This window comes from Ochotona curzoniae, unplaced genomic scaffold (assembly GCF_017591425.1).
Source record: "Ochotona curzoniae isolate NIBS_2020 unplaced genomic scaffold, NIBS_Ocur_1.0 contig_66, whole genome shotgun sequence".
In the NCBI taxonomy this organism is placed as follows: domain Eukaryota; kingdom Metazoa; phylum Chordata; class Mammalia; order Lagomorpha; family Ochotonidae; genus Ochotona; species Ochotona curzoniae.
Window position 1 is genome coordinate 3538693 of NW_024466512.1, and position 550747 is coordinate 4089439.

At 50.4% G+C, this 550747-nt stretch overlaps 3 protein-coding genes and 1 non-coding gene across 5 annotated transcripts; 2 read left to right on the plus strand and 2 right to left on the minus strand.

Annotated features, from left to right (window-relative positions):
• Window positions 1-8005: 8005 nt before the first annotated feature.
• Window positions 8006-187888, plus strand: CUNH10orf90 (chromosome unknown C10orf90 homolog). Of its 2 annotated transcripts, XM_040991737.1 has the most exons (10): window positions 8006-8245; window positions 27780-27852; window positions 116707-116798; window positions 125112-126195; window positions 161545-161814; window positions 163708-163925; window positions 165701-165878; window positions 184793-184856; window positions 187576-187675; window positions 187765-187888. In XM_040991737.1, exons 1-10 carry the CDS (start codon window positions 8006-8008, stop codon window positions 187801-187803), a joined length of 2358 nt encoding a protein of 785 aa, XP_040847671.1. In that variant the 3' UTR covers window positions 187804-187888. The 2 variants fall into 2 exon arrangements, with proteins under 2 accessions (XP_040847671.1, XP_040847672.1); XM_040991738.1 differs by lacking the exon at window positions 161545-161814.
• Window positions 187889-216566: 28678 nt separating this feature from the next.
• Window positions 216567-483933, plus strand: ADAM12 (ADAM metallopeptidase domain 12). The gene is made up of 23 exons (XM_040991939.1): window positions 216567-216983; window positions 258718-258815; window positions 292737-292810; window positions 377540-377618; window positions 394009-394085; window positions 401807-401993; window positions 409160-409225; window positions 409598-409669; window positions 414043-414212; window positions 416992-417076; window positions 421624-421772; window positions 438441-438618; window positions 442083-442172; window positions 443939-444134; window positions 453073-453181; window positions 453292-453490; window positions 455286-455363; window positions 457031-457139; window positions 461134-461269; window positions 461846-461954; window positions 463049-463231; window positions 481875-482005; window positions 483561-483933. Exons 1-23 carry the CDS (start codon window positions 216839-216841, stop codon window positions 483619-483621), a joined length of 2781 nt encoding a protein of 926 aa, XP_040847873.1. The 5' UTR covers window positions 216567-216838; the 3' UTR covers window positions 483622-483933.
• An 8936-nt stretch (window positions 483934-492869) lies between these two features.
• Window positions 492870-521416, minus strand: FANK1 (fibronectin type III and ankyrin repeat domains 1). Its single transcript, XM_040992482.1, has 10 exons — window positions 521169-521416; window positions 509257-509381; window positions 504992-505073; window positions 503673-503747; window positions 502838-502903; window positions 496245-496410; window positions 493875-494018; window positions 493342-493419; window positions 493196-493240; window positions 492870-493089 (listed from the first exon to the last, which is right to left on the minus strand). Exons 1-10 carry the CDS (start codon window positions 521414-521416, stop codon window positions 493024-493026), a joined length of 1095 nt encoding a protein of 364 aa, XP_040848416.1. The 3' UTR covers window positions 492870-493023.
• Window positions 521417-526140: 4724 nt separating this feature from the next.
• On the minus strand, window positions 526141-526252 carry LOC121164406. Its single transcript, XR_005885081.1, has one exon. It is a non-coding gene; the product is annotated as a U6 spliceosomal RNA (small nuclear RNA).
• Window positions 526253-550747: the final 24495 nt, after the last annotated feature.

Consider the following 550747-nt stretch of genomic DNA (forward strand, 5'->3'; position numbering starts at 1 on the left):
TCTCCTGTGATTGGGTTCACACATATCTGTAGGAGCAAGGATAGGCAGAGCTGAAGAGTGTGTGTGTGTTGAAATGTCCTCATTCATTTGAAAGAAGGACAGAGGAAGTGGGAGAGCAATGTTCCACATGCTGGCTCCCTCCTCAGATGGCCTCAACAGCCAGAGCTAGGCCACAGTGAAGACCCTGGAACTCCGTGCAGCTCTCCCACTGGGTGCGAGGGGCCGGACACTTCGGTCATCTGCTCCTGTCTCAGGCTCACTGACGGTGCACTTGATCATAAGCTGAACAGACAGGACTCTAACCATCACCCACGAGTTGCTAGCTTAGCCCACTGTGCCATCATGCTGGCCACTAACAGGTGTTTTGTGTAAGCTTCTTGGTGACCATAAAGCAAAATCCAGGAAACTCACAAAGGCTGGGAAGGCTCGAAGACAACCATCTGCCCGTGATGGGAGACCTCAAGAGGAGGAGGGAGGGAGGAGCTTCAAAACAACCCAAAGGTAATGAACGAAAGGCAGGCAGTCTCCACCTGCCATCAGTTTACTGAGATACACCTGCCCTGAAGTTTCTTCCCTGGCATCTTCTGCCTCAGACGAAACACTTGCCTTTCCAGTGAAGATGGGTGCTAAAGCTGTCGCAGCTGAGACTCCCTGGCCCTTGCAGAGGCTGCCCGCGGCTCTCCTGGGACACGGGCACCTGCCTGGCCTGGCTGCGTGCTCCTTGGCTCCTGTGTTTCCAGCAGCAGCTCCCAGTATGCTGTTAGACCGGGTCTTCTCTGCAGGGATGCAGGGCCACCTCGGGCCACAGCAGGCTCAGGCCGAGGGAGCAGCTGTTGGAGAAACGCAAGCTGACAATGCATCAGCCTGGCAGGCGGAAGCACAGAAATGAAATTTCACATCCTCATCATCTCTGCAACCCTAGCTAGGTTGGAGAAGAGGCTGGCTGAGCAGCGCAGCCTCACATAAAAAATGTGAGGCCGGTGTTGTGGCATAGCAATCTAAGCCTCTGCCTATTGCTTCAGGACCCGTGTAAGCATTGATTCGAGTCCCGATGCTCCACTTATGTTCAGTTCCTAATAATGTGCTTGGGAGAGCAACAAAAGATGGCCCAAGTCCTTGGGCCTCCTACACCCACATGGAAAACCCAGAGGAAGCTCCTGGCTCTGGTCCAGCCCAGCTCCAGCCGTTGTGGCCTTTTGGGGGAGTGAACCAGCAGGTGGGAAGTGTCTCTCTCTCTCCTTTGCACTCTGTAACTCTGTCTTTCAAATAAAAATAAATATATTTTTTAATGAAGAAGTGCGAGGCTTGGAACTTGTAGACACACTAGGTGGAGACAGGGACTGGTGCTTGGCACAGGGAGTGCCAGGAGCGTGTTCTTGGGACACAGATCCTGGTGGACTTGTCCAGCAAGCCTTGCTGCCCGCTTCTCCACCTGGCAGCAGAGGCCTCTGCAAAGTAAGTTGTCAAGGGTGCTTGGACGGGGACCTACCTGGAGACCCAGAAGGAGCCCACCTGGGGAGGCCCAGCAGGCATCCTCTGTCGATTTCCTGGTGAGGTTTGAGATGAATTCAGATGCCCTGTAGATGAGGAGTCCTGCATTTTTCTGAATTACACCTGATCCTGTTAAATGGTAAACCACTGCCCAGCTCAGGGAGGCTGAAGGGAGCAGCCATTCATTCAGCAAGCACTTTGTGTGCTTTACCTTGTGGCAGGTTGGGTCTCTGGCAATGACTAAAGGGACCCTGTGCTTCCGTCTTGAGGGAAGTGGTCGGGGAGGAGCCCCTTGTTCAGGAGCCCGCTGACTGGTGTGTGCCAGCAGTGAGGCCAGCCTCGCCCCTCTGTTGCTTCTGTATTGAATGCAGGAGAAGATAGTCTGTGTGTTTAGGGCGATGCTTAGTGAGCGTCCCTTGGAACACCGTGTCGAACTATAGAGGAGTGTGAAGTGTGCCTGCACCACTCTCCCTCCCCCGTCCTGCCTGAGTGCTCACCAGGTAAAGGCAGTGGGCAGAAGACAGGTGTGACCGAGGGCTTCCTGGGACTACTGGGCCACACCACGGCTTTGAGTGGAGCTTACTGGACATTCCGTGGCCAGAGGTGACCGTGGACCTTGGTGGTGCCGTAGCCCGCAGGAACGACTCTTTCCTGGAATGTGTGGATGTGTTTATTAGCACATTGATGTCATTGATGTTAGCTGATGGCCTGCTGCCTGGACAAATACCCTGAATCTGCCATTGTAGGTTTTGGAATTTCGAGGTTAAGGGTAACACGGGCCTTGGTGTGAATTGGTGGGAAGGCAATGGGTGAGTCATTGTTCAGCTCAGTTGGATTCACTGAGAGCAGAGGCTGAGCAAACCTTTGCAGAGGGAGTTGGCTTGGGAGGCCTTTCCAAAAATGAGGTGGGATGAGGGGGTGGAGGCGAAAGCAAGGAACCTTCCAGGGCCAGCACGCCCATGACATTCACTGCATCCATAGGCCCCTCTGATGAGCAGAAGGAGGTTTGCCTCAGATCGGTCCCCTGCCGGACCTTGCTCCCACACTAGCCAAGGTGTCCCTGAACAGACAGTGAAGCCTTTTCAGAGTGAGCAAGAGACAGAGTGGGAGAGATTGGGTAACATCTGAAGAGATGCACCATCAGCATCTCAGGCTCCGTGAGGGGGCTTATGTGCTGTGAGTCCAGGTCACACCAACCCCTGCGTGTCCAGGTGATGCTAAGAATACCCAACTCTGCAGCTCCTGCAGGGCTGAGGGAAGTCTGATCTGCAGGCTGCGTAAGGCCTTCCAAGTCAACTGCAGACAAGACTTGAAACTCAATACATCTACAGCAGGCTCGTTTTTACTTTGATAATTCTGTGTGACCTGTAAATGATGTTAGAAAAGTGCACATGGTCCTTGGCAGAGGAAAGGCTGTGTTAGAGTAGGACCTCCCAAACCCACATTCTAAACACCTGCTCTCGTGAGTTTATCTGAGCTTCAGGAGGCTGAGCAAGGTCTGGCCACCCAGCAGCATGACGTTGGCTTGTGACATGTTCCGAGTGGATCACTTCCGCCTCTTTGATCATGCTTTGTCTTCAGGATCACACTAGCAAGGCTATGTTTTATCTTCTGTCCAGCATCTTGATCTTGCTGTTGAAGAGTTCCCTTAAAAACTGCCTTTGCCAGCTGCTGGTCTGGGTGCCCATTGAACCAAATGCCCACCCCGTTTCAGTGCTGGAGTCAGAGCTCATACTCTGAGCCGGTTGACATCTTTGGTGTCAGGGTTGCATGTTTGTGTCAGAGCACAGACTGGGTAAATTTCTTTGTCCAAAATTGACATAGATGGTCAGCTGCTGTGGGCTTCAACATCACTTCATCCCTGCTTAACCTGAGTTGTCCATGTGCAAATTCCAGATTTATTAGGGAGCAGTGACTCCATAAACCATCTGCAAAGCCACAGTGATGTCACCATTCTCCCATCCAGAGGTCACCATAAATTTGATAGCCCCACATATTGCTCTGATAGATTTCAAATGGATGTTACAGTGCATCAAAGTAGATACTTAGTACATGTTTTAAAACATTAATAGGAGTATCTCAGTGCAAACATGCTTGAAATGTATGCATAGCTTTTTCATCATACACATTTTCCTTGAACATGGTAAAGACTCATGCAGATATGTGTGTGTGTTCATATACAGATGGGGGTGCCAGGAAGCGTCCTAGAGTGGCTTGGAATTCAGGCTTCCTCTTCCTGGCAGGTGCTCCTGTTGCTGCTGCTGCAGGTGAGGGTCTGCCTGCCAGAGCAGCAGGACCCAGTGGGAGGGAGCATGGGAGGAGACAGGGCTGGGTGAGTCAGGGAAGTTGGCAGTGGGAAGGACTGTAGGAAAATGGCACTTGGTGCCTTCAAAGAGCTCACTCCTCTGTGATGTCTTCCCAAATGTGGGCTGCTTTGCTTTCTTGCAACACTGGATGTGGTTTTGAATATGTAAGCTGAATAGTTGGCGCAGGCTGCATGCCTAGTGGGTGTTAAATAAATGATTATTGATTGCTCGCACACAAGAGGAGAAAAGGAGCCTTGTGGGTAAACATGGCCGTGTTGCTCCAGCTTCTGTTTGGGTTTTCTCTGTTTCCCCATTACTACGGAAAGGTGGGAGAAGATGCAACACTGTATGAGGAAGTAGGAAAAAAAACATCCTATTTGCAGAAGAGAAAAGCACAATGCCTAGAAAATCCTGGGTACCTTTTGTTTTCATCCACCCACCAAACAAATACTTACTGAGCACCTGTCAAACCTGCAATGCAAACAAATAGCTTTTTCCCATCAAATTGGTACCATGACTCATCATGTTGGTATCATGACTCAAGAGCTGAGAAATTTGACAAGGGGAAGAAATTCATGCAGCAAATCTGTATCATCTTCCTAACCTGGCTCCAGGTGCAGGATCCTGAGTCCTTTTGTGTTGTGCTGGTGTCCTGGTGGGCAGGAACTCCCAGGAGTGGAGATGTACACCCAGTGCCGTGGAATGGCCGGTGCACTTTATACCTTCGCAGGAGGAGGAATCCTGGATGTCTCTGTGGCCAGCATCGCATCTGGATAGATGCTTGACCAGCAAACTGCCCATGGGTGAAACTGCCACCTCCCCCGAAAGGAAAACCAAGTTAAGAATTCAGAAATCCGTAGCCATCTGTTTTTATTGTTGCCTGATGCTTTTGAGATCTGCGTGGGCCCTGCAGAGCATCAGCTCCGGAGCTGCGTAATTGGGACATCTTTCATCGTGGTGCGCGCTAATCCCATCGGAGGGCAGATTAAGAATGCACAGGCGGGAGTTTCTGGCACCAGGTACCTGCAGCTCCTTGTCTTTTTGAATAATTCATTATTTAAACACTGAGTGTGTGTCCTACATAGTCTGCCTATTGTGTGAAGGGCAGGGGAGTTGGGAGGGATAAAGTCTCTGTATTTTGACCCCAAACAGATTCTGGCCCTGTTTGGGTTGGTCTGGTGCCACAGCAGTTGCTAAGGAAGGTTACCCCGGGGACCACTTTAAGGAGTTGGAGAGGATCTCTTGTAGGGCAGCGACAGGGCAGGGGTCACTTGTTTGTAACCCACTGTCATTTACTGTGAGGGGAAATCGTCAAAGGAGTCAAGTTAGAGAAATGCAGCCTCAGTGCCCGCTTCCTCATCCCCAGCTGTGAGAGGATGACAGTGTGAGGGAGAGTGTGACGACAGATGTCCGTTGTGGATGTTGTCCCGATACCGCTGGCCCTGGGGTTCAGCAACAAGCCTGAATTCCTTCTAGACCCACTGCCGTGCGCCTGCCTGTGTGCAGGTTCCTGGGCGTGTTTGTCACATCAGTGTGTACTCTCCAGGTGGGAGGCTCTTCCTGGGTTCAGTCACTTGCCCTGTTGAGCGGGAGCCCCTGGTGGATGCACTTTTCCTGCCATCATTGGATCTCAGGTGTTGGGTCTAGGACCTGGCACAGGAGCGCTTCCCATCTGTTTGTTTAATAATTGAGTGACTTTTGAAAAACAATCTCCCTGCTTGCTGGCTTCAAGTAATAAAAACCCAATCAAACAGCTTATGCTAATCAGTGAAGGTGGTGTAAAAGATGCTGGAGGCTCCTGGGGACCCTTGGCAAGCCTGGGGCTGGCAGGAGCCAGATCACCAGAACACCTCTAGGTGCTCCCACTGCTGGGTGTTGCCTGTGTGTGAGAGCTGCTGCCTGCACCAGCCATGTCCAAAGTGACTGCAGGCCTGTGTAGTTCTAGGGTCTGGGGTCCCTGGCCTAGGCTGGGATGGCCCCATTAACTGATAGCAGGCAACACCCAGAGTCCCTGATGTGATCTCAGCTTGGGCTCCTGAGGCCACAGAGATGTGTAGCCCTGGGGCAGGAGACTGGAGCTCAGAGGGCAGGGAGGGTTAGGGCCTGCTGAGCTTCCCTTCCCAGCTTGCACAGAGCCTCCAGGTAGCCTTTGCATTCCTGAGGACAGGGCAGAGGCTTGCCTGTTGATTTTCAAAAAAAGTTTTTTGTCTATTTTATTTATTTACAATGTAGAGAGGGAGGGAGGGCAGGAGGAGAGATTGCAAACACTCATTCTTGCCTCTGTTCCTCAAGCACCTGCAACAGGGACTAGGGACTCCATCTCCCACACGGATGTCAGGAACCTGAATAACTTGGGCCATCATCTGGCCCTCCCAGCATGTTGGCAGCAGGGTGAATTGGAAGGAAAGATGGGACTGGATCCAGGCCCTGTAATGTGGTAGGGGCTTGACCGACTGTGTTACAATATGTATCCTGGGCGGCAGGGTCTCAGTTCCTTTTCTCATGAGACCTCCAATCTTATCATGGGTGTTCAACCTTCAGGACCCAATTTAGCCCTGATCAGCACCTAGAGGCCTCAGAGCCTAGAGGGGATAGGACTCAGCATGTGGCTTCAGAGGGCACACGGATGTTCAGAACACAGCAAAACAGGTTCTGATTGGCTCTCTCTGGGCCAGCCGTGTTCCCTGGTCCAGCAAGGAGGTCAGAGGCAGGTGGTGTTGAGAGCTAAGATGGCTCCCATGGGGACCAGAAGGGCACAGTTGTGGTAGAGGTTGGGGAAGTGTTCCGGGTCCCAGGCACTGTGTGTTAAGTTAAATATGTGGCTCCTGTGGACACAGGTGACCCCTCTTCCCGGGAGAGCAGAACTAGTCCAGTCTGTGCTGGTTGGTACCTGTACTTTTTTCTCCTGCTGTGCTTTCAGTGCCTGGCATGAAGGCTTTGTGCTTGAAGGGTTAACACGCATGCTGTGAGCACACAGGCAGTGAGCACACACACAGTGAGCACACATGCAGTGAGCACATGCAGTGAGCACATGCAGTGAGCATGCATGCAGTGAGCACATGCAGTGAGCACACAGTGAGCACATGCAGTGAGCACATGCAGTGAGCACACAGTGAGCACATGCAGTGAGCACACGCAGTGAGCACACGCAATGAGCACATGCAGTGAGCACATGCAGTGAGCACACGCAGTGAGCACACATGCAGTGAGCACATGCAGTGAGCACACGCAGTGAGCACACATGCAATGAGCACATGCAGTGAGCACATGCAGTGAGCACACATGCAGTGAGCACATGCAGTGAGCACACGCAGTGAGCACATGCAGTGAGCACATGCAGTGAGCACATGCAGTAAACACACATGCAGTGAGCACACATGCAGTGAGCACACATGTAGTGAACACACATGCAGTGAGCACACATGCAGTGAGCACACATGCAGTGAGCACGGCTGCTTCACACACAGTGCTCTCACCTGTGCTAGGCTATGGGGGTCAGCCTCTCTCACTGACCCCAAGTGGCAAGCTCACCTGCTGGGGAAAGTGAGGCTCCGGCTGGTGGGGGGATTTCTGCAGCTGACCTGGGACCAGAGCCCTGGGCGGAGTTTGCGTGCATCCTCCCTGGGGCCGCACACTGTGTCCTCTGTGGCCGTGGCTCCTGTGCCGGCTCCTCTTTCTCCCCTGAATGTGCCTCTTATCTTGCCTGGCTGAGGATGCGCTTTGTGCTGCTGTGCAGACTGTACTTGTCCCTTTGTCAATGCTGGCAAGGAAAAGTAGGGGCTGGAAAGAGCACCAATGATCCCTTCTGGTCCCTTTGTGCAGAGCTCCGTAAACAATGGATTTGGACTGGAGGGACTGGAGACGGCAAAGTGTACGGGCCACTTTTCCTGGTGACCAGATGGAACCAACCCGCCTGCCTTACATGTAGAGGGAAAGAAAGTTTGCTCTGAAATCGGAGCTGACTTCAAGTGACCGCGGAGCTCCAGTGCGATCCTGGGGCCAACGGACTGCCGTAGGAAGGCTGCCTGTGAGGCGTCCACCTCCCCAGCCTTGGTGACCACCACTAGGATTTCGGAATCCTGGTTGTGCAGGGCAGGCCTGCCCCCGGGCCCCTCCCAGGTCCTTCCTGCTGCGTGCAATACCTGGGCTCGACAAAAGGAATCGTGTGGGCCAAGCTGGCGCGCTGTAGTCACGGGACTCCCAGGGTCATGCAGCATTCTGGAATCCGTGCAGAAGCGCTGCCGCGGGCGTGCACTGCCCGGCACACGGAAGCAGCTGTGCACCGGGCTCTCCAGATAAAAGCCTTCAGTACGGGGCTGAAAGACCATGTGATGGTCATGGATTTGGTGAGGAGTAACTGGCTTCCCTCTCAGAGAAGAGCCAAGGTTTGCCTTATGCACGTGTGTGCCGGCCTGACGACCCCCGAGCAGCCGGCCAGCAGATACGAGGTACGGCTCACCCCGGGTGTGGGGGCTGTGGGCACATGCCGGGTGTGGAGTGACGCAGGGCTGTTGCTGGCCCGCAAGCAGCTCCCGCGTCTTATCCTATCCAGGACCCGAGTCACATCTGCGTGTGGTCTTTCCTGGGGGATTTGGAAAGGACTTGAACATTTTCGTTGATCTCAGCTACTGATTGATGGCAAGGCTTGAGCCTGTCGGAGGTGTGCTTTTCCCAGGACTTGTCTGCACTTATAGGGTGACCCAGCTAGGTCCCTGGCAGCCACACTGGAAATCCCAGGACATTTCTGGGCTCTGTACATTTGTCACCATGTGTCCCGAAAGGAAATTCCCCTTTCTTTCTCCAGGCGTTATGTGGAATACACATGATGCACGTTGATCGAGTGAGAATGGAATGATTCAGGTTAGGTCAGTAAGACAAGGCTTTTGGTTTCTGAGGCTGAGTTCTACTTTTCAAGCAGAGATCAAGTTGAGAGAGAGAGAAGAGAAAAAGAAACATGGGGGATTTAAAATGTCAAAGTGAGATAAACATGTTACTCTGCAACATATTTGCATTCTGCCAGGAAGGATCTGCCACAAGCAGTTATCTTTTCAGAAAGTAAACACATAGGAAATCTGATCAGCTCCTTATTGTACATGGAATTAATTATGGATGACACTGTAATTGACTCGCCGTTAGCTCACTTACCCAGCGCTTAGGGCAAATGCAGCCGACAGATGGCTGCTGGGGTGAGGCAGTGAGGAATCCACCTCTGTGGATACTGTGCCTGGGAGTGCTGGATGGTGCTCCAGATCTTTTGTCCAGCATGAAACGGACAGAACAGGTTTTTCAAGGTTCCAAACAGGCTTGCTTCACTCCCAGCCTTGGGGGTGTGAACCTCCAGGCTCACAGCAAAGCCAGAAAGGCCACAGAAATCACCATCTTCATTACATTCAGTCATAGTTGTTCATGACTGCATTGCCCAATCAGCCTGGGCAAAAGATGTGCAATTAGAATAGAGTGGAAGGAAATCAGAGAGTCTTATTATTCACAAATCATTAGTTGGGTAAGGACAGGATTCTATCATTGCACAATTTTCACTGGGATTATTTCCTTGTCCTCCAGAGAAAGGAAAAATAAACCTTCTGGAGTTATATTATTATGTATTTTTATGAATGTATTCATAGCTTGCTCAAAACCCCATAGCAAACAGCAGCTCTTTTGTTCCCATTTGCGGTTGTGTGTGTGCCATGGCCACCCTGGAAGTAACAGTGTGAAAAAAGTGGGTCTTTGTAACAGGTTGCACAAAGCTTCAGATACACAGACAATCACAGCTATACTTTTTGCTGGTCCAATTCTGCATGAGCACCACAGCCGCAATTGAACCAGGATCTTCAAAGAAGCCCTAGACGCCCACCCTCATCTCCTGGCAGGTGGTCAGTCTGATGCAAGCTGTCCCTCTCTGTCCCCCTGCCACGTCTGTGACTTGGGGTGTGGTCCAGGCAGAACTGTTTGGTTGATTCCTCTGCTCAAGGGCAGGCCAAGTGTGAAAACCACCCAGTGGGATCTATACCTCCTGCCCTTCTGAACTTTTAGCACGAATCCTGACTTTTAAAAATTGTTATTTTCCATGATACAGTTTCATAGAAATAGGGATTCTTTCCTGCCTTCCCATTTTTCCCTCCCACCATTTCCCCTCACGTTGGTGTAGTAGTATAGTCCTCTAAGTTTCGCATTTTGCTGTTTGAGTGTGTCACGGCATTGCAAGTATGAGCAAAGAAAAATCTAGTATTATACTGTCAAGATATATGGTGGGTATGCCTCTTATTTGGCAGTAGAGATGCATATTGCACCATATCTTCACTTCCCAGTGTCCATTGTATAGTTCATCTGTGAGGATATGTGTATTTTTTATTTACTTATATATCTGTCTGTTCTGTGTCTTGCATGAATATTGTGTTATATCAGAGAGAACATATGGTATTTGTCCTTTTGGGACTGGCTTATTTCTCGGAACAAATGGTCTCTAGTTGGGACCGTTTTGTTACAAGTGGTAGAATTGCATTCTTTTCAATGACTGTGTAGTATTCCATGGAGTAGATGTGCCACAGTCGGCCCACCCATTCTTCTTTTGATGGGAGCCTGGGTTGTTTCCACATCTTTGTTATGAATTGCACTGTTCTAGATATACAGCTGCAGACCACTTTCTCGTGTGCATCCTGACTTTCAATAGATAATATTTTAGAATTTATTTTATTTGAAAGAGGCAGAGATTTTTTCATCACTGGTTCGTCTTCCAAATGTGTACCAGGAAGTTAGGATCCTGGAACTGAATCCAGATGTCTTGTACAGGCAAAGCCTCCACCCTTCCTGACTCCAGATGCCTGAAATTCTTAGAGACACAGTGTTAGTGCATCCCTGCTCCTGCTTGCATGTCCAGTGAGTTTCAGACATCAGCCCAGCCATAACTGAGCAGTGACTTAGACCCACATCTGGCCTGTGCCTGCTGTCCGCACTGCAGATGGTTCAGTCTGAGGCAGATCTCGGTGGTGTAGCTCTCAGTGATGGGCTTGCATTGGACGTGAGCTGGAATCTGGTGGATTGTTGAGAAACTCCTGATGATGAGTTAGAGCTTGCAAGTCAAGACCTAGCCATCTGTCTTCCAGATTGAAATGAGTCAGGGAGTGGTTTTGTGTTTGGAAATCACTCTTTAGTCATGCCTCTAAGTGTTTTTCAAAGCTTCTGCACTATTTGCATCATTCATTCCTAGTCATCCTTCTCTGTTGGAGGTAGGAGTTGTTGATTAGGCCAGTGGGGTTGATTGCTTCTGGCTGAGTGTAAGAGTCAAGGACACCTGATCCAAGGACAGCCGACTGCGGGGCCTGTCAGGGCATTGTGGTTCAGCCTCCCAGAGTGGACCAAGGCTCTGGCTGCACGTCAGCTCACACAAGTGCTTGCCCTGATCGGGCTCCTCCCTGGAGGGCCACACTGCTCCTGCTTTTCTGCATGCCAGATAAGCTTTAATTTGAGTTTTGGGAGATGGTGACCTTCATGCTGTGGGTGTTTGATTTTGTTGTAATCCTTTAATGGGTGTTAAACTTAGTCCTGGCATGCAGGTTAGTTACTCGAAAGCAGATGGAGCCCCTTTGGGGTTTCCTTTTCAGGTCTGTAGGGGCAGGCTCAAGGCAGACATTGCTGTAGGGCTGTGGTTTTCAGCCAGGTGTGAATAAGGCTCCCATCCCAAGGATAGCTGGCAGTGTCTGCAGAGTCTCCGTTGTTAACGATTGGGCAGAGCACCTTGTGGGTAGGGGTCGGACATGCTGGGGCCATCCTTCAAAACACACTAAAAATCCCACCCCTCAACGAGGAAGAGTCCAGCCTAACATGTCTGCAGTCTGGGGACTGACCTAGCGCTAACACAGCCTCACTGCTCAGACATGGCTCCTCTGGGGCTCTTAATGTCCCACACGTAATGAGATGCTTGCACTCGGACTGGTGGAAACTTGAACTGCTTGCTGTACCATGTGAGGCTCTGTGGTTTGGAGACCTACTGCTTTTTGGGAGGTCCTTTCCGGGTTGTGGGCAGGTGCAGATGAGCATCACACCAATGGCTTGACTTGGTCCCCTGCTGTTGTGACAGCTCTCTCTCCTGTGGTCTCTGCCTCTTTCCCACATTCTGACTGCCTCTGCTGCCTCTGCTCAGTGAACCCCAGACACTTCTGAGTGTCGGCTCCCTGCGCTGGACCTGGAAATGGCTCCAGCTGGGCACAGGTACGGGACTGTCCCCTCTCCTAGTTCTATAAGATTTGTTGCCCAGTTTCCGGACACCCCTGTCCTGTGTCTCTTGTCCAGTTACTCCATTGCTGGAAATAGACATCTGCCAGGAGAGTCAAATGTCCAGCATGGCTGTCCAGTATGGCTGAGGATCCCTGCTTTGGGCTTTATGAATAGTTGCAGGTAATATAATATGCTTAGCCCCATTTTTAAAGGCTTGGGGTCCAGTTGCTTCATTGAAGGCATGAAGGGGTTGCTTAGAGACAATGCAAGGAAAGTCAACAGTTGTCTGTGTTCTTGCTGATGTCAGGAGGTAGGGGACAATGTTACCCATTTCTGCACCAAGAGTTTCAGCCAGATCAAAGTTTCTGGAGCCATGCATTTCTTCCTGACATCTTGATCTCCAGGCATGCACTGATGTGCCGTGGGGCAGGCACATCCCTGCACAGTCATTAAGGCTGTCTCAGCCAGTTCATCTATTGCAGGAGCAGGTGCCTTGGCCATATCCTGGGGTCTTGTCTGCTGTCTCAGGCTGGACCGGATCTGAGTGTAGAAAGTGGGGTGTAATAGGCAGAAGGAAAATCAAATGGGCACCCAGGGTCTTTTTTTTTAATATATATATATATTTTTTACTAGAAAGACATTTTACACAGATAGAGAGACAAAGATTTTCCATCTGCTGGTACACTCCCCAAATGGCTGCAACAGCTAGAGCTGAGCTGTTTTGAAGTCAGGATCCAGGAGCTTTTTCCAGGTCACCCATGCAGGTACAGAGTCCTAAGCATTTGAGCCATCCTCCACTGCTTTCCTAGACCACAAACAGGGAGCTGGAAGGGAAGTGCAGCTGCCAGGACATGACCCTGAACCCATATGGAATCCCAGTGCTTGCAAGGGTGAGGTTAGCCAATTGAGCCATCACACTGGGCTGAACCCCAGGATCTCAAAGCTGTCCACTCGTCATATTATTCCAGTCACACCCTGCACCTGCTGCTGGACACTGGCCATGGGTACCAAGTGCTGAGCTAGGAGGTGCAGAGATCTGAAAGCCGTTTTGCTGCTCTAGAGGGCATATCTGCTGAGGTGTTATAGAGGAGCTGGGGCCTAATCCAGGGCAATTGCAGTCAAGATTCTGAAAGCTACCCAATGTTGCTTTGGCTAATTTTTGTTAAAGAATTGGGCTGTGGTGGGGAGACCTTGTCCACATTGTGGATAAACTAAGAGAGGGCAAACAGTAAATGGGAGGTGGTGATATGGTTAGGGGTGCGGGTCTGGGACTCTGCTCGCTGAATGGCCTTGGGCATTCCTTGTCTTCTCTCCTGTGTTCAGTAGGAACATGATGGTAGCCACTTTATGAGGGCACCAAGGATGCTGAAAGAGGTGGTCCATAGTAAGGCTATTCTGGCATGGAGGTGGCACCTCATCAAAGTGAGTCGTCTGTTTAGGAATTCTACAATTTGTGAAGATCTACATATTTGAAAGGCAGAGTGACAAAGGCATGGGTTGAGGAAGATTGGTCTTCCACTCATTGCTTCGCTCCCTGAGTGCCTTCAGCAGCCAGAGCTCCATCCAGGACTCCTCTGTGGGTGCAGGGACTGGGACTCCTGAGCCGTCCTCTGCTGCTTTCCCAGGTGCATTAGCAGGCAACGGGAGCAGAAGCAGCCAGGACTCTACTGAGCATTCTGATATGGGATGCTGAGTCACAGGTGATGGCTTAGCTTGCACACCACCCTGGCAGCAGAACCAGGCCTGGTGTGTGTGAATACCATCTCCAGTCCCAGCCAGAGCCGTGCCTGGGCACAGGTGAGCTGAGGCCAGCGCCTGGAAGGGAAGCTCTGCTTGACTCAGGATGAGTCTCTTCCTGTCTTCCCCGCACCAGCGTCAGGTGGTAGAGACCTGAGATGGGTGAAGGGCAGAGGCTTTCTCTACTCCTGCTTGGAGAACCCCTATACCTAAGCAATTCTGAGGGGGCCATCAGATTAGCATGAGCTGGACATGCCATTTTTTAAAAAAAGAATATTTATTTATTTTTATTTGAAAGGCTGATTTGCAGAGAGGCGAGACAGAGAGATGAACATGCGGTTTCGACTCTTGAGTCCACCCTCCCCTGCAGCCAGCTTCAAATGACTCCTGAGTGTGTGTGTTGGCAACACCTGCTTTACGTGTGGGAAAGAAGTGGGGAAGGCACAGATGACATCAGACCTTGAGGGTGTCCAGAGCTCCCCAGAAACACAGGGGCTCCTTTGCCACTTGCCAGGGGGTGGTGCAGGCCTTGGAATTCCCAAGGAACCTTCTAGGAATGCAGCCCTGGGGCTCAGGAATGGGGTCACAAATCTGTTTGAAATTGAAAATCAGATGATCTTGATGCTGATGTGAAATCATGATCTAAAGTGCTGGACAGTGCTTTCCAGATACACAAAGAAGAAACGACAAAAGCAAGTGTGACTCTGCCATGCAGGGAACACCGGTGTGTGGAAGCGCTGTAAGTCAGGGACAAGTGTGGCCCTGGTCACTGAGTATGAGGCAAGAGACAGGGAGACATGACAAAGGAGGCTGTTGTTATTGGCCCTGAATCACCCTGTTGATCCTCACCACAGCTGTGGGAGACACACTCGCCCTGTTTGCCAAAGGAAGATTCTGGGAGGCCCGGCAAGCTGGTGCAGATTGCACAGTGCCACAGGATTCCAGCCGGTGTGTGCCTGCCGTGAGGTTTGTGCTGCTAGTGGAGTGGTGGGGACACAGCCAGGTTCCTGGCAGCTGCAGATACAAATCAGCTGTGGCAGGTCCTAGTGTGGGAGGCGGCTGTAGGACCCAGTGCCCCAATCCTCCCCTCTACTTCAGGCCTGCTTTGTCCTGTGGCTCTCCCGCTCAGCCCTCCCTCCAGTCCAACTTCTCCACCCATATCTGCATTGCCATGGTTCACATGCCCTGGGACTTAGTCCTTCTGTGATGGAGTATGCTGTGTCTGGCATGTCTGCAAACATGTGTTCAGGGCTGCCAGCAGGTCCTGGGCCAGGAAGGCTGCTGGGTGCTGCTGTCATGGCTCACCAAGGTCTCCGCTCAGCACCTGCTGTGGGGCAGCCCCTGCTCTAAGTGCAGCTGAGAGCTGGGACCCAGAGAACTCAGGAATCACATGGAGGAGGGGCCGCCCGGCATGCTCTGCACTGGAGAGTGGGGCATATACAGACCTCCTGGGCAACCCACGGGCACGGAGGAAATACTGCAGGCATGGAGAACATTCCTGATGGTGGCCCGGGATGGGAACCTCTCAGTACAACAGACACAGGAGGTGGGTTGTAACTAAAATGTGCAGGGCTTAGTTCCTGAGCCACAATGTTGCTTCAAGCCCTCTGGAGTCATTGGTTGAGAATCAGTTCCTGGGGTGCAGGGGGCACTCTAGGAGGCCAGAGATGAAGGACAGGCAGCAAGAAGAGCATGGTCCCTGGCAACCCTGGGGCATGATTTTCAGAGTCCTGTCAGGCTGTGGGCAGCCCAAGGCCCTACCATGTCATGGGCACGCAGGACTAGGTCCCCTGGGCACAGCACCATCCATGAGAGCTTTGTAAATAGTTCTTGAATCAGCCAAGACATTGCTTAAGGAGTTTGACTGGCTGGCAAGACAAATTGCATTCTTTGATTTTAAGGTTTATTGATTTATTTGAAAGTCAGAGTTACAGGGAAAGGGAGAGACCATAGAGAGGTCTTCCATCTGCTGGTTCACTTCCCAGATGGCTGCAATTACCAGGCTAAAGGTAGGAGTGTGATTGTCCTGCAGGTCTCCCGTGTGGGCAGCAGGAGCCCAGGTACCCGTGCCATCCTCTGCTGCCCTTCCTGGCCACCTGCAGGGACCTGGATGGGAAGAGGAGCAGCCAGGACAGGTGGGATGTTGGTGTCTCCTGGTGGCTCCACCTTGCACAGCACAGCACCCAGGCCTCCTTAAATCCCCTGCTCTCAGCAAGGCTACAAGAATACAGTCTAGTACTCAGTAGTTTAAAGTTCACAGTGTTTGGTCACAATGACCAGACAGTTAAAGAATCCAGGAACCATAGCTCCTATATAAGGATACATCTGTTAACAGGAAAAGATTCATGACAAATTTTGGGATTAGCAAGCAGGGACTTTTTTTATTTAAAAAATAAAGTTATTATAAATATTTTTTACTTTAAATTCAAAGGTTTAAGTGAAAACATTACCATAATAAGGATTGAAATGGGTACTATAAAAAGAACCACATAGGAATTCTAGAAAAAAAAAACTATTTGAAATGGAAATTTTACCAAGTGGGATTTGCAGCAGATTGAAAGCCACCAAAGAAAGAATCAGTAAAGTTTCCAAACTGAAGACAAGAGACAAAGAAAAACCCCCCAAAAAACCAAAAAGTGAGCAAGAGAGAGAGTCCCATGTTACAGTGATGAGCGGCCCCCCCCCAGGGTCATCTAAAAGTCACAAAAAATGTGTATTACACGAAGATTGTGCATTTAAATTTCTTCCCTGCACTGGGTCTTGCACAATGGCCCAGTGGCTAAATCCTCATTTTGCACCTGCCAGAATCCCATATGGGCACCTGTTCATGTCCTGGCTGTTCCACTTCCCATCCAGCTCTCTGCTTGTGATCTGGGAAAATAGTAGAGGATGGCCCAAAGCCTTGGGACTCTGCACCCACATGGGAGATCCGGAAGAAGCTCCTGGCTTTAGATCGGTGCAGCTCCAGCCTTTATGGCTGTTTGGGGAGTGAACCAGCAGAAGAAAGATCTTTCTCTCTGTATCTGCTTTTTGTGAAAATTTGCGTTTCCAATAAAAATAAATAAATCTTAAAAATTATTTCATGCATAAAAATAACTATCTTTCAATTCCATTTCCCGTGCATTTTTTCAGGTTACCTTCTTTGTGATTAGAGTCTCAGGAAGAGAGATAGAGGGGTGAGGAAGACAAAGTTTTGGACAGAAAATAGCTGAAAATTCCCAATGAAATGGGTGGAAAGATGTTTCTTGCTATCTGCACGTACAGCAGAGGCAGGTGTTCCCAGGCTGTCCTGTGCCATACTATGTGGCTACTTGGTGGCTTTGCACTTCAGTTGTTGCCCAGGGGGTTATCCTGGGGGCTCTCCAGCCCAGTGGAGAGTGTGTCCTTGTCACCTCCTGCATTGAGCACCTGGAGCTGCCAGTTTTAGTGGTAACTGGGATTGTACACGGCGCAGGATCGCAGGGTGTGCACACTCTGAATAACTGTAGAAGCAGAAGTACACTGCCACTGTGCTTGGTGCTGCTGGGTAGCACACCTGGAAACACGCCCTGCTTGTTGCCTGGTGCCTTTGCATTTCAGAGCTGTCGGTTAGGTGGCTCTCCCCTGCCTAGGTGTCCACCCAGGCTGACCTCTGGTCTGAGCGCATGAGACCTCTTCCCAGGTCACTAGCTGTTGGTAGCAGACCCTGGTGGCTGCAGGACTGGGGTCTCCGTTTTCTCTCTGTCATGTGAAGACCATCGTCAGCTCTGAGAGGCTGTGCTTAGCTAGCTGCCTTACAACTCCAGCTGCAGGCAGTCCGTCATGTTTGCTGCTTTGGGGAGAGCAGGAGACCTTGCCTGCCCTGACTCTGATGTTCTGGCTGGTTAGATCAGATCCACCTGACACCACCTTGCTGTTGACTGACTCATTGCTGTTGAATAGTAAGTAACCTTAATGACATCTACAAGCCTCCTTTCCAGGCGCACAATGGAAGCATGAAAGGCATAGGTCCTCTCATCACCGGGGAAGAGGCTGTACCAGGTGTGCATGCCAAAGGGTGGACTCTCAGGGACTAGCTGAGAATCCGACTCCCCACACTGTCCATACTGCGTTTAAATTCTTTTCCATCTGTGGGGCAGAGGAGGTAAAAAGAGCTCTTGGAACCCAGGACACAAGCAGGAGCCTCTGCTGGGAGCTTCCTGGGGACAGTCTCCTTTGACTAGCAAAGATATTCCAGCTCACGAGGTGCATCTGGCAGGCCAGCCCTCAGGATGTGCTTGTGGGATCTTCTGTGACCCAAGGAGTGATAGAATGGCTAGACAGATGTGTGTTGTGGGTTTCAGATAAAACCTGATGCCAGGGTGAATGAGGATTGAGCTATGTAAGTGATCCGCTGATTCAGTCATTTTTAATTAGATGCAATTTTAATTGCTTTTCAGTGGCCAGCAGACAAAATGGCTGGAGAGACATCTCCAGCCATTTGTCCAAGTGAAGCTCCACAATGGGGGGTCACGTGGTTTGATCACCATTTCATTAACCATACACCCACTGGTGGGGTTCTTCCATGTCTTCTTTGCGAGGCTCATTTGTATCCCTTCCTCATCAGGAGCACTCTGACATGGCATCAAGGATGAGCGTCTTGGAAAAAGGCCTGGATTCAGGAACACCAAACAAGCCAGCAGGCCAGTGGGGAAAATAAAGTCAACACCAAATTTCCGGCCATTCTGTTTGTAAGGCGAGAAGCCACTTCTCAGTACAGGTGCCAGGAGCAGGAGCAGCAGCACCCAAGGGACCCTGTGCTGCTGGTTCAACCCTCTGTTTTGTAGAAAGTTCATGAAACCCACTATTTCAGCTGCAAATGAGCTCAATTCCTTACTCATGAGATCTGGACAGCACCGTCTTTGTAGTGCTTGGCTGTGTGGTGGCTGCCTGGCGCTGCCTGGTGGTTCCCAAGAAGCCGCCCATTAAGTGGTGATGGGTAAAGGGACAGGGTCTTTCTAGATGGATGTGCAAGGGGGGCCCAAGAGTGTGTGGGAGGTGGCACATGTTCTAATCCTTGCTCCTGATGGCAGGAAGACTGTTGATTAGTCCCCTGGGCACGTAGTCCACTGCACTAGCTTTCGGATGGATGGGAGCAGGGTACTTGCCTTCTCCAGGAAACCCTCACCATAATGGGTGCCCACTCAAGTTTGGTGATGTCATTTGTGGGGCCAATGCAAGTAAAATACAGATCCTCTCATTAGGATAGGACAGAGAAACTTGGCACTAGAGGACCTGAAATACAAACCTTTCTCATTTTCTCCTATAGTCTCTTTCTTGATTTGCTGCTGTTTTTAATTTGCTGCTCAGGGTCCATCTAGGTAAAGAATCATGCAGAATCTGAGCTATGATCCTGTATTTTGCCATTCTTCTTTTTAGGGTGTGATGGCACAAAAACTTCTCATTCACGTGTGCAATCACTGAAATACCACAATTTATGTTTTAATGTATCCATACATGCATGTTGTTCAGTCTTACCAGGGTAAGGAAAGCATTGCAGAAATGGACTCGACTGTGGGTGCCTCCTTCCTTGGTGTGAGCGCATTTTGCCGCTCTCAGCTTTGGGTGTTGCACATGTCAGGAAGCACTGGAAGGAAAGCAGCTTTGTGGCCTTGGCTTCCTCATGCAGCTCTTTGGTCATTTCAGTGCAGGTGGTTGGTTGATGGGAGGGAAGACAGCGGGGAGGCAGCAGAGCATAGCATGGTGGTGACTAGAGGTAGGAGAAGGGGCAGGTAGAGTTAGTGAACACAGAGGTGTCCTATAAGAGAGTGAAGTGTCCTGGACACTTGGAGCCGTCCCCAGCGCTGCCCCAGTGACCATCAGCATGCCTGTCGCCACCATGGTGTTGGCTTCTGGCATGTTCTCGAGCTGAATTCCTGCAGCACATGGCGTGCTGTGACCACGGGAGCTTTGGATGGAGCATGCAGTAACTCAGCTGATTGGGTGGTGTCTCTCTGAGGCTGAAGAGTGAAGGCTTGGGCCCAGATTTGGAAGACCTTGGGCTTTCATCCAGACTCTGCTGTGCGCTAGTCTGCGACTCGGCAGAGCACTTACTTTCTCCACATGCATCGCTTCTCCAAGTGGAGTTAATAATAGTTGCTCCCTCTTGTGTTGCTGTGGGGACTGACCTTGGCTCACTGCAAGAGCTCAAGCGCACTCAGCTGCCAATCAAGTATTATTATTGTTAATATTAAAATGGTGAGGGCCCGGCGCGGTGGCGCAAGTGGTTAAAGGTCCTCGCCTTGCACGCCCGGGATCCCATATGGGCGCCGGTTCTAATCCCGGCAGCCCCGCTTCCCTTCCAGCTCCCTGCCTGTGGCCTGGGAAAGCAGTCGAGGACAGCCCAAAGCTTTGGGAACCTGCACCCGTGTGGGAGACCCGGAAGAGGCTCCTGGCTTCGGATCGGCATAGTATCGGCCCGTTGCGCTCACTTGGGGAGTGAATCATCGGACGGAAGATCTTCCTCTCTGTCTCTCCTCTCTGTATATCTGCCTTTCCAATGAAAAAATAATAAAAATAAATCTTTAAAAAAAAAATATTAAAATGGTGCTTTCTTGCCTTGAAATGGGATTATGGTGGCATGTTCTTCTCCTGTTGCCATGGAGACGACTCCACGCCTGTGAAGCATTTAGCATGATCCTGGCACATGTTGAGTGCTTCACGGTATAGCTGCTATAATTTCTCTGTTATGAAGCTATTGAGGGCCAAATTTGGCCTAGTCTTTAATAAGTAGAAGTCATCATTCCTCTAATTCTGAGAAAGTGTGAAAGTCAGCTGTTATAAAAATGGCCCCTCTTAGATGGCTTGTGTGCATCTCAGCGGCAGGAACAGTCTGCAGCCGTGCATGGGGCGTGTCTGAGTTAGGAGGGCTTTCTGCCTGAGAGCCCCGGGAAGTAGGGGAGCCAGGAAGTGGGGAAGGCTCCCTCTTGTCCTTCCTGGGTTTGTTGTCGCTGTTGGTTTGGAAAGCAAGCTACAACAGCAGCCCTCGAAGTGAAGTTCTCGGAGTGACAGGGCCATTGAGTGCTCTGGACTTGCCGAGGTGCTCTGAAGTCAGGGCAGCATGAGTGCCTTTGACATTGAGACGTTTGCCACTAGTGATGGGAAATGAAGCTTCCTCCTGGCCCTAGAAATGGATGCAGTTCCTGGAATGTCAGCTCACATTTTAAAGTCAGGGGAGAATACTGCAAATGATCAGAAACATAATAGAACATACTGGAAGGAATGTTTCAAGAATCAAGGGAAATCTGCTGCTTTGATAGACAAAGTAGTTCCTGCTAAATTTGCCTTTGTGGCTGGGTAATTAACATGCCTGTTTTGCATTTCTTCTCCACGCCTTCAGCCTGCTGGTACTTTGTCGTTGCCCCTCTCATTTGTAGCTGCAGACAGGCAGGGGCTGGGAAGGTGAGGGCAAGCACACACTCCAGAGACCACAGCCAGACAGGCATCCTCCTCCGTGTGTCCTGCAAGGGGGGGAGAGAGGGAAGTTCTTGAATTTCCGCACATTCCTGTGGCTCTTGTTTTCCCATCAGAGCCCACCGGACAGCACCTTTAGAAACTACAGCGAAGGGGGAGCCAGGAGAGACGAGAGCTGGATGTGCCGCAGCCCAGTTCAGCTGCCAACAAGGGAGCGATCCTGCCATTTGCCGTCAGATAAGGGATATTATCTCGGTAATAAAAGGCAATTGAGAATCTAAATGAAAAATCTAATGCTTTTCATGCTGATTTATTTTAGATTAGACAAAGTTAAGCCAGATGTAAACATGGAGAGATGAAGCATGGAGACAGAATCACGGAGGAGTCATACATCTCTGTTCTGAGTCAGCCTAGGTGCAGGGCTGAGCACACACTGTCTGACGTTAGTTATTGTCGCAGAGGAGAGTTCAGAGGGTGAAGACAAACACGCAGCTCTGGCGAGCATCAGTCATGCCTCCAGGTGAGAGTGGGAAGCGGCAGCATGCCCGAGGTGGGCTGTGCTCATGGGCCAGTGTCCAGCCACAGCCCAGCACCCTGTGTGCTGCCCCGGGGAACCTTCCTGCTTCCCAAGGTCACAGGATGCTTATGACATCAATTGCGGACCATAAAAATGATCAGCTTGAACATGGGCCTGCTATAGATTCATTGAACTTTGAGTCCTGCCTGTGGTTGTTTGGGCACACCCAGACCAAATGATTTCATGGACCTGATGAGGGCCTTGGGCTGGCATTCAGCACCTCTGATGGAGAGAAAGACCCTCTCTCCCAAGAGAGGCATTCAGATGCCGAGAAGAGAGAGCCCCCTTTCCAACAACGTCTGTCATTGTCTTAAAGAGGAGACCTACTCTTGGTTGTTGGCAACATGGCTTCAGGCAGGTGTGAGATCCAGCGAGGCAGAGCTGGCTGGTGCGGGTCTGTGGAGGCCTGGGCATGTCACTGAGCTTCCCTGTCCCTGTGTGCTTGGGCTGGCAGATATCTCAGCCTCTTCCTCCCGAAGCTCAGGTGTGTAACCACCCCAACACCTCTATGCACACCTATGCTGTATTCTGGCTGGAGAAGGGCTGATCCAGGCGCTTGGGTGCAAACTCAAGCAGAAAATGATGATTCTGCTGGGACTGAATTCAGGCTGGGAGGCCTAGGGCAGGACACTGTCTCCTGAGCCCTGGCATTCCTATGTGTGCAGTTCAGATGAAATTCTACCCAGGGTTGTCATGGAGACAGGGTGCAGGGAACCCTAGCCCACAATTCTGTCCACAGTTCTGACCCATGACGTTCATCCCAAATTCCAGGACCCATATTATTTAACCACAGTTTTTCCTTTTTTAGATTCAAGAAGGTAATACCATGCATCTCCAGAATATGAGATAACCCTTTGTAATTAAACTCACTGATGCTGGCAATAAAATGCATGAATATTCAGATTAAGCAGAATAAATTATTAGTCTAAATAGCCTGGGGTTGGTTCCCATGAAGTTTTGCTCTAGGTTAGTTTGCTACAAACCTAAGGACTCAGCTTCCAGAACATGATGCGTCTTAGCCTGCAAATCTGGATGATGAGTCTGTAGGGGTTCAGACATCTTGGATGCAGGGAAAGGTGAATTCCCCTGTCTCCATCAAGTGGTTTGGGTCAACTACCATTTCTCTGCACTGATAACTTGACTCACTTCAAAGACCTGAGGTGCAGCCCTGGAAGGACTGAGGTCGGAGTGACCATGTGATGGTCGTTCCTGACATGCGTGAGCTGCACAGGCTCTTGCTGAGGGTGGGGACTGGGACTAGACTAGCCCCTTCCACTTAGCAGGAATGCACGTCCCCTGTAGAGAGCATTGCAGGCCCATGCCCTGCCTTCTAACCTCTGCGGGGGCCCCTGCTCTTCCCCTTGCCTCTACTCTCCGCTGTCCCTCTTTCCTCTCTTCTCTGTATTTACTGAGCCCAGCACCCACAGATGTGCAGGTGGCCTTGGCCCAAGGAGCCCTGGCCCTCTCTTACCCTGTGCTTCCTGGCCCCTTGGAAGCATGGTGGTGGAGCTGCAGGAGCTGTGTTGCAGTGGCTTGCAGGTGCAGGGCCGGGCACTCCCTCTGCAGCTACTGTGCTGGCCGGGGAAGCAGCACATTGCGTCATGCATGAGTGCTCAGTTCTGCAAAGCCCCTGCTCCCAGAATTCCTGCTCTCCTGGCTGCGCAGACCTGCGGGAGAGGAGATCCCTAAGAGAGTGGACCTACCTTACTCTCCTAGGTCCTGAGCTGCTGTCACAGAAGAGAACTTGACCCTGGAAGGTTGGTTTTGTGCTCATTACTAGTAGAAAAGAGCGAAATTTGCTTAGAATCTGCAAAACCAGATGAATCAGGCTTCTGCCTTTTCAGAACACTAAGGAACACTAAGGGACATCAGGGTGGGTGTTCACTGCTGTAAGCATTTGTCCATGTAGTTTTCTAGGTCAGTGATTTTACCTTGTGCGTCTTTCTGAAGGCATCCTGCGACCTTGGTGCCATTCTAGGCATTCCAATTACAGCAGAGTACAAAGAAGTTACTGTGTGGGGCTCACTGGCCAGTGGGACAGTGTGGAAAGCAAATGGAGGTGTGTATCACATGTCAGCCTGGAAGAAGTGGTTCAAACTTGGTTCCAGTTGCACAGGTGCAAGGCAGCACAAGGTCATGAGCAAAGACCCTGTGCAGGGAGCCTTTGCTTGCTGGCATGTGAAGACTGAATAATAGAATGTGCTAAGCCTGACCTGAAGTCACCGATGCTTTCCTGCGTCTTGGGGATAGTATTCAAGTTTGAGCAGCAGCTGAGGCCACTCGGGGCACGTTGCTGTAGCTTGTAGGTGAGGAGGCTGCAGCTTAGTTTGTGAGTACTATTCTAATGACAGTGCATGCAGAGGAGGCAACATGCATGTGTGCTCAGACCACCAAGGACCTTCCTGCTGTCGGAGATTGCTGCCACTTCCAGGGTGTCGGCAGAATGTGCTGCATGGCCAGGCCTTCTAAATGAGTACAGATGTGACTAGTTTTGATCAGAAAATTCTGGAGTTGTAAGCCTGGGAGTGACCTAATCAAACTTGCTTCGTGGAAACAACGCTAGTGCTGCAGTCCGGAGTGAGAGCTCCAAACTGAATGGTCTTGGCACAGGTTATCAAGGGCTTTGTCCACACCACGGGGAGGGAAGCAGAGATGGGATAGCACTGGGTGGTGTTGAGCACATGGAACAAAAGGGGACCGCTGGGACTGCACGATGCTAATGACTTCATCAACATGGTACAGGCCGATGGCAGGATGGGGGTGAGGACGTGAGACAGAGTTCTGGGAGTGGTGCCTGCTGTGGGCAGACTCAAAAACAGCAGAGAGTACAGTCTAAGATTCAGGAGGGACACTGTTCAAAAACATGGGGAGTGGATGCTCAAAGCTGCTGTGAATAGCTTCGATCTCTTTCATTCATGTATTCACTCATTCATTCCTCCATCCTTTGTCGTCAGTGCCTGTCTGCTGGAGCCTACTGTGTGGAGGGCACTGACTATTGGCCCCATCCATGGGCAAGCATGGGACACACGATTGTATTGGTGCAGGGTGATAGCTGCAGGGGGAAGCAATATCTGTTGTGGACTGATATGTTTTCTTGTGGATTTGTAAGCCAGGCTTTATGCTCTGTGGGAAATGAACTGCTTCTTGTGGATCAGAGACTGCTCACCATCCAGACGTGGTGTAGGCAGACACATCTGGGAAAGCCACGTGAGCTGAGACCCAGAGGAGGACCAGGGAGCCAGGCTTCGCTCATGTAGTGCCACATGCGGAGGCCCTGTGCTGTGTCAGAGCATGTGTGCTTCAGGTGACTGGGAGAGGGTAGTTTGGCAATGCCATAGGGGAAGGAGGGTCGGGCACAGAGCAGTGCCACAGGGAAGAGGGTCAGGTGCAGAGCAGGCCACAGGGAAGGAGGGCCAGGCACAGAGCAGTGCCACAGGGAAGGAAGGTCGGGCACAGAGCAGTGCCACAGGGAAGGAGGGTCGGGCACAGAGCAGTGCCACAGGGAAGAGGGCCGGGCACAGAGCAGTGCCACAGGGAGGGAGGGTCGGGCACAGAGCAGTGCCACAGGGAGGGAGGGTCGGGCACAGAGCAGGCCACAGGGAAGGATGGTCGGGCACAGAGCAGTGCCACAGGGAAGAGGGCCGGGCACAGAGCAGTGCCACAGGGAAGGAGGGTCGGGCACAGAGCAGTGCCACAGGGAAGAGGGCCGGGCACAGAGCAGTGCCACAGGGAAGAGGGTCGGGCACAGAGCAGTGCCACAGGGAAGGAGGGTCGGGCACAGAGCAGGCCACAGGGAAGGAAGGTCGGGCACAGAGCAGTGCCACAGGGAAGAGGGCCGGGCACAGAGCAGTGCCACAGGGAAGAGGGTCGGGCACAGAGCAGTGCCACAGGGAAGGAGGGTTGGGCACAGAGCAGTGCCACAGGGAAGGAGGGCCGGGCACAGAGCAGCGCCACCGGGAAGAGGGTCGGGCACAGATCAGCGCCACAGGGAAGGAGGGTCGGGCACAGAGCAGCGCCACAGGGAAGGAGGGTCGGGCACAGAGCCCTCTTGATACTCACTGCAAGAACAGCTTTCTTCTGCCTGAAAGGATTGCGCGAGTGACTGAGTGACCGGCCCAGTATGTCCGTGACCTCGTGGTTGTGTTGGAGCCATTGATTTTAGAGGTTCCTGCTGCAACCTGTCCTTGAGAAATCCTGAATCAGCAGTGTCTGTGGTCTGCAAAAGGTGAAAAGGTGTCTCCAGGCTTGTGGGAGCCTGGCATGTGCAGGAGAGAGAGAGACAGAGAGAGAGACAGGAAGGAGGGAAGTTAGTTAGTTATTGCAGATGGGTGACCTTTGGTGCTTGTGGTTTTGCAGTGGGGCTGGGCCTGACTCCTAGTGACAGGTCCTCAGGAGCTGGGTGAGCCAACCACTAGGGGACAGTTTCCCAGGGCAGTTGCTGTGTTGGACTTGAGGTAGCGGTCTTCCCTACAGAGCTGCCCAGGACAGAAGCCCAGGAAAGCAGCAGCTTAGGATTTCCTTGTATTCCTGCCCCTCCCAGACAGCGTCCTGTCTGCCCTGGCCCCAGACAGGTGAAGCAGCAGAGAACTCATTTCTGCTGAATTTGGGATGTAAAGGAGGTTCCAACCCCTGGTCCAAAGTCGTGGTGCTTTTATTTCCTGCCTGAGAACTTGCTGTGTATTATCCAGTATTGCGTGGGAGGTATCTGTACTGAGAAAGGGGTATTTAGAATCTTAGTGGTTGGGTAAGGATTGCTAAGTATAGTAAAATAACCAAACAAAGATTTTATTATTCTTTAAAGATTTATTCAAACAGCAGAGTGACACAGAGGAGAAGTAGAGTTTTTTCTATGTGCTGGTTTATTCACAGTTCACACGCTTTGGGTGGCTGTCACTGTGTCCTGGCTCTCCCTGACCCTGGCCTGTTGCTCCCAGTGGAGCCGTGGCTTTCTCTGCCATAGCAGAGCTACAGCAAGAGTATGACAGTTCAGTGAGGTGAAGTGATGCTCTGAGCATGATGACCAGCGTGGGTGGTGTCTCAAACAGTGTTAGCACTTCTTACAGTTCATGCTCCTGTGGCTGAGCAGGAAGGGCAGGATGCGGGTGACTCGGCCCCAGCCCACACTCCATACTCTCTGGTTCACTGCGGTGTGGGGGAGGTCCGGCCCCCGACGTCCCCAAAACTGGAAGTCCCCCAAAATGAACTCTCACCATCACAAAGCTCAACTTAGTGCTGGGTCTGAGACAGTGCCTGGGGTTCAAGATTACAGTGAACATGGCACAAGTGATGGACAGGCTGGTCATCAGATGTCCTGAGGGACTGTGAAGATGGAGCAGGCCAGGCTGGAATGGGACAATCTGGGTCCTCATTGGGATGACTTGAATGTGGCAGGAGTGATGGACAGGCTGGTCATCAGATATCCTGAAGGATTGTGGGGCTGGAAGGGGGACACTCTGGGTTCTCATTGGGATGATTTCAGCCTTGAGGGTCACCTGCAGGGCAGGTGTTTCTGGACCCACTTATAGAAGAGACCTGGGCAAAGAGTCAGTGTAGTCACGGTCCTGAACACTTCTGTGTGTTGGTGGCATTTTCACTGGGCTTACAGGTTGATTTCTGAACTTGATTGCTCATCAAATTCAATTTGTCAATATTTATTGAATATCCAATTTCAGCTCTGTGCCCATCTAGTACTGTGATGGGTGGTGGAAGGAATATTTGAGGAGGTTCTTGGTTCTTTTAACAAAATGCATGGTAAAATCTATGCTGGCTAATGAGTTTCTGTCCCCCTCCTCACACCCTGCCTCGTGCATCTTGAACCCACCAGGATGCTCGGCTTTATTTGTTGGCAGGGCTAGTACAGGGCAAGATGGGGTTAAGTCCTCATTGCCATCTGGAGTTCTTTCCTGGGGGAGCGCAAGATTCTACAATGTTCCTGATTTTAAGAAAAAAATATGCATTATTGAAGAGTCTGCACCTGGCCAATAAACATGTACACATGGGAGAGTTTCCTGTTTCTTTTCCAGATCCACAGTCGGCTCTTCTCTCCCTCCAGAGACCAGCCCACCTGGGACAGAAGCGAGAGCCTCTCGGACGCAGGTAACCAAGGGGCTCTGCACGCAGCTCCCCTGGCCTTCATCTCTCTCTTCCGTATTTGTGTTGGTAATGAAATGCACTTTGGAAACTAGCTGTCCCCTAAACAGGGGATGATAGTTCCGTGATGTTTCAGGATTTGAAGCTGATTGTAATTTCTAAACACCCAGCTGTTTAGCTTCCGAGGCAGTGGCTGGAAAAGCAAATGTTACGGAAGAATTATTGGTGGCCTCTGTGGCACCTCTGGAACTCAGGGTGGCTCAGATGGCTGAGTGTGTGGCTGGTTCAGGGCAGAGTTCCCCCAGGCCTGAGTAATGGGGACAGGCAGGGAGTAATCTGGGACAAAGTAGATGCATCTTAATGGTATCTGTGTGTTCATAAATCATTTTTATGAAGTCTCAATTCATAGTTACTAAACTATAGAAACATTAGGTAAGACAGCTATAGTTCATAACTTTGATTAAGTTTGTTAATCTAAATGGTGTGGCCACAAACATCTACCTGTGAGGGGAATTATGTAGGTTTGTGTCATATGTTTTGATGGTACTGTAAAGAGATTACTGAATTAAAGAAACACACCCATGCAGACTCCAACGCATGCAAATTCTGAAAGAGTGTTCCTACATAACAAGTCTCCATCTTTAATCCTCCCTTTAACTTCAGTTAAGAAATGTGGTAGCAGCTTTCTTGCCATGGATGAAAAATATTAATGTCTGTGTATCTGTATGTAGTGTATGCACAAGGGGGCCTTGCAAAGTTTATGGGAAATGGTGTTTAAAGATGAATTTTGTTTGGTGCAGAACGCCTTTTAACTCCAGGCATATCAGAGGTCTTCATGAAAGGCATGAGCAGTGTATGTTATCAAAAGCACTATGCCTGGACTCCAGAAGTATCTTGGACCCAAATAAACTTTACTTCTAATCCCGTTTCTCCAATTTCCCTTCATGTGTCTCCTGGTGATTGTGCGTGTTCTCTCTCACACGCAGACACAAACACTGAGACACATGAAGCTGTGACTGTCCTTTCCAGCCCCTCTCCAGCCCCTCTACAGCCCCGCTGGTCTGTACCGAGTGCAGCCAACCCAAGACAGAGTGTAATGTCAAGCAGGTGTCAGGGCTCATCCTTTGTAGATGCCCTCAAAGCCTGGCTTGCAGCTCATTCCTTAGTCATGGTGGACCCATTGAGAACCAACCCAGAAAGAGCGTGTACTGCGCATGTGAACCCACTGATGCCCCACAGGACATCTGGGCACAGGGGTGAGGCTGCTCCCTCTCCCGGGAATGCCCAGAGATGCTGTGGTCATGCACTATCAGATCTGGTGGTCCAGCGTGGATGTGTTGCCCTCTTTTTCTCAGGACCGAGACAGCTCAGAGTGTGCCCACTCAGGTGCTTCCACAGGAAGTGGCTGCTCGAGGGGTGCTCAGCTGCCCTATGGCTTAGGGACCTGCAGAAAATTGGCTACATATCTCTGGTTGTGGAGGAGGGAGACACAGCTCCTGGATTTCTTCTTTGTAAATTTGTCAGTAGTGTCCCACTGCTCATCCTGGAGGAGCACCTGAAGGCAGCCCAGGCATTCTGGTGGAAGGCAAGGAGTTGCCTAATGGGCCCCATGCTGCCCCATGGGTGGATCTGAAGGCACCTGCCTTCACACTCCCTGGGTCCTTCTGCATGGTTCTTTCCAGGCACTACAGATCAAGTGCACTGGGCCACAGGATGGCAAGGCAGATTGTGTCTGAGTTGCTGCAACTGGAAGAGAAGCTTTTGTAAAGCCTTCTGGAAGAGCAGCTGGTGACTCTAGCTGAGGGGCATGGTGAGGAAGAATGGCAAGGAGGAAGCTGTGGCTCACAGTGAGGGACCGAGCAGCCTGACTGGGTATCCAGTGAGGACCGGCGTGGCAGCGGACTGGGTATCCACGAGGACTGGTTTTGCAGCGTTTCCTCAAAGTGGGTTCAGCAGGCAGGGGCCCGAGGGCAGGGGTCTTAGGACTTGCCCCTGCAGCTGATGGGTCAGACCCAGGCTGGTGCCTTTGTCTCTGGCCAGGAGTCCCGGCCAGATGTTCTGCACGTGGTATCTGATGCCCTGGCCCTGTGGGGGGTCTGGTTAGCTGGTTCTCTGCCAAGGAATCCACAGGCCAGGCAGATGTCCCAAACAGAAGATGGATGCCTGTGGTTTCTCGTATTTGGGGAGGACCATGGAGGCTTTGTCCTGAAGGTCTTTGAGACATCTGTGGTAGAACCCACTCTTCATCAGTCCTATGCAAGAGTGGGGATGCCTTCGCAGGATCACGCCCAGCCCCCCGACACACACACACAGGAGGACCCCAGGGTTAGGGACAGCTTAGTTTAAGGTAAGCTTGCGACAAAGACCCCATGGCAAGAATCATTATAGGCTTGTAGATGGCAGTGAGCCAAAGTAAATGTAACTCCTTATTTAATTTTGATCTGCATTTACTGAGCAGGCACAAAGCAACTCTTACATGTTGTTTAGGTTACTGGAAGGCAGGATCTTATCTGAGTTCAAGGAAGATGACTTTGTGCTCTATTCCGGGCAGGAGTTGAAGTCCCAAAAGGGAGGGGATATGGTTGTTGGGCTTCCACTGGAAGTTGGGCACTGACCATCCTTGGGCTGATCAGGGCACACAGGGCCACTCATCCATGGAATAGAGAACCCAGATCCAGGGACAAAGGATCCAGGCATGGCCAACTCAGGGGGCCTGAGCTTGTGGGCTGTGGGTTCCTGTGAGTCGCCAGTATGACAGGGACGTGGTTGGTGGCTTGGTACAGAGAATAGGAGGTTGGAATTACAGGTTCTGTATGGCACTACATTTAGGTGCAAGTCCTGAGGCTGCTGAGGTGACTACGGGAGGATGGGTGAGATGTAGTGAGGGTGGGGCTGTATAACCCAAGGGATCCTGTGTACAGGATGGACAGGGAGAGGAAGCTTGATGTGGGGCTGCAGAGTGGTGGAGGATGGGAACCTGTATGCACGGCAGAGGGCGAGGGGAAGGTTGATGTGATGTCTGAGCTGTGGACCAGAGGGAGCCTGTGTGTGCAGGATGGACGGGGAGGGGAAGGGTGATGTCTGGGCTGTGGACCAGGCAGTGGGTTGTTTTTCTCCTACAGTTATCTTGTCCAGTATCCATGTTACCATCAGTTCAGGTTTTATCTCTGGAACATTCCTCCCACTTCTCATTTCTCAGTGCTTTTGGGCGTTGTTGCCTTAGGGTCCTCCGATCTGTCTCTGGCTGCCTTGAAGCTCAGTAATGGGTAGTGAGGACACCCAGGTTTCAGCTTTCTCATCACAGGGAAATCCGAAGCCAGGGTCAATTCTGGATTGCCACTTTTGCCTCCTTTGTACAATGCGGCTGTTCACCAACTCCGTCATGGGAAATTCATGGAATGGGAAGGTAGGGAGCTGATCTCTTACAGCTGAATTGTCATCTTGGCAAGGCCTCTGCAAGCTGTTGGCTTCTGTGAGACTTTGCTATGATTCATAGGATCTGAACATGAAGGGTGAAAATAGGAAAGATGACTGTCTGCCCAAACTCACATCTGCTTTGAAAATTAGAGGCAAGAGAAAATCCCTTCTAATGTCCATTCTGCACGTTTCCACTAGATTCCATTTACCATTCTCCCTCCCTGGGCTGCCTGCCTGTGGATCTAAGGCTGGGACGTGGCGGGAAGTCACGTGCCTTTTTTGGGAAGATCCATTTGCAGGGACTCAATGAAGGCCACTTGCAATTTCTGATGATTAGTTCCCTTGGCTTGGGAAGGAAGGTGAGACTGCATGAAATGTTCCCTTTGCTGGTCAATTATGCCTGACCTTTATGACTGGCAGCTTTTAGAGGATGGGTCACTGATTGATGGATAGGATAAAACCATTCCATTTCACTTTAAACTTGAGCATAATTGCCCCTTCGTTCCAGCTTTTACAAGAACCACATCGAGGATACTGCATCAAGCAGGGACCTGTGCCATAGAAAGCGTGTCCCGGGGTCTTGGTCTGCGTTCGGAGAGCCTTGTGGGCCCGGGGGTGAACAGCCTTCCCTTCCCTTCTGGAAGACACCGCTTGTGAGTGTGGTTTCTCTGGGAACACCTGAGTTCCCTAGCAGTCCTGGCTTTGGTGACCACTGGAATTGTTGAGGCCGATTCCTGCAGGGTGTTTCTGACATTGAATCTGCTTTAACCATTCTGCACTCCATCTGCCTCATTTTTGTAGACTCCTGCATACCCTGTGGAAGAATTCACTTTCAGAAGATTGAGTTTCTTTCATCAGTGCACTTAAAAATCCCAGAGAAATCTGATTAAAAATCCCAGAGAAACAAGTTGCTGTGGCACAGTGGGTTGCAAGTCTAGTTGTGATGTTGGCAGCCACACTGAAGCTCAGATTAAATCCTATTCTGCCACTTCTCATCAAGCTTCCTAAGAATGCACCTGCAAAACAGTGGGGATGGCTCAAGAACTTGCACCCCGTCATCCATGTGGGAGACCTGGATGCAGTTATAGGCCCCTCCCTGGCTTTGGTCTGGAACATCCCAGCTGTTGTGGCCATTTAGGGAGCAAACCAGAAAACGAAATATTTCTTCCTCTCGTTCTTCATCTCTGTCACTCTGCTTTCCATATACATAAAATAAATCCTTTAAAGCATTAAGGCCCTGCCCCGCCCCAGCCTGGCTTCCCCGGACCATTTTGTTTTCCCACAGCTGCATCTTCCCTGTGCTTCCTGCTGCCCTGCAAGGCTCTGGCTTTGTGTTCTTTGCCCCCTGCTCCCGAGCGCGAGCCCAGCCTGCAGACGTCATCCAGTAGGCTGCATGGCCTGGGTTGCATGAAGCAGAGAAGGGACCATTTCCGTGTTGGCAGACCTCCCGGGACTCACCCAGGTCAGCACGCAGAGCCTGGTGGGGAGGGAACCCTCGGATGGCGGCCTGAGGACACACTGAAGGTCTTCCCAGAGCCTGTTCAGTGCTGAGTAGCCAGCTCCTGACTTGCCACTGAGCTTCCTTGTCCCAAAGGACAGAGGCTGCACTCAGGGGCTTCCGTTGAGTCTCCCTGCTGCTTCCTCCCACACCTTGCACTCCACCTGCAAAGTGGGGCTGGGCATGGTTAGGTCACATCACTTTTGTGGCCACTGGAAAGCAGAAAATGTCTTCTGCTTTCTGAAGGGACGTGAAGAGACTCATTTTGGCTGTATGTGCCCACTTGGGGTGGACATTATTCAGTAAAAAGCAGACTGAGCTGCCCTGGACAAGTTCCCTCCGGAGTCCTGCTTCTTGGCTGCACAGGCCTTGGCCCTCGGGTGGCCTCCATGGCCTCCCTGGCAGCACATCAAGCAACTGTGCTCCCCTGAGTGGGGTCCGCCCGGCTTCCTCTTTGCCTAGCAGCTGGCATATGCTGAACTGACCAAGAAGGTGGCAGCAAGCAGCTCAGGTGCAGGTTTCTGGTCTGGGTGGCTTTGCGGTTGCAGAGAGGCACCTGGCAGGGAGTTAGGGTTCAATCCCCTCTGTGTCGAGGGCCTGGGGAACTCAGGTGCAAGTGTGCACAGGAGGCACACGTCTCCTTCCTGCAGGGCTTGTGTGGAACCCACCTTGACTTCAATTCACTTCCTGCCACGGGTGCTAGAGCAAGCACTTTTGGGCACCAAGGTCCTGAGTTTAAGAATGAGGTCATGTCTCGGGGACATGCACTGTGCACTGTGACTGTGTGGGGCAGAAGCCTACGTGTGATCCCTGTGCAGCCACCCTTGGCCACCAGCATGAACAGCAGGCTTTACTGAACTCAGTGGGAACCATTAATGGCTCACTTTCTTTACTGGAAGTTCTCAATGGAGGGGTGCGTCTGAGTCACCCACAGAACCGGAAACTGAGCTGGGTTCCCCGGCCCCACCCCACCCTGTGACAGCCATGGGAGCAGAGCCGGGGAAGTCATTGGAAACTGCCAGGCAGGGTCTCTGGGAGTGTGCTGCATTTTTAAGAAGTGAAAGCAGAGTGTTTGCTCAGCCAAGTCAATGTTTCTGGCCTCCAGGTTCCTCAGCAAAATGTTGTTTGGTACCGGCTGTCCCGACGACACGCCCCTCTTCCCCTGCTGCCATGGAAAGGACTCCTGCCCCCAGTTCTGCAGCCGGGCTGCTGGGACATCTTTACTTCCCACACGTCCCTGGGATCTGCCTTCCTCTCTCCACCCCTGCTGCCCTCATTCTCCCCCTAACCCATGGCTAACACTGTCCCACCCTCATTTGAAGCCCTTCTGTGCCTCCTACATGTGCCCACTGGTGCCCTGAGCCTTGCCCTCCATTGGACCCCTCCTGCCCAGCTCCACCTCCACCTGGTGCCTGTACACATTGCTGGTCTCTGCACTTGGTCTGGGCCACCTGTTTCCTTTCTCCCCTGTCTTCTGCACCTGCACTTCAGGCAGTGGTTGAGATGCCAGCCCAGCTGGAGCCGCCTTCCTGTCTTTCCGACTTCACATGGGTTTGTAGATGATTCTCCCCCCACAGCCCCACCTGCTCCCCAAGTGCAGCCCTCTGGGGGGATGGGCCAGGTGGCTGGAGGCAGGAACTTGTCAGCCCTGCTGGACTGTCATGTGTCCCACCATGGCTAATATGGAAAGGATTGTGCCTTCTCTGCCCTGTTATTCCGTGGCTCTGGGTCCATCTGCCTCCCTCTTCATGGGCTTCTCCCGTCCTGCCGTGGCTGACCCTGGGCCAGAGCTCTGACCTCTGCAGGGGACTGAGTCACATGTAGGCAGGACACGCACTGTGTCCTGGGGCTGCTTTCAATCAACATTGCTTTCTACTTCCTTCTGAATTTTCACCTTTGTCTGAAGGGTATTTCCAGAGAAAGGCAGCACCCAGCAGTGCAGACTGCGAGTCTCACACCTCCTGGGAGAGCTGTTATCAGGAAAGGCCCCGAGTGGGCCCGTACGCTGGCAGTGCCTACTGTGCAGTGGGCACTGCTTTGGGGGACACACTGTCCACAAGGCCAGGGAAGAACGGGCTTGGGTGCCGGCTGTGGAGGAATTTGTCTTAGTGGCTTCCACTCAGCTCACACGCTACAGGAAGGATTTCTTTTCAAAAAGATTGATTCAATTTGAATGAGTTTCAGAGAGGGAAAGGCAGGGAGAAGCGGGTTCTTCCATCTGCCGATTCACTTCCCAGATGGCCACAAGAGCCAGTGCTGGCCAGGCTGCAGCCAGGAGCTCCTCCATGTCCCTTTCATGGGTGGCAGAAGCCCTAGCACTCTGACCACCTTCTGCTGCTTCCCTAGGCTGTTAGCCGGGAGGCTGGATTAGAAGTAGGGCAGCTGGAACAGGAAGTAGTGCCCGGATTGGATGGCAGTCTTACAGGTGTTGGCTTTACCCACAATGCCATGGTGCCATCCCCAGAAAGGATTATTTTTAAGATGAACTATTTATTTCGAAAGCAGGGTAACAGAAGGAGAAAGGGATGGAGGGAGGGAGAGAGGGAGAGAGAGAGAAAGAAAGAAATTTTCCACTTGCTGTTTGACTCTCATTTGACTATAACAGGCGGGCCTGGGCGTCCATGCTGGGCTCCTGTGTGGGTCGCAGGGTCCAAGCAGCTGTACTTCCCTCTGCTGCTTTTCCAGGAGCATTAGCTGGGACTTGGATCAGAAGGAGAGAAATCAGGACGTGAACCACTGCTCTGCCATGGGATGCTGGCAAGCACCCAGTGGCTTATCTGATGAGCTACTACCTGCCCTTGGAAAAGATAAAGAAAAAGTATATACATGAATGCCATATAAATTGCAAGGAGCACACAGAGTCGGACAGGTGTGTGAAACCTGGGCTGTTATTTACGGCAATGGTTGTGTTAACATCCACACACACGGCATAAAGGGAGTGTTCATCTGTCAGCCCAGGTGTGACTGAGGCAGAGGGCATGAGAGCACTCTGAGGCAGCCACCTGCCAGCGAAATCACTCTCTCTCTCATGATCTAACTGCAGCTCCTTACTGCTTGCTCCACATCCTGGCAACAGTAGGAGGGCCTGGGCTGTAAGGTTGTCCCTGGAAAGGATTATCTCACCACGCTTCCAAGTCTCCTTTCTCCCCACTGCCTCCTACCCGGCTCTTGCTGATGAAGCCCAGCTGGTGGGACAGCCAAGCCTGGCTCAGCGTGAGTTCACAGCGAGGTTCTAATTGGCAGAGGCAGCAGATTGGGGCCAGGGACCCTCTCCGAGGGATGTGGGGACATCCTGCGTGCCGGGACATTTCCATGTTTCTGTTCTGAGTAGGAAATGGTAGGGTCAGGCCTCTTGTACCTGCTATGTGCCACCTCAGATATGCAAAGAGATGCAAGATTACGAAGCCTTACAGGACATTCTCACCCTTCTGCAGGTGCCTGACAATATTGCCACTGTCACAGAGCACCTGTGTCAAGGCTCCCAGGCTCCGCTGTGAAGTCTGCCTGCCCAGGCCACCCGGACCATGCCGGGTGGGTGAGGTCACAGTTGGCTGTGTTTCCCTAAAGCAATTCCCATTGAAATGGAAGTCACTCTTAGGATAGAATCCTGTGGGAAGCCATCTGATAAAACAGATACAAGTGGAAGAGATGAGCTGAAGAGGTCAGTGGTGTCCAAGTCCAGGGCAGCAGGTGTGCAAGGCCCCCATGTGTCCCAGGCTGGTTGACAGCGCTGTTCCTGAGACTGGCAGGAGGGCATCCTGGTGAAAATGGATTACCTTCTCTCAGAACGTGGAGATCTCACACAGTTAACCCGGAGCCCCGGGGAGCGGCTGGGCTCTCATGGCTGGCAGGATGTCTTGACCCTGAGACAGCCCTGCTCTCTTATTGATCTGCTTAGCTCCTCATGACCCGGGCTGCCTGTGTATGGCGCCATGAATGTGATTACTCAGCGCCGTGGAGCCTGAGCTGGCAGCAGTGCAGGCTTGCCTGGGGAGGGGGCTGTGGCCCCTGACCCCTCGTGCGGAAGAGGGGAGTGCACGCCGGGTTTACTCTGGAGATGAGATGAAGCCGTAGTCTCTAACGAGACTGCTTTTAACTTTTCCTTCCTCTTCCAGCATTAAGTGGCTCTATTTTAATGACCCTGGGCTTACAGTTTCTTTCAGATCCTTCATATGGGAACTGGCAGGGGTCCAGCTCCCTCCTCAGCTCTCTCTATTGCCTTGTGTGCACTTCAGTCTGATTTGTGTCCTTTATGAGGCTTAGGAGTGGCATGGGGCGATCAGACATGCACACAGGCAGCGTGGGGCGCCGGCCGGGTGGGGTCTTGAGAAGCTTCTGGGGAGACAGCTGTGGGGCTCAAGGACTCCCCTCCCCTTCGCATGAAAGCCATGCTGCCAACTCCTCTGCATGTGAATGAACTCCATGCCCAAAGATGGTGTCCCTGTCCCTGGAGCTAAAGTTACAGTCAGCACTGTGGGAGGAGAACAGGAGGCTGGGGCAGTCCCAGCTCCGCACAGGTCCTTGGTGAGCGCTGACAACGGTATTTGAGACCCAGGTTGGCAGTCTGGAAAGCAGAAATGACAACGCCGACCTCACGCTTTGGTTGGGAGGTCAGTGTGGTTATAATAGACATAAAACACAAATCCTAATCTTCATTATTGAGCTCAGAACACTCCTGTAAAATCCACCTTCTTGAAATATTTTTGAAGTATAAAATACAGTATGTAGGATTTTTTTTAAGTAAAAGATTTATTCATGTATTTGAAAGGAAGAATGACAAGAAATACGGGTCCTCCGTCTGCTGATTCAACCCCCAATGGTCTGTAGCAGCCAGCCCGGGCTAGGCCCCAAAGCAGGATCCTCAACTTGCATCTGACTCTCTCACAGGTGTGTCAGGACGGACGTGGGCCAGCAACTGCTGTATGCCACGATGTGCACTGGCAGAAGCTGGGCTGGGAAGAGGGAGCAAGGCTTGAGCCCATGATGCCTACATGGCATAGAAGCATGGCAGACAGCCCTTAGCTGCTGCTCAGCATGCCCCCACCAGGGCGGTGCTGGTGCCAGCACACAGGGACCAGGACTTCTGCAGGTGCCCGCATGACTGACACTTTGGGCTGCTCAGTGGTAGCACCCCAGCTGCTGGCAACTGCAGCTCTTGGATTCTACGAATCTTACCCTTGGGGCTACCTCATATAAGAATTGCACACATCATTTTTCTCTTTTTGGAAGTTTTTAAATTTAAATAAATAATAAAAAAAAAAGATTTCATGGAAAGGCAGATTTACAGAGACAAGGAGAGACAAAGATCTTCTATTCACTGGCTTAGCCCAAGTGGCCACAACAGCTGGAGCTGAGCCAATATCTGAAGTCAGGAGCCAGGAGCTCCTTCTGGGTCTCCCATATGGGTATAAGGTCTCAAGGCTTTAGACATCCTCTACTGTTTTCCCAGGCCGCAAGCAGAAAGTGAGATAGGAAATGGAGCAGCTGGGACACAAAGCAGCTCCCGTGCGGGATCCTGACGCGTGGAATGTGAGGATTTAGGCACTGGGCCGTTGTGCCAGGGGCCTGCACGTCATTCCCCATCCCACTCTCCTCCTGGCTCATTTCACTTGGCATCCTGTCTTCATGTTGGCAGACATGATTTCCTTATTGGTTTTTGTTGCACTAACTAGTTCTCTCTAGATTGTCTCTACCTGTTTATCTGGGTAGGCACTGAGTTGATCCCATCTCTTGGCGGTTGTGAATAGCTCAGTAGGGAACCTGAGAGTGAAGGTTCATTGTTTGAAATCTTGATTTTGGTTGTTGTGGGTGGGTATCCAGAAATGGGACTGCTGGATCCTGGAGGAGTTCATTTGTGATATTTCAGGGAGCCTTTCTGTTTTTCTCCATCCTAGCTGTGCCAGTTTGTGCTTCTACCAGCAGGTCCGAGGGCTCAAGGTTCTCTGCATCCCAGCCATCACTGAGCGTCACGTTAACAGTGGCCATGCTGGCAGCTGTGCTGTGCTGATGGACATTTCCCTGCTGAGTAGCATCTTGATCTGACCACTGACTGAAGTCGACACTGCAGTACACCAGTGCTCACACCCCCACCAAGGTGCAGATGCCTGCAGGTGTCTGGATGCCATGGCTTCTCTTGGCTGCAGCGTTGGTAGCGTTGTGTGTTTGGAATGCAGAGGTGGCAGGGTGGGAAGGTGGGTGAGAACAGAGGCAGGGTGCGCAACGCACAGGACATCTAATGGGGAACCTGGCTGTTACTCCAGCTGTGCTGCCCCAGAACACCAGGCAGTTCTGGGTTCCAAGCAATACACTGGCTGCTGCGTTGCACCTGGAACTGCATCATGGGTCTGAGCAAGCAGTGGATCTCAACAAGCAAATGAATAAGTAAAGTTAAAAAGCATGTTGATTTTGGTGCAGAAATGTGTGAAATCCAGGCGTTGCGTTTTCGTAATAGGTTTTCCCACGGACTGTTTGAAGACCCTCTATATAGAGGAGAAAAAAAATAGCTCACATAGGATTCGATGATAATGGTGGTGTCAGGCCTGCCCTGGGACCTTGGAATGTATTCCATGTCATAGGTTTGGGACTACTGTGTCATCTGAGCAACATGAAATGACAAGGATGAAACCACTAGGCCCTCTTGAAGGCTTGGAACAGTGTCATGAGATGAGAGGCCTGTGGTTTCCATGCCTTCCCCCCACCCCAGATAATGTGAATGTCAGGGACAAGGGTGAAGCTAGAGAGGCCACCAAATGCCCGCAGTCCAGGAGAGAGGTGACCCCTGGGTGGTTGGCTGTGGAGGACTTGATGCCCTTGGAAGCAGAGTCCTGGGCTTGGGTTAAGGATAGAATATGATTGACAGCAGTACCACACAAACCCTTTCATTGAGTCCTGTTCCAGAGCCCAAGGGCTGATTCCCTTGGATTGTTTTCAGTTAGGGAGTGAGGGAGCTGGCATTTAGAAAGACTTTGCAAGCTTCCCCGAGCTCTTGGGAGAGACTAGCATTGGGCAGGGACTGGAACCTCTTGGGTCTGCCACAGGAGAGCTCTCCTCAGTCTGTTGCCACCAGGATGCTGTGGAAGCTGCAGAGGGTTGTCCTGCTGCTCTTGTCTGCCCTCACTTTGTGGTCCTCTCTCCAGGCCTGGGCTTTCCTGGCTACCTCGTGGAGCCCTGCCTGGGCCGTCTCCCTCCTCCTTTGCCCTCTTGCCCTCAGCTCATCTGCAGTGACAATGCTGAGCTGTACGAAGTCCTATTGAGTACCATCAGGTGACATCAAGGTCTCCTGTCCACAGAGGTAGAGGAGTAGGTGGCCATGAGCGAAGGGGGCAGGGAGGTAAGCTCTCCAGCTTATGGTTTTCAGTTATTAAAATAGGACAGCAGTTGGACTCTGCATCCCCGGGACATTGAGAGGATTAAATGAGGCCTGCTGGCACAGTGCCATATGCACAGTGCACACACAGGCCGTCACCATTTGTATTATCTATATTTTACGAGGGAAGAAATATGAAAAGTGTCATTCAGTTAATATAGGATGAAGCTCCCTGGCACATTTGCAAGTGAAGAGAGACATGGGTGAATGCAAAAGGAAGCTGGTCTCATGGTGAGGTTCACAGATACTCGTGGGGGACCCCTGCCCTCTGTCCACCTCTCCTTGGCAGGTGGCATTCACCAGACCTGACTCCAGCCCCAGATGAAGCTTGTGTAGGGCTGGAGGCTCCTGCCTTCCCTGAGCAGAGTACAACTGCGGCTGCACCAGTGGGGAGGGATGGCATCTCCACGCAGAATACAGACACCCCTAGGCTTGTCATTTAGGAGCCATTTCTCAGCAGATGATGTCCCATCCCTTGTAAGCACCCACTTTTCTGGCAAGTTTAACTAAAAATGTAAATGTGTGGAATTTCAAATGACTTTGAAAAGTTTGTGCCTTTCAAGTCGTCCCCTCCAGTTAGATCCCTCGAGAGGCCTGCATCTGTGGGGCAGCTGGGAGCTCTGGCTCCTGCTTCCCACTGCTGCCGCTGTCTGCACAGGTGCCTCTTGGTCATTGAGACGAGCTGGGCACGGGGCAAGGGTCTTATCTGAGGATGGGACAAGGCAGCCTCCAGCCAGATGTTCCCTCTTCATTAGGAAGTAATCCATCAGCCACTGCTCATGAGACGGCTTCGTCTGCCAGTGAGAGTCAGCCTGTGTTGTCCTATCAGACATGCTGGCTTCTGCTCTCTCTCCAAAAGGATGGAATTAGCATTTAAGAAGCTGTTCTCATAAAAGTTTTCACCCTTCACAATTAATGCAGCGAGAGGCCAACGATGTTAAATTGATGCCTCAGGAGCCTTCGTCATTCATGAGCGGCGCGGGCACTAAATGCCACATTTGAAGGCTGCTCCTGCTGCCCAGTCTGAGGAGCATGTAATTGTAAGGAACGCTGACTTGTGCTTGGAATCTTAATTTGTGCATCAGCTGTGTCACAAGGAGTCCTTTGAAGACCCCAGCCTCTGATAGAAGGCAATTCATGAGGCTCTGTGGATGCTGGGATGTGCCCCAGGGTGGAGAGGGTGGCTCCCTACACGGAGTGTGGATGGAGCAGAGCAGGGACATCCCAGAGTCAGCCCTCCACAATGTCCTAGGGACTCTGGTGGCACCTGCTTGTGGACAAGTAAAGAGTGGGGAGCAGATTCAGTGGCTGATCCCCCTGGAAGCTACAGAATGGATGAAGGACAGTCAGGTGTGCTGTGGTCACATAGATCTCTGAGTCAGAGATGGACATTGCCAAGTGTCCAGGACTGTCTGTTCAGCAAAACAAGTGCCAAGTTGCTTATTAAACTTGTCTTACTGCTATGAGGCAGAGCTGGTAGGAGAGACTTGTGCCTGGAGGCTGACCTCTAACGGTGTCAGCACCTTCCAGGGTGCACTTGGCATTCTCCATGATGCTCAGAACCCAAGTAGAGGACTTGTCTTGAGTCTATAAATTTCCAGTATGTGTAACCTATGAAATAGTGACAACATGGCTTTAATTACCCAACTCCCTTCATTCCCCTCCGTCCCTTCCCTCCTCCTTCCCTCCCCTCCCCTCCCCTTCCTTTCCCTTCCTTCCCTTTCTGTCCCCTTCTCTTCCCTCTCCTCCCCTCCTCTCCTCCTCTTCCCTCCTCTCCTTCTCTCCCCTCCTCTTTTCACCTATGTGCTCATCGCTCCAATATCTGATGGGAGCCATGTTTGACAAAAGGCCATAGCGAATCAGAAATCAGCAAAGCACAAGATCAACCACAGTAAACAGACATTTGTAGATCCCAAGAATGTCAAAGCTTGAGATTTTAAAAGACATTCTTATCCTGATTCCTTGTCTGGGATTGTAGAATCCCAGAGTAGATGAGTGACCCAACCTGATAAGGCCAGGGCCCAGGGCCCAGGCCTGTTCACTGCCTATGGAACGAATTTGCATGTTGCACAGAGAGACCCATGCATATGGAGACAACTGGCCAAGTATGTGGAGAAACAAATGAGGAATAGTCACCTTGATGTGAGAAGGCACTCTGCTAGGCAGCTGGGCTCTGGGGTACAAGGGAACTGAAGATGCATAGCTTCAGCTTAGTAACCTCCACTCTAACTGCCAAGGGGAGAAATGAACCGGAAGTAGTTCTTCTCAGTTGGTGGATCTGCCTTTATCCACGCCGCCCCTGGGATGTTTTGTGACCTCAGATCTGCCCACCCCTGCAGCTTCAGCTGTAACTTCTAGGCTATAGGCACGGACCTCACAGAGATGAGCAAGGGAGCTTACCTTACCCCCTTGTGGAGTTTCCCGTTGGGGCTCACTCCCAGAGAAGTGAGTGCATTGCAGTGCTTGTTCACTGGCGCGGGCCACAAGCCTGCTTGCACTGTCTTATGTCAGTTAGCAAGATGGCCTTTGTCATGGTGGCCAAAGTGCCTGCTGGGAGAATAGGTCCCACAACTGGAGGAGAGCTTGAAAGTTTTGACAGCCCGAAGGACAGTTTCATTTAAAAAAAAAATCAAGGTTACCTGTTCCTGGTGAAGCAGTTTGAACGTCTGCCTCATTTCTTTAATTGCTGGCGCCAGCCTAGCCAGGAAACGTGGAGTGATAGCACCGGTACAGCTCCTTTTATTGATCCCTGTGATTCAGTGTTTGAGCTCAAGGCATATTTTAGAACTTTTAACAGATCAGCACGATAGTTCAAGGATCAATCATCATTTCTCCCCGTTGATCCGTTTTAATTGTGATATCAAAGATGCAGTAATCCTTCCTTAAGTCACAAGAATACATCTAAAGCCAGGCTGAGACTTCATTATCATAGCCACGAGTCTTCCACTGCAAGGCAAAGGAGGATGCTCCTTGGTTCCTGAGCTGACCCCCAGCATCTCCCCTGACTCCTGCCAGAAGCAGCATGTCATCAGCCTCCTGCCTCACCAGGGCAGCTGTGGGTCCTGGGAACCCAAAAGTCCCTGTGGGATAACAGACACAAGCCACAGTAAAGGAGCACCCTCTTCTGCCCTTTGCCATTCAGGCTTGGCTGAGGCTGAGACGATGAGCAGAGTGTTTGAACAGAGGGTTGTTTAAGAGAACGAGGTCCCTATGGCTTTCTCAAACTTTAAGAAGCCGGTGCTCCCTGGAAGGTCTCCAGTCTGAGCACCATCTGCTGCAGGAGTTGCAGAGTACAGGGCACTCTGTTGCACAGCAGAGAGGTGTGAATCGCTTACACTTCCGGCCTCTTGCCCACTTCCATGAGACCATAAGCAGTGGGGGTGACTTGGGATACCTTTATGAAAATGAAAGAGTGAGCCAGCCGATAGAGAGCAGTTTCTGGCTCTGAACCACGCTGCCATCTCCACACTTCCTCTGGGGGATTCCCAAAGGATGCCGCGCTGGATGCCAGTGAAGTGGCATCCTTGGGTGGTTCTGTTTGGGAAGTGATGTAGGTTCCTGGTGACATGTGTCCTTTCTGGAGAGCTATTTAGAGAGCTCCCAGGCCACCAATGTGCTTCAGTTCTGGCTAACTCTGCTCATGGCTGTGCGCAAAGAGCCTCTTTCAGGATGAGCCACAGGCATGGGCCATGGCTGTCCTGGTTCAGGCACCCTCATGTTCACCTGGTGCCCCTTCAGGGTGGATCTGCAGGCTGGTGGTTGAGTTCAGGACTTCCAGGTGTCTGCCCAGGACATCCTCTGGACTTGCAGGAAGGAGTGACTTGTGAAGGCCCAGGCACCCACCAAACACCCTCCTTAGAGCCTCTCAGCTTCCAACACCAGCCTGGTCCTTGGGCCTCCACACCCAAGGCATCCTCCAGCAGTGATTAATGCTAAGTGACTGTCAGCTGTTTGTGTAGGTTTAGCCATCTCCCCATTACATTTCCTACTGCACCCCAGTTTCTTTCTTGGGCTGGGCTTAACCCACTGTCCACACTGGGTGGGGATCCGTGTGGATCCAGTCCCTACGACAGGGCTGGAAGGGCCCTGATGCAGATCCTGTACTAGAGCTTTCCTCCTGCTTTGTGTGTCTACAGTTTGTCCCAAAGGGGACTGTGTGATTGTTCTTGGCTAGGACTTTGAGCAAACAGTGAGCAGCACACAGGGGGACTGGGCACTTGTACCTCGTTCAGCTCCCGTTCTCTTCAGGCTGTGTGACTGCTCCCAGCCCTTGGCTGTTTACCTCCCTGGAACCACTCAGTTCCTGCCAGGGGCCACATCTAGCTCTCTGGCTTCTTAGCAATTCTAGGAGGTTCCTGGGTTCTGTTGGCTTAGGCTAGCCAGAGGCAGTTTCTGATGTGAGCTCATGATGGAAAATATGACGAGAAAATCATCAGCGTTATCCTTCAGGGCCAGTCCTGGATTTCAGCGTACACCTGCTCTGGCCTGCGGCAATGACCCTGAGCTCTGCATCGGGAGTGAGGTCCCCAAATGCCACTCATGTCAGGTATCCTATGACTGTTTATTAAGGATCTGCTAGGTTCCAAAGTCTGTACCAGGGGCTGAGACTGCAGCCCTGAGCCACCAAAGCCAGGACCACCAGACACTCTCACTCTGAGGAGACAGCCAGCATCGATGCATCCCTTCTGGTGGAGAGCCCTCCTTGGTAGGACATGCCGTGTGAGGGGTACAGAGAAGTGGGGTGCAATAACTCATCCAGGTAGCGAAAGAAGTAACATGGAGAGACATGGGTGCTGGCAGAAAAGCAGCTATGGAGAAATATGGGCACCGTCCCTGGGGCTGGTCCACGTCTGGGGCTGTGACAGGGGTGCCAGAGGGAGGAGGGCTCCTGAGGCCATGGAAGGTTGTTGGCCTTTGCTTGTAGTGAAGGCAGGAGCTCAGGAAAGGCTCTGGGCCAGGAAGGACAAGCTCTGGCTTGTGTTTGAGAAGGCTGGTTCTGCAGTCTGCAGGGAGCCCAGTTGCGAGTTCATCTAGCAGATCTCTGAGCTGCTGGGTGAGCAGGCTGGGCCTGAGGTCTGTTTTCTGTCGGTGCTCTGTGCCCTGTGGAGAACAGCTGACTCACTCATGGCGAAGTCAAATCGTGTTCTTCCTGGTTTGTAGCTGGCTTTTCAGTGTTGAGGCAAGTAGGAGCATGTGTGAAAATATGTGCTTGCATGTGTAAATGAAATAATTTCATCTCAGGTAGCTGAAGGGTCGATGATATTTCTTTGTGTAAGTGAAGTGTGCACACCATCTGTCGGTGGTGCCACCAGTGCTGTCAGCAGCAGGACCTTGGCTGTAGCAGTAACATCTTGGCCAACCTGAGTCCCCTTGTCATGAAGGCTTTGGGCACAACGGAGACTGTGGGGTAGCGGGCAGAAGGGACCACATGCTGAAGGGATGGGGGCAGCTTTTGTAGTGTGAGGTTTCTCTTCCTTTGTAATGATTGATTGATTTGAATGGCAGAATTAAATTGAGAGAAGCTTTAGACTGAGAGAAAAAGAGGACTTTCATCTGCTGCTTCTCTTTCTAAACGCTGGCAGGAGCTGGGGCTGAGCCAAGCCAAAGCCAGAGCCTAGAATTCCGTTCAGGTCTCCCACATGGGCGTCAGGGGGCCCAAACACCTGGGCCACCTTCCACTGTCTGCTCGGGTACATTAACAGGGCGCTGACTTAAAAAATGGACTAGCTGGGACTTGAACCAGTGCTCATGTGGGCTGTGGGTGTCTTAGGCAGCAGCTCCGTTCACTGTGCTGGTCGCACAGGGAGGTTTCTCAGCCTGAGCAGTGGGCGCTGTGGGTCAGATGCTCATCTGTGGTGGGCATTTTGCAATACCAAGTGTGCCCCTGGTCTCTATCCGCCAGACAGCAGGAGCACCTTCTCTGTTCAGTTACAAACTCCAGAAGTGTGTCTAGATACTGGCCCACGTCCATGAAAAGCATCCCGCACCCTGAGGTGAGTACCCCATCCCTGCCCCACAGGAGAGTGAGAGCAGAGTTCAGCAATGGGCAGTGGTGGCACAGTACACACAGCTGTGTGTGGGTCTGCTTTCCACATGTGATGGATCATTTGTCAGTGAGCGAGAGGAGGTTGGTTGTTGCAGAGTTTACCTCAGCCATTTCCCTCAGTGATGCCTCTTGGACTTGTCACCATGCTTCAGGCACGGTGACAAACTGAGAGATGAAGGATGGGAGCCAGCATGGAAATGAGCAGACACAAGCCTTCCCAAAATGCTAGTACTCTATGCAAAGTACTGTGAAAGGAGACAAATTCTGGGTGCTTGTGGCAAGCTGGGGAGCATTATCCCTAACAGTTCCTGAGGGTGGGTCAGGGATGCTGGGCAAACTGGAACTCAGAGGTGTCCAGAGCAAGCTGCCGAGGCTTACAGATGAAAAGAGGCAGCAGAGCAGTGGGGTGCATCACGAACAACCGCCGTGACATGCCTCACACACAGAACTGCCGAAACACAAAGGAAGAACTGGGTGCTGATGAGAGCCAAGAGGGGCACTCCTCTCTTGGTGCTGCATGAATCATACAGAGGGGTGTTCCTGCGAAATACCCTCAGGAGAACCAACCCGTTAGACTGCTAGACTGAAATGACCAAGTTAGCATCCTGACAGATGCTCCTAAGAATCAACTCACCATATGTCATCGTTATTCTAATAACCAGTCAACAGCCACACATGCCTTCCATGCAGGAGGCACAGATGGTGGAATGTATGGGGAGGAGTTCTTGCATCAAATGCGCCTCTGTTCACTGAATAAATATTGCTGAAGCCCATACTGTGTGCTCATCACGTGACAATATGAAGATAAATCCCTGATTTATCTACCTGGATGTGATGTGGCCTAATTAATAGGACAAACAACTATTCTTTTGCTCATCAAGTGTGTTCCATAATGATCAACAAAAATATTATGAAGATTTTGCTATATTAGAGTACAATGGAGAAAAAAGCAGTTATCGCTAGACAACACATGGAGGAAAATTCAGCTCATGAAAATGTAAGTGTATTCAAATGTTATTGAATATTGAATATATAGAAAATGAATTTTGCCAGCAGTCATACAAATGAGTAAAACTGACTAGGAAGAGTGACTTTCACAGAAGAAGTGATGACACCCTGGAAGATGTCCATTGCAGTATCATCAACTCTTAGAACAATTAGCAGCAATCTCAAAGTGGGATAGCAAGGGCACAGTTATGTAAACGTTGGTAATATGTTCAACCAAAGGTTCTGTTAGTTTGAAATGGAAATTATGAAGAAGTTGCTATTGCCAAAATAGAATGCAAGAGCCAACTATAGATGTGAAATAATGACCAACCCCAAATACTTCAAATTAATTATTATTAATTATTATCTGTAACTCTATATTTACAGCAGCACAATCTATAATAGCAAATATATGGAAACAACCCAGATGCCCATCCAAAGAGGAGTGACTAAAGAAACTGTGGCAGATTCTACTCTGTAGAATATTACTCAGCCACTAAAAAAGAATGAAATTATACCATTTGCAACTAGATTGTCCGAACTAGGGACCATTATGCTCAGTGAAATAAGTCAATCCCAAAAGGACAAATACCATATGTTCTCTCTAATGTAAGGTCACCTTCATGCAAATTTTAGGTTCAGTAACCCTTTTCATGCTGTTTTTGCTGCATCCCATGTGTTTTGATGTTTTTGTTTTCATTTTCATTTCTTCCAAATAGAATCTTTTCTCTTGTCAAATTCATCACTGGCTCATGGATCGCATGGTGCTATCATTTTACCTAAGTTTGTGTTTGTTTTTTTTTTCAACTCCACGGAGCTGTAATTTTTTGTTTTAGCTTCCTACCTGCTGGTGACTTTGCTTCGTGGCTTCTCAAAGGGGATGTGTAGTAATGGCGTAATATGTCCAGATGGGAAGACACAATGCAGCATGCATCCCTACTTCCAAATTAAAGAGGGGCTCCCACTGAAGCTGTTGGGCACGTCCAGGCAATGGGATGCTGGACTGTCTGCCCTGCTCTGTACCAGCCATGTTGGGCACACTTAAATGACAGACTGATGGATTTATGACTGCTTATGAAAACTATACTGTTGCAATTATAGGGGTAAAATCAGTCAGGGGATGGGAGTTGGGGGGTGGAAATCTTAGACCCTATGAAATTGTACCATAAAGTTCAAAATTAAAAAAAAATTATTATTGAGTTAACTAGGAGTACAGATTGTTCATCCGTATATTTTTATGTACTGAAATTTGTAAAATGTTTTTATGCTTTTTGTATATTACAAGTCAAGCAGAATAAAAAGCTAATGATTTACAGTGCCTCTTTCTAGACTTTTCCCTTGCTGACTAGTGAAGAAGGAAGATCCCCAGCTCACGGCTTTCACTTTCATTCTCTCACTCGCTGAAGAGCATCTCCAATGCTTTCTGGCTTCCGAACCGGAATATAGGAGAGAGGGCTAAGGAGGAGAGTCGTCATCTCATAGTGCTCAGTAATTAAAACGAGTATTGAGTTAGTTTGGAAAGTGTTTAGTTTTTTAAAAAATATTTATTTATTTGAAATCCAGAGTTACAGAGACAAAGGGACAGGAAGAGATCACCCATTCACTGATTCACTCCCCAGGTGGCTGCAATGGCCTGGACTCGGCCTGGCTGCAGCCAGGAGCTGGGAGCTTCATCTGGGTCTCCTGTGCACATGCAGAGGCCCAGGCACGTGGGTCACTCTCTGACTGTGAGCAAGGAGCTGACCAGGAAGGGGAACATCCAGAATGCGAACCAGCACCCATGAAGGATGCTCGGTCTCCGCAGCAGCCTTACCAGCTGCAGCGCAACACTAGCTCCTGAAGGTCCTTGCTCACAAAGGCAGTGAAGAGATTCATCATATGGAAGACAATTGGATGATAGAAAGTTTGAAAAATGAGTTTTTTTTTTTTTTAAGAGAGAGAATGGGAAGACAGCCACAGAATTTGCATCTGTTGGTTCATTTCCCAGATGTCCATCTCAGCCAGGACTGCATCAGGTCAAAGCCAGGAATGCAGAGCTCAGGCTGCGTCTGTATGTGTGTGGCAAGGGGCTCAGTTGCTGGAGTCACCACCCCCCTGAGAGGAGGAACAGGAGACTGGGCAAGCTGCTCAGTGGAGACTCAACTGCAGGCAGGCACACATGGGGTGAGGGTATCCCAAACAGTGTCTAAACTGTTATATCCCATGACGATGCACTGCTTAATATGGCTTCTACTTTTTATTAAGGCAAAAGGCTAAAGTAATGAAGGTAGAGTTGAATTAGTATAGAATAGAATGGAGAGCCTAGATGAAAACCCAAATCAGAATAACTTGCTAGGAAGTACAGGGACATTGACAATGATAGGAAAGAAAATGGGCCTGAGTCAGCTGGAAATTTACACAAAAATTTAATTCTATGTGGACTGCAGATCAAAATTTAAGGGGTAATATAGGCTTCTGCAAGAGGACATGGGAAAATATTTTCATAATTGTGGGTTAGAGGAAGCAGAACACCAGCTGGGAAGGAGAAAATTGTTGAGTTGAATTATTTTAATTGAAATTGAAAACTGCCCATCAAAAAATATCATGTCAGATAATGGAAACAGGAGCTACAGTGTCAGACAACAATTTTATATACACAAATATATATATATGATGTATGCACATATCATATATATATATATATGAAGATACTTCAAAGAGTTCATGAGGGCAGAAGCCTGGCCTTGTAGTTAGACACCTGTGCCCAGCATCAGAGTGCCTGGGTCAAGCCCCAGCTCTGCTCTCCAGTTCAGCCCCCTGCTACTATGCACTGTAGTGAGCAACGGATGGTGGTTCCTGCTGTTCAAAGACAAGGTCAGGATTTGGCCTGGCCCAGTCTGGACCACTGCAAGCCCTTGGGGGGTGTGGACAGCCAGTGAGAGCTCTCTGTTTCTTTGATATAAATGAGTTTTCTGAAACCATAGATGTGCTTATTGTGGTACATAAAGTATGCATGGGATTCCTGCATCTTCGACCCCAGCAACAGATGCTCAGTGATTTCCAAAGTAGTATATTCTCTCAGAAGCCATTATATTTGGAGATACTAAAATAAACTCAACTTTTAGGTCCATTTCTATGAAGGTTTAAAAAATGTCCCCATAAATATAGAAAATGGCTTGTGGCCAGTATCCTAAATGTATAGGAAATTTATAAATAATAATAAGAATAGTACTTAGTAAAATAAATAATCACTGAGAGGAAACAAATCCAAGTTTTAAGAGGGTGAAAGACTTGCACAGGTGTTCACTAAGGAGGGTCTGCACCAGATAATAAACAGAAAAGGATTCTCTTGCAGGCCAGTGTTGTGGTGCAGTGGGTGAAACCACCATATGCAGAACTGGCAGCCTTTATCAGAGTGCTGCTTTGAGTTCCAGCTGCTCTGCTTCCCATCCAGCTCCCTGCTGAGTGTGGGAAAGCAGCAGCTGACCCGAGTATCTGGGTCCTTACCTCCCACGTGGGAAAGCTGAGCAGAGTACGTGGGATTCCCTTCAAGCCTCTGAATGGAGGAGGCTTATTCCCTTAGGACAGCGTTTTCCATCTCCACTGGGGTTTGTACCACAAGAGGGTCAGAAGGGGCCTCGTCCATTAGGGACACTCAATAAGTACCAAGCAGCAGCCCTGGCCCTCTGCCAGCTCCGAGGGCACACTGTGGTAATGTTTATTGCTGAAGGAGCTTGTGACTGACGGATACTCACGCTCTCCCCTCTCCATCCCACATGCTCATCAGGGTTGTTCCAGTGTAGGTCAGAGACGGGAGGCTCAGGGCGTGCTGTGCTGGGCAGATGAGTGGTGCTGAGGGTTAGCCCGTCAGCCTGACCAGTCTGATCCGAGAGGGGAGTTTGGGACAGAAGCCTCCTTTTCCCAAAAGAAACCCTTGGAGAATTCTCCCACAGAAGATGCATTGAGACACTGCCTGTGACTCCTAAAACCCATGCTTTGTATACCTGCTAAGAAGTCTGGCTCTGTGAAAGAACCACGTAGGAACCTAAGCCGCGGTGGCTCAGCCTGCTGGTCTGGTGCAGGTACAGCTAGGCCTTGTGAGCCGGAAGCACCGTGTGTGTCTGCAGGCGTCCAGGTCGATGATGTTGTCTTGCTGGGAAAAACGGAACTCACTGTGATGCTTGTTGTTTCCTGTCTGCACATAGAATGTTCTTTTCATTGGCATCCTGGAGACCAAGCACTGGTCTGACAACATCCACTGCTTAAAGCTCCAATTGGGCCAAACTCTGAAATTTTCTCCACTGGGTGGGATGCAGGAGGCTAGAGGAGTAGCACATGTTAAAGAGGAATCAGATCAAAGAGAACTGGATCAGCATTCTCAGGGGAAGTTGTGCTATTTGACTAGGCACACTGTGTTTTATTTTACTGTCCTGGCATTTGGCAGAAGCCTTCTCTGGGTAGAAACTAAGGCAGTTTGGTTTTCTGACAGCAAATGGTGTCCTAACAGATTTACAAGAAACGTGATCCAGGGGTTTCATTCCCGCTTTGTCTTTCAAGTCAGATGAGGTGGCTCAGCGGGAGGGAGCAGGTGTGCGAGCAGCAAGGCAGGACACACATCAGTACTATGGGCACGATTCGCCAGCACACCGAAGGTCACAGGATTCAGCAGGCAAAACTTGCTGTTATTTTTCTTCCTGCCTGGTTCAGTTAGGAGAAGAAAAGCCAAGGGCACAGATCACGAGGTCTTGCTCTTCCAGGGGACACAAGCCACAAATGTGGCTTTCATCCATTAAGGAGATGGACAATAGGGACCAGAATGGTGAGGCTCACACAGCCGGCAGTCTCACCTCTGACCCCTAGAGTGATGCTTGTGGACAAGGAGCTTCCAAGTAGCCAATTGAGAAGGTGCTGGAAGTTGCCAAGTGGTTCAGGCTATAGGACACTGACCCGTGCTTCTGACTTCTTCTGGAAACCCTCCCACAATCCAGCTCATCTCACACGTTCTCTGTGAGTAAGTGCCTGCTGGATGCTGGGTTCCAGGAGCCAAAGGGGTGGGTGGCAAAACTCTCCCACAGTCCAGCTCATGTTGCACTTTCTGCCTGAGTAAGTGCCTGTCGGGTGCCAGGTTCCAGGGTGGAGCCAGAAGGGTGGGTGGCATCATGTCTTCCTTGGCCCATTGGTGTGCTTCTCCCCTACCCCTACCCCTGTATTCATTGAATTCTTTCCCAAGGATAGACAGGCTTGGCTCAGCTGCATGTTGGAGTTTGGCTGGTACAGGTAGGAACTGTGGATGGCAGCAAATGCATGGCTAATCACGTTACTAGTAAGTTCAAAAGCCACTGGCTTCACTGAGGCAAATGGGTCCAGAGAGCTAGTTTACCACTACTTGCTCTCTCTCCAGAATAGATGAAACACGCAAAGATTGGCAAGGGGTGTTGACTCAGAAGAGCAGAGCAGAGGGCCTGGCACCAGCGTCAAGGAGGAGGCACTGAATTGCTGGTCAGTTGTTCAGCAGCAAAGACACTCAGCTGTGTCCTGAGACAGTCCTATGCCTGTATCTGCCATCCGCTGGTCCATAGTCCCAGAGCACTCCTATGTCCCCTTTCACTGGTGCCACTGGACATGAGGGAAGGTGGTGATGGCCCGAGGAGGAGACCCCACATGTGGCTGCACTGGAACGAGCTGAGAGCCGTTGGGGATTCCACCGTGCTGCAGCATTGGGTGTCACTGGGCAGGTGGTGAGCCTCGCACTAAGCCCACCTGGGCATGTTCATGTCCCTCTGCTTCTAGCATGCCTTCACCCCACATCAAGGCAGTCCCATTGATCCCTTTCGGTGGAGTGGGGATTACATCTCTTACTCAGTTTTGGTCTCTACAGTGCCTTGTTCATCATGTACTGAAGAGAGACATTTGCTAAATAGCTGAAAGCAAGCTTCAGTAGATAAAATACGGGGATTTGATTAGGAACTAGAACAGAAGGAAATTAAGAATATGAGCTGAATCCAATCATTGTCTTCATGGATGACGTTTTTATTGCTTCAAGGTATCTTTTCCTTGACACTGGATACTGTGGGTCACTTGGCTTTCTGTTGCTTCAGCGTTCTTTGCAGTTCTTTCAACAAGGAAGATGTGCCTAGCTGGGTTATAGCTCCCAGCACCTCACGTCTGGGATAATGGGATAGGTTGGTGTAGAAATGACCTCCAGTGTGTCACACCCCTGCAGCCATACTATTGGCTAACTCCGCCAACTTGATTCTGGACTGGGCTTTGTGGCTTTCTTTGGCCAAATGATCACTAACAAATATGAAGGAGAGCCTTCAGAAGCCTCTATAAGGTGGGGTTCACCTCTGGTTTTAGGGAACATCTGTGGCCCAGGTGACTAAGCTTGGGCTGGCTTCCTGGGGGTTGAGTGTGCATGTAGATAGAATCCTGCATCCTAGCTAAGGTCCCTGGCATTCCTGGGAGACGAGCTTGGGCCAGCCAGGTCAGCTTAGTCACCAAGAGCAGATAGAGTCCAGATAAGATGCAAAATCACAAGATGGCAGTGAGAAATCCCAGCATTATCCAAGGAGTGTCATAGGAAGGAAGGAAAGAGAGTGGCAGGGGCTTTTGGGAAACCCACAGCGTCCTGCCTTCTGCTGGAGGAGGACCTTGCCGCCCCTTTGAATTTCCTGCCAGGGTCCAAGTGTTCTGCTCCTGTGGACAGCTTTAGCTCGTGCGTAGACCAGGGGCTCATTTGCAGAGGGAAGAGCTCCCTTCCACCTGTCTGTGGCTGCTGGGCACACATGCTTGTGAATTGGCTTAGCCTGATGCAGACGTCAAGGGAGAACTGCTGCTACGAGCTAGCTCGTTTGCAGTCAGAAGGAGGAGGAAAAAAATGACTTGTCAGTAAGAGATTTCACTGAGGTTCTTAGCTTTGAATTAGAGATTGCAAACTTCTGTGTGTGACGAAAATGCTTACTGGAGCTTTGGTCTTGGAGCATCACTTGACCTATGGCAAAGTGGTAGTACTCCAACTCTTGAGGTAGGTTTCTGGTGCTGATGATCCAGAAAATTAGTAGGAGGTGTTTGCCTCCCTTTCAAAGTTAGATAAATACACGCGTTGTGTGTTAGTAATCAAGGATGCATGAAATCCAGCGTTTGGTACGTTCATTGGCTGCCAGCCTTGCTGTGCAATGCCCGTCCGCTGCTGTGGAGGGCTTGGTTTTCCTCCTTTAAATGGCTTGGTTCTTGTTTCTGAGATGCAGCAGGCTCAACAGTATTCACTGACTGCTAATTCTTAATAGCACATGCAGAGCAAATCCTTTTGTTTTTGGGGAGATGCATGGGTGTTGGCCATTCTTCTCAGCCAGGAGAACTCCAGACCCGGCTGGGTGCCAGGGAGCCAGTTCTAGATGAGCCCCTTAAACATGGCAGACAGCTGAGCAGTGCCATCACTTCCGTGGGGATGCCAAAGCGTAAGTATAGAGCTGCGATAAAGGAGATAGATCAGGGTTTATGTTGACAGCATGAGCAGAAGTTAAACTCATACAGTGCTGGTGGGATTGTAAATTGTGTAGCTTCTTTGGAAAATGATATGGCTAAACATAGAGTCATTGTCTGACTTGGCAATTCCACTGAAGAGAAATGAAAGCATATGTTGGTGTAAACTCTGTATTCACAAGTTTATAGCAGTACTGCTCACAATGACCAAAACACAGACGCAATTCACATATCCATCAATGAATGCACAGATCATTAATAGCTTTCCCCTGTGGGTGCAGGAGCCCAAGGACTTGGGCTGTCTCCCATTGCATTCACAGGAATGTTGAGAGAGAGCTGGGTCAGCAGTGGAGCCACTGGGATTTGAACTGGCACCTATACGGGAAGCTAGACTGCAAGCAAAGCTTAAGCTACTATGCCACAGCAGTGGCCCCTACATGAATGAATCTTGCAAATGTTAGACTGTTCTAAAGCATAGCAGATTGCAATTCTGTACAAAGTGTCTAGAATAGGGAAGTCTTTATATAGAACCAGTAAGTGGGTTTCTGGTTTCCTCGTGCTGGAGAGATGAGGGGAATGGAATGTCTGCTGATGGATGTGGGGCTGCTTTCCTACCGTGTAAGACGTGTGCAAGTAACGCTGGAGCAGAGCTGCAACACTGCTAAAAGCCATCAGTTACATACTTTACAAGACAGTGTATCTGTGGGTTACAGCTCTAGCAAGATGTTGTATTAAAAAAATACCCTGACTAAAGTGAATAGATGAATGGGAAAGGGGAAAATGTAGAAACAGCATCCAACATTCAGTGCTTTCCAGGCTGGCTTCATTTGAGTGCCTGCTCTCCTCTCTGCTAACCTAGGTGTCTCTTTTTGATATATGAACTCTGAGTGATGAAGGTTTGATTATAGCCACAGATTTAAATAATGGCTTGAGGAGGCAATTAATTCCTGCCCTAAAGCAGTTGGTTTGATTTGTGGTAAGACACATCACAAAGATTCATTTCTCACTCAGTCACCTGGACACTTGTCTAGTAAGTGCCTGTTCTGCACCTGTGCCTCGTCTCAAGCCTGGAGAAGACCAGGGACAGGGCAGAGAGGCAGCATGCCCTCCCAGAGGGCTGCCAGGCCCTTGACGTCCTTAGGAGCACATCTTGGGCCCATCAGGCAAGGGCCCAGAAGGGCAAAGAGGGCACACTCCGGTTTCAGGAGGGCACACTCCGGTTTCAGGAGCCTTTAAAAGTGAAATTGTGCAGCTTCAAATCATGGGGCACCGTGCACAGCCCTTCCCAGTCCTGCTGCAGGGTGTGAGCCAAAGCTCCATGCCTCACGGGAGTGGGAGAAGGTGCACCTGTTGTAACTGGACTCTGGCACCCAGAATGGGCCCAAGAGGGAGTCGGGAGGAGACTTGCAGTGCTCCCTTCCCCCAGTCCTATCCAGATAGCTTATGCCAGTGGGAGGGAGCCCTGTGAGTGAGGCTCCCCCAGGGTCTGCCCACTGGGTGCTGATGCAGGGGAACTGGTGGGTTCAACATCCAAGGGGATGCATTTCTGATCCTGATGCCCATGACTTTCAGGCATGACTCTGCCCAGAAGCTGCTGGGATAGGCTAGGAGCAGCCCTGAGGGGATTCCCCAGCCTAAGCCCACAGTGCCAGGTCTGACAGGACCTTCTGCCAGGGCCGAGTTAGATGCACCTGGAGTACATGGAGCCTTTGTCTCCTTGCCCACTGCAGGTGGCCACGCTGGCCTCCCCACAGGACACTTGGCTCATGCCCTCAGCAGGGCCTCCTTGACATTACCCCTCGCCACCATGGCATCCTTGCCCCTCCCACCATACAGTCTGAATAGCTGCCCTTCTTGTGCCATGTGCCCCTTGGCTGAACAAGTCAGCCCTGTTGGCTGTGTTTGCCTGGTGCCTGGGGATCCACTCAGCATACAGGAAAACAGCAGGTAGACAGCCTGTGCCTTGGCAGGTTTGCTACAGGCAAGGACCCCCGACCTTCTCATGACCACCTGCTTGCAGGATTGCAAACAGGCCACAGAGGACACACGACCTGCTGGGTCTCCAAGTTTCTTGAAGATAATTAAGGAGTCTCAAGGACTTATTTTTTAGGAAGGTTCTGTCTTTTTTACTGAATCAGAAATGAATATTGAGGAAAATATAAATTATGGTTTGTTTATTTATTTGGAAAAATACTGTAAGCATGGTAACGTAAACTGAATTGTTTAATGATTACGTTGTGAAGGTGTGACATGTTCCGGGGGGTCGTCTTTGCCTCTGTCTACTGTTTCAGGTGTCTTTTCTTGCACAGAGCTCACGCACCTTGAGGGGACGAGGTGTCCTGTTCAGCATGCGGCTGCCGAGGGGGATGGTCAGATCAGGGTCATTGGCTTGGCCTGCGCTTCCAACATGGTCATTCCTCGAGTAGGGAGCCTTCAGGTCCTTCCCCACCAGCTGCTCTAACACATGTCATTAAGTATTGCCACCACAGTTACCGTACATAGTGTGCTACAGAGCACTAGAAACAAATAACTGGATTCTATAAAAAGTGTTTTCAATCAAAAATTTACACCAGCAGGGCGCTGCGCTGCAGGAGGATCAGTCAGAACGTGAACTGCCGGCCACATGTCAGAGCCAGTGATCGTAACATGCTCGTGCTGTGTGTGGCCTACACGGCTGCCCTTCTCCAGAGCTCCGCGCACCTGCACAACTACAGGTCTCTCTTCAGCAAGCACAAGTGTCCTGCAGACCTTGTCCTGCCTCTGGCAGCCGCTGACCCACTCTCCTGAGCGCCCTTTCCAAGTGCAGTCACACACTGTCTCACTTAGCATGGGGTGACAAATGGTGCTTTGCCAGTGCTGTGATTTTGACTGTGAAGCTTTACCAGCTAGCTTTGCTTTCCTGCTCGCTTTTGAGGTCAGTCTGCCGGCGGATCCCGCACCGCGAGTGCAGTGTCCACCGCGTCTGAGCTTCCAAGCACCCTGCACTGCCGATTTGGAAACCGCTGACTCCCTGAGTCGTGCACATCCTCCAAATGTTGACACATTTTCTTTTATAGCATAAAAGGAGTTCATTAATATAACCACTGCACTCATCAGAAAAATCTCTAATTATTGAGAAGCTGTCACAGTCAAAGAGGCATAAAAAGGTTATTAAAAACTCTGATTTTGCTTGCAAGTTCAAGTTTGAGTTTTGTCAACTAAGGCATCAGTTGTTTCCCTTAAAGTCACCAACTCTTTGTGCTTTCTAAAAAACTGTCTCTGTTGCCTGTTGGCTTTTTGGCTATGGTCAAGTGTGAAAAAACGTCTCCCAGACAGACACTTAAGTCTGAGCAGCCCTGCCTTGTCCCTGGGTCATTCTAGTTCTCTCCGGTCACCGGGCTCCCAGGACTGCAAGGGGTCCTTGAGTTTGCAACTGCAGCCATGAACAGCTGCACTAGGACTTTTGTCCACACAGCCAGCATAATACTACAAGGTGTCTTAAAGGTAGAGACTCCTTAGTGGAATGAGGCATGTTCCTGCCTTAATCTACAACATTGCCAAGTGACATTGTCAGTTTTGTTTTGTTATAATACAGTGACTGTTGGGAGGGTTGGTGTGCCTTTGCTTGAACCATTTGTGCTGACGGCCCAGCCACTTGCCTTGTACCCATTGGTGTGAAAAGCAACTCGGTGGGGAGGAGTTTGATTCTGTGAAGTTCTTGTGGGTAATGGAAATCCCAATACTTGGGGAACCACAATTTTAGGGGATGCCTGCTCTAAAAAATTCCGCTATATAAGCCTATATTGCCTTTAACTCTTGTCTTTATTATTTTTTTTAAGATTTATGTATTGTAATTGGAAAGGTAGATTTACAGAAAGAAGGATCAACCAAGAGAGAAAGATCTTTCATCCATTGGTCCACTCCCCAAATGACCGCAATGGCCAGAACTGAGCTGATTCAAAACCAGGAACCAGGAGCTTCTTCTGTGTCTCCCATGCAGGTGCAGGATCCCAAGGCATTAAGCCATCTTCTGCTGCTTTCCCAGGCCACAAACAGGGAGCTAGATGGAAAGTGGAACGCAAAAGAGCCAGGACACAAAAGAGCACTCATATGAGATACTGGTTCTTGAAGGGGAAGAGGAGCCGATTGAGGACCATTCATGTTTTCAGTGTTAGGGCATGTCTCAGAGGGCGGCTTTTCTTTAGTCATAGTGCTTGCATCTCCTGCAGGGTATTCTGCCACCAGGAATTCTGCTTCCTGTGCAGTGGACGGAACCCTGGGAGTATCCTGGGTGCGGGGGAAGAATCCTGCTGCTGTGACAGGAGCCTGCTCGGCCTCTGCATTCTGGTTCTGTGACTTCTCTGTTCCTTCCACCCAGGCCTGGGCCACCTCCTCCCCATCCACTCATAGGTGGCATTTTTTAACTTTAAGGTCACATTTCAGTTTGTAATAGCATTTTCCTTTGTTTTAATGCATTGCTCTCTGGGTTCCCTTGGTAGCTTATAGCTCTGTGTCATCATGAACTGCCCTCGCCTGGGTTTCTGACAGCTCTCCTGCTCTGGACGGTCCTAGAGGCAGTGTGTCATACTTCCCGAGAGGCTCAGCAGGTGCCGCCTCAGAGGAGCATGGGGATTGTCAGCCCACCTTTGCCCCCTCTTCCCTGTGTCTCCCCCACACAGACTCTTCCTGCCTAGGTGGCCAGGGGTGCCCAGGAGGCAGTGGGACCCTTCCAGGGCAGGCACAACCAGGGGAGTAAAAGTTCAGGCTGCACCTGCAGGGCTTTGTTCTGCCTCCTTGGCACAGGCCCAGGGGCCAGGGCGTGCCCTGAGGTGGACAGAAGAGGGTGCTGGCCTCTAGGAGATCTGTGGGCTTCCTTTGACCACTGTCTGTTGACTAGACAAGCTTGCTCTGTGCAGGGCGTCTGTGACCATCCATATTCATGCCTTGCCTGCTCTCCGCAGAATAAATATGAAGCCATCTTTCCGAGTGAAGTGTGTCCTCTGTCTTGGCTGCAAGGTTAAGATCAGCCAGTGAGTGTTTGGTGTGAGGGCAGACACAGAGCACCTGTCACCAACATGAGGAGCTGTTTTTGGGCATGTGCAGTGTGTCTCCTCACTGGGGGTCTTCTGCCGCCAGTTTTAGCTTTTTCTGTACTTTCCTGAGGGGGCACCAGTTCTAAAGGACATCACAATGAAACATGTGCCTTTTAGGCAGGGCTCCATGACTAACTCCCAAGACCCATTAATGGAAAAATATGCATCCCTCTGGTGCCCTATTATGAAAATGCACCCCAGCTTACCTGATTAAACTGTCATCTCTGATTAAAATGGATCTGTGCAGCTGAAGAGATGCCAGCGTGGGAAAACTCGCAGAAAAGTAGCATCCCTCAGTGTCACCTGCACCATGTCCATCACTTCTGCCTTCGTGACCCCCGGATGCTGAGAGGTGGGGTACTGTGTGGTCCTTGAGGGCATCCCCAGGCAAACTGCTGGGGCTGGGAGGGACTGGGAGTGGCTGTGGGTAGGGGGCAGGGTCTGAGACCATGCTTGTGGTGGTTTTCAGACTCCAGCCTGCAGCGAGAGCAGAGGCTAAGGCCTTTTTTGCTGGGGTTCAACCAGCACACAGCTTTTCGCAGAGATGGGGCTCCCAGGAGGACTTGTCCTGGAAGTGAGCTGACAGCTGAGGGGACCCATGTGTGGAGGCCCTGACTTCGCAGCGTGTTTTCATAGCACTTTCTCATGCAAAGTGCCTGCACCGTGTCCTTGGAAGTGCTTAGAGATGAGAGGGGTTATGGGACCTGACAAGCCATTGGCCAGCCTGAGGCAGGACATGCTTCCAAGTGGGAGAAGCTCCAAACCCCAGCCAGTGTTCCTGGGCCTCAGCCTCAGGGGTCCTCAGCCAGAGCTCCTGGGCTCAGCCTCAGGGGCCCCCAACCTGGGCTCCTGGGCCTCAGCCTCAGGGGTCCCCAGCCAGGGTTCCTGGGCTCAGCCTTGGGGTCCCCAGCCAGGGTTCCTGGGCCTCAGCCTTGGGGTCCTCACCAGAGCTCCTGGGCTCACCCTCTGGGGTCTCGCCTGCTTCAGCACACCATCCTGATATGGTTCTGTTTGTCTCTGTGATGCTTCAGCCTAAGAGTATGGGCCTTTATGTTGTTCTCAAAGGCTGGGCTAGACAGTGACCTGGCCTTATTAAGATAAAATAGAAGTCAAGCAAGGTAACTGGTGCTTAGTGCTCTAAAAGGGCTGAGAAAATGGAGAGCTGGTCTGTCTGAGGCTAAACATCATCTCAGACTTCTTGGAATAAATGAAGACAAGTTAAATATGAGACTTCTTTGGCATCACTTTTTAAAAAGATTTTTTCTGTTTGTTTTTATTTGAGAGGAAGATCTTCCACCTGCTGGTTGATGGAATGGCCTCAGTGGCCGAAGTTGAGCTGATCTGAAACCAAGAGCTTCTTGTGGGTCTCCTGTGTGGGTACAAGGGCCGAAGGACTTGCACCATCCTCCACTGCTTTCCCAAGCCGCAGGCAGGGAGCCGGATCGAATGTGGAGCAGCCGGGACTTGAACCGGAGCCCGTATGATTTGCTGGCTGTGCAGGTGGAGGATTAGGTTGATAAGCCATCGTATAACTATCTGCCCACCCCCATAGAAATCCTAAAAATCATTTTCGAAATGAATCATTTAAAAATCATTTTATCATTTTTAAACAAGAGATTGAAGTAAATTTACCTCTGATGGTCCTTCAAAAAGTTCATGAGAAATGAAGTTAAAGAATATGTTTATTTTGATGAAAGAAATTTTGCAACCCATAAAATGTTCTTAATAAGAATTTCCACTATCTTCTCAGGAACCCTCTCATGTACATGGATTTAATTTTTTTTTTTTTTTTTTTGCGATTGGTTCCATTTGCCCACAAACTTTCTGATGCGTTGTCAACTCTACCGCATCACAGTAACGTTTGTTAGTGACAAGAGAACTTAAGGTCTACTTACTTAACAACATTTCCAAACATTCTACTGTTCCTTTAGCTAGAGTCCTCAGCTTACACAAGTTCAAGGAAAAGATACATTGTGAAAAAAGTATAAGCCAGGGTTGAGGGGCGTTCTGCCTCCAGTGGGCTTATCCTTAATTTGCTCTGCTGTGGGCATTTTGAAGACCCTCCGTATGTGTGTCTTTGACCTCTATTCCTCCCACTCCCAGCACTCTTTTACTCTCTATCTTTGCATTTTTTGATCATTTTTAGAACTCCACACCTAAATGAGATCATGTCTTTGGCTTATTTCATTTTGCATGATTTATACAGATCTCATCCATATCATGGTGGAAGGCGGGACTTCTTTTGTCCTGAGACCTAATAATATCCTCAACTTGTATGTGTGTGTGTGCGCCTGTGTGTGTACATGTGTTTGTGTGTACAGCATTATGTGTGTGCAATGTGTGTGCATGTGAATGTGTGTACATGTGTTTGTACAGCATTATGTGTGTGCATGTTTGTACAGTATATGTGTGCATGTGAAGGCATGTGTATGTATGTGTGTACAGTATTATGTGTGTGCATGTGTGTACAGTATATGTGTGCATGTGAAGGCATGTGTATGTATGTGTGTACAGTATTATGTGTGTGCATGTTTGTACAGTATATGTGTGCATGTGAAGACATGTGTATGTATGTGTGTACAGTATTATGTGTGTGCATGTTTGTACAGTATATGTGTGCATGTGAAGGCATGTGTATGTATGTGTGTACAGCATTATGTGTGTGCATGTGAATGTGTGACTGTGTGTGTACATGCAGGTACATCACATTTTTCCTGCTCCTCTGCCAGTGGACATTAGGTTTCTTCCCCTTCTGTGGCGTCTGAGTGACGCTGGCATGAGCTGGGAGGACAGGGCTTGTGTCAATGAGGTTGTGGTTTCTACAAAATCCAGATGGGCATTTTTTGGAGCTCCAGTGTCCCTTACGTAAGAAACTACACAGCAACACACACCTGGGTGCGTGTGTGGGAACAGTGTGGGCTGCTGCGTGGGACATGCTGTCCTGCATCAGAGCGCCTGGTTCCCTGCTTCTGATCTAGCTTCCTGCCAGTGTGGTCCCGGGAGGCTGTACGCGGTGGCTCAGGTGGTCGTGTTCTACTCCCAGAAGGGCGACCTGGACGGAGTTCCAGTCTCCTGGCTTCCATCCGGCCTAGCCCTTTGTGGGCATCTGTGGAGTGGACCAGTGGAGGAAAGATTCCCTCTCTCTCTCTCTCTCTCATGCTCACACACAGGAGAATGCTTCAGAAAATTTGTGAAAAATGGAATTAAAAGCTGATGTGCATTTTCCATGAGCTTTTGAAGTTTCTTCATATGCTTGAGTCCAGCATCCCGCTGGTGTGAACATGGATGACACGTGTGTATGTCTGTGCTGAGCAAGGACATATAGTTCAGTCTTTCTGCATGTAGTGGGACTGATGTACAGGTCAGGACTTTTCTGCTTTGAGCTTGTTTGGTTTCCAGTTCACGTGCTGGGTTCCCTAGGTGGCTGGGTGAGGCCTCCCTCACTTGTCCTGGTGTCTCTGAGTCCCCGACACAGTCGCCTTTCCCTTGCTCGACTCTGATTGCCATGTGAACCTCCACCGGCTCCTCCCTGGGTCGATCCTTGTTCCCCAAGCCACTCCCTACGCCACATGGGGCTGGCTTCTGCACATGCGTGGTTCAGGTGATGGTAGTGCTGCCACCTGGCTTTTGGCAGCTTCTCCTGGGGTAGCGTGGTGGGGACAGCCTGTGTACCCTGAGCTCGCCCTGGCAAGCTGGCCACCTGCTGCCTCTTGCCATGTGGAGGAAAACGACCATCTGTACTCACACATACACGTGTGAACACACATGCACACCAGCACAGCAGCCGGGTTTGCGCTGAGCCCTCCATGCTTCAATCTAAGTCATTTAACTGCAGTGACCGGTGAGTAAATTCTTGAGGGAAAAGATTGACCTTTCGGCTTTAGACCTTCAAAACTTGCTGCCTGGTGGCGAGGTGGAAGGCGTGTTCTCTTCCTCCTCCACCTGGCGTTTCAGTTTCCGGAGTTTGCCTTTTCCATGCGCATGCACAATGCCTTCTTGGCTGCAGGGTCTCAACTGTGCACTGCCCTCCTGCACCACAGCGTCTCCTTCCTCCTTTAATGAAGCAGTTAGTGTTTATTGCAGAGAGGGGGAGGCTCATGTTAATTAATATTAACACTTGGAAAGGGATTAGTGCCCAAATCCCCTATTACCACTTTTTCTAATCCACCTCTAATTGTGTGTGAAGCTATCAGCGAAGCACTTAGAATCCTACAAAGCTCAGGGCACCAGAAGCTGGTGGCCTCGCCTGGCGTCTGTATGGAAAGGCAACAGGCCCCGTCGGGCTGCCTCCTGCTCTTTGTCTACAGTCTCCCTTCTGTCCTTCGAGCAAGTTCATGAACTGCTCTGGCCGTGTGGCCTGGAGAACCGCATGCCAGAGGAGTCCAGCACCCTGATCTTCATGGTTTGCAGTGAGGCGGGCTTCCTGTGCAGGGGGCTCCATCAGGAGCAGCGGAGACTGGGAGGTAGCGGGCGAGCTCCAGCTGAGACCTCTGTCTCTGCCGAAACATCTTAGGTTCCTAAGGTCTAGTCAACAAAATAGCAGCCAGCATCTTGCCAGCAGGTGCATAGGGAGCTGAATTTAAATAATTAGTAATTGTTAAGTCCTTCACCAGTTAGTGGGGGAGAGCAAGGTAAGGAGGAGGCAGAACAGAAACTCTGATGCTGTCTCTGACCCACCCTGCTGAGGGCCAAGGATGGAAACCGCCTTGGTCTGACAGTCTGCTGAATCAGCTCCAGAAGCCCCCACAGAGGGAGCTTAGCCATGAGCCGGTGCTGCTTCTGCCTGAAGACCAGCTCGCGTGGCTCCCAGGGCAGTGCAGGTGAAGCCAGGCACTCGGAGAGCAGCTCTAGCATGGCTGTGGGAGAGGAGAGCTCAGACAGTAGTGGGAAAGTAGGGGATGGTGTGCAGGCGATGTTACGGATGTCTCAGGCACAGGCTGTGGGATAGGGTGGCTGGAGGACAGGGTTTTAATCCCCATCTGGTCAGATTATAGAATGCTCCAAAGAAAACGATGTCAAGAGGGTATTTGCTGTTTTTTCCTCCCGGACAAGTGCACAGCTGCAAATAAGACCACCTGCACAGGCGGGGGAGGGGGCTCTGCTGAGAGGTGTGACAAGTGCATAGCATCCTGTCGGGGGGCCTGTGTCTGCCACTGCTCAGCGGTGACAGGCGAGGGTCCTGAGCAGGGTTATGGAGACACCTAGGGGGCAGGACTGTATTTTGAATGTGCTTTCCATCCTTGCAAAATGCATGAGGCAGTGAAGTCCCCATTTTTAGGGGTGAGAGGGGTCAAGGGTGAACTTTAAGGGGGTGGGGTGAGCCACTCATGCCATTGACAAGTTAGTGGCTGAAAGGATCAGCTCCTCAGTGGGCCGGGTCTCACACACAGTCCTTGTTGCTGCCATGGGGCACTCTTACCACCTTGAACTCAGTTGGCAATAAGGTCAGGGTCAGGGTCCAGGTCAGCCCCTTGACCTGGGGTCAGGACAGTGAGCCAAATCAGAACTCTTCCACTTTGGGTCTTTTGTTAGTAGTAGAAAATGCCCCAAACAGCAGGGCGTGCCCTGTTGCCCCTCTTCTGTCGCTGCTGTGCCACCCACCCGAGTAGCCGGAAGGAGTGCCACAGGCTAGCCTCTCATGGCAGAGGAGGCCATGCCAGGTGGGCTTGTATTTCATAGAGTGGAAAGTGAGTTCCAGGCCACCCAGAGGGGCAGTGGGGGTGTCCTTCGTGCCTCAGTACCCCTCATCTTGCTCTGGCCTTTGTAGCAGTGGCTTAGATGGTCTAGACAGACTCCAGTCAGACCCCAGTTGGATGTGTGAAGAATTGCTCCTGTGCTGGCCCTGGAACACAGCCTGCAGGTGCAGCCAGGGGCAGGGAACGTAGACTCATTTCCCCGCAGATGGTCATTCATCAGCTTCTGTTGATGTACTCTGCAAGTTCTCCCAGATGCACCATGGCTCTGCAGCATCCTCACCCTAACCCTGGCCAAACCCTGCCTCTCTCCTCTGTGTCTCTCAGCCCTTACTCTGCATGGTGGTGTTTGCCTCGCAGCAGCCAGCTGCCTTGTAGAATCACAAATCTAATCAAGTGGATTTGCTTTGCCACTTTCCCTTGCGCTTTGAGTTATTCCAGGCTAATTAACAGAAGGCCGTGTGGTCCCTAGCCCCAGCCTCCTGTCCCCTCTCGGTCCCAGCCATACAAGTCCTCAGTCACATCACTTGGCCACAGGTGCTGCCGCATTGCTGCGGAGGAGGCTCCTACTCCAGTGGCACCACGCCTGAAATTAAGACAGCTGTGCGTAATGGCTGACAAGCTTGTACGATGTGTATTTTAATTTCTTATGGAGTTAATCCTCAGAAGTGGACTAGCTGGGTTACGTGAAAAACACGTGTCTGACCTCCTAAGAAACAGCCAGTTGTTTTCCAAGGGTAAGTCAATCACTGCACATTCCCACGGCGGCGCGACTCCTGCAGCACTGGATGTCGTCAGTGTCTGCGGTCTGGGACGGTTTAGTCAGTGAAGAAGGATGTGTTGTGACTTCAATTGTCCTTTCCCTGATGATTGAGGCTTGTTTTATTTTTATTGGAAAGTCAAATATACAGGGAGGAGGAGAGACAGAGAGGAAGATCTTCCATCCATTGATTCATTCTCCTAGTGGCCACAATGGCCAGAGCTGAGCGGAACTGAAACCAGGAGCCAGGAGCCTCTTCTGGGTCTCCCTCATGGGTGCAGGGTCCCAAGGCTTTGGGCCATCCTCAACTGCTTTCCCAAGCCACAAACAGGGAGCTGGATGGGAAGCAGGGCTGCTGGGATTAGAACCAGCTCCCATATGGGATCCCGGCGTATGCAAGGTGAGGACTTCAGCCACTAGGTTACTGCGCTGGGTCCATATTTCTCACAATTGAGTTGTCTTTTTGAGTTGTGACAATTTTTACATAATAGGGGTACCCAGCCGGATACGTGTCATGCGAATATTTCCTTCCAGTCTGTGTGTTTCCTTTTCATTCTCTTAATGCGTCATTCAGAAGCCGTGAGATCTCCGTTTTGATGGAGTGCAGCAGCATTGTTGGCCTCCTGGCAGAGATCCCTTTGTCTGCAGCTGAGACACAGATGTCTCCTGTGTTTTGGTCTATGAGTTTATAGTTTTGACTTCTAGGTCCACGTCTGTGGTTTGTTTGCGGCGAGCTTTGATGACGTGAGGGAAGGGTGCAGGTTCACTTCCCTCTAAGTGACACATCCCACACCCCAAGCCTGGGAGTTGTGTTGAGTGTGCGAGGAGGGGCTCAGGGGCGGGGCAAACAGCGACTCCCCAACTCTAGCCTGGGCGCCTTCAGTGGCCTTCAGGCTGAAGGCTCATGTGGACAGGCTCATCCTACAACACTGGGGTTCTCCCCAATCCCTACAGTAGAGACAGAGGCCCTGGACCCCAGCCATAGCACGGGTGGAGCTGGAGGGCAGGTGTGCAGCTGCCTCGGCTCCAACCCGTGAGAGTGCCACAAAGGCCCTGGTTTGCAGTTTGCCTTTTCAGCCTTTCAAACATTGAAAACATGCGTCACATAAGGCTAAGTAATCCGGGTCCTTTTCTGTTGCTGTCACTTGCAGGGGAGGTAAAGGATGAATCTGTTGGGAGGGTGGCAGTTGTCCAAAGGCCACGCAAGCACATTCTGAATCTATTCATCAATACAGAGCAGAGGTCAGCTCCGTGGGTATCAATTAGGACTTTTTCTCCGCTCTCGGAAAAGTGGCCTGACGGTGTAATGATCCACTGGGTCGGCAGAGACTCGCACTCGGGAACCCCGCTAGCAGTGCAGGCGGAAGCACGAAGGAGGCTGCCTTCCAGTGCTGAAGGGCACAGAGCTCTGGGAGTCCTTGATGAGCGTGGACACAGCAGGCTTTCACGGTGCTCACCACTGTGTCCCGGTAGAGAAGTTGGATCTTTAGGGGGGAGGGGAAGGAGGATTCTCTCCTCACTCTGCTTCTCTTGTCATGGAAACCACATTGGTTGAGGTTACTGGTGACAGCCCTAAGGTCATAGTCAGAACTGGCCCACTTTCTTCTTCCTGAGCCAGGTCCAGTACCAGCCTTCAGGGTCACACCATCACCCACTGCTCCTGCGTCCCCTGGATGGCCCTGTCCAGCACCAGCCCTCAGGGCCACACAGTCAGCTGCTGTCCCTGTGCCCCCTGGATGGTACCTTCCTCCTCAGGTCGTCAATGTGTCTGTGCCTCCGAGCTCCATCCGTATGTCTCATCTCTCCGCCTGACACTGTATTGTTTGCTTTGTTACTTCTGCCTCTCACCTGCCATAGTGACCATGTCCTCTACCTGGTCCTGTTGGAGGTGACCCACATGGGTACACTGCTGCATGGCACTAGAGCCATCTTCTGCCAGCTTGTTGCAGACTTTACCCAAGGGTCATATCTGGTCCTTCCCTTCTGCCCCATTTCACATCCAGTTCACCTGTAACTGCCTCTCAGTCTCCTTTCAAAAACAGACCAGAGGTCAGGTGCTTGGCACTGCTTGCCGGGCACTGGGATCTCCCCCCTCTGGGAAGGGCCAGTTGGCCTTTGGCAGTTTCAGTAACTGCCCGGCTATCTGTGGACAAGGGTCCTATCTGCTCCTTGGCTCCAGAAGGTCAGAGCGGTTCCTGTCTAGTTTGGTCCTGCCCACCAGTGCTCATTCAATCTCCTCATGGTGGGGCCTCCTTCAGGAAGCGACCCCTCCTCCTGCAGAACCAGGGCTGACAAGCCCTTGCCCCAAAGGCCTCCAGTTCTCTCTCTGGAGTCTAACTTGGCTTGTCCCGACCAAGCGCAGTGTTTGAAGATGAAGAAGAGTAGTTTAGGACTACAAGGTAGCAGGCGTAGTTGGGAAAGAATACTGTTTAAATTATTTATTTGAAAGACAAATAGGCACTGATAGCATGAAAACTTTGTTTCCCAAACACCTACAGCAGCCTGGGCTGGGGCAGGAGGAAGCTGGAAGCCAGGAACTCGGTCAGCCCTTCCAGGCAGGGTGGCAGGTGTCCACCTTGCATCCTCTTCTGCTGCCTCTCAGCTAGGCGCTACTGAGAAGTTGAAGTGGAGCTGGGATTGGCAGAGCTGGGATTCAAACCCAGGCATTGGATATGGGACACTGACATCCCACTGGTGTCTTAATTGTTGTGCTTAGTGCCTGTCCCTGAATCAAGTAACCTCACAAGAGCAGGCATGTTCCAGAATACAGAGCTGGGTTCGTCTCCTGCCACCTCTCGCCTGTTTCTCTGGCCTTGCATCCAGCACTCGTGTAGCGTGTGTCTATACGGCTCTGTCACCACTTGTTCCCCCTGGAAACCGTGTTAGCGACTCTTCATTATGCAGATGAACGAGTGGGATGTGTAATGCACGCCTCACAGTTGTAATTCAACAATGACCTTGGAAGATTGGTTCTTGCAGGCACGTTGCCTCCGCATGCTGACCTGTTACAGGCTGATAACATGGCTGAGATCTCAGAAAATTAACTTTACCAGCTCCATAATGTGGAAAGAAAAGCATACATTTTTTTTTGTTTTTACTTATTTGAAAGAGATCTTCTGCCTGCAGATTCTGCAGCATCTGTGACTGGACCAGGGTAAGGCCAGGAGCCTGGGTTTCAGTCGAGGTCTCCCCGGTGGGTGGGGGCCATCACCAGCTGCTCTCTGGGGCACGCCTTGGCAGCAGGCCGTTGGAGTCAGGAAGAAAGCCTGGGTCGGGACCCGAACACTCCAAAAAGGAATGCAGACGTCCTGGCAGTTAAGGTGCCTCAGCTGTGGCACCAGATGCCTGCTCTCAAAGTATAAAATTAATGTTCGTAAATGCTTGATTAAATATTTACAAAATACATTATGCCACCTAATCACCCCCATCTCAGATCTGCTTTTCTTTTTTTTTAGATTTGTTTATATTTTATTTGAGAGGCAGAGTTACAGAGAGGAGAAATCTGTTGCTAGTTTACTCCCCAAATGGCTGCCATGGCTGGAGCTGAAGCAACCTCAAGTCAGGAGCTTCTTCTGTGTGTCTCACCTGTGTGCAGGAGCCCAAGGACTGAGTGTCACTGCTCGGACAGGGCACAAGCAGGGAGCTGGGTAGGACGCGGAGCAGCTAGAACATGAACTTGGAGCCCAAGGACTGAGTGCCACTGCTCTGCCAGGCCACAAGTAGGACGTGGTGCAAGGTGGGAGATTAGCATATAGAGCTATCACCCAAGACCCACAAATCTGCTCTTAACATTAAAGGAAGGTATTGCTGTAGACTGAACTGTGTCGTCTGCAAATTCAGGTTCTATGCTCTGTGGGGTGGTATTTGGGGAAGGGTCCACGTGAGTTGGTGGCCCTGTAAGAAGGGACATCACAGCTTGCATGCTCTCTGCCATGTTAGGACACAGCGAGGGGGCAGCCATCTGCCAGCCTGGGAGAGGACCTTACTGGACCCAGTCCTGCTGCTACCCTGACACCCAGCTTCCAGTTCCTGGAGGTTTGAGAAGCACACTTCTGCTGTGTACAGCAGTCTGCATTAGCCAATGTAGGAGCCGTTTAAATGTTTTGCCTCTTGTGTGTCAAGCTCAGAATTCTCTACATGGCCCAGGTATTCATACATCAGCTATCCAACCAGATAGAAAAAGTACAGGCCCTGTTGTGACATCAACAGGCTGTGTGACAAGCTTGACATCCCTGGGAGTCACTGCCTGTGGCTCCATTCTGCCCAGCTGTGCAGCCTCCATCCCCCCAGCTGTGCAGCCTCCATCCCCTAGCTATGCAGACTCCATCCCCCCAGCTGTGCAACTTCCATTCCCCCAGCTGTGCAACTTCCATTCCCCCAGCTGTGCAGCCTCCATCCCCTAGCTGTGCAGACTCCATCCCCCCAGCTGTGCAACTTTCATTCCCCTAGCTGTGCAGCCTTCATCCCTTAGCTGTGCAGACTTCATCCTCCCAGCTGTGCATCCTCCATCCCACCAGCCTTGCAGCCTCCATGCTAACCTCTTTGCAGTGACGTGGCCTTAAACAGGGAACATCACAAGCCCATGCTTGCTTTCTTCTGCTGACCTCAGGTTAGATGGGGCTGTAGCAGTCCTGCCTGATTTGCTTAATGAAACAGAGCTTTTTCCTGTGTCAATTAGGGATGTTTCAGCTGGGAGACAGGCCCTCTCCTGTCCCTGCCCTGGGACAGGGCTCCTGGGCTTCCGGCTCCTGGTCTTTCCTGGCTTCTTCTGCATTGTATGTTGCAGAGCAGCTGAGGCATTCCCAGCATAATTAAGGCAGGATGTGAGAACCTGTACAGGAAGTGGTGCAGCAGCTTCCCATGCCATGCCCATGTTCGAGAGCCGGAGCGCTGGCCCTTGTTTGGGGGTACGTCTCAATGACTCCCTGTTGCGTCTAACAGAGGGTCTCACACATCAGCAAGCATTGAGATGAACTTGGACTGCTAGGCCTCGGACCAGTTTGTCTTATCTCAGAGGTGGAGGGTCGGCTGGGAATCTGCATTTCTGTTTGGTTCCCCAGGGGATGCAGCTAGAGCTGCTGCTAGAGAACCAAGGACATAGAGCCCAATGTCCAACACCCTGGCCTGGCCCTTGCAGCTTTGCTTTCAGCACTCAGAGACTCCGCCAAACACACTCCAACGCCTAAGCCCTCACCTTGGTGCAACAGCCAGCTGTGTCCCTGTGTCTTTGGCTTTGGTACAGTGGCCAGCCCTGTCCCTATGTCCTTGGGCTTGGTGCAGTGGCCGGCTCTGTCCCTGTGTCCTTGGTCTTGGTGCAGTGGCCGGCTCTGTCCCTGTGTCTTTGGCTTTGGTACAGTGGCCAGCCCTGTCCCTGTGTCCTTGGGCTTGGTGCAGTGGCCAGCTTTGTCACCGTACCATGGGGTGGAACTCTTGCCCACCCTCCCTCTTCAGGCTGTCTTCTCCTTTGCGCTTTGATGCGCATCTGCTCTTCAGCTGGACTCCCTCAGGGGCTCCACAAGGACCACCCTGTGATTGCTAACCTGGTGGGAGTAGAGTGCATGGTGTGTGTATACTGTATACTGTGTGTGTGTGCATGTGTGTGCTATATGTGTATGTGTGCTGTGCACCTGCATGTGGTGTGTATATATGTGTATTGTGTGTCGGCAGCATGTCTGTGTGTGATTGTGTGTGCACTGTGCATGTATGTTGTACTGATATTTGTGATCATGTGCCTCTGTTATGTGTATACATGTGTTGTGTATTTGTGTGACACATATATGTATGTATAATTTTATACATGTGCATGCATGTTTTGTGTATGTGTATGCTATGTGTATACTGTGTGTGTGCTGTGTGTGTATACTGTGTGTGTATACTGTGTGTGTATGTATATACTGTGTGTATGTGTATACTGTGTGTGTATACTGTGTGTATGTGTATACTGTGTGTGTATACTGTGTGTATGCTGTGTGTGTATACTGTGTGTATACTGTGTGTGTATACTGTGTGTGTATGCTGTGTGTGTATACTGTGTGTGTATACTGTGTGTGTGTATGCTGTGTGTGTATGCTGTGTGTGTATACTGTGTGTGCATACTGTGTGTGTATGCTGTGTGTGTGTATACTGTGTGTGTATACTGTGTGTGTATGCTGTGTGTGTATACTGTGTGTGTGTATGCTGTGTGTGTATACTGTGTGTATGTGTATACTGTGTGTGTATACTGTGTGTGTGTATACTGTGTGTGTATGCTGTGTGTGTATGCTGTGTGTGTGTATGCTGTGTGTGTATACTGTGTGTATACTGTGTGTATGTGTATACTGTGTGTGTATACTGTGTGTGTATGCTGTGTATGTGTATACTGTGTGTGTATGCTGTGTGTGTATACTGTGTGTGTATACTGTGTGTGTATACTGTGTGTGTGTATGCTGTGTGTGTATACTGTGTGTATACTGTGTGTGTATACTGTGTGTGTATGCTGTGTGTGTATACTGTGTGTGTGTGTATGCTGTGTGTATGTGTATACTGTGTGTGTGTATGCTGTGTGTGTATACTGTGTGTGTATACTGTGTATGTGTATACTGTGTGTGTATACTGTGTGTGTATACTGTGTGTGTATACTGTGTATGTGTATACTGTGTGTGTATACTGTGTATGTGTATACTGTGTGTGCATACTGTGTGTGTATGCTGTGTATGTGTATACTGTGTGTATGTGTATACTGTGTATACTGTGTGTGTATACTGTGTGTATGTGTATACTGTATGTGTATACTGTGTGTGCATACTGTGTGTGTGTATACTGTGTGTGTATACTGTGTGTATGTGTATACTGTGTGTGTGTATACTGTGTATACTGTGTGTATGTGTATACTGTATGTGTATACTGTGTGTGCATACTGTGTGTGTATGCTGTGTGTATGTGTATGCTGTATGTGTATGCTGTATGTGTATACTGTGTGTGTGTGTATACTGTGTGTGTGTATTTACTGTGTGTGTATACTGTGTGTATGGTGTATGGAAGTTGTGTATATGAATATATGTATATATGTATATTTTTCGTGGTATATCTGTGAGTGGTGTGGCATATGTGTGATGTATAGGCATGTGGTCTGTGTTGCTGGGTATATGTGTGTGATTTGTGCGGGCAGGGGAAGGAGAACTTACCAGAGCCTTTCAGGAATCTTCTAGCACTCACAGACAAGGCATCCTAGTGTCACTCTGGGGTCAAGGTGGACAGGCGTTATGATTGTGAACAATATCTTACAGCACACTCTATACTTCTGAAGTGAGTTACAATTGTGAAATGGTAAGAGCAGGAATGTTCCTGTACCCCCTGAAATCCCTGCAAGACCCCCGCATTGGGGTCCTGGGCTTCCTGGCTGCTTGCACAGGAAAGACCGGGATGGGCAGCCACGGAGGTCCCTGCAGGCCAGGCTGATGGGTGCAGTGTCTGCCACTTGTTAGAAGCTGTGTGCACAGCCTGCAGCTGGCTCTCTCCCACTGCACGGGTTGGACAGAGGGAGTGGTCCCCCCATGGGCTTTGTTGGTGTCTTTTCCTTCTGGGTGAGAGCACTGGATATTACCCATTACATGCTTGTCATGTCACCGAGGCCATATGGTGCTGGGAAGCTGGGTACAGGCCATTCTTTCTGAGAAAGTGACTGGTGGTAGCCCAGGGCATGGCAGAGCTGCAAGGGCTAAGGGTAAGGACTGTGGCCTTGCGGGTGCAGTAAGCATGGAGGCTGAGCCAGCTCTGCCTGGCAGATCCCTGCTGCCCTGGCTTCCACAGGGCATGGCTTCTTGCAGGCGATAAGACGAACTGCTCACCACACCTGGCTGAGGTCTGAGTGGAGAACTGCTGAGAAATGATGACTGCAAAGAACAGCGCTGATAACACTTGCTTCATAAATATGAATGAGAGTGAAATTTAGGAATATAAATTCAGAACTTTTAAACCTGAGCTATGATGTTGCATAAGGGATCTTGGAGAGAACCTGGCCTCCGCTCTTGGTGCAGAATCTCAAGCACGGGGAGAGGACTCCAGAGGAGGAGAGAGACGGAGAGCGCCCAATTAGAATTTGCCATCTGCTCTTCTCTGTGGAGGATTCAGAGGTGAAAGAGAGATGACCACGAGATTCAGGAAGCAACTCTAGAGGTTTTCTTAAGTGCCAACAGTCATGTGCATGTGAGTACACACACACACACACACACACACACACACACACACACACACACACACACACATTCTCTGTACCTGTGTAGCCCAGTGTCCATCACTGCTAACTCCAGGACAGTGGTTCTTACAGGGCGCGGTCTCATCCCACAGGGGTTGGGCTGATGTTGGCCGTGACTGTTGGGCTCAGAAGTATGGCTTTTGGCCAGCTTGTCAAGCCAACCTGCCTCTAGAATTCCTGCCTCATCAGGCCAACCCCCTTTACAAGTCTCTATCACAGTGGAGAAATCCTCCTGCAGAGGGAGTGTGCTGTAGGCCCCACTCTTGGGCTGTGACTCCTGGCTCCTCCACCCCGGGGCTGAGTGGCGGGTGGAGCTGCGTCTGCAGGCTTTTCTCTGGAGGCTCTTGGCCGAGTCCTTGATTTTCTTGGATGTAGCATAGGGTGCTGTTTGCAGTTCTGGCTTGCATCACTTTTATGATGCCTGAAAAACAGGAGAGAAATGTAATCATGAGAAGATAGAGAGGCTTGAGTGGAACCTGCACAGCTCTGCATGCATTTCATCACAGCTCTGCATCCATTTCCATGGTGCTTGAGTGAAGACCCGCACAGCGCTGCATCCAGTTCCATGGTACTATTGTTATGCCCAGACCCCGAACGCTTCCCTATTGGTGCAGGGTGTTCATCTCCCTTCCAACACGGAATGACAATGGGATCTGGAGACACCAGTGCCCTCAGTGCCATCAGTGCTCCCCAGGGTCAGAGGTCATAGTGGGCACTTGGCCTGTGGAAGCCAATATTCTTTGCAGGCTGCAGACACGCACACCCACGCTCCCTGCCTTGCACTTCATGAACATCCTTCAGTCCCACAGGAATTCTGGGAGAGGAGGAAGGAAGCCAGAAGAGGCGGTTAGGGAAGTAGAGTAGAGAAGGCTGCTGCGCCCTCCAGACAGCCAAAGGCGCAGACACTGTGCAGGAGGGAGAGGGGCTGAGCCCTCAGCACATGCCCTGCTCACGGGTGGCACTGGTGCCAGGGTCCTCCACGGCTAGTTCAGGGGTGTGCTGAGGGACATTGCTGAAGGCCACAGGACCATGCCCTCAGTGTCCTCCCAGGGCAAGTTCATGGGCCACTGCAGGAAGACCCAAGAGTGTGCTGCTCCTCCCTCGGCCCCTCCCAGGAGGTAGCCCACTGTCCCCTCAGCTGGTCACCACAGCTGGCTGTGGCCTTGGAGCAGCCAGGAAGCACCTGCTGTGATGCCCTTCTCCGTCAGGCTGCATCCTAGTGTACGAGCAGCAAGGTGTGCTGAGGAGTCTGGGTTTTTCTGTTGGAAGACTCTGCACTCAGAATGGAGACTGCACAATATGGAGAATTTTTCTATTGCCTTCCTATGGTGCACTCCTGCCAGGCCAATAAATTGGGGGCTAAAATGCCTTCCTACTTCTTTGAGTTATTCTGAACTAAAGACTATTGCTACTGGCCTCGTGTTGCAAAGGGTGACATGGAACAAAGAAGAGAGGAAGCCAGACTGACTTAAACCCTGGCTCACCAACAGCAGGTGTCCTTTCTGCAAAGCAGCTGGTCAAGGCAAGTTGTTGCTGAGACAAGCTGTGAGTGTGTTCTCTGTTGGACACCTGTTGTTTTGCCTTGTAAAAGTAAACGAATGCCTCCCGAAGCATCAGTCATGACTGTCGGAGAAACAGGGCCAGGAACACAGGAGAAAATTGTCTGTGTGGCCAGCTATGGGCAGAGGGAAGGAGGGCAACACCACAGCGAGGAGATGGGGAGCATGGGAACAGGCCCAGGAACCACATATGCACAGACCCGCTCACACATGTGCACAAGCCCATGCTCATACCTGCAGCCACAGGCAGGCATACGCTCGTGTGTGCACACACACACACGCACTCCTGCACATGTACACACACATGCTTGTACCACAAGCATGCATACACGTAGATCCACTGTGCACATAAACACGCACATGTGCATACCGTGTGCTTATACCACAAGCATACATATGCTTGTGTACGCACACATACAACACACACAACCCATGCTTACTCATTCCATAAATACACACATGTTCATTCCTACACCAACTAGCCTATGTGTTCTAACTCACACATGTATGTACACAACACAAATGGACCTGCCCTACACTCACACACGCCTGTGTCCAGATGCATACATAAACTCACTTGTGTGTGTACACTTCTTCATGCTACAGAAAGGCAGGTGATGTACTTCTTTAGTCGTCTGTTGATTTATTGTGGTGCAGAGAAATCAGCTGAAGTTGGCTTTGGAAAAAGTAAATTTCTTTGCAAAGAACTTGATCTCGTCCATCACAGGGAAGAGTTGAATGTGCAGGTGTGAGGAGGGTGAGCGACAACAAGCAGCAAAACACACCTGCCTGCCATTCCTCAGGTGTTTGTCTCAGCTGTGCCCGCATCCCACCCTCACCTGGTGGCTTTGGACCAGCATCTGGATGGCATCAAAAATAGCACCTGTTCCCACTCATCGGGTGTTTTCCTCCAGGACATCAACTCCGGCCCAGCAGTGGCTAATTCCCACAGCACCCAGCCTGCGGTGCACCCTGGGTAGGGCAGAGTCAGGGAGTGTCTGGAGTGCTAGAGCCAGGCATCGTGTGTGTGTGTGTGTGTGTGTGTGTGTGTGTGTGTGAGAGAGAGAGAGAGAGAGAGAGAGAGAGAGAGAGAGAGAATAGGCGCTCGGGTGAGAAGTAGCTGCCGCTGTACCTGGCAGTACAGATGAAGAGTCTTCTCTTTTTTCATCATTCCAACAGCATATATTTATAGGTGAGACATTTTCGCAATAACGCGATGGTGGTTTTCAATCCAGGATCACTCCTGGAAAGCTTTGCTTTTGTTGCATTTTTGTCCTATCTCTGGCTATGAATAATATATGCAGATAAACTTTTTTTTTTTTTACAAGTTTCAAACAGTCTTTGAACAGAGTTCAGTGAGATTCGTTCAGTGTAAAATTGCATCTCAAATACAGGTATGTGAAACCTTTTCAGAAGGAAATCTCGCTGAAAATAGCTGTGTGCCAACACCTGATAGGGCAGACCCAGGGGCCCCTGCTTCTGCAGAAAAGAGGAGGTGGTGTGGGTGGGTGCTGCGGGAGCAAGTGGGCACTAAATGCCTGCCATGCCAGCCGTTTGGGGACTTTGGCGGGGGTTGTTTTGTTTTTCACTTAAGAGATTTCTTCAGAAACGGATGAAGGTAAACAGAGATCTCTCCACCAGTATTTCACGCTCAAATGCTCTCAACACCCTGAGCGACTGGGCTGGATCACCCCTGTGAGACACCCCTGGTGCCTCTCGTTGTGCGTTAGCAGGAAGCTGTGGCTGGAAAGGTGGGATTCCCATGTGGGGTGTGGGTCTTCACCAAAGCCCTCAATGCTTCACCCAGTACATGTCACTTCTGATAGCTTTCAGTTGAAAATATGATCGTATAGCACATGCATATATTATGAGTAGACAATTCCATGAATTTTCACAAAATGACCATGCCTGTGCAAGGAGGGCCTGGGCTAACATACACAGTAAGACTCTGAGTTCACCCTCTGTCTCTTTCCATCCCTCTCTCCTGGAGTTAATGTCCTGACCAGATTCCTCTAATATCTAGGAGTGTCTAAGCTGCTTAGATCCAGAATCACAAGCCATGCGGTTCTTGTGTCTGGCTTCCTATGCACAGTATGTTATGTCATTTTATTCCTTCACTCTCATTTAACTTGCTGTCATTTCTTTATGAAAATGTACAGTTTATCCATTCTATCATTACTAGACTTCTGAGAAACTTTTTTTTAAACCAAAAGGTTGATTCATTTATTTGGAAGCCAGAGTTACAGAGAGAAAGAGCGTGGTCTTGTATATGCTGGTTTGCTCATCCAGGTGGCCTCGATGGCTAGGGCTGGGACAGGCTGAAGCCAGAAGCCAGGGCCTTGTGAGATTCCAAGTGGGTGCAGAGCAAGTGGGCCGTCTTCCTCTGCTTTCCCAGGCTTAATAACAGTGAGCTGGATCAGAAGTGGAGCAGTTAGGACTCAAATTGGCGCTCGTACGGGATGCCAGAATTGCAGACGCTTGTACTTAATGCAGTATGCCACAATTCTGCCCCTTAAATATCGCCTAACCTGAAGCTATAATAACAGTTTTAGGAACATTCTGTTTGTGAACATTTGTTTACTTATCTGAAAGGCAAAGTGACAGAGACAGATCTTCCGTCTGCTTCCTGTTCACTCCCTAAATGGCTGTGTTTGGGCAAGGAGCAAGGAACTCCATTCTGGTTCTTCATGTGGGTGGCAGGGGCCCAAGTACTTGAGTCATCTTTTACGGCTTTTCAAGGTGCTTTACCAGGAAAATGGACTGAATGCAGAGTCGATGGGGCACAGCTGGCACTGCCAAATGGGACGCTAGCATCAGAAATGGCAGCTTAACCCATTATGCTCTAGTGCTGGCCCACCAGGAATGTTCTTTGACTAAACATAGGTAAACATGACTCTTGTTTGTGTACCCAGAAGTGACTTGCTGGGTCACAGGACTTAGAAACAGTCTACAAAGGAATTCTGTGGGTATTGACTGCCAGCAGCCCTAATGGGAAATTCCAGAGGCTCCATGTCCTTGTCAGCACTTGACATTTTCCAGCTGTGTAGCTGCTCTGGTGAATGTGTAGTGGTTTCTATAGTGATTTTAATTAACCTTTCCTAAGGACTAATGAGGTTGACTGCATTTTCCTTTCTTTAACAGTCACCAGAACATTCTATTTTGTGAAAATCCTTTTGCACTATTTATTTTTTAAAATAATTTGCAGGAGATCTTTATATATTCTGAGTACAGATTTGGGTGTGTAAGTCATCAAAATGCCTTCCCATTGTGTGGTCTCTTTTTCACTCCCTCATTCTGTGAACAGTTCTTGATTGAATAGGGTCTAATTTATTGAAGCTTGCATATCATTTAAAGGGCGATATTTTCTGTTCATGACATTGTCCCTGACCCTAGGGTCATGTAATCATGTGAGTTTTCACTGAAATATGTGTTTTACTTTCTATATTAAGGTCCTATCCATGTAGAGTGACTTTTTGTATGAGATTGGAGTCCAGGTCCATTTTCTTCCATATAGATATTCATTTGCTCTAATCCCATGTAAGCAGTCCTGTGTATGTGTCCCATTTGTCATAAATTAAGGGTGACCACTTCTTTGGCTCCTTGTTCACGTCTCCGGGCTGTTTGCCATCCAATCCATTGTAGTGCATTGTCTTACACAGCTGTGCAACTTTTAAAAGAGTTGATAGCTGATAGTTCTACAGCTTTGTTTTTAAGATTGCCTGTTCTTTTCATATAAATTTCACAGCCAGTAGTCATTATCCTCAGAACACTCTGCTAAAACTTAGCTGGGAAATGTATGAGATTCTATTGGACTTAAGAAAATCAGTTTCTTTTCAGTAGAGGGAGGAGACTTCTGATTCATGAACATGGTATAGCTCCTGTCCTCGGCCACTCTGCGTGAGTTCAGGCAAAGCTGTCAAAGCTGCAGCCGGTGCTCACTTGGGACTCACAGGGCCTTTGCTGATGTTTCCTTAGGATGCTGCCTGTGCCACAGCCTGGCTGGTGCCAGGAGCACGCTGGGCAGCTACAGAGACTGCGGGTGGCTGTGGGCTGTGTGCAAGCTGGACTGCTCCCTGGGGACTTCACCGAGACAGGGGAGTCTTCTCCAGGAGCTGCATTAGTGTCCTGTGAGTGGAATGTTAAGGTACATGTTCATCTTTGGTGTCACAGCCTTCGTGGCCTCCTCCCTGGCCACAGGGACGTGCACTGGAGGCTTCCCACGACCATTATCATTGGAACAACATGTGAGTGATGTCCTGGCAGCCAGGAGTCAGGTACAGGGCCAGCCCTAAGTCCCACCTGCTTCCTGAACAATGTAACAATGAGAATGACTGAATCCTGATTGTCATATCACAGCATCCCCCACTTGTCAAAGAGATCCTAGTGTCTCCAGAAGGCCCTTGCAGATCAACAGCTGGCCGCTCTGCTTCCTCACTGTAGCTTCTAACTTCCCTCCTGTCCCAGTCATCACTTTTGTCAGAAGGAAGTGGTGCCAAGTCCCCTTTGTTTCCCTGGCAACCTCCTGCTGGTTAGCACATCTGTTATACTGGAAGTTGATGGAGCTGCTGGCCAAGGATGGGTTTGTGTAAAGGGGGAGGGTGGAAATGGCTGTGGAGACTGCAGTCTGAGAGAGAGAGACTGCAGGAAGCATTGAGACAGCACCTCTCTGGGAGCTGGATAAAGATTCTATTGTGACTCAAAAAGCTTTGCCTTTTCCTCCTTTTAAATGAAATGGCAGTGGTTTGAAAGTCTGTGAGAGATGCTGGAAATGTGGCAGAGGCGAGCTGTAGCACAGGCTAATGTGATACAAGGATACTTGGGGGCTTTGCTGTGGAGTGGGATTCACTTCCCACAGTAGGGGACCTCCTGATCACTTATTCCTTTTGTATGAGGCAACAGTAGAGCATGCTTGAGAATGATTTTGCAATAGCTCTAAAAACCCTTCCTGGGATTTGCAGGAGGTAAATCTCAGGCATTATAGCCAATGTTTGGGAAGTCACAAAGAATCCCAGATAGTCCCTAAATTTTCCTAATTAAATTTTAAAGGAGCTCCTTTTATTGCTTAAAAACCATTGAGCATTACATTATAGTACATTGAAATACAACAGTGCTAACTGGGCTATAATATATGAACTCCTTGGGTTCCATGTGGCTCTTGCAACTGAGAACAAACAGGCCTGGTATGAAGTAGCAGACAGGGATAAGGGCAGGCATGAGGTTAGCATGCACACTGGGGCTGTGGGACATTAACCCTACTGTAGCCCCTGCCCTGAGGACTTGGGGGGTGCTACAGGCATGCCTTGTGGGGGAATGAGGAGATGAGAGAATGCAGCGTGGCTGGGATCTGTCATCGGGTGGGAGTGGGTGTTAGGTAGAGCTCAGTGTAGAGAGTGACTCCAGAGCATGCAAAGGGTTTGCTTCATTTACTTTTTAAAGCCATATTTCTATGGATGCATGCTGTTGCTTTCCAGTTCTTGAGGAAGACAGTGAATCACAGAGATGCTGTGCTGTGTGTTGGGTGTCCATGACCAAAAAGCATATCATGCTTGTCTTTTTTTATTGCAGCTTCAAGGGGACACACCCCTAATAGCTTGGTGTCCCCTCTCAGCTGGTTTTCTCATGTTGTGGGTCCATGGGTTGACTTCAGTAGGGGGTAATCATGGCAGCTGTTCAGTCCTGGCCCTGGCTGAAGAGCAAGGGTGCTCACCAGTGACAAAGGACACAGAGCTGCATGGAAGGGCCAGGTTCTAAGATGATCAGCACGTGTGCTTAACAGTCATGCCTTTGGTGGCCAGCTGGCCTGTGCTGGTTGCAGTGTAACTACAGAGTCTGAGACGCTGTGTCCACTCTGAGTGGCACTGGGGCCCACATCTGCAGCTTCCAGAGTGGAACGTGGCTGCAGGGCTCCAGCAAAGACACAGGGCCATCTGTGAAGCTGTAAGTCACACCCATGCCAGGCCTAGGGCTACAAGGTGGAGAACAATGTTTCATTTTGCTGGAAATATGCCAGTTTTCCAGATGTAGATAAAAAAAATAAGCCATACAAACAAAGCAACAACAGCAGAAGAACGAGCTGCTTCTCTGGGCGTTGTGTTTGTAGGGAGGGTGATGTCCAGTGGATTGATGCACAGCTGTTATGTATATGAACCAGATCTTGGGACCAGAGTCCCTGTCCTGTACTCACACTCATGTCCACACAGACGTCTTCCTGTGACTCTTTGGGAGTCACCCTGCCCACCAGAAGATGGCCGGGGAAAACCAGGAAGCCAGTATGTGTACTGGGGTGGCAAGAGGATGCCCAGTTTCTCTCCAGACAGCCCTTTCTTTCCTATGGAAGTCCAATGCTCTGAGTGCACATGGCAGACCTGTGTGCAAGTCCACAGAATGTGGACAAAAGCTTAAGGGCAACTGCAGGCGCCACCTACAGTGGTGGCCAGTGTGTCATGACCTGTCAGCATCTCTTTCCTCAGTGGAAATTCACTCTACTTGAACATTTTCAGCTCTGCTGCTTTTCCTGGTGGATTTTGATAAAGTCCTGTAACCTCTGTGGAATGATGGGGGTCATGAAAGCTTTCACACATGTAGTACCTTAAAGACTGGATCCAGTGACCTTGGTGATGCCTTTGGCCTGGGCCCTGGCTGCTGGTGGGTGCTTTGGTGGGACCCATCAACTGTATTACTTACCCTGCTTTGCTCCTGACATTCTGACAGTTTGATTGTCACTTTGGGGCGATCACTTCCTCATTCAGCAAACGCATGCTGCAGCCCATGCTGATGACAGACCAATAGTGAGCCAGGCATCAAGTGGGTTCCCAGGGCCTTCAAACCCCAAGACTCCCACCAAAGTGTGTCCTGTGGCAGCTACACTGTTTGCTCATCGAGGACTCGGGCTGTGGCGTTTGGCTTGTGTTGGCCAGCACTCATGAGGAGCATTGTCCCTCCTGTGGCTTTTGTGTGGGCCACCTCTGATGTCCTTGGTCATGGTCACCACCTCTCCACCCTCTTCCTGCACATTGGAAAGGGGACCCTTCATCTTGGTTGCTTTCATGCTGGTTCTGTAGTGTTCAGCCTGGAAAGGATGTCTGCTGAAGTGTTGCTGTATGCTAGGCCACGTTTCTTTTTGGACTGCAAGTCTGCAGGGCTCTCCCCTCAGCCACAGGCCCACCCAGAGGATGGCTCTGTGAGACATGGTTTAACAGCTGCAGCAAAGTCTGACAAGAAAGTTGACACAAGTGAGGGAGAGGTGGGGAGGCCAGGGATGTGGCTGAACATCCCACCAAGCACAGCAGAAACCACTACCTAGGGTGCTCTGGTCCTAAGTGTCGTGGAGGCAAAGAAAGCTATACCAAGTGCCCTGAATGTACCTTGTCTGGCCTCAGCCCTGCATGGAGGCGATGACTGTGCTGGGAGTGTCCTCACTGAATGTCAGTCAAGGAGTGATTGATAACGTCCCCCTTTGTGCATTATTTGCTGCAGCCTCTTCTCAGGCCCAAGGCATGCATGAGCAAAACCTGGGTGTGGAATGTTCCTGTGTGCCCCTTGTGTGCAGAGCTCACAGGTTCCTCGGTGGAGCCCATCAGCTGGTTGTTTTGCTTGTCACCCTGGTTCTGCTGCAGCCATCAACACAGATGAGCCAGGTGCCTGTGCTGGTCTACACATTTACACATCAGTAGCTCCACATGTGGTCCTCACAAGCTTCTGAGGAAGTCACTGTAATGGTGTTGGGAAAGAGAATGCGGTTCCCTGCTCCCCTCCCTTGGTCTTTGGCTGGGCTTCAAATTAAATTCCCATCAGATGGATTGACGGGAGAGAGACTATCTTAATTGCATGCCTGTGTGTGGGAATCCTCCAATGTATGAGATGGTTAGGAGAGTCAGGAGATTGAAGTGTGTGTTTACCCCTGAGCTTTAGAAAGGAGTGGGGAGGGGGAGGGGGTCCTCGTCCTGCAAAGGCTCCTGCTGTAGATGCTTTTATTCATGTGAATTCCCTTTGTGGACATGCATGGCTGAAGCAAAAGGACTCCATTTCACAGCTCCTTTTCTCCTTTACAGTTTATCACAACAACTCACTAGAAATACGTCAAAGAAGGCCCTTTGGAGGTGTCATGCTCTGATCTCTTATAATCATATTTTGGGACGATGTATCTTGAACCCCAACAGTTACCTCTCTGCATCACAGATAGGAAAATGGGCTCAAGAGGTCAGAACTTGTTCCCAGAGCACTGCCAGTACAACTTCCCCTTTGGCCATGAGCAGCTCCTGGGTAACCAGGCTGGTAGCCATCATGCAAGTGGTTAAAATGGAGCTCCACCTGGGTCCCCCAGCACCTGTTTCATGGAGCCTTTGGTTGAAAGGTGGGGCCTCATATGCAGTGCAGGTGGTAGTGAGCAGTGAATTCTACATTTGGCCACACAACGTCCTGATGCTAGATGGGCTCCATTGAGTCTTCAGTGTCAGCTCAAGTCTCGGCAGGAAGTTGGTCAACGGGAACAAGAGGGCTTGTCCTGAGTTGTAGCATCTTCCACCTTCTGTGGTGTAAGTGCAGCCAGCACAGCTGGCTTTATGGTGCCACTGAACATACTGCTGAATCCATTCACACATTTGCTTTCCAAGAGCCCTTGTGAACTGTAGTGGCTGCAGTGCAAGGGACCCTAAGCCAGGTGCTAAGCCCAACTCCTACCCTGGACACCTCAGTTTCTACAAAGAGCAAAAATGCAGCCATGTGCATTTGGTAAGTCACATGAGTTTCGACACCCATATGCTTTGCCTTGGTTGGAGAGCTTGGCAGAGTTTGCTCCTGGTTCTGGCTGGACCTTGGGTGGGTTGAGGGCTCTTGGTAGCAGGCTACAGGAATACTCTATCCATGTATCAGCGCCCATCAAGCCTATTCATGAACTCAAAACCCAAAGTAGCCCTAGGGAAAGGTTAGAGACCATTGCAAGCCCTGGCAGTTTCCTTCATGCTTATTTGCCAATCAGACAATTTCATATCCACAAGGTACGCATCGCCTGCCCACATGGCACAGGCAGCAGTGATCAGAGCCTGGATTTCCTTCTGATGTTTCTAGGGCTGTACTGTCTTGTCATCTTACAGAGTCGATGGATTCTGATTGACAAATGTGTCACTCCCTGTGTGGTTTGCAGACTCTTTGTGACCAGCCCTTGGCTCTGGGTCCAGGGGAAATACACAGAGCAACATCTGTGACATCCATCTAGGACATGGTCCAGCCTGGTCTTAAGGAGGGAAGAAGGGGTGACCTAGAAAATCCACCTGGACCTGGAAGTTGGCAGACACAAGTCTGAGTGTACAGACAGTGAGAAGAGAACCCCTTCTCCCTCCTTCCACCAGGGCTCCTGTACACTGTGCTGGCCAAGACTCAGGATGACCACACCAGCAAGAAGCTGCTGGGCCTGCCACTTATGCCTGGGCAGACGAGAGAGAGAGAGAGAGAGAGAGAGAAGCCATCAGCACCTCCTCTGGAGGTGGCCCCTCTCTGGAGTTACAGGTGCTAGGACCAAAGCCCTCTTGCCAGGCCCAAGTTCCCTGACTGCTGTTTTCTGATTACGGGGACCTTCCTGGTCACAGCTTTAACCTTTTTCTTTCAGATCTCCATGGGGGACTGCTTGCCATTGAATTTCCAAATTTACACCTCTGCCCCACCCTGCCCTCTAGTCTGGAGGTGTTGATGGGTGCCAGAGCTGAGATGGGTGCTGGCCTCTGTTTCTGCTGGCCACTGTACTTCGAACGCACACAGTCTTTGAGAGGGTCCACTTGTCTAAATTGCAGCCACAATTTAAGGAGGTGACATTTCTTCTTCACGTCCAAGTCTCAGGGCCCTACAGACTCATGGGGGTCCCATAGCCCAGAGAGTGAAAATTGGCCTTGACCTTAACTTCTGTCATCAGGACCACCAAGATGCCAGTCCTGCAATTGTCAGCAGTGTTGAACCCACACGTACCTCTGCCGGCTGCGGAACTCAGGGAGCTTGGTGTTTTGTGCTCTCGTCACCATGGGAGCCATGGCTCCTCTGGCACTTCAGTCTCAGTGGTGCTTGAATGAAGCGTGCGGCTGCTTTTCATTGTGGTGAAGCAGAAGCAGCTGGTGCTGTCATAAAGACTAATGAGAGGGTAAGGGCCACACTTTGGAACTGATGGTGGGCCAAGAGCTAGATTCTGCATACATTTTTTTTTTTCAGATTTTTTCTTCCATAGCATCTGTCCTCTTTGAGAGAGGCCAGGGTTTTAACCAGTGGCAGCCATGGCAGGAATGCACTGTGCTGGGCTCTCAAATCCCCTGTGGGAACTTACCAAATGGGCTTGAGGGATGCAACTAGGACATGAGTATGCCTGATACACAGGGATCAGCAGGCGTTTTAGGAAATCATGTTGCCTGCTTTTTGGGACACCTTGAGTTTTCTATGCTATTAAATGGGTAGGAAGAAAAGCATTATATCACATGAGATTATGCTACTCCGATTCATTCATCCTGGCCCATGGTGGCTCTCAAGCCATGGTGGCCAAGGTGGGCAGTGTGGCAGAGAAGGTGTGTCCTCTATGATCTGTGGTGGTGACTGGCCTTTTCAGAAAACCTTTGCCACTGTTACTGTAGTTGAGTAGATGCCTGGTGGGTGTGGCTTTATCCCTCGGCCCTTGCTCAAGAGCCACAGGCTGCTGGTGTCTGATCAGTGTGTTCAGTGCGGCCCATGAGGCACTGAGGTTGGAGACCGACGCCCTCCAGCAGCACTGGGGGTGGCTGTGGGACCAGGCAAGAGCAAGACTGTCAGAGAGAAACCCACATCAGTGTGTCCATTAAGGATGAGGTCTCAAGGCTTCCAACCATGCACTGAGCACGCTGGCATCTTATTATTTGCCATTTATCACTGTGTTTTGAATGCTTAGTAAAGTGAAAAATGGTTTGCCAATGAAGTAAAGTGGAAAATTAATTTTGGTTTTCTTCCTGTTGAAAGTAAATGCTAAAATTAAAAACGGAGACTACAATCACTGGTGTGCTTTCACCTTGAGTGAGTCTTTACCCACTTAAAAATCTCGGAAAGGAAGGGGCCTAGTTAGTTCTGGAAGTAATTCCTACTGACTGCCAGGAACAGTCTGCTGAGAAGGGAAGGCTTCTCTTTATGTTTGGCTCAGTTCAAAGAGCAAAGTGGGGATTCGTGGGCAGACGCAGTGTGGCTGTGAAGAAGCACAACATTCATTGTGAAGTGCAAATACTGCAAATGGAAAATACTATGCAGGCTTCATGCGGGAAGATCAAAAGAACTGGAACTTAAGAGAGCCAAGTATTTCACAGTTCTCCAAGATGCCCAAATTCACATTGCTTACCAATTGTAGCTAGCATGATACTGTACATTCGCAGACTGTTGAGGGCCTAACTTCAGAGGAATTTCCACCAGCGGTTGAAATCTGCCTGAGAGCTGTTAACAAACTCTAGGAACAGGATTCCTGCCTTGCACACTGAAGTAAAAAACTCTGACTACCTTTGGCTCTGCTCTCAGTAGCCATTGTGAAAGGCACTGTGAGAGGCACAGAGCTAACACAGGGACTTCCCCTGCAGACTGAAAACTAAGAGATAAGACCAGATGACATGTGTGTGTAAAAGCTGAGCCTTGTGGGCCTGTGGATGGAAAGACAAATCCTCACGAGGGGCTCACTCCTTAAGAGTGCTTGCTCATTCTAACGGAACAGCAGGAAATATGGGAGACACCTTTGTTGCCTACTTCAAAAACTTGAGAAAACAGATAGTCAGGAATGAACTTGTAGGTATCTAAGCACTGACCTGTGAAAATAAATATGGTTGGAAATCACCCATTCAGGTGTTCTAGAGAATACTGGCCAAACTTCATCTGGCATATGATATTTTTAGAAAGATCTCTGTTTAAGTTACTGTGCAAAAGTATTTCTGGTTTGAAGGGAAGAATTTCAGTGGTGTGGAAAAACCACATATCCAGAGAACATGTTCTCAATAATTCCAGTAACAAGAACATCACCCTTGGTCTCAAAGGCAATCACTTTCCCCCAAGGGTCCTGGTGCAGTTTATCCAGCACCTGCTTAGCACCCCGTTGGTATGAGCACTGAGCTGGGTGCTGGAGATGCAAGATACAAGCACAGCCCGAGCTCCCCAGGAGTGCACTTAGGTGAGGAAGAAGGTGGAAGAGGTGAGCACCAGAGAGAGTGAGTGTGGCATCTGACTGGCACACACAGGGGATGCTGAGGACCCACTAGGTGGGTGGGGCCTCAGCTGAGGCTTCCCAGAGGACCAGTAGACAGCATGGCCAGGCGAGGGATAGAAAAAGGAGACAGTGAAGGAGTGGTCACCCAGTGCATTGAATACAGCAGCTCTTGTTTAGACTGAGTGGTTGGGAAAGAGGCTGGCCCAATGGGCAGGGATGAGACACAGGAGTTTTATTTTCTTCCCAAACAACCAGGAGTCACTGAAAGGGTTTTCAGGTAAAGGGGAGGAGAGTTGATATAAATCAAGTTTCTGCTTTAGAAATTTGGGGGCATTGAGTCTAGAGGCTATTCTGGTCTTATCCATAATGAAGCTGGTAAAATAATTATACATGATATGGTGGTAGCCTGGCCTGGGAGATTAACAGGATGAAAGGAGATGGGTTTGAACCAGCTGAAGACAAGGAACTGAAAGCTGGGGAGATAGAACAAGGCAGACAAGGCTCCCAATGGGGAGGGGCACGTGACAGGGTCTGCACATGGGTATAGGAGCTGCCAGCAGGTCAGGACGGAGTGAAGGGGAAGATTCAAGGTTGTGGAAGCGTACTGCCATTCCCTAAGAATGACATTTCCTGAACGGCGATCATGGGGAGAGTGGAGGGGGGCTGTGGTGGAAGCTGTGTTCCCCCTTTCAAGCCTCATTCACATCCATTGCTCCAGGAACACTTGTCCATGTTGACGATGGAAAGCAGGGGGAGATAGCACAGTAGTGGAAGGGAGTTACGAGAGTTAATGTTCATCTTAGCGAAGTGTTGAGTGGTTGGACAGGCTCCCTTAAGGATGTATTTAGGAATGTACAAGACAATTCTGCATGTTGCTAGGGGAATTGCATGGGTGTGTGGAAGTGGGCTACAGAGAGGAGCGATGGCAATTTCAGGATGGTGTGTACATGAGGGGGTGCAATTGCAGAAAGGTTAAGGCACTTCAACTGTCTTAGCATATTTATTTTATAATTGGAGTGTCAAGGATGTATAATCTGTTATGCATTATACCCCCATGTGTCTTGAGTATTGTTTAAATCTTCAAAAACTCTTCACACAGGACTGGTGTTGAGGTATAGAGGGTTAAGCCGCAGCTTGCAGTGCCAGCATCCTAGATAAACACCATTTCTAGTCCCCATTGTTGTGCTTCTGGTCCAGCTTCCTGCTGGTGCACCTGGGAAGGCAACGGAATCTGGCCTGAGTGCTTAGGCCCCTGTCCCTATGTGGGAGGTCCAGATGGAGTGCCCAGTCCCTGCCTTTTGCCTGGGCCACTCCTGGCCATTACAGCCATTTGGGGAATTGACCTAGAGAATGGGAAATCTTTCTCTTTCTCCTTCTCTTTCTGCAACTCTTCCTTTCAATAAACAAATCTTTAAAGCATTCATCACCCAAGACCATGGTTTTAATATATTTCCTAGGGACAGGTTTCCTCTCCTCTGGTCTCAGAGCCTCCCTGGGAACTCCCCAGACCCTCCACGCCACCCTGTCTCAGACTCAGGGTTCCTGGCTTTTGCTCAGGTGGTCTGCCTGGGACCACAGTATGGCAGCACAGAAATGTCCATGGGGCTTCTGCTCCGGGACATCAGCAGAATCCCTCTCCTGTCCCTTCCTTTCCCAGGTCACAGACAGGGCATCTGGGCTGCCACTCTCCAACAAACCACAAGTCAAGATCCAGCCTGTTGGAAATGGACTATAGGGCCACCTTGGCCCTGTAGAATCATTTGTTTGCACCCAGTAGCCTTGTCCCATAACTGACAATCTGCTGCTGGTGTGTGGTGCTCAGCTGGAGGCTCACAGACTGGTTCATAAATGGAATTTCTTTTTCAGCACCAGGAGAAAATGAAGAAATAAGTTCGTATACTGTACATTTATTGAAATTATATCAAAATAAGCAATGAAGGAAAATTCCTCTTGGTAATATAATTTCAAGGATCATTTCATGAGTTTACAGCTAGAAAAGTTGGCAGTGTCTGCGTTTGATAAGCGTAGAGAGGAACTGTCCGTATTGCAGCTTGAGCATGAAGGGAGTGTTGGTGTCCTTTCTGTCCTCTGGCCAAGTGCTCGTCCCCTGCCTCTGCTCTCTCTGCTTCCTGCATCTCAGTAATTACTCAACAGCTCTGCTCATCCTAAGCCAACTGTTCTTTCTTTATCAGGTCAGAGGACTTGCAATGATGGTTATGGGATGCAGCATTTAGCCCAGGGGCCTTTGGGCCCATGCCACGGCATGATTAGTGTCAAGGGGCCAGCTGGTTTCACTGTCCTCACACAGCAGACTCCTTTATGATTGGATGCAGAATGAGCGAGAGATTCTTTACCCGTTTTGGTTAACAAAAGGTCGACTAGCTTCAGAAATTCACAGGTACTCGCCAAAATGGTATAATTTTGCAGAATTTTTATGGCAGGTTAAAATGTAAAATTGCCTTTGGCATCCACAGAACCACATCTCTGCAGAACATAATCATCAGCCACTCTATTTCAAAGAACAAGCGAGTTCTGATGTGAGCCGCCTGCCCCTGTGGGAAGAGGAACTTCTATGAGCTGACTTCCAGCCTCCTTGTTGTCTAAGATTTATTTTATTTGAAAGGCAGAATGACACAACAAGGGAGACAGAAAAATCCTCCACCCTTTGGTTTACTCCTTAAATTGGCATGACTGGGCCAGGGAAAATCCAAGATCCAGGAACTCCCTCTGGGTCTCCCACATGGGTGGCAAGGGTCCAAGTACTTGCTCCATCTTCTGCTGCTATTCCAGGCACGTTAACAGGGAGCTGGATTGGAAGCAGAGCAGCTGGGACTTGAAATGATGTTCCAAGAGGGAATTCTAACATTGTAGCTGGTGGCTTAACCCACTACACAGACCCCTCTGTCCACATTGCTGGGGGAGGCTGTTTCCACTCACCTTGACCCAAGTGTGGATATAAGAGTTTGCTGAACTACACACCGTGGAGGACCTCTCCCAGGACCTTTCCTGCATGGCAGGCAGGACTTGGCTATGGCTTTGTGTTATTATCCATACCTTTTCTTCCCAAGGTCCAATCCATCTATCATGTAAGCATCCAAGGCTACGGCAAAGCCAAGGTGTGAAGTGATCAAAAATGGAAAGGTTGATGAGTCACATGGGACCAGCTTTGTCATTAACCCCTTATCCTGATTTAATTTCCTGGCTCCAAGGTGAAGCTGACTGAGGGGATATGAAGGGTGCTGTGCAGGCTCCTGTTGCATGGACTGTAATCGGGCTGGCTGCCCTGAACACCAAGTGTACTTTGGGGAGACTTCCTGTGTCTTAAATGGCTCTGAGGTCAGGTGAGTGCAAGTCCCTGTGCAGTGCCCGCGTCACCGAGGTGCCTGACAATCAGCCAGCTGCACACCTTGGCTCCCCATTTTCCTGCTGTGTGATGGTGCCGCGTGTGCTGTTTAGGATCTCCTCCGTCTGTGGTGAGCAGGAGGGGTCATTCCAAATAGGAAGAACTTTAGCTTTCAGATACATTTTCTGAGACCAAGGAAAACCACATATTTGCAGTTCTGTAAGGCTTCTCTGGCTTCTGCAGTGTTTCCTGGGGTGACAGATGGAAGAAGATAGGGTTGAAGAGGAAGCTGGTGTGGTGTCATCAACTGAGCAAAGATGATCGGTCCCAAGACTTGACAGTCGTCTTTCTGCATCTTCTGTGGGATTGGGGGTTTTACTGTGGCTGATGAGATCTCAGTGTGTGCAGCCAAAGACACTAATGTATGCAGTGTGACGTGTTTTTCCGCACTCCTGTTACCCAGGCCAGAACAGATGTGTGTCACAGCTCAGAAGGCCCCTGCGTGTCCTTTTCTCAGCTGCCTCTGCTTGGTAGCCACTGCTTCAGCTTACACTCGGATCGATGCTTGATGAGCATGGCATCATCTTGTACGCGGCTCTCAGGTCTGCCTTTTGATGGAAGTCGTATCTGAGATTCACCATGTCCTGCTGTGCTGCAGTGCTGTGGAGTATCCCATGTACGAAGGTACCCCTCTTACCTGTCTCCACGTCGGTGGTCACTTAGGTTCTTCCTATTGTTTGGCTCATGTGAACAAAGCTGCCACCAGCATTCTTGTATGTGCTTTAAAAAAAAACAAAAACAAACATCAGTCCGTTTTTCTTGGAGTAAAATGGTTGCATTACTGGTTAGGCCTAGAGTTTGCAGCTGTGTGGACAGAGCCAACACTTTCCAAACGGGCTGCGCTGTTTGCCTTCCCTCCTTTTTATTGGGAAGGCAGATATACAGAGAGGAGGAGAGACAGAGAGGAAGATCTTCCGTCCGATGATTCACTCCCCAAGTGAGCGCAACGACCAATGCTATGCCGATCCGAAGCCAGGAGCCTCTTCCGGGTCTCCCACATGGGTGCAGGGTCCCAAAGCTTTGGGCCATCCTCGACTGCTTTCCCGGGCCACAGGCAGGGAGCTGGAAGGGAAGCGGGGCCGCCAGAACTAGAACCAGCGCCCATATGGGATCCTGGGGCGTGCAAGGTGAGGACCTTAACCACTGTGCCACCACGCCGGGCCCGGCTGTCTTGTTTCTTATTGATGAGTAGGAGTTCTTAAAACATTCAAGACATATGGTACACACATCTGCATTGTAGATGTCCATTCTCTTTGCATGGCTTGACTTTTCATTTGATAATAGTGTCTTGATAAATATATGTTCTTGATTTTTCTGAAGTCCAATTTATCCATCTTTTCTTTTTACCCTCAGGGATGTTTTTTAAGTGTTCTTTTAAAGAGATATTTGCCTTTCCCAAGACAGGAGGACAGTCTGTGTTTTACTCTTGAGGCATCACAGTTTGTCATTAGACCTATGATTTGTCTGGATTTATTTGTGTGTATCATGTGAGGCAGGGTCAAGATTCATTCCGCACCACCACCACCAGATGTCCAGTTGACCCGCAATCATTAATTCAAACTTGCTGCCTTACAGAAATGTGCTGGATGTTTGCATGTTTCTTGTCATTTTCTTCTCAAAATAGCTGTAAGATATAGAAATTGGTTTATTCATATCATAAGCTTATCATATCTTAGGGCGAAGCTAACAGGAAACTCTCCTGGCCATTAGCAAGAGCTTACAGTCTTAGCACTTCCTCCTTGGCTTTTGCTGAAATTCTTGCTTTCTGCTGGACAAATGGCATGGTCAGGCAGGAGGGAAGGGAATGCTGGGTGAGCCCGGGGTGAGACTGCAGGGCCTGGGGGCCGTCCTGTGTCTTGGGGATTGGTCGTTTATAAGCGCATACTTCTTGGAAAAGCCAGTTAGGACATACCAGTCAAAGAATCTTGCTGCAAAACCACTTTCAAGTTGGTCAATCTGAATTTTTTGCAAGGATAACAATTTCCTTCCTCTTCGGCTGAGCTTTCCAACCCCGTTGGTACTTTAACAGCTTACTTCTTCCAGGCTGCATCCCTCGGCAGTCTCAGTTCTTTACCTAGTTTTTAGCACATTGTTTTGTTTCCAAAGGTTGGAAAGTGGGAGGAGTAACAGGGTCTGACCTGTGCTAGAGAGTACATCCAGTCTTAGGTGTCACGGCTGGTCATGACTGTGGCACACAGCTGTCTTCAAGGTTTGTAAATCGTTCCAAGGTAATTCTCAGACTTGAACCTGTAAACTACTGTTTTCTCTTCTTCTATACCACTTTCTTTAAGGCATTTTATGAAATGACCTCAGATGTGGTGTGTGGCCAAAGACATGAATTTGGAGTAAATTGTGCCTGGGGCAGGAATCTTGTACCCCTTGGGCCTATTGCAAGGTGATGGTTACATCTGACAAGCTTGTCTTCACTCTCCGTTTATCTTCAGTTTTCCTGCCTCCATTTGTTTTAAAGTCCAAGCATGCCCCATGCCATAGAACACTTTATTTCACAGATGCAATCCAACATGCGTTTTTAAGACATCTACCATCTGGTAAAATGCATGAACCTTTTAATGTTTCTTTCCCAGTGACCAAGAAAAGTCAAGCATTTGTGTCACTCCCTGGCTGAGTATGTGAATCATGATGCTACACCTGACATAGTGAAAGAGAGAAACAAGGAATTCGGCTGACTAAAGACTCATTCATCAACAGGAGCTAGATAGGACATTGGAAATGTGGGTGGAACTTCTACATTTTGAATAATGGATGGGAGATTTTTTTCCAACTCTGTAATCTCTCACTGTCCGTGGAGGTTATGTTCCCTGGCGTCTGTGGATACCACAGTTCTTACATGCTCAAATCCCCATGTGACCTTTGCATGGGCTTCTGTGTGCTTCAAATCATCTCCGTAATACAGAACTGCCACACTAGAGCTGCCATATGAGTGGTTGCTTTATGGAGTGATGATAAGACAAAAATGGCTAGACATACATCATGTTTTAAAAGATTCATGTACTTATTGATTTAAAAGAGTTATGGAGAGGGAAGGAAAGACAAAAAGAGATTTTTTTTTTCTATCTAGTGGTTAACAGCACAGATGGACATGATGTCCATGGCTGAGCCAGGCTGAATCCCGGAGCTAGGAGCTTCATCTGGGTCTCCTAAGGACGTGGGCCATCTTCTGCTGCTTTCCCAGACCATTAGTAAGGAGCTGGGTTGGAACTGGATGCTAGGACATGAGCCAGTTTCCACATGGGATGCTGACCCTGCAGGTGTGAACATTACCCACTGCACCACAGTATTAGCTATAATATACAGTATTTTAAAATATCTATAATGTGCAGTTGATTGAATGCATGAGTGCAGGACATGTGACTTGGAGAGCTGACTGTACCCGGTGTTACCTCCTGTCCCATGGGTCCTGAGGGCACAATCTGTCTGGATAAGAGACTGGAGGAGGGATGGCTCTGCCAGGTGCAGAGCTGGGTGTGGACATGAGAGAGAGCAGTGATTATGCATGACCTTAGCTGAACTGGGAGAGTGTCAGAGAGGGAAAGATCTTCCAGCTATTGGTTCGCTCCCCAAATGGATGCAACAGCTGGAGCTGAGCTGATTTGAAGCCAGGAGCCTGGAGCCTCTTCCAGGTCTCCAAGGACTTGGAACATCCTCTGTTGCTTGAACAGAGCACTAGACCGGAAGTGGAGCAACTGGGACACAAATTGCTGTGCATATAGGATCCTGACACTTGAAGATGGAGGATTAGCCTGTTGAGCCACAGTATAGACCCCCAAGTGACTTATTTTAATGCTCCACGTCTTTAAAATCATGGGCCAGCATTTAATTATTCCGAAAATGACAGTGCTGTTTTTATTTTAATATTATTGTTTTTTAGAAAGGCAGAATTGCAGAGACGGAAAGGCACAAGGAGAGAGAGACAGAGAGACACAGAGAGAGAGAGATCTTCCATTCACTGGCTCACTCCCCAAATGGCCTCAATGGCCAGGAGTAGGCCAGGCCAGAACCAGCAGCAGGAGCTTCATCTGGGTCTCCCAAGAACTATCAGCAGGGAGCTGGAGCAGAAGTAGAGTAGTCAGAACTCAAACTGGTGCCCATACTGGATGCCAGCGCTGCAGGCAGTGGTTTAATTCACCATGCCTCAGGGCCAGCTCTGAAAGTGGTGTTTAAAAGCCATTCCAGCATGGAAATTAATTCCCACCTCAGGCACCCTCTTGGTGCTGATGGGGGAGGGAGAGGCCTTCAGGGCACAGAACTGCCAGCCAGAGGAAGAATGGATTTCAGAGCAACTCCCCTGGGCTGTGAATTATGCAATTATTCTCTTCCCTCACTTCGGAAAAATCAATCCAGCTCCAGGACTGCCTGGTGGCTTTATGGCTTTTTGCTTGGGATTCCGATTCTGTCATTCTTCTTCATATTCATTTAGGATGATCTTTCTGACACCACACAACACAGGTTCTGCTGGTCTTTCCTGGGGAGGGGCTGCAAAACTCTATGTGCTCTCTGGCTACAGAGTATGTCTTGGGATGTGTGTGGTGAAGGAGGCTGGGGGCAGGGCACTGCATAGTGTTACAGGTGCACGGGAAGTCAGCCCCTCCTCCCTGTAGGTGTGTGATGTGTAAGCCACGCAGGGGGAGGAGGAGCCAGCCACACCCCAGAGCTCCATGACTGACAGGTTGGGTCCTTGAAACCCTCTCACATTCAAGAGTGGACTTAGCAAAACACCAGGAGCACAAAAGGACCCCACCACCAAGCTGTGATCTGTGCCATTGTGCAGCGTGAAACCTGCAAGGGTCCGTGCTGCCACAGAGCTCACCAGGCATGGCCTGTGGGTATGGCCATCCCACAGGATTTAGTCCAAAATGTTTTATGTTGTTGACTTTGAGTTAGCTGACAATATTTTTAAAATTGGAAGGTTTCAGATACAAATTCAGGCATAGCTTCTCTCAAAACAAGAACGTCTGTCAACACCAGACCTAGGCTGGGTTGAGCTGCACCAGCTGATTTGAGAAGCACATATCCCTCGGGTTTCCCTAAGCCTCACCCTGCTTCCCACTGCTACAGCCTGGGTCTGATCAGCCGTGTGCCCCCGTTGTGACCATGGGATATGGCCAAGGTCAGTTGACAGCCTTGAAGCTCAAGTCCATGACACACCTACTCCTTCAGAGATGGTCAAGTTAGAGTATCTCTCATTGTATTCTGAACTACTTGTGTGTGGGAAAGGACTTGCGTAAAGATTGGTTTTTCTTTCTAACAGCTTGTTTTCTAGAGAATGTATGCAGGGTGCTTCTGAGTGTCTGTGCTCCTGGTAGATGGCTCTGGAATGGAGAAACGCGGTTTGCCATCAGCAGGTGGAGAAGCCTAGTAACACTAGCCATTGGTCTCATCTACAAGCCTTGCTCTGGTGTTGGGGACTGGGTGGTTTACAGCTTGTATCAGGACTCAGTGGGAAGGCCTGCATGGGTGGCTCCCCTTCTGTGCCTCCATGGTACCCATGCCCACAGCTGCCATTGGAAATGGTCCATGATTATCTTTCTCCCTTTCCAAAAACCAAACCACTGGGTGCCTGATGGCATCCCTCCTGCGCTGCTGGACGCCATGCCACATATTTTGAGCTAAGTTGTTGTAGGTGCGTGGTGTCTTTCAAAGGCCCATATCCTTCTCATTCCCATTTCTCAGATGAAAGAAAGGTATAGATGCACAGATACTTGATGATTCGCAGATGAGCCAGTAAGGTTGAATATTCAGATTTGCTGAAGAGACGTGTATCTAAGCAGTGGTGCTCTTGAGTGATTTGATTTTATTACAGCCACTTTATGGGGCTACACATTAAATGTGATGCTGTAAATTTATGTATGTGGTCGTTTTTATTGCTGAATGGAGTTGTTTACATAAATCACAGATAGATACATAATTTATGGGTGACTTAAGGGATGTTCAAGGGCAATTAGAGACCAATTGGTTCTTTGAGGCGCTTCATAGAATTGCCAGATTTTTATTTTTAATATGTTTCATTTTATACACAAACAAAACACCAGTGTTGCTATAAGCTGAGGCAAATGTACAACTGAATCCTTAACCGCAATTGTTGGGTCACAATATTGTATTTTTAACACATATTGGCAAATTTTTGTCCATGAAATGTGCTACCATTTAAGTTGGAGCCAAGAGGATGGGAGGAACCCACTTCCCTGTGCCTCAACCCTGAAGTTTATAGGTGTTCATGGTGTGTGTGTGTGTGCTTGTGTGTGTGCATGTCTTTTTCAAACTAAGGGAACTAAGATAGTTCGTTTTTGCTTTTTTGATGTAAAATTCATGCAATGAAAATCAACCATTCTAATTATTCTGAGTATGAGTCTGGTGGCATTTAGTGTTGTGTAACCATCACCCTCATCTGGTTCTGAAACTCCTTTATTCCCAGTAAGGATTGTCTCATTGTCAACGGGGTGTGTAGCAACTGCTGAACTGATCAGCAAGCTTGAGATTAAAGAAGGAAGAGGGGAGCTCAGAATAAGAATGCAGACATTTTCAGGAAACTTCCCTATGGGATCCCGGCCTGGGCAGATGGGCCAGCTCAACAGAAGCAGCAGCAGGAGGTTTCCAGGGCAGGATGACTGGGATGGAAAATTCACATTGAACAGTGAGATGTAGGAGCTTGTATCACAGCCATTTTTTAAAAGAGTTACTTATTTTTATTGGAAAGGCAGATTTACCGAGACAAGAAGAGACAGAGAAAGCTCTTTCCTTCTCTGATTCACTCCCCAAGTGGCTGCAACGTCCAGAGCTGAGCTGATCCGAAGCTAGGAGCCAGAAACTTCTTCTAGGTCTCCCACACAGTATAGGGTCCCAAGGCTTTGGGCTGTCCTCGACTGCTTCCCAGGCCACAAGCAGGGAGCTGGATGGGAAGTGGAACAGCCAGGAAAAAAAGCATGGCTTATATGGGATCTTGACACATGTAAGGTGAGGATTTAGCAGCTGAGCCACAGCCATTCTTGATGTCTGCCTTAGAGCTGAACCTCTCAGGCATCTTGCTGGTCTTGCTGTTTGTGCTAGGAAGAGCTGGGATGGTGTTAGATTCTGTGGTCAGAAAGCAGTGTCACTAAGACTAGCGGACAGTCAGGTGGAGGGAGGGGTCAGCAGGAAGAGTGAGGCTCAGAGTGGCATCACGTGGCTTGCTGCCTACTCCACTGTAGCCATTCACTGTTCCCCAGTTCCCAACATCTTGGTCCCTAGAATTCCTTCTCCATGGATTTATGTGTTCTGGGCATTGTGTTTTAGTGAAACTATCCCATTTATGAGCATCTTGTCTGGTCTCTGTCATTGGCAGTTATATTTTGGAGATCTATCCACAGTGCAGCCTGTGTCATTCTTACTGATGCTTATTAATGAATTGTGTCAAGAATGCATTCTTATTGATTAATAATGTTCTATTGTGCATATAGACAACCAGTTGCTTATCCATTTGTTTGTTAAGGTTTCTTATTTCCAGGCATTCTTATAGGGGCTGTGAACTTTCCGAATAGCAGCTTAATGGCTACCTCTGGCTATTGTGAATAGTGCTGGTACAAAAATGTCTATAAAAGCGTGTTTGGAGTCCTTGTCTGTGCTCATGGGATGGTTCTGCATTCAGGTTTCTGTGGGGCTGACAAACTGCAATGTGGTGTCACGTTCCCACGGACCGTGGCTCCGTGTCTTCACAGTGCTTCCTCTCTCTGTTCTGCTTTCATGCCACCGGCCTGGAGGTTGGCTCCCTGGCACACAGTGGCTCACTGGGGCGTGTGCCTGCACTGCCCTATGGACTAGCTAGCAATGCTGAGCATCTTCTCAAGTGCCCTTGGCCTTGGTACATCTGCTTTGGAGAGCATCCTTTGGCACTCCTCCCCATGCTTACATTGGGTCACCTGGTCTCATCTTTTCAGCCATTGCGTTGGAGGAGTTCTTTGTGTATTCTGGATATTAATCCCTTATCATAGATAGTTTACAAACGTTTTATACCAATCTTTAGGTTTTCTTTTAACTTTCTTGAAAATATTCTTTCATACACAGGTGTGTTTTTTTTTTTTTACTTTATCTTAAAAGAAATATTGTTGGTTTAATTTATATTTGTCAATCGTTAAGGATTTCCAGCCTTCTTAAGCTATATTTTGAGGTATTTATTTTTCTTTGAGATCATGTCCAAATCATTTATTCACTTCTCCGTGTATTTTAGAAGAATCAGCTTTCAGAGCACGTTTATTAATATTTCCTCTGTCTATTGCTCATCTAATAACTGCATGCAGTTACCTTTGTCAAATACAGTTATGCAGTGTTTCATAGTCTAGTTGTTACTTTTCTATGCCCTCTGTATTTTGTCTTTAATAAAAATATTTTCCAATGTACTTGTTTATTAGAAAGGCAGAGTTAGAGACAAGGGAAAGACAGAGAAGGAGGGAGAGAGAGCGAGAGCAAACAAGGCAGAAAACGAGAGGGAGAGGAAGAAAGGGAGAGAGCTTGCATCTACCGGGTTACTTCCCAAGCCGGCAACATCCAGCGCTGGGCCAGACTACAGCCAGGAGCCAGGAGCTTCATCTGAGTCCCATGTGGATGCAGGAGCTCAAACACTCGTGCCATCCTCTATTGCTTCTTCAGGCTCATTGATGCTGGCATTGCAGGCAGAGGGTTAACTCACCATACCACACAACCAGCCCCAATTTTGTTCTCTTCAGAAAAACTTCCAATATAGTAAAGATATTCCTCTTTGTTCATGATTTTCCTTTTTTGTATTATAGTCTTAATCTGTTTTAAATTTAGCTTTAATTGTGGATCATAACTTTTTTTATACTCAAAATTATTGCTAACATTACAGGCTGTCGTAGTCCCTCTCATAAGCTGAGTCCTCTTGTTTTATTCTGAAATCACACTGTTTAAGCTAATACCGCTTTGGAGCCAAGATTGAGTATGGCATTCAGTATGGCAATGCCCGGTGCTCCTTGTGAGCCGTCAGATTTTCTTGGTAATTATTTCTATGCATACTCCCTTCAGCGCTGATGAATCAGATAGGCAGGTCCTTGATTAAATGTGGAAATGTATCGATTAATTTGGAAAGAGACTTTTCAATTTTTACCCTTTTAAAGATTTGTTGATTTATTCCCCGAATCTCTGCGACAGCTGGTGCTGGGCCAGCCTGCACTCAGGAACCAGGAGGTCTCCCGTGCACTGCACAGGGCCCCAAACACGTCCACCGGCCTCTGCTGCTTCCCCAGGCACGAGGCAGGGAGCTGGATCAGAAGTGGAGCAGCTGTGACGTGAACCAGCACCCAGACGGGATGACTGATGCTGCAGACAGTAGCTGAACCCACACTGCTTCTACACCAGCCCCTAATTTCTCCTTTTTCATTCAGAAATGGTGATGCCTCCTCATTCATGCATTTCCCTTGTGTTTCACTGACCACTGGTGTGCTCTGTGACACGCTGACCGCTGGTGACTGGTGTGCTCTGTGACAGGCTGGTCACTGGTCACTGGTGTGCTCGGTGACAGACTGGAAATCACCCTGCATGCTGTGTCACTGATGCTGCGTCACAGATGCTGCGTCACAGATGCTGCGTCACTGATGCTGCGTCACTGATGCTGCGTCGCAGATGCTGCGTCACAGATGCTGCGTCACTGATGCTGCGTCGCTGATGCTGCGTCACAGATGCTGCGTCACTGATGCTGCGTCACAGATGCTGCGTCACTGATGCTGCGTCACTGATGCTGCGTTGCAGATGCTGCGTCACTGATGTTGCGTCACTGATGCTGCGTCACTGATGTGCATCTGGAGTTTTGCTGCCGTCCTGCACTGTCGTTCTTTTGTCACCTTATATTTTCTGCTAGAGAATTGCTGTTCTTGCTGACAGTTATTGGTCCTGAGGCTGCCTCGATGTGCCTCAGGAACCCATGATCCTCACAGCTTCCCTGGTTTTCTTGAGAGCTTGTCTGGAGGTTCTAGCAGGGGAGCGCAGCTACTCGCATACCCTTGACCGAAGACCGGTCCTCCTCTAGCGGGGATGGTCGTCGTCTTCGGGAGGGACGCACATGGAGCAGTGAGGGAGGAAGGGGACACCCCCTAGCCAGCCAGGTCAGCCGAATCAACCCTGGTGATCAATGGGGTGACAGATGTCGCATCCAGCTTCCCTGGTTTTCTACAAGGAGACAGTGATCTTGTCTGACGTCATGCCAATGCCCCCTTTTCCTGTCCAGTGCTGTGCCCCCACCTACTGCAGGTCTCTGTTGGCAGTGCTCCATCATCGTGCCAATGCTGGCTCTGTCTCCAGCTTCTCACATGTCATTGTTTGCCATTTCATGGTTTATTGCAGTGAGTCTCATAATTCTCATTATTTAGATGGAATTGTGAAAAAAATCCTTAAGTTGCTTGACAAACCTAATAACTAAATATTGGCAAAAAGAGTTTGCAGACTTCTCCAAAGATATCACTCTTAGAAATTGTGCCGATTTTAGAGAAATTATCCTGTTTCTTTGGCTTTTTAAAAAAATTCTTTCTCCACCCTGACCTCTAGATTATAAGAATTCCATCATTTCATTCATATGATGTTGATGGGATGAATTCATTTCAACAGTAGGTTGGTTGAAGGTCTGGGCAAATAGAAGAGCCATTAAATATGCATTTGTTTACATGTCTTTCATTTTAAATAACAATACAATGAGGGGGTTCCCTGCACGTGTCATAAAATGCTACAACAGGCTCGTATAGACACTTCAGAACCTTCACACGCAAACAAAGGCATGCTTAGTGGTTAAGCCCTGGGACATTGCAGGACATTGTGGCCCTGGAAGGTCAGCCAGCACAAGATTGCAGTTCATTGGACAGTATTTGCATGAGAACAACCAAGTGGCTACTTTTGTATAAACAGCATGTAAATGAGAACACCTGGTGTAATATACAAAACAAAAGGAATTCCAATAAGAGTAGGGAAACAGTTGATGAGCTCAATACTTCCTTCCTTATCCCATACGGACTCTCAGTGTATAAAGTCTGAGGCCCCTAATAAACTTCGGCTTTGACCATCAGTCAGGGTCCACGCGTGTTATTATCAGCTCCGTGCACCAAGTCCATCGCTGCAGGACAGCGACAGGACCTTGCCGATAGTATAAATTCAGCTGCACCTCTCTATAATAATTATAGCCTGTTTGCTGTGGACTAGAACTTGAGCCTGGATTCTTAAAAATTCAACTAGCAGCAATTTTGCTTTTCCTGCTTAGTGTATGAATATAGGTGACAACACGATACTGCGTAATCTAACCATGAAAAACACTTCTGAAGAGTCCATCTCTGCCTGGGGGAGGAATGTTCCCTGCACCCTGAGCCAGTGCCCAGTGCGGGGATGCCAGCGGGAGCTTCCTGCCTCCTGGCTTTTCTTTGCATGGTCCTGCATACACTTCAAAGCTGAGGTCTCTGCAGGCTCCACTTTGCGCACAGAGGCCTCCCCTGCATCAACCGATAGCAGTTCTTGGCCGCAGCTCAGCTGGTACTGGGTCTCCCAGAGCACATGAAATATCTCCTAATGCCTTGGCTGGCGTGTTTCCCTGGCCTCAGTCACAGGAGGCTTTGCCCTTAGTTCCTTTTGTAGGAAACCCTCACTGTGGGGGTGCCAGTGGCTGCATCTGGATTAAGCAGAGGCAGAATGGCAAATGGGCAGTTAGCGACACAGGCTTCTGCACATTGGGACTTGGGTTTGAGTCCCAGTCCCCTCACATCCAGCATATGTGCTGAGAGCAGCTTCCTGTGTGCGATGTGGCTTGTCATTCCTGGAGGGGCTCAGTAGTTTAATGGGAGAGAGAAATGGCACACTCAGAATCTGCAAGTTCAAGTTCTAGGTGTCAGCCACAATCTCCTGACCAGCCCTGGCGTTCCCTGGTCTATGGCTGTAACACCCAACCTCTGCCTTCCCCTTCACACAGCGCTGTGTCCCTGTGTATGGCGTGTATGTGTGTGCAACCTTTCCTCCCTCCGCCCAGGATAGATGGGCTGTTCTCGGGACCTCCTGGGGATGATCACCTGCCAGGATCCTCTCCCAATAGGATCACAGTCCAGAGGACTGAAACAACATCCAGTAAGAAGTTCCCATTCTAATTTTCTCCATAATGAAGGGAATCCTGGGAAATTGCTGCTGGAATCTCAGCAGGGACATGGATTTCCTGAGTGTTGCAAGAGCATGCTTGAGACAGCAGGGGGTGCATCTGCCAAGCAGAGATGAGAACAGTGTGGCGGGGGCTGGAGGAGGGTGGTACTGGGGGACCTGAGAGTGCTCCGTGGGAGGAGCCCCATCAGCCTTCATGCCAGGTGCTCCCCGGCAGGGCATCCTGCTCTGCTGGCTGCAGCCTCAGCTCGACCTGTGGAGCACCTGCTGTTCTCCCTCTTAACAAGGTTGGGGGGGTGGGTTGCCAGGCAACAGCTCACTCATTTCCTCTGGGAAGGGCAAGAGTAGGCCCCTCCCTTTGTCCAAACATCTCTTCCTGGGTGAAGGCCATATTTAGGGATCTGATTAGGATTTACGGCTTTAATTTACAGAAAGCCCACCTGCCTGCTGGGGCATGTGACTGACATCTGTTCTGTTCCACCTTGGCTGCTCTGACTTAATTGTGGGAGAGCGGCAGGGGCCACTCCAAGCCCTCAGTGCAGTGGGCGGCCAAGGGTAGGTGCATTCTTAAGCCTCACTCCTTCTTGGCTTTCAGATTTCAAGTGCCTGTGATAAAAAAAGCAATTACCTGTTATCTTTTGTTGAAGAAGCAGATAAACACCAGCCCACTCCCAGTCCGCTTTAGTTTTATTCTGGGCTGTCTGCTTAGTCCATGATATTGGTGGAGGCGGGGAGTGATGGATGCCTCACTGAGCCCTTCCCTGCACCAGCAGGTGGCATGCTGTTTTCAGGGACAGCACCAGCTCCTACAAGCACCACCCAAGCCTCTGCTACCCTGGCTGGGTCTTTGGCTGTAAGATCTCACAGCTGCCTCTAAGTCGGTTTTTATCAGACTGAGGCACGGCTCTGAGGGAATGTCTGAGCAATTTTCTTTGCAAAAGTACAAGCTTTAACTCTGGCTGCTGGCTAAAGCTGGAGAATGCGGGGTGGAGTGCGTTCTGGAGGCCAGTGTGGCTCCATGGGGCAGCAGCCCTGACTTTGCCTTCGTGTCTGTCTGGGGGCTGTGGGGCTGTGCCCAGCCTCTACCTCCAGTCTTTGCAATGGGGATGGAACCATCAGCTCCTGGAGCAGCTACCAGGCTAGATGGGAAGGTGTATGGAGGTCCTCACACTGACATGGAACCCTCTAGAAAGAGTAACCATCTTGCCCTTGGCTGACATCTCAGACCACAACAAGAACAAGGCTGACTGCCAGGAGCCATGGCAGCGGTAGTCTTAGGGGCTTGGGGGGATGACCCCTTGTCCTACCTCTGACTACCACTACCTAATTCAAATTCAACGTGATATCAAAAGGCGACACACTTTGTACCCAGCTGTGGAGCACACTGCCTCAGGCCTCCGATGCTTCCTGCTTCGAGACCCGGCACCACTGCAGAGACCCCTCCATGCAGCTGTCATGTGCACCCGCAGACAGCTCTGCTCTCAGCCATTTGTCCTCCCAGTAAAGCCCCAGAACCATGCCTTGGGTGCACATCAGTAGGAAAAACTTCAGTACAAATCCACAGTCAGCTCCACTCACGATGGACTCTGTATGGGAGGGCTCTGGGAGGGACAAAGCTACTGGCACAGATCCCAGCTCCTGCCTTCCCCTGGGCTTACACTGGTGCAGGCACCACAAGTTCAAGGGCAGCCCTGCCTCCTGCAGGGGCTCTGTGGCTCGTTGCTATTAGTACCATATTCCCTGATGAGAGGATTCAGCAGCAGACGCCTGGGTAAAGAAGGTAGCCTGAGAAAAGAGGACCTCACTTTTCTCATTTCTTTCCAATGCGACAATCCAAGACAGAGTAAAGTGAAAAACAACCACACTTTAGTTTGATGTATTTGTTATTTAGATAGGAGATATAGCTATTTAAGTCGAAATCCTTGCTGCCATGGGTTTATTCCCCATGGTTTCAAACAATGGACTTGATTTATAAAGGCCGGCACACAGCTCCCCGTGGATACTCTGACGGCAGCAGCCCGTTAACCATGCGTCAGTGCAGCTCTTCGGGTGAGCAGACTTGTGTGCTCAGAGCAGGGTGTCTGTCCCCAGTTCTTCAAGGAGCTTCACGTGAAGTCACCTGTTCTCCCAGGAGGAAGGTGCCCATGGGGTGACCATGCCCACCATGGTCTGGCCCTGGTGGGGTCTGGCAAGGCAGCACCAGCTCCCCACGCTCTGATGGCCAGATGGCCAGAGGCTATGGGGGTGGGTGGAGCTTCCACTTGCTCATCTCCACTTCCGCCAGGTTCCTGAGGATGCAAGCGAAAAGCCTGGAATTCATTTGTAAGAAGTTTTCAAGGTGGCAGTTATTAGGGTCCCATGCTGTTGTTGTATCCTGCTGCTCTCCAAGGGGGACACATGGGTGAGCTCTCCATGTGGCTATCCTTGGGCTCTCCTGGCGGAGCTGGTTGTGCCACATCCAACACTACTGATGGTCCCCACAAGGGAGGCATGGTGGGTCCCGAACCTTGCGAAGCTCCTCTTGGGCAGAGCACTGGTCTGACCCATCCTAAAATTGTAGATACTCTTAGTGAGAAATGCCCCATTACAACCCTCAGAGCAGGCACTGTGGGAACAGCAGGGTTCGTGCAAAAGGAAAAACAATGGCAGACAAGAGCTGCCCACTCCATCACCGCCGTGGTCTGGGAAGGGGTGCAGGGAGTTCTGAACCCACGTTGGGAGCACAGAGCGTTCGCGGAGGGACACAGCAGCAAGTCAGGGCAGCCTCATGGGTGGCCAGGCACCTGCACCCACGTGTGTGATGCTCAAGGCTCCTTGCGGATGTGCTGGGTAAGACTGCATTGCCCGGGCGAGGGTGGGTGTGGAGCCCGCAGGACCAGGAGGAGCAGAGGAGAGTGATGAGTGGCCTCCTCTTGTGATGGAGCCTCCCAGTTCCTCCTCTCTCGTCCTGTGTGCATCTCCATCTTGGAGGTTCTGGTCCAGTTGCCTCGCTCCCATGACGCTCTGTCTGAACACCAGGCCAGGTCCCTCCTGCAGATCCAGCCCTTGTCAGTCAGCCTAGTTCTGCAGATGTGTGATGAACTCGATGCTGATTGACGGCTGTCACTTCTTACTGTCTGCCACATGCTGTGCTCTGTGTCTAGAACCTTCAGTGCAGTCCAGGACTGCACAGACTGGGAAGTTAGTGCTGAGAGTGACCACGCTGAGGCGGAAGCTGTCACCTGACCTCACTTCTTGTATCTCCCCGTGCCCAGGACTGAGCAATGAGGGGCAGAAGGAAAAGGAGGTTCCTACCCAGGGGTCTGCTATGCATCCGCAGAGGCACCTCCTGGTCATTACTCTACCATGAAAACAGAACAAAGACTGTTTGCTTTTTGTGTGGGGGCAAAATGTTCTGGAAGGAGCAGGTTTGAGCTGGGTTCTGTATGGCAACACTGAATTTCCTTGGACTGGAAAGAGTTTTCCTCTTTGGTCTGTAGCCTGAGAAGAGTGTCGTCTTGACCTTAAGCCAACAGGGCTCTGTGTAGTGCGGCTGCTGCCGCAGCTGGGAAGGGATTTAAATGGATGTTACTTGGGGATGTAATTGCTGCAGCTGAGAGAGGACGCAGAGCCCACCCCAGGAGCTGGGTAGCATACAGGCAACTGTGCAATGCAGCAGCAAAGACTCTCACTTTGTACTAGCTTTCCAGGCCCCTGGCCTCCGCTCACAGGAAGCTGACCTGGGGCGGCCCGCTCTGGCCAAGCTCAGTACAGCCCCCAGGTCAGATCTCTGAGAGCAGGCGGCGCTGGACTCTCTGAGTTGAAAGAAGCAAAGAGGATGGGCTTAGAGCTGAGGGGTCATGCTTGTTTGGGGACCAAGTGGCAGTCCCCTTGAAAGCCACATTTGCAGTGAGCAGCGGCTCACCTGCTGAGCATGGGGACTGCCATCAGGCCCCCATCATGGGCAGAGGGCAGAGGGCAGAGCAAGTCAAGGCATGAGGGAAGACTGGGATGGATGGAAGGGGTAGGGAAGGAGTCGCACTCAGCCCATAGTCCCACAGGTGCACCTGGGAGAGGTGGCCAAGTCTGTCCCGCCCACAGAACCAGGTCAGTGAGCCTGGGAAGCTGGGTGTGATGCGTGTGGCGGTCCGAGCTGTGCATTGCCCATGGTGGCCGTCTGCCAGCAGTCTCTGTATTTCCAACCAACAGGGGTGGGTGTCTGAATACTCTGTTTTGAATTGGATTGTTTGTCTTTCCTCTTGAGTTGAACCAGTTTATTTTATATCCAGGATGATCTTTCTTTGTGAGCAGCATAGTTTATGAGTATTTGACCCTGGGCGTGGCTTGCTTTAAAAACACTTCGACGATGTCTTCTTCACCGTTTTCTACCCCTACTACCTTTTCTTTCTTTTAAAAAAGACTTATTTATTTTTATGGGAAAGTCAGATTTACATAGAGAAGGAGAGACAGAGAGGAAAATCTTCTGTCCGATGATTCACTCCATAAGTGGCTGCAACGGCCGGAGCTGTGCCGATCTGAAACCAGGAGCCGGGAACCTCTTCCGGGTCTCCAACATGGGTGCAGGGACCCAAGGCTTTGGGCCGTCCTCGACTGCTTTCCCAGGCCACAGGCAGAGAGCTGGATGGGATCCTGGCACGTTCAAGGTGAGGACTTTAGCCGCTAGCCTCCCACGCCAGGCCCCACCTTTTGTGTGACTGCTGTTTTCTCATAAAAATCTTTGCCTACTCTACAATCACAGGTTTCTGTGGTTACCTTTGGAGTAGGTCTGTGATGTATCTTAACTTTTGCAAAGTGTCCTAAGGATTTTCCCAGCAAAATGTCCTATTGTCTGAGCAGCATTCCTGGGATACAATCAGCTCGGTGAGGAGGAACAGGTGCCATTTACATATTCATGGAGTCTACAAGCGAAAATGAAATTTTAAAATAAATTTATTTTACTGCAAGCCATGTTGTAACCTATGCATAGTGTTTTCATAGTACTCATTTTCCATGAAATTTTTGTGTTGTAGCTAGCATTGAAGCAAGCTGGCTAAGCCACCATTTGCAATGCCCGCAGGCATATAAGCACAGGTTGGAGTCCTGGCTGCTGCACTGCCAATCCACCTGCTGATGCACCAGCTAGCTCCCTCTCCCTTCTTCCCTTCCTTCCCTCTCTCTGTCTGTAACTCTTTCAAAGACTGTTTTTAAGGAAAGAGTGTTTGTGTTAGTTTTTAGGACCGTTGACAATCTGGCCACTGCTGCAGGGACAGCCGTGTGCTGTGATGTAGTGTCCCCTCGCTGGAGGCCAGGCACGCGCCTGCTGCCCCCTCACTGGCGGCCAGGCACACGCCTGCTCCGTCTGTTGACTGTCACTAGGCTTTGCCAAATGCAGAAGTTACAAGTGTGATTCCTCTCTCTCACAGAAGGACGGAAGTTCTAGGCTATGAGATGTCTGGGATGGGCAATTCCAGCGAGAGGACACACATTAGTGGGTGCCAAGGGCCAGGGTAGGGAGTCCAGGGACGGACTGCTGAGACCTAGGGGGCTCCTCCTGGCCTGGGCGAGCATGTCGGGATTAATGGAGGTAGTTGTATAGCTCTGTGAATGGCCCAGAGCCACTGGGTTCTAGGCTTTTAACAGGGTAAGCTTTAAGGGATATAAAACCTATACAATAAAGCAGTTATTTTTAAAAAAATAATAATAAATTGCCGAGAGAGAGAGAAGCAGATTTGAAACTAGACTAACAGCCTGCCTCTGCACCCCACCCCTGGCACCTGTTTCCTCTTTTTGCACTGCCCATGGTCATGGCCACATAGGTGGGCTGGGTGGCTTGGCCTTCTGTGCCTTCACATTGTCTGGATTTGAGGTCTGTTTATCGGGAGGGCATGGATTAGCACAAGGGATGCTAAAGTTTTGACTACATTCAACAACAGCAAAGAGCTCAAGATGGAAAATGTGTGGTGGTGGAGGGTGGCCTTGTTCTAATGGCCTCCCTGGGCTGTGGGGCTGCTGACCTGTGCCAGAGCTTTTCTGGGTGCTGAAGAGGGATGCCGGCTGGCAGTGGCAGTGTGGGCGAACTGCTGCAGCCTGGGCTTTTCCTTTAATGCCTGGCGCACGGATGTGCTCCTGTACTGAGGCTGACTCCCAGACCCCCGATGTGCTGCCGCGTGCAGCTAATGGCTCCTATAATGAGAGACTGACGATGCTGGGCTTTCAGCTGTGGCTCCAAACCTTGTTTGCCCAGCTCCTGGCAAATCTGTGTTGTCTCTGCATGCTACAGACTTGCAGCTCAGGCCAGCGCAGCCGAGCAGACAGCATGCAGGAGCCGCCTGTGTGGCCCTGGCTCCAGTCAGGGAGGGAAGCCCCCACTGACCCACCTCACATGAAGGAGCTTCTGTGTGCTGTTGCCATGATAAGTGCTGAGGTCCCAGGGCCAGCCTGTGCTGCCGGCATCCAGAACCACTCCATCTCTGCTTCCACAGGAGCCTCCGAGCCAGCCTGTCGCTCTGCCCTGTGTGTAGTTGTCCTCCAAGCCTGAACTGAAAGCAGCTCAGTTATCCCGGCTCACCCTACAGAAAGTTGCTTGGCTAATGAGGCTGTTAGCAGGGACCCTAGATCTTAGGGTGAAGCTCAGCCACCTTGGCCCACGGTGTGGTCCCAATTTTCTGCCACCCCCTCACCTGCTATACATAAGCAGGCTGCTTTGGATTCAAACCTGCATATGACTTTTAGTGCTGTGGAACAAGAATCCTTGCTCGAAGAGTGACAGATACAGTGCATTCCTGTGCAAAGATGCCAGTTTTCATCTAATAAGAAAAGCAAGCTGAAGTGGAAGTGACCACGCTTCTGTCCCACATGTCCCAGCCTGGGTATGCCCATCCAAGATGAGGCGGTCACATGGCAGAGTCCCTGCACAACATCCCTGCACCTGCTTCCCAGGACAGATGGGGGCACTGAGGCCCAGACAGGGGCCAGGTGGGACCTGGAGTACCATGTCCTCGCAGCCTGTGGCCTGTCTGGACTCTTCCCTGCTTCTCAGGCTGTCCTGTTAAGATGGGAAGAGTAGAGGTGATATTGTCAACATTGTCACCTCCCAGTCCCTCTTGCTGGGCTGGCCCTCTGCTCAGATGAGGTCATGTTCCCAGGACATCCCAGTGCCACTCTTGTCCCTGTACCTGGCCCTTGGCCTGCTCTGACCGGGGCTGCCTCCCGGCTCTGTGGAATGAATACCATCCTCCCGTTCGTGTTGAAGGCTTTGAGGACACGTGAAAGATCTGCCAGGTGCACTCAATCATCTTTGCCAAGGTCTTAAATCAATCCCCCGCTGCTTCTGCTCTCTCCATGCCTGTGGTTCCCAGTGGAATAAAAGGAAGTTTTTTTCACATGGCTTTAACATGACCACTAAAATGATTGATTGGATATTCATCTCTGTCTCACGTATCACAGCAAAAAGGACAATAGCTCCTGCTAAGGATGGATATAAAAAGACCAAGACAAAGCCACATCAGGAAAGGCAAAATCACTCCACAAGACACAAGTAAAAGCAGGAACTCAGGCAGATGTTGTCACAGCCATGTTCCTTGCCAAGGGTGGGAGGCACCCCAGCGTCCAGGGACAAAGGAGGGTTGAGTAGTCACTGCGTGCCATAGCCACAGCCATGCGGGGACATCCCTTCCAGAAGAAAGGAAGGGAGCTCTGATTGGGTACAACATGGGTAGACCCTGATGACATGGCATTCAGTCAAAGAAGGCACAGAGCCTGCCTGCTGTGTGATGCCACGTCTGTGCGGCTCTGAAGGCAGCCAGATTCGGAGACAGGAAGTCAACTGGTTGCTCAGAGCTCGGTGGGGTAGAGAGTAGGGGCTTGGTGCTTCCTAATTGGGCTGAGCTCCAGTTGTACCAGAAGGAAAGCGTCCTGGAGCTGGACAGAGGTGTCGACTTTTCTGCAGCGCATGTGAAAAGTGACAAAGATGTACATTTTATGTCTGGTGTATTTTACCATGAATTTTTCTTTTAAAAAAAAAAAGGTAGGAATGATAGAAGCCACTCCATGCTGGTACAGCTCTGCTCACATGCTCACTCCTCTCCACCCCTTCCACGGTGGGGTCCTGTGCTCCCACTCCCTTCGCCCTGCATCTTATACCCAGCTCCGGATCTAGGATTTCAGAGACACTGGACTCCCTGAGGTGGTGACATGATGGCATTGATGGGACCAGTGACAGGCATGCATTCCGTGTGTGGTCACCCTAGCAGTTCTTGAAAGCAGGAGCCTCATCTCACCCTCCACCACAGAGGCACACCCCAAGCAGATGGGCACATGGAAGCAGAGCTGAGTCCCTGGGTTACAGCTCAGAGCCCAGGGACTGCCACATAGTGCAGCATCATGACACCTCATAATTTTACAAGATCGGAGCTGTATGTGAGGCTGCAGATATCAATAGCTCTATTTCTGGTCTTAAGGCCTCGTGATGGCAGTGCTGGGCCCAGTCTGTGAGAATGTCTTCACCGCCCTATGGGACCTGTACCAATCAACCTCTCTAGAGGGGCCCCAGAGGCCCACCTGCTGGCAGCGTCAAGCTGCTGTGGTACCTGCTCCATCCTTCCCTTTCACGCGCTGTTAGTATAGGGCTTCCTGGGTACAGGACGTGGACCTTGGCAGGTCACTCACATGCAGCTCAGTGTCCTCAGGTTTAAAATGTATGCTCCCCCACGGAGTCAGTGGGTCCTGGGGACAGTGAAGTTTATAGCACTTAGATAGGGCTCATGGTGAGGTTGCAACAAGGGGTAGCCCTGGTGATGCCCAAGTGACACTGGCCAGTCTCTATCACCTTGGGATTGCCCAAAGTGACTCACCCTGGTTGGAGCTGGTGAAATGCTTGCAGAGACCCTGTGTGCTTGCATAATGACCCATACTATCGAGTTCTTCTCCTGGGGCTAAAATGCACTCCTTGGTCTGGCGTGGTGGCTCAATTGGCTATTCTTATAAGCACTGGGATCCCATGTGGGCATTGATTCATGTCCCAGCTGTACCACTTCCCATCCAGCTCCCTGCTTGTGGCCTGAGAAAGCAGTAGAGGACAGCCCAAAGCCTTGGGACCCTGTACCCACATGGAAGATCCTTAAGAATCCCCTGGCTCCAGGCTTTGGATTGGCTCAGTTCCAGCCATTGCAGCCACTTGGGGAGTGAACCAGCAGTTGGAAAATCTATTTCTTCTTCTCTGTGAAAATCTGCGTTTTCAGTAAAAAATAAACATTAAAAAACAAACACAGCACTTCATGGAAAGTGCTGTCTCTCATTTGAAAATGTCTGAATTATGAGATTTATCCTAGCTGGAGACTCAGCTCAAACCTGTGATTCTGCGGTCCTAGCTTAGCCCAGGGTCTTGTTCAGGGATGTCCACAGTTTGCCATTAGCTCTGGTCATCGTAGTTCTAGCAGATTTTGACTGTATTTTGGCCTAAAAGCCACCCAAGAGTGGCTGGGTATAAATTATAGGAAAATGTTGTTGTCATTTAGTGGCAGATGTTCTTTTGTAAAGATTTATTTATTTGATTGAAAGAGCTACAGAGAGAAAAACACAGGAGGAAGAGGACACACTTTGGTCCACTGGGTCACTCCCCTGAAATAACCGCCCTGGTTGAGACTGCGCTGGACTAAAGTTGGGAGCCAGGAGTTGCTCCATGTCGTCCACTGGATGCAGAGCCTCCAAAGCACTTGGCCATCCTCTGCCGCTTCCCCAGGCCACAGGCAGGGAGCTGGATGGAAACTGGAGCAGTCGGGACACCAACAAGTGTGCGTACAGGAAAACTGCAGCTTAACCCATTATGCCACAAAGCCAGCTCCAAGGATGTTTTATTAAATCTTGCAGTCGCTCCCATGTGCAGACTCTCATATTGCCCAATTTTCTGTATTAACTGTTTGCAAAATATTGGTGACAATGTAATGTTATATTGATCGATTTTAATAGGAAGGCCAGTTTCTAACATTCATAAATGCTACATGACAAATGAGTGAAAAGGCTTTCTTCCTTGAGTGGACGGGAGCCTTAGAGGGGCTTGTCTGATTTTCTGTGTAGGATGCAGCAGTGTTCTGCACAGACCTTGGGCAGCACCCACACAGACTCGCTCTCCTGTCTAAGGAACACTGATGCAGCATCACAGTGGAGGCTGCGGTGCCTTGGTTACCATGTCCACATTCCAAAGACCTCCTCAGCCCCCAGCGCTGTGGGTTCTCAGCCCAAGCCAACGGTTGTGAGCCCAGCTCCCTCCCAGAGCAGCCCCACTTGGAATCTGGTCAATTTTGCTTTTGTTGAGCCAAACACCTTCTTTTCATTCAACAACGTTTAAGATCGAGTGAGGCAGTTTTGCCGCGTGCATGGACTGTGGTCAGAGGGAGGTACGTGCAGACATAGCCCTGAACACCATGTGGGATCCCATGGGATGTTCTGGTCTGTCCAGGAGGCCTGGTGCCGTGCTGGGGTTGGGGAGAAAGGAGAGGAGGCAGACCACACCCTCCCAAGGCTTGGGAACAGATTGTTCCAGAACAGTGTCATGAGGAGGTATAGTAATGCCTGTCAGGGACCCTGCTGTGGGTTGAGTTATGCTTCCTCACATTCTAGGCCAAGCCCTTGATCCCTGTGAGAGGAGCCTTGTTTGGAAATGAGGTTTTGGCAGATGATCTCAAGTTCAGGTGGAGTCATGTAGAACAGGCTGATGTCCTCACTGGATGATGCACACAGGGAGGGTGGGCATGGAGCCGGGAGGGAGGCTGCCCCAGGTGTGCTAGAGGGGAGGCCAGCAGGGAGGGTGGGCATGGAGCTGGGAGGGAGGCTCCCCCAGGTGTGCTAGAGGGGAGGCCGGCAGGGAGGGTGAGCATGGAGCCGGGAGGGAGGCTGCCCCAGGTGTGCTAGAGGGGAGGCCAGCAGGGAGGGTGAGCATGGAGCTGGGAGGGAGGCTGCCCCAGGTGTGCTAGAGGGGAGGCCAGCAGGGAGGGTGGGCATGGAGCTGGGAGGGAGGCTGCCCCAGGTGTGCTAGAGGGGAGGCCAGCAGGGAGGGTGGGCATGGAGCTGGGAGGGAGGCTGCCCCAGGTGTGCTAGAGGGAGGCCGGCAGGGAGGGTGGGGTGTAGAGCCGGGAGGAAGCCTCCCCAGGCCCAGTAGAAGGGAGGCCCACGGATTGTTGGTGTTGAGCCCGGAGGGAGGCTGCCCAAAGTCCCCTGGAGAGGAGGCCTGCAGCACCTGCTGGGAGCTGGAGGAAAGGGTAACATTTCTGCCTGAGGCCTTCACAGGGTGTGGCCCCAAGGACACCTTGGGCTCTGCCTTCTCTACTCCAGAGCTGCCGGGGCATGAGCTCCCTTGGCTTGCGGTCATTTGTTCTGGGAACCACACACAGCCCATATGGGGGCAGGACAATGCAGAGGCCCTTCTAAGAGGAGGTGCAAGAGTGCGGAGTGCTGGGTTAGTCCCATGGGACAGTCGGCTGGGCAGCACCATGACCCACCCACCGCAGCTGGCATGCTGACTGCCTCTCGAGTGGAAGGACTCCTAGCCAGTGTTCTGCCTCAACGTGCATACATCCAGGTTTTGGCAGGTGCCAGAGGCCTTCCTGAGCAGATTAGACAGAACCTCCAGGGAAATGAGCCTGCTGGGGTCACCAGCTTGATTGTGGCCTTCCAAGGCAGACAGCAAAGGGAATCTCAAAGTGATGGTCCAGACAGAACATGTCCTATGAGACAGAATCGGCCTTGGCTCTCAGCTGGCCATCTGGGGTGAGGGCCAGAGAGGTCTGTGGCAGTGATCCATTTGTTGTGAATGATGGGAGTGTGTGGTGCCCACCAGGGTGATGGACACAGAAGAAGGAGGGAGAGGCTAGTAGTAAGAGGGAGTTGGTTGGTTCCCTTTGGAAAAACAGACTTGCAGATGGCTGGCTCCAAGACCTGGGGCTCGTGGGAGTGAGGCCCTTGAGCTAGCCATCTGGCTCAACATCATCCAAGGACCAGGGCTAGCCAGGCTTTGTTCTGGTCAGTGATAGCCCTTGGAATTCTTTCCACCCATGTCTTGGCTCCTTGGAAAATCTGCCAGCCTTGAAAATAATGTGGAATAGGTATCATTTTTTTCCATTAAAGTTCTTTAAACAATAGGTAAAATTTTAAGTGAATTCTTCTGACAAGTTGACAAAAATGGGACTCTAAATTAGTGATTTTCTCAACTCTTCTTCCGCATCAGCAACTCTGGCAGCTGGGGGAATCAATCATTGCAGTTTTTTGAAATATCCCTTGCCCAAAAGCCCGTCTGCTGTGCACTTGGGCTGTGGGTCGTGATTCTCTGGCTGGGCTTGTTTGCCACCTTCCTCCTCCCAGAGCCACCTGATACAGGTCAGCTGAAGTGCACCCCACAGAGCTGGGGCATCCAGGGTGCCTGTGCGCAGGGCTCCATGAGGCAGGCAGGGTTGGCATGAGGACACTAAGACTCAGAGAGGTCCCCTAGGTGCCTCCATCAAGTCAGGTTAGTTGACTAGGAGGCCAGACTAGAACTCAGGGTCTCCCATGTTTCTGGCTCTGCTCTACATGCTTGATCCTGGCGATACTTCCGGCAGTACCGTGGTACCCGCTCCTGCAGACATGTGTGGAGAATTTAACTTAATGTGATCACAGGATTCGCAGATCCCAAAATGCCTGCAGCATCTGTTATCCCTCCAACAATGGTTGCTTTAAGAGGTAGGACACACCAGGTCTTGTTTTCGCAATTTTCTTAAGCTTTTGGTGTTGGGAAACCGGTGGCTCTGGTTTTCGCTTGTTGTGGGTGTAAACTTGGGGCTAAAGTGGCTTAATTATTACTGAGGCTAAGGCACATCAGCAACCCCATGGAAGAAGGCAGCTGGCAATCTGCAAAGCCCCGAGTGGGAGGAGGTACTGTGGGTGAATGTAGAAACGGACAAGGCTTTGCCTTCCACTGGAATAGGGATTAACTACTGACTAGGGCAACATGCAGTGGTTGACATTAAATTTTATGCTAAAGTTAAACATTCCATTTTATCTTTATACTAAGAAGTAGCAATATATTATCTCCTTTTGCCTAGGATTACGGGACCACCAGTACGGTACAAACGATCAGATTGCCTTTAAAAATCTCCAGTCTGGTGTTACAGAGGAGAAAGCGGACTTCACAGAGGTAAAATACCTTTGTAACTTCTGATCAGTAAAATGCGTCCTGCTAGGAAACATGATCAGCCTGCGTGTGCTGTGATTGCATTTTATTTTATTTAATCAAAAGTCAAATTCGTTCAGCAGAAAACCTAATCACCAATAACTACAACTCATGATATAGAAGCATGTGCTGTGCTACCAATGCAGGAATTGATCTCAACTCTAAATCAAAAGTAACCTTCGGAAATATCCCTTGCCCAAGAACTTGGACAGTAACAAGAGGTATCGAGATCTTGCATACTGGAGTGGGTTCATACAGCTGCACAAAGTGTCAGGGTTCTAAAACAGACGAACATTAGGGCTTGTGATTATAAAAATAAAAAATATGTTTTGTAATTAATTTCTTTATCTGAAAGACAGAGATTTCCCAACCCCTGGTTCACTGCCCAGATGTCTTCAAAGCTGGCTCTGGGCCAGAGTTGGGCCATCTGAAGCCAGCAGCTGGGAAGTCCCTCTGGCTCTCCCCGCCAAGCGGTAGGGACCCACCTGCTTGAGGCATTACCTGCTGACCCCCAGGGTGGGCACTGCAGGTGGCTTGGAATCACAACTGGAACTGACATGCAAGCCCAGAGCCATAATGCAGAACCCAGACAGCTCAAGTGCTAGCTGCATTGTGATACCAAGCGCCCATCTCTCCTTTAAAATAGATATATTGGAGAAGTAGGAAGTTGAGACTGAGAAACACCAGAGAAATTGAAATGTTTAAATTCTCAGGTACAAAGAACTCAGGACATGATGGTTAATAGTTGCAAATTGTCACATAAGAGATTCTATCTAATTAATTAATTCATTTAATCTTCCCACAGCCCCAGGAGGGAGTTACTTTAAAAATTCCATTTATTTGAAAGAAGGAGAGAGAGACTATCAACTCCCTTCATGGAGTCACTCCCATGATGCCTGGTCTGGGGCAGACTAAAGCCAGGAGCTAGGAACTGTATGTGAGCCTACCCCCAGAGGTGGGGGGCCTAAGCACTTGGGCCATCCTGACCATTGTCTTCCTAGCACGTTAGCAGGAAGCAAAATCAGAAGTAGAGGGACTCAGACTGTCAGCAGTGTGGATGCTAGTGTCACAAGCAGTGGTTTAATTCACTTCCCAGCACAATCCACAAGGTCCTGGCTCTTGGCTTATTGTTCAGAACAGAACAAGGCACCTGATTTACGTTGCTTGGCCCCAAGCTCCTGTTCTTACCGTGCTCTCACAGGCTCTTCCCATTCGGCAGAAGTTGGAGCTCAGAGTTGCTCACCTTGAAGAGCTGTCCCAGCCATTCCTACTCACCAGGCACCTGCTGGCTGTCACCATCGGATGTTCTGCTGCCATCTTTTGAAATGTTAAGAGAGTAGAATTACAGGAATCTCTCACAACAGACTAAAGTGGCAAGAGTGTCTGTTAGGAATGTATTTTTCCCTACATGCCTGTCCAAGGCATTATTTTGATTTGGCTCTGTATTTCATAAAGCTGACATTTCCCTTAGAGACGCCAGGTTGGAAATCCCCCGTGATGGATAAAGATGTTGTCTTAGGTCCTGGTGGTTGTGCATCAATATTCACAGGCTTTTCTATGCAGAAGCCCCAGGCTCAGTGACTTGAGATACGAACATTCATGGCTGTGACTGATCTAGTGGGAACAACAGCAGGAAACCCAGGTTGCAGAAGGAGAAGGATTAGGCGGTACCTCTGGTCAGGAGATAGTGAAACGGAGCCGGGAGCTGCTGATGCTTCAAGTTGGCCCCCGCCTCCGTGAGAGCGCAACAAGCACCTGTCTCCTCTGCCTGCCGCTCAGGTGGACTTGGAAATCGGAACAGTTTCCTTTGAGTGTGGTTGTCAATGATGATACAGATCTTGGGGGTCATGCCCTGGACCCCTCCAGGGCTGCTCCTGAAATTTTATAGAAAATGGGATTATAAGATAAGCTTAATTTGCTGTAAAAAATATTGAGATCTAAGTATAATTTTTCCCCATAACATGCATTTTTCCACAAACTTGTTTGAGACCTCTTGTATCTCTCTCTCTCTCTCTCACACACACACACACATTCTCACTGTAGGTGCTCCTCTGTGAGTTGGTTAAATTACCCCCAAAAGTCACCCTTTCTCATTATCTGCTCTAAAACAACCTAGATCAAAATTGTGGCATTCAGATTTCCCTCTTAACTCAGAGCCTTTGGGGCTTATCCCAGTGTGTGTGAGTGATGGGGCTGCTGTCACTGGTGTCCACCCCTCCCCAGAACCGGCCAAGGTTGGCTGCTTCTCCTTCCCAAATTGTGGAGAGCCGAAGCAATAATTTTATTTTTTAAGATTTATTTATTTTTATTGGAAAGTCAGATTTAAGAAAAGAGATACAAAAAGATCTTCCATCTGCTGGTCTATTCCCTAGATGGACACAATTGACAGAGCTGAGCTGACCCAAAGCCAGGAGCTTCTTGCAGGTCTTCCATGTGTGCAGGGTCCCAAGGCTTTGAGCCATCTCCGACTGCTCTCCTAGGCCACACGCAGGGAGCTGGATGGGAAGCAGGGCAGCCAGAACATGAATGGGCATCCGTCTGAGATCCCAGCTTGCTCAAGGCAAGGATTTAGCCACTGAGCCATCACTCCAGGCCCTGAAGCAATGATTTAAAGCTACTGCAAGCTACTATTCAAAAAAAGTGAAATGGGGCAGAATTCTCAGCTTTAAGGAAAAATGTTTGTTTTCTGACATCAAATATAATCAAGCTAATAATAAAAGTAATGACAATTACATGAAGAAAATATTTACATATACTCTTGGCATCATTTCCCCCCCATGCATTTTTACAAAAGCATAAGACTATCAGGCTCTTTTATTACATTCTGTCCCATCATGAACATTTCATGCATAATTTGTTATCTTTGTTTTAAATTTCCCTACAATATAAGATCCTGTTGTGCACATCATGGTTTTAAGTATGCACTGCTTAAAAAAAAAAAAAGAAAATTTGATTCTCAATGGTTGCTAGGAACTGGGGAGTAAGGAATGTGGAGTTCCTGTTTCATGGGTGTGGAGCTTTAGTTCTACAGTCTGGAAAGAATTCTTGAAATCACTAGAGGTGATGGTTGCACAACATGATGAGTTGAACTGCACACTTGGTCAAGATGGCAGCTTTTGTGTTATGCATGTTTAATTGCCACCACCACAACCAACATAAATTGGAAAAAATGAATTGTCACTGGCTGCTCATTGCTGTACATTACAAGGCATTGAATCTTTAGTTTTCAACAAAATGCATGGGAAACCAAAACTTACACCATGGAAAGTGAGAATTTTTCCACCTAACTCAGAACTCTCCCCCCTGTGGCTGTGTGCCAGAGTGAGCCCCTTTGTCTGAAGCTACACTCACACGGAGGAGGCAGGGTCGCCAGTTGGCAGGTTACCTGGTGACGGGTCTGAACCCCGTTCCCCACCTCCAGGTCAGCTGTTGATGTGTCTTCACCAACACCAACCACCCCAGGCAGGTGGGCAGGTTATCTGGTGATGGGTCTTAACCCCGTTCCCCACCTTCATGTCAGCTGTTGATGTGTCTTCACCACCACCAACCACCCCAGGCAGGTGGGCAGGTTACCTGGTCATGGGTCTTTCCTCCGCCCACCCCCAGATAGGTAGGTAGGTAGGTTAAATGCGACAGTCATGGGCATCACTGAGCAGGGTATCCAGCACAGAGGTGTGGCCAAGGAATGCAGAGTCATGGGTGGCAGAGTGGCCGTGGGGGAGGAGGAGCCATCCTGCAGAGGAAACCGGGCTGACCAGGTCGTGTAGATGTGAGCATGAAGCGCAGGAAGAGAGGGGCCCTTGCTGCTTTGGCTCAGCGGCTCAGTTCTCCGGCCAGCCTTTGCATATCTCTTTCTGACTCAATTTGCAAAATGCTGCCCTTTGTAATATACCTTCAGGCATAAATAGGAAGTTAAAAATTGTCAGTAAAAATATAACATGACTAAAGCAGTTACCTGGACTACAAAACTGTGGTGCAACACAGAGAAGACATCAGTATCCTAAAGCAGCATCTACGAGAGAGGAAACACAGTGATTTGCCACCTGCCGATGCTTGGGCCATGTGCGCCTCAATGCCCCAGCGAGCACGGAGCCAGCTCCTCCCTGTCGCCCGCCTGACCTCAGAAGCTCTGTCAATCCTGGAAGGTTTTCTTATTTTCCAATCAGATCTTACATCGGTTAACTTTATTTTAGATGAAAGACACCCCTTTCCAAAGATACATTTGGTTAGCCCAGTGTGAAAGGCAGATGACTTCTCACCTCAAAATAGCTTAATTTGCAAAGATATTTGATGTAAAAGATGGGATTACTTTGAGAATTTGCCCAGCTAAAAGTAGCATGCTTGTGTGGAGCTTCAAATAGCACCTCTTCCTCCTCTTGCCTGTCTCAGCTTCCCAGACCTAGAGGACAACACATACACAGACCGAATTTTATTCTAAGTTTTCTAGTCAATGTCATGACCTTTGGAAGTCCCTTAGAAGGGGACTGTGTTTGGACACTGAAGTTTCAAAGAGATAATTAGGGCATTAGGGTGATCCTAGCCCTGTCTAAAGACCTCCTTGTAACAACCGGCAGTTAGGACACAGGCAGGTGCAGGTGGAAGAACACATGATGAGATGGGGACAGATCCATCTGCAGGACAGCACCTTCACAAGCTGCGTCTAGCACTGTAAGACACTGTGTCACTTGGTTAAGCCATGGACTGTGATCCTTTGTTGAAGCAGCCCAACAAACCAACATTGGACCTTGTCTTCATTTAATGGGTCTCAAGGAGAAAACAGAACTTGAGGACCAGCCTTCCATCGCAGGAAAACCATGAATATGAAGAACAAAAGTCCACAGGGTCAGTGTGGTGGCTTAGCAAGCTGATCCTTTACCTGTGGTGCCAAAATCCCATCTGGGCAATCATTTGTGTCTCAGCTGCTCCAGTTCTGATCCAGCTTCTTGCTGATGGTCTGGGAAAGTAGCAGTGGATGGTCCAAAGCCTTGGGCCATTGCATTCACATGGGAAACCCAGAAGAAACTTCTAGCTCCCAGTTTCAGAATGGCCTAACTCTGACTATTGCGATCATTTGGAGAGTAAATCAGATGAAAGATTGTTTTCTCCATGTCTCCTCTTTCTATACCTCTAATATTCAGGTTAAATTTATTTTAACCACAGAAAAACATGTAAAAGAGTCTAGTGGTGTCTTTTCAATGTCTTTCCCTTTGTTATTTGGGGCTTTTGTCTAAGCTAACTGGAAACACTGGAATTACCCCATCCTGGTAACCCTGAGCATCTCCTTGCCGCAGCCTCCAGGCTGTTGGCTGTAGGGGCCATGAATGCCAGTGTGCCACGCAGGTGCCTGACACGGGTGGATGTGCTCAGGTTTCTGTGGGGTTTGGTCATGAGGCCAATGGCTTGGCCGTAACTACATCTCAATGCACTAAACATGTACTGAGTTATTTCTCTCTACACTGCGCAGAAAAAGTCAGGTGCATACGTCCCAGTGCTATCACTTAGAAGCAGGCACCCCCATGCCTGGGTAGGCTGATTCTATCAACCTGCCGCTTTTCCGTGAGTGGTCCCAAGAGCAGTTGCTGCAGTGAGGAGACCTCCATCTCTGTCCACCGTCCCTTTGATCTCCACACCTCGCCTGTGAGAAGACAATCGTTTTCCGAGGATGCGAGCTGCTGCCAGCGAAAGCAGTAGCGGCACTCTGACATGGGCAGGGAGCTTCAGAAATGAGGCCACATGCACACTGTCATTTGTTTCTGATGGAGTCACAGTGACACCTGCCAGGCCAGGCCCTGGGAATGAGGTGGTCCCAGGTCCCTTGTCCCACCCTCTGGGCCTTTGGGGGTTTTTCTGAGGGACACCCGTGGCCAGTACAGCTCCAGCCTCTGCTCCAGCTCAGGCTGCGTTGACAAAGTCAGGGTCTTTTCTGTCCCTGTTCCAGGAGAGCATGACAAGCACTCATTCCAGTCTACACATCAAGGCCGAGGCTCTGATGGGATTCTGAGCCCCAAGGGCAGGTTGATACCACACATAACAGCAACAGAAAACCTGGACTCCCCGCAGGCCCCACCTGCAGATTCTCCTCTGCCACCCCTCACCCTTGGTCCTGGAGCTGTTCTGGGAACCCCAGCTCAGGATGGGCCTTGGGGACCCCGAGTGTGACCTGCCTCTTCCCAGTGTATCTGTGTGGAGGAGCTGTGAGGAGCAGATTGAAAATACAGACCCTGGGCCTTCTCCCCTTAGATCCTGATTGCTTAAAGGGTTCAGGGGGAGAGGAAACTAGAAGCAGGCAGTCACTGGTCCAAGCTCTGGAAGACCCGCTCTGTGAAATGACACCGATGCTGCTGCTTTTCCAAGAGGGGTATTTGGATTCTTCTCCAGTGACCAGCATGTAGGGAGCCCCTGCTGGGTGTGACTGGCACCTTGTAGAATGCCTGGGAGCAATCATGATCAGAACTCAATGTTACTACAGTGGGCGGGACTTGCTTCCAAGTCAAAGGTGCACCCAGTACACTTCAGGTCTGTCAGCCACAGCCATGAAAGAAGGGGCGGCAGGGAGTCATGGCATTGGCCACTTGCTGCACTCACATCGGAAGATGAACCAACACAGATACCTGGGCCCACACCCAGGCCCCAGGGCTGTTAATGCTGTTCGGGTAGGCAGCAGGGCATTTACAAGCTGCCTGGTAACTGAGAGCCCACAAGGCTGCAGCAGGGCTCCAGATGGAAACTGAGGCCCTGGAAAGTTCTGGGAGCAAGCCATGAAGCTAGAAGAGAAGGCTGGGCAAGCAGCTCTCAACTCCAGGCTTCCGCACAGCCACCTGTTTCTTCAGAATGATGTAGCCAGGGAGATTTTGATTTTAAAGAAATCAATGTGCATTTCAAGATGGCTGTCTTCCTCATTTCTGCTTCTTTTTGCCTGACTCCTGGGGACTGACTGTAACTTCCCAGCGTGTGGCAGGTGATGGAGATTGCCAGCCAATCAAGCTGGCCACCTCCCCACTTGGCCATGAGAACGTGAGGAGAATGAGATCACACGTGCTGGGCATCCTGCCACCAGGTGACTGGGCAGGATTAAATGTCCAGATTGAAGAGAGCACCTAGTTCCTGCAGAAATGAGGATCAGTCCTGCCCTGCTCCGCCCCTGTCGATCACATCCGGGGAAGAGCAAACTCTGGGCTGGCAGCCTGTGCCGGCCCTCGGCGTTTCGAAAAGGGCCACAGTCGCCCTGCTCTCTGCTACCCAACATGTACCCCTCCCAGGATCCCCAGGTCAGACTCACAGGTGTGTGGTTTAAATGCAGATGCCTGGGCCACACCCCAATGCACAGAGCAGGTGTGTGTAGATTCCAGGGCAGCTGCACCTGTGGGTGTTTGAGAGCTGCCGTGTCACGGAGGCCTTCAGGCTCCCAGGTACAGACTCAGCTAACAGTAGGGCTGAGGAGCAGCCAGCTAGGTTCTGGCTTCTGGATGGTTCCCAGCCAGGTTTGCTTGAAGCACGCACATAGTAGCAAACGTCAGAGTGGTGCCTGGGACCCTGAGCCCTCCCCAGGTGCTGCGGGTAGGAGAGCCTTCCCTGACCTGTTCTGCATTGCACAAACCCCAAACCTCCTCTCATTCTCATCCTGGGAGACACTTCTCAAAACCCATCACACATCATTTGGGACATGCTAGTGACTTACTGTAAGTGCCACCTGCCAATGAGCATCATTTCCCAATACTGTGTTACACGACTAAACATTGAAATGCAGCAAAAAAATCCACCTGTGCCTTGATCCCAGCCCCTCACTCCCACCTCATCCTGAGTGCCACTCTGCTCCTTCAGCTAAGTGGCTCCCATGGTTTCACTCTCTGCATTTTTACTTCTGCGATGCCAAGTGACAGGAAGCCAAACTCACACAGGGGTAGAATATGAGGGGGCTTGGAGCCTGCCGTGGGGAGGGGGTTTCATGACGACTGTCGCTGAGCAGAAGCTGACTCCTCGCCCACACTAAATGCACCCAGGTCCCAGCACCCCTTCCCTCCTGATGCAGTGTGAGTATGGATCTGAAACCTGGGTGATTAGAGGTGACTGGGCAGGGCAGATGACCTCCACAGGCGTGGCTGCCACTTGGCATGTGAGGAGCAGGTGCAGTGCTGCGGCCAGGCTCGTGCTGGGTTTCCTGCCTTCCAGACACTCAGGGATGGTACCAGGTGCACAGGACCGCAGCTTGGGTGCGTGATCTTGAACTGAGTTCCCACTGCTGCTGGAAGAATAACCAGCATCTTATTTCATTTCCAGGGGACTCCTGTGTCGCCACACACAGAGATGATGTCATCCCTAGTCGTCCCACAGCTGCTGCATGAGAGGGACTCTGCCGAGAGTGGGACCACAATGGCCCTGCCGCGCACCATCGCCCAGCCACACGCGTCCCCCAGGAAGCCAACTTCCGCAAACCAAGATGGCAGCTGTCAGCACAGGGTGTTTGCATTGTTGCCTAGCAGCACAGGAACTGTGGCTCCACTAGAGGAGCCAGGACATGGGACAGAACTGTCCCCTAGGGCGGGTAGCCCAGTTGGTGATCCCCACAAGGGTTTTGCCTCCATCACGATCACAGCCAGACGTGTGAGCTCCCCAGCCAGCACCCTGCCATGGGGGACTGTCGGGAACCCCCTGTGTCCCAGGTGCAGGATGGAGGATCCCTCGGCTCTGGCCAGTGGGTCCCGTCCGTCTTGTCACCAAAGGCCTTTGGGTTGCCCAGAGTTCTCCCGAAATGGCTCGGTGGTGAGGCTGAGGGTTCCTGAGGTCCAGACGCGGCTGTGTGAGAGACGTGACTACTGGGTCACCAGTGTGGATGACAAGAACAGTTTTTCTGCCAGAGCCCCACCATCTGGCCAGGGCCCTCTAGTGTTCAGTTCCTGTGTCCACCTCAGGGTGTCTCAGCAGTGTCCAAATTCCATCTACTACCTGGACAAATCTCTCTTTGTTCCCATCCAGCAACCTCCAGCCGCCAGCCCCCAGCTGCACAGGTCAGTCCTGTCGCTGAACCTCAACTGTAGTTCGCATGGGCTGACAGCAGATGGAGTAGACGGGCTAGCGAATGGAGAGCCAAGGCGACGAGCCCAGAGCGTCCCAAGCCCACGAGGGACTCCAGCTTCACAAGAATGCCACCCGAAGCGAAAGCCATCACTGGGACAGGTGCATTTGGGGGCAGGCACGTGTCCTTGGAGAGGCTTTCTGCCCCTGGAAAGGCCAGAATTCTCAGGGGTACACATGGACCAGGTCACCGTTGGCAAAGGAGACGAGGAGCTCAGCCCTCACCAGCACACCCGTGGTCATGCCGGTCAGCTGTCCATCCACATCCCAGGCTGGAGCTACACAGCAGGTGAGTGGTGCTTCTGCCTCGGGGGGCACATCCCTGGGCATGCCCACTGTGCCGCTGGCACGTGGGCATTTTCCCTGTTTGTTCCAAGAGATGTTCTTTGGTCAGGGGACTTTGAGCTGCTTACTCACAGTTGGCAGGCGATAGTTGGGGTTGCTGTGTGCAGGGTCAGTTTCCTTGGCCAAGATTTTACACGTCGTGAGAAGCCTTCCCCCAGACCATGTGTGCGGAGCAGGAAGAGAGCCTGGTCAGCGAGGACTAGGTCCCTGCTGGGTTCCCAAGCCAGTCGAGAACGGGAGGTTCCTCCCCACCACTTCTCAGATGTTTGTCTCTGGAGCAGGAAAAAAAAAAAGCCTATTTGGGAGTGATCAGAAGATAGCACTTTTCACATTCCATCATGCAGTTGATATTTCTGAGTTGCTTAGTCAGTACAGGCACCAAGCAGATGCCTGATCATGGCCTTGGACAGGATTTTCTTAGGCCAACTGTAATTCTGCAGCAAAAGCCTGATGTGTCTCGGCACAGCCCCAGGTCCCAGAGAATCACTCGTGGGGCACTTGAATGGCTCCGGGTCACGAGGCCTGACTGTGCCTTCGAAGCCTTAGGAGATGCTGGTCTCCCATATTCTAGCGTGTGTGTGTGTGTGTGTGTGTGTTTGAGAGAGAGGAGAGAACAAACAGTAATTATGGCACACTTTCTAAGTGAGATGAGCCAGGGACTGTCCGGGCCAGGCAGGAGAAGCCCACGTGATCCCGTCTTCCTGGGTGACATGGCCAGGATTTCTTGCTGTCTCGCCGAGACCAGAGGCCAGGCAGAATTCCCACGTGGGCAGCCCCTCGGGAGAGCCCAGGAGGAAGGGAAGCGTGCTGTCGATGGAGAAAGAGGCCAGATTTGTTTCCCTCTCTGGGTAAATTTCTGGTTTTCAGCTGTATTTCTGTGTGAGGCTTTGGTTTATGAATCACTGACTTGTCACTTGGGGAGAATGTTTAAAGATAATAGTAGTAAAATTGAAAATGCAGCATATGCCTAATAATTTTATGGTGTGATTTTTGTTCATTAAGGCTTTATTAATTAATAAAAAAACGACTATAAAACATTTAAAACTATAAAGTGCATAGAAATGTTAAATGATATAATTAATTTTAATGAATGGGTAGATAGACACATTGAATGCTCTGAGGATTTTAAGTCAGTTTTGACGCGGCTCGCGGATTGATTGAGCCGCGGAGGTGCCTGAGTCGGAGTGCCTCACTGCAGGAAGGACGTTGTTGCAGCCCTTGGCATCGCAGGGATGAGCACCCTTCAGTGCTTAGAGAAACTGCTCAGGCCAAGCATTTCATCTTCCTGGTTGATGAAGGTTCCGGAGATCCACACCTTCGTACTGGGCTCTCTGTGTGTAAAACGACAGTTCAAATTTACAACACTGATCAACAAAAGATTTTTGTTGTTGTTGTTTGTTTTTAAAAACGTTATTTGAATGTTTTAGAGAGGATGCAAGGGAGAGACAGACTCACACAGAGACATTCCATTTGCTGATTCACTCCGTAAATGGCCTTAGTGGCTAAGGCTGGCCAGGCTGAAGTTCACAGTTTCTTCCGAGTCTGTCACGTGGCTGACAGGGGCCCGAGAGCTTTTTGCTGTCACAGGCCTTTAGCAGGGCAACCGGAACCTGCAGCATCCAGGAAGCTGGTGTTACAGGCAGGGGCTTCACCCACTGCACCGCAGTGCTAGTCCCTTAACAAAAATATTTAAAAATAGCTAGAGTCAGGTCTCCAGCAGTCTTGTCCAAGGAAAGGAGCGAGAGCAGAGAAGACACTGCTAGCTTGCTTCTGGCCTTGTCATTGAGAACCTTCTTGACTCTGGCTTTGTGAGCTGATTGGTCCAGTCGGGCATTTTCTTAGGCAGCCCTTCCCGGGGCTGACATCCTTCAGAATAACCCCAAATCCCAAAGATTTGTAAATGGCAAGCTTGAGTGCCTTCTGGTCACTTGGCCTGGTGCCGCCGTTGGAGGCAAGAATCACAGAGACCAGGGTGCTCACAGGGGCCTGTGGGAAATGCCCGTCTGCTCTTTTCTTTCTTTCTTTCTTTCTTTCTTTCTTTTTTCTTAATTTGTAATTTTTATTGTTTTTTGATACAATTTAGTTGGCAGTGGGCTCTCTTCTCGCTCTCCCCACCCTCTCCCCAAATTCGCTCCCCTCCCCTCTGTTCTCTCTAGAATCATAATGTGTGTCCATCATGAATTTTCCCAAGTCCATCATGCTTCCACTGGAGTATCTCCCAGCCGTGTAGAAGAATAACTTTTCGTTGTAGGTTAATTTGTATATCTGGAGCCCTAATATAGGTACAGTGAGGATTAGGCCTTCGTTGTTTATGGGCCGTACCAGTAACAGTTATATGTGGACAGTGACAATCACAGATGGTTATAAACAATCCACCTCTTGTGGATGGTTAATTAGTGAATTGCGTCACAAGTTCTTGTTACATTAGGTACAAGTAAGTATGAAGTAACATTAACACAGTAAGATTCACATATGGTATCTCTAGATTTGATATTATATTATATTATATTATATCATATTATATTATATTACATTACATTATATTATATTATATTATATCATACATATGATATCTAACCTTTTGGGATTTGCTCATTTCTCTTAGCATTATGGTCTCTAGTTTGGCCCATTTGGCCACAAAGTAATACATTTTATTTTTTTTAATCGCTGGGTGGTATTCCACAGTGTAGATGAACCAGAGTTTCTTTATCCGATCCTCTGTTGATGGGCATTTAGGTTGCTTCCAAGTTCTTGTGATTGTTGGTTGTGCTGCAGTAAACATTGGGGTGCATGTTGCTTTGTCTTTCAGATATGTTCCTAGGAGTGAAATTGCTGGGTTATACGATAGGTGAATGTTTAATTGCCTGAGTGTTCTCCATACTGACTTCCACAGAGGCTGCGCTAGCCTGCATTCCCACCAGCAGTGGAGTAGGGCTCCCTTTTCTCCACAGCCTCGCCAGCACGTGTTGTTGGTAGTTTTCTGTATATGAGCATTTCCCTCATTGTTGTTTTTATTTGAGTTTCTCTTATTGCCAGAGAGCTTGAGCATTTTTTCATGTGTTTGTTAGCCATTTGAATTTGCTCCTTTGTAAAGTGTCTATCCATTTCCTGACTGGTTTGTTTGTTTTGATGTTATTGTTCTAAAGCTCACTGTATATTCTGGAAATTAGCCCTTTGTCTTCTGTGTAATGTGCAAAAATCTTCTCCCATTCTGTTGGTTTCTTATTTGTTTTGTTGACTGTTTCCTTTGCTGTGCAGTAACTTCTTAGCTTAATGCAATCCCATTTGTTTATTTTGGTCTTGACTTCTTTTGCTTTTGGTGTTTTTTTCTAAGATGTTTTTGCCCACTCCTACGTCTTGCAGAATATGTCCAACTTTTTCTTATAAAAGTTTGATGGTCTCTGGGTGTAGGCTTAGATCTTTAATCCATTTAGATTTGGTTTTTGTGTGTGGTGAAAGGTGTGGGTCTTCTTGTTTCTACATGCTATTAGCCAGTTGTCCCAACAGCATCTGTTGAAGAGACCTTCCTTTTTCCCCGGATTGTTTTCTGTTTTCTTGTCAAGGATTACGTAGTTGTGCATGTGTGGGCTCCCTTCTGGACTTTCTATTTCTTTCCCATTGATCTGCCTCCCAGTTCCTGTACCAGTACCAGGCTGTTTTGATCACCACTGCCCTGTAATATGTCTGGAGATCTGGGATTGTGATCCCTCCTGCTAGCTTCTTATTCTTCAGCATAGTTCTGGCTATTCGTGGTTTTTTGTGTTTCCAGATGAACATTTGGATCATTTTTTCCAGTTCTGTGGAGTATGTTCTTGGTATTTTAATTTGAGTCGCGTTGAATGCATATATTGCTTTTGATAATATAGCCATTTTGATTATGTCTACTCTGCCCATCCAGGAACATGGTATTTCTCTCCATTTTTTTAAGTCTTTTTCTATTTCCTATTTTAATGTTTTGCAGTTTTCCTCGTATAGGTCTCCCACATCATTCATTAGGTTTATTCCGAGGTATTTCATTTTCTGCTCTGTTATTTTGAAGGGCACCATGCTGGTTGGCTCTTCTTCAGCTGTGGGGTTGTTTGCATATACTATGCTGTTGATTTCTTTTCATTTATCTTACATCCTGCCACTTTGCTGAACTCTCGTATTAGTTGTAGGAGTCTCTTTATCGAGTCTCCTGGTTCTCTTATGTATAGGATCATGTCATCAACAAACAAAGACGGTTTGATTTGATTTCCTCCTTTCCCATTTGAATTCCTTTGATTCCTTTTTCTTGTCTAATAGCATTTGCAAGTACTTCCAGTATTATATTAAATAGTAGTGGTGATAGTGGACCGCCTTGTCTGTTTCCAGATCTTAGTGGAAAGGCTTACAGTCTTTCCCCATTCAATATGATGCCGGCCTTGGGTTTTTCATATGTTGCTTTAATTATGTTATGGATTGTTCCCTCTATGCCTACTTTATTAGTGTTTTTAACATGAAGTGGTGTTGGATTTTGTCAAAAGCTTTTTCTGCTTCTATTGAGACTATCATATGATTCTTGTTCTTGAGTTTTTTGATATGTTGTATCTCATGTATAGCTTTACGTATGTTGAACCATCCCTGCATTCCCAGGATGAATCCCACTTGGTCTGGGTGAATGATCTGTCTGATGTGTTTTTGTATTCTGTTGGCTGGTATTTTGTTGAGGATCTTAGCATCGATGTTCATTAGGGATATCGATCTGTGGTTTTCTTTCTCTGTTTTTGGTATTAACATAATGCTGGCTTCATAGAATGAGTTTGGAAGAATTGCTTCCCCTTCTGATGATCTGAAGAGTTTGTGGAGGATTGGGGTCAGTTCTGCTTGGGATGCTTTGTAGAATTCTGCAGTGAAACTGTCTGGGTCTGGACTTTGCTTTGTTGGAAGGGTTTTGATTACTGATTCAATTTCTGCCTCTGATATTGGTTTGTTTAGGCTTTCCGTTGCTTCTTGGCTAAGTTTTGGTAGTTGGTGTCAATCCAGAAACCCCTCCATTTCTTGGATGTCTTCTGATTTGTTGGCATATTGTTGTGTGTAGTAACTTGTAATTATTCTTTGTATGTTTTCAGTGTCCGTTGTGATGTTCCCTCTTTCATCTTTGATGCTATTAATTCTCGTTTTCTCTCACTTTTGTTTTGTCAGCTGGGTCAGTGGGATGTCTATTTTGTTTATTTTTTCATAGAACCAACTTTTTGAGTCACTGATTTTTTGTATGGCTTTTTTTAGTCTCTGTGTGGTTAATTTCTTCCATTATTTTGATAATTTCAAGTTTTGTGTTATTTTGAGACTTGTTTTGTTATTGATTTTCTAAATCCTTCAGGTGTATACTGAGCTGATACATCTGTTGTCACTCCTGTTTCTTGTCAGGGGCTCCAATTGCAATAAATTTACCTCTTGAAACTGCCTTGGCAGTAGTCCACAAATTTTGGTATGTTGCACTTGAGTTTTCATTGGTTTCAAGGAATTATTTTATTTCTTCTTTAATTTCTTCTCTGACCCATTGTTTGTTTAGGAGTGTGTTGTTCGTTCAACGTCCAAGAGTTTACATATTTTCTAGGGTGTTTTGACTTTTTGATTCCCAATTTTATTCCATGATGGTCTGAAAATGCATAGGATGATTTCTATTTTCCTGAATTCAGTAAGACTTTTTTTGTGCCATATCATGTGGTCGATCCAAGCAAAGGTGCCATGCACAGCTGAAAAAAATGTGTATTCTGTGTCCTTGGGATGGAAGGTTCTATATATATCAATTAGCTCCATTTGTTGTATTGTCTGTGTGAGTTCTGTTGTTTCTTTGTTGAGTTTCTGTTTTGTTGATCTGTCTAGGGGTGTTAGTGGTGTGTTAAAGTGCTGGCATGATTGTGCTGGCATCAATGTCTCCTCTTAAGTCAGTTAATAAAATTGTTTCATATAGCTGGGTGCTCTTGTGTTTGGCATGTACACATTTATTATCATTATTTGTACTTGGAGGATGGCTCCCTTTATTATTATGAAGTATCCATTTCTTACCCTCTTGATCTCTCTTACGGTGACGTCTATGTCATCTGAGATTAGAATAGCTACGCCTGCTTTTTTTCCCTTTCCATTTGCACAGTATGTCTTTTTCCATCCTCTCACCTTCAGCTTCTTTGCATCTTTGCCGGTTAGATGTGTCTCCTGTAGGCAGGATATAGTTGTCAAGTGTTGCTTTTTGATCCACTCTGCTAATCTATGTCTTTTTTGTTTTACTTTGTTTTGTTTAAGATTTACTTATTTATTGGAAAGTCAGATATACAGAGAGGAGGAGAGTCAGAGAGGAAGATCTTCTGTCCGATGATTCACTCCCCAAGTAACCACAATGGTCAATGCTATGCCAATCTGAAGCCAGGAGCCAAGAACTTCTTCCAGGTCTCCCACACGGGTGCAGGGTCCCAAAGCTTTGGGCCGTCCTCGACTGTTTCCCAGGCCACAAGCAGGGAGCTGAATGGGAAGTAGGGCTGCTGGGATACAATCAGCACCCATATGGGATCCCGAGGGTTCAAGGTGAGGACTTTAGCCGCTAGGCCATGCCACCGGGCCCAATCTATGTCTTTTGATTGAGGAGTTTAGGCTGTTTCAGAGTTAGTATTGATAGCTTATGATTTAGCCCTGTCATGATTGTGTGTGTGTGTGAGTGTGTGTGTTGCTGTCTGTCTAGCTTTTCCTTTTATGTGTTTTAGTGTGGAGATCGTCCCCTTTGCCATCTTTGATTCCAGTCCATTGATTTTCTTTTTGACTTCAGTGTGTTACTGAAGAGCATTTTTAGGGCTGGTTTTGGTGTGGGCAAATTCTTCCAGCTTCTCTATATGGAAGTGTCTAACTTGGTTTTGAAATAGAAATGAGTTTTGCTGGGCACAATATTCTTGGTTGACAGCTACATTGCCCCATTCCTGTCTCACTTGAAGGGTCTCTTCTGAGAAGTCAGCAGTGATTCTGATTGGTTTTCCTTTAGATGTTATTGTGCCTTTTTTTCTTGCTTGTTTCAATATCCTTTCTCTGTATGAGGGGAGCTTGATTACAATGTGTCTGGGTCAGGGTGTTCTGGAGTCAGATCTGCTTGGTGTTCTCTCCTTCTTGGATTTGGCTTGCTTTTATGTTCCTGAAGTTTGGGAAGTTATCATTTACAATTTCGTTGAACACCTGTAATCCTGTTTATTTTTCCATACCCTCTGGAATTCCTATAATTCTGATAGTTGACTTTTTGATTGTGTCATTTATTTCTTGTATAGATTTTTTAGTTTTGATTAGATTTTCTTCCAGGTATTTCATTTGTTGTGTGTTCTGAACCTAGCTATCCTCCATGTCTGAAATTCTTTCCTCTGCCATGTTCATGTTATTTTTTAATTCTTTGAACTTTTCCCAGTGCTTCTCATTGTCTCTGATGAATTTTATGATTATTTTATTTTTTTATATTTCTTTTCTGGTAGGTCCTCAATGTCTTCATCTCGCAATTCAGAGGTTGGGATTGGTTTTTGGTTGTTTTGGGGGGAAGTGCCAGTTCTTTCCTCTGAATCATTAATCTTTCTGATACTTCTCCCCATTGCGCTGTGGTTTCTTGTCATTTGGGGATTTTAGTCTCTGACTTGCTTGTCTACAGTCTCTGATCTCAGTGCAGTAGCCTAGAGTGGGTGTGGTCCAGCTACCACCACGTGGTGTGCAGACAGGAGTGTAATTCTCCACGCTCTATGGGGGACAGCAGACCATAGTGGGGGAGTTGGGTAGCTTTGTTTCCCGTTGAGGCCTCTGGTAATCCCACAGTCTTTTTCCAAAGCCATTGCTGGGGATCCCACTGTGTCCGTCGAGCAGGGTTGGGGAGCTTTGTGCGTGACTCTAGCCCGTGTGTTTCACTGTCCTGCTGTTCCTTCTGCAAAGGTGTTCCCTGCTCTGGGAGTGGGCTCTCAGGACCCCTGCTTGGGTGCCAGCTCTGCCTGGGTCACCCTGTGTTCCCTTTCGCCACCACCACTGGACCCCTGATCCTCCTGTGGTCTGTCACCCACTGCTGGTGGGAGCTCTGCAGGTCTCCCGGTAAAGTTCCTTCCAACTCCCTCTGTCTCCTCTGGGTCAGCTAAAGTTCTGTCGCGCCCACGTGTCTTACCGCCCAGCAATAAGACGCAGACGCGAGTGAAGCCTTCTGCGGTAAAATTTATTGTGCACAGCAAGATGAGGAGGAAAAGGGGCTCCGACCCTGGCAGGCTTTCTGCTCTTATGTGCTGACTGGCCCCGCCTCCGCCGATGATAGGTCGGCGTCATGATTACGCAGGGTCCTGGGCGACTGGATTCGTCAGTCCCAGTGTTTACGTGCCTGCCTCGCCGCAGCTCACTGCGCATGCGCTAGGCGCCTGCGCAGTACTGCGAAAGCTACGTGACTCTCCACCAAACACCAAGATGTGGCTTCTCTGGCCAGCGCCATTTTGGGTACGGCATGTGGCCAGTACGTACAGAGGCGGCTGGCAACAAAGTTCCCATGGGCTTTCTCCCTGCCTGGATTCGTGACTCACCAAGTTTTGAGTTTTCTAGTAGTATCCACCTCTGGCAGCTCTGGGTGTGGATCACTGTCTTAAGGGGGCTTTTCCCTCTCTTTTTTTTAGGCTGCCCCTCCAAGTTGTGTGGGTCCTCTTGGTTCTGCAAGGTCCAGGGAGCTTCAGGCACCTTTCTCTGCAATCCTACGCTTCTTGCTCTCTCCTCTGCTCAGTTCTGTCCCTCTCTCTCTGCGCTCTCCCCTATATCAGCCCTCCATGGTTGGCTGTCTTAACCCATTCTGTCTGCTATTTTCTAGCTCAGTGACTGGAGACAAGCAACACAGGTTCACTTAAGCCTGTTTGCTCCTCTTAGTAACTATGGGATGTGGACTGGGTGTTCTAGAAAATTCCTTCAAGCTTAAAAAATGTGGAAGATCTAAGGCGAGGGACCTGTGTGAGTCTGGGACACTCCGTGATAGAATCCCATGCCGTAGGACCTTGGAGCTGTGCTTTCAGTGGCGTTCACCTCAGCTGTGTACAGACTCTCACGCTCACGCACGCCTGCATGGCGAGCTCTGCCACCCAGAACCTGACTGTTAGTGGCTGTGCTTCTTTTCAGGTTTCAAGAAAGCATTCCTGTGCATGCTTAGGGTTTCCTCCTTAATGGCATAAGCACAACTCACTGACTGATGACCACAACTCATCGTGCTTTAGTCTGTGCTGTGTGTCCACAGTGAGCCCACCGATCTTGCCTTTTGCCAGAACTGGTGATGCTCATTAAGTCTCCAAGGATCTGTTTGTGTTTTTCCGTCTGCACAGACTCTTATCCAAGGCCTTCTTGACAGCCTCCTGTGGCAAACATGCCTTAGTGCCTTCCTGCTTCATGGTTACTGCACCAGGCTCTTTTCATCTGAAGGACTTCAAAATACCTCCTGGGCAGGAGGTTGACTTCCTGACATTTGGTCCATGGTGTGCACTGCCTGGCAGAATCTGGCAGCAGAGGTGAGACAATCTGAGTTCCCCCTTGGGCAGAAAGTCCCAGACACTGCGCTCTAAAAGGAGCCTCTGAGACAGACACACAGAAAGACTGCTCAAATTGGGACCATGGGAGACTGACAAATGCTTTGCAAGGGAGCTGTGCCGTGTCTCCAGGGACAAAGCGTTCCCCCCTCACACACACAGACACACAGCAGAGTGCCTGCTCCTTCCACTGTTGCTGAGGGTTTAAGCATCTGCCCCTCTTCTGCTCATCTGCTGTTTACATCCATTCTCTTAGTCAGTCACCTGTTAGCACCACAAAGGTGGGCACTATGCAAATTCATTCTCCTGTTTGTGCTGATTGTCATCATCAACACATCACCACCACCCCCATCATCACCACCATCACCATACCACCATCACCACTACCATCACTACCACCACCACCATCACCACCATCCTCACCACCACCATACCACCATCACCATCACATTCATTTTACCTAGGCCATAGCACATGTTGTGAAATTCCTAGGGGCCAGTCCAGGTTACATCCACTGTTTTGGAACTCTCATCATCTAAAGATAGAATCCTTGTCCCTAATCTGTGGATGAGATAAATGGGGCTTGGAGAATTAAAGGTTTACTCAAATCCATCTGGCCATTCAGTGCCTGTGTATTTGGCTCCTGCTGTGCCCCTCTCAGTGAGTGATCAGGAGGAAGGCAACTCCTCCTGTGAGGGTGAGGTTCAACTCCACTGTCATTATCAAAGGTGGCATTTGATGATTGCTTATGGATTAAGATGAAATAGCTGCATTTTGTGGCCAGTGATGCTAGTAGACTCTTATCAGGGGAGAGACAGACTGACCGTCGGTGACGGGTACTATGACATGGCATTTAATGTTTTGGCTCATAGTCTTTCCAGGCTTGGGATCCCATCTTTTGTGATGTTCTATGGGATGTACAGTATTGATCAACAGGATATGCATGCATCAATCAGTATTGATTTAGATGGATTACTTACTGCCAAGTTCAGTTGACATTGAAGGTTTCCTGTGCTCTTGAGTGGTACAAGTGGACACAGCATGATCTTCTGACACTTCTGGGTACTGTGGGGGAAAGGACAAATGGACATACTTGTGCACTACTGTGTGTGACCCTCGGTTCGGTCACAGGCCCAAGCGATGCTAGGCTCAGACATCAATAATGAAAACATATGTGAATGTGGGAGTAAGATGTCCTACCAGATGCCCAGATGCATCTGTGTGTGAAGAGAGTGTGGTCTGCATTGTTGGCAGTGAGTCAGTTTTTAACCCCCTGACATGGTTCAAGGGAACATGGCCAATCATGTGTAATATGAATCCCACCTAAAAGATGAAGCTAGCATTAGACCCACCTCCTCCTCCATGCAGACTTCTTACTATAGGGCCAGAAGACATTAGAACTCTTATTGTACAATAGTGGCTTTTCTTTGTAAATGAGCTTGGAGCTTAGAGTTGGGGGTAGGCCACTCTGTATGCATGTGTGTGTAAAGGACCTGTTAGGGAATTTGTTGCTCTCTGGGTCTTGTAGTTTCTGCAGACTTCAAAACCCAGCTGCTACAGTACAGAAGCAGCCACAGATGATGCGTAATTAGCATGACGTACCTGTTGCCAATAAAAATTTAGAAAAAAGCTCACAGTGGATCATACTTGGCATGCAGGGTATGATTTACCCACTCGTGACTGAGGACTCAAATAAACCCTGTCTCCTGTATAAACCACCTTGGCCACCTTGCTGCCCAGGGCTACCTGTGGGAAGGGGAAGAAGCAGGGCTAGGTAGAGTGCTGGTGTTTCTGTCCTGGGGAAGGACATGTGGCCTTGAGTGATAGCTGTTGTAGAGCCAGTTGCTGAAGGCTGCCTTCTGCAGAGTCCAGATGTGGGGTCAGGGGACCGGGGGGGCCAGGGGGAGAGTATGACCTTCAGTTGTGGAGATGTTGGGTGGGATGCAGTGGATGTCATAGACACATATTCACCGTTTAGTCAACATTTTTCACTATATAATGTTCCAGCTCTCTCAAATAAGGCTCTTGCTATGGGCCTGGCAATGAGCTCCACCCCCTCCTTGCTGCAGAAAGGGCAGGTACCCAGCAGTAGCAGGGCTGGTGACATGGAGCGTGGTGGCAGGCATGAAGGGTGAAGAAGTGCTCAGTTCCCAGCTGTGTGCTGAGGGTGAACCCGCAGTGTGGCCAGTGGATCAGACAGAGCATCAGTCCCACTGCTGTGGGACGTGTTTGTCCACTCCTTGGTTTCTTGAGGTCACCCTAACCCTGCACAGAGCTTTCCAACAAAATGGGAAATGATTTACCCCATATCCACACATTTCCCCGCTGGTAAAGTGGATGAGACGCAAATGAACCGACATACAGCTGTGTTGTATATCTTTTGTTAAGCTGGTAGCATTTGGGCAGAATGAATTTCTCTGTTTTACATCCGATACAAGATAAACCAGGAAATCCTGGGATCAGCTGATGACATGACAGTGAAAGTAGGACTCCTGCTGTCAGCTGCAACTCCAGGCCAGGTGTGAGCAAGTTATGACTCAGGCCAAACCCAGCCCTCTGCCGGCTGCATGTGGTCTTCACACATAGTCATGCATGTACAGTAGCTCATTGGCCGTTTCTGTGCTACAGCTGTGGAGGAGTCGCTGGACAGAAGCCATGTTCCCCGGGGAACCTAAACACTCACCACTTGGGCCTGTGCAGAGGCAGCCTGGCTCCTCCCCCGCCGCCCAAGGGTGGGCTCTCTGGGTGCTGGACACTTTCCTGCAGTTGTTCGCACGTGCGCACTGGCAGAGCTGTACCAGGTGCTTTCTTGACCCAGCTCCTAGTCGGCTAATGTGGTTATCCGCCACAGCTGCTGCCAGACCAGCCTGGTTGCCAGATTGCAGGTGACAAGGGGACCAAGTGAGACCCAGAGTCAAGGGCAGAGCTCTTTCATCCTCAGTCCCTTCCAGGTGGACCTGGAATCTCCTTGCCTTCTCTAGCAGCAACCCCCACCCTCCATGATTCTCCTCTCACTTCCTGAGTGCATATACCCAACCGTGGCCTTCAGTTGCCCAGCCTGGCCTCTGGTGCCCAGCTTTGGACTCCTGTCTGTTTCCACATGAGCAGAAAGACCCAGCTCCTATGACGCTTGTCACTGGTGCTTGGTGCTCAGGGTGCATGGCAAGCTCTGAACCTCCATCTAGAACCAGATCCAAATCACAGCAGGGCAGCCTTCCTCCCTCAGCCAGCTGCTGAGCCACAATACCAGGCTCTGGGCAGTCTCTGACTCTATGAAATGAACTTTGGGCCCGCCATGCAGCTTACGGACTCTTAGCAGCTGCATTCACTGTTTGCTGGGGTTACTCGTCTTGTGGCTGTGCAGTCTGGGGGCAAGATCCATGTCCAAGTTTTATGGCTGACCTCCACTCAGCAGGGAGCCAGGAGCCCAGCGTGGGTGCTGGGGGGGGGGAGGGCAACATCTGATGACCCAACAAAGTCCACGCTGATGTCAGAGCCACTAAAATGCTTGCTGTCCTCACTCCCTCAAAGTGCCTCTCCCCATGCCCACACCCAGAGCCTGACTGGCATGGAAAGGGCAGTGGCCATGTAAGAGTCACCATCAGGAGGTGAGTTGAGAAAAAGTATGGTGAAAGCTATTGAGTCCCACTGGGTTTGAAAATTGCTTCCCTCCAGGAACTCTAGAGGAGTGATCACGTGTTTCAAGGAACAACTTTGGGCCTCTAAGACTCCAGAGAAAAGAGCATATGGACCATGTTGCAAAAGCAGTCAGAAGAGGCTTTAGAAAAAATCTTTTGTTTATTTAACTGCTGATGAGTCGCAATGACTTTGTGCCATGTCCCTGTGGTCATAAGTGTGACCTTGCCGTTGCCCAGGGTCTAAGGCATGCCAAGGTGGTCCTTCCCAACTGCCCTCTCTAGATTTTGAGTGGATAGTGTCATTACAGAATTTTTCATGCTGCTTTGGTTAGTGGAAAATGACATTTATGATGTAGTAATTTGTATTTTTTCATACAAAGTTGAAACCTTGCAGGCTTACTATATATCTTTTTTGTGAATAATCTGTTTAAAGGTCATTAGTCTTGTTTTACATTTGTACTGATATTAAAATCTACATTTTTTGAAATGCTGTTTGTTATAATTTCTAAAACATTGACTTGTGAAAAAATGTGAGATTCAGGATTCACAATGCCGCACATCTGCCCTGAGTTCCCCTTATGTCCCTTCGTCCACTTTACTAAGGACAGCCTTGGCACCATCCTGTGCAGCACCCCATATACAGGACACTGCCAGGGCCCCACCCCAAGACGCTGGCAGCGCCGCTCCATCTCCCCACTAGGTGTCCAACCAGTCATCTCCAGACCTTGGCAAACGTTCCCCAAGGGGGAAGAAGGAGCCCCCTGAGAGCCAAGAGAATTTGAGAAGAGATGAAGGTTGCCACAGTAGTGTTAGTAAACGCCCGACTTTCCCATTGATGTCCTTTTTGTGTTCCAGGATCCGATCCAGGATGCCACCTTGCGCTTTGTCACCATGTCTGTTTATGGTAATTGTTGATGTTTGCATTCTTTGTTATTTCCTCTTCCTCTGTAATCCCTTTGGCGATGCTCCTGTCAGTGTAAGGTTGGAATCTCTTTGCTGGCTGTCCTTGGACTACTGATAGGATAATCCATTATTGCACAAGGGGTGACAATGCTGATCATATATTGAATTTTTGCTTATAAAAGGATGTCCATGGTATATGCAGTTGTTTCCTTCTGAAATTTTTCATGCAACTTGAGTATTGTGTGTGTCACAAAAGCTGTTCGGTTCTCATTTGTGTGTCTGGAAGACAAGGGATCTTTCAGATGCTTCTAAGAGTAAACTGGAAACATTGGCTTTGAACTGGTTCATCGCTAGCTGCAGGGACACAGAGCCTCGCCAACCTAATACTTTCTCTTTAAATTTTAAATTAGGCATTTATTTGATAAGCAGAAATACAGAGCTAGAAAAGGAAGGAGGGAGAATGGAGAGCAAGAGGAGAGAAGAGAGAGAGAGAGAGGGCAGGGGCTCCTGTTTTTTCCAACAGCCAGCGCTGGCCCAGTCAGAGTTAAGGGCTGAGAATTCAACCCCACTCTCCCACATGGGTTGCAGGAACCCCGATCGATGTTTGCAGTCTCACCCACGCCTCCCAGGGTCTGCATTGACAGGAAGCTGGGGTCAGGAGCCAGGGCTAGGACTGAGCCCAGGTACTGAGCTGTGTGATGCCTTCGCCCAAGGGCACTTGAAGACAACTTCTTAGTTCAGCCCTGGGCTCTCGTTGGTCATCTCCTTTCTTTTGAAGTCAGACAACAGTTCAGTTAGTTTGAAGCATAATATTTGCCTCAAATTTTGTGTGCAAAGGTACTTTAGAAAGTTCTTATAAATGAAATTAATTTTATATTAGTGTGAATTTGTTTTGAAATTCAGGAATGGCATTTCAGGAGGGTTTCCGAGATCCCTCAATATGCGGAGATTGGAACCACTTTGCACCCAAGTAAAGTTTTTAAACCCCGTTTTGCATGAACCTTCTGAAGTACTCATGGATTATTTCTGTGGAAGCAACACCACAACAGATCCAGAATGTCTGACACCTCAGAAATTCTTGCCGCCTTTGCACCCAGTCTTCACTCACTGCTTGCCCAGCTTTCTGTCACTAGTGCAGGATCCATCTTAACCAATGCAAACCAGGCATGGAGTCGCCAGTCACCCAAAGAGCCTTGCAGTTCTGCCACATCACGGCGTGTGTGTGTGCGTGTGTATTTCTCTCAGTAGCATTTTGTAGTTTTCATGATAGAGATCATTTGTTTTGTAAAACTTGTCCTCACTTATTTTGTATGCTGAATGCTACTGCAAATGGATATTGATTTCTTAAAAGTTTCATTTCCAACTTTTTTTGCTTACATATAAACCTGTGTATAATTGATTTCTGAATTCCTTGAATCCTGCAGCTTTGCTAAAAGCACTTAAGAATTATAGTAGCATTCTGTGGCTTCCTAAGGACTTCCTGTGTATACAATGCCATTGTGTATGAGTACGTTTTATTCTTGTCCTGATGGCTCTTGTTTCCTCGTTCTGCCCTTATTGAAGTAGGTAAGATTTCAGTAAGATGCTGACCAGAAATTATAAGAGAGCATGCTCTTGCCTTATCCATTATTAGTTCTAGGAACTTTTAAAAATATACAGATGTAGATGGGTTCCATTTGCCTTTTTTTCTCTTTGGAAAAACTGTAATAAAATAGACATACCACTAAGTTGAACCTCTTGGGTTTTTTGAGTGTGCAGTTAATGTCCTTGGGGATGTTTAGCTGTTTTGTAACCATCATCACTGCCCACATCTGGAAGTCTGTGTTTTCCGAGAAGGAAGCCCTGTGCACATGAGACACAAAGTCCCCACACCCTGGAGATCACCACCATCTACTTCCTGTCCCAGTACCTGAGTTAGTTCACAGGCAACAAGTCACATAATGTGTGTATCTGTGACAGTTGTCTTTCCTTAGCATCATGCCTCGGGGTTCCTCGAAGCTGGTTAGGTGAGTCCGACTGTCCTTCACTGTGAAAGGTCCGTGATGTGTGCCCGACTGTTATCTGTTCTTCTCAGGTGCATGCTTGCCTCAGTTGGTCTCAGTTGGCTGTAGTGAATGATGCTGGAATAAACTCAGGTATACAAACATCTTTTTACACCCTTGCTTTCAATTCTTTGATAATTCTGTTTTTGAGGGACTGTCATATTTCTCCCAAAGTAGCTGAGCCATCTTGCCTTCCTACTGGCAGTGTTTGGAAGGTCTTTACATCCTTGGGAACTTTGGTTTCTGTTTGTTTTAGAATCCAATCCTGATCAGGTTGATTTATTCTCTCCTTTGCTTTCCTTATCTTTGCATTTCCTAAATGATTCCCTGGTGATGACCAACATTTGTGTCGTGGGTCAATTGGCTATTTGCATTTAATTGGAGACATTAAGTATCTGTTCACATACTTCGTCCACTTTATTTGTGTGATTTGACTTTTAAAAAATCGTTTCTATTACTGGATTGGTGAAGCCTTCCATTATACGTGAATGTTGAATACTGGCAAATGGTTTCTGTGCACCTGTTGTGATAATGGCAAGGCTTCTCCTCTTTGTAAGTTTAAGGAATTATATTGATTCCTATATGTTAAATAAAGTATATTTTAAGTAAGTACTTAATCATATATATTAAACTTTTGAAAATATGTGGTGCTACCTTCTGTACGCTAATTTTTAAAATTTATTTGACATTTACTAAAGTGCTAAATGTTGGCATGTGGTGGTAGTAGTTGTTTTGAATCGCTTTGTTTTAGTGTCAGAAAAGCTTCACCCTTATAAAGTGAGCTTTGTGAAAGAGGTTTCAGGGACTGTTCTCTGTTCTCTTGGTGTTTTGTAGAAACCAGTACTTGGTGTGTGCTGTTATGGGTGGAGGAACTTTTACCGTGAATTTGGTTTTGACTAGCTGAGTCACCAGTTGGGTTTTCTACTTGTTCGGCTTGTCTGGGCTCTGAGTCTTTCCAGGAATTCTCCATTCGTCTGTGTCGTCTAAGTGAACTGGCATGAAGGCGTTCACAGCACTCCATGACCTGCAGCCATGTTCTGAGTGCGTGTATTTCCTGCTGGCTGTGTCTGTGTAGTTGGAGCTTTGTCGGATTTCATCGATTTTGCCCTGGTTTCTCTGCTGTCTATTTTCACATGTACTGACTTCTGCTGTTAGCTTTGCTTATTCTGTGTGTCCACTTGCTCTGTCCTGAATCATCTTTCCTTTTCCTTCCTGAGCAGGAGCTTAGAGCACATGTTCTTTAGAACCATATTAGGTTATAGTTTCCTTCTGATTGGGTGTAATTTCTCATTTTCATTCAGTTCCCAAGCGCTCAGCATCTACTCAGCACTGACATTTCAGCTGTTCTCCATCAAGACCCGTCAGAGACTGTAACAGACTGTAACATCCCTTGGGGCAAGACGAAGATCACGACTCTATTCTCAAATTTTGCAAAATTTCATTAGCTGTTCTCAATGTTTAACTTCGAGCGGAACATTGAAACCATTTGTATTTGTCTTTTTTTGTGGAAAGCTGTTTTCACAGCCTTCATCACTGGCTGTTGTAGGGAGCCCCTGACCAGCTGAGTCTTTCCTAAGCTCGTGGGAGAGAGGGGCTGCACGTGTCTGGTCTATTGCGGTGGATGGTATGACATCATTCCTTTGGGCTGTTTTGAAATATTCTCTTTGTGTTTCGTGTCATGCTTCATTGTAATGTGTTTACTAATTTTTGGTGATTTTTGTCATTTTTTGTGCTTAATGAATCTATTGTCATTATTCTAGAAATTTTATCATTGTTGTCATTATTCTAGAAATTTCTCCATTCTTCCATTTCCTTTCAGAATTTGGATTAGATGGATTTTACAGGGTCTCATTCTGTTTTCCTTTCTTGTAATTTCCATTTCATTGATTCTAATACATTCAATATTTTTTTCAGATTTTATTTTTTTACTCTTAATTCTGCTTTCAGCTGTATCTAAAGTCATCTGAGCTTTTAAGTATTTTTAAGTATTAAGTATCCATTTAAGTATTTTTAGTTTTGAAAAGTGCTTTTTGTTTTTTTAATCTTATTATTTTTGTAGTCTTGTTGCCCACTCATAATTTTAATGATCTCATCATTGCCTTTAAGCATACTCGCTACATTGTAGCCTATATTTTGTTTGTTTGTTTCTGATAACCCGAGGCAGGTATGGGTCTGATTGTAGTTTGGCTTCTTTCTCAACTTTGGTAAATGCAGTTGTTACTTGCATGTTTTGTGACATACAGTCCATATGCTGTGCTACTCTGAGTTCATCTCCACCGGAACTGTATCTGTGAAAATCTCTGCATTGTAGAAGTTTCCTTTAGGGGAGAACCATGCTTCTCCCAGCCAGGATCAAGCTGTGCTAAATAACAGCTCGTACACGGGCTGCGGGAGTCTGGGCCTGTACCTGAAAAGCTTACGAGAATGAACTGAGCTTTATGCTGGGGTTTCCAACCTGATTTCCCACATTCCCAGGCTTCTGACTTCTGTTTTATGTTAAATTCAGAAATCTAGGCAACCATAAATCAAGAGTAGCCTGTAAAGCAACTGGATTTGTTCCTCAGGTTTTGCTTTATTTTCTTGACCTCTAAAGAGATTTCCTGGTTGCTGGCAGGTTGAGACATACATTTAAAATACACGTTCATGCCAACATCCAACACTTTCCGTGGCTGCTGTAGAAGAAAATGAAAAACTTCCTTTCACCATCTGAATGTTCATTGCAATAAAATGAACTGGCAAAACTAGATTAATTAGAGAAGGGACATCTGTATTGTTCATGTGCACGGGACATCCACACCGGGTTCAGGGCTTTAGCATCCCTTTCCACCGGGGAGGGAAAGTACAGAGTGTTGGGAATAGGAAATGTCTTTTAAAGAGATTTAAAGAGGCTTGGAGAACATGAAATGGCCAGGCACGGAATCTGCTGGATTTTTTTTCATGTTTCAAAAAATACTGGAATCTGAATTTTCTGTAGTGAGTCTGATAGATGATTTGTCATCACAGTTGCTGCTTGTTATTAATTTTCTTACACATAGAATGGATGACCCCCCCTCTGCATTTACAGAGGTGGGCTGGGGTGGCAGCTGTCCACTCCCACAGCCCACATGGCTGCTAAGCATCGGGAGTGTGTCCCTCACAGTAGAGAGGTGGACACCTGCGGTCAGGCACCTCCATGGGGGGACTCTTTGGAGAGCTCTGTGCCCCTGGCTGCTGGCCGATTTCACCTTCTATCCTCTCACCTGGCAGGGGCCAACTGCTGGCCGTCCAGTCCGTTGTACAAGGTCAAGTTTTGTTTCAGGATATTTGTGCTGGTGGTGTTGGGGCTTTTTCTGACACTATTGCAGTGTGTCCTGTTGCTTGTTATTCAGAGTTATCTACAGACATACAAAACAGCTGTCTAAAAATTCAGATCATGTGATAAAAAATTGTACAGATAATATTGGGCATTTCACCTTTAACTTTTCTCTTACATTTAAACATTTTTAAAGATTTATTTATTTTTATTGGAAAGGCAGATATACAGAGAGAAGGAAATACAGAGAGAAAGATCTTCCATTCACTCCCTAAGTGGCTGCAGCAGCTGGAGCTGAGCCGGTCTGAAGCCAGGAGCCCAGAGCTTCTTCCAGGTCTCTCACGCAGGCACAGAGTCCCAAGGCTTTGTGCCATCCTTGACTGATATCCCAGGCCACAAGCAGAGAGTTGGATGGGAAGTAGAGCAGCTAGGACATGAACCGGTACCCATATGGTATCCTGGCGCATGTGAGGCAGCAACTTTAGCCACTAGGATAGCACGCCGGGCTGTACATTTAAATTGTTTAAAGTTACTTGAGAGGCAGTTTCTGCTGTCCACTAGACTCCATAAAGGCTCACAGCATTTGGTGCTGGGCTGGGGTTGGAGCCAGGGGCTGGGAAGTCGCTGGTCTCACAGGTGGGTGGTGGGAACCCTTTGCTGTTGCCCCTCAGGGTCTACATTGGTGAGAAGTCCAAGTATGGAGCCACAGCCAGGAACTGAGCCCAGGCACACTCGCTGCTGGGCTCTTGGGAGTCCCAGTTTTCCACACTTGACTGGCATCTGTGTGTACAAAACTTTAACCCCTGACTGCTCATGTTCTTAAAATGTATTTTTGGAGAAGAACTCATTGGGTGTAAAGGATTGATTTTATGGCCTCTTGGCTTTTGTTGGGACTCAAAAGAACAATTCTCTCCCTGCACCACCTGCCCCCTCGTGGTAGCACTCGGACCTGCTGAACCAAAGTGAAACAGCTCCAAGCTCCAGGAAGATTCAAGGGCCTTGGTCCCTGAGCCTCCAGAGGGAGAGGCTGCATTTGCCATTGCTTTTACAAAATGTTGAGTAGTAGTTGCAACATAACAGAGTTGTTATCTCTCTGAGTTATTCTCTGTGTAACTGAGTCTCTCTCTGACCTTTTGCTAATTTACTGGGAGATTTAAAAAATACCATCCTATTTGTGTCAAACTTCAAATCACAGATAAGTTTTTATTGGCCAATGTCACAAGGAGTCTTCAAAATTTCATGGAAAATCAATATTATGAAATTTAAATGGATTTAATTTTTTTTTGGCACCAGAATGAGCTTATCTTTTGATTCTATTTTCCAAAAGTTTTTGAAGTAACTTTGTTTCCTTCTTTGGGAATGTGTTATATTTGATCTCCTCTGGAACACTTTGCGTTTTTAGGATCTTCAGTGTGATGCTGTAGGAGCCAGGGGAGTTCTCCAGTGTGTAGTGATCCCTAAATTGCTTCTAATTTGGGTTCAGCGTGTCCACTATTGTATTTTTGAGTTCTTTTGAGAATTGTTTTTTGAGAATTGGGATTCTTGTGACAAATCAAAATAATGATGGCTCTGGAGGGAATTGACACATACATGTGGGGAAACCTAAAATGCAGAATATAGCACATTGCACAGTTTCATCAGATCACAAGCACCTTTCGGCTGCTGTGTTGGAGATGCAGGAAGGAACGTGATAATGTTGTCCTAACCTGTATTCAAGCATGAGTTTGGGAAGAGGGTTGTCCCGCAACAACCATAAGCATAACAGGTGTCCAGTCAGGCCTCTGGGGCATCTCGCCCTGTGCTGACCCTGTCTGTACCACCAGGAGGGTGGTTTCCCAGTGAGAGGTACTGGAGCAGGATGTGCCAGCGCCAGGGAGTAGCATACAGTCAACATAGAAATGAGAAGGCTCTGTTGGGTGAAAAAATGGAGCCGGTTGCTGGGGCTTGATGGGTCACAGCAGTGGAGCAGTCATGAGAAAGAAGTGGGGAGCCCAGTGCAGGGGGTCATCTGGGTCCCCTCCTTCCAGGACCATTCCAGGGTTACAAGGAGAGGTTGGGAAGAGCCGAGTGCAATAGAGATAGAGATCCGCATCTTTGGTGTTCCTGCTAGTCTGATTCTGAAGATACACGCCCACTCTCTTGGGATTCTTTATAAAGATGCTTCACACAGTGGAAGTGTGCATGCGCTCCCCTTGAGGTAGAGGAGGCTGAAATATCACCCATCGGTGCAGCTGAGCTCCGCTCCGCTCGGGGCTTGCAAATGAGCTTTCTGCTCTTCTCCTAAGCATCGATCAAGCCAGCCCGGGAGGCGCTGCTGAATCCAACATCAGTGGAGGATGGATGGGGCAGAGGATTTTAACATTGAGTAATTGGATGTGAATCTTTAATTACATTTTGAAACTTAAAGCACGCAAACAGGAGTCCCTGCAGCTGAGCTGAATTAGTTCCTCAACCAAAAGGAATTGAGGGCATGTCAGGAGGCCAGCAGCAGTCAGAACGCCAGTGAAGACCCTCAGTTTTCACCTTGGCTCTGCCTGCAAAGCGTGGATGGTCTTAATTTGGGGCTGTTTGACCCCTGGCTGCTCCAGCCTGCTGCTTTACCTGCTGGCTACACAGCTATCATCAGGAGCCTTGCTTTTTCTAAGGAAATATTTAGTAACCACTTCTTTGAGATACAATCCCTATAGCTACAACCCCAATGGTATGACTGTCTTGGTGCTGTGTGGCTCCAGCCAGGGAAATGTTTTAGAGGGGGAGGATTTAAAAACTCGTTGTGTTGGGCCTGGTTCAGTGAACGGGTGGGTGGAATCCTCACCTTGCATGTGCCGGGATCCCATATGGGCACCAGTTCAAGTCCCCAGTTGCTTTACTTCCCATCCAGCTCCCTTCTGGTGCCCTGGAGAAGCAGTTGAGGATGGCCCAGGGCCTTGAGACCCTACACCCGTGTGGGAGACCCAGAAGAGGTTCCTGGCCCTTGACTTTGGATTGGCTCAGCTCTGGCTATTACAGCCACTTGGGGAGTGGGCCAGCAGACAGAATATCATTCCTCTGTGTCTGTCCTTCTCTCTGTGGATCTGACTTTTCAAAGGAAGTGAATAAATCTTTAAAGGGAAAAAAATTCATTGTGTCACTGAATGTGGCATGTTGGGGCTGAAAGAACTTCCTCTTTAGACGTTGATTGTTGAGTGTGTTGAAATAAAGTAACAGTAGACAGAACAGTAGAAGAAAAGATAGATGAACTCTGCAAGTGCTGGGAACATGTTCCCAGGAGCCCAGTGGGATGCAGGCTGTTTTACAAGCTCTGTCCACAGGGAGAGGCAGGTGAGGTGTGCAGGCACTTTTAGAGGGAGAGTAAAAGATTTTCAGAAATGAGTGGCCCCCTGCACAGGTGGTGACTGAGACCAAGGCCTCTGGGTTCTGGGCATGGTGTCCTCCCTAGTCTGGCCCGCATGGACTGGCATGCCTGGGGAAGGGGTTCACCGGAGTTGGCTGCGTCCTAAAAGATCCAGCTTTGGAAAGGAGGAGGGGCATCCCAGAAACACATCCAGCACCTGTTGGTTTCTAAGCTCTGTCAGTTTGAAATATCAGCATAAAAATTGCTGTGCTTTGGGGTTCAGTGTTCAGAGCCCCAACATTATCAATAAGACACCACAGATGCAGGGAACTTTCTGGTGGCCCAAACCAAAATGTTCCTTAGCTCCTTTCCTACAGAGAAATCCTGTCCCCTCGCCCCACTCAGGTTATTCTTCCTGCAGGGGACTGCACACCCTTTTCTGTTCCAGATAAGGCAGGAGCTCCCTGCTTGCCTCAATGACACACAGGACTGGCTGTCAGGGCCCCAGAGCCTGTAGAACTCATCCGCTGCATCCTTCCTGAAAATGGTCCTGACCCACTAGATGGGTGGTCATGTCAGACATGCAAAACAGGCCGTTTCCAGTTCAAAGGGAAGCTATAGTGACATCGGCCAGCTAGTTGGGGAGGAAGTGATCTCGGTGGCAGTGCAGTTGAGCACTTGGCGCCCCTGTCCACCTGGCTTGTGTCTCCCACTGTGACAGTGTACGTAGAACACAGAGCTGGGACCCGGCAGGCCTGCCACCTCACCCAGGGAAGCTTCAGGCTGGGCAGGACAGCAGGTGAGGTGCAAGAAGCTGTGATGCTGAGCCTGCGTGTTGGATTTGCTGCTGATGCCAAATGCTCACCCTGCCTCCCCGCACCCCATCATCTGTCCAGCGACACGGACTCAGGGCACGGCCAGTGCTGTGGCCCAATGAAGAGCCAGGAGGCTTCTAGTGCTGCTCTGCACATAGTGGCTGAGGGAAGATGGAAGAGCAGCGTGCAGATTTAGTTTCTCAGCAGCTTTCCTCTCCTCTGAGCCAAGGGAAATTAAGAGAGCCCACTCCTCTAACAGTGCCTGTCCACCATATGGGGCAGTGGCCTTGCCCTGTGGCTCACCAGCACATCCTGGCTCATGGCAGGCTGCCTGAACACAGGAAGTATCTGCAGGCTCTGCTAGGATGCTACCTGCACACAGGTGGTGTCAGGTTGTGCCATCGGACTGTGAGTGAGGTTTCTGCCTCTGTTCCTTGTCTCCTGTCACCCGCTGGGCAAGTGGGTCTTCCAAGTTCTCACTGGACTCTTCAGGACCCCATCAGTAATGTGGTGATGGGAGCCACATGGCACAGGAAGATGGGACGCTGTGCATCCCGTACGTGTCAGGATCCTGCCGAGCAAGGTGTCCACTCTTGTGCGGTTGGCTTGTTGAGTGATCCCAGATGGACACCACCTAGAAGCTTGGGTGATGCCTTTACATGCACTAGGCTCTGCTCCTGCAGTCGGGTTGCCTGATTGTTGACTCTCATGGCTGGACAGACAGGGAAGGTTTCTCTGAGTGACACTCCAGCCAAGGTCTTCAGGACAAGAAGGTGCTTCCCTTGTGAGAGCGTGGAAGGAACAGCTGGTAGAAAGCCCCCAGAGCAACACAAGAGCGAAGCTGCCACATTGAGTGGGACTGGTCAGTGGAGGGGCAAGGGAGGTGACAGAGCCCGACTCCAGCAGGGAGCCGTCTGTTGCATCTGAGGAGCACTGAAAAGCCGTCAGGGCTTTAAGCAGAGAACAGTCTTGATCTGACTTGAGTCTCAGAGCTCAAGAAACAGGAAAGTCAGCAGGTTGAGCAAGTTAGGCAGGTGAATAGTCTGCGTGGAGATGGAGCGAGAAGGGCTCCAGGTGTGTTTCAGGACTGGCAAAGCAGACAGAGGTAGGAGTTGAGGTACCAGCCTGGACTGGTAGGCAAATAGGCCGTTGTTGGACGTGATTGGTAGCATGGGCCCTGGTCATCTTCAAACATGAGAGGCCCTGAGCAGACTGCTGCAGGCTCTCCAGTCTCTGGGGGCATTCTCCATTGCTGGCATGCTGGCAGAGCTCAGAGATCCTGAGCACTGGGCCAAGCTGGACCCAGGGGTGTGCCTGTGCTTAAGACACCTGCAATTTCATGAAAAGGGGGAAGTACCCCAATATGGGAAATCAGAATGTCAAAACCCATAGAAGAGTCAAATGTAGAAATTCAAGCAATTGTGTGAGATGAGGGAGACTCGAAGGTCATTTTCAGTGTCACCGTGACATTGAGTCACCCACAGGGGTGCTGGAATTGGAATGACGTTCTCTCCTAAGCCCTTAGCTTTCTTCAAAGTTTGAGTTCTGAGGTGTAATTTTATTAAACCCAAGAGCCATTGTTTTTTCTTTTCCATCTAAAATCACACATGAGTAGTGAGAGTCATTAGAAAAATGGAATGGTTTTTAAAGACTTTTCTTTCTAGTAATTGTTCTGGAATATAGCTCTTCCTGTAGTCGGCTGGCTGGTGAAAACCATGATGAAATGTGTTTTTCAGGGGTTAAAGAGCACATGACTTTAGCTGTGTTCAGAAGACAAACTAGCAGGAGTCCTCATTATCCAGTATTAAACCCTCGATCATGACAAGTAAGCTATATGCTAGCATAATCAACAGGGACCTGGACCTTCGGGCAGAGAAACACTCTAGTTCCTTTTTGTTTGTGTTTTTACAATCCCAAATAGAAACAATACATATGTTTTCCTTCTTCACATTTATTTTTAGAAGATCTGCAAGATGAAATGCCTTCAGCTCAGCCACATGCCTCCCATTAGCCTTAATGGGACAAAGACGTCTTCTAGAGGAAAAGTCTAATCCCCGAGGGTACCAGCAGGCCTGGGGGCACCAGGCACGTTGCACAAGTTGTGAGCTGTGTCCTCCAGAGGGGCAGGCCCAGCCCCGGTCAGATGCCCCATGCAGGTTGAGTCAGCTGAACTGCCAGGGCCCCTGGGAGTTCAGCGATTCCCTCCCAGCCCTGTTCCTAGGCCCCCTGAGGCGGACAAGGCAGGCTCTGCTGTACTCACGGAGGAAAACCCCTGGGTCTGCAGTCAACTCTCTTCTTGTTGAATTCTCTTCTCCAACCCCAGGACACAGGGTGGCCCCAGAGCTTTGCCCCATTGACTGGATTTTTCCAAAATTCCAGCACAGTTTGATAATGTGCATCATCCTGAGCCCAGCTCCCAGGAACGGACATGGGAGGGGCCATTTACAGTAAGGGTTCACCTGTTTCTACCTACTGGTTGACCTTGTTTCATCGGTCTCAGGGCTGGGATAGGGTGACTTTGGCACACATCCCACTATGGATACCATTTTCTCTTCCCCAGGGTCTATGTACCCAGGGAAATCCAGCTAAAGTGCTTGGGGCACCCCTGAAGGTGAGAGGGTGAGACTGGTTAAGATGTGTCTGCTTGGAGGAGCCTGTCCCAGCAGGCCGTGGTACAGAGGACAGGCAGCTGGCTCTGCTTCGGCATCCAGAAATCACCTGAGGTCTCACCGACGTGGCAGCTCCTGCAGGTAGCTCCCCATCCTCATCTCATCTGGGACATGACAGAGGCAGCTGGCCTATATAAGAAGTGAAAAGCATCATCCCAAGAGCTCCCCTCAGGCCCAGAAACGGGGCTCTGTGGTCCCTGCCCAAGAGGCAGCTCATCCGCCTCCACATGAAGTGGACACTTGTATCCAAACATTCAACAGGTGGGCAGGATGTGAGCTGGGGCAGGCTGGAGATGTGGAGGTGAGAATGGGGGTCAAGGATCTAGCCGACTGTCTTCCTGTTTTGTCTTCTCGTGTGTATTTTCTGCCAGACTTGAAACAAAGGGCAGAAATCCATCTATACCACCTAAGGCATGACTGCATCTCACCACGGAACATCCCAGGGCTGTGCACTGATCTATTGTAATGGGCACCATGGGTAGGGTGCTGTTAGCCCACTGTGCAATAAGCAACTGAGAGAGTTGTGCACACCAACGCAATAAATGAGGGACAGGACTAGGTGGATGCTCCAGGATTGTTCCAGCACCTTCCATCCTCCTGAAATGATGTCATATTTCACTCGCAGTCATCCTGGGGCATCTCATATGATGGGTCCAGCAGAGCTGAGCTCAGGGGAATTCTGGGTAGCCAAGGATAGCAAGGATTCTGGTTTCCAAGTGATAGCAACTATTAACTGTGCTGCCATGTTCCTGGGTGTTTTCATAAATAGGGCACAGGAGGCAGTTGATAGGCACAATGGTACAGAGAGAGCTTGCGACACCCATGTCCCAAATCCAGGTTCTGGTGCCTGGGTTGGATCTTAGGTCCAAGGCTAACCCCTGGTCCCTGCTGAGTTGCCCCATGGGAAGCAGCAGTGGTGATGTGACTACCTGAATCCCTGCCACTCCTGTTGGAGATCTGGATTGAGTTCTTGGCACCTGACTTCCACCTGGCCCAGCCCTGGAAAGCAAACCAACAGATGGAAGAACTCGTATTATGTCTGCTTTTCTCTGTTTCTTTGCCTTTCAAATAAAACTTAGAAAAAACACAGCATAGGATTTCACAAATAACAATGCCATTTCTGGTGAATTAACAGTAGTAGTGTTGCAAAGTGACTTGAACATGGAGGACAACGGCTGCTTTGGACCATTTTCAAGTCACTGAACGCTGAACCAAGTTAGATGGACAGAGAATAGCAGGAGCAACACAGACACTCTTGTGTGCCCCAGGCCCACTTCTCCTCAAGTAAAATGCTCACAAGTAAGAGCTGGAGCCAACCAACCGGACCAGTGCCAGGAAGGACCAGCGGCCCGGAAAGTCCCGTGTTGAGGGGAGCTGTCCTTCAACAGCCCCACCCCAAAGACCACTTTGAAAAGCATCCAGGGAGTTAGTGTTGTGGTGCAGTGGGTCTAGCTGGGATTACACTGACATCCCATGGGAAGCACTAGCTTTAGTCACAACAGCTCCTCTTTTGATCCAGCTCCCTGCTCGTGTGCCTGGGAAAGCAACAAACCCCTGGACTGGACCCCTGTCGCCATTCCTGAATGGACCTCCTGGCTTTGGCCTGGCCAAGCCCTCGCAGTTGTAGACATTTAGGGAGTGAACCATCAGAAGGAAGATTGCATGTCCCTAATCTCTATGTAACTCTGCCTTTCAAATCAATAGTTCTTTAAAAAAAAAAAAAAAGGAATGGCAACAATGATGGGAGCAGCTGTGGTCTGAAGGAAGACAGGGGTGTGGAAGAGCCAGAAAATGTGAAACAACACACACCTGTCCTCCTCGGAGAGGCTTTGGAAAGACCTTCCTTTTGGTTCTGAGGTTTTGAGTTTTCTGACTGCGTACAGGGGGAGGGGGTGGCAGCGAGGGGGAGGGGGTGGCAGCGAGTGGGATGGGGAGTGAGAGGGCATGTTCTGCCCTCCCTGCATCGCTGCCAGCCCTCGTGCAGGCTGCTGTAACCCTGGCTGCCAAGCCCTGAACATGTCACAGTGACTTCCTCTGTGACCTCAGCAGGCTGTCCCCACAGTGCTCAGCACATTCTGGTCCTGTCCAGTGGCTTTGGCCCGCTGCCCACTTCTCCAGGATGGTCATCTTTTCAATGAGACTGTGCTATTTATTTCCACAAAGAGCTCCCGCTGGCTTGAGGATGGAGGGGAATGCATTCACCCCATGCTTTAAAGCAACAGTTGAACATATTTCCATTTATCTGAAACTAAGTGGTCTCATGGGCCTAGCCTATAAAATGGCGTTTTGTGTCTTACGAATGAATTGGAGAAATATATTCCTCAGGAAGTCTGCAAAAAAGGGGGCGGTTGGAATCAGAGCATGTGGCTGGACCGTACCAGCTGTTTCGGTCATCGGGAAATGTTGGTCACCCCAGGGGGCTTGAGCCTGGTTAGCTGTCGGGAGATGTTGGCAGGGAGGACCAGCTGGCGTCCCGGTCTCCATGTTTGCAGGGAGACAGCAGCCAGGCCAGCCCGGATGGACTCAGACGCATCTGTCTTGTCGCTTGATTTTATTCCCAGGGCCTGCTTTCCTGTGGCCTTTGCTTCTGATTGGCAAAAATAGCTCTTCAAAGGACACAGCGCTCCTTGGGACATGTGCACAGGGCCGGGGCTTTGCAGCTGGGCTGGGGCTGGCAGCCCTGAGCTTGGTGGCGAGCCTCTGAGAAGGCCAGGAAGGTGAAGCCAGCTCATGGCGAAAGAGCTGCCAGCAGCCCAGCTGCCCTGAGAAGTGGAACTGGGGTCTTTTCCAAAGGAATCCTGCCGTCTTAGAATTCACTTCCTTTTCTGGCATGGAACCTTGGGGGTTTTTACATCCTGCCTGTCAGGGTTTCCAGAGCTCGTCATGAAAGTCAGGTCTAACTGGCCTTGGAGGCAGGAAGAGGTATCGTGTGTCAGGCACGCATGCCTCTTTCTGGCTCCACAGAGCAGCAAACCCAGGGATCCTTATGGCTGCGTCCTGAACATGTATGGACTTGAGTATGTGTCAGGAATTGTGTGAGCAAGGGGATTTTGCCATCAGCGCCCTCACAAATTCCAAACGTTCTATGTCACACTCCAGACTCGGTCTTTGCTCGTGCACATGAGCCTTTCAAATCGGCTCTTTAATTTTGTTTCCTTTGCAACTCCACACACGTCACCCCATCACTGGCCAGTCTCAGATTAAACGTTGGTTATCCCCCAGCACCTGCTTGGTCCCGTCTTCATCTCCACTCTGATTGCCAGCCTCGGGAATGCCAAGTATGAGCATATGCCCATTTGCCAAACATTTTCACAGAATTAGGGGAAACGTCACATATGTGCAAATCACAGCCAGAAAACAGCTGTTCAAATAGGACTCTGGGCTGTGCCAATGCTCAGGACAGCGTGTGGGCGTGGCTGGGAGGCTCATGTCTGTGAGTTGATGAGCAGGAAGGTCCCAGGGCTGCTTGGGAGTGGACCTCCAGCAATGCCCTGCTTGCAGGTGCTGTGGGCCTTGAGCTCATGTTAGCCAACTTGGCTCCAGCCCTCAGGAAAGCGCTGGAAGGGCAGGTTCACTTGAGCTGCTTCTGTGTTCTGTCCCCCTTTCGCTTCACAGAGATCTTCTCCCGCTGCTCTGGCCGTGCCTGTTGGCTCCACAGGGTCCTGCAGGCTCTCTGCTGCCTCCCACAGCTTGGATGAAAGCAGCATTCCATGATCAGAACTGCCTAGAACAGCTGGCCAGTGCCTCAGCTCAGGGCTGCAATTGGAAGTGGCTCTGTTCAGATGCAAGTCGGGCGGAGGGCTGTGGCTGCTGGCCCCCTTTGGCCCTGCCCCTCACCCTTAGATTTGCTTGCTGGGCCCCTCACTTGTTGTCCACAGAGGATGGGAGCAAAGGAACAGTAGGACTGGTGAGGTCAGCAGACTGGCTCAAAGGCCCCACCCCAGTGAAGGCCTACCTGGCAGGCACATTTTTTGGGGAAAAGCAAGGCTCATGGATGATTCTGTTAAGCATTGTCTGAATTCCCTTGCTTAACAGGTCAAGTGAGAAGTCCTTTAAAAGACGATCTAATTCCATTCATGGTAGTGACCTGACAGCTGTTTGCTGTCAATGTTGTAATTTTACAGCGACTTATAAGGAATATCTGTAAATTGTCATCTTTGATCATTGTATGTGTTACGTACAGCATACAGAGACCACATGTTTAATGATCCTCTAAAACATGGCTGCTGCTTGTTCTGCACCACAAATCAGCGTAGCCTCTGGTTCTCAGAGTGCCAGCTCACGTCTGCTGGGGAAGCTCAGGTGCTGCAGTCCCATCCTCCGAGAGGCACCTGGCACACAGTTGAAGGTGTTCAGAGCTGAGTGACGTGAGCAGGGCTCCGTTCTCCTGACAGCTGTGCCCTCTGGGTTCTGGCACTCTCCATTTTTTCTCCTGTGTTCCCAGTCACCATGCTTATTGGAACACTGTGTCTGTAAGAGGCCAGTGGCTCACAGAGACCGATTTAAGCAGGGCAAAGATTGGATAACATTTTGGGAGAGGAGGAAGAGCAACATGTCTTCTGTGACAACATCTCCCGGCCAATGGAGGAAAGGTGCTTTAAGGAGGGGACACCTTTTTCTGCCATTACACTAATGATCTGCAGAGGCTGCTGGACCCTTTCTGTACCCCTATCCATGCTGCTTCTCAGTTGATTGTCCATGCTGTTCTCAAAAAGCTCCTACCACCGACCTCACCCCTGTCCTGCCCCAATCGGCTGAGGACCCACCCTTCTCCACAGGGAGTGTCCTGCCAACTTCCCAACCTGGTGAGCTGCCAGGAAGAGTCTGTTCAGAGCAGCCACGTCCCTGGCCCTTGTCCTGCTGGCCATTGGCCCTGTGCTTGGCACACGGCTATTGACCCTCCTGGGTGTTCTGATTCAGCCTATCTGCCGAACTCCCTTATGGAAGCTTTTATCTAACAGGTGCAGTGTTCTCTTTAAGATGGATAGTATTGTGCTTGCAAGTCTGAATTCTAGCATTGAAGATGTATTGGTGAAGGACACTGACCAAGGTAGGAAAGCTAGGTGTTAAAGCAGTGATTACAGGGGCACACAACTCAGTGAGTGAGTGTGGTGGGGTGAGATATGAGGGGCTCTGAAACCCAGGAGACCTGCTTCTGTGCCATCTAGGAGATAGCATGGTGGGTGCTCTGTTTAATGTCTGCGACTTGTATATGTGATTCATTTCAGAATGAAGATGAACTTGACAAAAGCATAGTGTTCCAAGGGACTTTTCTACAAGCCAAGAATGCAGGTGTAATAGGGGCTTGTGATAGTTGGACAGGTGTTCACTTCCTAGCATACAGCTTGATTCTGGGTGGGAGAAGACTGAGCCATGGAACATCTGCCAGTAGGGTCATGCAGTTTAGAACGGGCTTATGCTTGGGGCCCAGCTGGCAAAGGTTTGACTTAACAATTTCTCAATCTTGGGATGGCTCAACAGCAATTTTCATTAGAAAACCATCTCTCACATTTTGAGCTTCTCCCTGGCTGGAGATACAAGCACTGTGGGCACGACTCCCAGTCGGCCCTGGGATTACGAGGGAGAAATCGAGGTCTCCCAGTGTGCTGTGCTCTGCTGCTGAGCCTGGACACACAGGGGGCCGTGTGAGCAACCTCCACACACAGTGTTTTCAGCTTTGACTGGATTTCTTAGGCCGTGACGCCAGCGTAAGTTGAGGAGCATCTGTGCAGGGAGTTTACCATTTTAGAGGAACCCGTGGTACCCCAGCTCCCCAAGCACTACTCGGGAGAAGAGCTCTGAGCTGCATTCCAGGTGACAAAACCTTGTAAACCTCTGCTTTTTCACACTTCTAATACAGTCATAGCTTGGCACAACAGTGGGGTCTTTGCTGTGGTGATGTCACTTAAGGTTGAGGTCAGGAATGGAGAACTATAGGTCTGTAGTATATGGCTGGGACAGAAGGCCCATGTGCTACCTGCCCCCAGATGTCACTCAGGATAATTCCAAGGCCGATGGTTGTACAATTCAGCATGGCCCAACAGTTGCCCACAAGTCCTTCTTTGGCTGCATAGTTTCCTACATTCTAGAACATCAAGGACATTCTCCTTTCTGGGAGTTGTCTTAACCCTCTCAAGCCCATTGGTGCATCCAATTTATCCTGAATCATTCACTTAAGAACATATATTAAATGTGATAAGGAGGGGCCTGGCATATGACTCAATGGCTGAATCCTCACCTTGCAAGCACCAGGATCCAATATGGGCACCAGTTCATGTCCTGGCTGCTCCACTTCGTGTCCTGGCTGCTCCACTTCCCATATAGCTCTTTTGCCTATAGCCAAAAATAGCTGCAGAGGATGGCCCAAAGCTGTGGAAACATGCATCCAAGTGGGAGACCTGGAGGAAGCTCCTGGCTTCAGAATGACTTGGCTCCAGCCACTGCAGGCTCTTGGGGAGTGAACCAGCAGATGGAAGATCTTTCTGTCTCTCCTTCTCTGTATATGTGCCTCTCCAATAAAAATACGTAAGTGTTGAAAAGAGAAGTATGATGAGGAGGGATGAACATTGGATGGAAAGATGGGTAACAGACAGACTGAAAGACTGGTTGACCTCTGTGCATTTGCTGATTTGGAAGGGCCTTTATTGAAAGACCCCAACCCTGGCGGACAGGATCTGGCAGGCTGAGGCTGCCTCGCTGAAAGGGACTCAGGTGTGGATTTACTAAGAGAGCATTCATAAGAGGAATGCCCATTTCAGAACTTCTTTAGACTATTTGATACGTACACAGAATTGATAGTTTTTTCTTTTGAAATACAATTCTGGAAAGATATTTTTTCTGTCAATCTTTAGTTGGAACATAACTTTATAGCAGGTGGCCGAGTGGGCTTTGCCGGCTGCCGTCATCCCCCAGTAGCTGTGTGTCCCAGCCACGGAGACCCAGCGGCAACGTGGCATGCATTTCCTTCTGTGATAAGAACCTGGAAAGTTGGATTTTTCTCCTTGGAGAATATCAAAGTTGAAATTGTACAATTTCTTACCTTGTGCTGGATCCCAGGGCCTTGGAGCTACTTGAGGGCCCTGCACCCTAAGTTCTGTTCTTCCCACAGCAGTACACACTCGGCCCCTTCCGTGTGCTGTCTGTTCTGGTGTGTGGGGATGCTGTGGCCCTGGAGAACAGAGCGCAGGCAGTGTTGGGGGAGGCCAGCATTGGCAGCACAGCAGCCGGCCTGGAGCCTGCTTCTTCCCACAAATAAGCCAGTTGAGAAAAGATGGTGAGCTGCTTGTCACAACTCGTGTTCTTCCTGTAGCTCCCAGTGTTTTGTCCTGCAACACCTGGGAAGGTTTGGAGTGCCTTGCCCAGCAGTGGCTCTCCCCCAGGTGTGCCCATGCTCATGGTGGGAGGGGTACAAGCATGGGGGTGGATAAGTGATGACGTCACTGCCTTATTGAATACAAGCCTCTCTATTTGTCTCACAATTTTTTTTAAAGATTTATTTATTTATTGGAAAGTCAGATACACAGAGAGGATCTTCTGTCCGATGTTTCACTCCCCAAGCCGGGAACCAGGAACCTCTTCCGGGTCTCCCACGCAGGTACAGGGTCCCAAGGCTTTGGGCCATCCTTGACTGCTTTCCCAGGCCACAAGCAGGGAGCTGGATGGGAAGTGGAGCTGCTGGGATCAAAACCAGCGCCCATATGGGATCCCGGCACGTTCAAGGCTAGGACTTTAGCCACTAGGCCATGCCGCCGGGCCCTGTCTTACAAGTTTTTAAAAATTTATTTGAAAGTCAGAGTTACGGAGACAGAAAAGGAGAATCTTCCATCTCCTGGGTCACTCCCCAAATGACTGTAACAGCGAAGCTGGCTTAGGGCCAAGTCAGAAATCTAGAGCTTCTTACTGTTCTCTTATGTGGGTGTAGGGCCCAAACACTTTGGCTGTCTTTCACTGTCTTCCCAGGTACATTAAGAGGGAGCTGGGTGGAAAGCGTAGCAGCTGGGTCTGGAACTGGTATCCCTATAATATGCCGGCACTGTAGGCATCAGCTTTACTTGCTATGCCACAGTGCCAGCCCAGCCACCCACCCCTCTCTCTCTCTCTCTCTCTTTGTCTTTTTAAGCACTTGTGGTGTTCTGAGAACAGCAAGTCTAGAAAGTCCAGTGGTTATGAAATAGCAGTGAGCAGCAAGCCTGTGTCCCAGGTCTCACCGCTGTGTCTGCAGGTGCTGTCTGCAGGACCAGCACGAGGTCCTCTGTGGATGTCCCTGGGGAGTGCACCTAACGCGCGTCTGTGTTTTAGCATGCTCCGTTGGCAGTGCGCCTGGGAGTGCCCCTCACTGACAGACACGGGTCCAGGGTTTTGATGCTGCCCCGTGGACAGCCTTTGCTTCGTTAGCAAAAGCCATGTGGACCTGGCAAGCCACTTCCTACCTCTGCACTTCCCCCAGGGCGTGCGTTGGGATCAGCGTCTCGGTGCTCATGACCATCACCGGCACTTAGGAACTGTTTGTATCAGGGACTGTGCAAGGCACTTTATAAGCCTTATTATTATTTCAGATTTGATATTTTATGTCCATATTAATTAAAGCATCTAACTATGGAAACTTTAAAACGTTTAATTTTCTAAATAAATAAGTGTAGCACATAAAGTATAATGATGTAATGAATTAGTATTTATCGTTATTAACTCGTTGTATTATCAGCTGTCCCCTCAGTTTTGTAGCAGAGGCTAGACAGCAGAGGCTAGCTGGGGTGGGATTTGAACCCAGGCACGTCTGACCCCAAAGTCGAGGCACTAAGCCGGGTTCCGCTTGGAGGGAGAGTGTCCTTGAAGGCCTAAGGGCAGCACCTGTGGCTTCCTCGCAGCTGAATGCTGTAACAGTAAATACAGATGGAGCTCATCGCTGTGATGGAGGAATAATAGTGCTAGAAGTTTCTGGAGCTCGGGCTGGGCACGGGCTCCCCTGAGGTGGAGTCGTAGCCCCTAGGCCTGTCCCCAGCAGACCCTCAGGTGCAGGAGTCGGTGTGGTTGGAGACTCCCCCTCCCCCCAGATACCTTGAGCATGATCTCATTTTATTTTTAGTAGAAACAAAAGTGTTCTCTGGAAGCAGTGAGAAGCAGCAAGAAGTGCGTGTGAGCTTGTCTGCTCCCCAGGCGGGCCAGCAGCTTGAAGGGGACGGCCCCCTGAGCCACGACTGGCTGGTTGGAGAGCTTTCCGAGTCCCCAGCGAGACACTGCCCCGCCTCGCTGAAGCCTGCACTTGCTTTGTCTGGGCTTCTCTGCCCTCTCCACGTTGTGCACACTGCTCTGCAGGAAGACAGTGGTGATCAGATAGAGAGAGAGTACCCCACAGGTAAGGAGCAGGTGGCGGGGGGAGACCACCCTTTCTGACTCACCTGGAGAGTGTCATGACCATGTCTCCCTGGCCCGGGCCACATCCTGTCACTTTGCAGGATTGCCTCCTCTTCCCTGGGGGAGAAGGGCAGGATCAGCAGGTGTGAAGGGTGGGCAGGCAGTTCCAGGTATCAGCAGTCCTGGTGCCAGCCCGGCTGGCCTCACTGGCTGGGCCAGTCCCACCTGAGCCTGAGACGGAGCCCCCATCCTCTGACAGGGCCTCCAGCTGAGGAAGGCCTTGACACTGACCCTGGCAGTCCATGGCCGCGATGAAGGCAGCAGGCCCACCCAGCTGACTGCGGCCTCTGCGGCCACCTGGCAGGTGTCACGGCTTGGGATGTAGCTCCCACCTGTGCCTGACACTTCACAGGCGCAGTACAGGGCACTTTGCCATGCCCCCAGCAGGCTGAGATAGCCCCTGGCACACTGGTTCTCTTCCCCAGGGAAATGATCCTCTACCAAACTGCACTACTGGAGGCTCGCCTGTCTTGCTCTGCTGCTTTTGCAAGCATTCGTTCTCACTCCTGAAGGGCGTCCGTGCGGTGCCCCTCCTCGGTCTCCCGAGCCACTCCTGCTGATACTCTCTGCCTCCCCCCTTCCCATACGCCTGTCTTCTTGCCAACACTTCCTCCAGGTTACGTCGGTCCCAGGAGACCATGCTTTCTTCTCAATCACTCCCCACCCCCAGAAGCAGCAACAAGAGCCCCAACACACACCCCTCTCCCATGCTGCCCCACCCCAGGCCTGTCCAGCAGACCCGGAATACCCCCATGGCCAAGCTGTAAAGTGTCTACTTGGCTCAGACCCACAGGTAGTCAGACCTGCAGACAGCTGGGGATACCGATGGGTTTCCAGTGTAGTTGGGACAGCTGGGCCAGGCCTGAGTGGTGGCACGTGCCACCAGGGGCTCTGGTGAGAGGTTCATGGGTGGTGAATCTGGCCATGTGGGCCTTGCGATGGCTGCTCCAGCCCGTCAGTGCTCAGAGGGAGAGTGACTTGGCTCAGCTCTAGGGGGAATGGCAGGCTTGGCCTGCTAATGCAAACTGACCCCAATTCTCAGCAGTGGGCCTGAGGCAGGGATGCACCTGGAGGTGGGAGGGTCCAGGGCAGAGGTGGACACAGACAGGACAGGAGCAAGGAGAGGCCAAGCGGGGGACAACAGGGCACAGAAAGTGAAGGCCTGGGAGAGACTGGGTGCTGAGTGTTTATTCTATATTTATTGTTATATAATAATACATATTTTTATCATTATTAATAGCCAATGATAATTGCTGTATTATTATATAATAAGTAGTTCGTGTTTAACAATCTCCTTGTGCTGCCTGAGGAGCTGAGGAATCCACTCATTTCCTGACCTGTTGCGCGCCCGTGCACGCACGTGCACACACACACGTCAAAAGCGAGTCAGCACTGAGAGGGAATGCACTAAGCATTTTAGCTGGCTCTGGGAAGGCTCTGGCGACTCGAGGAGAAGGACAAGCTGGTGGGCAAGCCCCCAGGCCCCTCCTCCTGCCCTCATATGTCTAGTGGAGCACACTTGGGCTGGATAAGAGCGCATTCCCAATGGCCAAACCCGGATAACAGCTCAGACCATGCTTCCTGCGGAACAAGAGTGGGAGTGCTTCCTGGTGTGTGAGCACAAGCATCACAGACCTCAGGGACCTTGGGCACAGCCGATGCCCAGCTGAGCCTCCATGAGGCCGGGTGGCAATGCCCCCAGTGACCGGGGCAGCCAGGCAGCCAGAGGGTCTGGGGTGGGGGTGATCTCCTTGAGGTCTCGAAGTCCATCTGTCTCTTGTGTCTGACCGTGTGTGGCAGCCCTCTTAATGGCATTCTAAACCTTCCCTCCTAGGGGACTACACATGCTGTGACTTGGTATTGCAAATAAAGGGATGTAAGAAGAGTGCCAGCGCCACAGCACCTGAGCCCTCGCCCCCGCCTCCGCCCTCGCCACCACCGCCCCCGCCACCGCCGCCCCCGCCACCGCCTGCCGAGGGACCTGAGACTCTGGGCCTGTCAGAAAGCTCTTCCAGGCCTCAGCAAACACCTGCCGGCTGCTTGACCTTACAGGTAAGGCTTTGTGTCCGTGACACTGCCGAGAGGTGCCCTTTCGTGGGGTGTGTGCAGGAGCCCGACCTCGCTGCCACCTCCGAGGCTGGAGACGGAGCTGCTCTTGCCAGTGGCTGTGGCTGTGCGGCTCCAGGCAGGTGCCCCGTCATGTTTGGTTGCTGGAGATGGTGAGGCTAAGGGCACTGGTCGAGGAGGAGGATACAAAGCCACGATGGTGGTGACAACAGGTGCCCAGGCACTGGCAGGGTCCCTTCCTCAGCATCAGAACCTTTGCTGCTCCTCGCAATACCCCGGGGAGGCAAAGAGCCCTGCGGAGGCGAAGTCCCTTCAGTTAGGGACACCAAACTTAGGAAGGCTATGGCAGTCGCCCAAAGTCACACAAGCCTGAGCTGAAGGATGAATGGATGACTTCCTGCTGTGTCTTTTCTGCATTGTATATATTTCTTATATTCATAAACAGCAGGAGGCCAGAAAACAGCAGAGAAGACCCCTGCCGACCAACCCCCCCCCCCCCCCCCCCGTTCTTGTAAGGCACATGCTAAATTGTAGGCCTCCTTGCAGAATGGAGATGGATCTGCTGAGGACTCAGACCTGAGGCCCCGGTGAACTGTCCACAGTGCCCCAAGGGGACTGGAGCCTCCACGGGCAGACATGGGCAAGGAGCGGGTGAAAGTGGGGGCCTGCAAGCCTTCCACAGCGCCATTTCCCCAAGACAGGAGCTCTCTGGAGTCCCCACGCATCCAGTGGCGTGTGCCTCACGGGTGCTGGTACCTATAGGGAGCTGGCCGAGAAGCTGCCTTCCTGGAATGGCCTCTAGAGGCACATGCGTGACGCACACGAAGCTCACACAGCCCTCTCCCAGGAACTCAGGATGCCCGGAGGCTGAGAGGGGACTGGAGTGCAGGCACGTTTAGCAAGCCTTTACAGAGATCTTGCCGCTTGCGGAGCTCTAGGACGTGGCTGTGACACCTGGCTCTCGCTCCCAGGGGCTTGCAGCCACACGCGAGCGGATGGAATGAGTTGTTGCTGCCACATGCAGTTCACCTGCAGGTGCCCGCTCCACGCGGTGCCCGCATGCCTTCCAGCTCTTGGTCTCTGCACTCCGGAGTGATCAGCTCGGGTGTTGGGAAGGGCGGCCAGATGCACCCTTTGCAGTGTCAGGCTCAATTCTTTGTAGTTTCCTGCCAGCCCCGCTGCCGTGGGGCTCTTGGAGCTGGGCTCACCATGAAGAACTGGATTGTCCACCTGTCACTTAACCACCTTTTTACACAAGTTTGTTGGGGGAAAATGTGACCTGTCTGCACTGTGGCTTTGCTCTCTGGGTGTGACACTTCATTAAAATAGATATTTGAGAGACAGAATAACAGAGAGGAAGGGAAGGAGAGAGGGAGGGGGATGGGAAGGAAGGAGAGAGGGAGGGGAAGATCTTTCATCTGCTTGTCTACTCCCAAATGTCCCCAGTGGCTGGGGCTGGCTCGTGTCAAAGCCAGGAGCCCGGAACTCCATCAGGCTTCCCCCCATGGGTGGCAGGAATCAAACAGTGGGGCTGTCTTCTACTGCCTTCCAGCACGTTAGCTGGGAGCTGAATTGGAGCCAGAGCCGTTTGAACTCTGATGAGCACTTCAGTGTGGAGTGACAACATCACAAGTGGTGGCTTAACCCACAGCACGGTGGTGTTGGTGCCTGGGTGCGGCACTTCTGGCTGGCTCCTGTTGGCCAAGCCGGAGCATTGCGCTCCCTTCTCCTGATAATGAAATGGCCTCTGCTCCCATTAGGAAGCACTGGAAGTCCGTAAACCCCAGTTCATCTCTCGCTCCCAAGAACGGCTGAAGAAGCTGGAGCGCATGGTGCAGCAGAGGAAAACGCAGCAGAAGGAAGGTGTGGGCCAGACGCAGAGTGCCCCTCCTGTCCGGGCCAGCAAGAAGCAGTTCACCGTCCCCCATCCACTTAGTGGTGAGCTGGAGGCGTGGGGGGAGGTGGGCACTGGGGAGGACGGAGGTGACAGGCGTCCTGGGGCTGGGGCCACAGCCGTGCAGAGTTGGCCTCCGCATCATCACGCCTGGTCCTGGAGCCAGGCCATTTGGAGAGTTTACATATGAGCACCCAAGTCAGCAGGAATAACTTGAGAAACAAATCCGTCTCTGGCTGAAAGAAGCCACGCCACTGTGGCCGCCAGGGCATTCGGTTTACATTCTTGGCTCCCAGCAGGAGATCCCCTTTGCCCTTGGTAGATTGCAACACACATCTCGGAGTGAGAGCAACACACATCTCGGGGTGAGAGGTGGAGCCCAGCTTGTCTGCATTGACATCGTCCTCTTGAAATCCCTGCCCTGAGTCCAGAGGATGGACAGCTCACCTGCTGGGCACCCTGAGGCCAGCATCACGGAGAGTCCGGGAGGGAGGGCATACCTTCCCTCACAGGAGGCCAGCTGTCAGGAGCCTTCCCAGGTCCCGCCATCCTGCATTGACCAAAACTGACCTCAGCCCTCCCAGCACAAGCAGAACAGACTGCTCAGCGAGCAAGAACGACAAGAAGAGACAAGGCAAGAACGGCGCCATCCGAGCATGGACTCGAAGTCTGCCAACCCAAACCTTACGCTCCCCAGGCCTGAGAAGGCCTCCCTTTGAGCCTCCTTTTGGCTCCAGGAATGAGATTGTGCTTCCTAGGAAAATGTTTTCACCCCTAGGAAGTGAAAACACGGTTCTGAGTAGAAGTCCTTTGGGGAAATAACCATATTCAGTAACATGCAGCTTAGTCAACATGGCCAAGGATCTTATTAAAAGCAGCCAGGGAGAGAAGACATGGGAGTTGTCACAGAATTGTGGCTCACTGCCAGGGCCCATGGGTAGGACTCCGTTCCTGCCTCCCAGAGCCCTGGAGCAGGCTTGTCTGCAGCCCCTGCAGGGGCGGGCTTGAACTCTTCCCTCCCACCCAGGGGCTTTGACTAAGCACCTGCTGTGCCTTGCGCATGACATGTTCTAGCAGAAGGAGAGATGTGCATTCTCTCCCAGTGGAAACAGGGCTTTTTCCGGCCAGCTGGCCAAGACAGGTGTGACTGAGACATGTTTTCTAAGGGGCTGGTTAGTCCCTGGCCCAAGAAAGAGCATGGAGTTCTTAAGGTGCTGGTGAGGACCAAGTGCTATGTACAAGCAGAAGCCTCCTGGGGAGCCTGGGCAGTGATGCCCTGAGCTGCATGGGCCACTCCGCCTCAGCTGCTTGTTCAAAACACCTAGGCTGTCAAGCTGCTGATGGCAGAAATAAAATGCAGCATGTTGGAGAGTGGCGTAGTCACAGGTACCTCACTATGGGCAGCCTCGGGGTCACCACTGGAGCCTGTCTCTTCACATCGTTTAGGGAGAGAGAGAGAGACCCCTGAGGCACTCGGGGACTTACTCGGTGGGGATAGTGCTGAGTGCCCTGGCCACAGGAATGGGCCTCTGGTGGTGAGGGACACTGTCAGTCCCCAGCCACACAAGTGATGTGACCTTGGACTCTGGAGCTGCTGGAAGAAAATGCCAGCAAGGTCCATGCAGAGCACTCCCTGCCAAAATCACCCTAACACATTCCATGGCTTCCTGCAAGGCAGAGGGCCAAGTTTCCTTGGCCACAGGTGGTTCCTTGGGGAGGCTCTGTGCGAAGACCTGTTCGTTCTGTGCCTCTCTCCAGCATCTAGAGGCTCCTGGCCATGCTCGGACTTCCTTGGCATGTGGGGCATGACCTGCTCTCAGCCTGTCCCCCTACCTTCTTCCTGGACAGGCTGAGCTCAACTCTGCCTGTCCCAGGTGTGGGAGCTTCCACAGGTCTCACGTGGGAGTGGGCACATTGCTGCTCCCCACTGTGATGTGTCTGTGTTGATGTGAACTTGACTTTGCTGTTTCTGTTGAGCCAGTTAAACCAGACAACCTCTGCAACCGGAGTGCCACATATACCCAGGCACGTGAGAAACCATGTCTGAGACCCCTAAGCCAGTCTGTGGTACATGGCTTGTCTTCAGCTGTCTGCTGGCGCAGTAAGAGAAGCAAAGTGCAGCTGTTTTTCTCACATGCTAAATTAGTTCATAAATCATATGCATCAATGTGCCCTGGCTGCAGTGTCCAGGCGTCTGTTACAAAGGGGAAGCTCAGATTTGCTTTCCGGGCTCCAGTAGCTGCCTCCGGTCTGGGCTCGGGAATAGGCCTGCGGGGTCCAGCGCACGGTGCTCTGAGACCCTGAACTTGGCAGGGAGTGCTCTGCATGGACCAGCACCAGTCATCATGTCATGTCATGTTGGCTGTGTGTACATGCACCTGTGTATGCGGGTATGCGGGGCTGGGAACTGCTGAAGGGCCAGGGAACGGCATCACGGTCTCCAGGTCCCCAGGGGAAAAGACCTGCAAGGGCAGCGGGGTGAGGCGCAGCGTGGTGCAGGCTGGGCTGCAGGTGAACATGCAGTGGTGAGAGGTTGCAGGGCATGCTCAGCTCCTGCATGGGGATGTGGCAGGTGGAGGACACGAGGGTGCAAAGGTGACCTCGAGAGGCCACAGGTCCACACCCAGCCTGCCAGTGAGTCTGACTGCCACCCTTCTTCAACAAGGGCACCTGGCCTGGCCCTGCCACACAAGCCTGTCCTATCCCTCCTCTGTTATGTAAGTCTGCCTCAGCCTGCAAGTTCAGCCTCTTCCATGAAACTCTCCCTGGCTCCCTGAGACCCTTGGCCTGGCCTCTGCAGTGGTTTTCACTCTTGGCTAAATGCTCTGCTAACAGCTTTTGCCTGTGCCCAACATGCAGCGACTCAGGAGGCTCAGTGCTGGGTGCCAGACACGTTCCGTGTAGCCTAGCTCCTGTCCTAGCATGCTTCCCCCTGCCATGGTTCTCCCAGGCCAGGTTGTTCCCCTAACGTCTGAATGCACCAAAAACCCGTGGGGAACGTCTCTTCCTTTCACAAAGCTCCCGCAGTCCTACCTCCTGCATCGTTCATTCATTCTCTCCCCTCATCCTCACTCTCACCCGTTCTCTTACCCTCCTCTCTTGCCCCCATTTGGACATGTGTGGCTGCTGTGTTCATTCCTGGCCCTAGATGGCCCACCTTCTTCCCTTCCTCACATCAGAGCAATCACCTAGTGTGTGGGGACAACACACCTCCCCATCCCGAGATGGAAGGGCTTGCAGGCCCAGGACACACCACAAATTAGACTCTGAGTTCATCTGAATAGCATTATCCACACTCCCAGATTAGCCAAATCGGAACCATTCCAATCACGGACAGAAAAGTATAGAATTCTCTAGAAAGTACTGCAGAATCCCTTCCCCAGCAGATCTGCCTTTGCTGATGACTTTCGGGCTGCAGCAAGTATGACCATCAGCAGCACTGCCAAGGCAGCTGGCTGGAGGTGTGACCCAGCAGCTAGGAGGGGGAGGCGGAAGTGGCCGCAGCAACCAGAAGGCGCTGCTCCCCACGCAGCAGGCCACGCTGTCCTCGCTCAGGTCAGGAACGTTTTCCCATGGATCATTCGGGTAAATGTTTGTGTTTAGTTCTCCTAATCTTTATCACAAGGGATTTTTTAATGTGCTTATCAGATTAAAAAAATATATTTTTTGCTTTATCAGCCCCCAAAGAACACAGGAAGCATGAGTTATTAAAGGGCCATTTCCTCAGTAGGAAGGCAAGCACACACCATATTACCAGTGCTCTTCACTGACACCGTGAGATGTCCCGGGGAGGGGGGGAGCGCAGGGCTGGGAGGCAGGGCAGTGTCATTGTGTTCTTAGAACCTTATCCTCAGATCACACTGAACTCATTAAAAATTAAAATGAAAGGAAACATGAGAAGAAAAGGCCATTCATATCTATTGATTAGAAGTAGACTCAAAGCACAATATAGCTTCCAACTAAAATAACCCAAGCGGGATGGGATTTGTCCCGGCGTTGAGTCTCGGTGAGACGCCCACCTCCTCCTTGGGCACAGTTCCCACTTGGAACCCGCACTGCTGCTTCCTGCTCTCACAGTCCCCAAGAAGCAATGGCTCTCACAGTCCCCAAGAAGCAATGGCTCTCACAGTCCCCAAGAAGTGATGGCTCAGTGACTGGGGCCCTGCACCCACGTGGGAGCCCTGGGTTGAGCCCAGCTCCAGTGGCTGCAGTCATTTTGGGGGTGGTGGGGAGAGCGAACCTGGGTATGGGGGAATCTGTCTTTGTCTCTGCTTCTCAAATTATAAAAGTAATAACACAATGTAAAAACCCTGAGTTGTAGAGTGGGAAGGAAAATGACTTTGTGAGGGATTACGCATTCCAGTTTCCTTGATTTTATTTTCCAAATCACTTCCCTTCGTGTTCCACAGGGCAGTTAAGTAATAAACCTTGCTGTGACACTAAAGATATAAATCTGCCTGCAACCAGCGTGACGCTCATTAAGCATCAGTATATCACCCTATCTGGTTCTCCCGCCAGCCGGAGAGCTTGGCGTTGGAGCGGTGCCTTCACCCGGACCTAAAGCTGCTCTCAGACTCGCCCGGTCTGTGTCCGCTTGACGGGGAGTGTGTGATTTGAGGCTGCATTAAAGCCCCTCTAAAGAAGCCATTTAAACCTGTCAGTCGAGCACACGCATGCTTTGTTCTGGTTTTCCCAAGGCTTAATGAACAAAGATTCTGTAGTAACGTATCTGTGAAGCACGGCGTCGGTGTTTGCAGACACGAGGACAGGTCAGAAAGTTCATGGGAATGAAATTCAGAGGCAAGTGGACTTGGGTGTAAAGCGTTTGCGATCCACGTTCGGCCTCTTCACGATGCGAATCTTCCCATGCATCTGAGAGTCTTCACAAGTTCTGAAAATGTGTATTAAAAAATAAAGCCATGAGCAGATTTCAAATTTGGGAATGCCAAAATAAAGTCTTTCAGTTGCGTTTATTCATGAACATTTAAAAGCACATCTGTATTTTACATTGTGAGATGATTAAGCTAAGACTTAGTTCACCTTTCTATCGCTTATTTTTGTGGGGGAACACCTTAGGCTTGCTCTCTCAGCAGTCCCCAAGTGTGCAGAATTTTAGTAACGGCTGTAACCACCACACTGTGCAGTAGGTCCCGGAACTCACCCCGCCCATTGAGCCACAACTCCCCTTCCTCTCTCCCTCTGGCCTCTCGGGCTCAGTGTTTTGAGGTGTCCATAAATGAGAAAAGGGGGCAGCATTCGCCTTGCTGTGCCTTGCTGGTTTCAGTGGAATGCACTGACTTCCGGGGTCAGCCATCAAGCTGATGATCTTCCTTTTCAGACTTGGATAGCCACCCACGGTCACCCACGGCTTCTGTAACCCTTCTGTGGCCGTTCATGGCCGGGGAGCTGGGCTCATGCTTGACTTTGACTGTCGGGATCCCACTTTGGTGAACATAAGAACGAAGCTCTCTCTCTGACACACACCAGAATTGGAGCTGCTGGATCGAACAGTGATTGTACTATTGATGTTTTGAGGTGTGTCCATACTGCTTTCCACAGTGGCTGTATTAATTTCCATTTCCACCAACAGTATATGTGGGTTCCCTTCTTGTCAATACTTAGGGGCTTTTGTTTTTATATTGGCCATCTTAACAAGTGTTAGGCGATACTGTGATTGAATTTGAATTTCCCTGATGTTTAGTGTCGCTGAGTATTTTTTCCTTGACTTACCATCTATTTATAACTTCTTTGAAGAACGTGAATTCGGGTTTTTCACTAAGTTTTATTCAGCTTGCTTTCTTGCTATTGCTTTAATTACATGTTTTGGATATTAACACTTTACCAGGTCTATGATATACAAGCATTTTCTGCTGCTTCCTCTGTCGTCTCCTTTGTTGATGAAATTCCCTTTGTCCATGTCTGCCTGTTTTCTGCTTTGGTTGTTCGTGCTTTTAGGTTCGTATGCAGAAAATCATATTGCCCAGACCAATATCATGAAGCTTTTCCGCTATGCTTTCTTCTGGTGGCTCTTGTATTACACGTAAGTCGCTGATCCACCATGAGCTTATTTAGGGGTGTGGTATAAGTCGCTGATCCACCATGAGCTGATTTAGGGGTGTGGTATAAGTCAAGTTCAATTTTGTGCTTGGGAATTTCTTGTTTTCCCAGCAGTATTTATCAAAGACCCTGTCCTTTCTTCATCCACCGTGTTAGTTAAGGTTACTGAAGGTAACTGTGTGGATTTCTGTCTAGGTTCTCTGTTCCATTGGATGTCTGTTTTCATGCCAGTATCATGCGTTAGGATTAGTATAGCTTTGTGGTAGATTTTGAAATCAATGTGATACCTCCAGTTTGTTCTTATTGGACATTGCTTTGGCTTCCATGGGATCATGTTAATTCTAGGACTTTTTTTTTTTTCTGTGAAAGACATTGTTGGAATTTTTATAAGGGTAGCATAAAATCTTAGGTCATTTTGAGTAATACGAGCATTTGGACAATATGCATTCTTCAAATAAACGATTGTGAACTGTTTCTCATTCATGCCCCTTGAGATTCTTCACCAACATTTCATCACAAAGAATTGTTTCACTTCTTTGGATGAATTTATTCCTAATAATACTCTTTCCATATTCAATTGTAGATGGGATTGTCTTCCTGGCTTCTTTTTCAGATCATTTTTTGATAGACACATTACTTATTTTGCATATTTGTTGTATCTTGTACATTACTGACTTTATATTTTGAGCAGGTTTTTGTGTGTGTTGGGGGGACTGTAGGCATTTTTATTTGCGAGATCATGACGTGTACAGAATTTAGTCTTGCTCTCTAAGCACTCTGAGTAGGCCTTCCGACACCGTGTTACCTACAATTGGTGAGATTGGCACCCTTGTCTTAGAACTGTTCCAAGAGGAAAGCTTTCAACTTTTCAGTGATGAGTATGATGGTAGCTGTTGGCTTGTCACATATGACCTGTGTTACCCCTGAGTGCCTTCCTTCATGCTTAACCTACTGAGTGTTTCTACCATAATAAGATGTTGAGTTTTGTCCAGTTAAAGTTCTGGTCATTCATTTTGTTATTTCTCATGTATGGAGTGGCATATGGTGAACTATTCTTGCATCCCAGGGACAAACTCCACTTGATCACAGTGACTGAGCCCTTTGATGTGTTGCTGAGTTGGGTTTGCCAAGATTTTGTTGAGTTTTTGCATTTGCATTTGTTAGGGATATTAACTGGTGATTTGCTTTTCTTGTGGTTCCCTTGTCTGGCTTCAGCATCAGGATAATACTGCTCTCATATGATGGGTTTGAACTTTTTCCTGCTCTTCAATTTCTTGAAAGAGTTTTGAAGGATTATTAGTTCTTACCTGAATGTTAGAATTCAGCTATGAAGCGAGTAGGTCATGGGCTTCTCTGATTTTTTTTTACATTGCTGATTAAACATTCTTTATATTGATTTGTTCAGATTTTCTATTTTTTATCTTTCGACATTGGTAGGTTTCAGGTTTCTAGAGATTATAAGTTTCTTTTTCTTTATTCAATTGCATCTACATAATTGTTGGTAGTAATATCTCATGGATGTTTTTCTATGGTTTTAGTTGTAATATCACTTTCTTCATATCGTTTTTGAATCTCTATTTCATGAATTTCTGCTCTGATCTTCATTTCCTCCCTTCCACAACATTAGCTTTCATTTTCTCCATTTATTTATTTATTTTTAAGGGATAGAATTAGCTTGTTTCAAAAGATGGAATGACAGAGATGGCCGGGATGCTTAAGTCAGAAGTCCAAAATCCCAAGTCTCCCCTCCCTGTGGGGACAGGGCCCCGTGCCTGGGCCATCTGAGTCCCTCCTCCCCGTTGGGGCAGGGCCCCATGCCTGGACCATCTGAGTCCCCCCTGCCCGTGGGGGCAGGCCCCCGTGCCCTATGCCATCCTTCACTGACTAGGTACATTAGCAGGCAGCTGGATCAGAAGCAATGTAACCAGGACTCCCAGTGGCGCTCTGACATGCGATCCCAACAGTGCACTGTGCCACACCCAGGTCTTTGCTCTTGTGTAATGTGAGCAGTTTTACTAAAAACTTTCCTCTCAGAACTGCTTTTGCTGCATCCCATAAATTATGATATATAATTTTGTCTCCATTTGTCTTGAGATATTTTCCAATTTTTATTTTGATTTTTATTGGACTCATTGGTTATTTAAAAATGTAGTGCTTAATTTCCACATATTTTTGAATTATCCAAAATTCCCTCTGCACTTGATTCCTTGTCTCAGATAATTGTGGTTGCAGTTCCTACACAGTAAGGTTTAAGTCTTACATGTTTGTTAGAAGTTATTCAGTGGCTTATTACGTGATCTTTCCTGGAGAACGTTTTGTGTACATTTGAGAAGACTGAGAATTCTTTTCTTAAGGATATATTTGTTTTATCTAAGAGGCTGATTTGCAGAGAGAAGGAGACACAAGAGAGACCTTTGATCCAAGTGGCTGCAACAACCAGAGCTGTGTGGATATCCATCCAGCTCCCTGCTTGTGGCCTGGGAAAGCAGTCAAGGATGGCCCAAAGCCTTGGGACCCTGCACCCACGTGGGAGACCCTGAAGAAATTCCTGGCTCCTGGCTTCAGATTGGCTCAGCTCTGGCCGTTGCAGTCACTTGGGGAGTGAACCAATGGGTAGACGATGTCTCTACGTCTCCTTTCTCTATAAATCTGCCTTTTCAATAAAAATAAATCAATCTTTCCATTGATCTTAGTCAAAAGGCCAAGAAGTGATCAATCTTTAAAATAAACAGAAAAGAAAGTGGTGTTCTGAGGCCCTCGAGTAGTAATTATTTTATCATCTAATTCCCCTTCCACGTATTTGCTGTAAAGTTTTTGATGCTGTGACACTGGGTACAAATATGATTGGCATATCCTCTTAACTCCTTTATCCTTTTTTATGACCTTTTTATCTCTTTTTGCAGTTTTTCACTTACAGTTCACTCTAGCTGATATCCAAGTTGATACCCCTGCTCTTTTTAGGCGTTTCTTTATGAAAACTATTGTTTCAATCCATGTGTGTCCTTGAACTTGAATCTAGTTTCTTGATGGAAACACATAGTCGGGCCATATCTAAAAAGTCTTTTCAGCCAGTCTTTGTCTTTCTGCACGTGCATGTGGAGCAGTCGGTGACCACGAAGGAGTCGTCACTGCCCTTTTGTTCATGTTCTGGTTGTCTGGCAGCTCTCTGTCCCTCTGTGTGTCTTGCTGTGTCCCTTTGTGATCTGAACGTTGACTGTAGCGGTGTGCTCTGACTCCAGGGCTGCTGTTTGTGTGTCTACTGCAGTGTTTTGGCTCATGGTTCCCGCTAGGCATATGTAAATCATGTTAGGCTACTTTAAACTGAAACAACTTAGTTCTGCATACAGAAACGCTCGGACCTTGCACTTTCTACTTCCCCTTTATGTTTTTGATGTCACAATTTATGCATTTCTATTTCATACATTTAATAAATTTTTATGGCTATGGTTATTTTAATGGTTTTGTTTTTTTAACATTTCCACTAAAAACATGAGTGATTTACTTACTCCCATTACAACATGAGAGTGTCCATGCTTGACTGTGAGCTTACTTGTTCTGGTGGCTTTATGTCCTCACGTATTTCATGTTACTAATCAGCATCCTTCTCGTTGGAGCCTGAGGAACTGCCTTCGAGCACGTCATGTAAAGTAGGTCAAATGCTGACGAGCTGCCTCAGCTTTCATTTCCCTGGGAAAGTTGTTCTCCCTCTTTCCTGTCTAAAGAAACAGCTCTGCTCTCCAGAGTGCTTTCGGCTGGCCATGCTTTTAATCAGCGCTTTGACTAAATCTACCCCCGTCTCCTTTCCTACTGGGTTTCTGCTGAGAAACCCCGCTGATAGTCACAGCACGGTTCTTGGCTACAGGTAGCTCTTCTTTGCTTGTCTTTGATGCTTGGCAATTTTAAAATATTCATTTAGTTATTTATTTGAAAGAATTACAGAGAAGGGAGAAAAGAGAGGGAGGAAGAGGAGAGATCTTGCATCTGCTGATTCACTCCTGAAGTGGTGACAATGACCAGGGATAGGCAAGGTCTGAGCCAGGAACCAGAAACGTCGTCCAGATCTCCCAGGCAAGTGCAGGAACCCAGTCATCCCAGCCATCTTCTGCTGCATTCCTGAGGCCATTAGCAGGGAACTGGATGGAAAATAAAGCAAGCAGGACGTGAACTTTTCCCCATATGGATGCCAGCCTCACAGCAGGGGCTGTGGCTTCTGCAGCACAACAATTAAGTTGTTGGCAATTTAATAGTTACGTGACTTGGTACCATTTTTGAGTTGAATGTAATGGCAGCCTTTATGTTTCCTATGCCCAAATGTTTATGAATTTCCCCAAATTTGGGAGGTTTCCAGTCATTTTTCCACAAAATATATTTTTCCTTTGTTTTCTGCTCATTGAAATCCTTTAACGCAGACGTTAGCTCTCGATGCTGCCTCATAGATCTCAGGGTTTGCTATCTTCTCTCATTTCTTCTGTCTGTCTTCAGGTAAACAGATCTATCTGTTGAATTTAGCTGTGGACACTACTGCATTTTTCATTTCACTCATTTTATTTTTCAGCCCCAATATTTTCAGTTTGCGTCTTTCAACGATGTGGTTTTCTGTTGACCTTCTCATTTGGTTTAATACATTGGTTTCCCCGCAGTACCTCCTGTGTGCTTCCTGTGGTTCATTGAGCTTCCTGAATTTTCCAGGCCATTCACAGGTCTCTGCTTTGGTCCTCAGTTGCTGGACAGCAATTGTGTGCCTTTGGTGGTTTAGTGCTTCCTTAGTTTGTCACGCTTGCCATTGCCTGCGACGTTGTAGACTTGGAGGTGGGGTGAACATCATCGTCATGGGTGAGTTAAGGTGACTGTGCAGATGAAGGGGCAGGAGTGTAGTCTGCATCTCGGAGCTGAAGTTGCTGCTAGAGAAGATGGCATGCGTCCTTCGCGGCCCCAGGCAGTATGAGCAGTGAGAGCAAGGGCAGCTGGGGTCCGTCTGATCTCTTCATTCTACCACTAGTGAAATCACGGCCAAAGGTTCCTCTTGGCACTAGTTCTGGCTTCTGGGTGCATTCGTGGTAATGTTGACACAGGAGTGTGATGCACAGCACTCGTAGTGTGCCCATCGTGCCAGCAAGTGCAGAGGAGTCACGGCTCTGGAGTCTGGGGTAGCAGATGCCCAGGCCAGGCACCCCGCTTGCTGTGCTGATAATGGCACACACACACATTTAAGAAAACAGGAAGCTGTGAGCTAGATTTTCTTCTTAGGTAACCATCCTAAATCCTGTACAAACACTTTGAACACAGGATCTTGTTGTAACTACTCATGTCCTACCATCTGGTAGCCCAGGCAAGCACCATGCAGAGCCCATTTCAGAGGAAGACCCAACCCTTCACCTTGCCTGTGGAGACACCTCCATGCTCGGTGTATCATAGCGTCTTAGAGCATCAGTATCCACTGGTAAGTTCTGAAGCAAAGAAACCTTCCTCAATGTGTTTTCTCTGAACTTTTGACATTGGGGTGCCACTGTCTGTGTTCAGAGTCCATTCTGGAAACATTGCCCTAAGAAGTTTGCTGACACATCAACTGTGCCTTACTGAAGAAACCCCAAATGTAGTTTGAGTTAGTCAGCAGAACCTGTGGCTGGGAAATTGGCCATACTCCTGTTACCTGTGTCTCTTTGATCTAGCAATGCCAGGAAGTGTTCACAGGTATCTCCAGGGTATGGCTGGCTTTGTTTCACTGGGAGCCTGCTGAGCCAGGCTGTGCCTGGAGCTTGCTCCAGTGGAGCTCTTCTGGTGTCTAATGATGCCACTGTGTTGGTGCTCAGCCAAAGAGCCTCCAGAACAAGAGGAGCCAGTCTTATTCTCTTTGAAAAGTGCCTCACAGATGTTACAATATGAAATGGCCACAGGATCATGGGAGGACTTGTCCATGTCAGTGAACCGGGGTGTGGGTAGAGAAGTCGTAAACCTCCAGTGCACCAAGCCACTAAGGGTGCAATCTCAGCTTCTACAGCATCACCTGCAATTGCAGGTGCTTCTGCCTGTGACTCTAGGGATGGGAGAAGTTCTCTAGACAAAGAAATACTGCCAGATTAGTCAAATGAATGTTATAGGATGCCCATTCAAATTTGCAGTTTGTGTTGGTGATTACTTTTTGCAATCATCCGCAGTGTTGCATAGGGAGTACTGAAGGCTGTGATTTTATGGCTGATCTGAAATGCAAACTCTGTCTGTGACAGCCTTCCTCCAAGTCTTGGAACCATGCGGAGACTGCCTGCCTTCTCACCCCGCTAGCTGCCTCTGTGAAGGTTAGCAGTGGTCATCACATGGAGGAGCGGGCGATCAGAATCTTCTGGAAGGCTTGTGCTGACTCAGATCATTGACTTGGCCCAGAATTCCTGATTCAGATAGTCTGGGAGGGGGATGAAGACTTTACGTTTGCAGGAAGTCCCCAGGTGACTCACTGATGCCGCAGGTTCAGAGTGTGGAAGGAAAGAGGGAACCGTGCTGGCGTTGCTGTTTGTGCGAATGGAGTACAAGCCTCAGTTTGAGAACCACAGCCTTCCGTGTTCAGCAGAGTACAAGACCCCGCTGATCCTGTCAGCCCTCATCTCCCAGGTCTCTTATTATTCATGCTGAGACCTGAGCGGGAACAGGCTTGACCAGGAGACCTTCTCCTCACCTGTAAAGGTGCGTGAACCAGGACCTGGCTTGGGAGAGCAGAGCATAGAGAACGGTGGTGCCTGTAGCCATCTCACACCATGTAGAGCCCTTCCCCAGGGCCATGCCCACAAGTTCCTCCAAGGCCTGGAGAGCAGATTCTCTTTTCCAGCTGGACAGAAAAGAACCAGGCCTCAGTCAGCTCCACAAGTTTGTCCAGAGCACACCCAGGGAACAGGGGTCTGTGCTGATTTCAGTTCTTCACTCTGAGCCACAAGACAGCTTTCTCATGTCAGACAGGACAGGGCCAGCCAAGGGACTCACCATATGGATGCCATAAAAGCGTAATGTGCAATTTGCAAATGCTCGTTATTTCTAAGTAAGCAGCAGGAAACTGAATTTCCTGCCCTATTTGGTGAGGTCATTGAGAACTGGGGTCATGAAATCCTAGAGGCTGGGCTGCTGCACGCTGCTTGCCTGCAGTGGCAACAGTGAGCTCATAGCAGAAGAGCTGTGGAGTTCCCTGGGGGAAAGGCACAGGGAGCAGGTGGCAGGAGCCCTTTAGAGTGCTTCACCAGGGGGCTGTGGCCTCTAGCAGAGAATCAGTCCTGCCTGGAGCAGAGGGAGCAGAATGCATGCAGGTGGATGTTGCAGGATCTGGGTCCTGCGTGAAGAGGTAGGGCCAGGCAGCCTCGTCAGCTGCCATGGCTCTCGTGGGGAGCTCATGGGAATCCCTGATGCCTTTGTGCCTGGTGGCCCTGGATGAGTGAGCAACCAGGCAGTAAGTAGACATTGAAGCATTGGGTACATTTGGCCACAGGAAAAGAGAAAAGGCATTTCTTGTCCCCCAGGTGAAGGGCTAAGGAAGCTTTCTTTTGCCACTGGCCTTTTGGATACATGCAACCCCATTTGTGGGCCACACTAAGTTATCAGCTTAAAAATGAGCCTGCTGTGAGTTTATTAAATGTTATGTCTCACCTACAGTTGCCTTAGCAAGGCCAGATCAAGTAACTCTGCAGAACCTTATATGTCGTATGGAGCTGGGCATTCTCCACCCTGCAGGAGCTCAGGCCTAGTGTCACATGGGAGAGGACCCTAGGAATGGGTGATCAAGTGGACTGACAATAGCGCCCTTGGGTCCAGGAGATGGAGCAGGAGGGCCCAGGAGCACATCGGGACTCTGTTCATCACCAGGAATGTTTTATATAGATGTGCTTGCTGTGGGGCTGGGGTTCTCTCATTCCTGTGGTCCCCAGGTCCTTCTTCCATTGCTGTTTCCATGAAGATCTGCAGGAGACCATGGCTGCTGGTGTTTATAGCTGGCCCTGGTTGTCAGCCTTTGACTGACCTTTGTACAATGTAATGTGCATTGCTCAGTTTCTCGAGGGCTTCTTAGCCCAAGGGAAAGTACCTCAGTGTTGCCCACATCAAGGAGATGAGAGCTGCACCCTTGTGAGCTGAAAGAAATAACACCCATAATGGGGTTTACATATTGAAGACCATCAGTCCTGGAACAGGGCAGCCAACTGCTTCTGGAATATGAAATTGGCAAAGGGAACATCCTTGAAGTTTCAGATCACAGGCAGATTTGGACCCCTAAAGCATACACTGTTTCCACCCCTTGTGAGAGGCCCCTTCGCCTGTGTCTTATGGCATGCAGGTGGGAGACAGAAGCGTGGCTGTGAGGTCCCCATCAGCACTGGCATGGCTGGCCTGTTGGCCCTCAGCTGTGTTCTCTCCACAAGCATCTTTTGGGGTTCCTGTTTCTACGAGCGGAGAAGCAGATGTTGGAGGACTTCTTGCAGTGCTCAGGGTGGCTGAAGGACACAGGCCGCCGGGAGGTCATTGGCCTAGTAAATCATGTGAGGTTGGTTATCATTTAGATTGGTGTACAGCAGGCAAAGGGAAGCTTTGCAGTCAGAGCTGCAGAGAAGGGTTGGGTAAACGCAAACAGCCCCAAGCCCTTCTCTGATGTGTTGAGCGGTTCTGGGAGGTGGGGCTCTCCTGGGACTTTCCCGTGTCTCTGAGGACCTGTGTGAGGCCCACACAGGGGTTAGGGCTGTGAACGGACCTTCCTGTGCTCAGAGCAGCTGTTGGGCTTGTAAGAGTTCATTCACAAGGCTGTTGAGACCTTGATCTCGAAGGAGCTTCAGATGCTCCAAGGCCTTGGCACCTGATCATTTGCTGATATTGACACAAGCAGCGACTTAAGGAAGCCTGATCTCGGCAAGTTGAATTTCCCGCAGACCTGTAGTCTGAGCCCAGGGATAAACCATGTGCAAGACACGTGTGGAGCAGGTGGGTGGGGAGTAAAGGACTTTCCAGCAGTACAGAGCTGGACAGTCCTGCTTAGTGACTTACTCTGTATTTGGATGATCTTGGGGTATAGGTAGGCTGGTAGTCTCATTCCTCTGTATCAATGAATTGGTGTACAGGTAACTTCCAGAACATTCCAGGAAGGACTCATGAACAGGCTGAGATTGTCATTCCCACTACCATCTTCCAAAGGCAGGGTGCTCACTGGAGAACAGTGGGTGGGACTTACTGCGATTCTGCACAAAGCATAGGTGCCATGAGGCAGGACCCCTGGTCATGCCACACCTGTCCCTGCAGTGCCCATTCCTGTTGTGGGCAGATGTGTACAGACATGCCCTGTCTTCCTCCTTCCCCCAGGTGCACATGGGCACAATGCCCTGGGGGTAGGTGCCGCTTCCTGGCTCCCCTGTCTCCTGCTGTGCCTTCCCAGGGCCACCTCTTGTCCTGTGGCCCTGACCACTCCTCTGTGAGGTGTCCCCTCGCCCATGTAGACTTTAGTCCTGAGACCTTATGAAGCTGGCACTCTCCTTCACCCTGAGTGCTAGCCTTACTCGGCTTGTGCCCCGCTGCACATTTCCAAGAGACAGAACTTGGAGGCATCCCTGCTGGTGGACGCCCATCTGGAACACAGCAAGCTTCCCAGAGCAGGTGGATCCTGTGGCTGAGGCCCACGTCAGCCACTCTAAGCTCCTGGAAGAACACTGCTCCCCTGTCTTCCTTTTGCTATTGCCCCTCTTCACCACCACCCACTTTCTGAAGAGCCACCCCCCATTCGTAAAACTGGACTTCCCACGCAGCCTGCCAGCTCTCGGTCAGCAGGCCAGGGGTCTGCCTAAGAGCCTTGCAAAGTTCCTAGTGCAGATTTGCAAAACTTCCACATGTGTGCCTGTTGACTGTGCTGTATGCTGGACCCCTGTACAGGAGCTGGTGGAGTGTCCACTCACAGAGTAGCATCCCTAGATGGCTGTGGAGCGCAGGAGCAGCCGTGGCCGCTGTCACCTGTGCACCTGCCCCTCAGCCCCGTTCATGCTGCGGGTTTCCTTTCCAGGTCCTCCCCACAGCTGGCTGTGGTGGTTACTAAGGTCTTTGTTCTGAGCACTGTGATCAGAGGCCCTGAGCCCTGGGGCAGCTTTTCATTCTCATCAAGGCACCTGCCATGGACTGTGCAGCCTGCTGAACCACAGAACCCTGATAAAGGCTTGGTCTTATCATTCTGTGCATCCCCTAGTATGGCAGGGATGGCTCATGGGATGGACAAGGGAAGAGTAAAGGGGAAACCCGGTCCATGAATGCATGAGGAGTCGTGCCATTCCAAGATGGTCAGCAAAGATGAGCAAGGATTAATGGGTGTGACCTGAGCAGTGGCACTCAGTCTCTGAATTTTGAGGAGCACAGTGTGTGCTTGGTGTGAAGAGGAATTGCCATCCTCTAAGGAGGCGTCCAGTGAGCACTAGCTGTGTCACTATGACTGACCACACTGCCGCCAGGTATGCCCCCTCCCTAGGCCTCGCCGCCTCCCCACTCAGGGCAGGCTCTTTTGACTCTGGTAGGAGAGGAGCTATTCTAAGCGAACTGCTTTGCTTCCAATCACTTCCTTGGTGTGGTGCTCAGGGAAGACCCTCCCCAGGATGCCGCCCCTCTATCTCTCAGGCAAGAAGGCCCCACTGTGCGTCAGTGGACTTAGGGCTCTCATCAACTCTGAGTTGGCAGCAGCCAACAAGCACAGGCTCTGGAGTAGCAGGGTGGAGTCAGTGCCCACTGGATGGCTCCTGTTGTACCTGCAGTGCGAGGACATGACTCTGAGCACCCATGGTGGCATATGAAGGCAGAAGAGCTCCGGAAGCATAGTGGGAAGTGGCAGGGACACTACCTCAGCTGGATTGGGGTACCAGGTGCTCTGAAGATACAAATGGAGACATGATGAGTTTTGTAGGGTAGAACAAGTGAATGGAGATCAGAAGGGTCTCACACAGGCATCATGTCATGTCTTGGTGGCCGCAGGTAACTGCCACCTGTCTCCTGTGGTGTCCTCAGGAGCTCATGCAGGTTACTGCTGACTTGAATCTTGGGAGAGGCTGTGTCTGAGTAGAGGCCTCAGGCAGTCCCATGCTGGCCCCAGTCCCTAACTCACATGAGGCTGTTGTTTAGCTTTCTGGACAATGCCCTCAGAATGTTCTGTATAACCCAGGCTCTGGTCTGGCCCTGTCTGAAGTGGAGACCAGGGTTGGGCACTGCAGGGGTACTGTGGCCCTGCATGGTTTTCATAACAGTGTTGTCTCCCCACTGGGCTAGTGGCTCTGCACTGTTCCAGATCTTCCCTTCAGTGACTATCTAGGGAATCCTCCAAGAGGCCATGGGAAAGCGTAACAGAAAGCCTACACACATTGATTTCAATATATATTTATTTAGAAATATTTCTGCATCTCAAAGTCAATGTTCCATAGAGAGGGAGAGAAAGAGAGATTTTCCATCTGCTGGCTCACACTCCAGAGACCACACTAGTCAGAGCTGGTCTAGGCCAAAGCCAGGAGCCAGGAGCCAGGAGCCAGGAGCCTCTTGCATCTACTTAGCTGCGTTTCTTAACTGCCTGTTACAGTCAGGGCTGGACCAAGACAAAGCCAGGAGCCTGGAATTCATTCCACGAGGGTCTCCCACATGGTTGGCTAAATCCAAAGTACTTGAGCCATCGTGAGCAGGGAGCTCAACTGGAAGCAGAGGGGCTGGGACTGGGACCCGGCTCTGTGGTGTGGAATGGGGGTCCAAGCAGCCGCTTAAACACTTTGCTAAACACGCTCTGGATTTCACATATTTTGGAGCCAAAGTAAACTTAGCTTTTAATGCCATTTTTGAGACTACTCATATTCTGATTCCTTTCTTCTATTTCTCCTTGATCTTATCTTTTGAAGTTCAGTAATGATGCCATGCTTTTGTTTTTTATGTCTGAAGAACTAAACAAAACCAAAGCTCCATCACTGTTATTTCAGATATTATAAAGCAGTAGCTGTGTTGTGCTCCCCACAAGAGAAATTTCTTCAACTTTTTTAGGATATTCCAGAAACTTCTCTGTGCAATTAATCCTCTGTATTTAGAGATTCCACATCTTTGGATACAGCCAGTTGTACATCAAAGATATTTGGGGGGAAAAACAGATCTTACTGAACACTTCCAGACGGTGTCCTGTTCCCTAAGCAATGCGGTGTCCCAACTATTGGTATAACGTTTACATTGAGTCATGAGGATCGGGTGGATCCAAGTAGCCAGGAGACTATGCATAGGCTGCATGCAAATTTGTGATATTGTTTCATGGGACATGGGACTTGAGCACCTACAGATTTGGTGCTTGTGGGGGCCCAGGCACCATTCCTCTCTGGATACCAGAGGACAGCTGTGTCCTCAAACCTAGCCACATGGGACAGGCAGATGCCTCTCCATGAGGACAGATGAGTGGAAACATACCGAGGCTGTGGGGAGTCTGCCCAGCTCTGAGCTGCTAGGTGAGGAGGCCCGCTTGCCTGCTTGCTTAGTGAAGGTAGAAGCTGGCCTCTGCCCAGTGCTGCAGAGAGCGCAGCCGCTGTGCGACGCCACTTACCAGCCCTGTGCCACAGTCCCTGGCTCTTCCACAGTGCCATGCACCAGCACTGTGCCGCAGCACCCCGCGGCCTTGCTGCTCATCAGGCCTTGGGTGGGGCTGTTTGCGAGGACTCGCGCTCCATAAAGCAGGGGACATGCTGGCTTAGGCTGTGCTGCCCTGTGTAACTCTTGGCAAGTCCAGCTCTCTTGGTGCACGTGTCATGATGACCACTATGCTGCGGGAGTCCTTCCTGCGTCCTGCAGGCTTTGTCCAAGTGTGACCCAGACTGAAGGTCAGTCCTGGCCTATGTGGGTTTGGACACTCTTCACTCTGCATTCTGAACTGAAGTCTCTTTATTTTTTTCCCAAGATAACTTGTTCAAACCCAAAGAGAGGTGCATTTCAGAGAAGGAGATGCATATGCGGTCTAAAAGGTACGTGGTCTCCGTGGGTGCGCATGGAGGCCGGGGGGCTGCAGGGTGAGTCGGGGTGCTCTCCTATGGGGCTGCTGTTTCGGAGGCTTGAGGTCTCTTGGCCACGTGTCTGAGAAATGGGCCAAAGCGAGCATAGCCGTCAGATCGTGTCTCTGCATTGCAAGTGCCATTCTTGGAACAATCTCAGGAAAGAGGGAGGGCTTGGAGTTGGTGTGGACGTGGCAGTAGGTCTCTAAGAAAACCCAGACTCTGACAGGGCGGCCCCTGGCACGTTCCCCTGGCTGCTTGGGTGGACGATGAGTCACCGTCCCTTGGGGTAGCTTACTGAGGAGCAGGGCGCTGTGCTCCTGAAGGACCTGGACAGTGGCAGGGCCTGGAGGACAGGATGCAAACACTAGAAGCCAGCCGGGCCCTGCCAGGGCCACAAGGCGGCATTCCTGGCACTCGGTCCCCAGCAGGCGGGGTTTGGCAGCTGGCTGCCCCCGACTTGCGCTCACGCTCACCGACCTGGTGGGCTGCTCTCTCCGAGCTCCGGTCTCCCGGCCACACTGGAATAGCTCAGCGGTGTCAGCCAAAGTGGTGCAAGTGAAACATCATTCGCTTGTTAATAATCTGGTGTGGGAGGTGTTAGAATAATTAAATCAAAGGAATGGTGCAGGGAGAGAAGTCATGGAAAGAGAAAGAATACTCTCCTTGCCACTAGGGGCTCAAAATCTTGCCTTTGGCCCCGTTCCCATGTGGTCACCTGGGGGCACCTCTGTGTAAGCACTGAAGTGACAGGGGCGTGGGTAGGAAGATGGGCTTGCCATGGGAGGCCTGCTTCCTCATCTTCTCACTGGGATTTTGAAAGGGTCACTGGGTTTCAGAGCTCCTGTTTCTGAAGTGCAAAGTTGTGTAAACCTTGCGCCAGCAGCACTCCCCACCCCCTTCAATTTAGGGGAAAAAATCTGCCAGCCCTTCCCCGTGTAATCCCCACACCCAAAACTGCTATTACAGAGCTGTGCAAACTACACAATCAAAATAATAGATCTCTGAGCAGCCCTGGGAGAAGGCTCCACTGTGTCCCCAAGAGGAAGCTGGCACCAAGCCCGAGGAGCTGGGAGGTGCCACAGCCTGCAGCCCCAGCCTGCCACCCCTCAGCGGGGCACAGCCAGGGTCTGCCCTGGGGGCTTGGACTGGCACTCCCCATCAGCATCACCCCAGAGCCTTCTTATCTTTGTCATTTGTAGTATCAGTAGTCTACATGTGCACACTTTGTGAGAAAAGTCAAATCCCTTTGGTCCCCACCCCTCCTCCACGCCCTTTCCTCCTCGGGGGTCTGATGTTCTGGGACACCCGGAGTACTTCTCTGCACCCTCCTGGCCTTTCTCTCTGCCACCATTCGTTTGTATACAAGCCACTCTCACTGGGTGTGTGGCCTGGGGGTCTTGCACCAGGGTGCTCCCTGTCTGGTCCCTGTCGAATGACACAGACTGTGGCCATGTGGGCTGACAGCAGAGCCATGGCGTGGTGGCATGGCTGGACCACAATTTAAGAAAATACCAGATCAGAAGCCACATGAGGGGCAGGAGTTGTTTTTTTAAACTCCCCAATGATTCTGTTGGTGTCAAGGTGATGGAACCTCCACTGTGGCACCTTAGGACAGAACAGTTTTCCTGGACACTCCATGCTGTCCCCGGTCCTGGTCCCTTCTGTGGTCACTCATGAGCACAGTGCGTTATGTAGTCACATATTCGTGCGACCCATGCTGGCTCCCACAGTGCACCAGGCACAAGCATTGCCTGGGCCTGGGGCGAGTCAGGCTGTCTGCTTCTGAGCTGAGTGGCAGTTTTGTAAGAGCCCCACCCTGACAGGTTCAAATCCCAGGCCAGCACCAGCTGACTGAGGGATGTCCTCCAAGTCGCAGGCATGGCCACGGGATGCTGCGTGTCTCCTCCAGCTGTTGCGAGGATTAGAGGAGACAGCTGATGGCAAGGACCAGCTGCGTGTGCGATAATCACGATAATGTTGTCATCACCCTCATTGCCATGCCTCGTGCTTGTTAGCAGTGGAACATCTTTAGCAGATTTGGTCTGGCTTTCAGACATGAGGGAAAATGAGAAAGAGCTGTTTGAGCTGCATGCCGTGTGTCTAGCAGCCCCACAGCTCAGGCCACGGTGCCTCCACTGTGCTGGCAGGCGCCCTGGGAATGCAGGCGGCATCTAATAGAAGCAGGGAGAAGAAGGAGGGTCTTTCCTGCTGCTGGCAGCACGGAGCTGCCGTCTGACCTCAGGACAGGACTTGGTGTCTCAGTCTAGCGTGTTTGGAAGCAGCTGAATTAGAAAGGCAGTGGGCTAGGATACAAAAATCCACTCACCTGCCTGGGATCTGTTCCCGCCGTAGAACTGCTAATTCCACTGACCTGCTGCTCCTTTACTAGGTCACAAGAAAGCAAAAGGAGCTTTGGGGTCAAGTGCACAGAGAGATTAGCACGCTTCATTTTACGAGTCAGGAGTTAACTATTCCTGAGAGCGCAGGGACAGACCTGGTGGCTTCTGATAAACAGCTAGCCTCCACAGCTCTGTCCCCACTCGCCACCCCTGGTGGGGACGCTGAGACTGCCAGGGGACACTTTGTTCCTGGTCCCCACCGTGTGGAACAGACAAGGCCGAGCAGTCCCCCACCCGTAGCAGGCGCAGCAGTCTCCCCCATTTCCAAATATTTCCTGCCTCTATTTCAGAATCTATAATAACTTGCCCGAAGTTAAAAAGAAGAAAGAAGAACAAAAGAAAAGAGTGGTTTTACAGAGTAACAGACTCCGTGCTGAAGTCTTCAAAAAGGTAACAGCTTTGCACCAGCAGGAGCACTGAGGGTGGGGAGGCTGCGGACACAAACATGAACTTGACCCTCTGTTTCCCTGCTTCTCTAGCAATTGCTGGACCAGCTCCTTCAAAGAAACGCAGTCTAATTGGGGCCGCCTTGCTGACCACTGCCTACACCTGGCTTGGCTCTAAACACCAGATAAGCCATTAAATGTAGCGTATCTGCATGGCGTGAAAACACTTTTCATGGTTTTTATATATGTACATACAGGAAAGCACTGCCTACATGACTAAGCCAAACCAGACCAAAAACACGACGGCCCTTGGAAGCTCAGCCAGCAAGCTGCCCTCCCTGGAGCCCACCGGATATCCCTGTTCAGTTTGCAGCTTCTTTGTTTTCCCCTTTGCCTCTTGCCATTTCCATCCACGCAGAAAGGCCGGATGCATGTGGGTGCACTGAGACTCCTGGGTTGCCTCGTCCTTGTGGCTTTAGGATCATGTTTCTGTACCAATCCCAGCACCTGCCTATTTCACCAACTCCGAAGTGTGGGTTTCCTTAAACCTCTGGTGTGCAGAGCCCCCGCACTGGAGGCTAACAGGGAAGGGTGGGGTGCCAGAAGCATGGAGCCAGCAGTCTGTGTGCTTGGCACCTGATGTAGCCATGCACAGTGCCTTTCTTCACTTAGCAGAAAAGCCTACTCGGCGGAAAGCTATGAGGGCAGCACTGGCAGAACCGGTGGGCAAGAAAACCAGTGGTTCCTGCCCCCACCCTCCCAGCCCCGCCCTGAGTGAGGCAGTCAACAGTGCCTGGTGGCTCCAGCTCAGCCATGTGCTCCTCCAAACACACACAGTGTCATGTAGAACAGTGTGTTGGGGCAGTTTAAAGCAAGTTAGGTTTTACTGCAAACATGGAAATAAATGCAAAATACCAAATGGCACACATTTCTCTGTTGTACATTCCATTATGAAGCAAGCAGCCACCATAGAGAGTCCCGGTGTGTAATACAGCCAAGGCAACACGCACCATTGACCCACCTGCTCCTCTCACACCTCCCCTGGCCTCCACGGAAGTCTTACCACCCCGTCACTCCCACCCACATGCCTTGTAGAGAATGCTACCTCCTGGGGAGGTAAGGAAAAGAGTGGAGAATGAGATGTAGGATCCTGGGGACCCCAGATCCAGGAAGGAGATAGAAGCCCTGGAGCATCGGGGGAGCCCTGGTGATACCTCCATCCCTCCCCTGGGACATACCAGCCACTCTTTCCATCTCCTTCCCTCCCTGCATGGCAGCCAGCTGTGTAGTATCCCCCCAGCCCCCAACCCAGTGCACCCCCTCTGGTGGGCAGTGCACCGGAGCCTGCAGCCCCTGCTCCCCAGAGGCCAGGTCGGAGGCCCCAGCCTGCAGCTGCTTGGATGCTGGTCTTGGCTGCTCTCAGATCTGTGCGCTCCGACTGAGTGCAGCCAGATCAGAGACGAGCTGCACAATCACGTGATGGGAAAGTTTCGTGCACTTGGTTATGAGCCATCAGTGAGGTTAGGAGTGCCAGCCCTGCAGAGTGGGCCTTTCTTAGCTGTGGCTGGTGACAGGGGCTTCCATGGTGACAGGATGGCCCATGGACCCTGCAGGTTGAGTGCCTGGAGCCAGGAGCCAGCATCTCTTCAGCTCCCCCTAGCAGCTGGAAGCGGGCCCAGCAGGCAGAGGGAAGCTATCAGGGCCTGGATGTACCAGAGCAGACCAAACAGGCAGATCAGGAGTGGACGGAGCATGCTTGCAGGACCTGCCCGGTGAGCCCTTGCACCTGGCTTCAGCTTCAGCTCTTCCATCCAGCGGCTCTGGAGGGCACAGAGCAGGTACACATGTGCCCCTTCCTGGCAGAGATGTGACCAGAAGTTCTGACCCCTGAGTGCTCCTTCCACGTCACCCAGCCTGGCAGGGAGCTGCTCCAGGAGACCCTGACGAGGCCACAGCGACCGGCGTGCAGACGGGCTGCTTCCAGGCACCTCTGGGCTGGTTTATGCTTTACTCACTCCTGCTCTGCACCCCTGGCCGGCAGGGCGAGCTTACCAGAGCTGAGTGTCCACTCTCAGCATGTGTCCACCTGTCAGGGACAGCAGCCTGTGCTTTGCTTACACCTCCAGCTCCTCTGGAACGTTGAAGAGCACGTCAATGGCCTTCCTGGGCGTGGAGAACCCGACAGGTCTTTTCTCGCTTCTCGCTAACATCTGGAGCCAGCTTCCCAATGAAGCTCTGAATTCAGGCTGAGCCCCATCCAGGCTGCTCCCCGACCTTTTCCACAGAATGGATTTGTGTCCATAAATGTTCCCAAGAGAGAATGCCTGTTGGAACCGACTTTCAAAAGTGTCCCCCTCGCAAACCTGAAGCCAAATCTTAAAACCCCAGGAGCAGACACAAACCGAGTTGAAATTTCGACACTTGATGTGAGAATCATGGCTGTGACTGTTTCCACCTGCGGACCAATAAACCAACGCCTGTGTGCCTGAGGCCAGCAGCAGCAGGCTGGCAATAGACGGGGTGGGGCCGTGGGGCGGGCCGAGGGAGGGGGACGGGGAGGGACAGGGCAAAGGGGCGAGAGCAGGGACGGGGCAGTGGGAGCCGCAGAGGAAGCCTTGTGCCAGCAGTTCCTTGTGACTTCTGGGTGCTGGAAAGGGGTGTGAGCGAGAAGTCAGCACGGTGGCTGTGTGTGGCAAGAGCTTTAAGAGCAGCTGATCTGCTGAGTGGTTGGAAGGTGTCGCCCCACCCTGGGGATGGGCTACGTGGAGGAGTCGCTCACCCCTGTCCTCACCTGCACCTGCTCAGCTGTAACCTGCAGGCAGTCGACTGTCCCTGGATGAGCTGCGTGCACAGGAGCTGCTGAGTCACTTTGGAGACTCTGCCAGTCCCATCTCCGTCTGTCCCACTGAGGACACTGCACTGAGGAGACGTCGCTACACTTGGGCAGGGGCTGGGCAGAAGTTCAGGGACATTGCATAGTCTCTCCCAGTCCCCCTGGAGCTGGGTGGCCTCTGGAAGCTTCCCTCACAGCCATGTTCCAGCCACATGCTGTGGCAGCAGTTGGCACGTGCCCCCTAGAATCCTTGTCTTTGCCATGGCAGTTTTTGCCTTGGGCACGGTTTTATCCTGAGATCCCCGGAGGCTCTGGTGTCGCTGTCTGGGTTAGGGGAGGAGAAAAGGCGTGAGAATCTGTGCCGGGCATCCTCGCAGGTCTGATGGGTGTTCGTCCACTCTAGACGCTGCTGGGACTGGCTGTAGGCGCTGCCCAGTCCTCCAATCTCAGCCTGTGGAGGACTGCAAGGCATGTGGGCAGGGACAGAAACAGACTTTCCTTGCCTCTGGCAAACAGAGTGTCACACTACTCTCACCAGACTCCCTCCGGGGAGGAAAAGAGACTCACATTCTGAATTGCAGCAGAGACCACAAAGAGTCCTGAGGTCATGTTTAGAGCAAGTTGCATAGAAGATGGCATCTTTTTGACACCTCTCACAGCACTGGCCTCCGTTTCACCTGTTGGGCTCTCACACCGTGCCTGGAGGGTACGGCCGCTGCTTCTGACAGCAGAAGACACAGCGGGTGTCACCTTGGCTAGTGACACATGGCCTGTCATGGTAGCAAACACCACTGCTGGCTTCGCCTGCCCGGTGATGCCCAGGGAGAGGAGCGACAGCCTGCCCATCACAGCTGGCCATCAGTGCTCCATCCTCCTGGAGTCCATGTTGTTCCCTAGGCACCAAGGGGCTGCCTCGTAGGGCCACGTGGCCCCAACGCACTCTTCATGCTAAGAGCTCTGGAGCATGCATATAGAGTTTGGGTGTTTTAAACTGGAGGGGTGGTTAGGCCACAGTTATCACCAGCTGGCCAGAGTGTGACTCTGAGTCTCACTTTCTCAAATGGAGTGACTGTTAAAGAGACAGCATGGTTTAGGATGTCTTTGTGGGGTGGCTCGGTAGCCTGTGGCATTTCGTTAACCAAGGTTCAGCCTGTTTACCACGGGTGGCAGACTGCTTGCGTGGGTTATATTGGGGGTGTGGGTGGCGATATTTCTAGTTGGTGGAATTGACTTAGATGGGGGAAGTGTGTTTCTGGTGAAGCATTTGTTTCAGATTACAGGGTTTCAACTCTAATTCTCTATTAGCAGTAGAGCAAGATCCCCCTGCTGTCCCCAACCCCAGCACAACGCTGGCTTCTGACGGGTCCGTGGCCTCCTGATGGAGAGCCAGGCAGTGAAGGACTGACACAGCATCTTCTGGAGGTCTCTGGAGACCGGAACTCAGCGCTAGCTGCATGCTGCTCACCTGCTCTGTGCTTACAGGTTTCTGAGGGTCCCAGCGCCCTCTGCATGTGTATGCAAGTTGTAGCCCCTCTGTGTCTCGTTCTTCAGGAGACAGCAGGTAAGTAGCCCACCAGAATCCAACAGTTCCCCTTCCCACAGGGGAGCAGGCTGTGGAAGACGGGCAGCTGCTGGGCTCACATTCAGCCCTCCCAAGCTCCACCATGGTCTTCTCCCCACACTGCCTGCATGATGGAGTGCACTGGGAATGACAAATGAGACAGGGTCTCAGATCTGCCACCAGGGACCCTGGGTAGCTGCAGACATGCTCTGGCCTGAATGTTTGTGTTCTAATCCCTGGGTGCCTGTCCATAGAAATGAGACATCCAGGGAAGTCATTACATTTAAATGAGGTTATAAGAGAAGGGCCCCTGCCCGGGTACAGGGAGACCAGGTGAACACACAGAACAGTGACGGCAGCCTACAAACCAAGAGGAGGGAACTAAGAATGGAGCCGTCGAACTGGCACGTCGATCATGGACTCTCCATCTCCAGAACTATGAAAAAGTGATGTCTGTTATTCAAGCCATGCAGTCCACAATGTCTTGTTACAAGCTGCCGGCACTGACCCAAGGGACTCCTGCTGTCTTTTGCATTGCCATCCTCTGATCTGCTGCTAACCAGGCCTGTGTTGGTGAGTGTATCTCCAGGCAGCGTGTGCCCCCGTTGCATCTGCTGTCTAGTCTGTGTTACAGCTTATGACTCTGGGAGCACTTGATTCACATGGGCTCAACCGCTGGGCAAATGGGCAGTCACCATCGGTAGCTTCCTTCCCTAGGTGTCCACAGAGCGTCCAGGCAGAAACTTCTTGAACCTTGACCCACTTCTGCATGCTCCATGGAAGAGTCTAGAAACCTGCAAAATTGATTTAAGGCCCTTCTCTTCCTTGATTATATATAAAAGACAGACAGACACAAAGAACTTTTCCATCTAGTTCACCCCCTGAATGCTTACAATTGCAGGAGTTGGGACAAACTGAAGCCAGGAGCCCAACCTCAGGCCACGGGCTCAGGCGCTTGAGCGATCATGATGTGGCTTCCCAGGTTGCTCACTCGCAGGAGGCTGAGTTGGAAGTGGAGCCAGCACTCAGATTAGGCTCCCCAGTGGGGAGTGCAAGTGTCTTGAGTCCCTGAACCCAGCTCCTACCCCTGGACTTAGTCTGTCCAGCCTAGTGCTGGTGGATTTCTCAGTTACACCCCAAGTTTACTGTGTCCCTGACACACAGTCTCCACAAGTTAGAGTTTCCTATTGGTTTGCTAATGCATCCCAAGAAAATTACTCTTTCATGCCCGGTGGCACGTAGCTTTCAAGGCATGCTTGTCTTAGGGGAGAGAATGAACTTCGCAGCATAAAGCTGTTTAAGAGCCTCAGGCAAGGTTTGGCTGTGGTCCCTGTGTCCCTGTCCAGTAGGGCTGTGGACTGTGTCCTCCACAGTGAGGCCAGGGTCTTCTGTGTCAGAAGGTTGGCCCAAGCATGGTGGTGTTAAGAGACAAGGCCTAATGGGAGCAGGTGAAGTCCTTGGGGTCACTGCCCTTGGGAGGGATTAAGGTAATTCTCACAGAACCCCATTAGCTCTTGAGAGAGGATTGTCACAAAAAGAGCAAGCCTGTCCCCTCCCTCCCACAGCTCCCTGTCCCACTGCACGTGATCACTTCCATCAGAACGCCACCTGTCATCAAGCACCACAGCCCAGGGAGTGCCGGAGCTATTGTTGGGTGTCCAGCCTTCAAAACCGTAAGCTAAGTAAGTCTCTTCTTTAAGGTGCCCCACTTCAGGTGTTTTGTTAATGAAAAATGGATTTGTGATTTTTCTGAGAATTACACATTGCTTTGTTTTCTGAGGCAGATTCTGATGGCTATGCCTAGTGCCCTTACTTTACAGCAATGGCCATCTCGCTCATTGTTCTCAGAGAAGTCTGGTAAGGTAGGTAAGTCTGGATAGCTTTTTAAATTGGGCTGTAGAAGGAGTGGAAATAGTTCCTAAGGTCACAATGAGTAGAATATTATGATCACTAAGTCATGTGTAAGTACAGTATTACAATCTCTAGAGTCACATGAATGAAATGATAACTAAATCATATATAAGTTGGATATTGTGTTCTTTAAATCACAGAATATTCTGATCACTAAATCATGTGTGCATGGGAAATTATGATCTCTGAAGTACCATATGAGAGGAATATTATGATTACTAAAGGCACATATAGTAAGTATTCTTTAACTCGCATCTGAATGGTCTGAATGAGTGAAGTCACATATGAACAGAACATCCTGTTCAGTGAATGGAGTATCATGACTGCTAGACTCACATGTGAATTGAATACTATGATATCAAAATACTACTGCCATTTGCCGTTCGCTTCCCAAATGCCCACAGCAGCTAGCACTGGGCCAGGTTGAAGGCAAGAACCAGGAGCTCAATCTAGTTCTCACACATCCGTGAGTGACAGGAACCCGACCCCTTGAGAGCACCTTCAACTGCCCATGAGTGACAGGGAGTTGACCCCTTGAGAACACCTTTGACCCCCCATGAGTGACAGGGAGTCGACCCCTTGAGAGAACCTTCAACCCCCCAAGTGCACATTAGCCAGAAATCAGAATTGCAGGTGTAGCTGGGACTTATTCCCAGGCACTCTGACATGTGACCTGGGCATCTTAACCGCCAGCAAACACCTGCCCAACTTATTCCAGGCTTAGGGCTTGGGCCTGAGATTTGGACCAGGGCTGTATTCTGGCAGAATCAAGCCCTTACGGTGACACCATACTGTAGATGGTGTGTGTGTGTCCAGGAACACAAGATTCAGACTAATTTTTGGATTTCACTAAAATGTGAAGTGATTTACTGACCCTGAGGAAACGTAAATTATGTAGTAGGCTCCCCCAAAGCTTCAAGGCTCAGTGTTAGGGAATATTTGCTTTGGAGACGTGCATCCTTAGCAACAAAAATGTTAGCCTGTGCAGAGTGAAGTTGGTTTATCATGATGGAAGCTGCAGAATATTGAACTATTTCAACCAGACAGGGGCCATCTTGTGCTTCTCCTCCCCAGAAAGTGGCACCCATGGGTCCTGAGTCTTCTCTGTGGTAGTTTTTCCATCACCAGCTCAGTTTTTCCATCACAAGACCTTCCTCTGAGTCTTGTCTGGGAAAGCAGCATTGCTCAAGTTCTCCTCAATGTCAAAAGGAACAGAAGAGTCAGACCCTTTTCAAACACCAAAGAGAAACTGGATTTATGACAGAATCCCAATCCAAGAGGTGGGAGAGGCATCTTGTGAATCTGTCCCTGCTGACAAGTACGTGGGATGCCCCGGGCCAGTTCTGAGCAGTGGGCATTGCAGCACTGACCACACTCAGGCTGTGTGTGAAGAGCAGGATGGATAAGACATGGAGAGTGAGGTCTGCAGCCTTGGACAGAGGGCTGACTTCTGGAATTTCCAGTTGGCATCCAAGAGGTGACCTTAGCATTGATATGAAAACCAGGACCAACACAATGACTCAGTGGTTAAATCCTCACCTTGCAAGCCTCAGGATCCCATATGGGCACCAGTTTGTGTCCCAGCTGCTCCACTTCCCACCCAACACAGGTGATTGATAACTCACCAAGAACAGCCTATTAACAACATAATCTGTGAAGTGGGCACACTGCTTTTCTGCAGATGCTTAACTTACAGTTCCTAACCTCCCCCTGTTTTGAAGTCAGTGAAGAGAGACAATCTTACAGCAGTTGGTTAGTCACGACTAAGAGGGCACAAGGATGCAGTCAATGAGTCCGTGCAGACTCAGTAGTCCTGTCCAATAAGCAAGATTGCTAAGCTAAGGCTCTTCCCAGGCTGGCAGGGCTCCGAGGCAGCAGGCAGCACGTGTTTAGTGATAGACTATCTGTTGTTTTGGTTGTTGATGGAAGCTCTCCAAGAAGGGGAAGTGACATCTGGAAACCATATGCAGGTGGTGTTGTCTCCACTGTACGTGTCTGAAGGCATGGTGGGTGGACCAGAGCTTGTGGAAGCCTCATCCCCCCTCAAGACAACGACCTGGCTTACCCTGCCCAGACAAGCCCTCTGTGACTGGCTCCATGAATGTCAGTGATGTTCATAAACGTTGGGAGGTGTGTGCTGTAACCCGAGTCTCACCAGAGAACAGAGGCGGACGTTGACTTCAGCTGGAGACTCAGTGGTTCTGGCCAGGCTGGCCACCACCAGTGTGGGAGAAGATTATGCCGGGAGGGGCAGCCCCCAAGTGTGGTGGCATTTGCGCAGAACCTCAGAGCGCCACTAGGATCTCATTTAAGATATTGCTTCTTACCTTCCCATTTGCAGCCTTGCAAATAATTTCCAAACATCATTAGACCGCAATGAGTTTTCATTACCCTGAGGTTGAGTCAACAGCAAGCACTTTGCTAATTGAGGGCCTACCTAGGGAGCTGTGCTAGGTACTCTAAGATACAACTGAGAGGAGACACAGCAACAAAGGAAAGTAAAGCTCCTAGCAAAAAATACATAGGGTAGATGTCTTATAAGCCAGTGGAAGCAACAGAAGAAACACTTCTACAAACGTTGAATGAAGGCTTGGGTTTAATTTCTAAAAATAAGAAACTGGACTCAGCGTGCTAGCCTAGCAGCTAGGGTCCTCGCCTTGCACACGCCGGGATCCCATGTGAGCGCTGGTTCTAATCCCGGGCGCCCCAGTTCCCATCCAGCTGCCTGCTTGTGGCCTGGGAAAGCAGTCAAGGACAGCTCAAAGCCTTTGGAAGCCTATACTCATGTGGGAGACCTGGAAGAGACTTCTGGCTCCTGGTTTCAGATCAGCTCAGCTCCAGCCACTGTGGCTGCTTGGGAAGTGAATCAATGGACAGAAGATCTTCCTCTCTATCTTTCCTCCTCGTTCTATATATCTGGCTTTCCAACAAAAATAAAAAAATGAATCTTTAAAAAGCAACGAGAAGCTTCTGACTGCAGTCCAAGGACTGACCGTGTCGTTCTCATCTGTTGGAACTGAGCCCTCGATGGGAGAATATCAGGGGACGTTAGGAGGCTTACCGAAGAGATGTGAGGAAGCATCGTTCTTTCTGCCATGGGAAGAGGCTCCTTGGCCTCTGAGGAATAAAGCACTATGATTTAGAAATGAGCTATCTGGGACACTTAGGGCAACCAGACAAAGACACTGCTTGATTCCAGCACACATTGAAACCAAATCTAACGACATGTGGCAAGAGGGGTCGACTATGTGAAAGAGATCCTTTCTAAACGGCCCCCGCAGCTCCGTGAAGAAAAGCCATTCCAGTAGGAAAATGGTGAGAGGACACCCAAAGGCTCATCTAGGTGCAGAATCACAGTGTCGGGGTCGCTGGCGTCGGAAGAGATGTGATAGAAATAAAGAAACAGCAAAGCCATCAAAAAGTGTCTGACTTGCAGACCAGACTGCCAAGGCAAGCTCAGGGACAGTCTTGGTCAGCGCTAAGGGCCAGGGCCTCCTATGGGTGCCCTGATCTAAGGCCCCGGGCACCCACCTGCCTACCCCTGCTCAGCCTGACAGCCCATGGCTAGCAGCTCAGAGCACAGGCCTGGAGTCCAGCCCACAGTGCAGCCTCAGCTACAGCCAAGCCAAGGCACAGGAACAGAGGTAAGTTGAGGCGGGGTGGGGAGGAGTCCATCAGCCTGGTGGAGAGGCCACCAGCTGTCCACAGGAAACGTCACAGATCAGCACCGGCAGCAGAGGCATCTCATGCAGGCTCAGTCAGATACGGCAATCTCAACTCTGAGCCAAGCCGACAACTCCAAGCTCCTGTGTTGGTCGCTGGGGACAGAGCGGCCAGCAGAACCTTCCAGGCCAGGGAAGGACATCGTTATAGATGCAGTGGAAGATCTGTGACCAGGAACATTCTGGTGATGACATCTTTATTTGTGAAAAGTTGCAAACAACTTCACAGCAGGCAAAGTATTTACATCCATCATGTCGTACTGAGGGTGGACTGTGACATCACAAAATCTGCCTCTGAGAAAACCAAGTACAACAAAGCGTGAATGAAAAGACATGTAAAACCCCTGAAACTGTGTCATCCAAAACTCCATTGACCTTTTATTCTGAAATAACATGTACAGGTAAATTGCAGTAAAGCTGCAAAGAAGTCCACCTGTGTTTAGAATCAGCAGCTGTTCACACTTCGGAATATTGGTTTTATTCGCTCCTCTGGCCATGTACACACAAATGCACACAACGCAGTGCATAATATAATCCACAAAGCAATGTTTATAATCTATGCAAATATAATACACAAGCATAGATACAATACATAACACTGTGTGTATCATGGTATATGCAGGCTAGTTTTGAATAATACATATGTAATAATGCATGCTATGTAAAATTATATAAAATGTTTTTCTGAACTATTTGATGGCAAATTACAAAAAAATCCTTTTATCCTAAAAAGTGACCTTCATATTTTTATTTTCTTCTTTTGCTATTCTAAATGTTCCGAAGTTTTTGTCCCTATAACTAGATTTTTAAAAGTTATATTAAAAAGTAAATGACAACTATTTACCTCTCAAATCTTGAATGTAATTTTTAAATTACTGGCTAGACAATAAGATGATATAATTCTTGGCAAATAATTTAGAAATGCGTATGTAGGGCCAGCGTTGGTTCACAGCAGGTTAAGTGCCTGCTTGGAAAGCTGGCATCCCACATGAACAGCTGTGTGAGTCTTAGCTGCCCCATTTCTGATCCAGCTCCCTGCTAACCTGCCTGGGAAAGCACTGGATGGTGGCCTGAGTGTCGTGCCCTGTCGCCTGTGTGAGGGCCCCAGATGGAGTCCCAGGCCTCCGACTTGGGCTGGGTCCAGCCCGAACTGTGGCCACCAGGGAATGAGTGGACCATTGGCTGTGAAGTCTCTCCCTGTTCCTCTGTAACTCTGCCTTTCAAATAAGTAACTCTTTTAAAAATAAATCTACATGTAAGGTTTAAACATTTTTAATCCTTCTCAACTAGTAATCCGGCTTCTGGAACTCTATTCCAAGAAACTGTCCTAAAAAATTTAAAGGTCACTTAGTACAAAATGTACTAATGGTATTTTTATAAAGAGAAAAAATGTGGGTCAGCCAAATGTCCAAGAGCAGAGCAGCAGTATGGAAGCTAGCATGTTCACTTAAGAACAAATATTAAATGATTTTTATCTTAAAAGATTTATTCATTCTTATTTGAAAAGCAGAGTTACAGAGAAGAAAAGAGACAGAGAGAAAGAGAGAGTTTCCATCTGCTGGTTCACTCCCCAGATGGCTGTAACAGCCGGAGCTGGACCAGTCCAAAGGCAAGAGCCTCTTCTAGGTCTCCCACATGGGTGCAGAAACCAAAGAAGTTGGGTCATCTTCTGCTGCCTTCCCAGATACCTTAGCAGGGAGCTGGGTCAGAAGTGAAGTGGCCAGGCCTGAACAGGTAACCATATGTGCTAGCTCCACAGTCAAACACTTGATCTACTATACCAGGGTACTGGGCTTGTAAAAGGACTCATTACTGGCAAATATGTGGCAAAGTCATGGGCAAGGGGCAACCTTGACCGATGGTTCAGGTGGGAGGGGGGTGTGTGTGGTCATGGGCAAGGGGCGGCCTTGACCGATGGTTCAGATGGGCAGTGTGTGTGTGTGTGTGTGTGGTCATGGGCAAGGGGCAGCCTTGACTGATGGTTCAGGTGGGAGGGGTGTGTGTGTGTGTGTGGTCATGGGCAAGGGGCAGCCTTGACCGATGGTTCAGATGGGAGGGGTGTGTGTGTGTGAACAGAACCCAGAACAGCTTTAGCATGTGTGGCTCATCTCTTCCACCAAGTCCAGAGAGCCCTGGGGTTCTGGGCACCTCCTGCAAGGAGACAAGCCCTCCCCCCTTCTTAGGGGCACCCAGGAACTGAGGGAGACACCAGCTGCTGTCCCTGCCATGCTAAGCTGACCTGACCTCCCTGCTGGGCCTGGGTAGGACGGCGCAGTCATTGCCGACTCAGCGTTCCTGGGAGCCAGTCTGGGAGCCAGGTGGAGCTGGGTGCTCCTGAGCTAACCTGCAGGCAAGGATTGCAGGCAGTGGTTCCTGGTTCCTGGGCCACTTCACCTGGGGACCAAGAGAACAAGGTGGAGGGAGAGTCAGCAGTGACCAGGGACCCTCAGCATCCCTACCTGCCAGAAAGTCAGCTTTCATAAATAATGGTCACTGACCCTGAAAACAATGTGTTCTCAAATGGCCCTGGTTTCTCTTCCATCTCACTGAGGCTTTGGAGTCAGGCTTGCTTGCTCTCACGGCTGTTCCGGAAGCTGTCTGTAGGACCCCAAAGAGTTAACGCCCGTTGTGGGTGGGGTGACAGTGTCCGCAGTACAGGTCAGCCTCAGGAGGTCAGCTGTGTATGAATACACATTGTGCAGTAATAGTCCGGCAGGGTGGGAGGAGCCTGGCTGGTGCTGGGATGCAAGTGGAGCAGGCCAGGAGCTGAGCCGGACCTGGTGGCAGTCTCTGCTGGCAGGCCTGTCCAAATCCCGACAGAGCTGTTGGGTTATGAGTCCAGGCTTACTAAAATGTAACTTCTAAGATGAAAATGGTAGGAACTGCTGCTCAGAGAAACAAGAAGTCATGCAAAAGAGCTCTGTTTCCCACACTGAGCTAACAGCAGCACCGCAGGGTGGCCTCAGGGATGCCCCCCTTTGGCATGTCCCCCACAAAAGACTGACACATGGCAAGCCTAGCCATCGTGTGCCATAGAGCTCTGCGTGTCTCTTCTGGGGTGTTGGACCCCTGGGCTGAGCCAGCAGCTCGCAAGTAAGTAGATAGATAAATAGAAAGACCATTCCCAGGAATAGAAGTCTCTCACTTTAAAATCCAGTTAATTTATACCAAGTGAGAGCTGCAAGCAAGTGACATTTTAAAGGTTCCAGTGGTGTGTGGATAACAAAGACAAGCATTATGCCGGAAAGAGCAGCTGCTCTGTGATGTGGGAAAGGGCAGCCGACAGTGCCCAGGTGGAATTAGGGTTGGATTAGGAGGCCAGGCAGGGAAGATGCTGGGAGAGAGGGCTCCACAGTTCCCGGCTTCCACACAATGCAGCACAGGGAGGGGGCAGCACACGCAGGCCTTGGGGAGAAAGCAGGGGCCTGCTAGGGAGGATGCAGGCTTGGGGGCGTGGGCGTCCTGCCCTGAAGCTCGCTCCTCCCATCTGGAGTCAGGAGCAGGAATTACTGAATCTCAGGCTTTGAACTATTCTAAGTAGAGACCCTGCTGGCCTTCCCTTCTCCTGAACCCACTGACTGCAGTGGCACAGGTGAGCGAGGGTGGACTTGGGTGGGAGCACTCACAAAGGAGCAGTTAACTCTTGTGTGTCTCAAGTATGAGCAGCACTGCCCTCCAGAGCTGCAGCCCTGAATTCAAGTCTTTCCCCCAAACCCAGGGTGCAAAGCATGCCCTGGTCACACAGCTGCAAAATGAGTGAGATGGGTGCATGGCACCTGCTGGCATCTGTCTCACTGCTGAGGCTCCTTCTAAGTGAGTCACAGGGCCAGGTCAGCAAGTGCCACTTCTGCAGCGAGCTCTTGCCACCATGTTAGGGGGATCCTGGTGCTTCTAGGAGCTGCAGACAACAGCCATGTGGGTGTCAAAGATGTCGGAGTGGAGGAACATCCAGCTAGTGCAGGTCCTTCAAGAGGTGGAGACTGCTGCTGTCTCACACAGGGAAGTCAGGGTCACTTGTCCATGAGGAATGTCTTGGAGGAAACAGCAAACCCAGAGAAGGGCAGGGGCTTTCGGGGGCTACTTTCCCTGGCCTGGTGGCTGGCAGCAACCCTGCCCCGGTTCCCTTCCTTTCAGGGACAGAGAACCCAAGGTGCAGTGTGGGTCAGTTCCTCCATGTCCACATCCAGCTCACTCCCACTGCCAGGAAAGCCATCCTGAGAGTCTTCACATTCTCTTTGAATGTCCTGTCTTCCAGGAACTGGAGTCCCCACACTGCTGTCATTGCAGCCTTGTCCCCCAAATGCACACGGAAGTCAGACCCCCAGGGCATTTGTATTCTTGGCATTTGGAGGGTGGGGACAAGGGATCATGCCTTTGGGACGCAGTTCCTTAGATGAAGTCCAAGATGATTGATCCAGGAGGCCTTTACAGGAGAGGGAGGCTGAGGACTGACTGACGGACCTGGACACACCTGTGCACTAGGATGCTCTGTGCTGCTTGGGTGGGGATGCCATGGCCTGCCCAGCAGCAGGACCCTCTAAACTGACCTCGCGCCTGCAAAAGGAGCCCACTGTGACTGCTATATGAACAGTTCCGAGGTCTAATTCAAGATTTGTTTTTAGGGCTAGGAACAGCCATTTATAAGCATGGGAAACTGCCAGTATATGTTCAGTTAAAAAAAAAATTAAAGCAGATGTAAAAAGTAGATCCAGTGTTATCTCAGTTAGGTGAAGGTCATGAAACACATAAAAATACACCTTGGCTAGAAAATGCTTCTCTGGGCACAGAGGGGTACGGATGGTTTTCACTTTGCTGTTTGTACCTGCATTTAATTCTTTAACATTTTTCCATGGTTACTCTAACAACTTAGAAGCACACACCTTTCTAGTTTTACAGTTCTGTGGGCTGGAAGCTGATGGCAGGTGAAAAGTCAAGTGTCATCAGGCTAGGACCGAGTCCTTTCCAGTGCCCTGGGGATGCACCCACTGTGTGCCCACCCAGGCAGCTAGCAGCATTGGCTCAGTGTGGCAAGGCCCTTGAGGCCCCCTGGTTCTCAGCTGTCACTCAGAATCTTTCTCAATGTCCAGAGGCTGCTCACCATCCTTGGATCACGGTCCCCTTCCTGTATCCAAAACCAAAGCCCTCTGAAATCTCACCATTTCCTTCCTCTCCATCCCTCCAGTCTCTCTGACAGATGCTCCTGCCCACAGCTGCTGTTTTTCAAGGACCTCGGGTCTGCCAGAGTAACCCAGGATGACCTCCTGTTTTAAGGTTAGTCGGTGTGTTAGAGGTGTTGCCATGTGTTGTTCAGTTCTATCTGCAATCTTAATTTTCCTTTGCTGGGTTCCATGATGTGTTAATAATTGTTACACTGCCAGCGAGTAGCATGGGATGTGAATCCTGCCTACCACAGACATTCACATTAAAAAAAACAAAGGTTTATGTATTTGAAAGTCAGTTACACATACGAGAACACACACATGCGCACACACACACACACACACACACACACACACACACACACACTCTATACACAGAGAGATAGCACGAGAGAGAGGGAGAGAGAAAGAGAGAGATTCCATCCACTGGTTCATTCCTCAAATGGCTAAAATGACCAGGACTGGGCCAGGTCAAAACCAGGAGCCTCTTCCAGGTCTGCCATGTGAGTAGCAGGGTTCAAGTGCTTCAACCATCTTCCACTGCCTTTCCCAGACCATTAACAGGGAGCTAGATCAGAAGTAGAGCAGCTGGCACAGGAACCAGCTCCCACGTGGGATGCTGGCATGGCAGGCAGCAGCCTCATCCACTGTGTCACAGTGTTCAGCCTAGCGTTTGCTCTCTCCTCTTGTTCTCTGGAATGCGGGATGAGGCCTGGCCTAGTGGAGAACGAGTGGTGACTTAGTAATACAGAAGCCTGTCCTAGTTCAAGTCCTTTGAGCCACAACTCCCCGCTCTGAGAGGTGTGAGTATGGCTGCCCAGGGACATCCTGAGGTGGCCTGGCTGCCGGTTGACCACCATACCCACCAAGTCAGCTGGACTAAGCAGCAGCTCCACTGACCAACACAATCATGAGAAATCACAGTTCCGGCTTTTAGGAGTCTGTTTGAGAGAAGCTTGTTACATAACAACGGCTAACTGAACCTAGGAATAGGTTGTAGTTGCTAAAAAAATAAGAAAATCAAAAATCACTCATCGTTGCATTGCATGACTATTCTGGCACATTTTCGTTGAATGTGTGTGTCTGGTTAGTGACCAGCTTGAGGGAATGAGAGGGTATGTGCGATCAAGAGGCAGGTGATAGAAAAGTGCAGTTTATCTGACACTCTATTTTCATCTGGCTTTCCCCTTTATCTAGTTGGTGTCACCTCACACCATTAACTAGTTCTGGAAAGAATGACACTGATGGTCACTCTGCTAAGTAGATGGGAGCTCCTTTGTCAAGCTGGTGCCTGTGAGGCAGGGAGTGTCACCAACTTGGGCTGTGGCTGATCATCTTCAAGACATATGTTCAAAAGCTACCAGCACATCCACAAGAAGTCCACTGCCCCCTCCAGGGGCTCCAGCACATGAGACCCAAGAGCTGACACCCACTCGAACCCTTCCTTCTCCCTGGTCCTCGAATCGGGCTCCCCTTCGTTCATGTCACTCTGTCCTTACCTAACTCTTACGGAGGATCCGGGGTAGCCCCTGCATGAGTTTCTGGATGTCTGTGTGGACACGTGTGTGTCTTGCAGTGCAGGCACGGCATGCTGAGCATTCAGGCCCCCTGGCCTTTGCCCTGCCCTCCCCTTCTGGCAGCGTGAGGTTCCAGAATGTTCCTGACAGAAATAAACCAATAAGGCTGGTGGCACAAGAGTCATCCATACAGGATGCTTTTTCTGGGAGAATGCTCCACCACTGAACAGTTTGCTCAGCCCCATTAGCAAGTGCTAAGTTTGCTAGAATTCCAAGGAGTTATTTAGAGAGCAGATAGCCCGCTGGGTCACATGTCACAGTTCAGTGCCAGAACCTAAGACACTTTCATGGTTTCACTGTGCAGAGCCTGGGGAGAGGGGAGTCATGGGCCTGAATGCCACACAGGCAGGGGACCCAGGAGGCCAAGGACATTTGCTCAAGACTTCCCATGTGATGGTACTGAGGACAACATGGAGACAGAGGGCTAAGTCTTGAGCCTTTACATAGCCATAGGAGCCAGAGTGGAACATGCAGTGCATATGGTGAGAAAGTGCCCACAGCCTCACGTGACCTGCAGAAGCGCTGGCTTTTCCCACAGTCTCACCTCCGTGGCTGACGTGACCTGGAGAAACACTAGTGGCAACATCTTTCCTGGTTGTCGCAGTCTCTTGTGGCTCTGCTTTTCCACGGCTCGATGCTTTGAAATTTCTTTCTATCCACCGCACTCTGCACACAGAAAAGCTCAGAAACGACTCACAACAAGTGGCTGATGTCAGTCCACAGTTGGAATCATTGTGCATGGATTCAGCAGAAGCCAAATATTTGCCTGCAAGATGGAGTTTCCAGGTTAAATGCTGTGCTTGTAATCATCTACACAAACACTCAGATTGTTTTAACCTAGTAAGAAATTCATGATCGTTATGTAAAGGTTCGCCTTTCTGTGGTCTATTAGAGAGACCCAAAACAGCATCTCCACCATCTCTGTCCTCTTGGTGTGAGCACTTGGGCCACAAGATAGCTGCAGGGAGTTCCAGAGGCCCAACCATGGCCGGGCAGACAGAGCGCTTGCCTCCCATTAAGTTCCCAGATTGGAAACATGGCTGATCTTGGCAAGTGCTGGATGGCTGGATGTGCAGCATGTACAAATGTTGTTTTTTGTTGGCAATATGGTGGCTGGAGGGGAAGCGGTGGCCTTTCCAGAACAGACTCCACTGCCTAAGCTAAGTGCCAGGCACAGCAGGTGCCTCCTGGCAGACCTGAAAATTGCACCTCCAGGCCTGGTGCAGATGAGGTCTTAAAGACAAACCATTTCCTAACCCTTGGGAGCTCTCTGAATTTTAGTCCAAATACCTTTTGATTTTATTTAACTCTACCTGTGCGCCACAACTACGGAAACAGATTTATATGGCCCAAAGAATGAACTTGTTTATATGAAATTTGTACTACATCCTACCAGGTTAGTAGCTTTAACACTTAATTGACTCATTCATTCATTCATCAACCAAACACTACCAGAGCCAGGTCTGTGCTAAACACTGGGAGCTCAAGAACAGTAAGACCCCACCCCTGTCTTCCTGGAAGAATTTAGGTTCACATGACAAACAGGATGCCATGACTTCTGCAGGAGGTGAGAAGAGTTGGAGAAAAGGCTAAGTCGGAGAAGAGATTACTGACTCTGCACGAGACCCCTGACTTTTCAGAGAAGGGGAAGCAGGATGGTGGAAATAGCATTGACTCCGAGTGTGAATGTGGCACAACTGGGAACTTCAGGCTTTGCTGGTGGGAGGCCAATTGCTCTAACTATGGGGCAGACCACGGCAATCGTCTTCCAAGGTCAAATACACGGCCGTCCTCCGAGCCAGGTGTTCCACTCCTGGATTTACACCCCAGCAAAGTGTGGACAATTTATTCATGGAAGACATGTCCAAGAACGTTTCTGGCAGACATATTCACAACAGTTAAAGACTGGAAATAGCCCAAATTCCACCTAAGTCAGGATGGGCTCATAAATCAGGATGAATTCATATGATGGAAGAAGCCGCTGTCACTCGCAGTGGCATGTATAACTCCTGGACGAGAAGCTAAGAGATCAGATACAAACAGCCATGACCAGTGGCTTGATATTTAATGTTAGGAAATTATTGCTAACTTTCAAAGGGGTGTTTGTCTATAAACAGGGCCTGGGCATCTGCATTTCTACCAAGCTCCCCCAGCAAGATGCTGAGTCTGACCTACAAACTCCGTGAAGCAAGGCTCCACATTCAGGCAGCGCCTCTCCATGGTGTCTGTGAGCAGGTCTAGCTGCTAAGCTCGTGTGCATCACTGCGCAGGAGAACTTGCAGAGGGAGGCATAGCCTGAGGCCATTAGGCACTGATGATCATTCTAGGTCTCTTATTTCCTCAGGGGGTTGCAAAATGTTGCTACCCTAATTCTATTGCTCCGTTTTCCATTCGTTACCTGACCTGCTTCTATGAAGACAGACCTTCCCTCATCAGCTGTTTAAACACCCTAAGGTAAGGCTCACACAGGAAAGTCAGGATGAATGCGTGAGTCTTTTCCTTTATTAACCCATTTGCAGAATAATGGCTTGATTCCCAGGCACCCTGAGCAACCAGAGAGGGAGCTCTTGTCTGGCTTTATCAGCCCTAATGACTGCATGAATCTAAGTGTGTTTGATGTGTTTCAGTACTTTTGGTGATTCTTATAGCCCAAACGGCCCAATCTTTGATGAACGGGAGCTGGTGAAGTTAGCTCCCAGCTCCTTCCACAGGACTTTTAGTGACTTAATGGCCTCCTTGCTTTTGATGTATGAGGAGATCTTGAAGGCTTGCGTTGGATATTTCTGCCCAAGCCCTGGACTCAGCCACTTTGCCAGGGGCCTTGGCTGCACTGAAGGGAAAACTGCCCGGGGGCCACAGGACATCAAGCTAGGAAATTCACTCAAGTCCTTCCAGTTCAGATTTAGAGGGTTTTTTACCTGTCGTTATTTCTTGTTGCTCTCAGAGCAACACCACTAATCCCACAGCCAATAATATGATTGCTAAAAACCACCTAAGCTGTTTGTTCCTTGATGTATGTTTTGCTCCCAGCATATATCTTACTGAAGATATACCATAAGAGTAATGTTTCAGACTCACCTAGAATAATCTCTTTGTGGTCCTGCCACAAGTCACTATTTAGCTGGATGTATTTGTTTCGTTTTACATATGGCTTTAGCAACTGAGTCCTTTGGATATTTCAAGGCTTTTTTTTTTATCACTAGGAGAAAGTATTTTTAGGGTTTCAACATCAACTCTACAAATAGAAGTCTGGCCTATTAAAATAATAGTACAATATCTTACCAAACAGATAACATCATGACTTCTTAGGATACTTGATAGTACACAGAATTTTCTGCTGTGTAAGCTTTAAGATGATTCCATAATGTCAAAAATTTCGATGCTGCATAGGAGTTCCACTTTTTAAGAGAAGGAATGAAATAAAGACTGCAGTGCACAACAGCCCTTTTAAATACACTTGACTTACTTTCATGCTGATGTGTCATTGGAGAATGTTATCCCACAGATCTGATCAGGCTGCAAGAAATAGGAGTTACCTGAACCATCAGAAGCCACAGGAGAATTACCATTCTTCCCTTTCAAATATCTGAATTTCAGATTGCAACGAATGGTACAGGAAGTTCTTCCTTGTGTTTTATTCGGCTTCTCTTAGTATCAACATAGACAGTAACACAGTAGGGGCAGCAACAGCAGGTAAGCCAACACTGCCATCCCAAAGTGAAGCGCTGAGTCAAATCCCAGCTACTCTGTCTCGGTTCCAACCTCCTGCTAATGTGCCTGGAAAAGCAGCAACAGATGGCCCAAGTGTTTGGGCTCCTGACCCCCACATGGGAGACTGGGCACAGCTCCTAGTTCAGGCTTTGGCCTGGTCCAGACCCGCTGTTGTGAACATTTGGATAGTAAATAGGCAGATGAAAGGTCTCTGTGTTGCTTTGTCTTTCAAATAACTAAACACACCTTTAAAAATGAATAACTTAAGACATGCTACGTTTGTCAAAATAGAGACACCAACGTCCTTGCCATACTGTAAACTGAACCTCAGACTCCATTCCGATGTCACAGATGTCCTTCTGCCCCGACACCCAGCCCAGGCTGCCACACTGCATTCAGTGCCTGTCTGTATTGGATCTGAAAATCAGGGTTAAAGATTGTGCCAATTTTGTGAGTAATAAGAGATAGAAAATGAGTGGTCTGTTGGCATTCAGAGGCTCAAGGAGTCAATTCTAAGCATGGGTTGAATCTGCTCTTATTGGAAGCAGTCTGGCTTAGGGAAAGAACATGAGGGCCCTGAGATTAAGCAGACCTGGGCTTTGGGTTCTAGTTTGGGTTTCTCCTTGTTGCTGGTGAGGTCTTGAATAATTTATAAAGTATCACACAGCCTTAGCTTTTCAGAAATGTGCCTCCCTGAGCAGTGGGGCAGTTTACAAATAGCATATGCAGAGTGCCATGGGCCATACAAGTGCTCATTTAATGACAGTTGCTGTTGGTGTCATCACCACAGCATCCATGGAGGGCAGGCCTCCGAAAAGCCTGTGTGAAATGGGGGTCTGTCCACTGACCGTGCAGACCAGATGTCCGGTAAAGCGCAGCGTCCTGCCCCAGCAGCTTCCTGTGGGGTTACAGCCCAGATGGGCAAACCCTGACTCGAGCGACCCCGCACGGCAGAGCAAGGGCTTTCCAGAAGCCTACTCATCCAGATCTCCCCCAAACTCCTTAGTGCATTTCCTGGCTTCTGGATCTAAGAAGCAGCTCCTCGACAACCTGGGTTCATGTCATAAAATGGCACCCACATTATTGTTTTTGAAAAACTGTCAACAACTTCTTGTTTCCTGACAAGCTGCTGTTGGTGACAGCAAACCAGCATTCCTTTGTGGGAAATCCCCCAAGCCTGGATTTCGGGGGCAAGTCTGTCCACCAGTACCTATGTTGTTCTCCTCTTGCAGGGAAAGGAGACTTTTGTGCCACTTTTCAAAATAGAATGTGAAAGTAGGCCAGCGAAAGTGCCATGAAATAGGTTAATTACCATGCATCTCAGTGGAAGCAGGAAGTGGAGCTCAGCTCCAAGAAGGCTTCACCACATCTAGACCCCCGGTGTCTGCTCTGCCGAGGTCCCGAGGGCATCCTGAGGTTGGGGTGACACCAGCCTCTCCCTCGGTCACACCTTGTGGACTGAGCAGGTGCACTCTCTCCAGGGAGGGAGCTGTTGAAGTTGGTGTTGGCACCACGTCTACAGATGTCACTTAAAGGCTGTCAGGAAGCAAGCGTGGGCGGGGCCCATGTTCTAGATGGGGGTGAACGAGCAGGGTGAGTTCCTCCCTGGTGGGCAGGTGACCAGGTGACTGGCTTTGAGTAGCAAAGCCCTTCCACAGGGTCAAGTCTCCGATTCTGCTGTGCGCGGGGGAACTAGGATTGGAATTGGTGCTGCTGGAGGTATGCCACAGAGGAGGCGGCTGAGGGAGGGGGTCAGCTGGAACCCACGGTCATGTCCCATGTGGCACCCATGGTCATGTTCCCTATGGCACGCACGGTCATGTTCCCTATGGCACCCACGGTCATGTCCCATGTAGCACCCACGGTCATGTTCCCTATGGCACCCACGGTCATGTTCCCTATAGTGTCTACATTGTGTCCCCTGGGGAAGTAGTATTTTCTTCGTGCTGTGAGATTTTGGTTTCTCACGGCCGGACTTCCTGAAGTTTCTTGGCACTCCCCACTGGAAGGGGTTCTTTAATACATGAGATTATAATTCAGAAAAAAAAATCAGACTTGATTTTGTGAGCAAGCCTCTTCCATGTTACTTTCTGAGTTGTTACCAACACACTTTTCTGGTTTCAGATTATTCTGACTCATGATCTTGTTTATGCTTTTCCCTTGTTGGCAGTATCTCCAAGTAACCACAGCCCTCATCCATTGTCTGATTAGCAGAACAAAACACAGTCCGAGGTTGTTTGGAGACTTAGAGGAGTTTTACTCTGTTTCTATTAAATTTTAAAATAGTACCAAAAGTAATAGACTTAGTTAAAAATCAAAGATTTTGGAAAACAAAACATGTTCCAGTACAGATTGCTAGCTCTATGAAAATTAGTGCTAACTTGATTTGCAATGGTAATGGGCCTTAACTAGAATAATTAGGGAGGTGATTGGGAGACTGGCTTAGGAAAGAAATGAAATATTGCCCACTTATCTTCTTGAACCTTGGCAATAAATACAGTTACAGGGAATTGCTGCTCTCAGGCCTCAACTGGAAACCTGTAATGGACAGGAAAATACTTGAAGGACCCAGTTGGGAACATCGCCCCACACTGGTTCATTTTGGGGCTCAGCTAGAAAATGTTGGCCCTTCTGTTTGTCAGCCTCTGAACTGGCCAGTGGCCCAGCAGCTGAGAGAGCAGATCCGGGGCTGGGCTCCCAGGGGCAGTCACTGCAAAAGGTGGCAGGCACACAGAGCAACAGTGACCGCAGTAAGATGCAAGCTTCGTGCTGGCAGTGGGTACCAGGTTGGAGAGTGCAGAGAAATGCTATGGTACATTCTGGGCTTTGAAGGATGGGCCGGCTGTGGGCTGTGGGAAAGGGAGTCCCAACACTGGAGGAAGCATGCATGCTTTGTGGTATTGGGGGGCCACAGATGACTGTAGGATAGAGCTGGGTGTCAGGGACAGGAGAGGTGAGCTGGGAATTCTGGATGTGCCCCAATTCCAGATAGCCTTGCCCATCCCCCTGAGGAGATGCAGTGTCTTTCTAAAGGCTGTGAGGACCCAATGAAGCTTATTAGATTTTCCTCCTCAAAGTGCCCTGGGAGTTGTGGCACCTTCAATGACAGGGAAATGCACCAGTTTAGGAAACAGCACAGTCACATCTAACTGGATTGATCCAGAACCCTAGGGGCTGGTTGTTGTCTCAGCATGGGCACTGTCATCTCACGATTCTCCAGCCCTGGGGCAGCAGTAGACGCAGGAGGGCCCTGCAAGTCCAGTGGACAGGACCTAACGGCCAATAGAAGCAAGTGCTTGAGCAACCAAGGACTCTAGAGTTGGGCAGCATCAGCGTGGGGTGGAGTGGTGGGGGTGATCAGAACAGAGGCAGCCTCCAACTCCAGCTGTGGCACTCACATTTATGTTGACTCCAAGGCTCACCTCTTGTCTTCCTTTGGAACAGGAAGAGTAGGCAGGTGTTGTGTTGTGGAGCAGTGGATAAAGACAATGGCTTGCAATGCCCATATCTGATGTTGGAGTATGTGGTTGCAGTCTCAGCAACTCTGCTTCTGATCCATCGTCCTGCAGCAGTATTTCCTGGGAGGCAGTGGCTGGTTTTGAGTATGTGGTTGCAGTCTCAGCAACTCTGCTTCTGATCCATCATCCTGCAGCAGTATTTCCTGGGAGGCAGTGGCTGGTTTCCACTTGGGCTGCTGCACCCAGATCAGAGACCCAGATGGAGTTCCAGACTCGTGAGTCCAGCCTGGCCCAGCTGTGTCTGTTGCAAGCACTTCAGGGAATGTACCTACAGGTGGAAGACCCCTCTCTGTCTCTCTCTCTGGAGATCTGACATTCAAGGAGATGAAATTTAGAAACAGAGCAGTAATTGACGGGATCTGATGAGGTTTGGGTGAGAGCTGAGGTCATGGAAGGCAGGGCGGAGTGCTGTAGGTTAGGATTATATCCAAGCTCAAAGCCTGTGGACTATTTCTGGGTCCCTAATCTGTTGGAAATTTGCTTGGCTTCTGATTCCCAATTTTATAACCCAGCCTAGGACAGAAAATTAAAAGAAAAAAGCAAAGCTGGACAAGCACTTGGAGTACAGCTTAGGGAGCTCAGGGCAAGAGGAAGCAGGTGAGACCCTAGAAACAGCAGCACAGTTGCCGGCTGCTATGCGTCGGAAGCTTGCTGCAGCTGCCACTGCAGCCTCCTCGGGGCCTGGTGGGGAGGGAAATGACAAATGGTCGGTGTCTGCTAAACCCCAAACTGCAGCAAATCCTTCCTCAGGGACTGGGGAAGGAGGAGGAGCAACTGAGGCAGGACCGGAACACTGGACAGTGGGGAAAGCAGCCCTGGGCTTGCCTTGGCCTCCAGCACATCCTCTCTGGATGGCCAACACCACATTTGGCCTCTGCTGTTCCAGAGAAATCCAGAAACTGGAGAGGATCCAAGTCGGAGCAACAAACATGATTAAAGAGGGCGAGAATGGGGCCCGTGGGGCACGTTAAAGAAATTGGGGTTGATTTGCCTAAAGCAGTAAAGATGAAATGAGGACTGTATTCAAGCCCATGAAGAGACCCGGGTCTAGTGATTTTCCAAAACTGAGAGCACAGAATAAGAGGTAAATGGCCAACTTTGCTGCCAGAGCGCCCAGGTGAAGGAATCGCTGGTGGGTGGCCCTCCCCGCAGGACTGTGCATTCTCCCCAGAAACCCTTGACTCCAAGCTCCTCCAAGTCCTCCCCGGCAGCCACCAGGCTCAGCTCCCTGGCTTCTGGGAGCCTCATCATCGGGTGGGCCTGGGGGCAGGGAGAGAAGCCCAGGCAGGTGCACACCCCGCCCCCAGCAGACTTGGATCAGGGCACTGCAGGAAGCACTAACCTTTGAGGCTGGACGCCCAGGGACAGTTCTGTGTAGAGGTTCGTGGCTGTGGCTGAGGTCTCCATCTCTGATAGCCGCATTGCTCTCTCAGCCACCAAGGCATTGAGTGAACATGGAAAAGTCAGCATGCCCCTGCTGCCTCCCCACTGCCCCCAAACACCCCACGAAATACGCATCTCTCCACAGGTAGGAGGGCCGTGACCTTGAGTGGCAGACAGAAAGGTGCTACCAGTGAGGAAGATGCTGGGACAAAACTAGCTCCGCCCAGGCAGACCCTTACCCAGAGTTCAAACTCCAGAGTGAAAGCAGCCTTGGTGTGGACATGAAGTTGGAAGTTGCGACAAAAGTCCTGGCTGCTTGCCCGTAAGACAGGTGTCTGTCACTGCTGTGTAACTGATGCCCTGGATCGGCATCTCCATGTGAGGAACATGTCATCTCCCAAGGGCTCCTGTGGGCCAGGACTTCAGGTACTAAGCGACTGGACTGCCTCATTTGGCTTCAGGGTCTCTCCACTACTTGTTGGATGTTTCCCAGGTCTGCCAGCTGCCTGACCCAAGTGACAGTGGGAAGAGCTGGGTGGGCTGTCCCAGCAGCTGGGCATCCAGCCATGGAGTCGCCCAGTGGTCATAGGTGCCTTGAAATGGGCTCTCTGGGGAGCGGGCAGTAAGGAGTTTCTACTGCAGTAATACAAGAGGACTCACCGCATCGCCCAGGAGCCTCCAGTCACTGCCACCATCCTGCCCTCACCATGCACATGGGCAACTGCAAGAACCCACGGCATAGACAGTGGATGCCTCGGGCAGGAGCTGGGTCTGCCCCCCTGGGGTGGGCTTCTTAGGAGGTGAGGCAAGGGGCCTGCAAGCAAGATGCTCTAGGAAAACAAAACTGTAGCTCCGGACCAGGAGCTGCCGGAGTTTCCATCTCCCAGAGAGGGAGTGAAGATTTCCAAGAATCTTAATCACAGAGGGACTGTGTTTGTTTACTCTTGCTGCAAGCCTCTGGGAGAGAGAAGCTGTGTCTCCAGTCCTGTCTTCTGGGCAGAGCTGCCAGGATGCTGAGCCTGCACACTGGGCTTGGGAAACGGCGGCTCTGTCTTGTCCGCTTGCACTCGCAGCCCATCAGGCCAAGAGCTAGTGTGGCTGACAGCTCAATGTCCTGTTCATTGTGAATCCCCAGGCTGGTGAACAAAAATAGCTCCCAGGAAATGGTGCCGCAAGGTCAATTCTTCCCACCAGGAAGGGACAACAGGCTGTCTATCCGAAATGTTAATGAGCAGATTCTGCCCTCTGACCCCACCATTACCTAACAATCCGGTATTGAATGCAGTGTCAGCTTCCATTTCCTGTGAGTGACGAGGCAGGATGCCCATGTGCAGGCGGGCCATCTGCCAGCTGGACGTGGGGTCTGCTCTTTGCCCATCTGGCTGTTCCTGACCTGCACGTGCAGTCCGTATGAGCGGAGGCTCAGCCCTGGCCCCCGCTGCACGGAGATGGTGAATTAGAGGGTTGAAAAACCAGGGTTTGTGGCTAAGAGCAGTATCTTTTACTTACTTATTTTTGGTGTTTTCTGCAATGACTGCTTGGTCTGATTTGAGCAAAAACAAATCAAGGATCCTCTTGGAGCACACTGAGCCTTTATAACCTGGACTTTTTAACATTATTATTACTTGGACTTTGACAGTCAAGGGTAACTGGGCAGTGGAGAGTGGAGGGTGTGTGGCACCCTGGGCCCAGGGCCTTTGAGGGCCAGCCTGAGTAGGTCATTTCTCCTGGCAGAATGATGCAAGAGGCAACAGCTGGGCCCTGCGGAAAGCCAGTCTGTCCCACTGACCTCAAAGGAGACAATGCTTCGTTCTCTGGCTCAGTGTTTCCGAGGCCTCCGTGTGTGAGTCACCTAGGGACTGGCCCGTGGCCTCGCCAGGGCGGATGCCAGGGTCCTGGACTGGGTTATACACGTCACGTCGGGGCCCAGGAGGCGGACGGTGTGCGGGGAGCTCGTGCCAGGCTTACACTCTCTGGTGGACTCTGGCTCATTCAGCGGATGTGAAAAAGGAAGCCGGCAGGATGTGCAAGCAGACCTCAGGCCAGCGCCCCGCCCGCTTCCCGGCCGGCAAGGATATGGCAGGCACGCTCTGCTGCTGTTTCCTCCTCAGTACCCCTGGCTGCAGATAAGGCCGGGGGTGGGGGCGGGGGACAGCACTCAGCAGCTTTGTGCCCTTTTCAAACTACCTGAAGAGTGACAAATGTCAAGGTCACCAGCTGGCGATCCAAAGGCTAGAAATGAAGGCGAGGAGCCAGCCAGTCCCGCACAGTTAACGGTGACTTGTCCATCTGTCCTAGCAGGCAGCAAAGTCTTCAAGGACCAGAGGCAAGCTGCTCCCACCTGGGCAGGCTCTGACCCAGGGCACAGAGGAAGGGCATCCCTGAGCAGCAGCAGGCGGGATCTACCCAGGCGGTGCGTGGGGACGCCCTAGGGAACCCTGACTCTGCAAAGGGGCCACGGGTTGGGGGGTGACCTATTTGGACGACACTCAGACGCCTGGAGGTGGGAGGCAGCGAGGCTGAACAAGCACTTTGGAGCAGGTGGACATGGGAAGGAAGGATGCCTCCTCCAGGGCTGGGCAGGGCCCCTCAGAGGGGCTCCAGGAGGACCTGGCCAGTCTTCTCACAGTTGCAAGGAGCTCGGGCGTATCACCTGGGGCTTCCCCAGCGCTCCAGCCCCCCCCCCCCCCCCCCCGAGTATGCCAAATTCAACATGTGGGCCCTCACTAGTTAGGAAGAACCAAGGATGGCGCCCCACATTGCGGGTGCCAGCGACAACGCCAGCACCTCCCCCTGCAGGTCTCCCAGCCAGGTCTGCCCACGTGGCTGCCACCGATGGGCACCAGGTGCTGCTTCAGATGCTGCTGCCAGGGCTAGCCAGACGTGCAACATGGGGGCTTGGGTCAGCGCTGGGCCTGAAGGCCAGGCAGTTCTGACAGTGAGGTGTGGGGGCGCTGGGAACCTGCACTTTTACAGCAAATCCACCTGGAGGAGAAAAGTTGGGGACACGTGGCTGGGGGGCCGGGGGTCGACGCCATGGCAAGGAGGAGGCGAGAGCCCCTTCTCCCCAACCTGAAACCCAAGCCTTCACCTGGAGGTGCCGAGCGCCTGCCGAGCGGCGGCTCCTGCCTCTGTGCTGGGAGGCCACCGCGCAGACCTGCACTCCGCCGCTTCCCGGCCAGCCGCCGCCGAGTCATCATTTCCAGCTCAGCCTGGAAAGCTGGACCGCGCCGCCGCGTGTGCTCTTGGCAGCCGGGCGCCCGGGGCCCCGCGGCCACATCATCCCGGGGCGGGGAAGTGTGCGCTCCGGGCGCCCGCGCCGCCACCGAGCCACGTCGGTGCCGCCGGCGCGCGCGGTCCGGGGGTGGGCGAGCGGCGGCGCTGGGCGGGACCCCGGCGGGCGGGGGCCCTGCGCGGGCTCTAGGACCCGCGGGACGCCGCCGGCGGGCGGGGTGCGGGGGAGCGGATAATTTGTTCCGTGGTAATGAGAACTGGGATTGCTGGCCGTGGGTCCATTTCACAGGCCGGCCTCCTCTCCCGGGCCGGCTTCCTGGTCCCCGGGCCAACTCGGACAGTTGGCTCATTTGTTGCAACGGTCAAGGCCGGCTCGTGCCAGCGCGCGCGCGCGCACACGCACACACACATACTCACACGCGGGGCAAACTTGTAAGAAAATGGACCGCTAGGCCGGCGGCTCCGCGGCGCGGGCGTTGCGCGCGGGCTCCGAGGCGACTCGTCGCGGCGCCAGGGTCCTGGGTGCGACGCCCGGCCGCAGCCCTGCGCCCCCGTGGGATGGTGCCGCGCTCGCCGGCCGGCCCGCAGCTGCTGCACCCAAGGCCAGCGACGATGGCCACGCGCCCGCCGCCCGCGCCCCCCGCGCGCGCCTGCCTACTCGTCCTCCTGGCCGGGGCTCTGCTCGCGCCCCGCGCGGCCCGAGGTAAGTCCACGAGCCCTGGCGGCTCCCCCTGTGCGGCGCCCGGGCTGCCCCGAGAGACGGGATCCAGGGGCTCGTGCGCCCAGTGGGCGGCACTGCTCGGTCCACTCCTGGGGGCCATTCCCGGAGGCAAGGGGACCCGGGGCGCGGGGTCCTGAAGCGCCGGGCGCCTCGCTCTCCGGTGACGCTCCCTGGACTCTGGCTCCAAAGCCTGACAGGTACACGTGTCGCCGGGAAAGGTGCGCTCTGACCCAACCCGCAGTGACCCTGGGTCTCGCCCACTTTCCTTTCCTCCCCCGCTCCCCGTGCGCTTCCTCCACCTGCTACACCTGGAGGAAGGCGCCAGAGCCCCGCAGGTAAACTAGCTCCGTCCTGCACAGGTGTGTCCACTGTGCTCCGCCGGGCTCTCCTCCTCGTTCATTTTCTCCTCCAGGGCCCTGGCCTCTCCCCCGACGGATCCTTCCCCTGGTCATCAGGTGGCCATCAAACTTTTGAACAAGATTCTTCCGCCTCTGGTTCCTTAGTTTCGCGGCCGTAAATCACAGGTCCCATCGCCCGCGGGTCGAACGAGAGAACTCATGTTGGAGTTCACCTGGAGGTCGGGTGATCTCGGTGTTTTACAGACTGGGATTTCCCTAAATTGCATCTCTCTAGCACTGGGCGCTCTGGGTCCTGCTGGGGTAACCAGGACTCATCCAGCAGGTGCCTTTGTCAAAATCCCAGCGCTGTCCAACCTGCCGCTAGGGGCGCTGCCGGCCCGCCAGTGCACACCCGGCTTTGGCTGGGGGGGGGAGGGGTTCTATGATTCTGTTTAGCAGGCGTTTCTTTTTCAACCAGCAGCCTCCATCCCAAACCGTTACTACTTTATGGTACGTGTTATTTTTGCATTTGCCACTGTTACCCTGCACTCTCACCGTGTCTGCTTGATGTGGCTGCACCCCAGCCCTTGTTAAAATCCACACAGCAATAAAGGCCAAGTTGGGAATGAATGATTTTAAAAAGTATTGCATAAGGCCAGGAAGAAGCAGAGACAGCCGAGAAGGAATACTTCTGATTATTTAAAAGCATCTGCAAATGGATATAGTGGCAATCGAGAAGGTTTTCAAAGACTAGGGCAGACGAGTCCTTGTGTATGTTTGCTGAGGGACCTGAAAGAGGTGAGGCCCAGAGTAGCCCGGGAGAGCTCCGTGGTTCACGCTTGCTGTGTGCACACACAAAGTCTGCTTAGAGGAGATGCTAACTGAATCATGCTAGGGATAGCCAATCATTGCTCAAGGGTGGGGGCGCTTATGACTACAGATTATTTTTCCTTAGCATAGCATAGCCATTGCCCAATGAGAAAGCCACTTGGAATTGTTCGGGATTCGTTGCGTGTTTACCGTCTCAGTGTCAGATATCATGTCCCCAATCGCATCACTGGGGTTGCTTAAAAGTCCAAACACAGAATGCAACAATTGTTCCTGCTGGCAAGAAACAAGGAGGAATTTTTGTTGCTTATGAGTGGAGGAGATTATTCTGGGTTTGAGTTCAGCTTTGCTCACCACCCTGAGCCCTGGCACAATTTCTTACCCCTCAGATACCATCTGAGGCAACTCGACCCTACTGAGTCCGGAATGGGATACTGCGTTCCAAACCCTCCGCTCCCAAATCATTCCTTCCTCGGTCTTTGGAAAACTTAATTCATTAGAAAGGCATAAGGACACATGATTGATTCCATGGTTTACTCTCCACACAGCCACCACAGCCAGGGGCAGGCGGGACGGAAACCAGCACACTGGGTCTCCTCCGTGGGTGGCAAAGGCACAGCACTCCGCTGCTCCTGGGCTGCCTTCCCAGGCACACTAGCAGGGAGCTGGGTCTGAAGTGGAGCAGCTGGGCCTCCACCTGGACTCCAGTTTGGGCCGCTAGCATGGCACTGCAAGCAGCCTCACCTGCTGTGCCTCACCGCTAGTCCACCCTCTAGTCTTAACTCAATAATAAAATCTTCTGCCTTCTTCAGACTCTATATACTAATGCTTGGGAAATGTTGCCCAAGTCTCCGCCCTAAACCTTTAATGTTCAGTGTGTACCCTCATCCACCCATGTCCTTCCAACCTAGAGCACCTCGTTTTTGAAGTCTCTTGCAGAAACCTCCTCTTGAGTGTAACAGGTTTGACACTGCCTAGGCATCCTCCTAGCATCCCCAGCGAAGCCCTGATTCCCAGTCTGTTTCCTGATGGAACTCTCCGGAGACTTTCTGTCGCCCTAGGAAGGAAAAGCTGCACCTCCGAGTGACGTAATTCCTCTTTTCCTACTCTCCTTTCTTAGCTTCCTCTGCCTTGCTTACTCCAAGTCACGCTGGCTTATCCAGATTTTCAAATCAGTTGCTGAAACACTAACTCAATAAGTATCAATATTTGTACTTCAGAGTATGCAAATATTTTTCACAGTTTAGCTACAGTGTTTCATTTCATTTCATGCCTTTTACACTCTTTGTTTTCCTAGAGTGTATGGTTGCTTTGTTTGTACATATGTTGTTTTCTTTGTAACAACCTGTGGTGTCATGCATGAAAGTGTACATGCTGCCTGCTCCTGGTTCCTCCTATGAAACTCCTAAAACACGTAGAATCTCTGCAGTGTGGGAAGTGTTTACTCTGTGCTAACGAGATGTATAGGGGCTGGGGATCCCCTGATATTTTCAGAAAGGGATCTTGCCACTAGAAAGACTAAGGCATTTTCAGACAATTGGGGCTTTCATCTCCGCACCACCCTACCCTGACCTCCAGGGAGGTGGGAGGGGCTGAAGGTTGAGAGGACACTGGTGGCCTATGATGTAATCCATCGTTCCTGTATAATGACATGGTCTCCATAAAACCCAACAGGATGTGGCTTAGGAGTTCCCAGATTGCACACTTGTGGAACTGGCTGGAGGGTTTTGGACTGCAGGGGCCACAAAATCTTGCTCCCCTTCCCGCGTCCTTTGCCTTATACATTCATCTCTTCAAGACGGCTCTGCATCTCTATGCATTATTTATTTTATTATTATTTTATTTATTGTTTTCCTGTTCTTTGTTTTAGATGTTACCCAGTCGGTCCTGGCACATTAGTTGAACCTGAGGAGGGTTTAGGGAAACCGAGTTTACAGGCAGTTGACCAGACATGTAGGGGACAGCCCCTTCCTTCTGAGGAGCATGCAGACAGGGGCAGTCTGTGGGCCTGGTGTGGATGGGTGGCCCCACATGGCCAGTGTCAGTGGAGCTGCATTGTGGGCCAGCCTGCCAGTGTTCACCCAACAACTGCTGTTATGGGGAGAAATCCCTGCATATTTGGTGACCGGAAATGAAACGTTTTGGTTTTTCTTGTCATACAACCTCTGTTTTACCTCCACGCGTTTCCTGTTCCATGCCAGGTTTGTGGCATGGGTGGGGACCTAAGCACCACACTTCCTTTACATCTTTTACACTCAGAAGTTGGCATTTGTATTTATGATTAGTGCCTCTTGGTCCCCTTATGGCTGTGTCTCTCTTGGCAGCGTATCTGGAATCTCCGTAACAATGAGGGGCAAGGTGGAAGAGCCAGAGAGCAAGGCAGCCGGTTCGAAATGTATTAGAAAGACAGTAGCACAAGAAGTCTTCAAAAAGTTCCTGGAAGTGCAAATGAAAAAAACTCCTTGGATTTCAAAATTAATTTTTACCAACATAATGCTTCTAAGAAGATTGATTTATGTATGTGAAAGACTTAGAAGGTGGCGACACAAAGTTCTTCCAACTGCTGGCTGTTTTCTCCAAAACTGCATTGGTACCAGGGCTGTGCCAGGCTGCAGCCAGGAGCCAGGAACTCTGTCTTGGGCTCCCCTGTGGGTTGCAGAGATACCAGGGAGCTGAGATGGAACAGGTGTTTGAACAGGTGTTTTATGGGCTGCCAGCATCACAGTGATTATGCTGCAATGCCACAGTGCAGTCTCAAAGTTTGTTCCCTCTTTGCTTCCTCCTTTCCCTTCTATCCTTTTTTCCTTCCTACCTTTCTTTCTCTTCCTTCCTTTCCCTTCCTAAAAGATGTTTTATTTAATTTCAGAACAAGGAAGGAGGGAGAGAGAAGGAAGATCGTTTGGCTATAACAGTTTGGTCTGGGCCAGGCCAGAGTCAGGAGCCTGGAAGCCGTCAGGTTTCCCCTGTGAGTGGCAGAAGTGCACTCACCGGGGCCATGCACTGCTGACTTCAAGGTGCTTTTGCAAGAAGCTAGATCTGAAGCTGAGCAGCCATGACGCAAAGGAGCACAACAATCTGGAAAGCCAGCCTTGCCAGTGGCAGCTTGACTTGTGCCACAGCACATTTTCAACAAACTCAAGTTCATTTCATGCCTGCCTGCCCTTGCCTGCTTTGTTGAGGTGCACAATGAACGGCCGTTGGGTTGAGGTGTTTCTTTAATGCTTAGTTCTCTAAACATAGTCCTTTTTTCTGATCTCTAGAAGTGTTACCTGTATAGTCGTGAGTATTCTTGCAGTTCATGAGGATATGCTTTAGTCACGTCCTCCTTGGTAACTGCGCTGGGGACGCAGTTTGGGAATGTATGCTGTACACTCCCAGCACACCGTCTTGTGTGATTCCATCAGTTTTCTCACTACTCCTTTCCTGAAGCCTCTGTCCGCTGCATGTCCCGGCCTGCCGTCAACATCCTTCCGCTTTGTCTCTTTTCATCTCTTTTTGCATTTTTGTAACTTTGATTTTTCAACCCTTCTACCTAATACTTAAAATCCTGCCTCCACATGTTCGATTTGTGAGCTTACTCATTCTGCAGTGCCCTTTGCTCCTTTAATTGTGCTGTAGTATCCCATAATGCTTCAGGGTTTGTAGCAATCGAGTACAATGAGGATCACGTGTTCTGTGTTTTCATCGTTGGCTCTGGGGTTCTTTTTGCCCTCATTGTTGTCCCTAAGGGCCTTTGGCTTGGGTGGCGTTTGGTGAAGGGGCATTGAAGAGCTCAGTGCCAGCACTGTGTGCGTGGGTGGGGGCTGCCCGGCTCTTTGGCCTTCTTGGAGGTCCCTGCGAGTCACTGACACTCTCAATCTGGTGAATTTCTCCAAGGAAAAATGGAACTTGGCAAGGGCCTGGGAGGGAAGCAGGGCAGAGGGTTAAGACAAGACACTTACAGTCTTGTATCCTTCAATTTACTGGCTGGACTCCATTCCCCTGAGTGCTTGGGTGCAGGTGTCCTGTGCCTTTCAGAGCCGGTCAGGGCTCCAGCGTGTCCTTCCCCAGCCTTTCGCCAGCCCCTGGACAGGTGCATGGTGCTCCATCCCTATGCCTCGGTGGGATTCCCCCGCTCTGGGCCTTCCCTCCTGTCCAGCAGTGGGTTCCAGCTCTCCTCTGGTACCAAGCAGCTGCTTCTTCAACCTCTTCCTCTCACCTGCATCTTGTCTGCAGTTACTGCTTTTGTGGGCTGTCAGGTGGAAATCCTGCTAAGCACCTGTGCACCTGCTGTGTGCATTTGCAGTCAGTCCATGCTTTTGTCCCACACTCTGCAACCAGCCACATTCTTTCTCACTTGTCATTTGGCTCTACCATTCCCTCCTAGTGGAAACAAAAATTAAATCCATTTTTGAATGTTTAAACACTTTCTTTTCAAAATCCATAAAAATTCAAAGTCAACATATACCTAATTAGATAAATGCTGCAGCTGTGGCAACTGTGAAAAAAAAAAAAACTTGCAGGCAGCTAGCTACATCATTTAAAGAAGCCAAGAGCATTGCCTGGTATGGGTGATGCTGTAATGAACTCATTGCTGCCGCCAATTTCTTTCCTTTCTTTGTATCAGTGTGTGTTCCAGAAGCCTTTTTAAGCTGTTTCCTGCAGAATCCATGATTTAAACAGGCAAGTGTGGGCACTTTGTCAGGTGCTTCTTTGGGGTGGCCAGCCCTGCAAGTTGCTGGCAGTGTGCCGGCCAGGAGCTGAGGCAGAGAGCTCCTGAGTTTGTGTATTTCCTGCAGTTGTCAAGTCTCTGAGATGGAGGAGTTCAGTGGAGCTCAAGGGGACAGGTTTTAGAAGGTAATTTCTACTCATTTGGAGCAGCTGTTTCTTTACATAGGTCTTGGTGAGTGTTTTATTAAGCCTTAAGTTTCCACATCAGCACATAATTACTTAATAATTACAGTAATAATGATAATATAATTATTGAGCGCCTTGGTACCGGGAGTTGTGCTCAGACACTGACATGCACTGAGGGATTTGGAGCATTTGTGGGAAAACGGAATTAAGAGATACGCTTATTTTGGTGCAAAAAAGAGTGAAGCCCAGGCAAAGGTTTTATTACACAATATTCACTTTCCAAGACCTTTTAAAAGACCCCGAGGGATCCTGGGGAAAGACCCCTGGCTACCGAAGAGGCCGTGCCACAGTGCCGAGTGCATGCTGAGTGGCAGTTGCCGGGCAGTTTCCTGCTGGAGGCCAGGTCTTCACCCGGTAGAGGCCAACATCTTGGAATCAAGGTTGCTCTTTGATGTCCACAGCCACGAGTTTGTAAATCGGTTTTCAACAGAATGATAATGCAGTTCAAACAATCTTGATTTCTCCCACTGGAACATACACGCTGAATTCCGCGCTGACAGCTTCCGTTTCGAATCTGCATCCATCCCAGGCTTGTTTCTCCTTGTTCTTTATTTCATGCTCAATGTACCTTGCCTCCAGTTGACAGATGGGGTAGAAAGGGCGAATAATTCAGTGTCATATTGATATTTTCTATCCTCTGAGCTTTTATGTCATTCCAAGGCTGCATTAAGTGCTCAACTTCTTGGCAACTGCTTGAAAGACTGGGCAGCTACGTTGGCTAACTTTGGACTTCCGTCTGCGTCCTGCTGCTGAGAGCTCTGGCCTGCACCATGGGTTTGCATGGTCTGGTCTTAGATGTGCTGTGTCCCAGCAGGGCGTGGTGAGTGCTGGCCTGCAGTTTAACGACAAGATCCCTTGTCCTGTCTTCTGCTGTGTTTATAATTAAAGCCAGGAAAGGACTGAAGTGTTTCTCATGAGAGCTGCACTCATGTTGATCAGAATAGAATCTGAGAACTTGGTTTTGCTTGCGTGTTTTGTTTTGGGAGCCTGCATTGGGAGGCGGAGTCTGTGTTACTGCCAAGTGCAGCTGCTCTGTGCTTTCTGGGATATATACGTTCCTGAAATGAGGGATCCACAGGGAAGATTCTGTAAAATCACTATTCCAGCCACTGTCAGTATAGTTAGCATGGCTGAAGAGGAGTTTGGCTCATCATTCCTTTTTTACATAAAATGCTAACATTTTAGTTCCTAATACATTACCGTACCTCTATTCTTGCCCGCCAGAGTTTATCATGTATGTTGGAGGACATTAAGAAGCACAGAGCTGATTGGTTAAGAAACATCCATCATGACCCCCCCCCCACACACACACCTCTCTTCCTGCTTCAGAACTCCGAGGGGGCGGGTTCATCTACCTCCACTTCCCTATGCCATAGCCAGAGGTGTCTATTCAAATCCCTGTAATTCAAGATTAGGTGCAGGGGCTTTAGTGGTGGCACAGAGGGTTAAGCTACCCCCTGGGAGTGTCTGCATCCCGTTTGGGCACCGGTTCAAGCCCTGGCTGCTCCACATCTGATCCAGATCCCTGTTGGTGCACCTGGGAAAGCAGCAGCTGACAGATCAAGTACCTGGGGCCCTGCCACTCCTGGGGAGACCCAGATAGAATTCCAGCTCCTGACTCTGCAGCTCTTCACATGAGCAAATGTGTATTCTCTAAAAATAATAATAATTGTTTTTAAAAAAGGAAGAAGAAAGGAAGGAGGAAGGAAGGAGGAAGGAAGGAAGGAGGAAGGAGGAAGGACGGACGGGCGGACAGACCAATCATGATGTTTTCAGGCATGGTGCTGATAGAGGAGCTTGGCTCACTTCTGGTTGAACCCACTGCAAGCTGTTCAGTCTGTTGATGAGAGTCTGTTTTGTCCGCTGTTTTGGAGCTGCAGTGTGCCAGGCCCGCACGCGACTCCGCACAGGTGTTCGCTCCAGGGAATCTGTTACAAGTGAGTCTCCGAGCTTCGGAGAACACCCATTTTCTACTTTAAAATATTTTGCTAAATTACTTTCCAAATTGATTGCACCAATTTGCATATCTACTTGTTTGAGATTTTGGTTACCACATTTTTGTCAATGCTTGATATTTTGCTACTTTGAAATGCTGCCAGGCTGGCTGTGAGCTGTCTCGTTGCCTGCATTGCCATTTTCTGAGAGCTGGGGCTGCTAAGAATCCATGTGCTTTGTCTTTCTCCCATGAGTTACTTGTTCTCATCAGCTCTCATTTGTCTAAATCCTCCTCTGTTTCTGGGCCCAGGAAGAGAGTATATAATAATTCTAAAATGTCATCTTTTGCTGGCTGCTTTTGCTGGAGCTGAAGTTGTTCTTTGAGTCTTTGGTATGTGAAGTTAGCATCTCTTCGCTTTCGCCTCGACATCACCGGTTATCCTGGTGATGCTTAGCGTGACCTTTGCCCTTCCAGACGGATGGATGTAGTTCTTGTCCTTCGTTTTGTTGGACTGTTTATTCCCATTCCAGCATCATATTATCTCCAGCGTTTCATACCTGGTCATAGTTCAGGTTTTATACTGAAGTGTTCAGGTTGGCAGGGATAGTACCTGGTAGCGCCTAGAGCAGACACTGGCATCAGCTGCCTAAGTGTGACCCAATTTCTTCCACCTGCTTTCTGTTGCCAGCGTGATCCTGGGAAGAGGATTGGCCATCCTGGTGTGCCCAGGCATCCCCAGGCCGAGTCCTGAATCCCCAAGTGCTGGGCAGACTGGGCCAGCTGGCCATCCTAAGCCTGGAGAAATGCTGCTTTCCCCAACTGTGAGATGGTGATAATTCTAGAATCCACCCTCAGCGTCCGGGTGAGGACCCATTGAGTCACAGGCCCCGTGCCCGATGATGCCGGGTGCTCGATGTTTCTTGAGTCACTGGCGTTTCGTATGAGCTTCTGCTCATTTCTGTCAGCTCCCCAGGAGTGTTTGTAGCTAAGTTTGTGGAGAGAACAGACATCCTCGTGACACCAAGGCTTCTCCTGAAGAATATGACGCTTTTCCTCTTTATTCTCTTTGGCATTCTTCAGTAACTTTTAGTTTTCATACCAAAGTTCTTGCACCGTCTTGTAAGCTATGTTTCTAGCTACCAAAGGCCTGCACACATTTTTATTTGGAATAGCAGCATCACTATTTTCTTTCTTTCTTTTTTAAGATTTTAACTCTGTAGGAGACACTTGAAGTGTACGCAGCAGTAGACAGGCCTGGGTGAACAATGGTGTGTTGGCCACTGAGCTTCAGCAAGCACCAGCGCTCGCATCTCTGGGGTTTCTCTCTCAGTTCTAGTTGACAACAGTGACCGTTACTGAGCTTTGTGTGCTGACTTCGAATGCCACTGTATACTCATTGTTGCACTCATTCTCTAGCTGCACCTAAATGGCTATTGAAGCTTTCCACCGCCTTACAATTTTCTTATGTCTTTTTTGCCCCTTGCTTATGGAATCTATCTCATACTTTTTCAAACTTGCTAGAACTTTGGGAAAGCACTGTCTTTTCTGGGTTCGTCCCTGTGATTTCTTTGAACTCTGGCATGCCTGCAATGACTTGGGCTGCCTGCCTGCTGCCCCGGCTAGGTCACTCTCAGGGGAAGCTCACAGGGTTCTTGTACCAGTGCCGTGCAGTTTTGAACTGTGAAGTTCTCTTGAACATGTTCCCACCTCAACCGAGGGCCCCTGCATGGAAGCCCTGTGCACTTTGGTCTGTGCTGGAGAACCCAGGAGCTTCCTGGGGAAGCCGAGTGGGCTTACTTAGGGTCGATGCCTCCGGAATCGCCCTTGGCGAGGCCCAGTTTCTTGTAAGAATCTTGGAAATTCCACACAGCATGATTGTTGCGGTTTCCGCATCCACGTTCTTGGGGCACGTTCTTGAAGCTGTGGTGTCTCTTGGGACACTTGAAGCCCTTCCTGGATCCCAGGGTGGGTGTGAGCCCCTTTGCAGCTTCTCTGGGCATGTGGAAAAGCTGTTCTCGCCTGGCTCCCCGGGAACGGCTGTCCTGGCTTGGATCAAGGCTCAGGTTCTTGTAGTCCTCTTCCTTCCCGCTGGTCATCCAGCTCCAGGCTGCTGTCTGGGGACGCCTGGGTCTCTACCTCACTGGCTGTGTTTGGATGCTGTGGGCAGGGATTCTGCTAGGCCTCTGGAAACTTCCTGTCCTTTCTTTTGAGTTCCTCTGTGTAGGTGCAGTAATGGCACAGTTCCCCGGGACTGGGTGTATGCCAAGGAAAGCTCTCCGTCTGCATGGGTTCTGCCCTGTGTCTTCAGACCCAGAAGCCTGATATTGATTCCTTGGTTCTCTTAGTCCATGTGTCTATTTGATAGCTCCTATAATCCCAGAATTAGCCAAGGGCTGGCAATTCAGTGAGGGGAGGAAATGCACACACAGCCCCTCACCTCGCACGCAAGAGCAGGAGTTAAACCCATCTGGCAGCTGGAGTCTTAGCTCTCAGCTCATCCCACCAAGCCCCTGCACCCCCTGCCCCAGCAGAGCCCTCAGCTGCTTTCCTGCTGGCTCTCCTGGGGCAGCTGGGGTGGGGGAATGGCGAGGCAGAGATGGGTGAGGGGGGTGAGGAGAGGCGGGTGCTAATGACGGCCAAGCTAGGCTTTGGGGGTGACACCACCAGCTGTTCCTGGCTCCCTCTGGCTGAAGCAAAATGAGACCAGCTGGGAAACGGGGCGACAGACACTCCCAGAAGCTGCTCCTCAGCCAGCTGAGGTGTCAACAGCATTCCACTGTGCTGAGCCTTCCGGGATGTTTGCTGAAAGTGCCCGCACTTCAACACGTGACTAAGGAGGACTGTGTAGGGTGTAAATGGACGACAGAGACCTACGTCTGTCTTCGTAGTTTCTGGAATGTACAACTGTGGTTCCATAAGACTGATTTCTTCACTGATTTATCAAGAAAACTATCAGATGCCTGATTTGCCAGCAAAATTGGGTTGCTTAGTGGGAGACTCGGCCTTGGAGTGTGACAGTTCAGCTACAGGTCTCTAAACTTCTCTCAGATTCCAGAGTCTTCTCGGTGTCAGAGTGTTTGCCATCCTCCTGCCGCCCAGCACAGCTGAGGACTGAGTCGGGCTCTGGAGGCTCAGTGAGGAAGCTGCTTCCAAAGAGGGCAGCGGAAGTAAGACAGCTGTGTTCCAGCACACGGGGTCCCTGGGGGCAACATTGTCCTCCTCCCAGACACCTGTGCACCGGTGCCCCTTCTGTGTGGACCAAATGGTCCTGACTGCTCTGTGTCCTGCAGCTGTGATAAGCTGGCAGGTGGCGTGTACCGTGGCTGGGATTCTGGACATGGCCTGGAGGTGGCTCTGAGTTTGAACGAGGCCTCCTAACAGCTGCGTGGGGGACTGCTGGATCTTTCCTCACTCCATTTCTTTCTTTACCTATGGAAATTGAGGATGCGATTCCCTTCTGGGTGCTGCCCAGCCTCGAGGGAGGGAGATATTGGGGAAAGCATTTGGAAATTGGAGGCCTTGTCTTTGAGTCACTCAGCGGTCGGGGTGGGACCCCCGTGGTTCTGTGGAAGGCCCAAGTTCGCAGGATCCGTAAGCCACCACTTCTCCTGCTAGGCGGGTGTCCACAGTGGCAGAGGTGGAGGAAGGGTGGTCGCTCCTCTCCTTGAATCTCACAGTGCCATCCTGATTGTCCTGTGCTGCGGGGCAGCTCTTTATGAAGCCCGACTCTTGGAGGTCAGCAGCTGTCCGGCATCATTTAGACAGCGGACAAAGCTGTTCCTGCGTCCCCCTCCTCCCTGGCTGGGGCGTGCTGTGTGCGGAACCCAGGGTAGCAGGCAGAGAACTGGTCACGGTGGAGCCCCAGGGGATTTCCCAGACCCCAGCCTCCATTGGCTTCTAGAGAAAGGGAGGAAGAGTCAGAGTGGAACTGCAAAGCAAAGCTGAACTGCTTCCCAGGCCGTGGGTGGCAATAGTGAGACTCCCACATGTTTGTAGATGAAGCACACGTGGAAGCAGTTAGCTTTTTAAAAAACGATTTATTTACTTGAGAGAGAGATCCGCCAACTGTTGGTTCACTCCCCAGATGGCCACGGCAGCCAGGGTTGAGCCGAGTCAAAGCCAGAAGCTTCATCTGTGTCTCCCATGGGGGTGGCAGTGGCCCAAGCCTATGGTCTGGCTTCTGTTGCTTTCCCAAGCCATTAGGGAGATTAATCAGAAGTGAAGCCCCTGGACTTGACCCAGTGCCCATACAGAATGCTGGCATTGCAGGGGGCAGCTTTATGCACTGTGCCCCAGTGCCAGCCCCAGCACTCAGTGTTTGTGCTAATTACCAGATGGAGCATGTGATTGCAATAGCCTAGTCATTTTTACAAGCTGTCTGCCACTTTACCCCCAAGGATTGGAGCTTAGAACATTCTGGAATCTGGCAGAAATGTTCCACTCAAAGGCCAAATGCTCTTATTGTTCTCCCAGTCTGCAGGGAGATCTAAGTAAAAGGGTAGACTCTCCCCACTCTAATTCCACTGCTTTCATATGGCTAGCTAGCTTTCATATGGTTGATGCCAGCCATCTTTCCCCTGAGTTGCAAAATAGCAAACATATTTTTAGAAGCACCCGCTTATTCTTAGTTCAGTGTATTGTCAGACAAGGGTCGCAGGCTCCAACCACACTGCTCCCTGTGGAGGGGACGCAGGTCATTGCTGCTACATTGTGGGGCAGAAACACCAGAGGGACTTTTGCTTCTCTGACTCCTCCATGGGCCGGCACTGCTGGAAAAGCCTTCCACAAGGAAGTGCCACCTGCTGGAGGTCATGCAGCTGGCAGGTGGTCAGCTGGGTTTCACATGTTAGTTGCTATTCAGAAACAAAACACGGTCATCCCTTGGTACACACAAAGCGTTGGTTCTAGAACCTCCTTCCAAACAGGAGAATTTTCAAGTGCCTTTTCCCTCCCAAATGACATACACAAACTTAACACCACACAAACACCATGTAAATAGTTGTAAGGTTGTATTGTTTGAGCAATAGTGACAAGAGAAAAAAGACATTACCTGTTGAATACAAAAATATTTTCGATTGGGTGTTGAGCTGGTTAACTGTTGGAAGAGATGCATGGACACAGATGACCGATGACCAGTGACATAGAAATGGGACTTAGATGCAAGCAGCAGCAGTGCCGAGGACAACGGCAGTGAGCTTGATTTTCAGCAGGCACTGCGCTAAGCCCTCTGGGCCAAGCACTGTGACACCAGCATGGCCCCATTTCACAGAGGATCAAACGAAGGCATGGCAAACTTGGGATCTGCCTTAGTCCCTGTGTTTTACCAGGGAATAAGCACTGAACTCGGCAGTTGATTTCAGAGCCCACGAGATGAACATGGGCCTGCTCTTAGAGGAACCATGAGCTCTGGCCCCTGCCCGGTGCCGAAGACCTCACAGGCATCTCAGAAGGTGCGGACCTGGAGAACGGGTTCAAAGAGAGAATCAGGAGCACAAGAGCTGACCCTTTCCTGTGCTGATCCTGGAGGTTGTCCTGTGGTCTCTGACCATGAGGATTGCCAGCGATGGGAGGACCAGAGCCCAGCTTGCATTGTAAAGTTTTTACATCCTTTATTTCTACATTAAAAGGACTCTGGATTTAACCAGCTAAAATCTGTCACCTCTACAAGGGAAACAGTTTGTTGATTAACTTCTGCCTTATTGTATTTTCTCTTACAAGTAAAATGGAAGATTTTACCTGATAGCTGTGGCTTACAGCAGCTGAGGACAGCATTGGTGAGCACAGAGAAGCCGTGTGCAAAGGTCTGTTTGCAGAGGTACCTGACCTTCAAGCATAGACATCTGAAGGAATAGAATGTCTTGGTGGTCAGTGTATTTTTTTTTTAGATTTATTTATTTAAAGGCACAGTGAAACACACATGCACACACAGAACAAGAAAGAATATCAGTCTGCCATCAGCTGGTTCATTCCCCAAATGGCCAAGGGAATGGGCCATGCTGAAACCAGGAAACAAGCATTCCATCCATCCGGGTCTTCCAGGGGGATGGCAGGAACTCAAGTACTTGAGTGGTCGCCAGTACCATCCCCCAGGAGCATTATCAGGGAGTGGAGCAAGGCCAAGTAACTAAGGCCAAGCAGTATCAGATGTGATGTGCTGGCATCCAAAGCAGCTCTCCTGCATGGCCAAAGCCCAGCCCACTGCTCCTGCCATTGCGTTGTCCAGCGATTTCCTGTGTGCTCTGCTGTCTTTAAGCAGTGGCTTCCGGCCCCCTGCCTGGTGAGTCTTTCCCGTTCCTTGCCCCAGCGCTCGGCCTGATACCTACCTTGTTTAGGCTTCCCTTGGTTCTTTCCACCCAACAGCCCCAGCGAAGAAGCAGCCCTGTTTGGATGCCCTTACCTGCCCTTACTCTCCGGTTCTGTTGGTTGGGATTTAGGCTCCATGGAGACAGCCCATATCCCATCTGCTTTCTGCACAGTCCTTGGTGCCCAACACATCCAACTGCTCCACAGTTATTGACACAGGATTCTGGTGCCATGGACTGCTTGTTTTTTTCAACAAATGAGACTCCCTGGGGCTGGTGCAGCAGAGTAGCCTAACCCTGCACATGCAGTGTTGATATCCTGTGGACATTGGTTCATGTCCTGGCTATTCTTCCAGCCCAGCTCCAGCTCCCTGCGTGTGGCCTGGAAAAGCAACAGAGGATGTGCCAAGGCCTTGGGATCTGCACCTGCACGAGAGATCCAGCGGAGACTCCTGGGTTTGGATCGGCCATTGGGGGCCATTTGCGGGGTGAACCAGAGGATGAAAGATTTGTGTGTGTGTGTGTCCTACTTTTTGTAAGTCTGCCTTTCAAATACAAATAAATATTATTATTAAAAATTATTAAAATATTATCTATCAAAAATGAAGCACCAAAATCACTAAAATTAAAAAAGAGAGATTCCCTAAAGCTCAATTCAACTGAAGTATTTTGTCTTCATACAGATTTGGGGTTTTGTCTTTCTTTAGGTCCTGTCAGGAAAAACCTTTTTAAATATCCCAGATGTCCTAACATTTGGTGAGGGATAGGTAATGATTGTGCAAAGGCACTTCATAAAGTTCATGGAAGATGGACTGGAAGATAAGTTCATTTTGGCACAAAGAATATTTGAAACACATCCAGTGGGTGTTTGGGAAGTGCTTGAAAATTTTGTATTGCAGAAAATTATGCAAGGACTTAAAACTTTTTTAATCCTTTAATTCTGTAGTCCAGAAACTTCTTGAGATATTGCTCTGAGGGGGTTTCCTGACCAGCAGGTCCCCGTGACCACCAGGGGGGTGAGGTGATGGTATTCAGCCGCAGGAAGAACCACCGATGACAGTCTGATGGAGCATGTACATCTATTGTAATGCATGCACAAGCTTATATGGATGAAGAAAGGGGAAGACGGGGGGCATCTCCCAACAGTCCTTCCACTCAGTGGCATAGAAGGCATGTCTATCTCTCTAGACCCTCCAATCATATAGGTCACTTACGACACTCATGGTTGGCAGGTAGGCTGTGGGTCATGTATACCAGATAAGCTGGCAAGTGATGCGGGCAGCACCCGACTTCTCAGAGTTGCTTATCTAGGAAATCTCAGCACAGCTCATCCAAGGACAGAGACGAAAGACCCACTGTTCTCACTTGCATGACCAGTGAACAGGCCAAGTCGAGGTCTCAGTTAGCCAAGACCATGGTAAGGAGGTTCCCCAGGGACACGGTGTGCCGTGCACCTGTGACCTCCCTCACAGGCCAGGCAGGCAGAGCCAGAAGCGATCTCTCCACATACTGCAGTTTGTCTGGGAAGCGGGATGCCATTCGGTAAGGAATGCAGATTCTCGTTCCCAGTGGAGGATGGGGTTGATACCTAACAGACATCAGCAGGTTCTAATCTGGGCTTGCTCCTTGGAGCTTTCTGAGAGGCGAGCCCGTAGCAGGATGGGTGTTGTTTGCTCTGGGTCCTTCTTGGGGTCTGGCATTTCTATACGGAGTAGTTAGTAACCCAGTGTCTATTCTAGTCCTTCTAATTTCCAACTGCCGTTGGGCACATAATGACCATTTCTAAAGCAGGTCAACTACTCCAACTACCAAAACAAACCAACCAAAAAATCGCATGAAGCCAATTTGCAAATCACAATTTGTGCTTATAGTGGCCTTTTATTTATATCCATTTGAAAGATTTCCGTGGTTTGAGGAAAAACATTTATATACACAAGTTTGAAACTTCACATGAAAGATTGTTGTTGTTAAACACACAGTAATTTTAAAAATGCGTTTCTTAAGGCTATGCCCTATTTGTTTTTATAATATATTTTTCTCTTGGTGTTTGCTGTCAATCCTATGCAGAAATATCAAAAAATCAGGCTGGGGTCATGGAATATTGAAGTAACTTATCAAAGCAATAATGAAATTCATGTTTCTGAAGAGCTTTATTATAAATAGCAGCTGGGAGCCCTAATTACAGGCCTGCGAATATGAACTTCAGAACCTATTTTGCCTCCACAGATTTGAATGGTCTTCATTTTCTAGTTACTCTGTTGAACGCATGTGTACATGCGCATAAAGAGAAAGCTGGGTTTGATTACCTATTATTGAGAAACTCATGTTCATGCTTAAAAGAGATACTGGTCTACAATACATTTCTTAATCTCTGTTTATTTCAAAAAGGCAGAGACAGGGATGGAAATGGACATAAGAGAGATCGCTTCCAACCACTAGTTCAATACTCACGTGTCCAGGGCAGCTGGGGCTGGGCCGGGCTGTCCAGGGTGCCCAGAACGCAGTCCTGGTGTCTCTCCTGAGTGGTTGCAACCCAGGGCTTGAGTCCCATTTGCTACCTTCCAGGGTGCACATGAACTAGAAGCGGGATTCAGAAGAGCTGGAACTGGGACCCAGGTGCTCCAATGAGAGATGCAGGTGTCCGGAATGGCACTGAACCAGTGCACGAAACACCTAACCCACCTTTCTGATTCCTTCTTGCCTGGTTTTGGTATCAGGATTGTATTGGCTGAATAAGAGTCAAGATTTTCTCTCCTGTAGTGTGAGATTGTTGTTTTTTTCCCCTTGATTGCCTGATTAAATGTCTGATAAAATTCATGCTTGTAGCCTTAAGAAGGATATGTGTGTGTGTGTGTGTGTGTGTGTTATGGAAGTGATGATTAAGTTAATAGATATACAGATATTTCTCATGTCAATCATGCTAATTCATGTCTTTAAAAATATGTTCATGTCATGTGAGGTACAGTCATTGACATAGTGTTTTTTTGTAATTTCTTTCTTTTTTGTTGTTGTTATTTAGTGATACAGTTCCATAGGCTCTGGGATTTCCCTTACTCCCTCCACAAATCCCCTTCCTCCCCGCTCTGATTTTCCTTATATTATTACAATAGTATAGTTCTTTTCTTCATAAACAGCCATAAATCCATCTTTCTGCTACTGAAGTGTATCCTGATATTGCGGGCATGGACAATGGCAGATTCCAGCATTCTGTTGTCAAAAAATTTTTAAACAGTTTTATTGGGAGTCCATCTTTAGTCTGGAAGTAGATTTGTATTTTCTTACCATGCGATGCCATACTCTGTACGATGTCCTCCTCTTTAATTCCTAAAGTTGATAAATTGTGTTTTTCTTTCACTTTATCTTTGATCTTGCTGTGAACTTGATGGTCTTGTCAGTGTTTACCAGTAGGCAGCATTGTTTCAGAGATGTTCTCTTTTTATTCCGTTGATTTCTGTTCTTCATTATTTCTTCTGTTTTGCTCTTCTTTGGATCCTTAGACTATGAACAAAAAATGGTTTCATTTTCTTGGAACTATTCATGTCCCATAAAATACTCCCATAGCTGAGTATCCCAAAATTTTATAGGGTGCCTTTTTATTAGCATTCGTTCAGAACATTAAAACATTGCTCTTTGGGGGTGGGTGTTTAATGTATTTATGATACCCACATCCCATCAGAGTGCCAGGACGTACGTCCCAGCCAGCTCCTCCTTGCAGCTTCCAGGAAGGCGACAGGAAGGGCTGGAATGTTGGGACGCTGCCACCCACCCACATGTGGGCTTGCATCGCGTTCTGGGCTCTGGCTTCAGCCTGGGCCACCTCTAGCTGTTCCCAACATTTGGGAAGTGACCCAGCAAATGGAAGCTGGATCTCTCTCTATCTGCCTTTCAGCTAAAAAGAAAGTCTCTGGTAATTTCCTTTGAAATTCCTTGTTTGTTTAGTAATACAGTTCTTCAACATATATGAGAATTTTTAAGATTGTATTTTATTATTAGCTTCTAATTTCAACTTCTTAAAAAATGTATGCTTTGAGTTTTATGCTTGTGGAGACTCGTTTCACTACACTCTAGCTTTAGTCCACATTGGTGAACAGGCACGTGAGAGAGTGTGTGCAGCATATACACAGATCTGCCTGTGTTAAATCCACATACACACAGCATGCTTGGTTGACTGAGGTGCCATGTCTTGTGTAAACTTCTTGATGTTTTCTGTTCACCGTTTCTATCAGTTACAGAAGAGTAAGATCCTCAGTTTCTCCTTTCAGTTGTATTGGTTGTTTTTAATGTCGGAGAGTACTTCAGTGTATGGAAATGTCGAATTAGGAAGGTTATTTTCCTAGAAGGCATCTGGAACCCGTTGTCTTTTCATGATGCACACTTCCTTCGGACTGTTTGAAGTGCTGTCTTATTTTGAAACTCCGGTGAGGTTGGGATGCGTCTGGGTTGGGTTTGTTGTCTTGTGACGTGACTTGCTTATTGCTAAGAAACATTCTCTTTGACTCTGGGAGGAAGTCTTGAAGTTTTTGATATTATTACTGTTGTCACACTCCTTTTGCAGCTTTTCTATGTTTGGTGTGTGCATGGAGAATCTATTTCAGTTTTAAAAAACTGTATCTGAATGTATGCTTCAAATACGTTTCTCATAAACATTGTGTAGTTGGTTTTGCATTTTAATCTATGTTGAGGGTCTCTGCCTTTTAATTAAAAGCATTTAGTCCAATTACATTTAATTTAGTTATTCATTGGGGAATTGAGTTCATTATCTTGCTGGTTGCCCTATAGGTTTTTGTTTCTTTTCCTTCTGTCCCTGTCTTGCATTTAATAGTCTTAGTGTTTCTTATTCTTAAAGCGTAGTTCTTAGTTTTGATTGTATTTTGGTAGTTGCCATAGAGAGTTGCATTGTCTTTAATTCAGTGTTACAGAAAAGAGCACGCATCTCATGTGAGATGCAGAATGACTCCACGAAGTTAACGTGGGACCAACGTTTTTATCCAGTTTTATGGTCTTACGTTTTCACACTTCAACCATTAAACCAAGGGTTTCTTATAGACAATGCTCGGTTGTGATGCTGCTCTCTTCCAACTGACTAGTCATGCTGTCTGGATCCTGTGTTAGTCCTTGATCTGAAATTACTCCAGCTTCCTCACTTTTCATTGGGTTCTGTTACTAAATCTTCACGTGCTAATGCTACAAGGTTACTATCTGGGAGATCTAAACTTCGTACACAATGCTTTCACCACTTCACCCTTAAGATTATTTTCCAAATATGCAGTTCAGAATCTGAAAGGCATCACAGTAAACGTGGCAGAATCACGTTAAAATTACAGGTGAATTCAGAAAGGTACAGCGCCTTCTAAAACTTGTGTTGAGTGTTTCAGCTTGTCATCCGAAGGTTGCATGCACCTGTGAGCCTCCCAGCCCAGCGTCATTGCTACCAATTATATCTTATGTCCTTTGCCAACTTTCTCTTTTCATTTACATTTTAAATTGAGGAGTCTGTTAGGCCACAGCTTCCTTTCCATCTTGGGTTCAGGACCAATTGATTCCTCAGGAAGCTGAATGTTCGGAGATCCAACTAGGAGTCATTAAGATCAGTCCTCAGTCAACACAGATCCCATGCCAACAGAGTCAGCCAAGGAGAGATCAAAGATACTTGGGGTAAAGTGATGCCTATGTGAATATGTAGATGTTTTTCTTGTCATTATTCCCTAACAATTATTTACATTAAAATTTACATTGTATTAAATGTGTGTAATCTATATGTAGTCTGAATATAAGGAAGCATTTGAGTAATTTACATGCAAATATTATGCCATTTTACATGAGGGATGTGGGGATCTGAGGACAGGTGGTCCTGGAACCAATTTGCTATGGATAATGAGAATAACCTATTAGAAAACCAGTTGGAGAATCTCCTTTTCGTTTCTCAGCGGAATTGGTTTGTTACCATTTCATTTTCAACTTTGAAAGTCACCATTGTGCAGAAAAATACTGACAACGTAAGGTCTTGCCTGACAGGGTCACATCCCTTACCAAGCGGCAGCGGACAGACCAGAATGAACATGCGGTAGACAGATCCTCGGAGAGGGAGCGCCCCAGGGAACCGAGCCATCAGCCCCGTTTTCTCGATACGTTGGTCTTGGGTTCCTTCTTGGGAGAGGAGGAGGTAGAGGACAGGAATGCTCCCCCACCGCTTATTGTTATTGCAAAGTCAGATACACAGAGAAGAGGAGAGACAGAGAGGATGACCTTCCATCCACTGATTCACTTTTCATGTGGCTGCAATGGCCAAAGCTGAGCTGATCTGAAGCCGGGAGCCAGAAGCTTCTTCGCAGTCTCCCACACGGGTGCAGGGTCCTAAGGCTTTGGCCCATCTTGGACTGCTTTCCCAGACTTCACCAGGAGCTGGAGGGGAAGTGGAGCAGTCAGGACGTGAACTGGGATCCCTGTGCATGCAAGGTGTGGATGTTAGCCACTGAGCTACCGTTTGGGGCCCGGACTTTTCCATCTTAAGCAGACTCATTGTTTGGCCTGTTTCCTGCTGGTCCAGTTCTCATAACTTACCCTTTCCTGAATGTCTTTTCTTGTTTTTATGTTTTCAGATTCATTATTGCAAAAGAGTTTAATTAGTACTATTTAATTTTTGCAGTTGTAATAATATCCATTTTTTATTGTAAATTGACACATTGTATATGTTTATGAACTATAAAATGTTCTGCTTAAAGAGTAACATGAAAGCAAACTAATTAGGCCAAGAGAGCGACATTCGCTCACCTCCGGTGTCTGGGCGTTAGCACTCGGTGATTTAGAAGTACACATTATGATCAGCCATCATCACCATGCTGTGCAACAAGAACGAATTCCTCCTGTCTGAGCTTTGGACTCTGTGGCCACTCTCTACCACTGAAGGCTCTCATTATTCTCTAGAGTTCATTGATTTAGACTTTGCAAATGCGCCAACATTCAGTATTTGTCTCTCTGTGCCTGCCTCATTTCAGACAGCGTAATGTTCTCCAGTCCCACCCATGCTGTCCTCTTTGTAATCCTGTATCCTTGCGTAAGTATTTGCAGTTTTGAGGAGAGAGCCACCTCTTTTGGCTTTCCTGGGTGCCCTTGATAAGTATAGACCTACACTAGTCAGTGTAGCCCTGACGCTGAGTCTGCCAGCTGGACACGATCTTACACAAGTGGATGTTGTTTTGGTGACAGTTCACTGTCTTTGCTCTCAGTTTGGGCGAGGCAAATGGCTTGGCCCTGCTCTCATTTAAGACTTGCCTGTGATTGGCTGCAGTACCGGTATCATCTTTGGCCAGGCAGCATCTCTTTGAGTTCTGAAGTTACACAGGGTTGCAGGCGAGTCTGTGACTTTTGCTTGGATTGGCTGCATTCAGTAAAAATGTGAAAGGTGTGGTTGAAGTTTGGCTAGAAGAAGTCCTGAGGTTGCCCTAAGCATTATTCCGGAAGTGGTCGACCTAGACCCTCGTCTTTGCTAAGCTACATGGTGGCCAGCGCCTTTCTCCCTGCATGGGTGATTGCTCTAGAATTCACGCCAGATGGAGCTTCCTGCCATTTCTAGGAGTTAGCAACTCAACATGGCTGTGGGATCGGGTGTGGGCCCACACCTTGCTTTGGTTCCACCTGCTCCCAGGTGGTCTGTGCTGTTAACCCAGACATTCCCTGCTCACGAAGAGATTCCTGGGAATGGTCTTGGAATATACAGAACGTGAATGTCAGCTCACATTCTTGCTTCCGACTGCACACACGGTGGGTCCTGGGGAGTCTGCTGGATCTGTCACTGTGCTGACGTGGGGAAGAAGTGGGTGGTCAGGGAAGCCAGTTCCCCCTTCTTTGCGTAAGTCTTGGCTTGCTCCTGTCTTCTGTATGGACACCCAGACCTGTTCCTCAGCTCTGGGCTTTGATGAAGCTGTTCTATGTGGGGTCGTTTCTGGTTGAACTTTCTGTGTGGGGGATCAGAATCTGGATTTCCTTTTTTTTTTTTTTGCCCCAGTTGTTGACTTTTTAAAAGATTTATTTATTTTATTTGGAAAATTGGAGTTACAAGAAGAGGGAGAGGCACAGAGTATCTTTCACTTGCTGGTTCTCTCCTCAAATGGCTGCAGTGGTCAGAGCTGGGCTGCTCCAAAGCTGGAGGCCGCGAGCTCCTTCCAAGTCTCCCGGTGGGTGCAGAGGCCCAAGGTCCTGGGCGTCCTCTGCTGCCTTCCCCAACCAGAAGCAGGAAGCTGGATCGGAAATGAAGCAGCCTGGACAAGGACAGGCACCGGCATGAGACTCGAGTGCCTCAGGGTGAGGCTTAGTTTATTATACCACAATGTCAGCCCCACAGTTGTCAGCTTTTTGTTTATAATGTATTTTTCTTCTTGTTTAAATATGTCAGAGATTTAGATACGTATTTGGCTTATCAGAAAAATTAAGACTTGGGATTACTAACCAAATCCACTTTTGTTTATGACCTCTCATTTTGTAATTTTTTATTTTTATTTCTTAACTCAATCCTCTTAATAGCTGTTTTTTTGAATGTTCTTTTTCTAATCAAATGCTTGATTCATCTGTGCTCCTATTTCTTCATAATAAAAATCACTTAAATATATGTTTGTTAGTAAATTTTTAGATCTGTTTAATGCTTTTTGATGTGTAAACTCTTCTTTAAATGTTTGTTTATTCTCACCTACTTGAAAGAATAACAGAGAGAGAGAGATGGGAGGGGAGGGGAGGAGAGGGAGAGATGTGGGGGGAAGCAGGGGGAGCTCATACGCAGCTGGTTCACTCTCTCACGTGACCGCCCAGTTCTCTGTGTGGCTGGAGAGGTCCACGTGTTTGAACCATCTGCTGCTGTCATGGGACGTGTTGGCGAGAAACCGATCACAAGTCCAGCAAGCAGGACCCAGGCAGTCCTCTGCCCTGAACCGTGGGCATCCTAAGTGGTGCTCTGAGCTGCTGAGCCACGGTGCCTGCCCCGTGTGTAGATTCTTCAGTGGACTTTGAAACATTTCTACCTTGAAAGAGTTTTCCGTTTCCTGTGGAGAATTGCTGTCTGAAACTTGGCCTGAGAGGTCTTACGGGACAGAGCTGTGTCATATATAATGTGAAAAGTGTCGGTTTCTGCCTTATGCCATCCCTCCAAAATGCAGCAAATGCAGATTTATAATTTTATTAATTGATTGTATTTTTGAGTGTTCAGTTTTCAAAGGAAGGAAAACAACAGTGGCCAATGCCGTGGCGTCCGTGGAAGGGTGAGAAGGCAGTGTGGTGGTTTGATATGTGTATAAAATGTGTAGGGAGGCAGTGGGGATATTGTCGCTCCCTAACCACTCAGCACCGCTGTGACTTCCCTCTTCGAGTCTATGAAATACAAGTCCATGGTTATGCGTTAGAACTGCCCTGTCCTGCCCTGGTCCTGCTATCGAACCTTATCTTAGCCAGTGTTTTTGAATAGTCAACCAATTTATTTTCATCACTAAAAAGATGTATTGTTTCCATAAAATGCTCTTTTACAAAGCAAACACAAACCAAGCTACAACTTAAATGTCTTTTGTATCTATAACGGCGGTAGCATCTATTGGGAATTTAGAACTAGCAGAGGCTGGGAGAGCTCCTCTCCCCACCCCCACCATGGGTACCAGTCTTCCCATGTCCGCTCACAAGGGTTCACTGAGCACCCATGAATGCCAGTGCTGTGGGGAGTCACTTGTCACACTTCCCTTGCCCCTGTTTCCGGTACATGGGGTTGGTTACTTGGAAGCTGGGCTTTGCTGGGGTAGGAGCCCAGTGCACTAAATGAGCCAGCACTGTTGTACGTCATAACCTAGTTTCTTGGTACGATCTCCAGGAACTCCAGTGCTGCCTTTCTGGCACTTCGAGAACCCAAGTAGAGCCATACATGTTTTCTGGATGAAGATGTTTTAAACAATAGACAGCATCACAGGCCAGTAGCAGAAGCAAAGGTGGGTGTAGGTATCTTTCCCTTAGCAAAAATCTTCTGCCGTCAGCATAAGCATATTCTAAATGTGCCATCTCAGTTGTAAGTCAGTGCAGCATTCAGAACGATGGAATTTGCTATAAGCACGAGGACCTGGTCTTGAAACTCTGCAGTGAGGCATTGTCCCTGGGTGAGAGTTCTTCCCAGACAAGGAGAGTGGGAAGCACGCAGCTGGCTGGGCCACGAGCAGTTTCCAGTTCTCTGAGTCCTTTTTTCATCTCATGAAAGCTTGCTGAATGTACCTGCAGGAGCAGGCTGGAGGTGGCCTTCGTTAGTGCTGCCTAGTGACCAACAGTGGCTGGCATTGGAGGAGCCATACATCTCAGCCTTCTTTTGCTTCCAGAGCCCCTCATACCACCTACTCTTTCACAAAAAGGCGGAGACACTCTGAAAACAAAATGGAAAAAGTGACAAACTCATGTGAACAGGCTGTGTGCCAGGTCCTGTCGCTGAGCATCTCCTTGGCTGCACCTGTGGGCCCCCCTGTGATCCTGTCCTGTCACTGACCCTGTCCTCTCTGCCCCTCCCATGCCTTTACATCACCAGGGCCACTGTCCCTAGATGCGCTGCCATCCTGGTGGAGCATTTACTGTCTTTGTGGCTCTGGAATCTTTCAGAGCAAAGCATGTGAAGTGTGACTCCTGCCCCCAGGGACGTGTCACCGAGCAGGAGGCCACTGTAGTTCCCAGGTAACAAACGGCCTTACAGGACTGTGAGATTGCTGTTATCAGAGTCACAGCTCATGCCTGGCACTCATAGGGCGGCCTGCCCGCTTGACACTTTGTTTCTGAGCTGGTACAACCTGCTAGTACCCAACTTGTGGGAGGCCGCCCTGTGGATGCCAAGCTCAGTGTGGACACGTGATATGCGGGGTACCACAGCCCTGAACTCCTGGGCTCAGGAGAGGTGTCTGCCTCAGCCTGGGGAGAAGCTGGGACTGTTACATGCCCTTCTGCCCCCAGCTGTTCTGGCCATCGAGGGGGAGGCATAAGTGGTGGTGACTTTTGAACCTCTGTGCTGCATTGATGTGTAGGAGATGTGCATCTGTCACATGGTGAGAAGGCCGCCCTGGTAATGCCCAACGGGGCAGTGCCCTAGCAAGAGCAGACTTTGTCTGTTCTCGGTGACATTCAGAGGCTGCTGGCTTAAAGGCTGATCCTGGAGACCACTGGCTTTAAGGAGGCCGGTTGCTGGGTCTTGTTTTACGTGTGCGCTGAATCAAGACGACATCACTGCGTGGTCCTGGGATCCTGCTGCTCTGTGTAGCCCATCTGTGGTTGTAGACAGAGCAACCACAGCTGGTTGTGTGTGGTGTCAGTTTGAGAAGTCCTGTTTCCCCGCATGGCACTCCCTGGGTGCTACCTGACCGGGTGTACATCACCGGGGCTCTTAGTTACTCCAATATCTTTATTGATTTCAATAAATCCTAATGAGAAGCGTGGCAAGGAAGTGCAAAAGGAATGGCTTGTGTCCACCTTGGCCTCATCTTGCCTCTCAGTGATGCCCACAGCCAGCTTACCCACCCCTAGGAGCCACTGACAAGCAGCCGGTTCTGACTTCCTTTGGCAAAGGCCCTTTGTATCAGGCAGACGCAGGTGAGGCTGTCCTGTGACCTGAGATGATCTACTGCAAGGGCCAATCCTGTGGCCTGAGTCCAGAGGCCGGGAGGGAGGGAGGTTGGAGTCGGAGGAAATATAGTCGACCCGCGGAGCCTGCTGGAGACTCCGGGCTCGTTGGCCCTCCGGACAGCAGGGACACTGAAGGAGCAGCATGCGAGGTGAGACCTTGTCCTTGGCCAAGAGGTTGGCCTTTAGTTCTTGCTTCTTAACTCAAACCATAATCATGGAGCATTTGCACGCCTGCCATGTGACAGCCTTTAGGGACTGAGTTCCTCTCCGTCAGTGCATTTATGAGCATGTGCTGGGTCCAGGGTTCTGGGCCAGGGCCCAGAGAGGAGGTACTGGAGTCCTGGCCCATCCCAGGGGAGCAGGTGGCATCCCATGGTGTGGCTCTGGCTTTAGATCAGGAGGGGAGATGCTCAGAGGTCAGCAAGGATGTGGGCCTTCGCCTTGGGGCAGGGATCTGTATACATGGAGCACTGAGGGGCTGCCCCGTGAGGACAGGAGCCTTGGAAATGGGCACTGGTTTTGGGTGAGGCTGCAGAGGACAGGCACCACTTGCAGCCAGGCCACATCTGCTAAGGCAGAGACGGTGGTGTTGAAAGGTAAACCGGGAGGAACCAAAGCCAGGACCCAGGCTGCCCGATGCTGGCTGTGGGCTCAGCGAGTGGCTTCTGGACCTCAAGGCTCAAGAGGTGCGCTTCGGAGTGCACGATGAGGACAGTGACTTGCAAGGGACACGAATGCAGGCAACTGAATTGTTTTTAAAGATTTATTTATTTTTCAAAAGGTTTATTTATTTTTTTATTGGAAAGGCAGATGTAAAGAGAAGAGAGACACAGAGAAAGATCTTCTGTCCACTGATTTACTTCCCTTGTGGCCACAGTGGCAGGTGCTTAGCTAATCCGAAACCAGGAACCAGGAGCTTCTTCCAGGTCTCCCATGGAGGTGCAGGGTGCTAAGGGTTTGGGTCATCCTCTACTGCTTTCCCAGGCCACAGGCAGGGAGCTGGACGGGACGTGGAGCAGTCAGGGCATGAAACAGCACCCATATGGGATCCTGGCACATGCAAGGTGAGGATTCATTTTAAAGGTGGGGTCGGGGGGAGAAAGAGAGAGAATGAATGGATGAATCTTCACCTGCTGGTTCACTCCCCAGATGGCTGCCATGGCCAGGGATGGACCAGACTGAAAGCCAGGCGCCTGGGGCTCCATTTGAGTGTCCAGCTGGGTGACAGGGCCCAAAGCACTTGAGCCATCATATGCTGCCTTCTCCAGTGCCTTAGCAGGAAGCTGGATGCCTGTTGCTGCTCGTGTGAGATGCCAGCATTGCAAGCAGAGGCTTCCCCCACTATGCCCCACGGTCAACTGATGCCAGCATCCAAAGGTGCAGGGTCAAAGAGGCCAAGTTATTCCTGACAGCTCTGGCTGTGAGTAAGCAGGGCCTGCTGCTGAGCTTGCAGTTGGGCAGCTGCCAGGGTGACAGGAGCAGCGCAGTAGAGCCAGTATCCTGGTGATGACCACACCCCGGTGGCTGCCCCTGCTGTCCCCGAGTGGACCTTCTGGACACCTGCTTGATGGGGCAAGGCCTATTGTCCGGAGGAGAATCTGGCCGCTTGGCTGTGATTCGCACTGGCATGCTCGTGTTAAAAAATGTACATCACATGATTTTCGTGGCAAATCAGTGTGACAGTGCCTTTGCTCCCCACCCAGGCCTTCACATGAAGAGCCGCTGGTGGGTTGGGTATGTGCCGGCTCAGGGATCCTGATGTCTTGTGGTTGTCTGAAATTTTCTGTTTTCTTCTTGGGAACAGGGTGTTGAGTTCCCTGGCCACTAGCGACCAGCGACCCACGCTGGCTGCTCACTGAGAGGCTGATGTTGGGTAGGGCTGTGCGTGGAAAACAGAGCCTACAGAGCTGTGGCTTTTTGGGTTTGGAGATAAAATAGCTTCTTCCAATACTATTTCATTTTCACCTAGGCATTTGTCACAGAAAGCCGCTTGGAGTGTGCCAGCAAGACTAAAGAGACCCGTGATGGGGACTCTTCCTCCGTGGGGCTAGTGGAGACGAGGCAGGTAGTGGCTGCACTGTTATGATACGATGCTGGGCTTCCCAGACGGAAGAGATGTTCCGAGTGGGTGAGGATGGAAGAGACTTGTCAAGGCCTTCATGGGAGTTCCCACCCTTCATAGAACTTCATTCTCAGTTGGCATTTTAGAGGGTAAGAAGTTAGACACCTCTTTAGCTTGCAGCCCATGCCTTTGGATTCCCACCCCTTGTTTGATGGCCATTGCCAGTGAAAGCACACATCACCGGTATGGCAGCCCTACCCCTCTCCCTCTCACTCAGCTCTCTTGAGTATATTTTTAAGGAGAATAATTTTAGTCGTGTGGTCTGCTGCAGCCATCATTTGTAGTTTAGCCAGGATATTATTTGAGAACTGCAAAGCTCTCTAGGTATTACATCCATATATAAACCATGTGTTAGAAAGATATAAATTCAGTTTGGAAATATTTGTGAAGCTGCCTTTGGCTTTCATCCGTGCCAGACATGTGCTGTGGTGACAGACGAGTCATGCGAGCTGCTGGATGAAACGCTTTATTGTTCACGGACGTTGTCTCCCGGCGGTTGGGTCGGAGAAGCTGGGGGATTAAGAGGATCCTATTGTTAAGAGGTGTGTTCCCCAGTGAGTACAAAATCCTTTTCTTCCCCTTCAACATGTATCAGTAAGTTATTTGGTCTCAAATTCTGTGCCATAGAAAACATTGTTGTACATTCTGACTTGATCTAGCATAATTAACTTTAAGACATTCTCATGTCAGCTTCAAATTTTGCAACTAGAACATTTTCCTAAGAATTTATTGACATTTTTTGGCTTTGTGGCCTGTGAACAATTCAAGGCAGTCTGGACCTAGAGTTTCCAGCTGAAGCAAAAAAATCTTGATTTCAGATCAACAAATGGATGTCTTTTCAGTGTAAGGGTGAGTATATACCCCACTATTACATGGCACACACTTAGACTAAAATATTTTTTGTTGTTTATCTGGAATTGAGGCGTAACTGGAAGTGTTATGTGTTTGTTTGCTCAATCTGGCAACTCTTGTGGATCCTTGCTGACTGTTGACTGCTGGAGAATTGCTCAGCAATGAAGTGGTACAGTGTGGAGGACCATGTGGTTCAGGCATGGGCAAGCCTTCGTCTAGCCTATCCTGAGGCTGGAGCATGGCGAGAGCACAGACCTGGATGGCAGTGCCCTACTCTTGCTTTATTCCACTGACAGGCAGAGAGACACAGAGATTCACGCACAGAGGGGAAGAGAGGCGAGAGAAGGGTCTCGCTTGCTGCTTCACTCCTTCAATGTCTGCCACAGACAGAGCTGGCCAGATCTCCCATGGGGTGGCAGCTGCCCGACTGTGTGAGCCTCTCCTGCTGCCCTGCAGGGCAGACGTTATCAGGAAGTTATCAGGAAACTGGAATCAAGGTCTGGTGCCAGCATTCAAATGCAGACGCTCTGTCCGGGTGTGGGTGTCTTACCTGTAGCCCAAACACTTGCTCCCCGCTGGGTTTCTGTATCACCTCAGCTCCTGGATTTTCTCCCCACACCGATTCTTCCCTGGATTTCCTCTTCTCGCCATCTGCTTCGTTACTATGTGGGCAGAGCAGGGGTGCAAGCGGCTAATGCTAAGAAGTGCCCTCAGTTCTCCTCTCTGTCCATATAAGAAGGCTTCCTAACCTTTCACCATGGACACACATATGAATCCCAAATCCTACTCTTCCCACCCTGCTCTAGTTGGCTCCTCTTCCATGAAGTCCTTCCATATCAATTATAATCTGGTTTTCAGCTCTACCTCCCAGTGCTCTGATAGGTGCTTACTTGTCCTGCCCTCTTTACTACTTCCTCAGCTGCAGGAGGCCAGGAGCCAGGGATCTTCTCCATGGCAGCAAGGATGCTGCAGGCACATGATGCTCAGAAAAGACCTCTTGGCTTTCTTCTCTCTGTAGTTGGTGCTCCCATGTCCTAGGAGTTAGGACAAATGCTTTCTTTGTCCATCACTGTAAAAAAAATGCATTTATTTCTCTGGAAAAGAGAGAAAGAGATCTGCAAGGAACTCCTGCCACATCTCCCGCGTAGTGTAGCAGGCGCCCAGGTACTTGTGCCATCTCCCACTGCTTTCCAAGGCACAGTAGGAGGGAGCTGGTTTGGAAGCAGAGCAGCTGCAATTCCAACCAGTGTCCTGTTGTAGGATGCCATCATCGCACACAGCGATCTAACCCTCTGGGACATTCTGCCGGCTGCTGTGCTCATCACTCTTGATTGTTGCAGTACCACATGGCAAAGCACTGCAGACTCCATCGCATTCATTGACAAGATCGTGTCTTTGAGAAAGGCAGAGCTCCCAGCTGTGCTTGATGCACATGGAAACTTGGGATGCTGGTCCCTGCTTAGCCTCAACAGCACCTGCTACCCAACAGCAGCCAGGTGAGGCATTCCAGGTGAAGGATTCCCAGCCTCCTCTCTCAGATGAGGATTCACATTAGCTCAGCAGGGTTTTTCATTTGTTTCAAAAATAGTTCTGTTTCATGCCCTTAACTGATAAAGCCTCATATAAATAAACTGAAAAGAAAACAGAGCTGTTAGGAATGGCAAGAGGCGTGAGCACAAAGCAGGATGCTATGGAATGTGGGAAAGTGGAACCAAGAGGACAGTTCATTTGGTGCAAAAAAAAAAAGGGGGGGATGCATGCATTTTCATAATATGGATTTTCTATCAGCATTTGAAGACCCCTCTTTGTTCCCAAGTTAAGAAAAATGCTGCTTGAGTGGTCGATGGATACACATCAACACAGCGTGTGGTTGCATGCGCGCTGTGGGGCTTTCTCTTCATGATTGGCTGCTAGGTTATCAACTTGCCACTGCTTAGTCATCTCAGAGGAAGGGCAACCAAGTCTGATTCAGCACAGAGGAGGCAACCTGCCGCTTGCCACCCCTGCCCTCTGCACTGCCAGCATGTGTTCCTGAAAGGCAAGCCAAGGAAAACTATACCGCCTCCTGGTGATCCAGCTGTGCCAGCCCATGCCATCGGAATGTGGTAGTGAGGGGGAGCAGCTCCTGGCATTGCCTGCAGCCAGCTTGCAAGGTACAAGACACGTGGCTGACATGTCAGAGCTAATTTTACAAAGAATCAAAATTCACTGCCAACAATTAATGCATCATTAGTGTGGATTTAAACTGAGACAGTGACATGCAGGCCACTGATGCTCTTACTCTGAGCAGGCGTCCGTTGCCCAGTGTTGGCTTGCACCTGCTCTCTTGCCTGTAGAGCTAGAGCAGAATGGTTGAGAGGAAATTGATGAAAAATCAAAGTTGTTTTTCCTGTTTGGGTTTCTCCTGTGTTGAACCAAGCAAGAATTCAAGGACAGTTAAGCACACTGGTTATAAAAACTAAAGATGTTCTTACGTCAACATACATGCCCAACAAATATTTGTCAAACTGAATAGAGTTAAAATTTTTCAGAAGTCAGGACTCTAATTCCATGTTGTAATCACTTTTATTGTCCTATTTGACTAAGTTAGACTTTTCGTTATGGTTCTCCTCATCAGTGATCAAAACCAACAACTAAAAAACCAAGATTGTAAGAGTCAGACCAGCACCAGCATCCAGCTAGTTACCATTTACACTGGATTGTGGGAACTGGACAGGTGTTTCTTTGGCAAATAATTTAAAATGAGAGATTTATTTATTTTTATTTGAAAGGTAGAATTACACAGAGAGAAAGAGACAGAAATTTTTCATCTGCTGGTTCACTCCTCAAATGGCTACAGTGGCCTGAGCTTGGCCAATCCAAAAACAGGAGCCAGGGGCTTCTTCCAGGTCTCCCATGTGCAAGGCCCCAAAGATTTGGGCTATCCTCTCCTGTTTTCCCAGACCATTAGCAGGGAGCTGGAGGGAAAGTGGAGCAGCCAGGAAATAAACCTGTGCTCCTATGGGATGCTGGTACTATAGGTAGAGACTTGCTAACGAGCCAGCCCTGGGCAGATGTTCTTTAATTTCAGAACCATCACTAGGCTTGAAGTCCTACCTTATGCTCTGGCCCTCATTCCCATCCCACAGCAGTCCTGCAGGTGCAAGGAAGGCTACTGTCCTCAGAGCTGTTCGCCTTTTGGAATCCTGAGTATATTTTTCCATCAGAACACAGGATCGCAGGTCTATGCATTAGAACTCAAAGTACAGTTTTCTCAAAAGGATCAAAAAGTGTTATAAACAGTGGTAAGAAAAACAACCACACAATGAGCTAATGAGCCCTGGAGAGCCAGCCTTCAAGAACGTGCTGAGTCCAGAGAGGATTTCAAGTTCAGAGAACTGGCCTGTGCTCAGTTCCCCTGGGCTCCGGCTAGGCTGGTCTCCCTTGGCTGGCATGGCAGGAGTGCGTTCTGGAAGAGGCAAGATCGGGCCACCGTGATGACAATTTCCATTATGGCCCCTCAGTTCTCTGTTCTGATTTTAATGTGGCTTCTCAAGGAAGCAGTTCCTGCTGGGCAGATAATGAACAGAATGTTTTAGCTGAGCACTCGGCTTGACTTGGCAGGTCTTTCTCATTAAAAATAAGCAAATTGCAATTTTGGCTTATAAATAAGACTCCTGTGGACTTGGTTCCATGCATCCACCTGCAAGGGGCCAGATGCCACTGAGTGTGCTAAAAAATCAATCACCTGTCGGGATGATCACGATGGGAACCTAGCCCTGGCTCCCCAGGCTCTGTGGCCAGGATCACACAAGGCTGGGGGAAGCTTTGTCAAGGCATGATTCTTGCTACCTGAAAACTTTTCCCAAACTTTTGGCTCACATGGTTGGCTGTGGAGGAGGAGGCGGTGCTGAGTTAGACAAGGCTCCTACCTGTGGCCCTGACATTCTTGACTGGGAGTAGGGCGGTGGGCACAGACAGAGGTGGGGTGAATGAGTGAGAAGAGGGTGGATGTCTGTGAAAAAGGGACAAAGCAGGATGATGGACTTGATCTGCGTGGGAGCAGCACAACTGCTCCAAGGGAGGGCATTTGAGCTAAGACGTGAGAGGGAAAATCCAGGGTGATATGCAGGGTGGAGGCTTGCGTCTTCTTGGGAGGAAGATAAGAAAAGGCTGCAGACTAGGAGACAGCTCTCCATGTGCAGGTGTCCGAGGAGTGGGTAGGGTAGTCTCAAGGCAAGGTGACACCTTCAGAAAATGAGGTTCCAGAACTTAACATGTTTCAGGAAGGAATTTGAGTTGTGTTCTGACTGTTTCTTGGCCAGGGCACAGTGTAGCTAGGAGCACAGAGCCATGTGGGCTGGCTTTCTGGCTTCCCTGTTAGTGTGACCCAGACCTTGGTCAAGCGACCTCCCTGCCCAGCGCCTGACTTCCAGCCCTTGAGTGGCTTCTTGGTGCGCCCCAGAAAAATCCCAACTGCCTTGTGTTCGTGCAGCCTCCTCCCTGCACCCCGTCCTGGTCCTCCTCCGGCTCCCTCAGGGCATTCACGTTGGTGCTCTCAGTCTTGTCCCTGCCAAATGTCAGAGGATGGGGCCCGCCGAGGATGGGGACACCTGGAAGTGTACCGTGAGTCAGGAGGAGAGTTTTTAGGAAAACAAAGACAGCCAAACCCAGAGTACCTACTGGAGCTGTGTTAGGGATGTCCCCCAACCATGCTGCTCATTCAAAGACAGAATGCTGTCAGGGCAGACAAGCATGATGGAAAATGGTTTGCTTTTTGGCTAGAAGATGGAAATTGAACCCTTGGAGTTTCAAATGCATTGAATTTGAGGTGGTCATAGTGACACAATGTTGAGATTACCATGTCCCATAAACCTTATTGTTTACACAGAGCTTGGGTGAGATGGCAAGATGGGAAGATGTTGATTCAAGTCACATTGGCCTAAAAATTAATGAGTTCTCTGGGGAACAGTAAAAGCAGAGGGAGATGATGGCCAAGAGCCGAGGCTTGGGAGACATGCTGGTGGGGAAGTCCAGCAGCAGCAAGGCCGAGGTGGGGGTGTGTGTTTTGGGGGAGCAGCAATGAGAGTGCTCTTCAATGGTGCAGCCTGTGGATGCCTCATGATTCAGTTCTCGTTGTTTAACACCAGCTAGTATATTTATAAGACTGAACGTAAAAAAACTATGTTCCATTCATGCCGTTTTTGTTACTTATGTTCAAAAAATTGTTCCTGGGTTATAAATTTTGATAATTGCACTAACCACCCTTAAACAATGGCTTGAAAAATTAAAATTGGAAAACTTCTAACAACCCCTGTTCCCCAACCAACCTCTCTTGAGGTGTTACCAAGAATAGCAGGTCTTTCTCCTTACAAGGGAGACATTATCTTAGATTTTACCTGCAAAATATGTGAAATCTATTCTCTTTATGTTAATAATTTTAAAAAAACAATTGCAAAGGGCTTGCTATTAACTCTGCTGTTTGTTTTGGGCAACTCAGGGAAGAACCTGTTGAACTCTGTGGTTGAGTGCCACGATGTGTGATGTGGGGTTTGTACCTGCATCCGTGACCAGCAAAAGGGTGTAAATACTCAACAGTTTTGCCCTAGCAGGCAGGCAGCCTGAGGGCCTGCAGGCTCTGGGTGGAAGAGCTACCTGTGCTAGGGCTGTGAAGCATTTGAAACATTCATGGCAATGAGAAGTAGCTGTATTACATAAAACATCTTCTCAAAGTTGCAGTTGTCCCATGCTACGATTCCAAATGGACTTGGCCTCCGGCATGTCCAGGGCTGTGTAGCTCTGGTGCCGGGAAAACTGGGGGGGTTTTGTCATGAGTCCAAATGATTGACTTCAAATTCATTTTTTCCCGTCAGAAAAGTAGTATGTGTTGATTATAGAAAAATCAGAAATGCATACCGATATAAAAAAGAAAAACATCGTAAATCACAGTCCTAATCCTCAAAGAAAACCAGCAAGAGTATTTTAGTATCTCTCTTTGCAAAGACTGATTTAAACAGAAAAAAGTGAAAACAAAAAAGTGAACTTCGTGGCATCCATGGCCACTTCTGTCTCCTTGAGCTGATTCGAGCCTCTCCGCAGACCGCCGTGGGTGCTGGTCCTTTTGACCCGTTAGAGGGTTTGAGTATTAGGAAATGCAGGTCATTTGCCCAAGGTCACACGGTGCAGGATGTGGCAGGTGTGGGACCTGTGACTCACAGTGCTGTGCCCGCTGCCCCGTACCAGGCTGCATCAGAGCTCAGCCTGCCAGCTGGCTGGCTACAGTCTGACATAATCTGGCTCCAATTTCCATGCCATTTACCACCTACTTATGTGACCAACACCTCATGTCCCCTTTCCAGACCAAGCCCTCCATCTCCCTTCCACGTCTCTACTGTCCAGGAGCCTTAGAGCCGATCACACAAACACATTCAAAGTGTGTCTCAACTTGTCTCTGTGTTCTCTCTAGAATGTTCTGGGACAGGCAGAAGACCTTCTCAGTGGTTTAAAACCAGCTGCGTTCATGCACATAGCCTAGGACAGCTTGTCAGTTAACTTCTTCAGTCGTCGAGCTTGACTGCAAAGATCACCTCTTGTTTTGCTTTCATCTGAGTGAGTTGCAGCGCTGGGAGAGAGGTGGGGAGCAAGCTCCCACTCCCCCATCTGCTGACACTAGGAGCTGCCAGAGAGAGCAGCCATCGCTGGCCCCGTTTGTTTTTGCTTTTAAAGATTTTGTTTATTTTTATTGGAAAGGCAGATTTATGGAGAGAAGGAGAGACAGATAGAAAGACCTTCTACCCAAATAGTCTGCTCCCCAAATGGCCACAATAGCTGGAGCTGAAACAGCCTGAAGCCAGGAGCTGCTTCTGGTGCTCCCACCTGTTCACAGGGTCCCGAGGTTTTGGGCTGTCCTCCGCTGCTTTATCAGGTCCCGAGCAGAGACTGATCAGAAGTTAGTGGAGCAGCAGGGACACAAACCCCTGCCCATAGGGAATGCTGGCATTTGCAGGTGGAGGATTAGCCTGTTGAGTCATGGTGCCAGCTCACTGACCCTTTTGATACTGGAGTAGTCCAGAATATTATGATGATTCTTACAAGATTTGGATGAATTTTGAAAATTATTATTAATACACCTTAAGAATTTTTAAAAATTTATACAAAGAAGTTAGTATATGTGGCTTCCAGGTGGTTCAGATGGTTTTCATATGAAGTTATTCCTCGCTTTCCAAAGGGGATTAGTCTCAGAAATCTTTCTCCTTTTTAAAAAGCATTTTGTTTATTTAGAAGGCTGAGTGGCAGAGAGAGGCAGACACAAAAAAAGAAAGTGAGAGATCTTCCATCGGTCAGTTCCCAAATGGCACAGCAGCCAGGGCCTTGCTCATGCTGGGATTCCAGAACTCCGGCTGTGCTCCCCACGTGGGTGCCAGCGTCCGAGCACTGGAACAATGTCTGGGCTCCCCACGTGGGTGCCAGGGTCCGAGCACTGGAACAATGTCTGGGCTCCCCACGTGGGTGCCAGGGTCCGAGCACTGGAACAATGTCTGGGCTCCCCATGTGGGTGCCAGGGTCTGAGCATTGGAACTCCAGCTGGGCTCCCCACGTGGGTGCCAGGGTCCGAGCACTGGAACTCCAGCTGGGCTCCCCACGTGGGTGCCAGGGTCCAAGCACTGGAACAATGTCTGGGCTCCCCACGTGGGTGCCAGGGTCCGAGCATTGGCACTTCTTCCACTCTTCCCTGGTGCATCGGCAGGGGACTGGGTCACAAGCGGGCACCCTGGACTCGACATGGCACTCGCCATGGGATCTGGCGTTGCAGCATTTAGTGCTTAACATGATGAGCCATGACAGAGGCTCCGTCCCAGAGATCTCGGATGCTGAAGTTCCTTCTGTGAAGCAGTTCGGTGTTTGAATAGTTCCCACTCATCCTCTGTCAGTCATGTTACTTGCAAGCATAGCCTAAGCTCCACGTAAAGGATTTCCATGTTATATAAGGGTTGGTGAAAGGCCGGCAGAGGTTCACGCACAACAGACATGTTTGTTTCCAGTTGTTTCTGATCGGCAGTGGGCAGTCTACAGTCTCCAGACAGTTGGCTGCGCCCCCTGTTCTGTCTCCACTGTGGCCAGCATCCCTCATCGCTCTGTGCTTTTGCTGTTAGTAGGGAAACAGTTTTCACACAATCTTTTGAATCTTTATGCTCATTTATTTTCCTTTCATTCTCTCCTAGCAGTCTTCCTCTGGACCCTGTGCTATGCAGGGAGCCTCGGGGACACTTGGCTGCCGTGTGTCTATGGGCCTTTAGTGACTCTTGCAGTCTCAGGCAGTCCTGCTGTCGGAGAGTGTGGACAGTTCGAGGATGCACCCCCTCTGGGGGTTTGTGTCAGGATGAGACCCTGGTGTTGGTGGAAGCAGGAAGCTCACAGGTCACAGCCTCCTCCCAGTGACTCCCTGTCCTGGGTGTGCAGCGTCCCCCGCCTCGCCCTGGCTGCCGATGGACTCTGCTCATGGGGCTGCGGCAGGGTTTGCTAGGTCTCCATACTGGGAAGTTAACTTTTGCCACTGGTTCTTCTGAGGATTCCTGAACTATGTTGCTTTAAAATCTTATCACCAACTTCCACTGAGAGAATGTGCAGATAAGAGGAGAGAATGACACTGCTATTTGGTTACGATTGAAGACGTGAAGCTGAGCCAAGGAAATGGTTCTGTCCTTTGTAAGAGGATCTGCCTCATGTTGCAGAAGGAGCAGAGCTGCTCGGTGCACTTTCTTTGTATCCTGCCTATCCCGGACTCAGTAAAGCAGCGTGTTTCCAAGCCACCCCCGGCAGCTTTGCAGCTTATATTTTGTCCCTGTCAGGTTATCAAAAAGATCGTTATCTGAGTTCTGCTTCTGCCACCTCAGATTGATTGTCCTGTCTTTGCCAGAACTCCCGTGTGATGGTTAAGTGTTCTCTCAGTCGAGTTCCTGGTGGACATCCACTTGTGTCTTCTCATTGTGCAAAGGTTCTTGCGATTTCCACTGCAGTGGCATAACTCGGACAAGCACTGAATTCTGGAAACCTAGACTGGCTCCAGCCGCTGAACTCTTTCAAAGTTCTTGTTGCATTGACTTGTCTGAGCTTCTACGACTCTGACACGGTGAGGGGAGAAAGGGTGGTTCCCAGTCTGTCAGGGTGGAACCTCGGATGCAGCCTTGGGTGAAGGGCAGTCCGTCAGGCCTGGCGGCAGGTCTGATGCCCCGAGATGTTCCTGCTCCCTGTGTACGTCTCAGCTCGTCAGTCCTTGTCTCTGGTGAGCAGGAACCCTCAGATGTGGGCCTGGTCCTCCTCTCCTGGCATTGCCCAAAGTAGTATTTGCTAGAGCTAGAATGGGGCGGGGCCCTGCAGGCAGCAGAACCGTGGGAGCTCGTGTTGGGCAGGGTCTGGCGTCACTTTGGAAGTAGAGGGGATGTCTTCTTTGCTGGTTTTTCCACGATCTTGAAAGGATCTTAAAAGCCATTGATGCCAACACTGTGGCTAAGGAGCTGGATGGGTAACTCGCCTTAGCTTGAATCAGGTCTAATGATGCCAAGACAAGCAAAGGGAAACACACACACACACACACACACACACACACACACACACACACACACACACACACGGGTGGATGGAGGGAATCCACCCTGAAGAGAACTGTGAGAAGCCGAAATCACTGCCGTGCTTTATTGCAATGTGAGCTGAGGCAAACTGGCCAGTTTGTCAACAGCAAGCTGTGTGTCAGGTTACACAACAGTTAAAAAAAAAAGATTGGAATATCCTGCCCAGGACTGGTTCCCCACATTTCTTTCTTAGGTAACTGTGAATTTTGTTGATGTCCAAATGCATGTTGTGCAAAACCAAATGTATGCAAACTGTATTTTATAAGGTTGTATCTTTGGGATGTAGGCATCGTGCACGACCTACTTTTATGGTTTGTCAACAAGATCACTCCATAAAACGCGGTCTGCTATCTCCCAGCTGTGTCTAATTTGTTCTGTCTATCCAGGCAACACAAATAAAAATTTTTATTTGCATCATCTAGAAGAAATACCAGTGTATAAATACATAAGCAACACTCATAGGAAACAGGCCTGACTGTGGATGCTGTTGGGGGATGTTGTGCAACCCATTAAAGGGCTGAGAGATGATTTCCTTATCCATGTGCCTAGATAATAAATACTATACTCAGCAAATTGTGCAGTTACTCAAGTTCTTAAATGTTGCACAACATTCTACAAGTCCTGGCACAGCGCGCTTCTCTGTTCTCCTAGGAATACTTAGAAACCATGTCTGTTGCAGGAAAGCTGGAGCGCCATCAAGGGCTTCGCTTGGCTTGAGATGCTGGAAGATGTGGGGGAAAAGGGAAGCAGTGGGAAGGTTTATCCTCCAGGAAGCTCAACAACTGTTGACTTTCCCTCTCCCTGAGGGCCCAGAGCCACAGCCCCGAGGACTACAGATGTTCTGCCCTTTCATTTGCACAGCCTCAGCCCAGGGAGCAGAGCCAAGGGGTGGGCTTGATGCCTCCCCCAGTCGTCCAGCTGGCAGAGACATACCGGAAGGGTTCCACTGAGGGAGCCGGGATGTGGGGTGTGCTCTCCCTTCCTCCTGAGACAGAAGGCATCTCAGTGGGTCCTGATAAACGTGGAGCCCTTGCCTCCGAGTGTCTGGGCTAGATGAAAAGCTTCCATGCCTTTCCACATTGTGGCCAGGTGGGAGGTTCTTACGGCTCTTCCTCCACCCCTCGGATAGGCCTCTGGATGGCCAAGTGTGCCATGCACTGCTCCATTGGACGTCCCCTGGGCTGGGAGCTGAGAACTGCTGGAAGCTCTTGGGATTCAACCTGGTTGCTTGTGACGAGGACATCTTCAAGCGCTTAGCTGCACCTGCTGACCACTTCAGCTGACTTTTCAAAGATGCCAGCGCTGGCCATGGTGACTCCTGGCACATGGAGTGGTTCATTGCTGGAGAGGAGAGTTCAGCCGCATCTCCAGTTTTCATTCCATAATTGCCGCCTTAATCCAATTCTGAATACAAGCCAGCCTGCTCAGAGGTTCATTTGACTGCTCTCTCCATGCTGGCTCTGCAGAAGCTATTGAACCAAGTCAAAACACACTTTGTTTCCATAAATTCCAACATGTGAATCTCAAGGGGCCAGAACGAGAGAACCAATCCCTGCAAGGCTTTGAGAAGGGCACCCTTGGAACTGGCCACTGCTGGTTCTCGTGGGCGCCTCCCTCAGTGCCACAAGACCCGGCAGTTCTTGCCTTAGGTCTCAGACTGTGTATCCTCACCCCAAACAAAAAGAACTTCCCTGCCCAGTGCCTCAGGAGGACTGCTCCCAGCCATGCTGCTGTCACCACGCAGGCGTGTGGGCAGGCCTGCCGTCACGTGCTGTGGTGCTGCTCCAGTCCCCCGTGTTCCCAAGGGCACACCCAGGAGCAGGAACTCAGGCTGTGGGAGGAACCTCACAACTCAGGACTTCCATGTCACCGCAGCTGCTTCTGGCCAGATGGCCCATTTGCGCCACTGGCCACCAGGCCTCCTCAGGTGCCCATTCGCGTTGCCACCTGGAGCCAGAGTTCTTGTCCCTTGCACACAAGTTTATCGCTGAAGACCTAGCTGATCGCCCCTGCCCCACCCGAAGCCCGCATATCCATGCCTGGCCTAGCTCGCTGTCTACCACCCTCTATATGTACCCAGGGGTTCCAGCCTGCCTCTGCCGTGGGCCAGACTCCCAGCTTCTGGTTCCATGTTCCTCATCCCTCAAACACTGGGGGCTTTCGTTGCCTTGTAACCAGCTTGAGAGATTTCTGGGCCAGCTACGTCACTTTATGCTCTAGCCTTGGGCCTTTCGTAACCTGAACATAGTTCAGGCTTCCACATGGAGAAGGATAAAATGGTGTGGATTTCAAAGTATTTGGGGAATTGTAAAATGTCTGGGATTAAAATTTCAATACCATTTGTGCATGGTAAATGTGAAATCCTTAGTAACTTAACCCTGTGCCGGTATGACTCAGTCCTGGTTGAAGAAATGTGAATAACAAGCAGGGAAACCTGCCGATCCTACCCACGAGGCGTCCGCTGCGGCTGCGCCCAAGAGCGGGCGTGTGACCTACTGGGAGGCCTGGCCAAGCCCAGGGACACGACTGGGTCTGTTAGGCAAGTGACACACTTGCGGAAGAGACAACCACTTCCCCACTGTTTACGGGAGGGCGGAGGTGTTCATTGTATCGGCAGGACCCCCAGAATCAAGACCCTATAACAGTTTATTGAGTGACTGAATTTATTAACCAGTCTAGTCAGTCTGAACTAGCAAATTAATTTTGTCTATAGAATCACTTACTGAAGCATATAAAATTAGACTGTGTAAGTGCAGAGAGGAGAATTGGCGTTGTGTTTAACAGATTCACTGGGACTAAAGCAAATGGGTTTAGTCTTTAATGCAACTAAAGCCTTGGGACTTTCTACAGAGAGCTGATCTGAAGTAAAGCATTAACTCGTCACTTGAAAAAGTCACTGCTTATACATTTTTGTTGTTTCCAGGAGAGAATTATATACCTTGACCGTGATAATAATCCATTGTGTGTTACTGGGCCAACAGGGCAAAAAAGAAGAAGAAAAAAACTTGTTTTCTATAAGTTAGACACTTATAACAGCTAGATTGACAGAGAATTTATCCGTTTTTAACACTTGCAATGATTTAAGGGATTACAGCGTTGCTCTGGGCTTATTCAACTCTCAAATATTTTCACTGTGTCATTTGCGTAAAAGCCTCTTATGCCAAACTCTTCCCGGGCCGAATGACAAATGGGCTGTTTTCCTTTTGGTGCAGGGGCCAGCATCTGGGACCACGGAGCCGCCCCTGGGGTCGTCAGCACCTCCCTCTGGGACAGAGACCACTGGATCTCAGCAGACAGCATCCACTCGCAGGTCAGCCCCCTCCCCCAGCTCCGAGATGGCTGAACATTTAAAATCATGTTAACTCCAGTCGAATTCTTAGACCTTCATGATGCTAACTTTATCTTTAAGCGTGTAAATTTTCTTTTTAAGGCAAATCAATTTAAAGTTGACTGTTCCAATGCTTGGGCTAACGCTGTCTATGAAAAAGTTAATTCTCCAAGACCAGAGATAACTTTCAGATGTACGTGAGCTCTTCCGGACACACTGAGACTTCCTTGTTCCATGTGTCCTGATGGTGGGTGAATTTGTCCTTTTGTTACGTGGAACTATTTTTACACTTTTTTTTTTTTGAAATAGAAACCAGATTTTTTTCTTAACAGCAGTTCAGAATTGGAAAACCCTTTTCACTTTCAGGGAAGGTTGCCGGGGCCACTTTCATGGGCTGCTGATGCGACGGTTTACATTCATTTATCTTCTAGAATCTGAATGGAAAACTGAGCATTAAGGAAGGTTGGTGGTTTCATGAAGGGAGTCAAATGCCAAAACTGCATTTTTAGAAAAACATTTCTGTTTTACGAAGTCTGCAACAAACAGTGTGCAGGGTGCCAGCTCAGGTGTAATCGTCTTAAGAATTTTTCCAGGAAGAAAAACTTTGGCCGTTAAAGAAAGCTTCATCATGCCCTCACACCTCAAGCTTAGGAACAATATAACAGATGTAAAACAAGATGGGTGTGTTGCTTGACCCTGAAAATGTCTCTACGGGAAATATTTCTGAGTATCAATAATACACAAATACAGAAGCATCTCGACTTTAACAGGTCGTGGGGGTGATTGTGGGAACTTTTCCTGAGGATGGAGTTGCCAGATTTAGAAAAGAGAAGAATGCCTGGCTAAATTTGGGTTTCAGAAAAATAAGTTGTTTTTTTTTTTTGTAGGGCAAAAGTATGGCCCCTGCAATGATTATTCCCTGTGCAGCCTGACTCATGCCCAAAGTGTGTTTGTAGTTTATCTAAAATGCAATTTGAGCATGTTCTGTGAAAAAGTTACACAGAAAGGAGGAGACAGAGAGAATTCTTCCATCTGCTGGATCACTCCCTGGATGACCTCCTTGGCCAGAGCTTGGCTGGTCCAAAGCTGGGAGCCAGGAGCTTTTCTGGGTCTCACATGTGTGTGTAGGCCCCAAGGACTTAGACCATCCTCCACTGCTTTCCCGGGCCATCAGAGGTGAAGCAGCCGAGACATAAACTGGCGCCCCTTTGGATGGCAAGCCCACAGGCAAAGGGTTAGCATCTACACTGCTGTGCAGGCCCCATAAGTGTTCTGTCTTTGGTCAGAGCAGCAGGTAGCTGAGGGCTAAGGGCTTGCCTTCATGGAGGGGGCCAGACCAGGTATGGACTCTGTCATGGTGGGCGCCGGGCCAGCTGTGGGCTGGGCTCTACCCTCGAGTTGTTGTTCCCAGCCAGCCATCCTGCAGATGTCATTGGAAGCGCTGGAGGGGACAGCGATGTCCAAGGCCGAACAAGCTTGCCGCCGGTGCTTGTGATCACAGGGATTGTTTTTGTGGAGATCAGGAAAAGCCACTGTTCTCTGGGAGGTGTGTGAGCTCCTCTGGGCGTCTTCCTCAGTGCGGGGGCTGTGTGGGTGGCACCTATTCCTGTTGATTCAGGTGACCCCTCCCAGGTGAGCTGGGAACTGCCCTTCCTGTGGTGGCAGGGCTCAGCCCCCTGTGTGGCACCTGGGCTCAGCCTCGTGGCTGTGTAATTACAGCATGGGCTCGTGTTTCTTGGGTAGCTGCCAAGAAAGGTTACACGTGGCTGTCAGCGGATGGGCGTATTTGTCATGGAGCAGATGTGTGCAGGTGTTGTGGGATAAGGGCTCTGGCTGCTGTATATATGTGTGTGTGTGTCCTTGCTGTCAATGATAGGTAAGATTTTCGTTTGAAACCACATGCACACCATGAATCTTCAAGCAGAGCGAGCAAGGTCACATCAATGACTCCTTTCTTTGCTTTCTTTGTTGCCACACAGCTGTCTCTCTCAGAGTTCAGAGCTTGGGCTTTGACACTCACTCCCTGTGCCTTGCTAGCTAGCTTCTGACCAAACACCAGCAGCCCGGGTGGAGGCCCTGCTTCCTGCAGCTTGCATTCACCGGAAAACTGAAACAGAATCAATCCAGATTGGTCAGAGTTAACAGTGAAACAAGCATTATTCCAGCGGCCAACATGGGCAGTGTGTCTTGGTGCACTGAGCAGGATGAGCCCTTCTGAGAGGCAGACTGAGAGGCAGATGGCACAATTGATTGATGGTTAGCATCAACACCCTGGAGCCAACCTGAGCAGAGCAGGTGTGCAAACAGCTGGTGTGCCAGGGGCGAGGAGGAGCCGGATAAGGCTGGAGCTTGGGAAGGGGCGAGCGGACAGACGGATAGACAGGCCCAGGAGACTGGAGCAGCCGGGGCCCACATTTCCCACAGGGCTGGCTGGACTGTCACATTTATGACATGGAGAGGTTCCCTTGTTCATTAAGGCCACCTCCCCCTCTCCCAAACTCCTCCTACCCCTGCCCCACTGTGTCCAGGACCCCATTTCTGTCTGGGTCACAAGTCCAGTGAGTTTAGCAGGACCTGCGCCAGGATTCCCTGCTCAGGGGAAGCTTGGGGCAGAGCTTCCTACCCCCAGCCTCCTTCCAGTGAGGTGACAGGTGCAGCTCCCCGTCCCCTGCTGGCCAGGGACATGCTCTACAGCCCTCCCCACCCTCCAGCCGCCCTTGCAGCATACATAACCTTCTAGAAAAGCAGAGACAAGCTCCCAGGCCTTTCTCGTTCTTTCCTTTCTTACTCTTCTCATTCACATCTGTGGGAAGTCACAGCCCTTCGCACACAGGGCCAGGTCTCTCCCCTGGCTGGATGACATGTGGGGTGAGACAGCCACACAGATTTGGGGAAGAGCATCCAGGAGGGGAACAGCTAGCAGAAAGCCGTTCTTGCCTCTCCTGCTGCCTGCCAGGCCTGGTGCACATCAGCGTTCAGTTCTTGTGTTTCCATTCCTGGCCCCGTGCCCCGGTCTCCTCTGAGTTTCTGCCCAGGCACCCTTCTGTAAGGGGTTGCCCCCAGGGGTGTCACTCACTCTTGTGACTTTTGTCCATCTGTGCCAGGCACTCGTGGAGGTCATGGGTTCCCAGAGCTGCCGCGCTCTGAATCCTTGGTGAGAGTGAAGACTGTGGGAGGCGTGGTATGCGTGACGACTTCAGCTCTTGCCATCTTGGGTTGACTTAGAATCTGTAGCCATTGCTCCTTGTCAAGCAAGGGATGATGGTGGTGGGTCCCCGGGGGCAGCTCGTGGCCCCTTTTGGGGAGATCGCTGAAGGTTTGTTGATTGACACTAAGACTTGCCTCGTGCTGGGTTCTCACGGCAGTGGCAGACCCCGCTCCCCCACCACAGAGAGCAGAGCCCTGGGGCTCCCTGAATGGTTTTAGGTGTTACCTCCTCTTATCAAGTGTAGGCCCTAAGAAAGTGCTCGGAGCCCCAGGTTGCCTGGCGGAGTGCTTCTAAGGGACTTGGGTTGGTGTGGTCTCCCTGGGAACCACTCCTCCCATGGGTTTTCCCTTCCTGGGGGCGGGGCGCAGGGCCGCCACGTGCTGCTGATGGGTGGCGCAGCATGGCCGACGCTGTGCGGGGTGTGTTTCTCCTTCCCAGGAATTGTCTGCCCAAGGCAGGTGTCGCTGCAGGCTGCACAGTGGTACCTTGTGCGTAGCCATAGATGCTCAATGATTCTCCTCTTGGCTGTGTGGAATGTAGAGTGCACATTCCAACACAGGCCAGCCAATCTTGTTTCTCTGTAAGGGAATAGATTTAACAGAAATCGTGAGCTTGTCATAGAGCTGCACAGTGACACACTAGCTGGGCTATTTCGTCCACCCCTCTGGCTGTGTCCCTCGCTGTGGTCTGACTGCACCCACGGCCTCCCCCTTGCCTGACGGTTCCCATGAGGCTGCTGGAGACCTCAGCTCCCATCGCGCTCCTGTCCCCATTCTAGCCTGAAGCCTTGCTCTAGGATAGAGAGATTTGGGGACTGTTTAAAATAAACCAGAATCGGGCTCTTCTCTCTGAGCAGAGGAGTCACTATGCCCCAGGCTGACATCCTGGCATGTTTGTGAGGGTTCAGTGGTTTGCTGGTCACAGGCAGTAGAAATTGGAGCACTCTGAGACATTGCTGGCCCTTGCTGTGTGACCTTGGGTTCATCACTGGCCCTTGCTGAGCTTCTGTGTGCTGATCTGGGCAGGGTCCTGGGGACTTTGCTCCTGAGACAGCTGGTTGGGCTCTCAGCAAAGTCAGCTGCCCTTTCTTCGCCTTAAGGGAGTTTCCCAACTTGGTCTCCAGCGTGCTTTAGCAAGGTGACTTTTGTTGTATGAGAAGGGGCTGTGTTGTGCTCACTGGGCTGCCTAGCGGCCTCTAGCCCACTCACCCGGGTAGCAGTCTTGAATCATATATTCCTGGTGAAGAATCATCCTGGTTAAAAACTGTGGGATGGGGGAAGATGACAGTAAGGGAACCAACTGTTCCTGGGAGCCTCACGTTGACCTTGGCTGACCTTGAGCTGAAGCTAGAGGTCAACAACCCCCCTCCCTGAGGCCCTGGGCAGGGCATGCGTTCTGCCTGTCACCAGTCGGGGTTGGGCTCCTGGTGCAGTCCCTCTGCAGAGGAACATGTGTGAGGGTGTGGACAAGCCTGCGAAGTTTACTCACACACGTGGCGTCTTTATTCATTTGAGAGACAGATGGAGAGAAAAAGTTCCCGTCTGCTATTCTGCCCCCTAGATGCCCGCCAGGGCTGGGCTGGGGCCAGAGCCAGGAGCCAGGTACGTGGTCCAGATCTCAGGACCGGACTGGGGCCAGAGCCAGGAGCCAGGTACGTGGTCCAGATCTCAGGACCGGGCTGGGGCCAGAGCCAGGAGCCAGGTACGTGGTCCAGATCTCAGGACCGGACTGGGGCCAGAGCCAGGAGCCAGGTACGTGGTCCAGATCTCAGGACCGGGCTGGGGCCAGAGCCAGGAGCCAGGTACGTGGTCCAGATCTCAGGACCGGGCTGGGGCCAGAGCCAGGAGCCAGGTACGTGGTCCAGATCTCAGGACTGGGCTGGGGCCAGAGCCAGGAGCCAGGACGTGGTCCAGAACTCCCATGTGAGAGGCAGGGACTGAGTTACTTGAGTTCTCATCATTACATCCTCCACCAGCGCTGCAGTCAGCAGCTAAACCTGGGAACCAAATCCAAGTTCTTCATCAAAACTTATGTATGTCTTCCCTGCCAAGCCACATGCTTGCTTGGTTTATTGACATTGAAATTAGAATTGAACATGACTTTCCCTTCATCTCAGAGGATTCTTCTTTTTTCCCCAACCATTGAGAGACATCAGGCTAGGCCCTCAGGCTGTGTCCAAGTCGACTGTATGCTCTCTGGCCAGAGGGCCACCATGTGCCATTCCTGGGCCATGTCCCAAAGAGAGGGACTTTGTTCTTTAACATTGCCTTGAGGGTGCTGACACCCACAGCCTGAGGCAGGAGGAGACGTAAGCAGAGGGACCTGCCCAGCTTGGTCCCTTTCTGAAGTTGGTGTTATTTGCACAGTACTTTGCTTCCCAGATCAGCCTCCAGCTTTGCTTAAGTCCCCTCTCCGGTTGCTGAGGTCAGGTGGGGAGGAGGACATGGTGGGCTCCCGCCCGTGCTCACTCCCTGCCCTTCCAGCAGAGACACGATGCTCCGTCTCAGCTCCCTGAAGCGTGCTTCCTGTTCACCCTTCCTCCCTGGCTGCTGCACAGAGAGGAGTCAGCCAGCCCAGGTATCTTTCCTGCTCCCAGTGTGTCTCCCCAGGGACTGCCTCTCCAACCCCTCTGTGACCTCAGACAGGCCTTGATACCGCTCAGTGCTCCCCATGATCCTCCACCTACTGCCCCCCCAGACTCCCACATTATCAAAATCTTGGACCTTTGAACATTTTTCATACTCGTTTGCATATTTAACTGACCTTCAGGACAGAGAGCTGCCTGGTATCGCTCTGTTTGCAGAGGTCGCCTTGTCCGTGGCGCGTCCGCTGTGCCCACGGTCTGGGATCAGGGCTCCTAGGTGGAAAGATGGGCATCCCCAGCCCCGTGCTTGAGAAGCTCATAGGTTGGAGTGAATTTAAATAAGCACATAGGAAGAGATATATAATTTTGGGAAAATAAAAACTCTTGCATTAAAAATCTTTAATTTACAGACAGAGGTGAAGTCGGCGCGGGGAGTTCCCGTGTTGCACAGCTGGCTTCCCTGCTGTTGGCATCATCTGTGTTTGTGCGTTTGTAACGACTAACAGATACCTTTCTTTTTTTCTCTCTTAGCCTGAAATCTACTGGGAGAAAGATTTGGGGGTGGAGATCACTTAAGAGGGACTGTGTAGCTTCTTAAGAGGATTAGAATTCTCAAATCACTGAAGAGCTGGCTCCCCCGCTGAGGCGCAGCATGTGTCAGCGTTGCGTGCCGTCATGTCACGTCATGCGACGGCTGCAGAAGCTGGCCCTGCGCCTCCTGGGATTTCTCTGAATCCATGAGGCGACTTCCTTTCTCGTGCTTGTTCCAAGAACGGTCCAATAGAAAAACAGAGGTTCTTTTGGTGAGTGCAAAAATTTTGAGTTTAGGTGTAAAAAACCTAAATCTGCCCACTTTTTTTTAAAGCGAGAAGTGGGCACGCGTTGTAGCAAGTCTTGTCCTGCTGTGTCCTTGCATCTGGTTCAAGTCCTGGCTGGTCGGCCGCAGAGCCAGCTCGTTGCTCACGCCTCTGGGAAGGCAGCAGTGATGGTCCAAGAGGCTCGGCCCTTATACCGTGAGGGAGACCACATGGAGTTCCTGGCTCCTACCTTCAGACTGACCTATGGACATTTGGGAGTGAAGCAAAGGGTAGAATCACTCTCCCTCTGCCATCACCTACCCTCACTTTTCTCTATCTCTATTTTTCTCTTGCTTTTTCTTTCAAGTAGAAAATAATACAGAAATAGCCACTTTCAAGTAAAAATTACTTCTTTTTTAACTCTATTTTTTTATGATACAGTTGCATAAACTCAGGGACTTCCCCTCCTCCCTTCCTAATTTACCTCCACATTAATTTCCCCCACATTATTACAATAGCATAGTCCTTCAAAAACAGTCACAAGTCTGTCATTCTGCTATTCAAGTGTATCCTGGCATTGTAGGCACAGACAGTGGTAGAAAGTCAAGCATCCTATTGCAAGACAGATTTAACCATTTCATTGGGAATCTCTCTTTGATTTGGAAATAGGGATGCATACTGTATTGTATCTTCACATCTGGATATGGTAATCTCTATTATGTAGTTCCTCTAGATGAACATATGCAGATGCATGTTGTCTCCATATCTACTGGCCTTATATCAAAGAGAACGTTTGTCTTTTTGGGATTGGCTGATTTCACTGAGCTTACACAATGGTCTCTAGTTGGGACCCTTTTGTTGCATATGGTAGAATTTCATTATTTTTAATGACTGAGTGGTATTCTGTAGAGTGGATGTGCCACAGTTTCTTCAACCACTCCTCTGGCTGGGCATCTGGGGTGTTTCTGTGCTTTCACTATTGTAGACTGTGTTGTTGTAAACATAGGATGATATGCCACTTTCTCATATGCAGATTTCATTTTCTTTGGATATATTCCCAGAAATGGGAAAGCTGGGTCATATGGCAGAGCAATTTCAGCTGTCTGAAAACTCTCTCTGCTGACATCCATAGTGGTTGTACTAACCTGCACTCCCACCAACAGTGAAGTAGCGTATGGTTGAGAAAGAACTTGTAAGTACAGTCCCCTTTAAAATAGCAGGGAAGAACCTCAAATACCTTAGAATTAACCTAACCAATGAAGTGGAAGACTTCTATGATGAAAATTACAAAACATTAAAAAAGGAAATAGAAGAAGATAGTGAGAGCTGGAGAACCTCGCCCTGTTCCTGGATTGTCAGAATCAACATCATCAACATGTTCATGTGACCAAAGCAATGCAGGCGTGCTGCTGACGTTGACCCTGACCACCTGTGTGCTGCTTTTTCCCCTGGAGAGTCCCCCTGTCCCCTCCCCACACTGTGTCCCAAGGAACGAGATCGCTTAGAGTGAGGAACTGGGCTCCACCTCCTGAGGGAGCAGTAGCTCCTGGGAGCCTGGGGACTTCCTGTCTGTGAGGGGCTTGCTTCCTCTCTGTCGGTGCCTGTGTAGGATCATCTGTCTCCTGGACACCGGTGCTTTAGTTGCAAGCCAACACACTTCTGTTTGTTTTGTTGCTCTAGTTCTCATTACTTTGGCCAATGAGGGTTCTTTGGGTTAGTTCCTGTGTGCCCATGACCTATACCCATTCGTGTATGTGTGTGTGTGTGTGTGAGAGAGAGAGAGAGAGAGAGTATATGTGTGTGTGTGTATGTGAGAGAGAGAGAGTGTATGTGTGTGTGTGTATGTGAGAGAGAGAGAGAGTGTATGTGTGTGTGTGAGAGAGAGAGAAATAGTGTGTGTGTGTGTGCATACATCCTCAGGAGAGTTTAAAGAAACAACTTCCTGGTCATGGCCGAGGAGCACCGTGCTCTTGCACCGTGAATGACAGCAATGGACAGGAGAGTCACACCAGAACTTGACCTTTTTACAGTAGTGACTGCAGAGTCCAGGAAGAAGAATGACCAGTTCCAGTCATCGATTCTTGAAGTTGCATTTAATTGTTAAGTTCTTTCATCTGAAAAAGTTATTTAAAAATTAATTTGTGACGGTCCAGGACTGGATGTACCTAGCTCCGGGGTTTCATAATCTCCAAGTGGAGCTGTGCCTCAAGGATCTTCCTTCTAGTTACTTGAAATCAATCTGAACTTTTATTCTCCCCAAAAGTGGTACATGAAGGATTTGATTCACGTGGCATTGCCATTTTCATAGGAAATTTCCATGCACACCAAAAAATCCTCACAAAGGGTATGTTTTTCTCTTGGATCTACTAACTTAGCAAGTAGACAGAGGCTGGGTCATAAACTCACAGCCAAGAAGCTTGCTAAGAGAACAGTCATGGTTGTGTCTGCTGGGGTCCTTCCTCCTCCAGGAGACACTTGGCTCAGCCCCTAGGGCCCACTTGGCACATGCCACCCCACCAGGCAGCTCATGAGGGGACAGCTCTGATGATGTGTGAGAAACTGACCAAGATTCACAAGTGTTGTACAAGCACAATTGCCTGCCACCGGTGGGTCAGCAAACCCGTGTCTCCCTTTGTGGTCGACCCTGTTTGATCCACTTGTGAGAGCATCAGTCTGCTGTGACCGCCAACATAGTCTGAACCGAAGCATAAATGCAGCAGAACACATGGATAGTTCATATACACTGGATGTACTTTAAAAATAGACCCCTCCAACATACAATGAGCATCAGAGGTTGAAAGGAAATGTGGTGTGGGCACTTGGTAGAGCAGTTAAGACACTCCGTAGGCCATGGCCCGCACGCCACAGCAGAGTCCTGGCTCTCTTCTGATTCCAGCCTCCTGCTGGTGCATTCCTTGGGAGGCACTGCTGCTTCTGGCTGCCCACAAGGAGATGGAATGAGCTCCCAGATTCTGCCTTGTCCACATAGTTTGGGCATTTGGAGGAGTGAGGCAGGAGGTGGCCAGATATCCCCATTCCTTGCTTTCTCCCTGTGTCTACAGGGGTCTGCCTTCCAAATAAGTCATTTCTGTGCTCAAAGTGTGCTATGTGCCTCTTAAAAGGAGTTTCTCTATATCGTCAGGGAGCATTTTGTACTGCTTGGACATGCTGATTTAGGCCTTTAACAGCATCTCTGGTGATTGCCTCATCAGGATTGCCTGTGTTTGGTCATTGCCCGGCTTGGGAAATGGATGCCATCCAGTACCCAGAGTCCAGACTGCACAGCCTCCTGAGCTGCCGGGGGTGGCAGCCCTGCCTGGGCACAAGGTGCCATTCCTTGGAAATCTGACAAACAGAGCCCGCAGAATGCCCGTGGAGATTTTTGCTGTGACTGCACTGTGCAGGGATTGCAAAAGGAGTCTGCACCAACGTTGACTTACCTTTTTCATGAATCTTCTTTTATTTGAAAGGCAGAGTTACAGGGAAGGATGGAGGAATACAGCAGAGGATCTCCATCCCACCGGTTCATTCCCCACATGACCTCAACAGCCAGGACTGGACCAGGCCAAAGCCCTTCATTCTGCTCCTGTGTGGGTGGGCAGGGACCCAGAGACTTGGACCATCTTCTGCTGCTTTCCTGAGCAAATACCAGGGAGCTGGAACTAGAAGGGGGCACTCGGCACTCCAACAGGTTCCTTTAAGGCAGCAGATTAACTTACTGTACTGCAGCCTCAGGAAACTCACCTTGGAATTCCACTTCCTACAAGCTTCTTGAAGTACCTTTGTAGAATTTCTGAGGGGGGAGACAAATGGCTAATTTAAAAGATGATCTTTTCTATTGAGTTCTGTACATTTAATCAACGAAATATTTATTGAGAAACCATTACGTGCTGGTTCCTGGGCAAGGTGCCAGAGATAGCTGGCTGTTTCTGAAATGCATCAATTCGGCAATTGCACTGCTTTGCTGCTTTGCTGCTTGCTCAGACAGAGCCCCTGGAAGTGCCAATTTCTCGTACAGTACAGACTTAAGGGAGAATTAAGAGCCTAGCAGGGTTTCAGGATTCTATCCCGGCCCCCTGGAACCCAGCTCCTTCTTTCGTAGTTCAAAACAGGACCACTGGGGCATATAATGATTGCCTGTGACTATTCAGCTGATAGGAATGTGTGTGCATTGCCAAAGGTTGTTGCTGGTTTTCGTGTTCTCTAAAGTGGACTCTGGGCACGCAGCCCATCTCGGGACACCCAGCTGCTGCCTGGGCAGGGCAGTTTCGTCTCTGGATGCGTGGGGAAGGCTGAGGCCTGCTCCTGCAGACCCACTGGCCTGCCGTCTGAAGGGGAGAAGAGGGCTTTCAGAACACATCTTCAGTGCAGTCCGGAGGCGCAGTTTTCCAGCCTGCTGCCTCGTGGCAGGCACCGTGCCTCTCTGGCTTTGTCTGAGGAGTCTGCAGAGGCAGCTGATGTGGGGAGTGCAGATCATCCTCCGACGTCCGGTTCTGATTTTCGTACCATGCATTTCCACTGCCCAGACACAACTGGAAGGTGCTGCCTGTCGGGAAGGACAGAGGGGCGTTATGAAGTCACACGCGAAGCACCCCTGCCCTTCCGCTGGGTACCACAGACGGGGGTACAGAGCTGTTCTCCTGGCACCGGCAGGCCCTGCGAGTAGAAAGCCAGGGACTAGAGTTGGCAGGAGGGGAAATGAGTTGGAGGAGCTTGAAAGCTCTTTGCCTATAAAATGGTGTCCAGCAGCCGCGGGAGCGCCTGTCTTTAGCTCGCTGAGCAGCCCTCAAAGACAACACGTGCACTTTCTCAGTGAAACCTGACCAGTTGCAACTGCCGGCCTTGTCAGATTCCAGGAATGTCAGCACATGCAGAGCTTGGCCTAGGAGACCCCAGAGGCGCCCCGCTCCAGGAAATCCCTCTGCCGCGACAACGAACTAATCTAGCCACTGTTTGAGCAGTTAAGCCTGGAGCAGCTCTCCCTGCTGTTTCCTTTCCCTGGGTGCCTGGTTCTGTGTGCCCTGGCCTTTGCTCGGTGGACATGACAGTGTGTCCACGCTGCTCTCAGAGCCCTTTCTTGGGCTCCAAGGCTGTGGCGTTCCTGTGTTTGGACTTGGTCACCTCTTTTTTTGCAACGGCAGTTCCTCCACTCCTCAGTTCCACATTTTCTGTATTTTTTTTCTGCCTTTTTATCTACTCCACCAGCTTCTTCCTCTCCTCCTGTCTTGGCCAGCAGCCCTCTAAATTCGTGCTGATCCTAGAGTTCACCCCCTCGTTTTTGTTGCACTCTTGCTGGGGTCCGTCAGCATCCTCCGAGGTCTCACTGTTGATTCTGCTAATATGACGCGGATCCCTCCCGTTCATCCATGGTCTTTGTCAAGGTCTAGGTCCGTGTATGCAACATCCCAGAGCCTCTCTCTCTGGTTGACCCGCCGTTCTGTCTAGGTGCTGACCCGTGAGTCATTTTCACTGCATCTCCTTTCAAGCTGTCTGTCCTCATGCAGTCAACACCACGCTCTTTAATTTTGTCTGTGTTGTTCACACTCTGTTGCACCCTCTCCCTTGTGCTGGATTCAGGATGAGACTCATGATCCCTTACTGAGAATGATCTAAAGAGGAAGCTGGTCTTGCTCATGAGGGACCGACCCTAAGCAAACTAAATCCTGCTCATATTGTTAGGATTTTTTTTCTCTATTCAAAAACTGTGACGTCTTAGACATTCTCCAGCTTGAAACGTGGCAGAATTCAGGGACTGAGCCAGTGTCCACCCTGATTTCTTTCTTTTTTTGCATCTACTCACTCAGCGCTCCGCTGCTGACTGTGCTTAGAGAGGGCCTGCCTCACAATGCTAAGAAGGCTGGAAGCCACCGCAGTTTCCTCTCTGCCTCTGAGTGACCACAGACCTCCCCCAACACTCTCCTCAGTTGTGTAAGGAAAAGTACACCTTTGCGAATGCAAATGAGCAGTGTGGTCAGAAGGTATAAATTAGAGTAGCGACCAAGGCTGGGCCACGTGGTTGAGGGTGGCTGTTCCCTAAAAAAATTCTGTGCTCTAGTCCTGTATTCGAGGGGCATGGAAGACAAGCAGGCAAAACTGGCAGGTGTTTAGTGAGACACGTAAATGCATCTCTGTGTCCCCCCAGGAGAGGCGTGGTGACGGCTAACACCTGCTCCTTCTTGGATAACCAAGGGCTGTGAGCTGGCCTTCAGCTACGAGATGCATCGTGTAAGCAAGCCGGGCAGGTCACAGCTGTTACTTGCAGTTGTTGACCGTGAGATGACGATGTTTCTTATCTGAGAGGATGTGTTCCAATGTCCTCTGTTACAAACCATGCAAGACGCCAGCCAAACTGCAAGGAATGTGTTTAAGCATCTAGGGTATAGGCTGAGCACGTTGCTTCAAATAGAACAAGGTTTGAGCAAAAAAAAAAAAAAAATAGAAGCTGTGTTTTATACTAAGTATGGCTCTACAGTGAAAGTAAGATTTCTGTGATATTTTAAAATCAAAAAGAAAAGTTTCTGTTGCGAGTTGCCTTGACTCCAGAACATGAACATTCATGGGATAGTGATAATTCCTACGTAGCTTTTGAGGCTGCAGTGCTTCGTGAGAGAGGCAGGTTGGAACCTTCTACACTGTCCTGTGGCTCAGGAGACAGGAGAATGAGCCAGAAGCCAAGAAGAATGAGACCTGCAATAGCACGTGCTGTGTCTCCCCCAGGCTGAGCACCAAGAGGCTAGCCGAGTGCAGTCCCCCTGGGCTGAGAAGACGACAACTCCAGCCCCTCCATCACCAGCTGGGAGAGCCAGTCTCCAAGCACCAACCAGAAGCGGACCAGCTCTCAGTAGAAGTCATTGCTGACTTGGCTAACTACCTGACCAGTTGGAGACTGACCACATCAGTCTAACTGACCTGCAGACAAAAGGCCACACTTTCTCTGCTGGAAAGTGTCATCTGCAATGTCTTTGGGGACTTTCAAGTACAACGTCTGGCATGAAATATGAAGTAATTAGATATGCTTTTCTAAAAAGTGGGAAACTACCAATCATCAGGGGGAAAAGCCATAAAAGATGATTTACAAATAATATATGAGTAAGCTGAATGAAGGAGGATTTGGCATCTTTGTTTTCAAATGGAGAAAATACGCATAAATGTCAATTGTGGTCTAGAGTCCACAAAAAATGAGTCCAATTGGAATTCTATTACTAAATAATGCAGTTTTAAAATCAAGTACTCATTGGAATGGAAATAGGACAAATTAGGAATTGTGAAATTGAAGATAAATAAGTTGGCAAAACCAAAACACAGATAGAAAAAAATGAATGCAGAGACTAGAGCAGATCCTACTTCCGTAGGAAGGAGCTGCTGAAGGTCTAACTGGCTTGTGACGGGATTCCTATGAGGCAGGAGCGGTGCAGCTCAGCAACGTCTGAAGACATAATGGCGAAGGAGCTTTTATAGAAAAAGTCACCCTACTTTTTCTCATCAGATTTCTACAGCTATTAAACTACTCCCACTCATCACAAAAGACCCAATTAATGAGAAGGGAAGTGACGGCTTTGCTTCAATAAACTGTACAAACATGTTTGTACCTTTCCAGCATGGTGACACAGTAAAAATAGCTCTTGTTCCGTTAGCAATGTCTAAGGTTAGTATGAGCAGCTGGAAGACAGCAGAGCAAGAAAAGCCTGCTGGGGTGAACAAGAACCTTATCCCCCAGCATGTGAACAGGAATAGCTGTGCGACAGCCAGAGGCCACCCGGCACTTATAGAAACATGGTTTCATGTGTGTCAAGACATGTCAACATGATTGAACCTGCCCTCTCTCCACTTCCGCCCAGCATTGGGATCCAGCTTCCTACTCTGTCTCCACCTTGCCTTATATTCTGCCTTCATCCTTGATGTTCAGCCTGCTGTGAGGTGTCCACCTGCTCCTTTTCTCCCACTGGTGAAAGTCACGTGTTTTCTGGGGTCACTGTGCCCAGCTTGTACCAGTTGAAGGTGATAGAAGTTTGTTGTATTGAAACTCAGACGTGCACACAGAGCAGGCCTTCCCACCGAGTAGAGATGCAGTCTGGGAATGAAGCATCTAGCTTATTTCTTACCCCTTTTCTTTCCTCTTTTCACAGTGTTGTTTCCCACTGGTGATTTGTAATTTGGCTTAACGGGAGGAGTGGGGGGAAGGAGGGGTCTCTCACCGTTGGTGGTTTCCTTTCTAAAAACAGAGTACAAGCTGACTGTAGAGCGGAGATAGCTGTGCTTTTGTTTTAGGTTTGTAAAGATCTTTCCAACCCTCCTGAGACCCTGTGTCCTCTCACCCTCCAGTATCTTGTCCACCCCCGCCCTGTTATCCTAAGTATTCTCATGCCAGGGGTGGGGAGGACTTCTTCCCATCTCTGCATTCTTTCTTCTCATTATTCTGCTTTCTGAAACTCGTTTATCATGTTCAAAATACCGTAAAAGACCAATTACTTTCTGAAAAGTGCTGACTCTCTGTTTTCAGCCCGAACTCCGTGGGATGACCCAGCAGAGCTGTGCTGACCCCAGGAAGCAGCAAGCCCATGAGGGCTGATGCTGAGTTCCTATCTTGTGGCAGGACCATCTGAAGGATGGAGTTTGGCACTGAAGCATGCTGGGGGAAGCAGAGGAACCGTTTAGAATGATAACAGTGTGAGGGGGGAGGGGCTAGGTTTGCGGAACAGTAAGAGAAGGAAGCCAAATGATGATTTGATTTAAGCACCAGAATTGGATGGCCCTGAGAGTCCCTGTGCGGAACACACTGCAGACTGTGGTTTCAGCAGAGAATGTAGCAGTTGCAGATAAGGCCAGGATGTTTCTGTGCACGATTTGGACTTGAAATTGCTCTTAAGTGGCTCAAGCTGTCCCGCGGTTGTGATCCATGCAACCCCTATATGTTCTTTAAACTTGAACAAGATGAACCGATTAGACCCCAGCAAAGGAGACTCCACCATGAGCTAATGAGCCAGAGTGCCTGGACCCTGGGAAAGATCTTGAGTGTCTGTCAGAGGCAGCTCCCACCGTAGAGAGAGCGGTTGGCTCAGTGCTTTATCTTCTGAGTATTGCCTGCGAGGCTCCTAAGGACCCCATCTTTCTCTGGCTTGGGATCAAATGTCATCTTTCACAATTGTCTTCCAAGTTTCTTGCCAACTGGCCACCACTGACAAGCCTTGGTCTCACCTCTCCCTGCCCAGCACCCCCACTTGGTTGACCACTCTACTCCCAAGCCCCTCATGGTCACCTCCTGATCTTTGCAGCTTTCATCCCAGTTCACCTTCCTCCAGCCACAAGGCCCTACTTCTCTGATCCCTGTGGTCTGACAAACCTTACCTTCCTAAAACCTCCCTGCCACCGAGGGCCGTTAGCCTCCTCCTGCTGCAGCACCAGAATTTCTGGAGCCTAGTTAAACAGTATGCGAGTCGACATGGCCGAGGTTGGCTTATGTTTTGGCAAGATTCCTCCCCTTCAAAGGTGGTCTTTAAGAGTTCAGAGCACATCTGTTTGCATACATAAATAACAAGAAAAGGGGAACTGTGCAGGACAGAGTTGCTAGCGCTTATTAAGTTATAGACCATCTGGTTAAGGATGGCTATTGAGAAAGGGAAGACTAAAGCAGGGTTTATCTGCTGCAGCACTGTTTTGGACTTGGTGATGCTTGCTGGCAGGTGGGAGGCTGGGGGCCTGTGTCCCTCAGGTCATCGCCTGCAGCACCCCTCACCCTGCTGTGGTCGCCAAAGATGTCCACAGACATTGTTGTACATGACCTGATGGCAAAAATCTTTGCTGGTCAACATGACTGACTGTGAACTGGTTACTGATGCAGTTGTTTTGAATACGTGGGCTTCAGTTGGCCGATCAGCTTGCAGAGACCTGGTGACAGCACCTGTGCACGGTTTAGGCAGCATCAGGAAATGGTTGGGAATCCCAGTGGAATTCTTCCAAGTGAAGAATCTTGTAGCTGGTGTTTAAGGCGTAAAAGGTTATAAGCTTTATTTGTGGACGCAAGGTATTGTTATTCTAAGGAGAATAAGAAATAGAGTTATGGGGAAGATCTGAACAGGATGCACAGTGGCAGCACCACAGTGGGAAAGTGGAGTAAGAACGGCGGTGAGACTCAGGAGGTAGAGGGAAGGGTGGGCATCAATTCTGGCTGACACTTCAGATTTGAAGATAACTCATAAGTTTGTAGAAAAAAATTTGAGTTAAAAGGTGAGTATACTTTATGCATGATTTGTTTTTTAATAAATGCCTTTTTTCATGAGCCCTTTGAAGACCCTCTCTACTGGAGGTTTTAGTGGAGAATCAAGGTTGCTGATCCTGACCACAGGACCACAGGCATTGGTCCGGCTTTACCCCTGCCACCTGGAAGCCCCGTGGCCTTGGGAAAGTTGCTCAACCTCCCTAAGATTTTCTTCTTTGTCTTCAAGATTGATGTCTTCCTTCCTGAGGCTCTAGGCCCTGCACAGTGGCACATGATAGATGCTGAACAACTGAGTGAGTGAGCGAGAGGAAATGAAGAAAGGGGGCAGCCGGAAGACCTCTGGGCTGTGAGGTAGGGGTGTCAAGTTTCGGTTCTAGGATCTTCTTCCAGTTGGACAGTGTGTCATTGAGTAGGAAGGCATTGGCAATGGACATGAGCAGGTCTAAACTGCTGTGAACTCACTGTCCGGACTGTTGGCCTCTTCTGTTGCTCTGTTGTGTCATGTGTTCAATGTTTATGTCAAGGTTGCTACATGTTAACTCCCTCTTCATTCCTTCCCACACGAACAAGCAGCTGGTGAAAATAATATTCTTTCTGGAGAAAAGTCCTTAGTATTTCTTTAATGTAACTTTATGGTCATGAGTTATTTCTATTTCTGTTTGACATAAAAAAAAATCAATTGTGTCCTGAATGTCAAAAGCTATTTCATAAGAAACAGAGCCATAGGTTTCAATTATTTGCCATAAGTATTGTAGCATTAGTTTTAATTTTAATTTCATGGAAATTGTGTATCATGAAAAAAGCTCTTCATGGATTTGAAATAGTTTTTCTCCTTGCCCAAAGTCCCTTAATTTTTTTGAAATATCCTTTATATATTGTTTTGTGTGATTCCATTTGTCAACTGTTGCCCTGTTTTGTTTTAACAGTCTTGCTATAATTTATCTAGATGTAACTTTTCTGTTTTGTGTACTAACATATTAAAATTTTTATTTGAGAGATGGTGGGAATGAGAGAAGACAGAGAATTCATCCACTGGTTCACTTCCCAGTCACTGAGAGGCAGGAGCTCAGTCCAGCTCATTCTGGTGAGATTTTCAGTTCTACCCTCTGCAGACACCTGCAGCGGGAGGGCTGACCCTACGCTCTGGGGCTGCGCCCTTGCTGTCCTGCTCCCTTTGGACATCATCCTTTTGTGTGTTACAGAGTAACATTACATTCCAACATCACTTTATGGTATTTTACCAGGACTCTAGCTGTGCTCCATGGCAAGATGGATCCAAACGTCTCCTACTGTCAGAGCCAAAAGCAAAACTCCTTCATCCCTTTGCTGTCATTCTAATGGCTGCAAATGTCTTAGCATGAAATTCCCATGTCGTTTTTGAAATCACTCCCTCGGGGTGTTTTCTGACGTTAAATGTTGGTTCTGACTGTCCTACTTCTTGGAGGGGTAAGATTTCACTAGGAGCTATGTTAAATGTTCGGCATACTTTTCTAGTTACTTCCTTTGGATACTCCTTGGGAGTGGAATTGTTGAATCAAAGCTGTGAACATCTTTAAGGATGCAATTTCCAGAGTGCATTATGGAAGACTGCGCCAGTTTACACTTTTCCCAGTTCTGTGTGGAAGTACTCGTTTCTTCATATCACATTAACACCAGCCTTTCACACTTCAGCAGTTCTGGCCTGGCCCTGTGTAGCTCCCAGGATTGCGTAAATAACCCTGCCTTTGAAAGTTCCCAACAGATTAAAACTGTGAGCCCAAACTCATAGGATAAATGACATGATCAGGGCCTGGCACAGCAGCCTAGTGGCTAAAGTCCTTGCCTTGTGTGCACTGGGATCCCTTAAAGATGCTGATTTGTGTCCCAGCTGCTCAACTTCCCATCCGGCTGGCTCCCTGCCTGTGGGCTGGAAAAGCAGTAGAGGATGGCCCAGAACCTTGGGACCCTGCACCTGCATGGGAGACCTGGAATAAGCTCCTGGCTTCGGATTGGCTCATCTTTGGCCATTGCAGCCACTTGGGAAATGAACCGGTGGATGTAAGAACTTTCTCTCTGTCTCTCCTTCTCTCTGTAAATCTGACTTTCCAATAAAACCTCAAAACTTTTAAAAAATGACAAGATCAGCAGTTCAATTAGTAAACAAAACAACATAAAACATCCAACAACAGCACATGAAGCAGGCCTGCAGCGGACAGTTCAGGCGAGGAGGAAGTGGGTTTATGGAAGACGGAAGCGTATGTACTCCTGGGTTGATTTCCAGATGACAGATGTGCAGATGGAAAGGGCTCAGGGCTCTCGGAGAACTCCAAACTAGGTGACTCCAATCTGACATACTCTCCCCATGGTTCCATTTTAAGAAGAATTGGAAGCACCTGCCAGGGTTCTAGAACAGACCCAGGTGGTGAGTCCCTGTAAAGATGACAGTGTGGAAAAGAATGGAAGGAATAGGGTCCACAGAAGACGGGGACCTTGTGTGACTTTGGTGTAATTCTTTTTGACGGCATTTGAAAAATATCTTAAAATGCATTGAACTGCTGCTTATGAGGCTGGCGTCCCACAAATAAGGCCTGGTTCAAGTCCCAGTTGCTCTGTTTCCAGTCCAGCTCTCTACTAATGCACTGGGGAAAGCAGAGGAGAATAACTCGAGTATCTGGGCTTTTGTCACCTATGTAACAGCCCTGAATGGAGCGCCAGGCTCCTGATTTAGGTTTGACTCTGTTCATTTGAAGAGTGAACCAAGAGATGGAAGATGTTCGTTCTCTGTATGTGGGTGTGCCTGTCTCTCTCTCTCTGTCAGGCTGCCTTTCAGATCTATAAGGAAATCTTTAAAGTATTTTAAGATAAGAACTAAGTGACTTTAAGTGCTGTGGCAGCCTTTTCCCGGCAGGTGCCACACACTCAGGCTGGGTGAGAGCCAACTCGTCTGTGTGGTCTCCACCTCTCATGAGCTTTGAGCCGATCTATCGATCCATTGTAGCAGAGAAGGAGTGCAGCTGGGGAACCCCTGGGCTGTGTGTCTGCTGTTTGTGCTTCACCAAAGCAGACACTCTGAGCTTTGATTGTCAGAGGCAGAAAGCTAGCCTTGCCTCCGGGTCACCCTCTATCTGCTGATCCCATTTTTCTTGGTTTTCCTTTATAAATGGTGTCACTTAGATGTGACAGGCACAGGAGAGCAGTGATGGGCACGTTGGTGTGGTGAGGGTGGAATCTTCTGGAATCCCTTTCCTGTTGAGATAACTGGTATCAGTGCGACAGGTTCCTATGAAGAGTGATGTTCTTTATCCCAGTGGGAGGGCAGAATGACTCGTGTTCCAGCGTGTTTGTGATGAGACGTGATGGTGTGCCACACAGCAGGGAGTGGGCAGCAAGAACAGCAATATTTTGCTGGGTTTTGGAGAGGGGAACCAAACATATTCCTCAATGAGATAATCAGAGATGTGACCCAGGCAAGTGCCAGTGGCACCGCTCCACTCATAGTTGCTTAGGATTCTCTGTCCATACCCAGCCCTGATGCCACCTTATGCCCCCGGCTGCTTTATCACGACTGGCAGGTGAGGAAGTGGGACTCTGAGGGGCCAGCAAGGGCAAAGCCACAGATGCACCCAGTGGTGGTGTTTGGATTTGACTTCAAGTCTATGTGAACTTCATTCTGTGTGTGGGAGGGATGGGCGGGGAGGACAGAAATTCTAATGAAAAAACCAAGTTAGAGTTTTGTACAAAGCTATTTGTATGTTCCATAGGTGACTTCAGTCTCCCCCTGAGCTGGGTTTGCCACTTGGAAAGCTGTAACAGAGGGGCTGGTGTTGTCATGTAGCACTTGGAGTTACTGCCTGTGATGCTGGCCTTCCATAAGGGCACCAGTTGAGTCCTGGCTGTTCCACTTCTGATCCAGCTCCCTGCCAATAGGCCAGAAAAAGCAGCAGAAAATGAGCCCGAATGTTTGGACCCCTACCACCATGTAGGAGACCTGGAAGAAACTTCTGGTTCCTGGCAAAATGCTATCAATTCAACTATAATAGTGTCTCAATCCTTCTCTTTGGAATTGGTACAAAGAAGAGACCAAGAATCCCTGCATGACATTCAATCTCCAGGAAATAATAGGATTTTGGTTTGCAGTGGTTAAAAATCTGTTGGCTGGTTATAGATTATTCCTGCCCATGTGCTGTGTCTATTAGCCATCATGTCTCTTCTATTTTTCATTTTGCCAGCCAATATTATTCAGTTTTATTGTTTGGGCCCATTTCTGCATCATTTTCGTAAGGTCCCTCTTGGGAATGGAAGGGACAGGGAGAGCGCCCTGAACATCTGTGCTGCCTTCCCAGCAGCCCAGCTGTGAGTGGGCCCTGCAGGAAGTGAAATGCAGGCCTGACTGTGGTAGCTTGACCCTTGCCACAAGGCAGCCAACACCGTGCCGGTAGAAGCCCTACACTTTTCACGTGCATGCCCACTCCCCTGGTTTAGTTTCAGATTGGTCAATCCTGGAAGGCTCCCAGTAGACTCAGGACTTGGTAACCACATGTTTGTAATAAACCGCACAGCAAATTTTCCTATTTGGGTTGGAAAATTGTGTGGAAGGTAAATTTAAATGGACCTGACTTTGTCCATGCAACATCATCAACCCAGTAGCCTAGTAGTTCCTAGTAGCCTGTTGAATGGTCCTGTGTGAGAAGATATTACATGGACTTTGAACTTGTGTCAAAGGCTCAAATTGGTCAGCAAGGTGGAGATCTGCAGTTAGAGCAGTCTCAGGATCCAGGCCAATATTTGATGAGCAGTGTGCGAACAGCATTTGATACCATGTTGGGGCGCTGTGCTTCTTGTTTCCGTGTATGGTGGAGCAGTGTCTGGGGAACTTCAACGACTAGCCATGGTGCATTAAGGCCTCGAGTTGCTCATAGCCTGGTAGGTGTGCAGAGCACACTGTTCATGGAGTGGTCATAGCCATAGCAGGCTCCGTGTGGCTGCATCTCTTCAAGTCCAGAGACTGAGAGCTCCTCTGACCTCACGTGCCAGGGTTTATCTGGAGACTCTTACGTAATGGGAATATTTTAGGAAGTAGGAGAGAGAGCAGAGGAATGAATGGGAACTCATTCATTTTGCGTGTTGTAATGCTACCCTGTCACCATCCTGGTTTTTAACATTCTTATTGAAAGTGTGTGTTTTAATGGGCGGGTGGTGATCATGTGGCTTCTTGGTGTCCAGCATAGCATGTCAATTCCTGCACAGGTTGCGTTATGATCACTTCTGGGCATTTAAGTCTCTGCATTATTTCAGACATTCATGGTTTCTAGATGATGAAGGTATTCAAAATCCCCTCTTCCAGCTACTTGGGTTTGTATGATATGGACTTGAGCCAGGGGCAGGAGTTGTTGTAAGTGAGAACAGTTAACCAGGTAGTAGGTGATAGATCACCTTACTCTAGGGGTTCCAAGTATGCACATGCTAGGCGTGGGGGCTGGGAGACTTGGCTTCCTCTATTTAGTTTTAGCCAATTTTTTTTATCATCTACAGTGTTAGGCCAGCACTAACATTGCTATCTATCTATCTATCTATCTGTCTAAACTTTTTCCCCTCCAAGAAGTAGGACAGCCAGAACTGTCTGAGAATTCTCTGAAATTTTTGATGCTAGAATCAAATCAAGCTGACATTACTGGGTGGCATGTATGCCAGCCTGGGAAACACATGAGCATGGAGGATCAGGGACATGACTGGAGCACATGTATGCCAGCCTGGGAGATATGTGAGGTTTAGGGGTGTGACTTCTGGGCTGGCAGTACCACATCACCTAGGGACTTGATAGCCTGCTCTCCAGCAGATCCCATCCCAGGCCCACTGCTTTAGACACCTGGGATGGGGCTGTAATCTGTGTTTTCACAGACAAAGCGACATCAGGTCCACATGCCAGTGCCCAGAGGACACACACACACAGCCAAATGGCCCCAAGGGACTGAGTCCTTCCCTTGCCTTTCCTAAGATGCAATCCTCCACTCTTGTGGCTGCTTCCACCAGCTCCAGGCTCCCAGCCAGCCCCGGCCTACCCCACTCCCCCTCGGTGCCTGACTCTGAGGCTCTATTGTCCATTAAGAGCCACGGGGCCAGCAGGTGGAGAGGAAGGCTAAGTCAGGATGCTTGAATTCTCTCTCTGAAGCCTGTGGCGTGGATTTGCAGGGTGTGATCAGAATGTGTTTTACGAGACGTTAGCAATGAGCTACAGTTCTGCTTGTGGTAGACGTGTGTTTGTCCTTGGCCACACCTCTGTGATCTACGGCAGGATCACCCTCCAAAGGGCTGATGATGTTCTGCTGATGTTTATTCGAGAGAGATTATGGTGGTGCTTTAGAAATGGGTCCAAGTCAGCGTGTGACGAGGATGGGCTGTGCAAGACAGCCTGCGTGCACATCCACTGGCAACCTGAGCTGTTAACTTCCTCTGACAGTCCTGAAACGGAGTTCCGGGGGGAAAAGACGCAAGAACATTTCCAGACATCAAATTAGTGAGATGAATGAGCTCTGTGTTGGAGGCCGAGCTGTCTGCTGTTGTTTCACGGCTGGTCTGTCCTGTGCAGCGCGGGCAAGGCCGTCCGAAGGCCGTGTGCTGTTTGTGATTCTTCAATACCCTGGATCATATCGGGAAGCACATCTTAGAAAGCATCGCCGCCCGAACAGTTGACATCAGAATGCAATAGTCACATTCTTTGTGCTGTGTCTTCACAGGCCTTCTAGAAACTTCTAGACCCTTCTTTAATCCTGGATATTCACATTTTGTATAAGCTCATCTTCCCAAATGGAAGAAGGAGGAAAACTGAGTTATTTCCAGTCATCAACCCAAAACTGACCTGCTGCCTAGATGGTAAATTTACCCTCAGTAACTCCTTTAAAAAGAACTACAAAGCATAAAGGGGTTTACAGTTTGGGGAACTAGCAATAAATAACAGGTGAAATGCTGTCACTTCATGTTGTGAAGTCCCAGATTTCTTTGTGACCGCATCCTTATCAAAGGAACGTGTTTTCATTTCATCATGCATGGTGCTGTCCCAACAATTCAGCATCTGAATTTGATAGCAATCTGATTATTTATGTTTTTGAGTGCTGCTGTAACGAGGTAGCATGCTTTGCATGGCTTAACACTTATCACTCTCACTGTCTCCCAATTCTCAAGATCGGCCATCCAGTGGACAGCACTGAGTTCTCTGTGAAGCCTTGGCAGGTGGAAGGAGGGCAGCGGTACCATCTTTGTGGGGGCACGCATGTAGCGTTGGAAGTGTTCAGTCCTTGGTGACCGCAGGGCTGGTGTCCCTGTCTTCCTACTGGCTTTACACTGAGAGCCAGTCCGAGCCTTGGCCACCGTGTGCTGTGGTTTATGCTCTTGCTTTCCTTTTCCACCAGTGGCTTGGGTCCTGCCCTGCCCTAGATCTCTCACCCCAGCAAGGAGAGATTGTCCTAGGATCATGTAAGCACTGCATAAAAATCCAACCCTCTGTCAAGGTCTTTAATCCCAATCACAGCTCACAGACCCCTTTTCAAATAGGAAACCTAATCACTGGCTGCAGGGGGCTGGCTGGGGACTGCGTTCTGAGGGCCACACCAGCGGGTGTGTCACTGTCGTAGCCCTGTTTTCACAGTGTGGAAACCGAGGCCTCACAGTTATGTGATGTACCTGCCACCCACGGCCCACGGAAGCCGACAGCACAGACTCTCCACCCCTGGGTGAGCGTGCACACACACACACTTCCAGAATAAAATGAAGTCGAGCTCTGGCCTTACTGGGGGAAGCATTTATTTAGGGTGTCCCTATGCTCAACAGCTCTCTTCTGGGCCACAAGAGGTGGCTGACGGCTGATAACCGGAGCCCAGTCCAGGCCTTCTTCACTTTCTGAGGCCGCCTCCACCGCCCATGTCTGTCCCAGCCATGCAGCCTGGATGCTGGCTTCTCAAGAGAGTGTAAGGGCACCTGAGGGTCCTTGTGAACCTGTCAGGGGCATAGCTTCCAGGAAGTCCCATCTTAGCCCATGGTGTCCCATAACCTCTGTAGGACGTCCTATGCCATGAGCAGGCAGCCGTGTGGACAGGGGAGGCCACCAGAGCATCTGCACAGCACAGCTCTGAGGCTGGGAAGGTTTGGGGTCAGCCTGGCTTCAATTTGAAGCCGGTTTCCACAGCAGGATGTCCATCTGTGGTCTGGCCTCTGGCTACCATGTCAGCGTAAGTGATGAAATACCTTCGGAACAGAGTGAACGCAAAGAACCCACCTTTAGGGAGAGGGAGTCCAGGCTGGCGGCTGGCAGTCAGTGCAGCCAGGGGAATGCTTCAGCAAGCATCAGTGGGTTCAGAGACCTGGGAGCCCAGCTCGTCAGAACCTGGAAAACAAGCAATGCCTCAGTAAGGATGTTCACCTGTCACAAAGCTGAGTGCTTTCTGGTTATACCTGCTCTGTCGGTGAATTTGGCAGTGTTGCATACTTTTATAATGTTGACTGCCATGACCAGCATGGCATGAACAGCATTGGAGTGGGGAAGCGTGCCTTTGAGAAAATAAGAAGCAGACACAAGGTAAAGACTACAAAAACCAGCAGCCAGAGGGAATCCCCTTCTCTGAGAAAGGAGGTCGGCCTAGAAGGCTTGCGGCCTCCATCCTTTTTGGGGAGGTTTGGGGAGTCAAATTGCAGGGTTTGAGGTGGCACAAACATTGGCAGCTCCATCCCATATTGATGTCAACCAACCAATGCTTGCTGTGCAGGAAGCAACAGTGTGACCCGTGTACACAACCCAAGACGTGACTATCTCAAGGATGTCCTAAAGCACACAGCCCTGTGGCCTGGGACTGCTGCCCAGCTGCGGACCCTCACCCACAGGCCTCGGCCTTGGCCTGCTGCCCAGCTGCGGACCCTCACCCACAGGCCTCAGCCTTGGCCTGATGCCCAGCTGCGGACCCTCACCCACAGGCCTCGGCCTTGGCCTGCTGCCCAGCTGCGGACCCTCACCCACAGGCCTCGGCCTTGGCCTGGGACTGCTGCCCAGCTGCAGACCCTCACCCACAGGCCTTGACCTTGGCCTGGGACTGCTGCCAAGCTGCGGACCCTTACCCACAGGCCTCAATCCTGGTCATGGACTTTGGCCCACTTGCACTGCCTGCAGAGTTTGACCTGTCTTTGGCACCAGCAGTCTGTGAACTCAAGATTCCAGACACAGTCTGTCTGCTCTTCTTTATCAAGTCATGCTGCTGTTTTGCACAAACTGCCTGTGGTGTTGACTTCTAAGGCAGGACTCCCTTCAGAAGTTTTGTGAGGCTGGTCTGCGGGGGGGATTCTAATTGTTTTTGCTTATCTGGGGAATACGTTATTTCCTCATCACTCCCTCTGCCTTTGCTGAATGTAATATTCTTGGTTGGAAGTGTTTAAGATCTTAAGTATATCATCCCATTTTCTTCTGGCTTGTAGGGTAAATGCAGAGAGGGCAGGAATCCGGAATTGCTCTGGGTTGGGGCTGTCTCCCACTCTATGATGGACAATGGGGAGGGCAGTGAAATTAGCATTGGGTTGTAGATGTGAGAAGCTGGGAAGATCTGCAGGGTGGTGGCTTCCATTAAACCACCATGTCCCACTCCTCTCTCAACCCAGCAGTGAGCCCAAGGAGGGAGCAGGTTAACGCTGTTTACCACAGGACTCGGCATCATCATTCCCGGTAGGACACCACCCTTGGGGAGCCACTGGCCGGTGGCCTTGAGATGCATGGGAAGAGATGCTTGTACTCTAAAGTGAAAATCTAAAAGGTTTGCCAAACTTAGGGATTAGCCATGACAGCAGTGACCATGGGACTAAGAGTTGAGCTGAGAGCGCCACACAGGCCAAGATGGATGCGGCCATGCTTTTCCCAGCAGCAGGGAAGAAGGTAGCTGGGAAATGTGCACCTGTCATGCCACCAAAAGCAGTGAGAAGATTCTGTGCTGGAGAGCCCACCACTTCAGTACACACACCAACGACAGCTATAGGGTGCATCTCTCCAAAGTGGCTTTTACCGACAGATCTGAGGATCCTTTGTGCGGTCCTGAACATGTGGCTTGTTGGCTAGTGTCAGTTTTCCACCCGGAAAAATTACCAGTTCAAATCTCATGGATAAACATGCTCCTCAATCCTGTAACCCTTAAGCAGCCCCAGGCCAGGAAGGTCTGATTATGGGCCGACGTTAGCACAGTCCTTGCTGTGTTGTATGGCACTGAGTTCAACTCTGCCCTCCCAGTTCTGCAGGTCTCGTATGAGGGCTGTGGAGCTCGGGTGCTGATATTAAAGTGGTAACCAGGATCGCCTCTGGACATTCACGGCAATGAATGATTCCTTCCTGCCCACAGGCATCCAAGCAGCAGTCTGAAGCCCTCACGTAGTGCTGGAGAGAGATCTGGTTATTGCTGAGTCCCTTGAATGCAATATTTTAATATTGCTATTTTGCCTGGAAAATTGGATCCCTCAGAGTCTCCAGGATTGATGGTTTTGATGAATGATTTTGGCTCAGGAGAGACCATAGTCTTAACAGGATAAGCTGGGAACTGTGTTGGGAGTAGAGTTGGCTATGGAGCCCCTATCTCATTTTCTCAGGGGTGATTCCCTCCTGCCTGCTTGTCCTGCTGCTGAGCCGCTGCTCCATGGTCCTTGCTTCCTGATGAGGTCAGGTGTTGGTTACATGATTCCGGCTTGGCTTTGCTCTGTCAACATGGAGACACATGAAGAGGCAATCCCTGAGTGTTCCATCCACAGAGGTACCCCTGCGTACTTGGAAAGTGTCTGTATGAACTTGTCTCCAGCTATTGTAAACCCACCATGGACTAAAACATTTGAAAAGTTTGAGTCCCAGTTACACAAATGAAAGAAGGGCAGTGCAATCTGGGAAACAAATGTAGCTAATCAGCAAATAACTTTGTACACATCTGTTTGTACTCCAGGCCCAGCCCTGCCGGGGAGTTGGGCGTGTGCACAGGCAGCAGGCTGGGCCCAGTGCTTCCTGCAGACTTGCCTGGGCTCACCATCAGGGACGGTCTGCTCACAACTCATTTCCACAAGGAAGTCGTGTGCCTGCCAGGAGCGCCTGCACACTGAGGTTAGCGCTTGTGGTTCGCATGGCCCAGTGACAAGGCTCCCATCCCAGGCGGCCAAGTGCTGCATCTGCTTGGAGATTTCTCTCCCAGCCAGCGTGCCCCAACAAGGGGACTTCGGTCTGAGTCCTGGGTAGTATTGGAAGCAAGGGCGATCTCATGACAAGCCCTCTGCGACGTTGACCCTTGCACCATGAGCCCATCTCACACACACACACGGTGGCACATGTGCACATGCACAGATCAGCAGTCACGCTCCAGGGCTTCAGAAACAGGACGATAGGAAAAACGTGTCTATTGCTTGTCCTTCATTTCCAACAAAGACTGCTGTTTTTATTTTATTTTACTCAGTTGAAAGGCAGAAGGAAATCTTCCATCCTCTGGTTCACTCTCCAAACACATGCAGGGAGTGGCAGAGCAAGGTCAGGGGCTGGGAGCTCCTACCAGGCTACCCGTGTGAGCAGCAGAAGCCCAGGCACAGATGCCGTCACCTGCCAACTCTCAGGATGCACATTCGCATCCTCACATCAGGAGTCGAGCCAGGGACTTGAGCCCAGGCACTCAAGATGAGATGCAGATGTGGAAAGCATCTTTTTTTTTTTAAAGATTTATTTTTATTATTTTTTTTTATTGGAAAGGCGGATATACAGAGAGGAGAGACAGAGAGGAAGATCTTCCGTCCAATGATTCACTCCCTGAGTGAGTGCAACGGCCGATGCTATGCCGATCCAAAGCCAGGAGCCTCTTCCGAGTCTCCCACGCGGGTGCAGGGTCCCAAAGCTTTGGGCCGTCCTCGACTGCTTTCCCGGGCCACAGGCAGGGAGCTGGAAGGGAAGCGGGGCTGCCGGGATAGAACCGGTGCCCATATGGGATCCTGGGGCGTGCAAGGTGAGGACCTTAACCACTGCGCCATTGCTCCGGGCCCTGTGGAAAGCATCTTAACTGCAACACCAAACACCCTTTTCACACAACAACACAGGGGATCTTCCTTATGGCTTGGGGAAGATTAGGACACTGCTGAGTGCTGCTCTGACTTCCTCTGTCACCTGTGCTGAAGAGGAGCTGATTCCAGAGTCTGACGTCCCCTCCCCATGTGCCAGCCGCCCACAGTCATGTTCTGATGCCCCATGTGCCAGCCGCCCACAGTCATGTTCTGATGCCCCCATGTGCCAGCCGCCCACAGTCATGTTCTGATGCCCCATGTGCCAGCCGCCCACAGTCATGTTCTGATGCCCCATGTGCCAGCCGCCCACAGTCATGTTCTGATGCCCCATGTGCCAGCCGCCCACAGTCATGTTCTGATGCCCCATGTGCCAGCCGCCCACAGTCATGTTCTGATGCCCCATGTGCCAGCCGCTCACAGTCATGTTCTGATGCCCCATGTGCCAGCCGCCCACAGTCATGTTCTGATGCCCCCATGTGCCAGCCACCCACAGTCATGTTCTGATGCCCCATGTGCCAGCCGCCCACAGTCATGTTCTGATGCCCCATGTGCCAGCCGCCCACAGTCATGTTCTGATGCCCCATGTGCCAGCCGCCCACAGTCATGTTCTGATGCCCCATGTGCCAGCCGCCCACAGTCATGTGGAGTTTGTTCATAGGAAAAACTGTTGCATAGTGGACGGTAACTACTCAAAATCATGTGTGTGAACTGACAGACATGTATGCATGGATTTCTTTAAAAAAATTTATTTATTTATTTGAAAAATAGAAGAGAGATGGAAAGGACTGCTATAAATATTAATGCTTAAAGTAGCTTAGCTCATTGAGAATCAGGCATACATTGCAATCGCAGCACATGCGTAAGCCAGTAGGGGTGATGGACTATGCTGGACCTTGTACTGGCAAGCACACGCAAGAATCAGGTCTGAGGATCACCCAAGATGAAGTTTCTTTGGGGATCCCTCCAACTGAACTGCTGATCTCAGAACCCCAACCATGAAGAGACTGTGTCAGCCAGTGGGTTCTGAATAGATTTCATTGTTCATGGGATGGCAAGATTGGCAGCAATTCAGAACTGTTGAGCTCTCAAAACTGCTTAGCAGGACCCTCAGAGAATGCTCCACATTGGGGACCTGGGAAGCTCGGCGGGGCTTCTCCCTTATCCCAGATACAAAAAAAAAATAATAATATTAATGTGAAAACAATGGTCTTGCCCACTTTCCTGTAGCCCTTGACCCTTTGCGCCCTTACTGTAAAGATTATCAAAATAAAAGAATTTAAAAAAGAGAGAGAGAATAAGGCATATGGCAAGTAACTTCTTTTTTCTTCATAAATACAATTATTAGGATTTCTTTTTAAAATTTTTTAAATCATTATTATCATTTTATGATAGAGTTTCATAGGCACTGGGATTTCCTCGACTCCCTCCCCAAGTGTTCTCTCTCCACTTCCCCATGTCCCCTGTATTATTAAAATAATATAGTTCTTCATAAACAGTCATAAGTTTGTCATTGTGAACATGGACAATGGCACAGAGTCCAGCATCCTATTGTCAAGATAGATTTGGTCCTGGCACGGTGGCCTAGTGGCTAAAGTCCTCACCTTGAACGTACTGGGATCCCATGTGGGTACCGGTTCTAATCCTAGCAGCCCCGCTTCCCATCCAGCATCCTGCTTGTGGCCTGGCAAAGCAGTCGAGGACAGCCCAAAGCCTTGGGACCCTGCACCCACGTGGACGACCTGGAGGAAGTTCCTGGATTTTGGCTTTGGATAGGTGCAGCACTGGCCGTTGTGGCCACTTGGGGAGTGAATCCTTGGACAGAAGATCTTCTTCTCTGTCTCTCCTCCTCTCTGTATATCTGACTTTGTAATAAAAATAAATAAATCTTTATAAAAAGATAGAGATTTAACAGTTTTATTGGGAATCCATCTTTGATCTGGAAGTAGAGATGCATACAGCATTGTATCCTCACATCTGGATATGATAGTCTCCATTACACAGTTACTATACATTCCCTTAAATGAAAAGCCACAAATCAAAATCAACATCAGAAAGAAAAATAAAAATTTACAATGCCATGAAGTTAAATAACGTGTTACTGAGTGACTGAAGTGTGTTGCTGAAGAAATGAAAAAAAAAAATCAAAAACCTTCTTGAAGAAAATGATGCTATGGTATGATCTATGAGTTGGCGAAGAATTTAATATGAGAAAAACTATTTTGAATGAATGAAAATAAAAACAAAAAACATCAAAATCCGTGAGCTGTAGCTTCCGCTGATCTTTGTTGGTGATGTGCATCCTATAGGCAACAGATAGATGGGTTTTGTGTTTTTAATCCAGTCTATGAATCTATGACGTTTGATTGCTGAGTTTAATTCATTTATATTCATGTTGATAAAGGCTTTTGCACCTTTGCAGGGGAGTCTTCAGTAATATTCCTTGTGCCTCTGTCCCTTCTTTTGCTGTTGGTCATTGTACCTCTGGTTATCAGAGTCTTCTCCTTGGGGCAGGTTTCTGAACCGTGTCACTCACAGGTCTACAGTTTGATTTTACTTATTGCATTTGATATCTAGTTATTTGTTTGCAGTCACTTGTGCCGCTCCCTCCAGCACGTTTCAGGTCTGGGCTCTTGTGTAAGGCTTCCACCATGATCTCGGGAGCCCCAGCTCTGGCTCCCCAGTCTCCGCCTGCTGTGATCCCGTGCTATGATTGCACTGTTGTCTGTACAACCTTTCTTCCACTTCTGGTTCAAGCAGATCCCCAGGATTAGGGAGACACCAGGTGTCCTAAATAACTAGGCTGTTGGTGGTGCTGATCTTGTCAGAACCTACTGGCTGTTAGATCAGAGGGCCGCTTGGACCTATTTTGAGTCATAAAATGCCAGAGTCGGTATTATTTTCTCTGTGCAATACACTGAGCTCAATGAATTCATTTGCAGCTCAGCACATGCAGAGCTCACTGCTGTCCCGCCAATCTCACAGCCTTTGCTACACTGTACAAAATGGTGCCTGATGTGCCACTGGTGAAGTTATGGATCTTCTGGTCATTAGATCTGGGACTGCAGACCTATTTTGGGTTGGAACTTATAGTTTGCCATGTCAGTGTAATGCACCAATTTAAAAATTAGTGCATTCCAATCTGAGTGCATGCGCAATCCTATCCCACAAATATTGTCTCCCTACATAAAATGGTGCCCGATGCAGCTCTGGTGGGGGTCTGCACTGTGAGAGCCACCCTGTTCCTGTACCACCTGTTTGGGATCTGATGCTCTCTCTCTGCTGCTGGGTAAATCAAACAAATCAATGGGATGGGAAGTTCTGTGGGTTCACCTGCTGAGCTCTGGGTGAACTTCCCTTCTCACCTGGTTGCTGGTGGAGTTCTGGCTACTGGTGAACCTCAGATAGCCACTGGCTAACTGCCACTGGGTTGTCTGGTCACTGCAACATCACACCGTTGCTCCACCGCTTTCCTGTGCCCATCGTCCCCAGGTGCCCTTCTGCCACCAGTCTGTTGTCTCCTATTTTCTGGAATGTGCCCCCTGTGCTTCCTCTGGCTAATGATTCTCTGTCTAATTATGTCCTTACTTATCCTACTCCACCATCTTGATTGTCCCAGGATTTCTGAGATAGTGATGTGTCTCTAGATGTCTTTTACAAACACAATTGTAAGTAAAATACTCAGTTACTTACGCTCACATATTTAAGCAGTTAGTTAAATACATGCAAACATGCATGTGGTGTTCAGACACATTCTGACAGAACATTGAGACATGTTTTGTGCAATATTCTATTGCAAACATAATTAATAATCTTGTTTTTCTAAAACATCATTAATAAAAACACATTGAAGATTCTGGAGAAAAATTTTTGTAAGTGTTGATAACTAGAATCCAAGGATCAGAAGATGCATGCAAAAATAGGCAAAGGTTCCTGGGACAGATCCAACAGCAAATGCAGGGCGTAAGAAAACACTTGTGCTGTGTTAGAATAAAGCAATGTGTGTTCTGTACCTTGCATCGAGCAATAATGCCAATTTGAAAATTTCAGCCAAAATCCAAAAACCCACACAATTCTTAGACATACTAGACAATGTCAAAATATCAATTTCATCAGTGTGTATGTGTGTGTTGCCTTTTGCTAGAATGAACTCTGAAGAAGAGCTAAGTCCAAAACTTACCCACAAGTCTTTGTATGTATGGCGATTCAGCTGTTTAACTCCAAAGCTAATAGAAATCTAAAACTCATCATCTCAATAAATGGAAGGACAGCCTCCAGAAGGCTGGTCCCAGCAGGACAGGGAAAAGTACATCCTAGGTTGAGGGAACAGAACAGACAAACACTCAGAGCTGCTATTGTGTGAGGAGTGGACAAAGCCAGGGTACACTGGAGCCAGGTATGGTGAGCGGGGAGGCAGGTAAAGGCCAGGCCTGGCTGTAGGGACAGGGTCCTGTTGGCCATGTTAAAGAGTTGACCTCTTATTGTTGAGGAGGTAGAATCCAGGACAGGCTCAAGGTATGAAGAGGTACGTTGACCAGGTTGTGTTTTGAAAGACCCTTTTAACGCTTACTACAGACAGCCTGGAAGGATTGTAAAGCAAGGTATGAGGGACTGGAATAAGAGGGGTTGTCCAATCATCCAGAAGAGAGAGTTGTGGTTTGAGCAGGAGGGGATGGAGGAAGGGAAGGTCTGAGGCAGAGGTGTTGCATTCCAGAGGGAAACTCAATGGGCTAGTTGCATGGATTGGCTGGAATTGATAATGGATAAGACTTCCAAGATGGTTAAGCATTTGGGACACAGCAGTGGGGGAGGAAGGTGCCCCTCACAGTGGCCGAGAAGGTGGAGAAAGGAGTGGTGAGACTGATTGAGTATGGGATCAAGGGCCCCAAGGAAAGGAGTGACCTGGGCAGGTGTTATGCCTCCCAACCCCTGCCCCAGTCATCTGCTCTTGGGATGTCAGGGCATTGCCCCGAACGTGCCCCCTCTCCCTCAGCTGAAGAGGCCCCCAGGGCACGTGCACATGTTGGCAAGGCAAAGCCAGATGTTTTCCCACTAACTTTGCTTGTTTCTCTTTCAGAATCATCCAGAAGTGTTGACTGTTCGAATACAACTGGAAGACAAAGAGCTGATCTTAAACTTGGAAAGAAATGAGTAAGTTCCTTCTTGCTGGTGGTCTGACAGGAGAAACTTGAGACAAGAATGGACGGCACAGTTCCGTCTCACTTATGCCCCCATTGACAGAGCAGAGGTAACTGTGAGGATCATTAGTCCGGATTCAGACTTGAAAGTGTCCAGTGGACAGATAATCACTCTAAAAACTGTGCAGCTCAGCAGGCTTCTTTTTTCATAGCTCTAATATTGCTGCTTCTTAGTCTGATTTTTCAAGGAGCTAATTTAACCATTTGTTCTGTCCAAATAATCGTGTTCTGTAGTTAATTGACTTTTGACAATTCCTGGATTGTGTAAGAGGAAATAACTTCAAATGGATAGAAATTCTTTTCTTCCTGAGAAAAACCAAGAGTTTATTTTATCTTTCAAAACTTGCCTCCAGTGGTGTAAACTATTTATTTTATCTTCTTATTTGAAGATTTGGCCGTTTGCAGGGGGGGAGGAGCATGATGTCTTAGAAAATGATTTTGTATTTTTGGGGGTAGGATGTAGCCATATCACACACTTCCTGTGCCTTCCTGTGTGTGCCTCCAGGCACAAGTGGGAACCACTCGTGTCTGCGCCGTTCCTCCCGTTCTGGCCATCGTTGTGGGCTCTGCACATGCAGGGGACTCCTAGATGTGTGTGTTGGTTACTGGCAGAGCTGTTGCAATCGGTATGCTGTACTTGGTACTGCTGGAGCCTGTCTCCTGGAAGTGCTGGTCCCTGGAAGATGCTGCTGTTGCCGAGGTGTGGTTGAGCTGGGGCAGCCTCACTGGCGTGAGCTCCAGCGAAAAGTTGGGGTTCCAGGATGGTGTCTCTGTGCTCCTACCAGCACACAGAGGACTGTGCTCGTGTTTGTGCTTGGACTGGAGGGCTCTAGGAAAGTCAGACAAACAGACCATCATCGCAAATTCCGATGTTCAGGACCTGATGGTACAAAGCATTTCTTATTAGTCTTCAGGCGTCCTATGGTTCTCACAATGTCCGGGTCTGGGATCCATCTTGGATACCAAGGTTCCCAGGTGCCTGGCTCCCTCATCTTACCCGGCATGATGCGTTGTAGAGCAAGTGCACACTCTCCTGGGTGCTTTAAATTGTTACTACCTGACTTACAGCACCTATCACAGGGTAAATACTCTATAAAGTTACCACACAGTGCTGCTCAAGGAATAATAATAACAAAGGGAACACATCTGTGTGTTCAGTATAGATGAGATGACAGTTTCTTTTCTTCAATGATATCAATGCATAAATGATTGGATCCACAGCTGTGCAGTCTATAGGTTATGAAGGCCCGGTGGGTATCAGGTCAATGCACTGCCCTTTGGGACCTTAGCCTGACTGTTGCTGGTTTTCTGACATGCTCTGTGCATCACCAGTTAGTGAGCAGAAGCCGTGTTTACAGTAAATAAGTAGCATGCAGCTAGCTTCTCTCACGACCTCATCCCCACATGGAGGTCTAGGCATGTTTACTGGATGCCGAGGGCTCTGAACAGGAAAGTGTATATCGCTTTGGGTGTTTTGCTTAGGAAAGTATTTCCCTGGTCTTTCCTTTCCCCTTTCGTTAAAGAGTACTATGAGGCACTTCCGTCTTTGTACATAGCCACGTTTGGTGTTGGAATGACCTCAATGAGTACTTGCCAAAGAGACGGGGAGCAGGGTCTTTGTGTGGGCGTGTGTTTGCTCAGTGGTGTCTTAGGATTGGCAGCTGGATCTAGGAAGCTGGTGGTTATTGCTCAAGGGTCAGGCTGTTGGTAGAACACGTCACGTGTGCTGTGGGAAGCAGCTGGTGTCCCGACTGCAGCTCAAAAGGCACAGGTTGACTTAATGCCATCCTTAAGTCATTTGTTTTCCTTGCAAAAGGAATATGTGCCTTATGTAAAAGAAAGAGCACTAGAGAGCAAAAGAGGGAAGAACTAAACCTGCGTGTTCGGACCAAGATGCAGCCGTGCTTGCTGTGCTGAAGAGTGTCATTTTCTTGTTGGTGTAAGTGAGGCTTTGCCCCTTTCTCTTCCTAGATGATATTTTGCCTCCTACTTCCTGTAGCTTTACTGTGGACAGGGCACAGTGGGGGCTCAACATCTCCGTTCATGTTTTCCTCTGAAAATGACTCACCGTCCATTATGGCAGACACATGTTGACAGTTTGACAGTGACCAATTCATATTAAATCCCTTTTTAAAAGGTACCATTAAAAAAAAGATACCGTAATTTGGTTCCTTGCACTCTTGGACTTTTATAGAAAAGCTTGAATCAGAGAATGGAAGCATAAAACTGCTTCTTTCTGGTTTATTTCTCTCCACCAAACCTGTCAACCTAATTTCTAGAAAATTTACCAAGAGTATGTAATTATTCCTATGATAGTCCATAGTGTGAATTTACTTAGACCACTCATATCATTAGAGAGTTAGTCACTATTCCAACAATCTGTCCCCTGACAACCTTAGATTTCACAAGTTTTTGGAAAGAGGTTCTGTGTCCTCCAGACACTCAGGTCTATACTATACTAGGCTAGGCTAGGCTATAGCGCGAAATTCGTCCTGTTCCCAGCTCCTAATGCTTTCATTCGGGTGCACTAGAATTTCTATATGCATGGCCTTTGGCACAATAAGATGCAGTTCAGGGAGTTTGCCCAAATGAAGCTCTAAGAACAGGAACCTGGAGTTGTCATTGAGAGCCACTTAGCAGTCCTGGCAGAAAAGGGCCTGACGAATCCTACGCAGGCTCTTCCGGGTCCTCCTTCAGCTTCTGCAGGCTAGAACTTTCCCTGTCTTCAGGGCATTTGCTTCTGAGATTTTACCCAACAGTACCAAGCCAGACAACTAGGCAATCAATGATGGAAATATTTACTACTATTAAAAAAATCACAGTATAATCATTTTAGTCAGCATGTTATAAAAATGTGCATGATGTTCCGTTTTTATATTAAAATGACGCGCCAGGTGTGTGTCTGTGAGTAGGAAGAGCCATCCAGGAAGGTACTGACTTTGTCATCCTGATATTTTACAACAGGAACACACTGGCTTAAAAAGCAGGGGGAGAGAAAGGAGAGCCATTGCAGAAACTATATCATAGTTGAGCAGGATGTTGAAGCATTTATGATAAGAATAAAAGAGAGAGAGGCTGTTCAAGTGTGAGAAATATCCAGTCGTTGATGTTGAGTCGTTCAACATCCAGAAGTGTTTGAGTTGGAAGGTGCTTAGAAATCCCGTGCCAAGCTGGAGTGGCCGCGGTTGAGTCCCGAGAGCTGCGTGCTGCTGCTGGTACCGAGCTGGGTTGGCTGGCTCACCTCCTCAGCAGCTCCTCCGCAGGGCACCCATTCATCCTGGAGCTTTATTTTTAAAGTGTTGTCTCAGGAAGTCTATTTTGCTGGCATCCCAGTATCCCTAATTTGTACAAAGACCGGATGTGGTTCTCTTAAAATCGGTACTTGTGTAGCCGTAATTAAGTATTTAAGTGCTTCCACTGAGAAACGATTTCCACAGTGCTGCTGTCTGCCTGTGGAGCCCCAGAGACCTGGGCTGTGATGTCCATCACTGTGGACTGCCCGTGGAGTCTCAGGCCATTTCCCCGACAGGTGCTCTCGATACCACATCTTTCATCAGAGCGCTTTATTGGACAGCCTGGCCAGCTGGGACACTCATTGTTCCAGATTAGTGTCGTAAGTGGAGATGGTGGTCAATCCTACCCCCAGTGGCCTGTGAGCAGTCTGTCTGCAACCCATCCTGCTGGCAGGCAGAAGACAAATGCCATGAGAAGCCCCAGCTCGGCTGAGCTCACATCTCGGGTACCTCTGCTCCATCTCTCTCCATCTTTGCCTTCATCCACAGAGTTGGATAATTTTTGTCTTTTTCGAACTATACTCTTAATTTCTTTAAACCTGCCTCCGTGTGTGTGTGTGTGTGTGTGTGTGTGTAGGAGGAGGAGGAGGAGCATCTTGATAAGCATGGGTTACATATTACACGATTATATTTCTTTGTGTAGTCCAGCGGTGGTTGGCCTCTCTCACAGAGCCTGTGGGTTGGACAAGGCAGAGACAGGACCATAGCAAATACGTTGCATCCTGACACTGAGGGGCCCTGGCCTTGAGAGCAACTCTCGGTCATCACAGCCACCATTGCCCATCCTCTGCCAGCTGCTGGCACCACCTGACACTTTGTCTCAACAGCTGACATGGCCTAAGGAGTGGCCAGTTGTCTGTCCTGGGGAGAGCTGCTGCCTTTAAGGATGCTGGGCTTCCTCTCTGCCTTCCAGCTTTTGCCCCCAGCAGTTTAGCTTTTCCAAATGAGAACCAGACCAGCAGCCCGTTCCCTCTGCGACCGCCTGTTGTCACATGTGCTTGGCCTGGTGTCGGGGTTGGAGCCGCCCCGTGGCACTGTCTCTGGATGCTGCTGCGGAGTTTGCGCATCTTCAGCTTGTGGGAACCTGAGGGCGGAGTCCAACTTCTAGGTGCACATTTGTGTCCAGAGCTGCCTGTGAATGGGGACGACTCGGCAGGCAGCTTGGCACGCTGGCTCCTCTGTTGGTACTGTACGGCAGACCTGCAGGACCCGGCTCAGACTCCTCACTCCTGCTGGCGGGGAGGGGGGTAGCTGGCTCACAAGGGAAGAATTACTGATACCAGTGCAGGTGATGGAACCCAGGCCTTGGGCCGAGTCACAGTGGACCCTGCCTACTGTCGCCTTGGGCAGATCAGCAGCTCGGCCCTGGAGTGAGACAATCCCATGGGATGGTACCACATCATTTCCACTGTGATTCTGGTTGACCATGTAACTTCTCTCAGCCTCACCATTCTGCGGTAGAAGATGGAACTACTACTTCTAGAACTGGGGCCGGTGACGTTATGTAGCTCAGTACAGCATTTTGGCTCATGTTCAGGCAGTCCAAAAGCCCAATATGCTAGTATTGTATCATTCTGGGTGCTGGGGACCCAGTATTCCTACCCGCACAGGCCCCCGTCTCTAGGGAGCAGTGGCTCCATGGGCTCCCTGTTGAGCTACTCTGCACCAACTTGGGCCAGGGCACAGCAAACCACAAGCTTTGTACTGATTGTACTTGCCTAACGTGCAGAGCAAATTTGCCCACCGTCTGTGACCACAGTGGACCTAGTACCTGCTCACTCCCCAGTCACCATCAATGAACCAGCTCCACTCCCCTCAGTTCTCTTACAAAAATAGTCAGTGTCACATGTTTGGTTCACAATCCATGCCAGGAGCACTGGGACAGTGTTTAGTAGAGACAGGCCACATGAGCTGACTGTCCTGGTTTAATTTTCAAGGGGTGACTTGATTCTCTGGGTGCCCGGGAAGGGGCGCTTCACCCAAGCCAAGCTGGATGAGGAATGTTAGTTTGCACAGCGATCGTAACAGAGACAAGAGGCCTCGGAACAGCAGAGTCTGTGTAGGAATCGAGTGTTCAGATGGCATTTCCCATAGAAAAACATAATCTCCCACACTAGACTGTGTGTGCCTCTGTTCATTTCAGTGAACTTGAAAAAAGTTTTAATTTCTGTTACTAAGGGTAACATGTGATAACACTTTTCAGTAAACAAACTTCATGAAAATCTTGGAAAGTTTTGGAGCCACAAGGGGCAATGGGTCATTTTGTAGCTATCGTTTAACTGTATAGAGTTTGACTCACGCACTTAGAAATCCTCTGAGCTTTCTCTTTTTTTAAGATTTATTTATTTTATTGCAAAATCAGCTATACAGAGAGGGGAGAGACAGGAAGATGCTCTGTCCGATGATTCACTCCCCAACTGGCTGCAACAACTGGAGCTGAGCCGACCTGAGGCCAGGATCCAGGAGCTTCTTCCAGGCCTCCCACACGGGTGCAGGGTCCCAAGGCTTTGGGCCGTCCTCAGCTGCTTTTCCAGGTCACAAGCAGGGAGCTGGATGGGAAGTGGGGCTGCCGGGATTATAACCGGTGCTCATATGGATCTTGGCATGTTCAAGGTGAGGATTTTAGCCACTAGGCCGCTGTGCCTGGCCCTCCTCAGAGCTTTCTTAAAAGGGTTTTTTTTCTGGGTCACATTTATTTGGTTGTGTAGAAATTTATTTATTTCACTAGATAAACTGGAAGCCCCAGACTAGGAACCTGAAAAGCGCAGGTGAAGCCATGTTCTGTTGTGTGAATTTAGGGAATGACCTCTCTAAGTCTCTGTCTGACGTCTATAAAATGGGGACCCCTAAGACCCACCGTCGCTTTTAGAAGTAAATACTGTAACCCATGAAAGTACTCAGTATAGCACCTGTGGTGCAGTCAGTATCCTGCACAGGAGCCAGTACTTCTATGACTGATTCAGCAGTGCCATGGACAGGCTGGGTTTGCGCTGGAGAACAAAGGAGCAGAAAGCATAATGGCTGGTGGGACAATGAGATGTCATACAACCCTGCACGTGGTGGGCTGTGATGCTGATGGGAGTGGGTGACAGAGGAGAAGGCCCAATCTGGCAGCCAGATCCTCCAGCCGAGACCAAAGACACCTGCCAGAGCCACTGGGTAGAAAGAAAGGGAAAATGCAGGCCAAGCTCGCAGGGCACTTGAAGGCCCAGGAGGGCTGGTGGAGCTTGTGGTGTTGATGCCCAGGTGAGGCTGGAACTGCAGCTGACAGAGAAACTTGGAAGGAGACCAAAGGGGCTGACCAAGCCCAGGTCCATTGGCCTTGGCATGGGCTGGAGGCTCGGCCTGGCACACTGCATCCTCTACAAGGACTGTGCCACACGCTGCTAACCAGGACTGTGCCAGAATGAAGCTGGGTGCAATGAAAAGGTCAGGAGGCATGGCGGAGCCACGGGGGCTTGTCGGATGTGACGGCAGTACTAGACTTGAAGGGAAAGTCCTGAATGCCACACCCCTGGGCTGCTTGTGACTGAGATCAGCCTAGAAGCCTTAGATGACTCAGAAACACGAAGACAGGCTTCAAATCCCAGTGCTGTGGGAGGGGTGAGTAGCGGGGCACTGTTGGTAGGTTGGCTTAGGCAGCACAGTAGCTTGAATAGGTAACAAATCCGTGTTTAAATATCGTGGGTAGACAAGGAGGGTTCCACGGAGTGTATAGCTGCCCTGCAGTTTACAAGGGGGCGGGCCCCAGGACCCCCATGCAGATCAGTGGTACCCGAGTGCCTGCTGTAAAAGGGTGTTATTTGCATGAAACTTTTACCATCCTCATGTATGCTTTAGATCACCTCTGGCTTACTTCCACCTAATGCAGTGTCACTGTTCTGTCAATGCTTGTTATTCTGTATTGTCTAGGGAATAATGCCTGCAATCACATTTAGCACAGCCACAGGTTTTTCAAAATACAGTTGCAATCCATGGCTGATTTAATGCACAAATGTGGTGGAGTTGGAGGCTTTATACAAAGGTGGTTCAAAAATTGTGGAAAATATGAGTGAAAGTCAAGTTGATTTAGGTGCAAATTTTTTTTAAATCCATGAATTTTTTTCATAATCCTGAAGTTTTTTCATGATCCTGAATGTCCAGAAACTTCTAAAAATGATTTATTTTTAAGACAGAGATAGAAAGAGGCAGAGACCTTCCATTTGTTAGTTCATTCCTCCAGTGACTGGGGGTGGGGCCAGGTGAAGCCAAAAGCCTAGACCTCCTCTGGGTCTTTCACATGATGGTGACCCAAGAGTTGGGTCAGGCCCAGCACAGTAGCTTAGCGGCTAAAGTCCTCGCCTTGAACGCACCTGGATCCCATATGAGTGCTGGGTCTAATCCCGGCAGCCCTGCTTCCCATCCAGCATCCTGCTTGTGGCCTGGGAAAGCAGTAGAAGATGGCCCAAAGCCTTGGGACCCTGCACCCATGTGGGAGACCCAAAAGAGGCTCCAGGCTTCTGTCTTCTGCTTGGCTCTATCCGACCACTGCAGCTGCTTGGAAGGTAAGTCAGCAGACAGAAGATCTTTCTGTGTTTCCTCCTCTCTCTATATAGCTGACTTTGCAATAAAAATAAATAATAAATCTTTTTAAAAAGAAGTGGAGTGTCTTCCATTGATTTTCCAGATGCGTTAGGAAGAAACCGAGTCAGAAGTGGAATAACCGGGACTTGAACCAACACCCATGCAGGATGCCGACATTGTAGGCAGCAGCAGCTGCTAAATCACACAGCTGGCCAGTTGTTTGCCTCTCATACACACACGCACGCACACACACCCCTACTGTTGGGTGTCTCCTCACTGTGAAGACCCTCCTATCTGACAGTCCGAGCAGCAGTGTCTTCCCAGCTGTGTCCCTACACTCACCTCCTTCTCCCCCAGCAAGGTTCTGCTGAGGCCACGTCTCGTCATCTGGAAATCCGTGGCCTCTGTGTAAAGGAGCCACCTGCTTATCGACTCCTGGCGTGGTTCACTCTGCTGAATGGTCCCCGAGTCCTTGGCAGAGCAGTCTTCCCTTTTACCCTAGAGTCTGTAGTTAGCTGTTTTTATCTTTATTCTTACCTCAATAAAATGAGGACAGTTATATTTCCTTGCCCATCTCCATGGTTGATGGATGAAAGTTATCTTGTAAAGTGATTGTAATATTTTATCTGCTGTGTAATTCTTACATGATCACTGTGACAGATCATATTTTCCCATTTTTCTTTTATTGGTATTGATAGTTTTATTTAAAGAGTCTGTAAGATGGTGTTTTTATACCTGGCCATTTCTCTGCTCCTGTGAAAGTTGGTGAAAGTGGCAGATTTTCAGGTGCGTCTAGTCCTGAGTTCTGCTTTGCTGCCATCACTGAGTCCCCTTCGAGCAGGGAAGAGGTCCTAAGCTGAAGGCGACGTACAAGCCACAAGGTTAGCCAGCCCTTTTGGGTGGACACAGTTGGCACCGTGGCTGCTGAGTGTTGGGTGATGCCATTCCTTCCTGATACTAGCTCTGGGGGTTGGATGTGGGATGTGTGTTTGGGAGCATATTCATGGTGAGTTGGTTGTTATCAAGTAGACACTTGCATGGATGCAGTGTCTCGGGGGAACAGGTACGGGGTGGGAAAAGGGTCCTTAGCAGGGCTGCAGAGGGAGTTGGGGCCCCCTTGGTGACTAGGGAGTGAGCAGTGTGGTGAGCTGCAAAGCCACATGTGTCATTGTTATTAAAGTATCTATTACTATAGTTGTCCCCACCCAAACCTACAGCAGTAGTTCTTGATAGCGGTGAGAATGCTGCAGTGGCATGTGTAGGACTGGCCTTTGCAGCATCCTCACACCTGCAGCCCTCCCCACCTGGGGACAATGACCAGGGTCGTGGCCTCAGTCTGAGGCCTCGGCATTGGGGGAGAGCCTGCCTGGCGACAGGATCGCTGTCAGTGCCTTTAGAGGTTCCTGCATTCAATCCACTTCTAAACATGAGAAGGAAATCCTGCAAAGAAAAGCTGGCTGGGAAATTGCCAGAGGCCTGGGGACAAGGCATGAGGGGCAGCCTGGGGACTTCTCTAGAAAGACAGTGTTACCCAATGACGCTCTACCAAAAGCCAGGGGAGGAGGAGGAAGAGGCTGTTGTCCGGGCTGGGTCAACGGTGGACAATGGATCTGTGAGGGGTTGATGCCCAGGAGCCAGCGATGTGGGAGAGGGTAGGAGGCGGGAAGCCTGTCCCGGGAGTCTGTCCTGAGAAGGAAGCTTCATCCCCAGGTGATGGAGAGGGACCTGCTGTGGTTTGGAAGCTGTTGGGGTCGCAGGTCGCCCAGCAACCTGGGGTGATGGGCGCTCATGTGGGTGGAGCACACAGTGCTGGTTCCCACATCGCCGCTATGTGGCGTGTGCTGTGACTACCCCTGATTGATGCTCCAGGCAACTGAGGCACAGCAGAATCAGGTGACCCACACCAGGCCACATGGCCAACACCATGGTAAAGCTGCGTCCAGACCCAGGGAGGTTGTTAAGCTGTTCCAACGACTGCAGCCCTAGAGGGAAAACACCGGCTGGAAAGATGTACCAGGCTATACAGCGAGAGGTAGGTAGCCTCACGGAATAGTGCCCGATAGGCCCCACTGGAGCCGGCCACTAGGCTGGGACAGTCAGGCTATTGCCTTGGTATTGCCTGGCACACTGGTTCCCTGCATCCCCACCGTGTCATGTCATCGCCCAACTCCAGAGATGGGCCTAGGGGCTGCCAGTAAAGGGCAACCAGGAATGTGGAGGGCCTGTCTCCCTTTTGCAGGAAGCCTTGTTAAAAGGAGCCTGTGCAGGCTCAGGCTAGGCAGGAGTTGTGTCTGATTTCACCGTCCATCCCAGCCCCAGCCCTCTCCCCACAAGGATAAGGAGAAGGCACTGGCCTGACTCCCACCATATTCTCTTGCCAAATGAGTGTGAGAATAGGCGGAGGACTCCGAGTTTTCTCCTGGGGGTTTGACATGTCCTATCCAATCCCAGACTCTGCCGTATAAGAAGCAGATGGCCCCTTCTAGTTCCCCAGGGCTTCACTCATGGCCTGCACCGTTAGCTGGCTCTCTGCACGCTGGGAGGCGGCTGCCTAGTGATCGACTTCCGCCCATTCCCCCACCCTGTGGGCTGAGCTCACTCAGCAGAGCAGCTTCCCCCCGGGAGCAGGAACATGATAAGCCAGCATAAATCAGGCCGAGAGGCCCGGGTGCTCATCGTGAGTCATCAGGACAGATGCCATGCTGGTCAGCAGATGAGAAAGCTTGGACAAAGACCAGTTGTAAAAGCATCTGTGAGTGTAAAAGCATGTCACCGCACTGCACAGTGGTCACTCCTGAGTGAGAGAGGAGCTCTCCCAACCTTGGTCTTGCTCTCCTTCTGTCTGTGAAAAACAACAAAAGATGTTTCTGCAGGAGATGTCAGGAGTGGTAGAACAGTGTTTCCAGTGCTGGACCCTGCATGTGGGAGGGGCTCAGTCAGGGACAAGTGGGCTCGAAAGACTAGTTGGTGAGTGCTGGATGTGGTTTGGTGCAGGCGTCAGAAATGTAGGTCACGGTTCCCAGTGGGTACGTCCCTGCCACTCAGAAACAGCTGGAACAGGGCATTGCTTCTGAGACAAAGAGCATAGAACCTGGCTTGAAACTAATCTCCAACCAGAGATGTTCCAAAGAAGGGCTGTGTAGTCCCAGTGCCAACTCCAGCTGTCCCACTAGCAGCGGGAGGCAACAGAGCCAGGGCTGTGGCACCAGCTCTGCCCGCAGGCAACTTGTATCACATCCCTGTTCAGCCACCTCAAGATGCTGTGACTGTGATGGGCACGGTTAGTTTGTGAAGGGTGCCAGGCATCTGGACCTGCATTATATCTGGATGTGTGCAAGGTGAGTGTTGGGCTCAGTACACTGAGAAGGCAGGGCCAGAAGCAGTGTAAGCAGGCACTGTCCAGTCCTCTGAGGTCCACAGAGAATGATAAGCCTGGGCAAAAGTGAAGGAGAATGCCCCTCCTTTCTGGAGCCTCTCTTCCCCTGCCCTTCGCCAGCAGAAGCCCAGGGGCTAGAGGTCACGTTCTGGGCCATGCACCAGCTTTTCCAAGGTTCTCTGGCTTTTAGCCTGGCATTACAAATTCTCCCACTGCCTTCCCCAGTCCAGGCCTTCTGCCTACACCGAGTACACCATCAGCGCTCCTGGCTCTCCAGGAGCCAGGGTGGTAGACAGCAGACGGTGGAGTTTCTCAGCTTCCATAAACACATGAGCCAAATCTAATAAGAAATGAGAAATCCAGGGCCCGGTGCATAACCTAGTCGCTAAGTCTTCGCCTTGCATGTGCCAGGATCCCATATGGGTGCTGTTTCATGCCCTGGCTGCTTCCCATCCAGCTCCCTGCTTGTGGTCTGGGAAAGCAGTAGAAGATGGCCCAACACCGGGACCCTGCACCCACGTGGGAGACCTGGAAGAAATTCCTGACTCCTGGCTTCAGGTCAGCTTAGCTCTGACCATTGCGACCACTTGGGGAGTAAACCAGCAGATGGAAGTTCTTTCTCTATGTCTCTCCTTCTGTCTGCAAATCTAACTTTCCAATAAAAATAAATATTTTTTAAAATCCCCTTCAAACACCTGTCCTGCATCCTGCAACCTCCATCATTCATCCAACTGTCCACCCACCCTGCTTCCTCCATCATCCTATGTACCTGTCCTTCCATCCATGTGCTGTCCATCCATCACCCATCTGTATCCTCCCTTCACCTGTAACTCCCTCCGTCTGTTGTGTGTATCCAGTCTCCAGCTATTCCTCTTTCCCTCTTCTTCCCATTCACCTTGTATTCTCCCTCCACCCACCCATCCATCTTCACTCCGCCATCCATTCATTCTCTGGAGACAACTGATGGATATACCAATCTTGGAAAGTTTTTGAACCCCTTCCAGCCTGCTGGTTCTCCTAAAAGGAGAGTGATATTCAAGGTACCCCCCGCCCCTCTGCACAGGTTTCCTTGATTGGAGGCAGGTAGAATAGACTTAGCTGACTTCAACAGAAAGGGGTGGGCTTGTACAGGAAGGAGGGATGCTGAGCCAGGACTTGGACAAGGCAGGGCCTGGACCAGCAGGGATCCTGGATGAAGAATCAAATAGACAGGCTCCTCGAGGTCTGGTAAGGACATCCTTGTATCATCTCATCAGGGTCACGGTCCAAAGAGAGAGTGTGTTTGTTGGCTGCATTTGGTCAGTTTCCATGTCTCAGCCAGAGTAGAATGAGTTGCCTTGGCTTTCCAGTGGGAGAGGCAGAGTTTCTGTTCATACAAGAAGGAAGGAGAATGGCAGAAGGGTCTTAGCACCACAGCCAGCCCGTCAAAAAGCTGAAAATTCAGCACGTGTGCCTTAGCAATTACAAACCCGCCTGATGGCAAATCAATAACATGAACTATCCCAGATGAAAGGTAATGGTACATGAATACAACTGAGTGCGTTAAAAAGGGAACTCTGCCCAAGTTCACTGGATGGCATCAGTGTCAACAACCTGGCTGGGACATCACACTGGAGGTTTGCAAAAATCTTTCTGCTGGGGAGGTTGGACAAGCAGTGCAGGCATTGTATTTTTCTAAATTATTTTTTGACAACTTCATGTAAATCCACAATGGGCTCACATAAAGATTTCAGTTATTAAGAAAAAGCCAACCATGACTTCAAAATTTCAAGATTGTTGCTCCTTGTTACAGCTCATTATTTTATCTCCTCATACCACACACACACACACACACACACACACAGAAAACCAGAAAATGTGATGTAAATGTAAAAGTCTTGATGGATTAAAAATGCTCTTTTAAACATTTGAGAAAAACTTAATATATGACTAAGAGCAAAGCCAGGTCTGATTCTTGCGTTGTGTGTCACACACACACACACACACACACACACACACACACACACACACACACACACACACACACACACACACACACACACACTTCTGCCCTCGTAGGTAAACATGTCAGCCTGGCTTGTCCCCGTGGTTTGTTTGAGGGAGAGCTGTTTGTTCTCAGCTCTTATCCCTTTGATGTTAGTTTATAAAGTGAAACTGGACTCCAGTGGGATCAGCTCCTGAAGGGTGTTTGCTGGACGTGTAGAGTGCTCGAATCTTCCCCTGTGTTTGCTGAGATTACAGCGTGGCTGGAAACCTCGTCTCAGGACCTGGAGGAGCCTGTGCTGGCTGTGCCTGCTCCCCAACCCCCTCCTGCTTCCTGCAGCCATGCTGGCCACATCCTGTCCTGGTGGAAGGAGACACTGGCCATGCACCCACGGGTGCTCATGCATGCACTGCTCCCCTCCTGACCAGCGTAGCTCAACTCCATTCTCCCTTAAGACGCTCAGTGTGCTGATGGGCCACTCAAGGCAGAGGCTCTTTGCATAACCAAATGCCAGGGCTATTCACAAGAGACAAAGGGTGAAGCAGCCATGAATTCTGAAGTGTGGAGTTCCTGCTATTGAAATTACCTTGCAGGTGGGGGCTTTAGGCTGGCATTGACTTGCTTGAGCATCTCTGGAAATTGGATAAGCCGCCTTTTCCCTCCTCAGCCTCAAGCACGTGCCCCCTGCCCGCCAGCCCAGCCCTCAGTGGGGAGGAGAGGGTGCCCCCTTGACTCTACTTGCTGCTGCATGTGACTACTTAGAGCAGTGCCCAGCTCACGGTACACAGTCAACAATTATTAAAAACACTGATGTGTCTTTCCATGGTGATAAACTTGTCAGAGGGCAGATGGGCCAGTCAGAAGGCAAAGACATCTGATGATTGGCAATCGATCATGGAACCCCACTGCTAGGTGGAGCTATTCAAGCAGAGAAGCCAAGGAAAGCTCATGTAATCCTGGCTCCACAGGCAGAGACTTGGAAGAATCAGTGTGTGTGTGTGTGTGTGCGTGCGCATGCACGTGCACCTGCTGGCACCTGTGTGTCCTGGCTGAGAATCAGAGGCCACCGAAAAAGTCAGAGCTGTCATGTGTGTCGGGCTCTGTTCAAGTGCTTTTATCTGACCTCGCTTGCCTTCCTCGTGTCTGCACAGCACACGGCACATGAAGAGCTCTTACCTTGGTGGAATGCACTAGGGGCAGCCTCTCATCCTGAGCTCTCACTGCCGCTCTCACCTTGCAGACGAGGGCACGGAAGGGCAGAAGAGCGAAATTCATGCTCGAGGACACTGAGCCCTGGGGTCCAGCAGCAGCACTTGCAACTTGCAGGTCCCAAAGCACGCCCGCCCTTCTACCCTTCTCAGGCAGGGCTCTGCCTTCGTGGCTGTGTGCTGAGTTGCCAGACATTTCTGAGTTCAAAGAGTGAGTCCCTGAGTCGCTGGCCCCATGAGTCACAGGATCACAGGAAGCAAGCTCATTTTTCTTTTCTCAGAAGTGTGGAAAGCAGCCAGATGGAAAAGGAGGTGAAGTTCCGGCCACTGTTTGCTGGCCGTGTTATCTCTGTGGCCACCGTGCCGGTTTGAGAGGTATTGCTGCAGCTACACATTCATTACTCACGCCTGACATTTTCACTAGTAACAGAAACTAGACAGCCACCAAGAATTCCTGGCTGGTGACTTATCCTCCAGGTTGGCGCCGATCTCTGTCTTAGATGATTCACTTTGGCCTTTGCCTGTGTGATGCCAGCAGCTCCTTGCAGCTCAGACCAGGAAGCCCAGAAGTTCCTGGGTTCTGATGAGGACCCTGGATTCCCCCCTGCGTCACACGTGGCAGGCTCTGCCCAGTGTCTACCAAAAACTGTTGAGTAGACAAGCATTTCCTGGTTCCTCTCACCACGGTCACACTCGGGGTTGGCTCTGTCACTGTGCCCTTGAGTGCAATCAAAGGGGGGGGAGTAACTAATATGTCACACAAGTACCTTATCCACTGGTGCTTTCAGTACTGCTCCCGGAGGCAGACCCGCTGACTGGGAGCGCTCGGTCGATCCCTGCCTCGTTTTCTTGGTGAATTCAGAGCAGGTCTGAGGTAGGCGTGTTCACGTAGATTTCCTTGGGAGACACTTTCAGGCCTTCTAAAGGATAATTGCAGTGATTTTTTCCCCAAGCAGAAATGACTTTTATATAGTTTGTAAACCAGTTGTATTTAAATCTCAAGTGACATTTGCTGTACAAATGTAAAATTTCGAAGAAGTGTCTGCATCAATATTTGGGTATTAGCTGAATTTATCTTTAATTGTTCATGGAAATTTTGTTTCTTTCCAAGACTTATTTATTTTTATTGGAAAGACAGATAATATATAGAGAGAGAAGGAGAGACAGAGAGAAAGATCTTCTATCCACTGCTTTATTCTCTAAATGGCTACAATGGCCAAAGCTGAGCTGATGCAAAGCCAGGAGCCAGGAGCTTCTTTCTGGTCCCCCATATGGCTGCAGGGTCTCAAGGCTTTGGGCCATCCTCTGTTGCTTTCCCAGGCCACAGGCAGGGAGCTGGGCGGGAAGTGGAGCTGCCAGGATTAGAACTGGTTCCTCTGTGTGATCCCAGTGCTTCAAGGGTGACAATTTAGCCACCGAGTCATTGCATCAGACCCTGTGGCTAACTGCTTGAGGAAAGAACTCTGCAATCTGGGGCATTGCCTAACAGATTCAGAATAGAGTGGAGGGCACTGGGGGGCCGAGAGGTGTGTCTCCGACATTGGAGAATCTGGATTGAGTTTCTACCTCCCGACCCTGATGCCAGCTTCCCAGAATCACAGCCCCAGAGCAGCAATGACAGCTGGCTCACCGGGGCGACCTGCATTGAGCTGCTGGCTCCTGTCTCCAGCCCAGCCCCACCCCAGCTCTTAGGGTCCCCGTCCCCGGGCAGTGAATGAGCAGATGGGAGCTTGCTCGCTCTCTTTCTCTGTCTACTTTTTCAATACTTTTGGATTCTTTTTAAGAGCTAAGCTGTGACTCATAACTTGACAACCACAGATCAACATCTCTGGGGATCTCCTTTCACCGGTTCCCGATTTTGGAAAAAAAGAGCTGTCCTTTTGTGCCAAGAGCCATTTTATGTTTGCCTGTATCTCAGGTCCCAGTTCATTCTGTCTTTCTCATCCAGAACAACAGAGTTTTATGACCCAATTCTTTTCTTGGTTCTGTTCATCTTTCCTGGGCCCCTTTGCCATTGGCCCCATCTCTCCCATCTCCTAGAATCTCTGTTGTTTAAAGATGGATGTGTGGATGGATGGGTGAATGAATGGGTGGGTGGATGTGTGGATGGATGGGTGGTGGGTGGGTGGGTAGATTGGACAGGTAAGCAAATAGATATAGATACTTATCTGCCTCCTTAATCACCACCTACCCATCCTCCCATCCTTCCCCAACCAATTTTTATCCTTCCTCTTGTAGCCCCACTGAGCCCATGTGTGTTTCTGCTGCCCTCCCCCCTCTCCACCCACTCCTTGCCCTCCCCCCTCTCCACCCGCTCCTTGCTCTCCTCCTCTTTCAGATCCTACAGAGAGAGCCACTTGCTTGCCAAATCCATTGTGTTCTCCACCTATTTGTTTCTCTGCCCTCTGACTCAAGAATTCATCTCCCCCCAGCAGAGCCAGGGAGTGATGTTTTTGTCCAGTGTCCCCAGCATGTCTAACTACATTTCCTTCAACTGATCTCTCTTCCTGGGGTACCCAGACCCTAGTGCTTGGGACCGAAATCTTGCAGACTTCTTCTGAGACCTCCCAAGGCTGTAGATTCCAAAATGATCCTATCTGGCCCTGATGTGCCCACCACCTCCATCCAGTCTTTCGGGGGTGCCCTGTTGCATTCCAGACCAGCATCTGGACCAGCATCTGGTCCCCACAATGTCTTCACGTGAACTTTAGCTCACAGCTGCATTGTGTTCTGGGGCCGGCAGAAACTCTTTCACTGTCTAGATTTGATCTAAGTTCCCATTTCTCTCTCCAGAGTCCTCCTCTTCTGTATCCTCCCCTCTGCCTGCTCAGCCCCAGATTCTCATGAGCTCACACTTGAGTTATTTCAGCAGTTGCTTAATAATTTTCCAGAATTTTCTTGCTACCAATTTGTCTTACATAGATGGCGGTCAGAACTCCCTGCCAGGTCCTGTCCATCTGTCTGTCTCTCCCGCTGAGTTTGGAGTGCAGCAGGTCCCTATGAGGCACATCCACCCTTGCTGGTCCTCCTGGTGTCCTGTCTAGGCTGCCCGTCCCCAGCCTTACCACATGTGTGGGTCCTGCCCCTCCCCTGTCATCCTTTCCCCAGTGCAGTTCCTCTCCTGGAGCCCACATCCCGGGTTTCACTCCCATTGACTCATTCCTCACCTTCAAGCACAGCTTGGACTTGGGGAGCTAGAGTGTGTTCACTTTGTAATGGGAAGTTCCAGTATCTTCTGCTTTTAAAGATTTTTCTGCGCAAAATTAAGTTCTCCCACCTTGTCCCAGTTCAAATCGATTTTTTTTTCTGTCATCCCAGAAGACTTTATACCTCTCTATCTAATCTACTGATTAACCTGTTTGTGCTGCTTCTCTGACCTACAAGGGCATTTGGAGACGCAGGAATATGAGATATGGTAGAGCAGTTAACTCACCACCAGGGATCCTGCAGTGCCTGGTGGGTGTCGCAAGTCCTCTGTGCGATCCAGCTTCCTATTGCTCTGAACCCTGGGAGGCAGCAGAGGACAGCCCTCGCTGCTGCCTCTCTGCCCCCACATGGGGGAACTGAGTTGAGTTCTGGGCTTGTGAGATCATCACCTGGTCCAGCCCAGTTCCATACCCTGTTGAAGGCATTTGAGACATGAACCAACAGGTGAAAAATCTCTGCCTGTCTTTCTCTTACTTTTCAAATAAAACAAACAACTAAATAAGAAGCTAAGTTTATTTTGGTGTTAAAAAACATTTGAGATCCATGCATAAGTTTTATATTTTCATGACACATATTTGCCATGTGCTTTTTAAAGACGCTTCGTCTGCTGTCTTCTCTCTGTGCGCTGGCATCAACGTGTGAGTCGATGGAAGTCAGTAAATACCAATGGAATTACATTTTCAGTGATGTTTTCCTGCTGCGGGAGCAGAACTGGATCTCTATTAATTAGATCATCCAGTCCCAACTTTTCATCATGTGTGCCATGAACTGCTGACACAGAATCGGCCTGAGTTTGTCAGGAAATGCTGAGGCCCTTTCTTGGCGCCCCTCCCTCCCACCCAAAACCCGTCTCTCTCCCTCACTGTCTGATCAGCACCAAGTGCAGATGGTGCTGGTACACTGCCTGGGGAATCTCTCGGTGTGCAGGGCGGCTCTCCAGCTGCGCTTGGCCACTCATCTCCCAGAACTCTGTGTGAGCAAGCAGGAGGGGGCCACGCTGACTGCCTCCTCTCACTGCTACCAAAGCGGGATGTGTAGACCCAGGAAGCTGTACATCAGACACTCGATGAGTTCTTTAGATCTCTTGTACTTCATCTCCAAGTATTCATGACCATCAAACCCACAGTTTTATGGCTGAACCCTTATGTTCTAATCACGCCGTTGCCAAAACATGAGCAGGCAGTCTGGAAATGACTAAAATGTGAGCAACAGAGACCTCCTGCCCCAGCCTAATCCAGTTGGTGCCGTGCCCTCCACCAGATTCTAATGCTGCTATGGATTTTGTCTCAACTCAGTTACTCCAGGATGTTTCGGTTCACAGTGGATGGCCCCCGAAGTTGAGTGTACATTTCCCTTTGTCCGTATCCACCGGCAGACCCACAAATCCCCCTCCCTCTGAAAAACAGCCCGGGGCTGGCTCCAGAACAGAGGACGTTAGAGACAGCTTCCTGCCGGCCACTCCGCAGACACGCCTGGGTGTCTGCAGGCCCGACAAGGAAAGTGGGCTCCTTGCTATCTTCTGCTAAGTCAGTCTCTCTCCCTCAGAATACGTTCTCCACGCGAGTCAACACTGTCATTTGATTCGAGCAAGTTCTTCAGAGGAGAGGGGAACTGCTCCCTGCTGACCAGGTCTAAGGATTACATTGGTCCCTGGCTCACAGGGCACTGAGAGGGCATGCCACACTCCTCAAATGAAGTGAGACATCAGTGACAGCTCCCCAGGCATCGCAGCACACTCCCGAAGTCAGCAACCTTTGTTGTCATCCAGTTTGTGTCTTCACTGCTTAGCCATCAGAGAGCTGGGCACGAGGCGTCTGGCAGAAACGGCCAACAGGTGCTCACGAGCTGTGGGGCACAACTGCACTGATGGCTTCTTGACAACAACCTCACGTGGCTGGTCTGTGCCCACGGACGAGGGGAGACGACAAGGGGAAGGTCATGGTGGTCCCGAATGGGAGAGTGGGTGGCAGCGCCCGTTGGCTTGCTGGCACATATCTCTTGTACCATAACCTTGACTGCATCACATCTCGTTAGGGACTGGCTCTCACGTGGAGAACCAAAGAATGCCAGCTGCTGGGAGTTGAGCATAGTGTGTGGTGCTTTGTGGGGTCAAGGTCAGGCCTTCGAGGGAGCAAGGCAGTGTCTTGGCCCTGAACTGGGAGGCCAACCTATGCTTGCATCTTTCTTCTCCCAGTATAGATCTCTTGAAATCCCAAGGAGCCCGGGACGCCAGCCATGGCTGTGTTTGTTGTTTGTACAGGACATTCAGAGAGAGTGAGGGAGCAAGCACTTCGGAACCTGCTCCAACTCAAACAAAGCGGATTCGTCTTCATTCAGCAGGGTTGCTCAGCATGTGTAGGAGGCTTAGCCGGGGGCCTACCAGGGAACGGCCTTGCCGCCTGCTGCATCTCCGCAGTCTCTGGGATGGCCGTGACCTCCAGGCCCCCACCCCATGCTAGGCCAGAACTGCTTACAACGCTCTGGATTGCACATTGTTTGGCCTTGATTTTGAAAGTCTCCGGGGGAATTTCAGTGGAAAATGAGCAAGCCTGATCTGTGTTTACTGCTGACCCAGAAGGACGGCCCCAGTCCTCCCCTGCTTACAACAGAGGCTCAGGAGTCAGGGATGAAGCAGGGCCCCCGGATGTGTCAAGGGTATTTGAAAGTGTGCTTTTACAACTTGACAAACTGGACAGCAAGACAGCTTCAAAGTAAAGTGTTGGGAGGGGCTGCCAGTTGAAAATGAATCACAAATGAAGATAAATCATCCCTGAGCATAGAATGCAGAACAATGGGAAAATATTATCTGAAATGTAAAAATCTGATTTGCATGCAACTTTTCAGAAACTTAACTTCTCAAGCATAAATTGAAACAAGCAGACTGACTCAGATGAGGGGTGAGGTGGGGGACAGGGTGGAGGTCTGTGTAGGATTCCAGACGTGTATGTCAGAAGAGGATGGCTGGATTTGCCAAGAAGCCAGAAACTGCTTTACCCCACTCAGTCCTACTTTGCCATGGAAGATTCCAGAGAACATTTATGAAAATGCCGCCCAACTGCCAAGACCCCCCAGAGCACGTCAGAAGGAAGCACCGGGAGCATCTCATGGGAAGCGTCTGCTGCCTAAGTTGATTCTAGAAGCATGCTATTTCTCATGGTTCTTGTACCGAAGGGCATTCTTGCCCTTATTTGGCAGATGAGGTCACCATGCCCGACATCGCATCCTGGCCACACAGCCATGGAACCACCAAGTCAGGATGCAGGTTCGTTTACCTCCACCCTCCCAGCACCAACATCTCCAGCAGCGTGTGGGGCTCCTCGGACAAGTCAGAGACAGGAAGGAGTCACTTCCTGCACCAGCCTCATCGTAGTCGGTGCGCAGAGAAGACTGGAGCTGGTCCCAGTGTAGACATTCTGCCCTAGAGAGGAAGAGATGAGCTCAGGACACAGATTTTCACCAGTGTGAGTGGAAGTCACGGGTCCCGAAAGGCTTCAAAGCAGGAGACTGATGACATTTTGCTTCGATATCAGTATTCTTTCCCAGAGATGATTTTTTCTAACTGAAGTGTGGTTCAAGTGACATTAACCCTGACCCCCCCCCCCCCATTTCAGACTGGACAGTTTCAGGGACTTTCAGTATATTCGCAACATTGTGCAACCCTCACCACTATCTAATTCTGGAACCTTTCTGTCGTCTCCAAAAAGAAACCACAGACCCGGTAGCTTCATTTCCTCTTTCCCCTTCTCCTAACCCCCCCACGTCCTGACAACCACTAATCATTGCGTCTCTCTGGATTTGCCTATTTTAGACATTTCACATAAATGAAATCATAGGAGAGTTGTTCTTGGTGACTGGCTTATTTCACTTGGTGTGATGTTTTTGAGGTCATCCCAGTTGTAGCACGAGTGTGCGTTGCGTTCCCAGTTCTGGCAGAGCTGCGCCTGCCTGCATGGACGGGCCGTGTTTTGCTTATTTGTTCCCAGCTGCTACGTGATACGTTGGTGCCACAGTTTCATTTCATGGGGTATGATATGAGCAAGGTGGATTGCTACTCGACAGACAGCTCTTGGCACTCAGGTGGCAGTGGCAGCAGCAAGGACAGCCAGCATTACCTGCGGGTAACATGGGAGCTCAGACTACGGCCTTCGGGGCTGCTGTGCCCCATCACCTTGGAGTGTCTGTGGTCTCCATCAGGCTGCTTCTTGTTCAGTTCCACCTGCTCCTCTTCCAGTTCTCAAGCATGTCGTGTTTTCCACAACCAGTCTCCCCTGTCCTGCTCTGTGCCAGCAAGCCCTACCTACCTGGGTGGCTCCTCTTCCCAACCTTTAGCATTCAGCCCTGTTCTGTCTAAAACAGATGCATCCGATCCCAGGCTGCAGACCTCCAGTCTCCCAGGGTATGTCCATGCTTATTCAAATCAGCCAGGACATGGTGTGGGGAATAGATCTGTATGAATGATCTTACAGTTTCCCTATGCTGTGGAGCCCCTTGAGCCCAGAAAGTGACCCAGAGACACTGGGAGAGGTTTCTAAGACATGAAATGAAGGTAGAAATAAAATGACACCCAGCCCTTCCGCATGTTACATAGCACTTTAGTCAGTGTGAGAAAATAAGAGCTACCATATGATCCAGCAATCCCACTGCAGGGTCTGCAGCCAAAGTCAATGACATCAGGATTTTGAAAAGATAACTCCACTCCTGTGTCCATGGAAGCATTATGCTCCATAGCCCAGATGCGGGAGTCAACCCAGCATTCAACTGATAAACAGATACCAAGAAAGTTAGATCTGTACAATGCAACACGACTTGGCCTTGGAAACGCAAGAGCTCCCGTCACTTGCAACTACATGGCTGGACCTGAGGAACATTGTGCTAAGTGAAATAAACCAGACACAGAGAGGCATTAAATGCCGAGTGATCTCACTTGTGAGTGGAATCTGGGGAGATCAGTGTCATGGAAGCCGAACAGGGAGCCGTGGCTGCCAAGGGCCGGGTGTGGAGACGCAGAGGGAAGGCCGGGTTGGGGAGGGAGCTGCGGGGGAGGTGGTCGCCGAGGGCGAACTCAGTAAGGGTGAGTAAGTCCTGGAGCTCTCCTGCACAGCATGGCGCCCCTGGCTCCTCGGGAGAGATTCCGTGCCTCAACTCAGCTGAGAACGGCTCTTAGACATTCTCACTAAACCAAAAACTGAGTGAGTGCTAACTAATGGACACTAATTAGCTTGATGGAGGGAATCGTTTTAGGATGTGTGCGTCTATCAAAGCATCATGCCGTGTGCCGCAGTTGTCATTTGTCAATTATATTTCCGTAAATGAACGGGCAGGGAAAGAAAAAGGAGAAGGTGACTCTTCTAGCCAGCCAGATGGATTTGGTCACACCACGTGTGACATCTGGGGCTGTCCAGGTTCACCCTCATGGATTTTCTTTTTTATTTTTAAAGATTCAGGATTGTATCTGAAAAAGTTAGAGAGCGAGTACAAAGCAGAGGAACATCTGTCTGAAGCTTCACCTCCCAGGAGCTGCAAAAGTTGGGCCTAGGCCAGGCTGAAGCCAGAAGCCAGAAGCTTCATCCAGTCTTCCTACGCACTTTGGCCGTTTTTCTCTGCTTTTCCCTGGCCTTTAGCAGGGAGTTGGATCAGAGGAAGAGCAGCCAGGATTCAAACCAGTGACCGTATGGGATGCTGGGATTGCAAGCAGTGGCTTAACCCACTACACCACAATAGTGGCCCCACCCCATGGATTTTCTGACTTGACCCCTCTCCTGAGATCACAAGCACCCTCAGTGACCAGGGCCACCTTTATCATGGGGATGTGGTTTCTGGCATGTTCTCGGTGCTTACAGCCTCCTGTGTACAGCGGAAGAACTGTTTTTGAAAGGCACGTGTGACACCATTGTCTGCCTTATGTTGAGCTGGCAGAGAGGCCCTCATGCTGCTCGCCCAGACTCCGCCCTGCGCTGCTCATAGCAGAGTGGGTGGAACACCTTCCTGCTGCGCGCACCCAGGAGCCATGGAGATCCATGCCACGGGAGCCTGGTACAGAGGACAGTGCCAGGGCGGGTGGTCTAGGGTGTGTCAACTCAGCTAGGCATGGAAGGATGAAAGACAGTGGGGCAATGTGGACAAGCAGCCATTTGGTATAAAACCTTACCCTGGGAGCCACACCAACCAGGGCCTGCCTACGCTTCCGACCACTTCTCGTGGGGTAAGACAACATTCTCAACAAGTTGAACATCTCAAATCCAGAAACCCCAAATCCCCAATGCTCTGAGATCTGAAACATTTTAAGGACCACACTGGTGCTCAATATATGCCAATTTTCAGAGGATTACACATCTTGTATTTTCAGATTAGGGATGCTGAACTAGTGAAATCCATGCCAACATTCCAAAATTCTAAAACCTCTGGAATCTGAGACCATCCTAAGACTTCGGGTAAGAGACACCCGATTTACAGTCCACAAGCAGAATCCCAAAGGCAGGGAGTGGCACTCTGCAGCCTCCCAGGACTTGGACAATTGAGTGTTAGGATTTATAATTAAAACCCTGCAACCAGGCACTGTCCTCCCGGAGATGCACAGGAAAGAATTGCGTTGTGTTTTTTAAATTTTCTGCAAGGGACAAATCAGTCCCACAGCCATTTGTCTAAGATGGATTTGTTCCCCAGTAGCTTATGCTTTGAGCTGCCCGCAGGTTTTCACACTTGCAAGTACCCAGACATGTGATGCTGGGGACTCTGAGAGCGGTGAGCGAAAGTGGAGCTGCCAACCCTGGGGGCAACCAAGTGAGAATTCACAGTTACGTCATGTCTTAAGGGCAGAGCCCACATACACACACTTGTGTGAGTTTCATGGTTTCATCTACATGAGATTCAAAAACAGTACATACATAATTTTTGTCATTTTCCCATCTTACCTATTGCCGAGAAAACACATCATTAAATGATAAATGCATGTAATGTTATTTGAATTTGGTTAGCATCAAAGGTTTGTCTTCTGATACTAACATGATTGCTGGAGGTGCTTTTCTCCTCAGTCCCTGATTTTATAAAATTGTTGACACAGTTTTTGCCTCTTCTTTTGGTTTCTTTCAATTCTCCAGGTGCACACTTGGTCAGTGGGATCAAACTCCAGGAACCCGAGGCCCAGCAATTTTAGTCCTGAAAGCACCTCTCTTTTATCTGTTTGTCCGTGAATAATTCATTGTTGTGCATAACCTCTGGAGGAAACCATCTTTACAGGAAACCAAGAGGAAATGTAGCTGAGCAGAACAAGTGCCTAGAAAGCTCAGGTTTTCCCTGGGAGGACAAGCCCGGACCGTGAGGGAGGAGGGAGGACAAGGCCGGACCGTGAGGGAGGAGGGAGGACAAGCCCGAACCGTGAGGGAGGAGGGAGGACAAGGCCGGACCGTGAGGGAGGAGGGAGGACAAGCCCGGACCGTGAGGGAGGGCAAGCCCAACCATGGGGGAGGAAAGGAGTATGTGTGTCTGTGATTCCTGGGGGAGCAGACAGCTGTGGATTTGAGTTAGAAGCTATTCTCTGGAAGAAGTGATGGCATACATACAACACACAAGTTCCTCTTCTGGATGCTAATATTCTAAGTGCTTGTGCTAATTTCACAATATTCTGCATGATTTGGGACTTAGAATTTTCTTAAATAAAATCTCCTGTGTATATTTAAGGCATACAGCATTGCTATGGGATCCATAAGGATAGTGGTAGGTTACTATATGCACTTTATCAACTTTCAGGATCTAGTTTAAAATATGATGCCAAGAGTTTGGGGGCTAGTGTGTTAACTGGTTAATGCTCCACCTCCAAGTGCATCCCATACAGGTGCCGGTTCTAATCCCGGCAGCCCCACTTCCCATCTAGCTCCCTGCCTGTGGGCTGGGAAAGCAGTCGAGGATGGCCCAAGTCCTTGAGACCCTGCACATGCATGGAGACCTGGAGAAAGCTCCTGCTTCTGGCTTTAGATGGACTCGACTTCAACCATTGTGGCCATTTGGAGAGTGAACCAGCAGATAGAAGGTCTTTCTCTATGTCTCTCCTTCTCTTTGCCTACCTTTTCAATAGAAATGAACATATCTTTAAAATATAAAACCAATATCATTTTGGTACAAAGCACATATTCCTAAAAAGAAATGAAAGTTGGACTTTTTGCTCATGATTTTAATGATTTAAAAAAAAACATTTTATTTATTCGTTTATTTATTTAAAAAGCTGAGATAGAGAGAGAGAGAAGAAGGAGAAGCACAGAGTGAGATCCTCCATTCGCTAGTTCACTCCCCAGATGGCCACAACAGCCAGGGTTGAACCAGACCAAAGCAAGAGCCTGCAGCTTCTTCCAGGCTTCCCACATGGGTGGCTTGGGTCCAAGTGTGTGGACCAAACTTCCCCTGCTTTCCCAGACACACTAGAAGGGAGCTGGATCAGAAGTGGAGCACCTGGGACTTCAACTAGTGCCCATGTGGGATGTTAGCATTGCAGGCAATGGCAAAACCCACTGTGCCATGACACCAGCCCCTTTCATTGATGATGATGATGATGATGATTAAAAGCATTAGTATGCTTTGAACAACATTTGGGTGGAATAAACCGTAATTCTTGCCCCCCTATATTTTGGAAGGGCCATCACCTTCAAGGTTTGTCTTTAAACTTAACAAAGGCTGAGCGGTGGTGACACTCGGTGCTCTGGGTGGGCCCTGTACGATACACCTTGCTCTGTATTGTCCCATGGCCAGAATGTTCCATTGCTGGGGTTCATATGCTACAGTGGAACGGCCTGGGAAGGTGACATGGTTAGGGATGCTTTATTTCCTGAGCATTCTTTCATTTAGTCTCCACTTGTAACGGCTCTGTTTGAGGTGCTACAGGCAAAACAATAAGAATTCTGGCCCAGAGGAAAGATGAAAACCAAGCCAGAGTAAAGATGAAAAACCACGTGGAAAGGGAAAGGGAAGGAGGACATAAAATATTAAGGAATTATAGATAAGGAGTATTTTGAAACCAAAACTTGGCTGAAATATTTCCAGTGGAAACATCTGGGATTTGCTTTAAAATAATGCAGTGAGCAGAGGGAGGGGGCGGCGGAGGGGCTGCTGTGGGTAAATGAAGTGCTGAGTAACTCTGGAGTTACCGACCAACACCCTGTACCTGTCACTGATTTCCACTTGCTGAAGCCCCGTCAGTGTCAGCCGTGGGTTGATTTTGGTTCGATTGGGTGATGTGTGTTAAGGGATATGTTATGGTTGTTTGGGGGTGGGGGGAGGGCATTGATGAGCCTATTGGAGCCATCTTTCTATTTGCATAAGCCTAAAATTTTCCTAAATAGTTTTAAATTGCCTTCCTGGCAAGCAGACAAGCATAATCCCCATTGAGTTCTAACCTCCCAGGTCGAGAAGAGAGTCTTGGGGTCTGTGTGTCTCAGAGCCCAGGAAAGGAGCTGCTGTGGTTTCCTCAGCAGGTCAGGAGAGTGCAGTGGTGAGAGGAAGACGGGTTCGCTAGCTGACAGGGTCCAGGGTTCGCTAGTGCCCCCAGAGAGCCTGCCTTGAGTGGAAGCCCTGCCCCCAGTCCCTAGGGGCCATCTCCCCTACTGCCCACAGGCCCTAGGCGGGGGGGCGGGATGCTCTGCACTCAGGCCCTGGAGGGATGCCCTGTGCCCAGGCCCTTAGGGGGTGCGAGAATACCCTGTGCCCAGGCCCTCGGGGAAATGCCCTGTGCCCAGGCCCTTGGGGGGGATGCCCTGTACCCAGGCCCTTGGGGGGATGCCTGTGCCCAGGCCCTGGGGGCGGGGGGATGCCTTGCGCCCAGGCCCTGGGGGAGGGGTTGTCCTGGGCCCAGCCCCTAGCTTCCACAGGCCCTGGGCTCCTTCCCTTGGTTCCTCCACAGTGGAACTTCCCTCACATCTCAGCCCACGCCCCTAACCCTCCCCTCCAGTTCTGATGCTAGAGTTCTGCCTCTTTCTAGAAATCACTAGAAACCAAATTAACCATGCTCAGCTAACCCATAAGCATCTAAGACTCAACAGTCACAACCCTGAGCCTGCAGGACGTTTGGTTTTTTTGTGTGTTTAGAATTTATCTGTTTGTTTAAAAGGCAGAATTAACTGGGGGTGGGGTGAAGAGACAAAGAAAAAGATAAAGAGGGGAGACAGAGAGAGAGGAATCTTCATCCACCGTTTACTCCCCAAATGGCCACAGTGGCTGGGGCTGGGCCAGGCTGAAGCCAGGAGCCAGGAGCTTCTTTCAGGTCTCCCACCTGGGAGGCAGCACCCCAGTCGGGCAGTCTGCTGCTACTTTCCCAGGCCGTGAGTGGAAGTGGAGCAGCCAGGACAGGCACCAGCACCCATGAGGGATGCTGCCATCACAGCTGGTGGTTTTTTCTGAGATCAGGTGCGTTCAGGGTGGTATGGCCGTAGTGACAACTGTGGTGGGACATGACATGCTGGTCCCAGTTCTCCCTCTCGTTAGCCAAGAGGCTGCCCAGTCTCGCGGTTCCACCCCCTGCGTGGAGCAGTGCTACCGCTGTTTCCACACGCACGGACAGTTTCCACGGGCAGCTGTCGGCACTGGAGCCTTTGCTCACACTGGAAGCCAGGATGTCCGATGGGAGGAAGAGTAATGGAGGGCCGGGGCCGGGAAGGAGCTGAGGGCTGGCCACAGTGTGGATTGAGTGACCTGAGCCAACAGGCAGTGCATGAGCAGTCTCCTGGCCATCTGTCCACTTTCTTCCAGCCCCGTGTGAAAGTTGGACCCCCATCCTGCAGGAGTGTCATACACTGGTCTCGCTAGCCTGCCTGTTTCTGGCTGACTCCCATGGTGGGTTCCCAGGCATCAAGGCCTCCTCAGCCCTTCCCAGTGGCTCCTCCTAGAACTAAGACATGCCCATCACCACCTGGACCAGGTCCTTGTGAGGGAGCTCACCCAGCAGGAGGTGTCCTGACTCTCAGGGTGTTCCCTGGCCACTGATTCAGTACCTGAATTTCTCACCCTCCTGGTGATGGAGATAATACACCTTTCCAGCTGGACACAGCGAGTTGTGCAGCTCTAGGCTGCTACATTCGGGTTCCCAAAGCGCAGACCGTTCAGGGCTGCCGCAGCTGATCTCATAATCACACTGCACGCTGAGTGACTAGCAGGTGGTGTCGCTGCGTGGATGCACTGTGCAGAGAGATCCATCTCAGCCCGCGATTCCATCACAGTCCAAGTGCCACGATTCAGCACCATCTTTTTTCTTTTAGATTTATTATTACTTGAAAGGCAGTATTATAGAAAGAGAAGGTGAGACTGAGATCCCATCCACAGGTTCACCCCCACAAACAGAGCTGGGCCAGTCCAAAGCCAGGAGCCTGGAATTTCTTCTTGGTCTCCCATGTGGGAACAAGCACTTGATCTGGGAGCATTAGCAGGAAGCTAGATTGGAAGTAGAGCAGCTGGAACTCGAACTGGTGCCCATATGGGATGCTGGCACCATAGGCAGAGGATTAATGCCTCCACTGTACCATGGCAAGACCCCTAAAACAGTGTTTCTGGAATTTTTGGTTGCCTGTGTTCAGATTGTGGTTGACTGAAAGTAAGGCCTGCAGTAATGAAACTGGTTCTGTGGCTTTGCTGGGATGTTCGACCGTGTGCCTCCCGTGTGCACATCTGTAAGATTACAGCCGTGTAGCCATCACTCCGTTTACTTAGGAATTGGCAGCAGCATCTCTGAACTGCTTTCTGCTTCCTTAAAAAAATCCTTTCGAGTTCTTGCTGACCCGCAGTCTTCATTGTAAATGCGATTGCCACTTTGGGTACCTGTGCAATGCACTATAAAAAAAACATAAAATAGAGAAAACACAGGCAACCGGAAAAAGGAATGCTACACAATCGCATCCCGTTTGGGCACACTTCCTGCCTCTGCTGGGGGAGACGGCGTGCTTGAATCTGCCAGGAGCGTCTTGTGCAGGGGCAGCATGATGCCGATCCTCCTGGGAACTGCTGCCTGGTGCTGCTTTGTGTTACCGGCTCTGGTGACCGCTCTCGGGGGGCTAGCCCAAGGCAGCTTATCCTCTCGGCGACCGCTCTCGGGGGGCTAGCCCAAGGCAGCTTATCCTCCCGGCGACCGCTCTCGGGGGGCTAGCCCAAGGCAGCTTATCCTCTCTTTCCAGCAAAGTAGATGTGTGTTTGTTTTCCTGTCACACACATACAAAGATATCAATGATCTATGGCCCCTTCCTTAATCTTGTCTCATTTCCTTTTAGAACATTTGGGGATACAAAATGATGTATACGGAAGATCCCAGATATCAAGTGCAATGTAGAAACACAGTGTCACTCAACACTATAGCTGTTATCCTAAATCAGATGGCTTTCACCTGAGAAGATGCTGGGGGAAGGAGCTGTGCCACTAGAAACCTTGGTGCCCGAGCGCCCCGTGTTACACCAGGCTCTTCCTCCCTTGGAGCCGGGATCTGCAGGGAGCCTGTTCTCATATCTCCTGCCTCCAGCCTCCTCCTTCCCAGCTCCTGTGCAGCCTTAGAAACACACCTCCTTCCCCGCCCTTAGCATCCAGACCACCAGACCCTGCAGCCCCTCTCCCACCCTCTCCGCCCCTCCCACTACCCGCCCACCCTGCTGCATGCGTCCCCACCCCCAACCATGACCTTGTCTGGGGCTGACCCGAATCAAACTCTGCTGCATTTGGCACCCTCTGTTCCCACATCGTCCTCTCCCTTCCTGGCTGGCTTCCTAATTCCTCTCTGTTACCCTTGGGGGCCTTTCCTGCCCCTCTCTGGGCTCCCCCCACCCTCCTCCCAGGACTCCAATACTGATAAAACCCCCTTGGCTGCTGGCTTCTCCTACACCCTGCTTCTTGGGGACCCCATTCTTGAGCTCCCACCTCTTTGCTGAGAAACAAGCAAAGAAGTCTCTTTTAAGTCTCATGAATTTTGGTCTATAAACTGACAACAGGAAGATGAGCAGGAAGAAAATGTAGCAAAGTTATGAATCTGCAGAAATACTGACACAAAGTATGGAAGTCAGGAAACAGACACTGAGCCTTCTAAAGGCTTGAGCTGGGCCTTGGGCAGGGTGGGAATGGGGCTGGGCTGGGCTGGACTGGGCAGGGTGGGGGTGGGGCTGGGCTGGGCAGGGTGGGAGTGGGCTGGGCTGGGCTGGGCTAGGACAGGGCAGGACAGGGCAGGGTGGGAGTGGGGCTGGCCTGGGACAGGGCGGGATGGGGCAGGGCTGGGCTGGGCAGAAGTGTGCTGCTGTAGCAGCCTGAGTCACAGTGGTTGGAGTACACAGCACACCTGGCAGCCTGTGGCTGCCTCTCTTCTTTCCCCTGGGGTTTTTATTTTTCCTGCTTCTCTCTGCTGCTTACCTCATCGCCACACTTGAGATGTAAATGCCCTTTCCTGCAGAAGTTAGCTTGGGGGATGACATAGTTTGGGGTCCCCAAAGCTCACGACTTCAGCCCACATGCTTCACCTGAGTGCTCAGAGCTAGGACCCCGGGCTGGCATATTGGATACCTGGCATACCGTGTACAGCACCCTTTTCTCCTGTCCAGCCCACCCACTGAGCCTCCTCCTTCCTCTCCAGCAGCAAACCTTCCAACCAGCTGCCTGTTCTTCGTGTCCAGCCAGTGGAGTTCAAGTTCAGGCGCTGCATGGTTTTTGTCGTCTTTGCCTTCTTCAGTCCTACCACTATTTCTCCAGTTCTGAGGTCCGGGGTGCTGTATCAGCCATCCTTAGACCGGACAGGCCTTGCAGGGCCCCTTGCCTTGAGTGTGCCAGCTGATGATGAGGGTTGGATTGGGAGAGGACATTGCCTGGGCAGCTGTAGGAGCCTGGTGGTGTTCAAGGAAAGAGATTGGTGCTGGGCGTTGGCCTGGGGGCACAGCCACCTGCATCCTGCCACAGAATGACCAGCTCAATTCCCAGCTCTGCCCTCCGACTTCCTGCAGACACACTGCCACCCTTGGGGTAAACTTCTGCCTCTGTCCTTGACACAGGGCTGGCCTTGCTTGTTGCGGGCAACTGGGGATGGACTGGGGATGGGAAATGGTCATCTCTGTGACTCAGCTTCTCAAATAAGTCAGTCCATGGGAGGAGGAAGGCCAGAGGTGGGAGGAGGAGGGCCAGAGGTGGGAGGATGAGGGCCAGAGGTGGGAGGAGGAAGGCCAGAGGTGAGAGGAGGAGGGCCAGAGGTGGGAGAAGGAGGGCCACAGGTGAGAGGAGGAAGGCCAGAGGTGGGAGGATGAGGGCCAGAGGTGGGAGGAGGAGGAGGGCCAGAGGTGGGAGGAGGAGGAGGGCCAGAGGTGGGAAGAGGAGGGCCAGAGGTACAATGGCTGGTCTATCTGCAGATTAACAGAAGAAGAGCAGGGAAAGGGCAGTGTGTGCTGTTGGGCTTTTCTGCAGTGTTGGAAACTGTTCTCTTCCTTTGGCTGCCTTTACACATTGCTGCAAACACCTGCACTTGTCATCATCCAGTCCTGGAAGGGAAAGGCTCTGCTTGCAGGCTCCATGGGCCTGACAGCAAAGCATCCACAGAGCTGTGCTCCCTCCAGAGGCTCAAGGAAGACTGTTTCCTGACCTCTTCCGGCTTCTAGAAGCTTCCTGCATGATGGGCTCTTGACCTGACTGTCTGCTTTCGAAGTCAGCAGTGCAGCACCTTGTCATCCCTCTGGCTCTGTGCCCATCACTAGGGTACTAGGGGTCCTGGGGAAATGTTCATTTTATTGTGAAGTCTGCCGTGTTGTCACTTGGCAGCTGAATGGGCACTCAGAGCTAAGAGCAATTGAGAATCTAAAGACTCCAAGTTTGGGGCTTGACTGAGCCCCAACAGAGAGATGGAAAGAAAGACCATCCCTTTCAACCCCCTCCCTGACACCTCTCTGTCCTCAACATGCTGAGACTGGAGTGCAAGGGGGAGCTGCACGAGGGGCCAGTGGCTGGGACAAGAGTCAGACCTCAAGACAGTGGTGCCGGGAGAAGGGGTGGAGCTGCGCTCATGCAGGTCAGAGAAAACCGGTCCTTGGATACCGCCTTGGTAACAGCCCGTGAGTGGAGGCAGGCACGCGGCAGGCCAGGAGATAATGGCAGGCGGGAGGTAGAGACAGGGCAGGCAGGGGGAGGGTGGTGGATCGCAGGTTCCACGGGGAGGGCTAAAGGAGGCTTGTTCAGTGCAGAATGATGACGTCCTGGGCTGGGGAGACACCAGCTCAGCAGCCTGGAAGGAGTCTTTGGAAAGGGTCCAAAGTGGGCCAGTCCCAGGCTGAACTTCTGTGTCCCATGACAGCCTGCCTCCCTTTCTCCTTACACCATGAGGTATGTTAGCTTGGCACAAAATGAGGGCTTTAGGGAAGGGGGGTGGATTGTTCCCAGGTTGGAGTTGGCTTCCTTAAGGACGCACTTGTTTACAAAAATCACCTCTGACATGAGACAGCTGAAAAAAAAAAATAAATAAAGGCTGCTGGTTGATTTTAAGGACAATTCTAGGACTTCAGAAGCAAGGCATAGGTCAGAGCTCCCAGGACTGTACAAGGTGGCTCTAGGTGGCTATGAGGAAGCATGCCAATGGTCAGTTGCCCTGGTGATGAGATGACACCTGGACCACTCTCAGGTGAGTCTCGTGGTGGACTCCGTAGGGGCCCTGACACCGCAGCCGGACCAGGAAGGCTCTGGCTGCAGGTGGACGTGATAAAGGCAGCTGGCGTTTGTCCAATGGGAAGGACAAATAGTTTGGCTTATTTTTCTCCATATCTCTTTTGTCCAGATTCCTTGCCTCTTAAGATCTTAAAGCTCTTGAGAAGGCATCTTGGTTTGGAAACCCAAACCATAGAAAGATGGTTCTCCACCAAGAGAGGAACCCTTGTAATAAACAATCCTCTAGCCAGCTGCCAATGACCTTGGACAAGTAGACTTGGTGATTTTCAGAAACCTTGGCCTGCCTCTGGTTTTGCGGCTTTCCTGCAGCTAGCAGATGTGCGTCTGCCGAGGGCAGGGTTCTGTTTGCAGAACGAGGGCCCACCAAGGCCTTGCCAGCTGACATTTTACACTCTTAATACATTTTGGGTGCTAAAAATGTAACCAAAATCTTTTTAAAACACAGTCTTTTGAAATTCACATGGACCACCATCCCTTAGATTTTATTTGTGTGTTTCCTAAATGGAAAGGAGCGCCATGTTGAGTGGTGCAGTGGGCAAGCTGCTGCCTGCGACAGCAGCATTCCATGAGAGTGGCGGTTTGATTCCTGGTTGGTCCACTTCTGATCCATGGTGGTCACACTTGGCACGCAGCAGCAGGTGGTCCCGACACTCAGGTTCCTGACTCCCACGTGGGAGACCACAGAGCTGCAGGCTCCGGCTACAGCTGGCCCCGCCCAGCCACCAGGAGGTAAACCAGCCGAGGGAAGATCTTTCTCTTTCTCCCTTTCTCTGTAACTCTGCCTTTAAAAACTCAAAACTTACAGGTAACCAAATGCCAAAGTCAAAGAAAAAATGAGTAATATATCGTAACAAGTGTTGGCAGCATAAATGAAGTTTTATAGAGAACTTTTACAAATCAATAAGCAAAAAAATCTCCACAGTAACATTGCCACTGAGCCTAAGGAATCACAGAGGAAGAGCAAGTAACTAATGAATAAGTGGGCAAACACTCAAGTTGATTTGTACCTGAACAATGACACGTTGGAATGAGGGCTTCCTTTTCTTCTCTCAGCTGGACAAGATGAAACGGCCTGTGATTCAGTGCTGATGAGGCTACATGCAAGAGAGTGGGTCCTGCGCTGCTTAACGGACCGGAAGGGTGTGCACTGCTTGGTGGCACCTGGGGCCATAGATGTTAATGACTCAGAAATTTCTGATTAGCTATATTTTTCCTCAGGGTATACGAGCTATTGGAAAGGGTATGTGGAAGTGTATTTGGTGCCATGCGGTTATGATATTCTTTGAAGATATATCTTTTTAAAAAGTGTTCTTCTATTTGAGAGATGGCATCACAGAGAAAGGAGAGAGAGCGAGCAAAGGAAAGAGATCTTCCATCCGCTGGTTCATCCTTCACATGGCCGCAACAGCCGGGCTGGACCAGGTCATAGCTTGGAGCCTGGAATTCCATCTCCTATATGGTTGGCAAGGGCCCAAGCACTAGGGCCATCTTCTGCTGCTTTCTCGGGCATAATAGCAGGGGATTGACTCAGAAATGGGGCCAAGGTTCAAAATGGCGCTCCTGTGGGATGTTGGCATCAAAGACTTTGGTTTAATCCACTGCTCCACAGTGCTGACCCTTGAAGAAATATTCATTAAATTTCAGTGAAGTGCCAGGACCTGAGTTGGGTGCAGGGTGGAGACTGGGTCATGGATGGGCAGAAGTAAACCCTGTCCCTACCACCCTTCCTTGTAGCTGACATGCGGGTAGATGAGTTGAGGGCCCCAGGCCTGCTTGGGCCTGGAATGCCACACGCAGAGGACACCTGCTCTGGGCTTGGTGACCCAGGAGCAGAGAGCATCCAATAAAGGTTTCCTGAAGGACATCACACCTCAGCTGGGGTGGCGTCCACACGCGTGGTGGGGCGGTGCCTTGGCAGGACAGGTGGTGCATGGGAGGCCTGGAGCAGGTGATGTGTGTGTGTGTGAGGATGAGGATGAAGCCACTCCCTCCTCCCGAGGAGCAGCGCTCACAGAGCTGTGGGAACCCCAGTGTGTTTCCCCGAGCAGGAAGCCAACCACGCTTCCAGGGTGTGAAACTCCCTCCTAGAGACAGGATTTCCAATTATCTGGTTTCATTCTGGTGCAAAATAGACTAGCAAGTAGGATGTTTTCCATTTAAGTCTTTCAAAAAAAGCACATATGTTTCAAAAATATGACTAACCTTCTTATGACTTTAGAAAAATTAGATCCTCCTCTCTGAGCCCAACATTGTGCATTTACAGTTCCTGTTGGAAAATCTGTTTTGCTTCTGTTCCCTGAGCTGCCTCTTCTTGGTCTTGTACAAAATGATCTCTTGGAATCATGCATTTAATGGAAGTCGAATGAAAAAAAAAATCTAAGGATGTGTTTTTCATGGGTCAAAAGCTCTCACATTCCCAGTGTTAAGCTCTTAAATCCCAGTTATTTGCTGGCATCTCAGGGGCATTCCAAAGGCTTTGTGAACTTTTGGAAAATACCGGTTTGCTTTTCTTGATGGGAGCCTGAGCAGCTCTAAGTGGGCGAGGGTCCCAGGCACTCAGCTGGAGGCCAGCCCTGCTCCTGTCCTTCTCTGCCCTTGACGTGAGGCCTGGGAGGGTCTTGGGTGGTCCTTGGCACCCCTTCTTCTGGCCCCGGAACTTCCGCTCCAGCCAGATCAGGTTATGGAGTGGTGAAAGGGCGCAGGTCCCCCGGGGGTGGCCAACACTGTCCTCAAGGACTCGGCTCTCTTCTCACACCCTCCTCCCTGCGTCCAGCCCCTTTCAGCCTGGTAGAGAGATGGAGCAGTGGGAAGGCACCCATACAAAGGAGGGAGCTGGTGGGGCCTGGCTTGACGGTGCCTCAACTGCACCGACTCCCCAAGCCTGACCCTTCCTGTTGTACTCCAGTGCCTGGGCCGGCTAGGACATCATAGAAGCCTCCAGAAATTTCCACTGGGGTAGAGCCAGGTACCCTGTCCTGGGAGCTACAAGGACCCCTCCATCCTTCCTGTGCCTGCTCCTCCCTCTGCTGTGGGGCCCACTTCTCTAGTCCTTCTCGGGAAGCCACTGGCTCAGCCAGCAGAACAGAAGTGCCTGGTCATTGAACATTTCTCCTCCTCTGGAGATTGTCCTTGTGACCACAGCAGCTACCTGGGGGCTATAGGACTGGCCTGGCATGGGGGTGCTGAGGACAGGGCAGTGCCCATCCTGGGGTGGAGCAGTTGGGAGGAGGTCTCATTTATCATTGTGCTGCAGCCACAGACCACCTCGAGACCCTGCTGGCTCTTCCCCTGCCCCGCCAGTAGTGTACCAGTCTGTAGCCCACAGTCTTTCCTGGGGTTGGACCTCCAGGGCACAGTGCTGGGTTCAAAGCCAGGCCCAACCTCTTAGACACGCAATCCTAGAAGCTCTCCCAGCTCTCTAGCCCCACCCCCCATCTTCATCTTTTAAGTTGAGAGTGCCCCCCATGGGGTGCTACGTGGGTTCCAGTGGGTGGAGTGCCAGGGAGGACTCACACTGGCCACTGCCAGCACGTTATCCTACTGCAGCCCCTGGGCACCACGCTGAAGCTGCCGATGCTCCCGTTGAGCTGGCAGCCTCCCTGCTCCTGCCCTGCAGTGGGCTGATGAGGGAGCTGACGCACCGTGTCTCATGCGCCCTGTGGCCAGGGCCACGGTGTTGCCGTCTGGCAGGCCATGTCTGCATGGGTTGCCTGGTGTTGCTTCCCTTTCCTGTTCTCTCTCAAATGTGAGTTGTGGTCCTAGAAAACACTTTGACAGAGAAACCCGAAATGCCCAGCTCCTGGATTCTTGGTTGTGTAGCCTGTGCCGTGTGTGGCAGTGGCAGCCCACAGCATCGTACCTACAGAGTCCCCGCCCAGTGAGCATTCCCAGTCGTAGTCCCTGGAGTGAACAAACAGCGGCAGGTGGAAGTTGCATGGAGAGGCTCTGGGAATGCACTTTTGAGTCCGTGGGAGCCTGCATCGCGGTCTCCGAAAGCAGTCCAGCTGGTCGCATCACACTGAGCTGTTGAGAGTTGTTCTTGTAGTAAGCATTTGCCTCCTCCAAATTGTACCTCATCTAAGTGGAAGGGCTTGAGAAAATCTACAAGACATGCCTTAGAGGAAAGTGGCAGCAGTGGCACGAAGCCCATGTTTTGCTTGAATAAAGTACCAGCAGGAGCCAGCAGGAGTGGGCGGGAATATGCTGGCCAAATCTCCCAGGAACTGGGGTACAATTAGCCAGGACAGTGAATCAGCAGCCCACAGCTTCTTGTGGCCCTTGTAAGCCATGGAAAGCTACCTGTCGGAAGTCTCATTTCTCAAGGCCTCGGGGTCTGTGCTGACTGCAGCGGAGTGCACACTGCCATGAGGATTGGACGGCTCTCCGCTTCTTATCTCCAGAGTTGGGACTGTGAATGTGTGAAGCTGCAGGCTGCAGGCAGCCACTGCTCTCAGCTGCCACTTCCAAAGAAAAAATTCCAAGGAAGCTTCCAGCAATGAGTCTTTTTTTTTCATTCCTTCAACAGAGACCCTTAATAGCCTGAACAGTGAATAGCTATAGAGCAAAGCACACGAGCTGTGGTGTCCTGTGGCTGCTGCCATGTCCTTGTCTCCTCGGCACCTCTGGTCCCCACATCTCTCTTCTCCCTCCTGTAACCCTGAGATTACTGCAGGGTGGGACGTAATGTCTCCCAAGCCCTGGCATGGGTGGCATGAGGCAGGTGTGCGTCTGCAGCAGCGATTGTGGCTGCACTTATTCCTAAGGATCTTGATTCCACAGAGGCCTCCACTCCCTAATGCCATGTAAAGCATAGGCTGGCCCCTGGTGCTCTGCCTTCACAGGGTTTGTTTCTGGGGCTTGCTTTGGGTTGGGTGGGAAGGAATACTTTGAACAGAGATGAAACAAAGTGGATAGAAAGCCAGTGCTGAGAGTAGATGCGCACACACCCAGCAAGGCAGCAGCATTCTTGCTGGCTTCCTGCCCTGCTTCCGGCTGTACCTGCACCTGTCCCTGGAGCATGCTGCTCCCAGGACCCATGTTCCCAAGAGGCCCAGGGTGTGCCTCCTCTTGGCCAGGAGGCTGCCAGGAAGGTCAGGATACTTTGCAGTCAGAGCTAAGCCCAGCTCTCCTGCTTCCTGGCACTGTGAACTTGAGCGAGCCACTGTCTTCTGTCTGTGAATGGGAACAAGAATCCCTTCCCTGGTGAGTGGTTTGGGGTCAGGGTTTCGGCTTTCAGCTCATTGGCTTTGAAGTACTGAAAAGAAAACAAACCAAAGTAGAACTTAAAAATCCTCTTATATCTTGCTTCCATACACTTAAAAAAAATTCTTGTGGTGGCTATTAGAAAACATTGCAATTGCTATGAATCCAAAAGTACAACACGATTTTCCTGGTGTTCCTGTGAGGTTACATGCGTGCATACATACAAAGAAATCTGTGGCATTCACAATTGTTCACAGTGATCAAGGCTCTTGTCTCGCTAAGCTTTAGTTCACCTTTCAAGTCTCATGTGATGGACTTTACTTCTAAAAGATATATGGGAAGGGGGTGGTGGATCCACTGGAAGACAACTGGTGGGTTGCCAGCGGGGGTGAGTGGGTGGGGCAGGGGCTGTGGATTGCTCACAAAAGAGAGTTTGGGGATGTGTGGGCGTCGAGGCTGCTGGGGCAGTACTTTACAGGCGTGTAATGACTTCCGGGGGCTTCTGTAGACCAGGCCACTTGCAGGTAAACACGGAGTTGAGACCAGGGCTTAGAGATCGCAGGGCATGTGTGGACCAGACCAATGCACCCACCTACATGGGAACCCTGGGTTGGACTAGGTGACATTGTCACCGCCTGCCAGAGCACACAAAGCTAGGGCTAGGGGATTAGATCACAGCGCCCACTAGTGAGTATTGGGGCAGAAGATGGGCCACACAAGGCTGGGCCCTGACACAAGCCAACAAGTGAAAGAACCAGATCTGGGAGCAGATTCTGTAGGGGATAGGTGGGCTCACTCCATGGGTCTGCAGTATGCACTGGTTTGCGTGAAAGCTGCAGATGATAACAGACCAAGCTAAGCATGACCATGGAACTTGCCAACACTCGGTGAACTGGGAGCAGGCAGGAGTGGCCTAGGTTGCAGCACCTGTAGACACACCCAATAATTGGGTCTAAAGTGGGGGGGGGAGGTCAGGAGGCCACAGCACCTGCTAGCACATGCTAACACCAGGAATAGGGAGAAGGAGACTGCTCATATCAAGCTGCAGCTCCCGCTGGTAAGCATGAGAGCTGGGGCTGGGTATGGGTCGGGCCAGGCAGAGCTGCACCACTCATTGGCAAGTGTGTAGAGGCTTAGGGGGCAGACCAGGCTGGCCTGGGCCAAGCCTTAGCACCCACTGGCACATGAGGTATCCAGGACAGGTTGCGAGCTACTCCTGGCTAGGCTGCTTCACCCTGTGGTATATGTGAGAGCCAAGGTCAGGGACAGGCTGGGCAGGTCTAGGCCACAATACCCACCAGTGAGAGTTGGGACTGAAGGGTAGGCAGGACCAGGCCATGCTGCAGCATCTGCTGTCAACTTCTGAGACTAGGGCAGGCCAGGCCAGGCTGGGTCAGAGTACCATTGGGATGTGCAAGATCCAGGCTGGGAACAGGACTGGTAAGGGAAATAAGAGGATTCCGCTCTAGGCTACATATCCCACCAGTGAGCAGAAGAGCTAGGGTTGGGGCCAGACTGTAGCAACGCTCAGCATGTATGCAGGCTGGACCAAGGGCAGGCCGGACTGGTCCAGGCCCCAGCACCCACTGGAGCTCACAAGAGCTAAAGTTAGTTGGGCTAGGTTATGGCACCCACTGATCCACATGAGAGCCAGGCTTGAGGGTGGACTGGGCTGAGCTGGGCTATAGCATCTGCCAGTGAGAGCCAAAATGAATATAGAGCATGAATGCAGTACTTGTCAGTGAATGCTGGAACTGAAAGTAGGCCATGTCAGGCTGGGCAGAGCACCACAAGCATGACAAGATCCATGGTTGGGCTACAAAACCCATCAGCCTATTTGTGGACTTGGTCTGGGGGCAGACCAGGCTGGACCTGTCCACAGCACCCACTGCAGGTACAAGAGCCAGCACAGGGTGCAAATTGGGCTGAGTTGGGCCATGATACCCACCAGTTCATTTGATGGCTAAGACTTGGGGCTGGCTGGACTGGGATAGGCTGCAGTACCCGTCAGCATAAGCTGGGACCGGGGAGAGGCCCGGTGCAGCCAGGCTTCAGAACCTGCCGGTGAAGGCTGAGGTGAGGCAGGCCAGGCCAGATAGGGCTGCAACACCTGTTGGTACATGCAAGACCTGGGGTAAGCCTGGTATGGAAACTTCAGAGACTCTCCTGCTAAGCCACTGCGCCCACTGGTAAGCATGAGATATTGGACCTTGGAACACCAGGCTGGGCAACAGCCTGCATGTGAGCTGGGTTTTGGGGAGGGCCAGGTTAAACTAGACTGCCACATCTGCTGGCAAATGCAACAGCCAGAATAAGTGTAGGTCAGCTGGCTTTGCCACAGCATTTAAAGTGCCAGGACTGGGTGCAAGTCATGTTGGGATGGACCACAATACCCCTGGCAAGCACAAGATCCAGGACTAGGAGCAGTCCTAGTAAGGGAACTGTGGGCACTCCTCCTTCTGGTAAGCATGAGAGCCAGGGCTTGGGGCGGGGTGGGCTGGCTGGGCAAAGAGATAGCATCAGTTGGTATATGTGTGTGCTGGGTCTGGGGGTGATTTTGGCTTAGCTAAGCCTTGCCCATGGGTGTGTACTAGAGCAGAATGGGATGCAGGATAGCATGGGCAGACTGCTGCACATGCTGGCACGTGCAGGAGCCAGGGCTGAGGGCAAACCTGGTAGGGGTTATTGAGGGTCACCGCAACTAGGCTGCAATTCCTGTTAGTGTGCCAAAGGTCTGCGTTTGTGTGTGAGATGGGGCTGGGGGCAGAACTGAACAGACAATTGCATTGGTCGTTATGCTCATAGGTCGATGCCGGTGACAGACCAAATCAGAACCTGCACTAGCTGGCACACACAAGTCAGGTTTGGAGTCACCCCAGCTGAGGTTTCTTGGGAGCCTCCCCAACGAGACCACTGGGCTCAATACTCCAGCCACAGGAAAAAATCACAGGGTATGTAGTCTGACCCTGAGTGTGTGCATTGAGGCTGGGCCTCCTCAGTTGCTGATGCCTGGGCAATGAGCAGCATGCCCAGGTGCACACAAGGGACATGGCAGCCAACTCACCTAGGCCAGCAGAGGATGTCAAATACCTTGTGAGAATGCAGAAAGCAGAAGAGGTGGGACAGCTCTTCCCATCAGGCTTTGCAGCAAGTGTCTGGGTGTGTGGGTGCACTAAGGTAGACTGTCAGCCAATAGACCTTGGAAAGATTTTCTCAGTCCTGAAGCTGTGGAACTAACAAGGCCTCAGAACTATCAAAACCACTCGAGTAACTCCCTCAGAACATTTTCCCCACACTGGGGTCTCTAAGTGACACTGAGTGACTGTACCCCATGCTTGGGTGTGGATATTGTTAGACAGCAAGGAGCATCCCTTCCCTTACTCCTTACCCCACCCCTGCAGATACAGAAGAAAAAGAAAAAAATTGCAAGCATTTGTCCAGTCTCACCTTCCTTCCTTAATACTTCAACCCTCCCCACCTTAATCAGTAACTTACATGGGCATACATCCTTCTTCACTATGGAAACAGCATTAAAAATAAAATTTAAAAAAAATATATATATACACACATATGTATATAAAGATAATATTGATGCAAAGTACTATGAAATTCATGTGTAATTTTTCTGTAATACAAATACTTCCTGAACTCCCTGAATTTAGGATGGTCTTTGAATAGCTCAAGTCTGGCCGTCTGTAGACCTTGGCATTGTGAAAATGCATGAGTTGTCATCAGTCTTGCCCCCTGGAAAAAGCATTTCCAGTCTGGGAGGTTCACGCTCGGTGTCCTTGCGCTACCAACCTGTGGGAATGCTGTAGCCTGCCAGGGCGTGGTGGCTTCAATCCCTGAGCACGGAGGCACAAGGCTGGTGTTAGGAGAACCAGAAAGACAGAAGCTTCCCCGTAACGGTCACCTGGGATTTCACAGGGGAACTTCCAGGGAGAAGTTATCAAGGACTGGGTCATCAGGGTGCATGTGGGTGAGGTCCTCGGATCTCTTTGGGGCATTCCAAGAATCACTTTTCAAAATGTGGGTTTTTTCAGTTGGCCCCACGTCAGTCTATTCTGGCTTTCTGCTAAGGTCCCTCTGGTGGCCTGGCTGGAACCTCTCTGGCCGACGAAGTGCTCTGGGCCGTTGCTGCGTGCTCAGTACTCCGAGTCCTCACAAGCAAAGGCACCACTGATAAAGGACAGGTCTGATGGAGTGTTTGAAGCAGCGTGTTGAGTTTCACGTTACAGCAGAGAGAAAAGATTTATGGTTTTGGGGAATAAGCTCTTTTCCTGGAGTTTCTCAGGCCTAACAGTTTCTTGAGACTGAAACAAAAGGTCTATCAGAAGCTGTGATTATCGGGAAAGCTCTGATGGAACACATCTTGTTGGAGGTGAAATGGAGAGCTTTCAAGCCTGATGACTGCTGGGGAATGAAGAGCTAAGCCCCCACAGGCTGACTTATGCTTGGACATTACAGGAATTATTTTAACTTTGGAGGGGCTTTACTATTGTCAGAGAAGACTGGAGCTTGTCCTCAGAAGACACAGCCAAGTCCTGTCATCCCGGTCCCCCCGTGGTATGCACAAAGCAGGCTCTGACGTTCCGCCGGGCTGACTAAAGATCGCCTCTTTAGTGGGAACAGAGAAAAGCCTTTCGTGCAGAGCACACCCGATGCTGTGGGGTGGGGGCAGTGCAGGGCTCACTGTCTTCAGTCTGATCACTCGCTCTGAAAAGAAGCAAGCTGTCTGCAAACGTTGCTGAATGCCAAACAGCACAGCAAGTGCACAAAAGGAGAAAGCGAAAAACCAGCTTAGATGCGCGTGGGATGCTGCTCCTACTGTCTCCTTCGGGTACCGTGTTCAAGGCGCAGTGGTCTGTCCTCAGGGAACATTGTGCTAGAACTTAGCATAAAGGTGAAGTCCCAGCTCTGCTAGCCCGGCATGGATGGGTGCGCTGAAGTCATGACTTGGCTAGTGCGCCCGGCCTTTGAACTCAGTGCTGTTGTGCTGGGGGTCTCGAGCTGACATTAGCAGTTCTCACACACGCTTGTTTGTGAACACTAGCTCCGTTTCCATTGTGGCCATGAGGTTCCCCTGGCTCAGCCAAACAAGTCTTGCCTCCCACCTTCCTGTAGATAACAGGTGTGCCTTCTCTGTTTCCCACCTCTCTGTTCCTTTAGGTCCTCCTGGTTTACCTCAAGTGTGTCGGTGTTTGCAATAAAGGTTTCCCAGGTCCATTAACTTCCTCCCCTCAGAGATTCCTATGAATTCTCCAAAATCCAGGGTTCTTGGCATTCTGTATTGGGCTAGGATTCCAGAAGCCCAGTCCTATGATCTCCCTGACGTTGAATTAATGGCAGATAAACAGAAGGTAGGAGAGGGTGATAGGAAAGAACAAGTCAGCACAGGGTTGTCCCTTAGCTGAGGCTATACCTGTTTCACCCACCTGCTGGTGTGGGCAATGCCACCCAGGCAGGAATTCATGGGGTCGCACAGCTAAGCACCATCTACAAGGCACAGATGTGGGCAGGAGGTGATGGGCAGTGAGGCTGGCCCAGACAGACAGGGTGTGGCCAAATGAGCTAAAGGGCCTCCCAAAGCCAGGCCCACGGTTTGGACCAGATGCCAGGGAGAGCAGGTGTCAGAGAAGGCATTTAAACAGGACTATGCCCCACTGACTATTCCAGGCTGATCTTACACATGAAGGAGAGATGATAGGAGAAGGGAAAAGCATGGGAAGTGGAGTTATGGGGACAGCAGGAGATCAGGACCCAGTCCAGCACTGTCGTGGCTAGTGGGGGTCCTGGGCTGGGCATGGGTCCCCATCCGGAGGGTTGGCTGTTGTAGGACTGAGAAGGGATCGCGCATGGCCTCCTGCATTCAACCTGCAGGAGTCAGTGAGCTGAGCAGGGCTTGGTTAACTATGAGTATCATAGGCATCGACCACAAAAATGTTTACTTCCAGTGGCAGCTGTGTTCATTTTTTAAAAATTTTTTTACTTTTTTTAAAGTCCGCAAAATTCAATCACTACAAAAAAATTGAAAATAAATGAATGTTGTCTGACAACTGTCAGGCCCGCCAGAACCTTCTGTCAGAAAGCCACCAGTTTCTAGGCTCCCAGAGAAAACTCATGCATACCGATAGGCCTGTGTTCCACCGATGATAATGATGATGATAAGGAAAATTACAGCAAATGTTTACGGTGCTTAAAAATGTTTTGAGATTCATGCGTAGTTTTCTTTTTTCATGAGAAGCATTTTCCATTTCATTTTTGAAGAGGTTTAGTATGCATTGGTTTCAAGTTACTTAGCACTCAAATAAACCTTTCATTCCATTTTGCATGAACTTTCCAAAGACCCTCATATTAGCCCATCCAAGCACATCATAACCACCCCACAAGTCGGAACTCTTTTCTTCCTCTGTTTTCAGATGGAGAACCAGGATGCGAGGGCCACAACTCCTGGAGACCAGCTCTGGGATCTGACCGTGTCACACTTGTCACTGTATCAGGGCTTTGGACCCCCCTGTCACGTCTGGGTGTCACGCTGTCTGCCACCTGGTGTGTTTCTGCCACATTGTTCCAGTGGCTGCAGAGATGTCACAAGCTGAGTGAACCTCAGGTCATCAATTCCCAGGGTCCTCTGGGTGGCCATTAGATGATCTCCTGTCTTCTGGCTTTAGCCATGCTTTTGAAATGACCTGTTGGGCTGCATCAAACACTTCCACAAACATGTATTGTCTTAGGAGTAATAATGAGAACTTTGATAAGCTATTCCATTCAGAAAGTTGATTTCAGAATTTGCATTTGGAACGACCCCCAAAGGTCAAGGTCAAGGTCAAGCAACAGGTGTTCCCTACCAAACACACACTCTCTATGGCTTTCTACAGGGGGAGCTTGTAAGAACTCCATCTCTGCCTGGGGGCCTGCTCTGGTCCTGGTACCTGTCACATCTCTGGGAGCTGCGGGAATAAGGACTGTCAATCATGGCAGCCATTAGTTTCACTCAAAGTCAAGAATAAATACTGTGTAATGTTAGTGAGTAATTGAGCCTCTGCACACTTCTTTACTCAGCAGTTATTCTACAACCCTCTAGAGAAAAACTTTGAGTGGGTGGCTTTATTGCAATGGCTTGGTAAATCCCTGGTATTGTTTCATTGTTTCTTTGTTTGAAAGACAAGAGTAAACAGACATCTAGAAGGATCATTCTTCCGCTGACTCACTTCCCCAGTGGCTGCAATGGCTGGGGCTGGGCCAGGCGGAAGCCAGGAGCCAGGAACTCCATCCTGCCCTCTTCCTGGAGGGCAGGTGCACGTACTTGGGCTATCACCTGCTGCTTGCCCAGGTGCATCAGTACTAGCAGGGAGCCTCATCCAAAGTGGAATACCCAAGATTGAAACCGGCACTCGCAATCAGCAGCTCAACACGTGAGGCCACGGCTTTGCCACCCCACTAGCTTCCATTTGGTTCCATCTTTAGTAGCTCTCTAAGCTGAGCCCTCCTCTAAGCTGATGGCTGCAGCCCAGCACTTAGTTACTGAGCACCTGTTACCTGGACACTGCACAACTAGCATGGCGAGAAAAGGCAAGGCAGAAGCTCTGTGGGGCTTGTGAAGGGTGGGCGTGCGCGCAGAAGAGTTGCCTCGTCCAGCTCTGTGACTATAGCGAAATCCAAAGACCTGTACGATTGTTGAGGTGAACTTTATGGGATGTAAATTACATATCAATAATGCTTCCATTCAAAGGAAGGATCTTCCCAGCTGCCTGAGGGCGAAAGCACCAGGGGCAGATGTTGGGAGGAAACTCAGGGGACCAAACACAGTCTTAATTATTTGGTGTAGCAAGATTCTTTGCCTACTGTCCTAAGGGTGTGGAAAAGGATTGATGTTGCCGCGATCAGAACTGCCCAGAATCCAAATGCTCACGCCGCATACAGATCCCTTCTCGACTCTGAAAAACTGTGAGATTGGCTAAGCCAGACTGAGACCTCGTGATGCGTGTGAGGGTAGGGCTGTTGTCTGTCTCACTCATACAGGAGTAGAGCAAGCTGATCCAAAATAACAAGGAGTGGGGGGGGGGAAGGACAGAACACCACGCGGCTCTCCATTGTGAATTTGTGTTTCCTGAAAAGCTGAGGGTGAGAGCCATGCATGTTCACGATATATCTGGAGAAAAGCAAAGACAGAGAAAGAGGTCTTCCCCAAAGCCCACAACAAGCATGGCTTGGGCAAGGAGACTACAGAGCTGGGAGCTCCCCTGAGCTTCCCAGGAGGGTGGCAGGGGTCCAGGTATGCCTTCTTCTGCTGCCTTCCCCATGCGCATTAGCACGGCTCTGGATGGGAAGCAGAGCAGCTAGGGCTCAGATGGGCAGTTCCCCAGTGGAAAAACTGGGTTCCACTGGTGGAAAACGGAGTGGCACCTCCTGGCAGGAGCCCATCACGGCTGCTCTCCACCTCTAGTGGCCTGGACAGCAGAGCTCTCCTGGCTCTCTCCCTTCCCTGCCAAGCTGACCTTCTGAGCAGAAAAGCCCCAGTCCTGCTCAGCCTGCCCCTCCCCGTCTCCCACTGCTGAGATTCCCCCTCTGCTTCCAGGAAGCCCTGCCTCGGCCTACCCATCTCGCCATGATTCATTTTGAAAGGGAATCCCCACCACAATCTGTCTCCCAGGACCAGGATGGCTTCCACCAGGTTCTGTGTTCCCAGTACCCACTTTGCCCATCTGTGTGCTCATTGCCTCCATACAGGACGGGGACTTCCAGAGTAAAGGGCCAGGTGACTCACATGGGGTAAAGAAGGACAGGGAAAGGCCAGAGGGGTGAGCCTTACTGAAAGGAGGATGGAAGGCAGTCATGCTTACAGAGCACCCAGCATAGCACCTGGCACAAAGCAAAGCCATCTTGCCAAGCGCAGTGTCCTAGTGGCTAAAGTCCTCGCCTTGCACACCCCAGGATCCCATATTGGCACTGCTTCTAATCCCAGTAACCCTGCTTCCCATCCAGCTCCCCACTTATGACCTGGGAAAGCAGTCGAGGACGGCACAAAGCCTTGGGACCCTGCACCCATGTGGGAGACCCAGAAGAGGCTCCTGACTCCTGGCTTTGGATCAGCTTAGCTGTGGCCATTGCAGCCACTTGGGGAGTGAATCAAAGGATGGAAGATCTTCCTCTCTGTCTCGCCTCCTCTCTGTGTATCTGCCTTTCCAATTAAAAAAAAAAAAAAGCCATTGACGGCACCAGCTACTTCTATCCTACTTTGTTGTATACTGTTTCTGGGAGAATGAGATGCAGACCACTGGGCAGGTTTAAAGGGAACATCTCTCCCTGGAGAGGCGCAGTCCAGGAGAAGGCTGTCCAGCAAGGATGCACCTGCTAGGAAGGAGTAAGATAGGGTCTTCTGTACTTGACTGGACACTAATACCCAAGGAGCCTGAGACTCACCCCTTTGTACCTGGAAAAAAAAAATCCCAAAATGTAGCAGTGAAACACTGATACACTGGGAGGATCAGCTGCATGTGAGTTGTTGTTAATGGACTAGGCCCAGGAAAGCCGTACGCCAGCTCGTGAACTATGCAGCATGCTTCTCCTGGGCCTGGACCACCGAGTCTATACCAGTTCATGAGATGCACAGCACGCTTCTCCTGGGCCTGACCACCGAGTCTGTTCAGCAGTGTATTTTGCTTTGAGTTCCCTGCCAGTGTGACTGGGAGTTGCTGTGAAGGAAATGTCAAGAGCTTCTTGCTTTGAAAAGTCCCCTTCTTGGATCCTGCGTGGCTTAAACCTGTGTTTGGTGGAATAATGCACTCTTCATTCTTGCCCAGCTGTTGACAGAAGGCGTTGAAATGTCTGGATTATTTTCTTCATGCTGTGACTGTCGCCTCAAACTGCACAGAGGCTGAAAATTTGACTGTTGGGTTTGTCACAAAGGCCCGACAAATTACAGTGTCCTGGTTGTTAGGGTAACTCCTGATAAACTCTACGGGCCAATAGAACATTGCAGCAGCTGATTTCACACCGTGACTCACTCTTCTGAATTCTAAAGAGCAGTCACTGCCTGAGACAGCCTTTTCTCTTGGACCAAGGCAGGGAGGAGTAGCGCTGTGGATCAGGTCGTTTTCCTGCATTTTTGCCAGTTTGGAACAATTTCTGTGTCAGCAGAGTTGGCAGGAGTTCACCCAGGGGTGCCCCCATTATGAAGGGTTCTGGGACCGCATTGTCTTGCCGTCTGCTCCAGTAGCATGTGAGTGGTCCACGTTTTCTGAGTGGAGCCACGGGAAGCACTGAGGGATGGAGAGCTGGCCTCCAGTGGTGATGGGGTGCTGGCTCTCAGCCACAGCTCCCACTGTGCAGTGCCGGAGGTCTTCTTGCCTGGAGAGTTCCGCTTCACCTTGCCTTCTCCCTGTCTCAGTTTACAGCAGGATAATGAGGAGTGGAGTTTCATTAACTCTTGAACAAGTCTTAGAGATTATTCTTATGACAAAGAGTTGACACATAAATGAGGAAAAGCTCATTTGTAAGCTCCATTGTGTAAACTACAGGCCATGAAGAAGTTAGGGCAGAAGCATTACAGAACAAGGCTTTTTTCTGCCTTCAATGCAAAGTTTCCAATGGCTGCAACTCAGACTCTCACTTCCCCGGGGTGTGGCTCCTCCCCTGCACTGGTCCAGTCCCACAGTTGTGGTTTTCTGCTCAGTCTCCATGTGCTGTGAGCCTCTGTCCTTGTCCTAGCTGCATTTTGGGCTGATTTGCCCTACAGAAAATACGTGGAGACTTCAAAAAGTTTGTGGGGAAAATGGAATTAAAGGGAAATTTATTTGGGCACCAAAAAATGTGAAACCCATGTGTAGTTTTTTTCACAATGAATATTTTTATGAGCTTTTAGAGATCTGCATGTGCATACATTTAAAAATGTGTTACATCCAAATGCACTTATCTTTTAAACCTGAGCTTTTAAAGTACTCTTGTATGTCAGCTTTTCTGTTGACCCATCATTGATATTTGAAAAGCAAAGATACAGTCTAATTTTCTTTTTCTTTCTTTTTATCTGAACTTCATTAAGAATTCTATCAATGTCTTCTCTGTCCCCTGTTCTGTAATTATTTTATCTTTTACACAATCACATATGAATGTTCTTTTTAAAGACAACTTTTAAGATTTTTTTTTTATTGCAAAATTAGATACACAGAGAGGAGGCGAGACAGAGAGGAAGATCTTCCATCCTTTGATTCACTCCCCAAGTGGCTGCAATGGCCACAGCTGAGCTGACCCAAAGCCAGGAGTCAGGAGCCTCTTCTGGGTCTCCCACATGGGTGCAGGGTCCCAAGGCTTTGTGCCGTCCTCGACTGCTTTCCCAGGTCATAAGTGGGGAGCTGGATGGGAAGCAGGGTTACTGGGATTAGAAGCAGTGCCAATATGGGATCCTGGGATGTGCAAGGTGAGAACTTTAGCCACTAGGCTACCACACCGGGTCCTAAAGATGATATATTTTATTTAGTTGAAGGTCAGAGTAACAGAGGGAGGAACAGAGAGAGAAAGCAGTGCATGTACTGGTTCACAGCCTTCATAGCTGCAACACCAGGAGCTTGGAACTCCATCCGAGTCTCCCACGTGAGTGGCAGGGGCTGAAGCCCTTGGGCCATCTGCTGCTGCCTTCCCAGACAGGTTAGCACAGAGCACTCAGACACACCGGCGATGTGAGATGGGATGCTGGCTGTCTCCTTTTGCTGTTTACCTGGTGTGTCTCAGAGCTGGCCCCTCTATACGAATCCCAAGTGTCCTGGAAAATCTCCAGGCAGCCACAGACCTTAAGGAAGCTTGGGAGGGTTTGCCTGAGCACCCGGGGCCCTTACCACCCAGGGGTGACCTTGGCTGTGAAGGCTTGGCGTGCATTGTGGGGTGCTGGGTTGCAGAGGTGGCCCCAGGCCTCTGTCCACTCGCCGGGGGTAATCAAAACCATCTCCAGCCTTGGCCAGTGTCCTCCGGTTCTGAACCACTGATTTCAGCTAAGGAGCGTTTATGACAACTTCCTTCCTATCTCAGTCACTTAATGGAAGCGTGCTTTCATCAGAGCCACAGAAGTCGCACATCAAGAAACAGTTTACAAACCCACAGGATCCAATATGCAAAAAGCTATGGTTGGATAGCTCTCTGTGTGGAAACAGTGTTACCAGAATGGGAACATGCCAGTGACTTGAAGGTTAGCTGCCCACTGTGTTTTTCCTTTCAGTCTTATGCATGTTAAAGCATCTAGGCTTTTTGTGTATTTTTGTTATCTTTGTCAGCTTGAAAACAATAAATTCTGGAATTTTATCTCTGATTCCAGGGGGATGATGATAAGGAGATGAGTGAAACAAGACTTGTTTGAGTAAACATTTAAGTAAATAACAGCAGCTGAGATCTTCATAGCATCAGTAAATAATCTACAGTAACAAACTTCGAAAGTTTTACAAAAATGTTGGCCGCAGAAGCAACGGTATCTCACAGATCAGTTGCTGTAAGAGTTGGAACAATTGGAGTAGAGGGAACCAGATTTCTTTAAAAAAAAAAAAAAAAGAAAAGAAAAAAAGATTTCTTTCTTTGAAAGTCAAAGTTACACAGAGAGGAGAGAGAGAGAGAGGAGAGATCTTCCATTCACTGAACCACTCCCAAGTTGCAACAACTGGGGCTGGGACAGGCCAAACTCAGGAACTTCTTCGCAGTTCTCTCACTTCAGTGCAGGGGCCATCCTGCTCTGCTCTCCAAGGTCATTAACAGGGAGCTGGATCAGAAGTGGAGCTGCCAGGACTTGAGCCAGCGCCCATGTGGGGTGCCAGCACCATAGGCTGATGCTTAGCCAGGAGCAGCCAGGACATGAACCTGTGCTGACGTGGAATGCTGGCCTTGCCGGGGGTGGTCTTACCCACTGTGCCACAGCACCAGCTCCGCCATGTTTCCTCCTGAGCTGCATCTTATGGGCACAGCTCTCAGGGCTGGCAGCAGCTGAGGACATCAGACTGGACGCACACAGCAGTGTGCCAAGCTCTGCTTGGAATGTCCTAAGTGATCGTTGGGATGTGGTTTAAATGAAATGCCGGCTCTCAGGTGTGCTCTTCATTTGCATCACCCATGCTGTATGAAGCAGCCGGGCTTCTAAGAAGAACCCTGATGTGTGATCGCTTCTTACTCAGTGTGTCAACTCTGCCTTTGGATGCAGAGCCTCGCAGCCCTGTCTGCCAACGGACAGGCCTGGCTTGCTCTTCCTCTCCAGTCCCAGATGTAAAGCATCCTTCTTGTCTGTAGAGGATTGCAAATACTTTAAAGAGACCCACCTGTAGGAACCCATGCTGGAATTACAGTGTGGGTCACTTGCTTTTCTTTGTTTTAATGTTGGCCTGGCATGATAGGTCAGTGGCCAAATCATTACCTTTCATGTGCTGGGATCCCATTTGGGTGCAGGCTCGTGTCCCAGCTGCTCTGATTTCCTTCCAGCTCCCTGCTTATGGCCTGGGAAAGCAGTAGAAGATGGCCCAGGCCTTGGGACCTGCACCTGCATGGGAGACCCCGAAGGGGCTCCTGAGTCTTGACTTCAGATTGGTTTAGCTCTGGACATTGCCACCACGTGGGGAGTGAACCAGTGGTTGGACAATCTTTCTGTCTCCTCTCGGTAAATGTGCCTTTCCAATAAAAATAAAAATAAATCTTTAAAAAAAAAAAGAGGGGGGTAGAAAATGTATCTAATTCTGGTATCAGCCAGATAATCTTTTAATTACCTAGTAATGTTCTTGACAGACACGGATCAACATCCCATCCTAGAAAAAGTGATGCACATTGGGCAGCAGATGGCTGTTGTTTGCTGACATTGGGGGCGAGTGTTCTGGAAGCAGGAGACAGCGTGTTGCTCTTGACTTGTATGATGTTCTGATTGACTTGGTTCCCCTGCCAAGGATTTTATAGAACTAACCCTTGGACTTGTGCTTGTGTTTGGGAATGTTTTCAAAATTGGATTCGTGTGTTGCCCTGGCCCAGGCAGGAGGGTGTCTCAGCAAAGGTAAAGTCATAAAGTGCGGCTGCTCTGTGACCCAGGAGCTGACATTTCTCCAGGGTGAGGATGAGATGCATGTCCCTGTGCTGGTTCTGTGGGCGCCTGGCTTTAGCTTGCAAAGGGAAGAGATTTTCCTACCCATCTATGTTCCTCCAATAAAGTCTAACAACTGCAGATTCCCAAGCCATTACTGGGCTTCAGGTGAGATCTCGTTTCACTGTTTAGATGCTCCTGGAAAAAACCCAGGCATTTCCCCAGCCACATGGAGTCTTGCTGGGAAGACTAGATTACAGCATTCCCACCAAGATGTTTAGACCATGCGGTGGTTTTTTGTACATTATTAGAATTTACTCAGATACCAGTGATGTTTGGGCTATAAATAGGGTCATCTGGTGACCAGACCATCTCAAATTTAGAAAACTTTCAACCCAAAGCCATAAAAAGGACTATCAGCAGTAGTGCTTTTCCCAGGCAACAATGTGTTAGGCATGCGTAGTCTAGGATTGCCCAAGAGAATCCCCAAGTGATGAGTGGGCAGCAATGTAAGATTGCAAAATCTGAAGCCAGATATTCTCACTTGGGTTTTGTCTTTAGTCTTGGAAAATATCCTGTGAGTTTGTATTTCATCTACCTGCTGCCCGTCTGCCTGACCGATGGAGGCCCGTGGCATTCACAAGGTTACAGTGTGCCAAAGGCAGTGGTATTGGTTGGACAGACTGATTTTGAGCTGGCCTGGGTGGAGCTGGGCCTCAGGAAGTGGCCACACACTGGTAGGTGGGTAAGTGAGATCCCAGCCATCTTGGGTTTCACAGCTGTAAGTTGACCTTAACTGAAGCCTTCACCGTCCCACAGTAGAGTGAGTTTTTGTCACTGAACTTCAGGGACTGACAGTGGCCTCGTGTATGTAAGTTTTTATGTTTCTTTTCCATATAGTCAGAAAATTAATTAAAATTACTTAAAGCTGAGGGTGTTGTCCCTCTCAGTGTGGATACAGGGGACTACTTGTGTCCAGTTGGCCAGTGCAAAGGCTCGGAGTGACGCCCGGGTAGTGCCTCCTCTGCTGCCCTTTGGAGGGTTTCCCTTGCCATGGTGGCTGACCCCCGAACTGGCATGACTGGACTCAGGCCTCGTCAGCTTGGAGCCTGGGTGGGGGTGCTGTGCTCCCTGGGACACATCTCCATGCCTTGCGTTTGTTTCCAGATGGCCGAACATTCATCCTGTGCCTCTTTCTGCAATAGTCCCATGGCCAGGGATGCTGGGATGACTCAGGCTGCACTTGGTTACCTCCTGCTCTTGTGGTGCTCAGAACTATATAGTCCACTTAGCACGGGGCATCCTCTGAGTGGGGCTGTATTCCAAAGGGAGGGACTAGGAATGATGAAGAGAGAACCAGGTGTCCAGAAAGGCACGCTGCAAACACAAAATTGGGATTTTGATAACACATCCTCTTCCAAGTTAGAAGTCAATGTTAAATTAAATTTATTTAAATCATTTATCAGACAGAAAGCCTCTTCCTGCCTTGGGAACCATTCAGCAAACACCATGGAAGCCCTTGTAAACACAGGACAGTCCCAGGTCTGCGGTTGCCACACTGAGTGCTAGTTGTGCAGGGGAGAAAATCAGGCCCGGTTCCTGTGCTCGTTCTGTTTGACCTCATGGGGGACGAGAAAGGGGCTTCCGTGCCAGGTACTGATCAGAGAGGGAGCCCGTGGTCCCCCTTTCCCCACAGTTGCACCCCGATCCTCAGGAATGCTCAGCCTGTGTGAACACCTGTGCTGCCAATGCTGTGTGCGCGTGTTCACAGGCTCCTCGGGTGGCTCACGTGCCCGCTGAAGTCCAGAGACCTAGGGCTGGCCCAGGGGGTGGCATTCAAGGAGCCCTGAGCCATATGCACCTATTCTCACCCAAGCACAGCCAGGCCCTTTGCTTGGATGCCATCCTGTGATAAAAGCTGTGTGGATTACAAACCTGGAACTGTTTGCTCTCAGTCCTCAATGCCTAGGGAACGTTGCTGACCCTATTGTAGTCAGAAAAGAAAGCAATGAGTGCATGTAAACCAAGGGGTCACAGGCCACCCCACACTTACCTGTTATTTTAAAATTTCCTTTTACTCATTTTAACTGATTTGTAATGATGGTACATATGCATGGGATACCTTCTGACATATCCACATACAAATAGCATGTGTGATGGTCAAATCAGAGTAACCGGCTTATCTGTCCTGAAATAGTTATGACTTCTTCATGTTAGAAACTGCTTCTTCTGGCTGTTTTGAAATATAAAGCAACTTTTGAAATTTAAAGCAACTTTGAAATATAAAGCAACTTTTGAAATATAAAGCAACTGAGGGTGGCGTCCACCCTCAGTGCACACCAGCCGTGATGTGGTAGGCTGCCGGGCAGCAGGTGGTCCGAGAGCACATGGAGTCCGAGCTGAAGGTGCACAGGGCACAGGGGAGGGCTGGCAGCCTGGCCTTGGGGCAGGATGAGGCTCATCAAGACGACCATTGACAAAAGTTTGATGAGGGAGAGGACTTTTCCAGGGAATGTCACCTCTGAAGGCAGCGCAAGAAGCAGGACTTTGTACCTGACTCAGAGTGCTTGGGCAGTGTGCAGGAAGTGGCCTGATGCCAACAGGCACTCAGAGATGGCGCCATGTAGCTGGCGTTCCCTGGACTACCTCCTTCCAGACCCAGGGGATGGTGGCCACTCCGAGCATCTCCGCCTCACCCTGTGGGAAGAAGGAAGCCACACTCTACCCTGGTATTGTTCTTTTATCCAGAAGGTTGCCAGGCAGACCTATGGGCCAGAGGAGGGTCCCTGATGGGGAGCTGCCTCGTTGCAGCCCCTGGTGGTGATAGGGGGTTCTCCTATGTTTGGAGACAGGCAGCAAAAGGCATAGAAGCTGGACCTCTACGGCCATGCAACCCGGATGAACTCCCCAAGACACTGAAACATGCCCACATTCACCCAAAACCCAACTCCTTGCTTTTTCTAAAAGCACATGTGTCACAAGAAGTAACTCCATCGGTACCAGATAGGCTCCCAGCAGATGACTGGGCACAGTGTGAGCACACAAACATACACCCCCCACCCCACAGCCCCCTGCTGCCTGAGAGGGGCTGGTAGGAATAGGAAGGAAAATTACACCTCGAGAGAGAATCTCTCATATCCGCTCAGATGGGCAAGGGGTATTGCAGGTATGTCTGTGACATGTAACTATCTGAACATCACATGGCTTCCCTTTAAAACAGCATCTGATGCCTTGATAAAGCATGAGCCAGCACCATTTTCTCCCTGACTTCTCTGTTTCCACGTGTTTGCATTTCTATATTTGCTCCAAAGAACGTCTGAAATCTGTAAAACATAGTTTTTCTTGGCTGAGGTATCCCTATATTCTGTACAGGAATTCCACTTTACTTGCTTTTGTAAAATAAAGTTGAAGCGTCTGCTGCAGTGTTTACCTTAAATGTGATTTCTGTTGTAATTGAACTGCGGCGCTTTTCCGCCCTCCAACTGTGGCTCTCTGGAGCAGAAGCTGGTGGGATGGCATGGAGTACCTGTGTGTACTGTCCAGTTAGGAAGCCTCGTGACCCCATGTGGACACGTGCAGTTCCTGGGGGTTAAGTGGGACCCACGGGCTGCTTAGACGTGGAGGTTAGGAAGCCCGTCAGGAAAGATTCTGTCTGGTTTTGTTTTTGTTTTTTTCATACCATATTAACCACCTGTCTACAAATATTGCCCAACCATCGTTCCTCTTGGGTTCTAACTAGACGCTCCTGCACACCTGGGCTTTCTGCAAAGATGCTTGCATGAGAAATCTTAGACCTAACTGGTCCAAAGTGGCTGCCAGCCACAGCCACAAGAAGTCAAGTACGAAAGTCTGCTTTGCTTTTCCGTGGGGTGAGAACTGAGGCTCAGTGTGGCCTTAAAGAAAATGAGATCAGGATTTCAGATACCTGGATGTGTGAGTGGGCACACGAGCCTGCGGCCAGGGGGGACCCGACACGAGCCTGCGGCCAGGGGGGACCCGACACGAGCCTGCGGCCATGGGGGGACCCGACACGAGCCTGCGGCCAGGGGGGACCCGACACGAGCCTGCGGCCAGGGGGGACCCGACACGAGCCTGCGGCCAGGGGGGACCCGACACGAGCCTGCGGCCATGGGGGGACCCGACACGAGCCTGCGGCCATGAGGGGACCCGACACGAGCCTGCGGCCATGGGGGGACCCGACACGAGCCTGCGGCCAGGGGGGACCCGACACGAGCCTGCGGCCATGGGGGGACCCGACACGAGCCTGCAGCCATGAGGGGGCCCAACAGGAGCCTGCAGCCATGGGGGGACCCAACACGAGCCTGCGGCCAGGGGGGACCCAACACAAGCCTGCGGCCAGGGGGGACCCGACACGAGCCTGCAGCCAGGGGGGACCCAACACAAGCCTGAAGCCAGGGGGGACCCAACACAAGCCTGCGGCCATGGGGGGACACAGCATGAGATCCCCTCATTCTGCCTCTAGGCCTGTGTTGAGTAGCTTTTATTTTTAGTTGAAGCTTTTGCCTTGGAATTCAATTATAATTTTGCTTTCATTCTCATCTTAAATGTGTAATTTTGCAAGAAAGTTTTTAAAAATATGTCTTCACTGAGGCAGTTGTTCTGGTTGAAAGTGACCTCTATTTTGTTCTAGTTTAAAAAGAGACTAGAAGACCAAGAGGAAGTAGAGCACTTGAGGTTTTTATTTTTTTTTTCCAACCCTCAGATTGCAGGGTGGGATGCCTCGGATGGAAAAGGAAGTTTTCAGATTTGGGAATGGCATGGCCTCATCTTAAATTTATACAAAATTACAGTTCAGTGAATTTAAGGGTGTGCCAAAAGAGGCCAAAGTGCCAGTAATCAGAAAGCCCTGAATCTGGAATCAATTAACTGAGAATAAATTGACCGACGATTACAGTACAACCTGTCTGTGTTCCTGAAGGCTTCGAAACGGAGCAAAGGGCCTGCAGGTGCAGCGTCTGGGATGCTCTGAATTCTCCCTGATCTGAGGCCCCATCCAAGGGGCAGCCCCAGCAGGCTGCTGGGAGCTGAGAGCCTGGGTGCCAGCGGGGTGGCCCTGTGTGGCTGTGGGCAAAGCCTCAGCACCTTGGCACCGGATGACGCTCCTGGAAGAGGGGGTCACTCATGCTCACCCCTTAGCCCCTCAGGCAGCACCTGCACCCAGCTGGGACGGCTACCCGGTCTCTCCCCTCCTGCACGGAAAGCTCTCGCTCAGAACCGGCACTCCCTCCGTGGAGTCTCCCTCCCTTTCTCCACCTGGCTGCAGGGTGACCTAGCCGTGCTTGTCCCTGGGTTCTGAGGGCGGGTTTCTCAGCTCTGTCTGTTGTTGTCCTACCCCAGGTCATGGTGACCTGGGGCCACAGCCCCGTACATGGGGGACGCACAGCCCCTCAGTTTGCCAGGTCTGAAGTGAAAGGCCTGGGACTTCCGACTGGGCCAGGCTGCCTCGGAAGGTATGACCCCTTCCTTCCCTGTGCAGCTCCTGGTGTGTCCCTGGGCCTCGCCACCCTGGCCTCTGCTTCCCTCGCCCCCAACCCCCCGCCATGACATGCATACACAGTCCAGTTCCTGGCCATCTCCAAGGTCCACCTCAAAGCCACCCTAGGTGTCTTTCTCGAGGGTCCGGGAGCCTCCAGCCTCCTGGGAATCCTCCTTCTCAGCACTTCCTGGGTGATTTAGCACCCTCACCCAGAGCTGTGCCACACTGGAAATGCTTTGGCTGTGAGCAGCTGGGGTTTGTGGAGCCTGAGGTCGCACGGTTCACCGAGCGCTGCAGGACTTTGCCCACAGCAGTGCCATAGTGTGGGTTCTGCTGTAACTAGTATTGTGAGAGATAAAGACAAGCATAAAATCTTACAGACTGCGGCCATTGTGGTGGTGCAGTAGGTTAAGCTGCCTCCTGCAGTGTTGGGGTCCTCCAAGAGCACTGATTCAAAAACCAGCTACTCCACTTCCCATCCAGCATCCTGCTAATTAACCTGGAAAGGCAGTGAAGGATGGTCTAACCTCTTGGGCCCCTGCCACCCATGTGGGAGACTCTGAATTGAATTCCAAGCTCCTGGCTTTCGCTTGACACAGCCTGGGTTGTTGTACCCATTTGGGGAAGTGAACATGCAGGTAGACAAGCTCTCTCTTCCTCTCTCTGTCTCTCCTTCTTTCTATAACTCTGCCTTTCACATTAAAAAAATCTTTTTTTTACAAAAGCTCTAGCATGTGAAGGATGGAGGCAGGAGTTGTCCTGACTTTTCTGATGCCAAAATTTCTTGTTAATACTCTCAGCCTTTCTCTGGCATTGGCCGCTGTTTGCATTCTATAATTAGAGCATAAACTTCCTAAGCATTGAGACTTCCGGAAGCTTCCGATCCTGTCTGAGGTTCAATGTCACAGTGACTAAAGTGTGGCTGTTTGGCCTTCAGACTTCTGAGAGTCACAAGGTTTGGAGTTAACTGAAGACCCAGCGAGCCTGGCCTCCCCCCTGCCCTCTCCAAGCCTCTCCAGCCTGCCTGGGTCCTGTGTGAGGCACACAGCTGTCCCACCTCAGCAGCATGCACCTGCCACATGATGTGGCTCAGTGGGACTCTGCCTGGGAACCCCAGCTGGAGGACTGTGCTTGTTAGGAAGGTGGTGACTGCCACAGCATGTGTTGTAGGTGGCGGTGACCTTGAAACAGGTTTCCACTGTTGCTGGAGTGCGTGAGGGACAGCAGGACAGCAGGACAGCAGGACACACCAACGTCCCACCGAGTGCTTGCATTTCTCCTTAGGATCGGCCAGTGGGAATTTTACCTCTAACCCATTGTCGAACCAAATAGCATAGCCAGTGACTTCCTGTGTCTGTTCACTAGAACAAAGCTTATTTCTTGTTCGAAGATCAGCACCGTCTCAGTTGCCGAAAGAGGGAGGAATGTCAGGTACCTTAGCACAATGTGTCATTGTTGCATCAGCAGAGGGAATGACTGACAAATGGGGGCTTTATTTTATATTTATACGTGTAACTGTTTAAAATTTAGTTTTAGGGATACACGTTGGCACAGTGGCTAAGATTCTGCCAAAGGCGGTGCCTCTGTCCCTTATCCAAGGGCCTGGGTTCAAGACCCAGCTCTACTTGGTATTCTGGTTTCCTACGAATGCACAGGAGGGAGGTGGCAGAGGATGGCTGCAGCACGTGGATTCCACCCCCAGCAGCAGGGCCACGCGAGTCCCAGCTTTGATTGGGCCTGGGCTTATCTGCTACAGACATTTGGGAAATGGGAAGATTCTCTCTCTCTCTCTCTCTCCATACGTGTGTGTGTGTGTGTGTGTGTGTGTGTGTGTGTGTGTGTGTGTGTGTGTATTTGTGGCTCTCTCACTGTCCCTTTCAGTACTTAAAACATTTATGACAAAGTGTTTGCTTTTGTATGATTTGATAAGAAAGGTGATTCCCAGGGGCCTGAAAGCAAAAGCCTGACGTTGACATCCACGAGCCGCCCGCCGTTGGAAACACGCTGTCCGCGGGGAGTCCCGTGGCCTGAGAGAGGCGCTGAGGCAGCGTCAGACCCACGGGACTCCCAGCTGCCTGCAAGCAGAGGGTCTCTGACTCTCTGTCCTGAGTGGGGGGTCAGCACTGGCCAGGATGTGAAGGGACATCCCGCGGCCCACCCAGCCCTGTGCTTGTCATCTTGGTAGGAGTCAGTGTGCTGGAAGCCCAGAAAGGCTGTGCCTTTGACAAGACCCCGCGTCATCACCATCATCAAGGAGGCTGACCATCCTTAGACCCGGACAGCCCAAGCCCAGCATGCGGGTCTGATGTGGGTGTGACTTGAACCCACCCCTCATCAGCTACAGTGCCAGATCCTGCTGCTCTGCATGCTGGGCCGGTGGAGGGGGCAGCCCGCCAGCACTCCTGGGTTGCTCTGCTCCCTGGGCCCTTGACGGCGCTTACTCGAGCCCTGCCCCCTGCCCCGTTGAGTCACCTGACACTTGGTGTGAGTGGACCAGCGTCTTGGCTGGGTCTCACCCCTTGCTCCTGGAGCCCCAGACACAGAGCTCGGCAGGTATAGATGCTCCTTGGCATCTCGAGCCTGCTCTCCAAGGCAGCCGGCCCTTCTCTTTGATATCAGATACATGGTCATAAAACAGGACATCGTTTTGATATATCGGGAAAAGCCATTTCTTCCCTCTTGAAAAACACACTCCTCTCATCTGCCTGCAGCTGGGAGCTTCGACTATGAATAAATCACCAGGAATTTGGCAGTAACCGTAGATTCATAAATACACATGAAATTCGGTGGGATTGAAACAAAAATAGAAAGGAAAGCCCGGACTGTCAGGTTGGAGGCCAGACATACCTGGAGATGGAAACCGAGCTGGTTTCTGGTGGGAGGTCATTACTTTGCAAGGATGGATGCCAGGTGCTCAGCCCGGAGGTGAAGGTGCGGGCAGAGACCCTGGGCCCACCGCCGGGGTGGGGGCAGCCATCGCCACCATTTTTTTTCATTCCAGAAACAGAAACAATGGGATCAGCATTCACTGGCATGTTTCCGCTCCAGGAACCACAGAGCAGACGCTCCCTGCAGAAGCCAACACCACACAGAACATCTGGCCCCTCCCGATGGCTTCCTTGTAGGGATGGGGACAGATCCTGCAGGGGTGGGGACAGGTTGTGGAATTCTTCCTCTGGGGCCTTCCTGGTCCTTCCCCTGTCACCTGACACTGTATGACTCCCCCTCTCCACTGGTAGGGGATGAAATCTCTGAAAAGTGTGTGTTGTGGCTGCAGACCCTGGTGCATATGCCAGGGGAGATGCGTATGCCCGTGCCCTGTGACGGCCGTCAGGACTTGCAAGGGAGAGCTGCAAAGCCTTCTGGGAAGTCCTGCCTCCTCTCACAGCTGTTAGACTTCATGCTTCTCACCCAGGAGCATCTGGGTCTGAACCCCAGCTCTGGTTGACCTGATCTGAAGCAAGGAGCCAGGAGCTCCTTCCAGGTCTCCCACTAGGCTTCAGGGCCCAAACACCTGGGCCATCTTCTGCTTTCCCAGGCACAATAAAAGGGAACTGGGTGAGAAGTGGAGCAGCCAGGACTTGAACTGGCGCCCATTTGGGGTGCTAGCCTCCTACGCCATGGCACTGACTCCTTAAAGTTAACTATTTAAAAATATCGTCAGCGTTGCACAAACACAAACACACACACACATATTGAGTTACATATTGAGTTTTCCCCTCTGTTCCCTCTGCCAGCAGCCTGTAAACCATGGGTCCTTGCCTTGCCCTGCCCCACTGGCTCTGCCCCACAACCGCTGCATAGGAGGCTGACATTTGCTACATTTTAGGGGCACCCCTGGTGGAGCTGTTCATTCTTCCGCTTCTACAAGGCAGACACCTGCTTTGCAGCTGGGTCCCAGGGGCCCTGTGCACCCAGCTCACACTCGTGTGCAGGTGCCCAGCTGCTGTGCTCCGGGTTCTAGGCTGAGCGGCAGCCCAGGCCAACGTGACCCTCACCTGCAGCTCTATGGCATTGCCAGGTGTTTGCCTCTGCCCCGGGCAGGGCTTGGCAATCCCTCTTCATCAGGATAGCTTTGCTTCATGCTGCCTTGGCTCTTGCTCGCATGGCTTGTCTCTGAGCACTGGTCTCCTTCCCTCCCAGACAATGGCTTCTGAGCTGATGGACCCCAAAGGCGGTGCTCAGCCCTGGCCTCCCCGGCCGCACCTCAGACATGCTGTCTTCACTAGGTTCCAGCTTGACCTACTCCCTCCTTCTCTCCCTACCTCCCTCGGTGCCCTCCTTGCATGTGCGCGCTCAGCCCAGGGTCTGCCTACCCGTCCCTCCCTCGCCCAAGCCTGAGCATGTCCACTTTGGTGACAAAAGGAAACCTGGATGCCAGGGATCCGAAATGCGATTCGTCTTTCCTCCCCAGACGCCTGCTCTGCCGTTCTCCATTGCAGAATGAAACCCGTCTGTTCCGTTAGTCTCTAGCGCCAGTGTTGTGGAGTCATTCTTGTTGTTATTGTTGCTTTCATGCCCCATGAGCAGCCCATCAGTGAATTCTATCAGGCGATCTTAATTATGAGACCTTCAATGGAAAAATGCATATTATGTGAAAAATTCTGCGTGTTTTTCAACAAATTTTTGTGCCAAAATAAACTCACCCCTCTTAATCCCATTCTCCCACAGACTGCTCCCTACTCCTGATCTGGGCCCCCACCTCGCTTCCTGCGGCTCCTCCCACCAGGGGAGCAGCATGACCCTGTGATGTGGTGCTGCCTCGCCCCCCAGCCTCAGCCCACAACAAGCACCGCGTTGACAGCCCCCTTCCTGTCCTGCCCCTGGCATCTCGTCCCAGACAGAGCTCGTCCCATGTAATGCCTTTTAAGGGAGCAGCAGAACTTCAAGTTCATTGATTATTTGCTGAACACAAGGGCATTGCCTGTGCCAGTTAGAGCAGGCAGGGTCCTCCTGCCCAGACCAGAGCCCCTTCTTGGGTCCTGAGGTCCCTTAGGTCGCCACATGGACAGCGCCCCTGGTTCTCACCCGTCTTCCTGAGGCTCCTCGCCTCCTGTGCTGACACGTGTCCTGCAGGAGCTGCGCTCTCCTCACCCCACAAGGCTCTTCTCGGCACCCAGCTCAGGCTTCCGGGGACAGGCCCCTTGACTTCGCTCCTCTGCCTGACCGCGTTCACGCTCCTGGGCATCTTCCAGGCTCTGGGCTCAGCCGCAGGGTCTGAGAGTGGAGACGATGCTCCCGGCTTCCTGGGCAGTTCACCACCACGGCGTGTCTGAGGATGCCCGTCCACACCCGGCAGGTCCTCCAGTGGAGGCGCTTTCTGAGTAGCCGGTCACTGCCATGGTGCAGCCCCTTGCCCAGCTGGGTCCTCTCCTTCTTCTTCTCAGGTGTAGATGGCACAGCAAATGCCAGCCCTTCTCCTCCTCCTCCTCCCCTTCCCTGCTTCCTCCCAGCCTCTTGTCCACCCTGATGTGTCCAGCCTGTCTCCCCTGTCCCCCAGTGCTCCACTGCACATGTACAACCTCCCTTGACTTTTGTCAGGAAAGTGTCATCCCTTCTTTGTGTTTTTATTGAGTTGACAGTTTTGTAAACCCCTGCCCCCATTCTTTATTATTTTACATACACACTCCCAGAAAATGCAGAAACGATGGGGCTGGAGTTGTGTCATAGTGGGTTAAGATGCAATGTGCAGTGCCCACTTGCCATATACTCAAGTCTCAGGTGCTCTTCTGCTACTCCAGCTCCTGCTAGTACTCCTGGGAAAGCAGCAGGAATGGGCCAAGTGCGTGGGCTCCAGCACCCATGTGGGAGACCCAGATGAAGCTCCCGGCTCTTGTATTTGGCCCAGCCCAATCTGGGCTGTTGTAGCCATTTCACGTGTGAACTAATGGCCAGAAGATGTGTGTGTGTGTGTGTGTGTGTGTGTGTGTGTGTGTGTGTGTGTGTGTGTTTCCTTCTCTCTGCAACATTACCTTTCACATAAATAAGTAAACCATGAAGAAAGGAGAAGCAGATGCAGAAGGAAAGGAGAACTCGGCGCTTGCAGTCTCACCTTCAGCAGCCAGCCAAGAGCCGCCGGCCAGTCAGTTCCAGGAAGTGACGCCTTGCACCCAGCGGCTCCTCTGGCACATGTGCTTGGAGCTGGGGACAGCGAGTTCATCTTCACACTGTTCCAGCCACATCAACTCCGATTCATGCTGTGACACAGCATGGTGTGGGTCCCCAGAGGGGGCCCGTGGGACAATGAGCGTTGCTCAGTGAATGTGTGTTGACTGAGGCACACCTCATGTCCAGGTTTGCATTCCTGAGAGCTCAAAGGATGGCGCTCTCACAGATGCACGAGGACAGCCATAATCAGAGGGGTCCCTGGGCGGAGCCTTAGAGAGGAGCAGGCAGTGGCAGTGCTGGCTGCCAGGGGCGGATGAGGCACAAAGGCGAGCTGCAGCCAGAGCAGCTGATGGACTCGGTCCACGTCCTTCTGGGCTGTGCACCTTTCACCTGGGGGTCAATCTCAACGACAGCCACTTGTGCTTTGTCCGTCTCCCCAGAGAGCATCTGATTGCACCTGTTGCTCCGTCACAGCAGGTAGCAGAGTCACAGGATCCAGGGCCCAGGGCAGCTGACAGAGCTCTGCCCCACTCCCCACTCGCGCCTTGCTTCTTGGCAGGCCTGCTCAGTGCCGCTCTGGCTTGACTCTGCCATCATTCCTCCCGAGGTCATTTCTAGGAGTTTTGTGCACTGTCACCTTTAAGATGCCAGTTTTCTAGACTTTATCGTGTGAAGATGGTATTAAAACTAAGTAATGCTCTCCAAAAACCCAACACTATTTCAGATTGAAAAGCAGCTTATGCATATTTGTGATTAATGGAAAAATTATATGTATTGTTCATATTTTGAAATGTGTATATGCTGTGGAGTAGCTCAACAGAGCTGGTGAACTAACTGCCTTACTTCGTGCTTCTCTTTTGTGATAAGAGCACTTGCAAATCTCCCTGGACAGTTTGCAAGATACAATACCTTGTTATCAGCTAGAGTCACCAGGTCCTAAAAACAGATGCTCTGAGCTGGTTCTCCTTGTCTAACTGGCATTTGCATCCTTTGGCTCCTGCCCCCGGGCCAGCAGCCTGCTCCCCCACTCCCTCCACCTGCTCCCCACCTGCTCCCCACCCTCTCCACCTGCAGCCCCAGAAGGCAGCATCCTCCTTCAGCTTCTGGGAGCTCGGCGTTTCCAAAGTTCATGTTCAGGTGAGAGCAGCATGTCCGATTGCCGCCTCACCAACATAGACCCTTCTGTACTATGAGGGTGCTGCCTTAGCATCAAAGAGCAAGATTAGGAAATCTTACCTACTGGCTACAGGCATGGCAGGCAGGCTGGCAGGCCCTGGGCATGAGGGACGTCTGGGTGTGCTCTTCAGGCACCCTTCCTGCCATGCTGTGTTGCTGAAGTAGCCAGCAGACCTGGTGTGTGAGGTGCTTACTGGGAAAGCCAAATGCAGAGGCATCATGGGTAGAGCCGGAGCTCGTGCGGCTACTCTGAGGGCAGATGCCTCCTCGAGGGTGCCGTGCTGCAGTAGGGTGGACCAGCGTGGCTCGGCGGCATGTTTGTGGCTTTGCACCTGACCTTGTGGTTCATGTGTGTGCTTCGGCTGGGTGTGAGCACCTAAGCATGAAGCAGATGCTCACTGATGCTTGCGTGCAGTTGCACAGTATGACAGTAAAAACAGTTTCAGTGGACGGTGGCGGTGTCTGAGAGCAAGAGAACGTGTCTCCAGGATGACGTACGTACTCTGCGTTGGGCTGTGCGTCTGGCCCGTCACTGGCTCCATGGAGCTCCCAGTGTCCACCTCCTGCTCAGGGGCTGGTACATGCGCCCCTCTCTCCCTTGCCTTCAATTCGTCTCTGCCAGCTTGGAGCATCTCTCCCTGATCTCCCATAGGTGGGCTGATGGCTTCTTCCGCATGTGTGAGCTCCGCATGAGGTGTCCGTGATGGCTGTTGAGGGGCAGGAGCATTCGGAAGGGGGTCACTCCCGAGTCCGAGTTAGCATTTGCTCCCATCCACATGTCCCAGCTGCAGATTTCTCCTCGTCACCATCCTCTCCTGTAAAGCACTACAGGTTTTTGCTGAGAATCCTCCTCTTGCACAAACGGGATTTGGCCAAGAAGCAGTGCCCACGTAGTCCTTGCTCCTTTCTCTCTGATCTGTCGGCACCCACAGTCTCCCTTGCTTTGCCCTGTCCACATTGCCATGCCCAGCAAGCCCCTTGCACATCGACCTGAGCCTGGCAAGCTCCCTCCTGCATCGCAGCTCCCTCTGGGCCACTTCCTGACCTGCTGGCTTCCATCAGCAAGCGCAGGTCTCTCCCTTCACTGCCCTCTGGCTGGGCTGTCCGGAGACATCTCTGGAGAACCCAAACCACCTTTCTGTGTCCCTTGGGTGCCTGATTTATACCGAGCACCCTCTCAACTAAGTCAAATGCAGCCTCCTGCCTAAGAAGCCTCTCCCAGCTCCCGGGGGCCCCTGGCCCTAGCAGATGGAGCAGGCAGAGCATCCCTGGATTCATAGGGTGTGACTACCTTGTGCTCCGATCTGGGCCTCGTAGGACTAGAGCAGTCATCAAAGTGCCTGCAACTGTAGCTATCAAGCAGCCCCAGCAGGGACTCCTGGCAGGGCCAGGCAGGCTGAGCAGGGCCGACTCCAACCTGGCATCCATGGCAGGGACCATTGTCACGACTCCAAGTCTGAGCCGCCTGTCTCCAGGTACCAGATGCAGCCCTGTGCCTGTCACCCTAGCCCCTACCCCCCGGCGTTTCTGTCTCCTCGGCTTCGAGGAGGAATTGGAAGGCAGGGTGTAGTCAATTACTGAACAGCCCTCAGCAGAAAAATGGCACTTGGATTTATTTCTTATTTCATTTCCTTTCACAGTCGGGGAGAGCTTAAAAAAGAGAAGGCATGAGAACAAGTAACAATCACGTGCAGACAGTCTCTCCAGAAAGGGTGGTTCCCAGCGGATGTCTGTCTTTTATTACAGCTGTGTTTGCGGGGGAAATGTAGAGGAGCTACCTGCACAAAGATGTCCACATGCAAACAGCAGCTGCACGTCAGGAGGAAGTGCTGTCACTCATCTCATTAGCTTTGACACGGGTTGGGAAGGAGGCCCTGCCGCAGGGCAAGCTGGTGGCAGCCAGGGCCGACCATGCACTGTGGAATCCACAATCAGGAACTGCTCTGCTCACCCCTGCGGCTCAGTGGCCTTGGGTAAGCGTACTCACGCACCGTGCCTCAGTTTCCTCACCAATAAGACAAAAACAGTGGCATCTGCTTCCCGACATCTGTCCCCTTAGCAGAGACTTCCAGGTGCCTTCCGGCCATGCCTGGCTCTGGCAGCTCTGCCTTCTACCGCCTGCTTCCTGCCCGGGCTCCCGTGGCCTTGGCCCTTCCTGTCAGCTACTGCTCTGGCCTCGGTGCCCTTCCTGCCCCCCTTTGCACAGCCCCTTGTCCCTGTGCAGGGTGCTCCCCCTCTCCCGGCACATGTGGCGCCTGGAGCCTCCAGCCCGTGACACACTGAGTGTGGTTCTCCTGGCAGGGTCTCCCACCCCTCCTGGCTGCAGCATGCCCTCAGGGAGGCACTGGCTGAGAAAGCTGCTGTACCTCTGCCCTCCCCAGGGAAGAAGAGCACCACGAGAGTGGCGGGTCAACAGGAAGAGAAGCCGAAGCAGGTGGCAGGAACGCACATCCTGCTGCAGTCCCGGCCTTCTCACCAGGGACCAGGGAGGCAGGGCCGCCCCAGCAGGCTCTCACAGCTCTTTGCAGCTTACCATTCCAGATGAGGTGAGGGACTGCTGGTGACAGCGACACAAAGCATCAGGATAGGATGCCATGGACTTCAGAGTGACAAGGGACGGTGAGGGCCATGGTTGCCTGCCTGGTTGGTCGTCTTAGCTATCTTTGGAAATGTTCCCTCGAGGACTCACTCACACCGGGCCAGCATCTGGCTCTTGTTTGGCAGGAGAGATAAATGGTGCTGATCAAGTGGTCACTCATGTGGTCACACTGGGTGTTTCCCTAGGGCCTCCCCTTGAAAGGGCATCCCTGGCTCCTGCCCCATCCTGATGCCAGCCCCTGGACGCACCCTGTTTGCTGCACGCTGGCTTCTGGCAAGCCTGCTGCTGTTGTCTCCTTGTGGTAGGACTCAGGTTGAACATCTGGAAGCCACAGGCGAACCCACTATGTCTCGCAGCACTGTCCCTCTCCTCCTGGGAGCAGATGTTGACAGAGCTCTGCAGCCCTTTTCTTGCAAAGTGGGAGCAGTGAGTGAGAAAGGGGCTGATGTTTGCTTCTCTGATGACCTGAGGCATTGATTGCGCTCGGACTCCAGGGCACAGCTTTGACCGGCAAACAGATTCCAAGAAGGAAAGCCCAAGACCAAGATCATGTGTGTTCACTGTGCACGATGACTTAAAAAATATAGAAATGTATTTAGAAAATACAACACCGAGAGCAGGTGGTTAAGATTCCACATCCCACCTGGGAGTATCTGGCAGCTCTGGCCCCTGACTCTGGCTTCCTACAGATGAGAACTCTGGGAGGCAGCAGGTTCCTGCTACAGGCTCGCGCTCCTGGCTCCTGGCTCCTGGCTCCTGGCTCCTGGCTCCTGGCTCCTGGCTGTGGCCCCACTCATGGCAGGCAGCTAGGGAGTAAAAAAGCTTGTTTTGCCACTCTGGCTCTCTCACACTTCCCCTTCAAGACAGACATGTTTAATGCAATGTGGCAGCAATATTATTCTTTCTGCTTGGATGTTGGGATTAAGGACATCAGTAGGTTAGGGGCTAAATGAACCAGCATCCTGAGCTGTCATCTAGCACTCACTGTTGTGTAACAGGATCCAAACCAGGACTCAAGGCAGCCCTGAAAGGATACAACAAGCCAGCCTGAAGGCCAGCCCAGGCTCTCCTGGGAGTGCTGGTGTTGGTCTCAACCCTCTCTCCTGGTTCTCCCTGTCCAGGATGGGGCAAGTTGCAGAGGGCTCGTTTTCTGGGTCTTATCGTGGCCCTGGCAGGTCGAGGCAAGCCTGCTGTCCTCCTGGTCCTCTCCTACAGGCAGGCGGCTGGTCAGGATCTGGACTCTGGTCTTCCCGGTGAGGCTTTTACTGCTGGGTTGGTTTTTCCTGCAGCATCCATGTGTCTGTTTAAGACAAGGGAGAGCCAGCACTGGCAACTGACAGGTGGAGGCCGACAAAAGGTCACGAGTCCTGACGTTGCCCACAGGCTAAGCTTCTGACAAAGCTGCAGGCTGAGTCCCTTAATTCTCATCTAGAACATTGCGTGTGTGTTTTGTGAAATGGGATACTCCATTTGCCATTTTGTCATAAAAGTTGGAGTACTTAAGTCTAAATAAATCATATTTGGACGATTGATGCAGCAATGAATGTTTAAGCATGAAATCTGAGCGGGATTAGTAAGCTTTGTGCCATATTACAATCTGAGATCACTTTAACATAACCCTCCAGTTATGAACTCTCTGTGGAGAATCTGCTCCTTACGTAAGGAAATCAATCGCATCCGTGGTAGGCGACTCTGTTCACATTATCTTAAACATGCTGGGGTGCCAGAAAATTGAATGGTGTGGAACTGGTTTTGCAATTCTCCCCCTTACATGATAGCTCAATGCTAATGTGCTCTGAGTTGGAAGTGGGAAGACCAGGGACTGCGGTGGGGAGGGTGGAATGGATTTCACACGGGGCTGAGTTGTGTAGCTTGCATGGGACAGAATTCTGGTTCTTGTCCAGGTTTGGTCCACACTGCTTGGCTCAGGAGCCCCAATGGTAATAGAGAAAGTTCATGCTCTCTTGAAAGAGAAGCAAGCAAAATAGAAGGCTCGCCATAATGTAAGGATGTTAGATAGGTCGTCGTGTTACACAGCCATTTATTAAGTGTGGATTCAGGAAAGATCTTCAGATGCCAAGTTTGTGAGTGTTAGCCGCAGACCTCAGTAACAGATCCTTCTACGGTTACATGGAAATTGCCATAACATCTTTGTGTTTGCATTTCAAAACATCCTCTCATGTCGTCATTTTTCCATCAGTCCATCCATTCATGAAACTGTTGTCCGTGCCTGCTGTGTGGGCTCCATGAGAACAGCTGGTGGGGTCCCTGTTCTTGTGCGTGGGGTAAAGATGGAACCCCTCCCCTCCTCTGCCCTTGTCTTGCTCTTGGCTCACAGGGAATTATGCAGGAACACGGAATACACCCAGGAAATGGCAGTGTTGATTGGAAAACATAGCTGTTTTCAAGAAGCAAACATATGGGAGCAGGCACATAGGTTAAGACGCCCACGACCCAGATCAGAGCTCCTCTGTCTGATTTCTGGTGACAGCTTCCAGCTAATGAAGACCCTCGACGCAGAGCTGTAGATCAACTACTTGGGCCCCTGCCACCCATGTGGGAGACCTGGGTTGAATTCTCACATTCTTGGCTCCTGGCTTCTGTCTGAACCCAACCCCGGCTGTTACAGCCATTAGGGGAATGAACTGGTAGATAGAGCACAGCTCTCTCTCCACATCCCGTCTCCTTCTGCCTCACACCCTCCCTCCAGCCCTCCGTCTGGGGCCAGCATCATGATATAGCTGGTAAACTACTGTCCAGGAGACCAGCATCCCACAGAGGAACACAGTTGTATGTCTACCTCTTCCAGCAGGCTTTTGGCTGGCTGTTAAATAACGCAAGTGTATTTCAGTCATTCAGTGCTGATGGCCGAGCCTGCAGAGGCACACCAGGACTGCGACAGGAACTGCAAACCAACAAAATAGCAGGCATCATTTTCATTAATTTCTGCTCTAAGATGCTTCTTTGTGCGTGACGAGATTTTGTAATTGAATAGGGAAATGGATCAATAACTTCTAATGCAAAAGCAAATTAGCACTTCATAAATATTTATATGAGGAAAATGAAGTGCTTGTGTCTCTCCATTTTAAATCCTTTCCCAGGAAGTGCCAGGCAGGCCCTGAGCTTATCGTGTGGGGGGCGCTGCAGGGGTGCTGGGGAGGAATGACACTGCGTTGTATTGTAGGAGTCATCAGGCTTGCATTGCGTTCAGATGCCCTCTTTGCTTCGGTTTCCCATTTCCGACCCGTGGTCCCTGGCTGCTGAGCCCTCCGGGAGGGCAACTGAGGCTCTCCCCTCCTGCAAGTCCTGAGCCCTGTGGTCCGGAAGCCAAGACTCAAACCTTAGGAGCCAACAGTCATGAGAACATTCTGGACTTTACCAGATGAAGATTAGGAGAATATTCCGGAGCTTTCCGGGTACCTGTTTTTGTGTGCAGAATTAGCATCATCATTGTACCTGGGTTTGTGGTCAGGATTCTAGGCTGTTGAAAGCAGAGCCGAGGGCAGAGCAGCCGGTTCAGAGATTTCTTCCCCTCCCATCATGTTTTATGCGTTGTGCCAGTTGAATTTAGATGGGCACTTTGTGAAACTTAGTTTATGGAATGCTTCTCTTTGATGTATAATTAGATTTTTGGCATATTTCTTTTTAAAAATGAGAACGGATTTCTTTGAAGGCAAAGAAGAGGACTTAAGAGACATGCATCTGGGTGTTGCCATCATGGAAAGCTTTCTTAAGCTCTCAGCCCCACCCACATCCACTAGCCTACCTACCAGGTTACCGATGACGGCTTCCTGTATCAAGCTGTGCGTGCACCATGGCCGAAACATTTAGCTTGCATTTGTTCACATCGAGGTCACCCCCACTAGACCAGAAGTGTCCTCAGATGCCCGGACCCTGGCCTGCTTCTCCCTTCTTGCTCAGCCTGGCATGTGTAAGCACTCTAACTAATTGGCAAATTAATGCAAGATTTCCCCTATAACATTGAACACAGTCAACAGTGTCTCCATGACTCGGTAACATTTTTTTTTCTTTCAGTATTTGAAATGCATGACTCATTTTTCCTTATGAAGTCCCAACGTTACCAAAAATCACTTTAACTTTCTCCCTAGGACTGGCTTTGTCTAATTTAGCCAAGAGTGGTGTTGACCACTGATGCTGGGTGTGTGGGAAATCCGTCTTGATTCTGACCCATCACAGCAGCTCATGTTGAGGCAGTGTGCAAAGGAAGTGGTGCCAGTTGACTGTACCTTGTGGAACGACTTGATTACAAAAACAGGAAGCCAGAATAGAAAGGAGTCAGGAAGTAGCTGGGACTGAAGGCACCCTACGCTGTAGAGGTCCCTGCGGCAGCAACAGCCATGCCAAGGGAAACAGCAGACGGGAGGAAGTGTCTTTATCAGAGATTGGTGAGAGCTAGGAGGTTCCCACACTCCCTGCCTGAGTGTCTGAAACCAGGGCCTGGGGCCGCCCGGTACCTGAGGCTGGGGACGGGGTGCGGGGGGGCTGCCTTTGGGGTCTTGCTGGCTACAGCCTGTGGCAGACAGAGTTAGCTTTGCTCGTTGGCCATTCCAACAAGATAGCTGTGAGAGCGCTCTGTCTGAAGTGGTCTGGCTTGATGTTTTTGAAAATGCCATCCATTTGATTTTATGTTTGACAGGCAGAAAGAGTTCTGCCCTCCGCCGGTTCGCTGCCTTCACTCTAAACACGATTAGCACCTGCACCCCGTTGTCCTGAGCCAAAGTAATGTGACCTCAGGCCTCAGAAACACAATGGCCATTTGTTTTCTGCAATCTTTAAGACTGTATTGATTATCTGCACAAGAGGAATTCCCATCCTTTGGTGCCCTAGGACCTGGTGCAAGGTGACTCCTGGTGTTAGTAATTTGCTTGACTTCAAGTTCATTGCTTTCTATTTCTTTGTTTTCAGCTTTATATATGGGTCCCCCCTGAGCTGGTTTTTCCACTTTCTGAAGGCAAAATGTTGTTGGCTTTTGTGTTTAAAAAATTAAGATTAATTTGTATTTAACTTAAAAATCAGAGTTATAGAGTAAGGGAAAAAAGAGCTCTTCCATCCGCTGGTTCACTTCCCAAATGTGTGCATTGGGCAGAGCTGAGCCAGGCCAAAGCAGGAGCCAGGGTCTCCATCCATACGTGGGCCAACTTCCACTGTTCTCCCGCATTAACAGGGAGCTTGGTTGAAAGCAGAGCAGCTGGGATTCGAACCTGTGCCAGGACACCATCTGCCACGCTGGGTGCTGCGTGTGAGCCGCCCTCAGAGCTCACAGGAGAGGCAGCCTCGCCCCCATGCAGCTTCGTGTCGTCCGCCCATCCTACATCGTAACCTTCAACCCAGTGTCTTTATCACACATGACCGTGAACTCTACCTAAATAAGTGAATCCTAAGGGACCTGTTGATAATCAATCACTCCCTGGAAGGTAGCTGAGCCAACACTGAGAGTCAAGACTGTGGACAGGGAGCAGTTCTTCCACTCCTCACTAGAGCTGGGAGCCTTGGGTGCAGAGGTGCCAGGGTCCCCGCAGGCCTGGGCTACACCGCAGTTCCACTGCTGCTTCACCGGAAAGCCCTAAGAAAGAATATTCTGGTTTTGCTTGAGGTCCTTCTGCTCAGGGACTGTGCTAGGTTAACTAGCATGTGTGGCACAGTTCTGTGACCTTGGGCCCACCAGGTGGCATGGGGGTGGGAGGCACATGTCCCTGGCGCTGACCATGCACACAGAGTACTGCTCCCATCAGCCCACCTGGGAGAGCACCAGCCTCCTGCCTGCCTTCAGGAGCTCGGCGCCAGCAGTGACACCAGGCAGATCGTGAGCCCAGAGAGAAGGAGGCGGCCCGGCGTTGTGTTTCTGGCACCATCTCCCACTGTTTGAGAAACAGATGTTTAAAAGAAAAGCCTTTAGAAACCTCTCCTTGCTGTCCCAATGGTCCTCATGTTGGAGTTTGTATTTTCCAAGCCATTGTTATTGTTACAATTAAATAATAACAGTATTCTGTGTCATTGCTTCTGGAATCAAACCAGCCCCAGCCCAGGCGGGTTGCAGCATGGAGCACCTGGCTGGGTGGCCCATGCCACATATGACTCATGTCCTCAGAGTGGCCACGTATGACTCATGTCCTCAGAGTGGCCCCTGAGTCTCCCTCCAGTCTCTGGTGGCTGCTTCCCTCTGGTAAGATGCAGGCCTGGCCTGCACATATCTAGAGCATGTGTGCCGTAATATGCGTGTCTGTGAACTAAAGCATCTTTGTATGCTATTGTCTGATTGTTGTATCTGCAGTTTTTTCTATAAGTGTGACATCCTTTCCAAAGAACACTCTGAAACCTGTAATCGACATGTCCCAGAGCAAGAACCGTCGCACGTTCCCTCCTCACTGACACCGGTGTCTCTCAACGAGGGTGACTTTGCCCTCCAGAACACAGCTGACACTACCTGGGGAAAGCTCACAGGACTGGCACCCTGGGGACATGGCTGGTGGCCACAGGTGGGGGCTGGGGTACTGCTAATCACCCCACCAAGGCACAGGCCCGAGAGGTCCTTCCGTCCACAGAAGTGCCTAGCACCGACATCACCAGTGCCAGAGTCTGGGCACCGCGCCTGGCGCTCCTCCACAATTCTACAGGTGTGGGGACTGCCCTCCTGGCTTCCTGTTCCGGCCCCTCCCTGGGGTCAAACACCAGACATCTTGGCGCTTCTCACCTCCACACTTTAGCGTGCATTTCAAACTCACACAGTTGCTTTCTTGTGTGACCACGGTGTCATCATCATAGCCAACGAAACAGGTGCTTGTGCCCCAGGACTGTGGTAACTGGTCCAGATTCAAGTGTCCCCGGTCCAACAATGCTAGGACTGGTGGAGAACTCGAATGTGATTGTTTCATTATGGAACTATCCACCCTGGTGGGAAAAACAAGCACATACACAACACCGGATCCATTTTCTGGATGGAGCCATTTCCTCTGTGTTAGAATGTGCAAGAGAGAATTTAGCACATCATTGTTTTGTGGCCCCAAAGTGTTGATGAATTCAATAAGCTTGTAGGTGATTGTGATATTTTTTTCTTTCCCATAGAACTATTTAAAGGGATTACTAAGGCAGCTCATTGTGTTTTTTAATCATTTAATTATACCTCTCTTTCCCTCCACATGCTTAGCTATTTCCCCCACTCTCCCACCTCAGACACATGGAAAGCTTTCAGCTTTTAATGAAGAAGTTTCTGGAGCTTGTTTTTAGCACGTGAGCTTAGTAGCACACATGATGTCATCCCCATTTACAATGTTGCGTGCCAGAGCGCTGTGTGAAAGCGAAACCATCAATCCGCTCCGAGCTCTAGTTGCTGGGTTCTTTGGAGGAAGCCATCTGAGGAACAGCCCCGTGACTAGGGAGCCACACAACTCAGAAGCAAGCATGTCTTTTTCTCTGGTCAAAGTCCACCCTGGGAAGTACGGTTTTGTTCCGGGCTGGGCTCGTTGTGTGCATGTCCAATTTTACTCCATAGCCAGGACATCCTAGACACATAGCTAGGGAGAAGCCACAACTGGAAGAAGAAAGGTTTAGGCTCTACTATTGTGGCACGAGGTCAAGCCACTGCCTGTGACACTGGCGTCTCAGCTGCTCCACTTCCACTCCAGCTCCCTGCTAGTGCCCCGGGGAAGACAACATAGGAAGCCCAAGTGTTTGAGGTCCTGCTATCCACATGGGAAACCTGGGTGGAGTTTTGGGCTCCTGGCTTTGACCTGGCCCAACCATGGCTGTTGTAGCCATTTGGGGAGTAAACCAGTGGATGGAAGATCTCTCTGCCTCTCACTCTAACTCTGCCTCCCCAGTAAGTAGTTAAAAGAAAAGGAGAAGAAAGAGCTCTGCCACTTCCCCTAGGGCTGTGAGCTTTGTTGTTGCTCTAACACCAACAACTCTGGATCCTCCATCTGATAAAATCTTTTTCTCTGGCCAGTGAGTAACACACCCGATGGCGTGGACAGTGAGGGACCCTGGATCATTCATCCAGGCCATGGTGACAGCTTCAGATAGGAACCGACTCATCTCCTCCGTCCTGATTTTTAACTATTCCTACAATCTGGGACCATGAAGTTTGTAAAAGAGCGTTCACGGCTGGAGTTATGTTTTGTGTTGCCTGACATTACTTACATAAACCCACAAGGTACTTCCTATTGTCCCATCCAGTTCTCATCCCTCGCACTACCTGCACCTGTCAAGTACGTTCAGAAGCACTGATGTACCCGGGGCTGGCCACGTGGGGGAGGTGGGGGTCTGCTGACCGGCGGGCAGCACTTACTCAGGCTTTACCCCAGGGACAGACCCAGCCGTGATGCCTTGACCCTGGCATCTGACATTTGAGGATTCTTGGGGGTTTTCAACAGCTCGAGAGCTTACTACAAGCCTCTGAGAATCAGCTACCACAAGGCAGGGTGCTCGGCTGATGTTACAATTACTTTTTGTTGTGGTTTCTTTAAATAATAATAATAATAAACAGAAGAATACATCCTATAAAGCACCCAGCAGCTACAGTTCAGGTGGGCTACCTGGTTTCATATCATGGTTTTATAATTTACAGCCATCTGATGCCCAGAGACATGAAACACCCCCCGCCCTCTGTCTCTCTCTCTTGCTCGTACTCTCTTTTAAGATTTATTTGTTTTTATTGCAAAGGCAGATTTACAGAGAGAAGCAGAGAAAAAGATCTTTCATCCGCTGGTTCACTCTCCAGATGGCCACAATGACCAGAGTGGCCAGAGCTGAGCTGATAGAACGTCAGGAACCAGGAGTTTCTTCCAGGTCTCCCATGCAGGTGCAGGGTCCCAAGGACTTGCCATTCTCTGCTGCCTTCCCAGGCCACAAGCAAGGAACTGGAAGAGAAGTGGAACATGAACCAGCTCCTATATGGGATGTGGCACTGACAGGTGGAAGATTAGTCAGTTGAGCCATCACAGCAAATCCCGCCCTTTGTTTAAGGGGCGCTACAGACAGGAGTGCCCACTTGATGTTGCTGGAAGCCCAGGGTAGGGGAAAGGCTGGGCAGGATTTCTCCTGGTCAGTCTCAGATAACTCATCAGGCAAGATGTCCAAGGAGTGGAGGGGCTCTGTACCCCCAGACTCGCATCTGGGGAGCCCTTCATTTGAAAGGCAAAAGTTCGTCCTTTTACACTCCTGAGTGTGGTGCCTAGAAGCCACAGAGGAGGACCAGACAGTCCCAAGGGCTGACCAAGAAGACATGAGGAAGCAAGGGTCTCCTTCCCCATCGCCGGTCCCTCCCGCCGTCTATCTCCTGGCAGCCTCACAATGGAAAATCACAGAGCATTGTCTTTGAGCAGGCAGGAGGGAACAAATTTAAGCTCACACACGTTCCGTGAGTTTGGTTCAATAGAGGTCAGTTTTTAAGAGAGCCCAGCTGGCCGGCCCACAAGTCTGCCTGGGAGCTGGCTGGCTGGCTGGCTGGCTGGCTTCCGCCAAAGCCAAGAAAATCCCCTTTGGCCTGCGAGCACCAATTAATAAAAGTTGCTCACGGAGCCGTGTGGGTGAGGAAACCGGAGCTGACACGCGTCCAGCTTTCTGGGAAACCGCTTAGCGGGTCGCCGGGCCTGGAATCCCGCTGCGCTCCAGCTCCGGGCTGTGCGGCAGACACCACTTACTCCAGCGGTGTGCGGACGCAGCGCAGCCCGCATCGCAGAGTTCTGAGCCTCAGAGCTGGATATCCAGGCTTGGACTTGACAGTTCAAAAGCACCTGGTTAAATGGGGTTTTATTCAATCAGCTAAGAAATGTCCTCTTTAAAGATGGGTCCTTCAGAGGTCTTTTAAGATTTCTTTTTAGCCACAAAGTGTGAAGGAGGGAGAGTGGAAAGGAGGAGAAATGTAAACTGCCCACTGGTTTACTCTCCACATGACCGCAGGCCAAAGCCAGCATCCTGAAACTTCCGTCTAGTTCCCACCGTGTGGGTGCAGGGACCCAAGCCTGTGGACCATCTCCCACTGCTTTCTCGGGCCCATTAACAGGGAGCTGGATCAGAAGCAGGGCAACCAGGACTTGAACTGGAGCTGACAGGGGATGCTAACATTGCAGCAAGCAGCTTTACCTACTATACCACAATACCGGCCCCTTGTATTGGGTCAGGCCTCCTCCTTGCAGGACCACCAAGCCATGATTCTGAGCCTTAACTTTCTGCCTGAGTTTGAGGGTCACCTGCTATCCAAACCACACCACGCACAGCTGCAGCTCGGGCCCTCGGGAAGTGACAGAGGGCACTTGATGGGCCCCGCCCTACTCCCACACAAACCGAAGTAAAGGAATGGTAGACAAGGTGCAATGCTCTTGACAACAATCAGGACAGAAGACAAGCGATGAGAACCAGTTCTAAAAGGGGGCTCTGGGGGACAGCTGTCCCAGAGAAGGAACGAGGGTTTGTAGGAATTGAGGAGAAGAAGAAAGCCAGGAGAGTGTTCTGGCACAGAACTGCTGCAGAACACCGAGCTGGAGGCTTGGGGTACAAAAGTGAGCCCACAAGCGTAAGTAAGATGAGATGGGCCAGAGGAACACAGCAGGTGGCAGTCCACACTCCACTGAGGATATAGAGCGGGTGGCAGGCTCCACAACAGAAGAGTATTGCAGCAGATACCAGTTCAGACTACTGGAATGTTGAACAGCTGCCAGTCCACATTACATGAGGATGTAGAGCAGGTGTCAGTCCACACTCCACTGAGATAACACAGCAGGTGCCAGTCCACACTCCACTGAGATAACACAGCAGGTGCCAGTACACACTCCACTGAGGATGTAGAGCAGGTGCCAGTCCCTACTATGGGATTTAAAACAAAATTGTGCCCAGATTCTATTGGGAACAAGGGAGGGACCAGAAGCAAGGTCTGAGTTCTGGCTTTTGAATGAGAAACAAGCCAAAATGAAGCAAGATGGAACATGAGAATTTGCTAGATTATTCCAGAAATGGAGGCACTGGAGAGCAGTGACTAGAGCCAGAGAAATGCTGGTTGTGTCTGACAACATTGGTTAACCTCACTGATAGTAAAAAGTGCTTGCAGCACGTGGGCCAGCTCTGTTTGTGGGTGTCTTCCTGGGAACCCTGTGGGGTCAGTGTTGTCCCTCCTGTCTTAGAGGCAGACACTGCAGCAACAGATCACATTTGATGTACAAGGTCACAACCACAGAAGAAGGCAGAGACAGAATTGCCCAAGCTCCATTGCTACATGGCTGTAGAGGAGTCTTCAGAAGGTACAATGTCTCCCTTTGCACTGATCTGTGACTCGGAAATGTACCAACTGCAGAGTGCCTTTGGGAGCAGGCCTTGACCTTAGATGTAAACAGGGAAGACCCCACCCCAGGCGCAGCCTCATTTAACCCCTTGAACCAACCTTGTGGACAAAAGGGAAGGGTGGCATGCTTTCCTACCTGCAAGTGCCTGTGTCCCAGGACTTGGTGGAAGATGTGTTCTGTCCTCTGACACTTAAAAGCTATGTGACCTGGAACAAGGGCCTTGCCCCATCTGAGCCTCAATGTAAAATAGTGAAATAGACAAGAGTAAAATTTCAGGGACACGGCTGCTGCCCTGTGCTGGGCTGGCGGACCCGCTGGAGGAAGGCATGGTAGAGGACCCCTGGATCTGCGGCATGAGGCCCTTGTCGGGAAGTTGGGGTGAGCCTGAGTGTGTTTGAGGTTGTCAGCCTGTCCTCTATGTTGACAGTCTTATTATTTTCTTACGTTTGCATTGCTGAGACCTGGTAACTGTCATTCTGTGAAGGTAGTCATGTTCCCTTAGGCACAGCCAAATCGGCGAGGGAATCCCTGGTGCCCATGTTGGTGACACAGGGAGGTGGCAGCACAGAGCTCTAAGACCCTTGCCCTGGGCCACTAGGGCAGGAGCCGTGGCAGGAGACACAGCAGCTCTGGTATTTTTTTAAAGAGTTTTTTGGTATTTATTTGAAAGACAGTCACAGAGAGCGGAGGGAAGAGAGGCACAATCCACCTACTGGCTCACTCCCCAAAAGGCCACAATGGCTGGACGGCCAGGAAGCCAGGAGCTTCTTCTGAGTCTCCTTGTGGTGCAGGGACACAGTGGGGTCACCCTCTGCTGTTTACCCCATGCTGGCAGGGAGCTGGGCCAGAAGCGGAGCATCTGGGATTCGAACCAGTGTTCTCACTGGAAGCCAGCATTACGTAGGCGAAGGCTTAACATACTAACTACATCGCAGCATTGGCCCAGGATCAGCCCACGGCTGTCAGTGGTGATGCACAGAGCCTGCAAAAAGGTCATAAGAAATGTGTCATATGAAAACATTGTGTGGACTGGAAAATCAGGAGGTGGATGCACCAGCGCGAGCTTGTCTGAACTTGTTGCTTCCCACAAGCTTTTCACAGGCCCCTCCTGTGTGGCCCATGGACTTTGTCAAGGGCGAGGTCCCATGAACGGTCCCAAGGCTTGCTGTGTCTCATGGGGGCTCCGTGGGCTGAGAATTTATACTCGACTTAGAATTCTAAGAAATTATTTGTCCCCCGCAGCTTTCCAAATGCCATGCCAGCAGTTTTCTCCATTATACTTGGTAAAACTAAATGAGGAAGAGCTGGGCCAAGGAAGCTTCTTTTTTTAAAAATAAATAAATAGATTCTGTTGGAAAACAAAAGTTGTTTTGATCATGCTAAGTATTTCAGTAAAGAGAGAATAACAAAAGAAAATGGGATGTAAATGTTCCATTGTTCTTACAGATGTAGAGTTCCAAAGAGCTAGGATCCCAAAATGCTGAAATTATAACCAAAAATCATTTCAGCTGTGGGGCTCAACTGAGTGTGAAGAGAAACAACGTGAGCCCTGGCGTTTAGTCCAGTACCGTGGGAGAACGTTTCCAGGCAAACACACTGTCTGATTCTGCAGGTGCGTCATTTGCCGTCTTCCGAGCCACCTGCTGGTATTTCTTCCTAGAAAGGCAGTGTAGGCAATGGTTGGCAAGGGACAACCTTGGGAGCTCACAGCATCAGGGTCAGACTCCGAGGACTTAGCTGTGTGGCCGTGGACAGGACTCCTCAGCGCTCTGAGGGTTCCTCTGCACCTCTCAGCAGTCAACACCCCAGGTCTCTGTGGAGGCCTCACCGTTCCCAGCCAAGCATGAGCGACGGAGCAGGCTCAGGATCTGTGAGCTTTCTCCAAAGGCAAGCAAGAAGCATGACTAGTTTTTCAAGAGGCCCAGGCCCAGTGGCAGTCCACCTGCACCTCCCTGCGCAGGTGGCAGGTGGAAGCAGTCCACCGCCTGGTGCCTGTGCAGTACCATACCCGTGGTAGCAACAGAACCCCGAGCTTCCAGCCACTCTCTGAAACCGGCTGTGGGGTGTCCCGGGGGGACGGGCCTGCCTGCACTGCCCGCCTTTCCCCTCATTCTTTTCTCCGCACATGTTCAGCTCTGCCTGAGGATTGGCCCATCTCACTGGATACAGTAACTGGAAGGGCTCACCCTGATGTTTAATTCTGATTTCCATGGTGTGTGAGGTTTTGTGACAGCCCCAGGACTGGGTCCCGCCTGCCCGGGACTGATGGCTGTATTTTCACATTTTTGTTAGAGAAACAATTTGCCCAAGTGTCTATGCGGTTGGCTTTGTCATTAACACAATAATGACCTGTGCTCCGTGAATCTTCAGCAGTGAATGAGCCCGTCCCACCCCCGGCACCACCTCTGCAACCACAGAGCAAGCCTGTCTCCTCTATCTGCAGTTCATCCATGTGGTTTGTATAGGTTTTGTAGTTTGTGCAGTATAATGTAGTTTGGACACGAAATTGGCTTTACTGCTGCAATGCCCCTGTGTTTGTCTATGCATTTATTCATTAGGCATTGACTGTGTGCCAGGCCCCCTGTGAGGTATTGGGATATAGCTCAGCCCCACATGGCAGGAAGGCAAATGCAGGTTCCTGGCAGGGACCTAGGAGAACGAGTGCTGGGAGGTGCTTGTTGTGTTGGAACTAAACCCGGTGGATTGGCTTCCCGTCTCTGGGCTTTGAGACGGCAGTGAGTCGTCGTAAGGAAATCCATCTCCTTTAAACTGTGTGGCTGAACTGCAGTAAATTTGGAGTGGAATCTTTTACCTACGCATTGATCTTCTAAAAAGCCACAGGATCTTTGGTTTGATACATCATTTCAGAGATGCAAGAACTTGGGATTATGAACTCTGAAGGGTGATCTTTGGCCAGCCGCATCCCAGGACTTAGGCATCAACAGCCCCTGGCACTTGGGTGGCTCGGTTCCAGCTTCACCCCGGCCACACCCAGTGAGCTGCATGCCCACATGTCCGCCTCAGTCTCCGCTTCTGGAGTCACCTTTCTGGGTCAGCATCTCCCAGCCCAGGATCCTTCCCAGGGACTGCTCAGCTGTCATTCCTGTGGCTGGGTGCCCCCAGAGCAGGCGGGCCTGCTTCATGATGTGGATGCTCCAACAAGCCTCCAAGCTGTCCTTGCCTCGGCCTGTCCTCTCCTGCTCCTTTCAGCCACGCAGTTGCCGTGGGCATTGAGCTCCAGTGCCTGCTGTGCTCAGTGGCTCCCTCCCGTGGCACAGGACCATGTGGGTTGCATCAGCCCTGAGGGTGTGCCCCCCGCCCAACGTGTTTGCCTCAGCAGCACACCCAGCACAGCTTGACAGCCTGTGTTGTTTCATATCTCTGAGGCTGCAGCCCATTCACATGCCCTCCTAGGCCCCCATGCCTGGGAATATGTGGTCACCCCTGGGTGGGGTATTCATCTGCTTATCTCCTACCGCTCACTATACAGAGTCATCCTAACTCCTGACGCTGTCCTGGTGACCTGGCCACACTGGGTCTGTCTTTCCCCAGTTGGAGAGCTTACCGAGATGCAGCACGATCAATACCCACTCGGTGAGATAACTTGTAGCTGGTGCTTGCAGCAGCTTAGCAAACGGGGGCAGCAGCATCAGCTCTTGGCACGGCTGTCCAAAGGAGCAGGCCGCCTGGTTAGACCAGCTCACCACACAAGCAGAACGAACGGCCTCCCGAAACCCTCCCCTCCACTCCCATTTGCTAATAGGAGAGTCCATCAAATCGGATTTTCTCTTTGGCGAGATCCACAGTACTGCTGCTGTCACTTTTCCAACACGGCCATCGTCCGTCCTCCCTGCCTAGGGTCCTCCCCCGGAACAATGCTTTCTTAGCTCTGTCTGTGACACCTTGGCAAGCCCTGCCTCTGGAGAAGGACATGGATAAGGGCTGGGGAGAGTTCTAGGCCAGAAGGGACAATGCCTGTGTGTCTTCCCCAAGTTCATTCACTTATGACATATCCCACTCTGCTTAGCATTGCTTCTTTAGCAAATGCCCAGTCAGTGCCACTTGCGAGGCCTGGTGCAACATGAGAGCCCCAGGCACCACCATGGAAGCAGGCCCTGGCAGGTCACTGGCCTTCAGGCAGCTCGCTAAAGTTGAAACACAAGTCATGTCTGACTCGTTGGGACAGAAGCTGTCAGGTTTCCCTGAGACACAGGGGCTGGCATGGGGCCTGCCAGGTCTCTGCTCAGCAAACGGTGCCCCATGTGGGAGGGAGGAGGCAGTGGCAGGCTTTTGGGGGTGGGGCAGGCCACCACCCTGCTGCAGCCTCCACCCTGAAGGGTTAACAGACAGACACGGAGGGGGACGCTCCAGGGGAATGTGGTAATCTCATTGAAGGCCAGAGTAGAGACCTGTCACACGTGGCATAGCCAACCCAGAGGACATGAGCGGGACAAGATATGAAATGTTCTGGAACCAGCCAGCGGCCAGCAGTGGCAGGAATACGGTGAGGGGAAATCAATCAATGAATCTTTTTAAAAAGACCTGAGTGACCAATAATAGCACGAGACTTGCACTTAGCAATGAGCAGTAAATGACATCGACAAAGACTGGCATCGTGTAAGCTCTTCTTTCCCTGAGTGCCACCTTCCACCAGGCCTCCAAGGTTATCCCAGGCCCTGCCTCAGCCGTGCAGCAGCCCCGAGTCTCATGTCAGGCGTTGTGCCTTCCGCCTCCCATCTCCTCGTCTCTCTCTGCTGCCTGTCCTCAGCACCCCACCCCAGCCAGCTCTTAGTACACAGCAGGTGCCCAGGAAATCCTTCCTGTGATGGGGCTGAACCGGGTGAGGTGGCGCATGTCCTCCGGAGCACACAGAATGGTTTAAAGCCCAGAGAAGCACCGCTTTGCCATCTCCCGTGAAGCTCCAGTGGGTTGCACAGTTTGGAGAAGAGACGAGGCATGCTCCTCTCCCTGTTGTCTTCAAAATGCAGTATTTCAATGCATCTGATGTCTGTCGTCACTTCCAGTGTCTGTCCCAGTTTGTGACACTTCACTATTGTCATCTCTTTCGTGACAATGATGTAATGTCAACATTAAGCACGTGGCGGGGGCAGATCCAACAGGGGCAGGTCAGGGGAACCCGGAAGACTTTCCCAGCAAGTGGGACAGAGGGTGAGGGTCTGGCCAGTGCAGCCTTTAAAATCTGCCTTCGCTGTTCATGGGTGAGTGTGTGTTTACACGCACCTGTGCAGCACATACCGCTGTGCTTGTCAGATGTGCACACCAGGCAGAGGCGCACACAGCATATGCTCCAGGGGCTGCGGCTCAAAACACACATAGGCGATTGTCGCCTGCCTGAGTCTCCACCTGAACAGGTTGAAGGCGCTGTGGGCGCACTGGGAGAGGCCCGAGCCTGGCTGCCCGTGGCCTGGTGCTCATAGGTGCCACACGGTCCGGCGCTCGGCTCTTCTGCTCACACTGCTCTTGTCTCTCCACAGAGGCCTCATCGCCAGCAGCTTCACGGAAACCCACTACCTGCAAGACGGCACCGATGTCTCTCTCGCTCGAAATCACACGGTAACGCTTCACTGGAACTACCCCTCGAGTCTGCGTGTGCACGCGTGGCAGTGTCACTCTGAGCAAAGTCACCTCAACTAGAGCCTTCACTCAGGCTCCAAGGAGTGCTTGGGTGTTGTGTTGTCTGTCGCTGCAGCCTGGCTGACCCTGGGCCCTGTCTCTGGGGACTCTAGGCTGCTCATTTGATGGCTTGAAAAGCAGACACCCCTGCCTGGGCGGAGTCGCTGTATCACATGCCCAGGTTCTTGTGGCAATGGGGAGGAATCTGCTGTGCTTACCCCAAGATAAGCATGATGTAACATACACATAGATGGGGTTCTGCATCCTGGGTGCGGCTGGAATGCTTTGATCCCCTGTGGTCAGCTTGTCGGGGTGAGGACTTTCAGATGTGACTTGGTAAACATGCTTGTTGTGTATGTTCCTTCGAGTCAGGCTCACAGTGACAGGCCCACGGGTGACTGTGTGACTCCCGAGAGAACGGGACCGGGTGGTGCCCTTCTGAAGATGAGGACAGCAGCTCCCCGGGGGGGCGTTGTGTTGCAGGCAGGCTCTCACCAGTCTGTCATCTTGTGTGCTTGTTGGCTGTGGGGATTTCCCCCTAAGGTCAGGCCACCCTGTCTCATCTTCCCATGTGTGGCACTGTCACACAGGTGACACACTGGGACATGGGCTGCTGCAGCCCTCCAAGCTGGGGGAAAACACATGGTCAGGCCGGGCAGACTCCAGGCAGGAGTGCGTGTGGGAGAGTGAGGAGAGATCCAGGGCTACAGTGCCAGGTGCTGCCTTGCGGCCGTCCAGGACCCAGAGCGGGCACCTCAGGCTGGGGACACAGGAGGGCCGTCCAGGACCCAGAGCAAGCACCTCAGGCTGGGGACACAGGAGGGCCGTCCAGGACCCAGAGCGGGCACCTCAGGCTGGGGACTCAGGAGGGCCGTCCAGGACCCAGAGCAAGCACCTCGGGCCGGGGACACGGGAGGGCCGTCCAGGACCCAGAGCGGGCACCTCAGGCTGGGGACACAGGAGGGCCGTCCAGGACCCAGAGCGGGCACCTCAGGCTGGGGACACAGGAGGGCTATCCAGGACCAAGAGCGGGCACCTTGGGCCGGGGACACAGGAGGGCCGTCCAGGACCCAGAGCGGGCACCTCAGGCTGGGGACTCGGGAGGGCCGTCCAGGACCCAGAGCGGGCACCTCAGGCTGGGGACAAGAAGGGCCGTCCAGGACCCAGAGCGGGCACCTCAGGCTGGGGACAAGAAGGGCCGTCCAGGACCAAGAGCAAGCACCTTGGGCCGGGGACACGGGAGGGCCGTCCAGGACCAAGAGCGGGCACCTCAGGCTGGGGACACAGGAGGGCCGTCCAGGACCCAGAGCGGGCACCTCAGGCTGGGGACTCAGGAGGGCCGTCCAGGACCCAGAGCAAGCACCTCGGGCCGGGGACACGGGAGGGCCGTCCAGGACCCAGAGCGGGCACCTCAGGCTGGGGACACAGGAGGGCCGTCCAGGACCCAGAGCAAGCACCTCAGGCTGGGGACACAGGAGGGCCGTCCAGGACCCAGAGCGGGCACCTCAGGCTGGGGACTCAGGAGGGCCGTCCAGGACCCAGAGCAAGCACCTCGGGCCGGGGACACGGGAGGGCCGTCCAGGACCCAGAGCGGGCACCTCAGGCTGGGGACAAGAAGGGCCGTCCAGGACCCAGAGCGGGCACCTCAGGCTGGGGACACAGGAGGGCTATCCAGGACCAAGAGCGGGCACCTTGGGCCGGGGACACAGGAGGGCCGTCCAGGACCCAGAGTGGGCACCTCAGGCTGGGGACTCGGGAGGGCCGTCCAGGACCCAGAGCGGGCACCTCAGGCTGGGGACAAGAAGGGCCGTCCAGGACCCAGAGCGGGCACCTCAGGCTGGGGACAAGAAGGGCCGTCCAGGACCAAGAGCAAGCACCTTGGGCCGGGGACACGGGAGGGCCGTCCAGGACCAAGAGCGGGCACCTCAGGCTGGGGACACAGGAGGGCCGTCCAGGACCCAGAGCAAGCACCTCAGGCTGGGGACACAGGAGGGCCATCCAGGACCCAGAGCGGGCACCTCAGGCTGGGGACTCAGGAAGGCCATCCAGGACCCAGAGCGGGCACCTCAGGCTGGGGACACAGGAGGGCCGTCCAGGACCAAGAGCAAGCACCTTGGGCCGGGGACACGGGAGGGCCGTCCAGGACCCAGAGCGGGCACCTCGGGCCACGGCCAGGGACACCAGAGACAATCCAGGACCCAGAGCTGGCACCTCAGGCTGGGGACACGGGAAGTGGACACCAGCCATCAGGAATCTCACAGAAGTGCATACCGTCTCTCCCCCCCCACAAACACTGGCTGTTTCCTCTGTGAGAAGGAGACAAGAAGAGGCCTAGAGATGGAGGGGGGTGTTTGCCCAGTGCCTGGATTGAAGCAAGAAGACGGGAAAGGCTCGGACAGCTGAGACTCCGGCTACCTCCTGTGTGCTTGCTGGGAGCAGCCCGGCTCTTGTCCCTGTTGCCAAGACTGGGGCAGGGAGCAGGATGACGGCCCCACTCCCCTGTTAATGACCCCTCCCTGTGGCCAAGGCCTCAGGGTGAAGCCAAGATGGTCATTGTATAGGGGATCTCTCTGCCACTCAGATGACACGGAATGCACATTCCAAATGAAAAAGAAGAAGAAAGAGAAATATTAAAGATGAGCACCAGGATCAAAGGCCCAAGCCTCCCCAAGCCGCCTAAGCCAGGGCTGCCTGGCAGGAGTCGGGAGCTGGCGTCTCCAGGAAAACGAGATGGCACAGAGCTCAGGGAGAGCTCCGAGATGGGTGGAGGCCAAGAGAAGACCTGTGATGGAAACACAGCAGAAAGTAGGAAAGAAGCTGTGTGTGAACAGAGCGCAAGGAGAACGTCTCTGGATCGTAAAGAAAAATAGACGCACATCTTGAAGAAAAGTCCCTGGCAGGCGGGATGAGAACCAGCTCCTGTCCTGGTGGCTTGTCGGGAACCGCGGCGGCCGAGGACAGAGTGCTACGAGCCTCGGGATTGGGAGAAGCCTGTGTGGACACATGCCCATTGAAGAGGCGTTGTCATTTGCCATTGGCCTGAAAACTTCAGAAAGCTGAGGGGGAAAAGGAATGATCATCTGCCCAAGTAGTGGACTCAAAATTGTTTTATAAAAACGAGAATGAAATAGACGCTTTTGCAAGCAGACGGGAGGAGTTACCCCTCAGTGTTTTGCAAAGAACAATTAACCAAAAATATCTCATTCTGAAAGCTGCTGCAGGTGGGAGGGGGCCAGGAGCCGGAGGCAGGAAGGAACCAGCCCCAGGATCCGTTTGAAACACTAGCTGGGTTGAAGTGCCTGTATCAGCCCAGCCAGTAATAGCCCTGCTGCTTAGCTGTATGTATCCTACAGTTTTAATTACAGTCATGCAAATGATGGGAACATGGAATGTATAATTCCAAAGAAGGCAGGCTTAGTGGAAATAGCAGATCTACTCGGTAGATAAGGAGGCTAATCAGATAAGGTAAGGAATTAGGAAATACAAAACAGATAACACCAGTATACTAATCCCATTATTTATAAATAGATAGAGTCTGCTAAAACAGATTATCTAGTTAGGATTTAAAATAAAATTCTCACTAAATCTCTTTACAAGGTTCCACTGCAAATTAAAAAAAAAAAAAAAGGATATGAAAAGAAAAGCAAGTGGTGGTAAAAGCTATTGGAGAACTGAATCCCAGGGAAAGCTGGAGCCCCGGGAAGGGGGGGCAGCGTCAGAGGCTGATAACGCAGCATCCCGCTGGACGGGACAGGCTGTGAGACTCTGTACCCACAAAATGGCCTCAAACTATGCAAGGCAGTAATTGAAAAACAAATCGAGGCACAATTTTTAAATACAATTACGGATTCACCTAGAACTAAATTTTAATCCAACTACTAATTAAAGGATTTCCTAAAATCTAAAACAAACAAACAAAACATTACAGTTTAGGGGTCACAGGCTGACACTTCTTTTTCTTTTTAGTAAGTTGACCGAAAAAGCCTCTAGTTCTGACATTCCACTTAAACATGCGAGATTTCCTCAAGAGAAAATTCTCTGGGTGTAAAGTTTAATAACTTCATTCATAAATCAAGAGGGAGAATGCCCCCGCATATCTGCAACCAAGGTGGGAGATTTAATGTGCACCCTGCTCAGAAATGAAGGTTTATTTAAGGTAAAAATATATTAAAATGAAGCCTGTAGAAAATCAAGAGGGATGACTGAAACAAAAGCTGTCCCTCTGAACAGCTGGATAAAATGGACGAGGCGTTTGCCAGATTAACCAAGGAGCAAAAAGAAACGGGAGAGATACACGGCGTGGGAATGCAAGCACAGATGCAAATATTGTTTCACAGGTATTTTTTTTACAATACAAGAATGACATAAGTAATATCTCCTTATAAAATGTACATTTCTACTACTGGCCCATGGTCAAAGGACAAAATGTGAATATAACTATATAAAGAAATTAAATTGATAATAGCATTTGTCAAACTTTACCCGCAAAAATCACATTAGGCCCGTCTGACTGTCAAGGAACGAACAACTCTGAGGATGAAGACAGCAGCTGGAAGAGCAAAAACACGCACGACATGAATCCTGCGGCTGGTGGCCACTGTGAAGCAGATTATAAACATTCTAAAGGAAGCATGGAGAAGCCCTTTCTAGCGCCAGCATCGTTAAACCAGCCGTGACCACACCGTGCCACTCTGAGCGATGCAAGGGGGTTCATTCTGAGCGCATCCACGCTGTGACCCAGTACCGCACGGTCTTGGGTGACCCACATTCCTTCTGTGGTAGTCCATCTCCTGTTGAGTCACAGCCTTGGGGCAGGGGGAGGGGATGGTCCATGTGCCCCCACTTAGCACCCTGCCTCAGGAGGCTCTCCCAACGCTGAATTCCCTGGACACGATGCTGTCTTAGGTGATGCCACGTGGGGTTGATTCATTCACTCAGCTCCTCCAGTGTGCCCACTGTCATCACAAGGATACATTCCTCAGCATAGAAAATTCTGCTCGGAGTGGCAGGGCCATTAAAACAAGACAAAACAAGAAAACCAATGGTGTTATAATACAAGCCTATATATAGCAAGAGCTATGTGCAAAGGGCCAGTTCACTTTACTCCTTTGGAGGTATTTTACTAGGATGTGGTATTTAACAGGAACTCTTAAAATGGGCTAAGATGCCTCAATACTGGTGTGGAACTCTAAAGAGTTCTGATTTTATGTCACTAAAAACTGGGAACCATGTATGTTGGAGATCAGGATGGAATTCCTGGCTCCTCGCTCCTGCCTGGCCAGATCTGACTCTGGTGGGCATCTGGGGAGTGAACCAGAGGAAGTCTTTCTCTCTCTCTCTCTCTCTCTCTATCTCTATCTCTTCCCTCACTCTGTGTCACTTGGCCATCTTAAAAAAAAAAATGTGAGATTTGTTTTATTAGAGTCGTATTTACAGAGAGACGAAGATCTTCTATCCGCTGATTCACTCTCCAAGGGGCCTCAATGGCCAGAGCTGAGCTGATCCAAAGTCAAAACCCATGAGCCCCTGGGGGTCTCCCATATGGGTGCAGGGTCCCAAAGCTTTGGGCCATCTTCTACTGCTTTTCCAGGCCACAGGCAGGGGGCTGGATGGGAAATTGAGCATCTGGGACACAAGCTGGCACCCACATGGGATCCTAGTGCATGCATGATGAGGATTTAGCCACTGAGCCATCACACTGGGCCCAAATAATGTTTTAACTATAAAAAAGAAAAACCAATGGAAGATGAAAGAAAGGTTGTGGGAGGCAGAGACGGGACAGTTCCTGACATGAAGCTTTGCCTGTGCAGGTAGGCTTGTCATGAGCAAAATCACCTGGAAAGATGAGGACGGAAGAGGCATGAGCAGGTGGCGGGTGAAGGGAGGTGTCACCAACAGTGCCCTCCCTTCCACATGGGCCACAAGATGGACAAGTCATTGTTGCTGGTACTGTGCAGAGCAGCAGGCGGTAGGAGGGCAGAGGGAACAGAAGATCCTAGTTTGTTGAGTGTGTACTGGGGCAACCGAGCAAAAAAGATTCAGTAGGCAGTTGGCAACGTAAGAGTCTGGGCTGGGCTGCAGGAGAAAGACGGGTCCCCAACTGAAAATCGAAGGGTGAGCTGCACGCCCTCATGCTGGGCTTTCGCACTTCACTTCCCTACTGCACCACCTTGTGCATTAAGCTTGTTATTAAGACAATCTTGCAGACTTGGCACCAAGGCTGACCTCTACAGCATAAATCAGTATTCCCCAAAGAAACAGAGAGACCCCAAGATGCTGGGGCGGCAGACTGGCACCCTCCAGAAGTCCGCTGTCCCTGAGGTTGAACCAAACATGTCCAACACGGACACATCTGGAACACATCAATATACTTGCGACATTCCAGGAGGAGTCCTGGCTTCCTGCTTCAGTCTCCCTTCCTCACTGGCCTGTGTATTGCTTCCCCTTGTCTCACTGGGAAGGAAACATGTGATAAGAGAAGAAGAGGAAACACAGGACCCAGTAAGCCAGGGTAGGTAAACAGCTGCCAGGGCTGCTCTGACTCCAGCCGTAGAAGCTGAGGGCTGCAAACCTCGGGCTTAGCACGCAGCTGGGCTGCAAAGCTCAGGCATTGCCTGCATTGTCTCCATGTGGGGCGAGACCCATGTGGGGTGAGATCAACATGGTTTTCTCTGCTGATACACCCTTAGGGGTGCGTGTGGGGGTGTTATGATTCCTGGTCATTTTCCCATGGGAGGTCATCCAGGAAGGGTAGATGCCTGCTCCATGGCTCCACTGCTCCCCATGGGGTGCTGTGCTCCCTGCTAAGTGGAGCAGAGAGTCAGAGTCCAGCAGCCCCACCCTCCCCTAGGCAGGTCCCCAGGTCTTGGCCCCCAGGGGGGGAACAGGAGAGAGCGGGAGTGCAGGTTAGAAGTCGTAGGGGCCCACCCTGCCCACAAAGCCCCGTTCTAGAGCTGAGCAAGCCGCTGCCATGCTGCAGCCATGCTCCTGCTCTCAGTCGCCTCTGCTGTCCGTGCAGCGGGCACGGCTAGTGGGCACAGCTAGTGGGCACAGCTAGCGGGCACCAAGCCTCCCAAAGCAGCCTGCACATCTTGCTTTTGTAATGAGGAAACAATGGCTGAGCCTTGCATCCAGCAGTCACCTTCTCCATGAGAGCTGGAAGAGGAGGGGTGAAGCCACAGCCCTAAACAGCCGCTCCCCACAGCCTCAACCCCTGCATGGTCAGCAGCCTGGCCCTGCATCTTGCGGCCAGACAGCTTTGGGGCTTTTGTTTTTGTTGAATCAGATTGGAAAGTGAGGGGGAATCTGCTGACTCGTCTCCTCATCCTCCAAAGCCAGCACACCCTGGGTTGTCCTAAGTTTACAATTATATAGAAAGAACCACTTTCTGGCTGCTGTGCCCCTGCTTTCTCTTCTCTGATTCCTGAGCCTTCAGTGCATCCGGGCCTGGCGGCATGCAGGGGTGGTTTCCAGTCTTGGTTGGAGGCTCATGGTTTTCCTCTGACATGCTAACTAGCTGTTTACGTAGGAGTGAACTGTCAGAGGCTTCACACTTCTCAGGCCACATCGAATGGAGGTTGTGTCTTATGATGTGGCTTCTACTAAGGCTCGTGGCCATCTGGACTTGGGATGGCTGTGCCATGGACAGTCCAGAGAAGGGTGCAAATGGGTCATGTGGGGCCCGCATGGTGACAGAGCACCTGACAGGCTGGGCACTGAGGCTGCCATGGAGAAAGTAGACTAGGGGACACTGCTGGAGGCTGGCTCCATTCTGGCCATCACAGACACAGCTAAGATCAGTGCGAGTGAAGGTCAGGGTTTGTTAGTCTGGTGTAGATAATCATGGAAGGTTTCCTAGAGGAAGGACTGTGTGAACTAAGACCTGAAGGCCGACTGAACTGAACCCATCAGCTGCATGCGGAACCCAGTATTTTGGCCACAAGTCTTATTTGGGTTCTGGCCTATGCATTTCCATGGCAACTATTTTCAGCCAAAAGGAGGTAGGGTCTTCCAGAGTCAGCTTGATGGTGGACACCGAGGCTGGGAGACATCAGAGAGCAGAGCACAGCGCAGACAGTCCGGAGCCCCTGAAGGATGCAATAGATGAGTCAGGAGCTAAGATGGCGTCGGAGACAACCCACAGTGCAACCATGTCCTGGGCATGAACCAGACTGGTTAGGAAGTATGGCAATGGCTTGGCTCTTCCTGCCTTTAGATCTGCTGCTCTTCCTGCCCGCCCCTCCTGCAGTGGCTGCCTGAGGCTCCCCAGCCCTCTATCTGTGCCATGTCCCCCGTGGCACAGCAGCCTAGCTCATCTCCCACTCTCCCTCTTTCCTACTGGGGATGCACAGGTTGCCTCAGTTCCTCTGTACTCGTAAGCTCACCTCCTTGTACTCCACCTGCTCTGGCACCAGTGATCTTTGAAACATTAGCTTACATTTCTGCCATGCCTCATTACATTTGTATTTTGATCTTTTGTATCTTTCATTACTTCCCCCATGGCCCCTTTGATCAAGCCCAGATTTCTGGGGTTGGTATTCGGCATTGCCTTATTCATTTATATGCCCAGCAAGCGTTTACTGATTGCCCAACATGACAGCTACTGCAAGTAGGCACCAACGACATGCAAGGCACTTTGTTCAGTACTTTTCATATATTTTGTTGTTTGATCCTCGTAATAAATCAAGTTTTGCTACTTTTACATCCAGACGGGAGCACTGAGACACCAAGGAGCTAAGTAGGCCCAGGCTGCAGCCAGAGGGGATGTACAGCCACATCCACCAGGCTGATCTAGGATCTGCCATCCTGGCCACTGGACGACACTGCCTCTTAGCTGCTTGAGTAAAGCACCCAGTGTCTGTTTTACGTGTTTTTTGGCCAAGGAGTTAGTTGTCATGGAGCTAAAACAGCTTAGGGAACAGATTGGCCCTTGTGTGCCATGTGGGACACCCAACATGGCAGTGCAGGGGATGCTCAGCTGAACTGGGTCCCCAGAATCCAGTGAGAGGCAGGAGGACAGCGTCTGGAGCTCACCGATGTGGTGTAGGTGAGCCCAGGTGAGCCGAGTGGAGCCAAGCTCTGTGCTCAAAACCAGGAAGCCCAGGCCATGTCCCCAGAGCATCTACAGGGGGCGGGACTTCCTCTTTCTGCGTTGTGAAGAAAGGAAAGGGTGCAAGATGGACCCTCCATCCACATACAGCTCATGTGGGGGTGAGGGTCGCGAGCTGTAGAGTCAGATCCAGCTGCAGAGTAGCCAGAGGTGACCATGCCGTGCAAGGGAGCAGTTAGCTACCGAGCCCTCACACAGTTAGGCCTTCCACGGTGTGCTGGCCGTAGCCCCTGCTCGGCTGTGACGGCGCATGCACGGCCACGCATTGCCACGCTGCACCAAGTCTGCTGTCTGAGGACAAAGGGTTGACACGTGAGCTGCTAGCAGAGCCTTAGGTCCTGGGTGTGTCCGTCTGCTCGCTGTCTCCACCAGCTTAGTCTAATGCATTTTACTGGATCGTCTCAGATTCCCACAGTGTCCAACGGTGTTGGGAGCTGGGAGTTAGAATCAAGTGAAGGAGTGTGAGCAAATAACCTTCTCTCAAGCAGGACTGTTTCTTTCGTCCACGTTTCAGGAAACGTCCAACGACCCAGGGTTCAATGCAGGCAAAGCCAGCAGGTGGACAACACAGCACCCAGCACCATGGGAGATTGAAAACGTGTGCTCATTTCCACATTCTGCTTCTGTGACAGGGCCTTGCTTTCTGCAACGCGCTTCTGCATGCCTGTTCACTCCATCTGTGGAACCCAAGGAAGTTCATAATACACTTTTACAGATTGTACATGGAGTCTCTCACATCTCAATGCCAGGACTTTCTCAGCTCTGCTCAGACATCAGCAACCTTGCAGGGACAGATGAGTTGCTACCAGGCTCGTGGGCCAGCAAGTCCCAGAGAGAGGGAGAGAGAGAGAGAGGGGAGTGGGGGAGAGAGAGATTTCTTAAACAGGCATTGGCTAATGCTGGCCTCCAAATAGCTGGATAATTTGAATGGCCCCTGAGGTTACTTCTGGTAACCAGACATGCCTCCCTTTGGAGCTGTGGGAACCCTGGAGGTGAGCATGTGGCCACTTCTTCCTTCACCATCCTGCCCTGCGTCACATCACCCAGCTCCCTGCAAAGTCGCATCACGGGCACGGTCACTTTAGCCTCCTGAAGTCACATAGATAGTACGTTAGTTCTTCATGTCCTGTGAGAGGAGAATGGCGGTCTGGCCACGATCGTGCTGCAATGCGCCAGCCTCACGTGAACCTGCTCGCTGACTCCCCGTCCCAAGACCCCTCCTGCTAGTGGGTTCTGTTCTCCACTGGAAAATGATGTCACTGTTCCTGCGACGGCACCTCCACCATGAGGCTCCATGTGTTCAGCCCAAGGCTGTGGAGGTGATCGCTTGGCTTGTGAATGAGATGAGAAGAAGCTGTCCTGAGTGTGCCTTCCTGGCAGGAAGCCGTCCAGCTGGGGTCCTCAGCCTTCCCTTTCTGCTCTCTGACCTCCCGTGGTCATTTAACCAGTAGAGCCTCAGTTTCCACATCCATGGAAGGCTGGCTGAGAGATGCCCCCAGTACTTTCTCCCCGCTAGAACCTTGTAGAACTCAGGAGCTAAGTCAAGGTCATCTGCTGAGTCGCCTGTGGCAGGGGAGCAGAGAGGAGAGGGTTAGTGTGTCAGCAACCATGTCTACCCTGGTCTGCCACCACTCCTTTGAGTCTCAGGGCTGGACCATTTTTTGTTACCGCTGGAGCATATCAAATTCCTGCCTTTGCAATCCCCTCCAAGCTGGATCACAGGAACTGGACTTGGCTTCCCACAGGGCACAGAGTTGAGGGCTACCACTTTTCAAGTTCAAGGGTTCTTATTCCATCTTTTCCTACCCACCATTATATTTGACTGATGGCATTAAACAGAAGGAAAATGTACTTTACTGGCATGGGGAAATGCATTAGGTTAAGTAGTGAGTATATAAAATACATGGTTAGAGGTTTTGTAAAGGGGAAGATGTAATTTTGTGGTTCTGCGTGTTTGGGAGTCTTCTGTGGAATGTTTTCTTGGTAGAAATAGAATGTATCAGTTCAGCAAAGTCAGCGAAGCTGGCCATCACAGGAGGACAGTGTCTTGTTCTGCAGTGTCTTTAGGGACATGTGCCCGTTTACCCAGTGTGGCACCTGGAAGCGATGAGATGGGCAAGGGTGTAGCGTGGTAAAGGGCTACACCCTCCAGCTCAGGTGCCTGCTGTGTACCTGGGGTCCTGGTGCACAAGATCCCCTCTGGCATGGTGGCTGCCCATTGTGTCTGGCACATGGCGTACCAGACCTACATGTGTCGGGCACATGGCACACCATGCCTACCATGCCTAGTGCTCACCAACCCACAAGACCTACTTGGTTACTGCCGCCCGGCATCGTTGCCTGAAGCCGCCTGGCCTTGACCAAGAGGCACACACTCATCTGTAGGCTGTCCTGGGCGGCCAGCACTGGCTCTGTTGGAGCTACACATGAAAGAATCAAGTTTCCGAACCACTCACATGGCGCACAGTGTGACAGTCCTGTCTTTGGCAGCTGTGAGACTGTCTGCACCATGACTTGCCAGCTTATAAAGGCCCAGTCATATTTATGTTTAATATTTAAGTATTTAGGGAGTCATGTTGAGAGAAAAAATTAGTAAACCTCACGGGATTGTAATACCCCTGGAGAATCTGGAACTTGGGGTTCTAGTAATGGTCGCAGGTATGTAAGAAATGGATTTCCATAGGGAGGGAGCAGAGGGTTTGCTCATCAAGCCCACAATCATGGAATGGTAAATCGAGAGCAGTGTGACAGCCAGGGCCTATTTCTAGAAAGTGATGGGGTTGTTTACTTTTAGGAATAGTTTATGAGAGCTAAAACCCACTACCTCCTCTTCTAAACAATACTTCAACTGAGTCGTTGAACTGGAAATTAATTGGATACTAATTTGTTCTCAGCTTATGCTTTAATGAGCTTATAGTTCTGTGTATTTAATTTGAAAGTGCATTTGATAAATACTCCATTAAAACTAAATTGAGACTCAGAATGAGTGCATTTGAAATTTCAGAGGTCAGTAATCAAGACTATTATCATTTGCTTTTTAATTATTTTTATTTATTTAGAAGAGAGAGAGAGACTGACCTCCCATCCCCCCGGCTTGCTGCCCAGCTGCCTGAAAAGGCTGGGCTGGGCCGGGCCAGAGCCGGGGGCCTGCAGCCCACCCAGGCGCCCCACGCCTGTGGCAGGTTCCCACAGAGCCATCCTCTGCTGCGTTGCAGAATGCCTATGCACGGGGAACTGGAGACGGAAGCAGAGCCGGGTCCCAAGCTCAGGGTCATATGGGATGTGACCACACAGCATGTGAGCTGCCGCCCCGGGTGTCCACCCCTTGGTTTGAATTTCTTAGCCAGTGCTTGGATGCCTGTAACAATAGTCCACGTTTCTCTAAAACAGGAGAGATTTTATATTGTGTAGGATGCCAAGATTGATTGTGCACAGAGCCCTGTGGCTCCAGTCCCCCCACCCCAGACACAGGTGCCACTGTAACACCTGCTGTCTTTTCAGTGTTTGAGTGTCCTCAGCTTGGCATGCTGGCCACCTCTGTGCAGCCAGGCCCCTCTGGCGGTGATGAACCAATTATGAGTTCACAGAGTGTTATCCTCATGCTTCCCCTCAACCTGGACTCAGGCATCTGGGTGCTGGGAAGCAGGGGCATACAGCCTTCAGGTTATCTCACGCAGAGGCTGGGGACAGTTAGCAGCGGGCTGGACTCCACCATGGCCTGGGAAGATAGCATGGGCTGGGCAGCCTCCACAGGTGCCAGGGATCCTCTGCTAAGACACAACCTGTGGCAGAGCCAGCCTTGCCAGGCACCATGCTGTACCTCCTGCACCTGAGCCTTGTGGTCAGACCACTAACCAGAACTGTCACTTGGCCCTGTTGTCCCTGCCTTTGCACGTGCCTTCTCCTGCACTGGCCCCTGGATGACCACCCAGGAAGGGGATTTCAAAAAGAAGCCCACGAGGCTCTCGTTGTTTGCATGTAATAGGATCAACAGCCAAGAAAATCCAACTTACGCTAAAACTCTTAAACTGAGGAGATGTTCCAGCAAGATGGTTAATGAAGACAACTTATAGAATCAGAAACGTTCCTTTATTTAGAAAACAACAGCATGAAAGACCTAATAGAAGAAGGAAAATGTTACTCATGGTATCAACAAACCTATGTGCCACCTTCGCATGAACTTGGCAAGAACTTTCCAATAGGCACCTGGGATACAAATCAAGCTAAACAAATTCTTAAAAATAACCTTATTAAAAGGAGAGACCTGCCATGCATGTGATTGGGAAAGTTTGCTTGTGAAAATCCAAGTTGATCCTAAACGGACTCATGCTTTGAGTGTAATCCAAGCTGAAATCTCAGTGTAGATCACATTTTTCTGAGATGTACCCGAAAGAAGACTGGCAATAACAGCCTAGAAACGTTGAGAAAAGGGAACAGTACCCTAAGAAAGGTGTGCCAACACAAAGAGCTCTGCCATGTTCTGCACATCCTACCACAGAATCCAGTTCAAATGGGTTAGAGATCTCAATGTGAGAGCCAAGATGATGAGATTCTCAGAATGTAAGGCTGGATCTTCACAAACTTAGGTCAGATTTTTGGCTAGAGCACCCGCAGCACGGACAACCCAGGGAAGGGCATAGATGGACGTGGCCTCCATAGACACCCAAGCAGGTGAGACACACGCAGTGGGAGCTCAGGTCTGCTGAGGGCCCGGTACCCAGGAGAGGAAGAGCCCTTGCGACTCAACCACTAAGTCACTAACTCTGTTTAGAATTAGGGGAGAGTTAAGCCGACGTTTCTACAGAGGAGATGGCACATGGTCATCTGCACAGGAGTGGCAGTTAACATCCTTAGTCTAGGGAGATGAACAAAAATCAAGCTGGGACACTATTTCACATCCCCTAGGATGCCTATAAGTGAACAAAGAGATGCTAACAAGGGTTGGCCTGGGAGAGGTTGAAACCCTCATTTCTTACGTTGGTGTCAAATGGTCCAGCTGCCTAAGAGAGCAGTTTGGCAGCACTTCTGAAAATTAAACCAAGTGTCCATGTGACCTCACAGTGCCATGTGCCCACATGCCTGCTTACAGCGGGTGTCAGGGAACCCCAGGTCCTCCCAAGAACACATGCGCTAGTGTGCACAGCAGTGGCTGCTCACACTGCCACAAAGCAGAAACAGCTTGTGTACCCGTCGGCAGGAAGAAATGTAAGCAAAAGACTGAACGTCATTGAGCAGTACGAAGCAGTGATGCACTGACACCTGCTACAGCCTGCCTGACCCTTAAGAACACTGCGCTCAGCGAGAGAAGCTGGACACAATTTGTCTGACTCCAGCCCAGGCCCACCTTGCAGACTGCGGGTTCAGCATCAGGCCACGGCATCCAGGGACGTGGCAGCCACGCGAGTCCCGGGGACCTGAGGTTCTCTTCACAGCTGTCATCAGCTGCGTGTGTGGCAGCAGTGTCTCTGAAGACAGCTGGGCATAGTCCTTCACTCAGAAACACTTTGCTGTTTTCAACAGCTAGTGAGCATCTGAGCTGCAGGTGCCAGGAGACTTGCTTGTGGGACTGTCTCAAATCTTCGCTTTCTTGTGCAGTGTCATAAAACAAGTATGTCTGTTTCTGAAACAAACAGAATGGGCAGATCTGTGAGGATGGGTACTGGACCAGCAGCCACCAGTGGCTGCAGAAGGACAAGAAGTGTCTGCTAACACAGATGAGGATTTGGGGAGGAGCAGATACAGGACTGATTAAGTTTATAATAGGGTGAGTTTCTAAAACCTGCTCCTGCTATGATTTTAAAGGGAAAATTTTATGAACAATCATCATCAAAACTGTATGGTGTGATGACACGGGGACAGGTCGGTGGAGGTTTGCCAGTGAACTAGCACAAGGAAGGCAAAGGTGAAGTCACAGGTGCCATGATGAGGTGACACTGTGTCAGGGAGGAAAGGACAGATCATGGGAAGACAACTGGTTTGTAGGGGGAACTGGCTTCCACCCGCACGCTTCCACAAAGCAAACTTCAGACAGATCACAGTGTTAATTGGGAGGCTTGGGAAATGGAAGAGCAAGGACTTATTTATGACCTTTAGAAAGGCTGCTTTAGGCCTGGAGCTAAAGTCCTCACCTTGAACGTGCCGGGATCCCCCATATGGGTGCTGGTTCTAATCCTGGCAGCCCCACTTCCCATCCAGCTCCCTGCTTGTGGCCTGGGAAAGCAGTCGAGGACGGCCCAAAGCCTTGGGATCCTGCACCTACATGGGAGACCTGGAAGAGGCTCCTGGCTCCTGGCTTTGGATCAGCACAACACCGACCATTGCGGTCACGGGCGGGGGGGGGGGGGTGAATCATTGAATGAAAGATCTTCCTCTCTGTCTCTCCTCCTCTCTGTATATCTGACTTTGAAATAAAAGTAAAATAAATTTTAAAAAGAGGCTGCTTTAAGCAATATTCAAACACGCATAACAAGAATAAGATTGATGACTTTGAACTTATAAAAATCAGAAATTCTGAACAACAGGCATACTAAGCAGAGCGTGTTAGTCACAGACAACGTGCTGATGTCCTGCCTGTGTGAGGAACTTCTGGAATTGACAAGAAGACAAGCAGGACAGTGCGGCTCCCCCATGTCCCGCCCGAGGGGCCTTCCAGGGGACCGCGTACTTTGGTGCTTGGTGACACACAGCTCTGCTCCCCTCCTCCCTGCCTCCTCCGTCACTCACACCCACCTGGTCCCTTTTTATAGCAAGGATTTTGCCTGGCAGAACAACTGCCCCCAAACCCTGCCTGCAAAGGGGGGAGTTTCCTGTCGCCATGTGCTTGTGGAGGGGCTAGGTGGGCACCCAGGCATCCAGTGCTCTTGCCCCTGAATGGGTTGAGGCCCTCCCCCAGGGCCCCCCTCATGTGCAGCAGCCCCAAGAGGACCACCAGGAAGGGTACTGCATTTGCACGGCTGCTTTGCCAGTCACCTGCGTACTTGGGGCTGTGGCGTAGCCTTTGTTCAATAGCGAAGCTAACTGTGATTGCAGACAGAGGGAAGGAAGTGTGCCTGCCGGGTCTTTCTTTGCAAGCACTGGCATCAGGAAGCAATAGAACCCAGGAGAGTGTCCTCGGGGGACTGCTGGTGATGCCACAGAAGACGGACAGAGAGGTGGAGGAGGGCGGGCTTACCAAGCGTGGGAAGAGCTGATCACCTGACCTGCTCTCTCTTCTGCCCTTAGGGTCACTGTTACTACCACGGTCATGTGCGAGGAGACGCTGGTTCCGCCGTCAGTCTCAGCACTTGCTCTGGTCTCAGGTAAGTGGCTGAAAGCACAGCAACCGTGGGCGAACTGTGTGTCTTCCTGTGCCCCCAGGCCCTCGGAGTGAGAGATGGGGTCCCCACATGGCCACGCCCCCTGTCACTGGGCTCCCAAGCCCACACCGTCCCTGCCCCAGGGCTGGGAGGCACAGGCTGGCGTGGTTTTCACTCTCACACAGCCTGTGGGATCCTGGATGTGGCCCTCAGGCCTAAGGGCCTCAAAGCCAGGCCTCGGGGGTCAGTGCCAAGGCAGATGCTTCAAAGGGCCTCCAGTGGGGAAGTGAAGCAACTGCTCTGACCATAACAGAGGCGAGTGGAATCCAGGTGGGCTAGGCAGGGGCTCATGGTCCCTGCCAGCAGCAGCAGCAGCAGCCATCCTCCAGGCTCCCGGGAAAGCCATCTCCCATGCAGCCCTTGGCTGCCGTGGCCTTTCCGGGCCTGGAGAAGCTGAGCCTGGGTCCTCTGAGTCCGAGAGGTTTGGGCCAGTGGTGGTAAGCTATGGCTTTGTGAAGAAAGAGGGAGAAAGACGCGGGAGAGGGTGTGGGTTGAGCGTAAGGCAGGGCAGTGCGCTGTGCTCCGGAAGGGAGAGCCTTGCCTCTGAGCCCTGTGTGGGACCCTGAGAAGGGGAAGACTCGGGTGTGGTACACATGTGGCATCATACACCGCAGCACACACTTGACATAGTGCTACACACCACACAAATTATGGCACACACAGCACAAACGCAAAGTGCCACATATAGCACATGGCAGCCTCAGGCTGGGTCACGTTTGGCCTGGCTAAGTTGAGGGAAAGCCCTCTGGCTCCAGCGGGGCAGAGGGGAGCACTGTGAAATAAATGCTCGTGCCTGGAGTTTGAGAGAAGGCAGAGGAGCAAGTGCAGGGCATCCCCACCCCTTGGCTGGTGGGGATGGGAGGCGCAGTGGGGCCCCCATGGCTCCTTCCGCAGTGCCCCGGAGAGCCCCACTGCCCAGGGCTCTGTGCTCTGCTTAGAGACGCAATGGACCGTGCGTCAACAGAGAAATTCCTGAGTCATGCAGTCAAAACGATGATCTCATGAGCGGAGACTCGGACCCCAGGGGGGAAAGCTGCACTCCATCAGCTGCTCACTGACAGCAGAATCGATCGGGACTGGAAATAAAAGGGAAACGCAGCCTCAGGGGTCCTCGCCTGGGAGACGTGAAGGAAAAAATCTGCGGTTAGAAAGTGTGTTCAATAGCGCGTGCTCCCAAGGCACATTTAAGGTCTAAGATTGGGGAGGGGGTTCCTCCAACCCCAGAGGACACAATGAGATTGGGGGAGCCCCGCAGAGAGGATGCAAGGAGGTGGCCCGCCAGGTGTCAGGCAGGCAAGGACAGGTCCTGTCCTGGACCAGCAAAGAAGGAAGAAGAGAAACCCCACAAGTCATCATTCAAAGCTGAAAGGGAAGCAAATGAGGGGGCAGTGCAAGGTGGAGAGGGGATGGCAGGTGAGGAGGCCAGATGGAGGGGAGCAGTGCAGGGTTGGAGAGGGGATGGCAGGTGAGGAGGCTGAGTGCAAGGGGGCAATGCATCCTTCGTGGGTGCCTGCATCCTTGTCTGAAGGCACCTGACCTTGCCCCACCCCCTTTGCAGGAAGTTTCGAGGGGAGCCACCCTCCTGCTCTGCCCCTGACTACAGGTGGGAACACCCATCATCAGGTGGGCCTTGGAAGTGGGAGATTGGCAATTTGCTCCTGCCCAAGTACACACTGAAATGTATTTCTTGGAAGCTTTGTGTTGGCTTTCCATCTGTGTTGTGATGTAACTGCCCCCATACCATTCAAAAAGTCATCCATCGAGTTGTCATAGGGTGGAGGTGGCCAATGTGGTGGTCAGTGAAATCAAGGGTCACCATTCTAATGAACGTCATGTTTTGCAAGTCAGCCGTCAGGGAAAAAGCAAGCCTCACCCAGCAAGTGTTGCATGTAAAGAACAGACTGAATGGACGCCTTCAAAGAACTCTGACCAGGAATCTCAGCTGAGATTCCAAAAGCAGACCAGAATCTTGGGAGGCAGGCGGTCTGCAGGCTCAGGCTACTGCCCGTGGCTGTCACTGGGCCACTGTCCCCCTGGCTCCTGGTGTCTCATTGTGGAGCACCTGGCCAGGAAGTCTAGGGCCCAGAAACTCAAGCACGTGAAAAAGCCGTGTGGTCACTTTTCTGTCTGCCAGACCAGGAGTTCCAAGAAGCGATCAGGAACTCCACACTGCTCGACCTCAGAACTGGAGATTCCATGTCCCCAGGGAACCGTAGTGGAACCCATGGGTGCTGCACCCAAGTGCTCAGCAAACCTGCCTCGTAGCCAGTCCCGAGGCTTATAAACTCGTCACAGTGCAGCCACTGCTACGGAGGAAGGAATCAGCCTGGAGTGCACCTGCTCACTGGGAACAGTTGCCCCCTTGGCTTCTGCGACCAGCTCCTCAGCCTCTGGGCCTCTGGCCACGCCGCGAGCCACAGCTCTGTGCCACTGCCCCACTTCCAGTGCCTTCTTCCTAGGTAAATGTGTAGCAGAGTCCAGCTGGGTTAGGAACCTTGCAGCCCTGTCCTCCACCCTGAAGGACGCCCAAGGTCACGTCCCACACCTGTCCCAGACCTCACTCTCAAAACTTGAACGAGTGAAATCCAAGTCCCTAGGTTGGTGCCTCCACCTGACTCCCCACCTGACCTCTCTTCCATAATGAGTCCATGCTGTCCCAGGTGACTAAGCATGACTCCTGGGGACCTGCCAGGGACCTCACTCAGCCACTCAGGACCCACCTGTGCTCCCCTTACGGCACCCCTTCCACCCCGTCCTCCCCTCCTATCCCCACCCTTGTTCAGTCTCACTCAGATTTTCAGAAGTGCCCCCCTCTGTACTCTCTGCCCCGAGTCCTGTGCTCAACCTTCTTGCACATTCAAGATTGCATCTTGACTCCTGCCCTGCCACCCCCGAAGCCCCGTGGCTCTCTGAGGCCTTGACGCCAAGCCTCCCGCCCACCCACGTGCTTGCTCTGCAGCACTCCTACAAATATTTATGTGTCACTTCCTTGCTCAGTGGCCACCTGTTGATCAGGCAGGTGCTGTTTCCAACCCATGCGGTAAGTACTGTGACGTTATTGTGTACAAAACTGCAGGGGAAATTCAGCAGACAGAACCTAAATGCCAGGGACCTGGACTGGGAAGGGCGTCACAAATAGAAGTCTCTTTCAAGTACTCAGCACAGCCAGAGATGTGACCACCGACAGGTGCAATCCAAGGACTTGATGGCACCTCCTGGGTTGGACGAGAGCAGAGTCCTGGCAACTGAACCTTTCGTGGATAAGAGGCAGGGTGCCAGTCTGCCAGGTGCCAATCTGTGGGGGAGTGCCTAGAACTGTGAGCGAGGAGGTCACAGAGCAGGTGGCAGCAGAGGGGGCACCATGAGGGACCCTGGATTCCATTCTCCTCTTATGATTCCAGTAATCACCTTCCCTGTCCCACTGTTTGAAAGAGTAACAGAGAGAGAGATCTTCCATCTGCTGGCCCACTCTCCAGATGCCCTTAATGCCCGGCGCCAGGATTTGGCTTGAAGCAGGAGCCGCAGACGAGGCATCTTCGTTGTGTCCAGTCAAGAGCCTTGTCCGTCAGAGAGGAAAAATGAGTTTCCTGGGTGGTTCACATGAACATTCCTGAGAATGCGCCCGTGGTGCCCCTGTGGTCACTGATTTTGCTGCCATCCTTGGTGACAGGCACTTACTTCTATCACCAAGTTCCTTCCAAAGAGCATGGGAGGGGCGTCCCACGCCGGCGCCTGGCTCGCTGTGACTGACAGCACGGTGTTAGGACCATGATGGTTACTTCCCATGAGATGCACCTGGCGGCTGAAAGCTCCACCAGCCAGGATCATCCTGATCTGCCAATCCCTGTTTGCCTGGGCATAGTAAGAAATTTCGCAGAAGACCCAAAGCACTGAGTCTTGCCCAGTGTAGCCTCGCTTCCTGGAGGAGTGACCCGCTGTCCGGAATGGCAACTGCTTCTTGAGGAGTGAAGGTCTGGAAAGCCAACAAAATCAACTGCAAGCTGTCATTGAAGCTGCCTTCAGGGAAAATCAAACGAACTCTGCAATGCCAGGGAGTCTGCGGATTTTCAAAGCAACAGTTCTGGTTCTCCAGCCCCTGGCTCTCTTGGTTCCTCCGTCCACTGGCTCCCTCATTCCTCCCCAAATAGCCCTGGAGGAGGCTTGGGAATCCCATGGGCACACAGGTACAGACTGGGTTCCTGGCTCCTCCTGGAGCCACCTACTGCTGACAGAGTGTTCATGTTGGCTCCAGCTGCAGTGGCAGAGTAATAAGCCTGTGTGCAAGCCCAGAGCCTTGATCCTGGCAAGGCCCTTGAAGGGGTGTCCTCACGGACACTCAGCCTCAGCCGAGATCCTGCGGGGATCTGCCCCAGTAGACTCTGCTGCCTTTCTCCCCTTCTCGACAAAGGGGAGACAAGCCTGCTGGCGTTACAGTCCGTGCTTTGAGAGCCTTCCAAGTTGTAAGTTTATGGCTGAATATCTATGACATGCAACTTAAAACAAATTGCATTTCCTTATCTAACTGGGGGCCAGCCAGGGCTGTGAGAACATCAAAATTTTATGTCTCAGAAACCCTGAGTGCTTGAGTGCTGTGTATCCACAGTCATTTCCAGCAATCTTCAGAGCTAAATGATTAATTATACCCAAGACAGTCCCAAGCAATTATTTAATTATGCTGTCCTGTAGGCTGCCAACTGTTTGGAGCAAAGAAAAGGCCTTCACCCCAGTTTCTCAACATCTGGCCTTTGGATGGCTTAAAAGATAAAAGGAGATAGGAGAGCATTTTTATGGCTTAAGTAACAATTTTTAGAAATTTTCCACTAAGTAGAAAAACTTTCTCAGTGATGTGCTTCTTGTGATTAGAATGTGGTAACATTCTTCACTCCCAGTCTCCGGCTGTATTGAAATCGGCATCGCAATGCAAAGTGTGTCATTTTTCTCTTCTAGGAAAGTCTGTTTTCTAGCAAATCTGTAATTCCCTATTCAACTATTTCCCCTTGCCTATATTTTTAAAACTTTCTGTCTTAATTTAGGCTTTAAAAAAAATTTTGGTTGGTTGATCAATTTGAAAAGCACAGCAACAGAGAGAGAAGAGACAGAGGAATCTTCCATCACCAAAATGGCTGCAATAGCCAAAGCTGAGCCAGGCTGGAGCCAGGAACCAGGAGCTCCTTCCTGGTCTCCCATGGGTGGCAGGGGCCTACGCACTGGGACCACCTCCACTCCCTTCCCAGCTACGCTAGTACCTAACTGAAATAGAGGCAAAGCAGCTGGGATCCCAACCTGCCCCCCAATATGGGATGCTGGTGTCTCAGGTATCAACTCAACTTGCTGCCCTGCAGTACTGGCCCCTGAATTTAGGATTGTAAAAATCTACTTGAGTGAATAAAAGTCCTCCCTACTCATCCTAAACACAGAAATTTAAGTTATATTGCATTAAGAATGTGCCAAAGAAGGAGTCCGTTGTAGCCAAGTCCCATAGAATGATCTGCTCGGAGGGGTTTCCGGATACTAACGGGGGGGGGGCAGGAAAACAGCTTTGTGGAATGAGTTGTCACCAGTCTGTGGCATCCGAAAGCACAAGGAATCTTCACAATGGAAACTGTATGGAAAAAGCGATGTATGGATTTCAAAATTTGTTGGCTCCAAAATAAACCCATTTTTAATCCTATTTTCCCACAAGCTGTTTGAAGCAGTCTCATAAGCCAAAGCAAGTCGCTCCAAGCCGTGTTGGACTTGGCCCATCTCCTTGCACTCAGCCCTCACAATTCCTGCTGTTGCACAACTGAGTTCTCAGAGTTTTCCGCTCATCCCTGTGTTCGGTGCCAGTCTTCCAGGCGTGATCCTTCTGCTTCTCCCACTGCCGGTTACAACTCCTGAAATGGGATTGGTGGCTCAGCCCCAGAGTGCTAACAAGCTGAGTCCTGCTCAGCAGGGCCCTGTGACTAATCCAGCCCTCTTCCTTCCCTGCCTTCGAAATGCTGTCATTCCATTAAGATTTACAAATGACTCAACAGTCGCACACCATTGGGCCATCAGTCAGTGTTGGCTGAACCAATAATGAAAGCAACAGCTGAGCTAGAATAGATGGCTAGGAGCACCTTCCAAAGTCCAAGTGTGATGTCATCAGCCACTTGTGCAGGCCACGGTGTGTTCAGGCCTGCAGTCACTGCTCTGTACTCTCGAGCTGTTGGAACCAGAGCTCTAAGCCTGCAGTCGTCAGTCCTGAACCGGCTGCAGTGATCCGGAAGTTGTGTGATTGCCTGGATTGTTCTAGGGAGAACCTAAGGAGGTGTGTGTCTCCTACTAAATTCCATGATGTGGCAATGGGGAAGAGATTCTGGCCAGTGAGCTGAACCGTGGAAGGTGCCAGATGCGTGGGATGTGGAAGGGGTCGTGGTGCACTGTTCATGAGTGCCAGTCTCTCAGAGACTCTGAGTATCAGGAAGCCCCTGATGGGGTAAGGATGTTACCGTTCAGGGAGAAAGTGATGCAGACACCCCTGAAGGCCAGGGTCCCTGTTACTTGGAGGATGCCGACTCCCATCACTGGAGTGGCCCGTCTCCAGGCAGCAAGGACGCACTCTGCAACCCCACAGTCACAGCGTCATGGGCACCTCTTTCCACGTGACGTTGGCCCTCACTGTTCAAAAGGATTGATGCTTTTACTCCCAAACCTGACCGTTGGCCCAAGGGGTCCTTAATTATTTCATTCCCAGAAGTGCGTTTGTCCCCCTGCATGCTATGTTTTCTGTCACAGAGTCACAGCTGGGCCAGGTGCGTTGACAAAGCACAGGGTTTTCCCGAAGCTGTCCTCTTTGGAATAACACGCTGGCAGAGCCTGGTTCCCACACGTGCCCCTGGCAGGAAAGCCCTCTGCCACTCTCAGACATCTTCCAGCCTCCTGGAGCTAACGCTCTGATGGATGGCACAGCGACTAGGGAGGGCTGCCCTAGCCCCGTTTTACATGTAGGGAGGTCAAGGCTCAGATTCGGCAGCATAGTCAAGGCCACGGGGCCAGTGCATAGCAAAGCGGACGCTGCCTGCCTCTAGGGGCGCCCTTGGCCTCGGGACTGGGCCACCTCAAGCTGGCTGTCCTCAGCGCTGTGTCCATGGGAGCTGGAGGTGAGAACTTAGCCTCCAGCAGGCAGTTCTAAGGCTTTGGCAAGCGCGTTGGTTCCTCCGCCCTCCTGTGCACAGCTCCATGAAATTAAATAAGCAGAATACAAAAGGATGCCAGCTCAGGTTCATCCTTATGTCAGAAATATGACTGATTGGGACACGCACTTTAGATGCAGAAATTTCTTCAAAGAAGACTTCCCTTCTGAATTGCTTTTGCTAATTAATCCAGAGAGACTGATTGGCAGATGAAACACTCTGGTTTGTTCTTCCTGGCGGTGCATCTTTGAGACACAACAAGAAAAAGAAAACCATAAAGCATAAAGACACAACACAGTCTATTCTTTACATTAAATATTTCAAACCGAAAAAAAAAAGTCCTCAGACTTGTTTTGCAAGAGATGTTAAAAAACTGAATCAGCATAAACTGTTCCTCTGACGAGAAGCAGATCCTGCGTGTGAGCTGGCCTCCTGTTCGCACTGCCAGCCATAGACAAGAAGCTGCCCTTAAAATGCATGTATTCTTTTTTGCTTCCATTTCAACAGGGGACTTATAGTGTTTGAAAATAAAACCTACATCCTAGAGCCGGTGAAGAACACAACCTACGGCTACAAGCTCTCCGCAGCGCAGAGCCTCGGGAGCACGTGGGCGACGTGTGGATGGCACCAGAACTCGTCACAGCTCCCTGCCACTCACATGCTCCCACTACCCGCTCGGATGCCGCCCAGAAGGGTATGAGAGAAACCTCCCTTGGTCCTTCTGGGGAACTGGGTGGGGGGCCTCAAAAATAGACACTCAATGCCAGATATCTGGAGGTCTTGTGCCATCTGTGCCCGCCTGGGTGACTAAAACCCCTATTGGTCAGGAGCAGGTGACCCCAGAGACTACATACTGGAATCCCACCACTGCATCGGAAGTGCCAGCCTCCGCCTCCTGGAGGAGCAGGTCACACGGGCCAGAGGGCATTGACATCCGCTCTGCTGTCTTCAGCGAACCCCCACTAGGGACCTAGACCATAGGGTCGGCTCCGTTCTGCAAACAAGATGAAATGGACCCTGAGCCACTCCCAGGCTGCTCTCCTGGAAAAAAAAAAAAAAAACCCATTTCAAAGGTTCCTCACTAGTGAGTTGGTGTGGTGGCAGGGTCTCAGAGTAAGCTGCAGAAAATTCTTGATCTTCGCCACCTGTTCTCATGGTGCTGTACGGAGTGAGTCCCGCTTACCCCAGGCCGTGCTGACCATACCGGCTCTCCTTGTTGACCACACAGTCTGTCTTTTCCAGCCTCCTGTCCCTGTGGCAGCTGGACAGAGCACATTGCCTGTGGGGCACCTGGGCAGCACAGGGACTTCCCTCCCTACAGCGCCAGGAAGCCCCCGCCTCCAACAGTGGAGAATCCTGAGCGAGGACCTACTGTGGTCCTTCCCCACCTTGGCCAGAAGTCTTGGATTTAAATGAGAATGAAACCACATAGGCAACCATCGAAAGTTTCCTGATTTGTTTTCTTTATTTCCAAATTCTGTGTTGACTAAAGCAACAACAACAACAAACTAAACAAAGCAGAAATTCCCTGTCACACGGGTTTCTGTGGCTTGTCTGAGGGCGTGCTCAGCAAGGTACCACTTGACGCAGTGTGTCTTTCTCAGCTTTTTCGTAGACCACTGCTTAACTGTCAACAGCTCATAAATATTCGTCTTGGTTCATTTTAAATCATTTCTCAGGAGCTAAGATAGTAACGTACCACGTAAAGCAGCCACCTGGGACACTGACATCCCAGATGGACACAAGTTCAAGTCCCATCTGCTCTACTTCTGGTCCAGCTCCCTGCTAACGTGCCTGGGAAATGGAACATGGCCCACGCGTTTGGGCCCCTGTACCATGTGGGAGAACTGGGTGTGGCGCCTGGATCCTAGCGTAGGTCTGAGCCATCCCTGTCCATCGTGGCCGTTTGGGGAGTGAACCAGCGATAAGAGATCTCTGTCTCTCTTTCTCTCTCACTGTAAATGCCTTTAAAATAACAAATCAATCATTTTTAAAAAAAGTCTTATTTTAATTTTTTTTTAATTGGAAAGTCACAGAGACAGAAAGATCTTCCATCTGCTGGTTTAGTCCCCAAATGACCACATAGCAGGAGCAAAGCCAATCTGAAGCCAGGTGCCAGGAGCTTCTTCTGGGTCTCCCATGTGGTGCATGGCCCCAAGGCTTTGGCCTGTCCTTTATTACCTTCCCAGGCCACAAGAGGGGCTGGAAGAGAACAGTAGCTGGGATACAAACTGGCACCCATATGAGATTCCGATGCATGCAAGGCAAGGACTTTTGCTACTAGGCTACTGCACTGGGACCTAAAATAAATCTTTAGAAAATAAATATATCATTTCTCTAAGGGTTTTCCTAAATGGTTCTTTCTTATTCTTTAAGATTTATTTATTTTTATTGCAAAATCAGATATACAGAGAGGAAGAGAAACAGAGAGAAAGACCTTCCATCCTATGATTCACTCCCCAAGTGGCCACAACAGCCAGAACTGCATCAATCTGAAGCCAGGAGCCTGGAGTTTCTTCCAGGTCTCCCATGTGGCTACAGGGTCCCAAAGCTTTGGACCATCCTCGATTGCTTTCCCAGGCCACAAATAGGGAGCTGGATGGGAAGCGGGCCGCCAAGATTAGAACAGGTGCCCATATGGGGGAGCCCGGGATGTGCAAACCAAGGACTTTAGCCATTAGGCTACTGCATCAAGCCCCTGTTCTCATTCTGAAAATGGTGCTCAGGCTCTCCAAACACAGCTCTTTTTAAAAAGTTTTATCTATTTATTTGAAAGGCAGAGTTACAGAGAGACAGAGAAGGGAAGGTAGACATAGCTCTTGCATCCATTGGTTCACTTCCCAATGACTGCAACGCCAGGGACAGCCAGGAGCTTGGAGCCGCGGCCAGTTCTCCCGTGGGTAGCAGGGACCGAGGCACTCGGGCCATCCCCCACTGCTCTCCTAGATGCATTAGCAGGGTGCTGGATGGGACGTAGAGCAACTGCAACCCAATCCGTATGTCCGAGGAATGTTGAACTCAGCACACCGCAACACGGCCCTCCCAGTTTCTTGTAACAGACAGGTTGGGGGCTCTCCACGTGACAGTGCGCTATGCTATGGCTCACCTGTGGGAGCGCTGAGTGTGTGTGTGGCCCGGAAGTCCTCTGTCCATCCCTATATTCCCAAGCATTCCTGATGTAAATGCAAAAACCCTGGAACCTCTTTCTCTCTGCTTCTGTTCCATCAAAGGTGGGGAATTGTTCCATGAGTATTGAGGCTGACTTGACCTTAACTGTCGGTGGGCAGGCATACCTAGAGAAACACCTGCTTCCGTGAGCACCTCCAGCTCTGGAAAGTTCTCTTGCTGGGCTTCTGCCCCCGTCTGCAACGGAGAGCTGAGTGGCAGAGGCTACGGGCGTCGGTGCCGCCCTGCTGACAGTTTTGCTCTGGGTTCCGTGATTAAGCTGTAACTTCCCCAGTCGTAAACAAGCAGGACATTTGCAGTTGGCTTGCCAGGTGGGCCGCACTCTGTCTGCATTTTCAGATTTATAACTTGACGGTTTAAATGATACTCGAACCTGTTTCCCATCTCATTTGCAAGCAGGAACTTGATCTGTACTTGCCAACCGCATTTGAATTCTTTAAGCATGTAGCTTTCTAGAACTACGACTGTCACAGTAATTTCCTCTCATTTTGACTTGTGGAGAAATGGAGCGCCTGAATGACAATGTTGCTGTGTTAATAATGCGTATTGACGTGTAAATGAACCTTTAAATTGAAAAGGAACGGCGCGCTGCCCTGCAGTTTGGTTCTGCATCTCTGTCTAGAAACAGCCTGGACTGTTTTATGGAAGAGAAAATGTCCTTGCCTCAAAATGCTTGTTTGTAATGAAAATGGCACCAAACATGATTTTCAAAACACTGGGATCCTCGGGAACTGGAATGACACCGAAGGTTGTTTTCGATGCCTTCCTGATGCAGATCCCAGCCGCTGCCCGAGGAGACCGCACGCCTGTGCCCGCCCCCAGTCAGTGTCACCGCGGCTAATCCGTCTTGTTCACCCATCTTATTCTCTGCCCCCACTAAGTGTTAACTCATGCGGAGATGGGTTTTCTGTGGATGTCTGCGTTTTTTCTCACAAGACTGTTAGGAATAGACGCCCGGGGGACACAGCAGCTCTAGTACAGACCGGAGCTGCTGTTGGTCGTTTTTAGGCTGCCCTGAAAGCCTACGAAGCTCCTGGAAGGGCATGCAGCCCAGGAACTGTCTGCTCCCCACTGCAGACTGTGCGGTCTGGCTCAGAGCCCCTGCACCCACAGGCTCACCTGGGCTTCAAGCCTTCCCCTCAGCCCGTCAGCTGCGCCTTCTAGAGCCCAAACTCATTTTAGCCTCAACAAGCGAGCTGCAAGCACAGATCCCACAGAACCACCGCTGGGGGAAGTCACATAACGCATCCCAGACGCAAATGTAAACACTTGGGCGTTACCCTTTCTTTAGGGGTTGGCACCATCGCTCCCTCTGTTGGTACGGATAATTACAGGGCCAGGGAAGAAAGCCGCTGCCTTCCGCTGGAAGGGGAGTGTTCCGAGGACACACTGGACGTGAGGTCAGGAGTCAGGGCAGCTCACGCTCCCCCGTGCAGCCATGCTGTTCTGTTGCAATAACAGCCCATTGCGTGAGGGTCTTCAGACAGTTCATGGGAAACACATATTGCGGCCAAAACTTGGCATGCCTCTCCACACCCAGGCAGGAAAACAAGCTTACCTTTGAATTCCATTGTCCACAAGCCATTCGAAGCCCCAGCTGCAGGGCTAGCATGAGCAGGAACAGCAGCGTCCATTGTGGGTAGGGTCTAGAACCCACTGAATCTCAGGCCCTGGCCAGGACCTGCAGCCTTTCCCTTCGGGAGGACCAGTGGTTCTCACTCAGGTCCTTGGCTCTTGGGTGCAGTTTCAGTACTGCCTCCTGGGACCCTATTAGCATCTGGCTGTGAGCCTCAGTCTCCATTTTCCAGCCTGTTCTCTCTGTATGTGCTAGGCAGGCATGGGGTCATATCCCGTGGGTATGGTCAGTGTCACATCCCCACACAAGTCCCTGGTTAGTGGCAGACTAGGGAACAAGCCTGAAGGCTCAGCTTAGCGATGAGAGTCAAGGCCAGCAGCTGAGAGTGACTGCTACTGGTTCCTGGCTGGTCCTGCCAGCTGGGGACGCCGGGGCCCTGGGCCCATTGTTAGGGTTGTTGGTCATGGCCCGGTTCTGCCTCCCCTGCCTGGCTTGAAAGTGTTCACCCAGCTCCCTTGTTACTGCCCTCGCCGGATAAAGCCCTCGTGCTGCTCTCCTGGACCCTCATCACCATCCTGGTCCTCTGGTCTCCTGGCAGCCACAGTGATGCTTAGAAATCTCCCCATGGGGCACTCCAGCTGTTCAGAGCTGATGAGAGGTTTGCTCTGCCTCCCTGCTGGGGCGGGCCCTGGTCCTGACCCTGCCACCATCCGGCCACATCTCCTCCACTCCTTCCCTCCATGTTGCTCTGCTCAGCACCAGGACTTCCTGCGGCTGCCATTCCACGCGCCCGAGCGTACTCCACACCTGCTTCTCCCGCTCCTGCAGCGAGCACAGCCCTTCGCTGCCCCTTGCTCGTGTCTCTTGCAGAATCCTATTTCACAGATGCCTTGCTTTCCGTGACTGCTTCCCTGCCTCCCTCCTCCTGAGCCCACTAGAATGTGGACTTGGTGAGCACAGGGACCTTGGATTTGTGGTCTGTGCCCAGCATCCCACGTGGAGCGCTTCTAGTGGACAAGTGTCAACATCCTAGCTCACGTGAGGAAGGGACTGGCCAGGAGAACTTGTTGTGACCCTGATCTTGGCTGGCCTGTCCAAGTTCACATAAAAGCGGCTTCCTCTTGGGCAGCGCTCACAGAATGCCTCGGTTTCCCCTGGAAACAGGAATAGGGGGCTGTTCTCCCTGGCTTTAGGTCCTGTTTGGGAAAGGGCTTTTATTTCCAAACACCACCCCCCACCCCACCCCACCAAATGAAAATCCAATCGGACAGCCAGTTTCAAATGTTGGTTTCCATATCACAAATTTAAATATGATTCATTAAAAAGAAAAACTGGACAGCCAGCTCGGTAGAAGTCATGTGAAGGTCATTCAAGGCTCTTCCTGTGTGTGCCGCTGACAGGGGACGAGCCGCTGTGGCCTGGAGCTGGCCGCTGCCCCTGTGCTTTTTATTATGATGTGCTTAAGTTTCTCTCTCAGTTTGCAATTCTCCAAATTCATGAGAAAATGTGGACTTCTCTGAAAACTGCAGAGACAGGAAAATCGTGTCTGGGTGTTTGTTTTCGTTATCTGGATCTGTGTGTTTTCCAGATGACCAGGCAAGGCCAGTCGGTGGCCAGGCGAGGCCAGTGGGAAGGAGCCCTGGCCTGTTCGTTGCAGCTTTCTGCAGTCTGAACAGCCAGAGCCTTTTCCATGACAGATTAATGCACTTCTCCATTTTCTAGAGCAATGGATTTCTCTGTGTAATTAGCCGAGTTCATTCATGGTGAATCAGGGATTTGTGGACCAGAGAAAGCTGTCCACTTCTTTCGCCCTCGGGTAAGGGCAAGGGCGAGATATTCTCTTGGCACCAGCGGGGACGTGAGCCACCCATCATTAGGACTGCTGAGCACCCGCAGCACAGCCCTGTGAAGTTTGCGTTTTCTCGTGGGAACGCTGTAGACTTCACGCCCTTCGGGACGCTCCTCTCTGCCTTCCTCCATAAGGGTTCCGGATTCCGCCAGGGACACCTGAAGCCGTGGTTCAGCACAGGTGGGCAAGTGGGCTGCCTACCACAGACATTGTTCTCTTACGAATCTGGAGGATCCGGGAAGGAGCAGCGTTCACTTGTTAAAGATGCTTCCCCCAGGATTATGTGACTGGCACGCGGCGCTCCTCTGGGCTCTTGCCTGAACAGCCAGAACACACCGGTTTGCAGCTCCAGGCAGGCTTGCAGCAGGCTCTGACGGCAGGCCCAGCCCCCTCCCATTTCCCGCACCGCTCTTTATTGCAGATACATTGTTGGCTTCTCATGTTGCCTTTGGAGACCACCCTCTGAGCTGTTAGGTTTCTCTGAAAAACTGCCTTTGCCATCCTCCCGTAGTTCGTGGGAGAGGTTGGATGCCTTGTGAGGAAGTTTGGTGAAAATGGAACCTGCCTCCAAGGTGGCACCCACCACTTCGACCGAGGTTCACGCCTGCGTTGCCACAACCTTCTGCAGCCCAGCTTTCGTCCCCTCCCCGCCAGCCGCTGTGCGCCAGGGACACAGCTTAGCCCTGTCTGGGCCCGCTCACCCTTTCTCTTTTCCTTGCCACTGGTCCGTCTGCCCACCTGCTGCTTCTCCCACCTACGCCCATCTTGCTTGGCTTCTGTCCCAAATGCTTCACTCCGCGCCGTGGTCTACCGAGCACACACAGTACATCCTCGCCACCTTGTCACAAGTCACAACATGGTCCACGAGGACCAGCACAGCATGGTAACCCTTAATGACCCTCAGATGCGCTGCATGTGGTCTGAGACGAACAGTCGCTGGCCGGGTTCCAGGGAGAGCCTCAGGCTTGTTTGTTTATGGCTTCGTTCTGTTTAATAACAATCTTGACTTTTTCTAATCCCACAAGCGCTGATTCAGTAGGAAGGTTAAACTCCTTTTCAGGGACTTCCCCGGTACAAGCGAAATGGTTTGCTTGTACAGCATTCTGGGGGTTTGGGGTGGAGAGTGGGGGCTGACTTCCAGGAGGCGGGGAGCAGAAGCAGCCTCCAAGCTGGGTTAACAAACGACAGGGCCCTGGGAGCCCTGGGCAGGAGGCAAAGGAAACTCAATTCACGTTTTACTTTTTGGCAGCGTAAGAGAGAGACACTCAAGACGACCAAGTACGTGGAGCTGGTTATTGTGGCCGACAACCGAGAGGTAAGGGCTCTGGGAAGGTCCTCGGGAGAGCTGCTTTCAAAAAGGGAGCTGCTCTCTTGGAAGTCCTTGGCGGGAACAAGTTTCTGGGAGCATTGTGGAGTGCCCAGGCGGGGAAGGAGCCACGGTGAACCATGGCAATCCCCAAGGGTCCAGGGGGGCCCCACACCGGGTGTTTCCAGGAGCCACGGTGAACCATGGCAATCCCCAGGGATCCAGGGGGACCCCACACCGGGTGATTCCAGGAGCCACAGTGAACCATGGCAATCCCCAGGGGTCCAGGGGGCCCCACACCGGGTGTTTCCAGGAGCCACAGTGTTGAGTCTTGACTGATAATCTTGCCATTAACTAATGCTGACAGTTCACATCCTTAAGTTTCAGAGACAAGGAAAGGACCTGGAGAAAGTCAAGCAGCGATTAATAGAGATTGCTAATCATGTGGACAAGGTAAGCTCTTTCTGGAGCAGTTAAAGCACTCAGGTCTCGGGCTGTCTGGGAATGAGGGAAGGAAGTGCCGGAGGCCTCCGAGCACGGGATCAAAATGTTCCCAGAGGACTGTCCTCTCAGCACATGAGTCCCAGGTCCCCCACGGCTTCTGGATCGTGGTGGCCTTGGGGACATGGCTTGTTCTAGGTTGTGTCTGACCAGACTTGCAATCTGAAGGGATCTTGGACTCCCTGGTTAAATCCTGAGAAGCCCAGTGGGGCTGCATGGGTCGGGGCGGGAGTGGAGGGGGCACTGTGTGCCTCGGGACATCAGCCTTTGCAGAAGTTCTCCTCGGGTTCTTGGGCACACCCTGGCTGGCCACCACTGTCACCAAAGCCACCAGGCTTCTCAGTGCTATGCCTCCCACCTGTGGGAAGGACTGGGGGCTTGGGACAGCACACGAAGGCTAAGGGACCTGTGGTCACTGACCTTTTCTAGCAGGAACCTCACAGCATGGACCAGGAGGGCGCTGCCCTGTGGCCACTGTGACTGTGTTTCCTGGTATATTCCAGTGCAGTTTTTCACACTTACGGAAAAACTAAGGCAGGCCCATCTCTCACACTACAAGGCCTTCTGCACTGTCCCCCAGCAGTGTGCCTCCAGAATTCAGGCACACAATGGCTCCTCCACACATAAAGGTCGTGACTTCCTAAGGAATCAGGTGGACAAACCACTCAGCAGCATCCAAGGGGATGGGCCCTAGCTCCATGCTAGGAATGGAGGTCTCGGGGGGATACAGAAGAGTACGGCTCACTTCTTCCTGAGTCAGGAGGTCTTGGCAGGGAGAGACTGCAGGGAGGGGAGTGCGGTTCACCTGCAGCGGAGCAGGGTGGACTTGGATTGTTCCCCACCAGCCCCGAAGTGACCAGGAGTTCCTGATGACTGCAGGGAGGATGTGTGTGTGTGTGCCTGCTCACATGTATGCACAAATGAACATGTGTGTGCTGTATTGTGCAGTAAATGTGTACTGATGTGTATGTGTGCACGCATGCTCATATGCTCGGGTGAGCATGTGTAAATGCAGCTTGAGCAGGAGGAGACGGGACTGCGGATGCTTCAGACTGGCCCAGGTCCCCGTGAGGCCCAAGGTGTCTTGCCTGTGCTTAGCACTAACAGAAGAGCCAGCCCGGCCTTCTTAAGCAGTGGGGAGACCCACGGGGTGGTGAGAGGAATCCCTGTGGTACGTGTGGAAGGTGGAGCCAGCAAAGCCAAGTGGGGCTGGGAGGAGCCTGCTGCACAGTGAGGAAGCCTGTCCCGGGACAGGGGCGTGAGGCTGTAGGACACAGGAGGATTCAGAGACCTTTAAAGGGGTGTGGCCACTGTAGGAGTGTTAGTGGTCCCTGGGAGCCAGGCTCTAAGCACTGCGCATGCTCTTGGGAGGTGGAGCTTGTCCTGCGCATGCTCTCGGGAGGTGGGGCTTGTCCTGCGCATGCTCTCAGGAGGTGGGGCTTGTCCTGCACGGAGCTGAGGGGGCTGGGGTCTTCAGAGCTCAGTCACTTGCTGAACCAGAAATGAATCTTCTGGCCACGATGGGGCTCTTGGTCTGGACTCTGCTCACATTGAGTGTGAGAGGCAGTAATGGCCCACGTGACCCTGCGCTTCCTGCAGTGGAGTGGCTGGCAGACGCTGCCTTCTACCCCAAGGGAGCAAGGTAGGAAGCACAACTTTGTTGGGCACTCTGGTCAGCCAGGGCTTTGGAGGGTTGGCACTTCGGAAGTGCTTCTAGCTGCCGGGAAGAGCATAGGTGGGCCTTGATACCCTACCAGGCTTGCTGAGGCCTTTTCAGCAGAGCAAGCATCTCCCGAAGTCAAGTGGATGCACAAGAATGCTGGCAAGGGGCCTTCTAAAAGACAGCCGGTGAAGGGTGAGTCTTTGGGTGACTCGGGAGGGAGAGTGAGAGGTGGCTCTCAGTGCAGGCGTCAGTCTGGGGTCTCTGTTTAAATCAGGAGGGGGAGTGTCCCGCCCTCCACAGGCTATGCAAGGCCCATAGAGTCATTTGGTGTGGCCCAGCCAGGAGGGACTTGAAATTCAATAAATCTACAGTAGGCTTATCTTTGATAAAGTTGTACAGCCCCCAAATGATGTTATAAACATCCAAATGTTTCCAACCCCTGGTTTATATAATGGTTTTTGAAAGGCTGATTTCCAAGTCTCAGCCCTTTATTTATAAATATAACTGTATGTGTGTGTATATATATATATATATATATAAAAGAATCCTTCAGTCCTGGGTTCACTCCACAAAAGGGATAGGTCCAGGCCAAAGCCAGGAGCTGAAGCCCCATCCAGGGAGTTGGACGCTCTAGCCCTGGGTGCCCCCCCGTGGCCAGGTGGCAGGTTCCCGCCTGTCCTCAGATTGCACAGGACAGAGGAGGCATCCTTCTCAGGCCCTGGAAGGGAAGGGAATGATGAACAAAGGAAACCCCAACCAGAAGTTGTTGAAAGGCCATTGGCGACTGTTCCATCACACGTTATTCTAGGTCATCTCTCACTTCAGGAGGCAAAACCAGAAATGAGAAGTTGGGGGCTTGTCAGTCAGTCGCACTGGAGCTTGGAGAATGAAAAGTAGTGGAGAAGTCCTGACGGCGGGCTTACGTTTCAGGTGTGTCCAGCCCAAACAGCCCTGCCACCTCCAGCAGACCCCGAAAGTCCTCATGGGCAGCCATGCCTAATGACTGGTGCCCACTGGCTCTTTGTGGGATCCCAAATCATGATTTTGTAGGTCTGCACATTGGCGAGTCGGTGGCCAGAAGGCCAAGGCTGTGCTGGTGGCCATACCCTCGTTGGCTGACACGGTGCTTGGCTCTGCTGCTTCCAAGAGGAAGAACAACCCAGCCTGGAGGACAGAGAAGTGATGGTGACAAAGGGGAAGGCCCCTGCCTCACCGAAAAGCAGAGCATAGTATCTGGTGCTCTTGGCCAGGCTCAGAACACGTCCCTGGTTCAATTCCTCGTGGAGAAGCTGAATGTGTGCCTGTAAATGTGGTGACAGTGGGCACTCCAACTCCTCCTAGAATTTTCTCAGTGACGTATTAATATAATGACCATAGATGTGACCCATCTGAAAGCAAGCTAGACCGCTGCAGTCAACCAATATGTTGCAGTGTAGCTGGTGGTCATCAACTCCTCTGCCAGCCTGGCTCCCACCATCTGACTATGGGGACTCGTAAGGGAAGGGATGAGCCTGCCTGCTGTGGATTAGCATCTTGGCTCAGACATTCCTCACCACACTAGAATGGTGCTTAACTTTCAACTGTGGAGCTTTGAGAGTTCTTGTTATTCTTTGGCCAGATGCTTCTAGCAGCCCAGCATAGATGTGCTCACATCTGGAGGAGTTTGGTCTTCCTGCTCTCTGACTGTCCTTCTCTCTTGGGCCATTGGGGTCCCAGAAGATGAAGACTTGTCATCGCATGGTGCCTCACACACTGCAGACATTAGAACATCCTATAACCCACCAGTGTCCCCGGTCCTCAGCTCCTCCACTGTGAGCTGTCACCTTCCTGACTGTTAGAGCACTCCTCCTGTCCTCCAGCTCTCAGGAGTCAGAACCGTCCATGCTACAGCCACTGCAGCGTGATGCCCTGGCCAGTCTAGGCTGGAGCTAGGAAGACATGAGGGAGGGGCTGGGGGAGTGAGAGGACTGACTCACTCTTCTGAACCAAGGGTGTGTCTGCACTTCCTGTCACAGCGCCTTGCACAAGCAGGTTTCCTGGGGAGCTGTCCCCAGCCCAGCCCTTCTGGCTGTGAGAGGAGGTGATCCTTGCAGCTACTGGAGGAAGACTTTCTTCACGCCTTTATTATTCTGAAAGATATTGACTGACTCATTTAATTAAAGCTTCCTAGGGCGATTAGAGGCAACAGAATTGCGTAGTGTCAGCCAAGGCTGACTCTTTGCTAGAAAAAAAAAAATTAATACAGATTGACTTTCAGTAACTCCTAGGCAGAGCACTTTGCTTCAGATGAACAAATGATTGTCCTCGGCAGTGGTGTCTTCAAAGATCCTGACTCGCTCATTGTTTCTTGTGCGGTGGATGTTAACTGGCGGTCTTTAGCGGGAATGGACATCTCCATGCGCATGTTAAATCACCGCTGAATCATGTGACATGCGCCTGCGTACAAATCCAGGCGGACCATGAAGAGGCTCATAACCCCGGCTGCTAATGGGTCAACATGGGAGAAGCCAGTTAGCCCACTGCTCCGCATCAAGCACTGCACGTGCTTTGCAAAGCCAAATGCCATGGCTTCTTCACCCTCGTCAGTGAACTTCCAACGTTACAAATCAGACCTGAGACTCACAGATGGGATGGGATTCCCAGAGGTGCCTCTCTCGCTCAGTTTTACAGGCCACTGAACATCCGGATCGTGCTGGTGGGTGTGGAAGTGTGGACCGACATCGACAAGTGCTCCATCAGCCAGGACCCGTTCTCCAGCCTCCACGAGTTCCTGGACTGGAGGAAGGTGAAGCTCTTGCCTCGCAAATCCCACGACAACGCACAGCTCATCAGGTGGGCTCTCTGTCCCCGCCCACCCTCTTAGCCCCACCCCCTGTGCCTCTGCTGCCCAGCACGCTGGCTGACCCGGCTTTCCCAGCCCTCAGCATGAGACCCGCCCAGTCCAGGGCTGGTCTGGGCACCTGGGAGCCCCGCTGCTGTGCCAGTCTCACCTCCTTCTCTGTACTTGTCTCTCCTTGCTAATTCTTGCTGTGTTGCTCTTCCTAGAGTGTCATCTTGCCTTGGTTAAGCTTCTTGGGGAAAAAAAAAAAGGCTCATTTGTTTCATTAATGCAAAGTGAATGTCTATACAGCATACAGAGAGGGTGTCAGATGGTTGGAGAAAGATAATCTCTGTTCCTTGTCCTCTCTCACGTGTTGCTCTTAGTCAAGTAACACATTCACACTGTGCTTCTTTAAATCAATATGTACTGAGTTCTTACATGAGGAGCCAGGTTCTAGCAGCCAGCCCTGTAACTCTCCTGTCTCTGGGGAGACTCCGGCCCGCTGAGACAAGATAACAACATCAAAACAAAAAGAAAGAAAAGAGAATTTCAGAGAGTGCTAAGTGCTGTGAAGACAATAAAATGAAGGGAAGCGTAGCTTTGACAGTGCAGTGCGTTGGGGAGCTATTACAAACATCTTTAGCAGAGATCGTGTGGCACGGCGGTTGAGATGCCATTTGAATCATTTAGATATCAGTGTGCCTAGATCCGCCTCCCCATTCAGCTCCCCATTAAGGCACATTCTGAAAAGGAAGAAGATTTTGGCTCAAGCATTTGTGTTCTTGCCCGCCCCCGCGCCCCCCAGAGAGACCTGCATTGGATTCTGGGCTTTGGGGCTTTGGGGCCCAACCTGGCCCAACGCTGGTGTTGCAGAAATGGGAGAAGTAGTTGAAAGGTTTCTCTCTGGCTCACTCTCTCTGCTTCGACTTTTTCAAATAAAATGGGAGAAAAATATGGAAGCCTGATGGAAAGATAGCTATTCAAAAGAGAACATCTCAGTATAAATTGGTGTGAAACAGGTATTTACAGAAGTGACAATTTTTCCTTAAAACTTTCACCAGTTTATGCTGTTCTTTGGTTTGCATGTGGCTTCTAGCACTGAATTGGAAGCTACAGCGGTGGAACTGCTGCTTTTTGGCGAAGCAGACCTCGTTCATAGACCATGTGTGGGATGTCAGAAGCCGGTCCTGCTAGGGGCGCCATATTTTATACCTTGATTAGTCTCGAACCCTTAGAAGCACATTCACATGTTTTGAGTCAAACCTCTTTGTTTTGGTTTTTCCCCCAAATGGAGTTCATCCAACTAGAACATCTGATGCACATGCCTCGTTGTATCTATTCCTATGGCCTCTATAGATGTAGGCGGAAAGGCTGACGTCATTGGTGTGAATATGAGAATCACATGACCCTAGCATCCATGGGATCCTCATCTATAGAGTCAAGCAACCTCGGACTGCAAATATCCGGAAGAAAAAGTCTGTCTGTACTGAACATGCACAGAGCGTTTTCCATAAAGATAGAATTTATTTGAAAGAGTAGCAGAGAGAATCTTTCATCCTCTGATTTATTCTCCCCGAAAGCCCAGTACAGCCAGGGCAAGGCCAGCCCAAACCCAGGAACCAGAAACAGCGTCTAGGTCTCCCACACGGTCGGTGAAAGCCTGAGTATTGTAGCCGTCATCATTTGCCTTCAAGGCTTATTAGCAGGAAGCTGGACCAGAAGCCAGGCACTTCAATAGGGGATCACACACCCCAGATGCAGGTTAACCTACGGCACCCAAATGCTTTTCCCTACAGGGTTGGTTTGTTTGTTTTTGTCATTCTCTCCTTAACAATAACTCTTTATTCAGCATTTCTGTTGTACTAAGTTTCATATTCTAGAGATGATTAACAGTAGTGATGACATGCATAGCTCCTGGACAGTACAATGCCATCTTACCTAAGGGACTTAGTCATTCATACATGTTGGTATTTGAAGGGGCTTCTAGAACCAATGATGTGTGGGTACCAGGGGAGGATGATAATAGAATAGATGGGTGGATGGAGAAGTGTGGCAGAGCGAAGAACAATATTATGTGAACTTGCTAGCTCTGTCCAAGTGGCTATTGTTACTATGTGGCTTTGTAAAGGATGGAGCCACTGTCTGCATCTGCAGGGTGAGGTAGCAGGAGTGAGTCATGTTATTCCCTTCAAGGGGATTCAAGCAACACAGCGTTACATTTTTAGTGCATGAGTCAGAATGAACATCACTGGGACCAGACAGGCCCTTTCAGTCATTGAACGAAGGACCAGGTTAGGATCCTAGGTAGAACAAAGCTTCCCCCGCAACCACAAAGTCCCCTTCTGGAAGCTTCCTCCCTGGGTGCTGAGGCCTTGTGTGTGTTTACTTGTTCTCTGGCTCCTGAGACCCACTATTTTTCTGCTGATTTCTGTATTGTGTTAGGAAATTTTGTAAGAGCTGTCATGTGCCACGCAGGAAAGCAAAACTCAGCTCCAGCAAAAAATCTAGGAAGCCATCAGATGCCGTTCTGTGAGATGCTCTGTGGCTGCTCACGGCTGTCGGCAGGTGGCCTTGTTCTGGGGGAAATACGCAGGGCACAGTTCACAAGTACTAGCCAAGGATGATTGCAAAAGGAAAACTTAAAGGAGAAAAGATAAAATTCATGGGTAAATGTACTTCACAGCTGTTTCCGCTTGTGTGTATTTTATGGCAGAAATCTCTGACAGAATTTCAAGTGTTAGAAAATGCCTCGGTTCTGCATTAAAGCAAGCCCTTTCTTTTGTTCCCTAGTGGGGTTTCCTTCCAAGGCACCACCATCGGCATGGCGCCCATCATGAGCATGTGCACTGCGGAGCAGTCTGGAGGTGTCGTCATGGTAAGTTCAGGGAGCTTGCTCCCCTCCCTAATGATTTCCCCAGGGAAACACTGCTTTGATCAGACTTTGTGAAGTTAGTTGCTAGTTCCTTTTGTACTTTCCTTTTCTTAAAAAAAAAAAAAAAAAAAAATGGGGGTTTGGGGAGGGAAGAACAGAAAGAGACAGACTTAGAGAAAGACTGTTCAGTGGTGCCCGTAACGGTCAGGGCTAAGCTGGAGCTGAAGCCAAGAACTGGACTCTCAGTTCAGGTCTCCTAAGCAGGTGGCAGGCACACAATCATGTGAGCCATCGCCATGGCCTCCCGGGTGCACATTAACAAGAAGCCAGAGTTGAGCCAGGAAGCCAGCTCTAATACTCCGCTGTGGAATGCGGGGTCTTGCCATGAGGCCAGATGCCTGCCCCCCAACCCTTTTCGCATTTCACTCCATTCTTATGCTAATTACCTTTGTGATCCTGTATAAGCCACTGCATGCAGGACTGTGACTGAAACCCAGACAGCACCTAGGGCAGGTGGAGTGGAAAAGCAGCTTGGCAAACAGGTCTGCACCTTGTGTGGGGAAGCTTGGCCTGCTGGGACTTGGGGCCTGAGTCTCTGGAATGCCCCCAGCACGGGGATGAGCGGCTCCCTGGGTCCCCTTCTGCCCTGCTTCTTGGATGGGGCCACGGTGTCACCAGTTGGGACCATTCACTTGCTTTTCTACTCCCAGGCTCAGCAGCCACAAGTCTGAGGCTTTTAACTATTTACCATCACAAATGCCGTGCATACCTTCTGCTGGTGCACAATTTGTCTTTATAATAATTTTTTTCTTGGAAGGCAGGACTAGGTTTATGGCTCCACAAGGATGATATTGTCATCTATGGACTATATGTGTTTATGCAAGGAAGTCAGATGGAAGTCAGATTGGAGACCTCTGAAGACTGAGAGGACAGGCTTTGGTGGACTGCCCAGCGGGGTCCTGTGCTGCGCTGTGCTCCATCATGGCTTTCCAGGAGGGACTTTCATCTCTGCCAACCCTACTGACAGTTCAGTGCACCCTGAGCCCCAGTCCTCAGGCGGGCAGTTCACTCAAACCATCCCTCCATCCTTCCAAAAAACCCAGCATTCCTCTGGATTTCGCAAACAGAAGTCATTGCTATTGGGTTGTATGAGACTGCCTGCCCAGTCTTCTTGGACAAGACACACAAACTCACTGCTCCCTGGCTGCACCTGCTGGGTGTCAGTGGAGACGCACTCTGGACCGGCGGCTGCCTGCAGGGGCTCGCCCACCTGCTGGACTTCTGGCTTGAGCAGGATACTATACTAAAGTATTGTAATAATAATATAGAGGAAATCAGGAGGTGGGGAGAGAATTTGGGAAAGGGGTAAGAGAAATCCCAGAACCTATGGAACTGTATCATAAAATAATAATGATAATAATAATGAAAACACTGAAGAAAACCAAACTTACTGGACCGGGATTGTGGCATAGTAGGTAAAGCTCCTGGCCATGACATTATCACCCCATATGGGGCCAGTTCATGTTTTGGCTGCTCCTCTTCCAGATCCTTACCAAGGGCTTGCGAAGAGCTGGTAAGATGTCCTAAGTGCTTTGATCCCTGCTGCTCACATCGGAAACCCAAAGTCGGCTCCTGACCCCTGCCTCCTGACTCGGGCCTGGTCCAGCCCTGGCTATTGAGGCCGTTGCAGGAATAAACCAGTGATGAAATAACTCTCTCGCTTTCTCTTTGTATGTCTCCCTGTTGCTGTAGTTCCTTCAAATAATCTGGGGGAAAAAAAAGCACATGGGAAAAGTCTGATTTTGTTTTTGATTTTTAAGACCTATGAGGGTTCATCAAAAATTTCACAGAAAAGGCAATTTTGAAAAAAAAGAAATGTGTGGGTATTCAATTTTGCACCAAACTAAACTTATCTTGTAGTTCCATTTTTCTGTGAACCCCCACATTTGAGAAATCAATGTGGGGGACCGACATAATGGCTCAATTGATTAATCATCTAGCTATAAGTGCTGGGATCCCATGTGGACACTAGTTCGTATCCCAGTTGCTCCACTTCCCATCCAGCTCCCTGCTTGTAGCCTGGGAAAGCAGTCGAGGACGACCTAAAGCCTTGGGCCCCTGCACCCATGTGGGAAATCCAAATGACACTCCTGGCTCCTGGCTGTGGACAGGCTCAGCTCCGGCCATTGTGGCTATTTGGAAAGTGAACCAGTAGATGGAAGATCCTTCTGTCTGTTTTTCCTCCTCTCTGTAAAACTACTTTTCCAGAAAAAAAAAAAATGAGTATCTTTTTTAAAATAAGAAAATCAATGTGAAAGACAGAAGTATGTACAGTGCAGAAAGAGTCAAGGGAAGGCTAGAGTTCACTTTCAGGAATTATGCCTTTCCCAGTTGAGGAGCAGTTGCCGTCACCCTGCACGTGGAAGAGGAATGTTGGGGCTGGCCTGTGGCATGCTTGCGCCAGTGGCGTCCAGGATTGCAGTGATGATTGGGTCCTGGCAGCTTCACGTCCAACCGAGCTTCCTGCTGATGTACTTGGCAGAGCAGTTGACGAGGCCCCACGTACTGGGCGCCTGCACCTACGTGGGAACCCCTCCAGGAGCTGCAGATTCCTCCAGGAGATCTGGCCCAACCCTAACCACTGGGAGCAAGGGAGGATGTCACTGGCTCTCCCCACCCAGCCCGGCGTTCCTCTCTCTTCGCTTCCACTTTCCCTCCTTTTTCTGTTACTCTGCTTTTTAAATCAATATTTTAAAGAGAAAGAGAGAAGAGAAACAAGCCTTAGGATGACAGTGCCACAGCATCTTGAATTTCTCTTTAGAAACTCCCCAGATCAGCTTCTCAGGCAGATGCAGCCAGCAGTCCCTGTGTGTGCCGTTGAATTCCCGTGGCCACGCCTCACTCCAGTACTCTCTAAGAGGAAGCAAATAACGGAGCAAGGAAGTTAGGATCATCCTAAAACTAACATGATTTTTAGTACCGTTTCTCCATTTTCCGATATGAAGTAAATAGTTGAGTAATTTAAAACCACAGCTTTGTCTCTAACCGCCCTAAAACAGTCTTGGCTTGGGAATAATAAATAGTGTGAACAAAGAGATTGTTTATTTCCTTATTGCAAATGTAAACTGTTTACCAGGGTCTCTTAAGAGACATTCTGATTATAATCATTTATGTATGAAAGAATGGAAAACAACTCAGCAATTAAAAACAAGCCAGGGGTACTCAGTGGCACACTAAGCAGAGGTGGAGTCTTTTAAGGATGAATTCCTCGCGTTTTGCTCCAAGGCGTGCCAGCTGCAGCCCCTGGCATTCCTTGATTGGCTGCACTCTGCTTGCCAACACGCTCAATTTCCTACAACATGTTGTGAAGCTTCCTACAAGAGGAAGCTGAAGTCTAAACAAAGTAATTCATTAGGAATTTCATCTCTTCTGGGAATAGCTGGCTTCCTGGACATTCCCATCTTTTCTTAAACTGAGGGCAGCTACAATCAGAAACGCTGCCCACGAACTTGTGCAAGTCCAGGAATACACCGGAAGACTATTCCTTAGGAACATGTTTGCCGGCACTTTCTTAGGAATCTCCTTGGCTCTCTAGCTGTAGCACAAATCCAGATCCAAGCAAGTCCCAGTCCTCCTCGCTCTGCAGGGTTCAGACCTTGCCAGAAGCCCCATTCAGGGCTGGACTTGCTGGAGATCACATTCACTGCTTAAGTAAATGCATCTTACTTAAGACTGAGTTATTCATTCCAAAGGCAGAGGTACCAATGGGGTGGGGTGGGTACAGCAAGATCTCACACCTTTCAAAATGGCCGCAAGGGTCAGGAGTTGGGCCAGACTTACACCAGGAACCTCAATCTCCCAACAGTTCTCCCATAGAGGTGGTAGGGGCCCAAGCACTTGGGGCAACTTCCACTTCTTTCCAGGGGCATTAGCAGGGAACTGGTTCAGAAGTGGAGCAGCTGGAGCTTGAACTGCTAATCACACATGATACCAGCAGGCAATGGCTTAACCCACTATGCCAGGACCCGGATCCCATTTCTAATATCTGTCTGAGGCCAGCCATCCACACACTCTGTTAAGTCAGCAGAGGTTTGAGCAGCGCTTCCTGGACAGAGAAGCCACCTTCGGAGGGCAAGTCAGGTTATAGAGCACCAGTGTGCGTGCAAAGGGACGCATTGCAATGTTCACTCAGTGTGAGCTGCCCAGCGCTCTCCCCAGCAAGTGGACAGGAAAAGGCATATTCCCTCACCAGTGCTCAGAGGATGCAGAGCATCACACCTCTGGTCAAGGACCAAGTGGCGTGTCCATTACCCACAAAGGCATATGTTCACACCCTGCGCTGCAGGGCCGCTCTGCTCGGGCAGCCATGACTGGTGAGAGGTGGTGGGACACACGGTGGTGGCGGCCACTGCGCTTGTCCACCTGAAGAACCCGCTGCTTGCTACCAAGCACTGAGGATTGGGTTAAGTGGTGCTGGGAGCTGGGACTGCCAGGGCAGGAGGCAGATCAGCAACAGGAGATGTGAGCTCGGTCTCTTGTATTTCTTTGAGGACCATTCAGACAGCCCCCTTGGTGCGGCCGTGACCCTGGCACACGAGCTGGGCCACAACTTCGGGATGAACCACGACACCCTGGAGCGAGGCTGCAGGTGCAGGACAGCTGCTGACAAAGGAGGCTGCATCATGAACCCCTCCACTGGGTAAGTACCATTGCTGCCCGGGGTCTGCAAAACTACAAGCAACCCCAGCCACGGTTGGGGAGGCAGCTGGGCACAACGCTGCCCTGGCCAGACACTCAGGGATACTTCCAGAAAGAGATCGCTCCTTCAGTAGCCCCTGTGGACCTTGCTGCTCTGAGAGTCATGGCTAGCTGGAAGGGAAAGGACTGAGCTCTTGCTGTGGAAGAAAGATGGGTAACTGTCTTGGTTCAGAACCTACATATTCTCCCTGGTCTCGCCACTTGCTGATTTGTGTCTACAGCTCTGGCTCTGCAAGGGTTGCCAGCTGAGTGCCTTGTCGACCCCTGGACAGAGCTGAAGCAGTTCTAGGTGCACAGGGCCATGGGGTCAGAGGTGTCTTCCCCTCAGGATGGGCTCTGGAGTGTAGCCGGAGCAAGCTCTGCTTGGAAATGAGTCTGGTGCCATATTGCCTGTCAGATCTCAGGGTTTCAAGCCAATGGTTGTGCAGCAGGGCGTGTTGCTCTGCCTTGTTTAAAGCCTTTGTAACCCCAGACTTGGTTCAATCAGAGTAAAAAGAAGACAGTTTCGTTACTGGAGCATTCAGAGGAGGTGGGGCCAGCATGCCCTACACTGACTGGAGACTCCTGTGCATGCTTGGAATTCTACAGACCTATTCCAGCTGGAAGTAGGTGGCAATTTCAGGAGATTCTCATTAGTAAGGAGGAAGAGGCCCTGGAGACCATGCAGTCTTCCCTGAGTACCCCTTGTCAACACTTGGCCTTTCTGGAACTTTCCAAGCCCAGCCTGTGTGGCAGGTCCACTGACAGGGCACAGCAGGAGCGAGAAGTGTGTGCTGACCACACAGTCTGAAGACTGGTCTTTGGGCCATCTTGCTGGTGAAGGCACAGCTTGGAGGAGGCGGCTGCCTGCTGCAGAGGCTGCGTGGTCCCCAGAGGGGGAAGAGTTATGGAAGAAGGGCTCTTCATACGGTGGCCTGGAGACTTCCTGTCAGGTGCTTTGTAGGGGAGCAGCTGCCCCTAAAGCAGGGATGGAGCAGAACCACACATCAGGTGTAAGGCATCCGTGGGATGCTGAGAAAGCATTGTCTCCACTTCTTTTCTGTTGCTGCAGCACAACACCTGAGCCATGATGATTTACCCAGAGTAGGATCCACTTTGCTCCCATCTTTGGGGGCTGGGAAGCAGAGGCTGGGAGCCTAGGAGCCTGACACCGGTGTCTGGGGAGGGCTGTTTTCCTGCCTCAGACATTGGCACAGGGACTTCTGCAGTGAGACAGGTCAAGCAGCCAGGCAGGCCAGTCTTCTTCTCCCAACAGATGCCAACATGAGGCACCACTCTCAGGACGTCATTTCATCCTATGTACCTCCAAACTCAGGCACTTGCCAGTTAGGGGGCGCCCATTAAGGCAACACCATTAAGGTATCTTTTTATAATGGTTTACTGTTGTTCTGTGTCCCCACTGCCGCTACAGGGCCTGCGGGTTGTCTCTCCTGTACAGCACTGCTTCCGACACGAGCCAGAGGAGGGCACATTCTGAAGTCCTTTACACAGAAACCAAAGGGTTGTGCCTAATAGACACAGCAGGAAGTGGGCAGGGCCAGGCTTGGGTCCCACCAAGTGGAACTGTCTGAGAGGGAGTGTACATGCTCATTGTCGTTGTGCCCAGCAGCCCAGTGGCCACACGGAGCCAGTATCCGGGGGCAGCACACTGATGCCAGGCTCAGAGAGCAGTGGCCTCATGTCTCCCTGGAAGACACACTGTGCTCTCCTTCCTGGCCCACAAGCAGGTGCTCCTGCTCGACAGGATTCCTGCTGGGATTTAGGGGTTCATTTAAAACAAACAAACTGGGACAGAGAGTCTAGATAGGAAATGTTGGAGGGGCACTGGGGGCCGGGGGGCCCAGCTTTTCTCATCTCTAAAGCCAGGAGGAAGTCCCATCCCTGCCCCTTCTCTCCCTCCCTCCCTTCCTGTGTTGAACTGATGTTTCTGCTGTGTTCAGTGTGTGAGGAGTGCTCCCATGAGTGCTCCTGTATCCTGAACTTGAGTGAGGCGTAGGGGGGCAGTAACGAAGCTGCGCTCAGCCAGGCTGAGCGATGGAAGTAAATTACCCTGGAGACATGTGGACACCTGGGGCAGATGTGGAATTATTAGGAACTCAGCAAATCACTGAAAAGGCTCTCTCTCATTCTCACTCTCTCTGCCTTGCCGGGGGTTGCTAATAGCCTTTGCTTGATTTATAGTTTATTACCAATTTCTGAGTTTTCTTCTTTGCTGAGCTATGCTTTCACGTAAATCTTTTCTATTTGGTTCTCGTTTACGATCCCGCATTCCTGTCCAGAGAGCCGTGTTTTTAATTTTCCAGGAGGGAAAGCAACTTCCTAAGCAAGTGGGAGAATCCATCACACAGGCCCACAGGAGTGCGGGGGAGGCAGGCCGGCCCTCCTCCACCAGCCATTACCCATGGGGCAATCCCCAGCTGCCCCGGGGTTATCTCGCGGTGTCTCGAGGGGGATTACATGAGATCACGAGTCTTTGTAAGCTGCGAATCATTCCATGAATGTGAGGTGCTATCGTCATTATTATTAGTTAGCTCTCAGCGACTTGGGAGCTATCGAAAAGTTTGAGGCTTTTTGTAGATTTCCTTCCCACAGTTTCTGGAAAGTTCTTCCAGCACCACTTAGCAGGCACTCAGCAACGCGTCCACAGACTGTGTGAGGATGGCTCATTTTTCTTCTAATTGGAAAGTCAGAGATACAGAGAGGAGGAGAAACAGAGAGGAAGATCTTCCACCCAATGATTCACTCCGCAAGTGACCACAGTGGCCGGAGCTGAGCCAATCTGAAGGCAGGAGCCAGGAACCCCTTCCAGGTCCCACACAGGTGCAGGGTCCCAAGGCTTTAGGCCATTGTTGATTGCTTTCCCAGGCCACAAGCAGGGAGCTGGATGGGAAGTGGGGCTGCCGGGATTAGAACCGGCAGAGAATGGTTCACTTTAAACAGGCAGTGTCCAAACACCAGCCTCCCGCCTTCTTCATCCCAGTACTGATGGATTCAGCCATGGTGGCAAACACTAAAAATGTTCATTTGCGTCTCAGCCCCAGAGGTGACTCGGAAAGAGATGAAATCAATAAGCATTGCAATGATATCAATGCATGATAATTGTTATTAGTTACTGATAGTAACAGCAAATGTTAACTGGTGGTATTCATGGCATCAGAGTCAAAAAGAACCAGCTCTCGAAGGTTTAAAAGGGAAGAAAATCATAGCAATTAGTGGACCTTGTTTATCCTTCGCTCTGAAGATGTTAACCAAATGCCATCACGGTCGAATTGGCCCCGACGCGCTGCACGCAGGGTCCTGCTCAGGCTTCCATGCTGTGCCTGCGGCTGCAGCGCTCAGAGTTTCCTTATGGGTTATATCATTAATTACTGTGAGTCTTTGAGTGTGTGTGAGAGCGTGTTTTATGTCTTTGGATAGCTAGCACTTACGGCCTGTCTTGGAAATCACTCTTTAGCAAAGGCAGCATCCGGGGAGCCACGTGGGAGTCCAGCTCAGCCGGGCCTGTACGTTAATGAGCTTCCTGGAGCCCTGGGCCACGGGGTGGAGAGCCAGGCGGGCTGCATTCGGCAGAGCAGGGAAATGTGAAAGATGGGAAGACTTTCAACAAAGAGTATTTCACATAATAATAGCTTCCTGGAGTGGAAGAAAATGCAGAATTACCCTGGAAAATGGTTCTCTAAGAACCCCTCTGTTTTGGAGGAAGTTTTCTTGCTAAGAGGAGAGTGGACCTCCTAGGGCAATTCCATCAAACAGTGCAGTGGGCCCCGCAGCACCTGTCCAGCATGATTCCTGTACAGGTCCCGGTCAGGGGATGGGTGTGAGTTGGACACACAGAGTTCTTGCTGTGCTGGAACTTGTAGTCTATGGGGAAATAGATCAGGAAAGTAGCCAGTTACAAACTTGTAGGCTGAGGTCCAGTGCAATGGCTCAGTAGTTAATTGTAACCTTGCAAGTGCCAGGATCTCTTATGGATGTCAGTTCACGTCCCAGCTGCTCCACTTCCCTTCTAGCTCCCTACTTATGGCCTAGGAAAACAATAGAGGATGGATTAAAGCCTTGAGAGCTTGTATCTGGGAGACTCAGAGGAAGCTCCTGGCTTCTGGCTTCAGATCAGCGCAGTTCTTTTGGGGAGTGAACCAGTGAATGGAAGATCTTTCTCTGTCTCTCTTTCTCTCTGTAAATGTGCCTTTCCAATAAAAATAAATTGTTGTTTTTTTTAAAAAGCAAACAAACCTTGCAGGTTGGACGGAGTGTTATGAAGGAAGGGAATGGAAAGGAGAGAGGTGGTGTGGGAGGTGGGAAGACCCAATGGGGTGATGGAATAGAAGGGGAGGCAGCAGAAAGCCTGTACCAAGAACAGAACGCTGAGCTTGGAGGCAAGGGCCGCGTGTGCAGGGGCAGAGGCAAAGAGGCTGCGAGGCTGGAGGTGCGAGGGGGAGGGCAGGCCCTACAGAGCCCACCCTGCTAGGGAGGGACAAGGAAGACCATGTCCAGGGCAGCTGGGAATCATGGGAGGTTTCCCAGCCAGACGGGGCTGCTCTAACTTAGTGCCTGAGGATTATGTGGCATCTGAGCTGCTGCCGCTGCCACCGCTGTGGTTAATGTGTCTGTGCCAAAGCAAGCAGAGGTCTTCCCTCCAAGATGCAGGCATGGTCTGTGCGTGGCAGTCACATTCCTGTGGAAACCCCAGGATGCGGAAGGATCCCGCATTCATGTACTACAGGCAGTGTGTCTGCTCCCACACTCACACACTCGCCTCTCATGGCCCACACATTGCTAGAACCGAGCTATTTCTGATCAAGACTTCACTCTCCCTGTGTGTGTATCCTAAGGACTCTACTCCATGGAAGAGCATCCCATGCCCTGTGTGTGCTTGTCAGAGCATCCCATGCCCTGTGTGTGCTTGTCAGAGCATCCCATGCCCTGATGGGATGAGCTCAGGCCTGCAGGAGCCGCAGTGACGCCTAGGTCACTATACCAAGCGTAAAGAGAAGGCGTTGCCATTCTGCTGTCCCCGAAGCCTGGTCACTGGCCTCCTTCAGTTCCGTTTGTTCAATTCAGGATGCATTCATGGCACACCTGTCTGTGACACAGCTGTGCACATACGATGCACATCTGGGTGAACCACTGAATCTGCACAGCCCCCAATGTATGTTCCACCATCTCTAATGGCAGCCAAGAAAGCACGAGCCTCATATGGACTCTAGAAAAGCCCCACCCTGCAGGAAATGGAGTAACTAGAACCCCATGGGTGAGGCAACAGCCAGAGCATGGCCCCTCCTTCACCTACCCACTAGTTCCCACGTGCCTTCTGGGAGTACAAAGGCATCAAGGTGCAGGGGACATCCTTGGCGCTGTCATGGCAGGTGCACAGGAATTGGCAAGCAGCAGGACCCCGGATCTGACAGGAAGTACTCTAGGATCACTGCAGGGCACCTGGTCCAACCTGTGCATCATCCTAGGAAATCCAGCCTCCCATCTGCCAAAGAAACTTTACAGAGGAGGCAGAAAAATAGAATTGGAAGTTTATTTCAATGTGAAACAAAATTTTGAAATTCATGCTTAGTTTTGCAGGATACATATTTTTACATGTTGATTGGATTTTGAAACTTTTGTGCACCAAAGTAAACTTACCTTGTAATTACGTTTTTAAAAGATGTATTTATTTTATTGGAAAGGAAAATTAGATTAACAGAAAGAGAGGCAAAGGTCTTCCATCTGCTGGCTGACTCCCCAAGTGGCCATAATGGCCAGAGCTGAACCAATCCAAAGTCAGGAGCCAGGAGCTTCCTCTGGGTCTCCCACATGGGTGCAGGATCCCAAGGCTTGGGCCGTTCTCTACTGCCTTCCCAGGCCACATGCAGAGAGCTGGATGGAAAGTGGAGCAGCCAGGACATGAATTGACGCCCATATGGGATCCTGGCACTTGCAAGGTGAGGGTTTAGCAATTGCATTTTTCATAAACTTGTGAAAGAAGCCTTGCATCCTAGCATGTGCCTCTGCAAACACAGATGTGTCTTTCTACATGGCCACAGTAGTATTTCACGTCCTTGTGCCAGCAGCTGATCACTCGTGTGAACAGGGAGCCAGGAAGGGCAGGAAGGAGGTCTCAGGTCAAGTGCAGCTCCCTGAGGTGCTGAGCAGGGGTTAGGCAGATCTCCCCCTCAGAATGCTGGCTGTTACACTCAAACGGCATTTCTATGTTGAGATGGCCTCTGTTGAAAAAAAAAAAAGTGCCATTCCAAGGAAATAAAATCAACAAACTATTTACAGTGAAAAATGCCCTGCGGCGTTGGGTGTAGCGGGGCTGATGGAGTCCCACTCTGGGAACTTGCTTTCCTGCCCAAGAGCCCAACCTGTGTCCTAGGAGTCCCGCTTCCGCCCCAGCCCCAGCTGCAGGCAGATCTTCAGCCTCTGTCAGGAACCAGTTTTTACATGATGGATTGACGGAAATGATTCCCCCATGTAGGCTTTTCATGAGGCTAATTCTTTTCTTTTTTTTTTTTCTCAATGAAAAGAAGAAAATCTTCGTTTCCTTCCTCAGAGCGTTCCAGGGCGGGGGGGCGGGGGGGGGAGCAGGGGAGGGAGGGTGGACATCTTCATTCAAAGAGGAAAAGCAGGAGGAGCAGCTACAAAACAAGGGACTTGAGGAAGATGAAAACAGGACCGGGCAGAAGCGATTCAATTAACCAGCCCCACTGATTGAGTCAGCCGCAGGTCTCCGGGAGGAGCGAGCAGCTGGGAGGGGTTTGTGGAAACAGGTGCAGCAATCCCGAGCTTGGCTTCCTGTCGGCGTGGTTAGATAACACTCCCTGTGAAACAGGGCTTGTACTGCACTTCTGCAGGGTGAAAGGCTGGACACTGGTCCCTAGAGCATGGTAGAATTGTCCTCCTCTGTCAGGCTGGACACAAAGTAGATATAGCTGGGGAGGCCGAGCAGCACGATGCTGCTGCTTGAATGCCTGGCTCAGAAGTGAGCCCCCAGGACTGCATTGGCCCAGTTTTCAGCAGTCACTCCAAAAAGGGGCCGTAATTATACCCATGTCAAAGAGAAGGAGACTGGAGCTCAGGGAACTCAACTGGCTGCCCCAAGACAGGGAGCCAGGTGTATCCCACTACTTGCCACCACCCCATGCATACCACGTGCAAGTGACCAAGGCCACACTTGGGTTTTGTGTGAGGACCAAAGTCCTCTCAGGAGACAGCCAGGTCCCTGTGTAACTGGGAAGAAGGATGAAGCCTTGTCTTTCAAAGCTTAGTGCTGTCCTCTGTGGTACAACAGCAGAGTGATATCTTGCCATTGGCATGTGAAGCCAGCATTCGTGGTAGGGCATGGGATAGGCAATCCAGTTGCTGTTGTCCCTACTGCATACCCCTCCGTACACACACACACCACCTCCCTGCTCTGTTGGCTTCCTTCCTCTTCTCCCAAGGACATGGCATGGAGGCCACAGCATGAGGTCAGGAGTAATTGCCAGGCTTCTGCAACCAGAGTCCTCAAGGGCTGGCGATGAGCTCCACTGGTTGGGAACCTGTGCTGAATCTCAGGCTCCCCATCCAGGATGGCACGTGGTGGGGTTAGAACATATGCCTGGACTGAAGGATGCATGGATGCAGACAGTGTTTGAAAAGACGGATGGATGGGCAGATGGGTGGATGGATGGGAAAGGGAGGCAGGCTAGAAAGAGAGGTGGTTGGAAAGTAGGAGTGGATGGATGGATGAGTACACAGGTATCTGGCTAAATAGGTGGGGACATGGGCGGGTGGATGGATGCATGAATGGGTAGATTGATGGATGATTTGACGAATGGGGGGATACATAGATGGGTGGATGGAGAGATGGGCGGATGGGTGGCCGGCGATGGCAGCGCACCTGCAGAGTGGAGGCTTACTCTCCACGTGTAATGACTGAACCTCTGGGGAGAAGATTTGTGGCTACAGCATTATATACTAAATCTAGCATTCGCACCATCATTACTTTCATTTTTATATCTCATGCCATTTTGCCATGAGTCTCACAAAAATAGAAACAATCTAAAACAACAGAAAAATAAATATTTTTCTGTAATTGCTGTCAAGCCAGGAGGCTTAATCCATTCTTTCTGTGCATGCTCTGCTAGGGTCACGGGGACAATCTGCACTCTAAAAACTCTCTCCTAAAAGCCTTCGCCTGATGTAGCTCAGGTGAGAAGATGGGCATTGAGGGTGTGAGATCTAAAGCTAGCTGCAACAATCCAACCCTGGGGCCCCCAGGACCACTCTGCAGCTTACAGAAAGCTTTCACATCTCCTTTGCCACTTCTCTATCAGAGCCCTGGAAGAAAGACATTGTACAGATGAGAAAACCGAGGCTGGAGAGGCAGGTTGCAAATCGCAGGCTGCTTGCCAGCTGGCTCCGGGACCTGGTCCCTCACCGGCTGAGAACCCAGGATGCCTGGCTCCCAAACTTGCTGCCACCTGGGAGGCGTGCTTGCCTTGGGCAGGAGAAGACCCCAGGGTCGGTTGCACAGGGAAGTGGGGACAGGACAGGGTTGGGCTTCAGCTCTGCTGGGGAAGCCTGGAGCCGACGCCTGGGACCCCTTCTCCCACCAATCTGGGTGAGAAGTACTTTCCTGGTGCACACTTGCAGAGTCAGCAGAAACGCCTGACACCTGCAGGCAGGTCCGTGTCCCGGAGCTCACTTGGTCCTAGATGCCTTTCCCAACACACGGCTTTTTAAAATGAAGCCGAAAAGCTCACTGCGTTCCCCCACTGTGAGAGGTCGAGGTCCCTGAGTTCTCAGGAAACGGCCACTTGGTGGGGACACCCAGAGCGGCCCCTGCAAGTCCACTAATCCGAGCTCAGCTGGTGTCTGTCTTGGTTAAGCATTCTTGGAAATTATATTTGCACTTTAATTGGCTTCTGAGGAGCGGCAGGGGTCAAAGTTCACATGGTATGACCAGGCGCTCTAATGTGCTGCAGATGGTTCCTCTGGGCCCCAGGTGTTTGCTATTAGCAGTCAGAATGTCCAATGCAGGGCAGTTTTGATGATTGCCTGCTGGTCTGGAGCTTGCGTTAGCCTAGTAAGACCCAGCTGGGAGCCCCAGGAGCCACCATCATGGCTGAGGCGAGTACTTCCTGCTCCTAGAGGTGGGTGATGCTTGCATTGTCTCAGGGGGTTCAGCCTGAGCTCCCCAGAGTTCTTCATGCATGCTTGAGTGGAGAGGAGGAGACTTGGAGACTTCCCATCCCTGCCACCATGCATGCAGGGAGCCACACTGCTTCTTAGTAGGGAACTGCCCTGCTGCTCCTTGTTATGGTCTGAATGGACTCATGTCAGCTGTGTGGGTGCTGACTGGGCTGCATCCCAGGTGTGCTGGGGAACGCCTACGCCCGGCCCACTTCTGGCTTTTAGGGAGGCGCATAAAGGTCCACATGAGACTCGAGGTAGCCTCTCCTCCCCTTGGACGTGGGTCGTGCCTGAGGCTGCTGCAAAGCCCCTGCCTTCACAGTAGCCCTTGGAAGTCTTCTGACGCCTTCAAGGTCAAGTGACAAAGACACGGGCTGTCCAAACAAGCATCTGTGCTGTTCACTGCAGCTCTGGAGTCGAATGACCTTCACAAGGTACCTGCCTTCTCTGAGCCTGGGTTTCCCCTGTACAGCTGGAATGATGGGATATGACTCCAGGGGAGGTCTGTGGCAGAATGCACACCGAACTGCAGCGTGCCACAGGGTGCCACACCACCAATGGGCTTCCTGTGGAGTGTATGTCCCCACAGCCCATCTAGAAAGGAGTAGAACTTGGCTGTGAACTGAGAACGACTGACGTGTTTTGGACAACACGTCCCGCACTAGTAGTGGAATGAATGGTAGAGTCGCTCAGTTGTGCTCTCCAGGGAGGGGCTCTCTGGCCATTTCCCACTCAGCCTGGCCTTGGCAGGGCAAGGAGGAAGATGTGTTGAGTGGACTCAGGTGGGGCGAGCTATGGGAAGCCTCCGGGAGCAGGAAGCCAGCACGTGGCGTTTCCATGGGTGGTTGTGGACTGGGTTTTTTGTACCAAATCCATGCTCTTGTTGAGCCAGAGTCCTTCTGGCCCTATACCAGGAACCTTTACAAAGTTCGTGGAAAACACATTATGAAAGAAATAAAATGGACTTAGAAGTTTTGCATTCTTCAACCAAGTTAGAGAAGTCTGGGTGGTTCCCAGCCTAGGCTTTTCCTGCGGAGCCCTTCTCTGCTGCTGCCCAGGCTGGCTCTGCATCCTCCTCGGTCCCTTCTGTGTGCTGCAGTCAGCAATCAGCTCCAGGGAAGGAGGCAGTGGAGACCATGACCTGAACCAGCCTGCTTGCTGCTACCTGATTACCCCCCGGAAAGCAGTTGTTGGAGAGTTGATTTCCCAGGAGCTTTGGCAGGGCAGCTAGCTCCGGCTGGGTGTGGCTCACCCTGAGAAGGCACCGTAGACTTGTATGACACAGGACTTTACTCAGGATAGATTCACCAGTGTGGAAGTTGCCTCTCATACCCTACCACTTGGCAGCATGGCAGCGGACGTAAAACACCCACGGCAGGAAGCTGTAAGTGGTCCCTCCTGAGTCCTTGACCCAAGCCACCCACTCTCTGCTCCATCCCCTCTTCCTTTCTCACCTTGCATCTGGCCTGGTGAACTCGCCCTGAGCACTCCAAAAGGCAAATGTGGCTGATATGCTTGCCTCCCTTCAGGGCTTCCCTCGCCCTTGGGGGCATTGAGTTGAATTCCCTGCCCCAGCTGAGGGCAGAGGGTCTTGCCATGTCCCGGGTGTCATGACTTGCCCACACGCACATGCTGGAGGCAGGCAGCGTGGAAAGGGCTGCCTCGCCGAGTAATCCTCAGGTCTCTCATTGCTGTGTGTGAATGGGATGAGCTGCTGTCCCAGCGCATCTGGGTGCATTAAAAGTGCTCTGTGGTTCGCTTGCTCCTGGCCAGGAAGAGCCTTGCCTGCAGACCGACCGGGGGTCACATGAGATGTTTGGTGACTTGCCCATGCACACTCTGGGGAACAAAGCAGCTAAATGAGAAAGGAAAGTTAGAAGCGATAGGAAGGCAGAGGTGCCGCACACTGGGGTTTAAGCTCGTAGAGGGAAGACCCCCTCAGTGGTAACCGTGTGAGAGCTGGCCTGTCAGCGCCAGTCCTTAAAGACAGTCGGAAATTATTCCTGATTTTTATTTGGCTTTAAGAAGCTGATGCTCGTGGGAGATTCAGCTCTGGTCTACAATGAGACAAGGTTTCTAAGATGCTGCAAGGGTGTGCTTTTCCTCAACACTGGAGCTGTGTGCATGGGGCAGTTTCCAAGTCCAGGACGAATGCAGGTCTGAATTTCAGTGGATTTCAACTTGCTGTTATGACACAGATGGGCACAGATGACATGACCGTCTGATCCCAAAGATTGTCCGTACAGTCGTCTGAGTTCTAGATTGAAGTGAGTTGCCTCCAAGCCTTGGTGGGTCAGAGCCACCTGCATCACTAGCTGATGGGCAGGCCCATGGGGTGTGGTGTGCGCTCCCTGTGATGGGACTTCAGCCCTAAAAGGGGTGAGGCACACACCTGCAGCAGCATCGGCTGCTCTGAGGACACTGGTGACTGAGAGGGCCAGCCGCTGGAGGTCACACGTTCTACGATTCGGGGCAGGCAGTACGACAAGAACAGCAAAGGAGTGCTGGACAGGAGCTAGGCCGGGGAAAATGAGCAGGGAGTAAAGAGGCAAGGAGGTAAAGAAACTGTTTCAGGACCAGGGTCTGCATTGTGTACTTAAACGGCTGCCAGGGTGGTGTTGTACCGTGTGTATTTTCTGTTGAAGCACATTGTCCGACAGTGGCTTGTTTGCGCACAAGGGGCTTGGCTTTACCACTCTATGGATAGAACCCGGGAACTTGTGTTTCCAGGAATTTTCAGATCTGTGCATCCCAAACTCAGTCAGACCACAGACGGGGCAATGGGTCCCTGTGCTTGAGCTGGGATATCAAGAGTTGACCATCACCTTCTGGTTACACAGCTCACTGCGGGTGGCCACTGCTGAGCTGGCATCAGTTATGGAGGAAGTGTGTCCTTGATAACTGAGTGTGGAACCCAAATACTAGACAGATCTCTCTGCTGTCTCCTAATGGAACTTGTAACCAGGTCCCTTCACTTTACTTGTGAATTGGATAATTCTTGCCTTCCTGGAATCTTTCTGGAATTTTAAGCTTAAAAAGGTGTGTAGGTCTTAGGAGAGAGGAGGGTACCGATCGGGACTGCATAACGAGTACCAAAGTATGGTTACACAGGAAGGAGAGGGTTTTGTTTGTTTATTTTAAAGATTTATTTATTTATTGGAAAGTCAGATATACAGAGAGAAGGAGAGACAGAGAGGAAGATCTTCTGTCCGATGATTCACTCACCAAGTGAGCACAACGGCCGATGCTATACTGATCCAAAGCCAGGATCCAGGAACTTCTTCCAGGTATCCCACACAGGTGCAGGGTCCCAAAGCTTTGGGCCGTCCTCGACTGCTTTCCCAGGCCACAAGCAGGGAGCTGGATGGGAAGTGGAGCTGCCGGAATTAGAACCGGTGCCCATATGGGATCCTGGCCAGTGTGTTCAAGGTGAGGACTTTAGCCACTGGGCCACAGCGTCAGGCCCAGGAAGGAGAGGTTTTGAGGTTTCTAGTGCACACCATATGTTTATTTCAAATTGTTACCTATCAGTATATGCAATTAATACATGCTAATAAAAAAAACAAATATTAAAGGATAAAACAATTTACTATCTAGCTTAAAACAGGTGTGTGATAGACCAATGACTACTCTTGGGGACCTTAGGGCCTTGGGCACAAAGTATGCCAACCAGCAGAGCCCTGGACAGCTGGCATTCAGGAGCCTCTGTGACTGTAAATAGTAGTATGGGTGATGAGCTGACCTTTCCAAGACCCTGTTCTGGAGGGGCAGAAGCTCATGGGCTTTGGAGAACAGACGCAGAAGCGATGGGGATGAGGAGGACCTCTGTAGGGAGGAAGCAGCTTAGCAAAGGTCAAGCAGGGGGCAGTAGGAGGGGCGTGAACATCTCCAGCTCACCTTGGGACCCTCCCCAGAGATGGACAGACAACTTGAAAGCTGTCTCACAAGTGAGTGGGGCCTATGCCGCTGGAACCAGTTCCCTTCGGCCATCACAGAAGGCTCTGAGGTTGACTTGGCATCTGCAAGGCAGCCTGGTGTCCTCGGCCTTGGGCTCCCCAGTGTTCATCCACCTGTGTGGCTGGATTGGGTTGGAACAAGCTAATCAGTAATCACATGGATGGATCCTGCTGATCTAGTTTTTAGACATGGTGTGGAGGTGTGTCGGTGACTGCCCAGCCAAGGACCTGTTCTTGACTCCTTCAGATCATGGACTCCTGTGTTCTGGACACCCAGGTGACCAGTGGTTACCTGAGAGAAAGTGTTCACAGTTGAGATGATGTCACAGGGAGAGGAATCTAGCATCTGATATGACCAAATCGAGATAGGAAATCATGTTAGATCATTGAGTGTGTGGGGTTGGGCTCCTACCTTGTAACGCTTCCTCAGTCCCATGGACCACTCGACTGGGAATGTCTCAGAGCAGAAGGGGGATGAGAAGCAAACCCTTGGTCTGTGATAATTGTGTCAGCAGGAGGGGAGAGTCCTTTGAGAACCTATGCCGCTGGAAGGAACCTGCAGTCCTTCTCGGTTCCCAGGCCATGAAGAGGGAAGGCGCTCTGTTCAGTGATACGTGGCAGTGCCTTCTTCGTGTAAGCACCACCGTGTCCCTAACTCCCTGACAACAGTGATTCCCAGGCTGGCCGTCTTTTGAGAAGGCATGGTCCTGCCAGGTGTTTGCAAGAAGAACTTGTGTCCCCTTGTCAAATAAATGCCCCCTTGCCCCTTGGGCTTGCACATACATGTTCACCTGCCTTCACCACCAGCTTCCTCCCCCAACCTTGGGGATGCCCAAGCTGCCCTCTGAAGTCCACTCACGAGCCCAGTAAGTCATTCACTGCCATATCCCCAAAGCCAGGAAGGCTCAGTGCCTCTCTGGCAGTGGATAAATATGTGCTCTCTGTTTTTCTTTGCCTTGGCTGCCCAGGGGGACATGGGAACATTCTAATAGAATGACCACTGTCCTACCTGGAGGCCTCGACAGGGAGTTGTGATGGAGAATTGGCAAAGATGTCCCATAGTTGAAAGATGAGGCTCAAACTCATTGCTATCTGTTGTCCAGTGAGCCTTCTTGAATGGCAACAGGGGCTTTCATGCAAAGCTGGCAGGAATGCTGGCCAGTCAGGCACAAGTAGGCAGCATGGTTTGTGGCAAGGCCAACAGCCTCCCCCAGGGGTCAAACTGAGATTGCCTTGGGCAAGTCATAAAGGCCTCAAGCTGGAAGGAAGAAGGGCTGCTCCATCTGCCCACAGCCAGAGCTGTGAGCCACAGCCAGCGGTGACTGGAAGTGGTCACGATAGCAACTGTGAAGGCAGGTGGCAGGCAGATGTGCCCGTGTGGTGTGACTCACTTTGTGCCATCTGTGAATCCCTCTTGAGAAGGGCCAGTTCCGGATCAGGGAATACACCATGACCTCATTTGGCACAGTTGGAGGCACCCTCTGATATACCGTGCCTGGGTGCCATCCCTTGGGACCAGGACGGATGGGCAAAGCTTCTCCATGAGTCCGAGAGAATTTGTGGCACGTGTGGGGTCTGCTCTTCAGCAGGCAGGTAAGGGAACTAGCAGATTGCTGTACTCCTGCCTGTGACATCCAGCACTGGTTTAAATCCTACATTTAAATAGAGCCCGTTATCTCAGTGAACGACGTGCACAAATCCTTTTCCTTAACGTGAACGTGCCCCCAGCCCTACATGTGCATGCATGTTACTGTGCAAGAGGACCCTTGGGCAGGGGCAGCAGAGCCCAGCTAGCTCTGGCCTGGGGACTGCGTGCTTTCTCTGTCCTCATTCCCTTCTGGGTTCTCCTCACTGCTCTGCCTCTTGCTGTAAATCCTCCTGGAGACCTCAGTTTATCCTAATGTCCTGCCTGGTGTAACATTTCCTGGAAATCGGTCCCCTTCCCGAAGGAGCCAATTGTGGCTTGTCACGGCTCCATCTTAAGTGAGCCTGGAGTTTGAGGGGCCTGATCACACTGGATACACATGTGTGCCCAGGAAAGCTCCGAGGTTCACATCTTTGCAAAGAGAATTGCTGCCAAGTACCTGTGTCACTTACCAGTCTCCCCATACAAGGCTTGTCTTGCTGGAAAATAGTACAGGTTGTAACGTTTTGAAACCAGGAATCCTCAGTCTGTACCCAGACAAGGTTCAAAGATTTCAGAGGATTTGGTGTCTGTCCTTATAGCAAGCCCTGGGCAACTGCACTTGGCACTCAATAGAGAGAGACTTCTGGGTGTTGATTTACTTGTAGATTGGCTGACTTGGTAACCTGAGGTTGATGGAAAGCACTCGGCAGGGCAGGGGTATGTGTGGACACCATCACCATTGAAGTAGCGGAAGGCACAGTCGTTGCCTATGGCTGGCCTTCCATCGTCAGGAAAGCAGGGTAGCTGGTGGTGTCACCATGGGAGAGGACAGTAGGCTGTGTGGGAAAACCTTCCAGCTTTATGTCCTCAAGTCCTTGCTGCCTCAGGATGTGGGGAAAAGTGTTCATAAAAGTGAGTGGGGGTGCTCTGGAGGAGCGAGGGTGCTTCAGAAGTGCACAGGAAAGTGCAGGGGCCTTAGTGCAGATCGGGCCCTGAAATCCATGCTTCGCTTTCTCATAGTGAAGTTCCCCATGGACTTTGGAAGCACTCGGGACATGCTGGGTGGCTCCAGATGCCCATGGCTCCCCAGGTTGAAGTGCTACCCTCCTGGGGGATACCCTGGGCCCCCCTGCAGTGACTCAGGAGGGGTCCTGGGGCAGGCTCCCTGGTCTCCTAGAACTGTGAGGTACAGGGGTCCCTGTTCACAGGAGAAAGCCGGGACATAAAGAAGGATTCGACCCTTAAATCCCACCCACCCAGGAGGATGACGTCATGGGTATTCACACAGCCCATGTGGGTGCATGCGGTCTGGACAGTCCCTTGAGCCCAGCTCCCCATGGAAGGGGGAGCACAACTCTACCCCCTTTTTTGTCATCCTGGAACTTAGAATACAGAGTAGACCCGGTGTGGTCAGACTACCGCTACTCTCACAACAGCACCAGTGGATGGTGACGGACTGAAGGCCAGCGTGAGCCGGCTCTGACCCAGGTCCAACTGGGAGCCCCGGAAGCATGGACTTATTGAACTTGGCTGTGGGCCCTGTCTTCTTTCCGATAAGGATATTGATGAGAGTTCTTACAGAGCCTAAGAATTCACTCTCTCTTGCATCTTGTCGCCCAGAGCTACTGGTCAGGACTTTTATGAGATGCAGCCTGAGTCCATTCCTTGGTGGATTGACCACCTCCTCATCAGGGGTGAGGGCACTGCATGGGAACAGGTGTCCAATGTGGGCTTCACATTCGAGCCGTAGTACACAAGACATGCAGGGGCAGTTGGGCAGATGTCACCAAGGACTGCCCAGAGCTCCAGAAGAAGCTATCCTTGGTCCTAACCATGGTGTTGGCCTCGTTGTCTGCAGGTTTCCGTTCCCCATGGTGTTCAGCAGCTGTAGCAAGAAGGACTTGGAGACCAGCCTGGAGAAGGGAATGGGCATGTGCCTCTTCAACCTGCCTGAGGTCAAGCAGCCCTTCGGGGGCCGGAAATGCGGGAACGGATACGTGGAGGACGGAGAGCAGTGCGACTGTGGGGAGCTGGAGGTAAGCAAGCTGCCTCCAACATGGTCACCCTGCCCTTGGCTGGGAGAAGCAGCAAGAACTTGAACTTGGAGGGACAAATGGAGGCAGTGAAGTGAGGCTGGCAAAGACCCACGCAGCTGCCTTGACCAAGCCTCACCAGCAAGCAGGGTGTTCCGGAATGTTAACGATCACATAGAGTATACCATTTCACTTGATTTAAAGAGGAAATCTGTGTTTGAAGGGCACAATGTTCTCAATGAGATGAGGCCAGGAACAATGAGAAGTCATTTAGCTCTGAGTTTGATGGGAAGAAAGCCTTAGCTTCTGGCTTCCAATGACCCATCAGCACCATTCCGCACTCTCTAAGGATGCTACTGGAGAATTTGAATAAGCTGTATTCATTTTTCATCAAGTCAAAATTCTGGCCTTGCTGCGGCAGCTGCCTCTGTATGCAGAACTGTCTCTGCATGCGGAGTCCAGCCCCTGCCTTGAGCGCTGGGGAGCAGAGAGCCAAGCAGGTCACCTGTTTATCCATTCAGGCTCATTGCCCCCTGTTCTCCAGCCACAACGAGGGCATTTTTGCTGCCTCTATCTGGCATAAGAATGGGTTTTTGTTTCAAAGATTTCCTTTTTCATTTGAAAGGCAAAAGTTACAGAAGGAACTCCAGGGGGCCTTGTTAATTACTTGAGGAAAAATGAGATTCTATTACCCACGTGTTTCAGGAGGAGCCATGTTGACTTAAAATGGTTTCTCCTTGATTTGGATGGGGCCTTTTCCTTGCTGCGCTCTGCTCGCACACCGCTCTGCTAGGTCAGACTCTGACCTAGGTCTGACTCTGCAGGTCAGAGTGCTGGATAAACTCCTGGGCTTTGGAGAGAACACTCCTCATCCACACACCGTTCAAAATCCCACAAGAGCCTCTGCCTTTCACTTTGCAAAAGGGTCAAATTCAAATGTTGGCTTGGAAGTGTGACAGCTCGCGCCTGGCCCTCTTTCTGCTTCTAACCTGAGACTTCAGGCAGATGTGTCTGTCAGGGCTGTCCGCCCCGCGGCCTGAGCTAAGGCCCTGCACTGCCCGCAAGGCCTCCTCATCCAATGGCCCGTGTGTACCTGGTCCTGAGAGGGACTCAGCGTGTCATCCCTCAGGAAGTTGAGGTGTGATGGGTCAGCACGGCATCTCCCAGCACGTACTCCCTTGCTCTCAGGCAGATGCGTGGCCGTCCTCCCAGCCCATTGTGACCGAGCCTCTACACTGCCCTCCTACAGCCTGGACTGACCGTCAGGGTCTGCCCCAGGGCCTTCCAAAGCTTTCTAGCCTCTCTGCTGCAGACAGGCTCTGTCACATTCCCTGTTGTTCCCAGGATCAGCAGTGTAGCCACAGATGAAGTTTCTCCTCTGTGAACTATGGTACTGCAAAAGCCTTGGGTTTGGGGGTGCTTAAGACGCAAGCGACTGCTGAAGGCTTCCTGTGCAGGGCAACCTGCAGCTCACTGGCTCTTCCAGCTAACAGGGTCGGGAGAGCAGCCTTCTCTCCTTGTGTAAAGTCAGTAGGATGCCAGTAGCTTGCAAATATCTTTTAAGCTTAGTTCTCACTCTCACATTATCAATCCCCTTTGAAATCGAACCATTCTGCTTGGCTGCCTTTCCCTCCGAGCCGCCCTTTATGTTGCTTGGTGATTCAGAGGGTAGGAGAGAAGGGGTTTGAGGACCCAGATGTGGGACGGCAGATTCCACTTGGGATGTATCTCCATCAGCAGTCATGTATAGAGGCTCGCAGCTCATAAGGAGCCCTGTGGCTCTGCTGCGCATTCCACAGCCTCGACCAGGAACACAGTTCCTGGAATCTCTTAAAAAAGAAAAGTTCTCAGCATTTTTAGGTTTCTGAGCCCATGAATCAAACCCTTTCTGCCATGGAAGTTAACAGCCACAACTTCTGCCTGGCAGCTTTATCTTGGTGTATACATTACGCGTTCCGGATGTTTATGAAGCGCTCCGACACACCAAGATTTAATGACCTTGGAAGTGTGCGTGAAAGGAGCAAGCGGCCAGCGCCCAGAGGGAGCGTCATTCTTGGTCGTCCACAGGATACGGGTCAGGCTTCTCGCCGTGAATCTTCTGGATTATTGAGAAAGTCTTATAAATTGCATTTCTGATTCCAATATAAATTCATCCCAAAAAAGATGGTTTCTGGAGCCAGTTATAAGCCTAGTCAATTAGTCTAAGACCAACTTCACTTCACCCTTGCCAATAGCACATATATTCTTTAAGGTTCGTGCCACTGTGAGTAAAGTGTTTCAGACCGTAGATAAACAAGGCAGTAGGCTAGGATCTTTGAACTGTTCCATGTTATGATACAGATGGTTCCTTCTGGAACTTGATTGCTGAGCTATCGGAAGGCTCTGAAGAAGCGAGCTGTGAGCCCCGCCTGTGCCGAGAACCACGCGAAGGCGTCTGTGTGCTGTTGGTTTTGGGGAGAGAGACTTGGGGCCTCTGAAGCAAGCGTTAAGCTCATTCTCTCGCTTTGGTTCAGAGAACAATCCATCTCCTGTCCTACCTGGCTTCTTAAGTCCTTTGCCATTTGGGGCTGGTGTTGAGCACAGCTGTCCAGATGGCGCTCACAATGCCTGCGTCGCCTGTTGGAGGGCGTGGGTGTGAGTCCCAGCCCTGAACCCAGGCACCCTGGCAGGTGTTGGTGATGAGCAAGCAGAGTCCCTGCTAAGCACACGGGAGACCCAGATGGAGTTCTGGGCTCCTGGCCTCAGCCTGGCCCGGCCCCTACTCTTACAAGCAACTGAGGAGTGAACCAGTAGAAAGAAGATCTCTCTCCCCTTAAGTGGAAAAAAAATCCCTAACAAGTCAAAAGGCACAGCACCCAGAATTCCTTCCTGGCCTCTGGGTCTGTCCCTTCCTGCTCCGTGCTGGGCTTTGTCTGACCTGACAACTCCATACTGAGCCAGTGGCTCCTGCAAGGCTTCCATGGAGAACAGAGCTGCGATTCAAATACAAGTGGTTTCACTTGGTTTCCTGCCAGTAGGCTCTCACCAAAAGAGTTCGTTTCTGAAGAATAAGCATGACAGGTGTGGGTGTTTCAGAGCACATTGTGGCCAAGTTCTCCTGCGAGCCTGCGGCAGCTGAGTGCAATAAGCCCCACGTGGAGAACCCTGACATGACACCCAACCGGCTGTGACCAGGGTGGCTTCTCTGGCCACTTGACCTTCCTGTCCTCGCTCTTCACCTCCCTCGCTCAGCTCTCATGTGCTGCCAGCACTTCCAGGGACTCTCAGACTGCGTCGGCAGCATGTATAAATGCCTAGCTGGGGCCTGGTTTCGTGCAGATGGCAATAACACTCGGGCAGGTGGGCTTCCTCTCCAGACGCCAGCCCCTCCTGCTCTCTGTTCTGTGGTCACCTAAAGTGTGACCTTTCCATTTAGCAAGTTAGCTGCCCTGGCCAGCCCTGCCATCATACCCCTCTCTCCTCCCCAGGAATGCACAAACCGCTGCTGCAATGCCACCACTTGCACACTGAAACCTGAAGCTGTGTGCGCACACGGGCTGTGCTGTGAGGACTGCCAGGTGAGCGCTCGAGGCGGTGGAGGGGTGCTGTGTCCTGACCCCGGGGTCGCAGTCAGCCTTGGGGCCAGCGGTGCAGTGGGTGGGAAGGTGCTCAGGCTGGGCCGACTTGGGCTCCGTTAAGTGTGAGCAGGCAATGTCCAGCCCTCATTCTAGATTAGCTTCCCATCTTCCGGTGAAATGTGCATCGTCATTGCTAATCACCTGAGACAAATTACTTGTGAGCTGAAACTAATTGGACCAAAGAACCTGAGCTCACAACTTCATGTTCCTTTCCAGGCACGGGGAGACTGGTCCATGGGTGCTAAAAGCTATGCCAGTCCCCCCAGGACAGCCTGCCAAGGCCAGATGTACTAAGTCCGGAGCAAGCTGTTTATACCTGCCAGTGATGCCGTAAATATCCTGGGGCCCTTGGCAGAAAAACTGCTCTCCTACTGCTGCTCCCAGACGCACTGGGGGCCGGAAGGACCCTGCCTCCACAGCAAGGACACACTCCCCCATGTCCCTCAAGTCTCACCCCAGGTCCTTCTGCTTCATTCCGAGGACCTTGTCCTGGTGACCCAGGAACCATGCACTTCCTGGGATCTCACTTCCTCCCCACCAAGGGGTTGGCCAACCCAATCCATCTGAGAGTGGCTATCACTGCTGCCTCGGTATAGACCATGCTGGGCAGCTGAGAACAGATGTCCATGGCATGGGTCAGGGTTAAGTTAGCAATCAGTGTTGTCATCGTGGTGGGTGTCTGACATCTGACTTCCAGAGGCCTGAGTATGGCGATGTAAAGCCCCCAAGGATACAGCTGCATTTCCTTGCCATGGAGCAGTTCATCCTGGCATTCTGCTTACAGGAAGCTCCCTGCCCCAGTCCAGCACCTGAGTTACGACTAGGAAGTGCACTGGAATACTTATGTTCAATTTTAAGCTCCTAACAGTGAGGAGAACCTTAGGAACAGGGCAGGTCTCCCCACACCCAGCCAGTGACGTGCAAGGAGCATGGGAGAGGTGGGAAGCCAGGCTGAGCTTAAGACAGATGCCAAGGGAAGAGGCAGATGAGGGCCCTGTGATGACGCCTGGATGCAATCTACTTTTTGGCAGGTTCCCTTCCACCCCACAGACCTTCTGGAGCGGGGCAGGACTCTCACGGCTTCCGCGGTGTGCAGCAAATGGTTCCCAGGACATGGGGGTCTCTGGCTGAGTGCAGCAAAGCCACACTGAGCCATAGACTCACTGACCCAATGTTTCCAGCACCTTCTACCACATCCTTGCTTTGCTGCTGCTTTTACCAAGGAGGCTAATGAGAAGCTTCCGGTCCCAGGGTTGAGCAACAGTAACATGGCTGCCTTGATTTGTACCCTTGGAAGCAATCCTGTTGCCCTCTCATGCCAATGGCAGCTCAAAACATGTGGCAGTGTTGGCAGGCAGGCAGGCAGGCAGGCAGGCAGGGGGCTTTTTCCTAAGAAACCCCAGGCCAGCAACCAGGTCCTCTTCCCCGGAGGACACAGGTTCATGCGTGCCAGGGCGTAGCTCATCCAACACAGACCCTACAGTTGCCTGAAACTAACAGGAAACTGATCCTGGGCTGCTGCAGGATAAAGGTACAGTTGAGGCACAGAGTAGCACGCACGCAGTGCTCTGAATGCACCTGACCTGGAGACCTTCACTCCTATATACACGCAGCTGAGGGCAGCCCAACTGGCTCTGGGGCTGCAGGGGCTGCCTCCGTCTTTCCTATGGAGCTCACCTGTACTCTAACCCACCCTCTACTTCCAGCTGAAGCCAGCGGGGACAGCGTGCAGGGGCTCCAGCAATGCCTGTGACCTCCCGGAGTTCTGCACGGGGACCAGTCCACACTGTCCAGCCAACGTGTACCTGCATGACGGGCACCCATGCCAGGGAGTGGATGGCTATTGCTACAATGGCATCTGCCAGACCCATGAGCAGCAGTGTGTCACCCTGTGGGGACCAGGTATGTGGCTGCCGCCAGCTTGAGCCTAGGGAGGGATTGGCGCGGGCAGGGTAGGGGAGCCTGCAGTGTTTCCTTGGCCCCTCACTACCAGTCAGAAGACATCCTCTTCGGAGCTCTGTCCAGCTAGCACTGATTGGCTGGGAAGGAGCCAGGGCCATGTGGGTGAAGTGGCACAGAGGGGACTGCCTAAGCTAAGTCCCTCAAGGGATGGGGAGGGCAAGTCAGCATGACACCTGCCTCTGATGCTGTCACCTGCAGCTGGGCAGATGTGGACAGAGTTCCCACTGCTCAGATCACAATGGCAGTTTTGAGCTCAGGCCAGGACCCCACCGAGAGCTAAGGGTGGCAGAGGGAGGAAGTCATAGCTGCTGGAGGGTAACAAGAGACCTTGGTGGGCCCAGGCAAAAACAGCAGATATGTGTGCAGATGGACAGGGAGTGGCAGGGTCTGAGGGCATGAACTAGGTGAAAGCGTGGACAGCAGAGCCCAGGGCACATGGATGAATAACAATTGGATGTTATCTAATGCAAAGGCAGTGGCAGACTTGATGTGTCATCCTGAAAAGGGACCCAGAGAAGCAGGGGCGAGGTGGAGAAGGTGGCCAGGATGCGATGGCCGGGCCACCCAGGGACCGTCTGGTTTACTGCCTCACTGTGTGCCAGCAGGTGGCATCTCTTGTCTCCTAGAACTGTCCAACCACCCCTAAGGCAGGGTTGGTGACTGCAGTCCACGGATTTAAACCCAAGCCACTGTGGCCCAGTGCCCAGGCATCACTCCCACAGCTTGCACAGAGACTGTACTGCGCACCCCTCCCGCTATGCAGTCACCCTGAAAGGGCAGGTCTTGAACTCGGACTCAGGACAGAGGCCAGGGCAAGAGAACCAGTGCCCAGCAGATCTCCCTCCTTGGCTCCTCTTTGGAGTCAGCAATCCAGGGCCTGGCGAGGCATCCTGGGAGTCATTTGTGATTTACTGCCAGTCCCTGGATTCTGTATGCCATGGGGGTGTTTACCCAGGGTGGAGCGCCCCTCCTGCCCCATCTTCCTCTTGCCCCGTGGCACTGTAGCCTTGCCACTCGGCTTGTTCCACCTCTTGCTACCCACAGAGCAGCCCTCAGTCCTGGCTGGAGACTCCAATTGCAACGGTAAGGCCATTATGGTCAACTGGGCACAGCTCAAGACACATCTGGCCGGGGGCACTGAAGCCGCCCTTGGGTCTTAGACCCTGAGTGCATTGTCTCTGACCCTGAGTAGCCCTTGGCCAGGGGTACCATAAGGTCCTCTAGGCATTAGTGGAGGGCACACAGTGGCAATGACAAGCACTGAATGGGCTCTCACTGTGGACATGGTCTGGTGGTCACACAGGCTTGATGTGGCTTAGTGATGTGGGATGTCTTTAAGGCAACCAAGGGCACTTTGGGGCAGTTGCTGCAGCTGCAGGTCAGGCCTGCACAGCTATAAGCACCCCTAGCTCCTGTCCCCTGCCCAGCCCTTCTCCAGGGTCAGTAACATCCCCTTCTTGAGTTACGAGCACCATGACAGGGTTCCATTCCAAGGATCCTGTGTGTATGTCAGGGAACACAGGGTAACTTGGGCAACAGGCATGCTCCTCGGTACTGGCTGCACAGCGACACTCGGCCCCACAGCCAAGCCACTCCGATGGACGTGCACGGTTCTCTGTGAGCCATCGCCCCAAGGGATGGGGCTGGCTGTGTGTCCTGAACTTGTGGTGACCAGGGCTGGCAGCTATGAGACTTCAGAGCACAGAAAGGAGAGAGGAGCAGACAGGTGGACGCTGACCCCCAGGGCGGGCCCTGCAGGATGACCAGAAGTCACCGGCTTTGAACTCCCATCATCAACCTCAAAACTCTTCATCAGCTTCCAGAAATGTTGTTCCCTGCAGCTCAAGACTGTAGCCTTGAGATGAGCCTTTTCCGGGTCAGTCGAGGCTGATGATGGTAGTCAAGGTTAGAGCCCGATGGCCGGGTGGCCACGTCCACAGCAGGGCTGGCCGGCCTTCCAGTAAAGCGTGTGGCCTCCCTGAGATGTCACTGCCGTGTCCACAGCCTCCAGCTTTACACACTGGTCACTTCACGGTCCTGAGGGTCAGAGGTCAAGCTGGGAGCCAGGCAGCGTGTCTGGAGGCCCAGGGACAGTCGTACCTTCACAGTGGGCCCTTCCTGCATATCCCAGGTCGGCAGAGTGCCGTCTCCAGCCTTTGCCTCTCTCTGACCTCTGCTTCTGTGGCCATGCCTCCCTCTCGGACCCTCTGACGAGGCTCTTGTGATATCACAGGTCTGCCAGGTCACCCAGGCTTGTTTCCTCATCCCTAACTTAGCCCCACGCTCACGCTAAGATGGAACAGCCCCAGGTTCCAGGTGAATGTGTGCACCTTTTATGCCCCAGGGGGCTACAGGTGCCAAAACATACTAGCAGGGTGACATCAGCCATTGCTCACTCCTGCTCTGCCATTTCTGTAAAGTGGGTACAGCAGTTTACCTAACCCATAGGGTTACCTAACCCATAGGGGTTAGGTAAACACAACCCATAGGGTTGCTGGGGTGCTATTGTGTAGCCTAGAGTCCACAAAACGAACCACATGCTGGACCATGCCGGGCACATCACTGTGTGATCACAGATGCTCACAGACCAGTGACCAAGACCCCCACATCCCGGGTCTTCTGAAAAGGCTGTGGCAGGATATGGTGACTAGACAGGCAGGACCAAGAAGCAGGCTTTGTGTACCAGGCTGTCCACGTGGGATGAGAAGGGAAGCAGGAGGAACAGCACGTATTTGGAGATTTGCAGAAGGACAGTGAGAGCAAGAGGGGGAACACAAGTGGCAGGTCTGGGCCAGGACGTGGAGAGCAGAGCCCCTGCCCGCCTGTGCCCGCCTGTGCCCGCCTGTGCCTCCCCCCACCCCCTGTTAAATGCCCGTGGTCCTGCGTGTGTCAGACGCCGGCTCCAGGGCCCCAGTTCCACTAGAGAGACACTTCCACAGTCCTTGTGCATGCTTGCCCAGACCGGGAGCGGAGGCAGGATGTGACACGTCACAGTGTCCTCTCGGGACATTCACCACGCTGGGGGCAGGGACCGCCTTCTCTGCCAGCATCCCTGGCCAGCCAGCCAGACGGGGCTGACGGAGCCCTGTCATGTGTGCTGACAGTGGTTGGTTTGAATTAGCCTTTCACAATTCAGGAAAAGAGAACTCGTCAGGCATGCACGCGCAGTATTTCTTCCCCCGTCCGTTTTGAGGGTGCTCTGGGCTGTGGCCATGTCTGCACGGGATCGTCGGATCTCCTGGGAGTCCAGCTCCTCAGAGCTCACGGATCGCTGGGTCCCTGGCCGGCTGGCTCCAGCCCCTTCCTGCCTGGTGACCTGGCCGAGCTGCTGAGCCAGCTGGAATCCTCCAGTGACGTTCAGGGTGTTGGTCTCTGAGTCCGCAGACCTGGAACCCTGGCTGGCTGAAGCCCTCCCTTCCCACCAGCAGTCGCTTCTTGCAGCAGGCTTTTGTCAACCCAGAGTTTTATTTCGATCAAATAATCTTCATTCCAAATCTTTCTACATGGAAAATGGTCAGCAAATTCAGATCATTTGCCTGTGGCTCCTAACTGGCAAGCACACATTTGGAATACTTTTTGAGTTTTTGGGTGCATTTTGTTTGTTTTTCTGGTTTTCCTTGTTGGTGGGGCTCTTGTTGGCTAAGAGGTTAGTTTTTTTATTTTTTTCCAGCTGATCTTTCTGCCACAACTCTTTTATATTCAGATCTTATATGTTGCAGTCAAACTCAGGAATGTTATCTGCAGCTCATACTGGGTGCCTTGAGTTGGTCTTCTTTTCTGGGTCAGTCTTAATAGAGGTTTTCTGCCAATGCGAAACCACCCTTATTCCTTGTATAAAGGGAGCTGCCTCTGTCTCCTTAGGCAGGAAGTGACATCATCAGTGACATTTGTCAGATCATTAGCATGTTCAGCAAAACTATTACTTAGCAATTATCCTTGGAGGCAACAGTGTCTGAAGGCCCAAACAACTTGCATTAGGGCAGTCCTGAAATACGTTCATGTTCTCTACCACACCCGCCTACTGGACTCCCACCTACTGGACTCCCGTCTTGGGATTTCTGCAGTGCTAGCTGGCCAGACAGTGGTTCCAGGCTGGTAAATACTTGGTGCAAGACTGGTTCCCATGGGTTTGGCTCATGGGAGTCCACGTGGGGCAGTGCAGGTATGAAACCTTACGACTCCAGGGGCTGCAGGGGGACAAGTGGCTGCAGAGGCTCCAGGGGCTGCAGGGAGACGAGGGGCTGCAGGGGCTCCAGGGGGACGAGGGACTCCAGGGGCTGCAGGGGGACAAGTGGCTGCAGAGGCTCCAGGGGCTGCAGGGGCTCCAGGGGGACGAGGGACTCCAGGGGCTGCAGGGGGACAAGTGGCTGCAGAGGCTCCAGGGGCTGCAGGGAGACGAGGGGCTGCAGGGGCTCCAGGGGGACGAGGGACTCCAGGGGCTGCAGGGGGACAAGTGGCTGCAGAGGCTCCAGGGGCTGCAGGGAGACAAGGGGCTGCAGGGGCTGCAGGGGGACGAGGGGCTCCAGGGACTCCAGGGGCTGCAGAGAGACAAGGGGCTGCAGGGGATCCAGGGGGACAAGGGAGGCTTTTGGCCAGAGGCATATTGCTGAGGAGTCTGAATGTCTCCCCTTGCTCCCCTCCTGCGAGGAGGCCACAGTGGGATGTACCCACTAGGACTTGGTCTTCCAATGAAGGTGACTGTTGAGTTGCAGAGCCAGAGCAGTCCTATTTGCTTGCTGCAAGGCCTTTGTGGGGAAGCAGCGACAGAGGGCAGGCGGGCCTGACCTGGTGACCTGGAGCAGGTGTGGCCAAGGGGGTGGCTTCTAAGAGAGGCAGCTCAGGGATTTGGCCTTCAGAGTTTACGATGGGTAGACTTTGCAGCTTGCTCACATGTGACCAGAGACAGGTTGAAGTGTTGTGCCTTGGTGCGACAGTCTGTGAACTGGGCATATTGTTGACCTTCCGTGGAGATCTTAGCGATCAAAGACACCATGTGATGGGTTCAACACAACCTCTAACAGTTGGGTTGCCCAGCAAATCCTGCACTGTTGAGCTCAAGCAGGCCATTCATCTAAAGCATGTGCCCTTGGTACAAGTAAGGGCAGGGACCCCAGCAAAGATGTCCTGTATTCCCAGGCTCAGTGGACCCCAGGGCGTCCACCTCGTGTCTTTGTAGGAGGTCTCCTGCTGCCTCTTTCTCATCAAGTAAAAGCAGCCTGCAATGTACCCAGCACGAGTCAGGGTCCAGGGCAGCCATAGCCCCAAGCACTGAAACGAAGTGGATGCAAAAAGTTGGAATTCATGTTTTAATTAGGTGCAAGATATATGCAAAAACGCCCAGGAGTTCAGACCAGGTTCGCTCCTAGCCAGCATTTCCTGAAGTAGCTGGCCCTTCCACAGTCTTCTCTCTGGGGACATAGAGACAGGTGAGTGTGTCCTGATGCACTCATGGACACAACAAATACCCTGCATATTGCGTACAAGGTTAGGTTCACGGAGCTTTCCTCCCAGGACCCTCTGGCAGTCCCCTTCATAACCGGGACTTGCTTAGCCACTGCCTCTGTGCCAGGGGCTCCACCAACTGATTTGATGACCCCGGCCTTTTGAGTCAGGTGGCATGCATGTCCCCACCTTATACGCCTGATCAACCTACATAATTCTGAGTCCCACGCCCTTGTCCTTCCAACGCTGTACCCAGACAGGACAGAGGCCTTCCAGAAACCATCAGTATTTGGTAATCGGTGATATTGGTTGCTATTCCCTTGGGTCCCATGCACACCCATCTAAAAGATAAGGAATTCCCCAGAATTACTCCTCAGAACCATGGCAGCCCTGCCAGCTGGAGGGGGTACTATGCGGACCATGAACCCCTGTCTTGTTGAATTAGGAGGTTCGTGGGGGTGAGGTCTACTCACCCCAAAAAGATAAGTGCATTTGTCACGTTTAATTATTGTTCCTTGGGTATGACTTTGTGCCTCTATTTTTGGTTATCATGGTAAAACAGCTTCATAAAATCACTTTGACAAAGCAACAGAATAGGTGATTAGGTTGTGGGAGTCCTGAAGATACGCCCACTGGGCGAGAAGAAAGGCACAAAAATGCACCTGTCGCTGAGAGTGGCTCCTGGTGACAGTATCCTAGGGAACCGCACGTCAACATCAGAGCAAGGACAGGTGCAGGGGACGTGCTGCAGATAACAAAATGACTTTGAGACAAAAGAGAAAGAATGTGAGTGAAAGAGTTGCATGGCATGTGAGAGAATGAAAAGGCAATGTTTCTTAATTAAAATGTGATTCATAATTTCTTACATTAGTTGCCAACATATTGTAAGACTTGGCTATATCACTCACACTGGTGAGAATTCACATCTCCAAATTGGCCACAAATCTTTCAGTGGAATTTGGTCTTTGGAAAGTGGGAGCTCCCTCGTAGCTAAAGGAGGCTGCTTGTGTGGGCAGGAGCAGGTGCCAGGGAATAGCAGGAGGGGCTTCAGTGACCGGTAAGTGTGTACGTCATTGCCTCTTGTGAGCTCTACGCCATGCTAGCCGCTGACTTTGGCGACTTAAAGCCGAATATGAACACCACCTCCCCAAGGCTCCCTGTGTCTTGCCTTTGGGGTTCCTAGTTGAGATCCATGGTTTTCTCCTCCGAGGGGCTTCTGTGCTTGTTTGCCATTTCTGCCACATCTTCAGCCCCTTTCTTTGGCATTCATATATTGGGCTTCCCATTTGCTTTGCTGTTACGTTTCCAATATCTTCAATCCCTGTTACAATTGCTCCCTTAGTGTGTAGCCCTCATTGTGACAGAGGGCCAGCCACTGAGTCATTTAGGAAGACCCGAGGTTTACTTGGCTCATGGTTCTGGCAACACAGCACCAGCACCTGGCCGGGGGCCAAGTAGGGGAACTTCTTGCTTTATTAGAATATGTCAAGGGGCATCACGCGATTAGGTGGAGCTCCTGGGGCGGCCCAGCTCTCTCCCCCGCCTCTCTCAACCCCATCTGCTCCTTCCCTCTTCCAGCTCCACTGCTTTCATTCCACCAGAGTCCCAACCTGTGGGCTCACAGCGGGACTGCCCCTGGTCATCCCCAGAATCGCCTGCATGGCCTGACCATGCCCTCTCACTCTGCATCCACCTTGTGGAGAGCAAGCAATGGAAGTGGGGAATGGCGGTAGAGCCCCAGCAGGGAACTGTGCGCTGTCCTTAGCGCAGTCTTTGTGGGCAAAGCTCTCGGCTCTAGCTCAGCCAGCAGAACACTGATGGAGCAGTTGTGTGGCTTGGCATGGTCCCTGTGGATTTATCGCTTGCCTGTCTAGCTCTGTTCCTCCCACTCATTGTCCTCTCTGTCCATCCGTCATGCTGTAGTCTTTGGCCACACGTGAGGGTTTATTCATCACTGGCTTTCAGGCCTGTGGCAGAGTGGTGACCAAGTTGGATTAAATTCCTGCTTGCCTGAAAAATGCCAAAAGTGATAGAAAACAGACGAGTGAATGTGTTTTTCTGAAGTCCAGTGTTGGGGATTACATGAAAGGAGAAACGGAATAAGGGGATGGAGTAAATGTGTTTTAAAGTGTGCTGATCATGGAGTACAGCTCAAGGGGCTGTGAGCTGAATCCCATTGCCTAATCCTATCAGTGACCCTACAGGGTAGGCCTCATTGTCCGAGTTATGGACAAGAAAACCAAGAATTAGGAGGTTAGCTACATTGCTGAGGTGGGCACAGCGATCAAGGGCAGGGCCCCTGAGGGTGGAATCCTGTAGGGCATGCAGAAGGAGGAGCTGGGTCTTAGATGTCGGGAAAAGAGTAAGATGCAGCCACACAGCCCAGGCACCCTCAGATTCCAGGGATCAGGGACACGATGCCAGAGGTACGCACTGGGTGCTGATAGCATGAGACCAGAATCGCCTTGTTCCTCTTTCCCAGATAAAGGAGTATCACCAGCATCTCCTAGTGGCCATTCTGCCATTGAATGTGCTGTGGTCACACTCACTGTTCCAAAGCACTTTGTCTCCTGGGAACTATGGTCACTCACAAAACATGCCTACCACGCTACAAGTGAAAGGTGTTTGCTCTTTCTCCTGGCAAGGAATCTATAATGGAAAACCATGTGTGCTTGAGGCTACTGCCCCTTAAAAAGCAACATGGAAAGCCTCCCCAAAATGGTTCTGCAGGTGCAGGCCTGGGGTGGCCCAGGACAGTGGTATGCGTGCTGGGCAAGGTGGCATGGTCTCTCTGATCCTGCCTGTGGGCAGCTGATGGGAAGGACTCGGGCATGAGTTGAGCGGTAAGAGAGCCTTCCCTGATATCTCAGGCTGCGGTCACTTTAGAAGGCAGATGGAGCTGGGCTCAGGACAGGTGGACGTTAGAAGTGATAGATGAGGGATTACCCGTTAGGGTGTCAGCTTGAGAGAGTCGGGAGGCTGAGCCCACAGTGCCCCTGCTTCTGAAAACTGAGACACTTGCTCACATGCTCATGGTCTCCAACAGGCATGATTCTCCCAGGATTCCAGAGCTTGGACAGGGCTGACCGCTCTTGTGTCTGCCAGGGAAAGGTGTTCAGCAGGGCTTTTCCCCAAGTTCATCAACCACCATGCTGCCCCAGCTAGAGTCTGGCTCCATGGCCAGAGGTCACACATGCCTCGGGCCCTGGGTACCAGGCCCAAAGAGGAGCGTGGCATGAAACGTGGACTTGGCCTTGGGCCAAGCCCTAGAAAACACTGCCTGCTGTTGACCAAGGCTCCCACAGGCCAGTTCCCCTCTTGAGTCGGTGGAGACTGGAGGCATTGGGTATGAGTTTTCTGAACCCCCAAATCCCAGGATGCAAAGAACAGCAGAACTGCTCACGGAAGCTGCAGATGGTGCTTTGCTCTGTTCCAGGTGCCAAGCCTGCCCCCAGGATCTGCTTCGAGAGAGTCAACTCTGCCGGGGACCCATACGGCAACTGCGGCAAGGACTCCAAGAGCTCCTTTGCCAAGTGCGAGATGAGGTATGCTGTCTGCACGACCCTCCTGTGTTCCCACTGCCACCTTCCCCTGTAGTGTAGGGCTGGTTCCTGCCTGTGTTTCCTTGGGAGTCATTTGTTCTCATCCCTTCCAGAGATGCTAAATGCGGGAAAATCCAGTGCCAAGGAGGTGCCAGTCGGCCAGTCATCGGGACCAATGCTGTTTCCATAGAAACAAACATCCCACTACAGGAAGGAGGCCGGATTCTCTGCCGGGGGACCCACGTGTACTTGGGCGATGACCTGCCTGACCCAGGACTGGTGCTTGCCGGCACCAAGTGTGCAGACGGAAAGGTAAGAGCCAACACTTGTCTGCGTCACCATTGAGAAAGTCCCATTCAAGGGCTGTGCTTCCGGGCTGGTTGGTTTCCTAAGCCCACTTCTCGGAGCGTGGTCTCAGCATCCAGTTCTTTGCAACCTGAGAGATGGAATCTGTGCATCTCAGATCCCAGTGTGAAGCCGTCTTCTCGGCCATGGATCATCTCTGTATTCCTGGGGTTGCAGGGGTTCCAGCTGAGACATGACTGCGCAGACATGCCAGAACATGGAACCCTGCCTGGGAGGGTGACTGGCACTGGGGCCGGGTTCTTGAGTGGAATGGGAAATCAGACATGGAAAGAAGATGAGGACAGGGAGCAGGTGGTGGGATATGCAAAAGGCCGGAAAATGATGCGGTGGAGGCAGGCGCAACTAGAAGCTGTGTCTGGAGGTCAAAAAATATATTAAAGCAAAAAAAGGGACCCTGAGGCTCTCACGTAGCCACCCTGACTTTGCTTTCACCAGAACTCCTTGTCAGAGATGATCATAACAGAAAATGAATCAGCCTCCAAATGCCTTTCTAGTACCACATTTTCAACACGATTGTGAGTTCACTCAGGAGCATGGAAGTCAGAGAGGAAAGGACAGACTGCTTTCCTGCCCAAAGACCCACAGGAGGGAACTCTGTCCTATCTTCGGCCCAGGTCCCCACAGCCTGAGGTCCCCATGGCCCAAGTCCCACACAGCTGAGCCCCATGTGGCCTGAGCCCCCCAATAGCTTGAGCCCCCATATGACCCAGGCCCCATGGCCCAGGTTCCCATAGCCTGAGCCCCACGTGGCCTGAGCCCCCCCACAACCCGAGCCCCACACGGCCTAAGTCCCCCACAGCCCAAGCCCCCAATGACCCAGGCCCCATGGCCCAGGCTCCCATAGTCTGAGCACCACACAGCTTAAATTCCCCACGGACCAACACCCCTTGGATTGAGCCTCCATGGCCTGAGTTCCCACAGCCCAGGACCCCCCTGGCCTGAGCTCTCACAGCGTGAGCCCCCTTGGCTTGAACTTTCATGGCCTGAGCTGCCGGGATAGGCTCTTTTTTCAAAGAGTGTTCACCTCACCCTTGGGCCCAGCGGGTGCCCTTGCCCATACCAGAGTCCTGCTTGATTGAAGCATTCCTGGATTGAAGCGTATAGCCCTTCCCTTGCCTACCCTTGCCTGTGCATCTCATGAGCGGCCCAGCCCCAATGCCCAATATCTAGACTGGGCCATGCACTTGCAACAGGGGCCCAGGGCCCCCCAGCTCGTGTGCAACCCCGCCATGCCCTGGGAGAGCCAGGCGCCCATCCGCTCACCTCCGCTGAGCGCTGTTGTGGCTTGCTGCGCTGTCGGCACAGCCCTCCGGGTTTAAGACAGCACCCCTGTTGCAGGGTCCTCCTCAGAACACTTGGAGTCTGACCCATCTGCCCCCTGCTCCGCCTTTTTATGGAGAGGAAACAAGCCACTGATTGTAGATCTCACTGTAAGCTCTGAGCCACAGGCATCAACTGAAACCATGAAAAATGCCCCAAAGCATGAATGTTCACATTGAACTTGCCCTTGAGAGGCGTTGAGTTTGGGGTCACAGTAAGACCATGTGTGAGTCAGGGGAACAATGCCTTGTCATGTGGTTCCCATGTGACTGCACAGGCAGGCCTCATGATGCTCTCCTGGGCTTGCTCCCCTTCTCACTTAACCCGTGTGTGTGTATGTGTGTGTGTGCACATGTGTGTGTGTGTGTACGCGAGCACGCGCTTCTGGAAGCACTGACATGTTGGCTCTGCTCTCTTGCAGATCTGCCTTAACCGTCGATGTCAAAATGTGAGCGTCTTTGGTGTCCACGAGTGTGCCAGGCAGTGCCATGGCAGAGGGGTAAGGAGCCTGCACGGCCCTGGCAGAGCCGGCCCATGGCAAGCTGAGCAGGGGATCCTGCCATCCGTGGCTTTTTGAAAACACAGCACTCAGTGTCCTTTCAATATTTTTGTCTGGAGACATTAATTTTCTTTGACCTTTACATAGTAGAAGAAATGTCACTTTTAGTTCACAAAGAAAATCAAATTGGACAGTAATTATCTTTTAAATTAACATTGTGTGACTTATAAAAAGAATTGTGTCATCTTCAAAGTAATTTTAACATCAACCCTCCTTCAGAGGGTCTCTCATTCAGAATTTAACCAGCAGTGTCCCTCGCACTACTGGCATGTAGAATATGCATCTGGACTGCAGTATTCCCCAAAGAAATTAAAACTGCATTAACTGTGCCAACCTATCTTCTTGACATCCCACCAGGGAGTCTGACCAAAGAAAGTTAGTGTTTCAATCAGAGAATCTTCAGGGAACAAGAAAACTTTGTTTAAAACGTAATTCACATTTCTTGATGGGCTCGATTGTGTCCAGTGGACTCTCCCTCACCCTGATTAGCCACGCCAGGGATTGGTTAGCCTTCCTGAAGCCTTTGCTACAGCAGTCAGGCCCTGGCCCCCCATCCCAATGTGGTGCCCTATGCTGCTGCACCTGCAATTGAAGGATGACAGTACTGCCTCACAGGGGCTTGTCAGCTGCGGGTGTAGCTGACTCAAGATGCCCCAGGCCTCTCTGTCCTCACTGGATCATGTCTGGAAGAAGCAAAGGCATCCTGCCCTATTTTCTTAGTGACAAAGACATCAACACCCAAAGGTGGGTAGGGGTGATGAACATGGGACGTGGTGGCTGAGAGCGGCAAGTCCCAGGCTCCCGGCAGGTGGGGCAGCTGACCGGGAGCCCAGGCAGGGCACACTGGCAGCACCTGCCTGTAGGGGGGAGTGCTGGAATTTCCCTGCCCCCATGAGTTGCCAAAAGCTGGCAAGCTCCAATGCAGAGGGCAGTGGCACAGAGCAGTGTATGGGATGACTGGGTGTCCAACACAGCTGCATCTTTGCGGGACCTTGGACTTGGCACAGGCCATTTGGTTCAGCTTCACGGCTGGACAAGGGGTATTCGCGGAGTATACATATCCCACTGGGCACACCTGGGAGCTGGTGTGTGTGTGAGGGAATGTTGGGAGGGAGGCAGACTCAGAGGCCTGCAGAGTTCCATGGCCTCTGTGAGCACAGGAATTGCAGGCTCAGCTGAAGGTCTCACCTGCCTGGCCTGTCCACGCCTCCTGGCTGAAGGTGGCTGGAGTGGGCCAGATGGCTGTCATGTGTCCCCAGGGCTTCAATTGCTTGTCTGACACAGAGCCGTGCTGGCCAGACAGTGGGGGTCTCGGGGAAGGGAAAGGCAGGCCAGGGAGAGGAAGAGCAAGGCTAAAGAGGACAGCGCTAGCAGTCCCCCGTCACCCCCTGCATGGCTGCTGACAGCCGACGCTTGTCACTGCCACGGCCTCAAGCCCCCTCTGCTCTGCGTGGGGGCTCGTCCTTGCCCAGGTGGGGAGTGCCCAGCCTGGCTCCGTGCGCAGGCTCTGGCCACAGGGTGCCCTTGCTTGTGCCATGGCTCTTGACTGGGGATCATCCCGAGGTGCCCCTAACGCTGCCTCCCTCCCGTCTTTCCCGCCCTGGAAGGTGTGTAACAACAGGAAGAACTGTCACTGCGAGGCCCACTGGGCACCCCCATTCTGCGACAAGGTGGGCTTCGGAGGAAGCACAGACAGCGGCCCCATCCGGCAAGCAGGTTAGTGCAGGCCACGTGTCCCTGGAGTTGCATGCTGAGCTCTGGGCAGGCGTAGCTCAACAGCAGAAAGCCCCCAGGAGCCTGCATGGGGCTGAAGGCCTGGGCCCTCTCCCGGGTTCACGTGCTCCCTCACCTGGCTGCCTCTCTACCGAGCCTCCTGCTCTCTGTGTCCCAGGGCCCAAAGGTGTGAACTTTACATCCTTTATAACTCTGCCTGGAGTGGCAGCAAGGCTCAGAGAAAGTGACCTTGATGAGGCAACAGGACCACAGCAGCCCCAGCGGGCTGCACAGCCACACCTGTCGCTGCCTCCTCCTCTGATTCCCACATTGGTGCTTTCCTTTGCATTGGAAGCACTTAAGGCCAGAAAGAACGTTCCTAAAGCCACCCAGCTAAAATGGAGACTCGGGCCTGTCTGGCCCCACAGAAGCTCCGACAACAGTTGTGCTTGCATCCTCAGCTTATCCTATCCCCACCCCTCCCACCAGGGACCCTCAGAAGAGGGCCCACAGCCCTGTGCACCTTGCTCGGAGCTCTGGCCAGGCAGCCAAGGTCTGAGCCTAAGGGATGTCTCTTGGAAAGTGTGGGCCCAGGTAAACTGAGGCAGAGCAGGCGGGGAGTGCAGCTGAGAGTGCCCCGAGCGCCTGACATTGCCTCCCTGTGACATGTAGACCAGTATGGCTGCAGTACAAGTCACCAGTCCCCAAGGCCTGCTGTGATTGGCAGACTTGAATCCCAAGGTTGCCATCATCGTCATGACAACAGACACAACACCAGTCTGCAGGACCAGGCCCAGCATGCAGGGCTCAGGAAGGGCGGCCAAGCCAGCAGGCATACCTCTGCAAAGGACAAGGGCGGTGCGTGCCACTGGCCTCCTGTGTGCACACAGGCAGGTCTTGGCCTTGCTGCCCACATTCTTCTGGGCCCAGGACCCATGCGAGTAGGGAAAGAACAGGAAACTCTTGCCTGACCTGATGCCCAGTACAGTGGTGGGTGGGCAAGGGCTTGGCCCAGCATCCCCTGTCCTTGATGAAGTCTCAGTCTTGGCAACCAGTCGGTTTCCTAATCAATACTCTAATATGGCTTTAAGTGCACAGCGAGCAGGTGTCGCATTCTCATCAACCCAGGACTGTCCACTCAGTCCCTAAGCCCGAGACAGGGACGGGAGAAGGCAGCAGGAGTCTGGCTGAGCCCACAGAGGGCTAGCTCGTCAGGCTGGCAGAGCTGCTGAGCCTTTCTTGGGTAAGAGTTCTCATAAAGGAAAGCCACTCAAGTGTTCAAACCCATCCTGTGCTGCTGTCACTTTGTGCAGCTGCCAGCCCAATCCCCCCAGACACACACACACACACCACACACACCACACACACACACACACACACACACACACACACACACGGGGCAGGCGAGTGCCAGCCAGCCCTATGTCCTGCTGTCCCTGTTTCTCTCCGACCTCACCGAGGCCCCTCCTTTTGCTCAGCGACACCTCAACCTTGACAATTGTTCTCTGGCTGACACCTAGCATGCTCATGTGACTTTCAGCATGGAACAGCCCCAAACAGCAGGGCCTGGGGTTGAGCAAGCAGCTGTAGGTCCTGCAGAGGAGTGGTAAAGGGTGTACAGTGGTGGCAGACAGGTGCCAGGCTGGGCAGAGGGCAGGGGCAGGGGTCTGCAGGTGTCAGGAGAATGTTTGAAGCAGAAAGCACCAGCTGGGCGAGGATCTGGAGTCTGACCCAGGATTGCAGGAGGCTGACCTGCAGGACTCGGGCTCAGTGTCCCTAAGGACGAGAGCCGTGGCCTGGGCAGCCCAGTGCGCGGTCCTGCTGTTCCCGGAGACGGGCAGCCTCAGCTGAGACGGTGGATGGCATAAGCTAGTTGAGCTGACTTATCAGGTTGATTTTAGGGAACCAAGACTTTTGCTGCTTACTGTGGTAAGACCATAGAGCTGCCAAGCCTGGCTCTGTGCGTGCTGCTAAGAGGAAGAGTACGCTTCATCCACGAGTCCAGGAGCAAGGCTTTTCTAGGAACCCTGACCATGACTCCCTGCTGTGGCTGGGATTCATCCCTGAAAAGACGGTCAGTGGGCAAGGAAATCCAGAAGTGGGGTGCAGGTCCTGTTCTCCTGCAGAGGGGGCAGATCAGAGGTGTGGGGACTCGGTGGTTACAGACACCGTGGCACAGTCCCCAGCAGCCTGTGACCCAGTATGTGAGCCATACCCTGGTCATGAGTGGAAAGTGAGCTGCATGACCAGAGAGCAAAGTCCTTAAGCAACTTGGGGTCTGGATGAAACTTCAGGCAGCTCGGACCGTCGGCTGTGACCCTAGGGCCACAAGCCAAGGTGAAGGCTCAATTACCCCTCCTCCCTGTGCCAGAACAAGGTGTCTCTCTCTCTCTCTCTCTTTATAAGATTTATTTATTTTACTAGAAAGGAAGATGGACAGAGGGGAGGAGAGACAGGGAGAAAGATCTTCTGTCTGATGACTCACTCCCCACGTGGCACAAGGCTGGAGCTGAGCCTGTCCGAAGCCAGAAGCCTGGAGCCTCTTCTGGATCTCCCACGTGGGTGCAGGATCTCAAGGCTTTGGGCCGTCCTCGACTGCTTTCCCAGGCCACAGGCAGGGAGCTGGATTGGAAATGGGGCCGCCAGAACTCGAACCGGTACCCATATGGGATCCTGGCACATGCAAGGTGAGGACTTTAGCCACCAGGCCACTGTGCCAGGCCCAGGACAAAGTCTCTTACATGTCCTGAATGAAAGCAATCCAATCATCAGAAACTATACGCTCCCAGAGACTGGACTTTGCTTCCAGTGGCTGCTTTGTAAGATTTGGTTTATTTGAAAGCAAAGTCACCAAGTAAGGAAGAAAATTTTCCATCCTCTGGTTCATCCTCCAAATAACCACATTGGCTGGGCTTGGGCCAGGCCGATCCAGGAGCTTCATTCAGTTTGCCCACATGGGTGCAGGGCCCCAGGCATCCGGAGCATCTGCTGCTGCTTTCCCAGGTGCATCAGCAGGAGCCAGATTGGAAATGGAGCAGCCAGGACTCAAATCTGTGCCCCTATGGGATGTTGGCATTGCAGTCGGCCATTTTACCTGTAATGTCACAGCACTGGTCCCAGTGACTGACTGGTAAGACCCTAGCAAGACCAAGAAAAATGGGCATTTTGTTTAAGCCATTTGATTTTTTTTTTTACCAATTTTTTAAAGATTTTTTTTATTTGAAAGGCAGACTTTACAGAGAGAAGGACACACAAAGAAGATCTTCCATCCACTGGCTCACTCCCCAAATGGCTGCAGTGGCCAGAGTTGAGCTGATCCAAAGCCAGGAACTAGGAGCTTCTTCCAGGTCTCCCACATGGGTGCAGGGTTCCAAGGCCTTGAACCATCTTCTACTGCTTTCCCAGGCCACAAGCAAGGAGCTGGATGAGAAGTGGAGCATCTGGAACTCAAACTGGCACCCATGTGGGATGCTGATACTGTAGTCAGAAGCTTAGCCTATTACACCACAGTGCTGCCCCCTCTTTTTTTTAACTGATTTGAAATGCCCAGAAATAAGGCTCACTCTAAAAAACGGGGACACAGCCTGGACCACTCATGGATGAGATGAAGGGGCTGTACACGGCACGTTTGATGTGAGAGCCGGAAAGGTTTGGTCAGGGACCACCTGGGTTGTGGTGAGCTCTCAGTGATGGCTGCCTGTGGTCCCAGCTGTCCTCACACATTGGGGAGCCTGTGTGTTCCAGCACTGATCCCACCCACCAGGCACTTCCTGTTTAACAAGCCCAGACCTGTCCACGTTGAGTGATGGCAGTGTAGCCGAAAGCACGCACACAACCTTGGAAGGAGACTCCTTTGTTAGGGTGCTACTCAGGAATGTACTGCCTTTGTTTTGGCTTGTTCCTTCAAAGTCCACTTTGCCATAAATGTCACAAGTTGATACCCCCTGTATTTCATTATAACGGCCTCCTGCCATGAGTCAAGTGTGATTTGTTTCAGATAACCGAGGCTTAACGATAGGAATCCTGGTGACAACGCTGTGTCTTCTCGTGGCTGGATTTGTGGTTTACGTCAAAAGAAAGACCTTGATCCGACTGCTCTTTACAAACAAGAAAACGACCTTTGAGAAGCTAAGGTACTCGGGCTTGGTCCCTGCCTCGGCGGCCCATCCTAGTCAGAGGAATATGCAACAACCCACTTCTCCCCTCATTTGCCTTAGCAAAGGGGAGACCTAGACTTCTGGATAAAAAAAACTTGAGATAGAAGAGGAGTCTTAAAAAATTCTGATGGACCAGCTGCCTCTTTTCCCTTCTCTGCAACTATTTGCCATTCATGACTCGAAAGGGAGAATGTGATGACACTGATATGTTTTCTCCCAACCTTACGTCAGCAATTTTTGTAAGACTCCGCTGCCTTGGCCAGGTGAGGTGGTATGTGACCCAGTGGATCCACAGGCGTTGACGCTGAAACATCAGCTTTGCGGGAGACCCCCAGTGGGGTCACAAAGCCACATCCTTGGGAGGTGCAGGACTAACCAGGCAGAGTACCTAACCGTGCGTGTTGTCTGGTCTTAGCAGATTCAGCCCCTTCCCCCTTACGCTGGGGTAGATGGGTAGGTTGCCTGCAGAGTGTGACCACAGACAAAACGCAGGAAATGAAATCGATGAGAAGGGTGAATGCCTGCGCTGACATCTGTGGGGTTGCCTTGCAGGTGCGTGCGCCCTTCCCCGCCCGCCAGAAGCTCCCAACCTCGTCAGCCTCGCCTCCTGCCCCTCGGGAAGGGGCTGATGAACAGGCAACCACGTTCTCACACACCAAAGGTAAGTGCTGACCACAGAACTGGGGACCACCGTGTGTGTGCTGGCGGATGGTAGCATTTCCCTAAGGACCAGAGTTTAGACATGCTGCCCACAAAACAGAGTCAGCGCTAGGAATGCCACCCATGAAATGCTGAGTCAGCACCGCACATACTGCCTGTGGAGTGCTGAGTCACTGTTAGACCAAAAAAGCTTGTGAAGTGCTGAGTCAGCACCACAAGGCTGCCCATGAAATGCTGAGTCAGCATGCTTTGCAGCAGGGGCAGCCAGGTGAGATCCTGGTGATATTTGGGACCGGCAGGGCAGCCCCGCTCCATCCTGCAGGGGGCAGTCGGTGTCCGCTGTGGAACAGGCCTGTGTCATGTCGTGCCATCCCTACAGGCCCCATTATATTGCCAGGGTCCCACAGGTCTGCAGCCCGAGCTGCCTTTAGCACTGGATTCCTCTTGTTTCCAAGGCTTATAGCCAGGTTTGGGTGAGTTGCCTTGGCTCACTGTCACTTATGGAACCTTGCGAAATGTTGCCTTAGCTTCAGCACTGCCCATTTTGCTCCAGCCCTGAGCTGTGCCAGCCCTGGGCACCTATGCTCCCAGGTGTTTTGGCTCCGAACCCACAGAGGCTCATGGCTCTCGCTTAAATCTCCTGATTTTTCTGATACTCTGCTGAATCCATCCTGTATTTCAATCTAATTTATTTTCTTCCCGCCAAATTTTGTTTGTTATTATTTTTTTTTATGTAACCATGAGAATGTTTTAAATTTTGTGTTTGAAAAGCAGGGTGCGGGGAGACGCCCCGGCTGCTGGACGTCTAGATGTCCGGCTCTCCCCCGGGCTCTCCTGGCGTCAGCAACCTCGGGCACCCGTCTCAGCTCTTGACTGAATGAGTAACTCCCCCGCGACCCAGGCCTGTGGCTTCATATTTGGTGTCCCCTGGAGTCTGACATTTTAACTCAATAAAAATTAATGCTTCAATGTCACAGTAAGGAGAAGGAAGGCTTCTAGATTTCTTGGCCCACCTTCCCGTAGCTCTGCCCATCCCACAGGGACCACCGCTGCCTTTGACACTCGTCTCAGCACGACTCTGCTCTGCCCCCACAGGACAGGACCAGGAGGCTGCCACAAGGCCCAGATGTTGACATCAGCAAACCCCTCAACCACCACCTCGATGTCCCTCAGCCCCAGTCACCCCAGCGAGTGCTCCCACCCCTCCACCAGGTCCCGCGTGCACCCCGCGTCCCTGCCAGACCCCTGCCAGCCAACCCTGCACTCAGGCAAGCCCAGGTAAGTGCAGGCTCTGCTCTGGCATGCAGACATTGGGGATGAGTTGCTCAGCTTCTGCAGGTCTCTCTGAAATGGAAATAATTGTGTTTCTGTGCCGGTTAGGGCACCTGCTTCCCATGTGGAGTTCAGGACGGGTTCTTGAGTACAGTAAAAGGTGAAGTATGATTTAATATTAGTCATTTGTTTATATTCAGAGTGCTTGAGATACTTAGGCAACTGATCTAAACTTTTGAGAATAGCAGGTGACACTATCAGTAATTGGGTCTGGGCCAAAATAAAAAGAGGGCGTCCAGAACAGGCAGCCCCTCTGAGGGACAGTCAGGATACATACCACATGACTGCCTCGGTCTAGTGCTGCAGCCAAGCCTGGCGCTTGGCAGCCCGTTGGCTGCTCCGTTGGCCTGGAGCTTGGCAGCCCGTTGGCTGCTCCGTTGGCCTGGAGCTTGGCAGCCCGTTTTCCTGCTGTGCCGGGGGCCCACCGTTTGCCTAGCCCGTGAGAGGTGATGGTTCCCAGGAAACCCAAGAGGAAGCAGCTCACACCAACGCCTGGCAGCAGTGGTGTTGAGTTGCCGCCATGGTCTGCTTTCCTTCCAGCAACTGTTACTTACAATCACTGTGTCTCAGCATCATTTCCATTATCCTCTGTGTGAATGACATTCATATATAATGATTTTCTGCCTTTAAATCCTTCACATTTACCATAGCATTTGAAATGTTATTGTGACAATAGCTGTATCACTGAAGAGAGAATGATTCTTTTTTAAATACCAGCCAAGTAGTGGGCATATTTGAATGTCTCGTGCCGTCATTGGAACAGGGGACTTTAAAAAAGTCCCATGTAGGACTTTAAACCCCAGAGCCATGGGTGGATGGTGCTGGGAGGGTGCCGAGCCAAGGGTTGGTGGTGCTGGGAGGGTACCAAGCCATGGGTGGGTGGTGCTGGGAGGGTGCCGAGTTGGTCCAGCTGTGAGGTGCAGGAAGTGGGCCTGGTCGTGGGGCCGGGCTGCTAGGGGATGCCCAGAGATGGGACTGGCTGCCCAAGGTGGCTCAGCTGCCAGCAGGCTCTGCTCCCTCTCTGGCCTGTGATTGGTCCCGAGGTTGGTCTGGCCCCGTGATTGGTCACTGCGCCCTCCTCCCATGACGGGCTGAGCCAGTGGAATCCCGATCCTCAGCTCAGAGCTAAAAATCAGCCTCTCCGTCCTAAGTAGCTTCTCCAACGCATTTCTTGTAGATTTGAAAAGTTGACGAATCCAGCCCCATCTTCACTATTAAAACAGCTCTGCTGTGAGGCTCTACAGAGAAATACTGGACTTAATTTTTCTCTTAGGAGATTCTTAAGCATGAAATATTTGGAAAAGTTATATGACCCTTGAATCCTCATTATATGGAGATGAATCTTTTTTTCAGAATTGTCACATACTTTTGGTACATTGCCGTTCTCACAGTCACTTTGCTAGCACTGAAGGTTAACATTTCAAAGCTTTGCAATTTGGTATTTTATGAGAAACACTTTTAGTCTACCAGTTGAGAGGAGATGCTGTCTACGGCCATACCACCCTGAACGCGCGAAGCTAAGCAGGGTCGGGCCTGGTTAGTGCTTGCATGGGAGAGAGGAGATGCTGAGGTTCCGTGCCATGACTGTCCTTTCCATCCGGCAGCTCTCCGCGGTTAGCCATAGTGAGTCTTGGTGGACTCGCCTTTCTGGTGTACTGTGCTGTTCCTCTTTAGTCTGTTCTAAAGCTGCTTCATCTGATACGAGTGAATCTGCTAGTCTTGTTAATATTTACGAAGATACTTTTCTAGCCTCTTAACCTACCGCAGGCTTACAAATAGCAGTATTCTGCAGGCCACTGTATTTCCATAGGTTGTTTAAACCATTTGTATTTAACGTAACTTTTCTTGTGTTAGGATTTAACTGAGTTTAATATTGTTGGCTTCCCCTGGTTCTTGTTCCAGTGTGCGCCCTCCTTTCCTGCATTCCTCGGGTTTAGCTGAATGTGATTTTATTTTCCCATGCTGATGTATCTGCAGTGTTTTTAGCCTGTGTCTCGGTGTTGTTTCTTGGTGTGGTTGTTACAGGACGGGATTTCTCAGCATCGGCATTTGGGGCTGGATGACTGTCAGGTGAGAGTTTGCTGTCCGTGGCAGGGTGTCTGTCAGCGTGCCCGACCCCTGACAGGTGACAGTAACCGTGGAGCCGAGTCTCCTAAGGGGCATGATTACCCCTGACCATTGCTGTCCAAAATTCACGAAGCATGCACACAGCCAGAGTTTTACGGCATCAGCATTTTATCCCTCAAGGCTAAACGTGCCACCTTTCAGTTCCTTTTACCCTCTCTTTGTGAGAGATACCTTAAATAGTACCTTTATGTGCAATGAGCACTACTGCGGATGATACCATTTTTAGAAAGAGCCCACTGTGTTTCCCCGGCAGGTGTCACTTGTGCTCTTTCCTCACTCCCGACATCCCGTGTTTTCATTTGCTGTTTTGGGAAGACTCCCTGTGGCCATGTTTTCAGAGCGAGTCTGTTGGTGACCAGGCATCCTAGTTTCCCCTCACTTGAGAATGTCTTCATTTTCCCTTTATCCCTGAAGGATACTCGGGCTGCGTACAGACTTCTGGGTGACTTGGTCTCTTCTTTTGGCACATCTCTACTTCCCTTTGGACTCCGGACTCTACTTCCTTCCAGCCCAATCCACATGGCTGCACTCAGAAAGGGATGGGAAGCAGAGGCCACCACGATGCTGGGGCAGAGGAGGAGGCCATGGCATTTTTCTGGCTTTGAGCTGCAGTAAGTTTGAGTACTGTAAACTTTTTCTTTTGGGACCACCCTTTCCCATTTTGGGCCAGAAACAGCCGGTCTATCTTGAGGATTTTTTTTAAAGTTAATTTTATTTTTATTGTAAAGTCAGATATACAGAAAGAAGGAGAGACAGAGAGGAATATCTTCCATCCAATGATTCACTCCCCAAGCGGCCGCAATGGCCAAAGCTGAGCCAATCTGAAGCCAGGAGCTCAGAGCCTCTTCCAGGTTTCCCACACAGGTCCAGGGTCCCAATGCTTTGACCCATCCTTGATTGCTTCCCCAGGCCACAAGCAGGGAACTGGAAGGGAAGTGGAGCAGCTGGGATTAAAACTGGTGCCCATAAGGGATCCCAGTGCATGCAAGGCAAGGACTTTACCCACTAGGCTACTACTGTGCTGGGCCCTCATGGGGAATTTGTGTTACAATTTGGTTTTTTTATCATTATTATTTAGTTATTTCCAAAGTGTGGGCATCTCCAGAATCCACAAGAAGAGACATAAAAGTGGAGAGGTGGGGGAGAATAAAACGTGAGAACTCAGCCCTGAGCAGTGCTTGGGTCTGAGCCAGTACACTCAAGGCTTCCAGCTCTCGGGTTCTTCTGTCGGCTGCCTTGTGAGCCTTGTCCAGACTTCTTCAATTACCAGGACTTGGGATTGGATGAGAAACACTCCCTTCTTAGCCACACCTCGTTTCTTTCTGCGCTACTTTGATTACTGATACACTCAAGCTCCTTTGGAGATATCCATTAGCCAGTGGTGAGCTAGTAAATTGGACATATTTTTTTAAATCCCTGATTTATAGCTGATTCCTGTACTGTGAAAACTTCCACAGTGGCCAATTTCAAGCCATTAACGTGACATCACTGAACAAAGAGTAGGGAATTGGCTGTCATGAGCTGGTTCCAGCCGCCTCCAGCATCCCACTGCTGTGACTGCATTTCCATGGATTGCCTGTTCCTGGCCTTGATGTGTTTTGTTTTGTTTTTTCCCCCAATTGGAGAGGTAGAATTTTTACTCCTGATATGTAAGAGTGTCTTTTAAGATAAAGTACATAGCCTAGTGTCACTTCATCTTGATTTTGTTGATATAAGAAGAATTCTGACTTTGAATGTTCAATGTATCCATCTCCCCTTTTGTGAGTTCCACATTCCTGCCATGCCTGAGAAGTCTGTTATCAGGATCCACGTAGAATTCCTTCTGTTTCCTTTGTCGGCTGCTGACAGCTCTCTGATGCTTGCTTTGTAACTTCCTTGGATTCTCGTTGGTGGCAGGCAGTGGGCACATTGTTAACTTTCTGGAACATGCACTCATTTCAGACCCTGAGAAGCCCGTGAGCCCCGAGGAGACGCAGCAGTGTGCAGTACTTGGCGCGTGTGTCTCAGACCCCGTCAGACCCTTCTCACCGGGCGGCTTTTCTATGCAGCCCACCTGCACACCTGTCCAACTAAGAATGCCTCTAAGTGACGGGAGGACCCCAGGGAGCACTGCTCTTTGCTCTCTGCTCTCACCTGCACCAGCAGTAAATGTCCACACAGCCAAATTCTTCAACATCTTCTTTGAAGCCGATTCTGCCCCCCCCCAAAAAAAACCATTTTTGTTATGTTTTTATGAAGCTAAGAAAACATTACCCTTGAAACGTTAGTCACTGAAAAAATCCACATTGCCCATGTCAAGCTGGTGTCTGTCTGGAACTTTTCCGAAACATGTGCTGTAGATTAAGTTCATGGTTTCTCTCCCGTCACACGTGGGGGACTGGGATTGATCGCACGCAGGTGTGAGGGGTGAGTGAGTGGCAGCACAGACTGAACCCACTGATGGCATTCTTCAGAATTGTCCATGCCCTGCCTGCCTGGCATCACACACACGCGCACACACACCTGCTCATCTATTCCAGCCTACCACCTAAACATGCCAGAAGGAAAGAAAACACAGACCCTGCATCGGCCAACCTCACGGTGCTCCATAGGAAACAGTTCGTCTTCCATGAGCCGGGATCTGTTTGGATTTTTACAGCCCAGGACAGTCGAGTTGACCGTGGTGTCACTTCCACCTTCCCGAGCCATTGTTTCCTCCTTGGCGAAACAACCCTTGCAGTGCAGCTTCCCCTCCTAACTCTTCAGCCTCAGGTACTCTCCCCTGAGATCAGTGGCTGGGTAGGAAACACTGTGAGAGGTTGTGCCACCTGTCAGTCTCAGTGGGGTCGGGGACTCATGACCACTGCAGTGCACTGCTCTGGGAGTCTACCAGACCCCCCACTAGGACTTCTGGAAATGTCAGCTTTCCTTGGTTTCATGTCGCCTTCTAATTGCTAATACATCAATCCCATCCACTGCCTTTAAGGACCTCTGCTAACTGTGGCAGCGTCCATCTCCCTCCTGGAGAGAAACCACTTCCAAGAGCTTGAAAATCCCCAGTGTGGTAGTTACAGTGAGCGCCGTGTCCCAACAGGGCTTTCCGCTCATGTGCACATGCAAAGCTGATGCCTGATGTTTGCCTCTTGACATGGGCTGACAGGTCATGGCGGCTGGACCCAGGGGGATTCCGAAACTGGCTTATCAGCCTGCCTCCTCTGGTTCCCTTCCCAGAAGCAACCTCCGTAACCAGGCTCTAGAAAAGACTATTTGGAACACAGTGGAAAGTGTCTGTCCTTGCTCTCTGCAGTGGCACCAGACATGTCCCACCCTCAAGCTCTCAGAGGGAAGCACTGTGTAACCCCATCCACCTGGCACCAAACCCAGCAGCTGCCAAGATGCCATCAGCTTCCATAACATGTGTGAATTCTGCCGGCAGCACGTCACATGCTGATTTCCATTCTGGTTCTCCTGTATCCATCTGATGCTCATCCACTCTGTTCATTTTCACAGTAGACACGGATTGTTAGGCAGCTTCAGATCTGCTTACAATCATTGGCTGCATCTGTAGATTACATTTTGCACTAATTATTAGTTGTCAGAAACAAAAAAAAAAAAAGATGTGTCTCTTTTGGGACTGAGTTTTCAGTTGTATCCATTTAGTTGCCAAACATAAGATTTCCTTTTTTATGTCTGAGTAGTATTCCATAGTGCACATACCACACTTTCTTCATTCAGTTATCCACTGATGGGCATCTGAGTTAATTCTGCATCTTCACTGTTGTGAATTGAGCTGCTATAAACATGGGGGACAGATAGCTCTTTCATATGCTGATCTCATTTCATTTCCCAGGAGTGGGAGAGCTGAGTTATATGGCAGGTGTACTTTCAGACATCTAAGGAGTGTTTATACTGTCTTCCATAGCAGTTGCACTACTTTATATTCCCGTCAACACTGGCGCAGGACACCTTTTCTCTGCATCTTCAACAGAATGTATTGCATTCTGATTGCTGGATAATGACCATTCTAATGGGAGAGATGAAATCTCACTGTGGTTCTTATTTGCATTTCTCTGGAGGCCAATCAACCTGAGGTAGTTTTTCATATGCCTGTTGGCCGTTTGAATTCTGTCCTTTGAGAAATGGCTGCTCATGGCTTGCCTGTTTTTTTTTTAACTGGACTGTTTGTTTTGTTGTTGAGTTTCTTGAGCTCTAATAGAGCAAGGATATTAATCCCCTATCAGTTGAATAGTTTATGAATATTTTCTCCCACGCTGTTGGCTGCCTCTGGTGATGGTTTCCTTGTAGTGCAGAAGCTTCTTAGCATGATGTAATCCATATGTTTATTTTTGTCTTGATTACCTGTACTGCTGGGATCTCTTCCTGCAAGTCTTTGCTTATACTTAAGTCTTGCAAGGTACTATTGATATTTTACTCTAGTGATCTGGTGGTATCAGTAGTGGGTCTAGATCCTTGATTGAATTGATTTTTTTGTTGAAGATAGAAAGTAGGGGCTTTGTCTCATACTTTTGCACACGTAGATTTAATCTTCCCAGTGCCAGCTATTGTATCCTCTCTTCCTGGGTTGATTTCAGTTCAATTCTCAAACATTAGTTGGTGCTCATCGCTGGGATTTCTGTTCAGCCCCACTGTTGTTCATTGATTTGGAGGAATTTTGTGATTGGATTGGGCTGTTGTGAGTATGACTGCCCTGTGGTGCTTCTTGAAGTCTGATGTTGGGATGTTTCCACTTGTGCTTTCATTGTTAACGTGGCTTTAGCTAACCTGGGGGTCTCATGTTTCCATCTCCATAGGAATTTTGACATTTTTTTCTAACCTGAGAAGAACTTGATAGATAGCCTGGTTGGGATCACACTGAGTATGTGTGGATATTTTGGTGATATTAATTTTACCAAACTTTGGACCTGGAAGTTATTTTTTTTCATGTTCTGATATCTTTATTTCTTTAACATTTTGTAATTTTCTTCATAGAGATGCCTCACAACCTTGATTAAATTTATTCCAGGGTATTCAAGTTTTTACAGCTACGGTGAATGAGACTGAACTTACAAGTTTGTTCTTAGCCATTGAACTATGTGTGTATACAAAAGGCTATTTTTGTGTTAATTTTATGCCCTGCAACTTTACTATACTCATAATCTTATGAGTTCCAATAACCTCTCAGTAGAGTCTGCTGGTTCCCCTATATGGAGGATCGTGTTAATGTGCAAACAAGGATAACTGGACTTTATCCTTCCCAGTTTATATCCCTTTGATATTTTCTCTTGCCTAATGGTTAAAGCTAAGAATTCCTGGACTACACCATGATCTGGTTCTGGATCGTAGTGGAAATGCCTTCAACTCTTCAACATTCAACATGACGCTGCCTGTGGACTTTTCCTAGATTTCCTTGATTTTGTGGAGAAATGATCTTCTATACCCAGTTTGCTTAGGGTTGTTACCATGAGAGACTCTTATATTTTATCAATGATTTATCTGCATCTATTAACATAATTTTATTTTTATTCTTCAGCTTGTTAATGTAATGTGTCACGATTATCAATTTGCGTATGTTGAACCAACCCTGCATATCAGGAGTAAACCCAAATTGGTCTTGCTGAGATTTTTCAGGCATTTTGCTGGATTCAATAGCTAGCATTTTGTTGGGGAACTTTGCATCTATGTTCATCAGAAATGTTGGTCTATACTTCTCTTTCTTTGTTGTTATCTTTTTCTGGTTTTGGAATTAAGGTGATGCTGACCTCGTAGAAGGAATGTGGAAGGACTCCTTCCCTTTCAATTGTTTTGAATAGTTTAAGAATTGGAATTATTCTTTTAAAAGTTTGGTAGAATTCAGCAGTGAAGGCATACAGTGCAAGGCTTTTCTTTGTTGAAAGTGTCTTTATTATTTAATCTCTTAGATACTGATTTACTTAGATTTTCTATGCTCTGGTGACTTAATGAGGTAGATTGCATATATTCAGAAATACACCCAGCTCTTCTGTATTTTCAAGTTTGTTGGTATACAGCTGTTTGTGGTCATTTCTCTTGATCCTTGTGCGACTGTGGTATTATATCTCCCTTTTCATCTTTGATTCGGGTTTTCTTTTTTGGCTAATTGGGCTAACAGTGTATCAATTCTGCTTATTTAAAAAAACAGCTCTTAGATTCATTGATCCTCGTCATTTTTTACTTCGATTTTATTTCTTCTCTAATTTTAATTATACTAACTTTGGGTTTGGGTTATGGTTGTTTTTCAAAGTTCTTAAGGTGCATTAATGGATCATTTATCTGGTGCCTTTCTGATTTCTTGATAGTGAACTTAGCAATGCTTTGGCTGTGTCCCACATGTTTTGATATGTTCTGCTGTCATCTGCATTGATTTGGAGGAATTTCTTTATTTTGCTTTTGATGCTTTTTTCTGTGACCCGCTATTCACTCAGTAGCATGTAGACCAGTCTCCATGTGTTTGCATATTTTCTAGACTTTCTTGAGTTGCTGACTTCTAGCTTCACTGCATGGTGGTCAGAGAGGATTCATGGTATGATTTCCAGTTGTTTTTTTATAGTGTGTTGAGGCTTGCCTGCAGCCCAGGTTCAACGAACTGATGAGCGTTTATTCTGCATTGGTAGAATAAAATATTCTGTAGACACCAGGTCCGTTTCATCAGCAGTCTAGCCTAGCCCTGTTGCTTCCGTGGTTTGTCCAGCAATGAAGGTGGGATATTATTGTGTGGAAGTTTACGTGTCCCTTTAGGTCTGAGGACAATGGCTGTATGTCCAGGCGCCCTGGCATTGGTGCGTGTATGTTTATTATAGTCATTTCCTGTTGAATTGATCTCAATCATCACATGGTGCCTTTCTTCGTCTCTTTCAGTAGTTTCTGTGTTGAAGCTGGCTACACCTGCTCATTTTTCCTTTCTGCTGGCACTGAATATCTTTTTCCATTCCTTCACTTTCAGTGTGTGTGTACCTTTGTTAGATGTAGCCAGCACAGAGATGAGTCTTGTTTCTTGATGTATTCAGCCTGTGTCTTTTGATTGGGGAGTTTAGGCCATGTGCATTGAGGGTTATCACTAAAAGGTAACGACTGGTTCGGTTTTCCCATAAATATTCCCACTGCTTGCTTCGCAGTTCCTTTGCAGTTCTATTGGAAGCTTTTCTGCCTTCACATTCCTTCACTGTGACAGTTATCTTTCTATGTCTGTGTATAGTACATCCTTCAGCATCATTTGTAAGGCGGGACGGATGGTGGCAATTTCAATTTGTTGTGGGAGGTCTTTATTTCACCTTCATGTGTTGAGAGCAGTGCTGGATAAAATATCCTGGGTTGACAGTTTCTTCCTTTTAGGACATGAGTATGTCTCTTCATTCTCTCCTGGACTGTAGGGTTTCTGATTAGAAATCAGCTGTTGTTCTAATCAAGGATCCTTTGAAGTCACCTTGGCATTTCTCTGTGTAAACTTTAGAATCTTTAGACTGACTGTTGAAAGTTTGACTTTGATGTGTCACGGTGAAGGTGGCTTCTGATCATGCCCTTTGGGAGTTTAAGTGCTTCCTGTCCTTGGGTGTCCCCTTCTCCACACTGGGGAAATTTTCGGCCATTATTTGGCTGACTACACCTTCTAATCTATTCTCTTATTCCATGACTTCAGGATTCATAATATATGAATGTTTGACCAAATGTCTTTGAGCACTGATTTGAATTTTTCTGATTTCTTTGTTTGCCAGACAGCTAATTCCAGAGCTTTTTTTCCCTCTGTCTCAGATATTCTTCCTTCAGCTTTCCCAAGCCTGTTGTTGAGGCTTGCCACTGCATTTTCTACTTGGCATATCAGATTCCTTGTTTCGAGTGTTTTGATCTGGTTTCTTTCTAGAATTTCACTCTGCAGAAAGTATCATCCATATCATGCACAGATTTCTTCATTTCAATAATTTGTTTAATTTTGAGCAATGCTGTGATCATTTTTTCCCATTCATTTTCAGGCATTTTATCAATTTGTTTCATCTTCACATTCTAATACTGAAGAATTATGAATGTGACTGTTGAGGAGTTGTCTTACTTGCTCTTGTTTCTTATGTTCCTGCTTTTAGGTATCTATTAAAAACACTGGTTTTCTTCTCTGATTGTTTTTAAATTACAGCTCTGTGGCGTGGTGGGGTGACTGCTCCTTCAGTGGAGTTCTGAGTAGGAGGTTGATGCTAGGGCAGCTTGGCCGTGCTCCGGTGTAGGATGGGAGCCCAGGGTGTCAACCAAGTTGAGGGTAATGGGTCTCCTTGTTTCTTAACAGAGAGATTACAAGTGACAGCATAACTACCACTTCACTTCCTAACTCCCATGGTGATCAACGCCAGGGTTAGCCCACTGTGCCTACAGCCCTCACCCACACTAACAGGAACAACACTGACGTGGTAGCAGTCTGAGCACAAAATTCTGCAACAATATACCTGGGGCCATCTCGGATCCCTGAGCCTCTGATGTCACCCTCTTGGAAAGTCACAGAATCCCCATGGTCCTTGTGCTCAGGATTCCCACAGTGAGCAGATGAGGATCCACTGAGCACTGGGGCCACCCCACCCACGGAGACGGCAGCAGGTCCCCAGCACCAGTCACCTAGGAGAGCTCTGCCTTGACACTTTGCACCCCTGAGCCGATGGAGGTACATCCCCTGCCAAGCTACCAGCACAGACTCAAAGACAGCGAGGGTGATTCTTTGGCCCTCTTAAAATCCCCTTGTCATGCGCAGAGTGCTACAGCTTCTGCCTGCATCCAGTGACTTTCACATGGTGCTCTACCCATCAGTCCCGTCTTCCCTGTGGTCGAGAGGGTAGGGAAAGAGGGAGTTGAAGGAGGATATTCCTCCACGATGATTAGAGACACTTTCCGTACTCTGCCCTGCCTCCAGTCGCAGCCCAAACTCACTGTGGTCTTTAAGGTTCTTTGTCGGGCAATGCTGCCTGTAGCACTGGGTCTCACAGTCCCTCTTCTGACTTCAGACTGGCACTGACCCCTCCGTGTCTGGGTGCCCAGGTTAGGGGATGAGGGAGACACAATCCTCTCCCATGAAGATCTGTCTGGGGTCACCCCGCCCTCCACTCTAGCAGCAACACAAGCCCAAAGTTGGTGCTGTCTGCTAGATGCCAGCTGCCACAGCCTACCCTCACCCTGCTTAGCAAGCTGCAGTCCCATCCAGCCCTGGGTTGTGGGAACCACCAGAGGTGTTTCTGCTGCCCACCGTGTACCTGCTGGGTTCACTCATCTCCAAGGGTCTCTCACTACCCACAGTGCTTCCCATCGGAGTCTCTCAGACTTCCCTGGATATGCACTTCCTCCGTCTCTCCTGCACCAGCTTCCCCTGGCCAAAATCCACAAGTCTATTCTCTCTTCAGCCATCTTGGGGACCCAAATATTTATTTCTTTACAGTGAAAGGATTTCAAAACTTTTCTCCAAGATTCTTCTGAAAAGGCAGCACACCACAACTTCTTCCTCCTATCTAGTTACAGCTCAGTGCTCGGTGGACCTTCCCGCGTCTCTCCCCATGTCCTGCTCTCTCCCAACCTCTGACAATCACTGTTGTACTCGCAGTCTCTCTCAGATCGATATTTGTAAAATTCCCTGAGATCACCCAGTGCTTATCTCTTGTGTCTGGCATGATTCACTTGCTCTAAGAGTCTAGTTCCATGCATGTTGCAAAGACAAGCTTTCATCTGTTTGGCTAAGTGGTATTCTGGGTGCGTATGTGCTCGGCTTTCTCTCTCAGTCGGTGGATGCTGATGTTGTTTCTGTTTCCTAGCAGGCGTGGATACAGACAGTGTGGCAGTGCAGACATGAACTCTTCAGGCAGAGTTCATTTCCTCAGATACCCAGGAATGGGAATGCTGGATTAAGGACAGTTCCATTTTTCTGCTTTTATTGACTTTGTGTGAACATTTATTTGAAAAGCAGAGTTACAGAGAGGGAGAGGCAGAGGGGAGAATGAGAATCTTCCACCTGCTAATTCACACCCCGAGTGGCCACAATGGCCAGCGGGTCAGGCTGAAGCCAGAAACTTCCTCCTGCTCTCCCCCCTGGGTACAGGGCCCAAAGGACTTGGTCCATCCTCCACTGCTTTCCCAGGAAGATAAATAGGGAGCTGGATCACAAATGGAGCAGCTGAGACGAACTGGTGACCCTGTGTGATGCCAGCCCTGCAGGAGGTGGCTTTCCTTGCTATACCACAGTGCCAGCCCAGAAGGTCCCATCAACTATGTGCAAGAACCCCTTTCCCTCCACATCCTCCATGCTTGGTTTCTTCTGTCTTTTGGATAACAACTGTTCTAACTTAAGGAAGGAGACAACTCATTGTGGTTTTGGTGGGCATTTTCCTAATGTTGAGTGATATTGAGCTTTTCAATGTAATTTTTAACAATTTGTTTTCTTTTTAAAAATCTTAAGACCTGGATCTGGTGTGATAGCTCAGTGGTTAAATCCTCATCTTGCAAACACCAGAATCACATATGGGTGACGATTTGTGTCCTGGCTGCTCCACTTCCCTTCCAGCTCCCTGCTTATGGCCTAGGAAAGCAGTAGAGGATGGCCCAAAGCCTTGGGTCCCTGCACCCAGGTGGGAGACCTGGAGGAATTTCTGGGTTCCTGGCTCAACTCCAGCCATTTGGGAAGTAAAACCAGTGGAAGGAAGATCTGTGTCTCTCCTTCTCTCTATAAATCTGCTCTGACTTTCAAATAAAAATAAGTAAATCTTAAGGTTTTCTTGAGATCTGTATTACTCATTTTTTAAAGCCAGATTGTGTTTTGCTATTTAATTCTTTATATTTTCTGATTACTAACCCCAAGTTATGTGTTATTATTTGAAAATAATTTTTCTTATTCTGCAGATTGGCTCCTGTTTTTTGCTTTGCTTTGTGGAAACTCTTAAATTTGATAAGTTTGTCTATTTTTTGTTTCTTGTGCCTTTGAGGTCTTAGTCCCAAAATATCTGCCTGATCGAATGTCCTAAAATGCCTCCCTGTGTCTTCTGAGAGTTGGATATTCAGGACTGATATTTGGGTCTTTGATCCTTGTTTAGTTCATGTATGATGGGAGACAGGAGCTAGTTTAATTCTCCTGCATGTAGAGGTCCAGTTTTCCCAGGACCATTTATCGAAAAGACCCTTTCTCTGATGTGTGTTCTCAGAGCCTTTGCTTAAGGTGAGTCATTTGTAGATGACTTGGTTGACTTGTAGGGTACATGTTTACCTACATACCTGTTTGTTTGCATTTTGGCGAGAATGTTGCCTTACAGAGAACATATAATATTGTATTCAGGGATTGGCTTATTTCACTGAGCATAATGGCCTCTAGTTGGGACCAACTTGTTGAAAGTTGTAGAATTTCATTCTTTTTAGTGGCTGCGCTCTCCATGCTGACTTGCACAGTGGCTGCACTGTCCTGCCCTCCCACCAGCAGTGCAGTAGGCTACCTTTCTCTCCACATCCACATCAGCAGGTGCTGTTGGTAGAGTTCTGAATGTAGGCCAGTCTCACTGGAGTTAGGTAGGATCTCAATGTGGTTTTCATTTGTATTTCCCTGACAGCTAGGGAGCTTGAACATTTTTTATATGTCCATTAGCATTTGAATTTGTTCTTTTGAAAAATGCTCCTTTGCTTGCCCTTTCCTTCATTGGGTTGTTCTGTTATTGAGTTTCTGAAGCCCTTTTGTAAACCCTGGATATTAGTGCCCTATCTGTTGTGTGTGTGCAAAGATTTTCTCCCATTCTGTTGGTTGCTTCTTCGTTGATCATTCCTTTGCTGTACAGAAGCTTCTCGGGTTGACGTAGCCCCAGTTGTTTGTTTTGGCTTTGACTGCCTGTGCTTTTGCTGACTTTTCTAAGTCTTTCCCAATGCTTCCTATGTCCTCCTCTAAGGGTTTGATGGTTTCTGGATGAAGGTTTAGGTCCATTTAGAGCTGATTTTTTTTATAAGGTGACAGGTTGGGGTCTTAGCTTCTTACCTCTGTAGGCTGCTATTCAGTTGTCCCAACAGCATTTGTTGAGGAGATCAAACTTGAACCCTCAACACACTTAAATGCCATAATGTTGGGCTTGGCTGTTGTTAAAGGACTACACTATTGTAATAATATGAGGGAAAAAGTAATAGGGAGCCAGAGGAGAATCCCTATACATACAAAAGCATATCATGGAATATTTCTTTTTAATTATCATCAGAATGGACCTACCATTATGGAAGTGCAAGATACACATAATTTTGTTTTCAGAAATTGCCTTTGGTCTAGCTTGTGTATTGTCTCTTTAAATACAATAAGAAAATGCTCAATAATCTCCAAATCTGAAATCTTCATCTATGTTATTGCTTAAGCTTCTTTTTCTCTTTCCTTTTTTAAAATTTATTAATATTTTGACAATCTTTAATTAGGGTAAAAAGATACCCTCCCCAGGTCCTGGATATAGGGTATGCTCTGAGGTTCTTGCTCAAGTGGATTTTTCAACAACTATTCCAAGCACTCCTCCTCACTGAGGGTTCCTTGCCTCTGTGTACTGGTTATTTTTACCACAAGCTCATCTTTTGTGGGAGCTGTCTGAGCAGTCTGGGTCTGCTCCTCCATGGTGTGCATGTGTCATGGGGTGGGGGTGTTTGTGCCCAGGTGTCCAGGGACAGCATCAGTTTGGGCAGTGGTTCATGGAAACTCCCACGTGATAGGAGTTTGTTTCAAGTCCTCAGGCGTGCTCAGCAGCTTTGGTTTATTTTCGTCTTCCCACCCTCTAGAGAACTCTCCTGGCCGTCCAGTAGGAGTAGGTAACAGTATGCACTGATTCTAAAATGTATCCTTATCTGGGTTCCTTCTGTTGGAACTAGTGGCATTAGTCATTTTTCTGTTATTGCGATGTGGTGTTTGAGGCGGCTAACTTTATCAATAGAAAAGGTGCGTTGAGCTCACAGTTTTGGACTTCAAGGCCAAGGTCAGGTGGTTCCACTGGTTCGGCATTTGGTGAGCATGGTGGATTACAACAGTGGACGGAGCGTGATAGGACAACATGGTTAGCCACAAAGCCTAGGGGGGTTTGGCCAGCTCAGGCTTCTGTAGCAAACCTGATCTTCCTGAAGAACCCCCCAAATTACTCCACTAGACAGCACCACCCTGGGGAGTGAGCCTGTTGGGGAGTTCGGAAAGTCAAGTGAATGTCACAGAAACACAGTGGTGCAAAGGGGTCAAGGAAAGGATGATTTAGGGTCCTGAGCTTTGCCATCTATTCCTTCACACACAGAACGCAGTGTTTTCTAACATGACAGACGCTGTCAGCCTCCACGGCCTGCTCATGTCTCCAGTCATCATCTTTCACTTAGATCTTGGCCTAACATCATCTAACCAGCTTGTACTGTGTAGTGCTTTTAAGGAAAAACTTAGATATCTAGTTTATCCAATGATTTCAGCAGTCAGAACATGGTCTTAACACAGCCCACCACACCTCTTGAAACCAAAGACCTGCTTCTCAACCTTAGCTGCTTCTATAATGCCCATGTTACTGTGGCTTGTTTTACTTTTCAGTGCTTTATCCCCAAATCCCAGGATTTCTTTTAGCCAGAGAAGGGCTGAGTGTAGACAGGGAGCTCATCGGAGCCTTCTGTGACCTGATCTTCTCCTGTGATGCCATCCAGGCCTCCTGCAGAGATGCCCCAGACAGGGCAGGACACCTTTAGTCTTGCTTGTCTATAGAAATTGGTAACATTGGAGAATTCTTCTGCATTGAAGCCTAATGCAGAGAGAGGAGAGACAGAGCCATCTTTTAGCCCAGTGGTGAAGGCTGTGCCAACCAAAGCAGGAGCTCCTTCCGGGTCTCGCATGAGTTCCCAGCCATCCTCAGCTGCTTTGCCAGAGGCATTAGCAGGGAGCTGGACTGGAAGTGAAACAGGCAGGATTTGAACTGGCGCTTCTTTGGCATGCCAGTGCTGTAGGTGGCAGCCTAACCTGATAAGCCACAGCAGTGCCCTGACATTTCCAGTCCTCTTTTTTAAAAATCAGATGAGCAGAAAAGTGAAGGAATGAGAAAACCCTATTCAATAGCATACCTTGGTTGTCTTCTTTAAGTAGGAGGAATGGTTGAAAGGTGAGAAGAAAAATGTTTACCATCTTCATTCCCTTGCTTAAAATTCCTCTGGCATGAGTAACCTGGTATGGAGCCCTGCTTTGCTCCATCCATGTCATCCGTTGTGGCCAAACTGAGCTTCTCTGGGAAGGTTTTGACAAAGGCAGCATAAAAAGCAAGGCCCAAAAGGGAGCACCCTTCCCACTAGAGTCGAATGGGTACAGCTGGAGCTGCTTGCGGAGGATCCAAAGAGTTCCACCGCCCCTGGCATGTCTCTGCAAAACGAGGCCACATCCCCTTGGACCAGCTCTGCAGTTCCACAGCCACTTCATTTGAGGCCTGCCAGGAAGCCAGCTTCCAGTCCAACAACATCTTTGCCTAGGCTCTGTTTTGTGTTTCCACCCATAGTGTGCCCTGGCGTGACTGGAGGGAGCAGACAGGGCCCCGTGCTGTCCCCAGGTCTGAAGTCACAGCTTGTAGTCAACATAACCCAGTCAGGCTTCTGTTTCCGTGGTAACCTGGTTCCCACCTTCTAAAGCAAGACGTGCCTGAGTGTGATTAATGATTCAGCAGGGACATAAGCACGAATTATGAATGTCCCAGGGAAACCTGGGTAAATGACCAACCTAATTAGCTCCTATGTTCCTGTGATAAATGCAAATATATTATGACATACTGTAACATATACACTGCCTTTTCTCCTTTGCAGTAAAAACCTGACATTATCTTTATTGCCAAGACTAAATGTTTAGTCATACTTAGCAGCACTTTGTAATGAATTATTTAATCCCCAATGACTTTGTATTTTATGGGCTGTGTATTCATGTTTCTTGCTCATAATTTTTGGCTCCTTTATAGGAAATGGAGTCTGCCTAGCTTTATAACCCAAGGTTTGTTGGAAGAGCTGTGGGGTGGTCCAGCACCCCAAGAGTTACTGTGACACTTCTCCCCAATTAGCACATGCCAGGCCCCACATCCTGCTGGGCCTTACTCCTCGCTAAGGGGCCACCGCTATCATGCTCCACAGCTCCCTAACACTTGCATAGGAGAAAACTGGTGTAATGAGTTCCTCTCCAGGCTGTTCCCACCCAGCACATTTGACACACAGCCGTGGCTGGCATACCTCTGTGTTGGTGCTCTAGTTGCAGAAGGTCTTAGAAGCGTGGCGAGGCCTGTGGCAAGTTCAGCCTCGTTGGAGCATTCCTGCAGCCTAGAGGGCTGTCTCCGACAGTGATGAGCTGATTCATGGCTTGTTCCCTTGTCTTCCTGTAGACTTTCTGAGCCTTCATGAGGGCCACGGAGAAGGCAGCCCTCCATGCCCACCTACACTGAAGGAGCCTGTCAGACTCAACAGGGTCAGAGTTGTATCCAGTACCTACTCTCTTCCTTTGGCTTGCTTCAGTTGTGTTTCTCACTAGAAGATAGGGGGCATGAAGGAACACTGCTGTTCATTATCTGAGTCGGGAACATTTTATTGGCTGGGTCTTATTTCCTTCCCTTTTCTGGAAGAAAGTGAGGGTCAGAAAGGTCGAGTGACTCGTGCAAGTCTCTAAGCACCTGGTAACTTCCTGACGGGCTGTAGTTAAGATGCACAGAACAGCGGAGATCAGAAACGAACTCCTAGCCAGAACAATTTATTGAAGAGAATCAAATTCACAGCTGTGACCGACTGCCCACGGTATATGGAGCTAGCAGGTGGTAGAGGCCCTGGTCTCCAGCAGGCAGTGGGTGGAGCTGAGGGGGCCTGTCAAACTCAGGGCACCTTTTCTCCAGGTAGTTGCCAAGGAACACAGGCAGGGGTGAGAGGCAGGGGTCTGGGCTGGGGCATCAGTCCCTGAGCGGGGATGGAGGTCGCCTCTTTCCCAGCAAGGAGTAACACTGGCTGAAGCTCACGTCCCTGGCAGCCCAGTACCTCCCAGAACTTCCTGACTGGGTTGATGTGTGTCTCTGAACTAGACACAGTGGTTCAATGGAGGAACTTTCCTGCACGTATCTCTGCCTTCATTGACCCTGCATGCATGGACAGGCCTCATCAGGCTAACCCACCCCCTATTGGAGGATTCCGAAGAGGTGGTTCTGGGAAAATGGAAGAAATGGACCAACTTCTTTAAAAACAGGAAGCCTGGGGGCATGGAAGTTACATCCCCTCCCCAGGTAGGGACACTGCCAGAGGAACACCCCTGTGGTGACTGTCCCAGCCGTGGAAAACACCGCTAAATATTACACAAGCTTTAGTCCAGAATGGTAAGCAAGGCCAGCTCCTACCTGTGTGGCGGGAGGACTGTGTGACAAGTGCAGCCTGTGTGGCACGGAATCTTCTGGACTTCCAGCCCCAGCTCCACAGCAGGAGGTCCACGCAGCATGCACAGAGCAGGGCTCAGGCATTGTCCGTGTGTGTGTTGCAGGGAACGCCGAAGCCCAGCCCTCCTCAGAGACCCCTGCCCGCGGACCCTTTGAGCAGGACGGCACGGCTCCCCGGCGCCTCAGCAAGGGCCCTGGCACCCCACGAGCCTGTGTGCCACGCTGCGCCTGTCAGGTGAGTCTGTTACTACTCCTGACTCTCTCCCTCCTGTTTTTATTGTTCTTTCTTTCCTTAGGCTCTGGGTCCTTTCCTCCCTGCTTTTCTGTCTGTTGCCCCGTGTATCTATCTCCTTCCCTTCTACACACTGGAGGGGCAGCTGAGTTAACCCAGGACATGGTAATTACCCATGCTGCCCTGAAGCCCTTGAGCGGGAGCACCCAGGAAGTAGTCACATGAGCCTCCCATCACAGGTGGCTCTCAGCCGGGGCCTCCCTGTACCTGAGAAGTAGAGCCAGCAGTGCGTCTTGGAGAGCCATGCCTATACAGAGGGTCCCAGCCGCATCTCCCAAAGCTCGACACCCGCCCCCTTGACTGCTCTTCGCAGCCCTGGGGTCCCAAACCTTAGGAGGGGCTGGAGGCTACAGGTGAGGAAGCTGCCAGACCCTGGGCAGCCTGGCCTGGCTGACAGAGGGACTGGCCGCCCTCTCATGCATCCTGAGAGGGGCTGACTGAGGCAGATCCCTGAGTCACAGCTTAGGTGAAATGAATGCAGCAGCAGGCCAGAGCCAGCTAGGGTGGCTGGCAAGGGCTACTAACTTTCTAGGAGTTTTTCACACTGTTTAATCCTCAGTGTCTGCTGGGTTTTACTTAGTTTTGTTTCGGTCATAGAATTCTGCTGCATGCCCAACACTTAGCGCTTCCAATGTTCTTGGCTACATGTGCTCAGGAGGGGCGACCCTGTCTCGGGGAGCCTGCTCACATCCGAATGTCGCTGTGGCATGTTCACATCATGGAACTGGCAGATGCCACACTCTCGGCTCCCCATGTCCCTGGGCTGCTGGAACATCTGCCCATACACCGATATGTTCAACCTCTTTCTGAGCTGGGGGACCCCGAGACACTGCTGCAGAGGACAATGCCCTTGAGGGACTCCTTGATGGCTCTTGGCAAGAGCATTGGTCCGAGCATGGTTCCCAAACTGCGCAGCATCCTCGCTAGTTCATGGTGGCCTCCATGTTGACCTGGAAGTTGCTCTCAGTGTGCTATCCAGAATGACACAAAGCACTGCCCAGACAGGAGGGCAAGGTGGCCCACCTTCCTTCCACAGGCTGCTGACCCCAGCACTGGCCGGTGCTGCTCCTGGTCTGCATATTCCCCTATGAGGTCATACACGCCTGGCTTTGCCTCTGGTCCTCCTGGCTGGTAGCCATGAGGCACAAGTCATGTTCCAGGTACAAGCTGAGCTCAGCCCCCGAGATGCCAATGGTGTAAATGGTTCCCTGTACTTATGACAGGAAGGAATGATACCTGTCACTGGGTGCAAAGTAGATTTGTTGGCAAAATTCTTTCACTGGGCTGCTGGGAAGGGAGCTGGTACGTCTTTTGTTGGACAGTTTCGGCTGGGAGGGCTGGACCAGGTCCTCTGGCGGCTCAGTGCGCAGCCTTCAGGGAGGTGGCTTCTGTGTCAGGCCCTGTGGGATCAGACCATCATCCACACCTCAGGTTTCTGAATGTACAGAACTCGCTCTCCAGGCCTCTGACAGCAGGTTTGTTTATGCCTCTCTTTCAGACCTGCTCCTTACTGTCCACGCCAAGTGCCCAGGTCCACCCCTGCCGCCCACGTGAAGTGACCAACAACCGCCGCTACAGTGAAGACAGAAGTTTGCACTATCTCAGCTCTGCCTGGAGTTATTTTGATACCAACCCTAGGACTCTTTTTTTTATGTTTCAAACAACAGTATCTTAAGCACTTTGAGCTACTGCTGTCGGTGCTGTGGTGCTCTGTACACTGGCTCAGGTACTTGTAAGTTATTAATTTATGCGGAGCTTCTATTACAGTGTGGTGTGCTATAGTGGGCATGTTTGCCATCCCTGAGTTTTCCATGGAAGGCAGGCTTGTTGTGCTTTTCATTTCATGAACTTGAACTAGTCCTGCTTGCTGGGACTCTGCCTAAGGTAGTGTTGCCCAGCAGACCCCCTGACGACCTGTGGCTGTACTTATGGTGCCTAACAACAACGTGAGCCCCCCAGGGTGACCCTTGTGTCATTTTTCTAAGACTATCTTGGGCCATAACTGGGAGGGCTTCAGATCCAGACTGCGATCAATTTTCAGGAAGCCCCCCAGAGATGGTGCTCTGAGGCTGGGGGACAGCAGGGAACCTGCTGGCTCCTGGTCAGAAATCTCTGGAGAGAATGTGGTCTGTAGACAGGAATTTTAAGACCTGGAGCAGTAGGGCAGGCGAGACTTGACCTCGAGTTGACCGACCGTGAATGCTTGCAGAGCAGACAGCTGTGCAGTTGTCGGCCGTTTCACCTGACAGAAATGCCTTGAACTTCTTTATCTGGCTACCCTGTCTGGGGGGACACTGGCCGCAGCCTGGTGTTCGGACTGACAAAGGTGCTATTGCTGGAAAACCTGCCTGAGCACCGGAGCCTCCCAGGCTGTGCTGTGTGTCTTCTCCACTCCGACACCAGCATGCTACATTCATTTGAGACTTTGAAGGACCACAACTGTGTTCAGTTGTGAACCACTAACTAGATCTAGTCGATCAACTCTGTGGGTCAAGAGTGCCTTTTCCTAAAAGGGTTAGCGGATCAAAGTTAGCTGGAACCCCTGTGCCTGCAGAATGTGCGGCCAGCCAAAAGGCTGAGTGCTGTCAGAGCCAACGTCTGCAACCCCATCGGGCTATTGGACAGAGAGCCCCAAGTTGGCATTCAGCTCACTTTGGGGGATCCTGTTTTCCCCACATAGATGCAGGAATATTTAAAAGACATTTTTAGCAAGGAATCAACCTACTCTTTAATCCCTCAAAAGCTACCTGTTGCATATCATGGAATATGATAAGAATCAATTTTCCAATCCTAAATGTGCATGAAATGCAACCTCCGGCAACAGAAACCATGCTTTTACTCTGGCTCAGACACCATTTTCATGAGATCTCTATGATGCCTGAATGTAATGACATCAAAAACAAAACGCTTAGCTCAGGTAGCCATGAAGCCTCTGACCGTGTTCTGGTCGGATCCTGTTCGTGGTTTCCTCCTTAGAAAGCACGGACAGCAGATCCATGGTTCACTGAGTGCCTCCCCATTCAGCCTGCGTTTGTGGCCACCTCAGTGGCTTTTCTGTGCCTAGAAGAAAGAAAAATATGCACCAAGAATCCTAGTTTGCCTTTTAGAAAACAATGGCCTTTTCCACTCTACATACACGTGACATTCATGACTCTAGATAAACTAAACATGCGCATGTCACACGAACACATATGGGCCTGCAACCCTACGGCATGCATCCATTTATTATACAACCACTTAAAAATGCAAAGCCATGTTAGAAAACATTACTGCTGGGGAGATACATGCAGACTTACTGTAACCGATACCACATTTGGTGATCATGTCTAGGCCAAACCATGTGCTGTTGAAGAGAGACAGGACATTGTGTTGCACTTGGGGGCAAGCATCACTGTCCCTCCCACTCCAACAACTGGGATGTGCACAATGGTTTCCTCGGCTGCAAGGCCTGTGCTGCTGGAGAGGAGGCTCAGCCACGATCTCAGGCCCTGGCAGCAACAGCCATGGAGGGGCTGGGGCTGACCCCGGGCCCTGGCAGCAACAGCCATGGAGGGGCTGGGGCTGACCCCGGGCCCTGGCGGCAACGGCCACGGAGGGGCTGGAGCTAACCCCGGGCCCTGCGGCAATGGCCATGGAGGGGCTGGGGCTGACCCTGGGCCCTGGTGGCAATGGCCATGGAGGGGCTGGAGCTAACCCCGGGCCCTGCGGCAATGGCCATGGAGGGGCTGGGGCTGACAGCTGATTTTCCTCCTCATTGCTGCCTTACAACACACAAGGGAAAATAGTAAAGCAATGCTTTCAAGATACAGTTCTTACCATGAGGCTTATTTAGCAATAATTCCCATTTCAGTGTCACTAAGCAGGGCTGTTGGGTGTTTTAATATGCATACAGATGATGGAAATAGAAACCAGCACTTACATTTCTAAAGTTTTATAGGAAAAAGGAATAGGGTGGGCTTGGGTTTTATAAGCCATCACTGGGAAAGCTCAGGCAGGGACCACTGTGTTTCCTGCGTCCTTTAAGTCCTAGCCTGGTGACCCCTTTCCTCCCAGGGGTCATGGCTCATCTATCACCCAGGCATCCCATTTCAAACTTTACCTCCTGAAATCTTAACAGCTTGTTTTCCTGCCATGTGGAATCAGACGTGTAGCCACCAAGAGAAACAATGCATAACATTTTCCATTGTCAAACGGGCACGCAGAGTGAACACTTCCCAGTGGGAATGTTCCAGCTCCAACATGTGGGATGACATCACAGAAACCACAAAAGCAACAAACTGAACTGCACGAGAACGCACCCCTGGATTGGTCTCACAGGGGACATTTCATGCCTCCTGGACTTTACTAGGAATTCTCAGGCTACAACTTCTAGGTCATTGTGCTCTGACAAACCAACACAACACACCAAGGCCACCTCCAACAGGAAAACTGCCAAGCGCCAGGTCTGTGGCACAATGCTCGTAGGAGGCTGTGGTTCACCCACGGTGCTAAGAGGAGCCTGGTCCTGGACAAAGGAAACGCCCAAGCATCCTCCTGTTCCTGAACTGCTTACCAAGCAATCTGAGCCACGGAGACCTGGCAGCCGAGCAGCCAGATCTCTGCAGTGCACCTTGACCTCAGGCAGCATTCCTGCAGGAGATGCATTTCAACCTTGACTCCCAGGAGCAGGAAGCCCTGGGCAAGCTTGGTCTACGGAGCCTTCCCCTTCCTCTCAACTATCCCAGCCACACACAAGCAACACAGACTGACGCCACTTAGCCTGCCAACAGAGGCAGGCCAGAGGTATGACTCTCAGGCTGTCGGGAACATGGCTGGTGCCTGCTTTCCTGCTCTGCTGCCACATCCTCTGCCCAGAATTCGGCAGCACACCTGCACTCGCCTTTCAGCCTAGTCCCGCATCCCAGGGACCAGGGAGTGCTGTGCCTCGCCCAACTCCAAGGGTTAAACCTCCACTTGTGTCACTACTTCAGGTCAGCCAGGGTGGGGACCGCTGCAGTGTGTGGCTGTCCCCCACGCCCCCCAGCTGGGTCCAGCAGAATTATCCACAGGCATATGGAACATAAGTGACCTCCCACACCCTTGTGCCTTGCTCCAATTAGAAAGGGAAGCCTGGCATAGAAAACCAGCTTAGCCATGATCGCCAAATTCACTAGACTCGCCCTCAAGTCCCTGTGAGAATCCAGTGCCTTTACAATTTGAAACGAACATGCTAAGAAAACTGTGCAAGTTCTGTGTGGGGAACTGGTTCTGTATGGTGAAAACTGGCCATTGCTCTCCCACCTCCTTTTGTAGACAAAAGCCCTCTTTGCCTCTGGGACAGCAACAGCAGCTGTCAGTGCAGCCCCTGCAAGCCTGCGTCCTAGGAGAAAGGCTATCGACAGACAGAATGGCATAAGCAATCATTACAGCACTACAGCAACAGTGACATGAAAGTAATTCACAACTTAAAGTCGTTGAGCAACTCCGGGTTGAATGCCCTTCAACCCATCCTGATTCTCCACATTGTTAAAGTCTGCGTCCAACAGGTCCTGCGGCCTATGACATTAGCACGTTTTAAATTCAGAAAAATATCATGTGACCATTTTAGTCTAAAAAAAAAGTGAAGTATGAGGATGGTTATGAGCAGTTACCTCCATAGAGCAATGATGAGACAGAAAGATACAAAACTTTAAAGATCAACCCCCTAGCAGTCCACAGCAGGCCAAGCAATGGTGGGACTGGTTACCAGTCCTCCTGGCCCTCCATCAGGGCACACGGGGAGGTGGTTGGCAGGCCTGTTTGGCTCCAGGCTGCTTAGCACAGTACAGATTAATGTTACAGCAGTCATTTTATGGTGCTTCGTTCATGTATCATGCTTTGGTTTGCTGATTTTCCCCACGTACCCATGTATGTTACAGTCTCTTGTGTGTACATCTCATATCCGGGGATCTACAGATCACAACCTGCTATCTCAGTAGAAAAGGACATTGATAAGGATATTGTAACCAATAAATGGTAGACAGATGAGCACAAGGACGTGTCTCATTTGTTCCTGGGAACCTTGAGTTTTTCTATGCGCCCTTCTTTTGTAGCTGTTGTCTCACTTTCATTTGCAGATGCGAAGGAAACTCTGAACAAGTACACAGCAAACCCCAGCAGAGTGGTCTACGGGGTGGGGCACGAGGGCATGCTGCCTGCCTGCCACCACCCTGGGGTGCTAGCACGGGGACGACCCGATGGCTTTGGAGAAACGTTTACACAATGACTATTCCAAGCAGCCTGTTGGACTCACCTTACTGATGTAACAGATGGCAGTATCTGATGAGTTTATGTCATATCCCTGGAATAAAAATGTAACAGATTTATAGCGACAGAGGCTTTAAAAATAGCAACAATTTTAATAAAGAATGAACTTCATAAAAATTAAAGAAAAATATATATGTACATTCAGAATTACAAAGAGTTGGGGCTGGTGAGTGGTGTGGCATGCTAATTCTCCTCCTGCAGTGCTGGCACCCCATATGGGCACCAGTTTGAGTCCCAGCTGCTCCACTTCCTGTCTAGCTCCCTTCTGATGACTGGGAAAGCAGGCAGAGGACAGCCAAGTCCTTGGGCCCCTGCACCCACATGGGAGACCAGAAGAAGCTCCTGGCTTTGGATCGGCCCAGCTCTGGCTGTTGTGGCCATTTGTGGAGTAATCCAGCAGAAAACAATGCGCCATTGTGCACTCACGCTCGCTCTCTGATTTTGAAACAAAACCAATCTTAGTAAATAATGAAGCCGTCTTTACTTCTGTTGCTCTCCACATATGACCAAATGGACAAAAATCTGGGACACAGAGGTCATATAGAGCCGGTGCAGCACTGTCCGCTGGAATTCTCCACACATGTACACGTACCCCCTCCTTCCAAGTGCTGGGGCAGGGGAGGAGGGAACAAACTGTCAGAGTCACATCCCCTGGGCTGGCGCTGCGGCACAGCGTGCCATCTGTGCCAATGCCAGCAGAACAAGCTCCAGCTGTTCCAGTCGTGATCCAGCTCCCTGCTAGTGCCCCTGGGGAGGCAACAAAGGACACTCCAAGTGCCTGGGCCCTGCCACCTGAGTGAGAGACCTGGATGAACTCCAGGCTCTTAGCTGGACCAGCACTGGCCAAGGAGTGAGCCAATGGGAGAATCTGACTTTCAAATCAATAAATTAAAAAAAAGAGAGCTCATGATCCTTTGAAATATAATGAATTATTTAGTCAAATGTCAAGCTATCTAGAAAAGCAGCAAATGCCCGGACAGTCTTGACTCACCTTGAATGCCTATTAGAATCCATTACTCAGAGGTTGATGTTGTTTCCAGGAGGTGAGGCTGCCACTCACAATGCTGACATCCCATCCCAGAGGACATGTTGAATCCTGGCTGGTCCACTTCTGCTTCACCTCCATGCTAACGTGCCTGCAAAGGCAGCAGGTGACCCAAGGCCTGGGCTTCTCCTATCCGTGTGAGTTCCAGGCTCCTGGCTTCCAACCTGCCCTACACTGGCTTCTGGGGCCTTTTAGGCAGGGAGCCAGTGAACAGAAAATCTGTCATTCTTTCAAATAAGAAAATCTTTAAAAACCCACTCTTTGCACCCTTTCCCTCGGACTCCCTTCTACAGGGCCTTAGATGAGGCCAAGAAATTCCCAACTGGCAAAGACTTCCAAGAACCTTTTCCTGTGAGCGTTGATAAAGTGAATAAATTCAGTGTCCACATTGAAAGGTCACACAAATGAGTGGCAGGTGTTTGGCACGAGGTGAAGCGCACATCCCAGGGGGAGCCCCTCTCTCCACTCCAGCGTTCTGCTCATGCGCATCCTGGTATGTACCAGGTGCTTGGGCCCCTGCACCCCCATGTCGGAGACCTGGAAGGAGTGCAAGCTAACATTGTCCAAGCTGCTGTAGGCATTCAGAAGTGAACGTGTAAGATTCTGTGTCGCTCTGCCTCTCAAATCATTAAAAACAAAATAAAACCAGAAGAAATGAATTTGTGTAAATTGAAAGGGTAGGGGCCAGCACTGGGGTGCACCCCAGCATCCTGCATATCCAGCATCCTGCTACTGCACTCGGAAGGCAGCAGCGGCCCGTGTCACCCACATGGGAGGCCCTGCCAGAGCTCTTGCCTTCAGCCTTGCCCAGCCCTAGCCCTCGCTGCTTTGGCCATCCGGGCAGTCAAGCAGTAGATGGAAATGCTCATTTATTCTCAGTCATGCTGCCTTCCAAATAAATCTTTAAAGATAAAAAAAATTGAAGATAATCAGAGAAAATAGAATTAGAATCATGGGTTGCTCTTAGGGAAAAATAAAACAGGTTATAAACCACTTTCTAAAAAGCACCGCACTAAGTCTGCATGTGAGCACAGGTGTATGAACGGAGCGCAAAATGTTCATGGAAGTGAAATTAGAGGATTAAAGCACAAACTTTAATTAAAATCAAATAATTTCAAATATAAACTTTTTTAACATATGCTCCATCCAGTTTTAAATACCCCTGTAGGTAATGAAATCAGTATTTTTTCCATTCCTGAAGAACAAAGGGTGCTGGGAGTTCGCCCATGTCCAAGGAAACTTGTGCACATTGCTATCTAAAGAGAAGGGTCATGTCTCGGCCACATCCTGACCTACGTCCCCTGTGTCAAAGCTGCTCAGAGAGGTGAGAACTGAAGAGAACTGGTTAAAACATTTGCAAGTTGCTCTTCTGACAGAAGATTAATGGATATATAAGAAACACACAAAAATACCTAAATTCCCTTGAGAAATGAGCAAGGGATCTCGGACACGTCTCAAAAGAAATCTGAGTGGTCAACACACACAGGGAACAATGGGCAGGATTGGTAGCTATCAGGGAAACGCATCAGAAGCACAAGGAGGTAACAACTCAAATTAAAACAGCACTCACCAAAAAGGGTGAGGGGCCATGGCAAAGGGCTCTCACACCCAGCAATGGGGGAATGGAGAGGCAGGCAGCCACTGCAGACACCAGCAGGGAGTTCCCTCAACAATCTAATACTACATGTCCCACTAGGACCTAGCTAGCCCACCCTGGGAATATATCCAAGGGAAACAAGGCCTGCTGTGAGACAGCTGCTCTCCCAGTGTTCATGCAGCACCACACGCAAAGGGGGAGAATCAACCCAAGCTTCCGGCAACCGATAAGCAGGTAAAGAAAACAGAGTTTCTACACACAGTGCGACAACTTAACCCACCAAAAGGTACAAAATCCTGCCATTCGTGGCAAAATAATTAGAGTCAGAAATGTTAAAAAAAAAAAAAGCCAGATACAGAAGGACAAGTTCTGCATATTTCCATCCAGAACACTGCGTGACACAGGTGGGAGAGGGAAGGACAGAGGGTCAGTAAGCTCAGTGATTTCATAAGCTGATGGCATTGGCAACTGTGTGTTGGTCTCCTTGACGTAGGCCAGAAACAAGATGTTTTCCCATGGAAATTAATATAGCTGGTCTATGGCTGAATACTTTGTCAACATCATCTATGCCTTCCTAAAATGCGTTATCCATTTATAAACTGCTTCTTCCTTTGGGACATTGTCCCTCTAAACTTTTCAGGAGCTATCAGTGATGTTTTAACGTCATTCACCCATGGACCAGCACCATGGCATGGTCAGCCAAACCTCTACCTGTGGCACCAGCATCCCACATAGGTACCGGTTCAGATGCTGGCTCATCCATTCATCCATCTCCCTGTTGTGGAGAGGAGTATGGCCCAGGTCCTTGGCCCCTGTACCCACATGGGAGACATGGAAGAAACTTCTGGCTCCAGGCGGAGACTGGCTCAGCTCCAGCCACTACAGCCTTTAGGTAGTGAACCAGCAGGTGGAAGAGCCCTGTCCCTCCTCTCTAACTCTGCCTTTCAAATATAAGCAAAGAGAACACAACACCTTTTGCCCAAACTTCACCATAGAACTACACTCAAGATTTCAGAATCTATTCTAGAAAATCTAAAAGCAAAATATCCAAAAATGTGCATTTGTGCAAAAAAAAAAAAGCACTAATAAAGTATCAAAAGTCAGGACTACCTGCAGCCCACAAGTACAATCCTTGAGATGGACATTCTGAGAATCTTCTAGAATAGAGGAAGTTGCCGACATCACTACACTGGCCCTTGAGCAGGGCTCTGAGCTTTCACTCACTTTTAACTGATCTTCCCCAGTGGAGGAAGGTGCACTCCGTCTTCAGACCTCTGCAGCTGGTTTACTTTCGGGGCCGCGTTAGCTCATCTCTGTAGTCAGAGAGTCCCACGAGCTTCCCACGTGCCGTCCCATCCAGTGGGCTCGGGGGCAGCTCATTCCTACCTGTCAGGATGCTGCATGTTCAACTCCCAAAACCTTCAACTGAACGCTCTGCTCTTGGACACGGTCCTCAAGCAACGCCATCGGGGCACCAGTACGAGCAAGAACATTTGCAGAGAGATCAAGACAAACCCCCAGTCAGACCCCCACTAGGAGAACAGAACCAGGGTCCTCAAGTTGAAATATACATCGGCAGTAATGGGGGGCCCGCAGGAGCAGCCACGGCCTGACAATGGGGCCTACACGGCTCTATGCTGAGAGCGGAGGACACAATTGGAAACACATGAGACCCCAGACTCCAGCAAGAGCCTGGAGTGGCTCAGAAGACGGCAAGAGGCAGGGGCGGGCGCTGGGGGCAGGAGCCAGGAGTGGGGCACAAGAGTGTTTGAGTAGCACCAGTGCACAAATATTTGTGTCACATTAACGGTAAAGAGGTTCAAGGGCCAAAAAACACCCCCTGCTGTAGTCGCCCAGGGATAACACACAGATGTACAAACTTAGGTAAAAAGATGTATTTCAAAGTGGGACCAGTCGTATGTTACTATAAAGTCACTGTGGATCTCAAACTAAATAAACAACCGTGTAGCCCTGCACGCTGGGTGTCGCCGCGCGTCCACTCCGACAGTCGCCCTTCACTCTGCCTCTCCCTCGTCAGCAGACAGATGGCTTCTTCGGCAGCTGCCTTTTCTTTCTGTCTTCTAATAAGGAGATTACATTCTGGACAAACAAAGCAAACAGGTGAATGCACTTCAAGCTTTTGTTGGCTTTCCCCAGATTATAAAATGAGAGAATAAGCCTTGACAGCCATAAGCAACATCCCAACCTGTCGGTCAAACACTCGGGCCATTTCTAGGACGCCTTTGCCAAACTGCAGGAGGAGAGAAAAGCCGCATCGTATTATGAGGTCTGGGGTGTACACATTTCCGTGGTCTCTGCGGAGAACGGGCAGCTAACCACGGCTCCCTTTACCTCATTTTTTATCGTTGCATCTGCCCCTCGGTCAAGCAGTAACTGAACTAACTCTTCATGATTATTCAACACGGCCACCTAAAAAAACAAAGCGCAGTGTGGCGTAAGCAGGCTCCCCTACCCCACTGCCAGCCCAGGCAGCAGGAAAGAGTCTGTAGCAGGTGCAGGACCCACCGGCACGACCCTCAGAGGGCAGGACTGGCCAGGCAGGCTACCGGGGCCTGTGTGCAGGTGCACGTGGCTCTTGCCCGACAGCAGTAACAACCTCAAGAAAACTGGCAAATGAAAACACACTCTTCTTCTCTTACAAATACTCGGCTCAACAGACAACACAGCAGGCTGGTTGTCGAGGACAGATCTACTTTGATCAACAACGGCCCTGTGGCTGGAGATCCCCCTCCAAGGAGCTGTGCACGGGACACAGGCAGGGCCATTCTCACACCTATGCTTTCAGCCTGGCAGGGGACGCACGCAAGGCCCGCGGCTCACTCGTCTCACTACAGAAAGTGCACAGGCAGCTGAGAAGGGCACACCATGAGCGGCGTCTTCCCGTCTCTGTCCTTGACGTTCACGTCAGCCCCCGCCTCGATGAGGAGAGAGGCCACCCTCTGGTTTCCGGACATAGCAGAGACTCTCATCAGCGGGGTCCAGCCCGAACCGCTGTCCACGGCGTCCACCTGTTGAGCAAGAGCAAGAGACGCGCTTCAGGCGTCCCCTTACGAAGATGTGTCATGGAGTCACAGACGAAGCCCTGACTTGCCCAAACTGCCCTAACACGGACACTGTCCTACACTGGGTCACAGTGGGCTGCACTGTGCTGGTAATGGATGCTCCTGCTCGGTGAGAGGATGGGTCAGAGTCACACCGGGACTGCTTCCCGAGACATCTGCATCACGTGCTCAAATGGCAAAGAAAAAACAATGGACTCAAAGAAGCAACTGAACTTAAACCCCCCAACATGAACGCACATGAACGCCCTCCCTCCTCTCTCAGGCCCAACTTGCTCACCTGTTTTTCTTTAAATGGTGTTTACTGGGCTAATCTGATGTGTCTTTCTAAGCAGTTTTACATACTTGTCAATACTTAGCCACTTTAATCAGGAGACAAAGATGCCTTAGCCACACTCCTGCGGACAGGCCGGCTACTCCTAAAGCTTTTCCCTCCACACCACGCACCACTTCCTCACAAGGCCATTTCCCACCAGTCCTCTCTACGAGGAAGTTTGAGATTTGTAAGGAAATACTGTAGAGACGGTGGATCTTGTGTCTTCCCATTCCAGTGAAAACTGCAGCCCTGTGTGAGGAGTGGAACTGGGAGTAACACGGGCCTCTCATGGGCTCCCAGATCCACACAAGCACACACACACAGTGAGCTCAAAGGAGCTGTGGCTCTGGGGAAGGAGTACCAAGCAACTCGGGTGTCCCAGAGGCTTTAGGTTATGGGCATGTGGAAGATTGAGGGAGAGCATTACCCTGAGTGCCAAAAAGGGATGGTCAGTTTTGACCCAGCTCTGCCCATCATCAAAGGCAACCTCAGAGTCCAAGTGATGTCCTAAGTCTCTCTCAGTGCAAAGTCATGATGCTCAGAAGGAGGGTGGCGACAGCCTGGCTAAGTTTCAAACTTCTTCCCCAGCCTTCAGAAGCAACAGGGGAGCCAACTGCACAGAACAGGTACAACCTCATGATATCATCCATGTGCCTCCAAGCCCACCACATGGAACCTTAGTGTGGGTCGCAGGGCCACATGTATTCCTACATAATGCTCACGAAGCCTCCATTTCCCGGCGTGCAGAGTTCCTGTGTTCAGAGTATAGGCCTGCCCACTTCTGGATCATTCCTCTTCTCAGCAAAGCTCAGCCCTGTCAACCACAGACTGGACTGAACCCCAAGCATGAGCAGAGCTTGTGACAAGCCCTCAGGGGCCTGTGGCTGTCGGGGTCACAAACACCAAATGTGGCCCGCTGTGCCTCAGAAGCCCACAAGCAGAGCCAGTTGACCTGTGTGTGTCTGAAACATAAAGGCAACAAGAAACGTAGTAGGAGGAATGCTCAACACTGCCATATTCATCCCTGACCTCTCTAAAGCCAACAGCAGGGACCATGGGAGCCCACAGCTGGAGCCTTGCTTCCAAGCCCAATTCAGAGACACACTAATAAATATCAACTCACATTCCAGGAGACAAAACTCTCCTCAATGTGCACTCATTTTTCAGAGCGGAATTTCAATCCCTCCAGTACCTGTTGCCACCTGGCAATCACAGCACAGTGCATTGTCCACCATGCCTGACTTCAGAACCTTGACATCGTTAGCTAATGTCTTCAAGTCCTAAGACTTGAACTAAAGACTCAAGGTTATCACAACCAGCCAAACAATTCCACGTCAATTTACCAACTTGGATGGGCATTCGCTGCTGAGAAAACCCAAAGCTGTGCCAGAGCCTGCTGCCAGGGCCGGCGCTCAACACTCAAATCCTTCCCTCTTGATGCAAAGCTGAACCCTTGAAACATCTCTGGGATGACTTCTTAGTACAAGCCAAGAACAGAAAACCTTCTAAAATCAACAAGAGGCACATTTATTCTGAGAGCGTGTGGCATCTTTGTGCCTCTAGCACTTCAGTCAATATCTACACATACTAGATACCCAATACACAACAGAGACAGATAGCCAGTGAGCAAGGAACCTGTACAGCAGAAGCCGCAGGGTCGGCTCTGGATTCAGCCCCAGAGGTCTTCCTCGGGGCACACCAAGTCTCCAAGGCCACAGAGGCTTCTTAGGGGGAAAGTCGGATCTCTTTGCCCAGCATTTCTGAATGTGACTCTACAAGTTCTGCTGCTCCTAGACCTGTGGAAGGTGAGCCAGCGTCTTAACGCGCACACATGGTCAACAACAAGGCGGGTCCCCTACCTCACAGCCATCCTTTATCATCCACTCGATCACGTGGCAGTGGCCTCCATCTGCAGCCCAGTGCAGAGCTGTGCAGCCGCCCAGGTCGGTGGCCTCCCAGGAAGCTCCATGTCTCCGGAGATACTGCACAACATCGAGGTGACCCGCATAGCATGCGAGCATCAGACTGCAACATGTGGGAGAAGGAGCATCAGGCTGCAGGCACAGTTACTAAACTCAGCATGTGGGAGAAGGAGCATCAGGCTGCAGGCACAGTTACTAAACTCAGCATGTGGGAGAAGCGTCAGGCTGCAGGCACAGTTAGTGCCTACACCTTGCCCTACCTGGCTTAAACCAAGAAATCCAAACTTGGGTGGAAAAGTTCATGTGGATTATTAATATGAAATGTATATGTATTCATCAACTGATGGACAGATGAAATATGGCACAGGCAAGCAATGGGATAGTTTTCAGTCATGCAAAGGAAAAAAAAAAGGTACAATGCAGATGAGCCTTAAAATGCTCAGTTAAAGGTGTCAGTTGCATGAGAACACATTTTACATGAGTTTGTTCACACAAATTATGCATAATATGCAAATCTTTAGGACAGAGCAGCAGGCTAGCAGCTTTCAGGGGTCACAGGAAGAAGTGAGGAATGACTAATAACACCAAGCTTTGGGGGGTGACCCAACGTCCTGTAATCAAATGGTGGGTTTGAGTCTGAGTGTGTTTTTAATGCAACGCTACACACACTTTAAGCAAGTGCATATTACAGCATATGGATTATGTCTCCATAAAAATGAATTGTAATGACTTGAGTATAAAATATTGGCTTTAAAAACATCTAAAAGGCCATTAAGATATTGGAAAAATATTTGATAGTGTTTTAGTAATTACTGTTAAGTTCTTTACTCCAAAATTGGTGTTTAAAGAAAAACTGAAACATTTGCTTTCCCGTTGTGGGATGAATGCAGTCCATGCCAGAGTGGAAGGGGTAACCCGTTGCTAATAAATATAGTATGAAAATGGAAAACTCCTTTCCTGCTACTGTCAACTAAAAGTCCTTATTCAGTCAAGGAACATCAGTGGATGCTAAAGTTAATGGGCAAAAGGTTAATGGGAAATGGGATGTTCACAAAAGATTGAATCATGACCCCATAGATTGTTTTCCAAATGAAATGGAGAAACACATCTATGCAAAGGAGAAGCACAGCTGTCGTCACCCCGACACATGTTAAACCTAGAACAGCCGTGACGTCAGCGCTTACAGACCTGGCGGGAGAAACAATTACATCACATAGTTCAAAAGGAAAACCAGGGAGTTAGAGGTTGCAGAACACAAGACTGAAGACAGAACAGTCAGCTGCGATAGGGGTCGTGGCCTCCTCACCCCACCTCCCAGTGAAACTAAGCACAACGTGTTGGGGGCAAGCTGCAGGGGAGGTCGGCATCGATAGGACGGAACTTGTGGAGGGGCCTTCAGTGCGTTGGTGATGGGATGTTTTGGGGACAGACATCCTGGTTTTAGGAGACATGCCGGGTTAAGGGTTGGGGTTCCTACTCTTTACCCTGACATGATTCAGAGAAAGACGTAGACGATGAAGGAAGTGACGGGCTAACAACTGCCTGGCTGCTTGGCTGTTTTGTGGTACTGCTCCTTCACCTTTTTCAAACGTTTGATGATTTTCAACATAAAAACAGAAGCTCTCACCCAACAGGGCAACTGCTCAGTCTTTCTCTTAGCCATCACTGGATCATCCAGGACCAGGGGAAAGCCCTGCTGCCCACTGCCCCACTCAGAGGCCTTCATCTCGCAGTGACCCCTGGAGGGAGCTAAGGGCACTGCCCAGGCATGCCAGGACCTCTGGGATAGCCTTTCCCTTTCAATGCTACATTTAGCTACAACTATCTGGACAAGGTTCTTCGAGGGTGCACAAGCTAGAGAATGATTCCCACACTGCAGTCAGCCAGTTAGCCGTCATCTCTCCTCCAAGGGAGCCACTCTTAAAATTGTGTTGAATTTATTTCTGGGAGGCAAAGGGCATGCTTGGTAATCAATTCCAGGAGCTCTCAATTGCTCAGCCCTAAGCTAACTGGGGCCAGTGATGTCCCCTTTGATGGCAGAGGGGCAGCCCACAAACTTCATGCTGGTGGAAAACCCCCAAGTTCCTCCAAATGTTAAGTGGTTGAGGTCTGCACTCAAACTGCCTTGCACCCTAGTGTCTATGTGTCCCCTGCCTCATAAGGCCACTGTCACATTCAACCCACAGAAGTGGAGACCACAGCGGGACAGGACTCTTCCATGACCCCATGCTGCAAGCATGCAGCTGTGCCCAAGGCAAGCCCGCCTGGAGGGACAGAGCCCTTCCCTCCTGCTCGCTCACTCCACCAGCTCTATGCCGCTCGCTCACTCCGCCAGCTCTATGCTGCTCGCTCACTCCACCAGCTCTATGCCGCTCGCTCACTCCACCAGCTCTATGCCGCTCGCTCACTCCGCCAGCTCTATGCTGCTCGCTCACTCCGCCAGCTCTATACTGCTCGCTCACTCCGCCAGCTCTATGCCACTCACTCACTCCACCAGCTCTATGCTGGTCTCCTCCTCCTCCATTTTATTCACATTTTCTTTCATTTACTTATTGCACACACTTGCCTCTTAAGCTCTGACAATGCTTATGTAATAAATATTCCATCATATGAATATATCAGCACTTACACTGGCCTATAAGTGAGCATTTGATTCAAATTTTTCGGTTTTCATTTAGGTCACAGCAAACATCTTACTACACAAAATCTTACTTGCATTTCTGGTCATCTCCCGATGGCACAATCTCTACAAGCACATCACGGCTGCCTCCTGAGGCCTGTTTCTGACTGCCTTCCAGGAAGCTTCTGCCAGTTTGCAATTCTATCACCCACACCCGGAGGCATCCATTTCGCTGTAATTTTCCCAATACCTTCTAATTGTCACGTTGATAACTGTTAAGAATTTTTGCTACTAGCAAAGGGAAAAGCACTTTTCATGTGAATCATCTATACCGATTCTACTACAAATTGTCTTTTCATGTAAACTGTGTTTTCCACTGTACATATTTTTCTTTTGCCCTGTATGCATGTGTCTTCTATATATTAACATGCCAGTGTGTGTCTAAAATACACGCATGAATAGTTCTCTAAATGGTCTTTAAACTTTGTAACTTTAAATGTAAGTACCTTTGTAACTTGTATTAGTCACTCCAGCTTCACAAGGCATTTCCCTAACTGCCACGTGGCGCTTGGGTTATTCCTCCTGGAGCAAGCTTCGGTAGCTGCTCTCATCCCATCCCTCCGCTCAGGACCAGCTGCAGCCCTTGGATGGTCTCCCAAGGGTGGTTCCATCTGCGGCTGCGCTGAATCTGTGCATGACCACGTGCAAAGCAAAATGCATTATGTTCACTTATGCCATTCTGGCATATGCAACAGGTCTGTGTTAAATCTTTCTCTTAGTGAAATTCTATAGATTTATCTTTTCATTCAAGTTGCTTGCTTTTCTTAATTTATTCTTTAAGAGCTATCTACTTGAAAAGAAACAAACAGGGGGAGGGAGAGAGAAAGAGAGTGCGAGAGAGAGAGCACGCTTTCTTCCACTGCTTTACTTCCCAGATGACAGCGACAACCAGGCTAGGCCAGGCAGAGCTGGGAAAGCAGGAGCTGCTTCTTCCTGGTGGGCTGCAACAACGTGGCATCCCACAGGTTCCACCTAAGACAGGTCCAGGTAGCGCTCTGACCTAACAGCCAGCAGATTAAGAACTCTAGCAGTGGCATATCAGGCACCATTTCTTACAGTGTGGCAAAGAATTTAAGACTGCTGGGGAAAATAGTGAATTGCACATGCACTGAGCTCGGCAACAACTCACTGAGCTCACTGCATTGCATTGGTCCCACAGGAAAAGAATACCAACTGTGGCATCCTACCTGCCAAAATAGGTCCATGTGGCCCTCAGACCTAATGGCCAACAGGTTCCAGTAAAATCAGCACCAACAACAACCTAGCTATATAGGACACCTAGTATCTCCCTAACCCTGGAACTGTTCCAATAGAAACTGGGAAAAGGCTTGTACAGACCATGGTCCCAGAGGAGGTGGAGACTAGTGAGCCAAGAGCTGGAACTACGGAGACCATGCTGAAATCTAACATAAGAACCCAGACCTGGAACTCGTTAGAGGGAGTGGCACAACTGACTGCAAACAAACAGCTGTGCACCAACTGCAATAAGTAAAATCAAACTGTAGACCTGTGGGTGACACAGCTTAGAAACCTGCCCCAAGGAGAAGACTCTGATAACCAGAAGTACAATGACCAACAGCAAAAGAAGAGACAGAGGCACAATGAATATTACTGAAGACTCCTCTGCAAAGGAGCAAAACCCTTTGCCAACATCAGAATTAACTGAGGAACACATCGAGAAAATGGGGGACACAGAATTCAAAACACCTGTTATAAAACTTAACAACGAGAAGCACATAAAGCAGGCAATCAAGGAATTCAAGGAATATGTCACACTGGAAATGAATCAAATGAAAGCTGATATATCAGAAATGGAGAACACAGTGGAGCAAATTAAAAGTACAGTGGAGACTCTCCAAAATAGAATGAAGGAGGCAGAAGAAGGAATTTCATAACTGGAAGATATTTCCTGTCACCAGGGGGAAACAAACAAAAGCTGGAAGCAGAGCTGGATCAGGCCCAAAAAAGTATTCAAGAATTGAAAGACACTATTAAGAGGCCAAATGTAAGAGTTATGGGAGTCCTAAAAGGTGCAGAAAGAGCAGCCCAGTTTACAAATGTATTTAATGAAATAATAAGGGGAAGCATCCCTAATCTAGAGGAAGAATTGGGAAACAACATCCGGGGTGGGCACAGGACTCCCAACAGGCTTGACCAAAAGCGATCTTCACCAAGACACAGGATAATCAAGCTCTCTTCAATCCAACATAAGGAAAAGATCCTTAAGTGCACATGAAATAAAGATCAACTGACTTTTTAAAAATCCAATTAAACCTGCAGGAGACCTCTCACACGAAACTCCACAGGTAAGAAGAGAACAGAGCGACATATTCCAGATTCTAAAACAAACAAACAAAAAAATGTCATCCCAGGATAACATACCCAGCAAAAAGCTCCTTTGTCTTTGAAAATGAAATAAGATTCTTCCACGGTAAAGAAAAGTTAAAAGAATATGCCTCGGGGCCCGGCGCGATAGCATAATGGTTAAGGTCCTCACCTTGAACGCACCAGGATCCCATATGAGCGCCAGTTCTAATCCCGGCAGCTCCACTTCCCATCCAGCTCCCTGCTTGTGGCCTGGGAAAAGCAGTCAGACGGTCCAAAGCCTTGGAACCCTGCACCCGCGTAGTAAGACCTGGAAATAAGTTCCTGGCTCCTGGCTTCAGATTGGCACAGCACCTGCCATTGCACTCACTTGGGGGGTGAATCTTCCTGTCTCTCTTCCTCTCTGTACATCTGCTTTTCCAATAAAATAAATAAATCTTAAAAAAAAAAAAAGAATATGCCTCTTCCAAACCTGCCCTACACATGATACTTAAAAATGCTCTCTTGACAAAGAAAAGAAATAGCGCCCACCGAAGCCAAAGACAATGCGAAGAATATTCCAGTAAAATAACAACAGAAGACTAAATCAATGAACAACCCATTACTAAAATGACAGGACCAAGTTACTACCTATTTGCATTAACCCTGAATGCAAATGACTTAAGCTCAATCAAACATCATAGATTAGTAGACTGGATTAAAAAACAAAATCCATCTATTTGTTGCCTACAGGAGACACATGTTTCCAACAAAGATCAGCAGAAACTATCTCATGGATTTTGATTTTATAGTTAGTTTCATCTCTTCAAAACCCTTTCCTCTGATTAAATTCTTCAATGACTCACAGCTCATACAGAAGTATCATTTTCTTCTAGAAGGTTCTTGATTTTTTCATTTCTTCAGTGACACATTAGTCATTCAGTAGCATGTTATTTAACTTCACGGTGGTGTTAATTTTTTTTCTTCTTTACTTTGTTTTGTGGCTTTTCACTTAAGGGGATGTATAGTAGCTGTGTAATGGAGACTATCACACCTAGCAGCATGTTATTTAACCTCATGACATGTAGATTCCTATTTTTCTTCCTTGCTATTGATTTTGTATTGTTGCTTTTCAGCTAAGGGTATGTACGGGAACTGTGTGATGGAGACCATCATGTCCAGATGTGGATACAGTGCACCCTTTCACCTCTAGGAGCCCTCGGCGAGCACCTCTGATGCCAGATTCTGCTTACATCTTTATAAATACACGACTCTCCATAAACAGACTGCAGCTGCAATGCAGGGAGGACACTGAGGTACACAGTCCCAGGGCCGGGCACTTAGGAGCTGAGGGCCAGGGTCAGTGTGGGTGGGTGCAGAAGGCCCTGCCTAGAGAAGACTGACACACTCTACCGGACACCCTGCACACCTGAAGGAAGCCGTCAGCAGGTGCGTGAGCGAGCCAGCATCTGAACCCGCCCCCATCAGTGCTGTCAGAAGGATCCACAGATGGGAGCATCGCACACTGCAGGCCCCTCCCTCCTACCTGTCCTTGCCACTTCCGTTCCTCAGATTCACATCGGTGCCGTTAGAAACTAAGATCTTCACGAGGCTGAAGGAAGCAATGGTGAAGGCGTGGGTGACACGGGCCTGTGAGAACCAGCCACTGTCAGCCACACCTAAGACACACCCGTGCGGCCCTCCCCTCAGCGGCCTCCCAGGCTGGTTTCAAAGCCTGGCATTACTAACTCAAAGACAGCCACCCCTCCCCACCCCGAGCACGGGTTCACCCCTTCCACACCCGACTAAGCCACAGGAAGTTACGCTGCCAGAGTCAAACATGACCATCTTAAAGGCTATTTCTAAACTATCTTCAAATGCTAACATTTAATCAAAACACATTTTTTAAATTGTGTTTGGTAATAAAAACACAAGGATGATTTCAGGAGATATCAGAATTCATGATGCATGTGGGACATATAGTAGACTATGAAAGTTCTAGCTCAGCGATCCCACACGGAGGGTACTTTCCAGAAAGTTCTAGCTCAGTGATCCCACACGGAGGGTGCTTTCCAGGACCTCTCTCTACCACTTGCTTCTTTAAAGAAATGTAGATCCCAAGAGGCAGTTTTCCCAGGATCTAGAGACTGTATTGCGTGTCATTCATGGGCTCTCTCCCAGCCTTAACACAGCATTGTACGTCTCAGTCTCTTGTATTTTGCACGACACGACCATGCAAAAAGCAGCTGGCTTTATGAGCCATCGAGCAGCACAGTCTGGGTCTTTGGCAGCCCTGACCCCTGTTCCCTCTGTGCTGCCCAGAGCCTTCAGGGTGGAATGGAGACTTTAACAACTCCCAAGTCAGGAAGGAAGAACAGTACCTTGTGTAGCCTTTCTGGGCAGCAACCATCAGAGCAGTGAAGCCGAACTTATTGGGAACATCCACTTTAATGTGGCTGTGGGGAAAAAATGCAAAGCATTGCCATACTTAGCCCAGCTCCCTGCAGAGCAGTAACTGACAGCTCGCACAGGGCACAGGTGGCCAGAAGAGGCTTGTTTAGGAAAACAAACAAAAAAAAAAACTCCAACACCTTCTGGGCCATTAAGATTCTGTTGTCTTAGAACACCATGCCTAATAATCTACTAGAGTCACATTTAGAAGAGAAAATTGTTACAATCTTTGTTAAAATAGTTGCTCCCTCTGACTCAGAGCCATGGTGCCATCATGGAATACGCTGTGGAGAGCACTGGTGCTCCCTGAGTTTCAGGGGAGGCCCAGGTCTGGCTCTGCACCATCTCCTTGCCTGCTGGGCAGAGAGCAACCGTGCTCAAAGGCGGCGGAGTTTTGTCAGCTCTGGTGCTACAGCTTTTTATGGGAACCTTCTCTTGGAATGTTAGAGCCCCAAACTTACCAATGACTCGTCTCCAGGCACTCAAACCCCCTGGCTCAAAAAGTGCCTGGATTACAAGTTTGTAAGGAGGAGGGAGCTTCAGACCCCTGCAGCGACCGTGTCCACCAGCTTCCCCAGCTGTTTGTCAACCTCTGAACTGTGAGAGCAGCTGAGGGGTCAGCACAGTGGTGTGTGGCAAGTGAAGCCACCAACTGCAAAGCTGGCATCCATGTAGGCACTAACTAGCCACTCTACTGACCCAGCTCCCTGCTGACGCACCTGGAAAAGCAGCAGAGGATGGCTCAGGTGCTTGGACCCGTGCAGGACACCTGGCTGAGGTTTCCAGCTTTGGCCTCAACCTAGCCCTGGCTCCTGCAGCCATTTAGGAGGGAGTAAACCAGGGGATGAATGGATGGAAGAGCTCTACCCCTCCCCCGCCCCCCAACTATGGCTCTCAAATAAGTAAAAACAGCTGATTCAGTGAGTCCCATTTCCTCAAGAATGAGATGTGGAAGTATGGGATGGGGTTTGCCCAAAAGCTGCAGCATACAAGCAAGAGACAGCATAATTCCCGGGGGAATAACGCTGCCCCCTGACTCATGGTCTCCTTTCCCTTTAACTACCTTCACTGACGGTTACAACAGTGACACGGCCAGCCCCATCAATGGTGTGCTACTCACCTGTGCCTGTCACCTGAGAGCAGTGAGGGGGGCCAAGGCCTGGGAAGGCTTCAGAAAACAGAGCAAGGACACATCACTCACTTCCACACGTGTTAGGGGCATTAAGGAGAGCAAGCCGTGTCCTCTCACCCTCCCTGCAGGATCTGGAGCAGCAGATCCTCGTCGTTCACGGTCACAGCTCGGTGGAAGCACTCGCTGCTGACGGGTTCCCCTGAGGACAGCAGAGGGGCAGCGGTCATCCCGGAGAGGAGGGACAGCTTGTCCTAGCCCCACATCCCTCCCATGGCCGTCAGGGGATGCCACGTCCCTGTGACCATGCCGTCAGTGGATGCCACGTCCCTCCCATGGTATTTGAAATTACGTGGCCCAATTATTACAAGTGTGAAAACTCCTGGGGCTCACCCCCACCTGACCTGCCATCTCCTAGCCTGGCAAGCAGTGGCTAGTTGCCTGTCCCATGTCTGTTCCTTAACAGCGGCTCACAGGCTAAGGGGCCCTTTCTGCCCCAGTTTCCTTGGAGGGTGTGAGTTGAGCAAAATGAACTGGAAAATGGGCTAACTGCGAGCACAGTGGGTCGCAAGAGCAGAGGAGCCTATAAGAACAATGTTCAACCTTTATCTTTGGGTAAAAACAAGCCAAGCCAAGTTAAATTTATCTGAAAATAACAATTTTGTCTGCTAGAGTTTGATGATATCTTACAGATTTTAGTCACCTTATACTTCTTTTCATCATTCAACACATATGTAGAGGCCAAACCTTTCCAAAGAGATGTCATCGCAACAGGCTATCTGAGCCAAGGCTCCCAGCTGCCCTGGCCTTCCAGAGCAAGGGCACGCTGGGCCCAGCAGTACTGCCACAGAGGCTGGGGAAGAGGGCAGGGCTCGGGACCCTAAAGGACGTTTGACATCACCAGGTGACATGTTAGCTGTCACCATCTAGGGGATGATGCTATTGGTTCCCAGCAGAGAGGCACCAGGGATGCCACTGAACACCCTACAGTGTACAGGACGGTACAAGACAGTCCCCTTTCCCCTAGAGAACTACTCAGTCCCTAAGTACCCAGAGTCCAAAGGCAGAGGATGCTGGGCCGTATCCACTTGACTTGAAATGATCTCTCATGGGAGTCATCCACTCCAAGACAGAGGTAGGGTGACTAACTGACCCCACAGGCTGCTTCAATCTCTCCTGGCTTCCAGAAAACAGGGTAAACTCCCTGCTGCTGGGAGTGACAAACTGCAATTGCCATGAAAAATAGAAAAAGGAGCCTTTGGGACAGACACATGTGAAGCTCATCTTAGTCCTGGTGCATTTTATAATGTGGTGATGTCCTAAACAAATCCTATCATGCTGTGTGAAGGACTTCACATTCTTCTCAGAACTACAAAATCAAGACTCAAGCTGAGGCAGCTGTCCAAGGTTGCTGAGCAGTCGAGACCAAGGCCAGGTCTTCCCCAAGGTCACGCTGCTCCCCTCCTAACACTGAGCACACATCCAGGCATCTAAAGTCACCATCTGCTTCCACTTCCGTTAATTTTGTCAAGTTTGTAAAAATGGGACTAAAAGGATGTCCACTTGCCATGAGTTCTTTGAAGTCCCTTAACCAGGCAACTCAGGTAAGCACGATCCCTGCCAGAGGTGTAAAAGGACAGGGATGCCTACAAAACAACTGCAAAGTGCCGGCTTCCTGGGATCCCAAGGCCAGTTCTGAGCACCACCACCCTGGACCCCAATGCCATGAGCCCAAGCTCACCCACTGGCACCTGCTGGCACACAGCCCAGCCCAGCTGGCTGGTAAGACCCTCCTCCTAGGGACATTTTCCAGACGTCCCCAAAGGAAGCTTTGTAGCATGTATACAAGGCGACAGAGTAAGTTCATCCCATGCTCATGAGCTTTAGGACCGTTCGCAGCAAGGCCAGGGTAGTCGGATACAGCGAAAGCAAATGTGCTGGCTTTTCCAGCTTCTGTCATGTGTGACCAGCAGATAAGAACTTGTTCTGAGAAAAAGATGACCCCTCAGAAGAGGAGGCCAAATGGCAAGGTTTGAGGACCCCTCAGCAAGGAAAGCCAACACCAGGGCTTGGTGATTCTTGTCAGCTGTCAAGCAAAAGGGAGAAATCACCATCCGTTGGGAGGGGAGAGCCCTTGGGGAGGGAGGGCCCTTTCAGCACTAACTCCTGAACACCCGTCCTGCTCCACCCAGCCAAAGGGGGCACTAGGACGTCAGAGAAACCCATCCACCCAGAGACAGCTCAGCCAAGCCTGTTCACAGAGACAGAGGAACAGCGGAACTGACCCTGCTGAAGCTGCTCCGTGCAGGGCACAGCCATTCCTTCCCATCCCCACTCAGGGGCGGGAGCCACAAAGAACAGAGAGAAGATCCAGGGAGATTCTGGAGGCCTGGCCCACGCTCAGCCACCATCAGGAAGTATTAGCAAACACAGACCAAGAAGGCCTTGGCCCTGGCAGGCTTGTCTTCCTGGCATTTGCCCCCAAGCGGTACAATCGCAAACCCCACCGAGCCCCTGCCCATGGCATGCAGTGCTCGCCTGAGCTGAACGGAATTCAGTGGCCAGGACCCCGGGAGCTAGGGCCCCAGGGGCAGCAGGACACGGTGGCCTTGGGAAGCACTCCCTTGGGGTCTGCAGGGAGGCCATGGAGCTGCAGCCCTACCTGCACATGTCAGAATGTGGCCATCACACCTTTCTTGGTGGAACTTAAGTCTTTATTTAAAGAAATGAATAAATCATGGGCTCATTGGAGAAGACATTTGCCAATTAACAAGTAGCAGCTGTTTTTCTTTTTTTAAGGCCCCAACTGATTAAAATTGCATGCCTCATTTAAGCAAAAGTGTTCTGTACTTTACCTGGCATGGGCGGGGGTGGAGGCTGAGCATTCTACATTCAACAAAGGACATGCTTTTATGAGTCATTGAAACGCTCCCAAACTAAATGCAAATTGTCGACCCGGGACGTCCCGCTGGCATTAGAGTTCACTTAGCCCTGTCGGCCCTCTCGGGGAATCCATATTGGATGCCAGGCTACAGCAGCCCTGGCCCAGAACAGGAGGATCCCGATGCCTGCCACTCTCAGCAGAGTTCCCTAGAGGCTGGCCTGGCGTTGCCTCCTGTGCAGTGAGCTGGCAGTGGAAAGGCAGGAAGCCCCAGCACACCTGACGGCCACCAGCAAGCCCTTGTCCCCAAGGAGGGTCTTGTCACGTTGCCCAGAGAAGCCGTGAGAACAGAATGGCGAACGCCCTGAACCAGCTGTGCACAGTTGCTTCGGCAAAGCAGCTAGGCAAGAAGTCGTTCCTGGGCTGCAGACACAATCCTCCCCAGTGCGCAGGCAGAGGGCTTGGTTTGTTCTTACCTTCCAAAGAGTTCAGACCGTGAACTTAGGGCAGCAGGTCCCGAAGGCCCTGCCCTGGCTTTGCTGTGCTACCACAAGATGCCAGTGCTCCACGAAGCCTTCCACAGACGGCTGCAGAGACGGCCATGTGCACCCTCGGCTGACAAGATCAGATGCAGGTTCCCTGGCCAGTGGGAAACAGCTACCACTCAACACCCGAGTGTACGACCAAGAAACGTGTTTCCCCTACACGCCCTTACTGCTGTCCATCACGTGTCCACTGAGGAGCTGACCCCCACTGGAGACGGCTGGTCCAGTACCCCAGCTTCAGGAGCCTACAACTTAGGTGGGACTCAGTATGCAAATGGGACACAGGAAGCGTTACTCAGAAGGGTAAGATGGCCTCTCCAGGTATGTGGCAGACCCAAGGGGCCACAGCCAACTGTCCATAGGGCAGGCTCGGTGGGTGCAACTCCAGCAGGCACTCCACAGAGCAAGGGCAGAGGCACGCGAGGTTTGTATGAGTGGATGACAGGTAAAGGACAGAAGGAAGCTGTGAGGTGACCTGAAAGAGCATCCTAGGCAGGTGTTTCCCTGTTGAGGTCCTGTGCAGGGCTGGTCCCGGTCTCCTCCTGAATGGATGCTCCTTTCTTGTCTGCCCTCCCCAGGAGCCAGTGGCCTGTGGCAGATCAGGAGGCACAGCAGACCCCATCCAGAGGACATGCCAGCAGCCAGTAGGTGCCACTTTGTAGGGAGGCTTACCTGGCCTAAGACAGGTGACCCCGTGCTTTCATGTCCTGCGACCACAGGCAGGACAGTCGTAGCACAGGCACAGGTGTCCTCTCAATTTGCCAGGGCAGAATTTGCTTCCCCCACAGTGCACGTTACAGCTGGGTGAGCCAGTGACCAACATCCCCACAGGGTTCAACAACAGACCTCTGCCCATTGCCAGGGAGGCCAAGGAAAGGCACAGCTTAGACCTCCACACTGCCGGCCACCTTCTCGCGTCCCCACCTCCAGCTGGATGAGGGTGGGCTCTGGGGACTCACTGGTTGTGCACACGGAGATGACTGGGCTGTACTCAAATTCTCCAGAGGGACGGGTGACCTTCAGTCGGAATCTGTACAGCGTCCTCGGCTCCAGCCCTTCTATCACGTGCTTCGTTGCGTAGCCCCTAGACAGAGGAGATGGCACACTGGAGCCCCACTAGGTCATCTAACCGGTGTCCTCGAGCCAGCAATGGGAAGGGCAGGGGAACTGGCTTTTGAACACTGCCTCTCTCCAGGGCAGACGTCAGCTTGATTTACTGAAGTCTTAGAGGACAAAGCATCAATCACAGGGGCACCTCCAGCCCTGGGCAGCAGATGCCCGCTCTGTCCCACAGGGTCTACCCCAGTGCCTACCACAAAGCGCGCTGTCATGCTGTACTGCAGAGAAATAACCACAGTCTCCCACAACATCCAGGTTCCAATGTCAAAGTTTCACCTTTGAATAAGACAGGCAGGCAAACCATACAGATGTGATTTCTAAGAGGAGCCATGCAGCAGTGGGCGAGACTGTCTGATATGGGCAGCAGCAGACCAACCTCAGGCAGCGAGATGGCCTGAAGCCACAAAGCACCGACGCTGGCCAGCGCCACGGGCAGCAGCTCCAATACCCGCCACACGGTCAAGGTCACCTAGGGACGAATGCACAGCTGTGCAAGCGGACACCGAGCACTCCCAGAGAAGAGCTCCAATTAGAAGCTTGCAGTGGTAACACCCATACCTCCAGAGGGAGACAGGACTGAAGCCTGCAAAGTGAGTACCTGCCTGCCGGCCTGTCTGCTTCAATGATGCTCCCCCGTGATCCCCAGGATACAGAAGCAGGTGGAGGGTCTCATTCCCGCTCACAGAGGGGGTCCCAGGGCCTTGCCCTAGTGTGTGCTCTGGGATGTTCAGAAAGCTATGTCTATCTCCCAGTGCTGTCCCAAACCTCAGCTTCCCTTTGTTGCCAAAATTCGTCACCGATGTCCGACTCAACTCCATGCCCCTCTTTTAAGATGTACTTTCATCTGAGAGGCATATTTACAGAGAGCACAGCCAGAAACAGAGGTCTCACTAAAAAAAATCTCAAAAACCAAAGCCGGGGGCCTCTTCCAGGACTCCCACACGGATGCAGGGGCCCAAACATTTGAGCCATCCTCTGCTGTTTTCCCAGGTCTTAAGCAGAGAGCTGGATTGGAAATGGAGCAGCTAGGACTCCAACTGGTGCTCATTTGGGATGCCAATATTGCAGGTTGAGGACGAGCTTACTAACCCACAGCACTGGTCGCCCCCTCTCCCTTCCAGCCACCACAATCTCCTTTCATTTTTTTTTTTTTTTTTTTTTTTTTTTTACATTTCTCAGGGCTTCACCTCAGGAGGGGATGTTTGTACCAGTGTGAGTGCACGTGTCATTTCCAGTTCCTTCCCTTCTGCTTTAACACCCAACCCAATTCATTCTGCCCGACCGCGGAGTACTCTCCCTAGCTCCGTGCTCTGCACAATTCTCACTGCTTTCCTCCATGTTTTTCTGTCTCTAGTTTTTTTCACTCTCAGTAGATCTTGTGCAGAGGCCTGAACCATACTTTAGAATTCACCACTGATTCAGCAAACATGTTTATGTACAATCTAAATATTTAAACATCAATTCCATCCCATGCAACTCAAATGTACATAGTACCTTTCCCTGGCAAGGTACTGGGCCAGGCTGGGAGGCCACTCAGAACACGCTTGGGGATGAGACCAACCTGACCTTGTCTCCTGCTGACAAGGCAGCCAGAACAGGAGCAGTCAAGGACAGAATGTGGGAATTAGCACTATGGCTGACGAAGGCCCACCTGCAAACAAGCAGGTGCACTAAGACTTCACCCACTAATCAAACTGCCTGTCCCTGCTTGCGCAGCCCCCACGGAGGAGGCGGGCTTTGTCCTAAGGAACAGGCACAGTATTGAGGGTCACTCCAACATCTGTGCTCTAAGGAGGAGGGTCCCCAAGACAGAGCCCTGCCAAGTTCCCCTTGCCAAGCTCAGCCACCAACAATCAACTCCTCGGGTAGGTGTCTGTCACAGCTACAATACCCCTCTTGGGGCACCCACATCCCATGTTAGAAGGCCTAGGTTCGAATTCCCACTTGACTCTGGCTTCCTGCTAATGGAAGGCCCGGGAGGCAGCAGGTGACAGAGACCTGCCACTCCTCTGGGAGACGTGCAGCGAATTCCTGGCTCCCAGCTCCCATCTGGTCCCACTCCAGCTGTCATCTTAGAAGTAAACCAGAAGACAGAACTGCTTCATTTGTCTGCCTCTCTTTTAAGTGAAATGAAAGTGAATACATTTTTTTAAAAGTATTTCCTCTGTTGAGGGGCAGAGAAGATGGGGGTGCTAGGAGACCGTCCACTGCAACATGGAATGAGAAATGGGGGAGGGTGACGCCATGGCAGAGTAAGCAAAGCTTCTACTGCAGCTCCCATACGGGCACTGTTGGGGTCCCAGCTGCTCCACTTCCAATCTAGCTCCCTGCTTAACGGCCTGTGAACTCAGTGGAGGATGGCTCAAGTCTTTGGGCCCCTTCACCCACATAGAAGCTCCAGCAGAAGCTCCTGACTGCCAGCTTTCAATTAGCTTAGCCGCTGCAGCCATTTGGGGAGTGTATCGATGGATGGAAGAGTTTCTCTCCCCATTTCTTCTCTCTGTAACTCTTGCAAATAAAAACAAATAAATCTTTTTATTTAAAAAAAGAGAGAGATCTAGATGAGGGACTCCCAGGATAGGCAGACATCTCCTGAGCCACAAAAAAAGGAGCGAGCGTAGGAGCACAGAGCGGCGGGCAAGTGCAGCCCGGGGGACTCACAAGGAGCGCGGGGCCAGCGGGCCCAGGCCGTTCCCGAGACACCGCCGTGAGATCGAAGACCGGCAGAGCTAGTGCTGAAAACTAGGAATTATTTATAAAGACACACTTCCCTGATGTTTCTCTCCTTCATGGCTTAACTACAGTGTGAAGTTTCCAGAATAAAGCCCTGAACACACAGTGACCCTCTTTTCATATCAAGTAATTTCAGGCACCAAAGTGGAAATGACTTCCTTGGTGTGGTTCTATCAGAATCAGAGCCCCCCCAAAAAACACTGACATGTGGTAAATATTCTCTCCCTGCTTCTGTGGGGGACCCCCACCGGGTGACAAAGTTTTCCCTGGGGGCTCTCTCTCTTCACCTGAAGCAATGTCTGCCACAGTCACTTTGTAAAAAGTAACAGTGTGACTTGATAAAGAAGAGCAGACAGTGTCTGGAATCTTGTGTTCACAGACTGCTGGTGCCAGAGACGGGTCAAACTCTGCAGGCTGGGCAGCAGGCCAAGGCCGAGGCCTGTGGGTGAGGGTCCGCAGCTGGGCAGCAGGCCAAGGCCGAGGCCTGTGGGTGAGGGTCCGCAGCTGGGCAGCAGGCCAAGGCCGAGGCCTGTGGGTGAGGGTCCGCAGCTGGGCAGCAGGCCAAGGCCGAGGCCTGCGGGTGAGGGTCCGCAGCTGGGCAGCAGTCCCAGACCAAGGCCGAGGCCTGTGGGTGAGGGTCCGCAGCTGGGCAGCAGTCCCAGACCAAGGCCGAGGCCTGCGGGTGAGGGTCCGCAGCTGGGCAGCAGTCCCAGGCCAAGGCCGAGGCCTGCGGGTGAGGGTCCGCAGCTGGGCAGCAGTCCCAGGCCAAGGCCGAGGCCTGCGGGTGAGGGTCCGCAGCTGGGCAGCAGTCCCAGGCCAAGGCCGAGGCCTGTGGGTGAGGGTCCGCAGCTGGGCAGCAGTCCCAGACCAAGGCCGAGGCCTGCGGGTGAGGGTCCGCAGCTGGGCAGCAGTCCCAGACCAAGGTTGAGGCCTGTGGGTGAGGGTCCGCAGCTGGGCAGCAGGCCAAGGCCGAGGCCTGTGGGTGAGGGTCCGCAGCTGGGCAGCAGGCCAAGGCCGAGGCCTGCGGGTGAGGGTCCGCAGCTGGGCAGCAGTCCCAGGCCACAGGGCTGTGTGCTTTAGGACATCCTTGAGACAGTCGCGTACTGGCTTGTGTACACGGGTCATACCGCTACCTCCTGATTGGCTGGTTAACATCACTATGGGATGGAGCTATCAACGTTTGCGTCATATCAACTCCTATAATTTAACTCCCAAGCAGTCAGATTTTGAGCAATAAAAGATGGAGGAAGGGAGCATTCTAGGTCTACCTCCTTCCACAGAGGAAAGGGCTTCCCTCTGGCCGCCCACTCTCACAGGTGTTAGCTTGTGTCTGCCTCTCATTTTCTCAACTGCAAGCTGTCCCCTCATCCCCTCTCCAACCCTGCGCATGCTGCTGCGGGCAGTGCTGTATCAGCTAGGTGGGTCCTGCCAGTCCCTGTGCCTGCAGGCACACTCTCCCTCCCCCGTGGGCAGGTGTCACATGGCACAGATGACATCCCAGGCCTTAAGATGCCTGGGACCTTCTGCATTCAAGGGAAGAAAGAGTTACCATAAAACAAAAGACATGAGGTAAAAAAAGAAGCCCAGTGGGACTTCTGCCATCCCAGCCTCCCCAGCGGAGGCCACACACACAGACACACGAGTGAACCGGCCCGAGATTCCACAGCCCTGGGAGAGCTGCCCTGGCTGCCAGTGCATGGACACACCCACACCAGCCATGGCAGCCAAGACAGCAAGGGATGGGGACACACAAGCCACCCCATGCTGTCCACCTGCGGACGGAACTGTGGCGATCTGAGCCGGAAGCTGCCACATCCGTGGGCGGCTTGTTAGGCTGCAGTAGGCAACCAGTGCATCATGAATTAACACAAAAGAAACCACAAAAAAAAGATAATGAGGAAATAATACCAAGAGATTGAATATCTGCATTAATAAAATACATGCGAAAGATACAGATACAATGACTTAGGGAGCAGAAGCTCTGAAACCGAGGTCAACACTCGGTACAGAACAGTGTGGTCTAGAACAAAGGATCGTTCTGAAACAGAGTAGATCTGCAGTCCTGAGACCAAGCCCTCTGCAATCTGACACCTGCCAAGACCTTCACAGGCTCCGCGAGAACAAAACATCCCAGCCTGTTGGGGAGTGAGGTGTTCAAGACTCAACAGAGCTTTGAAGCAAAACAAAAGCCATGTCTCCAGTAAGACGCAATGCTGCTGAGCGTTGAAGCTCCTGGCAAGGCCAGCAGCTCCTCTACCACCCCGGGAAGTGAAGCAAGACGATCTCAGACGGAAGACCTCTCTTAGAGCTCTTCAGGCCAGGCGATCCCCAGGAAGAGCACCAGAGGCCCCGCAGGGCCAGCAGCCCTCAGGACAGACCTGGAGGACGCACCTTCAGAACCCTGACGCAGCCCCAATTCACCTACCCCCCGCACGCAGCCGGTCCAGAGGACAAAATCGGCTAAGAATTATTTCCAGGAGGAGGAAATTACACAAAAGGGTAAAGCCTAGCTCTATTTGTCATCGGGCGGTGAGCAGACATGTGCATGAATGCAACAAACACAGAGCCTAAACAATGCAGGGCCAGACATCACTGTTTCTGCTCTCCCTTGCAAGGACTCTGAAGTTCACGCCTCAACCTGACCCTTCCCCACCCACTTCTCTCCATCAATCTCCCTGCCACGTCTGCGTGGCCCACGGACAGTTCCCAACAGAGACCTGGAGGCAGCTTTGTGGCCCCTGGATGAGTTGCATCACAGCACCCCAAGTCCTGGCTGCTCTGCTTCCCACACAGCTCCCTGCTAACACACCTGCCAAGGCAGCAGAAGAGGACTTGGGGACGGAGGGCTCTGCCCCCCATGTGGGAGATCTGACAGAATTCCTGGCTGATGTAGCCATTTAGAAAAATGAACCAGCAGACAGAAAATCTGTTTCTCTTCCCCTGCAACTACACTTTTCAAAAACTAAATGAGTGTATGTTCTTTAAAACTCAGAGGTATAAATAAATACACAACCATGTCTCCTGGGATAATCCTCCATATCTCACAGCCCAGGTCTGGCCCACCAACAGATTATTTTTTTTAAATATCTCTTTTAAAATCACATCCTGGATCCAAGCATTTCTCACACTGCTGTGTTCTCTCCCGCTCAATTACTGCCAAAGCTTCCTAATTAGCCCCCAGCTGCTTGCTGCCTGGCCTCCCCACAGCAGTCACAGCGATCAAGCCGAGCGATCCAGCCAGGCCTCCGGGCCCTGACACTCCATGCTGTGGCTTTCACCAACGTCTGTGAGGGCAAGGGTGGGGCAGAGAGGCTTGGGTTCTAACTCACAGGGTGCCGGGGAGGAGGGAGCCCGAGGTTCTCTCGGTAACTCAGAGGACTAAAGGATATCCAGCTCCACATACCTCCCACTGGCCTTGCTACCCCAGTGTGCTCTCTCCCACGCTCACACTGCTCTCCCCACCGTGCCCTCTCCCACGCTCACACTGCACCCCGTGCCCTCCCCCATGCTCACACTGCCCCCCCGTGCCCTCTCCCATGCTCACACTGCCCCCCCCGTGCCCTCTCCCACGCTCACACTGCACACCCCGTGCCCTCTCCCATGCTCACACTGCCCCCCCGTGCCCTCTCCCACGCTCACACTGCTCTCCCCGTGCCCTCTCCCACGCTCACACTGCCCTCCCCCCGTGCCCTCTCCCATGCTCACACTGCACCCCCCGTGCCCTCTCCCACGCTCACACTGCACACCCCGTGCCCTCTCCCACGCTCACACTGCACACCCCGTGCCCTCTCCCACGCTCACACTGCACCCCTCGTGCCCTCTCCCACACTCACACTGCCCTCCCCCCGTGCCCTCTCCCATGCTCACACTGCACCCCGTGCCCTCCCCCATGCTCACACTGCCCCCCCGTGCCCTCTCCCATGCTCACACTGCCCCCCCCGTGCCCTCTCCCACGCTCACACTGCACACCCCGTGCCCTCTCCCATGCTCACACTGCCCCCCGTGCCCTCTCCCACGCTCACACTGCCTTCCCCACCGTGCCCTCTCCCACGCTCACACTGCACCCCCCGTGCCCTCTCCCATGCTCACACTGCCCCCCCGTGCCCTCTCCCATGCTCACACTGCCCCCCCGTGCCCTCTCCCACGCTCAAACTGCACCCCCCGTGCCCTCTCCCACACTCACACTGCCCCCCCGTGCCCTCTCCCAAGCTCACACTGCCCCCCGTGCCCTCTCCCACACTCACACTGCCCCCCCGTGCCCTCTCCCAAGCTCACACTGCCTTCCCCACCGTGCCCTCTCCCACGCTCACACTGCACCCCCCGTGCCCTCTCCCATGCTCACACTGCCCCCCCGTGCCCTCTCCCATGCTCACACTGCCCCCCCCGTGCCCTCTCCCACGCTCAAACTGCACCCCCCGTGCCCTCTCCCACACTCACACTGCCCCCCCCGTGCCCTCTCCCAAGCTCACACTGCACCCCCCGTGCCCTCTCCCATGCTCACACTGCCCCCCCGTGCCCTCTCCCATGCTCACACTGCCCCCCGTGCCCTCTCCCACACTCACACTGCCCCCCCGTGCCCTCTCCCAAGCTCACACTGCACCCCCCGTGCCCTCTCCCATGCTCACACTGCCCCCCCGTGCCCTCTCCCACACTCACACTGCCCCCCCCGTGCCCTCTCCCATGCTCACACTGCACCCCGTGCCCTCTCCCATGCTCACACTGCCCCCCCGTGCCCTCTCCCATGCTCACACTGCCCCCCGTGCCCTCTCCCACACTCACACTGCACCCCCCGTGCCCTCTCCCACACTCACACTGCCCCCCCCGTGCCCTCTCCCAAGCTCACACTGCACCCCCCGTGCCCTCTCCCACGCTCACACTGCACACCCCGTGCCCTCTCCCACGCTCACACTGCACCCCTCGTGCCCTCTCCCACACTCACACTGCCCTCCCCCCGTGCCCTCTCCCATGCTCACACTGCCCCCCCGTGCCCTCTCCCATGCTCACACTGCCCCCCCGTGCCCTCTCCCAAGCTTACACTGCCCCCTGTGCCCTCTCCCACGCTCACACTGCCCCCTGTGCCCTCTCCCATGCTCACACTGCACCCCCGTGCCCTCTCCCACGCTCACACTGCACCCCCCGTGCCCTCTCCCATGCTCACACTGCCCCCCCGTGCCCTCTCCCACACTCACACTGCCCCCCCCGTGCCCTCTCCCATGCTCACACTGCACCCCCGTGCCCTCTCCCATGCTCACACTGCCCCCCATGCCCTCTCCCACACTCACACTGCCCCCCGTGCCCTCTCCCACGCTCACACTGCACCCTCCTTGGTGCCCTCTCCCACACTCACACTGCCCCCCGTGCCCTCTCCCAAGCTCACACTGCCCCCCCCGTGCCCTCTCCCACACTCACACTGCCCCCCGTGCCCTCTCCCATGCTCACACTGCAACCCCCCCCATGCCCTCTCCCATGCTCACACTGCAACCCCCCCCGTGCCCTCTCCCACACTCACACTGCACCCCCGTGCCCTCTCCCATGCTCACACTGCCCCCGTGCCCTCTCCCATGCTCACACTGCAACCCCCCCATGCCCTCTCCCATGCTCACACTGCAACCCCCCCCCGTGCCCTCTCCCACGCTCACACTGCACCCCCCCCATGCCCTCTCCCATGCTCACACTGCCCCTGGCCTTCCTAGAACCCCCAGGCCTTGTCAGCTGCGGCCACAGACTGGCAGGCTCTCTCCTTGGCAGTCGTTGTTTGCTTCCTGCTCTTGGCTACCTTCTCAGGAGGACTTCCCAAACTGCCCCGTGCCCCGTGGATCCTGGACCTTTCCCTGAGTGCTGAGGGCCATCCACCCACCACAGTGCGATCCCTGGGAGATCTTCAGCTGCACAAGCTGACAGGAACCACAGGACTCCGACTCCTGGGCAGCTGGGGAGTGGCCAACGGACAGTCAACAGAGATGGGATCCCACTAGGCAGCTACTCCAACAAAGAAGCCTGCTTGCTGCCCACTCAGGAGCTGTCAGGGCCTGTGTTGGGGCAGTAGTTTCAGAAAGCAAGAGGCAGCAAGAAAGGCCGCACACAGGCAGCCGGAAGGCAAAGGTTGATGTGAACACTCTGACTTTCGACCATCAAGCAATGGAAGACCTACAGGAGACAAGGAAGAAGAAAGCTAAGCTAACAAGACAGACTAAAGGGACAGGTGGCAAGAAGAGCGGAGAAGTTCAGCTCATTAGATCAGCAAATGTCAATGGGCAAGGCAGAACCTGCAGACACAGCAGTGAACACAGGAAATGGGCTGGTTCCCAGAGCTGGGGGTCAAGGGCTTCCGTCACCAGGAGCCCAAGGCAGCTGGCAGAGGGAGAACTCACCATCAGACAGCTGGCTGGCTCTGCGGGGCCACACAGGAGGATCCAGGCCGCATGGCACCTCGGACTCAAGCTGGCTGAGGGCAGGGACCGGAAACCGACAGGTCAGGAAGAAATTGCCAATATCTGATACCTCAGAAAAGAAAGAAAAGGGAGAAAAGAAATAAAAGAAGGAAAAGAAATAAAAGAAAGGGAAGAAAAGAAAAGAAAAGAGAAGAGAAGAGAAAAAGAAAAGCAAGCATGTGCTAGTTTTCGCGATGTCTGTAGAAAGTGGTTTAACAAGGCAAAGAGGTCAGGATTAACGCAGTCTCCTGCTGCCACCAAGCGGCGGGGTCCTGCTGTGCCACAGCAGCAGCAGTGGTGGGCCTGCAGCCACAGGCCTCTGGGGACAGCCAGACACACTGGGCCAAGGCACTGCCCGTGAACTGCCGCACAAGTCCAGGGGCGCAGGGCGAAGGTCGCAGAGAAGCCAATGTGCTTTGCCCTGCTCCACGGAAGCTGCCTTCGCAGAGAGACATCACAGAGCAGTCGGGCCAGGTGTTCGTCTTGGCAAGGCAGGGAGATGGCAGATTGTGTTGGTGACAGGTAAGGTGAGATGTGTGCCAGATACCGGGATGGCATCCATCGGGGATGCTTGTATGGACGTAGGAAGGGACTTCCCAAGATGCAGAGAAAAATGGAGTCAAAACAAACACTCCTCTGGAGGGTGGGACAAAACCACTTTTGCTCAGAACATGCACTGTGCACAAACTTTTCCAAGACTCCTCATTCATCTCCACTCACACCAGATGCCATCACAAGCTCGCCTTGGGAGAAGCACAAGGTGCTGTGGCCGCTTGGGATGCCAAGCCCGGTTTTCCAAGATGCTACCAGAAGGGAGGCCTGTGGAAAAGGTGCATCGGGCCCCTCTCACAGCTGGACACGAATCTACACTAGCCTCAAAATGAAAAACCTGATGGAAACCCATTTTTGTGTCACCTGTGGTCATTTGGACATCACAGAGTCCCTTGGCCATGGCAAAGCTGCAGAGGTCAGCCAGGGTTGAGATGAAGACCAAGAAAAGACGACTTCCTAGTTGCCCTACAGCGTCCACTGAGTCCCCTGATGCAATGGAAGCACCCAGAGAGCAGCCGGGTGCCAGCCAGCACAGCCCAGGTGCTGGGGACAGATTGTGAGGCACGTGGGCATCTTTCCCGCCTCCTGCTGGCTTCCAACGCTGCTGGGAGACAGAGGATACACACATCAACAAGCCAGGCAAGCCCAGCAGAAGCAACGGACACAAGACAGGGCCGTGAGCGAGAGGCTTCCAGAGGCACAGGGGCCATGAGCGAGAGGCTTCCGGGGGCACAGGGGCCATGAGCGAGAGGCTTCCGGGGGCACAGGGGCTACTCCAGGCAGCCCTGGAAGCCTGGCATGTTTTAGCCAAAGTTTGTGAGGTGTGAAGGAACCAGAGGCCTATGCCAGGGAGAGGAGGCAGGCCGGGTCTGGTGTGGAATCAGGCTTGGGATTGACTTGGTCGAGGCTGAGAAAGAGGCAGGCAGCTTAGCTGGAGAGAATCAGCGAGGGTGTCACAGCCAACTGCTGAGTCAGGGGACAGAGAAGCTGGCCAGGCTGGACCCTAGGGGTCCCATCCACATCTATGGGCAAACTGCGCGTTGGCATGAGAGGAACCAAATCTAGTCTCATCAGCCTATGTGGATTTTGGTCTCTGTCACACATATGATTATTTGAGAAGTCAAAGAATTTCTAAAAGGAACAGAAGACTATTTTCAAAATCTTTGTTAAACACTTGTTTTGAAAAAAAATAATTCATAGAAAAGCATAAGTGCAACTGGCACTGACTCATGTTTAGTTTCAGAGGAACAACAGAAATCGCTGCCACAGGAGATCCCAGCAATGGGGCCAGCAGCGCCAGGCCACAGGAGATCCCAGTGACGAGGCCAGCAGCGCCAGGCCACAGGAGATCCCAGCGATGAGGTCATCAGCGCCAGGCCACAGGAGATCCCAGCAATGAGGTCATCAGTGCCAGGCCACAGGAGATCCCAGCAATGAGGCCATCAGCGCCAGGCCACAGGAGATCCCAGCAATGAGGTCATCAGTGCCAGGCCACAGGAGATCCCAGTGACGAGGCCATCAGTGCCAGGCCACAGGAGATCCCAGCAATGGGGCCATCAGCGCCAGGCCACAGGAGATCCCAGCAATGGGGCCATCAGCGCCAGGCCACAGGAGATCCCAGCAATGGGGCCAGCAGCGCCAGGCCACAGGAGATCCCAGCAATGAGGCCATCAGCGCCAGGCCACAGGAGATCCCAGCAATGAGGCCATCAGCACCAGGCCACAGGAGATCCCAGCAATGGGGCCAGCAGCGCCAGGCCACAGGAGATCCCAGCGACGAGGCCAGCAGCGCCAGGCCACAGGAGATCCCAGCGATGAGGCCATCAGTGCCAGGCCACAGGAGATCCCAGCAATGGGGCCATCAGCGCCAGGCCACAGGAGATCCCAGCGACGGGGGCCATCAGCGCCAGGCCACAGGAGATCCCAGCGACGGGGGCCATCAGCGCCAGGCCACAGGAGATCCCAGCGACGGGGCCATCAGCGCCAGGCCACCAGGAGATCCCAATGACGGGGCCAGCAGCGCCACAGGGCACCTACGTGTAAATGGTGCCATAGCTGTGCAGCTTGGGGTCTTCTGCCTCGACCGAGAACCGAAGCCACTGCTCCTGAGGCCCCTGCCGCTTCGCTGCCTTCTCCAGGTCCCAGGACAGTTCAATGCTGTGATGAGTCACTTTGCCCACGACAGGTGGATGAGGCTTGGAACAGGGCGTGATTTCTAAGAAAAGAACCATAGAGGGTTTCAGGTCCTGTTTCCGTGAGGAAGAGACCACTTGCTCAGAAATCATACTGTCGGTCCTTAAGGCACACGCACGTGACACCTGCCCATTGCTTGTAGAAACCTACCTAGAAAGCTGAAACCTGCAAGATCCAGCCCAGGGAGTGATCCCCACAATCCCCAAGCAGCCTGGGCCATTCGTGTCGACGTCATCCTAGCCTAAGTCCTCTTCCCAAAGCCTAACTAAATCTCATGGCGCATCAAAACGCTGAGTCAAGAAGCCACGGAAAGAGACAAAGAAGGGCATTATGTCTTGATAATAGGTTAGAATCAGTAACCAGGTATAACAATCACAAACCCAGCTAGTTAGACGCAGCAGATATTATTAGACCTAAGGGCAGAGATGGCCACCAATCACAGCGGGTCACTACGATGGCCCACGCTCAGTGGATAGATCATCCAGAGAGAAAGATCAATAGACACATGAAAGGAGCCAGCAGGCCTGCATATTCACAGGTCACTCGCACGGCGTCATCAGCACCGAGCTGCAGACCAGCCTCAGTACATTTTAAAGATTTGTTTCTATTGGAAAGGCAGATATACAGAGGCAGGTGTTGAGTCCAACGTTGTCACATTGGAGTGACTTGCTTGATCCCTAGCCCCTGATTCTGGCTTCCTTCAATTTGTTTTAACTAGCCGCCCTTTTTCTCTTAAGATTATTTATTTTTATTGGAAAGTCAGATTTACAGAGAGACGGATAGGAATATCTTCCACCTGCTGGTTCACTCCCCAAGTGGCCACAATGGCCAGAGTTGAGCTGATCTGAAACCAGGAGCCAGCAGCTTCTTATGGGTCTTCCACGTGGGTGCAGGGTCCCAAGGCTTGGGGCCGTCCTCCACTGCTTTCCCAGGCCACAAGCAGAGAGCTGGACGGGAAGTAGAGCCTCCAGGATTAGAATCAGTGCCCATATGGGATCCCGGCGTGTGCAAGGTGAGGACTTTAGCCTCTAGACTACCGCACCAGGCCCTCTTCCTTCTAATGTGGATCCTGGGATGCAGCTGTGACGGCTCAAGTTTCCGACTCCTGGCTTCGGCCTGACCAGAGCATGCCTCCTGTGTGGGGCACAGGGGGAGGGAGCCACTGGATGGGGGAGCTCACTTACCTGCTCTCACCCCTCTCCAATTTAAAAATGCAAAATACATGTGCCTATCCCATGAGACAAAAGACAAAATTGTAAAACAAAAAAACAGACTGAGCAGCTGGTCACATTTCAGAGGCGGCAAAGGAGCTAGAGATTAGGGTGCATGGTGAAGTCAGCGATGACAGTATGCAGACAGCAGGCAACAGAGCCGGTGTAAACACACTCGGCGTGTAGATGCAGAGCCCCGAGGAACAGAACCTCCTTCCCCTGTCCTTGCAGAGGACACCTAACAATTCACTGATACTGTCTAGTTTCACTGACCAGGCGTAGCTGCAGTCTGGCCTCTCGTGCCAGATGGCCTACAGTGAAGGTGACAGTACGCCCACGGCAGTGCTGCATGAACACAGCGGTGGCTGTCACCTTGGAGCAGTGTCACAACTTGACACACATGCACGCAGGCGCCATAAATTAAACTCAGACTCTAAATCCACATGGAGACCATAGCATCAAAAGGTACCTACCAGGAACACGTAAGAAAATTTTAAATCAAATATCAAAACGGCTAGACTGAACACTTCATTTACTTAAAGCTTTAATTCCAAAAAGAGCTTGAGGTTCAAGCCGTTGCACTGCTTTCATCCAGTGGAATCCTAGGATGCCGTGACAGGTAAAAGGTCCACACAAACGAATTAGTATGCTTTCCAACGATAACCAAACACAATCAACAAAACAAGTTCCTCACAACCAACAAGAGCAGGAGTAGCAGCAGGTGCACCCTGCTCGAGGTCCTTCACCACAGCTCCGCGGCCATGGGCAACAGTGACCTCCAGGCATCACCCTCCTGGAAATGCATCCAAAGAAGCCAACGCAGAAACAAAATGAAAGTAAGATTAACGTGTGTTTGAGCTGTGTGTGCACTTGGCGTTTACGATCGCAACATCTCAGGGCCCGAGCCATCCAAGGCCTGGCCGCCCCACTTCCCACGCAGCCCCTGCTAATGCACCCAGGAAAGCAATGCCACATGGCCCAAGTGCTTCAGCCCCTGCCACATACAAGGGAGGCCCAGGTGGAGTTCCAGGCTCCTGGCTTTGGCCTGACCCAGCCCCAGCAGCTGCAACCATTTGGGGAATGAACCAACAGATGAAACATTTTCCCTGGCTCTCCTACTCTGTAACTCTGCCTTTTAAATAAAGCTTTTTTTAAAAAGAGCATTTCAAGCACACATTTTAAAAACAGGAAAGTGTGTGTCTTCCACCAGCCACAAACCGCATCGGCCATTCACGTGCCATCCACCTCCACAGCCCTCCTCCAAACCAGGATTATTTAATAGCTAATGCCAATGAGAGTGCACTTTGTATCAAAGTCTAAGCTCTTTTATATGCGATTTAATCTTCACACAAACCTTGAGAAGAGCAAAGATTCCTGTCCAGCTTATAACATGACATAATAGATACAGAGATCTCAAACCTGTCAGTAAGCACAGACAGTGGGCGGCAAGCGCAGGAGTTTAACACAGGAAACGCCGCTGGAGAAGCACATCCTTACACCTTCTTGGTGGCACGTGCTAATTCCCCAGGATTAAGTGAGCATACTCTTGCACACACAAACATAAATAACATAAAAACCAAAAAAAAAAAATCGCTTCAGTGCTGGTGCCATAGAGAGCAACAATTCCTGCAAGCTATCTAAATGTCCAAGAATATGGAATTTGACATATGTGCTCTGGCATGTCCTGTAAATGCAAGAGTTTTGTCACTAAAAGCTGGGAGGTCCGTACTATTATGTGCTATGAAGGGAAGGACATGAAATTCCATGCACACAGAACTGTAGCAATATAAAATATACCAATGCATTGAAACAGAAGAGGAACTTAGAAAAACTGGAAAGTAGTGGAATTATAATTGGTTTTTGGGAAATCTTTTCCGAGTTTTTTTATATATTTTAAAGAGAGACAAAGAGACAGTGACTTGTACTCATGGATGTCCCTCGCTGGACCCGCCCCAGGCTCAAGTCAGCAGCCGGAGCTCCACGTGGACCTCCACGCGAGCGTCCAGGGCTCGCGTAACTGAGCCATTGTCCTCTGCTTCCCCAGGTGCCCTGGCTGGATCAGACGCAACATAACGGTGACTCAAACTGGCACCCGACACTCAACATGAGCATCACAAGGGGCGGCTTACCTCACCACGAGACCGGGCCTCCTTTTGGCAAATTTTAATGCTGTTACAGTAAGGTGTAAGAAAAAAGAAAAAAGTAACGAGACATTCTTGTTGTCAAAAAAAAAACTTGCTACGACGAACGTAGATTCCTCCTCACCGAGTTTACACACATACACGACAGCAGTAAGTCTGACAAAAATAAACCAAGGAGGAGGCAGTGAGGGCGCCTTATGGCGGAACACATCCCAGTTACATCATGGATAGATTCACTGACATTTTGGGGTCAAGCAGATACACTGCATCACATTTATTTCCAAGAAATAGCTTGCCTTACACCCAACTGTTCAGCTCATTTGTGAAATGCTTCTGCTGTGAACTGAGAGCACAGGTGCAACCAAGGTGGCTCAGAGAGGGCGCTAAGACAGACAGGGAACTCCAACGCCAGACCAGAGACACACAGCCAGGACAGGGGGAGGCAGCACAGAGGGGACTCTGTCGAGGTAGCACCCTCACACGAGGCTGAAGGGTGGACAAAAGTCTAGCTGAGCTGGCAGGTGGACGACAGCATCTGTCTGCAGAAAGTGTATGTACTCAAATGCCTAATTTTATCCCCGAGAATCCTTGGCCTATAAAGAAAATCAGATAAAATACAAATTGGTCAGAAGCTGCCTTCCTCCACTTTACTAGTAAGTTCTTTAAGAATAAAAACCAGGTCAGACATCAAAATCCAAGCAGCAGCAAAATAAAAGGACAGATGCCAAACCACTCCCACCTCCAGACATCAGGAAACACTGCCTTCTCTCCTCACCAGGAAGACGGCGGCCAGTGAGCATGCCTGCCCGTCTGCCTGCCCGTCTGCCTGCCCGCCCGCCTGGCACATCTACTACAGTAGTGACATGATGGACCTTGAGATATGCAAGGACAAGCAAGCAGTGGGGACACTTCTGGGAAACATGACCATGTTTGGCCACGGCGCACTTGCTCTACAGGATCCCAGCTGGCAATTCTACATGGGCAGCATTCTTAGGGCAGCATTCGTGTCCCCAAACCATTTCTCTCACTTGGTGTTGACTTCCATTTACTGCATCCTTGTTCTAAGTCCAGGACACCTTATAGCAGCACTGTGTAACCTCACAACACATGCTCTCAACTTACCACTGAGGACAAGAGGAAGACCAAGGCTCCCAACAGGCAGGCAGCTTGTTCAAGGGCACCGAGGTGCCAACAGGGACCCGGGGCCTTAACCCAGGGCTGCAGCATCTTCCCCAGGCTGTGCCCGACTCAGAGCTTTGAGACGTTTCTGACAATGAACAATAGCTCCACGAAATGATGAAGTCTTTTTTAAATAATTTTTTTCTATTTTATTTTTAATTTTATGGTACAATCCCATTGCCTCTGGGATTTCCCTTACCCCCTCCCCAAACACTCCCCCTAACTGATTTTCCCCGTGTTATTACAATAGTATAGTCCTTCATGAGCAGTCATAAGTCCATCATTAAAAATACAGAACGTTTCACGTATCTGCATGTCATCCTTGCGCAGGGGCCATGCTAATCTTGTCCGTATTGTTCCAGTTTTTGTCATTTTTGTGCTTGCTTCAGCAGCACAAATACTAAGTCTCTCACAGCCAGACAGGAGAGGTCAAGCCTCCCTAACGCACTTCTGACACAAAGCACAAGGCGACAAGGCTGCTGCACCTTAACAGCGGTGGGAGGGAGACATCCAGGATGTGCTTACTGACACACTGAGGACGCACGAACTGCTGAAGGACAAGGACAGGCAAGTGGGCAGAAGACAGATGCCAACACTGTGCCTCACAACCAGAGCAAACGACAAAGACGACATTTTCAGTCATCAAATCTGTTAGAACTGCAATGCACCAGTGGCAGTGAAAACAATGCCACCTGGGAGCTCACTGCGGAGAACAGGCAAGGCCAGGTGGCATTCAGGACGTGGCGCTGCAACCAGCCAGCACCACCTCACCCAGCCAGGAACATCCACGGCCACTCGGCCAGTGTGCAAACTCCCCAACAGCCACATGAGAAGACAGTGCTAAGGATGGAGGGTGCTGCTAGAATGCTACATGGCAGTTAAGGCTGAGGTTAAAACTAACTGGGTATGGAAAACATCCAAGAGTAAATCCGCGTTTGCAGAATGAATTACAAAAGCAAATTACAGAATGATACGTGGAGAATTATAAAATCTACACAGCCTCGTTTTAAAACATGTAGAAGAGAACGGAAAGAAATGGCAGGAATCCAAGTCAGCATTATTGTCAGGGTTTTATTTCCCAAGGTGGGTGATAGCACATACTTTATGTCTGAATTATTTAATAAAAGAATAAGGTAGTGCACGCACAGGGGTTTTCCCATCCCCTGGGTCACTGCGCAGACTGGCAAGCTGTATCTCAGAAAGACCTGAGACTGTTCTCAGATTGGCATTCAGTGTCCAGGCGGGAGACATCTCAGATTCTCCTCTGGCGGGGGGGGGGGGAACCTCTGTACCACCCCACCCTGCCAGAGACCACAGTCCTGAAGACACGAGCCCACGTTCACACACGATCACTCCACCGCTAGAAAGCCACAGGCACTGTCCTCACTCCACTCACCTGCCTGTGCCATTCTGTTGGACAAGTTCCTAACGCATGTTGTAATTAGGAATGACAGACACACAAGTGTTTTAACACAAAATACCAATAGCATATTGTAGGAAATTACCCTATGGTGTATGCTCATTAGAAACTTAGCTAAGCCCTGGTGTAACCATGATGCTAGGTCTCAGTAGCATTTAGGAGAGTGGGTAGGTCAGCTGTTGAACTTGTTTCACAAAGCATGTACTTGCTATATCTGTAACCTTTAGTGGTTCTGCAGCCTGTAGCCACCAGATGCCTGGGAGCCTTGCTGTCATTGTGAGCCCCCGCCACCCCATCTGCCCAATACCCATCCCCTTTTCCTCAGCCTTTAGGTGCCATGTTGAGTTCATATTCTACCTCCCAAGTTGCTCAACCACTAAGGAACTGGGGGAAGGGACCCTGACTTGCTAGGGATAAACAAAGCTGAATTTCTGAGGAAGGTGCCTGCTTTCACCTGCTGGTCACTGCTGAACAGACCTTGAAGCCCTATAACACACACACCTCACTCTCTAGTTCCTTCCGGTTTCTGAATCCAGGTGAGCATGTAGTCTCAGGTGAGCTTATTTCCCCACACATATCAGTCTGAAACTGTAACTGTCAGTAGTTACCACCATTTAACTGTGTGCATATTATCAGCCAGTGTGAGAAAAGACAGCAACTAATGCCCAGCCAGCACACACAAGTGTCTGACACTTCCGTTGCGTGATTCGGACATCAGCCCATATTCCGGTGCACATGCACCACCCAGAATGTGACACCGTCCCCACTCAGAAGAGCCCCAGCTGCCTTCCACAGGGCCCTGTGAAAACACTCATGTAGAACCAGCGCAATGGCTGGTCAAAAAATAGTTAATGAGTTAACATTAGTGGTGTATAGACTAGGAATACAGATTTAACCCAACTCTCCTATTCGAAGTGGGTGTGTGACAGAGGCTTTGATGGGATGGAATCGCAGGGGGGCAGCTCCAGGACTGGATCCGGGTGACCTCCCAGGCATGGAGGGATGTATGCTCCCTGCCTCATCATGGACTCCTTACACATGTGCTTTGTCACCCACTGCCTTCTGCCCCTCAGCAGATAGCTGACCAGGAAGGCTGCCTGTGTGGTTGGACCAAACTTCTGAAACAAAACCAAAATAAACCTCCTTCCTTTGTAAGCTGTTCCTCTCAGGTATGTCAATTATAGCAATGGAAAGTTGCCTAGTATGTAGAGTCAACAGCCTTTCTTACGTAAGATGAAATGTGTTCTAAAACAAAAATCTGTGCAATCCTACGGGTTTTCAGTAAATAATCAGTTACTGAGCAGTGATTCCGATTACATCATGATCAATTTCCCTCAAATGCCATTTCCTTTCTCTGTTCCTTATCTTGTCAAACCCACCCTCCCATCACCAACACCATTCTCTTAAAATATGTATTTTTTTTTTTGTTGGACAGTCAGATTTACAGAAAGGAGAGACAGAAAGATCTTCTGTCCACTGGTTCACTCCTCAAGCGGCCACAAGGGCCAGAGTTGCGCCCATCCAAAGCCAGGAGCTTCTTCCAGGTCTCCCATGCGAGTGCAGGGTCCCAAAGCTTTGGGCCGTCCTCCACTGCTTTCCCAGACACAACCAAGGAGCTGGATGGGTAGTGAGGCAGCCAGGACATGAACCGGCAGCCATTTGGGATCATGGGCCTGCAAGTTGAGGATTTCACCACTAGACTATCATGCCAGACCCTGTTCTTTTGTTTTCAACGTCTTTCTCAATGATATTATACTATGTGAGAAGGCCTGTGCTAAGTGTTGGGACTAGGGAAGGCACAAGGGGTCATTCTGGCCCTGAGTCTACAGTCCTGCAGAAGGCTCAGACATTAAACAAAGGAATCCTCCTTCCTCCAACCCAAGAAAAAGTTAGTGCAACCATAGCTATTCCTTACGAAACAATGAGCTGCAGAGCACACCTGAGCTCACACAGTGAGCTGCGGAGCACACCTGAGCTCACACAGTGAGCTGCGGAGCACACCTGAGCTCACACAGTGAGCTGCGGAGCACACCTGAGCTCACACAGTGAGCTGCGGAGCACACCACGGAGCACACCTGAGCTCACACAATGAGCTGCGGAGCACACCTGAGCTCACACAGTGAGCTGCGGGGCACACCTGAGCTCACACAGTGAGCTGCGGGGCACACCTGAGCTCACACAGTGAGCTGCGGGGCACACCTGAGCTCACACAGTGAGCTGCGGGGCACACCTGAGCTCACACAGTGAGCTGCAGAGCACAGCCGAGCTCACACAATGAGCTGCGGAGCACACCACGGAGCACACCTGAGCTCACACAATGAGCTGCGGAGCACACCACGGAGCACACCTGAGCTCACACAGTGAGCTGCGGGGCACACCTGAGCTCACACAGTGAGCTGCGGGGCACACCTGAGCTCACACAGTGAGCTGCGGAGCACACCTGAGCTCACACAATGAGCTGCGGAGCACACCACGGAGCACACCTGAGCTCACACAGTGAGCTGCGGAGCACACCACGGAGCACACCTGAGCTCACACAGTGAGCTGCGGGGCACACCTGAGCTCACACAATGAGCTGCGGAGCACACCCGAGCTCACACAATGAGCTGCGGAGCACACCCGAGCTCACACAGTGAGCTGCGGGGCACACCCGAGCTCACACAGTGAGCTGCGGGGCACACCACGGAGCACACCTGAGCTCACACAATGAGCTGCGGAGCACAGCCGAGCTCACATTTCAACCATAGCCCAGAGCGGCAACGGGGAACATCATGGTGAAAAAGATCTTGGCTTTCCCCTGGGTTGATGGCAATGTGCTTGGCAAACCCCAAAATGAACCCCACTGTTCTAACAGCAGTAGAGTGGGCCTACTGGTAATACATCCTCTAGAGAAAATTCCAGCCCTTCTCACTTTCATAGCTAACCGTTGTAACTTACTAATGAAAACATGACTGATTCTGTTCGGATCTGTTGATTCTTGAACACCCCTCGCCACACACATAGTGGCCTTTTACAAGTGGGGCTCATTTATAATGTACAACCCACATTTCTGCTTCTCTAACAGCTTTTTACAATGGTTTACAATAAAAAGAATAAATAGAAAGGTTGGATGAACTTATTATACAAAGACAAACCTTATGCCATAAATCTCCTCAAATGCTTTATTCTGAATAAATTGCCTGGGTATATACAGAAAAAAATAAATGGTATTTTCACAGCCAGAATAGAAAGAACCAGGATCATAAATTGTGTATTAATTATAAATAATGGCCACTGTTCTTTGCATTTATCAGAATAACATCCAGTGTAAGAAATCCCCTGCTTCTTGTATGAGCTGCTCGCACATTCATCTTTCCCTAGCTCTGAGCAACACCTCTTAGCACCAAGATTCATGGATGCCCCTTCATGGCCAACAGTAACTAAACCCATTGTAAAAACTAAACCCAACGGCGGCTACTGCATCACAGCTGTCTTTGCAAAAAGTCTCCACCTATGGATTAAAAAACTGTGTGAAAATAGATCTCCGCCCCTCCCTGCACTGGGTACAAACGCACAGCTCTGATGTCCAATCAGCCGTCCTCATCTTTCCCTAGGCTCCTCCCCCTCCACCTCTCCGGCTGCCTCCCGCCCCTTCTCCCATCCAGCATCCCCTGCAGCTCTGTCCACTTCCTAAACCTGTTAGGGGACTTCTCCTTGAAGTGACTGACCTTCCAGCCAAGTGTTGTCTCACTTGCCTTATGATATAAACGTGTATCCCTTTCAGAACTCAGGTCACAGAGCGGCCCTCCCGATACCCTCTGGCATGTGGAAGGCAGTCAGGTACAACACAATTAACCAGACGCAGAATCCATACCACATAGTCAGGTGAAAGAAACAAGCAAACAAAAATAGATATTCAGATACTGGAAACTGTACAAATACTTTTTTCTTGATCAAGCACAGGTTGTTTGTGTTGTTGTTCTTGTTTTCATAAAATAGCTACATTGTTATTTTTTTCTTGGTTGATATAAAAGCAGTTATCTACTCAGTTCACCAACCCCCAAGATCAAGCAATATAGAAATACTGAAATAGGCAGTAGATAGTTCTGTTCTATCCACTCCCCCATCTACCCAGAAAGGATCACAGTAAGGGCTTAGTGAAATCTTTCAAATATCTCTTTAGAATGAGAAGAGGAAATTATACCAAAGGCAGCCATTCCAAGAACTATTCTGCAGCTTGGCTTTGAACGGACCTCTGTTGCTCACTGGCACACACGTCTTTAACTTGATTTTCAAAGACAAGTGCTCTCTGTATACCCTGCTGTACTTAGACAACACTGCAATGAGAAGTATGCATTTAAGCTTCACATCATGTTACATTTTTCACTAACAGTTTCACAGTAGGGATTGGCATTGAGCCTAATGGACACCTCATCCCACATCCAATTGTCCGGGTTCCATGCCTGCCTCCAGCTCTTCGCACCGGCTCCCTGCTAATGCAGACCCCGAGAGGCAACCAAGGGTCAGGGTTCATGTCCCGCACGGGAGACCTGGGCAGAGTTCCCAGCTCCATCCTCAGCTGTCTGGGCATTTGGGGAGTGAACCAGCAGATGGCAGCTCATATTCCTTCTCACTCGCTCCTCTTCCTCTCCCCCTCTCTGCGCTCCTTCTCTCTTGTATGTATGCATGTGTGCCAATCTCAAGTAAAAGAATTTTTTAAATATCCTCCTTTATAGGAGGAGGATGGTTGAATCTTTTGTGCACATGTGCTTAACTGTGGCTCTTTAAAGGGAGCACAGGCATTTGTGTCCTTTGCAGTGGATTAAGACCTGCTAGGGACGTCACCACCCCTCATCACAGCACTGGTTCGAGTCTCAGTTATTCAGCTTCCAATTCTACTCCCTGCTAATGTGCCTGGGAGGAGGGCAGAAAAATCAGGCTCCTAGCTTTGGTGTGGACCAGCCCCAGCTGTTGCAGCCCCTCGGAGAGTGAACCAGTAGATGGAAGACCAGTCTGTCTCTCCCTTCCCTCCCTCCTCTGTTACTCTTTCCATAAATAACACTTTAAACACAAGTACAAGGAGCACACAACCACATCCCTGCTACATGTGAAAGACTCATGCTCTCGTCCCTGGGAAAGCAAGAACACAAATCCCCACAGTGAGACACGAGGCTGGTCGGAAATCATCGCTGAAGCATTACAGTAATGAGAAACAGGAAAGGCCTCCCTCAACAGAAAAAGACAAGAAATCAAAGTCTATTTGTGTATTGATATCCCAGGGCACGAGACCTTTTTGTCAATCTTTTGGGTAATTCTAAACCTGCTGTTTATGGTCCACACGGACCTCGTGCTTCTTGCTTTACTAATGTTCAATATACGACCTTATAAGATATATAATATAATCTCATGGATAGCTTATAAATGGGCATATTTGTCACAAAATTATAAAAACATACATTTTAGTAAATACTTATCGAGACAAAGTACAAAGGAAAAACTTCACAAGCACAGGTAACAAGTACTTTTTATACAGAGGGAGAAAAAAATGACCAGGGTTAGCATCATGGTGCAACGAGTTAAGCCACTGCCTGCCACCATGTGACACAAGCCAATTGCTCCATTCCCAATCCAGCCCCCTACCAACGCATGTGGGAAAGCAGTGGGAGACAGCCAAGAGCTTGGGTGCTTGCCACCCACCTGGGAGACCTGGAAGGCGTTCCAGGCTCCTAGCACGAGTGGCAGTCCAGCCCCAGCTACTGGGATCATTTGTGGAGTGGACCAGCAAATGGAAGCACTCATTTACACATGCCTTCTTCCCCCACAATCCTCTCCTCCCTCCCTCCAAGTATTTTAATAAATTCATTAACCATAGAAAGACAATGATAAACCAAATCTTAACAAAATAAAAAAAAATTCAAAAATCTCCACTGACAACAATGCAGTCCCTAGAATGGAAGAAAATATTGATGATAAATCTAACAAAACATTTGTACAGAATGTATTTTAAAAAATAGTCCTGGGAAGATATATAGCCTAATGTGAAAATGCCAGAATATCTAGACTGGCATTACACCAAGGATGTGTAAGTGGCAAAGGAGAAATGAAAAAATTGCTAGTCAGAGAGATGCTGAGTAAAAAAATCTGAAAATGCCAAATCTTTATGCAGATATAAAACAAAAGGAGCAACCACACTGGATGATTCTTTGGCCATTTCTAATAAGGTTAAATACAAGAGCACTTGAGGAAAGTCTGTGGGAAAACAATTAAAAGATAAATCTATTTTGACATAAGATGTTTTTGAAATTCAGTTTTTTCATAACACATGCTTTGCACAATCTCTTCGAAGTACTCTTACACAGACTCGCCGAATTAATCAGGAATTCCACTCCGAGGCATTTACCCACTATCAAAGAGCATTTATCTACATATGGACTTCCACACCAATGTTCAGATCTTGCTTTACTCATGATCACCAGCACCTTAGCCATACCAAATGTCAATCAGCAAGCAAATGAATACATGGAGTTAGAGCTATACAACGATTACTCAGCAGCAAAAATGAATACGCTATTCAGAGGAGTAAACTACATGTATATATTCTTATCTGATCAATACTTCCATCCAGCAGGACCTTCGGAGCATGCCCCACATCGGGGACCCTGGGATGGCTGGAAGGCTGGGTGTGGCGTCCCCCCTTATTTCTCGTCTCCCCACAGATACAGGACAGTAAGAATGTCGAAACGAAGATCTCACCCACTTTCCTCTAGCACTTAATAGTATCTGTTTTCAGCTTTATGATTGTTTTCCCATGATGGCAAGAAACATTGTCCAGTTTGGAGATCCTTTCTTCTGTCCCATTCATTCTGTTATGGAGACTTTACACTGAATTTTTAATTTGCTCCATTGCATCCTTCATTTCTAATATTTCTGGTTTTTTTAAAGATTTATTTATTTATTTATTTTTATTGGAAAGGCGGATATACAGAGAGGAGAGAGAGAGGAAGATCTTCCGTCCGATGATTCACTCCCCAAGTGAGCACAACGGGCCGATACTATGCCGATCCGAAGCCAGGAGCCTCTTCCGGGTCTCCCACGCGGGTGCAGGGTCCCAAAGGTTTGGGCCGTCCTCCACTGCTTTCCCGGGCCACAGGCAGGGAGCTGGAAGGGAAGCGGGGCTGCCGGGATAGAACCGGTGCCCATATGGGATCCTGGGGTGTGCAAGGCGAGGACCTTAAACACTGCACCACCGCGCCGGGCCCTGTTTGTTTTTGTTTCAGTGTTGCTAGTCCCTGTGTGACATATTCCTTAAATTCCTCGAACTCATTGTTGATAGGAATCTTGATAACGAGTTTTCTAAATTTTGTATCCCCCATTTCCTCAATGTCTTCCTCAGTTAACTCTGAGGTTGACAAAGACTTTTTGCTCCTTTGCAGGGGAGTCTTAAGTAATATAATTGTGCCTTTGACTCCTCTTTTGCTCTTGGTCACTGAACTTCTGGTTAGCAGAGTCTTCTCCTTGGGGGCAGGTTTCTAAGCTGTCATCACAGGTCTACAGCTCAATTTTACTTATTGCAGTTGGTACACGGCTCTTTGTTTGCAGTCACTTGTGCCACTCCCTCCAGCAGGTTTCAGCTCTGGGCTCTTGTTAGGCTTCCAGCATGGTCTCCACAGCCCCAGCTCCTGGCTCACCACTCTCTACTCCCTGTGGTTCTATGCTGTGGCTGCACCATTGTCTGTACAACCCTTTGCCCACTTTCAGTTTGAGCAGGTCCCAAGATTAGGGAGATATCAGGTATCCTAAATAACTAGGTTGTTGATGATGCTGATCTTGCCAGAACCTGTTAGCTATTCATCTGAGGCCCATCCAGAAGCATTTTGACCTGTAGGATGCCAAAGTCAGTTTTACTTTCCCTGTGGGACCAGTGCAATGCACTGAGCTGAGTTCACTCCCAGCTCAGCACATGCGCAGTTCACTGTTGCCCCTCCAGTCTCACAGCCTTTGCCACACTGTGCAAAATGGCACATGATGTGCCAATGGTGAAATTCTGGATTGGCTGGCCATCAGGTCTGAGGGCTAGCTGGGCCTATTTTGGATGAAACTTGTAGGATGCCATGTCAGTGCAATGCACTGAGCCAGAAATGAGTTGGCTTCCAACTTAGTGCATGCACAGTCCCGTCTCACAACCATTGCCTCCCTACACAAAATGGTGCCCGATGTGGTTCTGGTGAGGGTCTGGGCTGTGAAACCCACCCTGTTCCTACACCACCTACTTGGGATCTGATGCTCTCTCTGTGTTCCTGGTTGAATCACATCAGGACAGGCAGCTCTTTTGGTTCACCTGCTGAGCTCCTGGTGAGCTCCCCTTCCCACCTGGATGCTGCTGCAGTTCTGGCCACTGGTGCAATCCAGATCTCCACTCACTGACTGCCACTGGGGTATCAGTCACTGCAACACCATACTGCTGTCTCCACTGCTTTCCCGTGCCTGCCAGTCTCCAGGTGCCCCTCCGCTGTTGGCCTGTCCTCTATTTCCTGGACTATGCCCTCTCTGCTTCACCCTGGCTAATGATTTTCCATCTGTTTAAATGTGTCCTTACCCTATTCTGCCATCTTGATTCTCTCATACAAAAAAAAAAAAATTCTTGAAACAATAAGAGCAAGACCCATTTAAGAAATTAATATTTGAATATCCCTCACCAAGGAAGATATACAGATTACAATTAAACATGTGAAAAAATATCTACACCACCATAAATCACTAGGGAAGTAATAATGAAGGCAGCATAATACCACTGCACCCTATTGCTATAGATATCAGCCTGACCAAATGCTGTTTAAAAACTGATATTCACATGACATTATTGAAACAAGCAAAAGGATCAGTAGTTGCCAGTGGGGTCAGTGGAGGAAGATGGATTGACTGCTTGCTGAGGCAGAGGGATTTTTATAAAGGTAATAAAACCAGTCTTTAGGATATGAAACAGTGGGTGCATGACACAGCACTGCCCTGAACAGAACTGGAGAGCAAGAAAGAAGGAAGCACAATGCAAACCAGGTTTAAAGCGTTCTCAAGAAGGTGGGAGGATCCCGAGGGAGGACGCAGAAAATGGCTCAAGAACAAAACATGTGTCTATGTTACCAATACATGAAACAGCCTCACTAAAGGGACGAAACTTAAGCCATGAGTGCAGTCTCTCAGAACAAGGCCAAGCAAGCTGGACAGAAGCACTCTGACCCTGCACTGCTGCAGATGAACAATCTGGCACTGCAGTGCGTGTAAAGCGAAGTGAGCAGTTAAGGAAATGAATGGCAGACAGTGAGAGCCAGATTCCTCACTGCTGGAGTGGAAAAACAAGAGGCTGCGGCCAGAACAGCCCACGAGTCTGAACTCACGTTTAGCTTCACTGGCATCGACAGACATTTCCAGACACTCACAGGTGCACAGCTACACCCTCAGGGGCTTCCGTGCTTGGTCAGCTGAGAGGGCCCATAAACACTGATGCCCCAGAAGCAAGAAACATGTATAAAGGACAAATCTTGGCTTTTAGTATCATTGCTCAATTTAAGAAACTAGAGTTCTGTGGAGCATAGGTCAATTCTTTAAGGATTTTTTTTTATTTTAAGGATTATTTTTATTGACTAGACAAATTTACAGACAGAAGGAGATATAGAAGGATCTTCCATCCACCAGTTCATTCCCAAAGTGGCTGCAACAGCCAGAGCTGAGCCAATCCAAAGCCAGGACATTCTTCTGGGTTTCCCATGCAGGTGCAGGGTCCCAAGACTTTGGGCCGTCCTCCACGGCTTTCCCAGCTCACAAGCAGGGATACCAATGTGAAATGGTGCAGCGAGAATATGAACCAATACCCATATGGGATCCCCGGAAGATTAGATAATTGAGCCATCATACCAGGCCCAAAAAGGCCAATTATTGAACTACAGCAGGAAGTAACATCTTACAGGTATCAAAAATTCATGCCAACCACTGGGGCTGGTATTCCGGCATAGTCATTCAAATCAACACTTTCAACATTGGCATCCCTCAGGGTGCCAGTTTACAGCCTGGCTGCTCCATTTCCCATCTAGCTCTTGCTAACAGCCTGGAAAAGACAAAAATAGCCCAAGTGTTTACTGATCCATGTTGGAGACCTGGATGAAATACCTGGCTTAAGCTAGCCCAGCCTTGGCTATTGCAGCTATTTGAGGAGCAAATCAGCAGATGGAAGCATGCTCTCTAACTCCACCTTTTAAAAGTTAATGTTGGGGGCTCGACACAGTGGCTAAACTCCTCACCTTGAACATGCCAGGATCCCATATGGGTGCCTGTTCTAATCCCGACAGCCTTGCTTCCCATCCAGCTCCCTGCTTGTGGCCTGGGAAAGTAGTCAAGGACAACCCAAAGCCTTGGGACCCTGCATTCATGTGGGAGACCTGCAAGAAATTCCTGGCTCCTGGCTTTAGATCGGCGCAGCACCGGCCATGTGGTCACTTGGGGGGTGAATCATAGGATGGAGGATCTTCCTCTGTCCCTCCTCCTCTCAGTATATCTGACTTTGAAATAAGCAAATAAAAAATAAATAAAGTTAATGTTGGGTTGGTGCAGTAGTCTAGCGGCTAAAGTCCTTGCCTTGCATGTGCTGGGGGTCCCATACAGATGCTAGTTCTAATCCCAGCAGACCCACTTCCCATCCAGCTCCCAGCTAGGAAGGTGGTCAAGGATAGCCCAAAGCCTTAGGACCTGCAACCTGTGTGGGAGACCCAAAGGAGACTCCTGGCTCCTGGCTTCAGATTGGCTCAGCTCCAGCCATTGCAGCCACTTGGGCAGTGAATCAAAGGATGGAGGATCTTCCTCTCTGTCTCTCCTCCTCTTGGTATATCTGACTTTACAATAAAAACAGAGTAAGTCTTTTAAAAAATCGATGTTAACATTCTTAAACACTCCCACTAGCTACTATGCTGACTGTAAGGGGAACTGCCAGCGAGAACAATGGAAAGCTTGAAAAACTCCCTTTGGCCAAAGCTAAACGTGGGAACTTCAAGTAACAGTACCAAATTACAACTGAAAGTAGGAAAAAGAACTCACGGGCCTGTGGGGACATAAGCAAATGTGGGACAAGCAGCGATCCTGATGGAGACAGCCGAGCATGGCCTCAGCGGAGGGACACGTGGCAGCGGAGCCTTCATCTGACGGGTGAACGGGTCCTTTTTACCTCTACGTTCTTCCTCCCCAAATTGGCCCCCTCAGCCCAATCATTCACCTGCACAGCACAGACTGTCAACATCACCCAAAACAGGACGAATCTGAGAAATCACAAACAAGAGTAAGTTCAGAACACACGGTAATTAACTCGAAGTTGAACTATGGGTTGGCTCCAGGAACATTTAAAAAATGCGTAAGGAAATCAGAATACTGTATGGAATTCCATTAACTCATCAATACCTGTGCATTAGTGTAACAAAGACACTATATCCATGTCTGCTGTGACTAACAGGAGACATCAGATACAGGTTCTGCACCCCCTATGGACTATGTTTGTAATTTGCTCATGACTCTAGAAATAAAACAAGTTTTAAGAATCACTAATACGGGGGCCAGACTTTTGCACTATCAACTGATTAATCTTCCACTTACAAGTACCAGCATCCCATATTGGCACAGGTTTGTGTCCTGACTATTTCACTTCCCATCTGGCTCTCTGCTTAAGGCCTGAAAAGCAGTGGAAGACGGTCCAAAGCCTTGGGACACTGCACCCACGTGGGAGGCAAACACGAACCTCCTGGCTTCTGGTTTCTGATCAGCTCGACTCTGGTCATTGTGGCCACTTGGGGAGCGAACCAGTCAAGGAAAGATTTTTCCCCCTCATCTCTCCTCCTCTTTGTAAAAAAAAAAAAAAAAATCTACCTTTCCAACAAAAATGAGTAAATCTTTTAAAACAAAGAATCACTACTACGCAGAGAATTGGTATAACCTATAGTGAGAGTAATCCAAATACTATATGAATGACACAATCAATAAATGAGTTACGCTACTGCAAGTACGCCCTATAGGGTGAGGAAGAAAGCTTGCGAGGCATTAGAAATCCTTTAACTAAGGTTTAAGTAGTATCGGTCTACTGGTTAGGTCACAGGTTGAGACTTGTGCATCCCATATTTCAGTGAATTGTACAGTATTTCAGTGAAATACTGAAATTTCAGTATATTCAGTATTTCAGTGAATTGTACAGTTGTGAATGCCTTGTGTACACCATTAGCATGTGCTACCAAGGAAACCCTTTGCTATACAGAAAAAGATCTTAGCTTTGTCACAATTTACCTGATATTAAAGCATAAACAAGAAAAATGTAAATGCAGTTTGGGCTTCTCGGCAGAGTAAGATAAATTCTGTACAACTGGCATGCATTATGCGTGTGCAATCAGCTGCATGACTATCAGAAGCGGTGGTAAAGTCTCCAGAACTTTTAAAATACCGAAGTGCTTAGAACCCGTTCTAGACACGGCTCTACTGATCACCCAGCCACCTTGGGGCATGATGCCTTCAGGCCCGCGACTGGGCTGGCTGCTCCACAGCTGCCAACAGTTACACCTTCCTGTATTTCTCTTACAAGTAGCATTTTAAAGGACCATGCCAAGTTAATTTCTCTTACGAGTAAGGGCAGGGTCCAGCGCAATAGCATAGTGGCTAAAATCCTCATCTTGCATGCCTGGGATCCCATATGGATGCCAGTTCTAATCCCAGCAGCCTGCTTCCCATCCAGTTCTCTGCCTGTGGCCTGGGAAAGCAGTCGAGGATGGCCCAGAGCCTTGGGACCCTGCACCTGTGTGGTAGACCAGGAAGCTGCTGCTGGCTCCTGGCTTCAGATTGGCTCAGCAGTGACCGTTGTGGTCACTTGGAGAGTGAATCAGATGGAAGATCTTCCTCTCTGTATATCTGACTTTCCATTAAAAATAAATGAATATTTAAAAAAAGAGTAAGGATGAGAAGACATCTATTTTTAAGGACTGAGATCTTGTAGCCTAAGCACTGAAGCTTCCTCAGTTTGAAAGGCAGATACACAGAAAACCTTCCTACTCGAATTTTCCATTCCCTCTCCAAACATATACGACAAGAAAGAACTGGACCAAAGTGAAGAGCTGGGAGCACGAGCCAGCTCCCCCACGTCGCTGCCGGGAACTCAACTGCTGGAGTCATTATCTACCTCCCAGGGTCCGGAACCACAGGTCCAAGACAGGACTAGGACACAGCCGTGCCCGGTGGAACGCAAAGTCCTAACTGCAAAGAAAACTTCTCCACCATGAAGACAAGCTCCAAGAATTCACCTCTTACAGACCTGTGCTACAAATGACAAAGATGCACAGCAAATCACGGTCCTTGCACCGAGGTGAGGGTTTAGCCACTAGCGGATTGCACCGGGCCCGTTCTATGGCACAGGGAGCACGTACATTCACAATAGCCATCCCACTTCTTCCAAGCCTCACAGCATGGCGCCTCCGAGAGACTGGGAAGGCCAACACCTCCAGGGTCAGGGCCACAGTGTCACCCAGCCCGACTCAGCAGACAGCACTCAGGGCAGGAGCTACACAACGCAGTCAGTCAAGCCACACACGCTGCCAGGACACGCGGCAACTCCAGCCGGAGACCTTCACATCCCACCTACCCCTGGGACTTGGTTGTTGCAGAAGCAGGCTGTTTTCCCCAGGGGAGCTGGGAGTGCTCTGCACGGAGGACACAGGCCACAAGCAGCACCTGGCTGCCTCTGTCTCGGTGGGCAGTGTTTCTCCTTCCGCTTGCTTCTGGGACCAGCACCAAGTCACTTCATGTAGGAATCTGCCGCACAGCTGCATCCCTGAGGCCTTCTCTGCTTACCCAACACTGCCACCTACTGCCCAAGGGTGGCTTTAGCTCAGCCCTTACCAGGGCTTTGCTGAGCAGACAGGATCCAACCTGTGGTCAACTCAAGGTCTTTAGGGATGTACTGGAAGCCAAGTAAGGCCAAATGAAGAGATCAACCGTATTCACCTCAATAAGGAAATTTAAAATTTATTAAAACCGTCAAGCCTTTGGTATTCATTTAAAATGTTATCTCAAAAACATTAAGTTGGAAAATATAAACAGTTTAATTCTAATCCTAAAATCTGAAACAGCGTGATTTAGCACTTTTTCGTCAACATTATATTGAAATTAGCTGTTCGTTTAACTGATCCCTCCAGACAAGATTCCAAGAGCGAAGACTGTTTCACTGCACATTTTATTCCCAGCACCAAACCACCCACGCAGCAGACCAACATGGCGGAAACGTGTCCACAGAAGCAAAAAGCACGTGGCAGAATGTGCACTGGGAAAAGAAACATGCAGGGATTTCAAGCCTGGGGCAGATGACGCAGTGCAGAAGTTCAGCCTCTGTTGGGGATCCCTCCCACCCCTAAACAGAGCGCTGGTTTGAGTTCCAGCTACCAGCTTCCCGGAAAAGCATCCTGAACAGCCCAAAGGCCACGGAGCGCCAGGCTGGCCCAGCCCTGCCACCAGCGGAGGGAAACATCGGTTCTCTTAACCTTTCTCTCGTGACTCTGCCTTTCAAGCAGATGAAATCAGAATCATACCATGTGTATTCTGTTCACAATGAGTTAAAACTAGCAGAAATTTTGATTTGCCCAATCTGAACAATTCGTAAACAACATTTTCTTGTACAACTAACAGGTCAAGAAAACAAAAATTCCTCAAAATAAATCAAAATAGAAAATTACAAGCTCTGTGGGGATACAGCAAAAGCAGTACTAAGCAGCAAGTATATAGCAATAAGCGTCCCCACCAAAACCCAACCTAATGATGTACCTCAAGGAGTTACAAAAACCAGAAAACCCAACCCCAATTAGCGGGAGCCATCCGATCACAAAATATCAAACAGTGATTGTTTCAAAAGAAGATAAACCTTTAGACAGACTAACGGGGTAGAGAGACCCAATCAAACCAAAGGCCACATTGTAACTCAGACCCCATGAATCCGAAGGACCCTGTGGGACTATTAGGAACAACGATCCCAGAAGAAACTGCTACATTTCTGGACACATACAAGTATAAAAGTATGAAAACTGGATTATCATGACACAGAACAAATAACTGTGCTGCATCAATGTCTGCCAAGGAAAAGCCCAGAATCGATGACTATCACCAGATCTAAAGACGACCAGCTCTCAATCTCCCATCCTAGGGAGGGAGCCCTTCCACGTTTGTCCTCCGAGGTCTGCCTTACCTTTTTCTCAAAGCCGGACAAAGACAAGGAAAACAACCCCACAGACCAACCCTCCCAGATGGACATGCGAACATTTTTAACAAAACATTAGCACATCAACCCTAACAGCATATCAAAGAGGTCAGACCCCTTCAGCAGGCAGATCCATCCCAGGCATTCGACAGCATTCTAACATACACAAACCAATAAATGCAACGCACATGTCAACCAAGAATTTAAAATACATACGGTCATCTCAGTAGCTGTAGAAGCATTTGAGAAAATTAAACACCCCTCATGATTTAAGAAAAACACTTGAGGAATATACCCAACACGGACTGTGTAGGACTGTGTACCCTATGCAATAACGGCCTGTGTCGTACCAGAGGGGGAAACAGCCAGTAGCTTTCCTTAAGATCAGGAACAAAACAAGGATATCCACGTTCGCCCATCTGGATACCGGAAGTCCTCGCCAAGGCAGTGACAGCAGTGGCATCCAAACAGGAGAGGAGGTGGCCAAATTACCCTCGTTGGCAGACAACATGGTACTATATGTGGAAACACCTAAGACAGCACCAACAAACCGTGAAAACTAGTTAGTCAATTAGTAAAGCTTAGAATGCAATATCCAACATACAGAAATGAGTAGCTTTGCAGCAGGGTCAGCACTGTAGCATAGCAATATGGCACCGGTATCCCACATGGACACGGGTTTGAATCCTGGCTTCTTCATTTCCAATCCAGCTTCCTGCTAACATGCCTGGCAAAGCAGCAAGAAACGACCCAAGAGTGTGGGCCCCTGGACCCAGTGGAAGACGCAGAACGCGCTCCTGGCTCCAGATCCACTAAGATCTGGCCTGTGGCCATTTCAGGAGTGAACCAGAGAATGGGGGACCTCTCTGCTCTCCCTATTACTGCTTAATAATCTTTCCAAAAAAAAAAATCAATGGCTTTTTAAATATATCAAAGCACGAAAAATAAAACTGCTGAGAAAGAAATCATGCAAGCAATACCCTTCACAATAGTGAGAGACTTCCGAGTAAACTCAAGCAAGGAAGTGAACAACCTCTCCAAGGAAAACTACAAAACGTTGATGGAAACAACTGAAGACACCAAAAAGTGTAAAGACATCTCAAGTCCACAGATTGGAGAATTAGTATCATTAGAATATGCATACTACCCAAACGGACTTACACATTCAAGACGATTCCTATCAAAATACCAGTGACATTCTTAATTGAAAAAACAGATCCTCAAATTGTATTGAGCCATCAAAAGACCCTGAATAGTCAAAGCAATCTCAGGCATAAACATCAAAACTGAATGTGTTACAGTATTTGACTTCAAAACATGCGAAGCAAAGCAGTACTGACATAAGAAATATACACCTTGGGCCCGGCGCAATAGTGTAGTGGCTAAAGTCCTTGCCTTGCACATGCCAAGATCCCATATGGACCCATATGGTTGTAATCCCGGCAGCCCCGTTTTGTATCAGCAGGACTAGGTTTGAGGGTTGGATCACAGCCCTGCTTTCACTTCCATCTTCTTCCTAAGGTATGTCCCAGGAGGCAGCAGGCAATGGTTGAAAAGCTTGGAGCCCTGCCCCATAGGCAGCCTGGCTTTGGCCTGGCCCAGCCACAGCCGCTGAGGACGTCTGGAAAGTGAACCAGCAGCTGTGGGGAGATCGCTGGAGCTTTAGTCTCCCTGCGCCCACATGAAGTCCAGAAACAAATCTTCCTACTTATAGCCAAGTGATCTCACACAGACAGCAAGAACAGAAATTAGAAAAGGGAAAAGTAGAGCACCATGGACTTAAGTCACATGCCACAGAATGACCACTGTGTCAAGATGTGTTGCTGATTTTGTCACTGTGTAAGACTTTCATATCCAGATGTGATGATACAGTGCAGTATGCATCTCTACTTCCAAAGATGGACTCCCAACGAGACTGTGGGATGGCTCTTGACTGGACTCTCTGCCAGTGTTTGTATCAGCAATGTCAGGACACACTTAAGAGCAGAACGATGGACTTATGACTGCTCATGGAGGACTATATTATAATATGGGGGAATCAGCTGGAGGGGTGATAGAAGTCCCCAAGCCTGTGGAATTGAACCATAAAATTAAAAATAAGATAGAAGCGGGAAAAAGAGGAAATTCCCCTCAATAAATGGTACGAGAGAGGACCTTTTGTGTGTGTGTGTGTGTGTGTGTGTGTGTATGTGTTTCCTTTTTTATTATTTTTTTTTTATTGGAAAGGCAGATATACAGAGAGGAGAGACAGAGAGGAAGATCTCCCGTCTGATGATTCACTCCCCAAGTGAGCGCAATGGGCCGATACTATGCCGATCCGAAGCCAGAAAGGAGCCTCTTCCGTGTCTCCCACGTGGGTGCAGGGTCCCAAAGCTTTGGGCCGTCCTCGACTGCTTTCCCGGGCCACAGGCAGGGAGCTGGAAGGGAAGCGGGGCTGCCAGGATTAGAACCGGCACCCATATGGGATCCTGGGAGTGCAAGGCGAGGACCTTAACCACTGCGCCACCGCGCTGGGCCCGAGAGAGGACCTTCTTGCACAACAGTCACAGCTCAGGATACTCTGCAAGCCACACCAATGCCACTCCGCTATTTCACGTTGTTGAGCCAACAGTGGCTGGCAAACACAGCTGGTGGGCAGCAGATGGCCAGGTACCTGGGCTCCTGCCGCCCACAGGCTCGGCAGGCTGGCCCAACAGTCCCACGTGTTGAGGACATTTCAGAGTGAACCAATAAATTGATGAACTCACTCACTCCTTCTATCAGTCACTCCGTCTTTCAAATAAATCTTTCCTTAAAAATAAATGGTAAAAAAAAATAGATAAATGCTGCTAGGGAAACTGGGCATGCACTGCACAATAGTAAAATCAGACCACCTTTATCTTACCATGTGTAAAACCCAACCTGAGACATATCCAAGAGTTAAATGTAAGAACTAGGAGAAGATACAGATGAAATACTTCAGGATGTTGTCTGGAATTTCTTTGTATTTGACTAAAAAGAACAAGAACAGAAGTTCAAATAAAGGAGATTTCAGCTAACTAAACAGGATTCTGTACATCAACCGAGTGAAGACACAACCTACAGAAGGGGAAACGCACTCGGAAATGCTTCATCAGCAAGCGATTAGTTTCCAGAACATGTAAAGAACTCAAAGAACACACCAGAAAAATAAATCAAATAATCTAATTAAAAAGCCAATAAATGCAATCCGGTAGCGAAGTGGAGTGTGCCAAGTGATCACACAGTGTCCCCGCTCAAAAGGCCACAGCTGGCCCTGGCTCCCTGCTCCGCGTCCAGCTCCCTGCTCATGTGCCTGGGGATGTAGTGACAGCCCACGTGCTCCCACGCAGGTGGGAGACCTGGGTGAGCTACTCCTTCAATTAGCCTGGTCCAGTCTTGGCCATTGTAGCCATCTGAGCAGTGAGCCAGCAGACGTATCACTCTGCCTTTCAAGTACGTAAAACAATTTGTTTTTTACAAATTCATTTTTACTGGAAAGTCAGATATTCAGAGAGGAGGAGAGACAGAGAAGAAGATCTTCAGTCCATTGATTCACTTTCCAAGTGGCTACAATGACCAGAGCTGTGCCATCCAAAGCCAGGAGTCAAGAGCTTCTTCTGGGTCTCCCACACGGGTGCAGGGTCCCAAGGCTTTGGGCCATCCTCGACTGCTTTCCCAGGCCACAAGCAGGGAGCTGGATGGGAAGTGGAGCTGTCGGTATTAGAACTGGCGCCCATATGGGATCACGGTGCATGCAAGGTGAGGACTTTAGCTGCTAGGCTACCTCGCCTGGCTCAGTAAAATGAATCTTACAAGCAAGCAAGCAAGCAAATACAGGTGAGTATTTCTCAAAAGTGGCTATTCCACTGACCAAGGAATATAAAAGATTCTCAGTATCATCGTAAGAAAATGATATTCAAAGCCACAAAGAGATCTCACTGGAGGTATAATGACTTTTCAAAAATGCACAAAAACAAATGGCATGAAGCCGTATGGAAAGAGACTCCCACACTGTCAGTGGGGATGTAAATTAATACAGCCATTGTAGCGAACAGCACGGTGGTTCCTCAATAAATCAGGGCAATGGTATGCTCTCACCACTAGGTAGAGATCCAAGAAACAGGAACCCATAAGGCAGAGGTGTCTGCAGCACAGTGCTGTTGTAGCACCATCTGCAACAGCCAAGGGATGAATCCACCTGGGCTTCCCAATGAATCAACGGCTGAAAGAAATGTTGCGCACACACCATGGAATATTAGGCAGCCATTTTAAAAGAATGACGTTTGTCACTTGCAGCAATACGAACTGGAGGACACTGCGACATGAACTAGACACAGGAAGACAGGCACTGCATGTTCTCAGATATATGTAGCAACTAAAAAGTTGATTTCGAAGTAGAGGGTGGTTCTGTTACCAGAGCCTAGGAAGGATGTAGGGGAGGAAGCCGAGCAGGCAGGGTCACTCGGTCAAAGGGTGCAGCTGGAACAGTAACGCGTGTTGCTCCATAGCACATGGGACCATCATGGAGGACAACAGCTAATTGCATACTTCAAGGTAGCGAACGGAATTTTCAAAGTTTGCAACACAAAGAAATGTCTGGAACTTGAGGCTTGGGGCTGGCATTCTGAGGCAGTGGGTGAGGCCACTGTGCTAGCATCCCATACGGGTGCCAGTTTGTGTCAGCCACACACATGGGACACCTGGACAAAGCTCCTGGCTTCAGCCTGGCCATTGAAGGCATCTGAGGAATAACCAGTGGAAGATCTGTTTCTCCTTCTAATTTTCAAATAAATGTGCTAGTTACTGATCTTATTACACACAGGTATTGAAATGCCAGGCTAAACCCCATACATACATACAATCACCATGTGTTAATTAAAAACAGATTATCTTTGATAAGGAAGGACACACAGGTCTCCCAACAGCTCATCTTCACTTCCAATGTCTGCAGAGGCTGAGCGTAGGAGTCAGGAACTCGGGATGGTTCTCCCACACAGGTGACAAGTACCCAAGTACTTGAGGCAACTTGCTGTCTTACAGAAGTGCAGAGTAAAGCTGGGATTTGAACCCGGGCATTCCAATATGAGTTGTGGGTATTCCAGGTGGCAAGCCTAAGCATTGAGCTACACAAAAATATTAACTAAATAAATAATTAGGACAAAAAAAAAACACATACCACTAAGCAAGCATGGCCAAGCACAACTAAATAATCCATATATACAAGTTTCCTCAAAATTTGCTTTAGAATGAAAACTGACTTGTAAGAAATATATTGGAGGGGACAATGGCACAGTTCAAGAGGTGTGCCTGCCAGTTGGGACGCCCACAACCCATAAGGCTGCTGGTTCAAATCCCGGCTACTCCATTTCTGATCCAGAATTCACTGCTAGTATTTCTGAGAACTGGGGGGATGGTGGGTCAAATCCTTGTGTCCTTGCCATCCACATGCAAACCCCGATGGAATTCCTGGCTCCTGGCTAAAGCCTGGACTAAGCCTGGCTCTTGCAGCCATTGGGGGAATGAACCAACAAATAGAAGTTGTCTCTCTCACTCTCCCATACCGACTTTTAAATTAAGATATACATTCATTCGAAACTGGTTTCCAAAATAGTTATAAACTCCCTTATTAAGCCTCTTCAAAAAATATTCCCATCAAAAGGCCTCACACCAATTTCATAAAGTGTTGTTCTACCAACAGATTGGCATTCTATCCACAAGTCCCAAGACCAATCGTCACTGCCGGTGCTGTGTCACCCCTGGCTGGGTCCCGACAGTCTACAAATCAACAGCAGCCACAGTGGCTGAGTCCCGGCTCTGACATTCTCTATTTATGGTCATTGTTCTTAACAACTTGTGTCCACCGTACCCATAAATCAGAGACGAAATGCTTCTGTGGCCATCCGCCAGAAGTCATACTTTCGTTTGACTATTCCAAGTGGTGATATCAGAAGCGGTTTTTGCTTGTTTTTAGCTAAGAAAAACACATTTTTATTATTTAAAAAAAAACCTTCCCAAACCATATTGACATCTTACAAAAACAGTTGCAAGCAAGCATTTCACTTAAAGCTGCATCTACCTTCTAAGCTGAAGCAGATATATCAGAAGAAACGATGCATGAAGAAATGAAGGCTTCAGCATTTGGTGTCAATCCCAAATCAAGACGAGCAGTACAGGCCAAATGACTGCTGATCTCTGCTGCATATTGTATCACATTTGCTCCCTGCAGTCAAATATTTAATGTCATTTCAGGTACCCACAAAGCAAGGGGTCAAAACAGCGAGCTAAAACAAAACGCAGAATCACAGGCAGACCAACCCAAGTCCAGGTTCTGGCCCATCATCCTTCAAACTGAAAGGAAGGTTGATTGAAGCATTAGTAAGACCTATGCTTTATCATGAAAAGTCACAGTAATTAAGAAGTTTCCAGAACTTCTAGAATCATTACAGATACAAAGAACAGGGAATGAGCACCCCCAAGAAAGGACAATTACAAAGGTCAAATCATCCAGCTTTCTGGTTGGCTAAAAGTGTCAGCAGAGCCTCTGGCCCACTGTTAAGACGCCCCTTAGGATGTTCGAGGGCCTGAGCTCCAGCCCCGGTCCTGTCCCCAGTCCAGCTTCCTGCTAACACAGAACCTGAGAAGCAGTTCTACCTTGGTCCAGTCACTCGTGAGGAAATCCTGGACTGAGCGCCGTATCCAATCTTTCCAGCTCTGAATGTTGTGAACAGATGGTTGGAGAGTGAACCAGAGGGAAGATCTGTCCTCTATGAAATAATATTTTTAAAGGTCAGAACTAAGTGAGGAAATAATCAGATCCCATGGAGAGACTTAGAGGGACCATGATCAGCTGGGTTTATGGCTTCTTTGACCCACCTCAAATCCTTGTACCCCACAAAGAATTGCTCTTCTTATGGTCCTGGTTCATGGGCAAGAATAGAACAGTGGTAACCACCCTCAGCACAAAGACATGCTGACATCTGATATCCCAGTAACTCAAAGGATTCCTTCCCTCCAAGTTCTCCCAGATCAGTCACTACAGATCAAACATTCTTACTTCCAGCAGGTGTTTTTCTAGTGTTGGTTTATACATGACATTAAGCACTTGTCCAGCCCAATGACACCAGAGCCAGCGTTTCATTTATTATTGGTAGCAAATAATAGTTAAATCCCAGATCACTCAACTAATCAGAACTGGACATTTCACGATTCTTACAGCTACTTTGACCTGGAAACCTCAAAATTCCTTCACTTTTCTACTGGTCGACCTTGAATTCCATGTGGACTTGAGCAGGCCCGAACCATCTTCAGTTGGTGAACACTGCCTTTAGTTTCTGCAGGAGGCCAACCCTGAGACTCTGAGTTATTATTTCTACTCTGAAATGTCTCCACTGTCAAGGGTCAAGGATTTAACATTACAAAGCCTTAGTCACAGCAGCCGTGTGACGTCAGGCCTCAGCTGTGAGCTAGGGGAAGCACGCAGTGTACAAGGTTCTCTGAAGGATTGCCGGTGACGTGTGGAAGCACTGGCCATCTAACAGGCGCTCAGATGGCAAGCAGCCCCCAAAGGGTTTCTCATGGTGAAATACGCACAGCGTCAACTTCACCTTTTGAACCATGTTAGAGCATCTAGCTCAGGGGCAGTAAGTGCACTCCCGGGCTGTGCAGGGCACCCAGCTCAGGGGCAGTAAGTGCACTCCTGGGCTTGTGCAGGCTTCACCACCATCCACCTCCAGCACTTTATTTGGGTCACCAACTGTCACTCTGTCACCATGAAGGTGACAAACTCTGCCCTACCCCCACCTCCTGTATGCCCAAGAAGAAACTCTTGATTACCTAGCAGGTATAAAAATCAGTTAAGGGCGTGGCCCAACGGCTAAAGTCCTCGCCTTGAATGTGCTGGGAACCCATATGGGCGCCAGTTCTAATACCGGCAGCTCCACTTCCCATCCAGCTCCCTGCTTGTGGCCTGGGAAAGCAGTCAAGGACGGCCCAAAGCCTTGGAACCCTGCACCCATGTGGGATACCCGGAAGAAGTTCCTGGATCCTGGCTTTGGATCGGCATAGCATCCGCCATTGCGCTCACTTGGGGAGTGAATCATCGGATGGAAGATCTTCCTCTCTGTCTCTCCTCCTCTCTGAATATCTGACTTTCCAATAAATAAATAAATCTTTAAAAAAAAAAATCAGTTAAGTAACTGCCATTCGCCTTATTCATAGTCAAAGCCAAATGTCCT

What these genes read in the sequence shown, in the direction of transcription:
- CUNH10orf90 (XM_040991737.1), top strand. Translation starts at nt 8,006, where the DNA reads ATGCAGCATTCTGGAATCCGTGCAGAAGCGCTGCCGCGGGCGTGCACT. An exon ending in CCGGCTGCTTGACCTTACAG is followed by an intron (nt 163,926 to 165,700) that starts GTAAGGCTTTGT and finishes TGCTCCCATTAG; the next exon opens with GAAGCACTGGAAGTCCGTAA. An exon ending in GTGCTGAAGTCTTCAAAAAG is followed by an intron (nt 187,676 to 187,764) that starts GTAACAGCTTTG and finishes CTGCTTCTCTAG; the next exon opens with CAATTGCTGGACCAGCTCCT.
- ADAM12 (XM_040991939.1), top strand. Translation starts at nt 216,839, where the DNA reads ATGGTGCCGCGCTCGCCGGCCGGCCCGCAGCTGCTGCACCCAAGGCCA. An exon ending in CAGACAGCATCCACTCGCAG is followed by an intron (nt 258,816 to 292,736) that starts GTCAGCCCCCTC and finishes TTTCTCTTTCAG; the next exon opens with AATCATCCAGAAGTGTTGAC. An exon ending in GCGACTGTGGGGAGCTGGAG is followed by an intron (nt 438,619 to 442,082) that starts GTAAGCAAGCTG and finishes TCTCCTCCCCAG; the next exon opens with GAATGCACAAACCGCTGCTG.
- FANK1 (XM_040992482.1), bottom strand. Translation starts at nt 521,416, where the DNA reads ATGATTTCTGAGCAAGTGGTCTCTTCCTCACGGAAACAGGACCTGAAA. An exon ending in AGCTATGGCACCATTTACAC is followed by an intron (nt 509,382 to 521,168) that starts GTAGGTGCCCTG and finishes TCCTCTGTCTAG; the next exon opens with GGGCTACGCAACGAAGCACG. An exon ending in CTCCAGATCCTGCAGGGAGG is followed by an intron (nt 503,748 to 504,991) that starts GTGAGAGGACAC and finishes TTTTCCCCACAG; the next exon opens with CCACATTAAAGTGGATGTTC.